The sequence below is a fragment of the Crotalus tigris genome, unplaced genomic scaffold (genome assembly GCF_016545835.1).
Source record: "Crotalus tigris isolate CLP2741 ecotype Arizona unplaced genomic scaffold, ASM1654583v1 scf7180000019364.2947544272:3078424, whole genome shotgun sequence".
Lineage (NCBI taxonomy): Eukaryota > Metazoa > Chordata > Lepidosauria > Squamata > Viperidae > Crotalus > Crotalus tigris.
In genome coordinates, this window is record NW_024097500.1 from 1,180,998 (window position 1) to 1,663,318 (window position 482,321).

General features: G+C 50.4%; 35 protein-coding genes, 4 long non-coding RNA genes and 1 other non-coding gene across 88 annotated transcripts; 20 read left to right on the top strand and 20 right to left on the bottom strand.

Annotated features, from left to right (window-relative positions):
• Window positions 1-1,430: 1,430 nt before the first annotated feature.
• RASGRF1 (Ras protein specific guanine nucleotide releasing factor 1) lies at window positions 1,431-31,582 on the bottom strand. Its single transcript, XM_039361988.1, has 27 exons — window positions 31,048-31,582; window positions 22,151-22,257; window positions 20,130-20,277; window positions 17,847-17,939; window positions 16,840-17,093; window positions 16,020-16,099; window positions 15,122-15,315; window positions 14,785-14,894; window positions 13,323-13,441; window positions 12,623-12,783; window positions 12,268-12,334; window positions 10,679-10,815; window positions 10,308-10,390; window positions 9,373-9,621; window positions 8,749-9,122; window positions 8,107-8,232; window positions 7,651-7,824; window positions 7,307-7,413; window positions 7,087-7,199; window positions 6,641-6,701; window positions 5,957-6,060; window positions 5,558-5,642; window positions 4,170-4,367; window positions 3,636-3,715; window positions 3,376-3,493; window positions 3,158-3,226; window positions 1,431-2,616 (listed from the first exon to the last, which is right to left on the bottom strand). Exons 1-27 carry the CDS (start codon window positions 31,309-31,311, stop codon window positions 2,524-2,526), a joined length of 3,768 nt encoding a protein of 1,255 aa, XP_039217922.1. The 5' UTR covers window positions 31,312-31,582; the 3' UTR covers window positions 1,431-2,523.
• Window positions 31,583-44,790: 13,208 nt separating this feature from the next.
• On the top strand, window positions 44,791-46,261 carry LOC120316459. The gene is made up of 2 exons (XR_005558966.1): window positions 44,791-44,947; window positions 45,476-46,261. It is a non-coding gene; the product is annotated as an uncharacterized LOC120316459 (long non-coding RNA).
• A 1,215-nt stretch (window positions 46,262-47,476) lies between these two features.
• On the bottom strand, window positions 47,477-49,937 carry LOC120316501 (gonadotropin-releasing hormone II receptor-like). The gene is made up of 3 exons (XM_039362191.1): window positions 48,841-49,937; window positions 47,910-48,385; window positions 47,477-47,542 (listed from the first exon to the last, which is right to left on the bottom strand). The coding sequence occupies exons 1-3, from the start codon at window positions 49,637-49,639 to the stop codon at window positions 47,477-47,479; spliced, it is 1,341 nt and encodes a 446-aa protein (XP_039218125.1). The 5' UTR covers window positions 49,640-49,937.
• Window positions 49,938-51,230: 1,293 nt separating this feature from the next.
• LOC120316502 (mesoderm posterior protein 1-like) lies at window positions 51,231-51,949 on the bottom strand. The gene is made up of 2 exons (XM_039362192.1): window positions 51,407-51,949; window positions 51,231-51,299 (listed from the first exon to the last, which is right to left on the bottom strand). Exons 1-2 carry the CDS (start codon window positions 51,947-51,949, stop codon window positions 51,231-51,233), a joined length of 612 nt encoding a protein of 203 aa, XP_039218126.1.
• A 5,130-nt stretch (window positions 51,950-57,079) lies between these two features.
• Window positions 57,080-80,395, bottom strand: LOC120316420 (alanyl aminopeptidase, membrane). Of its 2 annotated transcripts, none has more exons than XM_039362010.1 (21): window positions 80,255-80,395; window positions 69,085-69,954; window positions 68,477-68,619; window positions 67,419-67,558; window positions 67,185-67,311; window positions 66,647-66,801; window positions 66,364-66,477; window positions 65,755-65,898; window positions 64,770-64,835; window positions 63,960-64,025; window positions 62,871-63,040; window positions 62,567-62,643; window positions 62,076-62,215; window positions 61,265-61,320; window positions 60,130-60,277; window positions 59,927-60,018; window positions 59,694-59,804; window positions 58,638-58,805; window positions 58,093-58,233; window positions 57,924-58,005; window positions 57,080-57,449 (listed from the first exon to the last, which is right to left on the bottom strand). In XM_039362010.1, exons 2-21 carry the CDS (start codon window positions 69,735-69,737, stop codon window positions 57,300-57,302), a joined length of 2,943 nt encoding a protein of 980 aa, XP_039217944.1. In that variant the 5' UTR covers window positions 69,738-69,954; window positions 80,255-80,395; the 3' UTR covers window positions 57,080-57,299. The 2 variants fall into 2 exon arrangements, with proteins under 2 accessions (XP_039217944.1, XP_039217945.1); XM_039362011.1 differs by lacking the exon at window positions 80,255-80,395 and adding an exon at window positions 78,321-78,459.
• Window positions 80,396-88,491: 8,096 nt separating this feature from the next.
• Window positions 88,492-92,112, bottom strand: LOC120316456. The gene is made up of 2 exons (XR_005558963.1): window positions 91,907-92,112; window positions 88,492-91,434 (listed from the first exon to the last, which is right to left on the bottom strand). It is a non-coding gene; the product is annotated as an uncharacterized LOC120316456 (long non-coding RNA).
• ZNF710 (zinc finger protein 710) lies at window positions 91,431-105,654 on the top strand. Of its 4 annotated transcripts, none has more exons than XM_039362039.1 (5): window positions 91,431-91,605; window positions 102,689-104,134; window positions 104,272-104,463; window positions 104,631-104,805; window positions 104,902-105,654. In XM_039362039.1, exons 2-5 carry the CDS (start codon window positions 102,707-102,709, stop codon window positions 105,069-105,071), a joined length of 1,965 nt encoding a protein of 654 aa, XP_039217973.1. In that variant the 5' UTR covers window positions 91,431-91,605; window positions 102,689-102,706; the 3' UTR covers window positions 105,072-105,654. The 4 variants fall into 4 exon arrangements, with proteins under 4 accessions (XP_039217973.1, XP_039217971.1, XP_039217972.1 ...); XM_039362037.1 differs by lacking the exon at window positions 91,431-91,605 and adding an exon at window positions 100,979-101,440; XM_039362038.1 differs by lacking the exon at window positions 91,431-91,605 and adding an exon at window positions 100,979-101,328.
• Window positions 105,655-105,719: 65 nt separating this feature from the next.
• IDH2 (isocitrate dehydrogenase (NADP(+)) 2) lies at window positions 105,720-110,973 on the bottom strand. Its single transcript, XM_039362073.1, has 11 exons — window positions 110,816-110,973; window positions 109,636-109,727; window positions 109,053-109,218; window positions 108,773-108,933; window positions 107,797-107,940; window positions 107,474-107,610; window positions 107,156-107,307; window positions 106,597-106,709; window positions 106,395-106,492; window positions 106,154-106,246; window positions 105,720-106,070 (listed from the first exon to the last, which is right to left on the bottom strand). The coding sequence occupies exons 1-11, from the start codon at window positions 110,931-110,933 to the stop codon at window positions 105,983-105,985; spliced, it is 1,362 nt and encodes a 453-aa protein (XP_039218007.1). The 5' UTR covers window positions 110,934-110,973; the 3' UTR covers window positions 105,720-105,982.
• A 2,835-nt stretch (window positions 110,974-113,808) lies between these two features.
• On the bottom strand, window positions 113,809-117,024 carry LOC120316457. The gene is made up of 2 exons (XR_005558964.1): window positions 116,890-117,024; window positions 113,809-115,007 (listed from the first exon to the last, which is right to left on the bottom strand). It is a non-coding gene; the product is annotated as an uncharacterized LOC120316457 (long non-coding RNA).
• Window positions 117,025-117,493: 469 nt separating this feature from the next.
• SEMA4B (semaphorin 4B) lies at window positions 117,494-133,674 on the top strand. 5 transcript variants are annotated; one of them, XM_039362020.1, is made up of 14 exons: window positions 117,494-117,627; window positions 124,415-124,578; window positions 124,995-125,057; window positions 125,257-125,355; window positions 126,223-126,334; window positions 126,517-126,633; window positions 128,567-128,715; window positions 129,107-129,285; window positions 129,445-129,595; window positions 130,023-130,233; window positions 130,593-130,708; window positions 131,093-131,259; window positions 131,490-131,569; window positions 131,748-133,674. In XM_039362020.1, the coding sequence occupies exons 2-14, from the start codon at window positions 124,432-124,434 to the stop codon at window positions 132,515-132,517; spliced, it is 2,361 nt and encodes a 786-aa protein (XP_039217954.1). In that variant the 5' UTR covers window positions 117,494-117,627; window positions 124,415-124,431; the 3' UTR covers window positions 132,518-133,674. The 5 variants fall into 5 exon arrangements, with proteins under 5 accessions (XP_039217954.1, XP_039217952.1, XP_039217953.1 ...); XM_039362018.1 differs by lacking the exon at window positions 117,494-117,627 and adding an exon at window positions 117,798-118,005; XM_039362019.1 differs by lacking the exon at window positions 117,494-117,627 and adding an exon at window positions 117,890-118,005 and having other exon boundaries at window positions 124,297-124,578.
• A 1-nt stretch (window position 133,675) lies between these two features.
• Window positions 133,676-135,971, bottom strand: CIB1 (calcium and integrin binding 1). Its single transcript, XM_039362089.1, has 7 exons — window positions 135,817-135,971; window positions 135,668-135,702; window positions 135,409-135,511; window positions 135,129-135,282; window positions 134,477-134,595; window positions 134,303-134,391; window positions 133,676-134,197 (listed from the first exon to the last, which is right to left on the bottom strand). The coding sequence occupies exons 1-7, from the start codon at window positions 135,865-135,867 to the stop codon at window positions 134,176-134,178; spliced, it is 573 nt and encodes a 190-aa protein (XP_039218023.1). The 5' UTR covers window positions 135,868-135,971; the 3' UTR covers window positions 133,676-134,175.
• Window positions 135,972-136,006: 35 nt separating this feature from the next.
• On the top strand, window positions 136,007-137,281 carry GDPGP1 (GDP-D-glucose phosphorylase 1). The gene has a single exon (XM_039362084.1). It carries the CDS (start codon window positions 136,138-136,140, stop codon window positions 137,242-137,244), a length of 1,107 nt encoding a protein of 368 aa, XP_039218018.1. The 5' UTR covers window positions 136,007-136,137; the 3' UTR covers window positions 137,245-137,281.
• Window positions 137,282-138,790: 1,509 nt separating this feature from the next.
• On the top strand, window positions 138,791-147,076 carry LOC120316419 (tubulin polyglutamylase TTLL13-like). Of its 5 annotated transcripts, none has more exons than XM_039362005.1 (15): window positions 138,791-139,479; window positions 139,628-139,668; window positions 140,134-140,252; window positions 140,817-140,947; window positions 141,070-141,226; window positions 141,329-141,472; window positions 141,711-141,796; window positions 142,280-142,505; window positions 143,025-143,209; window positions 143,398-143,586; window positions 143,694-143,877; window positions 144,402-144,602; window positions 145,531-145,873; window positions 146,362-146,602; window positions 146,837-147,076. In XM_039362005.1, the coding sequence occupies exons 1-15, from the start codon at window positions 138,914-138,916 to the stop codon at window positions 147,006-147,008; spliced, it is 2,985 nt and encodes a 994-aa protein (XP_039217939.1). In that variant the 5' UTR covers window positions 138,791-138,913; the 3' UTR covers window positions 147,009-147,076. The 5 variants fall into 5 exon arrangements, with proteins under 5 accessions (XP_039217939.1, XP_039217941.1, XP_039217940.1 ...); XM_039362007.1 differs by having other exon boundaries at window positions 146,482-146,602; XM_039362006.1 differs by having other exon boundaries at window positions 141,401-141,472.
• Window positions 147,077-147,719: 643 nt separating this feature from the next.
• NGRN (neugrin, neurite outgrowth associated) lies at window positions 147,720-149,107 on the top strand. The gene is made up of 3 exons (XM_039362097.1): window positions 147,720-148,010; window positions 148,084-148,194; window positions 148,285-149,107. Exons 1-3 carry the CDS (start codon window positions 147,901-147,903, stop codon window positions 148,760-148,762), a joined length of 699 nt encoding a protein of 232 aa, XP_039218031.1. The 5' UTR covers window positions 147,720-147,900; the 3' UTR covers window positions 148,763-149,107.
• Window positions 149,108-150,745: 1,638 nt separating this feature from the next.
• On the bottom strand, window positions 150,746-168,631 carry KIF23 (kinesin family member 23). 3 transcript variants are annotated; one of them, XR_005558952.1, is made up of 24 exons: window positions 168,448-168,631; window positions 167,834-167,903; window positions 166,031-166,159; window positions 165,449-165,554; window positions 164,167-164,303; window positions 163,614-163,723; window positions 163,351-163,521; window positions 162,378-162,490; window positions 161,260-161,381; window positions 160,961-161,063; window positions 159,384-159,463; window positions 159,169-159,288; window positions 158,229-158,388; window positions 157,907-158,071; window positions 157,136-157,293; window positions 156,559-156,732; window positions 155,305-155,484; window positions 154,694-155,023; window positions 153,430-153,660; window positions 152,734-152,816; window positions 152,276-152,357; window positions 152,120-152,190; window positions 151,857-151,956; window positions 150,746-151,332 (listed from the first exon to the last, which is right to left on the bottom strand). XR_005558952.1 is itself a non-coding variant. In XM_039362012.1 (23 exons), the coding sequence occupies exons 1-23, from the start codon at window positions 168,459-168,461 to the stop codon at window positions 151,317-151,319; spliced, it is 2,925 nt and encodes a 974-aa protein (XP_039217946.1). In that variant the 5' UTR covers window positions 168,462-168,631; the 3' UTR covers window positions 150,746-151,316. The 3 variants fall into 3 exon arrangements, 2 of the variants coding, with proteins under 2 accessions (XP_039217946.1, XP_039217947.1); XM_039362012.1 differs by lacking the exon at window positions 151,857-151,956; XM_039362013.1 differs by lacking the exons at window positions 151,857-151,956; window positions 154,694-155,023.
• Window positions 168,632-174,266: 5,635 nt separating this feature from the next.
• On the bottom strand, window positions 174,267-192,330 carry LOC120316426 (transducin-like enhancer protein 3). Of its 9 annotated transcripts, none has more exons than XM_039362029.1 (20): window positions 192,193-192,330; window positions 191,581-191,681; window positions 191,361-191,424; window positions 190,014-190,058; window positions 188,435-188,497; window positions 187,411-187,485; window positions 184,166-184,367; window positions 183,736-183,752; window positions 182,601-182,723; window positions 182,268-182,318; window positions 181,850-181,996; window positions 180,953-181,085; window positions 180,366-180,541; window positions 179,841-179,917; window positions 179,262-179,511; window positions 178,209-178,456; window positions 177,027-177,174; window positions 176,339-176,489; window positions 175,907-175,983; window positions 174,267-175,642 (listed from the first exon to the last, which is right to left on the bottom strand). In XM_039362029.1, the coding sequence occupies exons 1-20, from the start codon at window positions 192,214-192,216 to the stop codon at window positions 175,535-175,537; spliced, it is 2,280 nt and encodes a 759-aa protein (XP_039217963.1). In that variant the 5' UTR covers window positions 192,217-192,330; the 3' UTR covers window positions 174,267-175,534. The 9 variants fall into 9 exon arrangements, with proteins under 9 accessions (XP_039217963.1, XP_039217961.1, XP_039217964.1 ...); XM_039362027.1 differs by having other exon boundaries at window positions 180,351-180,541; XM_039362030.1 differs by having other exon boundaries at window positions 180,351-180,541; window positions 180,953-181,055; window positions 184,166-184,370.
• Window positions 192,331-197,099: 4,769 nt separating this feature from the next.
• On the bottom strand, window positions 197,100-222,954 carry UACA (uveal autoantigen with coiled-coil domains and ankyrin repeats). 2 transcript variants are annotated; one of them, XM_039361983.1, is made up of 19 exons: window positions 222,796-222,954; window positions 213,870-214,003; window positions 213,434-213,522; window positions 212,865-212,929; window positions 212,206-212,263; window positions 211,807-211,877; window positions 211,022-211,128; window positions 210,422-210,603; window positions 210,041-210,081; window positions 209,656-209,745; window positions 208,526-208,633; window positions 207,537-207,569; window positions 207,119-207,217; window positions 206,913-206,949; window positions 203,754-203,803; window positions 200,724-203,444; window positions 199,490-199,636; window positions 199,234-199,299; window positions 197,100-199,023 (listed from the first exon to the last, which is right to left on the bottom strand). In XM_039361983.1, exons 1-19 carry the CDS (start codon window positions 222,859-222,861, stop codon window positions 198,943-198,945), a joined length of 4,245 nt encoding a protein of 1,414 aa, XP_039217917.1. In that variant the 5' UTR covers window positions 222,862-222,954; the 3' UTR covers window positions 197,100-198,942. The 2 variants fall into 2 exon arrangements, with proteins under 2 accessions (XP_039217917.1, XP_039217918.1); XM_039361984.1 differs by lacking the exon at window positions 222,796-222,954 and adding an exon at window positions 216,022-218,968.
• Window positions 222,955-228,623: 5,669 nt separating this feature from the next.
• MORF4L1 (mortality factor 4 like 1) lies at window positions 228,624-239,328 on the bottom strand. 3 transcript variants are annotated; one of them, XM_039362086.1, is made up of 13 exons: window positions 239,195-239,328; window positions 239,007-239,053; window positions 238,806-238,873; window positions 237,604-237,690; window positions 236,506-236,586; window positions 236,141-236,203; window positions 235,989-236,014; window positions 234,109-234,197; window positions 233,017-233,118; window positions 232,744-232,832; window positions 231,625-231,797; window positions 230,657-230,741; window positions 228,624-229,361 (listed from the first exon to the last, which is right to left on the bottom strand). In XM_039362086.1, exons 1-13 carry the CDS (start codon window positions 239,232-239,234, stop codon window positions 229,277-229,279), a joined length of 1,035 nt encoding a protein of 344 aa, XP_039218020.1. In that variant the 5' UTR covers window positions 239,235-239,328; the 3' UTR covers window positions 228,624-229,276. The 3 variants fall into 3 exon arrangements, with proteins under 3 accessions (XP_039218020.1, XP_039218019.1, XP_039218021.1); XM_039362085.1 differs by having other exon boundaries at window positions 231,625-231,809; XM_039362087.1 differs by lacking the exon at window positions 230,657-230,741 and having other exon boundaries at window positions 231,625-231,809.
• A 663-nt stretch (window positions 239,329-239,991) lies between these two features.
• On the bottom strand, window positions 239,992-275,948 carry IQGAP1 (IQ motif containing GTPase activating protein 1). The gene is made up of 39 exons (XM_039361978.1): window positions 275,900-275,948; window positions 273,365-273,541; window positions 272,672-272,771; window positions 266,723-266,879; window positions 266,299-266,376; window positions 265,740-265,816; window positions 265,310-265,377; window positions 264,949-265,062; window positions 264,512-264,690; window positions 264,255-264,345; window positions 262,752-262,915; window positions 262,290-262,374; window positions 261,606-261,769; window positions 261,276-261,436; window positions 260,481-260,605; window positions 259,773-259,936; window positions 259,522-259,612; window positions 258,247-258,414; window positions 256,998-257,140; window positions 255,864-256,034; window positions 254,728-254,811; window positions 253,973-254,044; window positions 253,811-253,880; window positions 252,931-253,139; window positions 252,441-252,596; window positions 252,192-252,355; window positions 250,733-250,957; window positions 250,162-250,302; window positions 249,984-250,068; window positions 247,934-248,166; window positions 246,554-246,686; window positions 246,282-246,384; window positions 244,328-244,460; window positions 243,452-243,539; window positions 243,092-243,304; window positions 242,698-242,864; window positions 242,324-242,446; window positions 241,161-241,269; window positions 239,992-240,305 (listed from the first exon to the last, which is right to left on the bottom strand). The coding sequence occupies exons 1-39, from the start codon at window positions 275,916-275,918 to the stop codon at window positions 240,192-240,194; spliced, it is 5,118 nt and encodes a 1,705-aa protein (XP_039217912.1). The 5' UTR covers window positions 275,919-275,948; the 3' UTR covers window positions 239,992-240,191.
• A 1,324-nt stretch (window positions 275,949-277,272) lies between these two features.
• On the top strand, window positions 277,273-286,094 carry TUBGCP4 (tubulin gamma complex associated protein 4). 2 transcript variants are annotated; one of them, XM_039362035.1, is made up of 18 exons: window positions 277,273-277,535; window positions 277,841-277,987; window positions 278,067-278,171; window positions 278,429-278,482; window positions 279,801-279,857; window positions 280,323-280,402; window positions 280,679-280,880; window positions 281,293-281,458; window positions 282,090-282,214; window positions 282,456-282,506; window positions 282,616-282,721; window positions 282,908-283,015; window positions 283,276-283,414; window positions 283,521-283,698; window positions 283,875-284,009; window positions 284,949-285,065; window positions 285,194-285,333; window positions 285,708-286,094. In XM_039362035.1, exons 1-18 carry the CDS (start codon window positions 277,461-277,463, stop codon window positions 285,721-285,723), a joined length of 2,001 nt encoding a protein of 666 aa, XP_039217969.1. In that variant the 5' UTR covers window positions 277,273-277,460; the 3' UTR covers window positions 285,724-286,094. The 2 variants fall into 2 exon arrangements, with proteins under 2 accessions (XP_039217969.1, XP_039217970.1); XM_039362036.1 differs by lacking the exon at window positions 277,273-277,535 and adding an exon at window positions 277,604-277,619.
• A 115-nt stretch (window positions 286,095-286,209) lies between these two features.
• TP53BP1 (tumor protein p53 binding protein 1) lies at window positions 286,210-303,683 on the bottom strand. Of its 4 annotated transcripts, XR_005558951.1 has the most exons (24): window positions 303,410-303,683; window positions 302,568-302,637; window positions 301,665-301,855; window positions 301,118-301,229; window positions 300,601-300,692; window positions 299,674-299,792; window positions 297,936-298,692; window positions 297,679-297,777; window positions 297,113-297,334; window positions 296,800-296,851; window positions 296,518-296,610; window positions 295,904-296,366; window positions 292,952-293,104; window positions 291,512-291,759; window positions 290,870-291,040; window positions 290,391-290,791; window positions 290,097-290,312; window positions 289,663-289,845; window positions 289,241-289,444; window positions 288,363-288,457; window positions 287,928-288,127; window positions 287,613-287,758; window positions 287,307-287,431; window positions 286,210-286,724 (listed from the first exon to the last, which is right to left on the bottom strand). XR_005558951.1 is itself a non-coding variant. In XM_039361979.1 (23 exons), the coding sequence occupies exons 1-23, from the start codon at window positions 303,573-303,575 to the stop codon at window positions 287,124-287,126; spliced, it is 4,638 nt and encodes a 1,545-aa protein (XP_039217913.1). In that variant the 5' UTR covers window positions 303,576-303,678; the 3' UTR covers window positions 286,985-287,123. The 4 variants fall into 4 exon arrangements, 3 of the variants coding, with proteins under 3 accessions (XP_039217913.1, XP_039217914.1, XP_039217916.1); XM_039361979.1 differs by lacking the exon at window positions 286,210-286,724 and having other exon boundaries at window positions 286,985-287,308; window positions 303,410-303,678; XM_039361980.1 differs by lacking the exon at window positions 286,210-286,724 and having other exon boundaries at window positions 286,985-287,308; window positions 290,097-290,288; window positions 303,410-303,676.
• Window positions 303,684-305,065: 1,382 nt separating this feature from the next.
• MAP1A (microtubule associated protein 1A) lies at window positions 305,066-324,597 on the top strand. 2 transcript variants are annotated; one of them, XM_039361970.1, is made up of 7 exons: window positions 305,066-305,272; window positions 307,667-307,768; window positions 312,114-312,196; window positions 312,551-312,691; window positions 313,252-321,076; window positions 321,852-322,081; window positions 322,568-324,597. In XM_039361970.1, the coding sequence occupies exons 1-7, from the start codon at window positions 305,158-305,160 to the stop codon at window positions 322,721-322,723; spliced, it is 8,652 nt and encodes a 2,883-aa protein (XP_039217904.1). In that variant the 5' UTR covers window positions 305,066-305,157; the 3' UTR covers window positions 322,724-324,597. The 2 variants fall into 2 exon arrangements, with proteins under 2 accessions (XP_039217904.1, XP_039217905.1); XM_039361971.1 differs by lacking the exons at window positions 305,066-305,272; window positions 307,667-307,768 and adding an exon at window positions 309,965-310,111.
• Window positions 324,598-328,458: 3,861 nt separating this feature from the next.
• Window positions 328,459-349,510, bottom strand: PPIP5K1 (diphosphoinositol pentakisphosphate kinase 1). 3 transcript variants are annotated; one of them, XM_039361991.1, is made up of 29 exons: window positions 349,307-349,510; window positions 348,144-348,324; window positions 347,619-347,814; window positions 347,444-347,534; window positions 347,031-347,116; window positions 346,026-346,180; window positions 344,886-344,987; window positions 344,593-344,754; window positions 344,178-344,299; window positions 343,942-344,043; window positions 343,272-343,358; window positions 343,045-343,120; window positions 342,746-342,855; window positions 342,411-342,496; window positions 341,506-341,631; window positions 340,873-340,994; window positions 340,517-340,699; window positions 340,047-340,188; window positions 339,271-339,494; window positions 339,063-339,190; window positions 338,766-338,880; window positions 338,282-338,389; window positions 338,091-338,207; window positions 337,628-337,792; window positions 337,407-337,491; window positions 336,134-336,256; window positions 334,711-334,773; window positions 332,695-332,832; window positions 328,459-329,226 (listed from the first exon to the last, which is right to left on the bottom strand). In XM_039361991.1, the coding sequence occupies exons 2-29, from the start codon at window positions 348,294-348,296 to the stop codon at window positions 328,910-328,912; spliced, it is 3,684 nt and encodes a 1,227-aa protein (XP_039217925.1). In that variant the 5' UTR covers window positions 348,297-348,324; window positions 349,307-349,510; the 3' UTR covers window positions 328,459-328,909. The 3 variants fall into 3 exon arrangements, with proteins under 3 accessions (XP_039217925.1, XP_039217924.1, XP_039217926.1); XM_039361990.1 differs by lacking the exon at window positions 349,307-349,510 and adding an exon at window positions 349,140-349,263; XM_039361992.1 differs by lacking the exons at window positions 334,711-334,773; window positions 349,307-349,510 and having other exon boundaries at window positions 348,144-348,688.
• Window positions 349,511-350,746: 1,236 nt separating this feature from the next.
• Window positions 350,747-358,060, top strand: CKMT1A (creatine kinase, mitochondrial 1A). Its single transcript, XM_039362080.1, has 9 exons — window positions 350,747-351,005; window positions 353,577-353,775; window positions 353,858-353,953; window positions 355,840-356,061; window positions 356,354-356,439; window positions 356,735-356,858; window positions 357,068-357,202; window positions 357,407-357,532; window positions 357,834-358,060. The coding sequence occupies exons 1-9, from the start codon at window positions 350,851-350,853 to the stop codon at window positions 357,948-357,950; spliced, it is 1,260 nt and encodes a 419-aa protein (XP_039218014.1). The 5' UTR covers window positions 350,747-350,850; the 3' UTR covers window positions 357,951-358,060.
• Window positions 358,061-360,924: 2,864 nt separating this feature from the next.
• Window positions 360,925-362,745, top strand: LOC120316448 (zinc transporter ZIP1-like). 2 transcript variants are annotated; one of them, XM_039362091.1, is made up of 3 exons: window positions 360,925-361,532; window positions 361,614-361,744; window positions 362,015-362,745. In XM_039362091.1, the coding sequence occupies exons 1-3, from the start codon at window positions 361,418-361,420 to the stop codon at window positions 362,627-362,629; spliced, it is 861 nt and encodes a 286-aa protein (XP_039218025.1). In that variant the 5' UTR covers window positions 360,925-361,417; the 3' UTR covers window positions 362,630-362,745. The 2 variants fall into 2 exon arrangements, with proteins under 2 accessions (XP_039218025.1, XP_039218024.1); XM_039362090.1 differs by having other exon boundaries at window positions 360,925-361,744.
• Window positions 362,746-364,822: 2,077 nt separating this feature from the next.
• PDIA3 (protein disulfide isomerase family A member 3) lies at window positions 364,823-372,015 on the top strand. Its single transcript, XM_039362064.1, has 13 exons — window positions 364,823-365,073; window positions 365,349-365,427; window positions 365,515-365,632; window positions 366,452-366,556; window positions 367,205-367,334; window positions 367,957-368,073; window positions 368,161-368,286; window positions 369,142-369,324; window positions 369,538-369,646; window positions 370,193-370,321; window positions 370,552-370,631; window positions 370,842-370,899; window positions 371,631-372,015. Exons 1-13 carry the CDS (start codon window positions 364,931-364,933, stop codon window positions 371,748-371,750), a joined length of 1,497 nt encoding a protein of 498 aa, XP_039217998.1. The 5' UTR covers window positions 364,823-364,930; the 3' UTR covers window positions 371,751-372,015.
• Window positions 372,016-373,225: 1,210 nt separating this feature from the next.
• On the top strand, window positions 373,226-375,554 carry HYPK (huntingtin interacting protein K). The gene is made up of 4 exons (XM_039362102.1): window positions 373,226-373,445; window positions 374,522-374,577; window positions 375,155-375,206; window positions 375,330-375,554. Exons 1-4 carry the CDS (start codon window positions 373,260-373,262, stop codon window positions 375,423-375,425), a joined length of 390 nt encoding a protein of 129 aa, XP_039218036.1. The 5' UTR covers window positions 373,226-373,259; the 3' UTR covers window positions 375,426-375,554.
• A 212-nt stretch (window positions 375,555-375,766) lies between these two features.
• Window positions 375,767-380,346, bottom strand: MFAP1 (microfibril associated protein 1). The gene is made up of 9 exons (XM_039362074.1): window positions 380,158-380,346; window positions 379,831-380,050; window positions 379,522-379,651; window positions 379,135-379,322; window positions 378,790-378,898; window positions 378,546-378,706; window positions 377,173-377,332; window positions 376,891-376,980; window positions 375,767-376,740 (listed from the first exon to the last, which is right to left on the bottom strand). The coding sequence occupies exons 1-9, from the start codon at window positions 380,237-380,239 to the stop codon at window positions 376,558-376,560; spliced, it is 1,323 nt and encodes a 440-aa protein (XP_039218008.1). The 5' UTR covers window positions 380,240-380,346; the 3' UTR covers window positions 375,767-376,557.
• A 2,835-nt stretch (window positions 380,347-383,181) lies between these two features.
• Window positions 383,182-397,045, top strand: FURIN (furin, paired basic amino acid cleaving enzyme). Of its 2 annotated transcripts, XM_039362024.1 has the most exons (16): window positions 383,182-383,338; window positions 387,968-388,270; window positions 389,659-389,757; window positions 390,579-390,674; window positions 391,172-391,300; window positions 391,529-391,605; window positions 391,837-391,925; window positions 392,011-392,183; window positions 392,269-392,481; window positions 393,403-393,503; window positions 393,589-393,692; window positions 393,774-393,891; window positions 394,237-394,416; window positions 394,502-394,626; window positions 394,993-395,109; window positions 395,666-397,045. In XM_039362024.1, exons 2-16 carry the CDS (start codon window positions 388,091-388,093, stop codon window positions 396,223-396,225), a joined length of 2,361 nt encoding a protein of 786 aa, XP_039217958.1. In that variant the 5' UTR covers window positions 383,182-383,338; window positions 387,968-388,090; the 3' UTR covers window positions 396,226-397,045. The 2 variants fall into 2 exon arrangements, with proteins under 2 accessions (XP_039217958.1, XP_039217959.1); XM_039362025.1 differs by lacking the exon at window positions 387,968-388,270 and having other exon boundaries at window positions 383,207-383,338.
• A 1,426-nt stretch (window positions 397,046-398,471) lies between these two features.
• On the top strand, window positions 398,472-410,457 carry FES (FES proto-oncogene, tyrosine kinase). 3 transcript variants are annotated; one of them, XM_039362023.1, is made up of 18 exons: window positions 398,472-399,435; window positions 400,031-400,204; window positions 400,326-400,422; window positions 400,795-400,978; window positions 401,260-401,397; window positions 401,515-401,640; window positions 401,875-401,997; window positions 402,668-402,854; window positions 403,143-403,235; window positions 404,723-404,845; window positions 405,875-405,997; window positions 406,074-406,127; window positions 406,919-407,037; window positions 407,881-407,975; window positions 408,314-408,437; window positions 409,252-409,409; window positions 409,606-409,728; window positions 410,021-410,457. In XM_039362023.1, exons 1-18 carry the CDS (start codon window positions 399,220-399,222, stop codon window positions 410,161-410,163), a joined length of 2,400 nt encoding a protein of 799 aa, XP_039217957.1. In that variant the 5' UTR covers window positions 398,472-399,219; the 3' UTR covers window positions 410,164-410,457. The 3 variants fall into 3 exon arrangements, with proteins under 3 accessions (XP_039217957.1, XP_039217956.1, XP_039217955.1); XM_039362022.1 differs by having other exon boundaries at window positions 398,473-399,435; window positions 403,149-403,235; window positions 404,723-404,932; XM_039362021.1 differs by having other exon boundaries at window positions 398,786-399,435; window positions 404,723-404,932.
• A 1,121-nt stretch (window positions 410,458-411,578) lies between these two features.
• Window positions 411,579-424,843, top strand: MAN2A2 (mannosidase alpha class 2A member 2). 4 transcript variants are annotated; one of them, XM_039361993.1, is made up of 23 exons: window positions 411,579-411,874; window positions 411,958-412,215; window positions 412,303-412,447; window positions 415,115-415,286; window positions 416,023-416,150; window positions 416,797-416,973; window positions 417,257-417,443; window positions 417,601-417,778; window positions 417,877-418,079; window positions 418,170-418,352; window positions 418,436-418,550; window positions 418,649-418,716; window positions 418,833-418,998; window positions 419,310-419,546; window positions 419,635-419,757; window positions 420,661-420,775; window positions 420,858-420,991; window positions 421,088-421,229; window positions 421,409-421,542; window positions 422,298-422,375; window positions 422,560-422,753; window positions 422,894-423,005; window positions 423,143-424,843. In XM_039361993.1, exons 1-23 carry the CDS (start codon window positions 411,743-411,745, stop codon window positions 423,296-423,298), a joined length of 3,537 nt encoding a protein of 1,178 aa, XP_039217927.1. In that variant the 5' UTR covers window positions 411,579-411,742; the 3' UTR covers window positions 423,299-424,843. The 4 variants fall into 4 exon arrangements, with proteins under 4 accessions (XP_039217927.1, XP_039217928.1, XP_039217929.1 ...); XM_039361994.1 differs by having other exon boundaries at window positions 411,580-411,874; window positions 416,800-416,973; XM_039361995.1 differs by lacking the exon at window positions 422,298-422,375 and having other exon boundaries at window positions 411,582-411,874.
• A 1,473-nt stretch (window positions 424,844-426,316) lies between these two features.
• Window positions 426,317-435,531, top strand: UNC45A (unc-45 myosin chaperone A). Its single transcript, XM_039362015.1, has 19 exons — window positions 426,317-426,506; window positions 426,592-426,628; window positions 426,718-426,893; window positions 427,003-427,095; window positions 427,731-427,898; window positions 428,521-428,689; window positions 429,096-429,266; window positions 429,344-429,515; window positions 429,779-430,079; window positions 430,247-430,341; window positions 430,708-430,849; window positions 432,182-432,322; window positions 432,476-432,603; window positions 433,438-433,504; window positions 433,591-433,704; window positions 433,813-433,928; window positions 434,009-434,126; window positions 434,209-434,364; window positions 434,967-435,531. Exons 1-19 carry the CDS (start codon window positions 426,327-426,329, stop codon window positions 435,228-435,230), a joined length of 2,808 nt encoding a protein of 935 aa, XP_039217949.1. The 5' UTR covers window positions 426,317-426,326; the 3' UTR covers window positions 435,231-435,531.
• A 134-nt stretch (window positions 435,532-435,665) lies between these two features.
• RCCD1 (RCC1 domain containing 1) lies at window positions 435,666-438,258 on the top strand. 2 transcript variants are annotated; one of them, XM_039362082.1, is made up of 6 exons: window positions 435,666-436,273; window positions 436,354-436,507; window positions 436,589-436,710; window positions 436,801-437,097; window positions 437,301-437,330; window positions 437,406-438,258. In XM_039362082.1, the coding sequence occupies exons 1-6, from the start codon at window positions 435,895-435,897 to the stop codon at window positions 437,558-437,560; spliced, it is 1,137 nt and encodes a 378-aa protein (XP_039218016.1). In that variant the 5' UTR covers window positions 435,666-435,894; the 3' UTR covers window positions 437,561-438,258. The 2 variants fall into 2 exon arrangements, with proteins under 2 accessions (XP_039218016.1, XP_039218015.1); XM_039362081.1 differs by having other exon boundaries at window positions 436,589-437,097.
• A 247-nt stretch (window positions 438,259-438,505) lies between these two features.
• PRC1 (protein regulator of cytokinesis 1) lies at window positions 438,506-444,074 on the bottom strand. Of its 2 annotated transcripts, none has more exons than XM_039362043.1 (14): window positions 443,973-444,074; window positions 443,727-443,859; window positions 443,522-443,644; window positions 443,202-443,441; window positions 442,950-443,120; window positions 442,709-442,858; window positions 442,376-442,523; window positions 442,155-442,291; window positions 441,977-442,072; window positions 441,755-441,901; window positions 441,344-441,445; window positions 440,122-440,223; window positions 439,284-439,386; window positions 438,506-438,737 (listed from the first exon to the last, which is right to left on the bottom strand). In XM_039362043.1, exons 1-14 carry the CDS (start codon window positions 444,068-444,070, stop codon window positions 438,709-438,711), a joined length of 1,779 nt encoding a protein of 592 aa, XP_039217977.1. In that variant the 5' UTR covers window positions 444,071-444,074; the 3' UTR covers window positions 438,506-438,708. The 2 variants fall into 2 exon arrangements, with proteins under 2 accessions (XP_039217977.1, XP_039217976.1); XM_039362042.1 differs by having other exon boundaries at window positions 439,207-439,386.
• A 1,148-nt stretch (window positions 444,075-445,222) lies between these two features.
• On the bottom strand, window positions 445,223-452,633 carry VPS33B (VPS33B late endosome and lysosome associated). Of its 5 annotated transcripts, none has more exons than XM_039362057.1 (24): window positions 452,498-452,633; window positions 452,340-452,420; window positions 452,195-452,256; window positions 452,053-452,102; window positions 451,910-451,977; window positions 451,140-451,185; window positions 450,696-450,790; window positions 450,137-450,241; window positions 449,691-449,787; window positions 449,165-449,242; window positions 448,913-448,986; window positions 448,703-448,789; window positions 448,528-448,618; window positions 448,176-448,250; window positions 447,660-447,724; window positions 447,503-447,557; window positions 447,371-447,417; window positions 447,080-447,212; window positions 446,875-446,948; window positions 446,704-446,805; window positions 446,528-446,600; window positions 446,306-446,416; window positions 445,734-445,835; window positions 445,223-445,529 (listed from the first exon to the last, which is right to left on the bottom strand). In XM_039362057.1, the coding sequence occupies exons 1-23, from the start codon at window positions 452,582-452,584 to the stop codon at window positions 445,756-445,758; spliced, it is 1,836 nt and encodes a 611-aa protein (XP_039217991.1). In that variant the 5' UTR covers window positions 452,585-452,633; the 3' UTR covers window positions 445,223-445,529; window positions 445,734-445,755. The 5 variants fall into 5 exon arrangements, 4 of the variants coding, with proteins under 4 accessions (XP_039217991.1, XP_039217990.1, XP_039217992.1 ...); XM_039362056.1 differs by having other exon boundaries at window positions 445,223-445,638; XM_039362058.1 differs by having other exon boundaries at window positions 445,223-445,835; window positions 452,195-452,253.
• On the bottom strand, window positions 452,618-453,899 carry HDDC3 (HD domain containing 3). The gene is made up of 3 exons (XM_039362098.1): window positions 453,227-453,899; window positions 453,100-453,155; window positions 452,618-453,023 (listed from the first exon to the last, which is right to left on the bottom strand). The coding sequence occupies exons 1-3, from the start codon at window positions 453,339-453,341 to the stop codon at window positions 452,652-452,654; spliced, it is 543 nt and encodes a 180-aa protein (XP_039218032.1). The 5' UTR covers window positions 453,342-453,899; the 3' UTR covers window positions 452,618-452,651.
• Window positions 453,900-454,093: 194 nt separating this feature from the next.
• On the top strand, window positions 454,094-463,001 carry TIPIN (TIMELESS interacting protein). Of its 2 annotated transcripts, none has more exons than XM_039362093.1 (9): window positions 454,094-454,194; window positions 454,443-454,584; window positions 455,338-455,431; window positions 456,594-456,669; window positions 457,410-457,532; window positions 457,628-457,691; window positions 458,939-459,142; window positions 459,826-459,925; window positions 462,830-463,001. In XM_039362093.1, exons 2-9 carry the CDS (start codon window positions 454,458-454,460, stop codon window positions 462,963-462,965), a joined length of 924 nt encoding a protein of 307 aa, XP_039218027.1. In that variant the 5' UTR covers window positions 454,094-454,194; window positions 454,443-454,457; the 3' UTR covers window positions 462,966-463,001. The 2 variants fall into 2 exon arrangements, with proteins under 2 accessions (XP_039218027.1, XP_039218028.1); XM_039362094.1 differs by lacking the exon at window positions 462,830-463,001 and adding an exon at window positions 461,056-461,184 and having other exon boundaries at window positions 454,096-454,194.
• Window positions 458,130-458,264, top strand: LOC120316504. Its single transcript, XR_005558976.1, has one exon.
• DIS3L (DIS3 like exosome 3'-5' exoribonuclease) lies at window positions 459,955-473,468 on the bottom strand. Of its 3 annotated transcripts, XM_039361998.1 has the most exons (17): window positions 473,311-473,466; window positions 472,275-472,428; window positions 470,821-470,949; window positions 470,137-470,272; window positions 469,761-469,937; window positions 468,733-468,811; window positions 467,886-468,065; window positions 467,296-467,465; window positions 467,034-467,195; window positions 466,490-466,737; window positions 465,870-465,962; window positions 464,355-464,888; window positions 463,858-464,012; window positions 463,589-463,767; window positions 462,928-463,073; window positions 461,851-462,025; window positions 459,955-461,170 (listed from the first exon to the last, which is right to left on the bottom strand). In XM_039361998.1, exons 1-17 carry the CDS (start codon window positions 473,438-473,440, stop codon window positions 460,859-460,861), a joined length of 3,159 nt encoding a protein of 1,052 aa, XP_039217932.1. In that variant the 5' UTR covers window positions 473,441-473,466; the 3' UTR covers window positions 459,955-460,858. The 3 variants fall into 3 exon arrangements, with proteins under 3 accessions (XP_039217932.1, XP_039217933.1, XP_039217931.1); XM_039361999.1 differs by lacking the exon at window positions 461,851-462,025 and having other exon boundaries at window positions 461,042-461,170; XM_039361997.1 differs by lacking the exon at window positions 459,955-461,170 and having other exon boundaries at window positions 461,253-462,025; window positions 473,311-473,468.
• Window positions 473,469-473,522: 54 nt separating this feature from the next.
• On the top strand, window positions 473,523-481,414 carry LOC120316458. The gene is made up of 3 exons (XR_005558965.1): window positions 473,523-473,989; window positions 477,505-477,606; window positions 479,254-481,414. It is a non-coding gene; the product is annotated as an uncharacterized LOC120316458 (long non-coding RNA).
• The last annotated feature ends 907 nt before the right edge of the window (window positions 481,415-482,321 follow it).

Sequence of the window (482,321 nt, forward strand, 5' to 3'; positions counted from 1 at the left end):
GATGCCAAGGAAGACCTGAGGATTTTTCAGGGTGCTAATGGTGTGTGCAACATGGCTCAATTAAAGTGTTCGGGGGGACTAGTTGCTGATGATGCCACACAAAAAAAGATCTGAAACTGCAAAGACAGAATTACAAGGGAACAAGAAACAGGAACACGGGGAAACTCAACCCTCAGAAAGATGAAATGAAACTACTGTAAATTGCCATATTAAGCACCAGGGAAGTGAGATGGGTGGTTGCTTTCTGTCACACTACTCAGAGTGGGGGGAAAACAAAGTGCTTGATTATTTGACAAATGTTTATTAAAAGGCTCTTGTGACTATAGAGCAGTAGTTCTCAACCTTTTTAATGCTGCGACCCCCAACTGGTCGTAAGTCGAGGACTACTCAACCGGTCGTAAGTCGAGGACTACTTAACTGGTGCAGCACCGTTTGCAGAATGGGACTTTTGGCGGGCTCAGCAGGGCAGAGACAGCCTGGACAATTCCTATTGGCTTTTGAAAGCCAATAATTAGACCAGCGGTTCTCAACCTATGGGTCGTGACCCCATTCGGGGTCGATCGACCATTTTTCAGGGGTCGCCAAAGGTGGCGATCCGCCATTTTTCGTGGCGCTGTGCACGCGCGCCGCACACGGGGGCGCCACCGCGCATGTGCGCCGTGCACGGGGCGCCACCGCGCATGCGTGTCGCGCATGGCGGCGCTGTGCACACACGTCGCGCATGGGGACCGTCGTGCATGCGCATTGTGCATGGGGGCCGTCGTGCATGCGCATTGCGCATGGGGGCCGTCGTGCATGCGCATTGCGCATGGGGGCCCCGCCCCCATGCGCGCGGCGGCGCGCATGCGCAGAACATTTGTGTGACGGTGGTCGCCGTCACACAAACGTTGAGAAGCACTGAATTAGACTCTATTCAAGAGAGTCTATTCTATTGGCTTTCAAAAGCCAATAGAATAAAAGGGAGTAGCACAGCTAAGGAAAAGGGGGAAAAAATAGCGGACTGCGTTGTTTGGCGATCCCCATGAAATGGTCGTTCGACCCCAAATGGGGTCCCGACCCACAGGTTGAGAACCACTGCTATAGAGGGAAGGGATCTTGGAGATCTAGTCCAACCCCCTGCTCACTCCAAATGGGGCTTCCACAAAGACGAGGTGGTCAATTTATTTTCCAAAGCACCAGAAGGCAAGACAAGAAACAGTGAATGGAAACTAATCAAGGAGAGAAGCAACCTGGAATTAAGGGCAACTTAATTCCAGCCACGCCTTTCTAGCCATTTCCACGCCACTGCCAAAGCCCTCGTTTTGTTCCCTCCGCTGGAAAGGTTTGTCCCCAGCCATGCCACACACCTCTCCCACCCTCTTTCCATTTCTCCTTTTCAAACTTGCCTTTCCAGCCCACTGGCTGGTCTGTAGACATGCTCAAAGCCATGGTTCACCCTGAGATAGAATAGATTTATTAGCAAGAGGTAATCAGGAAACATATATTTTTACAAAAAAATGGAAATTTTCTTTTCCAAATAAGCTGCAGGTTGAAATATTTCAGGTCTTGAAAGACAATTCTCATACCAGAGGGTATTGCTTACAGCAAATGGTTTCTGAATTTAGTTCCCATAGAGCATGCCTGCTACTCAAAAATTCACTTGGGTTTATACACTGTACACTGTAAAAAATACATGATAATATTCACAGAATAAGCACTACATTACTATATTCCTGCTAGCAAGTGGTTAGACAGGATTACAGTATATGTAATAAAAACACCTGGCCATTTCCCCCTCTAATTGTACACCATGTTACTAAGACATGTCACTATGTCTACAACGAAGCATACAGACAGAAGCGCCAAAGTGGGGGATGCAGCAGAAATGCTCAAAGGGACAGAGGGCCTTTCCCTCTCAGGGCCTAAGGCAGGAAATCCAAATGGCCTTCACGCCCCCCCTCCACCCCAGGGCTGCCATATGAGGCCCAGAACCCGAGCTTTTTTGCACAAGCCAACCGGCCCCAGGAACTTCGGAGAGGGCCCCCAAAGAGATGTATCCCCAATACGGACGGGAGGTGTGGACCAGCTTCAGGCTCCTTCCAAGCCAACCACGGGTGCCTCCTGCCTGTGTCTCCTGCCACCCTGCCTGCCTTGGGCAGTGAAGAGAACACAACGATCCTGGGAAAATGGATCCCATCAAAGCTGCTCTGGAAAAGCTGAAGAATGTCCAGAGTAGCTCAGGTGGCGGCTGAGTTTTCCACACTACAGGGGCATCAGGGCCAAAGTAAGTTGGGGCTCCAGGGCAAGTGAGGTGCCTGGCCCCCAGCACCCCGTCTTGAATCCCTCCAGTCCGGTTGCCCCCAAAGAGTCAACAGAGAAGAAAATTGGTTTGATCAAAATCAAGCCTGCTCGTTGACAGTGCAAAGAATGAGTAGTGGGGGGGAGAGAGGGGGGAGGAAAGGCGGTGGGAGGAAGTCAAGAAACAGAGAGGAGAGGCAAGACACATCTCTGGGTGCCGGGCTGGTGGCTGCAGCTGCTGTGTTCTTAGGTGGGGAGCTTTGGCTCTATCTTTAGAGACGCATCATAGAGACTCTCTTCATCCATCACAAACGACTGATCTAGGAGGTACTCAGTGACCTGGAAGAGAGAGAAGAGCAGGGGCAGAAGAGGCCAGGGAGCCCAGGGGGGCATCTGCCCCAGGGCCAGTCAGTGGGGAGAGGGAAGACTGGGCCAAGAGGGTTTCCCCCAGAGCATCCTCCCTGGGCGCCAGTTGCTGAGCAGCAGGAAATGGGGGCCTGAGACAGGGGTCTCTCGGGCATGTTGGGAGAGGAGAGGAGAGGAGCCACACTGGAGAGGCAACGTCCTTCACCCCACCCTTTTCAGGAAAGAAGCTGCAGGAGGAAAGCTGAGACTTTGCTGGCAGCCAGCTGGGCTGGAGGCTTGCCTGCTTGTGTGTCACTGAAGGACCCCCGTGTCTAAAGCAGGACTCTGCACCCCCCAGACAGCTTCTCTTCCAGGACAGGCCATCCCGAGAGTTCAGGGTCAGCCTGTGCCCCAGTAGCACAAAGCCCTGCCTCTTCCCTGGGGCCAAGAGGCTCCCCCCAGATGACGGTCTTGTCCCCCCACCCCACCCCGGCCCCCTCCTTGCGCAGGGAGCTGAGCAGCCGCAGGATCCTACCTTGGCCTGATGCTCGATCTTGTAAGCCGTCTGCTGAAACTGCCGGATCTCTCGGATGATGTGGGAGATCTGCAGGGAGAGAGGAAAGAGGCCCCTGTGCCCAACGGTTGCCAAACAGCAGGCGATGCTCCCAGGGAGAAGGGCTGGGCTGGGAAAGCATCGGCCCCGTGCTGGGGGTGTTCTGGCCGAGTCAGGCAGGCCCCTGCCAGGGAGCTCACCATCCTCATTTTGGAGAAGTTCACCAGGCCGTCCTCGGTGTAATTGGGAGTGCCCTCTTCAATGAACGCCAGGTCCGTGAGGTACATGCCCAGGTAAGGGACGCAAGGAGGGTCACAACTGAGAGGCAGAAAAGAGAAATTCAGCTGGCAGGATAAATGCAACAGGGCTGCCTGGTGGTTCTGCCAGGCACCGGCTGCCCGGGCTGGGCAAGGGCCTCCTGGCCTCCAACCCGCAGGCGGGAGCAGCAGAGGCAACTTACTTTTTCAGAGCTTCCCTCAAGTTTTTAAACCGTCCTTCTGAAGATACCAGCCGCTGCAGCTTGTCGATCACAGCTTTGGTCTGGGAAGAAGGGAAAGAATTAGAGGAGCCCAAGGGGGAAGGTAGCCTGGGCCGAAGCGGCCATTGGGCCCCCCGCCTGGCTCCCAGGTGGGCAGAGAAGCCCCGGGGGCCTCAGAGCCGGAACTGCCAGATGGAAATGGAGATGGGGGGCTAAGCCTTAGAGCCCCTGGTGGCCCTGCAGAGCCTGATGATCAAACATCATCCAATGCTACCTAGCATTGAAGTGCACTGATGAGGTTACCTATTCAGGTAATGAAACATCTGCAAGCAAGCAACCCAGCTTGGAGAGCGCCAAGGACCCACAATCAAAGAATCAGTCCAGGAAGCGGAAGAATTAAGGGAGAAAGTGCAATGGCTAACAGATTCATTCATTAGAGGTCAAAGAAACAGTCCCCTCCTTCTGGGTCTGAGTCCCGAGTGCGCAGCTTTGGCAGTGGGCTCCTTAAGCACTCACCGGCTTTGACACCTTCATCCATGTCTTCTTCAGGCGGAAGATGGCACTGCGGTTGAAGGCCGAGGTGATCTCCAGAACGGCATTGTAGTTGTGCAGACACCGGCAAATGTCAGCCACGGCCACCCACTTCTCGATTGTGCTCACCCGGGCAGCCATGTCCTCACTGCAGAGGATCTCAGAGGCGATCAGGTTGCTGATCTGCAGGGGTCATCAGGGAGGGGGGGTGGACATTACAGCCCCTGAAGTGTTTGTGTGCACCCCCAAATGATGAGAAAAGCCTCTTGCCTCCACGGAGAAGGGGGGGGAACCGAGGGAAGCTCAACCAGGTGCTGGTGGGCAAGGCTGCCCCACATCATCCTGCTCAGAGCAGAAGGGAGACCCCCAGTTCCAGGCAGTGTTCCAGCATCCATTAGGGCTCAATTACTCTCAGCAACTTTATCCTTCCAAAACTGAGTTTAACATCACCTTCCTGGCTTGGTTATGAAGTGCCCAAATACGTGCAATAAAATGACACTTGAAAATGATCTGTGAAAATCTGGGCACAACCATGCAACTGTCTGCCACCTGGCCGAGAACAACCTTGACTGTTATGCAAATTGCTGAATGGAGTGTGCAGGAAGTTCAAAGGTCAATCTAAGAAAATGGGGCTTCCCAATAGAAGACCCCGTGATTGAAGGCAGAGAAAGCGATTCCCCTCAGACGGGCTGCTGTGCCTGGGAGATCCTTCAGCGCAGGTGGAGGGAGACGTCATGCTGACGAGAGAAAATGCTGGGCCTGGTAGTAGGCGAAGGGCATTTAGATTTAATCTGATTTATTTATATACTAAACAGCAGTCTAAACTGTCACCCAGCATATTCACAGCCAGTTATTCAAAAGAGCTCCTGGACTGCAATGCTCTTAAATTTATCTGGGCCCTTTGGGGGATCATCCCGAAAGGAAAGATTGCTTTTTGTAGCACTGTCCTCTCCAAAGGAAGAAAGAATTCTCTGGCCAGGAAAGGACCAGCCTTTCCACGCATCTTTCACACCCTCAGAATAGAACATTGATAGTTGTCCAGAGGAGCTGCCCTCTAAGGAGTCCCCCCAACGCAGTGGTGGTGGTGGTGGAGGAGGAGGACTTTTGTAAACAATGCTGAACAAGAGGGACTTTTAAAAAACCTGGGCAGACAGGCAGTTGAACATGGGAAGCCCAGTGCCTTTCAACTCTCATTCCAGCAGGCTGGAATATTTTCCCCTGGAAAAGGAGCCCAGTTCTACCCATTAGGATGAGGTCAGTCTGGACAAGCAAGAGGAACAAGAGTCCCTGTTACTGCATGTTCTGCACAAGGGCAAAGTCTGTGTCCTGAATTCTGAGCTGCCCTTGCAGGGACCCACAGCCGTGGCACTCACATCATTGAAGTGCTTTGTGTTCATCAGGATATAGGGCGTTCGCTCGTTCTTTTCCACCTTCATCCATCCTTGTCCAAAGAATTCTCTGAAAACAAGAGGTCTCAGGGTGAGCTGGGCCCTCCAGAATTTCTCCCTGCCTAGCCCACCCTGTCCTGCACAGGAAGTACTTGAGGAAAGGCCCTCCTCTTAAGGTCTTTGCAAGTGGAGGGGGGGGAAGCAGACTTACTCCCACAAGCCCCGTGGATGTGATGGGGGTAACGGTTGTCTAGGAAAGGGTGTGTCTACGACACATTCATCTTCATCTTTGTTTAGACCTGTATTTGCAACATCAGCCACAGGAGCCCCCTGGCTGAATGCAATTCCACATTCTTCAGCTTGGCTGCACTTCCACATACTCACTCATAGGGTATTGTTTTGAAGACCAGGTGATCCAATAAGGTGAGCTGCTCAGCTATTTCTAAAGCCGAGTGATTTTCAAAGGGTTCAGCCTTGACCCCCATAGCCTGCAATGGGAAAAGAAGGGCTGCTTGGACAGGGGTCCCCAAATGAAGGCGAAGCAAAAGAATACGCTGGGCCAGAGGGAGGCGGATCCTGTCGGACGCAGCCTCTTCCTGTTCTTGGGGAGGGAAGGGGTTATGCCAGGCCAGGACTTCCTGGCAGGACACCCCAGTGCACAGGCAGCAGCTGCAACCACACGTCTTCACCTCCCAGAACACCCCAGACCATACATGAAGGAAGCAGCACCAGGTATTCACTGAGGGGTGTGGGGGGGGGGAGTGGATTAAGAGGTGAAATGCACGCTGTGTCCAGGAGAACTCTCCACCCCAAAAGCCCTTCCCCCCCAGCTGCCTTTATCCTGGCAGGCTAGCAGGGGCATATTGGGGCAGGAAGGAGGAGGAAGGGAGTGCCCATCTGACCTGCCCCCTTAACCACTCCCTGACGGCTGAGACCCCTGCCCAGTTAGCCTTGAGTAATTTGCAAAAATAATAAAGACAGGACATAACTAACTAACTAACTAACCAACCAACCAACCAACCAGCCCAGGCTTCTTTGTGACCCACTTGGGGACCCAGAAAACATTACCATTTGCAGGATCTCTTCCAGGGTGATCTGGTTGTCTCCGGGGTCATCCTGGGTCAGGGTCCTGGCAGACAAGTAGAAATGGAGAATTGCAGCAGTGAGTTTCCAGTGGCAACGGCTGGGAGTTAATGGCTTCAGCGTATTCTGGGGAGGGCCTGTGTGGAAGCCGAGGGTTTCTCTGGCTCTCAGCTTCTCCTTCCAGTGCCTCAGGGGACAGAGATCACGGGAGTCTGTTCCCTCAAAGCAAAGGAAGATGAAGCCGCCTCAAAAAACTTCTCCTTTGCATCAGAAAGTCAGGCCACGGGAGCAGCCGCTTGTCCTGAGCTAACGGCCCAAAGCACTCGCAGCCATCCGGGTCCCACCCAGTCCCGTCCCCGGCTTGGATTAGGACCCCCATCTCTGGCAAGAGTGAGATGACAACTCTGCGTTTTGTGACCCGCGTGACTTGCCTTATGATGTTGCCGGCGGCTTTTCTCTCTTGAGTCAGGAGTTCTGGGTCGTGTATCACTTCCTCCAGAAAGCTGATCACTTTATACTTGAGTTCCTCGTTGGTTTCAAAGTCCTATCAAAGAGATATTTTCCACAAGCCACAATGAGGCCAGCTGGCCAGGCAAGCACAGCCCCCTTCAGCCCAGGGCTCCGGAGCTTTCTTTGCCGGCCGGGCCGTACCTGGGCATGTTTGGAGACCCAGTGCCTCAGGACGTTCAACACCCGGTTGGTTGCCGCCCTCCTGATCACGAACTCTTTGTCACTGTTCCTTTGGTCAGAAGGGAAGCCTGCAGGGCGAGAGAGAGTCAGCCTGGAAACCCACCCAAGAGCCAGGCTCTATGGGACCCAGGCAGGATGAGCAAGGGGCCTGTAGTGGCCTGCCTGACCCTGCCCTGGAAGATGGCCCCAGCCGTTGCCTTGCCTCCTCCTGCAGGCAGCAGCTCTTCCAAGGCTCCCTGGAAGGTCTGCGGGGCCCGGGAAAGGGAGGAACCGCCCGGCCCAGAGGACCCTTCCTCTTCTCCCACCTGGGCTGGCCAACGACATTCTGCGGTACTTCTCCTTGGTCGGGGTACCCTCGTTGGCTCCGGCAGTGGCAATGGCGAACGCAGAAGCGGCCGAGAGAGCGCTGCTGCGGCTGTTCTCCAACTCTCGGCAAGAACTCATCACCATTCCATTGTTGTAGGAGAACAAAGGGAACTCTGCAAGGGGTGGGGTTGGGGGCAGGCAGTTCAGGAGGACTGATCCCGTCCAGCAAGTCCCTCCCCTGGGCTTCCCCCGAGAGGACCAGAAGGCCTGTCCGCTTGGGAAAACAGCAGCGCACAAGGGCTAATGCTGACCCTTTGCACCCCCACAGAGGCCAGGACCAGCATCACCCACAGATGCTCCCTGCTGTGGTGCACTAGAACACCCCAGAGTGGTCTCCTGCCAAGAGTGCAGATGGCTTCTCTTGGCCATCTCCCCCTTCCCCAGAGTGAGTTTACCTGAAGAGTTCTTGCCTCTGACCAGTTTTGGTGTGGTTGGAGACTTGGTGGGTGATGCCTCTGGGTCTGCCTCCTCACTCTGGGCTGCCTCAAAGGCAGAATCTTCTCGGGGAGACTCTTCGGAGCCTGGCAAAAGAAGCAGCTTTATGACCTTTCTCCGAAATGTTGTGGGAGAAGGGGAGGAGGAGGAGGAGGAGGCGGCGGCTTTGAAGGTGGCTGAAGGTTCCATACCTGTCAGCCCCTCTCTGCTTTTAACAGATTCACCCAAGTGTGGGGGATAGAAGCCACTCGCTTGGGTCTGTCAGATTTCTTCATCCAAAATTAATCCAATGCAGAAAACAGCGCCAAGAATCCAAAGCTGTGCGATGCCCAGGCCTGCACTGGAGAAGGTGGCCCCAAACCTCTTCCCAGGCTGGCCCGTCTCCTGAGATTTTGCGGGGGGGGGGGGCGTGAAGTCTCACTGCCACGTCTACCCGCCCACCTGGCACCTTTCCACTAACTCTGATGTGTGAGATAACTCCTCCCCCTGAGCTGCTCTGGAGCTCCCGGACGGTCAGAGCGCAGAAGCAGAAACCGTCCCTTGGGGCTTCCTCCACGTGGCTCCTGACCACCTTTTGCTCCTCCCTGCCAGAAGACACTCACCTGTCTTGCTCAGAAGTGCTTCCTCTGCCTTTTCTGTGCTCCCTTCTCCCTCATCGGATATTTTATTGGAGTAGCTGCTGGACACGTAAAGCTTGTTGATGTCCAGGGTGGTTTTGCTGAACGGCGACATGGTGGAGGAATACATGCTTGCATAACCGTTGGAAGAGCAGCTCAGGGCGGCCAGCTCCAGGGCCTTCCCTCCTGTGATAATGGGAATGTTCAAGGACAACTTTCTTCTCCGGCTTGGTGAGGATGACTTGGTGATGGACAGGGGGGGAGGGGAGGAAAACTTCCGGTTGGCACGTGGAGACTTGGGTGGTTCTCCGTAGAGGAGTTTCGTGTTCTGGCTGCTGGCAAACAAAAGTTCCAGGGACCTGGCAGAAGATATCCAGGGACAAAGCTATCACGGGAGCGTCTCCTTCCTCCTCTACATTGCAAAGCCTATAAAATGTCCCTTAGACCAGAATAAAGCTCATCTCTCCCTCCCTCTCCCCTCCATTTCTTTCTCTCTCATTGCTTTAGGATTTCTAGGCAAAGAGGCATTTCAGGTGCCCCCACCTGGGTTCTGCAGCCCACCTCATTTCCCTATTTTGAGCTTCACCTACGTGGCTGACAAAGGCTCACCTAGCAGGAATTGCACTGATTGGTTTCTTGTAGATGGTGATCAGCTTGTCCAACACAGTCATAGCTGTGGTGAAGACCCGGTAAGAGTGCAGGAAGGTGTTGAGAAAGTCAATGCTGAGGAATCTCAGGTCTGTCAGTCTTTCCAGGAGACGCCCCACGCTGGCATAGCGGATCTGGAGGACCTTGCAGGAGTTCATGGTCTTGCTGAACCGAATGTCAACGTCGTCACAGTACAGGCTGGTATCCGACCTGGAGAATTGAGAGGGACGGAGGGATGAAGCACAGAAAGTCAGGCTCATCTGTGGTAATTGTATCTTTTCAGGCAGCCAGGAGCTCGTCAGTATCTCTCTGGCCTGAACCTCCGAGGGCTGGAGAGGAAGCTGGCTGGGATGCTGTGGCTCAGCAACCTCAGCATTCAGAAGAGGTTGCCGCCATTTTGAAATGAGTCCATGCTATTTTCTATTACAGAAAATCCCAAAGTGATTTACAATATTATTAAATAATAGATAACAATCCAGATATAGTTAATTCATTTATTTCTTTTAAATTGCATTTACTTGCTAGTGGAATTGATATAATTTCAAGTGACCTCCAGCTCTGTTATTCTAAAAGACTTTTGGCTCCAGCCAAAACATCCCGTCTAGTTTTCAATTCTCAGAAGTTCAGGGCAGTGAGACACCAGCGACCATCTCCATTGCCTGAAAAGATATATGCACCACAGGTGAGCCCAATTGTGCAGTTTTTGCCCTGTCCTCGCACAGCTCTGGAGCACTGTCCACGCTGTGCTATTCAATACACAGCACTTGACCCAGAATAAATTGTGATACCAACTCCCCGTGTTATCGATGGCTTTGCTGGTAGGAAGCCTTTCTAAATTAGGGGTAGCACTAAAAATGCCCCCAGCAATTCTGGACAAACACAACTGCATTCCTTACTTGATCATCTGCGGAACAGAAACTTTTGAATTTTCCTCAAAGGCGTTCATCATGAGGCCGTTGCATCGGATGTTGTCTACACACTGAAACAGGGAAAAGAGGTTTCAGGAAGCAGGACTGATGGGAAAGGAAGCAGTTGTGCTCTGCTAGTTTTTCCAATGGATCTTTGGGAGACGTGTGTGTCTCTTGTAGATATTGGCTCGTTTGGCAACTCTTTCCTCTTCCAAATGTGATTATTCATCTTTGATTTAGTCCAGGGATGCCTTGCATGTTGAAAAACAGTGAAGGATTCTTCTACAGCCCCAGGTCCTAATATCCCCAATGCTGCCTGGCCAGAAAGTGTTGGTTCTTCATGGTGAAACTGTTCTTACCTGGCTGATATCGCTGGTCCATGCAGCCTTTTCTTGCCTGGATGATGCCACCAGGATAATGGTGTAGGGGGCACTGTCTTTAGGTTCCACCACGATCTTGAAGTCAAGGTGCTCCGTATCTTGCCCAGATCCTTTTTCTTTTATTTGAGGAAGGAGAGAAACAATTTAAGAAGATGACCATGGGAAGAGAGAGAATGGGGGTAAGTGAAAGGAAGGGAACAAGCTGGGCTGGGCCTTTAGCCTCCAGCTTGCGCAGCAGGATGTTCATTTTGGTGCAAAATCCTTTTCACCTGCTTAGGGGCTGGGAGGGCAGCTCTTTCAATGCGCAGCAGCCACCCTTTTACGGCTTCTGGTGCAAGAATGAAAGAGTGTGATAGCAGAAACTGCAGGAGTATCTTGGAGTCCTAGTGGACAATCACTTAAAATATGAGCCAACAGGGGGCAGCAGCCGCCCAAAAAAAACTATGCAATCTTTGGCTGCATTAACAGAGGGATCTAATTAAGATCATATGAAGTGTTAATACCACTTTATAAAACCTTGGCAAGACCACACTTGGAATATTGCATCCAGTTTTGATCACCGTGATTTAAAAAATTTTGAGACTCTGGAAAGAGGGCAGAGAAGAGCAACAAAGATAATCGGGACTGGAGGCTAAAACAGTTACAGGAATTGGGTATGGCTAGGTTTGTGAAAAGAAGGCGTGGGAATGACATGATAGCACTGTTTCAATATTTGGGGGGCTGCCACAAAGAAGAGGGGGTTGACCTATTTTCCAAAGCACCAGAAGGCAAGACAAGAAACAATGGATGGAAAATAATCAAGGAGCAAAGCAACCTGGAATTAAGGAGAAATTTCCTGACAGTGAGAACAATTAACTAGTGGAACAGCTTCGCTCCAGAAGTTGTTGGTGCTCCATCACTGGAGGCTTTTAAGACGAGATTGGACAGCCACTTGTCTGAAATGGTACAGTGTCTCCTGCTTGAGCAGGGGGTTGGACTAGAAGACTTCCAGGTCCCTTCCAACTCTGCTATTCTGAGAGGGATGGATGAGGCAGCTGGTGCTCGGCGGAAGGGAGCAGGGGAGAAATATTCCCCTCCTCTCCGCAGCAGCCCCAGGCTTGTGTTTTGCTTCTGAGATCAGCTCCCTGTGTCATGAACTGAGGCATTCTTTGAAGTGAGAAACCCCATTAAAAGCCTTCATTTAGCAATGGGAAACGCCAGTGAAGGCTGTCGATCTTCTCTTAGAGCTGCCTGCTGCGCTTTCCCTGGCTGCCTGCTCTATAGGTTTGGGGGCCTCTCGTGGCCTGGATCACACCTCTTCTGCTTGGACAGGGGAGTCTCTGAAGTCCCTACTCCCAGGTATGCTCATCCCAAGCGTCCATGGAGGAGAGAGTGTATAAGTGCCCTAAACAGACCTGGCTTATGGGGGGGACAGGGAATCCCAGGGCTACGAAGGACAGCAGGGAGCCAGGAAAGAGCAGCGGGGGGGGGGTGTGCTGCTTAAGGGTCAAATGCCAGCTGGGCTGGGTGGACAAGCTGTGCGCCAGGTGGGGCAGGTGGGAGAGTGGGGCTGCTCCAGGGATACATACGGTCCTCATCCGTGCTTTCCGTATCTTCCACCAGCGTGCAGTCAATAAGTGAAATCACCCCGCCATTCTGGAGAAAGCACAGGGGAGGCCTTTCGTGAGACCTCTCGTATCACCACTGTTCCCTGATCCTCCTGCGACTGTCTCCTCCACCCAACAGGAGAGAAGTGCTCATTCCCCCTCCACCAGGCGCACTCGGCATCCTGTTGCCATACATGTACCCTACAGTCAAGTCAGTGTGGGGGGGGTCCCCCTCACTGTGCAGTAGCTGCTGTAGAAATTGTGTGGCCTTCAGTATGTGAGGTTGCAGATCAATGCCCCCCCCCAGATACACTGCTTGATGCTCTGCCCCTCTCACCTTCGTCAAGTGCAGCTTCCCTCCGGAGCCGCGGGTGCAAATGATGAGGTGCTTGGAGAAGAGGAAGCACTGCCTCTCCCCCTCCTTCCTCAGGGACAGGGAGCCCAGCCGTCCACGCGTCACCTTCCCCTTCTCAGACATCGGCACTTGGATGAGGGACCCTGTGGGAGAAGAGGCACTGCCATCACAGCCCTTGGCCCCGGGGACACCGGCTCTTCTCCAGCAGCGCATAAAGACAGCAGACCAGGGTGGCAGCCTGGGGTGGGGACCCTCTGCAGCCCAAACCCCTGCTCAGGGGTTTCCAGAGGGGGTCTGCAGGGATGGAGCTGAGAAGAACGGGACTGAAAACCTCCCAGGTCTGCAGCAGCAGCAGCAGCAGCTTCCTATCAGAGGAAAGCTATAGTATCCCTAACATAGCCTTGGGGAGCCTATTCCCAGTGATTCATCCTTTCAGGGTCATCCATGGGCATGGTTACAGGCAGCCCATGAAAGGAACTGGGCCATTCCTCGATGGCCGAGGCAGCTTTTTCACTTTAATAACTCTTGTCCTGAATCTCCCAGCCTTGAACTTCTCTGGACAAGCCCCGGAGCTATCTGAGAAAGAGGAGCTGCTGAGCCCACTCAGGGCTCCCTCCGGGGCTGCCCTTTCCTGGAGGATCTCCAGCTCTTAGGTCTGGAGGCCAGAAGGCTCGTGGGCTACCTTGTCTCACGAAGGTCTGGCTGGTGTCCAGGAGGATTTCACAGCCTTCAGTGATCATCCGTTCGATTGCCAAGTTCTTCCGAATGTTCTCTGTTTCACTCACTTCATCGTGCATTATCCTACGCAGGAAGAGACCAGTCAGCCTGAAACCAGGACTTTTCTTGCTGGACGGTCAACTCGAAAAGGCCTCTGAAGGTGGTTTTTATACATGGCAGCTGCAGCGAGATTACTTTGTGCCAAAAACGGAAAGACTAAAATGCTCCCAAGGGAGGAAGGCTGGTGAAGTTGGCAGAATGGCAGAGATGGCAAAACTGACTTGTTTGATCAGGGAAAAGACAACAGTGACATTTGTCAAAGATTGGAAATATTTTATGGAATGCTTTTTGCTGAAAGCAGAAAGAATGAACCTGGGATTTGATTATTAGAAAGGGTAGAAAATGGAAAGAAGGGATAATTTTTAGAGTGAGAGGACAAAATATAAATGCTGGCTCAGGAATTCTGGGAGTTGAAGTCCACGAGTCATAAAAGAGCCAAGGTTGCCTAGCCCTGCCCTAGGGGAAAAGCTGGCAGCCCATCCGGGCACTCGCCTCAAAGAGAAACCTGGGGGGCCACGGGGGCCACTCTGGGAGGGCCCAGAGATGAAGGGCAAGCAGGAGCTATCAGCTGTTTGAGGGAGCTGAGCTTCAGCTTTGCCTGCTGATAATGGGGGCCTGATAAAAATAAGCGCCTCTGAAGTCCTCCAGAGAGCATTTTCTCTCCCTGACAGGCATTTGGGAAGAAGCGTCTCTGCAATTCTAAAATAACATATGTTGCCTTGTCATTATCTGCTTCACACATCCTGTACTCTGTGTTTCTGCTTAAGTGCAGATGGCTGCTTATTCTTCCCAAAGTGATAATTATACAAAAATGTGAGAAATTTGGCATTTTTTTTAAAGATGATGAAGATCTTCATATTGTGGGGAGACCATTTCTCGGATCAGCTTCACCAGCCTTGTGCCCCCCCCCCAGCTACAATGACTTTTTGTTCCTGGAAGACCAGTGCCTGCTAGTTATGGGCACTGTAGTCCAACCCATCTGGAGAGAATCAGTCAGGAGACGGCTCTTGAACGACTGCTATTGCATTGGTGTGCATAAAACTCCCTCAGAAAGATCAGCACCAAAACTCTGGGCCGTGTAAACGGTTTCAGAGTCGGAGGGCAGAGCACCAATCCTTCCCTGACTGGAGCTCAAATGGATCCTCGTGCCATAAAAGCCTCATTGAGAGGCTGCTTCACCAAGCAGAATCTCCCCCAGCTTTCCTTGTGCAGCTGAGGAAAGTGGGACCGAAGGGGACATGAATCAGGAGGGCTTTCTCTGAAAAAGGCCCCCAGTGATGGGTACCAAGGGGGCCCTGGGTGCAAGGGGGCCTGCTGCCCGCATTCTGCTGCCCCCTCCCCACGAGGCAGCCATCAGCCCCTCTGACCTGGAGAGTTCCTCCAACTTGGACTTGGCGTAGTCCAGGCTGTTCCTCTCGACGTGCTCGTGGGGCGTGTGGGCCAGCAGCTCATGCAGGGTCAGGATGTATCTGGGGATCTGGTGGAGACACAAGAGAGAAGAGAACCAGGGACTGAGTTGGTGCTTTGGCTTGCCCAGGCAAGGCCCCCCAAGCTTCAGAGGGTTGTGCCCCAGTTCGACCGAGGCATTTGTGTCCAGCCTTCAGTTTGGCATTTCCAGGACACCTTACAATGACCCAAAATGGGGCTTTCTCCAGGGGCGCATCATGTTAGTGCCTAAGCTGACCTGGTGCCCCACAGCTTCACCTGAAACATGGGGTAGGTCAGGAAAGTCTCCAGCGTCCGCTCCTCGCAGTCAGGCTTGGCCTCGTAGTGCTTCAAGAGCTTATCGAAATCCCGGTTCTGCTTGCAGTGGGCCAGGATCTGCAGGCTGTACTGGTGGTTCCGAACAAACTCCTGGTAGATGTTGAGCATTGGCAGGAGGATGTCGAAGAGATCCGCTGTGGGCAAAGGCAGGTGGGCAGTGAGCGGCTGAGGGGGGAGAGGCAGGTCCAGGCAGGCGGCAGAGTCCCACTGCTGGGGGAAACTCCATGGCAGGGCAGAGGGCTCGGCCATTGCATTCTGGGGGGGGAAGACCTGCAAAGGAGCCTTCAGGTGCTCCCCAATACTCCTGCTGAAATACTGTGATGGGTGGATGATAACCTGGGCACAAAATTGTGGGGAGGGGGCAGCCACATTGCTTATCACATGGGCATATTCAAAGTCTGGATTGACATTTGGCAGGGATCAGCTCAGGTGCAGCCCAGACAGGCACGAGGGAGCTCAGCCAGGAGAGTGGTGAACTTCATGTCGGCATCTGAGCCAAGGACGAATAGAAAGGGCTTGGACTCAGCAGTGGCAAACAGGTAGTTGCCTGTGTGTGTAGTTGCCCAAGTAGCTGAATAAAAGGTGCAGGTAGCCCCAGGTCTGGGGGCAAATCTAAGCTCTGAAAAGTACAACAGATCTTGGCTGCACCTCTGACTGGAGGCAGGAAGAATCTCCTTCCCAAACCAGGGGATACTCAGAATACTCAGTTTGCCTGGAATGGCAGCCTGGCACCCCCCCCCCCGGATGCCTAGAAAATAGACGCCTAGCACTTTGCTGAAGGTCCTACATGTTTGGTTTAATCTCGAACTGGGTAAACAGCAAATTTCTTTACACTCACCAAGCACCAAGGTTGGCCAGCTAGAGATGCGTGCTTTTAAGCCCTGGTAAAAGATCTGGTGTAAAAACATGATGGTTTCACTAAAAAAGAAAGAAATACGGACCAGGAAGTTAGGAACTGAAAACCTGGCACTGGAGGAGGGGGCAAGTGTGTTTGGCTTATCCCCTGTGAATACTCATTTTGCTGGGAAGAAAATGTTAGTTGCCCACAGGCTGTTCCACAGTGCACAGCAGAGGAGGAGAAGACGCACACTGAGTTTTTCCTCAACCAAATCTCTGCATTGGTCTTCCAAATCAAAGGAAAATTATCTCCAAATCTTAAAGTCTGAGAGAGCAGCCAATCATGGGGGAGCATCACCCGCTTATGAATTTGTCATCCCAAAGCTGCTTTTTCACGAGACTATGACCTGGATGACTGAGAATCTTCATAGACATTTGCTTGTTTGTTAAGGAAGCGCAACTGGAATCTGCCTTTCCTGAACCCAAATCCGTGGTTTCACAACCTGTCACCTTGGGAATGAGAGAGTAGAAGTCTAGACCTTCTTCAGAGAGAATGCCTTAGAGATCCTCTCAGCTATGGCCTCCAAAGAGACTTGGAAGATCCCAGTTGAATTCCACCCCTTTTCTGCTCAATCTCAATTCCCTGCTCCTAGATTCCTGAGAAAGAAACCCCTCCCGCCCCCCACCCCAGGTTCCCTGACCTGTTTTAAAAGGGCACGAGGCAGGGCACTGACCGGAGGGCAGGCGCCCAGCGGTCTGATGACATTTATGAGCAAGGGTGAAAGCAGTGGCTTTCCTTGGCCAGACTCCTTCCTACTCACCTGTTCAGGAAGATGCTGCTGACATCGTCATGCGTGATGGGGGGCTTTTTAGAACTGGCCGCCATCCTCAGTGGGCGCAGGAAATTGTTGACGAGGATGTGCAACTGCTGCACGTACTCGGCTTCGGCTTCCAACATGCTGAAGACCACCTGGTTCCTCTTCCGCATGCTGTCAGCGTGAGGGGAGCGGATGTAATCCTGGATGATGGTCTTCCATTTCCTTCTGCATAGCCACCCCCGGAGGAAACTCTGGACCTGTTTTCAGAGAGGAGATTCCAGATTATTGCCTGTCAAACGCAATCCCAGATCCTTCCCTGGATCTATTATCTGGCAGTCAGATCCTTCCATGGGAAATCTTGTGTTCAGTGTCTTGAAATTATTTTTGGCTTTTGAACATTGATTCTCCAAAGTCTTGCATTATTTTCATCAACCATTTTGGTGCAGTTTATGGTTCTGCGATGGTTAATGCTCCTTTATCTGAGCCATATTTAAGCTTATACAGGTAGTCTTCAACTTACAACAGTTCATTTAGCGCATTACAAAAATTCAGACACTTGGCAACTGGCTCGTGTTTATGACAGCCCAGTCTCCCTGAATCAAGAGTTGCAAGACCATGTCCAAAGGGCTGGGTGAAAGCGCTCCTCAAAGATGAGCTTCTAGTAGGGAAGATGGCCAGAAGTGGGCTGCCGCTGAATGGATGCAGAGCAAGGTGAAGCCCTGAACCCAGGGAATGCTCCTGAGGCTCACTTTGGGGGCCTGGTGGCTCAGTCCCCGGACTGAGGATGTGACTTGGAATAGTGACTGATCAGGAGGAGCTGGCGGGGGAGGGCTCACGTCTTAGGCAATGAACACTTGAGTCTTCCAGCAATATGCTGGGGGGGGGGTCCCTTCCGGCCCTGAGGAAAGGAAAGAGGCCTTCAGGAGTGGGCAAGGAGACTTATCACGGGTCTGAACGTGGGCTTTTCCTCCACCCCCGTGATGGAGCTGGGGGCAAAAGTGGCTCCTCACCTTCTTGATCTTCTTGATGTCGATGTCATCGTCGTTTGGCACGTTGGCCTGGTTGGCCTGGATGCGCTCGTGCTCCTTAAGTAAGGCGGCCATCTGCCGGGACGGAGAAAAGTAGAAACAGGCTCAGGCAGGGAGGGCAGCGAAGGCCAGACACCACCGGGCTGCCTTCCTCAGGCACAGCCCAGGCTTACTTTGGAGGTAGGCCTTATATTAAGAGCATGCTGAAAAATGAGGCTAAGGCTTATTTTCTGATCGGGTCTTGTTTATGGGGAAACACGGTAGCTATAATAACCAATAACTACTATAGCAATAAAGAGTCCTGCTTACAAGAGGCCAAAGGATCTATTTTCTGTGCACCAGACACCAAAGGTTTAGAATCCTTCAAGCAACGAGGGAGATTTATTTATTTATTTATGAGACTTATATACTGCTTTAAGTGCAAGCACTCTCTAAGCGGTGTACACCAGTAAGCAATGTATATATATATATTTACATTGCCCCCAACAATCTGGGTCCTCATTTTACCTACCCCGGAAGGATGGAAGGCGGAGTCAACCTTGAGCCGGTGAGATTTGAACCGCTGACCTGCTGAACACAGTCAGCTAAAGTGGCCTGCAGTACTGCACTCTAACTGTTGCGCCACCTCGGCTCTTTATTGAGATATTGGCTCAGGGCAGAATCAGAACTGGAGCAAACCAGAGGAACCTGCTAGTTCAGCTGCTGCCATTCGGATCATGAATTCTGAGAGAGGAAATATGGCTCATCAGGATGAGATGACCAATCCCGACCTTCACTGGGCAGTCGGTGGCCAGGCAGAAGAAGCAGACCGGGGAAGGTTGCAAGGAGCCGTGACTTCACCCAGGGTGACCGGACAGAGGTGCCCAGGTTGAGCCAAGGGACTTTCATGAATGGGAGGAGGCTCCTTCTCCCCCTTGTAGCCTGGACTGGGCAGGGCAAGGAAACAGGGGTCAGCGATGAATTTATTTCTCCTGGATGGGTCACCCGGAAAGGTAGAAAGCAAACCTAGACATAAAATCTGAAAGTGTGCAAGCAGCACAGCACTCAAATAAACCAGAATAAAACCAGTAGGAGGAAGTAATGGGGCAGCGAAGTTGCTATCTAGTGCTACCACTAAACCTCAGGAGCTGCTTGTGGCGCTGAGGCAATTCTGCGCTTTGACTTCCCTGCTTCTGAGTCCTTCTTCCCCCCAGCAGCAAATGCTCAGCGGCGAGCAAAGCAGATTTACTGTGGAAGAAGGAGAAACCAGGGTGCGTGGAACAGCTTCCATAAACCTCTCCACGGGCCTGGTGTTCCAGCTGAGATACACACACAGAGCTTAAACAGAGGCCTTCTCCATCTTGCTAAACAGGCAGAGGTCGCCTTGGGTGCCTCTGACAGCCCACAATGCCTCCATCCCAGAGATGAAACAAACTGCCCAGGCAAGCCTTGCCCAGAGCTCCGCCTCTGGAAGACTCACCTGGCCTTTTGGGGAGCACACAGGGCAGCCTATTTAGAGCTGTCTAAATAAATCATCTTGGGATCAAAACAGCCCAACTCCAACACAATCAATGCAATCTTTGGTATTTGCATATGCATATAAGGGGCCATTTGATCTGCACTTCAAAGAGCACAAATGGAAGCGCAACAAACATTTGAATGCAGAAGCTCCATAATCAATCAAAAAGGTTGAGATTACGCTTTGCTTGGCCTTTTTAAATAACTGTCACACTTTCCTAGAGTCTCCTACTGTGGACTTCCGGGCTTAAAGAGATTTACAGTCTAAGCTGTCAGAATACAGACAAAGGACATTTCCAGATATTATGGAGCCAGATTTTTCCAAAATCCCTTGATGTACAATTTTTGTCCTGCCAGAACTATACTCTATTCTCTTCCAGACAAATACTGCAATTTTTTGCTATCCACGGATACCGTGTCTGCCCTTAGGTCTCAGGAGCTCCACAGAGAGGGTTTTTCCAATCAAAACCAATTGGGTCACAATGGCTTTCAACACAGGAAGTTCCCTGTCCCAGGAACTCCAAGTCATGGAGTCTCGTGACCCACTGAGTGCCTCCCCAGATGCCTGTTCAGGATCTGCTCACCATTTGCCTCACCTGTGCATCAGGAACCCTCTTGCTGGCAGGAAGCCAGGCGCTTGGAGGCGTTTGGCCAGGGCCCCTGCACGCGAAGCAGGCGGCATGACGGAATGGCGCTCAAAATAGCCACATACCCAATTCCCTCGCACTTCGAGCTGCTGGCAGCACGTTTTGAGGCTGGGCTCCCTACCTCTGATTTCAGGCGCTCTGTCTCTATTTCTCCATCTTCAATTTGTTGCCTGAGTTGCTTGGCAACTGTTTTTTCGGTCTCCACAATCTGAAGTAAATGGAGGTACTTCTGCATTAAGGCTTCGTGCTCTGTGGCGAGAGTCCCGTAACTGTGAGAAGAGACGGCAGAGATAGAGGAACTGTTAAAAGTTGTCCTCCTTTCTGCCAGCTCCAAAAACCCCCCAGGCCTGACATTTGTGATGCCCCCAGCCTCGCTGCACAGCAACAGTGGGCTCCCGGGCCAGGCTTTTCCTGTGGAGCAAATTATTTTCAACCTGATAATTCACTTCCAGCATCTTTTCTGATCATCTGCTATTGCTAAGAAGTTTTACGGAATCATAGGATTTGGGGACAGTTGGATTGGAAGCAACCTTTGAGGCCCTCAGATGCAGCCCCCTATTTTGTGCAGGAATCCAAATGAAAGAACTCTGCCAAAAGGCTCTTTAGCCCTCCTTCGGCACAGCCTTCAATATGCAATTCTTAGAGGTAGCTATCAAGCAGGAACAGCTTTTATTTCTTTGTTTCTTTGCTTACTATGTATTTATATTAATTTATTACATTTGATTGCTGCCCATCTTATCACAAGGCTACTCTGGGCAGCTTACAAGGTTAAAAGCAGTGCAACTTTGTGGGATCCACTATTGTTCAGACCCCCACAGAGGAAATAGACTTTGAACTGCTAAGCAAGAGGGTGAAGAATGGATCCCTGAAGGACAGAAGAAAAGCAGCTATCCCTGGCCAGAAGACAAGAGGGCTGAGAGTTGCTGATCTATTGCTACAAGGAATAGAGACAAACAGATGCTGACCAAATCCATTAACATATGAGGACTTTCCATTTCCAGAAATTATACTTTCTGCTACTGCATGTGGAGACAAACAATTCTGTCAAGTGCAGCTACAATCTTTTCATCATAGACTTCAAATCTTAAAGACAGAAGGTTAAAGTTTTAGGGGATCATGTAATTTTCTTGATCATCCTTCCAGTAACTGGATGATACCTGATAAGAACAAATAAAACCTAGGGTGCCTCTACCCGTCACTTGTTCCCTTTTTTGTTTTATTACTTTAGCTAATTTATAGAGCCACCCATCTCACCAAAAGAGATTCTGAGCTGCATACAACAAAACTAAGAACAAAAGAAATATGTATTACCGCTTTATAAAACCCTAGTAAGACCACACCTGGAATACTGCAGCCAATTTTGGTCACCATATTACAAAAAAAATGTTGAGAATTTGGAAAAAAATTCAGAGAAGAGCAACTAAGATGATCAAAGGCCTGAGACTAAAACATACAAAGAATGGCTATAGGACTTGGGTTTGGCTAGTGTCTAAAGAAAAGAAGAAATAGAGGAGACATGAAAGCAGTGTTCCATTATCTGAGGGGCTGCCACAAGGCAGAGGGGGTCAAATTATTCTCCAAAGCACCAGAGGGAAGGACAAGAAACTATGGTTGGAAACTGATCAACGAGAGAAACAACCTGGAATTAAGGAGAAACTTCCTGACAGTAAGGGCAATCAACCAGTGGAACAGCTTGCTTCCAGAAATCTTGGGCGTGCCATCACTGGAGGTTTTTAAGAAGAGACTAGAGACAATCACCTGTCTGAGATGGTACAGGTTCTCCTGCTTGAGCAGGGGGCTGGACTAGAAGACCTCCAAGGTCCCTTCTATTCTATTCTATTCTATTCTATTCTATTCTATTCTATTCTATTCTATTCTATTCTATTCTATTCTATTTAAAACCACTATCATTATTGATTATAAAAGCCTTAAAACTATTAAAAAAAGCAAACCAAGAATTCTCAGAGTGGCTGCTTGTGGACAGCTCATGAAAGATGGAAGCCCCCTGCGTGCCCCCTCCCCCACCAGCCCCTCAGATAATGGGAAGCAGCAAGGCAGCCCTTCCCTCCAGCTTCTCTCCCTCCCTCAGGCTCAGCCTGTCAGGAGCTGTCCTGGGGAGGCATTGCTGCCAGAGGTCCTTACCTGGCATGACTGATAGCTGCTACCCACTCATCACAATCCTTGGCATCCTCGGTTCTCAGCTCCAGAGTTTTCTGGTTCTCATGATTGAAGTTAACCGTAAAATAATGCTATAAAAATAAAGAGAAATGGTCTTTCTGTTATTTATTATTACATTCATACCACCCCATCTTTTTCTTCGCAAAGATTCAATATGGCTTAAAATAATAAAATTTATAGAACATTAAAACCAACAAACTAAAAATCAGAATCACAATAAGTGTCAGGGCTGCCTCCAATCAATTCCTAGGAAAGAAAACCCTTGGCTCCATAGATTCAGAGAAAAGGTACTTTTACTAAGAAAGAACAGAATGCGGCAAAAGCCAGGCAAGGTCTGAAGCCAACACACACGAAAAAGACAAATTGAAAATAACCCACCACCCAATAGTCAGGCAGACGGAGTCCAATCATCGGCCAGGAAGAGGTTTTGGGAACGTCTCTGGTCCAGATGCTCCCCACCGCCCTCGTGCATGCCATTCCCAGGACGGCTGGCCTTGAAGATGTTGAACAACCCAGGCTGGCCTCTCTGAGTCCAAGCCTCACCTGCATGCTTCCCCTCCCAACAAGATGAAATTCAACAGAGATAAAGCAAATTTTTACTTCTGGTTAGGAAAAAATCAAGGGTCAGGATATAGGTTAGGTTAGGGAAAATCATAGCAGGCAACAATATATAGAGAAAGAATCTTGTGCCTTGCTGAATCCTAAGCTGAATATGAGCTAACAGTTTGATGTATTTGGGAAAACCACCCAGCCAACCGCCAGATGCAATCCTGGGCTACTTCAACAAAAACATCAAGACAATTCTTTTTTTTTTTTCTACAGGCTGTGTTGGTCATGAAGGATTTTCACTGAAAAATTGGCACAAGTCAGATGTGCAACCAAGACAACCAGGGACTTGGAAGGAGTCACTTATGAGGAACGACTGAAGGGCAGGGCTCAGCCTTGACTGCAGGATGGAGGACTTTGGGGAGAGACGTGTCACAAGATGGAGCACAAAGCTGTTCCCTGGGAGAGGATCAGAAAGTACAAGGAAAGAGATGTTGGTGGAACATGAGCAAGAACATCCTGAGGTTAAGAGCTGTTGCACCGTGGAAGAGGCTGCCCTGAGGGGTGTGGAGTCTCTGCAGTGCAGAGAGGAATCAGGACGGAAGGTCTGAAAGGAAACTTAGAGGCAACTGCTGTGGATCTCAGAAAGGCCTTTTAGCACGTCATCTTCGATGTCTTGGGTATTGCCCAGTGCCATTAAGATGCATTAACTGAAGAGCTATTGACCTATAAACTGCAGTTCCACCACCAAATACCAAACGATTACATGACTGCACTGTATGCTGTGAGCCTTTAATAGTTTTTAATAAATAGCTTTGATCGGATATTAATTATTGCTTTAATTCTAGACTTCATGGACGTGTCAGCCTGTTGAATAAGCCCTGGTGTTTGGTCTCAGCCAAACAGAGGGGGGAGGCCCCGGTTTGTTTCAGGCTGCCTTGTCGAGGAGCTGAGCAGACTTAGGACAGGCTATTTTTAGCTTCCTTTGGCATTTATTCTTGTTGTGTTAATTTTCATCAGGGAAGCTTCTAGCCCAGCAAAAGAGTTCTTGCAGTTCATTTGCTCTCCTTTCTACAGTCTCCTAGGAAACGGAATATTCTGGATAGCCACAGATTCAATCGATTAAGTGGGGAAACAAGCAAGGAAGCACTTAGCTGCCCCCTTCTGCTTCCACAGCTCTAATCAGTGGAGACTCCAAATGCAACCTGGGGGGAGATCCTGGCAGGCAGAGATCGACCCCCAGCTCCCACAGTGGTCGGGGCTGCCAGGTGGTGAGCACAGGGGCCTTCCTTGCCAGGTTGAGACTGCTCTGGGCAATTGCTCCACCTAGCACTGCTCACCGCATGTTCCTGAGCTTCTAAACAGGCGGAATAGGGGTGTCGGCATCTTTGCCAAAATAGGTCAAGAGGCTGCTTGGAAGGATAATGGCCACATTCTAACTGAGCGCAGCCACGGCTCTTGCCCTGCGGACGTCCCAGAGGAGTCCAGAGAGGGATTGCCACCCAATCAGCAAGTGCTCAGGTTACCTGGGCTTTGCTCTGCCTGATTAATGGCTTGGGACCAGTTTCCTTTTCCATAACACTTGGATCACTCCCGATACATCTCCGCCTTTTCCCTCCCGAGGCCTTTGGGTTCTGTGCTGAGAAAGAAAGTGCGACAGAAAAAGCAAAGAGCAGATCGTGGCTCCCTTTGCTGAGCCTAGAAATGTCACCTAGACCTACACAAGAGACGTCGGAGCTTTGCGTGGCCTTTTCTCACTGACCCCACCTGCTATGAGACAGAGCACTCAGCAGTTTGGGGGGAACTAAGGGGTAGAGCTATGCCAAAGGATGGCAGAGCTCCCTGGAAGTGTGCCAGGTCATGCCAATGGCTCTTGAGATGCTGATCAGCCAGGTTTTTGCACTGGGGAGCTTCCAATTATCTCTGTTCCCCCCCCCCACACACACACAATCTGGCTTGCCTGCTTCAAGGGCATCCTGCTGGATACAGTTTCAGCAGCACCCTGGAAACATTGCGGATGAGGCCAAGGAGATGAGGGTTTTCTCATCTAAATATAGCTCTTCTCACTGGCACATGCTGATTACGTGAAGGGCAGCAAATCATAGCACACGTCTATGCCAATGTGTGCAGGGCCTTATCCTGCAAAAGATATGCCGTTCTTTCTGATCTTAAATCAGAACTGATTTCTGAATTGATGAAAGGACAGAGGGCTGCATGTCTTCTGCTCACTTCCAAATGCCTCCATGCTTGCACAGGGACAGCTTCCCAAACCGAGGATCGACAGGACTAGCACCTTTAATCTACTTGGTAACGCTTCAGCCAGCAGTTGTGCCTGTACCAGAGGACACATAAGGGTATTTATAGATCTTGAGCTTTGGGGAAAAGGGAGGGCTGTGCGAAGCATGAACAAGAGCCAGGGGGAGGAAACAGTGTTCCTCTTGCATTCCTAGAGAAGGAATAGGCTATGCCTTGAGAAATCCATTTCCTCAGCCCAAGAGAAAATAGAGAAAGGACACTCTAAAAGGAGACTTGCAAGACTTATGGTGTGCATCTCCAACTTCTGAGCACAACTAAGGAGTCCTTTGCAGCAAACGCAGGCTCCGGTGCCTGAAGGAAAAAACAGCTAGGAACAGTGAGTGACTGTCTGTCAGGTCATAATAAAGAGCAAAGGCATGCTGGATGAAATAAAATATATATAACAAAAGGAACTGGTGTTCTCTGTGTGTGTGTGTGTGTATGCATGCGCACACGCGCGCGCACACACACACACACACACACGCAAGTGCCTATAAAAAAGAGACAAGAAGGACAGCCAGAAATGAGAAATGGAGAAAGTATTTTGTAACCCTGGAACTCAGAATCAAATTCAAACCCTAACCAAAAAAAAGAGGTGTTTAATCTTCAGTTGAGGAAAGAGATTCTGGAAAGGAAGTCAGGAGAGTGGATCCCTGAAGGGCAGAAGGAGTCACAATTCATCCTGCAAAATGGCATACCTGGAAGCTGCTGATTCCCTTCAATGTGGAATAAAAATGAAAGATGACAATAAGCCCAGTGTCTCATGAAACAAGTTTGTCTCTCAGGAGCACAGATTAGCAATGTGACAGAACAATTTCCAAGATTTATCAAGCTGACTGTCAATTTCCCCTTTCTGCTATTCTATATGGGGAAAGATGATTCTGCAGTAACAGCTAGAACTGCATCATTGTGGATTCTGGAAGGAAATCAATATTCTGGAGTTTCAGGTGGTTTCTCATTCAGGAAAAGGGAAATTGCCAGTTAAACTGAGCAGTTAGACAAAGGCCGTGGACAGTAGAGATTTGTTTTCAGGAGCCACTGTCTTGAACGATTGGCTGCGGGGCACAAGGAGTAGTTAAAAATGTGTGGTGAAGTGTGGTGACCCTAATCAGGAGAATTTTAGATTTAATCTTTTGAGGTACAACTCCAACTAAAAACCTTAGATAAATACTTATGGGCTATAGTAAGAGGAGGAAGAGGAGGTGGAAGGCCAGGGAGAAAGGATGAGCAGGGAGGGAAGGGACCATAGAAGCTTTTCCATGTTGATGAAGAAGCCTTTCTATTGAATCCTAGAACATATGATTGGGAGGAACCTTCTAGTCCAATCCGCTGCTCAAGCAGGAGACAGTAAACCATTCCGGACAAATGGCTGTCCAACCTCTCCTTGAAAACTTCCAGTGATAGAGTATCCACATCTTCCAAGGTTGTCTTATTAAGATTGGAGATAAAACTCCAGAAGAATTTGAAATAAGGATTTGTATCCTGCAGAAATAAAGGAGACAGCATAATTATAACTATCTCTTCCTATTACACAATGAACAATCAAGAATATTCCCAGCTCATGGCATTATCCATCACAATATGGGAAATATGATCAAATGAGATCATATTTGGAGAGTTGGTAGGATGGCTCTCATGACTGAGAAGGAAGAAATGAATCTTCTTGAAAAGAAGTTATAGAAGGAGAGGAGGAGGAAGAGCAGCAGCAGCTGAACTATAAAATCTACAGTTCAATTCAAGGAAAAGTACTTGTTGGTGCTGTTAAAAGTATATTGTTTAAAGCATTCAGAACAATGAATAAAAGCAATGCTTATAATTGCTATCTACTACTGACAATTCAACTACGGAAAAAATATGGAAATGATTACCAAAAGCAAAGATCTTTCCAGAGACATGAAATGGTAATAATGGGAGACTTTAACTGCCCTAACATGTGTTAGCAGGCAAACTCTGCCAAGCATGGCCCTTTGAGGAAATCCCCAACTTACTATTTTGCTGGCATTTTCTCTCTCAGAAGGTAGAAGAAAGTACATGAACTTTAGCTATCTTTGCTTTACCTGACTCAATCAGGAAATCTTACTAGGCCAAGTGGATGCCACAGTAATATTAGGATAGGGAACCATGTATGGAAGATTCTCCTAAGGAAATCAAACTCATGTTGAAAGTATGTCTACCAGAAAGTGGGTTTTAATCCATACAGAACAATTAGATGTAAATGAGAAGATGAGCACAAGGTGGACAGAAATTAATTAAAAAGGAGATGCTAAAAGCACAGACTATTCCAAATGAGTACCAAGGGAAGACAGCCAAAGAAGCAGAACAGAAGAGGGCACATTCTAGAGAAAGAATCACAAGTACAGCGGGAATGTCCAGAATTTTACAGAGGTTGTTAGAAAGTTCTGGTGCTCAGAATGAGTTGAAGGGAGCAGAGGATGCTCAAAAGAAGAAAAGGGTTTGCTGACAATGCAAGAAGAAGCAGAGTCAAAACCAATGGAGCCCAAGCAAGGCCAGCAGAGAGCAAAGAAAAGGCAGGACCCTTGGCCCCTTTAGTGGACCTGTTGTGTGAGAAGAGGCTGGCATTTCTAGGTTGAGGAAACAGGGTTGTAAATTCATCTTGACAGAAATCTAATCAGGAAATCTCTAAACCAGGGGTAATCAACCTTGGCTCTTTTATGACTCGTGGACTTCAATTCCACAAGTCATAAAAGAGCCAAGGTTGACTACCCCTGCTCTAAACACTTTAAAACTCCAGGGCCTGCTATGTTGCATCTTAGAGCACTGAAGGAAACACCTCATCATTGGGCTGGTAGTCGATCAAAATTCTGGCAAAGATGATGACAGGGACCCTAACCCTTACCCCAAACTTTCAAGAAGGGAGAAGGAGAATAAATCAATAGCTGATAAAGCAATTGATCTATTAAATATCTAAAACAATACATGGAATTATTGAATCTAGCTTGATTAACATTTAACTGTTAGATGTTAATTTAACAATTGTTATCTCATATTTATAAAAGTACAGAGCTAATATATCAAATACAGACTTAATACAGGTAGTCCTCGACTTATGATCACAGTTGACTCCAAAATTTATGTTACTAAGTGAACTGAATTTTGCCCCATTTTACGACCTTTCTTGCCACAGTTATTAAGTGAATCACTGCGATTCTTAAATTAGTAACACGGTTGTTAAGTGAATCTGGCTTCCCCATTGACTTTGCTTGTCAGAAGGTCGCAAAAGGTGATTATATGACCCCGGGACACAGCAATCGTCACAAATAGATGCCAGTTGTCAAGCATCCAAATTTTGATCACATGATCATGGGGATCCTGCAACAGTCAGCAGTTGGACTGAGCTCCCTTCCAGCCCCCTGCCCCTCCCTCTGGTGCTGTTGCCTAATAGATTGGCAGAGACATGCACACAAATGCATGCATGCATATATGCATATAGGGTGCCTATATCAGAAAGGCCAAAGTGAGGCGAGAGAGAGGCTGCTTAAAGAATAAGGGATAGGAAGAAACCAATGCATTTTCAGGGAATTACAGTAGAAGTCACTGGAGCGTTTCTCTCTGCATCCCGTTTGCCTCTGCAGCAAGAAGCAGAGAGCCAGGGGGTTGCTGAGTCCTTCCTGCCTATTCAGCTGGCAGCCGTTCTTTGGCTCTTAACAGAATAACCGAGCTGGAAGGGACCTCAGAGGTCTTCTGGTCCAACCCACCTCTTAAGCAGGAGACCCTATACCATTTCAGACAAATGGTTGTCCAATCTTTCCTTAAAAACCTCCAGTGTTGGAGCACCTACTCTGGCTTTGGAAACTGCTTAAAAGGTAGCCATGCTTTCTCCTACTCATGACTTACACTTAAGCAGAGCTGAGACGATGACCCATCACGAAGACTCAGAAATGGTCCCCAGAACATGTACATATACATGGAGCAGAAATAAGGCAGAGTGGAATAAGATTCTGCAATAATTAATTGCAGGGAGTCCTTTAATTGTAATTTAATGCAGTTGTTTTGGTGTTGATCTGAGACAGGAAAAATGCTTTGAATAACCAAGATGTGGAAGACTATTATGTCCACAGAAAACTTGAGAAACAGATAGTCCCTTGTGATCATCTGTAGCAAAAGATGATCTAGGACCCCACAGTTGAGGGGGGTTTCCCAAAGCGCCCCTGAGGAAGTAGGGGCCAAGAAAGCAGTAGCAGCCAATCCTCCAAATGAGCTTTCTTGAGAACCTCACTGGCCTGGCCTGAACTAGACGTCTCCTGCCATGTGGTCTGGCAGCTGGCCACTTGGGCCAGAATGAGCAGTTACTAGAAACCGGCCCAGGTCAGGTCCTTCTCCACCTGTTTTCTTCCTCTTGGTTCCTAAAATACCAGCAAGGAGGACATGCAACAGGGGAATGGATGCCCTGGCATTCCTATCAAGGGAAGCTGTGCAAGCAGCAGACCAAGTGACCCACCTTTCATCTGACTCCAGAAGACGCAATGTGGTTCTCTTCCTGAACATGTTAAGACTAGATTTCCTCCTTTAGGCAGTCTGGAATCTCAACAGTCTCACCCCTTTGGGATAATATGGGAATGGCCTGGGCTACCATTCCAAGAGTGTATTGAGGTAATGAAATGCTTTGAATATTTAAAAACACCAAATAAATATTGCTGCCGAGATTATATTGGAAATGAATGGTGAAAGCAGAAAAAGGTTTTGAAAACAGGCTTTCTATATAGGATACCAGAGAGAGAAAGAGAGAAACACCTCACCACAAGAGGGTGAAGTGGAAGAGGCAGGCAATCTGCCCATCTGCCCCTTGGCTATAAAATCATTCCCATTTGGGAAAGGAAGGTCTGCCTTTCTGGTGCCCCAATGTCAACACCTTACTGGAGGACAACGCTATCCGTGCGAGGCCCCCTTTGCTCTTGGCTCTGGCTGGACGATCCTTTCCTTCTTTAATCTACCAAATCTACAGAGTCATGTGAGGCTCCTCCTTGTCATGAGACACCCCCCCACCCCCCCACCCAGACTCTTGCTTCCCAATATCTGCACTTGCAAGCTAGCCTCCGATATGGTCTCCTGGGTTACTGAGTATGCTGGTTCCAAGTAGGATCAGTTCTTCAAGGAGCTTCACAAGCTCTTCCAATTTGCAGGGCTGGGGACAGAGTCTGGGGGTGCATTTCCAGCATGGAGCTGAGGTTTCTCTCGCTGTGCAGTGCAGCCCAGGGGGCAGTTTGGAACTCCTGAGCAACTGGGCTGAGACTGACTGGCTCTGGGCCCAGGAGATTAGGAAATCTGTCAAGGCTGGGCTGCTTGCCAGCTTTTTGCCACTTCAGGCCTGTGGGCTGGCCTGGGCTGGCTTGAGGGAGGGGTCGAGAGAGGGTGGTGGGGCTGGGGGAGGCAGATTTGAAAGAAGATGGGAGTGTGAATGGCTGCAGATGAGCACAGCCTCCTCCTTTCCTCCCCCAGAAAATCAGGAGGAGTCTGTTAGCACTTTTTAAAGTTAACCAATTTTATTAAAAGGCATTTTATTGACCCTTTTAATCTGAAAAGATGTTACTAGACTTTTTTTTTTTTTGCCACAAAGACTAACAGAGCTCTCCTCCTACAACATCCTCCACCTGGAGCATTGTATTTTAGTATGCTGACTAATTAATTTTATAAAGAAACAGGCAGCTTCATTTAACTTATTTTCTGGCTGGATGTCTCCAAGATGGGGAGGGGAAGCTCCTGCCATTTGAGCCTTGGGTGCTGAAGGGGGGAGGATCAGCTTCTGATGCAGCTCATTAGGCAGCAAAGGGGGGGGCAAGGAGGTTTGGAAAGGGGGAGGATGGTTATCACAAGCCCTTGGTGGTGAAGTCTGGGTTTGCCTGCAGCCAAATGCACCTGAGACATTCCCGAACATGATCTCTCCCTGCAGAGGGGCACCCCCAAAGAGGCTGGCCTGGCTCAGAGTCCACCAGCCCCTCTCCTCTTCTCCAGCAGTGTGCCCTCTCCCTCCCTCCCCCCTCCCCGACATACTCCCATCCCACCTGCTTCTCCAGCGGATCCTTGGGCTTGGGTGAAGGAGCTCTGTCGCACAGGCACCCTTCCAACAGGTAGAGGCCAGCCGGCCGGGAACTGGAGTCATTCTCGAAATAGAACAGCATGTTCTGAAGGAGGGCGAACCACTTGGGGTGCCATTTGGTGTTGTCGGAGCTCCTCTTGCTGAGGTAGCCCCGCGGGGCCCCGTCCTTCTTGGCCAGCAGCCCCAGGTAGACGGCGTGCCCGTCGTTCAGGCGCAGTGCCTTCTGCATAGTGCGGGCACAGGGAAGCTCACAGCCACAGCAACCGCAACGTCGTTCGGCTCAGCGAAGCCCCAGCAGGCCGGAGCCCCGCGCGCCGTCCGCCCGCCTGTCGCATGCCCGCCGCCGCCTGGCTCAGCGCGGTCCGGCCGCCTCCAGCTCCGCGATCACCTGAGCGGCAGGTTGGCCGGACAGCGCCGCCGCCGCCGCCGCCGCCAGCTCTCAGCACCGCGGACAGCGGAAAACTGCGGCAGCGCCGCGGCGCTGGGAGGCTGCGCGCGCCCCGCCGGCCCGCCCGCCCGAGGAGCACCGCTCCCCTCCTCCCTCCCTCCCTCCCTGGTGGCCGCGCGCGCCGCAGGAGGGGGGCGGGGCCGGGGCGGGGCGGGGCGGCGCAGGTGGCAGCGGCGCAGCCCGGGAAGCGGCTCCCTCCCGGCCGGGGCCCGTCCTGGCAACCGCGGCCGCCGCGCGGCTCGTTGCCCGAGGCTTATCTTGAGCTTCCCTCTGGCGCCTCCCAACGCCAAGGAGCCGCCCCTTCCCCACGCCTGCAGACCCGGCTTTTGGCGGGTCGGGTCGAAAGGGGCCTCGCCCGTGCGAGATGGGGACGCTGATGCCCCCCCCCCCCGCAGGGGAAGTTGGCACTCCTCGCCTGCGTTCCCTGAACCCCGGGGCCATCTGGCGGCCGGTGTGCCGCCTCAGCCCAGCTGGCGCCTCGTCCGCGGGTGGCTCTGCGCCTCAAGCCCCGGGGTAAAGGAAGGAGCAACGGGCGGTCCGCCTGCTGGGGGGGGGTGTCAGCGGGGGCGGCTAAGAGTTCCGGGCTGAGGCAAGAAGATGCCCAGGAACAGCCGCTGAGCTCAGTTTAGTCCAGTCTTCAGAGGCGGGAAAGACGCGGCCGCCTCCTTCCCGCCAGCCTCCAGGCCTCCTCTGAGGAGGCCATCCAGAAGGCCACCTTCCTAAATCCCCCCAAACTCAGCCAAAGCACCAGGCTCACACTAAAAGGCTGGGTATGTTTTCGCTAATTCCTAAAAAGTAATGCAGAGGGAGCTCCCATTGCAGTTTGTTTCTTAATGGGGGCTTTACTGTGGAAAAAACAGATTTAACTTGTTGAATGAAATGGCAACAGGATTCACAACAGATGCTTTCTGATCATACAAGTGTTGGGATTAGGTGATTTTTGAAAATAAAATCACAGAATGTAAGTGTTGGATGGGACCTTGGAGACCATCTTGTCCTACCTCTGCCCAGAGCAGAAATCCACCATATTGTTAACCCTGAGAAAGGCCATTGGATTCATTTGAAATACCTCCACAAAAGAGAGTCCCTCATCTCCTGAGGCACCTATCCTGGTAGGCGCCAAGGAAGAGGCGCATCAGCTCAGCAGGACTACATGAAAATTGGTCGGGATTGCGCAGAGACGCTGACATGAACTTGTAGCTTTATATAAATAAATACATTTAACATTTATATTTACAATAGACAAGATAGTCAGGCACACCACTACATCATGAGGTAAATCATCAGGAAAATCACAGAACAGCAAACAGAAGAAAAAAAGGCGGGAAAAAGGGAAACCTCCTTTACACCCAGCAACCAGTCATAACTTAGATTGCCTCACTGGGGAGCCTCCACTCTCCAACTGATCTACCACCACTGTGTGTTCTGGCCCATTATCCACTTTACTGTTCCAGCTATTAAATATCTTAACAAACTTGCCAGATCTGCTCATCTTTATGTACATTATTCTACACACAACACAATCCTTTATTTCTATTCTGCACAGAAAATAATGTCCAATGACTAGAAAGCTCCCATGCATCATTAAATATGCTATTCAGATTTCATGGAGGTAGCTGTATACCTTAACATGGCTTTAACAAGGCGACACAGAAAAATGTATCCCTATTTCAGGCATCTTGATACTGTGGAGCTGTGTAGATAGGAATTATCTCAAAAAAATCCCCAGAGGTAATGAGGGCATTCTTGGGGATGGTAAGGCAGCTAGATCAAGATTGGGCGGGGGGGGGGAGATCTGGGGCTCCACTTGATGTTATCCATATCTTGATAGTAAACTAGGTAAGCAAGATAAATGAAAATCATACTGAGTGTCAGAACCCATTCTTTCCTTTTATCACCTTCTCCTAATAAAAGTTCCTTTTGGAAAGAAACTGCTTCCACGAGTCCTGCTTTCTTGGGATGAGGCTTTGAAGTGGGCCCTGACACTGAGTTCTGACCTATTAGCCCTTGGTCTATTTGAAAAGAGTGTGTATGCAGGCTGATGGTAGTAAACACCTCCCATTTCTTACCGCTGACCCAGATTGAGACTTCTTTAAATAGGCTGGAAGAATATTGGAGAAAAGATGTGAATTTGTTGTTTTGATGGGAAAATGTGGGTACCACTCCAGTGACTTTAATTAGGTCATGAATCACCATGGTAACATCCAGGAATTGTCTAGAAACCAGGAAGGTTGCTGGGATTGGAAACCTGTTAGCGGGAGGATTGGAAAGACCATGGTCACAGAAATCCTGGAAAAGGAACCCAACAGATCTCTTGAACACCTCTGTGGGGAAGAGAGCCAAAACTGACCAGCTTCTTTCAGGTTTCCTCACTCTGCCACTCCAGGCTTACAGTATGAAATAACATTAAAAAACAACAACCAGTTTCTTTCCTCCTAATTCTTACATTTTAAACTCATGATAATCTTTCTAAAATTGAATATTTAGTAAACCATGATACAGAAAACAGTAAAAAAAAAACTCTGGAAAAATGCTATATAAATAAATAAATAAAATTCCTGAAAATACATAAACAAATATATAGTATGCAGCAATAAATACAAATGAACAATAGGATTAGTAAATGAATAAACAATATGATAAAAGTATCACCCAGTGATTACAGAACAAACCTTTAATATATCTGTCAGAGCAAGCCAATCACTTTTTTGGGCAAATGTTTTCCACTTCATTAAACAAAACTAAAGAATACTTAAAACGGAAAAAGATAATGGAAGGCTTGAAAATATGTGTCATGAACAAATCTGAAAACTTGACAAGGAGAGTCCAGAATCCACTCCCTTGTCCTTCTGTCCCAGAAATAACTATGTGAAACAGGCAGCCAGGAGAGCAAATTCGGGGCACCCCAGCCCACCAACCCCAAAGAATATTGCAGCGTTCAGGCAATGTCTGTGCATCAGAGGAGCTTCTTTTGCCTCTGCTGCCATGCGCCACTGCACTGGGCAAACATTGTTTTATGGTGCCAGTCCCAACAGGAGGATTCAGAGGGAAAGGGCGGCTTTGGGACGCGTGGAGACAGAAGCTGGCCCTTGCTGCAGGGAGAAATAGGAATGGCTTGCATTCAGAGGTTGTTGATGCTCCATCACTGGAGGTTTTTAAGAAGAGACGGACAGCCATTTGTCTGGAATGGTAAAGGGTCTCCTGCATGTGCAGGGGGTTGGACTAGAAGACCTCCAAGGCCCCTTCTACCTCTGTTAGGTGTTATTCTGATTTGTAATCATCTTCACTTCTACAGACTTGGAAACAAGGAGAATGCCCAGGAACACCATGAGCCAATCAATTCTCCCCTCTGGTTGACCAATAGGAGTAGTAGAAAATGTCATCCAATCAGTATCCACCCCCCCAGCTACTGCAGATCCAAGGCAAATTCCTCATTTCCAGTTTGTACAGAGGCAAAGTAAAACAAATTGCAGCACTCACAATCTTGTTTTCAGCACCTGGTACATTTGTTTCATCATGACCTTGAGGCCATTATTCCCAAGCCGGCATTGCCCCAATTTCAAACCATGGAACCAGAAGTAAGCTGACAGCTCCTGAATCTTGCCCATGTCATGAGCTCTGGGGTTGCTGCCAATCTCCTAAATGAGGTGCCTGAATATAGCATAGAAAGGATTTCCAGAAGCTGAACATTTTTCTTACTGAAAAATGTGGCTGTGCCAGAAGTTTATCCGTTGTGTGACTTTTGTCTTTGTGTTTTGTTAATTAATATTAACAAATTGGGCTTGACTCCTGGATGGTGATTATATGGACAAAAGCCATCTCAGTTGGCCAAGGACCATAATCCCTGATATGTCCATTCAGACACTTGGTGCCTTCTCTTTATACTCTCTTTGCTTTTGTCAAACCTCACTGTCCCTCTCTTCCATCACTCCCCAAAGCAGGTGATCTTCTGCTTGTTGAACGAGGAAGCACCGATCAACCTCAGTTTGATCCAAGACTGATTTACAGTATTGGGTTGTGCTTCAATCAGAATAACCTTCCCCAAAGCTCATAATTCTATCTTCTTTCTATCATTTTCCTTTCAGCCTCCACTTTTTAGAGCCATGGTTTTCACTGAACAGACCACGGTTTAATCACTGTTCTGGTTGAAATCTTTTTCGGAGCCTGTCATTGCCTTCCTCTTTTAAGACCAGTCTTATTACTTCTCCACCCACCTTCGTTCTTGAGTTTCCCCAGAGCCCCACCTTTTGCCATCAACTGTCAGTATGTTCACCCACCAGGCCAGCTAACATTATCTTTGTCTTCTTAGTATTTAATAGTCCACTCGCCATTTTCCAATGAATGATTCTAGATCTACTTTAATTTCTGCTAACAAAATGGGGTTGTCTCCATATGGCAAATTGTTAGCCTCCAATTTTGATTCCACCTGTCATTTCTTTCAGTCTAATTACCCTTTGAATGTGTTTGCTGCACACTTAGATGTAGGAAAGAGGGGAGCTTTCCTCTCTTCCCCTTTCCCTTTGTTATCCTTCCTTTCAAAAGTGCTGCATAGCAGGCTCTGGACTAAAGATGTTATATTTAAATGTACCAAGAGAATGTGATTTGGGGTGGAAAGCAGCTTGGCTTTCTCTCGCATAGGCAAAACGTCTCTAAATATTCTCTCAATATGATTTGCTGCTAATGCTAACTTCCAGTGTGTGTTTATGCAGCTCCCATATGCTCTGTAGCTTTTCTAGTTAAGGCAATTGATGGACCTGTTTTATATATTAAAAACATGAAGATTACTTCTATCCATAGAGGGAAACAGTATCTGTACATTCTTCATGACGATAGTTCAAAAGGGGCCTTGCTAGGGCCTGGAGACAAAAACATATGAAGAACAGTTGCAGGGTTTGGGGTGATATGATAGCAGTATTCCAGTATTTGAGAGGCTGCCACAAAGAGGAGGGGGTCAAACTATTCTTCAAAGCACCAGAGGGCAGGACAAGAAACAATGGATGGAAACTGATCAAGGAGAGAAGCAACTTCGAATTAAGGAGAAACTTCCTGACAGTGAGGACAATCAATCAGTGGAACAGCTTGCCTCCTAAAATCGTGGGCGCTCCATCACTGGAGGTTTTTAAGAAGAGACTGGACAGTCACTTGTCTGAAATGGTATAGGTTCTCCTGCTTGAGCAGGGGGCTGGACTAGAAGACCTCCAAAGTCCCTTCCAGCTCTATTCTGATTCTGAAATTGTGGTCATAAGTCGAGGACTACCTGTAATTCATTTGTTCACTTGGAACAGAGCATGCAGAAGGGTGATGTTGGCATAAATTATCACCTTGTCAGCCCAAGTGCTGACACTCCCCAAAAGTAGTTTAGCAGTTCAAAGGGCTGCTGGAATATTTTTGCACAGCTTCCTAGCAGGTCTTCTGTGATCTCTTTCAGGCTGCCAGGGATTGGCTGCTATTTCTGGCAACCTCCCCAGCAGCAGGAGCAGAAGCCGATCCTCCAGTGTGTGTGTGTGGGGGGGAGGCAGGGAAGTCCTTGATGAATGCCATACTCAGGCCACCCACAGGACTGGCTCACTCCCGGCATAACACACCAGCAGACTTCCAAAACTGGCAGCCAAGGATCCTGGGAGCTTCTAGCAATGAACAGAGTTAATAGAATCCTAGAATGGAAAGAGGCAGTTTAGGGCATCAAGTCCAGCTGCTTGCTCTGCATAAAAATCCAGATAAATAAAAATCATGTTTTATTCTATTTTATTTTAACTTAATTGATATTTAACATATCAGTGAAGAATCCCCATACCGAGGCTCATTAAGCTTAAGGCTGCCCAGATTGTCTTCCCCTCCCCCTTGCCAGACTGGGCCTCCTGTGGTCCAATTATGGCCCCTGAACAAAAGAGCAGAGTGGGAGTTGGAGGGTCTAGGTGGTCCCAATGGTATTTGGTCGAATGAAACGAGATCCGAGGACTTTCTCCCTTTCCTCCCAATCTCCTGAGAGAATCCGGCTCCTCTGCTCTGGGGTCAGGACGCCTGCACTTCCGGCCAAGGACAAGCAGCCAGCAAGCTGGAGCTGCAGGGCTTCTCCAGGAACTTGCAGCCTCTGAAGGGACGGGAGCCGCTTTTCCTCTGGGGAGCCTGCAAGCCCTGCCCGTCTCCTCTCTTCCAGGGCTGGAGAAAGCAACTCCGTGCCCCCCAACGATACGAAGACCTGCCCTTGGAGGAGCTGCTCCTCTTTTCCTGGGTCTGAAGCCACATCCTGATCTTTAAAACGTCTAGCCACACCAGTCACTTGTAGGACTTTTTTAAAAAACAAAACAAAGATTTTCAGCTCCATGAAGACGAGATGTGCTTCAGTCGAATGCTTGTGCATGATGGGGGAGAAGGCTGACACCTGCCACTCACTCTTTGGGGAGACCAGCGAGACTTGACCTCTCAAAAACCAAATGCACAGGTATAATATAGGTGGTACCTTGCTCAATAGTAGCAACTGTGAGAGGGATCTCTGGATTCTTGGGGTAATAAGTCAATCCCCACTTCTCTGTGACAAGCCCTCAAGTGCAGAAGACAGCTGTCATCTAAATCTAGGCTAGACATAGCCAGAGTCCTAACTATCGTACAATTTACCCTCCACTGTGGATACCCGCTGTGGGCCTTCTCCCATCATCTCTTCTCTGGGGGGGGACCCTTATCAGGCCCCCTTCACTGCCACCTGGCAGCAGAGCACAGCCAATGTGTTGAAACTGCAGGGAAGTGGAGTTCGAGAGATGGGAGGGACGGCTGTCTGGAGAGCGAAACAGGACTCCCTTGCCCTGGCCCTCTTTAGACCAAGGTTGGAGCCACACACACACCCCGCAGAGTGTTTTAAGGGACCTTGCACTGAATAGGAGGTTGGACTAGATGACTTCTAAGGTCCCCTCCGACATTATGCTAGGATGCAAAGACATACAGCCTTAGAGAGCAAAAATAAGTCATCCCAGAACTGTTCCAGAAGGAAGTGTTTCCTCCTTCCGCCACCAGGTGGCAGAAGCAAACCAAACAGATTCCTTCCTTCTGGCCAGGCTGGGAAAGCCCGCGGAGGCTTCGGGACCTGAAGTCTTGACCCAGGGACGAAAGTCTGAAACCCCAGGGAGAGACGCGTGTCTGGAAGCAAGAGCGGGACGGCAGAGACCTAGGAGGAAGCCGGTGTATCCGGTGATCTTTGGAGGATTAAGCTAATTGAGGATGGGCTGCACTGATTGCCGGTCAGGTGGAGGCACAGATGATCTGGGAGCAGCATCCTTGGAGAGAGTCCACCAATGACTCCTCATCAGATCTGGAGGAAATGAGCCGAGGCTCCGGCGGCCGGGCGAGCCGGAGGGAGCAGCCGGGGTCGGGGCAGCGGCGGCGCCTGCCTGGAGGGCCCGCTCTGCGGCCGGGCGGGGGCGGCGGGGCAAGCGCCGAGCCGCTCCGGGGCTTTTCTGCCTGTCTGACAGGATTAGCCGAGTGGCTGCCTCGGAGGGACAGCGCCGCTGATCGAGTTAGCCGCCCTGCGATTCCGGGCCGCTGATTCACTGTGGAAATGCCTCATTAGCACTCGGGCGCTCGCGGGAGGACTCGGCCGGGCGGGGGGCTGCGCCGCCGCCTCCTCCGCCTCCGCTCGCGCACCCGGAGCCCGGGAGAGGCCGGGACGGGCGGGCGGAAGAAACGGCGGGGCGCCCCAGTCAGGCCCGCTCCGTCGCCGCGGCTCCCGGGACCCCCGGGCCCACTCGCGACCCCCCCCACCTGCTCGGCTTTCCCTGAAGCCGGCTGAGCAGATGGGTGGAGAGCCCTTAGCAGTTGGAGGGTCCCTGGAAAGCAAAATTACTGCAATCATTTGTAGACCTCACCAAGCAAAGGAGGCTGAGTGCCCCGGACTTGTCAGATAACTAAATTAGTCCTGTTAAAAGAGCATCTTCGTGAGCTGCCCTTAAAATACGCTACCGAAGAAGGGATTATTATACAGAGCTTAGGAGAGCAGATGTACATAGCGGCAGCCCAGCAGAAGCTCCACCTGAGCTCAACATTTCTGAATTGGCTGCCCAATGTGACTAGTGCCCTGAAGATTTGTGATTCTCTGTGCCTCTTGATTTCAAAAATAAGCAATATGTGATCTTCTTGTCTGATATATGAAGGAGGAATTTTTGCACAAAAAAAAAAGTCTCTGCATCCTCTTCCATTGGAAGGATAGCCCAAGCAGCTCATTCGTCTCTGTAAACCATGATCTCTAACCTAAAGACTACATTGTAAGCCAGCATATTGTACCCATTTTTCATTATCTGACAGGTACAACTGACTCACACTGAAGATGCTTCTTAAATAAGTTCATTCTGAAGGTAGAATTATTTTCTGCATAATAGAAGGCTATTGAAGTCAGTGGTAATAAATAATATATAAGACATAAAGACCCTGACTTATTTGTTGTGTGGACCATGTTCTGGAGATTCTTTCTGGGAATTGGCAGATTTGGCCGTTTAAAAGCCAGAATGCTGGAGAGTTTTGCCTGGATACACCAGCTCAACCCCTTGTCCTAAAATCAGCTCTCTCTGCCCATGTTGGTGCCTTTTTTTTTGCCCTGGGATTCTAAGGGAGGCCAGCAGAACATCTGCCCGGATTCTCAGGCTGATCTCCTGGAGAAGGCTGGTCAGTGCCGCCCTCTAGAGGCCTCTGGTTTCTCCCCAGAGGAAAGCAAAGGAGGAATCTCCCAGATCCTGCTTATTTCTAGCTCTGCCTCCCCTTTTCCCCCCAGTAGTTGTCATAGAATAACTGCTTTGAAAGCAATGTTTCTAGGAAGGGAAACACCTTCCTGAATGTTCAGCCCATCTGGAAAGCAGCTTCCATGCTGCTCTGTGGGTGGAAGTGGTTATTTTGAGTACATCAACAGATAGAAAAGCTGGCATTTCCACCCAACCCAGGAGGGCTGCCTTACAGAGTTGATTCTTTGGTTTTGATGTCTGGTTCTTTGCCCCATGGCAGAAGAAAGGCAGGTTAGGGGGGGGGACATCAACCTTTCCAACAACCCATTCCACATCAGCCACTGCAGCCATCAGTGGGTTGTAGCTATTTGTGTTCTTCCAAAATGAGGCAGCCAGAGGAGGGAGTGCTTGTCCTACCTGGGCAGCAGACTCAGTGCATTCAAAATGGCTAGGCACAACATGATGCACTGCTGTCTCTCCAGCTAGCCAAATCTCACCTTCTAGTCCTTTTCCTTAGCCTTCCCAGAGCCTCAAGATTGGCTTTTGGTAGTGCCAGAATCTGAACAAAATACAGACCAGAAGTTGATTGGAATGAAGGAAGTGGGAGTCAACTTCGAGAAACCCCCAAGCACATAGGTAAGGGGGAGAGGATGACCCAAAAGGGAGAGGGGAGGGGAAAGGAGGAGAGGAGAAGAGAAGAGAAGAGAAGAGAAGAGAAGAGAAGAGAAGAGAAGAGAAGAGAAGAGAAGAGAAGAGTAGCCATGTCCAAATGGGTGGCTCTTGCAAACTGCCCTGGGGGGGAATCCATTGCTGGCCACTGAGTCATGCCGTGCCTCCCTAGGAGGGACTGAAAAGGGCTTAAACAAACATGAAGCAATGCAAAGAGAACATTCCTTAGCTCAGCAACTCAGGAAAACAATGGGGGCAGAGGGAGGGCAGTCCCACAGCCATGGCAGCCCCACTCGCATTCCTCAAAGGCACCGGCCAGGTGGGCACAGCTCTCTGGATGCACCTGGTTGCTGTCCCACCACATTATGTCAGCATCTGAATGCAGCTGCTCATCCCTGGCTGCAGGATGGGAGCCCAGAGGCCTGAGGAGAAAAGAAGCCAGCACCAGCCCCGAGAAAGGGCTTGCTGGACACAGGCGCCTGCCAGGGTTTTCTCCTGGGCACGGTGCATTACCAGATGATCTGAACTCATCTCCCTTAAAAAGGGACCCGATTCACTAGTGCTGGATCGCCCTGATCGCCCTTTGCCTGGGGGGAGAAGCGGTCAGAATATTGGCAGGATTTGAGCTGCTGGAAGCAGAGTTTGGTTTTTAAGGGCTCCTAAGGGCTAGGACTTGGTTGCAAGTGGAAAGTAGGCGGGATCTTGACCTTTTAGTAATCCTAATTATGGCAAAGCCGTGGCTCTGTATAGCCAATCAGATCAAGTTTTATAAAAAAACAAAAGACTTGGTGAAATGGATGGTCCAATCCCCAGAATGTGAGGAGGGAACCTGATGTTTATGAAATGTATGAATGGGCTGGGCTTTTCGGCTGAAGGCATTGGGATGGGCAGAGGCAGCCCTTTCCTGGTCTGTCCCCAGAGGAGGACAAGCTCTCTTCCCAGGAGGACCCACGCACACGCAGGAGACGGCCTCCTGGCACGGCAAGATCTCCTGATGCCTCCAGAGGTGATGGGTGATGTCAACCCCTTTTTCTCCATCTTCTTCTCTTTGCTCTATTTTGCAGGTTTTGTGGGAATTCCTGAAGTCCCCCACATCTCCTTATCACTCTTCCAGCCAGCTTTCTTCTCACAAGTGTTGGACGGAGAACTGATAAGGGAATGTGGGTGACCCACACGACCAGAACCCACTCCAGAGGCTGCCTGGAGGCTAGCACTAAAGGGCTGTTGTGGTCACATTCTGCCTTCTTTTGAGTAGCTCAGCAAACTGGATGCCTGGGCAGTCAGAGATATTTAAAGAAAACCTTTGAGAGCGTCTAGCCAAATGTCACTTTGAGCAAACTGATTAGCTTTTCCACTGAATTTGAATACAGACGGAAAGATGAGGCTACGCTCCTCGTTTTGGAGATTGTGGGAAAAGCCCTCTAACATCTGAGCAGCAACCATACTCTATCCTTTCTGCCAAGTACAATCTACATTTGCCGTTAGGAATTTTTAAAAAATCATTATATTTTAAACACTGCAATTTCCTGGTGCTATTTATTTTTCCAGGAGCTCAGGATATTCTGGAAACAGGATCCCATTCCAAATGAGCCATTTGAGTTGAAGGAAACATTTTAACATTGGCTAAAAGAAAAGAACGGTGAGATGCTGAGAAGTCTCCCAAATAGCAGAGGCAGAAAAGCAGCTCCAGAAATGAGGACCGTAGTAGCCCTTGCCTGCTGCAGACTGTTGGCCCACAAAGAAAGGTCTCTGGATGCAGGACAAAAGAACGTTGATTTCCATTCTTTTGAACTAATGCAGGAGTCCTCTGCAGGGCGGGACCATTGTCTCTGCAAAATAATGTTACCTGCAATAAATGCCCAGGGGAGTATAGAATTACTTCGTGCAGCGCTTTATCATCTTGTCTGTGCAGGGCTTAGCAGTTCATAAAACTTATTTCCATTTAATTGGATCCACCACAGCATCCACATCTGCTGTTTGGCCAGATGTTCTGAGCACCATGTCCCTTCCTCCAGTTAATCGCACAATGATTCTGTGATAGCCGCTGCCAGAAGGATGGAGGTTTTTATTCGTTGCAGGAGCACAAAGTTCCTGTAAGCCTTTTAGGGCAAATGCATTAGGCGATGAACCAGCTGCGGGCATGGAGAAAGCCTGCCGGGCACTAGAGATGGTTCCGAAGGACCCTTTTGGGGGTGAGGGTGGGCTGAGGATTCAAACTCCTACGCTACTCTGAAGTGTTATATACCTGCAAGCTCCCCGAGTTTCACACCCAAGTGCGTGTGCGCAGGGAACTCCTGTTCAAGGAGTGGCTGGAGAGAGGAAATATGCCGAAGAGCAGGAAGTTGAACATTTCTTCAAGGATTGGTGTGACATGTGCAGACCCACAACATGCAGTTAGTTTTAGCCCCAGGTGGGTTAATTGGGTAATCGAGTTAATAAAATCAGGCTTACTTGGCTCTTTATTTCAATACTTACATGCTGGCTTTTGACTGAAAAAGTATTCAGGACAAACGTGGCTAGAAAAAATTGTGCCGGTTAGTATTTGATCAAGATGGAAAGAGTTTGTGACAGACTGGTGAACATCAGGATTGAACAAATAAATATTCCCCAAATATTCACTTTCTGTCCAACAGGAAAATAGTAGAAAGGACATAGAAGATGGAAGGAGCAGTGTGCTGTGTGTGTGTGACAAAAATGTATAAGTAAATTGAAAGTGGTGCTTCAAGTCACAAAACATTCTCAGCACAAAATCGGGATTGGTCAATAACAAAGTTCCTGTCGTTCTGAGGCTGTCCCATCAGACCTCTTCTGTGTAGGATTCCAAATGAAAGCATCTCTTCTGTGAAGGCACCCTGGATGCTCTTGCTTGCTCTTAGGGACCTCAACATTCAGCTGCCTGGACATAACCCCTCATTCCTCCACCTTGAGAGGCCAGGGAAGGGGCTGGTTCCTGCTGGTCATCCCCGATTGCACACAGGCCCTCTCTGCATCTGTTCCAACTTCTCCGAATCCTTTGTAAAGTTTATCTGGAGGGTAGGAAATGAGCACTGGGAAAAGCAGCCACCTTATAAAGGAGACTTTACCTTTGAAGACCACTGCACTCAAGCAGGGCCAAGCGGAGTCTCCTGAGACTCACATCTTCCTTTTACATTCATCCCACCACCTGCAGAGGCAGGTAAAGAGCTTCTCAAGTCAAGTTTATTCCTGGCGGTCATTTCACAGCTGCAAATGTCTGCACAACTCTCTTTACAACAGTATGGAGGCCATTGCCTTCTTGCAGGATAATTCTTCACCTTTCCCCTCTAGTCCCTTTGCAACATTGGCCCAGGTTAGCCTAGGATACCGGTGGAGCTGGGGAGTAGTTGATACACTGCCTCCTAAAACCTTCACTCGAATTCTTCCTTTCTTATGCGCGCCCGGTGCAAAAGGCAGCAGGGAAAGGAAGGCTGGGTCAGGCACTCGGGTCAGCCTGGTCCTTCGGCACTTCCTGGCCAGACCTCTTGGGCCCAGAGCAGCTTTGCCAACTTTACCCCGCCGCTTCTCCTCTCCGGCGCGGAAGGCCTCGCCGGGCCTCCGGGCGAGCGGGCCTGACCGGAGCCGACCTTGGCCAAAGGGAGGGCCGGCAGCGGCCCTCGGGCAGCCGGGAAGCTCTCCGGCGAGGGCGCGGAGGAGAAGATGGAGGGGCGAGCCGGGAAGGGGGCCCTCCCCTCCCCTGCCCCGCGTCCCTCCGCCCGGCGCCGGCCTCTGCGTGCCGAGCGCTCCGTGCCCCGCGGCTGTTTTCTCAGCCTGCGAGGGCGGCTCAGTTCAAGCCGGAAAAGCGCTGAGTCGGCGAGGCGGCGGAGCCCCCAACCGCCCCCCCCCGCCCTCTCCCGCGCTGGGGAATAACGGCCCAGGCATCTCCCTCCCCCGCAGGAGCCGAGCTCCTTCGGGGGGGGGCGGAGACCAGGCGGCTGACCCCTTCCCGGCCCCGCTGCCCTGCCGGGGGAGGCGCTCCGAAGTGGGCGTGAGGGGGACCCGCCGCCGCCCCCGCTCCGGTGGGAGACGCGGTGAGTCCTCGGAGGGCAAAGGCCGGGGAGGAGTTGGCGGACGGCGCGGGTGGGGGGAAGGCCCTTGCCCAGAATCTTCGGGTCGGTGGGAAAGGGGCAGCGCCCGGCCAGGCCGCTTTCCCCTTGGAGGGAGAAGGGAGCCGGGACTCATCCAGAAAATGGGCTGAAACTATTGGGGCCCCGGGAGAGACGCTCCAAAAGCACCTCAGTTAGAAGCAGACAAGCCTTTGTGTCCTCCTGCCGTCCTCCTGCGTTGCTGCCTCTGAGGAGGCAGGGAGGGCGGAGGGGGCTCCTCCGGCTGCCTGAAATGAGAAGCAGCTCCCCCTGCTAGAAGGATGGAAAGTCTTCTCTGTGGACTGATGGCAGCACTGACAGGTTACTTTTATGTCAAATATTATAGTTATCATTTTTTGGCTATGTTAGCATATTTTATAATGTTGCTTTAATTGTGCACCACTGAGTTATTCAGTGATATGTAAATCTTAATCCTAAATAGATAAACCAATAAAGCTGATTTCCTCGGTGTAGGTCTGCTGGGCCTGGGCCTAAGGAGCGGGTTGACACTTTCTGGAATGGGAGACTGAGAACCGGAAGCAGCTGCAGAAGAGCTTTCAACTGCCCACTTGCTGGCAGACACAAGACTTTGAGTAGCTGGCCACATCTTGCTTCTATCTGTGGCACATGTTCTTATAGACACCACAGAAGGGCATTGTTTTCCACTGCCACTGAAAGTTGTGCACCACGACACCCTTGCCCCAGCTGAAGACATGCTTCGGTTGTTATACGTGGCTTCATCAGCCACCTCACATTCTCCAAATCGGGCAGGATCTGCCCTCCAAATGTGGATTGTGAGTTGCCAGGCACAAATACCTCAGCATCCGTGGCTTGGCATGAGGACAAATGTCAGAAGACAAAGCTTTTGCTACAACTGACTTCCACGGTAGCGAATCTGCCAAGATTATCCTCCATGCCCTGAAGGAGAACCAAGTAAGAACATCTTCTTTTTATTGGCCAGCCTTGCTGGCCAGGTGGGGCACAGATTGCTCTCGGACAACATCTACGATCCCAGCAGTGTGCAAAGCCCAGGACACCAAAGTTGTCTATGAAAAGAAGAAGGCCGTCTGCACAAGATCAGCTGCAGTAGCACATTCCGCTGTGCGTGTGAAAACCTTTTCATAAAGCGCATAGGAATACTTAGAATCTGCCCGGAGAAACGGATTCTCTGCCAACTCGCTTTCCAGAGCCTCTTTTATTTCCATCTTGCAATTAATATTCAGGGATCGCTTTACATTCATATGCTTTCCCCACTGTATTCCACAATGTGACATACGGAAGGGGTGTCAGCACATCTGATGCATATAAAAAAAACAGGTGGAGCTTCCATAATGCCATCTTGACTTTTTTTAACCCTATCTTGTGGCTCCCTCTCCCAGGGAGCTTGTTCTCAGACTGCATCAATAGCCTTCGGGAGAAACTCAGGTGATCTTGAGGGGGGGAGCAGGCTGGCATCGCGGCTGGCATAAATGCACATAAGAACAGAATTTGCCCCAATGCAGACACCTTGGCAGGGGAGGGAAGCTGTGTTGCCTCCCCCTCCCCCGTTCTGCTGCCTGGCTCCATTTCCACTAACTGGCATCTTTCCAGATGGAATTGATGGTGCAGAGCTACTGAGAACCCAAAGGAAGTGTTGGGAGTTTTGCCTTCCTTGAGGACCAGAAATGCAGTGTTTGTGTTTTGAAAGCAGCATATTTTAGAAAGCAAGAGAAAGCCACACTGTGTACCCTAAAAGCAGAAGTAGGCACCCCCAAATCCACCTCCTTTGCTTGGAGTCTTCCAGGAGAAGCCAGAAGTCTGCAAAATGCGGCTGACTTGCTGGAAAAACCTGTGCAGGATATTGCTGCTGGTTGGGGAATGTTTTCTCTTGCTGCTGTGCTGCTCCTCGCTCAGGACAGAAGACACCCCAGTTTTCTCCTCCTCAGAGGTTTGACTCTGTCCTAATACCCCAGCAACCCTTTGGGGCATGGCCCAGTTCCAGATGGGCCAGGAGTTGCTTCTTGTTCATGCTGCAACATTTGGCTGCAGCAGAAAGATAGAAAGTGCCGAAAGCTGCCCCTCCAGGAGACCCTGGCTGGGTGGGTTGAACCGCCAGGCTGCCCTCGTTCCCTCTCCTGCACTGCCCTCTGCTGCACAAGATGCTCTCAAGTTTCCTGGATCTACTCCCCCCCCCCCGCTTTAAAAAAAAAAAAGATTGAAACCACGTGGGCTCTTTTCCACTCCTCTGGCAGTTTCCAGGATCTTTGAAAGAATTGGTTCAATAGTTCCAAGAGCGTGTCTGGCAGCTCCTTCATGACCCTGGGATGGAACCTTTCCGATATGAGTCATTCTCCAATGGTTGAGCTTTGCCACGATGCCACCAGATATGGAAGAATAATCTAACCTGATTTCCAGTAATTGTTAAAAAATGAACTGGCAATTTTAATATTCAAGCCTGGGGTTTACACACCAAAGATAAAATATTTCATATAAGTATTATCCAAGTGTAATGGTCAGTATAAGTTTAATATGCCTTCGATTTAAATTCTCATTGTTGTATACCTGTGCAAGTATGCCTTTGAATGTTGACGTCTGGCAACTGCCTGGACCAGCCCCACAGTTTTCTTGGCAAAGTTTGTCAGAAGTGACTTGACTGAGAGTGACTGGCCCAGCGTCACCCAGCTGGCTCGCACTTGTGTTGGGATTAGAACTCAGGATTGCTTAAGCAATAGGTGGGAACGGCTGGATGCATTTTTTATGGAAGCCCCCCTCCCAGCTAGTTCAGAGGGAGCCTAACTCGGGGCCTTCCAGGCTCCTTCTCTCGTAAGGGGCCTCTGTGTGTGTGGGGGGTCCCTGCCAGAGCCCCTTCCTCCTCTGGCCCAGGAGAGAGAGCCGGAAGCTCCACGGCCGGAAGGAGACTCGGCCTTGCAGCCTTCCCACTGAACTGGCTGGAAGGGCTGTCAGTGGGGCACGGAGCTGCCCTCAGGGGAGGCCTTGAGCCCAGGGCCACCTCGGCCGTGTCAGAGAGGAGCGGCCGGCCCCCTCTTGTGGGGCGGACAGAGGACACTGAGCCCTGGAAGGAGCCGGTGACGGGGGAGGGCAGCTGCTTCCCTTGCCCGGCTGCCCGGCGGCACCCACCCTGCCAGCGCCCAGCAAAGAGGCTGTAGGTGATGGGGTCCAGGCAGCCGTTGAGCAAGCCAAAGAGGAAGAGGATGTGTGCCAGCGAGGGGCTCACTGTCCCCTCCATGCCTGCTGGCCAGAACCAGTACCACAGGCCCAGCAAGTAGTAAGGGGTCCAGCAGAGCACGAAGGAGCCGACGATGGCCAGGCTGAGATGCAGCAGGCGAAGACGCGCCCTCGGGATGGGGTTGCGCGAGCGGCGCAAGGGCATCTCTTGGGCAGACCCTGAAACAAAGAGGGCAACCTGGTCAGCCTGGGGGGCTCGGAGGCCCAAGGGCCAGCTTGTGCCAGTCCAGCTTCTCCTTTCGCCCACAGCTCACAGATCTTGTACTTTCGTTGCTTAATGCAGATTTTTGTGCAGTTTTTCCTAAAATGTTTCTCTTAGGTGTTTGTCCATAATGAACATATTGGGTAGACCTTTTTTTTTTTTTTTTTTGCAATTGATGCCTTTTCTGTTAATTTGTTTTGTTAAGAAAAAAAATCCAAAAGCATGAAGCTCCTTCGGGAAAGTTATGAAACTAGTTTGACACCGCTGGGGAATTCTTTCCTCTCCCTACTTGGCCTGTGGGTTCCCGTTCAGATTTAGGCTTTTCCAGACCCTCCCACAAAACTGTGGCTCAATGTAGAACAACTTACAGCCATCCCTCTTCCTCCCCCCCCCCCCAGCCAGCCACACTCACAGCTGTTGCAGGAGCTGACGTGTCTCGAAATCTCCAGCAGGACCCGGGTGTAGCAAGCGCTCATGACCAGCAGTGGGAGCAGAAAAAGGCCCAGGAAGCCAAACATGTTGTAAGCCACCTCATGCCAGTGCTGGGCAAAGGAGCCGTGGGTCGTGCACTGGGTGAAGTTCTGTGGGGAGCTGATGGTGACCGTGTGGAACAGGAACAGCTGCAGGGGCAATGGCAGGAACTGGGAGATTTTGGAGCAAGGGTCCACCCCCTCCCCCCAAGGCCACGGATCCCTAGCCTTGCCCCTGGGAGGTACCTGAGGAGCAGAGAGGCTGGCACTCATCAGCCAGGCCGCGTAGAGCAAGATCTGGTTCTTGCGCCAAGCTCGGGCAGTGGCCAGGGGCTGTAAGATGGCCGCTTGGCAGTCCAGGCTGATCAGAGTGGTGACGAAGGCCGAGGCATACATGGCCAGCAGCTTGAGGAACATGAGAAGCCGGCAGGCCACGTCTCCAGCCTGCCACTGCAGCGTGATGTTCCAGGCGGCGTCTATTGGCATCACCACCAGGGCCACCAGCAGATCTGCCACCGCCAGGTGCAGGAGCAGCAGGCGTGCGTGGGAGCCCTTGGCCGCAGGCCTGGTCCAGCCGCTCCACAGCACGGCCAGGTTGCAGGTGGCCGAGATCACACACAGTAGCAGGGTGAGTCCCACTCGGACCTGAGCAGCAGCTGAGAAGATGGGCAGCACCACAGACTCCTCCAGGCCTTTGAAAGAGGAGCCCCTTCCCCACAGCCCGCTCCCGTTGTGCTCCATGGGGCAGGGGAATGAATCACAGCCTGATCTGCCCACCGGGCCCCTAGGAGGGAGAAAAGGAAGGCGAGGCGGGCCATCAGAGCCAGTGCTCTCCCCAGCAGCCCCCTCCCCTCCCGCTGCTGTCCTCTGTAGGGTCTCAGCAACCTACCTCCAACGGCTGCCCGGGACCCGGAGCCTGGCTTGCTCTCTGCCTCGCCAGCCCTGGAAAGCAGGCGGAGGGGGCCTGCAGCAGTCAGGGCTGCTCACTGAGAGACGCCCCTGGACAGATGTCCCTCTAATTCTGCCCAGGGTCACATCTGCTCGGCCCCACCCCGGAATGCAGCCAGGTGGCTCTTGCGCAGCTGGGGGGGGGAGCTGGGGGGCGGGAGAAGGAGGTGATTCCGAATCTGGACTTTTACACATTGCCCCAAGCCACGTTAGCAGCATGTTGTGCAAGTAACGGCTTCTGTATGAAACAGGGCCGAATGGCTTGTCCTACGAGACAGAGTTAAAACAGAGGCAAATGTTTCTGAACCCAGCAGAGTCAGAATCCAAGTCATTTAAATAAACGAGCTATTCCTCCGTCTGCCCCAGAGAATGGCCGTGGGGCAGCGGGTTGGATGGCCAGGCAACAGCCTCTTCCTGGAGGGGCCTGAGGAAAGCGGCAGAGCCCCCACTCGGTTTGGGGTCCTCTCCTCCCTGGCCGGTTCCCCAGACCAAGCTGGGTCAGTTTATTGCCCTCCTTGGGAGCAGCTGCTGCTATGGGGAAGGTGCTCACAGCCCACCAGGGACCTCGACAGCCGCCGTTACCGGTCAGGAGGCCCAGCAACACCTAATCCGGCCTTTGCGTGGCTCTTTGTGGCAAAAGGCGGAGGACGGACTCTCTCCCCTCCTCAACACCCTTTATCTTTTCCCTGCGTTTGGGCTTTGCTTTCCAGGGTCCAAAGTTTTCTTTAAAAACATCATTATATTCAGCTCCAAATTTTTAAAAAACATTTATTTTACCTAATCGTTTCTACCCCAGTTTTCTTGAACAACCATAACAATAAATACCATCAGAATTGTCAAAACAATGTAAACGTTACAAAGAGTCCGGCAGTTTCAGGGAAAACAAATATCCTCGGAAAGTAACGCAAGGGGCCAAGCGGAGAAATCAGGGCAGACTCCGCCACCAGGGGGCGCCTGCTCCTCACAGCCCCCCGGAGCTCCGAAAAGTCCGAATCCGGCGCGCCGGCTGGGCGAGGAGCGCGGCTGCCCAGCGCCGGAGAGGCGTCCAGCGGCCCGGCCAGTCCAGGGGCCGTCCTCCGTCCTCCGTCCTCGCCCAGACGGGCCGGTCAGCGAAGCCGATGGGCCCGGAGGAGACGCTGCCTCCGAAGCCCGAGCGGGTCTCGAGCGCTCGCAGCCAGAGCGCCGCCGCTCCCCGTGATCCGCTCGGCGTCTGCTCGGAGGCCCCTTCGGGCGGGGTCCCTCGGCGCCGCTGCCAGGTCTGCCCGGAGAGCGCGGCGCTCCGTCCGGCGGGCGGGGGGCGCCCCTTCTGCTGGCGGTCGGGCCGGCCGGCCGGCTGCGCCGCTTGGTCCCCGAGGCGCGGCGGCGGCGGCGGCGGCGGGCGAGGTCAGTCCCTGCCGGGAGCCGCCAGCGGGAAGAAGTCCTCCAGGAAGGAGAGCAGCTCGTCGGGGAGGCTCTGCAGGGAGAGACGGGAGCGGTGAGGTTCCCGCCGCGCCACCAGCCCCTCTCCCGCAGGAGGGCGGGAGGCGGCGGCAGAAGCGGGCCGGGCGGCCAGAGACCTACCTGGCAGGCGGGCGACGGGGGCGCGGCCGGGAGCTCCGCCGGGAGCAGCGCGGCGCCGGCTCGGCCGCCGGGTCCGCAGCCCGGGGCGGGGGCGGCGCGCCACGGCTCCCTTTCCAGCCGGGCGGGGGCGGCGGGCGCGAGGCGCGGCTCGGGCAGGTGGGGCGGCGGGCGCGGCTCCGGGCCGAGGCCGAGCAGCGCGGAGAGGTGGCCGATGTAGCGGATGGCGAGGCGCAGCGTCTCGATCTTGGTCAGGCTCTGCCCGGCGGGCGCCACCGAGGCCGGCAGGTAGCGGCGCAGCGCGTGCAGGGCCTGGGCCAGGCGCCGCATGCGGAGCTTCTCGCGCTGGCTGGCGCTCTGCCGCTGACCACCGCCCAGCCGCGCCCGCCCGCCCGCCGCCCGCCAGCCCCGGTAGGCCGGCGAAGAGCCGCCGGAGTCCGGGGAGGAGGCCGGCGAGGCGCTGCTGGAGCCCGGGCACGGGCAGCAGGAGGGCCGCGGGAAAGCCGGCTCCGGAGAGGGGCAGCCGTCGCGGGTGCTGCGGGCCATGGTGGGCGCTTGTGTGGGACGGGCCGCGCGCGGAGCGCTTTATGCCGGCCGGGTGTGAAGTTGGCACCTCGGCCGGGCCTTCGCACTTCACGGCGGGGAGGGGGCGGCCGGGCGCTTCCAGCCGGCGATGGGAAGGCGCGGCCAGGCGGAGGGTCCTGCGGGGGGGCTTCGGCTTTGGGGGGCGGCGTAGGCAGCTGCCCCCGCTCGGCCTGGCCGGGGCACCCGAGGTTGGTCGCCCTGGGCAGCTCTGCGGGGGGCTTTGCCAGGCCGGGGCGCGTTGCCTGCAGGGCCCTGGCAGCCCCCTTGCTCTCCCGACCCCAACGGAGGGTCCGGCCTGGAATTCCCAGCACACCCGGAGCCTCTCCTGCCTTTGGCTCACCCCCACACACACGCGCGCACTTCGGGGACCGTCTGGAAAGGGTGTGGATAAAAACTGGATCGGGCTACGGAGGAATGCCTGGGATTGCGGGGAGTTCGGCCAGGGTCAGCCTGTCCCCCTCTGCCCGTGGCAGGCAGTGATTGTCCTGGGGGATCAGAGGCTCGGATCCCATTGTGGAGTGTGTGAGACGCCCCACTCTGAAAGGGCCTCACCCCATTGAAATCTCACCCCCCAGGCTCTGGTGATGAAGCGTTGGGGGAGCAGTTAGGCTTTTGGGGGGAGTTCTGGGACTTTGAAGGGGCTGCTGGCTCTGTGGTGCGATGGTGGTGAGATGAAGTCCAGCGAGGGCGGATGGTCTCAGCAGGAGATTCTCAGGAGGACTTGCCTGCCCATGGAAGCAGGAACACCCCACTGGCCTGCCCGAAGGCTGCTGCCCCCCCCCCAGCCCTCTCTTTACACCTGCCTGTCTCATTAACTGCAGACTTGAGATGAATCTTCACACGGGACGACCTCATTGTTTAGACAAGGGCAGGGCTTTTTTTACACCCGGCCCTGGGAAATCTGCCCCTCCACACGTTTTCCAGAAGAGCTCCCAGGGATTGGGGCCCCTGAGATGGGGGCAAAAGCGAAATGCAGCTTCTGTTCTCTTCCTCGCCAGCTTCTGAAATCGCCACTCAGGCCCCTATTTCACCAATCAAGCCCTTCGGGACTAATGAAGAGCTGGGCTGGGACAAGCGCTTGGCAACAGCCTTCCCTCCGGGTTGTGCGCCTGGAACTGCAGAGAGAAGAGCAAGGAGAGGGGTGCAAGGAGGCAAACTGTGCCAGATTCCTTTAGAGCAGAAGGATGCCTGGGCCTCCATGGGGGGCGGGCAAGACTGGAGGACATCATTCTGCCCCTTGGATTTTGGTGGGAGTGTGGAGACCGAGAGGCTACCCTTGCATTCCCAAGACCTGGAGTTTTATTCTGGGAGAGAAAGTGGGAGCTCATCTGTTCCCCGGACGGGGAAGCAAGTGGAGAAAAGCAATTGCCAGAGGGGTGGTGAGGGCAGGAGTCAGAGGGTGCCCTGGCTCTCTTTTTTCTTCTTGGGGGGCAGCTCACTCTCGGTGAATCTGGGAGGACACCAGAGAAAGGCAAGGCTCCCTCTCTGACCCCCGACCTTCTGGGGGGAAGACATTTGTGGTGCTTCCACTGAACACATTTTGGGAGCATTTCTCACAGGGGGACAGAGATGAAGGAGAAAATCTCTTGGTAAAAGAGAGGCCAAAGAAGGCACTATACAAGCGGAAAGGAGAAAGAATTAAGAAAGGAAAACACATTCAATCCACATGTTCTTGTCTCCCGTGGGCGTCTGGCTAACCGAAGACAACTCGTCCCCTGAGTTAATGAAAAAAGGCTTGAGGAGGAGGATGAATTGCTGGAGAATCCAACTATAAAGGCTTGGGAAGCCAGTGCCAAGAAGATGTGTGCCCTTGGCGAAAGGAGGGGCAAAGGTTTCTGGGGGTCGGCGTGCCAGGGGGGAGAGGCCCCCCCCCAGGGTCTCCACTGAGAAGGGCACATCGTGTTTTCGGCTGCTGGGTGAGAGAGAGGGAGAGGGAGGGGTGGCTGAATCCATCATAGTCCACCTGGCCTGGGGCTGGGGGGCAACTCGGGAGGGGCTGTCCCAGGGAAGCTGATCCCAGAAAGGCCAGCCAGAGCATTAGCAGCTCTCGGTTCTGTGTGAATTGCTGCCTGCACACTTCCCAAGGCTGGAGTGACGACCATTAAGGCGCTGAGTGGTGAAAGTCACACCTTTGCAAATGGGGCTCTCTTTCCCACTGCCCTCGGCTGGGGAGCCTTTGACCCCTTGCCCAGCCCTGCCTGGGGTTGCTTCCCATAGCCAGAGGCAACACCAGAAAACATTTGCTTTCCCCACCTCTGGCATTCAGCTCCTGCGTGCCTGGCCACTGGGCATGTGCGAAGAGGTGGCCCTTGTAGGAATCATAATAATTGGTATCAATGTCTATGGAGATTCTCGGTCATAGTTATCCCAAAGGTGCTTTTTTTCCAAAGGCAACTGGAGCCTTTTTTCTTCCGAGGAAAAAAGCACCTTTGGGATAAGAATTGTTAGGGATCTTGGAGATTGTCTGGTCCAGGGGTAGGCAACCTTGGCTCTTTGACAACTTGTGGACTTCAATACCCAGAATTCCTGAACCAGCTATGCTGACTCAGGAATCCTGGGAGTTGGAGCCCACAAATCAAAAAAGAGGCAAGGTTGCCTACCCCTGGCTCTGGTCCAGCCTCCTATCTACCATTCTGGACAAATGGCTACCCAGTCTTTCCTTAAAGACCTCCCTCAGCAGCAGGAGGCAGGCTGTCCATTACTTTCTAGCTCTGACAGGAAATTTCTCCACAGTTCAAGTTGGGCCCTCCCTCTATAACGCTTCCACCTCTTGGTTCTTGTCCCACCCCTATGGAGAACATACCCACACCTTCTTCTTGGGACATCCCTGGGAGACGGCTCACCTATCTCCTTTTCTTGAGCTAAACAAACCATGTTCTTGTAACTACTATTCATAGGAACTATCCTCCAGGCCCCTGACCACCTTTCCTGCTCTTCCTTGCACTCCTCCCAGTTCCCATAATCCTTTATGTACGGGGCAACTAGAACTGGGCAGAGGATTCCAGGTGTTCAGCCCCTCCTCCCCCCCTTTACATTTCTCTGACCGCTCCTAACAGGACTCACAACATGCGTTTGAAGCTTCTCAAGAGGTTCTCTTGACCTGGGCGGCCTTGAAAGATTCAAGGGATAAAGCCAATCCGGGGGTTGGCCTGCCTGCCACCTGCCAAGGCACCTGCCTTCCTGTTCCAGGCACATCCAGGCCCTCAGGTGGAAGGAAGGAGGTTTGCTTGCAAAACTCCCGTTGGGCTGTTTTTCTGGTGCCTCAGGAGCAAAGGCTGCTGCGTCTGTCATGGCTGCCCCAGAGGAGGCTTCTCCTTCCCACGTGGGGTGGCTGCTTCTCTTTCAGCCGTGCCTGCCAAGCACTGAAGAGGGAGCCCCCCCCCCCAAGCAAGCAGAGCCCTGCCCTGCCCTGCCCTAGCCGGACACAGGGAGGGAGCTTGCTCAATAAAGGGGCTGCCGAGTCTGCGGGTTTTTCTTACAGAGTTGTCCCCCCAAGAGCACAGACGTTTTAATGCCTGCACTTGTGAGACAGAGATGAAGAGAAATCCCAAAGAGGCTGTGCTTTTATTTATGGAAGAAAGATTCAAACAGTGTGATAAATATAATGGCAGATTCAGCTGTAGGAACATGTTGGCCTTGTGAGACCAAATTTTGCATCTACCATAAATTTAGACGAAGAGAATGCTGTATAAAAATAGGGTCTTTCTTGTGCATCAATTCTTTAGAGACTGTTGCTGGAGTCCAGTTTTCATCCTTTTATTCACAAAGATTACGGAAATGTGGGCCTTCTGCTCAGCCAGCTCTTCCCCAGAGGCTTCTGCAAGCTTGTATTCTTTTTGCAAGAACAGTGAAATGGTTGCAGTGTTGGCACTGTGTGTTCTGACTTGGGTGGTGCAACGTTGCGATGCAGGTAGAGAAAGCCAGCACAGCTGACTCTCCCGGGCTGCAACTGGAGCCTGGCCCAGTGGGGGGGGGCCTGGCAGATTAGGCACCATGAGGGACCAGATGGGCCCCCTCCCTTTTCGGGGGTTCAGGTGCTGCAATCATCTTGATATCCCACATGATTAAAGCAGTTCCCTGTTGCCCAGGTCCCCACTGTGGGGATTCCAGCACCTAGATGACCACCTGCCCCACCCCCTCCTCAAGCTTCAACCCAATCTAAATTATTCTTCCATTCTTTTTCTCCTAAGGAGGGACTGAATGTTCTTTGGAGCAAGTTGGAAACAATAAAACAGGAATTCACCAATAGAAGCTGTTCCATTGATTCACTGTTCTCCCGGCCAGGAAATTTCTCTTTACTTCTAGATGGGCTCTTTCTTTGTTTACACTTCCACCCATTATGTCTTGTCCTGCTTTCAGGTGCTTTAGAGAGTAAGTCAAGGCCTACTGGAAGACTGCTCTCATGTCCTGCCTAATCCTTCTCTTCGATAGACCAGTCCAGGGGCAGGCAACCTTGGTTCTTTATGACTCGTGGACTTCAATTCCCAGAATTCCTGAGCCAGCATGGCTCAGCTTGGAAACCTCTCCCTTTCCCCTCAGCATGGCTGGCTCAGGAATTCTGAGAGTTGAAGTCCACCAGTCATAAAAGGGCCAAGGTTGCCTACCCCTGGACTAGATGTATCTCGTTCCCTTAGCCATTCCTCATACGGCCGGTGGGAGTTTGCTCTGAGCTGCCTCCTCTGCCCATCTCCAAATCGAGAATAGAGGTTCCCTTGGCCTTCCTCAGCCCCTCCCTGCTGGATCAGCTCCTCTGAATTAGCCTCCTGGGCTTCAACTGGCTTCTTTGGGGGAGACAGCCCTCCCCTTCTTGCGCCTCCCCTCCTGAAGCTGCTCAAACCATGAACCTGGGGGTTAAAGCCTGCTGGTGAGGCAGGAGCTCCTTGCACAGCCTTGCCAAGGATGTGTTGCCCAAAGGGTACGGATGCAGGAGTCACGTGCCCAGCCCATTCTCCGCTGCTAACACCCACTGTAGACATGGGGGAGACCAGAGTGCTGTATCAAGATGGCTGGCATCACAAGATCTGCCAAGGGCTTGGCACCACACGGCCCTACCATTCCTTCCCTTTCCCCTCCTCCAGCAGTATCTGCACATACCATTCAAGGGACTCTTTAATTTACAGCATTGCGGTTACAAAATCATAGCGGGGCCTTACCACGGCCACCGGAGAGAGTCGCAGCCCGCCTGCTCCTCTGCCCTCGGGCACGGAGAGAGAGAGCCGTGGCTCAAGGGCAAAGTGTCACCGAGGCCACTGCAACATCCCAGATGTTGACCCTCTGGCCCTCACCCTGCAGCAGTACCGGCAGATTCCCCCTACGAGTTGTCCTGGAACCACTTCAGGACGAGCGCTTTGTTCTCTGCCACCCACTTGATGTTGGCCTTCGTTCTCTCCAGGGCCTGCTCAAGCGCCCGGGTGGCTGAGCCGAAGCCCACGTCTGCGTTGTCTTTCTTGAATTGCTCCAGCTGTCAGCCAGTCAGAAAGAGAAGGAAGAAGCGTTTTTCCCAAGCGCCCCTGCTTGCCGGCTCACAGTTTTCCTGGGGTTCGATCAGAGCTGCGCTCCCCCACCCCGAGGGTTCAAAGGGACTCCTACTGGCCCCCTTCCTTCACATCTCTCTCCCACCACATTCTCCCCTCTGCACTAGGATCAGCCAGGAAGAATCCCTTCTGGGAACAACAAAATAATAATTCACCCAGCAACCGTTTTGAAAAACCCGAGTAAGATAAGTATAGCTGATCCAATGCTCCCCGTCCAGTTGCTGGCCAGGAAGACAGCACCACCTTTCGGAGATGCTTTTGCCTGGTTCGCTGACCTCCAGTGCTTTTTCTCATCGGGCAGATACATAAATTGAGGACTTGGCTGCTCTTAAAAGGTGGCTGTCGCTCTCTGCAAAGCCAGGCTTCCCCATAACCCCCCCCCATACCCCAAACGGCCTCACCTGTTGAAGTTCAAATGGGGATGAAAACCTCTGGGTTACTGACTGGATGAGGCTGGAGAAAGAGAAGGAGCTTCTCCCAAACCTAGACCAGAAGACGGGGGGGGGGGATGAGTGGCTGGTCCCCATCACCCAGCCCTGGGTGGTTTGGGGGGAGGGGGGGCACACTCACTGCTGGAAGAGGGTCTTCCAGTTCATGCGCAGAAAATCCCAGGCCAGAGACTGCCCAACCACATTGCCGGCAATGCTGTTGATGGTGGATATGGCATCCTGACGGCGGATCTTGCTGGGGTCCAGGGTATACTTAAGGTACCTGCGAGGGATTAATGGGTAGCTCCAGAAATGTGTGCCCCCTCCCCAAATAGCTGTGGCCCAGGCTTCCTTTCTTTTCATGCAATCATACAATTGTAGGTTGGAAGGGGCCACAAGGGTCATCTGGCCCAACCCATGGCTCCGTGCAGGAAAAGCATCCCTGGGAGGCGCCTGTCCAGCCTCTTCCCAAAAACACCTAGTGATGGGCAGCTGTTCCAACCAGGAAGCTTTCCTTCCCTTTAAATGAACGTCAGGAGCTCCTCACCTGAGATTGCCCACCTGCCCTTGTTTGAGAGCCAGGGATTATCTGGGGATGCCCACCTTCCCCAGTGCTTTGAAAAAAAAAATTAAAATCCTGGTGATCTCCCCGCTCAACTCTGGCCCCCTGGGCACAGATGAGCTCACCTCTGAAGGATCCATGGAGTCTGGCTGCAGGTCAGGGCCGCGCGCAGCTTGTCGGCCTCCGAGATCACCGGGGCCCGGCGGAACATCTCCCAGGCAAAGTCCCAGTCCTCCAGGCTGCCTGTGCGGATGGCGCTGCAGTAGACGGCGGAGCGTAGATTGGGCGAGATCCTGAAAGCAAGACCTTTGCTGAGAGTCCCACGGGCAAAGCGGCGGGAGAGGGGAGACACCGGGGCAGGGGGAGGAGCAGGTTTAACTGGGAATGAGGATCTTCAGGTCCAGCACATTCCAAGTGCTGTACATGGGGGATACAGGGGCAGGTTTTGCACAATTGGCAGGATGTGCAGATCCCTGTCATTAACCGGCCTGAGGATGGCTGCACCGGCATGTGGCAGCCGAGGAGGATTCCTTTGGCCTAAAAGAACAGACGCTGCTGCCAGCCGCAGGGAGAGAAGGAGCTGTGCCAAACATGTGCTAAAAGTGCCCTACTCAGAAAAGCTGTCTGCACTGCAAGGAGCCCTTGGCTGGACTGGGGGGGGGGGTGTTCATTGTCCTCCCGACCAAGAAAACTAAGTGGGCGATGCCTTTCAAGATCAGAGGAGTGGGAGGAGAGGCCTTTCTGCCCTTCCCAAATCCACACCACCCTGGAAATAAAATAAAAAAACTCTGCCCAGGAGGTTGCTCCAGCCACAGCCCAGGAGAGATGCTTTCCTGGCATTGGCATTAAAGTGGCATTTTCTTCTATTCTTGAATAGAAGAAAATGCCCCTTTGGGAGAAGGGTGGCTATATACATTTAATGAATGAATAACCAAGATGAAAGACGTTGGGCTCTGTCCTCTCTTTGAGTGCAGGGCAGGGCCCTCCTCCAACTGCCCTCCCCAGGGGGATGAGAGCTGGGCAAGCCAGGAAGCTCAGAGGGGTTAAAAGCCACTTGCTCTCCAACACCGAGAGGGAGGGAGGGACCAGCCCCGCAGGGAAGAGGGTGGCCTGCCGAGAAAGCAGCTACTTTCTCCCAGTGGGCTCCCCTGCTCGAGGGGCCCCCAGGGCCAGGCACTCACCCGTTGATGTCGGAGTTGTTTTTCCAGGCCGCAAACCAGGAGGAGGCCAGTTCATTGCACCCAGGGACGCCATAGGAGCAGGCCGTGCGGATGGCCAGGATCTGGTTATACCTAAAGAGGGAGGGAGGGAGGGGTATTCATTCAAGGGGAGTGACCCCTCCCCCCTTCTCTCTAAATGCCTTGCCATGCACAGACAAGCCCTCCCCCATTCCTCCTCATCCCTGGAGACTCACTGGTTCATCAAGCCATCCGGGAGTTTGGTCCAGTTGTCAGTGAGGTTCCGAAAGTGCTCAAACAGGGGGGCGACCTGCTTCCGGATGTACTTCTGCAACAGGAAGAGTAAGGTCTGATTAGACTCTTGGAATGAAGCTGGAGACCAGCCCCCCTCCCCAGCATGTCCTCTGTGGGAAGCGCTGGGATTGGGTGGAGCTTGCACCTGCATCGGCCCGTAGACTTCGCTGCGGTCAAACATGAGGCGGAAGTAGTCCAGGTTGTCCAGGGCCGTGTCCCAAGGAAGATACTCCCTCTCCAGGCCCAGGTAGCGGGTGGTGTTCAGGGCCAGGTCGCTGCCCACATGCTTGGCTCTGAAAGAGCAGCAGAGGGGCTGGCTGTGGGGCTCGTTTCTTCACTGCCTCGATACTTAGCCCAAAGAGGGCCACATTGTGGAAGAGGCACCCTGGACCAACTCAGCAGACCCCCGCCGAGAGGGCCTTGTCACTGCTACCTTGGGAAAAGACCCCATCGGGCGGGAGTGGCTGGGGGGAGCATTTCAGCCCAGCCGGATCTGCACAGCATGCAGGGAAAGGCCCCCGACAGTCCCGGTCCCATTGCTGATGGCGACAAAAGCTGGAGAAAAAGCTGTGGGTGTGGAGCAAGAGCCTTTGTGGTGGGGGAGGGGCAGTGGCAGGCAACAGCGGGCACTCCACGGCTCCAAAGCCAACAAACAAGCCAGCTTCACATCTGAACAAGTAGCATTTGTGAATACAAGGAGTCCTCACTTAGCAACCGCTCATTGTGCGAAATCTGGACAGCACTGAACGAAGAGACTTGTGATTGTGCCCGAAGTTACAGCTGTTGTAACACCTGCACAATTCTTCGATTGCAATCTGGGTGCTTGGCAACCTGCTCAGGCTTAAGACCAGTTGCCAAGTGCCCCGCAATCATATGATCACCCCTGGCTACCTTCCCTGCCAGCTTCCCCAGAGAGTCAAGGGGGGAGTGGCAGAGAAGGTGGCAGACTCCCTCTGGAGTCTGGCCGGCCAAGGCCCGTGCGGCAAGCAGCCGGACCAAACCCCTGCTTGGATTTCACAGGGGTCTTTTTTCCAGTCTCTGCCTGGGAGATCATTTAACAACTGCAATTGGGAGTCCTAAGATTGTGGTCATTGGGCAAAGTAGTCACGTGGTAGCTTGCTTAATGACTGCTTCACTCAACAACCAAAGTTTCCAGTCCCGATTGTGGTCATAACTAGGGGCCTATCTGTAAGCCCTTAAGCAGGGTGAGGAAGAAAAACCCTCGGACCTGCAGCAATTCTCCTCCCCAGTACTGGGGGGGGGAATAAAGGGATTCTCACCTGGCCAAGTTGAAGGCATCATCGATGATCTGAGCACGATTTAGAACCGGGATCACCTGCAAAGGAACAGAACAGTCAGAGAAACTGAATTAAGAGTTAGCAAAATCAGGCAGAGGGCAAGAGGAGAATCCCAGAAGAGACCCTTTGGCTCACTAGCTCAACTCCTGCCTCAAGACCGTTGCCAGTCATGCTGGCAGAGCGCCAAGGGAGACTGTGGACCGAGAGGGCAACCTCCCATCCAAAAGGGGGCCTGGAGAATGAGATCCAAGGCTACCCCAAGCCTTCGGAGGAGTCTTCTGGAGGCCCACAGGAAGAGCAAACGGATGCTGGGGGACACGGGAGGAGGAATGGCTCAGGGTTTGGAAAAGGAAGCCTCTCCCTGCCTCCCCAGCTTTGTGTCTCTGGGAGGGCTTCCCTTACCTGGGGCCCGGAGGTAACAGAGGTTTCACCATAGCCCAGTGATGGCGAACCTTTTAGAGACCGAGTGCCCAAACTGCAACCCAAAACCCACTTATGCATCGTCGAGTGCCAGGTGGGTGTGGCCCATTGGGTGGGCATGGCTGCGGTGGTAACGGCAGACTGGGTGGGACTAAAAAGTGCAATCAATTCCAACTTTGTGAGATCTTTTTTTTCCCCGTGAGAAGTTGAAATTGATTGACTGAACTTTTTTTTTTTTTTTTTTGCACACGGCGGAGGCCTAAAGCGACGGTGACGTGCCCACAGAGAGGGCTCTGAGTGCCGCCACAGGTTCGCCACGACTGCCATAGCCGTTTCAGGGACAGAGAGGGTCGTTGGTATTTTGACAGCCTACCTGGAGGTCTTCGTTCAGCTGATTCATGAGCCTCTGCCAGTTTTCCAAATCGTAGTTTACCCGGAAGTAGCCTGTGACATTAACGTTGAGCAGCAGCCACTGGGTGGGGTCAGCAGAAGTTGAGAAGTTGGCATTTTTAGCTGCAAAAAAGGAAGAAAGGTGGTCCCTCTCTACTGCAAGAACTGCCACGCTCCTCTTCGGGGGCTACCGGTAAATTTTGCACAGTTTTAAACATACAACACTGATGCCTTCTCCCAAATTTCATTTTGAAGATCAGAAAAAGAGGAGGAGGCCACCAAGCTCCCCCCTTCTCTGGCAGTCTTGCCCCCAGCTGGCAGCAGATCAAGCCAGGGCACCCAGAGCCCCCTTGGGCCAGCTAGCCAAAGCCACCCGGACAGCCTTAAGCAAACTCCCATCAAATCTCCTAAAACTCTGAGCACAATCTTGTAACTTTATACTACAACAACAAAGGTGGTACAGACGAATTATACCATTAATGTCTGTGAGCCAGTACATCTCTGCCTCCTTTCCTTTGCTCAGCCAGGAAACTGGAACGATCCAGATGTAACTGCAAGAAACCGTCTGTCAGTTGAGCAGCTTCTGCCCTCCCTTGTTCCTTCCCTTGCCTCAACCCGGTCCTCTTCATTCTTGGACTGCATGAGCCTCGTCTCCCCAACAGCAGGATGTGACCCCATGGCCAAGAGCTGCACATAGCCAAGAGGATTCCCTCCTCTCCCAGTCTCTGGGCAAGGCTTTTTCTGCCCTCTCCGCAAAGGCTCAAAGCTGCCGACTTACTTGAACGGTGAGGGTCTCTCAACGGGGCTTTCTGGGTCCAGCAGAAAATGTTTTTGGGAAATGATGCCTGTGGAGGTATCAACCGTGAGAACCGGGAAGCCCATCTGCAAGGTCCAACGGTCCATGATGATCTTGACGGTGCTTGGAAGATTCACGTTCTTGTTTACTGCCTGTCCCAGAAGCATCAAAGAGACTCAGCTTGAGAAGGTGGCTCCTGGCTCTGGCATTCTGAAATGCCTAATCTCAAGATTTGGACTTTTTGGCAGGAAATGCATCCCAGGCAGCCTGAAGTTGATCGAGGCCAACTGCCAGACAGCCCCACCGGCCTTTGAAATGGAGCTCCTCTCTCTTGTGCCACAGAACTGTCTCTGCCTCAACTGGGCCGGTTGTTGGCAACACAGGCAGAGGCCCACAGAAGGAAAGAGGAGAAGGTTGCCACCGGAGTTAGGCAGACAGAACAGCCTAGACTAGAGCTTCAGAGAAACAATTTGAGTAAGATGGAGCACCAAAGGTCAAGAACCAAGGCCACTTGCAAGGCTATTGGACACCCTCTCATCACATGCTTGGGATCTAGTGCTTCTGTTACTCTTAATGTGAACTTTGCACTGTAACCTTCAAAAGAAATCAGTGCAGGGCAGTCGGACTGAGATGATGGGGAGAGACGAGAGCCAGATGCCCTCACAGCTGTGTTGGCTTCTGGGTGAGGTGGGATTTGTGGATGGGTTGCTAAAAGTGGGCATACAGGAGACCTGAAGGGTGGCTTCAGGTAGGGAAAGGTCAGATGGACTTCCAACCGGAGGATGTAGGATGGCATCCTCGAAGGGAGGAGGGCGGTTGGAGTTGACCTGTCACAAGTACAGAAAGGGTTAGGATTAGGGGAGGCAAGAGGCTACTCTGGATGTTGCTATTAGGCGTAGTTGTCTCCATCAGATCAGTAAATGCAGAGGGCAAGGGGTTGGCTGGCCTGGCCAGGCCCTTAGCCTGCTCGTAGCAGCACCGAGGAAGCAGCTCCTCGGGTAGAAAAGCATCCTCCCATCTCTGGAACTCAGAAATTCGATGGGAGCAGCCAGCATAGGCTTTCAAACATACCTTCTGCAGCTGTTCCCAGAGGTCATCACAAACAGTATTTCCATATTTGTAGGTCTCAAAGTAGGTCTGTGGAGAAAGGAGAGTCAGAGGAGTGGAATTCCCAAACCAGGAAAGCTCGGGGCTGCCTTGTGTGTGTGTGTGTGCTGCTGGCAATTCCCTCTGCAGCTGGTTGACTTCTCTGGCTGACAGAGACTCGCCCACATTCAGGGCAGGGAGGGGCCCCACCCAGCAGCCGCCACAGCCCCTCACACAGATGTTGGGCGAGCTGCCTGATAGACGGGAGGTCAGCAGCCCCAGACCCTGAGGGCAGCTGCCATGGAGGAAAATGCCAGGGCCAGAGGAGAGGGGCCTGCCCACACCAGCTTGAAGGGGCCCAGAGGTGCCGTATCCCTACACATCATCCCTCTTGCCCACAAGAAGTGGGGAAGGTTTTACACAGGTCAGGTTGGAATTGCTGCTGGCCCAGAGGGAGAAGGCCGCCTGCTTGCCTCCCTATGGCAGGGGGTGGGTGGGTGGGTGGGTGTCAGAGGGACCCAGGAAGGGCTCTTCGCTCATCCCACCAAAGCTGAGGGGGTCCAAAGGGCAGGGGGGGCTCTTGGTTTCTGCTGGTCGTTCACAGCTGCGACTGTTCTCAGCTCGGTTCTCTCCTGAAAGGGCTGCCTGGAGATCTGCGGGATCTCCCCTTTTACATCCCCCCCCCCACAGAAAAGGGCACGGCGATACATGGCACTATGGGGTGTATATGTGTGTGTCACAGTTTTCGCTTGTGCACCAGTCAGGGAGGGGAGGCGAAGGAAGGCAGCCCCTTACCCGCAGCCCTTCTCTGAACACGGCCTCGGTGAGGAATTCCGAGAGCATCCGGATCACAGAGGCCCCCTGCAGGGAGAAAAGAAGCTGCAATGAGGCAAGCCCCACCCCCACCCCACCTCCGACTCCCCCCTCTTTTTTTCCTCTGCAGGGGAAGGGGGCTTCCTAAAAATCTCCAGGGTTGGAGCACCCACAACTTCTGGAGGCAAGATTGTTCTCGCTGACAGGAAATGTCTCCTTAGTTCTAGGTTAGATCTTCTTTTGTAAGTTTCCATTCATTACTTCTTGTCCTGCCTTCAGATGCTTTGGAGAGTAGGCAACCCCCTCCTCTCTGTGACAGCCCCTCAAATATTGGAAGATTGCTATCAGTGGACTCCCTGGTCCTTCTCTTTGTTAGACTAGATATACCCAGTTTCTGCAACCATTCATCACACTTTTTAGCCTTCAGCCCTCTAATCGTCTTTGTCGGTCTTCTCTGCACTCTTTCTAGAATCTCAAGATCTTTTTTGAATTGTGGTGATCAAAACTGGATGCAGCATTCCAAGTGTGGCCTTACCAAGGCTTTATAAAGTGGTAGTAACCCTTCACGGGATCTTGATTCAATGCAGCCCAGGAATGTGTTGGCTTTTTTGGCAGCTGCAGCACACGGCTGGCTCATATTTAAGGATGATCAGGGTTTTTTGTTTTTTGTTTTAAATGCCATTTCCCCCTCCCAACTTGCTCATAACACACACACACACACACACACACACACACACACACACACACACAGAGACGTTGGCCCTGCATTTTAGCTTTTCTCCACCTGGTGGGATGCATCTTCAGGTTGATGGGCGTTCACTCTTCTTGCTGTGGGATGGATTTTCCTGCCCCTGGGTTCTGTGTGCATCTGCTCTAGAACCCCCTCTGGGGCGAAGGCAGCCCAGCAAAGCTGATGATACCCCTCCTGTCTCAAAGTCAGGCAGGGTTTACCCCGCCCCCTCCTCACCTTACTGTAGGAAATGGAGTCGAAGACTTCACTGATCTGAGCGGGAGTGTTGATTTCCTCTGCCGGGGTGGAAAGGGGGTGTGAGGAAGCCAGGGCATCGATGGCCATCACACGGTAGACATCATTTGGCACAATCAGATCTTTCTGAAAATGAACGCCTTAATCTCAGATCACAAAGCACCCTGACTGGCCCTGAGCCCTTCTTCCCACCAAAGACCACTGTGGGCAGCAACCTTACTGCCTCCAATGGGTCAATAGTTGGATCTACCACAGGGGCCTTGGATCCATCAGGAAGACCTGTGGAGACCTTCGTCCCAGGAGAAGTCCTTCCTCTCCAGAACCAGGAAGGGCACGTCTAGATGACTTTACACAGCCCTTCAGAGACTTGGCCTAGATGCTCACAACACTCTTAGCCAAGTCAGTTGAAGACCTAGTGCTGTCTTCAGACAACATGCTTATCCAAGGGAAAGTTAGCGGTTAGTGTGAGTTTGGAAAAAGCCCCTCTCCTATTGTACTGCACAGCCCCACCTTCGGCCAATCAGCTGCACTGGCTCAGTGGTGTCCCTGCTGCCTTCCCATCCCCATCCAGCACCCACACACGGGACTTACAATATTCCACGTGGACTCAGCTTCATGTGCACCCAGATATTCCACATAGGACGCAAAGCCCTCATTTAGCCACAGATCATTCCACCACTCCAGGGTAACCAGGTTTCCAAACCACTGTTGAGAGGAAGGAGATTTGTCCCATAAGTGTTCTTTCTAGGAGCCCCTGGGCACAAGAGGGGAGGGTGCCAGGGAGTTAGCCAGAGGAGGTTGCCCAGAAGCTCCCTTGCATGCCCTCTACGTGGGTGGGGATTCAGTTGCTCCAAAAGTACAATCTAGAAGGTACCTGGTGGGCAACTTCATGAGCAATGACTGTCACAATCCGTTCCTTGTTGCCGATGGAAGAGTATTGCTCGTCAAAGAGTAGGGCACTCTCACGGTATGTGATCAGCCCCCAGTTCTCCATTGCTCCAGCGCTGAAATCCGGAAGGGCAACTTGGTCTGGGAAGAGAAGTCCCTGCTCACTGAACCACAGCCATCACCCCCCACCCCTGGCGCTCCCCGTTGGACCTGGAGCCGCCCTCCCCGATCGAGGCATCTTTTCAGGAGAACAGCCGTGGAGGTGCAAGGGGAGCAGGGAGCTCTGAGGCAAGGGGGCTGCTCACTGACATCCCTCTGTCCGGTGCTAAGTTACCAAGAGTGCCCAAGACTCTCCGTGAATGCCGAGTGCAAGAATTGGGAAGAGGTGCTAGAATCAGTAAGATTTAACCCCATGGGGGCAGCTCACACCCACAGGACACCCATCGTGACTGAAGGGGACACCGTCTCCCGGCCCCCAGCCCAGCGCCAAGACTTCCACCTGTGTCTCAGCCCTCCTCACCTACCTAATCTCGTCAGAGGATAAGGTACTCTGTATTCCCGCTCAAAGAAGCTGAGAATGGGCCATGTGACGTTGAGTGCGTAGATCCCCTGGCCCTCCTTGATCGCGTTGGGGCGGCCCCAGATCTGGATCTGAAAGAGGACCCAAGAACACTCAGGGAAGGTCCCTGTTCCAGGGCAGAGCGACCCGAAGGATGCGCCCGTTGTGGGCAGCAGGTCCCCAGCTAGAGCAGGCCTACCAGGATGTTATTCTCGATAGCAGACACATTCTCAAACTCGCTGACAATAAAACCAAGCAAGTAGGTGGACATCTTGAGGGTGGGATGAAATTCAGTCTGCGTCCAGATTTCTCCGCCTGGCATTGTTACCTGCTTAGCGCCTGGAAGAAGAGGTGGAGATGGTGAGCGGTGAGCTTGGCAGAAAGGCCCCCTTGCCTGACCCTCCTCCCCAGGAGGAAAGGGTTCTGTCTCCCCAAGCACACATTCCCGAAGAAGGCCCCTTCTCTCTTCACCCCTTGGCCCAGTCGTCCTTCTGGGAGGAATGCCCCCGACCCCCTTTTCACGCACTTGTCCACTCACAGGCCTGGTCAGCCAGATGCTGCTCTGTAGCGCTCAGCGGATGGCATCTCCATGCCCTGTGTGAAAGCAGAGCAACCCTCCCCTTTGGAGGCGGGGGGGGGCCTTGCTGCCTTTGCCCCAGAGACTTTCCACAATGTGTCCCATTGGGGGGCAGCTTTGAGCCAAGGGAGCCTTGGAAGGTTGAGGGTGTGTTGTGGTCACTCTCACCCATGGCCATCCGGGGGCAACTTGCCTATTTAAAGTGATGGTCATCACGAATACGGGTGCCCCCTGCCCCCTCTCAGATCCCCCCCCTTTCCCCACTTGCTTTTGCCTTGAGGAGCACAAGCAGGTGGGCGCATCTCCAGCCAGATATCTCAGCCCTCGGAGGCCCCTGGCACCTTCCGTGGCGGCAGCAGATTTGCCGCCAACTAACCACTGCTAAAGCCTGGCCTTAAGAGTCTCTCTGCCCCTTTCTAGTGACCGAGGAATCTTCTTTTCACACCCTCAGACACACCCCAAAAGCACACTCGTCCTGCTGAGTCAATCATCCAGCACCTTCTCCCCACCCCGTTCCTGCCCCCCTCGGCTTGGCTTAGCCTCTGGTTTCCACCTAGACTAGAGGGAGGTTTTGCAGAGACGAGCCCCGGTGAGACCACCAATCGATCGAGAGCACCATACGTCCTCCCCACTGCCCAGGGGAAGCCCTTTCTTCTGCCCACCCCCAATTAGGCACTTACTCTTAATGGGCATGTTGGAGAGCGCCTTATAATGAGGCAAGTGAATCAGCGTGATGGAGAAGTTGGCCTTCATGGCTGGCTCATCAAAGCAAGGAAAAGCTTTGCGGGCATCGGCAGCCTGCATCTGGGTTGTAGCCAACAGCCTGGAGAAAGACAGACACCATCTCATCAGTCAAGATGCCCAGGAATCTTTCTATTCACCGGCTCTGCTCTTTCTGGACACTCTCAAGGGGCACATATACAACCACAGGAGAGGGTCCATTCAGGGGGCAAAGGCTTCCCAGCCCATGTGGGGGACAGGCAGAGGCACAGTGGCATTTAGGAGCTGCTTCACATGGAGCAGCCAAGAAGGCCTCTGCTCCACCAACAAGTTCTAAGTTCTCCTTACTCTTTCTCAGAAATAATATTTCCTGAGACACAACTAGGGGACCGACAGAGTTTGTGATGGATCTGCTCAAGGGGCATCAGCTTCCTAGGAAGATGCCGCTTGGCCTCCAGTCCCACTCCCGGCCTAAGCCCCGGAAACTGCAGCGGTTGGAACAGACCTCTGTGGTCCCTCTTTCTGTTCCCGTACACCCACCCCCCACAACTCTCTCCCTTCCACATACTTGGTTGCCGTTCCTTCTGTATATGCACTGCGGTAGAAGCCAGCCAGATCATCTGCCAGTTCCCCAGTGAAGACGGCATGCAGCTGATAGTTCTTATTCTGCTGGAGGTTCTCTTTGAGTTTCACCACCAAGTACTCTGTCTTCTCCTCTAGCCAAGTACTATGGATGGCAGGTGCGGTGACGTCAACTCCCGTCACGGACACAAGGAAAGCCCCCTGCAGAGTATAATTCAGCTTTTTGCTGTGTATGAGTATGAGGTCCGTAGGCTGCTTGCATTGAAAATCCACTGTGCTGTTCCCTTTGAAAATGTAGAAGTTTGGGTTGATCCCTGTCAGAAATGGCTGCAGAGAGATGGTGTAAAAGGTGGGCATCAAAGTTTTGGGCAACCGCATGTGGTCCCAAGGCTCCAAAGGCTTGGTTGTGGTAGCTTGGGCGGTGCCGTTGGCCGTGGTAGCTTGGGCGGTGCCGGCTATAGTAGTGCCGGGGGTGACAGCTGCGCTGGTGCTGCTTGGGACCTGGCTGGAGAGGTCGTCTGCCCGCTGCTTCTCCTGGGAGTAGACAACCGAGAGGGCGATGATGGTGGCCACAGCCCCCAGGCCAAGGACAAGGCCTACGACCCCCAAAGACTTGCTGATGAAGAATCCTTTGGCCATGGCTGAGGAGAGGCCGGAGTGGGGCTCGCACACGAAGGGATCGCTAAGACACCGCAGGTCCTTTATAGATGTGTCGCCTCTGGGGATTTCTTAGCGTGGTGAAACATGTCAATTATTAAGCCAGGAATGCTGGGCGAAGGTCACTTCTGCTCTGTGGCCATTTTCTCTTATCTTGTGAGGGAGTTAATGGAGAACTGGATGCACCTTGATGTGGTTCCTGTGGAGAAAATCAACCCCACTTTCAAAGGACTCTCAGGGCAAGAGAGCCAGCTGCCTCCCACCTTCCTCAGCCCCCGGCCCAGTCCCGCTGAGCAGGGCAGGCCTGGGATTCAGAGGAGCTGCTGGCCCGGCCAGCGCAGGACAGACTTGAGGTTGGAGGCCAGCCTGGGTTTGCCTGACCCTCGTCCTGGGTGTACGAGGCAGATCTGGATTTTCCCAGGCCAGCCTCTGCAGGTCCCCCCACGCTCCTTTCGCCACTTTCTCATTATTATTTCATTTGTTTAAAAACGATAGGACTTTTTCCTGAAAATATTGTATTTATGTTAATAGCTAAGAGGTTTAACACTGTTTACATCAGTGGTTCTCAAGCTTTTCCTCACCACCCTTTAAATACCCTTTGTGGCCAATTTAAATCATTACATTCCTTCAAGCCTTCGCAGACCTGCTGCGATGACATCACGGCCCCCCAGGAGTCTGCAGACCGCAGGTTGAGAACCACTGCTTTACATGATTCAATAAATAAATATTCTAAATTGCATCATTTTTTTTATATGGTAACTATCAATGAATATAATCCATACAAACAAAAGCTCTTTGGGGGTCTTCCATAATTTTAAGTGGGAAGGGTCTTGCGAGCGGAACATTTACGAAACATTGTCCTAGGCTAACATCTCAGTTGCAAACTCAGAAATGATTAGAGTTTTCTGCTCCACCCTTTAATCATAAGATTTCCCACCTGCTCATACACAGACATACACAAGGATACCAAATCCTGTGTGGGCTGGAGGCTGGAAAGCATGACTCGGTTCTGTCCAGGCCAGACAGTCCCTGGGTCTGGGTTTGAGGAAGGCAGTCTTCTGCAAGCCGGATTGTTCCATTGTTTACTATCAGCCAAATGGCCTCCGGCGGCTGCAGTCTCCTTCTCCGCGGGCCTTTCCCCCTGCCGAGTTGAGGTGCCCCCCGCCATGCTCCTTGCCAGCTGATTACTGCTGCCAAGATGGTCTCTGGCTGCAGCCACTGCCAAAGGATGCAGAGCGTGATAAGAAAACTGGGTTGAGCTGCTGGTCTTCAGCTGCAGGAAAAGACCAGCTCATTATAGCACAGCAGCAGAAACTGGTGGGCTTTGGCTGTGGGACTTTTTGTGCAGGAAACAAACCTAGAGCCACTCACAAAGGACGCAGATGCCTAAGTACTAACACTCGAAGTATGAGGAACAAACAGGGTGAACTTCAAGGCTTAGTAGGTGAGGGCAGGTACAATATTGTTGCTATTATCAAAACTTGGTGGGATGAAACCCATGACTGGAACGTACAGCTAGAGAGATTTAAAGTATTCAAAGCAAACAGACCTAAGAAAAGAGGAAGTGGAGTTGCATTATGTGTAAGAAATAACTACATCTCTACAGAAATGCAAAAAACAAAACAAAACAAAACCGAAGGATGAAAGCCTTCTTGAATGCATTTGGATTAAAATAAAAGGGGAAAAGTGACCTTGCCATAGGTGTGCACTACAAGCAACCCAACCAAGCAGAGAGGTGAACTTTGTGCTTATCATTTAGCTAAGGCGTGCAGGAAGCACACTACAATAGTAATGGGGGACTTTAACTACTCTGACATCAACTGAGAGAGAAACTCTGCAACAAGACCATAAAAAGTGACAATACTGTATCCAGATCTGGTCACTACGATGCAAAAAAAGATGTTGAGACCCTGGAAAGAGTGCAGCGAAGAGCCAAGAAGATAATAAAGGGTCTGGAGGCTAAAACAATAAACAGCGGGAGAACTAGGCTTGACTAGTCTAATGAAGAGAGGGATCAGAGGGTGATAGCGGTTTTCCAGTCCTTGAGGGGCTCTCACAGAGAAGAGGGGGTGACCTCTAAAGCACCTGAGGGCAGGGCAAAAAGCAACAGGTGGAAGATTATCGAAGGGAGAGATGAAAGCTGAGTCACGGCAGCTGGACTTTTCTTTCTTGGTTTGAAATATTTTGCTGCTTATCCAAGTTCAATCAAAGAAAGATCTAACCTAGAATTAAGGAGAAATTTCCTGTCAGTGAGAAAAATCCATCAGTGGAATGGCTTGATTTCAGAAATTGTGAGTGCTCCATCACAAGAGGTTTTCAAGAAGAGATTGGACAGCCATTTGTCCAGAATGGTATAAGGTCTCCTACTCAAGCAAAAGCTGGACTAGAAGGTCCTTTCCATCCTTGTTATTCCTTGTTCTATTTCCTCCTCCCCTTTTTGATAACTCAATTGTGGAAGCTACATCATCTTCTGAATAAATTCCCTAAAAAGAAGAAGCTGGAATCACGACAGTACTTTCCGAAATTGCTGGCATGACATGGAACCTTAACAAATCTGTTCTTTGTTCTAAACTTCCTGGTCCTCAGTTTGGCCCAGTTGTGACACGCCTCTAAGAAGACCAGGTCTGCATCCTGGTTTCCTCTTTGGTCAGGCAGAGGTGCAAAGAGCTGGTTTGGGTGGCAGGGGCAGTGATGTTATGCTTAGGAGCTCACCAAAGAAGCCATGTCAGAAGCATGAAAGCTTTGTTTTGCCTCAGTAGCATAACAAGCTGTTTGACCTATTTTCATTCAGCTAAGTTGATACAAGATGCTGAGCTAATCACAAACAATAGGTTGATTCAAGTTAACCACCACCAACATGTTTACACAGGCAGAGATTTGGAAAATGAGAGGTTATCCTTTACAACATCTACATGAGGTTGCTGGGTGAGGTATTCACTGGCATGGGATCAGGTATCATCAACATGCAGAGGCCGCCCAGTTGCAAATCTGCCATTGAACTTCTGTCTTGGGGCGTGGATGCTGTGACCTCTGGATGGGATAGCACAAGCGCAGGCTGAACAACACTTGAGGGGCTGTGGATTCTTTAGCCCTCCCTTGCTGGAGACCTTTCAGCTTCTCTTCCTTATGGGACTGTACTTCCCCAGATGGAACAGACAAGTAATTTGGGGCTCATCCCAAAGTCTTGACTGAAGAGCAGACGGCATCTGCGGCCAGATTGTGCACTAATGACCCACTTCCCCAGTTTGGGAGGTCCTACTCAGCTATTCATGGTTGCAATGCACCCTACAGGGACAAAGTTTGAAGACCATTCAGAAGTGACAGATGGCACCAGCAGTTCTGGGCAGTCCTCGGTTCACCTGGTAACATTACTGCTCTTAAGCTGCACTGGCTGCTAGTGAGCTTTTGGGTGCTAATTCCTTTGGGTGTGATTTCCTAGATGAAGAACCTTGCATCGTTTTGTTTAGCAAAAGCTTTTTTGCCATTTTCAGCTCTTTTCTCTAACTTCTGACTCCAGAACATGTAAACAGGTGGAGCAAATAGGAGCTGCCTGAGGAATTCCAAAGGAGGAAGAGTGTCCAGAAGTCTGAAGGTGAACGGAAGCGTATCTGTGAAAGGGGAAAGTTCACCTTCAAATAACCGCTGATGGCAAGGACCAGCATACCTGCTCCCGGCTGATCAAGCAGAGATCCCCCCAGGAGAATCAGGCAGGCGGGTTCTGGGGAGGGGGCAACCTCATGGAATGAAGAGACAGACGAGGAGACCAAGTAGTCCTTGGTCAAGAATCTCTGGTGGGGGAATTTAAAGGGCAATCTCTAGCCCAGGGGTAGGCAACCTTGGCTCTTTTATGATAGTGGACTTCAACTCCCAGAATTCCTGAGCCAAGGTTGCCTACCCCTGGGCTAGCCTGTTTCTTCTCAGCCAACAATAATATATCCTCACCCAGCCCAGGTGCTGAGAACCAGAAGTAATATTAGCCTTTTTAAGTGAGTGATTACTTAAAGAGTCTTGAATGATACATAGGGTCTTCTGCTTGAACAAGGGGTTGGATTAGAAGCCTCCAAGGTCCCTTCCAGCTCTACTCTATTGATTGGAAGGGTAGACGAACAGACCATGCAGTTGCACCGTGTGTGTATGTTTCTGCCTGAAAACAACCCGGCACACATTTGTCAGAATTGCAGACTTGTAGCTTTTCACATGTACCTATCAAAGGTCCAGCAGGGACTTCTCCATGAGCCGCCCACAGAGCATCAACACAATGTTGGCCTCCTCCAGAAGCCAACGGGATATGGGGAGGGAGGCAGGGGGCATTCCTGCACTAACTGCCTTGTGTGAGACTATGTAAGCCACACTGTGGTTTCTGGGAAACAGAGTCATGCAGAAGAACCCCGGGGACTTCTCCTAGGCTGGAATTCAGGGACACCCCCCTCTCGCTGGTTCACTGCAGGCACGGAGAAGCTCTGCCCTAAGGCGCCCTCCCTTCTTCCATGAAGAGGGGGAGGGTCAGCGCAGAGGCACAATAACTTGCTGATGCAGGAAGCTGGTCTCTACTAGATCAACTCAGACCCACCTTTGTTCTGTGGGTCTATGAAATCCTGAACTTTTGCTCATGCCAGTCAAGAACAGTAGATCCCAGAAAAACTGCCCAATTATTGGAATGCAATAAATAAATAAAAATAGACTTCATTCTTCCACAAACATCACATAACCCACCAGGCTTCCGTGGACATCTCAATCATTTTTCAGGTGCTTTGCTCCTCTTGCCACACTATGCCCCCCCCAGGAGAGTTTGCTCCCCGCTCCTGACAGCTGGCCTGTCTCTGCCAGGCATCAGCCCCCATTTAACTCAGCAATTTCAGCGCAGGAAGACCCAGAACTGGCCAGGAAGCCTTGAGCAGCCCAGATGGGAAACGGGGGGGGGGGGTGTCAAGCAGCAGCCCCCAAAGAGCCCTCCGCTGTGAGCATTTCTCAGCCCTGCAATTAAGAACTAATCTAACCAAACCGAAATATTTGAGGCAGCTGGGGTTCTATGCTGCGTGTTAACCTGCCCAGGTCTTCATTCTTATTCTCAGTAATAATAGTATTTTTTTATAGCCTGAACTGGAAGGCTCCACCTGGTCCCAAACCCACAGAACTGATTGCAACTCTTTCTAGATCGCACACACAAATGCACACCCTAGGGAGTTCTCAATGCGTATCCACAGGGTTGTTGAGGGGAAAAGGCAGAACTCTTGCCTGCCATAATCCAAGGGAGGTGAGATGTAATTAAAGGCAGATGAAATCTAAACAATAAAATAATCCACAGGCCTATTAATTAATTTCACCTGCTTATGAATCTATCTCATAAAGCGTGAGGAAGGAATAACTCAAGGAATAGCTGCTGCCGAGGTTCCTTTTGCTTAATCACGCTTCCATCAATCCACTCTGAATATGAAATCTTTTTCAAGCTCGAGACCGTCTTCTCTGGCCAAATTCCATTTTAGCCAAATGCTAACGGCCTTTCCTTGCGAGTAGCTCCTGCTGTCCCTCCAGGTCGCAGCCAGGCTCAGCCAGGCCATTCAGCAACACCCAGCTGGGGATCCTTGCCCTCCGCCACCTGCCAAGAACCCGCTTTCACAGCTGCCCCCCCAGCACCCCCTTGGCTGCTCTTCCCGGCGCACAGAACACATTGGGCAGGGCAAGCAAACACCCTGGCTATCTTTAGGCGAGTTTAATCCGCAAAGTGGCAGCTGAAACTATGAAATATGATCTCAGCCAGGGGGAAAGCCAACCTTTGTGTGGCAGGCGGAGAGTCAAATATGCCTTTCCTTGTCTTGCGGGAGCAAAACTATTTATAATACCACAGGACCCAGGAAGGAAAGAAGTAAAATTGGACGACGATTTGTCCGAGATGATAGGAGGGCTCCTTCTCGAGCAGGGGGTTGGACTAGAAGACCTCCGAGTTCCCTTCCAGCTCTCTTATTCCGTTATTCTAACAAGTAGCAGCACTGAAACAAATGTGCTATATTCGTTTTTCATGTTTTTATTCCTTCCCAGCATTAATGTTTCTCTAAGTTTGAAATGAGTTATCCATTCATGCAGCCAACAACCGGAAAAGCTTGCGCTGCTGGGAGGGCCGAACAGCTGTTCTGTTTGTTTTCCCCTGGCTGCCTCTTCCTTTGCCTCCCAGGGTGGGTTACTCAGAGGAAGGGGAACCATGTTGCTTCCTCTTCTGGTCCAGAGCTTCAGAGCGCTGCCCAGTTCCTCCTGGCAATTTCCCACCCAGCAGACACCTGCCCTCCAGAGGCAGCCTGTTCAGAGAAGCCCCGATGCAGCCCGCAGACCACTGGGGACCCTGTGCCTGTCTCCCCCTGGCTAGGAAAGGCTAATCCCAGCCAGGAGCTGGGTTAGAGCTTGCCAGGGAGGTGGGGGGCAGGTGGGGCAGAAATAGCAGAAGCAAAGCTTGAAACCAGAGAAGTGGATGCTTTTTCAGGCAGCAGCAGAGGCAGGTCCTCTATCCTAGAGAAGGAGTCCTGACCCTCAGTCTGGAAAGAGCTGCTTCCCTTGAGCCGGGCCCAAGTCAGGAAGCCAAAGATCAGGCTGGTGCCCTTGGCAGCCTCCTGGGCTGGGCCCTGGCATCGGTGAGAGCCACTTGCACAGATCTGGAGCTCCTGAGAAGACTTTTTGAGCCTCTCTGGGTGGTTCTTTTGTCTTCCTCCCTTCCTTTTGCCTGAGTGCCTTTGAGTCAGTGACCACCTGAACCAGTCCTTGCATTTTCTTGGCAGGTTTTTTGGCTTTCCACTGCTTGCTTCCCAGGGCTGGGAGATTGTGGCTGGTCCAGGTTCACCAGCTGGCTTTGTGCCTCGAGACCAGTGATGGGATTCAGCTGGTTCGCACCACTTCGGCAGAACCGGTAGCTAATTTTTTGTGGCCCAGGCCCAGAATGGACTTCCGGAAGCGGCATCCACACAGAGGACCGGTTGTTCACCTCTTTGAATCCCACCACTGCTTGAGACCAGAACTTAAGTCTCCCAGTTTCTAGCCTGTTGCCTAACCACAACGTCAAGCTAGCTTCTGAGTGCCTATTTTTTCTTCTTCTGCTCAATTAAGTCCAATTCTCAGAAACTGCCTGGTCTTCGCTGGAGAAGTTTTTCAGAAGTGATTTATCATTGATTGCTTCATAGGGCGGAGAGAGAGTGACTGGCCCAAGGTCACCAGCTTGGCTTTATGATTTACTGGGTCCCAGTTTCTAGCCTGGTGTCTTCATCACTACCCCCCCCCCCACGTTCTCCGCCCCCTTGCTGAGCCAATTTCCTTCAGAAAATCATTTATTTTTATGGCTTCTATTATGATGGCATTTTCATGGCTTCAGTGGGCTCCTGAGCAAAGTTATCTTTCCAAGTGGTGCTCCTATCTGTTTATGAAACGCTGTTGGCAGGAGCAGAGCAGAAATTAGCTCTGGCCGTTATCAGTTTGGTGAAACTGATTAGATGAGATTGTGAAAGGAACATATTGTGATGATAAGGAGGGGTTGGGAGGTTGGTTAAGGAAGGAACAAAGTGTAGAGGGGAACAAAGTGTAGAGGGGCCGAGGGAGGCACACGCTATCTCTGCTTCTCCCCCCACCCCACTTCTGTGGGGCAACGGGCAAAAAGAAACGCTGACTTCTCCTTTCCAAGAACTACCCTGTCCTCTTGCAGGCAGCAGCCACCTGGCCTGGGCAGGGCCTCCGCCTCCCCCTTCCTTGCACCAGGCCTTGCCCTGCGAGTCTGGGGGGCCGCTGCGTTGGCAACACCCCTGCCTGGCAATGCCTGGCCAGAGAGGCTCCAACCGGGCCACCGGGATCCACGCAGGATTTCAAAGCTTACCCGGAGGGCAAACCGTCTAGCTTCTTATTCATTCCTTTCCTGATCAGAGGGGAGGCCCAGCAGCCTCGGGGCCCGGCGTGGTCTGGGGGGGGGGGCACAGCGCCCAGCGCCCCCAAAGCCCCGAAGGCTCGGCAGAGAGAGGCAGAGAGACGTGGAGCGGGGAAGGAGGCTGCAAGTTGGCGCAGCGGCCCTTGAGAAAGAGTTGGGAGGCTCTGAACGAGGCAACACTATTTCCTGTAAGCCGCCTTGAGTCGCTCTGAGCGAGGCGGCGGCAATATACATTTTCCAAAGAAATGAAACAAACAAAGAAACGAACGAACGGAGCAGGCTGAGTCAGACGCCTCCTCGGCCTCCTAATCGGATCTGGGGCAGAGTCGCCTCCTTTTCCCCGCAGCAGCCGAGCCAGCCCCGCTCCCCGGGAGAAGCACCCCGGACGTCCATCGCGCGTCTCGCCCTCCTCCTCCTCAGCCCCGCTCGCCAGGTGGGGGAGGCAGCCCCGCCCGCCGCGGCCCGTGGGGAAGGGCAGCCCCCGGCCCTGGGCCGCGCCCACCGGAGGGGCGAAGCCGAGGCGGCGGCGGCGGCGGGTCATCGCGGCTGCTCGGGCCGTCCGCCGGGCCGGAATCCGGGAGGCGCCGCTCGCCCGACGGGGACGGGCGATCCCTGCCGCGCCCTCGCGGCCCCTCCGTCCCTGCCTCGGCCGGCCGCGCGCGCCGACTCACCTGCTTGCCCCATGGCCGGCCTGCGCGCCGACGCGGGCCCGGAGCCGCTCGCCCTCGGGACGGGGCCCGGGCGCCCCTCGGACTGCCGGCGGGGGGCTCGGAACGAGGAGCCGAGGCCCGAGCCGTGCCTGGCTGCTGCGTCACCTCGCGGGGCGGGCTGGCCTCTGGCGGGGACTTCGGCCCGGCCGGACGCCGCAGAGCCAGACTGGGCCCGCCTCCCCGTCAGCGGCCAGGCCGCCACATCTGGAAAGCATCTGCGGGCGCCCCGCCGCCCTGGGCAGGAAGACCGGCCGGCCGCTTGCCAGGGGCGTAGGAGAAAAGGGCCCCCGGGCTTCTCCCCCGACGGGCCGCGCGGAAAAGGCCTCCGTCTCGGCCTAGATAGTCGCAAAGAGCGACTCGGGCTGGATAGGATTGGAGCCGAGTTATTCTGCTCATCCGGCCCTTCATCCCTTGCTCGAGATCTCCACACCAGCCCCTTTAGCCGACGGATGGGTGGGCTCCGTCGCCATCAGCAGTTTGACACCTTCTCCGAGACACCTCAAATGGGGCTCAGGAGGAGCACCTGATCAAAGACAAGAAGACGGGGGAGCAGCCTCCCCCTGAAGTGCCAGCAAAGCTCACCAAGCAGGGCCTGAACCCGGATCCAAAGTGATCTAGAGAGCCTGGGAGTCTTGTGCAGAGGCAACCCTGCATCTGAACTGGACCCCGTGGCCCTCCATGTGGGAACGCAGCCCTTGGAAGCAGCAAGAGGCTGCCCTCACCCCCACCCCCGTGGGGTGGCAGAGCGGTGCCTGTTTTAAAAGCAGGCCAGGCTTCCTCTTCCCCCAGATGTTCACACTTCATCTATTGGCTTACAGAAATTTACGTTCTCCCTTTGGGTTGTTTCTTAAGCTTTGGCAGCTCCCACGGATCTTGCGGTTTTTCGTGCCAAAGGCAGAGGAGGTGCCGGTGATTTAGAGGTTCCCCACCTAGGCTGAGCAGAGCTTCTCAGCCACAGGTGAGGGGCCCGCCCAGGCCCGGCCTTCAGGGCACAAGGAGAGCAGCAGAAGTGGGACCTGGCCTCTGCCTGCCGAGAAAGAGATTCCTAGAGGCTCAAGGGCCCAAGCCTGAAAGATCCTCCCAGCCCAGATGACGTCTACATAACCCCCTCATCAAAGACCACTGGAGCGCAAGAAGCAAGAGCCTGGAATCCAAACACGCTGCCAGAGTTGCACCCAGAAGGCCGCCTCACACATACACACACATACACACACACACCAACAGGCTGTTCTGCTCATGGGAGTTCTGGGGACCTTGTCTTGAGAAGTGGCTGCACACATTGGAGAGAGGCTGCCCTGCCTCTAAGTGCGTTCAAGTGGAACAGGCGGCCAGCCGAGGCTGGCAAAGGCTATTAGTTGCCCGCTTCCTCCCCCTCTGAGTTGGCACTGCCATTTGCCTGCCTGGCACTGGCTGGCTCCTGGGAGCAGATGGGCAAAGGCCACCCTGCTGTGTCCTCAAGGTGAGGGGCTGATGGGAAGAGTCAGTTGCTCAGCAACGCGGATAATTGCTGTGCTGCCGGATTGTTTTATAGGCTCTCCAGAGGGGGCTCGGCAGTCTTCCCTCGGAGTAAACGGACCGCGAGCAGCTACTTCCTAATCCTCCTGGCAGAAGGTGGCACCTTCATTCTGCAAAACCGGCTGCTAGAGCCAGCTGTGCTCCTCTGCCTTTGCCCGTTAACAGTTGGCTCATTCAGAGGACACATCCTAAGCGCAGAGCAAGCATCCCCCCCCCTCCCGCCTTTGGTGACGTGTCAGGAGCTCAGCACTGCAGCAGTTTGCAAAGGTCTCACCCAACAGCTGCTAGGCTGACTGCACTTCCCTCTGGAGCCCCCCCTCCATCCTGCTCCCCCCAATAGTACATTTTCAGAACAGAAGGTCTGACAGCCACGTTCCCACCTGAGCCTTCAGGGTCACTGGAAAAGGCCTCCAGACCTCAGTCAGAGGGCCAAGCGGACTTGCCTGATGGAGGAGACTGCCCATCTGCCTTCCCTCCGTCCTTCAGTCCCAAATGCTCCTGGCGAGGAGTGCTTTGCAGGTGCAGCCCTAGGCTGGCTCAACTGGTTTGGGCACTGTGTTGTAGCTTTAGGAAAAGAATAAGGAAACATGAAGTGGCCTATTGCTAAATCTCCTCCCCACCCCTCCCTCCTTCCTTACTGTCACCCTCTGGAGATGCACCTCCTGGGATACTCCAGGATTCCCCCATCATGGGAATTGGCCTTCTCTGTCTTCTGGGTGGCAGTGATAGTGGCTGGGAGCCATTGGGTCTTCTGGAGCACTTCTCCTTCTGGGCTCCTTCTCCAGCATAAGGCCTTCCAGCCAGGCAAGGAGGGATCAAGTGGCCTGCTTGCGAATGTCCTCAGCAGAGGAACTGGGGATGACATTGAAGAAATATCTCCTAAAGAACCATGAGGCATCTGGACCATAATTTTATTTTATATCACTTCTTTCTTTTCCCACAACAGAGCAAAATTTCAGAACACAAGTTTATGACTTTCAAATCAGTTAAAATGCCACAGGATAAGGCAAACTACTATGCCTGTGTCCATGGGGTTCCCTCCCTGACTGTTCCTTGATTAGGCTCTCTCCTTATCTAGATGTTGAGTGCTGAAGAGGATATTGTCAACTCTACAACTAACCTGGCTTCAGCTATCTTTGTGTTCTAAGTTGCCAAAAGAAGGGGAGGGGGGGGAACGAGGTATTTCTGCTAGTCTAAACATGAATAGATCCTGTGGGAACCAAGGTCATTCCCACACCATAGTGGAGAAGCCTGCCAAGTGGTTCTATTGGAGAACGTGATTTATACCTAAATAGGAGGGTGGGGACTATTACACTAAATTACTCTAAATCTTTGGGGTGGATTTTAGATTTGGTTTCACCTTTGACTGTGCCGACATTATGTATCCAATAACCATGTTCTTTGAGGAAATCCCATGCCTCGGACTTCTGATTTATTCGGTTTCATTAGCTGGAACCTTGACAGACATATTCTGATCTTTTTTCTTCTTTCTGAGCTTTTTTACTGTCTCTTAAATGGTTTCTAAATATAGTTTATCTCTGTTTTATGCACATTTATGTACCATTTTACACACTATGTAAAATATGTGTGTAAAATATAAAACAGCATTTATAACTCTAAATGCACTCTATTTTACAGACTTTTATTATACACCATTCACAAGAGACAAAGAAGAGCTAAGAGTTAAGGAACTTGCTATAAATAATTCTGGAGAAACACATCTTTCCTTGGAATGCAGCCAATAGTCAATATGAAAATCGGGTTTTCAGAGGCTGCTATGCTGGGCCTCCTTTGGGAGTTGGCTTAAACATCTTGGTTTTTGCCTTTTTGGGAGGACCATATAGGGTACAAAAATGTGAAACCACAACCAAAGGAGGAGTCTTTAAGTTTCTATTATAGACCTAACTTCTTATTAGCCATGAGGAACACAAACTCCTAAATTTGCATTCCAAGCACACTAGCTCTAATTCTTTCTGTGAACATAATTAATTTGAAAAATAGAATGTATCTATTTTTTGTTTGATTTATCTAGAATATCCTGCAAGAAATTTCTTTTAAATTTTACTAACTCTTATTCTGTATTTCTGGACTCATGAGTAAGCCTGGAAATTGAAATTTACTTTGCAGTTCTCCATACCTTTCTGTCCCCATATTCCATCTTTCCCTCATGTCCACAGGCTGCTTTTTGTTCTTTGAACTTCCCACCTCTTTCATTCTGAGCATCTCCTCAGCTTGTTGAAAGCTATTTTGGAATATGGAACATAGAATAATGAGGTTGGAAAGGACCCTGGAGGTCTTTTAATCTACCCCTGACCATGGCAGGAGACCCATTTATTTCAGATAAATGGCTGTCCAATCTCTTCTTAAAAACTTTTGGGGATGGAGAACCCACAATTTCTGAAGGCAAACTGTTCCACTAGTTAATTGTTCTCACTGTCAGGAATGTTCTCCTTGGTTCTAGATTGGATCCCTTTTTAATTATTTTCCACCTGTTACTTCCTGTCCTGCCTTCAGGTGTTTGGAGAATAGGTTGACCCTCTCTTCTTTGTCACAGCCCCTCAAATACTGAAAGACTGCTATCGTACCAACACTAGTCCTTCTCTTCTTTAGACTAGTTATAAGAGCCGAGGTGGCGCAGCAGTTAGAGTGCAGTACTGCAGGCCACTTTAACTGACTGTGTTCAGCAGGTCAGCGGTTCAAATCTCACCGGCTCAAGGTTGACTCAGCCTTCCATCGTTCCGGGGTAGGTAAAATGAGGACCCAGATTGTTGGGGGCAATGTAAATATATATATACATTGCTTACTGGTGTACATCGCTTAGAGAGTGCTTGCACTTAAAGCGGTATATAAGTCTCATAAATAAATAAATAAAATAGTTTCCCTCAACCATTCATTATATGGTTTAACGTCCAGACCTTTTATCATCATTGTTACTCTTTTTGACACTCTTTCTAGGGTCTCAACATCTTTTTTTGTGTTGCGATGAAAAGAATTGGATGAATATTGCAAGTGTGGCCTCACCAGTGCAAAATAAAGCAGTGCTATCACTTCATGTAATGCAACTAGGACTGCATTAGTTTTATAGGCAATTGCTATACACTGCTGGCTCATATTTAAGTGATTGTCCACTAAGACACCTAGATCCCTCTAACAGTTGCTACTGTTGTGCATGGTACTACCTATTCTGTATCTGGGCATTTGGTTTTTCTTGCTTAATAGTGTAAAATCTTACATTTCTTACCATTGAATTGCATTCTGTTGGATAGGGCCTGTGATTCAAGTCTATCAAGATCCCTCTGGATCTTAAGTATATCTTCCAAAGTGTTGACTATTCCCCTCCCCATCCCTAGCTTGATGTTGTCTGCAGATTTGATATCTTTGTATCCCCTCATCTTGATCATTTGTGATGAGGGGATAGAAGAGGAACTCATTTCACTTGCAGACCACACAATGCTGGGGAGAATAGCTAACACTTTAGATCTTGATAACTTTAAAACTTGTGGACTTCAGTTCCTCTGCTGGCTGCAGAATTCTGGGAGCTGAAGTTCACAAGTCTTAAAGTTGTCAAGGTTGCAGACTCCTGCTTTAGATGATAGATTCGATTCAGAAGGATTTTTCTCTCAATAAAGATTCTATTTGCAAGAAACCAGCCATGATCTTTTCTATAGCTTTTTCATATTTTAAAATTTCTCCAGCCATTTTCCATTCTCTGACATTCTACCAAGCTACACGTATTAATTTATTGACACTAGGTTTTATTTCTGTTAAAAAGCTTTAAATGCATTTTGAAATCATTTACTCTTATTTTGCCTGTCAAACACAAGTACCTGGATCTTTGGGTTCATTATGGATGTTTTCACATTTATATTTCCCACTGAATCATGCTGAAGGATCCTTTTTTGGATAGGTTATTAAGGAAGATGAAAGAAGGGATGGGCCCACTGCAAAGAGAAGAGGGCAGAAAGGCAACAGTTGGTGAGAAGTTGCAATATCTCAGTTAATTGTGATGATACCAAAAAGGATGACTCACATGAGCAGGACATCTTATGCAAGTATGTGTATGTAAGTCATAGCATTTGCATGATTATGTCCTCACATATATGTTGATGTTTCCCCCTTTCCCCATTCTACAGATTCCCATGTAGAACCTTCCAAAAAGGAACTGCATTCAGGTGGACCTTGGCACTGAAGGAACTCTTTGTGCAACCATGCTGGTTTCTAGAGTCTTTTGTTTTTCTTGCTCTGTGACATTCTTATTTAGGACTTTAGTATTTCATTTATTAGGGTTTCCTAAAATCTTGAATTATTTTTCCTTCTGGATTTCCATCCTTGGGATCCTTCCTAATCTCTCTCTTAGTTTATTGAAGTCAGTTTGTGTTCTGTCCCTGTCCCAGCATTATGGGGAATTCTAGTATGATATAATTACTCTCTCCCAAAGTTCCTATCACTTCTACCCTCTCCATCATTTCATCCCTATTAGTAAAAATTAAGTCCAGTATTGTTGACCCTCTAGTTCCCTCCTCTACCTTTTGTCTAACAAAGTTGTCAGCTAGGCAAGTCAGGAACCTGTTCCATCTTCCACTCCCTGCAGAGTTTATTTACCAGTTGATGACAGGGTAGTTCAAATCTCCCATTACTACAGGGATGCGTTTCCTGCACAGTATAATCTTGACAATATCATTTGTTGATGCACCTAGAATTCCATGTCATTTTTTGTTTGCAGCTGCATCACACTCTTGGCTCATGTTCAGCTTGTGATATACCAAAAACATTGAGATTTTTTTCACATTATTCCCATGTGCTGTGGTCCTCCCATCCTATCTCTGTGCCTTTGATATTTTCCCCCAAATATGGATCTTTGCATTTGTTTTTGAAGGAACTCGGCAAGGTTCCTTTAAGGTTGTTCCAAACATTTTGGGGAACTAACCACAGATCTTCCGTGGATGTAGACTGCCTCAAATCCTTCTGTCTTCTCATAAACCCCAAACAGACTCAGTGATGTTGAGATCAGGGTTCTGTGCGGGCCAAACCATCACTTTCAGGAGTTCTTGTTCTTCTTTATGCTGAAGATGGTTCTTAATGACATTGACTGTATGTTTGAGGCCATTGTCCTACTGTAGAATGAATTTGGGGCCAATCATATGCCTCCCTGATGGTATAAGCCCTCAAAATGTCACTCATATTAAAGAAAGAAAGATTGATACAGAATGTAGAGTTTTAACAAGACATGGACTTCTAAGTATTTATTTACCAAAATAAAAGATAAAGCTGTGTGATTAATTTGTGGAGTATAGATTGCTGCCTTTAAGAATTACAATCTGAATCACCACTAGGTGACTAAAAATGCAGAGAAATACAAGAATTTGACTGATTCAAAGCTGGCATTGGCATCGGATGCTGTGCTAGCTAAGCTGCAAACCCAACAAGGACTTTTTATCAAACTTCACACATCCAGGGATGAAGCAGAGAAGACCAGTTATGTGATATCCCACAAAATTGCAAAAAACAGTAAGCCACTTTCTGATGGGAAGTGTAACAACATCCTTCTTCTCTCTTTCATTCACAAGCACACCGTTTGGCCAGCATAGCATAGAAACAACAAAAGCCCATCTTTATGCCAGCTTGGACTCTAGAGTCCCCTGCAGGTGAGAATTTCATCGTTGTTCTCTGGGCGCAGGACGGTAGTTCACCACTGCTGTCTTCGTGCACATTTCTTCAGCTTCCCAGTCTGGCTTCCAAGCTTCAGGGTTTATGGTGCTTTTCACCAGGTACTAACCAGGTTGCTGGGTTTTTGCAATCAGCCATGATTTCAAGGCAGGCAGATGCTGCCACCTGCTGGCAGCTAGTTTCTTGGCACACCAGCAATTCCAAAGAAGGCCCTGTGCAGGCCAGCGGTGTAGGCTGATCAGCAGAGGGAGGGGGATGACACAACTGCAGAGACCAACAAGCCAGCCCGTCGGGAAGGGCTGCTTGAAGGGAGCTTGCCTGACAGAAGAGAATATTTGTAGCTCAAGGTTAAACTGTCCTTGGTGCTCTCTGAGCTTGGTGGTTTCCTTGCAGACGTTCCACTACCCAACTAATGCATTGACGATGTTACCTAGTTGGGTCATGCAATATCTATAATAATCTGCAAGAAAACCACTAAGCTCAAAGAGCACCAAGGACCTCACAAGCTTGCTTGAACTCAAAACATACCCTAAAGTCTTGTTCCATCCAGCCTGGGATTGGTACTGCCTTCTAAAAGTGGCATCTCCCCTTCAGAGAGCTAAAAAGCACCCCAGCATCAAGGCAATATTAACACTGGCAGCTCCAAGCAAAGACCAAGTTTTATGCCACTTTTGTACCATTTTGTTTAACTAAGCCTATCTCCTGCACCACTTCCTGGACATACATGATTATTTTTTTCCGTTATTGTTATTCTTGCTACTGTTACTATTTTTCTCTGTTATTGTTCTCTACTTTTTAAAGTGTAAACTGCCCAGAGCCTTTTGGAGTTGGATGGCCTCTAAATTTAGAGCTAGAGAGGTATAGAGAGTTCTTCTCTGTCCATCTGGATAAGCACAAAGGAGTAACTGTTGGTGCACTGGATAAGCTGGGAAACTGCTCCCTCACATCCCTTATCTTACTCTCTGGAGAAAACCTCTTTTATGACCAGCAGCTGCAGTGCACACACTGATTCTGACCCTTATATGAGTTAGTCATGAAGCTTACAACTTTGCTTTTTGTCCTTTTGCAAGAAATCGTTGAATCTGTTCTGCTTCTGCTCTTTGGCCTCCCCTCCACAACTCCTATTCAGTGTCATCTTTGGCTCCTGCCCTGAATCATAAAGTCCTTGTTTCTTCGCCAGGCTCCCAGGAACGGTGTCCCAGTGCCTGGACGCTGTGCAGGTTTGGATGAGGAGGAATTTTCTCTAGACTGCCAGGTGTGGGGAGATTCCATCTTCAATCTTGGATGGGATGGCACTTCCCCATTGCCTGTAATCCCATTGCCCATTCTGGACATCTGCTTGATGAGTAGGTGGCAGCTGTGGCTAGGAAGGCCTTTGCCCAGCCTTATCTGAAGCGCCCGTTGCCCCCTTTCCTAGATCGGGGGTCCTCTTCACAGCTTGATACTGCCTCTCCTTGAAGCTGTTCTTGAAGACCACCCAGAAGCTGCTTTGTGAACTGCAGTGGTTGTCACTTTGCTTCCGGGTGCTGGTCACCGCCTATATAGCCTTACTCAGACACAGGGCCTGGTTATTCGAGGAACGACCGGTCTTCTGTAGGATCTGCCTGGCCAGTTCAATCTGGCAGGGTTGGTGCGCTCCGGGTTCCACTGATAAAATAGTGCCATCTATCTGAGCACACCTTCTCTGTAGTAGCACCTGGCCTCTGGATTGAAGCTGCCCCCCAAATTTGAGTGGGTTGCACCCTACTAGTGTTTTGAAGGACCCCAAAGACATGGATTTTTACTCAGACCTTTGAGTTGGGTGGGATATAAATTGAATAATTATGTACAGAACAATATGAAATCACAGCTGCTAGTTCTTCAGCTGCTGGCCTTCAAAAGCATCTCCGAGGAAGATGGTTTAAAAAGTGATAGATAAATAAATGTACTGTCCAAGATTTTTTTTAGCATAGCACCCATAAGTATGCTGATAACCACTGGGACCACCATAACTGGTTTATGCCATAATTTTTTAATTTTAGTTTTCGGATCTTGATACTTTGTGATCTTCTGGAATTCTTTGTCTTCTATTATCTATTGGTCTCACCACATAAATTATCCATACTTTCTTCTTTTCAAGCACAGTTAAATCTGGTGCATCATGAGCCAAAATTTTATCAGTTTGTATTTGGAAATCCTGCACTATTTTAACCTGCTCATTTTTGATTAGTTTTTCAACTGTATGTTGCAACTAATGTTTCATTATTGATATATAACAATTTTGACAGCTGTTCCAGTGAATCATTTTGGCAACTGAGTTATGTCATTGCTTATAATCAGTTTGTGCGATCTTCTTGCATGAGCTGAGTATATGACCTGCTATTTTTCCTGCTTATTTGCACAGTTTGCACTTTGAATCATTTGATTTTTCAATTCTGCTCTTGATTGCATTAATTCAAATAGCTTGTTTTTGAGCAACCAAAATCAAGCCTTTTTTAATGTTCCAGTTGCAAGTCATTGCCAGGTTTTACTTTTATGCACTTTCCCTGGGTCTTTTGTAGAAATTGATTATGTAATATTTTTCCTTTCCAGCATTCTGTTTGTGTCTTTATTACATCATTTCAATATTCAGGCCGGGCGGGAACAGACACCGGCTGGCAAGAGGCGGGGTGAGCCCCCTCCGCTGGGGGCCACCGCCCTTCCCCACTCCTCTTTGGCTGGCAGGGGGCTGCGGGGGAGGCGGGTTGTGTGTGCGTGAGGGAGTTGCCTCTTCAGGCCCAGGGGAGGGACAGTTCGCTCAGATCTTTAGCAGCCCCCTACTCCAATTGACTGTATGGGTTCCACTGTCATGGTTCTGCCTTAAATTACTTAAATTGTCCAAAATATGTCAGTGAGGGAATGACAGATGTGGAACATTTTTTTTTCTGACAAGACAAAGTACCAAAAATGGAAATACAAATAGAAGCCAAGATAATATTTTGGAAAAATGTTTATTGGCTATAGAAAAGACACTAGCTGAAGTGTTAAAAAAAAAGGTAAAATACAAATGGCAAACCAAAAGAAAGATCTGAATCTACAAAAGTCTTGTTAAACCCTTGAAGAAATAGTAGTTGGAAAAAGAATCTAAATCAAATTTTACATCAGTATTTGAATGAACTAAAGATTAAAACTGTTAGAAATGAAAGAGCACAAAGTTGGCTTATTAAATTATTTAATTAATCTTTTAAAGATTAAAACAAGAAATTTGCATAGTTCCTGCACCTCTTATGGACTTTTTACTGATACCAGGATTGAAAAGTGATGTTTTATGGATTTGCTTATTATTAAGGGATATGGGATGAGGGCTTATCTATTTGTAATCTTGGAGGGCATGCAGAGTTACTAAATTTGTCTATGCGTGTGATGAAGATTGGGAGTTATTTCTTTACATATTTTTCTCTTTCCTCACTATATTTCTAATTTTTTTTCTTGCACTTTCTTGTTTTTCTTTGTGTACAAAGAAAGTATTAACTTTTAATATTCTAATCAAAATCATATACAAATAAATAAATAAATAAAATTGCCCAAGATGGTCTGATAGCAGCTTGTCCTTAGCCACTCCAGTTCTGGCAGCCACACCAGGCTGGGCCCGCACAGGCCGTCAAGGTGCCCAGCTTGCCTCTGCCTCCAGAAGCCTGTCGGCTGAGCTACCAGCCAGCTCACATCCTGCTCCTGGCCAGGCACGACTGCAAGCAGGAAATGCCGGCAGGGGCTCCCTCCCTCCCTCCCTCCCTCGGAAGCAGCTCAGCGGAAGAGGACAGGCCTGTCAGGGAAGAGGCCATTAGCGAAGGAGGGGGGGTGATTTACGGGGCAACAGAAGGCTCTTCGGTCAGCATTTTGACAGCTCCTAAGATGTTTATGTCCTAGAAGGAAATAAGGAGAATTAAAGAGGATGTGATGCACTTAGGAAATACTTTAAAAAGGGCACTGAAAGAACGAAGCAAAGATTGTAGGAATTGGGGCTATTAGCTTGGACAGCAGCACCAGAGGCCTATTAAATTGCCAAGCCGCATCAAGTGGGCTTTTCTCCCACACCACCCAGGCACTGGCTGAAATTGAGCAAGGGACTGGAGATCAATCACAGGAAACGTTATTTTACAGAGTACCACAGTTCTGACAGCAGCAGTCAACGTGGGTGACTCTGAAAGGGAACATGCCGGTTTCACAGCGTATGGCCCATCTGTGGCCACAGAGCTGTTGCCCCTCCTGAAGCAGAAGCTGTGGGGTGAGAATGAGCAAGGTGGCTCCTGCCTGCCATCGGGAGCCTTCTGGTGCCCAGAGAAGGCTGGACTGGATGACCTCAGGGCTCTTGCACGCTTGAGTGCAAAGCGGAAGCCTTCTGAAAGGCAGGTGGTGGTGCTCCTGGACTCCTCTCAGGGGTTCCTAAGGGCATCTGCCTTGCTCTCAACTGCTGATGCACCCAGTGACAGCCTAAGATGGATGTGACCGTGACTGCTTGGCACTGGCTGAGCCAATATTCCGGAAACAAGGGAACACTCATCCGATAATGCTGGCTATTGGGGGCTCCGCATGCCTCATCGAAGTTGGGAGCCTGAAAATCTACAAAAGGTTCAGGGTGGCATCATGGGCTTGTGGGGCTGCAGCTGTGGCTTTTCTCTGTGCCACATTCATGACAGCTCATTTTTCTCCTGCAAAAGGGAGAAAATTTCTAGGCCCGCAGACCTTCTGGACTATGATTGCCAGTTTCACAAATCAGCCAGTAAACCCGGAAGGCTGATTTGGCAGAATGATGGGGTTCTGATTTTCCCAGAGTGGGCATTTTGAAACGTGGCTTGTGTGGAAAGAAGAGCTGCTCCTTCTGACTGTCGCAAGGGTGTGCTGGACAATGAGGCTCCTTGAGAAGACCTGACTAGCGGCAGTGCACGGGGTGCGGAGGGTGGCAGATTCCAGGCAGAGGATGGTGCGTCCTGGTGGGTGAGGAGGTCTCTGGGGGCTGTTAATGAGGAACCGGAGTCCCTTCCTGCTTTAAATCTTTGGGGCTACATTTTTGTGTTTCAGAATGGGGATGAATTGGAACTGACGTGGGGAAGAACTCTGAGAGATGAAAGCCATTTTTTGCAAGGGCAGAGGGTCTTCTTTGCTACGCACGTGGATTTAATGAACAAACCACAAGTGACGGGTCGGATTGTGCCATAAACCATGATGGCTGGGTGCATGTAGCATACCCGCACACAGGCCACAAAAAGCACTAAGCAGGCATAGCATGATGTGTCGACCCAAGGCCTGCAGGACAAGCAGGGACAGCCTGACGTCTTCCTCGTCGTCCCTGTCAAATCACAACACCCCACCCACTGGTACAAATGGGTCCACCCTGTGCCCAGAAGAAAAGGGGCTGCCTAGGGGCTGCCCACCTTTGGCCTTTTTAACCCCAGCCGCTTATTTCAGGGCTTCCATGTGCCCAGCCAGCGGCCTCGGAGGCTGCAGGAAAGAGGGCGGCGGGTCGGGCCCCTCCCGGGCGCCCGGCAGCAGCCTTGGCTCGTCCAAGTGGAGGCGGGCGGGCTGAGCCCGGGATAAGGAGTCTCCCGGGCCAGGCCAGCTCCGGGTCCCTCCTCACCTGCTTCACCGGGAGGCGGCCAGGCTTGGCTCCCTCGGAGCTCCATCTGGCCCGGGGAGAGCCAGGGGGCTCTCGGGTCCCCCGCGGGGGCGAAAGGGGCGAGAGAAGCCGGGCGGCAGGAGAAAGAAAACTTGGCGCGGCCGGAGCGAGAGGAAGTGCGACAACAAAAGCGAGATAAAAGGGCGGCGGCGGCTCTCCCTCCTCTCTGCGCCTTTCTCTTTCTCCCTCTCTCCGCGCCGGGTTAGGAGGGGCTGTTTTGCATCCCTTCACGTCAGCCCTGCCTCATTCCCTTCTTCCTTCCTGCGAGGGAGAGAGAGAGAAAAGGGAAAGGGAACTGAGAACGCGCCAGCAGCAGCAGCGCCGCCGCCCGAGCCCAGCGCTGCGGCAGCCGCCTCGGAGGCCAGGCGCCCGGGCCTCCCCGCGCCGAGTGGGCTGCGCGTCCCGCGGCCGAGCCTCTGCGGGATTCCCAGGGTGAGTTCGCCGGGGCCCCGGCTGGAGGAGGCGCCGGGCCCGGGCACAGAAGGCCGCGCCGCGCGTGACGACCGGCCAGGCCGCAGAGGCCGCCCTCGCCCTCTCGGCCCCGGCTGCGGCGAAGGAGCAAGGGCACCGCGGGAGGGAGGGGACGGGCGGGCGCGGGGCTCGGCTGGGCTCGGCCGCTGAGCACGTGGGGCGCCCGCCGGCCCGCCCGGCTCTCGGGGCCGCGTCCCTCCGCCGCGGGAAGTGGGCGCCCGGGCGCTCCCTCCCGGTGGGCACCCAGGCGGCGGCGGGTTACCTGTTGCGGCTCCGAGCCGCGGCCCTTCCTGCCCGCCTCCCTTCCGGCTCGGCGCGCTGAACCTCCCCTTGAACAGCTGATCGACCCGCCCGCGTCGTCGCTGCTCGCCGGCCGGGCCCGCCGCCCTCCCGCCCGGAGAGCCGCTCCGGAAGACCGGGTGGCGCCGCGCTCCCTCGCAGCTCCCGGGCGTGGCGGGCCGCCCTCTCGCGGGCTCTGCGAGCCGCCGCGCTGTAGCCGGGCGGAGGGAGGGAGGAGGGCCGCCCTCGCCAGGACCCTCCGCCCGGCCCTGGAAGAGGCAGCGCCGCCGAGGCTGCCCGGAAGACGAGAGGCCGCGCCGTGACCCCCCTCCGCCCGGCTCCCGACGAGCTGCGGCCGGGGATCCGCTTGTGGACGGGCGGCCTCGATTGTCCGCGCGCTGCCGAGACGGCGGCGGTGGCGGCCAGCTCTGCCCTCCGCTCAAGCGGCGCTGCTCCGTCGCCGCCTCCCCCCGGACGGAGCGGGCTGGGTGGGGTGGGGGCGAGGAGGGGCTCGCCGCCGCCTCCTCCCTGGCTGCCCTTGGCGGAGATCGGAGGCCGAAGCGGGCGTGGAAGGAGCGCCTGCTTCCCTGGGGCTTCCTCGCGGGCGGGAGAAGGGCGTGGGTGGCGCGGAGGGTCGAGCTTTTGGGAGTTCTGCGGGTCCTGGATTGAGGCGGGGGGGGGGAGGGTGGCCGCGGCCGGGTAGGAGTCAGGTGGGATGCGCCGGCGGAGGGGGGGCTTTGGGGAGGGCAAAGAGGGGGCCCATTGTGGGCGGCGGGGGAGAGCAGGCCCGTTGGTCAGTGCTTGGCGGAGAGGAGGAGGAGGAGGGCGATGGCGGCATCCCCCAAGCAGGGCCGGACCTCTGGTGGGGCTTCCCTGGTTAGAGATGGAAAACTTCCAGATGGCCTTAGGGTAAATAATGGTCATATAAGCTGCCCAGAAGTGCCTCAGGACGAGATGGACAGCAAACAAGTTTAATAAAATAATTGCCACAGGTTTAATAGTCCACTTGCTTCTCGGTATGAAACCCCTGGAAGACTTTTTATCTCTCCAAAGGTGGAATAATTGCTTAGAGCCTGCTTTTTGCCCTGGCCTCTGAGACCTTCAGTGGAGCTGTTGCACCCCTGGTAGGGATGCCGGGGAACAGATACCTGAGAGGACTTTGGGGGGAACTTTGGGCAGTTGCTGAGGAACTTGGGGTACATCAGCCTCCTTCAATGTTCTATTGAAAAGACACCTCTTAATCCACAGCTTTGGCTTCTGTTCGCATCCTTGAGCACCCACGTGCTTATAACCATTATCTCTTGAGAGGGCTGTATTTTAATGACTTGGCCAACTGCTCCGTATCCCCATTGTTATAAAAAGGTATATAAACTCGGCTTAAAACCTGAGAAGGAGCTGTTTGCTTGTGGTGGCCATTCCAGGCAAAATCAAGAAGGAAGAAATGGTGGGTGGATTCTGAAAAGGAAGAATGCCTCTGTTCACTTCCCATATTATTGTTCCTGTTTCAGTCTCCCTGGTGTTGCCTCTGAGTGTGTGTTTGTGTGTGTGAGAGAGAGAGAGGGAGGGAGGGAGAAGGAGAGCATAGGTGCTAACCTGAAGGTTATTTCTGCACCTTCAACAGATGGACTGTTTGTTTCTTTTGCTTTTCTTAACTCTGTCCCCATCTCCTTCACGCGGAGAAGTCAGAGGAGCCTTCCCACTCATGTCTCCATGGGGGATGATGGCCGGTGTTTCCCAGACTACTGGGAGCTTTTTTTTAAAGTTCTTAAATTTGTATTTAAAACTTCTTTTGCTAGGGACTGAAGGAAACTTACATGATGCTGTCAAACTTGTTGATTCAAAGGTTTCTAATGGCTGGAAATTATTTAACAAGCAATTTTTGAAAGTGATTACAAAAGGGAATATATGAACTTGGTGTCCTTTCTGAGCATCTACTGTAGTTTGAGCAAGACGGCTTACCTCCCGGAGCTCCAGACTCACCGGAAATTACAGCCTTGCAGCCTCCTCGTGAGAAGCAACTGTGGGGAGTGCTTTGGGTCGATCTCAAGTCCTCTCCTTGTTTAGAGAGGAATTATGCAGAATATGGGGGCATCCCATAATGAACATCAGTAGGAGGAGGAATTGCCTAGGTGTATGACCCAAGAATTCCAGGTCCCCATATATAGTGCAGAACTGGTCTTAATGCAGGAACGGGAATGCAATTTAGTGGGGAGACCTGGTGGGTAAACCTGTAACTGGGATGCAAGGACTGAAGGGGAGCATTTATTGAAAGGAATATCCCAAGCAAAGGGGAGGGGAGGGGGAGGAGGAGGAGGAGCATCCTGTGTGAAGGATGATGCAGAGCACTGAGATGCAGGATGAGCCTTGAACCTCCAGCTGGCAATGATTACCAACACAAGGAGATGGAAAGAACAAATCTATGATTTATATATACCATCAGGCCAGGCAGAAGATACCCTTCTGGGCCAGATTACTGAACGCTCAGGAGGAGAGTTAGGTCCTAACAAAAAACTTCAACTACTTAGACATAGGCCAGAAAAACTACTCAGGCAAAACTGAGAGATCTCCAAATTCCTCAGTGATCTTGCCGAGTGCTTCGTTTTCCAGAAAGTTGGAGGTGAGACGAGATTAGCTGGTGACTTCTGATCCTAACCAGTGGGAAAAAGTCAGATGAACTGAAAGCAGTGGGAACTTTGGGGAGGAAACAAATATGTCATCTGGGGTGTTTTTACCCATAGAGAAACTGGAGCACACAGACACGCTTTGACCAAGTTGAGAGAGCTGCCCCCACCAGCTGGGCTCCTTATGCCAGAGACGGTGTAGGTGGGCCGGAAATGCTTCAGAAACTTGGCACGGGAAGTAAATCAACTAACCTGAGAGAAAAATACACAGAGCTTAGGAAATGCTTGTAAATGCAGCTGTCAATGGAGCTAAGAGAGCTGGAAGGTGAATGTAATCATCACAGACGTAGACAGCAGTAACTGCAGAAAGAAAGCAACAATTAAATTGAGGCCGGCAAAGGAAACCACAGTATTGGTAGTAAAAGGGAAGGTAGGTCTGCTGGTGAGAGAAATACACTAATAGGATAATAACAGATGACAGGAAGGGAAGAGCTCCTTTTTTCTGTTTTTGCCTCCAAAGGGAAACTTGTTCAAATGGGCTGAAGGAGAACAAGGGACAAAAGAATAAAGAGATAGCTAGGATCATCTGGCTCCTGCCAGTGAGGTCAAGGCTCCAGGACCAGCCACTTCCACCTGAGGGCCCAGAAGGAGTCTGCAGACCCCTGCTGGGGCCTTTGGGGAATCATGGTGGGTGGGCACAGTGCCAGAGAATAGGAGAAAACGTTGATTCCATCCTCAACAGGAGTTTTATGAAAACTGAGAAACAAGCATGTCTGAAGGCTGCATCCAAGATGGATAAGGAGGCTGGAAAGAAGCCTTACCTGAGGCACTTGGAGATGCTGGGTATCTCAGGTAGCTGAAGGATCCTCTTGTGGAAGGGAGATAGACTTGTTCCTGAACATGGGTGAAGAGACAGTGTTGCTAACAGCATTACTGTCCCCTTTCAAAAGCAGAAAGGAGAAAGAAGATTCGAAGTGATCCGAGCAGAGGGGAGACCTGGCTTGGCGGCAGAACATGTCAGAAGAATCTGGCTGTCCTTGTCGACCGTGAGGAAAATATGAAAAACCTAAACTCCATATTCCCCCCAGTTATTGTCCCTGGTCAGACCCCTTTTGAAGTTCTCTGGAATTCTGGGCACTGCAGTTCAAAGGGGGAGGGGGAAACCGGGACAGGTTCAGAGGAGGCTTTCTGGGAGGGGAAAGGCCCGGGAGCCAAGCTCTGGGAGGAAGAGGAGAAGGATCTGGCTAGGAAAGATTTGGGCTTGTTGCACAGAAGGGAGGTGGCAAATATTCTGACTGAGCCCAGAGGTAGGGGCTCAATTGGGCCTTCCCAGTGTCCGATGTCCAGCTGCTGATGTAAGCTTCGGAGGGGTCCTTGGTGCTCTCTGAACTTGGTTGTTTCCTTGCAGACATTATCAAACTAACCAGCATCAGTGCTGATGTAAGCTTCCTTGGCAGGATTTATATGGTAAAGCATGAGTATAAGTAACAGTTCCGTTATTGTTGCTTATTTTGTTGTCGGAGATATAGAATTATCAACAAGGAATATCCAGACATTTTTGAATTGCCATTTTAGTTAGACCCACAGGAGAGTTGGGGGATTTTTTTTTTTAATTTGTTCCGTCGGGCTGGGAAGTCTAATATAAAACTACTTCACTTTTATTTCTAACTTCTGCTTTTCTACTGTGCAGCTGGAAACATTAGATTGTCTTCTGTTGGATGAGTCCTTCTGAACAAAGGCTGTCTTTCAACTTTGCCAGGTTTCACCATCCTGCATTTGCATTTATTTACATGGATTTTTATTTCTCAGACTAAAAACAGTAGAGGCCTTCAAAGCAACCGGGTGACCTCTCCCTCTTCTTCATCCCCCTGGCCACTGCCGCTGCCTGCCTCTCTCCTGGCTGTTTGTGTCCCTAACCCTCAGTGCACCCTCTCAGCCCTCCCCCCCTCCACAAAATCTGGGCTAAGAGACCTTTCCTCTGCTTGGCCCAGCTCTCCAAAAGAGGCTTTCTGAAGCGCCTCTTCCAGGATTTCAGCTGATGCCCTGAGGACATCAGGAAGGAGGAAGAAAGATGCTGCATTTGCCCCTCCCCCATGCCACCCCCCCCCCCAATTCCCTTCAGATTCAAATGAACCATTTTAACATTTTGTCTGGCAAGTACTGTAGAAGGGCAACAGCTGTTTAGGCTTTAGCCATTTGCTCAGGACCAAAATCCAAGTGGCCGTCCAAAGGCTGGCTGGACCCACCTGAACGCATCTAGGGAAGGAAGCCCCCCCCCCCCCAAAAAAAATCAGTTCTGCTGTTTAGGGGCTCTTCCTAGGTTAGTTAAAGTCCACAAGTCACTTCACATGAACTTGATTCTTTCCCTCTGTTAATGCAGCCTAGGATTGCCTTGGCTTTTTTGGAAGCTACAGCATACTACTTAAGTGGTGGTCCAGTAGGACTCCTAAATCCCTCTTACATTTATTGCTATTGAGCCAGATGCCACCTATTCTCTACCTGTGCATTTGAGTGTTCTTGCCTAAGTGTAAAACCTTGCTTTTCTCACCCCTGGATTGCCTTTTGTTGGAAGAACCCAGTGTTCAAGTCTTCTGTCATCCCTTAGTACAGGAGTCTTCAGACTTGGCCCTTTTATGATTTGTGGATGTCAACTCCCAGAATTCCTCAGCCAGGCACACTGGCTGAGGAATTCTGGGAGTTGAAGTCCACAAGTCATCAAAGGGCCAAGTTTGAAGACCCCTGCCTTAGTACCTCCCCATGTAACACATGTAGCCTTGGGGATTTAAACTCATTCAAAGGAAGCTGTTGTTGCCTGCCCAGATTTCCACCAGCTCAAGCTTTTTTCCTCTTCTTTGTCCTGTTGGGCTGCATACTTTCGTGTTGGCGTATACTGAAGCAAAGCAAGTGTTAAATCTCTCTCCCTTTGCATTTTATCTCTTTGCATTTTCTGTGGTCACTGAGGAGCTGGTGCACTGATTTCCCCTTATTGTGAGCCTATCAGAAAAGCTGCATCCATTGTTCCCTTCCTACAGGTAGCACTTCTGGTCATTCGGGCGATCCGGATGCATTCAGCCCAGTTTGCAGAGGGAGCCGACCTGCCATTAAGCGTTCAGGGGATTGTTCAGGGGGCTCTGGAGCTCCTCCTCTCCTCTCCTCAGGGGCGTCTGCTCTGCTCTGCTCTCTGCCTGGGCACCGCAGGATGGTCTTCCTGCAGGGCTTGGCAAGCAGAGGTACTGCCGGTCTCTGGAAACGAGGCAGATGACCCTCGGCAGAAGATGCCCAGAAGTAGTGATGAGGACCCCATTTCCCACCCAGCAACTGCCCTTCTGAGGACTACTGGACACAAAATTAAAATAAGATAGCTTATTACCCAGAGAGTTGAGAAAGGCACATCGTAGAACAACCAATTATTTCATTTTCAGTTAAGTTATATATATTGGTCTTATTTAGAATTTTGTTTGCTTTAATAGATAGCTCTTATGGGGGAATTCTGGAGCGACCCTGGGAGTGCTGATGGGATGGATCCCTCCAGCTGCCCACCCCAGCCCAACAGGACCACCTCTTTCTTGTCGGGTCACACACCGTGGGCTTCAGCCCACCTCCCCTCGGCTGCAGCCTGGCCCTGCTTCCCCCCCCCCAGACAATCCTTTGCAGTGAAGAAGAAATGGGAGAGCCCCAACTAGCCAGCTGGCAGATCTCCCTGCCATTAAGCGAAAACCAGATGGCAAGTGAGGACAGGAAGGGCCAGGAGCGTGTTGCCCTCCTGCCCAGGCCCAGGGGCAGCTCCTGAGGCCACGGAGGGGGATGTGGCAGGCCTCCAGTTGTTGGATGCCGCCCATCTGGGAGAGAAAGCCCTTCTCTCTGGCTGAGAGAGGCTTTGTTTGTTGGGGCAGATGTTCACACACACACACACACACACACACACACACAACAGACACACAATTTTGATTTTTAACTAAGTGTGTGAGCGAGTGAGATTTCTTAGGGATAGATTCTTCCTCTTTTCATTTGGCCACCTTCATTTTCTGTTCATTTTCTGTGAATTAACTTTCTTCTCCCCCTCACAAAGAGAGAGAATGTGAAAAGCCGAAAGGATTTTACATCTTTACACAAGGAGGGGGGGGGTTGGCACAGCCTGTGAATCCGGGGTCCTTTCTTTTCAAGCGCTCTCCTCTTTCCCCTTCCTGTAGCTCCATTCAGCCTTTCTTTTCAGAGCTCTCCATCCCCCCCTCCTTTTTCCATCCCTTTTCACTCTGTTTTTCTCCCCCACCCCCCACCCCTTTGAGGCTCCTTTCCCCCTTCATCCTTCCTCTATTCAGTTCCTCTAGTGTGTGTGTGTGTGTGAGAGAGAGAGAGAGCGTGTATGCGTGCACTGCTTCTTTTTAAATAGAGTTTCTATTTTCAGAGAGCACATGGAACATGTAGGAAGAGAAATAATTTCAGCAAAAAAGGAACGTGAAAGACTCTCTCTAGTTATTTTAGCAAAAGTTATTTTATACTGGGTCTTCATAAGACAGTAAAGCTCTTCTTCTCTTGGAACTGTGATTGTCTGTGCACAAACAGCACAAGTGTCCCCATATTAAAAAAAATAAAATCCAGCTGCCCGTCTGGTGCGTGTCCTGGTGCTGCAACCACCAGCCATCTCCCGCCAGCTTATCTGGAGCATGGTGTCCCTCAGCCTGCAAGTGGCCTTCCGCCTCTTTCTCTGGCTGGTCTCTGCTGCATCTGTGGCATGGGGGGGGAGGGGGCTCTGCTCTGGAAACCAACAGCAGTCTGCCAGTGCACCATTCATTCAGTGCCATCGTTTCCTGACTTCAGGTAGTCTTCAGAGTAGAGTTGCTGGGCCTGCGCAGTGTACTTGAAGCAAAAGATGGATTGTGCTCATGACCTACTGACCAGAATATGACCTGATGGCTAGCAGGGCAGGCTGCACAGGGCACTGATGTGAGTGAGGTTGTTTGACAAGTTCGCTAAACCTTCTCTAGTTTACTAAAAAGCACTATGGGAAAGTCAGGATGGGCACCGCAGGGAAGGAAAGTGGAATACCGCGGTTGGTGATAGAGGTCCATTTCTGGTGAATGGTATAATGGAACTACCAAGGAGAAAATAGTGCAGTGTCCTAGACTGGGGTAGGCAACCTTGGCTCTTTATGACTGGTGGACTTCAACTCCCAGAATTCCTGAGCCAGCCATGCTGAGAGGAAAGGGAGAAGTTTCCAAACTGAGCCATGCTGGCTCAGGAATTCTGGGAGTTGAAGTCCACGAGTCATAAAAGAGCCAAGGTTGCCTACCCGTCCTAGACAAATGCAGGGTCTCTGCTAGGGGGCACAAAGACCCAGGTGGGAACACGGGCTCTCCTGGAGTTGGCTTTAGGGTGACTCAATAAGGATAAGCTGAAGGAAGCGACACTGTGCAGAACATTCCGGATGTCCGGCAGATGATGTTGCTCTGATCTGTTGAGAGCTGGGCTCCAATTGAGTGGCTGAAGTGTGGACTTGTGGGGCTATTGGAGCAGGTTTTACTGGTTTCTGACACATAATGAAATGGACAAGGTCATTCAGCCTGTGAGCATGGCCGCCACCTTATTAGGTGCAGGTTGTTAAAGATGCCTGGGAGATATCTGGTGGTTGCATTCAGGAAATGTTGCCGGCTTCTTTGAGAGAGGGATAGCTCTTTGGTGGCAGCCATTGCTCCTTGCCCCTCAGCAGCTTTTAAGTCCATCAATCGTGTATCCTTCCATGCCAGCTGTGGAGATTGGGAGTGAAGGGCACCATATTCTCGTGGTTCACTTCTTTCTCTCCGGTTGATCCCAGGCTGTATTGATGGGGAGGGATTGGAATCCATTATCCTCAGTATGCTGAGGATACCTAATTGTACGTCTTGCCCAAATGAAGTTGTCAAAGGCCTGGAGGCTTTAGAGACCTGCTGGGGAAAAAGAAACTCAGGCTACATTCTGGTCATCCAAATGGCCATAGATATTGCCCTAAAAGAAGCTGCTGTCCGCAATATGTAAAAAGTAAAAAGTCAGTGTGGAAAATCATATGGGTGTAGTTTGCAAGCTAAGCTGGCTCAGGAATTCTGGGAGTTGAAGTCCACGAGTCATAAAAGAGCCAAGGTTGCCTACCCCGGTCTAGACTCTCCTGCTTGAGCAGGGGGCTGGACTAGAAGACCTCCAGGTCCCTTCCAGCTCTGTCTGATTTTGATTGAACGCTGGGCCGGGGGCTATTGGAAAAATCCTCCGGTCTTTTCCAGGCGAGCCGCTCGACTCTCCCCGGGGCAGGGGGAGAGCTGCGAGATGGGCGGGGGCGTTGCTTGGGAGACGGGGCAGGGCGGGGCCCGGGCGGGCGGGGGGGGCGGCAGGGCCCGGAGAGGTTTTCCGCTGCTGGCCGGGCGGGGGCGGGGCCGCCGCGGAGGGGCCGCCCTGTCTCCGCCCCCTCCTCAGGGGGCGGGGCTCCGCACCTGCGGCTAGCCCGGTCCGGGCAGTTGAGGCGGAAGCTCCGGCCTGGCTTCGCCGCGCGGCGGCGGCGTCTGCGGGGCGGTGGCGCCGGCCCGTTCGTCTGAGGGAGGCCGCGGGCCTTCGGCGCAGGGCGGCGGCTCCCGGAAGGCCTCTGCAGGCCCCTCGTCGGCCGGCCCTCCCGCCGGGCTGGCCCCGCGGCCGCGTCTCTTGCGCCGGGTACGGAGGCGGGGAGGCCGCGCGGAGCCGCCGAGCTTCCCTGCGCTCTCCGGTGCTGCTGCGCCCGGGTGTGGGTGGGGGTCCCTCGGCAGGTGGACCCCGGCATAGGCGGGTAGGTGGCTTCCTCCGGCCCGGCTGCGGCCCGGAGGGGAAGGCGCCGCGCTGGGCCCAGACGCAGAGCCGAGTCCCGGTTCTTGCTTTCGGAGAGCAGCCCTCTAACCAGGGTTAGTTGATTGTAGTTTGTGCTGCTCGCTCGTCTCCCAGCGTCATCTTCCCCTTAATTTATGCGGCTCTTCCTCCCTCGGCTCCCTCTTTCCTTTTCCTCCCACTCTTTCTTCTCTCTCTCCCTCCCTCCCTCCCTGCATCCGCCCTTCTTGCAAACTCGCACCTCGGCCCTGCCTGTGGTTTCTTTGCTGCGCTCTTTAAATTAGACCCCCCCGGGGGGGCGCAAGTGCCCAGGCGCCTCCCCGACCCCCTTGCAGGATGACAGTGAGCAGCACGGGGGAGGGGGGGAGAGAAACCCCTTCTTTCCTTCTTTCCTCCCCCATGAATGCAGGGCTCACAACCAGCCTGCCCCTGCGTCTCTGGGGAAGTGAGCCCCCCTCCAGTCACCCAGTCCCTGCAGTTGGCCCTGGCCCAGCCCCTCTTTCTGCCCAACCCCCCCCCCACCTCCCCAGTTCTCTCTCCTTGTGGCAGACAATAAAAGGAGACCTGGCTCCTTGCTAGCCCCTCCCTTGGGCCTGCTCTCCCAGGCCCTGCGTTGTGGGGTCCTCTGGGGGATTAGGCTCTGTAGGGTCAGCTGTTAAGCAGGAGGTGGCTTGGCTTGGGGTTATACCATTCATGCTGCAGATTTTGCTCCCAAGACGCACAGCTCTTAACATGGACCACATCTGTTTCCATGTTTTGAGTTTAATTCTCATAATGATCAGAACATGAACAAATGCTCCAGTGGGCCTGGAATTGATGCAAGTAGACTTATGATGCATGTCTCTTAATAGCCACAATTGGAACTGGCAACTCCATTGCTAAGCAGTGTGGTCGCTAACCAACACATCACTTGATCGCAACTTGCGATTTTTCCAATTCGATGTCTTTGCATGCCAGCAGCCTATTGCCAGATGTCAATCATGTGACCATGGGATGCTGTGTTGGTCGTAAGTGCAGGGACCAGCTGTAAAGTTACGTTTTCAGTGTTGTCGCAACTTCAGATGGTCACTTAAACAGTCAATGTAACAGTTAAGTGAGAACTGTACGTTATTTAGCAGTTGTGATTTCCTGAGTGAGAGAAGGATGACTGTAGCTGCCTTCTGTCTGGTATAGATGGCGATGTCTGGGCTTCTGGCTGGTCTTTGGACGTGCCCAGAGAAGCGGGGGCTCTCGGTGTTGAGCTTGGTGCTGTGTGGCTGGTGCGTCTCTGGGCAAAAGCCTGGATTAGAAGAAGCTAAGTTTCCCTTCCTCTCTCCTTCCTGCAGGTGTTGCAGCTCTGCTGGATGGTGCAAGGCATGGAACGGTTTGCCAGCTCCGGGACCCAGACGGAGGCAGTGGTGGTGCTGTCGCTGGCCCAAGCCGCTGTCTTGGGTCTGGTATCTGAGAATGAGTTCTTGGGAGGCACGGTCAATCCAGACAGCATTTTCTCCAGCTTGGCAGGAAAACTGGATGACGCAGCAGCAGCAGCAGCAGCAGCCGAACTGAAGCAGCCCGAAAGCAGCAGCCCAGCTGGCCCATCCCAGGGGGAGCCCCTTGAGGAAGAGGAGGGCCTGGAGGCAGAAGCCCCCTTTGGGAAACAGGCACGGAGGAGGAAGCGCCCCCCTATGCGCCTGGTGCCAAACGTGAAGCACGAGAGGGGCGAGATGGAGGAGGAGGAGGAGGAGGAGGGCAGTCCCGAAGCGCCTGCCGGAGGCCCCGAGGAGCAGGTGGAGAGCAGCAACCCAGAGGAGCCCTGTCCTGAGCCAACAAGGCAGAGTGGCACCGGCAGGATGGCAAGCCTCAGCCCCTTCAGCAGGCGGCCTCAGCCAGTGCAGCCTCCGCGAAGGCCCCTGCAGCAAGAGCATTCCTTGGGAGCCTACGAGGAAAGGTTCCCCGGCTCACCCCAAGCTGGCCTGAACAGGGCAGAAGCCTTTCCCAGCGGCTGCAGTTTCCCACCCGGCCTGCCGTCCCTGAGTGGCATGGAGAACCAGCTGCCAGCCTCTCCCCCAGAGCAAGGCAAGAGTGGAGCAGGCTTCGCCTGGCAGGAGCCCCTGGACTTTGAGGCGGAGGTCCCCGGTGAGCACAGCAAGAAGGTGCACATGGACCGCCTGGACATCAATGTCCAGATTGATGATTCCTACCTGGTGGAGAAGCGCTGGCAGTGCCGTCTGTGCGAGAAGTCCTATACCTCCAAGTACAACCTGGTGACCCACATCCTGGGGCACAACGGCATCAAGCCCCACTCCTGCCCACACTGCAGCAAGCTCTTCAAGCAGCCCAGCCACCTGCAGACCCACCTGCTCACCCACCAGGGCACCCGGCCCCACAAGTGCCAGGTGTGCCACAAGGCCTTCACCCAGACCAGCCACCTCAAGCGCCACATGCTGCTGCACTCAGACGTCAAGCCCTACAGCTGCCGCTTTTGCGGCCGTGGCTTTGCCTACCCCAGTGAGCTCAAGGCCCACGAGGGGAAGCACGAGAGCGGGCGCTGCCACGTCTGCGTGGAATGCGGCCTGGACTTCTCCACCCTCACCCAGCTCAAGCGCCACCTGGCCACGCACCAGGGGCCCACACTGTACTCGTGTCCCGAGTGCAACAAGTCCTTCCACTACCGCAGCCAGCTGCAGAACCACACCCTCAAGCACCAGAACGTGCGGCCCTTCGTCTGCACCGAGTGCGGCATGGAGTTCAGCCAGATCCACCATCTCAAGCAGCACTCGCTCACCCATAAGGTAGGCCGGGCCCACTGTGGTCATGCGGGGGTCCAGCAGCCTCCTCCTGCTCCGGTGTCCTGGCTGGAGCAGCTGAGGTCAGCCACAGAGCTTTCCAGGGCTAGCCAGGCCACTGTGGCCACTTCCATCTCTTTCAGGGCGTGAAGGAGTTCAAGTGCGAGGTGTGTGGGAGAGAGTTCACGCTGCAGGCCAACATGAAGCGGCATATGTTGATCCACACCAGCGTGCGCCCCTATCAGTGCCACATCTGCTTCAAGACCTTCGTGCAGAAGCAGACGCTCAAGACCCACATGATTGTGCATTCGCCCGTCAAGCCATTCAAGTGCAAGGTAGGGCTGGGACGGGAGGAGGCCAAAGCTCCATATTTCATGTGTCTTCCCCCCCCCCCGAGCTACGTTTGGGGCCCTGGGAGGAGCTCTGGACTTGGCCAGGCACACCTGAGCTGGCCAGCCTGCCACCCACACATTGAGCCCCGCCCCGTCTTCTCTGTCTGCAGGTGTGTGGGAAGTCCTTCAACCGCATGTACAACCTCCTGGGCCACATGCATCTGCACGCCGGCAGCAAGCCCTTCAAGTGTCCTTACTGCTCCAGCAAGTTCAACCTGAAGGGGAACCTCAGTCGACACATGAAAGTCAAGCACGGCGTGATGGATATCAACCTGGACAGCCAAGGTGGGCGGGGGGGGGAGCACCTGAGAGGGGAACCCCAGACGCTGTTTTCCCTGAGGTGCCCCCGAGGCAACCTGGCATGTTTGCATTTTTTCCCAGATCCCATGCTGGACCTGGCAGGCACCAATCCCTCAGAACTGGACGGGCAGCAGGAGATGGACGATTACGAGGAAAACGCCTACGACTATGGGGCAGTGGGGAACCCCAGCGGTGGGTCTGCTTTGGCAGAACAGACCATGAAGGAGATAGCCTACTACAACATGTTATAGTTGGAATGGGAAGGGCCTGGTTAAGGGGGGATGGAGGGGGTTACCACCCCCCTAAAGTGGGCTGCACAGGAGAGCCCTGGGAGGAGCCTGCTGGACCTGCGGCCCTTGCTCCGTTACAGCCTCTGCGGCCCTCCCAGCCGCCTCTTGACCAGGTGTGGCTCTAGCTGGGTTCCAGCCTTGTGGGACTCCACTTGCCTTACTCTACCTCCCACACTTGGCCAGGGCGACCTTTAAGACCCAGCCCAAGTCGTGGCCGAAGCGACTGGGGGGAGAGAGGCTAAGCAGATCTCCCTCGGTTTGCTACCAGACTGGACCACAAGCGCTTGCCTCCCACCCACGTTGCAATCTACCTCTGCCCTGCACTCTGAAAGAGCAGCCTGGGTCAGGAAGCCTCCCGATTCAGTGGACTACAAAGCGCCTCCCCTTACTTGGCAGAATGGTCACGGCGCGCCCTGCACAGTCTGTGGCCATGTTCTATTCCTGGGGCATTGCCACAAAGTGGATTGCCCCTTTTGTGCGTAGAGCTACTGTGTTTATTTTCCAGTTCTGAAGAAGTTCAGCAATAAATGAATATTGTTTGGCAGACGGACTGGGTGGTGCCGCCGGAGCAGTGTGGATGTGTTGTGCGGACTGACTGTCACACTAAGGGAGAAGCCATCATTTAATAGCTCTCTTTGGCACCCAAGGCCGTGCCCACGGCAGTTACAGCACTCAACCATTTTCTTCTCTGCTGGCAAGATCTGCAGTCACAGAATAGGGAGGGGAGCAAGGTGGTCTCCTTCCCAAGAGTGGCCCAATGGCCTCACAAGCTTTAGAAGCATGCCAAAAAGGACCCCTGTTGAACGGGAGCAGCCATCCGTGCGCGCTCAGTCCCTGTCAGCAGGGTCTCTGCTGCTGCAGCTCCTCCTCTCCTACTGCTTGCTCAGGGCTCTATCCAGATTGCTCTTGATGGCGTCCAGGAAGTCAGTGGTGTTCACAAAGTGCTCGTTTAACTTTACACTGCAGGGAGAGAAGAGGCACACGGTCATTCTGGGGAGTGCAGGGCTTCTGGCCAATGCGTCCCAATCCGAGCCAGGGCTCACTTGCTTAATCCATGGATGCAGCCAGCCAGATCTTTTGTCATTGTCCCGCTCTCCACCGTCTCCACGCAGACCCTCTCCAGAGTCTCGGCAAACCTGGTGAGGGAGGGGAAGGCTGAGGGATAGAGCGGAGCCCCCCTCGGTCTGGGGAGAGGCTTCCCACAGCTGGCAATGCCAGTGCACAAAGCCCCCTGGCTCCTCCCCCCAACTGCTGCTCCCCAAGAGGGCAGCGGGCTGCTCTTACTTGACCAGCTGTGGGTTGCTGTCCAGCTTGCCTCGATGCTGCAGGCCTCTGGTCCAGGCAAAGATGCTGGCAATGGGGTTGGTGCTAGTGGGACGGCCCTGAGGGAGAAGTGCAAGCAAAGAGCGTGGGCTCAGGGGACTTGGCGGCCTGGCCACTCACATCAGTGCCCCCCAGGACTTCCCCACCCTCCAGGCAAACACACCTTCTGGTGCTCCCGGAAGTGGCGAGTCACCGTGCCGTGAGCAGCCTCTGCTTCGATGGTTTTTCCATCCGGACAGACGAGAACCGAGGTCATAAGACCCAGGGAGCCAAACCCTTGGGGCAAACCCAAATGTTGGTCAGACAGGGTCCATCTGACCAGGAAGGAGGGAGGCACTGCTCCCTTTGCTCACCAACATCCAGAAACCTTGCGCAACTCCCTAGAGGCACCCAGGGCACAGCTGGTGCCGTGGTAAACGCAGCAAGGGCATGCTGTGTGAAGAGAAAAGCCCCCTCCCCCCAGGAAGCTGGGAGGTTCGTAGCTGGTCCCCCCTCCGCTTCTTTCCCCAGAAAAAAGCTTTGTGGTCCTTAGGAGAGGGGGCCCCTGAGCCCAAGCTGCTTCTCCTGGAAAGGGCCACCCTAGCCTAGCTGCACCAGCTGAAGGGGGGGACCACTCTTGCCACAGGCTAAGGGCTCAGGATGGGGTCCTCAGCACCTTGGTCCTGCTCTCTCGCCCCCAGTCCATCTGCTGGTTGTGTGCCCTGGGCAGGGCCAGTAAATACCTTGGGCCAGGATGTCCGATTGGACATCTCCGTCGTAGTTCTTGCAAGCCCAGACGAAGCCGCCCGCTGATTTCAGCACCTGGGCCACCATGTCATCGATGAGCCTGTGCTCGTACCAGATCTTGAGCTTGTCAAAGTCGGTCTTGTAGTGCCTGACAGGGAGGAGGACAGGAACCCTCCTCAGACAGGGCCGGCACGGCCGGCCCTGGATAACTTCCAGTGCAAAGGGGCACCAGGTAGGCAGGCTCTTGAGGCCCCTGTTGAAAGAGCCAAGGGAGCTGCTTCCACCCCACGGCCCCATTGGGCTAAATAGCTCACTTATCAAAGACTTCCTGGAAGATATCCTTGAACCGCCCATCGTAGGCCTTGAGGATGGTGTTCTTGGTACTCATGTAGAGCGGCCATTTCTTCTGGATGGCATACTGGAAGCAGCTGTGGGCAAAGCCCGAGATGGACTGCAAAAGGCAGGCCGAGTGCTCAGTGGGATGTGCCTGAGGCGGGGCTGCAGAGCTCCCCTCCCTCCCTCCAGGGAAGGTTCAGCAGGCCAGACCCCCCCCCGCCTGGGGGTTTCCCCAGGGAAAGCTGCGTCTAGGCCAGTCCTGCCCTGCCCCCTCTGCCAAGCCGCCCCTCTTCCTCCTCACCTCATCCGTGTTGTACATGCCCAGGCCGACACCCCCGCCTGGGAAGTTGAAGACTTCCCACTCCTTGGCTCCACTGCCATCTTTGGGCACGAAAACCATCTTGAAGGTCCCTGATTTATCCACCACGAAGTCTGTGGCTTTGTACTGAAAAGCAGAGCCCGAGAGATTATGACAGCCAGCCCCCCCTACAAGACGCAAAGGCCCTAAAGAAGCCAAGATCAAAACCCATCTGGGGTAAGCAGTTAAACCCAGTTAAAAAGAAGAAAGGTTTCAAAACTGCATGTTTAGGCCAGACAAATAAGGAATGCTTTGCAAAAGGAAAAATCCGGGCGGATCAAGCGCTGCTGAGGAGAGCCCGAGAATGGCCTGGCTAGAAAACTGGCCTTTTCCTCCCATGTTCAGGCTTCAGAGCAGCTGTGGAAATTCCTCAGCTTCGATTTTTCCCGTCTTTATAACCTTTGGTCTAATGCCCATCCCCCACCCTGCTAGGACGTGTCCTGTCTGTGGCTTCTCTCTCCTGTCTCTGTCCTTGTCCCAACTGTTTGCTGAGCTATAATTCAAGGTTATCGTCCCACAGAGGAGGTGGCCCCATTGGGAAGCTGTGACTGGGAGGATCATATACTGGAGCCTGGATTCAGGTATTCATTCCGGAAAATGTTTTTGGATCGGATCAGCAGATTATATCCCATTCACATTCACTTAATGACTTCCAGGTCCTGTAAATGTTCCAACTATTAAACCCCGAATAAAGTGCAGAAGTTTCATCTTTTTAAATCGTTAGCAACTTTGCTAATTCTCTTAACTTCCTTAGGTGGCTTTGCAAGTAGAAAAACTCCCAGAGCCCACAGACATCCCGACAGGCCTTTCCTCCCATGGTTCCAAATGGGTCCTGGGAGCTGCACCAGGACACCCAGCAGCAAGAGAACGGCTTTGGGTGGCCTGGCAGCAGGGCACCCCTCCCCCCTCGCAAGCCCACCTGGTCACCGTGAGCGTGTCTCCCAATGGTGATGGGCTTCGTCCAGCCTGGGACCAGGCGAGGGATGTTCTTGCAGACGATGGGCTCTCGGAAAACCGTCCCGCCCAGGATGTTCCGGATGGTACCGTTGGGGCTCTTCCACATCTTCTTCAGCTTGAATTCTGCAGGGGTCACAAGGGAGACGCATCTGGGATTAGGGCCAGGGTGACTTGCCCAACCCCTCCGACACCTCAGACAGATGCCCCTGGGTGGAGCTCCTGCCTCGCCTGGTCGCACATACCTTCCACACGGCCCTCATCGGGGGTGATGGTGGCACACTTTACAGCCACACTGTACTTCTGGGTGGCCAGGGCTGAGTCGATGGTGACTTGGTCCTCCGTCTGGTCCCGGTGGGGCAGTCCCAGGTCAAAGTACTTCAGCTGCACGTCCACGTTGGGCAAGATCAGCTGCAGGTGGCAGACAAGAAGCCGTCAGGACCAGACACGCGTTTGGCCGCCTCACCTGGGCAGTCGCTCACCTGGGCAGTTGCCAAGAGAGGCAGGGTGCGTGTGCTTCCTCCTCTGCACATTTTATGGGCAGAGATCACTTTCAAGCCCTCGGGGCACACTATTCTGCAGGGGAACGTAGGGGAACCTGACACTGCCCTCCTCTGTGAGCCTCTGCCTTGGATGCGAAAAAAGGGTTTGTGGCATCGCCTGGGCTGCCTAAGATGCATGCGGGAAGCAACAGGATGCCTCAGGATTCCCCATCTCAAAGCTTCAAATCCGGCTCTCCCTGCTTCTCCTTCGCTTTCTACTCTGTCCAAGCACTCCCACCGCTCACCCCGAGCTCACGGCCACCGTCACAGTCTCAGTGCCAGGTACCTTCTCCTTGATGAAGGCCCAGATGATCCGGGTCATCTCATCCCCGTCCATTTCCACCACAGGGTTGGCAACCTTGATTCTCTGGTCAGCATCTGCAGAGAAGAGGGGATCAGAGGTGGCAAGGCCCTGACCCTCCCTGCGCCCCAAGTATCCGCCCCAGACAACCCCAGGCCCCTTCAGGGGGGCAGCAATGCCCAAAAGGCCCATTTTGGAAGCGTCCCATTTGTTAAAAGTGACTAGAAGGGCAGGTTTACGCCCCCAAGAGGACCAGGCTCCTCTCTCGAACCAGCGGCTGCTTCTGACATACTGCCCCCTGCCCACCCCACCCGCGGAGGTGGACCAAACTTTCCGGTGGGGGCTTTTGACCGTCCGGGCGCATCTAGCGGCCCGCCCGGGAAGAGGATCTAGCGCTTTCCGGGTCCTGGGCCACCTCCCCGTCCTTTGCGGGGCCCACTTGCTCCCCGGAGGGTCTCCAGGGCTGCTGCCACCCTCCTGCCACATCGCGCTGCCGCTGAAGGGCCGCCCCGCCCCAAAGAGGGGCGGCCTCTGCCCGCCAAAGGGACAAGGTCACGCTCAAAGGACGCCGGGGGCGGGAGGCCCGGCCGCCCCTCTGCAGCCCGCCCAGCGCCAGCTGGCCCCGCGTCCTCCGACAGGTGCCGGGCCGGGCCGGCTGCCAGGGCCGTAGAAGGGGGGGGGGCGGCGGCACGGGCTCGGTCGCGGCGCCAGAGGCCTTCCCCAGCCCGACCGCTCCGGCCAGCGAAGAGGGCCGGGCCCGCAGCCCTTGCCGGCCGAGACCTCAGCGGAGCAACGCCGGTTTGCGGGCGGGCTACCGACAGGCACGTCGCATCCTCGATTTGGCCGAGCTCCAGGAGACGCGGAACCGGCGCGCTCAGCCGGTGCTCTCCCGGCCAGGCGGGCTGCCGATGCCCCCGCCGCCACCGTCCCTTCTGCCAGCGCTGCCCGGCGGCCCTGCGGCTGGACGAGGCCGCCCCGAGCAGGCTGGACGGTCGGCGGAGACAGGCCGGCGGTCGATGGTCGGGACCCCTAGGTCACCGGCGGAGGCAGGCGGTCCCCCCCCCGGGCGGGCGAGTCGGCGGGGGGGCGCACGGCGGGACTGCCTCTCCGGGGCCGGGAAGCGGAAGGCGCCGCGGCGCTCCGACCCGACCCGTGCCCCACTCACAGTGCCGGTGGGACGGGCGAGGCCAAGCGCTGAGCGCGGGAAGCGCCGCGGCCGGGCAGCGAGGCCAGACGGCGGCGGCGACGGCGGCGGCGGCCCCAGAGCGGAGGTAGCGTGCCATCGCGGCGGGCGGCGGCGGAGGAAAGGGAAGGCGAGCAGAGCGCCGCCGCGAGCGCAGCAACCCTGGAGCCGCCCCTGCCCCCCCCCCTGCGCCGGGCCCTCCCTGGGGCGGGGCGTCCCTGCTCGGCGGCCACGTGCGTCTTTGTTCCCCGCCCGCCCCGGGTCCCCTTTGCGCGGGCGCCCTTCACCCGGGGCCGTCGGTCTCGCCTCTTGCCTCCTCGCGGATGGATCTGGACTCAGCTGCACCAGGCCGGGTGGTTGCCGGGGTCTGTCCCAGGTGGGAGAAGCTCTGGGCTTCTGCCCCCCCCCCGCCCATGCCCAAAACCCGTGGCCCAGGAGAGGCAGGCCAGCAGCCCCCCCAGCCACGCCGGGTGGAGGTGTTTCCTTCTGCCAGCGGTTGACATGACCGGAAGTTTCCATCAGGACATCAAGCTGGTTGGGGACAGATGGACACTCAATGTTGACCCCACTTGTGGAAATACAGGCAGGGGAGTCGGCAACTGGGGCACACCATGGCATTGCCGCTTCTGAGGCACCAATCGCTGATCAGGACAGTGGTACTGGGGGGGGGGGGAGATTTTGCTTCTCCCCTGGAACAGAGAGAAACTCCCTCCAGCTATTTTTAGTCTTGCCACTAGGGAAAATTGGGAAGGCCCCAAGCCAGGGACCACTGTGCACAATGATGCTGAAACCCACCTGATCATCAGCTATTTGTGTTTTGGCCAATGCTGACTGGCTGAATGCCCTGCTTGCTCCTCTGCTGGGTGACACAGCTTGCCATTCTTATCCGGCCTGCCCCTTTCCCAGTCTGAGGGCTGCAAGTTCTGCCTAAGGAAGAATAGTGCAAAGGCCTTTATGATAAAGGCCGGAGAGGGGCAGCCAGTAAGTCTGGTTGCAGGTCAGCCAACTCTGACCCGCTCCTCGTGACCACAGCTGTAGAGTCCAGCACAGCACCGGTGGCCTTCCAGAGGGGCTTAAACGGGGCTCTTCAAGACCAGAACTCAAGGCAGGCAATTCCCACATGCTGCAGATATGGGTCGAATTATGGCTAGTATCTGCCAGAAGAAACATTTCTATGTTGGGGTGCATTAACAGAAAAAGTTCAGGGGGGGGGAGATAAAGGTCAGCCCTGTTTGAGTTTTTGTCCTGTTCCGGGCTCTGAAAGAAAGGGGAGCAAGTTTGCTGAGGGCAGGGAGGGAAGGGGCCAGGAGAAGGGATGGAATAAGGGAGGCTCTCTCTGGGCTTGTCAGCATAAATAGAGAGGGGATTTACTCTCTTGCTCCAGATGGGCAGGTCCAAGTTCCAGAGGTCAAAACTGTGAGGAAGGAGGAACTTCCTGACCTCACAAACCATCAGCAGTTGCAGAGGCTGCCCATGAAGACAGGTAATCAGACAGGCTGGAGGCTCATGCTCAGATGGATCTTGCACCAAGCAAGTCTAGATGGCCTCTAATATCCTTCTAACTCGATTCTATCTGTTTAAGAAAAGAGGGTAGTCATTCCAAGCCTGTATTATTAACTTCAAAAAAGTGGATCAGGGTGGCTTATAAAAGCAGTAAAGAATTAACTGTAAGGTATAGCTCAGTCCCTGCCCCATTAAGATAGCTCAACTATTCATTCAACAAGGTATCTAGAAACATGGTTTGCTAAGATTTTTGACCAAGACCCACAATGCATTGTTTCTTCCAAGGACTGAATGTGAAGTTTCCCCTGCCCTCTGCTGGTCATCCCTAGCTGAGGATGAAGCCAAGAAGGCAAGTGGAGCAGAGCCTTCATTGCCCTACAAGCTGCCAGCATGATGTGTAGCCTCATCTTCTACTCTGGGAACCTACAGACTTCCTGACAGCTTTGCACGATGGTGGGAATCAGTGATTTCATTCTTGTCTGCAATAAAGGTTCTGATCTAGCTGAGAGGAGTCTGGGAATCTCCTGTCAAACCAAGTGGAGGAGTCAAGTCTGGAGATCTGCAGTTTAATTCAAGCTCACCTGGGGAGCCTCAGAAATGCGAATTTGGCAACTGCTTGTCCAGCTCTTTGTATTCTTGAAATGTGGGAAGGATATCTGCCATCCCTTCTTTCACAAAAGGTAGACTTAACAGAGGCACTGATACTTATTAAAATCTTTGACCCAGCAGACTGGGAAAAGGATCAGCCAGTCTCAGATGTATCAGGGCTGTTCTTTTTTTGCTAAGTTGGCCAAGGCGGTTGCATTTCCAGAAAAGCTGGGTAGCTCTTGAATGGTTTTAGTCAAGCTTTCAGCGGAGAGGCATCTAAAGGGTAACCTTGACAAAGGAATGCAAGAGTCACTGGGAGAGCCAATCAGAGAAAGTAAACAAGAGCTCAGTCCTGGCCGAGAGAGAGAACAGGAGAAAGAGAGCCAGGACGGGATGGGTGCAATCTCTGGCAGCTTCAAGATTCTGCTGTTATATCTCTGCTAAGAAAGGGTCCTCCCGAGACCTTCTTAAGGTCTGTTTATCAGCTTGGCCTGCGCAAAGGGACCAGATGGCAGCTTTGGATGGCTTTGGTGGATGTTACAGCCTCACCAGAATCCTCAGAGTGAGACAAGGAGCCTGAGCAGAGGAGACCTCACGAGATCACGAGGGGCCAGATTCTGGCAGAGCCCTGACCCAAGAGCACATCAGCCACTCTGAAGATCCGGGCAAAAGGAATCAGCGGGTCTCTTGGAGGAACAGGTGGCAGGCCCCGAGTTGAGCCACGTCCACATCCAAACCAGCCCACAGTCCCATGCCTCTCCGTTGGGCCAACTCCAGATTTGGGTTCCTGGGGTTTGTTTCTGCTAATCTGCATGTCGATACTTAATTTAGAAGGTGCAGGATGCTCACCAAAGGAGGAGAATACCGAGAGACAAGACTTTCAATACATCTTTAAAAAGGTTTATTAAGAAACTGACCCTGAATACTTATGTGTCAGGAAGATACAACCCCAATCAGCCAGGTGAGCCCTAAGGGCAGAGAAGGTTCACATTCTGGAATTTGACTCACAAGAAAGCTTGGGGAAAGGGGTAAATCCTGCAGCCCTTTGTGGCTCTCATTGATGCTAGAATAGCAAGGTGAAATCAGTGTTTGTGTTTACAACCATTGGAGAGGAAGCGATTACCAGACGATTACCAGATGGCAAGCAAGCACACAACAGAGAGAATTGCCTTGGCGCCAGCTATTTGCTTATCTGCTCCCCTGGCTTAGAACACAAAAGGAAGCCTTTGGGGTAATCTTGGTCAGGATCATGCCAATTTCAGCTAGCAGGAGGAATCAACTAATCTGGCAAAGAAAAGCAGTTTAGGAAGGTATAGCTGGTCCAAGCAGCCTCTTCCTTCTACAAGGGGTGGGAAGTGGGGCACATGGCACGGGAATGACTCTTGCAGTCAGCCCTGCCTGGGGAGCCTCTGCTGGACAGGGGCAACCCTCGTGGCCCTGCTGACAACTCGCCCTGCACGCCTGAGCTTGGTAACAAAAGCTCTCTGGCTGCTGTGCGCCCAATTCCCAGCTATGCTCAGAAACTTTAATGCAGCAACAAAGCCTCTCAAGCCTTTATTTGACTGGCTTTGTTGGGATTTGCAGGAGAACAAAGGAGCTCCTCGCAAAGTGGAGGATGCCGCCGTCTTGGGCCTTTTGAGTCATGTCTTGGGTTTTATGCCAACCACGGTGTCTTTCTGGATCGTCTGGTCAGGTCACAGTCTGGTGATGGTGCTGTTGCATTTCTGTTGTTAAGTGAGACATTGAGTCTTGCCCGATTTTATGACCTTTCTTGCCACAGCTCTGAAGTGAATCGCTGCAGTTGATAAATTAGTAACCCAGTTGCTAAACAAATCTGGCTTCCCCATTGACTTTGCTTATCAGGTCACTGCGACCATCATAAATATGAGCCATCGCCAAGCGGCTGAATTTTGGAAGGGCAGAAGAGGACATTGATTCCAACTTCCATGTTGCTGGGTGTCGGGACAAACATCAAAAGGAACGTGAGTGGGTGGGTGGCAAAGCCAGGACTGAATTGCCAGGCCTTGAAATATCTAAGCCTTGAAGTGGTCTGGTCTTGGAGAGGAGATGAATTCAGATCCAGCTGCAAAGAAACATGCAAAGGAAGAAATGCAGTGGATGAGTATAAACAATGCTTGGTGGGGAAGGGATCTTAGAGCTCTCTTTCTTAGCCCAACCCTTCTCAGCACAGAAATTCTCAGACTGTCCTGGGCAAAGGGACATTCACAAGTTCATGGGGCAGGCAGTTCCACTGCCATTGCCAAAAGGTAACAGATGAAATGGCTTGCAGGGATAGACAAACAGGGAGAGGCATGATGGATAGGGATGGTATAAACAAGTTTTACATGTTTCCATTACCTGCTTTTCATTTCTTTTCCTTACTGTTTCCTGGGCGATGCACAGTACTGCCTACTTGACAGGAAATAGCATCCTGGGTGACTCTGTGCTTGAAATAGATGCAGGATAAGGAAGACAAGCCAAGATCCTCAACCAAGAAGCAGCAACCAGATGCTCCTGTAGCCAGAGGGATTCCTAAGCCTTGTCAGCCTCTGAATTTCAGATGCAGAGAAGCATCGCGGCCAGTGCAACATGGCAACTGTAATTGCTGCTATGTTCAGTTAAATCAAGAATTTTAATTTTTCCTTTGGGAAAAAGGATCAATCTTGATCTACACTGAAAGCTTTTTTTTTTTTTTAAAAAAAAAACAAGATTAGGTGGATTCAGAATAGAGGAAAGTAAATACAATGTTTTTGTTTATTTAATGTTTTTCTTTTGTGGATGGTAAATTGTTTGTTTTTATTTTGCATTATTTTACAATTGTTTATTTAAAAATTGATTAGTAAAACCAATCTGGTAAAAAAATGGAATTGCTTATTTTGGGGACTAGAATACCCCAGTTGTTCTACTTTGGCGTCAGCATTTGATAAACACCTGGTCAGTCTCTCCAGCGCTGATGGCTCCCATCTGGAGGGCTGAACTGGCCTTTCCCTGCAAAAAAGCCACACCTTCCCAAGAGGATTCTGGTTCTCCAGCCACCCTCCTCTGTGCCCACTTCCCAGGCAGTGCTTCTCACCCAGCACTTAGCTCTGAGCTGGAAAGAATCCAGGGGGCCTCCCTCAAGAGCCTGTAAGAAAGGGACAACCCCGTCCATGAGGCCTGGAGGCCTCTTGACCCCTTGAGGGCAGAGGAGGGTCCAGAACTGGGGTCAAGGGCTACCCAGGCAGGGGCAGACCCTGCTCTAAGTGGACATGTCAATCAAGTCTGCTCAACCAATGGACAGCCAGAGGTGCTGCCTGCCATCTGCACCCGAGGCAAGTGGGCTGGGAGGGCCGTTCTCAGGGTTGCCAAAGGAGGTTGCCAGCCTAGGGGGGAGCCTGCTGGCCAACTCCAGCAGCCTGGTCTCCTTCCTTCCTTCTGCAACAGGTAAGTAGAGGTAGAAAGAAAAAGCAGCTGACCCTCAAAGTTCGTGAGGCAGACGGAGAGGGTGGGGCGAGATTCTTTCCTTTTTTTGCCAAAGGCCAGGGTGACCCGCTGCCCAGCACCCCTTTGGCCCTTGCCCCCTCCCCCATTCCAAGTGCTGGTACCAGCTTGGCTTGCTGACCCCTCGGGTTCCAGGGCCATCTTCCCAGGCTCCAGTTGCCATGGCTATTGCTGGGAACGTGTTGCTATGGAAACAGTGGGAGTGTTGCCTGCAGGGCTCCATCTGCCTCTGGAGCACAGGGAAGGGGATGGACTAACGCCATCCTTCCAGCTGGCCATGGGGGGTCATAAGGAGGCCTGGGAAGATAACTGCAGACCCCTCACATCCTGGACATAAACTGTTTCCCCTCAGGATGCTGCTATAGAGCACTGCATACTAAAACAACCAGACAGGGAGTTTTTTTCCTTGTGCCATCACTCTGGCGAACACTTCTGTCTAATATCTATACTTACCCATGTAGTATGGCTGTAATGTTATTATTTACCTTTATTATCTTCTTTACTCCCCTCGTTTATTGGTGATTATCATTATTCTGTGCTGCACCCGGAGACAAATTCCTTGTGTATCTAATCACACTTGGTCAAATAAAATATTCAGTTCAATTTCTGGGTTGCAGCAGCTGGGCACCAGCAGGTGGAGAGGTTGGCTTCCCCTGCAGGGCCTGGCGTGTCCAGCAGCAGCTCAACCGCCCCTGCCTGGCTCATGCCAGGATTCCAACTCCCTTTTCAGCTGGAAGGAATCCGGAGAGCAGCTCCAGGTAGGGGGGCAGGTGCAGCAAAATTCCCAGGAGCCTGGACTCTGCCTGGGCAGCGGCAACTCTTGCTGACCCTTCCTGGTCTTTGCCTGGCACCAGAGAGCATTGGATCCTCCGGGGGGGGGGAAGGCTCCTCCCTGGCCAAGATGGGCCAGAAGTGGAAGTCGCCTCCCTTGCCTAGGCTAAGGGAAGGGGCTCGCAGCGATCGCCGCCCCGTCCCCTAGCGTGGTTGCCGACAGCGCCTCCAGTGGCGTGTTTAGGTAGCGTATCTGCCAAAGGACACAATCGGGCAAGGCTGAAAAGATACGAGGCCGCTCTGGGGGAAAAACGAAATCACGGCTGATCGGAAAAGGAACGCCGAAGCAATAAGGAAGGGCCAAACTCTGCCCGTCCCGAGGAAGCGGGCGCCACCAGGGCTCCGCAGCAGCCTCTCTTTCGCCTCCCGCGGGTTCTGCGCGCGGTTCACGGGTGAGCGACTAGTGGATCTCGAGGGGACGTCTCTGCCGGCCCGGACCGCGGCTGCCAGGGCTGAGCGCCCTCGGAGTCGGGCAGGTGCCGCCCGCCGCGGCCCGGCCCTCCCCGCAGGCCCGCCCGGGCGCGGCTCCTGCTCAGGTACGGGCCTGCCCGCCACGCCCCGAAGGCGGAGGCGCCGCCACGCCCGCCCAGGCCAGCTGGGACGGCGCGAGCTGGGTTGGGCGACGCCGCTGCCCCTCGCGCCCCGCACTCGCCGCTTGCCGGGCCCTCGCGCCATGGGGCCGCCGCCGCCGCTGCTGCTGTTGCTGCTGGGGCCGCTGCTGCCCTCGGCCGCCCCCGGGGAGGCGGTGCCGCGCCTGAGCTTCGGCCACGGTAGGCGAGCCGCGTCCGGGCGGGCGGGGCGGAGTCGCGGCCTCAACCGAGCCGGGGCGCAAAGGCAGGAGGGGCGGCTGTGGCGGGGGAGGGTCGTGCGGACTCGGCACCCCTTGCGCGTTTGCAAGCCGGGCGCCGGCAACGGCGGGTTGGGCCCACCGGAGGTGAGGCTCGCAGCGGCGGCCCGGTCTTTTCCGCTTCTCAGGGCCTTCGGACCCCCCCGGTTGGGCCCGGCCGTCTGCCCTTTGGGATGCGCAAGAGTAGCAATGGGGCAAAAGGCCCGAGTGGAACCTGCTGGCCCCAGTTTCCATTCGGTGCACCCACACACGTGTTAAGAAGCCTGAATTGGCCCAAGCCGCCCCCCCCAGTGTGGATTTCGACCCTCCTTCCGGTTCCCCGACCGAACCGTCCCCAGCGCCCTTTTCCGCGACGTTGGACACGCGTTCGCAGCCTGAGAAACCGCGATTCGGGGGCTTCGTGCGCGACACGCGACTCCCTCCTGAGCTGGAAGGGCCAAGCTGAAGAACTGCTTTGTCTCGCTTTCAAAGGAAGGGGGAGCAAGAATCCTAGGGGATGGGATATTTGAGCATGTGCAGAGTGTCTTTTTAAAAGGCAGCCTAAATTGAGTGGGTATGTAACTACAAGAACAAGGCAAAAGAGGGTGTGTGGGTTTGTTTGTTTTTTTGAGAAAAATAGCTAAAAATACAGTGCTGTAGACAACGTTTATCCCATGAAAAAAAGAGTGTATAAAGTTGCCAGGTTGTTTTTTTTTTCTCCATTGGCACGAAATACTTTTCAACAAATCAGTGGATGTTGTTTTTATTCCAGAGGAACTCCATCAGAGGAACTCCATATTTCAGGCAGTAAATGTGTTCCAGAAAGCCAAAAGTTAGAATAGGACTTAATTCCACAGAAGCTGGGGGGGGGGGGGCTGAACCCCGAAGGAGAAGTCTAATTTTTTTCAGTTTTCCCAGAATGCTCAGTGGCAAGGACAAGTCACATTTCACTACTCCGCAAAGAAAGAGCAGCTTATAGTTGCTTTTGTCTCGTCCAGATCCTCATTTCTTGTGCCCAGGACCAAGAAGAACAAGCTATGAAGTGTTTACTTTAATGCGCTCCCTGAGTCATCACGCACCAAAGTGCAACCCACAAAACCAGACTTGAAACAAAATGTTCTCCTGGGGGGGGGGTTTTCTGACCTGCCGGTGTTTGGGATGGGACACTCTTGGATCCTGGCCCCCCATGACTTGAGGTGTGGAGGGGCAGCTGCCTGTTTTCGAACTGAGGCTGGTGTTGAAGCTTGTTCCCCTCCAGGATGTGAGAGAGGGCAGAGCCAGTGGGAGTAAAAGTGGCTGGCTTGTGTTTTGGGGATTGCAGCTTCAAGTGAGTGCTTGCCTATGTCACACCGCAGACAATTTGCATGATCCAAGGAGAGTTCAAACACAATATTTATCAGGGAAAACCATTTGCTGCTTCTCTTCGAAAGAGTCACTTTATCAAAGAATGAAATAAGATTGGTTTGGCACAATCTGTTTTTAACAAACACGTGCTGGCTACTAGTTATAACTTTGCTTCTAGTTGTTCGCAGATGTATTTTTTGATTATCTTTTCTAAGATCTTCCCGGGTATTGATATTAGACTGATTGGTCTTTAGTTTTCTGAGTCCATTCCCCCTCCCCCTTTCTTGAAGATGAGAACCACATCAGCCCTTTTCCAATCCTCAGGTACTTCCCCTGGTGCTCGAGGATTTTTGAAAGATGTTGTGCAATAGTTCTGAGATAACATCTGCCAGCTCCTTCAGAACTCTGGGATGTAGCCTGTCGGGTCCCCGTGATTTATATTCGGCAAGGTCGGATAGGTGTTCTCTTACCATTTTCTTGCTTATTTTAATTTTTGTTTCTAGTTTGTCTTTTGCAGTACAGTAGGTTTTTTTTGGTATGTTGAGCTATACTTTCTTGTTGGGTGAAGACTGATGCAAATCATGAAGTAAGCAGCTCTGCTTTCTCCCCACTGTCTGCTATTTCCTTGCCATCTCCTCTCTTTAGTGGACGTACAGTTTCCTTGACTTTTATTAATATGTTGAAAGAAACTTTCCCAAGGGGGTGCCTGGCTGGCTTAACCCCTCCTCAAGGCTGCTGCTGATTGGCTCCCTCTCCTTGGCCAAGTTGCTCATGCTGTGTGTGCGGGAGGGCAAAATGTGTGGGTCAGAGGGAGACCTCTTTATTAATCCTATTCTTCCTTGTTTTCTAATGTTCTACTCTTGTCATTATTTGCCTATTTACATAGCTTTTATTTTCTGTCCTGTATTTATTTTTATTCTCTACTGGGGTCTTCCCTCCCTTCCTATTGGGACCTCAAACTGAATTGTTGCCTTCACTTCTGTTACACGCCTCTATTGTCTGGTCTCCTCCACTCAGCCAGCCGCTCAGCTTTGGAGATCAGAGCTCTCTAACTCGAAGTGCCTCTGCTGCTGCTGATGATGATTCTGCTGCTGCCTTTCTCTCCTCCACAGATTTTGCCACCCCCAATTTCTCACAACCACTGGTTTCCTTTGTTGTTGCTCCTGGCCCTTTGTCCTCGCCAGATGGGCTGCCAGGCTGGTAGGAGGTGGGGGGGTTGCTGATCTCTCTGGGGAGAAAGGCTGATCAAGTCCTCCACCTGAGGCATGTCTCCACTGGGGAGGGCTGTGGGGCTGGAAGGATGCAGGGAGAGGGCTGTGGTAGTCAACCTGCCTCTAGGTGCTGGGCCCTGGGTCGGGCTGCCTGGCTGCCCCCTCAAGCCAGGCTGCCTAGATTGGAGTATGGGTCTAGGCCAGGGGTAGGCAACCTTGGCTCTTTTATGATTCGTGGACTTGTTCCCTTTTATTAAATTGTAGCCCTCAATCATGGCACGGCATTTCGGGGGTGCTGAAATACAGCAGTTGCCCTTCTAGGTGTGGTCAGAGCAATTTAGACTAGAGAGGAACTTGATCTTGATCTTAATGTGTACTTCCATTGAAGCAGTTTGGGATTGTGTGGTTTGTAGACTGAATCACGTTGCGTCATATTGTTGACTCATCTCCAATTTGTGATCCATTGAGATACTTAGATGCTTTTTGTAGGTCCTGCTATCCATTGTGGTCCCTTCATGACTCTGGAGTCATGGAATCGTAGATTTCTCATAAAGTCCCCCATGTTGTATTTTTTTTCCAACTGAGCATCCCAGATTCCTTCAGTCTGTTCTCACAGGCCGTGTCCTCAAGATCCTGTCCCATCTCCATTGCCCTCTGCTGAAATCAAATACATCTATTACGGCCCATGGCCAGCCAGACTCTGCTGAAAGCAGGGCTGAGGATCCCTGTGGAACGAAGAACCAGCAAGTACAGGTAGCCCTCAACTTACAACCATTCGTTCAAGGACCGTTTGAGATTACAACAGCACTGGAAAAAGTGATTTGTGATCATTTTTCACACTTACGACCGTGGCACCATCTCCAGGGTCACCTGGTCAGAATTCGGATGCTTGGCAACTGGTTCATATTTGTGCAGAGCCCTGGGGTCATGTGGTCCCCTTTTGCGACTTTCTGACAAGCAAAGGCAATGGGGAGGCCAACTATGTTACTAACCTTAATAACAGATCACTTAGTAACTGTGGAAGATCAAACAATCGTTCAAGCGGCTCCCATAGGAAGCTGGGAAAGAGATCCATTTCTGTGCTGGGGGAATCTGGCTGGCAGCAGGGCATTCCTGGGATGGGGCTGTGCCACTTGCCTGGTTTTTGCCGCCCATGCTGGGAGAGCTTCCGGCCTTGGCGTGCCAGCCCTCCCTGAAGCAGAGCAAGTTGGAGCCCGTCCAAGCCTGTCACCAAGCACAGACTTGCTTCAGACAGTCCCAACTGGTTCCACCACTGAGCAGGATTGGCGCAGAGCAGGTCCGCCAAGGTCAGTGGGCAGGCTTCCCCTTCCAGGTGGGGCAGTGCCAAAGTCACGCTGGGTGGGGGCTTCAGCCAGGCTTCAGAGCCACCATGTTGCTGGAGGAGTCCACCCCTCCCCCCTGTTATTTGGAATGCCAGGGAGTGATACCCCACCACTCCTTGCCAGGTGGCCATGAGGCTCCACCTGGAGCAGAGGCACCATCCAGCTCTGAAGAGCATTAGAGTCCCAGCTGCCAGCCCAGCCCAGCCCCAAAGCTGCTGCTGCTCGGCTCTGCTTGGCAGCTGGGCTGGCACAGTTGCTCCGAGGCCAAGAGTGCCCGGGGCTTGAAGCGCTGGTCCAGGCATCCCTTTTGCTGAATTAAGTGATGAGGCAGGCCATCCCAGAGGAGGAGAGGGGCAGCAGGCCATGTAAGCCCTGCCCGAAGCCCACATATTCTGCCCCGCAGGGTCCTGCAATGGGGTGAGCAAGTGTTGGGGCAAGGGCTGCATTTGGCTCAGCATGAGGAAATGCAAATAATATCTCTTAAAGTAAAAACTGCAATTCTGGTCAGTTCATCTGAATCCTTTTTACATTAGTTCAACTGCTCACAGAATTTGAGGTCATCTGTCTAGACCAGGGGTAGGCAACCTTGGCTCTTTTATGACTCATGGACTTCAACTCCCAGAATTCCTGAGCTCAGGAATTCTGGAAGTCCACGAGTCATAAAAGAGCCAAGGTTGCCTACCCCTGGTCTAGACCCTTTCTTTTTGTCTAATAATTCCAAAATATCCCATTGTTTCCAGCTGGGGTAGTTTTCATTGGTAGCTGCTTGCTATAGAACTAAAGGTGCAGGACCCCAGGCTTGGGAGTCCAAAGGATGCTGGACTTTGCCTGGTGAGCCAGGACCGTCTTTTTCGCCTGTTGTTCCTGGGACACAAGTGCGGGGGTGGGGGGGGTGGGAAGAAAAGAGACCCTGTACTTGACCAAATGATTAGGAGCTGTACTAAGAAGCAGCTGTCCAAAAGCAGTGCAGTCCCTCTCCTGAGCAGTATTAGGACAGGAGAGGCTCCTGTAGCACTTCTGTGCACGTCCCTGAAAGCGGAGGACAGCAGCAGAGACGATATAGGACGAGGGTGGGCTCCGATATAGGACGAGGGTGGTCTGGAGGAGCCGGATGGAAGGGAGGAGGAGGGTTGTGTCCAGGGAGACAAGCAGAAGGGAAGAAGGTCAGGAGCCACCATCCGTGGTCACAGTAAAAAGCCCCAGAAATATTGGGTGCAGGTTGCAGCTGCCTGGATCTCATGTAACGGGAGGAAAAAGGCCCAAGGAGAGCCCTCCGTTGCAGGGAAGAGTTTATCTGCTGAAGTTGCAGGTTCTCCATCTGCAGAAGTCTAACCCTTTGCAGAGGGTTGGACTAGATGATCCTTGTGGTCCCTTCCAACATTATAATTTACAGAGGAAAATGGCTTCAGGAGGGAAGACAGAAAGCTCTGAGAGAGCTTTGGGTTTCTGACCAGCTTTTCTAATCCATCATTCAGGCAGATTTTTGGAAGGCGCTTTGCTTGATTTAAGCTATTGATTTTCTGTTTCACTGACAGAATAATCTCTCCCTGGATTACTGCCCGGATCGCCCCTGCATTGTAGTGCGTGCGAAGCGATTCCATAAGGCTACTGGTCCCTGGGAGATCAGTAGTCCTATCGCCAGAAACACACAATGAACAATAAAAATTAAATCTAAATAAATAGTAAAACTTGGATGGCCAAACCTGGGGCTGGTTTCTCCACCACATATCACGGCGGGAGGTAGGGGGGATGGGAGAAAGTCTGGCAGGAAATTAAAAATTACATTAATGCACACCCTTCACCGTGTAGCATCTGTGTTGCTAACGTTGCTCTCTTCTTGTACTGAAAGTGGTCTCTTTCCTGTGCTATGGCTGCCAACAGACCGGCTTGCGCTGCCTGCCTGGCTTGGGCCTAGCAAAGCTTTCCCAAAATGCTTTTGGGGAAGGCAGAGAAATCCTGGATCCATTGGCGGCCCCCTTGCAGGTGGGTCGTGGGCAGCAGCTTTGCCTGCTAACAGGGAGAGAGTCCGGGCTCAGTCAAGAGGCCACAGGCGTAGCCAGTTGTGCCCCAAGCGTGCTCGGAGGCAAGCCAGGATATCTGGTGCAGAGACCATGTGACCAGCCCACCCTTGTTGCTGCTAGCCCACCGGTCGGGCGGCATCAAGGGAAGATGTTTCTAATTGGGGGGTTGGACTTAGGAAATAATAAAAGGGAGCGATCCTGAGGTAGTTAGCTTGCTCACCTCTGAATGTGATGCTGGATTTGCGCAGCAGCTTCTTGAATGCCAAACGGGTAAATCAGAATGGAAACCCCTCTACCCGCTGTTTGTTGGAAACAGGCACGTGGGTCCTGCAGCCTCTGCCACTGTTGGAAGGCTAGATGCCCAAGAGGTTCCCTGGGGCACGACATCTATTCACGGTCATTTCTCCTCCTGCTTCCCATTTCTGCACCCCAAGATTCTCCCCAGAGGCGGATGTGGAGAGACTTTCAGATGCCTGGAATCGCCAACTATACCACAATGATGCTGAGCCCAGATGGCCGGGTCTTGTACGTTGGTGCCCGCGAGATGCTTCTTGCTCTGAACACCAGCTCCTTCTCTCCTGGGCCCCAGCACCAGCAGGTCAGTTCAGATGCCCTAGTCTCTTGGCTCTCCTTCCCTGCTTCAGAGGGGGGCGTTCCTAACTACCGTAGCAGTATCTAAGGCAGTCAGCCAGGCTTTGGTCCTCATGCTGGAAGGAGCAGCCGTGCCTCATTGGTCGAGGTGAGAACGCTCTTCCCTCCAGCCTCCAGCTGGGTGACTTCCCTTGTCTACCATCTCATCACACAGCCACCCTATTTGAAAAGCTGAGGGTGGCAGGGGGGATCTGATTGTGGTTTCACCTCCAGCAGTTGCCTGTATAAGTAAGAAAAGATGGGGTTTGTGGCTGGCCGCGGGGCTGCTTCCTTCTTAGTGTCTGGACCTGGAACGGAGCATGACAATTTGCCCATGACTGGCGTTGCCGGGTGAGTGACGGCAGCCTGCTTTCCTTCCTGTAGCTGACCTGGCACGCCGAGGAGGAAAAGAAACAGCAGTGCATCTTCAAGGGCAAGGACCCTCAGGTGGGTAATGCCAGTCTGGGGGGGGGGTAAACTCTGGCAAGAAGGGCAATGCTCAATTCTGCTGGGAGTCTGGGACCCATCGGGGCGTTGCCTCTTCCCCCCCTCCCGGGGCAGCCAGAGCAGCCCAAACTCAGTAGGAGCTTCCTGTGGCCAGCTGGTCCTGAGCGCCACCTTCTCCTCTTCCTCCCTCCCTGTGCAGAGAGACTGCCACAACTACATCAAGGTCCTGCTGCAGCTGAACGAGACCCACCTGTACACCTGTGGGACCAGTGCCTTCAGCCCCACCTGCACCTACATTGTGAGGACCATCCCAGACCCCCCTCTTCCCCCCCGCCGCCCACATTTTTCTCCTTTAGCTCAGCAAGGCATATCTTGAGGCCATCCCTGGTTGCAGATGGTTGAATGTTTTGTGGAGCAGAATAATAAGACTAACTTTATTTAAATCAGAGCCAGGTTCCTAGTTATTTTTGTCTTGCCTATCCTGCACTAACAAACTCCGAGTCCTGAAATGTTGCAGGCCTTTAATCTAGCTTAAAAATTAATGACCTTCCCAATAAGGCATGTTTTAGCCCCAGGCTAAAGTGAGTCGCTGGTGAGGGTTTTCACAGCTGCCTTGGACAGCTGTTGGGAACCACCCAGCCTGGCAGGGAGTGGGGATCAAGTACAGAGCTAGACTGGAGTCACTGCGCTCAACTGCGAAAGGACCCAAACTGGCCCTCCCTGAATTCCTTGGAGCCTTATCTAGTTGTTCCCTAGAGAAGGCTGCCAGACTGGGGAGATTCCTGCATTATAGGCAGAACATCTGTGGGTCTGGTTGTCTCTGCCTGACAGCAGCCTGGTGCAGGATCAAGCCCTCTTCCTCCCAACTGGTGGGAAGATCCAGCCTGAAGCCATATTCTGGACAGCCCCCTTTGCCCGCTATGGGGGTGGATGGGAACAACGTCTGGCTTTGCCTGGCTATGCAACCTCCTCGTGTGAGCTCCCTGTTAGAATTTGCATCCAGGCTCTTTCCCAGGAGAGAAACTGCATGGAAGATCATTCGCAGCACTGAGCCTTGCAGGAGAGGGGACAGATTGAAAGTGGGGCTGTGTAGAGTCGACCAGCTCAGATTGTGTGTCTGCCCTTTCTTGTTGGGGATCACCAATCATTGCCCTCCCCCTTGCAGAGCCTGCCAGCCTTCCAGCTGCAGCGAGACCCTTCCGGGCAGCTCTTGCTGGAGGACGGGAAGGGACGCTGCCCCTTTGACCCGGAGTACAGATCTACAGCCATCACAGTTGGTAAGGAGCTTTGGGAGTTTCAAAGAGACTACCCTGGGCGCCTTTGAGGGGGAGGGGCTGCTGCCTGCAAGGAAGGATGATCTTCCCTGGGCTCATTGGACAATATGGGGGTGGTCTTCTCTCTATTCTCTTGGTGAGGAGGTCCGGGTGGTCATGGCCCTATAACGGCTGCTTTCTCTCAGATGGTGAACTGTATACGGGCACCGTCAGCAAGTTTCAAGGCAACGAGCCCACCATCTTTCGTAGCCTTGGCAGCCGCCCGCCCATCAAGACAGAAAGCTCCCTCAACTGGATGCAAGGTGGGTGATGAATGGATAAAAGGAGGGGGAGGGCGATGATGGGGCCATGCAGGGGGGGGCGTCACAGTTGTACAGCACTTAGATAACAGCCCTGCCACTCACGTTCGGACAAGTTCAGAGCAGGGCAGAGAGCTCTTTTGATGGCCTCGGAGGTCCTTGCCTTTTGGTAACTTTCGCTGATTGTGTTTGCGCTCTGATGTTGGATGTTGACGTCTCTACTCGTTGGCTACTTGGATGAGTCACTACCAGGGCATCCTATGAAGGTGTACTAGGTGGAGTCCCAGAGCTCTCAACCCTTGCCATAAAACCAACATGGGCAGGACCATGAAGGCTCTAAGTGGAATTTTCCCCCAATGGGATTTTCCCATGTATTTTACCAAGAAACATAGATAGAGCAGGGTGCAAAAGTCAGTGCCCTCCTAACCATACCCAAGCACTCCAAGTTTGTTGGCAATGTCCATTTTGCTCTATGAGTTCATGGTGACGTAACCCTAACCCTAAGTGGAATTTTCCTCCAATGGGATTTTCCCATGTATTTTACCAGGAAACATACATAGGGCAGCCTAGAAGTGCCCTCCTAACTATACCCAAGCACTCCAAGTTTGTTGGCAATGTCCATTTTGCTCTAGGAGTTCATGTTGACCTAACCCTAACCCTAAGTGGAATTTTCCTCCTATGGGATTTTCCCATGTATTTTACCAGGAAACAGATAGGGCAGGCTAGAAAAGTCAGTGCCCTCCTAACCATACCCAAGCACTCCGAGTTTGTTGGTGATGTCCAATTTGCTCTATGAGTTCATGGTGACCTAACCCTAACCCTAAGTGTAATTTTCCTCCTATGGGATTTTCCCATGTATTTTACCAGGAAACATAGATAAGGCAGGGTGCAAAGGTCAGTGCCCTCCTAACCATACCCAAGCACTCCGAGTTTGTTGGCGATGTCCATTTTGCTCTATGAGTTCATGTTGACCTAACCCTAACCCTAAGTGGAATTTTCCTCCTATGGGATTTTCCCATGTATTTTACCAGGAAACATAGATAGGGCAGGCTAGAAAAGTCAGTGCCCTCCTAACCATACGCAAGCACTCCGAGTTTGTTGGTGACGTCCATTTTGCTCTAGGAGTTCATGGTGACGTAACCCTAGCCCTAAGTGGAATTTTCCTCCTATGGGATTTTCCCATGTATTTTACCAGGAAACATAGATAAGGCATCCTAGAAAGGTCAGTGCCCTCCTAACCATACCCAAGCACTCCGAGTTTGTTGGTGACGTCCATTTTGCTCTAGGAGTTCATGGTGACCCTAACCCTAACCCTAAGTGGAATTTTCCTCCTATGGGATTTTCCCATGTATTTTACCAGGAAACATAGATAGGGCAGGCTAGAAAAGTCAGTGCCTTCCTAACCATATAAAAGCACTCTTAATTTTCCCCTTGTGGCATCATTCTACTGAACACCTACTTCTGCCTAGTGTGTGTGTGTGTGTTTACCCATTTAGTATAGCTGTAATGTTATTATTTATCCATCTGATTATCTCTACTTCCCTCTCTTATTGGTATTATTATCATCATCATTCTGTTGTTTTGCATGTACACTAGAGACATTTCTGCACCAGAGACCAATTCCTTGTGCGTCTCATCCCACCTGGCCAAATAAATGCAGATGAGTTCTTTGTAGAGGGAAGTTCTTCCCCCTAATGAATGGGAGAGAGAAGTGGGGAAGGGGAAGGCGGAGGTTCTTCCTCTTTACCTTCTTCTGCCAAGGGTGGGTGGACCCAGAGACTGGCACCTGGGGCTGCTCTGAAGGACCCTCCCAGCAATGGCAACAGTCATAGCAGCTTTGTCTGTGTAGCTCCCCTCCCCCCTCCCTTTTTTTCTGGGGCCCTTAAAGGAAGTGGAGGAAAAGAAGGGCCCGGCCCGCTTTCTTTCTCTTGGGCAGAGCCGTTCTTTGTGGGCTCAGCCTTCCTGCGGGAGAGCAGCGCCCAGGAGGATGAAGATGGCAAGATCTACTTCTTCTTCAGTGAAACCGGCAAGGAATTTGACTTCTTTGAAGACACTGTTGTGTCCCGTGTTGCACGTGTGTGCAAGGTGAGGGGCATGTGAGGGAGGGGGGGACCTAAATCTGCTTATGCTGCTTTTTGCCCTCCGTCTCTGCAGTGGTGGGTCCTGGCAGCTGGCATTGCTTCCTCGTCCTCTCTGTCCTGCTCGTGGGTGCCAGAGCTTCCCATGGGCTCAACAGGCTCGGTTGAGGGAGAAAGATTTGCTGGGCTCACCTGGGCTGGGACCCGAGGCCGGAGGGGTAGAGGGCAGTGGCTGGGCACCAGTCAGAGGTGATCTCTGTGTCCAGGGAGGCACAGAAAGTGGCTCTGCTGCCACTCAGCCGGGGGAATGGCAAGCTTTAGCAAGCCTGCTTCCCTTCCTCCTGTTCCTGTTCTTCCTGGCTTCCTCTTCCTCCTCCTCCTCCCTCCTGCCCTCCCAGGGTGACCTGGGCGGAGAGCGTGTGCTCCAGCGACGATGGACAACCTTCCTGAAGGCTCAGCTGCTATGTTCCCACCCAGAGGACGGCTTCCCCTTCAACGTGCTTCAGGACATGTTTGTGTTGACGTCAGGCGATGGCTGGCCAGAGACGGTCTTCTATGGGGTCTTTACCTCTCAGTGGTGAGCCTTGGGGGGGCTGGCACCAAAGCACCCACAGAGGGTGGTGGTCTAGGAAAAGAGGCCCATCATGACTAAGGCCCAACGTGCAGGCGAATGGTGGAAGTGGTGTTCTCTGGGCACCTCAAGGCCCACGCTGCCTCTCCTGCCCCTCTCTGCCAGGGATAGGAAAGGCCCTGGGGCTGCAGCGGTGTGTGCCTTCCCCATCTCTGATGTGAAGGAAGCCTTTGATGGGCTCTACAAAGAGGTCAACCGGGAGACACAACAGTGGTACACAGACGTCCATCCTGTGCCAGAACCCCGCCCCGGAACAGTAAGTGGTGAATGCTAGTCTTCGCCTGCATGTATTGGCAGAATAATTCTCTGAGCATCTACACATCTTAACAGCATATTTTAAAAACAAGAGTTGAACTGCAAATTTTGTAAATTCCTGTGCTGCTCCTACCTTTTGTTTTGGGTTAAACCTCCAAACTTAACAGTCCCCAAATTCCAGTTTGTTTGTTTGTTGAGAAAAAGAAAGCAAGCTTCCTTTCCAAAAAAGTCCCTGTTGGGACACTTGGTTAAAACAGTTGAATGGTAGGAGCCCCGCAGAGCCTCAAGCCAAAGAAGAACGCCAAAGCCTTTTGGTTTTCTTCCCAGAGCAGTCCAGAGGGGGAGGGGGCCCCGGGGTGGGCAAGGGCTCTGCCCAAGACCCCCCAGGCCTCCACCAGGGCTCACTGGTAAACTCCTGCTCTTCCCAGTGCATCAACCACAAGACCCGGCAGATGAAAATCACCTCTTCACTCCAGATGCCGGACCGGGTCCTGAACTACCTCAAGGACCACTTCCTAATGAACAGGGCGGTGCGGAGCCAGGCCCTCCTCGTGCAGTCCCGGTCCCGCTACCAGCAGCTCAGTGTGCAGCGTGTGCAGAGTCTGTGGCAAACCTACGATGTCTTGTTTCTGGGCACAGGTGAGCAGGACTGGCAGATTCACTTATTCTGTTGCCGCGGCTGCCTTGGTGGCATTGCCACGACTTCAGACTGATCCACGTCAGTGTAGAAATGGCTTTGTGTGAGAATGTGTGAGTTGGCGGTTATGGAATTTGAAGAAACGGGGGGGTGGGGGGGTCAATGCCAAGCCAAGGAAAGAGGGCAGAGGAGGTGATGCTAGACCCAAACCTGAACCTGGGTCGTTCTCATCTTCTTGGAGCTCAGATGGTGGACTGGGCCTGCCAGAAATGAAAAAGACCTCCTCGCAGGGAGGGAGAGAGGAAAGGGGGGCCCGGGGACGCCCCATGGGCTGTCACTGGGCACCTCTTGTGTCTCGTAGATGATGGCCGCCTGCATAAGGCAGTGATCACGGGACGAGGAGTGAGGATCATTGAGGAAATCCAGCTCTTCCCTGCGAAGCAACCTGTCCTGGAGCTGCTGCTGGACTCTACCCAGGCAAGAGCAGAAGTCAAGGGGAGACCTGGGGGGGGGGACCCCCCCGGTCCCAGTTCTTTGCATGAGAGAAGCTGGCCCGGCATCCGGGCGAGGCGTTTGGTGGGCTTCTGAATCAGCGCCACCCAGACAGCTGCTGTCGCCGCCTCCTTGCTCTCTTCTGCTTGGGGAGGATGCATTTCCGGGTCCCTGCTTAGTTGGCAAGAGGCGGATGCCGCTGGGTACAGGACAGAAGGGGGAGGCTCTTCTAATCACAGTAGAGGTGTGTGTCCTGATGCCAAGGCAATGCCCCTGCCCTTGGGAGGTGGCAGAGGAACTGTGGCACAGCCTCTTGGTTAAAAATGCCCCCTGGTGCTCCTGCTGGAGCGTCTCCTGTTCTCCCCACAGGGCCTGGTTTATGCTGCCTCGTATGATGCTCTGGCACAGGTGCCCGTTGCCAACTGCAGCCTGTACCGGAGCTGTGGAGAGTGTGTCCTGGCCGGAGACCCTTACTGTGCCTGGAGTGGAGGGGCCTGTCAGCTGCTCATCCCAGGCCTTTGGCCGCTCCAGCCAGTGTGAGTGCTTCTCAGATCTGGCCACAGGGGGCTTCCAACCCCCAGTTCCCATTTGGTGTAACAGAACCACCCCCCCCCTTTCTCCCAGTCCCCTGCTGCTCTTCTTCATGGCAGTTCAGGCACACGTAGTGTACTTACAGGGGCACGTGGTCCTCAGGGTACCAGAAGAGTCCTCGGGGTGCCCCATCTGCTCCTTCCTTTTCCCAGGTCTCACCTATTTCTCCCTCCAGGACCTGGGTCCAGGACATTGAAGGGGCTGAGACAAGCCAGCTTTGCCAGAGCAGCAGCGTGGAACTCAGCCGTTCAGCAGGTAACGGGTCAGACCTGCCGGGGTTGGGCTTTGAAAGCTGGGGGAAGGAGGGGAGCAGAACGGGGCCTCCCCTCCTGGCTCCAAAGCCAAGGAGCATCTTGCAGGGATTGTTAGCTGTTGAGAAGGCTGGATCTGTGAAGGCCACAGCCAGATCTGATGGTCTCTCTCTCCCTCCCAGAAGAGCAACCCGAATGTCAGCAGGTGGTGCTCCAGCCCAACGCTGTGACGCTGTTGCCCTGCCCAGTGCTGTCCAACCTGGCTTCCCGGCGCTGGGTGCACAACGGGGCTGCCCTCGGCTCCCTGGAGCTGCCCAAGGGAGAGCTGCTGCTGGTGGGGAGCCCAGCCGAGGGGGGTCGCTACGAATGCTGGTCTCAGGAAGGTAGCTTCCAGCAGTTGATGGCCAGCTACTGTGTGAATGTGGAGCCAGGACTCTGGGCCAAGCGGGTGCCTCCCCAAGACCCCCTGAAGACCCTCAGCACCTCCAGGAGCATCTCAGGAGAGAACATCTCATTGCTGTTAGAGAGCAGGACCTACAGGACCGAGTTCCTTGTGATGTGTGTGCTCTTCAGCATTGCCGTGATGCTGCTGATCCTTTTCACGCTGCACAAGCATCAGGTCAGCCTGAAGGCCTGCCTCAAGCAGGGCCGATGCAGATGGTCCCATCCCAGGACCTCGCCGGACAGAGAGGCCCTGCCCACGGAGAATATGCCTCCACTCAGTGGCCTGAACGTGTCTGGTCCTCTGGCAGACCACAAGGGCTACCAGGCTCTGTGCGAGAGTCTCATGGTGAGCACACCTGGGCACGAGTCCTTAACCTGCCCACGCGTGGCTTTTCTGGAGTCTGATCAGCGGCCACTTAATATATCCAAGACTTTTGTGGAGGTGTTGGGTCCTGTCCAGCGTCCTCGGGTTCGCCTTGGCTCTGAGATCCAGGACTCAGTTGTATGACCTTCCCCAAGAGGCGCCGTTCTGTGGGCTTGAAAGGAGCAGGGCGCAGTCTTCCGGTGTCATCGTACTCTGGCAGAGGAACAGGCAGAAGGGCAGCCCCACTCGGTTGGGGACCAGGGCCAGGCCCTCGGGGTTCCTGCATGGCAGTTGGCAGTAATGTCACATAGCCTTGAGGGCCAGCCTCATGTTCTAGGCTGCGCTTCAGCTCAAGCGGCCCAGTCCTTACAAATACTGCCAGGATGGGACGGAATGGGACAACTCGCCCATGGGTTTCTTCAGTGTCTGCGGGCACCTGGCTCCCGTTTCTTTGGCCTGTGTGGGAGGGGCTGTTGCTGGGAAGGTAACTTGTGTATCAAAGTTCCTCCTGGAAATCACCTGTGAAAGGAGATGCTCTGGTTGAGCATCCTGTCTTCCTGAAGAAAGATATGTTGATCTGACTTCTAATGAACTGTGCAGTAGGTAGAAAAATGGTGGACCGTTTAGTGTCAGAAAAACTCCTGTGTGATTTGTGTGTAAAACAGAGACCTGGTCCAGAGGAAGGGAGTGGTTAATAGGCGATATCCACTGATGAGCAGAAAGTATCGGGGAGCACCCTTCAGGGCTGGCTGAAGGTCTCTGCTCAGGGCCATACATACAACAGAATAATTGCCCCATTACTAAATGTCTGGGCTGGCCTAAAGAGGGGGGAAGCCATTTTCTTGCAGCAGATCTCTTCGCTGGTAACAATCCCCTTTCGCCTGTACCACCAACTGGTGCAGCTGCTTTGGGAAGAGGCCAAGTCCTCACCCACCCCAGGTGTTAAACCCTGGAAGGCCCAAGTCCTGCCCAAGAGGACCGCCAGGATTCCTGCAGGGAAAGTTCCTTGCATCGTCGGAAGCAAAGATCTTCGTGGGATGCTTTGGGCTCCCAAAGGAAAGTGGGCTTGGCAGCTGCTACAGCTATTTAACGACGACTGGGTGGGGCTCCCACAGTCCTTCTCCTTCCCACCTACATGAGAGCGTTGGTTGGAGTGAAGTGTGTCAAAGACTGGGAAGACGGCAAAATTGTTTTTCTGTTCTTCACTCCTTCAGAGGCTTAATTGAGCACCCTCTGCTGTGCTGGGAGCAATACAGATGAGCTTGTTCTTTGGAAGGTGAAATAAAGATGGAGGAACATGAGTGGGTTCCATTTGTTGAGTTTTATTTAGCAAAAGTGTAGAAATCAGACAAAATCATGGCAAGAAAAAAATCAAAGAGGCTGGCTTATGGGTGGTGCTCTTCCCCACCATTCAGAAAGCAAGAAAAATGGTCTGGTGATTCAGACCTTCCCATATGCCCAGCAGGGTTTAATTGGAAAAGTCTCCGTTGTTCCGTGACAGAAAGCAGCAGGAGTGACTTTAAAGCCCTGCCACAATTCGCTCTTTTTTTGATCTGCTACAGCAGCAACCCCAAGCCATCGTCCAGAACCACCCGGTGAGGCGGGAGCAAAGAATACCAGCCGCAGCTGCCAATGTCCTTGCCCAGCCCCTCCCTACAGAAACACCGGCCAATGGATATGACTGCAAGGCCATGATTTAAGTGGCTCTAAGGATAGACGGAGTCAAGGTTTGGGTTCATGTGTCCTGTGAGAAAAATGAGCCATTTCCAAGATGTCAAATCTTCTAACAAGTTGGGGAAGAATCAGAGGACAATCTTGAAGGAGCTGGAAGAAAAAGATAGGAGGACTTTGTTACCAAAGGCTAACCAGGTTCCTCCCCAAACACCAATGATTTGGCCAAAGCTCAACCCAAGAAAAGCAGAGAGTTACCTGGTGAAGTCTGGAGAGCGGGAAATTATATGCTGGAACTCAGAAAGGTTGATGGTCCCATCTTTGTCAATATCGGATTCCTCCAAGATCTGCCCAAATGGAGGGAGCGTTGTGGGTCAGAGTTGGCTGGGCCCCTTCTGGCCGGCCCGCCTGAGATGTACCCCCAGCACTCACATTCTGAATGAGCTGCTCCATCTCCGACGGGCTCAGCCTGCTGTCTTCTCCTTCTCCTGTCAGGGAGTTCACCAGATTCTCCAAATCCTTCTTGTCTAGAGTGCCATCATCATCGGAATCTAGGGAGATGGGTTTAGCGTCCCCAAAGCTAGAAGCTTTCTCAGCTCCGACGGGGGTTTTTAGGAGGAAAGTCTGAGCTCCAAGGACATTCAGGCGTGAGAGAACAGCCCTCCCCCTTGGCAGGTGAAAGTGGTTCTCCTCTGTTAACAGGTGTATATTGAAGGATCCAGAGAGAAACAGCTACTCCTCCCAGGTAATCCAGCAAGTGAGGAGAGGATGATGTTGTTAAACCAGATTAACTCTGGGCAGTTTTAAGATTCCTCGCCTTGTTAGAACAGGCTCCAGGGCAAGGCAAATGGGGCCAGGAATATCTGACCCGGTTCAAAGTAAGAGGCCCAGGAGAGACCAGATCCCACAACACCACCTGGAGAACTCTTCCCTCTCTAGTACCACCAGAACCAAACCCCAAGTCAGCGTTCCCACAACAGGCGATCAAACGCATCTAACCACCCCAAACGGAAACCTTCCAACGGGCCCTGCTTGTGGGGCGGAGCGGTTGTTCCTCGACCCGGCCGCGAGCACCGAGCCCTACCGAAAAGGCGGAAGGCGTAATGCGACTTGATTTCGGGGGTGGCCGAGTCGCTGAAGACGCTCAGCAGGTCCAAGAAGTCCTCAAAGGACAGGGCATCCTCGCCGTTCTCCGCCGTGGAGAAGACGCGGCAGATCCTGTTCCGGAAGGGGTTCGCCTGCAAGAAGAGCCGGCGGAGACTTCAGTGCCAGCCGAGGGCCCCACCCCGCCGCCCAGCCTGGGGGAGGCGGCCGGGCAGGCGAGGCACCGGCGCCCGCCCGAGGGAGGCTCCGGGGCGGCTCACCCGCAGCTCGGGCAGCGTCAGGAGGCGGCTCTTGGGCACGCGCGTCTGCAGAGCCTGGCCGCGCGTCTCCCGAGGCAGCAACTGGCAGAAGCGCTTGTGGGCGCTGCAAAGCAAGGCAAGGCAAGGCAAGGCGGCGGTCAGCGCGCGCTCCCGGGCCCGACGCGGAAATGGCGCCGGCGGCTGGCTCGGCTCCTGCGGCGCGCTTCCGGGAGCAACCCAGACCCGGCCCGGCCCGTCCCCACGCGCGATGCGTACTCACAGCAGAATCTCTTGCTTGCTCAGGAAGGTCAGCTCCTGCGGGAGAGAGCCGGTCAGGGGCCGCGCAGGCAGGAAGGCAGGCAGGGCCCCTCGCCGCCCGACCCCCAGCGCGGCTCCATCCCTTCCTCCCTCCCTCCTCCCGGGACGCACCTGGTACTCGCCCAGCAGGTCGCGGGGCAGGCGGCTGCCCGAGCCCCCCATCCGAGCCTCTGGCAAGCGCGGCCCCGACTCTCCCTGTTCTCCTCCTCGGCCCGCCCCTGGGCGGATCGGCTGCCAGACCGCCCCGCGGCGCCGGGAAGGAGAGCGCGCCAGCCAGCCAGCCGGCTTGGGGAGGCGGAGCGCCTGCGTGGTCGGAGGGCGCCCGGGAGCCGGTTCCGCTGCCACGCCAGTTTCGACCCGGCGCGGCCAAGGCGGGCACCGGGGGCTTCTCCTGCGGAAGTCTCGCCACGGGATCCGCCGCTCGCTTTCAGCATGACCGCGGAGGGGGTCGGGGCGGCCGGCCGGGACGGCGGGAGCCCCGCGGAGCTCTTTTGCTACGACCCGGAGGAGCTGGTGCTGCGCGGGGTGGAGTGGCCGAGAAGCGGCGCGGGGGCGCCCAGGAGCCCCGCCTGGTCGCGCTTCGACAGGGCGCTGCGGGAAGGCTGGGACGACCGGCGGGGGCTGTTCCGCTACCGTCTGGGCGAGCTGCAGACGCGGGTCCTTCCGGGCAGGTTGGGCCTCGTGGCCCAGCTCAACGTCCAGCGGGCGACCGAGAGAAGGCGGCCCCAGGAGGCCCGCAGCGTCCGGCAGAGATTCGATCCCCGGCAATTCAACTTCGGCCAGATCCGCCGGGAGGAGGTCCTCTTCTGCCTGTGCCGGGGCTGCCCCACCCTGACCAGCTCGCCCCGGGCCCTGGTGGCGATCAACGTCAGCCCGCTGGAGCAAGGACACGTGCTTCTCATCCCGGACCCTGCGCTGGCCCTGCCGCAGATCCTCACCCCGGAGGCCCTGCTTGTAGGGCTGGACGCTGTGCTGCTCAGCACCCACCCCGGCTTCCGCCTGGGCTTCAACAGCCTGGGGGCTTTCGCCTCTGTCAACCACCTGCACCTGCACTGCTTTTACCTGGACTGGGAGCTCTCGGTGGAATCCGCCCCTTGCGAAGCCCTCCTGCCCGAAGCGGGCCTCTACCTGCTGCGGGAGGCCCCGGCACCCGCCTTCCTCTTCTACTGCGACCATGGGCGGCAGCTGGAGCCGCTGGCTCATCGGATCTGCCGGGTCACCTGCCATCTGTCCCAGCGGGAGATTGCCCACAACTTGTTTGCCACGCGGGGGGCTACCCCTGAGGGCCCCCTGGGCTCCAGAGCAAGACCTGGGGTCCGGGTCATTCTTTGGGTGCGGAAAGCCTGCTTTGGTACCAAAGAAGAATTCGCCTTCAATGTGGCAGTTTGTGAATTGGCAGGACATCTGCCCACTAAAACTGTCCAGGAATACGAAGGCCTCACTGAGGCCTCAGTGCTTCACAGAATTCAGCAATATCTCCTCCCAGACAGCCAGTTAGCCCAGCTTCAGGATGAGCTTGTGGACCTCGTCAGAGAGTAGCCTCCATGCCTCCCTGACATGAGGGCTGGGACCAGGCGCCAGGGTCCCACCCCTGCCAGGATGCCGAGCTTCTCGCTGCCACATGGAGCCCCCTCCCCCAGCTCTGGGGTGGGGCTGCTCCAGAAGAAGCCAGCCTGATGGAAGTTGGGGGGGAGCACCTGGGCTCAAGGTGCTTAGTATGATGCTGGTTTCTGCTTTGCAAGTCCTTCTGGGGCACATAACTCCTTTTCTCAAATTTGATTTTGTATATAAAGTTCGGACTGAATTTACGATTTTGAGATAAGCCTAGTTTAAACCAGATGAACCCAGCCACTTATGAGCCATGGACTCTTCTTTACAGACTAACAAGATGTACAAACTACAGAGTAAGAATGAGGAGACAGAATTGCTGGACAATAAAGCACAAAGTTTAATAACTTGTAAGGAAAATAAAATACCTCTGAGAAAGAAACTCGTTTGTTTGTGGGGGGGTGTTTAAAGGGGCCTGCAGGCATTTGTGAAGATCTTCACTGCTGCTAGGAAGAAAATCACAGGCTGAATTTTTGATTACAGTTAGCTCAGTTAATCCTGTGGTATCTTAGAAGATCCCTACTGGTGACAGGCATCGCCACCCTCTTCAAGGGATTCTATCTTATTTCCTATTTCAACCCTAAATCACACCAGTCACATGTAGATTTAGTTTACTGCCACCTGTAAGAATCAGTCAGCTGAACAGAGGGGTCCCCCTTTTCTAAAGCTCACCCCACCCTCTGCCTTCACCATATCCTGGTAGCTCCAAGAGATGCTATATTGCTGAGAGTTGTCCAACACAGTTAGCTGCGCATGGGCCTGGGTCCCTAGGTTCATTCCACTGTGTGTGTGGGGGGGGGAGCCTTTGCTTTCAATGTACCTGAACCAGACTTTTGCAGTCAGCCATAATCCGGTTTTATTTATAACAGGATAGCACGTTGTGCTCAAACACAATTGCCTATTGCTAAGTCTGGTATTCTGTGACAGGATATATCAAACAGAAGATTTTAGCCACAAAATCTTTAATGTAAATCTAGCATCTTGTAATTGGGCTAGGAAAAACAATCTAAAATAAGGGCTGAAGTTGAAGTCAGCAAAAGAATTCATGGCATGAAAAAGAAAGGTTATCAAATTTCATTTCCACAAAGATATTCATCACGTCTCTCCCTTCTTTTCTGTCTTTAGAAATCAACCTTGTTCACTGCGCCTTTGCCTATTATTCTCTCCGGCTCCTCACCGTTTCAACCCGGCCTTCTGTTCTCTCGCTCTCTCTGACCTCGGGGGCTCAGAATCCGCCTCTTCCTTACAGCGTAGAATCCGTCCAGCCTTTACCGCAAATCCCCTCGGCCTCGCCAGCGCCACACCGGCAAACCCCAGCGCGCGTTCCGCCCAATCCGACGCACCTTTCACCCGCGCTAGCCGGGCGTCCTCTCGCTCCCGCCGGAGGGCGCCTGAGGACAGGACCGGGACGGCTTCTTCTTCCGGGGCGGCCCGACGCTCGCCCGTGCTGGGGCGGAGCCTGGGCCCGCGGCGAAGGCGTCAAAGGAGCCGTCCCCCAGAGATGACGAAAGCACTCGGGGCCTCCCGCCGTCGCGTGCTTCCTTGCTATGGCGCCGCGCGCTTTCCGTAGGCAGCCTGAGGGGCGGGGCTCCTGGTCGGCATGGAGACGGCGTCGCGGCCCGAGGAAGCCTCAGGTGCCGCCGCCGCTGCTGCCCCGCGAGAGCCGCCGGGCTCGGTGAGCGGGGGCGGCGTGCCCGGGGGCGCGAGAGGGCGGGCAGGTAGGCCGCGAACGGGTCTTTCCCCGGCCCGTGCGCGGGGAGCCTGTCCCGGTTCGGCTCCCCGGGCGGCCGCTGACGAGGTGGTGGGCGGGCGGCTCACAGTAATAATCGTTGCGGTTGTCATAATGGCTGCCGCCGCCGCCGCGCCGGCGCCCCGGCCGGTGCTCTTGGCGGAAGGGGCCGAGAGGATGAGGGTCGGCCGCGAAGAGAGCAGCGACTCCGAGAACGAGAGCGGCGAGGAGGAGGACGAGGAGGGCGGCCTGTCGGACGAGTCTGCCAACGAATGCCTGAAGAGGCTGGAGGCCGAGCGGAAGGAGCCTCCGCGCGGCTCCTCTCCGGACAAAGGCCCGGAGCCCAGCCGGGAGCAGCCCGGGGCCGGCCCGGAGGAACGCGCGGTGGAGGAGGGCGAGCCGGAGGAGCCCCGGCCGAAAAGGAAGCGGAAGCACCGGTGCGCTCCCGGCGGGCGGGCGGGCGTCCCCCGGGCCTCCTCCTCCTCCTCCTCTTGGGCCAGCCGGGACCTCTCCTTGTGGGGGGCCCGCGGCGCCGGCGGCTCCCCCTCCCGCCCCAAGCGACGCCCTTCTCGGTTTCCCCCCCAGGCTGCTTTCCATCAACCTGGTGAACTGCAAATACGAAAGCGGTAAGTGAAGGCGGCGTCCCGGCGCTTTCCTCCTCCCGCCCGGGCACAGACGCGGGGTGTTCACGGGATGTGCCACGACGCAAATTGGCACAGAATCAAAACAGAAGTGAAATAACCGGAGGTAACGTGGTTTTCTCCCCGGTATAAAGAAGTAGCTCTCCGGGGGTTTTTTGGAGTCTGTGTGGAGGGGGAAGCATCCCAAAGGAGGATGTAATGATACTTCCTTTATTAGCTTTGCGCAGTAATGCGGGAATGATCCGGGGCGTCCAGTCTGGGCCAGGAGAGCCACTGGGTCCCTTGCTGGCAAACGGAGGATTCCAGGGACTCCCTTGGAGGGCTGAATAATCTGAATGATCGTTCCTGATGCTCAGCTGTGTGTAGCTTCTGGTCTCCCAAGCAAGGCCAGAAGATCACCTGGATGCCTCTTGGAAACAGCTTTGTCCATCTGTTTACTTTGCTCTGCAGTGAGGCGTGCTGCTAGGCGCTGCGGCCTGAAAGAAGTGGGGGAGGATGAGGAGTGGACTGTTTACTGGACGGACTGCTCGGTTTCACTGGAACGTGTCATGGAAATGAAGAGGTTTCAGGTACCCAGCACAGCCAGGGTGGAGGGAGCAGAGAAAATTAAGAGTTCTGATTTCAGTTCTTTTCTAGCTTGGGAAGGCTGGCAGACTGCCAAGCTCTTAAAGTGGGGAGCCTTCTCCTGGAGCTGAGGACTTGGGAGAGGGAGAGGCTGCGGCACTAGGATCTGGGTTATCCCAGGGCTGGGCTTATACTGCCCGTTCCTTGTAGCTCCCAATAGTGGGAAAAGATTAGAAGAACCTCAGAAGAATGCAGAATAGGGATTCACCAGAGAGGGGCCATAGCTGGGTTCCTATTTATAGTATTTTCCCCCCATATACTTTTATGCAGCAGCTCACTTTGTTTAGTTATTGGGTGAAATGAATAAAAAGTTACTAATGTGCCTTTATTTTTTGTGAAGGTTGGGGCTTTTTTTTACGTGTTCATAATTATTTTCTTAAATGTTGAAGCTGTTTGGGAAGTTGTATCCCGTGACTGAAAGGTGGGGCAAAGATCCTGCAGAGCAACAAAACGAAGAAAGCTAGGCAAAGGCACTTCCGTTTCCTTCTCCTGCTTTTGCTTCATTCCAGAAAATCAACCACTTTCCTGGCATGGCTGAGATCTGCCGCAAGGACCTGCTGGCCCGCAACCTCAACCGGATGCTGAGGCTGTTTCCCAAGGAGTACTGCATCTTCCCTCGCACTTGGTGCTTGCCAGCTGAGTGAGTGAACGAGAGGCGGCTGTGGTCGTACCAGCCACAGAAAACCCTCTCAGTTGACGTCAGGGGAAGCCGGAAGGACACGGCGTCTGTTACACGCCAGTCCCTGTGTTGTCCTTCTGCAGCTATGGGGACTTCCAAGCCTACGGACGAATGAGGAAAAACAGGACGTACATTTGCAAGCCAGATAGTGGCTGCCAGGGGCGGGGCATCTTCATTACCCGGAACCCCAAGGAAATAAAGCATGGCGAGCACATGATCTGCCAGCAGTACATTACTAAGGTAGGCCCAGGAGAGTTGTCCGGCCCTGTGACAGAGGGCAAGAGCCCCAGCTGAGAATGTGGTCTCGGGTGCAGGTCCTCAACTCCCATCCTCTCTTTGTAGCCCTTCCTCCTCGATGGCTTTAAGTTTGACATGCGTATTTATGTCTTGGTCACCTCCTGCGATCCCCTGAAGATCTTTATCTATGAGGAGGGGCTGGCGCGCTTTGCCACCATGAGGTACATCGAGCCCAACAGCAACAACCTGGTAAAGAAGCCCAGGAACTGGCATTCGCTTTGTAGGAAGATAAGCTCTTGGTGTCTGATGGGGCTTTGGGGACGTCTGTGGAGAACCTGACACGGTGAACGCCGTCCTTGGGCCTGCAGGGCTCCCCGGACTGGCAGACCTGGTCCCAAGGAGAAGGTGAAGCAGGTGGGCAAGGGGAGAATTGCAGGGGCTTCAGGAGTGGAGAATCAGGCTGCCCCTCCCAATGTCTCTCTCACAGGATGACATCTGTATGCACCTGACCAACTATGCCATCAACAAGCATAATGAGAATTTTGTGCGGGATGACAACACAGGCAGCAAGAGGTATTGCTTGTACCCATTCCCTTGCAGGAGAGCGGGCAGCACTTCTGCTAGTGTGTGTGTGGGGGGGGGGGTAATAGGACACCAGGTGCCTGAGAAGGAAACTTCACTTTTTTCAACTTCATGGCTTTGAAGAAAGTAGTTGACTTGCCCCATCTGTGGGGCTCCTGGGGGGGGCCACGAGGCATGCCTGCGTCCTGGTGGGAAAGCCTCTGCCAAGATCTCCATCTCAGAAGGAGCTGGGAGAACTCTCCCTGCCCTACACCAAGTGGCCCTACCCACTCAGGACAAGGCTGGCAACCGTGGGGCTCTCTTTCCCCCCTTGGTGGCTGGGAGGGAGGGGGCTGCACCCAAGGGAAAGCAAGACTCCCTGGAAGGGCCTAGCATTCACGGAGGGAGGGGGCTGTTGCTCAGGGAGTGGTCCTGGGGGAGGGCAGAAGTAGACTTGCTCCTGCAGTAGCTCTTCTCCCTCCCCTGACCTGACAGGAAGCTGTCCACCCTGAACGCTTGGCTGCGGGAACATGGCTGTGACACGGCTGAGCTGTGGCGGGACATCGAGGACATTGTAATCAAGACTCTCATTGCTGCCCATCCGGTTCTGAAGCACAACTATCGCACTTGCTTCCCCAACCACGTCTCTGGCTGTGCCTGCTTTGAGATCCTGGGCTTCGACATCCTCCTTGACCGGAAGCTCAAGCCGTGGCTTCTGGAGGTAGGTGGCCTTCACAGAGCTGTCTGGCCCCGAGACGGGTGAGAGGCAAAGCGAGTGAAGGAGCAGGAAGGGCGGCCCACCTTCGGCTCACCTGCTCCGGTGCCTGTTGAATTTTGAAGGGAACGGGAACAAGGTCCTCCTCAGAGATTCTGAAAGTTTGGAGGAAGTACGGCAATCTTTTCAAACATCCATCAAGCAGTAGAAACAGGTACCCGTTCCTGTTGCCAGCCCTGGCTGACTGCAGGTGTCAAGGCCTTCCCATCACCCCTTGGGCAGAGAACTTTCTGAGCGCTTCTCTTTGAGACCCAAAGGAACCATTTCCTCTGCCTGAAGGGATACTCATCTTTTATTCGTAGTGGTAGTCTCTCCTAACCTAGGTCCTACGTACAGCGTTACAAGCTGGGTTTTTTAGGAAATAAAAAAAGAATAGATATCAAAGAGATTTTGTGATTTCCAGGGTTCCTCAGATCAAAATGAACACGAGTGCTGTCTTGGGGGGGTCTTTGATCCCTCTTTCAGGTCAACCATTCCCCCAGCTTCACCACGGACTCCCGTCTGGACCGGGAAGTGAAGGATGCCTTACTCTGCGATGCAATCAATCTCATCAACCTGCGGGCCTGTGACAAGAAGAAGGTGCTGGAAGAAGACAAGAGGCGGGTGAAGGAGCGCCTCCTGCAGCCCCACCAGCAGCCCCGGGAGGCCAGGTAGCTCTGTGAGCCCCTCCCTCCCCAGAGAGCACTCGGCACCCCCTGTCCAGTAGAGAATCCGAACGATAGGCTGCTGCTGCTGTGTGTCTATGGGTGTGTCTGTGTGTGTGTGAGGCCCAGGGTAGGAAGGCTCCTTGGGGCACAGCGGATCTGTGGTTTAAGGCCAGCCCTTTGCTATTTCTCAGGCGTGAACAGATGGAGAGCAGCCAGGCCGCCTGGCTGGCCCAAGCAGAGAAGTACGAGAACAGCCACCTGGGCCACTACCGGCGCATCTTCCCCTCACGTGGCACTGAAAAGTACAGCCCCTTTTTCAAGCACAGTGGATCCCTCTTCCAAGAGACGGTGGCCTCCAAGGCCAGAGAAGAGTGTGCCAGGTACCCGGCTGGGAGGGGTAGAAATGGGGCTTTCGGGTCCTAAGGGACCCATGGAAGTGTGAGACCGGCCTGTGTGACTGTTGACTGGGTGGCCCTTTCTGCACCAGGCAGCAGCTGGAGGAGATCCGTCAGAAGCAGGAGCAGAGGGAGAACACAGCTGGGAGGAAGAAACGGGAAGTGAAGGAGAGCTTGCAGGGGGAGTCGGCTGGAGAGAAGTCTCAGGAGAAGAGCAAGGGCAAGGTGGCCCTCACCCGAATGGCGTACAGCCACAGCAAGACCTGGAACCCCAAGGTGCCCTGCAAGGATCTCTCTAGGTGGAGGAGGACCTCTAGCAGGGTGGGGGTGGGACGCCCCCTTAGCTTCTGCACAGCAAATACATTGATTTTTGCCCAAATGAAACCCAGACGGAGTTCCACACAGTGCTGCATGAACTTGGGAGAAATAGAAACTGATCTCAATTGTTTTTGCCTTCAAAAGAAGCCGCCGGGGGGCTGAGATCTGATTTTGAGGATAGTGTATTGCCCCTTCCCTCTCCTGGCTGGCTCACTGGCTGCCCTTGCGTGATGGGCAGCAGCCTCAGTGGGGCCTGATGTGCTCAGGAATCAGCAAGAACCCTTCAGGCTTGGAGCTGCAGAGCAGCTGGCTAAAGTGAGGCCCAGCACAAGGCAAGCAAACGGGGGCCGGAGCCCGCCAGCATCAGTTCTAATCTTAGCAAATCAAAGGCTCTGGTTTTGCTTTCTGGGGAGTGTTTGAAAGTTAGTGTATGTGGGCATATGTGAATTTTCAAATTAACAAGCTGCCGTTCTGCTTCCTAGATGGCCTCCTTGCAGTATGACAGCATGACTCCCCAAGCCATAGTGGAGGAGGAGGAAGTGGAGAGAGTCAAGGCCCTCCTGCGGCGAGAAAACCTCATCCGGGGGCTTGGCATTGTTGACCAGCTGACCCGCCTGCTGCACAGCACTGAGCCCAAGCCTGTGGAAGTCCAGAGGCCCCACATCAACGTCTCTGAATGCCAGGTGACCCTCTGCACAGGCCTGCCATCCCGGGGAAGGGCTGGGCACCAACGTGGTCCAGGGGGAAAACTCGAGGCAGCCGGTAGCTGGGCAGGATCATTAGGCATCTGCAACCCCAGCTCAGGGCAGAAATTCGGAATAAAGTCTTCCCATCCGATGAATGGGAACCGTCTGCTTCCACTTTCAGCCTGTTTTTATTGTCAGTAGTTTTTTCTAACTTTCAATCAGAGTCTGTCCCCATTAACCTGAATGGATTATTCCACGTTTAGTTTTTTAGAATAGTCTTCAGGGTGACAACCTGTGAGGTGTTTGATGGAGCTGTGGGTTGTCTCCCTCCCTCCCTCCATCGGCCTCTGTTTCTGGCCCCCGATTCTATTCCTTCTCTTCTCTACCAGGGTGTGTTTGCGACCATCTTAAAGCCTGGTGCCTGAAAGAGCTCAAAACACCAAAGCAGAATCCCGTGGAGGTTTTGCTTTGATTGATGTGATCTAATGACTGGCCTGGGACTTGTCTCTGCCACTCCAGAGAATATAACAATCTATTGCCTAATTTGGAAGGGCCCAAATATGTCGTTAATAATTTTCTGATTTGTTTGTGTGCCTTTGAGTCAGCGCTGGTCTCCTGGCAACTTCCTGGAGTAGTCCCTGCAATTTTCCTGGCAAGGCTTTTCAGAAGTGGTTTGTTATTGTCTCCTTCCTCAGGCTGAAAGAGAGGGACTGACCCGAGGTCACCCAGTTGACTCCTCACCTGGTGCCTTATGCACGACACCCAATTGGCTCTCATTTCCCAATCGGAGGCATTAAACAACCTTCCTCCTGCAGGGCAGGGCGAGACTTTGCGGAAAATCTGCACCTTTCAGAGTTTGGGTACCGGTGGATGGTGCAGGAAGGTAGTTTTCCCCAAACTTCAACCTGATCTTTTTGTCCTCCAGCCCCACTTTCTCCAAGACGTGTTCAACAATCACAACACCCAGGACCTGATGACCCTCGTCCCCCTATCCCTCCTAAGGGGCTCGGCCCAGGAGCTTGGCCGCCAGATCCTGCAGCAGCAACCCACGGCACGCGTCCAGCTGCTGGGAAACCAAGGCTTCATCCCAACTATCCTGGGGGCCCTCTCGGGCCTCGGCCCCCCTCGCGAGCCACAACTCCACTTCCAGCCACATAGGAACTTTGGCTGGCTGGGCACCACCATGGTGGGCGAACCAGGCACTCTGGCACGGATGCTGAAAGCAGGAGGGCGGCGCTTTGCCAGTGCCAAGAATAAAGCAGAAGGCAGTGAGTGTCTGGCTGGGATCTGGGGACCCCTGCAGGGGCTTTCCCTGTCTGGCAAGGTTCTAGGGCTCAGGAGAACACGAGGGCCCCAGAAAGTGGCAACGGGCCAGGCCAAGAGACTCATCTGGGCACCCTCCTAGCCTGGGCAGCTTCCTCGCCCCCGTCTGCCCTGTGAGGAGGAAACCGTGCTGCGTCTGGAGTTTAGATCTGGACTAGTCAATCCTAATGCAGCTAACGCAGTGGGGTGGGGTGGGGTGGGGGCTGGGAAAGAGGCTGTGCCCCTTCCTACAGTCAGTCCTGGCTACAAGGTCATTTTGCCCCGAGACCCACCCGGCAACCATTTTGGCCACAGAAAAGGGGCAAAAAGGAGGTTCTGGATTTGGAGTTGCTGTGGATCTCGGGGTGCAGCAGAGACTAGGGTCCATTTATGGAATTGCAGATTTCCTGCCTGCTTCTGCCCAAGACCTCCAGCTGCCCGTTTCCTTTTCCAGACAGATTTCCTTCCAGCAAGAGACCCCTGAACATGAGCCCCAGCTCCCTGAACTGCCTGTCCCACCATGGAAACGTCACAGGCACGATATACAGCAGCTTCCCCTTCCCATCTGTTGCAGCTCCGCTCAACCGTGCTGACCTGCATGGACTGGCCATCAATTCAGCTTCGGCCCCCCTCATACGGCGTGGGAGTCCCCATCGTTCCACCACGGTGGCCGCTCTGCATCCCAGCCAAGCCAGGTAGCAGCCCCCTCACCTCTTCCCTCACCCTGAGTTGGGGCCAAGCCTGCAACTCCTAGCCAGCTGGCTTCTTCTTCCTTCAAGAAGGGGACCTGACCCCAAAACTCAGCGGATCCTTGGAGCCCAGAGCTGGGACTGGGTGGGTGCCAATTATTGAGCCTTGAGCTGGGGGGGGGGCAGCAGCAGAGAACAGATCTCTGCCCTGGTACATCCAGAGACCTCCATCTCTTTCAGCCATTCTCCCCAAAACCTCCACCTCTGCAGAGCCGTGTTTCCCCTCCAGCTAACAGCAAGTTCTGAGAACGGTTCTGTGCATTTGGGCTGCACCCCTCCCCTGCTCTCTCTGCAAGCCAGGTTCCCGCTGCAGATGCCAGTTAGCCTGCCCAAGCCTTGGGACAATTCTTGAAAAGCCCTGTGGGCTGGGAAGAGGTTTCTTTTGTAGCCAACTTTATATTAAAGTTTTATACAGTTCTATCCACCAGGGTTTGTCTGTCCTTTCACTTACAAGCTGCATCCTGTCGTTTTTGTGGGGATCCTGAGGCTGGATCAAGCCTGTTTAGTCTTCCAGAGCTTGATAAGGGCAGCAGTTTTATTATTCTTTTTATTATATTTACACGTACCTTTGCACCCATACAGCCTCTTGTTTTTCGCACGTGTTGGCTTCATACTCCATGATTTAACTAGTCTTTCAAAGCTTTCCACGTTGGTAGCTTGTAGACATCTTGCAAAAAAAGAGAGCTCCCAGATCTTACGCGGTTCGTTAGGGGACTGTTGCCGCTCATTTGTGCCTTAGTGCTAATGTAGGATTTTCAGGACAGATACCAAAGGACTAGAACACCAAGGGCGTTGCCAGGACAGCAACAAGTTTGAAGAAATTTTATTAAAATATTGTCCTAGAATGTACAGGTAGCCCTCGACTTACAACAATTCATTTACTGACCGTTCAAAATTACAACACTGAAAAAAGTGACTTATGATCATTTTTCACACTTGCTTCTGTTGCAGCATCTCCGTGGTCACGTGATCAACATTCAGGCGCTTGGCAACTAGTATTTACATTTGAAGGGTGGGGTGTCATGTGATCACCCTTTGTGACCGTCACGTGACCACGGAGCCGAGCGTCGTAGCGGCAAGCGACGCGCGCTCTCCTGCCCTCTGACCCCGTCCGCGGAAGCTCCTTCCGGGAGGGGCGGCGGGAGCGAGCCAGGCGCAGGCGCGGCGGGACAGGAGCAGCGGGCCGGGGGCTCATCCGGAGGGGCGCAGGGAGGCCAAGCCGAGCTCGGGGCCGCCTTCCGGCCATGAAGCCCCCGCGGCTGCCGGACCCGCGGAAGCTGCTGGCCGGGCTGGCGGCCACGCGCGCCGACGGGGCAGTCCCGGCGCCGGACGAGCAGCTGCGGGAGCTGGAGAGGTAAGCGCGCGCCCCTCGCCCCCGCCGGCCGCCCCGGCCCGCCTGGCTGGCCTGACTCGCTCCTCGCCCGCAGGAGGCTGCAGTGTCGGGCCCGGCAGACCCGCGAGCGGCGGATGCGGAAGCTGATGGGGCCGCCGGAGCCGCCCGAGCGCACCTTGACCGTCCGGGCGATGGAGCAGATCCGGTAAGGAGAGCCGCGCGGGAGTCCCGCTCGCCCCGTCCAGGCCGCGCCTCCGCCTGGCCGCCCTCATCTCCCCTCCCCTCCCCTCCACAGGTACCTCCGGCGCGCCTTCCCCGAGGAGTGGCCGGCCGCCCGCCTGGCGCAAGGCTTCGGCGTCACGCCGGAGGAGATCCGCCGGGTGCTGAGGAGCCGCTTCCGCCCGTCCCCCGAGCGGGGCCTGGAGCAGGACGCCCGCGCCGCCGCCCGCCGGGAGCGCCCCGCGCCGGCGCCCGCCGGGAGCGCCCTGCCCGCCTGCAGACCCGGTCCGGCGCCGCCGAGCCCCGCGTCGCCCTCCGGGCTCGAGCCGGACCGGCGCGAGAGCTGCTCTCCTGGGACTCCCCGCCGAGGAGCCCTTAGTAGCGGCTTCCGGGTCCTTCCCACCGGCGAGGAGGCGGCCCGCGGGAGCCCGTGGCTGAGCAGGGAAGGCCGGGCAAAGGGCGCTGCGCAGCCCCCGGAAGGAGGCAACCGGGAAGGGCCGCGAAGGGAGGAGGGCAAGTCGCGCTGGTCTATTTTGCGGCCCCGGCCTGGCTGAGCTCTCCGGAGCAAGACCTGGCCCAGCAACCCCCCTCCCTCCTGGCCGGCTGAGGGCCCAAGAGCATGGGCCCTATGGGCATCTTCGAATTTGCCCTGAATTGGTTAACTGATTATTGGAGAGAAATAGAAGGGGATGTGATGTCTCCCTGATCTCTTTCTGTTCCTTGGACTTTTTAAACAGTGTAGATTGAAGCAATTGACAAACACTGTATATTTTTCTAGTTTGCTGGTTTTTCCCCAAATGAAGCAGTGCTGTCACTCGTCCCTTTAGCAGACAGAAGAGCCCATGGTTGGCCCTGCACTCTTGGAGGGAAAGGGCCCAAATAAACTCTGTCATCCCCAAGCCTCAAGTGTCTTATTTCCAACTCTCTTTAGCGAGAGCTTCAATAAAGACCAGTGGAGTCATGCAGTTCGTGTTTCCAGGCACGGGGCAAAGCCTTCCCCCAATGTGGAATGGATACACCTTGAGCAAGACCTGGCAGTCCTGGGAAGACAGCTCTTCAGGACTGTTCGGGTATGGTGGATCCTGAAAGTCCAGTTTAGAAAGGGATGATTTTTTAAAAAAAACTTTGTTGGGAGACTGTGGTTAATCACAAATACAGAAGTATACAGAATAACAAAGTTGGAAGGGATCTTGGGGGTTTTCTAGTCCAACCTCCTGCTTGAGCAGGAGACCCTACACCAGGGGTAGGTAACCTTGGCTCTTTTATGACTCGTGGACTTCAACTCCCATGGCTGGCTCAGGAATTCTGGGAGTTGAAGTCCACGAGTCATAAAAGTTGTCTAGTCTCCTTTTGAAAGCCTCCAGTGGTAGAGCCTTCAAACTTCTGGAGGCAAGCCATTCCACTGATTGATCTCATTGTTGGGAAATTTCTTCAACAATCAAGTGAACAGTACCCTACCCAAGGAACTGCCAAACAAGGCAATAGCAAATAGCTCAACTTAAGAACCTCCAAGACCACCCCCACCAATACTGATAGGGCCAGCCACTAGAACGGGTGTGAAACTCACGTGATGTGTTGTGACATATTGCGACCTTTTTTCCATTGCCAGCAATGGGGTGGATGCAGTTTCGGCATGACACTTCTGGCCCACGGGCCGGCAGGTTTGACACCCCTGCACTAGAACATCAACTGAGAGCAAACCCCCCTCTTTACTAACATTGATGATGTTACCCAGTTTGGGTAATGAATCATCTGCAAGAAAACAAGTCGTCAGAGAGCACCAAGGACCCCCCAATTGCCTTCTGCCACTTCATCTGGCCTGCTTCCTCCATGTTTCTTTATTGTAGCTTAAGAGAGTAACTTGCCCAAGAGCTCCATGGAGGCTGGGGAGAAGCCCCTGCCCCAATCTTTCCTTGAGAACGTACTAACAGAAGACAGGGCAGAACTCGGTTTTCAAAGAAGCCGTATTCAGATGCATACTAGGGGAGTGTAACACCATTTGATTTGATACGATCCCTCAACAGCAGTACGATTGAGGGCTGCCCTTCCCTCTTTCCATTTCATGGGAGATGAGTGAAAAGACTCCATGTTGTAGCTGAATGAATTGCATTTCCAAAATTTGGCCAATGAGAGAGAAGGGAAACATGCAGCTGTCCTACACTGTCAGTTTCTGATTGATGGTCTCACCTAGGAGAGGAGATGCCCGCGATTCCCCATCAAGCCCTGGGTGGCAGAGAGCCTGGGTATCTGTGTCAGGAACAAGAGGAGACTGCATACAAAGTGGAGATGGGTTCCAAAGGTCTCCTTCGTGGCAATGGCAACAGCAATGTTAACATTTCTTTCAGTGGTGTGGTTAGCGCATGCTACCTGAATTTAAAAAAAAAAATTATTGCATAACCTCGTGAATGTTTTGGCCTTCAAAATGTGTTTACACAGAATGTGATTAAGGGAACAGGAACCCTTCCGTTTTGCAACTCTCTGAATAAATGATCCTTCCTCTCAATATGGCCAGGGCAGATCAGAAAGGGCACTGAGTGTAGGAAGCTATGAATGATTTTTTTATTTGCAAATTCAATTGACGAAATCACAACAGCTGTGGGTCTGCCACTACAAAGTTGTCTAATCATCATGATACACTGAAATTCTGTATAGCAAAGAACCTTTCCTATTAATTCAATTATATGGCAGAAAACAAAACTGTCAATTGTGGAGCTGTCTCCTGTATACAACATTCCTGAGGAAAGCACCATAGTTTTAAAGGAAACCCAAAAGACAGCCGCTTCTAAAAGCAACTTTCAAAATGCTACCCAGAGATACTAAAGTGCATGATGACAAATAAATAGTAACAGTCTAATACATTGTCCCCTAAAGATAGACATGGAAACAAGTGTTGAAGCACGGGAAGAAAAATGAGGCAAAAACCTTACAAAGAGATAGAGAAATGCATAAAATAATAAAATGAGGTCATCTTCCTCAAAGTCATGATGTAGATGCAGGTCAAGAGAAGCACTTTTTTATTTATTTTCCCTTTTGTCACTTTCTAGCATAGCCAGCTATGTAGCCTGAAAATTTATTTGGAAAAGTAGCCCCAGCAGACATCTCAAAGCTTCATGGTTTCCTGCGTCTGCAAAGAAAGGACAAGACTGTTATCCCCAATCATGATCAAAAAGTCTACAGTTCAATACGAACAAACAGGCAGCTTAAAAGTGGATTGAAACATTTACTTAGAACCTTCCCAGCAAGGATCCTGAGACATTTTTCAATTCTCGGAGCGACCCCCTGGTGCATGTGACTCTCTTCCCCCAGAGGAGGCAAGCTCTTCCAACACTTCCCTCTACCACCACCCTAGGTTTTCTGAACGTTGTCCCAGGGCCATAGCTTGGCTGGGAGGGGGGGGGAAACAAATGGAATAATGGGCCAAGGGGAGTTGGCATCCCAGAATGACTTAAGAGCCTAAACAGCTGAATAATAAAGCTAAAGGAGTGGGAGCAGCAGAAACTCAGGAGCCACCGGGGAGATTGCATGGAGGACAAGCAGGTTGTGCAATCCAGCCCTCCTTGTAGCTAGAAAACCAGTAGGCTGTGCAGGTTTGCCTGGATGTTAATGGTTGCCTTTTATTTTAAAGAACTCGCATTGACCTCTTTTTACCTCGGATGCCCTGTTTCCTGCCTGTTAAAATGTCTCGCACAACTGTCAGTGTTCTTCCCTGAGCTGAACAGATCACTTCCACAGCAAAGCCAGCACTTATCTGCAAGAGGCCAAACCTCAATAGTGAAGTCTATTTTCAGTCCTAAACCCTAGCTCTTTACCCGGCTCTCCCCCCCCTCCCCCAAAGCTCGTACAGTCGCACCCAGTCTCTCTCGGGAGCATCGAAGAAAGTCTGCAGGATGGGAGGAACACGGAGAACTTACTTGGGCTGAGCGTGATGTTGATAGCCAGGTCCAAGGTGGGAACCTGCCTTCATCTCCACTGCGACTGAACACTGGCCAAAAAAAGGCAGGCAAAGCTGTCAAGAGGTGACTCGAGATCATCCAACCCATCCTCTGCCAAAGATACTCCTGACTTACCCGGGTTTCCACATCAGTCCATTCTGACTCGGAAGCCTCCTCGGGGAGGCGAGGGCTTGACGGAGAGGATCGCCGCTTGCGTCTGGAAGAATCAGAAAAGGAAAAAGTCATTAAGGTTTGAAACAGTTCAGAGGCAGGATTGAAAATTCTGAGGCCCGTCTCCTGCCTGAAAGTGCCCAGACACAGACTGGCATCAATCAAGTCTGCTCTTATTTTATATTAACCTGGGGATATTTCCAATTTGTAATTCCATTTGCTTACTCTGCATTTTTACAATTTTATCCAGGAGCAGAATATACCCACAGGACTTCTCTGCATGAACCTCGATTAATCAGTCATGCACAAAAAAATCACGGCCTGGTCACGATCTCCACTAACACCCAGGAATCACATCAGTTTCCATTCACACTGAAGTGAGACATGAAAAGGTAAAACCGTTTGGGTTGAATGTGACTCACCCTGTTGGTGATTCTTGTTTCAAGGTCTCTATTTCAGTGAACTGAACAGCCTGTCCACCTCCCCTTGTCTTGAAAACATCACCCTTTTGAAAACAAAATCTGTTTAAGAAAATCTCTGAACAGAGAATTTTTATTGGCACAATTGATAAAGTAACAAGCTATTTTTCGCTACATTCTTACACACACTTAAGTAAAGCTAGAAAGGTTTTATTTTTCTGATCTTCCAGAAGTACAAACCAACTAAATTACACCCATTTTACAGGAATAGAGCCCACAGCAGTCAAAAGCCCCACTGGGTTTCCACCACTATTTGCCTACAGCCCTGAGTAACAAATTATACAATCTGACAGTCTTGCTCCAGTTTAACACTTCCAACAGCCCCAGAAATTGTAGAAAAGCTTCCCTGGTTGCAGTGTGGAGAATTAGGTAGCAGAATAAAGAAACATCCCCTAGGTACAAATGTTTCCTTAGCAAATGCGTGAGCGAAAGTAGAGAGCGATGGTGTTCAAGATACGCCATTCACGCCTACGAATCCTCAAGTTACGAATGGAATGGGCAGGCTCCACTACGTTTGTAACTTGAGGACTCCCTGTACTCTGTGGCCAACAAGCTCATTTTCTTGGAGGATTTCTTTAGAAGCATGGTGCACCACACAGAACGCTCCCACCCAGGAGAGCCCTCTACACGAGAGTTTACCTTGATCAGCCTTGTCTCGATCTCCCCATCAGAGGCCAGCTCCTGGTGTGTCAGCATGTATTTGTCACACTTTGCCAGTGCTTTCTCGTTTGCAGAGGTTACCATGATGGCGTGGGGGACGTGTGGCTGCATGACTGTTTCAGTCTGGATATTGGAAGGAGGTTTGTGGTCCACCCACCTCTCCCCTGCTGAGCGAGACCGCCTGTGACGAAGGCGAACAGGAGGAGCATTCTGGGAGATCAGAAAAAGAATTTTATAAAAATTAGTAGGCAAGTTTCCTAAGCTTATCTCTGGGAAGTGCATCTTCCAGGGTTTAACCAATAGTTGAGCAGATATTTAATTTGCAGCATTTGCTGTTGAGATCCTATATACTCTTCCAATATAATTATTTGTAATATAAGAAGAGGAAAACCAAGCACACGCTGATACCTGCAGATTAACTGAAGCCCTCCACCAATAAATTTGGGTCAGAAGTTTAAGATCCTTCCAGGCTTCAGCATGCAAAATCAAAGATGTCAGAAGCACCAGCACAGAAAACAATGTCACGTTTTGAGGCCAGACCCAAAGGTTCTGCTTTTATGCCCTCTGCAACTCCCAGAAATGTAGAATAGCAGGGGGCAGCCTAGAAACCATTCAAAGATCAGCCTGCACACACACACAAAATGCAAAATAGTGCACTTTCTACATACGACTATTATGAACATAGAAAAAGGCAGGGAACAGCGAGCAGTTCCCAAGCTGCAGAGTAGTAAACTCTTTCAGGCCTAAACAGCTTTTACTATTTTTATAAAGACTTGCAGCATTTGTTATTAAGGGCATCACTGCAAGACATCAGAATTTCTTTGAAGTTCCAAAGTAAGCATTTTTTTGTAATTTGAGATTTATGTGAAAAGCTAATTTCTACTTAGTTTAATTCAAACTAGTTACCAAAAATTAAAGACTTGTCGTGTAAACAAATATGTAAACACAAACACATTATCAAATAATGTGAAAGCATTAATGGCAAGAACGGGACAGGACCTCACAGGACCACCGTTCAGGGTTGATGGAGAGCACAAAGCTGGCCTGGGCAGCAAGAGGCTAGTTCAGATTAACCCTTGTTTTTTAAAAGGAAGTGGGAATCTATAGCTCTACCAATGACAGCTGTTCTCTTGCTTTGCGTCTGCAGCTCCCATGATGGTGAGGTGTGTTTCTTAGCAATGGCAGTGCCCACAATCACCAGCCACTCACACAGGGGCAACCGCAGCGGAGACATAACACTAACCCTGCAGCACAAGTCCTCTTCTAGCTCTAGGGGCCCTCTAGTGCTGGAAGCTGTCAGGACTCCTGTCCAGCACATGCCTCGCCTTCTGTCTGACATAACCCAGGGCCTGGCTTGTTCTGGCTCCTGTAGTCTACTCCTGGCTCTAGGGAGGCCACTGTCCCCCTTGCCAGGAGGCTTGCTGTGCTGAGTAGGTGTTCTCTGCTCCCACTCCGAGATGCAGGAAGCCACGGAAATGCTGCTACAAGAATTTGAACGCCTATGCAGCTGTGGCTGGCTTCTGGCAGGTGGATCATGGTTGTTAGGCAGGTGAGTGATACAGTTACTAGAAAACTGAAGAAAGGTGCAGTTAGCGAATAAGGCAAAAAGAACACTACCAAAAACCTTCCTAGAATTCAGCCCCATGTCCTTTTGCTCTATACTAAGCAGAGTTAGAAAGAGAAAGCATGCACAAACAGAAAGAGTCGAAGCTAATTCAAGGAGATGGCTCACAGAGAATTCTCCTGGCTGAGCTATACACTCCCAGCCACAGTACTTTGACTTCTCAGAGTCACTTGCCACAGAGGCGAACGTATGCAGAGACAAGGGCACCTTCAATCCCAAAAGAAGCTTACAGGTACTGGAGGAGGTGACAAGGATCTTTGCAGAGCTTTCTCCCGATCCTTTTCCCGTGAAGGCCTTTCGGGTTTGTTACTCTTAGGTTCTGTGACGATGGCTTTTAGCTGCTTTAGCTTCTCATCTTTCACCCAAAGCTTGTTCTGCATCTCCAGTTGCTTGGCTGCCACACGCCGCTCCTGCATGGTAAAGAAAGGCTACAATTACACTCTGTATGCTAACTAACGCAAAATTAATTGGCTGATGAGTTTTGATTGCAAGGACATGTCTCTAAAGTGAAACAGATGCCTGCTGAAATATTACATTTTGAAAAATTATCAACTACGTTACTATAGCAAACTGCAGGAAAACACTTAGAATACTGCATTGAGTTTTCCTCACCATATTATAAAAAAGATGTAGAGGCTCTGGAAAGAGTGCAGAAAAGAGCAGCAAAGACGGTTAGGGACCTGGAGACTAAAAGACATGAAGAACGATTGCAGGAATTGGGTATGTCTAGTCTAGTGAAAAGAACGACGGGGTGACATGATAGCAGTGTTCCAATACTGCCACAAAGAAGAGGGGCCAACCTATTTTCCAAAGTACTAGAAGGCAAGACAAGAAATAATGGATGGAAACTTATCAAGGAGAGAAGCAACCTGGAATTAAGGAGAAACTTCCTAACAGTGAGAACAATTAACCAGTGGAACGGTTTGCGCCTTCAGAAGTTGTGGGTTCTCCATCACTGCAGTCTTTTAAGAAGAGATTTGACAGCCATGTCTGGAATGGTATAGAGTCTCCTGCTTGAGCAGGGGGTTGGACAAGAAGACCTCAAGATCCTTTCCAACTATGTTATTCTGAAGATTTACTGCAGTTACAACATTTATTGTATGTTTCTAGTAGTCTTTTTTAATTTTTAAAAATTATTGCTGCCAATTGTTTACTTAAATCTTGCATGAATAAATTATAGCAATAAAGTACTCTTCTGGTAGAGAAAAGTATCACCAAGAAAGAAATAGGAGATGCCCACACAAAGCCTCAGCCTTCTGTAATGGAGTCTGAAAGATCAACTTGCATCTTATGCAAGAATGAACATAGGATACAGTCCCAGAAACGCTTAACAAACAGCCCAAAGCAGCATTCCAGCAGTCAAGGAAAGTTAGCCAGACTTTCCAGAGATAGCATTAAACCCTTCCAGCTACGTCTCTTATTGTGAAAAGGAAACCGCTGAGCTTCTTCCCAGCCCCGTGGATCAGTAAACCAGTTATACTCACACATTCCTTTTCCCATTTCATTGTCGTCTCTGTCACCATGCCCTGCAAACGAGCTTCCAGTCTACGCTTGTCTGAAACTTGACGCTGAAGCTTTTGACTCTTGCTTTCTAGTTCCTGCTGCAGATTGCGCTTCTCTTCTTCATAAATTGCTGTTGTTTTCTCCAGGATATCAATCTGGTATGAGAGATTACAATGCAATTCCTATTCTGAAAACTCGCCTCCACAAAATTTAGCATGACTTTTCTGTTTTGGGGCAAAGCAAGATCCCGCGTTGCAAATGATACCCATAAAAGTGATAAGCAACCACCACAAGACAGAAGTAGTTTGCAAAAATTATGCTTTGAAATCTGTTGGGTAAATTGGGGTAGCCCTTTTAGTGTTCAAAATTTGAACTGCCTGATGTTGCCCACTATCTTAAAAGCTTGCTAACCCCTCAGGTCTGCCTCATGTCAAGAAGTTTGCTATCTTAAAATACATCAGCAAATGGAGAAGCACGTCAGAAATTCAAGATTTTCCTTTTGAGCAGAGATATTTACAAATGAGTGCTATACTTAATCATCAAACAGTAAACAGAAACCTTATATTCCAGAGTTTTTGCTTTCTTCTCTAGTCGCTCAATCTCCGTTTTCTGTCCTGTTATGATTTTGTCTCTTTCAGCTACTTTCACTTGTGCAAGGTTTTCTTTGGATACAATGCTGGCATCAAGTTCTTGCAACATGTTCTTTACACACAGGACTAGAACAGAAAAAGATGCTTGATTTCTATAGCTGTCTATCTAAACAAGTGATTCTGTTTATTCAGAGAAACATTAAAACAATATAAAATAAATATATATTGTCACTGAGTAAAACTATTGCCATGTTACTATAACCATGAAATGAGTCCTACAGCAGAGAAGGCACACATCCTAGTGCCTTGGTTGACGGAATACAGCTGCATTCTCCATTAGTTGAAGCATCCAAATGCTCTTCAAGGGCAGCCCCATGTAGAGTGCATTGCAGTAATCCAGATGAAAGGTCATGAGGGCATCAGTGACTGTAGAGCAAAGTGTCCAATCCAAGAATGGGCATAACGATGCACAACCTAAGGTGTGCAAAGGTCCCCAAATTTACAGCAATTACAACATGGAAATTCCCGGTACAGGATCTTGGACAAACACAAATTCTAAGAGCTTTTTATGGAAGTCTGTTTTATGGAAGACTTACCACCTCTTCTGATTATTTTTCAGACGTATACTGTGCATTTGCTGATTTCAGTAAGCAATCGCTCAGTTCTTTGCCTTCCATGAAGAACATCACAATTTATTCACTTATACCCAGGACAAGACAAGCCGGTGCCAAGCACTTACCATTTTTGGCAAACTCTTCTGAAAGCTTCTGCCGAATGTGGTGCCGCTTTTCAAGTACTTCAATCAGTCGAGGCAGGGTCTGGTCATCGTTGATGTCCAGAAGTTCACAAGAAGGCACTGGAGGGAAGCTCTGCAGGAGCAATTCCCTGACCCAGGGGCCTCTGTCTAGACAAACAAAACAGGCCACTTAGTTGAGTGGCAATCCACAAAGATCAGAGTCTGCATGGTGAGTAAAGGCAGAAGAACCGCATAAGGCAATTCCTGGGGGGAGGAATTTCATTTGTTATTAGTCTCAGGTGGGCTAACCAACCTAAAGATTTACCTCCATCAACTGGTCCACCTCGGATTTCTAGCTGTCGAGAGAGCTCCTCCGTGAAAGCCTGGTTCTTAAATCGCCGACCAGGAGTTAGTCCACATAGAGGTTTGTCAGCAGGTCGCGCAACCTCCACTTCTTGGGTGATTTCTGCAAATCTCATGACTTGCTATCAAGATTTTTTAAAAAAGCATATTAGAAGAATGAAAGAGTATATTTGTAGCTCAGACTTGAACAGTGGATTGCTTGGTCTTCTCTGAGCTTGTTTGTTTTCTTGTAAATGTTTCTCAAAGCCTGCAATTTCCACAAGCCTGGGGATCCCCTGCAGAGAGGGAGCATGTGCTGCCTATACAGTAGTACCTTGGGACTCAGCGTTATTTCGTTTGAGAGATACAACGGGTAGTAAAAAGGACGAATCCCGAAGCCTTTGTTTCAGCTGGAAACAACTGTCTGTCTGTCCCTTTTCCTATGTCAGCAACCTTCCTAGCATGGCTGACTTCCTGTCCATTCCTCACAGCTGTCCCCCTCTTCCTATAGCAGCATGTTGAGTACTAAACAAAGGTCAAGTACTAGGACATTTTCACATCAAAATACATAGAGAACCAAATTCAACAGGTTTTGAAGCAGCCAAGTACCAAGGTACCACTGTGTTATATATAATATCTCTCCTCACGATTTTGCTTTATTTTTTTATCCATGTTTAATGTTTAACTGATTTTAACTGAATGTTTTAATTTTTGATTTTATTGTCTGCCACCGAGAGTGAGACGACCAACCATATAAACTTGATAAACAGCACACCTATTCTGAAATGTGACTTGGAAGAATACTCCAGCATTTTAAAAAGTTTCTATAAAGGATGGCTAACTCAGTAGCAAGGTATATATAGAGCGTGCTACCAGTCTTTGTAAATTCAAGCAACGGACGTTAAACAACCAACTTAAATTACCAAACTCTCATCGTAGTCTTCTGCCTTTGGATTCACGCAGACAATCATACGTACTTTACCCTCACCATCAAAATAATTCTTAAAAAGATGAGTCAGTTTGGAGTCTCGGTAAGGGACCATCTGAAGAATCAAGCAGAACAAAACATTCTCAGAGTTGAGGAACTGAGAAAGTGAGGAAAGGAGGAAAAACTCTACAGAAATAGGTAACTACACACCTTATTGGTCCCATAGGTTTGGTTCTCTCGCAGAGCTTCTATACAGGTTCTTAATGTCATCAGTGATTGATTGATATTACCTGGAAGAGGGAATGGCACTAGTCTCACAACCATCTGATATGATGCCTAGTCATGGAACAATTTAACTTTGTAAGAATTTAATTCCCTGTTTTTGAAAGGACATGGGATTACCTCTCCTATGAAAAGGAAACAGCCACTTTGCACTTTCAATCTCCTTGGTTGGCAAAGGACAGGGAAAGAGAAACTTCCTGTTCCAATATAAGGACCATTTTAGCTAAACTTTGGACAGTGGTCAAAAGCCTTAGCTAAATTATGGAAAGTATAAGGGGAAGATTCACAACAGGTGCTACACCAGGCCAATCTTGGCAGATTTAGCATTGGGCTATGAGGAAATCCCAAGACTCTCGACTAAACTAGAAAGTATAAAAAAAACTAGAAGACTGTGCCAAACCACTTCCATACAATTGCCCAGAAAACTTATTATTTTCTAACTCAGAGGAAAATCCACAAGTTAAACATCACTAAAAAGGAATTATATTTCATAAGGAAAACTCCACCCAAATAACCCTAACAATCTTCCCAATGCATACCCATCTTTTTAAAAAGGTGGCTTGAAATGTAAATAGGTAAAGATGCTATCTTATTTCTGCCTAGTAACAGCCGGGACTGAGAATGTTTCAAATTCTTTGGGATTAAATTGAAAATAACATTCTCCATCTGGATAGTTTTTCAAAACTAAAGGAATTCCATATTAATTTTCCTCCAAACTTTAATCTATCATTTCCAATAAGTATAATATGGAAAAAACATACAGAGAACCAAGAGCCAGAAAAATCTTCTGGCTAGAGAAGAACATTAAAAAACTTCCATATTTCTCAGGGGCCCTTGGCCTCTGTGATCATTTTGTGGCTTCCCTCACATGTCAGTCAGCCCTGATTCTTTCTGCTGGGAAAGACAGTTTAAAAGAGTATATCGTGCTTACTTGAAAGGACTGTTCCATTTGAATCCATAATAATAATAGAATAGAATGGAATGGAATGGAATGGAATAGAACAGAATAGAATAACAGATTTGGGAAGGGACTTTGGAGGTCATCTGGTCCAATTCCCTGCTCAGGCAGGAAACCCTGTACCATTTCAGACAAATGGTTGTCCAATCTCTTCTTTAAAACTTCCAGTGTTGGAGCATTCTCAGCTTCTGGAGGCAGGTTCTTCCACTGGTTAATTGTTCTGTCAGGAAATTTCTCCTTAGTTCTAGGTTGTTTCTCTCCTTGATTAATTTCCATCCATTGCTTCTTGTCTTACCTTCAAGTGCTTTGGAGAATAGCTTGACTCCCTCTTCTTTGTGGAAACCCGAGATGTTGGAACACTGCTATCATATTCCCCCCCCCCCAGTCCTTCTCTTCATTAAACTAGACATAACCCAATTCAAGCAACCGTTCCTTGTTTTAGCTCCAGTCCCCTAATCATCTTTGTTGCTCTTCTCTGCACTCTTTCCAGAGTCTCCTTGACTGGAAGAAGACACACCCACCCATTCATTGGTATCAAAGCACCCACCAGCTTCACGGAGCCTGTTTCCTTCAGCTTTGGTTCTGTTTGTTCTCTCACTCCCTGCTAGATCAACCAGTGATAACTGGCTCAAGGATATTAACTCTCTCTCCTGCAAGAGAAGAAATATTATGGTTTTCAATCAGGAAGCAAAACTACATATACATATATAAAGCTGAGAATGGAGCCAGGAGTCTCAGCAACACTTTATCATGACTTGTGCTACTGGTCTAACAATTATCACTTTTTGAAAAGTTGTCCTCTTGACAAAAGAAAGAAATCCGTTTGCTAGCCAATCTTAATTTTACCTGCAGAACATTATCTCCATCTGCACTGAGAGGAGCCTGAGCCAGTTTAATTAGAAATACACTGTGCGAACGACTCGACTCCCGATTCAGTTGAGTGTGTGCAATGCGCCTCTTCTTTTGGCCTGTTGAAAGGAAAAAAATATTTAGATCAAGTAGAGTCCAAAATCATCATAACGCAGTCAGGGCAGAATTTTAGCTATCATCTCTCAAAGGATATTGTGGACCTGGAATGAATGAAGGGAAAAACAACCCAAACAACAGAAGATTGGAGCACCTTCCCTATCAGAAAAGGCAAAACCATGTAGGCTGTTTTCATGATCTTTGTAATATCTTCCCCTCCCCACAACTTAGGTTGCCCCCAACCTGCTAACCTTCGGGAAGGCCCTAGCAACATGGCTATACCACTGTGCTTGGCGGGTTGACAATGGTGGGGAGCTTTTACAATGGCTTTGATCAGCTTGATGCAAGGATGGACTTTGCTGATGACCATGGTTATTTTTGTTTTCAAGAGGTTATTGATTTTTATCCATGTATCTTTAACTTTTTTTATTGGATTGCTGTTTGTTGTGAGTGTAGGCGAGATAAGTGGCCATACAATGCAATCCATCCATCCATCCATTCATCCTTCCAGTATTAAAACTCATGCCTGTTGTAACCTTTAATTGGGCAAAACAGTGTGCAATATTATAATTATTAAACTAAGATACCTGAGATAGGCTAACTTATCAAATGCAACTGCTGTAATTTACCACTGACGCTCATCTGCAAATACGGACAGAAGAGAAATGCTGCACCTTATAGATGAGTCATTTTATCATTATAATCACTTGCACCATAAGGCTTAAAAAAAGAAAAAAGCAGATCAGTGGGACACGGTTCAGCATGATTTTTAGTTCATGGCTCTGAGGCAGGGGGGTTTCATACAGTGCCCAAGTCCTTTGGGGTTTTTTCAGGGGAAAGCTGATTGTCTGGCTGGCCAATAGAGGAACAACATAAACAAAAGATGTCTCCTTTCATCCCTCATGGCTCTTTTACTCAGTAATTCACTGTCTTCAAGCCAAATGATTTAACATGGAGTACTTAAAGTGACATTTTCAGGAAATAATTCCATTTCTTACCTCTCCAAAACACTTCAAAGGCTTCTTCTGTAGATTTAACTTCTACCTCAGTGCAACCTGCAACATACATGTTGTGATTTTGATCCTCACGGAGAATTTTGGATTGAGGAAACCTGCAACAGGGATGTTCAAATGATGTCAGTTATCAATATTTGACAGTTACTTAAAACAATGTTGAATTAGATAAATGCATTCTAGTTTCTGCTGAGACTAATTGACAGCTAATGTTAGCTTATCCACACAAGCAAAGCGGACAGAGGGAAACACAGATCATCCAGATTACACACGGGGCTGCAAGCATATTCTCTTGCCCATGCAAACTACTAGCAATAAAGAGCAACAGTCACATTAGTAGCTTCACCAGGTAGAAAGTAACCGTCAATTACTACAAAAGTATGGAGGGTAATGTCCACATATGTGAAGTCAGCTTTCCGCAAGGGAGGGCCACAGTTGTTCCACCAACCAAAGAAAATAATTCCCCCCATTACTAAATACTCTGCTGAAGAGCATTTCTCTAAGAATCACTCAATTGTGGCAGCTACTTGAAAAATATTCCTGTGCCCCTGTTAAAGAATTGTCCAAATTTTGGCAGCAATTAATAGTTATACCCAGGCTAAACCAAAGAGTATCAGCAGGAAAAACACCAGCCTTAAAAGCGAGTCATACTTAGCAATGTTTCGATAAAGAGGATTTCTAAAACATATTTTCAAAGGCTATGAACATGGGAAAGCTACGTCTCTCTGAATTTAGCACTCAAAACAGCATGATGCTGCTACTGTCTTGTTAGGCAGGCTTAGAACCAGACAGAACCTATTTTCCCCAAGCGGTTGGATGTAGATCAACCGCTGAATCTATAATCTGCTATTTATATATATTATCTTTCCTTGAATCTAAATCACTAGACTACAATTTTATTTGCATTTACTACAGCGGGATTGTTAGCATAGCTCCCAATTGAAGAAAAACTACTTACTTTGGTTTTGTGGGATCAAAAGGGGATTCATCCAAAAGATCATAAATGTAGTTATTATAGATTTCAATGTAAGACACAAACACGCTGTAGACACTGTCTTCATCAACATCCTCCAGTTTACAATTATCTTGCACATTAATCATGTCAGCAATTTCAGGGTCTATCTGCCGCCTGCCAAGGTGAGTGAGAGTCATCTGCAGTTACCCATTCCAGGAAACATCCACCACATTCCTGAATTATCCCAGTCAGCCAGAGCCACTTACTTGCCCACCGGTGTCTTGGGAACTGGAAGTGCTTCTCTTTTCTGGCGTTCAAGTAAAGCATCCACATCGCATTGTACCTCGACTCCATTCTTATCATCAAGTTTGAAAACCTGGGGATTAAGGGTCATGGGAAAAATAAGGGGTCCCTTACCAAGAGATACCCAGAAAGTGTTATTTAACTAGTTATGCAACAGTAATGAGAGCAGCTGAGCCTTTGATCCTGGCCAGGATTGCTTGAGTTCAGTTGAAAAAGGGGGATGATTTTACCTGAGACTGGCAGGCCTGCCTCCCTCCCTCCCATAATTTTAACGTTTAAAAAGCATTAAGTACAATCAGATATTTCCTTCAGAACAACCTATTTTCAGCAAACTGTGGAAACAGGAGGGTACTTCATCTCCACTTGCTTTCCCCCCTTCTCTTTCCCAATTTCCCTTCTTTTCAAAGGCTCCTCCTTCTTTTCATCCATCTCTTATGGCTGTCAACTTGGCTGATCTTTTAGGCCCTCCTATTTGTGTTAAGCTGCCAATTCCCAAGACTTGGAGACTGAACTCACGTAGCGCTTGGCCTGAAAGGGCCCTATGCTCTTGAAGATCATGTCCAAGCAACGAGGAAGCAGACCTCCCTCCCCAGGGGAGCCGGTCATGGTGTGCGTTTTTCCACTCCCCGTGACTCCATACGTAAAAAGGAGACCTAGAATTCGAAAGCACAGAGACACCATTAATTTTGTTATATACTGCATGAAAATACTTTGCCATATTTTTTTTTTTGCCATCTGATGAGAAACTTTTAAATATAACAAGTTACCAAGATGTCCAAATCATCAATTGTCAACGGACTTGGCAATGCAGTGGATCAGGTGTTTTTCCCCCGATGCCTTCTTCCAAGATTTTTTTCTAATTTCTCAGTCTTACCGATCTTTTACTATCATATTCAATCCTGTTTCCATATTATAAAACCTTTGACTCAAAACATTTCAAATTTGAAAAGGTAATTCTGAGCTCAAAACTATATAGGTGTTCTGAGAACTTTATTCATAGTTCTGAGCACTATGATTCAATTAATCCTTCTTTGACAATTTTCCATCATGTACTACCACTATACTAGTTAGTAGTATAGCAGGAAATAAGTTGTTCATATTGTTTTTTAATTAGTTATTGCATCTAAGCAAGGGAAAAGGTTACATACAAGAGCATTAACAATCTAACATAACTTAATTAATTAAATTAAAATTTAAAAGAAAAATGGCTTGGAATATTCAACATAACAGTTCTAAATGTTTGATAATTACCCAAGCCTTTTTCCTGACCCTTGAGGGAAAAAAATAATTTGCTAAATTAATTGTTGACCATCACAAAACAATCCACTGTTGCAAATCAGATTTTTCCTACCTTTATTGCACGAAATTGTTTTGAGTTGACTACATTGCTATAAAGCTTTCTGAAGTAAATCTAACTTCAAATCCAAAATTTTAAATTTTACTCCCCAAATAGTATCACTTTGGGATAGAGCTGAGGAAGCTTCTTGGATAAGAAGCAAAAAGTCTTCAAAGAAAAATAAGAAAGTCCAGTTGCCTCTTGAAAAAGCACCTTTGAAACCAGGAAGGTTTACCGAGTACTGGAGGAACCAAACTGGCTTACAAGAAAGATCAAATGAAGAACAGTAAGTAGACATGGTAAGACAAGTTATTACATGGCCTGTACATTAAAAAAAATGTTAATCAGTCTGCAAAAATGGTATTATTATATTAATACTATTAATACTGCAGTGGTTAGAAGGCAGATTCATACTGCTAGTCTAGAGAGAGATTCAGTCTTAATAACTTAATTACATCATACCATTTTTTCCATGGATAAGATCTTCCACTAGAGGTTTAGCAATCACATCAAATACATGTTTCTGAGAAATGCTTGTGCCAAATACTTCTTTAAATGAATACTGAACCTAGAAAAAAAGTTTAACAGTTAGGAAGCAATTAACCAGCAGTTTTACCCATTTGCTGTTTCACCTAGTCCTCTCATTGATTTTCATACTGCATCAAAGTTTTGAATGCACAACTGCCTAATAGTCAATTTATCTAATGCTCTAGCAATGATACTTTCTATTTTCTTGAAAAAGAGTAACTAGTACAAAAAAAATCTGAAAGTTTTTATCTCCCTGTAATAATGTTGAATGCCATTTGGTAGGTGAATCAGTATTGGCACAAGCAAGTTTTTCTTCATGCATTATGTATTTCCAGCAACAGAATCACTAAATAGAACCTCAGTATGACCACAAGCTTACTAACAAAAATTCAAACAGGAATTGCAATCCTATACATGCAGACTATGATAAACCCAAACGCCTTAAATGACGCAATCCCAATAAAAGTGTAGACTGAAGCCCACAGCTAACAATAGCACATTTTCAATGCGAACTACCTCTTTATATTCTCCATTACGGGCAATACGGTACCCATCAGGTGAGTGAACCTGGACCGTTGTGCTGCTGATCACTTCTATGCAACACTCTTGGTTTGGGACACCGACTGGGCGGATCCGGCAATATACCTGAACAGAGAAAAATTAAACTATTTGGAAATACCGGCTTAAGATTGTCCTTGTTTACAGAGCACATATCAGAATGGAAAGTGTTTACAAGTAGTCCTCAACTTATAATTGAACCCACAATTTCAGTCATAAGTTGGGCCACATGACCACCTGATTTTACAACTTTTTTTCCAATAGTCATTATGCAAATATAGCAGCCATTAAATCAGGGGTGTCAAACTGCCAGCCCGCGGCCCAGTTTCATCATACTGAAGCCGCGTCCACCCCATTGCCGGCAATGGCAAAACCGGCCCGATATATTGCGCAACGTCATGTGACGTCACGAGTTTGACACCCCTGCATTAAACAAACCTATTGTTTGTTATGGGGCAGTTTTTGCTGGAAACAGAAAGCAAATGGTGGTTTTCAATTAAAAGCTCATAAATTGTAGTCATGTGGCAGTAGGGTGCTGCAAACAGTTGTAAATGTGGGCCAGCTGCTAAGGTCTCAAAATGTGGTCATGTGATTTGAGGGGGGACCACCACCAAGTTTTGGAGTTCTAAAACCAGATATAAGTCTCATTTGGGGGGGATACATTGTAACATTAAACAGTCACTAAGCAACTGGTCCTAAGTTGAGGACCATCTGTACTAGCATCAGAAGATCAGTCTAATGGTTTGCAGCTCGTGCACGCTTTAGGTTGGCAAGCTTTGAAATTGCCTCGACAAAACATCTGCTGTTTCTGGGGTTTAAAACAAGCTGGGTGAAAAACCACTTGCCCAGAATCAAGGAAATGCTAAATTCTAACCTTTCAAAAAAAAAAAAAAAGTGTCAGTCTTTATTTTGCCTCTTCATATCAGAAAAACATAGTACTGTGTTTTCCCCAAAATAAGGCTGGGTCTTATATTTTTTGGACCAAAAGGCCCATTAGGTCTTATTTTGAGGGCATGTCTTATTTTCCCCATGTACAGCAGGTGGTGAGTGCACGGGGGTGGGACAACATTCGATACAAGCAGCAGCGCATGGCCTGCACATGGGGGGAGATGCAGAGCTTTGAAGCACAGCAGCGATTGGACCAACATCGGAGCACGGGGCAGACCAACTACCGGTATGAGAAAGTCCAGGCGGGGTGGTGCATGCCCTTCCCGTGCCAGGCTGGCCCCTGCAGCCCTGCGCTTGGACTTACCTGCGTTGTGTCAAGGGGCCGGTAGTCTGCGGCTGCCAATCTTGACCGGCTCAAGGTTGACTCAGCCTTCCAGCCTTCCGAGGTTGGCAAAATGAAGACCAATTGTTTGGGGGCAATAGACTGACTCTGTAAACTGCTTAGAGAGGGCTATAAAGCACTCTGAAGCGGTATATAAGTCTAAATGCTATTGCTACCGTAAATGCCGGCGTATAAGGCGACTTCCGCGAGCGCTGAAATCAGCGCCAAAGACGGGGGTCATCTTATACGCCGAGTCGTCTTATACGCTGGAAATACTGGAAGTTTCCGGCGTATAAGACGACATTCTAGGAATGCGGCCCGGCTATAAAGACGGGGTTGTCTTATACGCCGGGTCGCCTTGTACGCCGGCATTTACGGTAATTCATATACAAAGGAATTCATAAAATAAAGAAGTCCAGCTTTCATAGTCAAATCCTACAATATACGAGAACTGATTGAAGAGCTAATTCTGCTGTAAATTAGCCACTTACCCCAACGGGATCCTTCAAACTATTGTTAGACGCTTTTTTAAATGCATGTTTCCTCGGAGTTTTAGTTCTTCTGAAAGTTAATAAATGTCAGATAAGTTGCAAATAAAATCAAAGATGCACACTACACAATCAACTGAAATGATTTATGGAATGCTCTATTGCAGCAACGTAGAGCAAGATCAAAGCAGCCACAGAGGCTTTTAAAAGCAGCTAATTTAAGTAGTATTACATTATTAATACAAACAAACAAAGTGTGAAGAAGGGGTGGGCGTGCCACATCTAAAAGAAGAGGCATAACAACTGCATGCAAGATCCTCTTCTTGAAAGTGCTAACTGCCAGCCCTCCTGCTTCATCAGATTCTTCTTACAAGACACAAATATATGCTCAGGTCTTCCCTCGGCGTGGCTGGCTCAGGAATTCTGGGAGTTGAAGTCCACGAGTCACAAAAGGGCCGGCTGTTGCCCACCCTGGCCCAGCTCCTTCGCACCGCTACTCCCCCCGGGACCCAGGCCCAAGGCCGGAGCAGCTCGGCGCCCCCATCCGGGGGGCGAAGAAGCGAAGGGACGTCTCGGCTCTGCCGGCGCCGCCTCGGAAAGGAGCGGGGAAGACTTACCCCGCCGCCTTCATCGCGCTTTCCCGACCGAGAGGTTCAAACGCTCCCTCCACTTCCCGGCATCCGTTGCACCGCCCCGTTATTCAAATAGAGCCAATCAGGAGAGGGGGCGGGGCAGAAGGAGCCGCTCGCCCCGTTTCGGGCGTGTTTGGCTTGTGACGTCCACAGAACGGAAGAGGTTTCGTTTCTCTAACTCAGGGCTAGGCAACCTCGGCTCTTTATGACTGGTGGACTTCAACTCCCAGAATTCCTGAGCCAGCCATGTTGAGGGGAAAGGGAGGTTTCCAAGCGGAGCCATGCTGGTTCAGGAATTCTGGGAGTTGAAGTCCACAAGTCATAAAAGAGCCGAGGTTGCCTATCCCTGCTCTAACTAACCCATTCCAAAGTATCATCTCCCCGCCCCCCTTATTCTAATGATAAGATAAAAACAAAGAGGCATGTAGCTGCCAAATTTTCACTCTTGACATGTTTATAAACTGCCCAGAGTCATTTAGGTGAGATGGGCAGTGTAGAAATTTCAGCAAGAGAGAGGGAGACGGGGAGAGAGATGCAGTTAGGTTTCCTTTTGCTCTTGCAAGGTGTAGCTCAGGTGGCTGGTTTCCTTTTGGGGAAGAATGGCCACGATGATCCAGTTGCACACCTTTTTTATCATTCAGCATAAAATTGATCCTATCTTGTAACCTGGGCTTCTCCCGGGCAGGGTCTGAGGATGTGAGAGTATTGTGGTATGATGTCTTGGCTTTTACCTGGAATTCAGTTCCGCTTCTGGACTCCGGAGGGAGTGCACTGGGTGCTCTGCAGCATTTGCTCTGTTGTGTAGGCTGGGACTGTTAACTTTCTCAGGAATGACAGTTATAGGAAGGCACATTTCAAATTAATGTTGGGAGCTAATCTCCAAGCTTCCCTTCGTTGGATGCATTCAAGAAGATGCTGGATAGCCATCTAGCTTGATCTGGGTTGCTGATATGAGCCAGAAATTGGACTCAGTGACTTTGATCGTGCCTTCCAACTCTGGACTCTATGTTCTTACGAAGCAGCTTTTCTGGGTGCCTCTCAGGATTATAAACATATCTGAATTTCAAAGCTAAAGGAATGGGAAACAAGAAGTAAAAGTGTGAGATTGCACGACTCTGCTTCCAGGAGGGCCTTGACTTGACTTGAGCAGAGCAGCTTTCTTTACAGGAATACTAAGTGAAATGCACTTTTTCCTCTGTGTTAATGATGGCTACTATGGTTATTTCCCTTGCTTAGTAAATTGCTACTTTTATTATTTCAATGTGTATATGATTAGTCACTGTTTCTAGACTCATATTTAGCAACTCTCTGCTTTTCATAGCATTGATTTCCATTTAGTTACTGTTGGCCTGTTGATTTGATTCGGGGTACTTTTAAAACATATGCATCTTGTATCTCTCTCTCTCTCTCTCTCTCTCTCTACATACACACAGACAGACAAACACACACACAGTGTTTGTATAAAATTAAGGCAACAAGTAGCAATCAAAGCTTTTCTGCAACTCTTTGTCAAAATTAGGCTTCCGTCTGAACTACCCTTTTACTCATCCAGCATCTCAGAATGGCCTGCATCAAATGGAGCAAAACCTGAGCATATTTTTTTCCTACCATTCTAACTATGCTGCTCTAGACAGCGATTTCCCAAGTTTGGGTTGTTTTCTCTCTTTTAATTGCTCTAAGCCAGCTGTGTTAGTCACTGTGTAATGTACCCAGCAAATGAGGCATTTAATGAATCATACAAACGCTGCACTCCAAGGAATTAAGTAAATCTAGCTGTTTATTAGCGAGGCATAAAATACATTTAATCTCTCTTCTTAAAAAATCAATTATAATGCTGTAATATGTAATTCAGTTTGGTCGTGCTACATAAATTTTCTTATTTTAGTAGATTTTTAAACTGGTTATATTATTAGAGTCTGCCTTCTCTATTGTAGGAATGAATATTTATGTCATGGTTCCGATACATGAGACCAGTTAAAAGAACTTCAAGGGAAGGAATTCTTCCTCAAAGAACATTTTTATTTGGCTACAAAATAATGGCACGTACATAGGTGAACCCAAGACTAAATTCTGCTCCCCCTGCTTAGGTTGCAGAGTTGCAGTTCCCACCCCAATTAGGTGTCCTAAATAATATTCTCCAATTGTTACTAAAGGCGGGCACTCCTCCCAGATCTCTAGCCCAACAAAATGTAATCAGCAATGACCTTGGTTCCCATACCTAAGAATTGTTATGGCTAACAGCTCTGTTCTATTCTAAAACATCACAGAACTGGCCCTCCCTAGTTCTCTGGAACAGCAAAAGGACGGGGCACATTCAGACTTGCAGGACTGTTACTGAAACCTTATAATGAAAGTTGTGTTAGTGTTCGTGATTTTGATTTCATAATCTGAACTACCTTGAAGGGTTGGCAGATTTCTAGCCTAATGCTGGAATACTACATCAAACTGGGGGTCTATGGAACATTGTGCCAGTAGGTTAATCATCATCTAAAAATAGCTATCAGCCCACCTAACAACTAAATGCCTATAACTCCATCAGAATGTGACTCCCTCCATTGTTTTCTGTAAGCATTTTAGCACCCTTCCTGCTTCCCCTCTCAAATTAGGGTTGTAGTAGGATAGATAAGAGATAGCTGCCTGGCTTTGACTCTGCCATTGACATGAAAATAGGATTGGAATTACTCTGTTTGAAAGGTTAGTTGAAGGTTATTAAAGGAAAATTGTTATTCATACATTTCCTCCTTCCTCTGTGCTAGCCTGAAAGATTAAATTTGCAGAGAGCATAATGGCCCTTCAGGGCAGACAATAGAGGAGAAATCTCAGGGGACTCCAGATAACAGAGCAGAAAATGCCACTGAATAATTCATGGAGTGGCATGACAGCCATCCCTTTGCTAACAGATTACACGTGCATTTCCATTAGGAAGGAGACTATTTTTTTTTTAAAGGGTATTGTGAATGGAAGTGGCATGTAAGCATTCTGCACAAGTTTGTTTCTGCATTAATCAATTTGATTTTGTCAGGTCCCTGTTGAAATGCTGCCATTCCAAAGGAAGGGGCAGCACAAATTGTGAATTGAGGATGTTTCCAAATTGTTTCTGCTTTCGCTTTGATGTATCTGCATAGGAAATAGGAGGAGGGGGAGGAGCCCTCAGGGCCATCTGCTTTGACTCCTATGGGCTAGCAAGGACAAGGCACCAGAGAATGGCTGGTTATCACTTTTTCGGCTCAAAGTTCTCACAACATATTCATGCCAGCGGATTGGCTCCTGATGAACTGGGGGTGTTGGGGTGGGGCTCGTAAAAAGTGACTTTCAGCTTAATGCTTTGTGGGGGAACTTCAGATTCTGCCTTACTTCTCTTCAATCACTTTCGCTCAGTAAAAGATCCTTTGGGACCACTGCGTGCCTTTAGCTTGCCTACAGAGTGGGCAGGGGAAATGAAGAGAGAGTGGAATCCACAGGTGGCTTATCATGGTGAGAAAGCTAGAGAAGTGAAAGTTCTGTTTTGGCGAACAGAGAATGCTTCTCATAACTATTATTGGGAATTCTGTTGGACAATGTGACCGGTCAGAGGAGAGAGGAGGAGAGTTATTCTTTTAATTAATCGCTTCCCACCTTTCCGTTTCGCTTTCTAACTTGCCTCTATGATTCAGCCCATTAAAGATAACATTAGAGGACTTTTTAACTCTGATGTGTTTCTTGGTGGAGATCTCAGGCAGAGGTTGACACTGAGCTGGCTCTCTTAATCTAGCAATACCATTAAAGGGGTCCTGATAGGGTCCTCCCCTATCCGGTAGCCTCTGGGGAGGTGGCTACTCCTGCCAGTTTGGTGTTATCTGCAAATTTGATGAGTTCCCCTTCAATTCCCTCATCCTGAATTCCCTGTCCTGAAGAAAGCTGAAAGGGGTTTTTTTTTCTTTTAATCTCTTTTCCCTAATCCATGTTTTTGTTAGTGGTGGTTTTATATTTTATCTTTTGCTGAAGCCTAATAATATTTTTTTAAAGAATAAAAAAGGAAACCTTCCATTTACAAAAGATGCCTATTAGTCAGGGGGAAGCTTCTGCATTACCAGCGTTTGCTTGTGGCCTGCTGCATTGAGAAGCATTAGCCACCTCCAGCCAGGAGTACACTCGAGCGCACACTGGCAGCAAACAATTGTTCTTTATGACTCAATTACAGTAATTAAATCTGGTGGGATTCAGCAGTGGAAGAGATGATGGCGGGGGAGCCAGTGCTCCGTGTCATCAACTAGAGAGAGCAGCAGCTGATGGATCCTTCAAGCTGCCTCTCGCCATCTGTTCTGGGAGCAGGAGACAAGGGGACGGAGGCAAGGAAACGGGCGTGGAAAGGGCACTGAGCATGTCTCCCAATATCAGGGTTGAACAAAAGGTCTCCATTTCAGCCAAAGAGGACCCCCCCCCTTCTGGGTTATGGCCATACCTCCCAGATCTGGAGAGAGGAATTAACAAAGTTTGGGTGATGGGCTTGCTTAGGGTCACATGAATGCACAAGACACAAAACGCTGCTTAGCAATAACCACATCTGTGCTCCCTCTTGACAGTTTCCTTCACCTCGGCCTGATTTCCTACAGCCTCCTATACACCCAAGTGTAAATTGTAATGAAAGTGATCCTCAATTGTTTTCTTTTAATCCTGCCCTAGCTTCATGTGCCATGGAAGCCCAAGTGTTTTCTCCAGAGACCACTTATAGTGGGACACAAATGTCTTACCTGTCAGTATCTGTTGAAAAAGGCTGGTCTCTAAGTCAAGATAAAGTGTGTGAAATTCTTGGGGTTCATGAAAGAAAGGAAGATGGGATTCTAAAGGCTTGTCTCAGGTAGGACAATGACACAAGACTTACCAATTATCAGCAGCAGCTACAGCTGGAAAGACTGCAGACATCCGGCTACAGAAACAATATCTTCCAAACCTTTTCCCATTTACACAAACACATGGGACGCTGCACCAGCTCTCTCTGGAGTGGAGAACTGTGGCTCCAAGAGCAGGTGTTAACTATTCACCATTAAAAGCACATCTTTTCAAGTCTAAATCATGCCAGCAACATTTAGCCTTTTTTGCTCCCGAATTTAATGAGTTATTACACAGTCTACCAAATATCAATTCCTTTCTCTTGATGTGAGAACTATCCAACTTTGAAATCTGTAATAGTGCAGCTTATTTGGACAGTCTTGCAAACCCCCTTCCATGCTGCATGGCAAGCCAAACACTGACTGGGCAGAAGAACTTAAGTCTTCAGGACACCAAGGACTGCCGCACCAGAGATGCTCCATAGAATATGGGGCTTATGCATTTCACAAATGATTGGAACAGAGCAAGGTTAGAAAATGGCAGAATTAAACTCCAGTCCTATCCAAGCAATAGGTGTCAGCGACTCCGACACTGAAATTCTCTGTCTAGCTGAGAATAAATCTCAGTGAAATCAGAGGCACTTCAAAGATCAACAAACATCTCTGCTGTAGCAGCATCTCCAATAGCTTAAATAGTCAATCTCCCTGAAGGAGAACCCATTCATTTCCAAAGCCAAAGCTGACTTCTTATGCCATCGGAAAACCTCCTTCACTATTAGCCAGAAGTCTTTTTTTTTTTTTTTTTGCAATTTGGACCAAATGTTTATGTTCATCTTGGTTCACCTGCAGAAATGCACATGGCATCTCCATGACCCAACCGAATGCCACATACAAACTAGCTTAAGCGCCTTCAGCCTGCCAGTTCTTTTCAGTGGAAGGAAAAACACACTCAATCCGATTTGGCATCCCAGACAAAGAACCTTCCACTCCATCTTCCTTTGTGTACCAGCATGGCCTTTAATAGAAACAGGTAGGTTTTTTTCACCATTAAGCTATAGTTACCTTTTTAAAAACCAGATCAAAATCAACAATTAAAAAACAATCCATAAAATGTGGTATAAAAATTCTTTTTCATATGCTACATTACAAGGCAAGATCTTCTGCTACACAAATATGTAATTTCCCATGTTTAATTTTATTTACTCCTTTAGTACAAAAATGCCAGAAACGGGTCTCCCTCCCTGCCCCCTTCCCCACATACAACTGTTGCTCAAGCCAACAGGCTGAAACACTAATTGCCAAAAGCCACAGAAATCCCATTGTCCACCGTCCCCTACAGAAACCATGTTCGTTAGTAAACTTAAAAAACAACCTGCATTTAAACATTATCTATTACTTTACTTTCATTGGAGTAAAAAAAAAAAAACACCACAAATTGCTATTATCTTTTTCTTGGCTCCCTGAGCGTATTAGTTAACTGTTGTGTTCTTGAACACCCATCCTCTCAGTGTTTGGGTCTGAAGGCTGTGGTGGGCAAGAGCCCACTTGGGGGGCAAGGCATCCTCTTGCCCCAACTGATAAGTGCTTCGAAAACAGCAGCTTTTCCACTGCATCTGAATCAGGAGAGACGAATCCAACCGGAGGCTCAAACTGGGCCCAGAGAAGACTTAAGGCCAGAAGAGCTGGTTCACACATCCAACAGAGAAAACCATTTCACGGAGGACCCCTTTGCTCAGGCTGCTGACAAGGCTGGTAAGAGTATGTCCAAACATATTTTCAAGGGAAGGACAGGGTTGGGAGGAAAATGATGGTGGCTACCACCAAAATGGAAGCAAAATTGAAGCAGTACAGAGTGAGTGCAGACCAAGGAAGCAGCAGCAGCAGAAAACAAAGAGGACGACAACACGCTGCTGACTAGCAGACCAAGGAAGCCTCGGCATGAAACTCCTCTGTTGTCTACAGTTCCTAAAGGTCTGCTGGGGAAATAAGACCTACTGGCTCCTCCTGAATGCAAATCCAGGGGGTTAGCTGCCTTTGGATCACAGGTGTGAGGACCGAGAACCAAGAGAAAAACACAAACCAGCATGGACAATGCATTGCCACCGATCAGCTGGACTGAGCTTCCAAGTTCCTTCCAGAGTTTTTCCAAGGTCATCACAGAAGATCCACCCGGGTCCTAAAACCCTCCAGAGGACATCAAAGGAACCTTCAGCTGCTCTCCTTTTGTGTTCTTCTCCCAGAGTCATTAGTCAAGTCACAGCTACTCAGTAGATGACTTCGTAAACTGTGGCCTTCTTGTCACCGGAACCTGTGACAATGTATTTGTCATCTGCTGAAATATCACAGCTTAAAACGGAAGAAGATTCTTTTGACTTGATGGGGAAAATAAAAAGAAGAAACAATCCCTTTTAGTTTTCACAGGATCAGGTACCAATATCAGCAAGTGTCTTCCTTGTGCTTACATGCACATCCCTCTGCAACGACGTGCAGGCAGCAAGAAAATGGAGAACAAACATGCAGATGGGCTCTCTTTGCCAGGACACGGTGCAAGTTGCAGACTGCTCAAGACTCGGAGGAGCCACGCCTGCTCCCCCATCAGCCCTCCCCCTTTCCCCAAGGTAGGGAAAGGCTCTCACCTGGAAGATGCTGGCTCCATACGGAGTCCTCCAGGCATTGAGGAGGTTGTCTTTGCCAGTGCTCACAAACCACTTTCCTACAGACACAAACCAGGCATTAGCTTTCCCAACAAGAAAACAAGGCTGGAATGAGGATCGCACCAATAACCCAAAAGCCTTTCTTAACTCCCTGCCAAGAAGCCAGTGCTACAGATGACCCAGCCTCTTCCCTGCACTGGCTAGGGACCTTCCTACTCCTCACCTTTTCTCAAAATGGGCAGGACACCTACTGGCCACCTGCCTCCCCTGAATGCTGCAGGAGTAAAAAGCCGGCTGCAGAGGCTTAGTTGCAGCTTCAGGAAATGTCTGGTTCCTCCAGTCTCCTGCAGGAGGAGATTTCCCAGGTCTCCAGCAGCCTTTTCCTACCCCCTGGGAATTGCACCAGGCACTCACCACAACAGGCAAACTTCAGGGACAGGACACAGCTTTCGTGGAGGTGGAGCTGATATTTGTCAGGTTTGGTGTGATGCAGCACTTCCACGTTGCTGCTCTCCAAGCCCACCGCAAGCCACTCGCCTGCCGGGCAATAGCCGAGCGAGAAGATCTACAAAGAAGACAAGGAGCAGTGCTGGGAGGTGCCTCTCGGCTCAGTCCAACTCCCGCAGGGCCTAAGGCTGAACTGAACTGCTCCCAAAGCAAGGAGGAGAAAGGTCCTGCTGGCTCTACTTATGGTAGAGAAAACGTCCCTCTTTTTCAGCATCAGGTTATGTCTTATTTCAGATTGGCTTTGCCTTGGAAACAAAAGTCCCTTGTTGGGTTTCATGAATTTCAAATCCCATTAAGGAAGGCTGGGATTCCAGGAGCAGGTTTGGTAGCTGCAATGGGCCACAAATAAACCCCTGGGCTCCTTTTGGTCCTAGGATCCACCTCCACCAACATGGTGCTTTGGGGAAAGCTTTTCGAGAACCTTCTGCCACCGCTGGACTCCTGCACTGACACTTCAGAAGCCACAGAGAACTGTGAAGAGGGAGGGCACCCATTGCTCGTAATCTTCACTTCTTGGTTGGTCCTTTGAGTTCTTCCTCCCTGCACGGAATCAGCCCCAGAGAGGTTGGGCCTCTGGGGTCAAGGCAAAGCTCACCTGGGAGGTGAAGTCATGTTGCTGTAGCTGCCTGCCTTCCCGAAGGTCCCAGGAGCGCACAGTGTTGTCCAAGCCCCCCGTCCAGAGTTTGGTGCCATCGTGGGAGATGTCAATGCAGCTGGCGCCGTCCGTGTGACCCTGGAACTGCCTGCGAAGGGAACCAGGACAAGGAAAGAGAGTTTCACTGTCTCCTGTCTGAAGCTTCTCTTATTTATTGTTACTTATGAAATTTACAGAGCCGCTCAACTCAATTCATTCTGACCAGTTTACAATAAAAAGCCCAGTAACTACCCACACATAGGATGGTGGGCACTAAAACTAATAAAAGAAGTAACAAAGCCTGATCATACAAAGTGCCTACTGAAAGGGCGTCCCAACGCCTGGGGAAAGGACAGACTTTCACTTCAAGGACAACAAAGTCAGGCAACACAAACTCCTCCAGGGATATTGCTCCAGATGGGAAGCGACACCACTGTGACGGTACGCTCCCTAGGACTCATTATGGACCCTGCTTTAAGGATGGGTCCCTGGGCAGACACAAGGGGGGAAAGACAGTCCTTGGTTAAGCAGACCACCCCATGGCTGAATATATGTTTCAATCGTACCTGGATGCTCGCTGGTAACCAGCACAACTCTGATACCTTAACTGCTGGTAACCATCCCTATGGCTGCCTTTTGGGTCAGCTGCAGCCCCAGGAGGGCACAGGGCAACACTGCACACATGGGGGGCTATGAGAAAGGAACCCTGGCCCAGATGAGGGCACACCTGGCACACCAGATGAACCTGGGCAAAGGTTTTCTTGACCACTTTCTCCTCAAGCAGAAACTGGGGATTCATGAACCCAAATTTCTTCCCTTGCAAGGATGAGAAACATCTGGCTGACACCCTGAAGGAATTCTCAGGCATCTGGCAGGAAGACTGGGGAGCCAAGCAACGTAGCTAATGAGTTCCGGGGATGAGAGCTTGGTGCTCTCGGTCAGGATGAATGCTAGCAAGCAAGGAAGGGCTTGAAAAAGCAGCTCTTCCTGTTCCGCCCGTTTGGCTTCTCCTATTTTATTTCCCAACGGGCATAATTTTGTTTTGCCAGACAGCGAGAAGCCTTCCTTCTGCTAAACAAAAGCACACGGAAGCAACCTGCCAACCCCTCGTACCAACAACCACTCAGATTTGGGGAGGCTCACCTAACCAGTGTCTGGTTGTGGAGATCCCAGACGGCAATATTTCCATCGCTGCAGCACGAGAAGCACACTTTGGCATCTGGGCTGATGGCCAAGGCATAGCAGGCAGGGGCAGAGGAGGTCAGTTCTGCCTTGATTCTGGGGGTGGGGGAAGCCAGGTCCCAAATGGTGAGGGTGCTGGCCTCTCCCCCTACAATAAGTGTGCGCCCATCTGGGAGGAGTTTGCAGGAACGGATGTAGTTATCCCTGTTCTGGAGAGGGAAATATCTGCAGTGAACCATACAACAGTAAAAGTTATGGCAGGACCCCTTAAGAAAGGCCTGAAGATCCACCTGCTTCAATTATATTGGGATAACTCTTTGTGGAAAAAGGAAAATAAGTATTAAACATCTGCAAGGCTTAGGGTGCCAAATTTAGCTTGATTTAAAAAAAAAAAAAACCACCACAACTATCTCTTCCCCCTAAAAAAGCAATGACACTGGCTTGCCCTAAGTCATGATCTCATCTCCAGTTACATTTTTGCTGGCCCTCAGAATCTGATGCTCCCCCCGCCCTCCAAAGGCCACCTTGCCCATCCTGCTGCTATAGGCATAATTGATGAAGAACTTTTTTCCTTGTGACCGCCCAGCCACGCTCACCCTGGGCAGCCAACAACCACCACAATAAAAATGATAAGAAACCAATCAACACTGTGCGTGGTGGTCCCCAAAGCTTGGAATCATCACAGCAAGGTGGGCTCACCGCACAGCCTGGCCCAGGGCCCAAAGGAATTGCTGTGGGTCTACCTTCAGGAAGGCCAGCAAAGCCAGCCAAACCTTGTGAGGGGCGTCCATGCCACCCTTCCTTTCCCGTAAGATGTCACAGTCAAAAGAAGGGAGCAAAGTGTGTCTCCTCTGCTGGATCTCGCGGGACAAGCAGACGTAATTGGAGGTGGGCAGCACCACGAACAGCCTGGTGGACAGCTCAGTGGGCGATTATTTGCACCCTGAGTTCCCCCCACAGACCTTGGTGCGAGTTCTAATCCAGGTTCAGACAACTGCCAGCCCTGCCACTTACCAAGCAATCTAGCTGGGAGATGGGGCTCTTGGTGCCCGGCTGGCTGATATCCCAAATCTTCACGCAGCCCTTTCCCCCCGTGTAGACATGCCTGGTTGGGTTGCTGATAGTCACGGCACACACCACTTCGCCATGGCTCAGGGTATTGATCTGACGGGCATGGCGGGGGATGCCAGGGCCAGCCAGGGCATCGTGAGGAAATGGAACTGGCTGCATCTGCCCATCTGTGCTCACGTGAAATGAGTAAGCCCTAGGGAGAGGACAGGGTGGGGGGGAGAGAAGACAAGGGCCAAGGCAGCTCTTGTTACCAAGCCTTTTCAACGACCGGATTAACCTCAATTCCACAATCTCCCAACGCACAGAGGGCTGCCTTGTGCTCCATCCTCAGCCTCCCCTGGGTCTTGTTGGGAAAGACCTACAGAACGCTCTCACCTACAAGCTATCTTTGTGGCACCTGCCTCATTTTGGAAGCCAAATAACACCCCGCCCCCATCCTTAGTAAGGAGCTGTCTTTCTGCAGAACAGGATTCAAGATTTAAAAAGTTTGAACTGGGGGAACAAAGGCTTAAAGCAACTTACGGTTTGCCGCCAGGAATGGATGCCAGGCTGGAGGGCAGGACAGGAGTCCTCATTGGGGGATGGGGGTCAAATCCAACCTAGAAATGAGATTTTAAAAAGTTGTTCAACCCGTGGGCCACAGCCCACTACCAGACCATAACCTAATTGCCACCAGGCCGCGTGAGTGGCTGGTCAGTGTGCGCGCATCTGCCTGCACAATGCCCCATTTGCACAAGGGTCACATCTATAGTAGACAGATGTCAGGTCAAATGGGTTGGGTAAATGGAGCTGTAGAAGTTCATAAACTGTGTTTTTTTATGTACATTTATTTTTTTGTCCTGTCTAGTTTTGCTTTGGTTTTGTGTTTTCTTTTTTTCCTTTTTTGAAATTTGTATTTTAATGAATAAAAAAAAATTATTGAAAAGAAAAGAAAATGAGTGTGCTCTTTTCCTGCAGGGATGACCGCGAGGTTCTCCATCTCTGCCCTGACCCCCTCGCACCACACAGAAAGGAGCTTAAAGGTCTACGTACAGCTCCAAAGCTCACCATTGGTGACCGGCCATAGGCAACAGCAGCAGCAGCTGTCATTTGAGGAGGGATGTTGTGCAGCCCTGCATAGGCCCCAGGGCTGGCAAGGGAGCCGTTCATCTCATGATGCCCCATCATAGCAAAGGGGGCAGCATAAGAGCCGGTGAGGGAGATGGGAGTCCTTAAGGCAGATGCTAGAAAAAGTCAAAGAATAAGCAAACAATCAAACACAAAATGCAAGATTCTGCAATCAAACTGAGCAGAACAAACAAGGCTGCTACCGTGCCTGAAGAGAGGACAAGGAACTGCGGGTTGAAATCGCAGGGAAGCCAATTCTGGCTGGGGTGCAAGAAAAAATTCTGAGCAGCAAGAGCTGTTCAGCTGAAGACCGGGTACGACAGGAGATGACAGAGTACCGGAGGCTTTTAAAGAGAGACTGGGAGGGCTGTGATAGCTGATTCTCTTACCGGGCCTTCTAGCCGAGCCCAAGCTCCCCTCTCGTCTGCCATTGCGTGACTCTACGAACTGCCCTCAAAATCCAAACTTCTCCCTCAGCCTTTTGGGGCAAGCAGACCCCAAGTGGGTTAGGGCAAACCACAACCTACCCAGGGGGTCCATTCCAGGGATCTTGCCTGGCACTGGTCGGAGGCCTGGAGCGCTGCTTGTCCCAGGAGTCGGTGCGTCGCTCCTTGGCGTGGGAGTGCTGGACTTTAAACCAGGGGTAGAGGATTTATCATTCTGATCCAAAACAAGATTTGGGGGAAGGTCTGACTATCCCTGTTGTATTTAAACATTTTTTTCTTTTTAACTACGTACAGAATAAATGGTTGCCTTTCAATCTCAGAATCAATTCTAAAATGCAGTTTCTTTAAACAGGATGCAAAAATTGCAAAGAGATTCACCAGTGAGAAATTTCTCTGCATCCTCTGATCAAACTATAAATGAAGATTGGATATGCGATTAATTTTCCCAAAATTATTTCAAAGGACTTGGAGTTTCCCATTCTAGTGCCTAATGAACGTACTTTATAGCATGATCATTAGGCACTAGATACGGAGAAGGTGAGCTTCCTTTTAATAGTTGGTTCATTGCGGCTCTTTCACAGGCTTAGGTCACCTAATCAAGTTGGAGGGGAGATGGGCAGCATAAAATTTTAATAAATAAATAATCACCAAATTGAGCAGATCAGAGTTAGCCCAAAACAGAGTTAACCTTTCCCCTTGGAATTTCTGGGGCTGCCCACCTGTCTGCCCTTTCTTCTCCAATCCCTGGCGAAAAAATTGGAGTAGCAGGACACAACTGGCTTCGCATCAGGTAAGCTTCAGGGGGCCAAGGTTTGTTGGGCAAGAGCACCCCCCCCATCACTGGGCCCTGTAGGTCAAGCCTCAGGGACCACCTGCCATGCAGAGGAGCTGGCCAGTGTTCCAGGAGACAGAGACCACCACCACACTTGGAAGATGGAGTCCCCCGCGAAGGACATGGCTGTTTATGCGGTCACTTACATGGTCTTTAACCTTGGAAGAGGGGGTGCTGCTGGAGGAGGCGATGGAGGCAGGGCTGTTTGGGGCATCCTTCTTCAGTCCACGGGCTTTATCCAGCCCATTCTCCGGAGGTGAGTGGGCAGGGCTCACCCGGGGGGTTGCCAGATCCTGGCAACAGAAACAAGCAATCACCACAAGCAGCACTCCAGGGCCCTTCCCCTCACTGGAAGGGTTGCAAGTACAGATCCAGAACCAAGCTAAGCTGCCTAGTTCTGCACTGACAGGGCAAGAGAAATCGCCAAGGGAAGAAGCTAGATAAGCCTGCTTCTCCTCAGCAGTCTCCATATGGTGGACACCCTGCCCTAGCAATGCCCACCCTCTGCTCTTCTGGGGAATGGGATGCAGTGCCAAGGGAAGGGAGGGCCACAGCCAGGCCTACCTCATTGGAGACATCAACCACCAGGTCATCACTCTTGTCACCATCACTATCCTGAAACAGGAAAGCATTGGGGGCTGTAAAAGGAAGCGAAACTCCAGACCAGCCCAAGGGGCAACTCCTCCAGCTGCTCCGGCTGCACCTTCCACGCGCCCCTCAACCCGCCTGCCGTGGCCATTCCTCTTTAGCACCACCACTTCCAAACGGGAAACCGGGGAAGTTTCCTTCCTGCTGGGGCCTCAACTAAATTCTGAGCCCTCTTTGACAAGAGGGACTGGTGGCTGTCATCAACGGGCTGACAGTGACACAAAAAAGCAACTGGAGCCGAAAACTCACGTAGCGGCTCAAACTGTCTTTCTCCTCCGCCTTCCGCTTCTTGGGCTCAATGCCAGCGTAGTCTGAGGAGCTCCTGTGCTTCTCACTGGCTCGCAGGCTCTCTGACGGGGAGATGGAGGTGTTCTGAGCAAGCAGGAGAGAAGGGTATTCATGCAAATGCCAGTGATTAATTGGATCCCAGATCCAAACATGTTTTCCTACCAGGAGTACGGACATCAGTGCCAGGAGAGAGAGAGAGAGAGGGAGAGAGAGAGAGAGAGAGAGAGGGAGGGAGGGAGGGAGGGGGAGGGAGGGAGGGAGGAAGGGAGAGAGAGAGAGAGCGAGAGAGCACCAGGGTGCTGCCTCCCCTATCCAGGGCCCGTCTCTCCCCAGGAGGCTTTTAGAAAATGGCAGAAGGATCTCCGTCCTGTGAAATGCTTGGGGCACCGTGGATCTTACCAATGGTGCTTTTGTGAGCAAACTTTTTGAGCCAAATAATGGGACTAAAATGTACGTATGCACGCACACACACACATACACACATACAGAAATCAAACTTTCCTTTAAGGAGAACTAGAAAAGGCAGAACAGGCAAAAAAGACTCCGGGTGGCTTCAACTTCCATTCTGTGACAGAACAGAGGACCGGCACAGGGGAGACCTGGGTTCCACTCCACCCTCAGCCCTAGAAACTCGCTAGGGGATTGTGGGCAGGCCAGCCATTCCGTTTCAGTCCAAGCCACCTCACAAGATATAATGCTTTGCACACCGCCTCGAGCACTTGAATGAACGACAGTTGATCAATTTAACATAGAGACAACACAATGGCCCCAATGTGCTTCTCCTTGATCCAGACAAAATTGTAGGAAATGGAGAAAAAAGGACCCAAGGAAAAAAAGGAGACAATGGGGAACATTCTTAATTAGGGATCCTGCTGCTGCTTGTGCCCAAAACTTCAGCACCCGGGAAGAATCTCCTAATCAATCGAATGAACAGGGAGCAGAGAAGGGCGCACTCTCCCCAGGAATCAACACCAATAGCCAGAAATTTGGATTTTAGCTAGATGGGAGGGGCAGGCAGCCCGTTTCAGAAGACAGACAGCTAATAAAGCGATCAAAGGTCAAAAAATGGAGGTGGCAAAACAGAAGGGAGACTTACCACACTGGAGTCACGGTCTTTCCAGAATGCAGCCCAAGTCACAGCAATGGAAAGGAAACACAAGAAAGGGGGCAGGAGAGAAACAAGGATAAAAGAGAACATCAGTCTTCCAAAGTGGGCTTTTCTGGTTTGGCTTTTGTTCTGAAGAAGCAACCAGGGCCCAGACAAAATAATGGAGAGGAACACCAAGAGGAAGGCAGGCAGCAACACAACAGCTTTGCACACACCTGGGAGAAGTAGGAGAAGCCAGTGCAACGTTCACGCTACTGGTGGGTAGAATTCCACTAGTCTGGGAAGCACTCTGGGGAGGGGGGAACTGGCTGATACTTAGCCCTCCCCCTCCCTGAGTGCTCAAGAGCTTCCAGAGATACAAAAGCAAGAGGCCGGCAGGCCGAAGGGTCAAGGAAGAAGACGGCTTGCATGTCCTCACCTCGATGGTCCAGATCGTGCTGATGCTTCTCGTCTTTCACAGTCAAGTGTGCTTGGCTGCCAAGGGTCCCAAGGGCCAAGAGCCCCGAACTGCTCCCTGTGACAGGGGGGATCCCTGGGGGCGGCAGGCCTGACGGGTGAGGCGGCAGTTGTACCTGAGGCCCATGAGGGGCATGGGAGAGGTGCTGGGCCTGGAGCTGCTGCTGCTGCAAAAAAGCCCACAGTGAGAAACAGCAGGAAGTCCAAACACTGCGCAGACTCCCCTCCACTTGCCCAGAGGGAGGGGGGGGAAAGAAAAGGTTCACACCCCCTCCCAGAACACCCTTCTGTAAGACCACCGAAGAAAGAGCTACAGCGGAATTCAAATGAGCCAAGAGCACTTTAGGAGAGCGACCACTTTGAGTTCAGGATTAAGGCCACTTCCTGAAGCTTCTGCAAAAGGTCTTAGAAAACATGCAAATCATCAGATTTGAAGTTTCGGTGTGTTCACTCCATTTCAGTGTAGGAGTTCGTTTCAGCATTAGTAAAATATTCCTTACTTCAACAGAAAATATAGATTTCTACCTAAGACAGCATTGAAGAGGGTTTGGGGAAAAGACAGACCATTGAGAAGAGCCGGACATTAGAGCATGAGTAAAAGGTTGGAGAGAAACCTTCAGCCAGGTATGTCTGTTTGCCAAGCACCTGAAGGCCAAATGATATCCTATATCACAATACAGGAAGCATTTGTCAAATGCCTCACTGGAATCCAAGTATACTATGTCCGCAGCAGTTTTCTGATCCACTAATTTAGTCACTTAAAAAGTAACCAAGGTTTCTTTGGCATGATCCATTTATGACAAATCAATGCTGGCTTATAGTAATAGCCATGTTTGTTTCTAGGTGTTCACAAATCCACCACTTGATTATCTTTCCCAGCTATTGATGTCAAGATGATTGGCTTATAAGTTCCAGGATCCATTTTTCCCTTTTTGTAGACTGGAACCACATCACCTCTTTTCTAGTCCTCTGGTAGTTCTCCTGTGCTACAGGAGTTTTGAAAGATTACATTCAGTGGCTCTCGAATTACGTCTGCCAGCTCTTTCAAAACCCTGGAACATAAACCCACCTGGCCCAGAACTGGGAGTGGGGACATCAGAACTTATTTCTCACTATTCTTGTTTGTTCAGTTATCAGTAGCAAGACAGAACGACACGGACGATGGTGTCCATTCCCGCCTCCAAAACCTACCCAGGTAAGGTTGCTCCCAAAAGCAAAGCAGGAGGATTTGACCCTCCAGGTCATTCCTTCCCAGCTCCTCCAGTTCTCCCTGGCAGGACTCTGCACTCCTCTTGTTCATCAAACATCATGCCCAGCCCTGGCCAGCTGCCATCACGTTGCATTCCGTGTGTTATCCGTGCCAAAGGATTGCTCTGCACAGATGGACATCTGCTGAGTTCCAGCCCCCACAAAAAAATCTCTATCTGTACTTTAATCTTGGAGCCAGTTCCCACTGGAGGGAAAACTAGCAATCACACACACCTATTGTTCTCTCCAAAGACACACTGCATGCCGCAAAGAGGCAGCAGGAATGTGCAAGGAAGCCTGGCAGAGGAACGTATCTTGGGATGTTGAGCAGTTTTAATTGGATTATGCACATCCTGCTTCACGGCTTCGTTAGCTGATTTAATGGTTCATCACTTGCATTAAATTTACTCAAGCCTTCTAATCGTTTCCAGAGCTACAAAGTGAACCAGGGCTCACTTTCAAAGGCCTGAAGCAAAGTGGGCAGGAGAGGGAGGGAGGGAGGGAAGTCCTATCATGGGTCAGGAATAGAGGCTGGCCTGAAGCAGACCCTCCTCCCCTACCATTTTGTTCAGCTTCCTTCCGGCTTTGGGCTCCTTGCGTGCCAGGAGGTTAGTGCTAAGTAGGGGAGGCAGGTTCCACAGGATGCCCAGGCCAAGAGACCCCACTAACTGGGAAGGAAACGTTCTGGGAGGGGCTGTATCTCCATCTGCATTTCAAGCTCCCACAATAGGATTCCTACCTTATTTCTATTGGGAACATTTTCAAAGGAAGGGAAAATGTAAACCTCTTGTGGCATCTTAAAGACAAAGTACTGACTCAACGAGTATCTAATGTGCCAGAAGCCTTGGCATAATTCCAGAAAACATCTAGGGGGAAGCTTCTCGTGTTGGACAAAAACAGGAAAAGTATGCAGTCTGCATAATATAGTCCCAGGCTTTGGAGGAGTGACGGATTCAGTCCTGGGGAGGCAGAAAAATAAAATGGGTCTTTTGTCCTCTGTGAGGTGTGCTCCTAATATCTCAGGATAATTCAAAAACAAAACAGCCAAGTTGGTTTCTTCCCATCCAAACTGATGCAAATCCCAAGCACTCTGGGTCAAAACGAGGCCGCCAGACACATAAATCTGCTTTGGGAAAGCTCCCCTGTTGCATGACTGCCTGTATCGCCACACAAGGAGACAGATTTAAGAAATCGATAAATGAGTGGCAGGAAGGGCAGCACGACTCCTCCAGGAAGCGATTCCCCCCACTGTTTGCTTCACCCAAATATTATCGGGGAAAGAGCCTAAAAGCCTCAGACGGATTCCTCTGACTTTCAGGGGAGGCAGGTAGAGGGAGTCCCTTGCACTGGCCCCATAATGCCCGGCAGCCCCAGGCCAAGCCGTCCAGAGCAATCAAAGCAGAAGGGCTGATGGTTTCAAGACCATTTTTAATTAGAGAAAGAGGACAATCACCTCAGGGGGATGGATGGGAAATCTCAGGAACCTGACTGAGGCTTCCAAGCAAATCTTGTGAACTTAACGTTAGCTTGAATGTATGTACGAATGCAATGCTTGAACACGGCTCTGGGGGAATGTCCATTCACCCCATGACTGTCGGGATGTGCTATTGGACAGTCAGGGAACAAAGGCCACAAGCAGCATCTCCCTGGCCTGTGCAACAGCAGAGAACTGCTAACCCAAAGCTGATGCTTCCTGCTGTGGCACAATCCCCCATGCCCACATTTTGACTGGCACATCACCATCACTGTCCCAAGAAGCCTCCGTCCTCTTCTTTCCTTATGTGCCCTTTGTAGGAGTTCCATAAAGGTGGGCGACCCACAGTCCAGCCCTGTTAGCCCCAGAGGGAGGAGAGAAGCTGCCGGCCTCTCTCTGACAGGCTGCCCTTCTCCCCCGGTCCATGGTACGCCACAGAAGCAGAGCAAGTGCCTTCAGTGAGAGGCAATCACAATTCCACCTACCCCAATGATGGCATTCAGCTCCGTCATGGTCACCTGCTTGGCCCGCTCAACTGCCTGAGCCACTTGCTGCTGGTGCTGTGGAGAGACAGGCGGAAAGATGGAAGCCCTCCGAGGGCACACCTGCGATCCAGAAGTTGGCCAACTCAGAGGCGGAGGCACGGCCCCGGGAGAAGTCCAGGGCTCTTGCAACTTGGTGGGGACGCCTAAGAGAAGGCTCACCAGATTCTCAAGCCACACTTCCCGGCTGTCCTTGCTTGGTCATTAAGAAAATGGCATCGACAGGGAGGATCTGTGGCTGTCTAGATGGTTCTGTGCTGCACCCCTAGCAGACAGACTGGTGGTGAGGGACGAGGGGAACCAGTCACAGATTCCCTAATATTGCAGCTCAACTACTAGCTTAGAGAGTGGGAAAAATGAGCCAGACCTGGCAAGAGAAAAGGTAACTGGTGCATTATGGCCCATAATTGGCTCAAGCCAATCACGTCTGGTGGGCGAGTCTTTAAAAGAGCAAACTTTGGGAAATATCACCAGCCAACATGTCTAAGCAAAGAAGCAAAAAGGAAGGAGGTGGAGGGAGCAGGGAGGCAAGCGATGCCACACGAAAGGAAGTGGTCACCAGCAGATAAGAAGCTGGCAGATGGGCTCTCTGGATCTTTGCCCCACCCGCACTTTAGGCTATTAAGGGGCATATTGAAACCAGGCTGCCATCTGGCCTGCACAGGAAATAAACCACGAGGACTGTGACAGGCACAGGCAGTTTTGCAAGCAAGTGGCCTTAGAAGACGGGCAATTATTCCAAAGTACTCAGGTACGGAAGGGAGAGGAAAGGCGCTTGTCTCCAGGTGAAAACAAAACTGTGCCCCTGGCTTTCCTGCCCCAGGCCTGCTCCTGTCATGTTCCTCGGGGGTGCCCAGGTAAGATGCAGGAGGCAGACTTTTCCAGTGGGTGCTGTTAGGAGGCATCTCAAGCCTGGCTTAGACTTTCTGCCCTGCAAAGTCTCCCCGTGTTCCAAAGAGCGTCTTACCTCTTGCGATAGAAAAGGCATGATCTGGGCGAGAATCGTGTTCAGTCTCTTAGCAATCTCTGTCTAAAAGAGTGAGGAGAGAGGAAAGAGAGAATGAATTGATTTGATTGTCATTGGCGACTGTATTTTCAGAAGAAAAAAACTTTCAGAAGCAGCATTTACAGAGACTCTGCAAGTACTTGAAAAACAAGAATTTCTTTCATCACACAATGGGGTCAAATTTCAGGGAGCCAAACCTGGGACAGGACATCATTCTCACATCCAGCTGCAGACCCCAGAAACTAAAAATGTGCAAGCCTCTACACCTCTGCCCCCCACAGCTGGGCATAGCGAGACTCTCCACCAGCCCTCCTCTGAAAGGAACGAAGCGGAAAGGCCGTCATCCAAGGAGGTCTACATAAGCTGGAGAAAGTGGAGCTCTTGAGCTTGAAAAATCTGTTTGTGGAAGGCCTACAGCTCTGATGAAGCACTGTCCTCGGAGCCGTTTTGGAGGAGCAGAGCTTCACTGGAACAAACAACGCTATGTGTGAGTCCTGGGATTGCCTGCCGGGTTTCAAACTGCCCAGTTCTTACAAGGCCCAGCATCAGACAGCCATCTCCCGCTGCATACTGGGCCTTTGATTTTCCACTTCAAAGCAGCCAACAAATAAGAATAACATAATATACAATTTTAAAAAAATCAAGGTAGCCCTATTTTTATTAGGAAAAGTTTCTCTAATTAGAATAACCATAAAGGTAAGGTAAATAAAACCCTAGTAAGACCACACCTGGAATACTGCAACCAATTTTGAGTTCCTTTTGAGACAATGCCTGTTTCAAGAGTTCTGCTTTCTTGGGTGGTTAGCTGAGGTGGGTCCTTACAGGTGGCCCAGGTCAAACAGCTTGGTGCTAGGTGGCGCTTGCTCCCTTGGGAGATAAGTAGTTGGCCCCCTACTTTTGACTAGTTAAGAAAAATAAGTAAAATAATCAGAAACCCACTTTTCAAAGCACCTGCAAAAAGGGGCAGCCAGATGGCTTTGTGACCTTAATGAAGAATCTGATGGGGTGATACCAGTTCAAGCCATCAAGCAGATGAGAGCCATTCTGCTAGCTGCAAGGTGCCCAGCAGATGGGGGAGAGGTGGGACTGGAAAGGGGAATCTAGGTTAAACTGGGAGAGGCTCGCCAGGATGCCAAGCAGGTCACCTTCTGTTTGCCAACCAATCGGGCAGTTCTGTCGGACGGGGAATTGAGGGCAGCCTACCATCATCTGGCTTGAGCTTCTGAATGAACAGTGAGATATATTTTCCAATAAGGAAATAAATTTCGTAAAATGCACTCTTGCTTAAGGCAAGGCAAATTCCAATATATATTACTGTTGAAAAAATACTGCCAGAATTTGGCCACAACGGCTGAAATGAAGTTTACTTGCGGAGTCAAGGAAACACCACTGTTCTGCGGATCCTTTGGCCACCCTGAATTCAGGCCATGGGGAAAAAGCATTCTCGATCCACTCCCGCCCACAACTGCACCCCAAGTCTACGGGGCTCAATCTTAGAGTCCCTTGGGAAAGGCAGGGGCTTTCAAGGAAGGCAACTCACCTGTTTGTGCATTTCAATGTTCAACCCGTAAGACATTTCATAGTACTGAAAAACAAAAGCGGGACAAGCTTTTTACTAACTATGCAAGAAACGTTTGGAAGAAGCTAAGCATGCCCAACCATCAACATCAAAATGACAAAACCTGAATTTATTAGAATCTCAAAACACCTCGGTTTTGTACAGGTCACCCTAGCACAGGGGTAGGCAACCTCGGCTCTTTTATGACTCGTGGACTTCAACTCTCAGAATTCCTGAGTCAGACGAGGTTGCCTACCCCTGCGCCTAGCAAAACTAGAAAAAGACTGTCCTCAAACATCTCTTCCCTTGAGCAAATGGCCAAACTCTCAGCTTCCCAGGCACAAGCTGAGCCCTTGCTGCTTCCAAGATGTACACAGTCCAAGCAGTTCTTGGAAGCTTCCCTGGGGCTCCCTCCAACACTACAATGTAAGGCATAAGTGCTCAGAGTAGTGGAAGCCATCGGGATGGAAACCATCACCACCTATCAACTCAGCAACTTAATGATCCAGGACAGCAGGAGCTCTCTGCTGCAAGCTCCCAATTTACAAACAATGCCAACTAGGCCAGACTTTTCTACATAGAGGAACACTATACAATGTTTATACAATAGAATTATCCTAGAACACTCTGTACACAACCGAAGAGCTAAGCATGAACAGGAAATCAGTTAATGATCTGTCAAGGAATACATAACCAGCTTATATGCAAGAAAATGGCCACAGACATGCCAGTCTGCATATCTAGAGGCCTAGAAGGAGAAAGAGCCACTGCTTTGAAGCACGGCTGCCTCAGTTTCCCCAGCCAGATAAAGCCACTGTGGATAGAAGCTTCCCACTCAGAGCAAATCTTTAGGGTCCCATAGACAAATAGAGAATGTGGGGCAGCTAAATATTGTTGAGATTAAAAATCTCAACAAGCTTCGCATACCCAAATGTCATCAGACAGGCCTTGCCACCCAAGTTATTAACTTCTGCCTAGAATAATTATTGAACAGCCACAACTACAGGGAAGATTTGCAGCAGCAGAGGGGAAACGATGGGAGGAGCAAAAGCAGCTGACTACATACCACAGTGATCAAACATTTACCCACCACCGATCTCATATTCCTCCTGGGGACATGATGAGGCCACCTCCAGCCCAGTAATCTTTCTGGGTTAGGGTGAGTCCCCAAGAAGAGAAGCGACACTGAACACAATTTTGGCAGTTTAGTACAGCACCCCTTCCTGACGTATTGTTCAAGTAGAACTTTTGAGAGCCCCAATAAGCGGGACTCAAAAGTGATGAGCAAGCAGATCCCTCCCAGCTCTGTTCTGTGCAGGGGTCTCTTACCATGACATAATGGCGCTGCATTTCTGTCTTTTCATTTGCAAGCTTATCATACTCCACTTTCAGGCTACAAAATAGGAAATTTAAAGTGACACGACATACAAAACATCATTTGTTCAAATGCACTTCCTGCCCCCCTTATTGAAGTAAGGCCAAGGGTGCCCCTGAAGGGCCCGGCTGCAAGATGCGAGCTGAGCGGAGGATGGGCGCGCAGGAGGCTCACCTGTGGTACTGGGCCTGCAGAAACTGGAACTCGTCCTTAATCCTGTCACAGGATTCGGCCACTGTGAATTTAATGCCAGGCTGTCCCGGCTGGTGAGGTCCCTGAGGAAGAAACACGTTAACTGGGGGCCAGGAGGAGCACAACTACCCCTCCCCATGCCAGCACAACTGGGGTGGGGCTCCCAACACCAGGGGGAAAGGCTGCTGGGAGAACCATTTGGGCTCCCCCACCCCAAAGAGCAACGGGCTAGCTACAGAGTCTCGCTCAACAGAGCTGGGGGGGGGAGCAAAACTAAGAACTGAATATTGGGGTGAAGCCTTAGTGAGCAAATGACATAATGTTCCAGAGCCTCCCTGACCAGAGATGCGGTTATACACACATCCCATTCCTAAGTCCGATAAACCAACTTTGCCAGGGCCCGGGCGAGTTTCGACGAGGCGGGGTGGCGAATCTATTACTTCGCCTTTCCCCACCCGCAGTTTAACCGATTACACGGAGGAGGGACCGAGGGCAGAGAGCATCGCTAGCGGAGCGACGGGAGGAGGGGCTGCGCGGAGGCGGCCCTCTGCCCGAGCACGGAGGGCTCCCCGGGCGGGGCCCAGCGCCACTCACCGGGTGCCGCCCCTGCGGATACATGGCCCGCCCCGACAGGCGCGGCCGGCCCGCCGCGACGGGAACGAGGACTCTCCTGAAGCCGGGACAAAAGAGGCGAGCGCGGGCGGCTCAGCACCCGCCGCCCCCCTGGCCGCCGCCGCCGGGAGCCTGGCGCGCCTCCTCCTCGTCCTCCGGGCGGAGCGGCAGCGGCGGGGGCGGCCGGGCTTCTCCCGGGCGGGCGGCGGCGGCGGGCGAGATGGCAGCGCCGCGGCTCCCGGGCATCCTAGCCCTCCAGGCTCCCGAGGATACTCCCCGGCCCGATCCCGCCCCGGCGCCGCTCAGCCAAGCCGGAGAGCTGCGCGCAGCACCGGCACTCCGCCCACGCGCCTTCCCGGGATCCGGAGCGGAGCGAGGCCGGGCCGAGCGCTGCGCCACGATCCTTCCCGCGGGCAGCCGGAAAACGGCAGGCGAACAAAGCCCGGGCGGGCGGGCCAAGAGAGGCGTCTCCGCGGAAACCCAGCCAGGCCGCGGAAGCGCTCCCACCGCGGAGGATTCCCCGGCGAACTTCCCAAGGCGCCCGCTCCGGCCGGGATCGACTGGCCAAGCGGGAGCGCCGCGGCCCCGAGGGAAGGAGCGCCTGGCGTCCGCGGCGGTGTCCGGGGAGGGGCGCAAGCGCTGCCGGCTCCTTCCGCGGGTGCTCCGCACCGTCGGGCTCTGCTCCAGCAGCGCCGGGGGGGGGCAGCGGCGGAGGCGGCGGCCGCAGGAAGAAAGAGGGAAGCTGGGCGAGCGGAGGGGAGGGCGCGCGTCCCCGCCGCTCTGCGCCAATCACCGCGCGGGGATCCCACGTGGGGAGCTCCCGCTCTGATTGGGGCCCGGGAGGAGGGGGCGGGGAGCATCGCGCGGACGCCTGCGGGGACAGCCCGGCTAGCGAGCGGGCGGCGGCGGCGGCGCTTCCCGGGTCGATCCCGGCCTCCGCGCCCTTGGCTTCCGCGGCCGAGCCGGGCGGTGGGGTTCGCCTCCTGCCGTCCGATCTAGACCGGGCTTCCGCCGAGGCATTTCGGGGCCGACTAAGCCCCAGAACCGGGCGAGATGGCAGAGCGAGCCCTCCGTCGGGGAAGGAAAAGCCGGCCCGCCTCCTTAGCCGCGGCTGCTGCACCGCAACGAGGCCCCCGTTCCCAGTAGCCGCTCCACTAGGCGGGCGTCCCCGGTCAGCTGAGCGCCGGCGGGGCGGTACACGCGACCCAGTCCGGCTGACGGGGCGCGCCAAGCCAGGGACTCGCGGGCGGGCAGAAGGCCCGGGCCGCGGCGGCCTTTGTGGGCGGCCCCCAGGCAGGAGCGAAGGGCCGGCCTCGGAGGGCTGCTTGCCCTCGAACCGCTGACAGCGCCCTCAGCCGCGTCAACAGAAGCAGCCGCGCTTCGCCTGCGGGACATTTGCCCTGCGGGGCCGCCGTGGACCCTCCTCCCCGCAGCCGGGAAGCGCCGGTCGGAGAAGCGCCAAGGGCTTCCTCGCGGCCTCCCGGGCGAGGGCGGTAGCTGTGCCGAAGGGTCGCCCTTGCCTCGGCCGCCGGAGCCAATGGTGCTCCTGGGAGCGTGCAAAGCGCCGGGCCGCCCCCGGGGGAGTCGGGGCTTCCCTGGCGTGGGAGCCGCCGCGCCCGTGAGGCCCCAGCGGCCGTGACGTCACGAGAGAGGCTGGCGCCCGCCCCTCGACCACTCGACCCACGTGGAGCACGGCCGCGCAAGGGAAGGCCAGCCAATCGGCGTCCGGGTAAGCGCCTTCCCGGCCGCCCATTGGCCGTAGGCTGCTACTCCGCCGGCTCAGCTGTCCGTCAAACCCACGCGGGCCGTGGAACCGAGCGCTGCCGGTTGGGCGGCTTTCCTGCCCCGGGAGGGCCCTGCCTTAGCTCGGACGGGCTTCTCCTCCAGCTCTCCTCCCGCAATCGGTCGCTGCCCTGTGCCGGAAGACGGCCGGGCACCGGCCGCCGCCGCAGGAGGGCAGCCGCCGCCGTTCCGCAGCCAGCCGCGTGCCGGGCAGCCCCTCGCTGGCGGGGCAAGCCCGGCGTGGCTGAGGACTCCGGGCGCTAGAGCCTGCCGGGGCTGACGGCCCAAAAGACGCCGCCTGGCCTGTCCCGAAGCCGGGATCGGCGGCCCCGGTTGCGCTCGCGATCAGACGGCCGGGAGAGCCAGCCGGTGCCCGAGTGCGCGCAGCACGGAGAGAAGCTTTCCGGTCCTCGCCGGTTTGAACAAGGCCGGAATGAGCGATGGGAAGGAAGCGGGTTTGCACGGCTGCCGGCCGCCCTCGATGAACCCCGCCAAACGGGCCTGGGGGAACGCTTCGTTTTGTGGAAGATGGAGAGGGAGGGTCGTTATCCCCGCAATTCCATCACCCAGTTATAAGCAATGATCTTTTGAGGAAGCAACGTCGTAGGAAATCTGCCTTGCAACGTGGCACTGCTTGCACTGAAAAGGAACGATAGTCCTCAAAGAGTTCTAGATCGCTCATTGATTGTAACATTATAGCTGGCTGGAAGGAGAGCCGGTATGGAGTGGGAAAACGTACTTCCTAATGAAACTCTAGCTTTCAGAGAAGTACAAAAATTCCTGTATGAATTATCTCGTCATCAAGAATTACCCCGAAGGAAGATAAACCAGTGCAATGCAGCAAAGCAGCCTTTGTGGCAATCTCTGCCTACATCTAGAAGAGGAGTTCAGGAACAGGCAGCAGAGACCTGCGTCTCTCTTGAAAACACCATTTTTTAAACCCTGCAGTACAGTATACAAGAGAGTCGACAGAAACACACTCGCTCTGGGTTCTGCCACCTCCATGTCACTCCCTTCAGAAGAAAAAATATTACATTAATAATTTATTGGGCTGGGTTTGGCTGTCTTGGGAAGACTGTGTCTACCTGGAGTGCTCCATTAAATCACTTTGCAGGCTTCTGCAATAATTCCAGACACTTTTATAAGAAAGATTTCCTTGTGTCTCCTCCACCTTCCATTGTGCAAATTTCCTTCCGGGTTCAAAACAGTGGTGCACACAAGGCAGGGCACAGATTGCAGAGATAATTGGCTGCCTGCGAGTGTTCAGAGCAAAGCAAACAGTTCCCCAAGAGGAGCTTGGCTTGCGCACTCCCACAAAGTGGGTGGGGAGGCCTTCAGCCATCCCAGCAGAAACTCACCTGCCTTTGGACACACAGGAGTCTTTCCTTTTGCAAAAAGCGATGTGTAAACATACATGCACCTAGGGCTTGTTAAAATAGTTCAAGGGCACAATGTGTTTGCTTATGACTACAGCTACAGCAAAGAAGAAAGTCGGGTTGAGAAATGGCGTTGGAAGTGCAACTTTATTCCAGCTGGGGACTCTTAGGCACGGAGAGTGAGCAATTTATCTGCCACCTAGTAGGGAAGCCCTGGGATTGGTGGAACAGGTTATCAGCCCTGAAGTGATACTTTATATACTATTAGTAATCCAGTTGTCTTTCCAGTTTTATCCTTTTAGAAAAAATGACAAGGATGCTGAGAGCTATTTCTTACTTCCAGTATACTGAACTTAACAGGGTTAACCTTTTCAAGCCCTTTCTGTTATGTGAAGAAAAATCATTGGTTGAATCAATCCTCTTACGGTCATAAGAAACGTGCTTTGTTTTTAAAGACTTTATCTTAATGCAAGATATTCCAAGTCTTGGCAAATATCTAATATACACCTTAACAACATTCTTTAATTTGGTATGTATAAATAGGGTGGATTTGGACTCATCAGAAGTCGTGGTGAGGCAGATAATGGCTCTGAGTGTTCGGTGCTGCTAATGTAGCTGGATTGGATGAGAGATGCGAAGGGGCCATAAAGGCTGACTGCTCACATTAACAGTTGCAGAACTGGGAAGCCCCCTGGTTGTCTCCAAGAATGAGGTTTGGCTTCAAGAAACGGGAGGCAGAAATGTTGCAGTCATAAAGAAGCAACCCTATGCCTGGGCAATGCCCCCCCCCTCTTCACCTCATCTATATTTGGAACAGACCCAGATTTGTAGCAGCAGAGTCCTTAAGAAGAGCTATTTTGTGTGATATAATTCACTTTAATCTTTTAAGCTTGACAGTTTGAAAGAAGGAGCAACAAGCACATAATTATTGCACTAATTAAGCTGCCAAAACAGAATTCTGCTACATGGAGCACCTTTGAAACAGTGAGCCCTCAATTCATTAGCATCTGCTGTAAGCTTATTAAGCACCTAACAAGCAATTAGCAAGCTGTTACTGTTTGAAACTGGTATATAAATAAATTCCTGGGTTAATTTCTTCCTCTGATAATAAAGGAAACATTATGAAAATTAAGCGACAATGTAAAATGATCTTTTATTTGCTGAAGTCTACTTAGACTTCAGCAAGGCATTTGACAAAGTAGACCTTGGTAAACTAGAAAAATAGATACTATCACCACCAGATGGATTTGTAACTGGCTGACAAACAGTACTCAACGAGTAGTCCTTAATGGTATTATGTCTACATGAAGGGAAACAAGCAGTGGGGTACCCCAAGGTTCCATCTTAGGCCCAATACTCTTCAATATCTTCATTAATGACTTAGATGGAGGACTAGAAGGGGAACTCATCAAATCTGCAGATGACACTAAGCTGGCAGGAGTAGCCAACAGCCCAGAAGACGAGCTCAGGATCCAAAAGGATCTTGACAGACTTGAACAATGGGCCCTATCCAACAAAATGAAATTTAATGTAGAGAAAAGCAAGGTTTTTACACCTAGGCAGGACAAACAGATAATTAAAGTGCTTTTCTGCTTACTTTATATTCTGGTTACTGTGTTGTAGCGTTTGAAGTTATTATTTATAAGCCAGAAATATAAAACAGCCACCATTTCGCTGTATCCCCACCCACCCAAAACGGCAGCATGTCATTTCAATAAAATACAAGAGAAATGACACAGAAAATAATGGTTTATTGATATGTAGTGTAAAAGGGAGACTAGAAATACATAAATACCTCCCAGAGAAAAGAGAATGATAATACTTGTAAGTATTAGTATATCAAAACCAGACAATTATTGTTCAGTTATTCAAGTTGCTGAGAACAAGAGCACTTGGTGAATTGGTTAATCTATTCTAAGCCTTCCAGAAGAGCAACACAAGAGGCATCCTCTGAATTTCTCAGTTTTGAAGTCAACATTTTAAGCCCACCAAATCTACGCACAGATTAAGCTTCCCCACTTCCTCTCCTCTGTCGCCTCAGAGAAACGGCCGTGGAGCCTGTAGTCCATTGCAGTCCAACACATTCTAGTGCCCTGTGCTTGGAAGGTCCACTTTGCAAGTGGACAAAGGGCAGGAATTTTAAGCAATCTGCTTTTAACATTTCCATGTAAAAAGGTGGATTTTTTTTCCAGAACCCCAGAACTCCATATATCTGCTTTTGGAACTATTCCAAAGTTACTTAAAAAGCAACACCAAACTTTCCAGTCCTTTATATTTATTCCTAAAACAAATAACATCTATGCCAAATTAATTCTCTCACCAAAAGGTTTTCCCTGCATAAATAATATCCTTTATAGTGGATTATCATACATAATTTACAAAATACTGTATTTTAAGATGTTGCAATTAATCACCTTAGCGTGAAATCAAAGAATTTGAGCAATTGGGGCCCATCGTTTGGAATACAAGTGGCAGAAGCTAAGGCACAGCAGGAGCAATGCTTCCCCAGAGAAAGGGGTCTTTCCAGGTGCCCCTTTCTGCAGAGTTCCCCACTACAAGTTGAAAGGAGCCACGGCCGACAGCCACGGCCACCCGTTCACAGAATATACATAAAACACAATTCGATTCCCTGGGTAACTGAACAGACACTTCCCTTGCTGCTCTAGGAAGATGCTCCTTCCTCAACAAGCCACAGATCTGGAAAGGACGAGCTGGTCTTCTTCGGCCCTTGATCCACCTCCAACTCGTAGCTGTGAAGGGGAGGGGAGTCCAGCACTACAGCCAAGCCCACTACAAGAGGCACAGGTCTTCTTTTGCTTCTGCATTTTTTTTAAATTTATTTTTTAAAAAACTTTTCCCAACTATTTTAGTTGTTAATTAGCTTATCTGTAAACAGTTGAATTTTTTTTCTTTTTTAAAAAAGTAACAATCGAACACAAATTTTAAGCTGCTGCATTTTAAGGTTGCATAACAGCTTTTCATTTTTATCTATCCAGTCCTGCTGTCCTTAAAACTACAAATAAATCAGTAATAAACACTCTATGAAAAAGTATCTTGTAAAAAGCAAAGTATTATCTGATGTATTTTCCTCTCCTGAAAACAGCAATAAAAAGGCATTGCTACTTTTAGCTAGTCTTCAAAGAGGCAGCTTGGCCAGCCAAGCCGCCGTGGAGCACAGGGGGAGCCTTGAGGCCAAGATAAAAACCGTCAGCCTCGTCCAGCCCCCACTCCAAGAAGACGCAGGCCCCCTTCTCTGAGCTGCCTGGCTCAGGATCCGTCATCTGCAAGGGGGGGGGGGAAGATGCCTGGGTAAGGCAGGATTAGCATTCTTTTAGGGCTGTCAATCTGACATTCAGGAGAACTTCACTTTGGTCATCATTTTGACTACCTATAAATAAAAACTTCTATATTTCAAATCAGGGGTGATCTTTTCGTTTTGTTTAAAAACGGGTTTGCGTAAATATTTTTTCCATATTCCTGCTACAAGCAGCTGGGGGAGGGGGGGAATTACCAACTCCTAAGCACTAAGGGACGTTAAGAGGTCGGCAAAGTTGTCTGCAGCCTAAAAAGAGCCTCAATTCCCGTAGCAAATCAGTCCCTGCCGCATGCGGATGATCTGGAGCAGGGCTGCCTGCACGTCTTCATCCATGTGACCCTGAAAAATTAAAAGGAGGCCTTTGAAAAGGTAAACCACTACACATTTAAGACCGGCCCATTCTTGTTCTGAAGACGGATCGCTTGAATAAGTCTCGGGGCCTAAGCCTTAAAAGAGACAGCAGTCACACTCCAGCAGGAGAGCAACTGTCCTGGAAGAAGTCACCCAGGCCAAGCAAACCCTCCCCCAGGTCCCTGCAGGATCACACACCTGAACAGCACTAAGAAGGTGTGTCCGGTATATTGAGATGACTTCCTGGTGCTGCCTCTCAGCATCCTAAAACAAACGAATCTTCCATTAATTTTCTACAGGAAACGATCAAACGTGTTGCCTTCATCTTATACAAGGGATTGATGCTTCTGACACCTCTAGAAATTCCTTCAAGAGAGATTATTTTCCCACCATATCCAAGCCTGGCGCTCCTAACGTGCTGCAATGGGTCCTCATGTCCCAGATCCCTACTTACAGCCAGCTGCTGCTGTAGAGTCTCCACCTGGTTCTGGAGCACTTCCATCTGTGGATTTTGCTTCTTTGTAGGAATGTTGTGGGTAAGCTGTGAGAGGCCATTAAGGGCCTGTTTGAGCCGTTCCACATCATTGAGAAGTTCCGTTATCTTCAAGAGAGACATTGACAAAAGTCCAATGAAAAGAAGACGTGAGCCCTGCCCTCCCATCACCCCCAGCCCACAAAGAAGGAGAAAGAATACAAGCCAACTGCTTGGGCGCTTTCATCTAGAAGAGGACAGAAGTTCAGCTTTGCCCACAAAAGAGGGCTGACCCCATTTTTATATGGAATTCTTGCATAACATAAAAGGGCAGGAAGCAGGAAACAACTGCAGATACCTCCATGTGGAGCACTCTTGTCTATTTGTTTTAGCTACATTAACAGCTCTGGAATGACTGTCTGCTACACCCCCATTCCCAGCTGCAGAAGGAAGAAGGAAGGCCGGCCACTCAAATGCAGGGAGACTTCAGGTCAGAAAACCAAACTCCTGAGAGTTTTAAGATATGACTGACCAACGCTACTTGTCTTTTGAAATCTGGGCATTATTTTTTATTAAATGGCAATGCTGTGATAATGCAATGTCCCCCCCCCCCTCGAGCTTGCCAGCTACTATGCTACATGACATATAAGCTACCAGGAGTTTAAATGTAGATGGTGGACATGACTACTGTAATTAAAAAAATTGTGTAAAAACAATGGCAGGTTTAGACAACCCTTTTAACCTAGAGTAGAGTCCTATTCAGCCTTTCACAAGCTACATGTTTTCATAGCTGAAAAGCTCCAGGAAAGGCTTCCATAAATTTTAGCAGTTTTTGCAATTTCCCCACACTGCACCCAAACATCTGCAAATCTATGAAATGCTGGCATATCCAGTGGCTTCTATGTGAGCACAAAACCTGATGGTGCAGCTTTTGCTCACCTGGAAATCCCTGTAAAGGTCCCCAAGGCACAGGAGTTCAGAGTGGCTATGGGCATTTTAAAGTCCTTGGGGTTTTCCATGAAATACTTGTGCGGAGAGTTTATAAACGCAGCTTTGTGTAATCATGTACGCTAGATGCAACAAGCAATACCTCTCTAATGATTTCATACACGTGACTCCATTCCAAAGCTACTGAGAGGAAATCTAGGAGTGAGTCAGCCTGGCTCTCCTCTGTGCCTCCTCGGGCATCTCAGCTTCTCCATTTTAACCGGCTCACCTTGTTATCTTTGGCCTCCACCTGCTTGGCAGACTCCTGGATCCTTTTCTGCAACTCCACGATGGTGCTCAGAGACTTGTCACACCGCTCTTTCTGGTCTTTGATTTCCTGCTCAATGTTGACGTTTCTTGGCTGAAGCAGCTCCTTCTCATCCTTCAAGGATGGCTCCTCTGCATTTGTCTCCAGCGAATCGTCCTGCAGCTTCTCCATCTTTTTAGTCAGCTCAGCCAGTTTCTCAGCCAGGCTGCTCACCTGGCCTTCCAGCCTGCTTCTCATCCTCTTGTGCTCAGATGCCTCCACCACCTCTCTCTTCTCCAGCTTGCTTAGTGCTTGCTTTGTGCTCTGAAGTTCAGAGCGCAGCTGGGAGACCTCTTCTTTTCTGGTTTGGCTTTCTTCCTCCTTCTCTCTCCATCTGGACTGCAGGACCGCCAGTTCCTTCTCCAGCCTTTCTTTGATTTGGGAGTGTTCTGCCAGAGGCACTGAGGTGGCTTGCAGATGGGCCAGTTCCTGTTGCAGCTCTTGCGCTCTTTGCAGCTCTTGCTGGCTTCTGGCTGCCTGGCTGTCAAGCTCTGCTTTCAGGTCCTCAATGGTGCAGCTGAGCTTCCTCTCCTGGGCCTCCACCTGCTCCAGAGGAACATACTGGCTCAGCAAGCGGCTCTGCATGAGGAGCACCTCTGAGTGCTGTCTGGCACTCTCCTCTTGAAGCCTCTCCTTCTCTCCTGTGACCTCAGCAAACTTTTGCTGCAGCTCCTTTAACTCCTTGTTCAGGTCATCCACCTGGCTTGCCAACATTCCCTCCATTTCATGATACTTCTCTGCAAGGATATAGTTTTGCTGCAGATCATTTTGGACAGCCAGGATTCCAGCTGTTAACTTTCTGATTTCCTCCATATGTTTCTGGATTTCTTCCTCTTTTATTCTGAGTTGTTCCCCCTGTTCCAGGAGCTGGTTTTTCAGCTCCGTTATGGTTGCCTCAAAGTCCCGCTCTTTTTCATCCAAACTGGCAAGGGGAGCATATTTGGACTTGATGCATTCTTGAATCAAGTCAATCTCCTTCTTCTGGGCTTCAATCTCTGCATGCAATTGGGCAACTTCTTCTTGCTTTCCTTGGTACTTTGCCAGCATTTCAGAGTTGCTTCTCTGAAGGTCCTGAATATTTTTATTCAGAGCCGCGACTTTACTGTCGTGGTCTTTTGTATTGAGATATTCAGCCTGCATTTGACTTTGCAGCCCCCTCAACTTCTGCTTCAGTGCATCGTTCTCTTCATTCACTTTCATATATTCCTGCTTCACCTTTTCCATCTTCTCCTTCAGGTCTGACAGTTCTTCACCTGTTCTTTCCAGCATGATGTTCAAGGTAGTTTTTGCCTCTTCGTGAGTTTCTGAAGAGACATACTGCTCCTTCATGACGTCTTGGAGCGCTGCATTTTTAGTTACCAGCTCAGAAACTTTGGCCTGCTCTTTTTTGTATCTTTTGCTAAATTCATCAAGCTGCTTTTGCAAGTCTGCCAAGGTAGATTTTAAGACTCCTATTTCCTTCTCATGCTTTTCAGGAGGAACGTAAGCTGTCTGAAACTTACTGACCTTCTCCTGTAGGCACAGTTTCTCTGCTAGCAGTTTCTCTGTTTCTCCTTTATACCGGTGATATTTTTCAATGGTTTCCGTCAGCTTCTTGTTCAGCTCTCCTACCGTTTTCCTTGTGTCTTCATTGATCTTCAAAGGAACATACTGGGTCTTCACCTCATCCCTGAGGGTCTCCATCTGCTGCTTTAGGAGGCCCTGGTCCATCTGAGCTCTTTCTACTGCCTTCTGCAAGGCTTGGTTTTTCTGTTTCAGTTCCAAGTGTCCCTTCTCAAGTTCACGGGCCCTTTGCTCATATCTGCTTCTGACATGCTTATGTTCCTCTGGCTTCACATAGTGAGCAAACTGAGCTTTCTGCTTCTCAAGCTCCGTCCTCAGGTGCTGAACTTCTGTGCACAGCTTTTCACGCTCTTTCTCCAACTCCGCTATCTTCCAGCCCTTCTCGTCAATTTCATTGGACAGAGAACCCTTCATCTTTTCAAATTTGTTAGCCCATTTCACTGCCGTTTCCTTCAGCTGCTCTTCTGCCTCAGAAAAAGTCCTCTCCCTTGTCTCACGTTCCACCTTCAACATGCCAAGTCCTTTCTGCAACTTTTTATTCTCCTCCACCAGCCTTGCTTCATCTCGTCTGAATTCTTCCACTAACAGCTCGTTCTGCTTCAACTGATTCCTCAACTTGCCCACTTCAGCCGAAGCTCCCTCGTACTTAGCCTTCATGTCTTTCAGCTGCTCCTTTAGCTCCTCAGTCACCTTAGTGCTGCCTGCAGCAGCTTCATTGGTCAGGTGATCCTTCAAGGCAAGAAAGTGGGTCTGCATCTGCTTCACTTTCCCTTCTGAATCAAACATTCTCTTCTGCACATCTTTTAAAGCATCTTCCAGTTGTTTTATCTGCTGATCCGACTCTTGCTTAATTCTTTCACACTCAGATGCCAGGGCTTTGCATTCTGCAGACTTGTGGGACAGTTCTGCCTGGAGCCTGCTTAGGTCACTTCTTGCTGCCTCATAACAGCTCCTGATGTTGCTGAGCTCTCGCCTGAGGGCATCAGCCTCCGAGGGGCAACACTGTATTGGGCTTAACAGCTCTAAAGGCCTCACCATTGATCGGCTCTGGAGATTAGCAGGCGCCAAACCAAGCGTTTGCTTTAAACAAAAGAAAGGTGCTTGTTAAGTTTTGTACAATGGTTTCCATAAAACAGTAATTTTAACAGTTTTTAATGTAAAAAGAAAAGCCTCCATTAGTTCAACTGTGGGGTTTTGAATGCCACACCCTCAAGTTCATTCCATAATTTTTTAGATTAAAAGGCAGGCCAATGTTGGTTAGAAAGATGGAAAATATTGATGCCTTGTTGGACCACCAATTATAAATAAGATAAAAAGTAGGAAATAGGCGTTAAGGATCGCATTGGAAAGCAAACTGGAATTGCATTGGAGCCAAGAATATTCAGGTACCTGGGATGCTGCAGAATAGCCTGAGTCCATCATTAGTACATTTTCTTTCCCTTAAGAAAAACAAAACACATACATTCTTTAATTTGAAACAAATGTCCACATACTATCTTCTACATACTACATAAATTTCTGGTCAATAAGATACAAAAAAGATGTTGAGACCCTAGAAAGAGTACAAAGAGCAACAAAGATAATAAGGGGTCTGGAGGTTAAACTGAGTCCAATGAAGAGAAAGATTAGGGGGTGACATGATAGCAGTCTTCCAATATCTGAGGTGCTATCACAGAAAAGAGGGGGTCAACATATTCTCCAAAGCAGCTGAGAGCAGAACAAGAAATAACAGATGGAATATCATTAAAGAAAGATCCAACTAAAATTAAGGAGAAATTTCCTGACAGGGAGAGCAATTAAATCCAGTGGAACGACCTGCCTCCAGAAGCTGTGGATGCTTCATCACTGGAGGTTTTTAAAAAGAGACAGGACAGCCATTTGTCTGAAACGGTATAAGGTCTCCTGCTTGAGCAGGGGGTTGGACTAGAAGGCCTCCAAGGTCCCTTACAGCTCTGTTCTGAAATGAATTGAAGCCTTCCTTACCTCCACCCCCTACACACATACATAAATCTAAAAACAGATGTCACAAGACTCATGAACATCAACACGGAGACTGAAACGTTCCTCCACAAAAATCCCATTGGAGGAAAATTCCACTTAGGGTTAGGGTTACGTCACCATGAACTCCTAGAGCAAAATGGACATCGCCAACGAACTCAGAGTGCTTGGGTATGGTTAGGGGGGCACTGACTTTTCTAGGATGCCCTATCTATGTTTCCTGGTAAAATACATGGGAAAATCCCATTGGAGGAAAATTCCACTTAGGGTTAGGGTTACGTCACCACGAACTCCTAGAGCAAAATGGACATCGCCAACGAACTCAAAGTGCTTGGGTATGGTTAGGGGGGCACTGACATTTCTAGGCTGCCTTATCTATGTTTCTTGGTAAAATACATGGGAAAATCCCATTGGAGGAAAATTCCACTTAGGGTTAGGGTTAGGTCACCATGAACTCCTAGAGCAAAATGGACATCGCCAACAAACTCGGAGTGCTTGGGTATGGTTAGGAGAGCACTGACCTTTGTAGGCTACCCTATCTATGTTTCCTGGTAAAATACATGGGAAAATCCCATTGGAGGAAAATTCCACTTAGGGTTAGGGTTACGTCACCATGAACTCCTAGAGCAAAATGGACATCGCCAACGAACTCAGAGTGCTTGGGTATGGTTAGGAGAGCACTGACCTTTGTAGGCTGTCCTATCTATGTTTCCTGGTAAAATACATGGGAAAATCCCATTGGAGGAAAATTCCACTTAGGGTTAGGGTTACGTCACCATGAACTCCTAGAGCAAAATGGACATCGCCAACGAACTCAGAGTGCTTGGGTATGGTTAGGAGAGCACTGACTTTTCTAGGCTGCCCTATCTATGTTTCCTGGTAAAATACATGGGAAAATCCCATTGGAGGAAAATTCCACTTAGGGTTAGGGTTACGTCACCATGAACTCCTAGAGCAAAATGGACATCGCCAACGAACTCAGAGTGCTTGGGTATGGTTAGGGGGGCACTGACTTTTCTAGGCTGCCCTATCTATGTTTCCTGGTAAAATACATGGGAAAATCCCATTGGAGGAAAATTCCACTTAGGGTTAGGGTTACGTCACCATGAACTCCTAGAGCAAAATGGACATCGCCAACGAACTCAAGTGCTTGGGTATGGTTAGGAGGGGCACTGACATTTCTAGGCTGCCTATCTATGTTTCTTGGTAAAATACATGGGAAAATCCCATTGGAGGAAAATTCCACTTAGGGTTAGGGTTAGGTCACCATGAACTCCTAGAGCAAAATGGACATCGCCAACAAACTCGGAGTGCTTGGGTATGGTTAGGAGAGCACTGACCTTTGTAGGCTACCCTATCTATGTTTCCTGGTAAAATACATGGGAGGAGGAAAATTCCACTTAGGGTTAGGGTTACGTCACCATGAACTCCTAGAGCAAAATGGACATCGCCAACGAACTCAGAGTGCTTGGGTATGGTTAGGAGAGCACTGACCTTTGTAGGCTGTCCTATCTATGTTTCCTGGTAAAATACATGGGAAAATCCCATTGGAGGAAAATTCCACTTAGGGTTAGGGTTACGTCACCATGAACTCCTAGAGCAAAATGGACATCGCCAACGAACTCAGAGTGCTTTGGAATGGTTAGGAGAGCACTGACCTTTCTAGGCTGCCCTATCTATGTTTCCTGGTAAAATACATGGGAAAATCCCATTGGAGGAAAATTCCACTTAGGGTTAGGGTTACGTCACCATGAACTCCTAGAGCAAAATGGACATCGCCAACAAACTCGGAGTGCTTGGGTATGGTTAGGAGGCACTGACTTTTCTAGGCTGCCCTTTCTATGTTTCCTGGTAAAATACATGGGAAAATCCCATTGGAGGAAAATTCCACTTAGGGTTAGGGTTACGTCACCTTGAACTCCTAGAGCAAAATGGACATCGCCAACAAACTCGGAGTGCTTGGTATGGTTAGGAGGGCACTGACTTTTTAGGCTGCCCTATCTATGTTTCCTGGTAAAATACATGGGAAAATCCCATTGGAGGAAAATTCCACTTAGGGTTAGGGTTACGTCACCATGAACTCCTAGAGCAAAATGGACATCGCCAACGAACTCGGAGTGCTTCGCTATAGTTAGGAGGGCACTGACTTTTCTAGGATGCCCTATCTATGTTTCCTGGTAAAATACATGGGAAAATCCCATTGGAGGAAAATTCCACTAGGGTTAGGGTTACGTCACCTTGAACTCCTAGAGCAAAATGGACATCGCCAACAAACTCGGAGTGCTTGGATATGGTTAGGATGGCACTGACATTTCTAGGCTGCACATCCATATGCCTTCTGCACATGAACTCAATTCCATTGAGAAGCCTACCAAACCCACATCTCCTCAACTTCAGTGAGCACTGCCTGCTTACTGAAAAAAAACCACACCTTGTTTTGAAAGAAGACAAACACAAGGATGCACAACTATAAGCTGCAGAAATAAGCAACTGCAAAACTGTACAGAAAGACTGCCTGGCGTGCTGAAGAAGGTATCAAAAGCTACGTACTGTTATTCAGGTTGCTTCCGGATCCTGCATGGTCACCCTGAAATCACAAAAAACAGACCTGGTTTCACATAGATCAGGGGTCCCCAACCCCCGGTCCGTGGACCAGTACCGGGCTGCGGCATGACAGCAACCTCCAAGGTCCCTTCCAGCTTTATTCTATTCTAAGTTCACAACTGAAGACTGCCTTCCAAATGAAGGGACGTTACCTCATGGAACTTGAGTTTTGACTTCAGAGTTTCAAGCATTTGCAGGCTCTCTTCTTGTTGCTTTTCCTTTGTGGCCAGAAGCCTCCTAAGCTCATCTTTCTAGAAGAGAGCAACAGGTCATTGCTACAGGGAGCCAGAAATGTCTGTTTCTCTTTCTGAGATAATATACCTTTGATAAATACGCATAGCCCCCAGTGTATAGCACTCAAGCAGGCTAAAGTTACTTGAGACTTAATATATGCTGCCATTGCATAAATCCTGGTGCATTAGCACAATCAACCCCAAATGTTTTTAAACGGGGTCCATTCCCACTAATTTATGATTTTAGATCTATCAGGCAATTATCTATGGAGAGAGAAAAAACGTTTTTCTTTCAAGTTAATGAGAAAGAACAATAGAAAGAATCTCGTCTTTTTACCTCAGTTTCAAGATCATCAGCAACCATTTGCTCCTAAAAACAGAACATAACAGAACACATTCAGCAATATTTGAGACCTTTTCTTCCATCATTCATGAATGGCTAGTGCTATGACTCACCTGCCAAAGGATATTTTTCCTTTCCAGTTCATATACTGTCCCAGATTTGGCCACAGATTTCATACCCCCACAAAAATAACCACAAGGACTAGATTTGTTCACAAAGGACAAATCCTGTCCTTTCCCATTCCAACCCCTGGCCCATTTTCTGACAGTTCAAAGAAGCCGCAATGCTAAGACCAAAGTTGCAGAAGGGAAGAGGGAAAGCAGAGCCGCCCGTTGTGATATTACCTTCTTTCCTTCCACATGAGAAAGCTTAATCAAGCACGTCAGCTGAGCTGGAAGCCATGCCAGCAGAGCTTTTAAAAAATATTGTTCCGACACAAGAAGCAGAACAGTCAATCAAAACTAGAATGTTTGGTAACAACAATATGGCTTGATCCCTAAATGCAGATTAGCATTTAAACTTCTACGTCACTCTGTTTAAAATGGAAAACCAGAGAAAACGAACATGTCCTTCACTCTAATCATCACGAGAAGCCTGCTGCAGAGGGAAGCCAGGGTGACCACGGAAATATCTCCTGGTCCCAACGGCTAAATAATCATCCCTGGACTATACCCTCTCCAGAGGGCAAAGTTTCTCCTTGGGCACACTGGCCACTGCTACCACTTTATATTCACTGCTGCTGAAAGTGGTGCCAGATTCCAGCAATGGGGACCCTGCTTCAAAAGGCAGACTGGGGACTCTTCCGCCAGAGAACATGCCTCAGAATAGAAAAAAAAATGTCATTACCTTTATTCTAACATTGTTCAGAAAAGAATGGTGGGTAAAAAGAAAAAAAGAAAGGGAAATCTGGGGGTTGAACCTTGATAAAATACTAGCAATCTCAATTAAATGTTAAGCATGCAGCACAAACTGGGGTTTGTTACCTCGTTCAGCTGCAACTGCAGCCCATTTATTCTGTCTAGTAGGATTCGTTGTTCCTGCTGGATTTCCCTCATTCTTCCTTTTAAGTCTTCATTTTCTCTTTCTAATTCCTGGGAACAAAAAAACAACCTTATTCAAGCTGAGGATGCTCATCAGGCATTACAGCTAATCGTAGCTCCCACCCCAAGTGAGCCCTTCTCCTTTATAGGGATATCCAGATTTCTTTCCTGGGTTCCCATCGCCAACCGCAAAAGACCCAACTTCTCCCTGAAGCGACATCTGAGCCTCCTGCCCTCCCAACCACTCCTCACTAGCAGCCAGTGGCCTCTTTCTGTCTACTGACTTGTTCACACTCATCCCCCATCTCTGCCAAACACTGCTCAGCTGCAGCCAAGGAATGGCCCCAATGTAAGGACCTGCCCCAGCTGGTCCCTCAGGAGAGCAAAACTCTTGACTCCGTTGAGTTGAACCAAAAGAACTTTTACTGAGAGAAAGTAGTCGCAGAAAAGTCAGGTGGAATCTGAAAGTTCCACGCAAAGCACAAAGCAATTCTGACCAGTCCACTGGCAGCCAATGTGATGCCACAAGATTGTTTTGAGAACACTGAGGTGCTGGGCAGTTAATAGGTCACCCTCAAAGCCTGACAGCCTTGGAACCAGGCTGGAACCAGCTGGGAAGGAGTCTGCTCCTAAGACAATCCCCCTCCCTAATTCCCAAGCAATGATAAAACAACATATTTAAAACCAAAGATATTCCTATTGGGCACCATCACACCCATGTGGAAAAATGTCAGGATAGCTAATGAGTTCTTGCTTGCTTGTAACTGGCCTGCCATGGCCCAGAAGAGCACCAGGCCACTCCAGGATTTTAACCTGTCCTTTGATGTCCATCAATGAGGCATTTATGCAAGTCAGACATGTTGGCAAAGACCATTATCTTTTCTTTTGTTGGTTCATTTGTAGGTGTTCCCTTTTGCAGGACTGTCAAATATCCCCCCAAGGCTAGCAACTGTCTAACATTTGTACCAGGCATTGCAAGACTCTGAGAAGTGGTTTAGGAACAGATTGAGAGTTTTCAAGAGCTGACAGATGAAGTTTTTTATTCTTTTCAGAGTCAAAGGAACTTCCTTCACCTGTACGTTCTGGTGCTCCTTCAGAAATGGTTTATTGCTCACTTCGTCCAAGATATTAGGTTGAGTCCATTTGGGTAGCATGCTAGGCATCTAAAAAGTAAAAAAATGTTGAAGTTCATCTTCAGTAAGGAAATATTTCAGCAATACTAGTTACCTCAACTGCATAGGTCCCGCTTTCCTTACATTCACCTTAGGCAACTGCAAACTGGACAGAGATGGCAAGCTTAATCACAGATGCCGGTAAAGAGGGCTGATCACGTTGAGAAAGGCCACAATCACTGATAATGCCTACAATATGTCTTCCCCAGAGGGCAGACCTTCCTCCAAACCGCCTCCAAGGGGCAGAAATTAGAGGCTTACATTAGACATCTCCCAGAATCCTTACCTTCAATAGTTGCTGCCCTTTCTTCATTATTTCGTAACCTGCTAAAAAATAAAGCTTATGTTTAGGTATTCCATCCAAGCTCAGGCCAAATGTGAAAATAATTCTATCGATTAACCCCCCAAATTACAAGAGTTTTCATCACTAAGATTTCGGGGGGGGGGGAACAGTTTTGGAGGCTTTTGGGGATTTTAGGACAAAAGCACTTCCAAAGGAGGAGGGCAACAACTGAAAAAAAAACCTTGGAACTTCTGGCCATGAACAAAAGGACCGAAGGCAACCTCTCCCGCCGGATCTTATCTGAAGGGCAGAAACGATCAGGAGATGGCAGAGTCCTGGGTGAAGAAGACATTTCCCCTGAAAATATGAGGGAAGCTGATGTACCTTTGCTGGATTCTTCAAAGGCAGACTTTATCAGAGACAATATTTCAGCACTGTCCCCAATTCGTGCATAATAAAAGCAGTCGTGGCCCAGCGCGTCAACCAAAGTAACATCGGCTCCATTTTTGAGCAAAACCTCTACAGCATCCTTACAGCCGTACTCGCAGCCCAGCATCAGAGCGGTCCTGCAAGGGAATGAAGAAAGGGTGCAAGTACAGTAGGTCCCGGCTGCCCTGAATTTTGAATATGCGGCCATGAGGCTACTGTGATAGCCCTAAGAGTAAGGATCATTTGCAAGTCACTTTTTTCAGTGCCGTTGTAGCTTTGAGTGGGCATTCAACACACAGAACTATCTGTGTTCTGGTGCCAGCTGCTTGATTATTTCTGCTTGATCCCTCTTGCCAGTGCACACCAAATTCAAGGAAGGCAAGTCAAGATCTTTCTGAGTCAAGTGTGAAATGTTTCTATTTACAGAATCCGTGGAGCCCAAAATTCACAATTTCTTGGTCTCAGTAGGGTTTTACTACAGAGAAACTAACTCTAATGTGTTCCAGAAGCATAGAGATAGCTTATCTGCAGATGACTTGCAGGAAGATATCTTACCGATTCTGCTTATCTCTTGCATTGACTTCAGCACCTCTGTCTAACAGAAACTGGCATACAGCTGGACGGCACATCTGAGTGGCCAGCACCAAGGGTGTCCTTCCATCCTGGAAAAAGAACAAAAGACGTCTTCTGGGGAAGAAATGGCAGACGGCTCCTATAGCGGAATGAAGTGCTGGCAATCTTCGATAATTCCTCTTCAGAGTACCCACAAGTGTTCCAGAAAGCTCACAAAAAAGCCACCACAGCTCATAAATGAGGGTTTATGGATTTGTTTAAACAAAAGATGGAGTACAGGAAGAAAAGATCATTTCTTGTATTTTAAGTTACTACAATTATACTTGTGATAAGGCAGGAGTCTCTTTTTTATTCACTTCATTCATTTATTACATTCTTTTTTTCTTTTCTATTTTTCTTCTTACTTTTTCTTTTCCATACATTCTTTTTTTTTTTGGCTTGTATTTGTTTTTATTGATGTACAGTGGTACCTGCTTTGAAACTCATCAAATTTGACTCAATGCATGTTGATGTGAAAATTTTGTCCTGTTATTCAACACACAAGCTAGAATCTGTCATTGTCGGCTGCCTTGTGACTCACTACATTATTCCTTATAGGAAAAATTTGTTTGGTACTCATCATTTTTGGTACTCATCGCACCTCCCGGAACCAAATAACAATGAGTACCAAGATATCACTGTAATTGTACGTTTAATGAAATGTTATTAAAAAAGAAAAAGAACCAAGAACTTGACCGATCCTGAAAGAAGATTCTGAAAGAACTTACAGCATCTTTGGCATTCACCAAGGCTCCATGGTCACACAGCAACTGTATGCTGGATGTACAATCCGACATTGCTTTGGGAAGCAAAACAATAGGTGTTACTGGTGGAAAATTCAAGATTCAACTACTGCCAGGTTATTATGGGCTGTAGGACCCATGGAACATGTTTCTGGACTGTTTTAATAATACCTAGTAATATCTAATAGCCAATGTCTCAATCAGAATGCATCGGTTTCAAAGTAGTAAGGTAATAATAAAAAGTTCCTTAACAATTATCATTCATCTTTTGGAGAAACACAAACAGCATCTGCGCTATCATTGGCTTTTCCATGTTGTTAGTAACACTGCTAGTTTTCTCATTAGATTAGGAATTCTGGCTGTACACACAGCCTGTCCCTTTACCCGCATCATGAAGAGCAGTACGTCCTTGCAGATCCACATTTTCTGTTGAGCAGTTGTACTGTAGAAGAGCCAAGCATATCTTATTACCATTTTGTAGAGATTTAATACCTTCAATATTTAGCATTGTGTTTTAATAATAGCAGAATCTAAACCTGGCAACACTTCAAGCGGCACTTCAAATGCATTTTCATTCAAAAATGTTACGTGCATGGATCAGGAACACTCATTTAAGAACCAGACTTAATATGGAACATCCTACCTACTCCAATAATGTCTACAGGAACATTAGCAAATCAGCTTTCTCAAAATCAGTCCACAAGCTCCACATGGTCTCTTTATCTGCAGGGCTTCCTTTCTAAGCATTTTCCCTCCTACCCCACGGACAGATTTGCTGCACACAAAACCTGCAGTGAACTCTACTGACCTTTCTCATCTCACAGAAAGAGAATCTTGCCCATGCACAGAAAGCCCCTCTGTCATGCAAAGCTATTCAGCTTCCTGCTTAATGTTTTTACATGTATTTTGAAATCCACTGGACATTTGATAACTACCATATATAGCTAATCAAGGTCCAGAATTTTCCCCATGCAAAGAAACAAAATTCCCTATCATGCTTTCTTTTCTACATAACATTTAACAATTTGTCAACTATTTAATACCTGCAACAGTTTTTGCAGACAAAGCGCATGTCCATATTTTGCCGCTAAATGCAGAGCAGTCCTTCCTGAAGAGAAGAATTAACAAGGAAATTCTGAACATAGCCAGAATATATATATATATATCACACACACACACACACACACACACACATATAAAAGCAAAGAAATGCCTATTACCCCCCTCCCCAAACACCCAGAGATTTATACATATATAGATAACCCTGTGTAGCTCACAACTGCAGATTAAATTGATCACTATATTTGAACTGAATTATATACCTCAAGGAAAAGAAAGAAAATTGGGTTTTTAAACTAATTTAAATTGATTTGTAGTGCAGAATAAATAGTTCCTTTAAATAGCTCTCTCTCTTTTTTTTTTTTTTTTTTTTTGGCGGTTGGGGTGTTGGTGTTGGTCAATAAGATACTACAGTTCCAAAGTACAGGCAACAAAACAAGCAACATGGAACCAAACAGGCTTACGGGGCCAGACACACAATACATTAGTTGGCCTTTCAAAATTGTTTAAGTAACAACATGCAATTGTTCTATTTTAAACAAGGAAATCATACCTGCTACATCAGTGGCAACAATGTCAACTCCATGAACAAGAATAGCATTCAGACAATCAAGGTTACCCTTTGAGGCTACAACATGGAATCTGAGTGAAACAAAGGGTAAAAAAGTCATATCTTGCTCACCTGCACAGTTTCATTCTGTACAAGTAAATCCTACCAAGTCCAAAAGAATTTGCTCCTATTCTAGAGCTGAAATTATTCCAACATGTGAGTTGGAAGAGATAAATGTTTTAGAAGAAAAATATCCCAATAAATAATCTTGAACATGACCTTCCTGAGCTACAGCTAAAGCAGAACTACATCCTGAACTTTATATAATCCTCTAACAGGTGCAACAAATGAAGAGCTGCCCATACAGGTTTCCCCCCAAATTGCCAAGGGTTAGGAGGGAGGCCAAAATAGTTGCAATCAGGCTTCTCCTTCTACTTACGCAGATCTCCCTTCCAAATCTAATTTTGTGGGGTTCACTCCTTTTTTAGCAAGGACAGACAAGATCTTCTCCACATCAGCCCTTTCAGCTGCTTTCATCAAACGATCATCATATTTGTTCCAATCTGCAGTCAACTGTTTGAAAAATGCAATATATATATATATATATATAAATATAATAAATGTCAGTATTGGAAAATCTAGCAGGAATTCCAGAAAATATTTGTTTCACGCAAAGAGTGAGCATCTCCAATAAAAATGGATGAGCTCAAAGAATTGTTGTTCCTCTGGCACATTGCTAAAAGGAGAGAAACCACTTGAAAAGTCAGGCTGTAAGCACTTTTGCAGGCAAACTCCCCGAGGAGGTGTTACTCTGGTCTAAAAATACACGAAATAAATCTACTCAATTACATTTTTAACAGCCACTTTAAACTGAGGCATAGTATTGTTTCTTCTATAATATGAGCCTGACACAGAGCAGTATACTCCTGAATGCTCTTCAAGATACAAATGTCTTCAACAAAAATTGCAACCTTGGTTAAACTTCTGAAAGAAGTTTATGCAACCTCTGGAGGATGTCAGTCTTGAAAATGGGTCACTGGAAGTTGTACCCCAATAAATAAGGGAAACAAGAAAAACCAAGAATGTGACTGAACTTAAATTTAAATCCATTAAACATGCTACAATTTATCATAATACTTAAAATAATATTAAAAGTTAGAACTGGGTAACAATTGTAGATAAGGATGTGGGAGCCATATCATTTCAGTGGCCTAGTAGATTGTACAGTGAGGGAAAAAAGTATTTGACCCCCTGCTGATTTTGTACGATTTTGTACAATCAGTCTATACAGTAATTTTAACGGTAGTTTATCTGAACAGTGAGAGACAAAATAACAAAAAAAAAAAAAAAAATCCAGAAAAACGAGTGTTTAAAGGGAGAGCTCCTAATCTCAGCTTGTTACCTGTACAAAAGACACCTGTCCACAGAACCAATCAATAAATCAGATTCCAAACTCTCCACCATGGCCAAGACCAAAGAGCTGTCCAAGGATGTCAGGGACAAGATTGTAGACCTACACAAGGCTGGAATAGGCTACAAGACTATTGCCAAGCAGCTTGGTGAGATGACAACAGTTGCTGCAATTATTTGCAAATGAAAGAAACACAAAATAACTGTCAGTCCCCCTCAGTCTGGGGCTCCATGCAAGATCTCACCTCATGGAGTTTCAATGATCATGAGAACTGTGAGGAATCAGCCCAGAACTACATGGGAGGATCTTGTCAATGATCTTAAGGCAGCTGGGACCATAGTCACCAAGATAACAATTGGTAACACACTACGCCACGAAGAACTGAAATCCTGAAGCGCCTGCAAGATCCCCTTGCTCAAGAAAGCACATGTACAGGCCTTTCTGAAGTTTGCCAATGAATATCTGAATGATTCAGAGGAGAACTGGGTGAAAGTGTTGTGGTCAGACCAAAACCGAGCTCTTTGGCACCAATTCAACTCACTGTGTTTGGAGGAGGAGGAATTCTGCTAAGACCCCAAGAACACACTCCCCACCGTCAAACACGGAGATGGGAACATTATGCTTTGGGGGTATTTTTCTGCTAAGGAGACAGGACAACTTCACCGCATCAAAGGGACAATAGACGGGACCGTGTACCATCAAATCTAATGACTGAAACACATATATTGACCTCTTCCAAAGTTTCAATCTTAGGGCAATAAATGTTTCCTTTAGTTAACTTTGCAACAGTTCATAAGTGTCCCAATGATCCAACTTTTTTAAAAAAATTGAAGTTAGGCCAAAAGTAACATTAAAAAAAATATTCTGGAGGGTTTGTCACAGTAAAAGCATCTATTTATAGTTGGAATGCATTTAAAAATTACACATTCTACAAATACTTGGAAGCACGCGTGAATTAAGTCAAACTTTTTCTATACTAAATAGCTTATTATGTAAATTTATCCAGCCTCTTTGATGTAAAAATAGTTGTAAATTAACTAATAATTGAAGAATATTATAAACAAAAACTTTACAACTGTGGAAGTCAACCAAAATTAAGAAGGGATAATACGTATTGGAACAAATTTAAGATTGCACTGCCAAAAATTGCTTGGTTTCTTATCAAATACATGATACCTACTACGTTTTTAAGAGCACATGAAAACCAGCAACTCATCCTAGAATTCTAAGTCCTTGCTGCCAAGAACAAACAATACACCTGCTACAGAACCAAAACAGTCCGCTTGAATCCAAGGAGGCGACACAATGTTATCGGGGTTTTTGCTGTCCTGCTGCATGCATCTTGGCCATCCTTTTCTTAGCTTGGATCCTCAGCCAGGCTCTCTTCATCCCCGGGTTCTCCTTCAGACCTCATGGCTGAAAAGACTCGAGGACTCCGCCAAGCCCAACCGTCTTCCCAGCATGTCCTGACAATTGCTTGGGCTGGCACTGGGGAAGACAACCTACACGGAGAGTCTGGCTTTGTTTTGCAGCCTTTGGAAGTGGCACCAATTATTGCTGCAGCAATTCTGACACGATAAGTCTTACCCAAGTCCAAAATAACCTGTAAACAATATGCAGACAGTCTCACATTGGTCCAGAGCTATTTTCTGATTCTCCTGGTACTTGATAGCAGTGTGATAGAAAAAAATGGCTAATAATACATTCAGTGCATGCTCAACTAGTGAGTAATATGTCAACTAGTAAGACAAGAATGCGTATGATGCTACTGCCACAAACGGGCGATATTCTCCAAATGTGTCCTTCCTAATCAGCTTTGAACAGGAGCAGCCCCAAGGAAAGCCACAGGAAACAGGGGGCTTCCTAAATATCAGCCAGATGGCCAGACACAGCACGGCCTTCAGACACAGGTAGTCCTTGACTTACAACCATTCGTTTAGTGACCCATTCAAAGTTACAATAGCACTGAAATAAGGGACTTACGACTGTTTTTTACACTTCACGACTGTTGCAGAGTCCCCACGGTCAGGTGATCAAAATCCAGCTGCCTGGCAACTTGTGTGTATTTATGATGGTTGCAATGTCCCGGGGTCATGTGGATCCCCTTTTACGACCTTCTGACAAGCAAAGTCAATGGGGAAGCCAGAGGCACTTAACAGCCATGTTTATTAACTTAACTGGGATTCTCACTTAATCGTGGTAGCAAGAAAAGTCATAAAATGGGGCAAAACTCATTTAACAAGCATCTTGCTTAGCAATGCGAATTTTTCGGTTCAATTGTGATCGTAAGCCGAGGACTACCTATACAGTAACTTCCACGTTGTGATCAGAAGACTGTAGCAAGTGAAATTTCAACCAGCAGAAGGAACCTACAAATCTATTTTGGAAAAAAACTTCTCAGAACTTAACTTAGAAGGTGTACCATGTACCTTTGCCTTTTGAAAAATAAAAATAAATTTCCATAGAAGTTTCCGTTCAGAAAGAACGGTTCAGCTAAATTCTGTTGCCAGGCTGTTTTCTATAGGCCAGTGGAGAAGGCTTGTCAAAATACTCAATGATCAAGGTGATGAACCTCTGGTCCCCAACCTTTAGGGCACCAGGGACCGATTCTGTGGAGAAAGGTTTTTCCACGGACCGGAGAGTGTATGGTTTTGTGTGCTGCCTGCATCCCACGGATGGGGCTTTGCTTATTTGTGAGGACCGGTTGCTGGTATGCCGAGGACCGGGTCATGGACCGGAGGTTGGGGACCCCTGACCTAGGACACCATAGTTGATAGGAAAAGCAGTGAAGAGGTCCAGAACTAATAGGGCTGCACTGTGATGGACTGCAGTGAAGCAGCAATTTCCTAGGAAAGAAGGAGTACATATCTAAGCGGGGATGGGGGGGCAGGAGAAACAAGACACAACACAGCCTGGAGCTGGATAGGAGACAGAGGAAGAGTGTAAGGATAGCCACTCCCTAAGAATCTCAAAGCGCTCATCCAATGGGGTGAGAGTAGGAAAGATTTAGTCTTGTATTGGGTGTGAGCAAATAAAACCGAACCTGTTCTACGTCATTTTTGAGCTGGGCCTTGACATGCACTTCCCTCATCTACTTGATAGATCATCCAAGTGAACAAAATAGTCTCAAAATAATTTCCCAAATGAACCCGACTGAAATGGATCCAGACAATCATATTTAGAGATGTAATAATATCTCCAGAAAAAAATCAAAATTAAGTAGAAATGGTAGAGAATATTCTGGAAGGATGGAAGGGTGGCAAGGTTTGCGCCATTTCAGTGAGCAGTTTGACTTGTCCTGCATGGTGTCATTTTTTTCAGTGAACCTACTTTCCCATGCTGGAAAAGTTATAAAAGCATGCCTGACACGTAAATATCATTCCTTCTTATGTAAGGAAAAGAAGGGATCAAAAGCAACTAACACATGCTGGCCTGTTGATAGCTTTTTCCATTTATTATCTGACTCTCTAAGCATGTGCTTTGCCAATTTCATAACTCTGCCACTGAGAAAAACGTTTATGAACAAGGAAAGTATTGTTATTTTATAGAAAAAGTTTTGAAGCCAGTTAGAGATGGCCTGAGAGTGGAATGCATTCCCATGAGATTAAATAGCTTTACAGATTTCCACAGGAAAAGGGAGTTGAACGTTAGGCAATTCTGTATACCGGAAAAGTGATGATCTATATCCAAAAACAATGACACTCCCTCCAAACACGTACCAGATAACACACCCACTCATTCTGAGGAACAAGAAAAATTAAATCCAGTTGATAGTTATACTTCATCACGTGATTATGTGAAAACTTCTTTTTTGGTTATAAATCAACCTACAAATGGAGACACTCCTTTAAGAAGAGGATTACCGGCAAATGGACTTGGAAGTGTCTGTTCTGCCCAACTGAGAAAGTTTTCTGCTAGTCCAAGGCAACTACTCCTGCTTCCAGGTCTCGCTTCTATGCAAAGGATCAAAATGAAAATAGTTTCCTTGCATACCTAATTTTTCCCATATAACTTTCATTAGAAATGTAGGGGGTAAGGTTTATACCCTATTTTAATTATCCTGATTCCTGGTTATTCTCTACTGATTCTGAAGATTAGATGGGATTTTGGATATCAACTAGTCCAGGAGTAGGCAATCTTGGCTTTTTTATGACTTGTGGACTTTACTCCCAGAATTCCTGAGCCAGCCATGCTGAGGGGAAAGGGAGTTTCCAACCTGAGCCATGCTGGCTCAGGAATTCTGAGAGTTGAAGTCCACGAGTCATAAAAGAGCCGAGGCTGCCTACCCCTGATCTAGTCCAACCCATTGCCCAACCTAATGGGATAACTCACTGCGGCCAGCTCACCACCACCAAATTGCCACCAAGTCACTGCCACCAAGTTGCCACAGAACAACTCCACGTAGCCAACTCACTGCAGGGACAACTCAACATGGGCTCAGAACCGCTCCTGATGCCATGGCCACACCGGGCTCAGAGCTGCCGCTGCCGCTGCACCAGATGCTGTGCCAGGCTTGGAGCCACCACTGATGCTGCTACCGTGTGAGGAGACGGGCAAAAGAAAGCTCAGGACTGTATTGGTTGGAAACACGCAGAAGAGACCTTCATTCTGCAGTGGGTAGACAATGGCTAAAATGATGAATACCCCATGGTTTCTTTTCCTGCCTCTTGGAATCAAGAAAACAATTTCCCCTATTTCTTCCATTTTCCGTCACTGAAACTGTTGAGAGGTAGGCTTAAAGCCTTCCCCCCCCAAAATGGCTTCATTCACTTGCTAAACCAGTGTTTCTCAACCTTGACAATTTTAAGGCATGTGGACTTCAACTCCCAGAATTCCACAGCCAGCAATGCTGGCTGTGGAATTCTGGGAATTGAAGTCCACATGCCTTAAAATTGTCAAGGTTGAGAAACACTGTGCTAAACCCAACTGAAATAATTGGCCATCCTGATGCAGCCTTTTAAGGGTTAAGCTTAAAAGTCCTCATGCAAAAGGGCTCCTCTTGTGGTGTACAGCATCTGGGGAGGGACAAAATGTTGACATTCTTGAACAGAACTCTAGAACAGCAGGTTTTAGAATCAGCCTCCTTTATCCTGTAATTAATACAGACATGTCTTAACTCATTTATTCACTAATTAAGCAAGTCCATTTTAGAAAACTGAACACCTGCTATGCAGCGTTATTAGTGATAAATTAGTGGCTAAACATGTACTCTTTGTATTAAACAAAGTAAACCCAGTAAGACTGCCTCCCCAAAAGGAACTAATTATGCACAGAAGAGTCTTTGAAGCTGTTTCAAAGTCATAACACCTATAGCAAAAAACTTTGAAAAAATGAGCTTGTGATATTCAAATGCACTCGCCAACAAATAATCTCAACCAAGGTATTATTGTGCTAATTAAATGGACACACCTTTTGTTAATCCTACAAGCAAACTAAAATCTAATCTTTCTCATGCAATTGCTAAATTCATCCCCCCAAATATATCAGAATACTACAAAATTTGGAGTAACAGTCAGTTTGGCTACATTCAAAATCAGACTCATAAAGTAATTATGACATAACTGATCAAAAACAGACAACCACATACACAGAAGTACTGGTTCCCCAAACTGAACAGAAACATTTCAAAGGAAATTTAATGTAATCAGTAATCATAATTACATGTAATACTCACTCAGTGATGGCAATTGGGGCATTATGTGGTCACTATTTGCAACCTCCTGGTGGCTTCCCCATTGACTTTGTAGCAAATTGAGATCACAAATGAGGTAGGCTATTCCATAAGGATATAAGGACGAGTCACAATTACCATTTATTCAATTGCTGAACAAACTGTTGGTCATTAAACACGGGGCCACCTGTAGTTCACTTTTCCTATATTGTTTTTGTTTGCATTTTTTATTCAAGAAAATCTACACTAAATAGCATAGGCCATTCACTAGATTCCAGATAATACTTTAAAAGTATACAAGAAGCATGTTTTATGCACAAAAAGCAGCATAACTTAGAATATGACTTCATGCATCATATCAGACAATACAAGAGAATCTATTACACAATATGCACAGTAGGGACTAAAAGAGTAAATACCTGCACCTCACACCTGGGTGCAAATATTACTCTACAAGATAGTACAGAAACTCCTTGGAAGATTACATCTTTCAGATAGCTATGGCAATAAAATAAGCAATTTTATATCAATATCAGCAAGAAAAAATTCAATATCTTTGCTGGGATATTCTTTTTACAGAATTATAGAATGTATCAGTTGATACATTAGATCAACTGATACATTCTATAATTAGATCTTTCTCATATGCATCATCAAACCATTTTTCCCAGGTCTCTAGTATTTGTTTTTTCCTATCCGGATGCAAGACCTCACACTTGACACAGGCAAAAGTTACACAATTGGACTGGCCATAATGTTCAAACATTCATAGTCAATTTGAATTGTGATTCTGTCCTTTAAGGCATTAGCCTATTTCCCTACCTTAGTTTTATTAACAAATTTTACAAACCTCTCTTCCACTCTGCTAAATACCATGAAAAAAACGCACTATCAGTTGTGATAAAGATCACTGAGCATAGTAGTGGGATCTACTGCACATGAGCTAAAACTCCTCAACAAACACACTTCTGCAACTCCTAACTTCCAAGAATATTTAAATCACACACTCTGTGCAGCATAGCTAGCTGCTAACCAAATGTAGAGCACACAACAATACAGCATTAAAGTTGCAACACTCAGCCAAGGGTTCTGTAGGGCAGTTAGTCTCATCTTTGCTCTCTTACATCAGATTTTGAATAGGCATACAAGGTGTACCTGTCCTGTTCATTCAGTATGTCAACCCTCAGCGATATTCAGATATTCACCTGGTTACTGAACGCAAAACAAAAAGTACTATCTTTACTGTGCTGAGGACCTTGTGGCTTAATTGAACTTCATAGGCCAACTTCTACCCGGGAGAAACAGATGTGGTCAGCTTTCATATTCTGCTGTATCCCACGGGCAGCTTGCGTTGTTTTATTGCTTAGAGAGAACTGAATGTTCACATGCCACATCTGGATCTGTCTGACACGGTGGCATCCTGAGGTGTTCCCCTACTCTGGACGTAGAATGAAAAACAGACGGCATTCCAAGGAAGCCAGTTGTAAAAACTCCACGTTTTGATTTTGAATTTCCTTCAAATTAGCACGCATGATAATGGATAAGATTAAGGCAAAGGTGACACCCCGAGAGCTAGTTTGATGAAGGACAGTAGAAGACGCTCAGACCCCAAGAGGGACCCTCTCTAAGAAAAAAGACTGGTACAAAACCAGATTCAAACTCCATTTGTCACCAGGCGGAATTCGGAGCCGCCGCGCGTTCAGTCCAAAGGTCAGAAACGGCAGAAACGTTCGCCGGGCAGAAGAGGAGGCACCCGGCGAAGCAGAAGCCAGCCGGCGGCCTCTTCCTTCCCCGCTTCCAGCTGCATTTTCCCCTTCCGCGCACGGAGGAAGAGCGGCCGCCCGACCCTTTCGCCCGCATCGTTACTTCGCACGAACGGAGGCTGCTGCCCCAGCGCCCTCCCCGACCGCTTCCCCGCCCGCTTTTCCTCCAGCGGGCTGCAAGCAAAGCGCACCCCGGGCGGTGGGGACTCCCGAGAAAGCAACTCGCCTCCCCCGGCTCGGCCCCCGGGCGAGCCCCGCACGAGGCGGGCTGAGGAGCTTTCGCCGCTGCCAGGAGAGCCGGATTTTCCCCGCCGCGTTTCCCGGACCGAGCGGGCGTCCCGTCCCTTGGCCGCCACGGAGACTCTCCCCCCCCCGCCTGCCCGGGGAACCGAGGGCGAGAGGGCGGCCGCCGCAGCCTCGCGCCGAGTCCGGGGACGCCGCCGGGCCCGGGACGTGAGGCCAGGAGACCTCGGGCTGCCCGCCAGAGCAGGACGACCTCCGCCCGCGCTTCCCCGCTCACCCCGCCGTGGCCGCTCCCGGCGGGCGAGGCCTCCGGCTTCCTCAGACGCGACTTGAGGCTCTTCATGGTGCCGCCGCCGCCCGGCGGGACGGACCGCCACCGCTTCCCTCAGCCGCTCGGGACGAGCGCAGGCGCCCGTGTCGGGCAGCCGGCCACGCCTCGGCCAATCGGGCGGCGAGGGGGGCGGGACTTCCTTCGCTGGCCTCCGGGCGAGGCCGGCGCGCGCCAGGTCCTCCCGCAGTGGCTCTCCTTCCCCCTGGGGGTGGGCGGGGCTCGGGAGTGCCGCCTGGAGCGGGCTCTCATCGGCGTTGTGGGCGGGCGAGAGAGAGAGAGAGAGAGAGAGAGACCATCTTCAGATCTTTAAGAGAACTTGCCACAAAAACAGGATGCAATATTAACAGGAAGAGGAAATGAATTTAAGTAGAGAGGGACAATACACACTTGATAGAAAATTTCCTTGAGTGAATATTGGTTTTAGTCCGTTTATTTATTTAGAACATTTTTGTGACGTCTTAAGCAAATCGTTCTGGATGACCCAAACCAAAACCACACCTAGAGCATGCCAAACATGCACCCCATGAGTGGCGCCCCAGGATTGCGGAGCAGGTACATGGTGACCACGAACTCCCAATCTCCTCTGGGGCCAGAGGAGGCAGGTTGAAGTGTCCCAGAACCATAAGCCAGGGGAACTCCACGGTCAACAAGCTTCACGGTCAAGGAGCACAGACCGGTTTCACAAATGGCTTTTATCATCATCATTTTAGCCATTGTCTATGCACTGCAGAATGAAGGCATGCTTCCTTCAGGTTTCCAACCAATACAGTCCTGAGCTTTCTTTTGCCAATCGGGCCTGCAATACTTGCTGAGGTCCACGGTCCATCTTGTTTTAGGTCTCTTTCGTGGATGCTTTTTATCAAGTGGGATCCATTCTATGACTGCCTTGGTCCACCTGCCATTAGTTCTTCTTGCTATGTGACCACTCCATTTCCATTTCAATTCTTTTACTCTCTAGTTGATATGGTGTGCTTTCGTTTGTCCTCTAATCCATGGGGAGGTCTTTCTATCTTGACTTATGCTGCCGAGCGTGTCTTTTTCCATGGCTCTTTGTGCCACTCATAGCTACAAATGGCTTTACATCTAGCTATGTCTCCCAGCACCTTAAAGGCCACCAGAACTACCTGGAGGACAATTGCTTACCCCTCCTCCCTTGCGCTTGGGTCATGGCTGACATCATACTTGAAAACCAAGTGGGTACATTTCCAAGAGAGGAGCCTCCGTCCAGCTGTGCCCAACCAGGCTTCAGTAATGCAGAATATTCATGATTAGATCATAGAGGAGGTGGATCTATTACAGGCCAGACTCGCATTCAGTGGCAGTAGACAGAGAGTAAGACCACTGAAACTCTGAAGACCGAGGACAGGAATGCAGCGCTGCTGCTAAATGCTGCAGCCATTTCCCTGAGAGGAAACCACCCTCATCTCCCATCCTATCTTCCCCTGCCCACCATCATCATCACCACGCTTCTGCCTGCCCTGTCCCTGAGCCACAGTGCTCTTCCAGAACGAGCAACCGAGCAACCTCTTAAGGTCCTTCTAACTCTGTGATTTGCAGCGTTTGCTTGGGGGAAGAAGACTTTGGCCTAGAAGGCCCAGATTCCTATTCCCTTTCCTGCAGACCACTGTGTGTAAGTCTCTCTAAATCAGAAAATCTCTTGGTTACAAATAGATTCTAAAGAATTTTGCCACTTGAGTAGTAGCCATTAAAAGTAAGCCCCAAGAGAGTTGAAAAATAATGCCTCTAATTTTATACCTGCAGTGATGCTCAGGCGCGGCACTCCAGCTATGCTCCTGAATGACCTAAAATTATAGCAGGTTACAGACGTGATATTTATCATTTTAAAAGTAGCCTCCTGCTGGTAGCTGATATGCCTTGTGGGCTATTTGTAGTGGGGGAGCCGGAGGGGGGCATACCAGACAGCCTCCTCCAGTCTCTTGGGTTGTTTGTTTTTCCTCTCCCGATATGCTGATCCAGGATGGGGAGAATACAAATAAGGCAGTCTGTGAAATGCTGCAACCTAACCTGCCGGTGACACACAACCACAACCATCCCAGGCATGCTTCTTTCGGGTCAAAGCTTCTGCACTGCCTCAAGGGTCCCTTTCAACTGCAGGGCAACCCAGCTGGCCTTTGAGGGGAAAAGTAAGGGAGACTTGGAAGATGAGAACCTCCTCTTTCTCTGCTCCTACAGTTTGGGCCAGGAAAAGAGGCAGCTCCGTGCACTTGCCAGTCTCTTCCCATCTCCCAGAAAAATTAGGACAAACATTAGCCCCAGCAGCCTGGCAGCTGAGACTGGCTCTGTGCACCGGTGCTTTTGGTATGCCAACAGCCTCTGAGGGAAGCAGGACAAAAGGGCAGCCAGGCTTCCAGCAATGGATGGCAAGCAACCCCAAGAACAAGTAACAGCCGTTACTAGAAGAGTTCAGCTGTTACTAGCGGAAGGAGCCAGCATTGTGCAGAGATGCTTCCATGGTCATGTCCAGCACAATTATACGCCGAGATGCATGGAATGCTGTTACCTTCCCACCCAAGTTGTACCTATTTATCCCCCATCTGGGGATAGCACAGATGGGAGACATCAAGTGAGGAAATCACGTGAATGCCTTGCTTACCAACGGTCACAACTCATGGCAGTAATGAACAGGCTCTATTACAGTGGTCTATTTGTATATACTGCAAGGCAGACACAATGGCTACAGAAAACCAGGATGAAGAAATTTTCACAGAAGAAAATGGTGTCATCAGACCAGATGTCCCACATTATAACGCATCGGTTGCAATGAAATTGGCTTGGGATGCCTCATTATATAGCATTATTCATCAAATAAGGGAGGGAATGCCTGAGAGCTTTCACATCACACCCACAGCAATGGAGAAAGATCAAAGAAAGAACCGAGTCTCTTTTATTGCACTGTAGCGATCGCTCATAACAACACGAGGGAACGCATTAACAAGAAATCTAAAAAGAAGTGACTTGGTTGGAAACTGAGGTGTAATTTTTAAGTTACCACCAGTAGTACCTACCTCTTAAATAGGCAGACGTACAACCAGAGGTTACTCCTGTTTAGTTGCAAACCCCTGGTAACTGGATCCATTGCGCCCCTCACCAGAACCGTAGAACTGTTTAGCCCAGGGATGCTGGAAAAGATCTCCCAAGCCCAACCCTGGTAAGGAACTTAGGAATCCCAGTGAGGAGGCTGAGGGATTGATGCGGGTCCTTACAGAAACTATGGTAAGATGATTGGGGGCTGGAGGCTAAACTGTATGAAGAACCTTTGCGGGAATTGGGTATGAGTGGCGGCGATGGGAACACTGCTGATAAAGAGCCTGCAGAACTGAGTCTGAGTGTGGGCAGGGACTGCTTGGAAGACCCCGCCGTGCCACTCGCCGCTTCTTTGTGGGCTGCCTCTGGAAGGGCTCCCAGGGAACAGCAGGGGAGCAGAGACTGACGCAGGAGGCCCTTCCTGACCCCTCCAGATGGCAGAGAAATGGCAGCAGGTGGGGCGCTGCTCCTAGGCCCCTGGCAGAGGCTCCTGGGGTGGTGGTCCCTGAGGTCTCCTGCACGGGTGGGAGGGTTGGCTGGAGGCAGGCCGGGGGCTGCTCCGGAGGCGGTCTGCGTCGGTCGTTTCTTGCGCTCTGCCATTCAGAATCCCAGCTGGAGGCAACCCATCTGTGATGGTACTCTGGTGTTTTCCTGTCCATCCCTGCATAATGTTCATTCATCCTTAAGAAAGACACTCATAAAAGAGTTTAAAGCAGAAAAAACAACAGAGAGGATGATCAGAATGTTTTATGCTGCTACAACAGAGTATTTGCCTCGAGTAGCCTTCTCATGACTGAGACTTTCCGGTTCTCCAGCATCCCTCTGGTATTGCGGCAACCAAACTAGTCATATCTGGTGTTCCAGACGTGGTCTGACCAATGTAGAGATCACCTCCCATGATGCAACCCAAGACTATTGAGGCTGTTTTAGCAGCAGCAGTGTACTGCTGGCTCAGAATAACAGACTTGGAAGGGACCTTGTTGGTCTTCTAATAGTCCAACCCCCCATCACAGCAGGAGACCCTACATCATTCTGAACAAATGACTGTCCGGTCTCTTTTTAAAAACCTCCAGTGATGGGCTACACAGACATGCCCAGCTCGTATGCTCCTTTGCAGTCTTGCAGGTATCATCTGAAGATCTTCCTATTGCTTCATTCATCCTGAAACTATTTAATGTGTTATGGGCAATCTACTAATATTTGGCGTTAAACATTTCTTTTTCTGGCTTTTAGATTTTAATTATGGTTTATATTTTTTACTGCAGATTATCCAGAAAACCTTGTTACCAAGTGACGTGTACATCACTCAGCCTGGCCATTCAAGCATTCTGCAGCATGACTGGAACTCTAGACATTGCCCTGTAGAGCCTTCAAGAGACAGCAAGAATTATCCCCGGCCCCCTTCCAAATGAGCCGTGCCAGACTGTCAGAGCCTCTCGTAACCCTGAAGAGTTGGCACTCACCAGAGAGACGGCTCTGGACCACAAGCGGTGGCTATTTCAGGCACAACTCAATACATGCACAGGCAGTGTTATTTTTGTTTCAATTACATACAGTCGGGTAGTGCTGGCAAGAAAGATTTGGACCGGGAATAAAACGCTCCAGAATAAAAAGCTTTTTTGTATCCAACTTAGAACATTTGTCAGACCAGTGGAACACCTCATGTTCCTGACAATTACTCATCCAGAGAAAGTCAGGAGGACTGAAACCAAAGCCTGCTTTGAGCTTTCAGAGGCCCTTGGCTGTTCAGGCAGCAGCTGCCAGATCATTTCCCCAAATACTTCAGGGCAGAGGAAGCCTGGCTCCAGCTAATATAACCCAGGCCACAGACATCTGGGCTACGTTTCCACCCTGCTAGTCTTCCTCGAAGCAGAGAAGGGGACACTTAAAGCCCCAATCCTTCAACTTGTCCATCCTACCATCCTCAGACTTCTACCCTATTATGTCACGTGCGAGTTTCAAACCTGAAGCCTTCTAACCTCCAAACTGCTCCGTTGGCCAGAAGAAAACTTTGGATGTCCACCAGATTGAAGATACACACACACACACACACACACACACACACACACACACACACACACACCCCTTTAACTCAAGTAGGAGACAAACATTTAAAATAATATTTCCTACTCACTACAGAGCCAGAACGGAGCCCAGTGACCAACTGACTGCAGCCAGAGAGGCAACAGCAACCATAGTGCTTAGCAGGGCAGTGAAATTGGCCACTCTGGTCAAGGAGAGCTGGCAACTGTGATAGAGGAGAGCCGAGCTGAGTCTAGGAGAGCGGGCTTTTACTGTAAGCAATCTCCCCTTTGCTTGGCCCTTCCCCACTGCCGGCACAGTTGGGTTGCTCTTGAAGTATAGAAGAGCAAACTCTCTTGAAATCTCTTCCTCTCCAATCTCTCTGCTCTGTGCTGGGGGTGGGATAATAGAATAGGGGGTGCAGAACATAGCTGTGGAATCCCGTCATTTCAGGCTGATACAGTGGGAGTTGGTGAGAGGAACTGCAAGTTGGTGGCAACCACCTCTTCTGACTTGGTAGCCCCAGTGTGGACCTGGCCGTTGGATTATTGGAGCACTTGGCCTTAAAGCGCTGCTGTTGCTGAACACCAGCCACTTCTGCCCCACCACACTTCAGAATTTGCATTTGGCAACAGAAATTATCTAATTCTTTAGCATCAAACTATGGCAAGAATCAGTTACCCTTCAACATTTAAAAATAAAAGTGGTTTTGCAGAAAGATTTAAGCCTTTAACAGCTGAAGTAGAAAATTTTATTTGGAGACTTGTACCTCTCTCCTGCAGAGAATACCATTATCACCACACCAAGGAGAAGCATGGTAAATTCCTCCTATGCTAGAACCCCACCTACTAATCCCACAACTTTTCAGCTATTGAAAGAACAGACACGTTCACAACATTTTACCCTCCCAACACCAAGAAAGCACACAAGGACCCTTCCCATCCCCCATCTGTGCTTGATCCCCCCCCCAATACTGGCAGCCAGTTTGTTTATGGGAAAGGATGACAACACGGCACCAAACCATCAGCAGCAGGTCAGGCTTTGCTCCAAAGAAAACGGACCAAGAAGCATGCAGGAGTTCAGGCTATGAAACCACCGTGCATTTCCAGTGACGTTCCATAATCAAACCGCTGCACTGAAGCATCCCTGGAGCCGGTCTTCCTTCTGAACTGAAGAAACACCCTTGGGACTCAGATGGTGGCAGTTCCAACTGAAGACATAAACACTTTCGCCATTTGTGCAGAGATGCATGTGCAAGGAAGGGACTGTAGACAAATGTGGAACTGGGTGGGCAGCTGCAGAGACTCAAGGATCTCTTCTGATAATTCGCCATCTCCTGTGCGCTGTTACAGCAAGCAACTCACACGGCTTTCCGGTGATATTCTGGAGGGGCCACCTCATAGTCGCTTGCACTGAACAGTGCTGAGGAATTCTTTGCTAAATACCTGCGAAGGAAGGAAAAGCGCAGGTGTGAATCTAACCCTGACGTCAAAGAGGCCCGGCCTTGGGGACCTGGCCCCTCACATCACCTTCACAGCAACCCTACTCAGCGTTTCATCATCCACCCAGCTCGTACCTGCTGTCCCACATCACTGTCCCTCCTTCTGAGAGAATTGAGACCAAGGACCACCTTGGTGCAGAGAGGTGCAACAAAGATGATTAGGGGACTGGAGGCTAAAACGTATAAGGAACGGTTACAGGAATTGAGCATGGCTAGTCTAACGAAGAGAAGGACCAGGGCAGACATGATAGCAGTGTTCCAATATCTCAGGGGCTATCACGGAGAGGAGAGAGTCAACCTATTTTCCAAAGTACCCAAAGGCCAGAGGATGGAAACTAATCAAGGAGAGATTCAAGCTAGAAATAAGGAGGAATGTCCTGACAGTGAGAACGATCAACCAGTGGAACAGAAGTTGCCTTCAGATGTTGTGGGAGTTTCATCACCAGAGGCTTTCAAGAGACTGGACTGCCATCTGTCAGAAACGGTATAGGGTCTCCTGCTTGGCGGAGGGTTGGACTAGATAACTAAAAAGTCCTTTCCAACTCTGGTGTTCTAATTCTAAAATTTTGCACTAATCAGAGTGCAAAATGACACCACCCATCTTCTGTGACTGCCCTTTCAGCAATCCCAGGGGGGGTTCCATACCCATTTACATTCTGATTCAGATGATCCTGAGGGTACAGATAAACCCCCAAGTGGTCTCAACGACTTTCAGTGCTAACTGACAGATGACTGCACAGAATATAAATCCTCCTATTCCTCACCATTCAGTCAGAGCTGAAGAAGGTTCTTGGATGAGAAGTGAAACGTTTTCAAAGAAAAAACCAAGACAGGCCTGTTCCCTTTTGAAAAAGCACCTTTGGGAGATGCAGTAGGGTACCTCAATGATAAATGATCCAGATGAGGGAATAGAAGGGAAATTCATCAAATCTGCTGATGACATCAAGCGGGGGGGGGGGGGGACTGGCAACACTGTGGAAGGTGGACTCAAGATTCAGCAGGATCTTGACAGACTTGAACACCGGGCCCTCTCCAACAAGATGCAGTTCAAGGGTGAGAAAAGCAAGATCCTGCACTTAGGCAGGAAAACCTAAATGCACAGATGGTACCCAACTCAACAGGAGTGACTATGAGAGGGATCTTGGTGTCCTAGTGGAGAATCACTTAAATATGAGCCAGCAAACCATGATTACCAACATACATCGCTCTTGAGAGGTTAAAGGTAATCTTTATACGTACTTTAGGAAGTCGTGCAAATAGTTCAACAGCAAGGCCAAGCTCTTCTCATCAAGAGGTGTGTAAGCAAGCATTGCTCCAATCCTAACTGTTTCAAACACAAATGAAGAGACAAAAATGCATCAAGGAAAACAGCACAGAGTTCTTGGCAGAGGTTCAGCTGGGAAGGCCAAGGATGCTGTGCGAGAGAGCAGCCGTCTCCCAACCACTTCCTCCTTTCTCACGTCCCCAGCCTCCCAGTCACGCCCCTCTTACAAAACTGCCTCCAACTTTCTACAACTGCCAGCTGGATGGAAGCTGCCTGGAGATGAGATTAGGAGCTTTTCTTTCAAAAGTGCTTTGAGCGATAAAAAAAATAGTCCTTAGCATCTCAGTCGTGCAAAGTATCTGCACCCAGGCCCACAGCACTATCTATGCCAACTACCTACACTATCTACCTTCTACACTGAGGGTAAGAAAAAAATGGAAGAAATTAGGGGAAAGCAATGAGGAGTCATTAGCAGAAGTCAGAACTTCTTAGGCAATAGAAAAGGAGCCTTCTTCTTTCCATCTAGAGCAGGGGGGGTCAAACTGCTGGCTTGCGGACCTTGTGGGTAACGCGGAAGCTACGCCCACCCCAAATCTGGCAAGGGAAAAAAGTCACAATACGTCACACACGTCATGTGACGTGGCAAGTTTGACACCCCTGATCGAGAGGAATGAAGAAATCCTACAGTCACCTTGATCAGGAAATAGCCTTGATCAGGATTATTTGATAATCCCAATTTTGCTACCCCAGTCCTTCCACTTGCCTCACAGAGTGATCCTTTACGCACGGACAGCTTTAAAGGATGCCTAAAAGGAAAGCCAACAGGAAGAGGGAAGATCCTGACAGAGGCAGTGGCGCATGGGAAAACATGCACTGGCCAGAGCAGATTTCTCCATAAAGGTCTTTCGGTTGATGCACTTCGTGCACAAAGTATGATCCATACCGAACAGCCGGAGGAGGTGCGGTGCTCCGTAAACCTGGGACATGGGTGCATCCGGATGATCCGCTAAGATTTCTGCGTATTGTGGTCGCTCAAATTTATACAACAGTTGGGTCCCCAGCATAACATTGAAGTATTCTTTGATGCCTGCCACAACTTCATTCACAGCATATTCTCTGATGCACAGCCAGAACAACAACAACAAAGATGTGGTAAGAGACCGTGAAAAGGAGACAGCTTTCCTGAGCCCCAAAAGGTGTGCCCAAAGGACAGACTCAGTGGCTTGTGGGCAGGGGTGGCACTGCTGCAAGCCACACGAGGACAACGCCAAGACCAGCCTCCTTTTATAAGGATGATGGGAATAGGGCTGGGTAGGACAGCATTTGGATTTTTTGAGGCGTGGAGAGCTTCAGGCCCATGTAGGGAGAGGACACCTCTGGGCTTTTGTCAGGGGCGCTGGGGTGAAAAAGATGTGCCATTCAAGAGAAAGGAGGTCCGTTCCTCAGTGTCCTCAATCTCATTACAGTTAAGCATTACAGCTGACAAGCAGCAAAACTTCAAAAAGCATTTGCCTTGGAAGGAAGGGAATCCAAGGGAGGTTAAAGGGCTCTGGGCATACAGACAGCTGGCAAAACTGGGTCCAGGGAGATCTTCCATTCAGCAGCCTCCTGTGGATGGAAGCAGTCTGCCCTAGCCTAGCTTAATTCCCCATGAAGGAAGAGCCTTGGATCTGCCAGAAGTAAGCAGCTCTGTAACACTTTCCACTCTTACTATGAACAGATCCCAGAGAACAAGTTTGTCCTCAGAGTCAGCAGTTCACTAGACTGATGACCCGGGCTGCCACTGCTGCTCTGCATTTAGCAGGGAGGAGACTGAAATGGGTTGTACGGTGATCTGCAGGGTAGCAACGCATCCCATCCATATCTAATCTGGGCTAGTCCCAGGACTTTTGAGAGTGTGTGCCTTTAAACAGCCTCCCTTTGTTGCTTCCCCAAAGCAAGGAGAAAGCTTCTCCCCACCCTGCCTCCTTTCCAAGAACTGGGCCAGGACATGGGCTCCTGGTCAGCAGCTGGCTGCCCTGCCTTTCAGGACCAACTAACTGCTCAGTCTCTGTTTCCTCACTTGTTATCTGTGTTTCCTCGGGACTTCTTGTAGTTTGCATAGTCCTCTAAAATCGAGTCAACATTCTTTTTGGCTGGAAGGTAGAAGAGCTGAGAAAAAAAGCGAGAAACCATCAGAGGCTGACAAAAAATGCCCATCCATCAGCCCAGAAGGCTGGCCATCTTGTCTGCCTTTGCAATTGGGGATTGCAAGACATTTAAAACATTAATGCCGATCCCCAAGCTGAAACTCTTTGAAGGAGCCGGCTAATTAAAAGCATGATTTCAAATTCACCTGCTTTTGGCGTGTAATCAAATCCCAGTCATCTACAAGCCATGGTTTCAGCTCTTCTGGTATTTTTACCTTTACTTCAACTCTGTTCATAAACGTTTCTTCCTGAAGAAACAGAAATGCAAACTTTAAATGCTGGGATACTAAATCTGAGTTGGGTGCAACTCTGTGTACAAAACATCTGCGGAGGATCTCGTTCTCATCCAGGTCTCAAAGGTGCTTTTATTTTAAAAGCAACTGGATTTTCTTTTCTGACTTTTCTTTTAAGACATTTTACTTCTCATACAAGAAGCTGCTTCTTATTACTTAGAGCTGAAGAAGCTTCTTGCACGAGTAGTGAAATCTGTCGAAGAAAAATCAGAAAGTCCAGTTGCCTTTAAAATAAAAGCACCTTTGGGACTCAGTGTACAAACAAACCTTCCAAAATTAAGCACCCAAACAGGAAGGGCCATACGCTGCCTTGGACCCAGAAGGGCAGCCAAGGATCAATACACAAGGTTTCCAAATGAATGTCTTTTTCAGAAGTACAAGAATTGTCTGTGCTAATATGCAAACAATAACAGGGAACGAAACCCATCAAGAACCCACCAGCAAAAGTAACCAACAGAAGAAGGAATCAAGCTACACATTTCTTAGAGTTCCCCCAATAGGGGTAGGCAACCTCGGCTCTTTTATGACTCGTGGACTTCAACTCTCAGAATTCCTGAGCCAGCATGGGGGAACTATAACCCCTTCATGACTCGTGGACTTCAACTCCCAGAATTCCTGAGCCAGCACGGCTCAGCTTGGAAACCTCTTCCTTTCCCTTCAGCGTGGCTGGCTCAGGAATTCTGGGAGTTGAAGTCCACCAGTCATAAAAGAGCCAAGGTTGCCTACCCTGGTCCCAAGAGGTGATCTGAGGGCTCAACAATTTGCCATACGTCTTTTCTGGCACTTGGTTTGGAGCACCACAGCTGAAAGAACAAAATGGCAAAGCGCTCAATAAGGGGAGCCTGGATGACGCCCCTGAAACTTCCTCGGGGGCTCCCAAAGCAGAAGCAAAGACAGCTGGGCCTGGCTGCCTCCCGGGAAATCTGCCCAAGTGAAAATACGTACACTTTCCACTGTAGGGTCTACTCGAGCTCTTTTCTTCCTGGGAGGCTGAGGGTTTTCACTAGAGCTGCTTCCCTCACCAATTCCTGGAGCTAAGGAGAAAAGCAGAAGGATTAAGGTGGTTTTTAAAACTAAGCATTTTCAAAAACTGCATTTCTTCCATGCTGCTTTAGAGCAGAGACAAATGTCACTGAGATAAAAGGCTGTCTTTCCCATTATGCAACGCCTTTAAACAATTACCAACAAAACCTCCGTACCAAACAGGTTTTTTTGCTCCATTATTCAATATTGTTAAGAACAACTGCAAAAGTGTTTTTAAATGATGCAAGGTCTGGGTCAACTGAACCAGGAAATCTTTTCATCCGAACCATATCAGACAATTCTCTCAACTTTCTTTTATACAGTTGTGGCCAAAATGGTGGAAACCTTTTGGGAAAAGTGTACAGTAGAAATGCCACCTTTGGTTAAGTTTCCACCCATTTTTCTTCTAATTTCTTTGTAACTGTAGCCTTGTTCAATTAATAATTGTTTTACATCGCTTTCTGGGCGACCGGTCAACACTTTGCACCATTACTTTAATTTTATTACGTTTTACAAGCTCACTAAATGAAAGAACACAAAAAAACCCAACCAACTTGACAGCCATCACATAACACACTGACAAATGTCCTCCTCTCAACTTCAATACATGACATCAACAACTGAATCTTACTGTCATCTGATTGGCTCATTGCCAAAACAAGATGACCCCTGATTGGCTCTCTAAACACTCATGCTCATTGGCTACAATCAGATGAAGGAAAGCAACCTGATATCAACCTAAGCAAGTTGTGCTTCCCTTTTCTGGTTATTTGGCTATACCTTTTCATAGAATGCAGTACAGATAATTGAACAAACTTTGTTGTATTACATTCTTGATTAAATTATCTTTCCATTGATATATAAGTTTATGGTACTACTCCAAAAAAAGTGGTATTATTAGCCATCAAACCTCAAACGTACACTTTTCCCAAAAGGTTTCCACAATTTTGGCCACTACTGTATATAGGAAACAATACCTCTGCTATGTTACGATCAAATAGAATGCCTACAGGTTCAACCTTTTTGCCAAATTTTTTAACAGAAAAAGTAAATATATTTACTGCTGACCTGCCCAGCACTTCTCACACACTCCGTCCCCAACCCTTTCTTGCATCTCTGCATCGCATGACTCTTGCGCGCGTGCGCACGCACACACACACACACACACACACCACTCTGCTCCCCACTCACTTGCCTGTCTACAGGCCAATTTCCTGCCATCTTTCCCACTGACTTTGGTTGCAGGTAGCTAGCAGGAAGTTGTTGCACCTAACAACTGGGGGATTCAGTTAACAGCAGCAACCAGACTGCAGAGACTGCTGTTGCTGAACAATGCAGGCAGGCTTTGCAACATCACTTTGAGCCATGGTGTGGAACATCACTGGTTTCATCTAAGCTAAGGAGCACCTGCGTTGCTAGGAGGCCTAACACAGAAATGCAAAAAGTGCACCCTGGGAGCCCCTTCCCACTACTGTGTGACCTCAGAGGGCCCCTTCCATCAAGCGAGAATCCAAAATGATAATTATCTTGGCAGGAGGGTGGGGGGATGTCAAGGAGCTTCAAGAACAAATGGAGGAGATAATATTATATTTGGCACCATGAGCTCCTATAGGAAAGACAGGCTATTAATCTAACAAATTAATATTCTCTCTGTAACAAACATGCATGATGTCTTTGTACCGAGTTTAATCTGAGAATTATTTTAATAGGCAAGTTAAGTTACTTCCACATTTTTAAAATCTCTCCTCTGTGCCTTGGGATGTTGATTAAAATATTCAAGAGTGTCATAAAATAATTCTTACTTTTCTGTTTGTTCTTTTTGGTCTTCCTGCCAAAGAGAAAAAGAGAGAGAGAGAGAGAAAATTTTAATTAAACTGCAAAGAAAATCTAAAGAAGCAAGGAAATCTGGATTTCAGGCTGCAGATCTTTATGTGACAATCCATCCTTGACTCACCGTGTCGATATTGCAGGGGTTTCCAAACTGCAAACCGTATGCCCTCCATCTCGTCTGAAAAATCTAGGCACAACAGGGATTCAGAGTTATAATGTGGTAATGAAATTCTTCCACATAAAATCTACATGTTACTCTGAGTTCCATAGAGCTAAACGAAACTGTAACAGCAAAGAAGTTTGGTCATCTTTATGGTCATCTAACAACCTTTTAAAGAGCAATAGTTTCAGAACAGAGGGATAAGAGTTGTATTTTCTAATACAGTATTTCACATAATGGCGCCACTTTAAAATTTGAATATACGATTATGATCTCCTAGATGCAAGAGTTCAAAGAAAAAAAAACATTTTTAAAAAATGGTTTCTTACACTTCAACATTTTTCTGCTGGAGTCCAGACGTTTTCTTGCCTGGAGCAACCCCTCTCATCTTTCCTTCTGCATACTGTTCCCTTTCAAAGGAAGGAAGCAAAGACATTTTAATTAAACACACAGGTACGTTTCCTTAAACATGCAAATAGTGCACTGGGATAAGGATTGCAATTTGGCTGTCAGAGTGGTGCATCCTGGGCAGTTCACCTCCTTAAAAACATTTTGTTAGCATCTAACAAATCATCATAAACTCAAAAAGCTGAGAAACTATTGGCAGCAGTCAACAAAAATGTGAGGGAGTGTTTTTGCCAGGGGATTCCTTGGAAATTCACGGCTTCACGGCTAGATTTTGTAGAAAAAAGATTAAAAATAAGGTATATAAAGTACAGAACTGCTATAGCTTAAATGCTTTTATACATTAAAATATTTTAAAAACCTCAATCCATACACATAGAACACCATCAGAGTTAGAAGGGACCTTGGAGGTCTTCTAGTCCAACCCTCTGCTCAAGCCTCCAGCCCCCTAATCTTCTTTATTGCGCTTCTTTGCACTGTTTCCAGAGTCTCAATATATTTTTATATTGTGGTGACCAAAACTGGATACAGTATTCCAAGTGTGGTCTTACCAAATTCTTATAAAGTGGGCACTTCTGGTTTTGCATCGCAGCGAGATGGGACGCAGGAAGGCAGAGTTCTGCCTTTCGTGCTCAATTTCGCCCTGCTGTGGGTCCTGAAAAGGGCCTAAAGTCGCCCCAAAGAGGCGATGAAGGAGGAGGGGGTGCCTTGTGGATCACAGAGAGACAGCGGTCTCTCTCTGTTTGATCCAAGGAAAGCCCTCTAAACTGGCAGGGAAAAGACCGGCCACACCTCTGCAGCCGGCCATTAGCTGCTGACAACCGAAGAACAAAAGCTTTAATTAGCACACCATAAACAGCATGTTTGGATTGGGTGAGAATATTGATCCTTTCTTTACTATTTTCAACTGGGGGAACTGAACCTCCTGTTGTTGAGTGCCTCTTATTAAGCCTCAGACATGCCTATCACCTGTCAGCAAAATTGCTGGGTGCATGGAAATGGTTCTATTAGATAATACTTACTGATTGGCTTTTTGAAGTTCTTTCTGCTTCTGCAGATTGGTGTCGACGTATTTGAGGACTCTGCTTTCTGGAACCCATTCATCCCAGCTGAAAGAAAACGGGATAGCTTTTGGACCACCTAACAAGGAGGCTATAAGTTCATTAAAAGGGTAGGGGCTACTACCTTTATTTCTGGCAGCCCAAATGGGGCAATAGCTAAGGATACAGTGGCTAGAATAACCCTAATACCTAAATCAGAACCAAATTATAGATAATCCTTGACTTACCATAATTCGTTTAGTGACCGTTCAGTTACAATAGCACTGAAAAAAGTGACTTACAATCAGTCCTCACACATGACTATTGTAGCATCCCCACGGTCATGTGATCAAAATTCAGCCGCTTGGCAACTGGCATGTATTCACAACAGTTGCAACATCCCGTGGTTGTGTGATCACCTTTAGAGACCTTCCCAGCCAGCTTCTGACAAGCAAGGACAACGGAGGAAGCCAGATTTGCTTAATAACTGTGATTTAAACAGCGGCAATGATTTGCTTAGCAATTATGGCAAAAAAAGTTTGTAAAATCACGTGTGGCTTTTTTAACAAATACTTTTCTTAGCAATGGAAATTCTGATCCCCCTTGTGGATGTACGTTGAGGATCAGCTGTAACTCATTTGTACAGTCTGGTGTGTTCACATTCTATTTTTCAAGGGAAGTGAAGCTCTAGTACAATGTTTTGAATTGGACAAATCACTTCTAGAACAGTTCCAAGCCCCAAATTTCAGGAGTGGGAAATCTCAATCAAGTGAGCCTGCACAGAGGAGAGCAAGAAGGGCACAGAATGAAAGGCGGAAGGGCTGGAGATCTGGGAGGGGGGAGAGGGGCGAAGGGGGTGCAAGGAGCCGGACCTAAAGGGCTCCTGCACCTAAGGCGGGAGGGGGAAGGGGGCGAATTGTCCCCCTCCGGTCCAGGGGGGACAAGGGGGCGCCCTGCAGACGGTCACCCGGTGGGGGGGGCTTTCCTCGGCCTCCCAAGGGCTGCAGAGCCTCCTGAGCGAGTCCGACTCCGGAGGACCTCCCGGCTTCCTCCGTCCTACCTGCTCGGGGCGACATCGGAGATAAAGCGGAGCAGGCGGGCGGGGAGGCGCCCCGGAGCCCAAGGCGGGGGAGGGGGGGGAACCGCAGCCGAGGCCAGGCAGGCGCCGCGAGGGGGGGACTCACTTCTTGTTCCAGCCGCTGTAGTGGATGAAGTACTTCACCTGCTTGTCCTTGATGGCCACCTTCACGCACTGCGGGGAGGAGAGGTGTCAGGGGGGCGGCCGCCAGGCGGGCCCTCGGCCTCCTTCCGCGCCCGGGCCAGCCTGCAGCCCGGGGCCGCCTGGCGGTCCCCCATCGGGGTGAGCGCGAAGGGCCGCCACGTACCTTGGCTTCGTACAGGAGAGGCCCGTGGAAGCACAGCACCCGCTCACCTGCGCGGAAACGGGCGTTAGTGGCCGGGCCGGGCCGGCGCGGGAGCCGCGGAGGGAGGGAGGGAGGGGGGAGACCCGCCTGCCCGCCCCTCCCGCGGCCGAGGGGGCAGCCCACCCCCGCCGGGCCGCGCCGCCTCTCACCCTCTTGGAATTTAGGCTTCGGGTCTTGCTTGGGCGCCATTTAGGAGCGACTCGGCCTCCCCCTCCCTTCGCCGCCGCCGCCGCATTATGGCAAGAGGAGAAGCGGTGCGCATGCGCAAGGAGCCCCGCCCACGGCCCCGGGGCATGCCGGGAGCGGTAGTCCGCCGGAGCGGGAGGGCTGCTCCGACGTGAATGCGGAAACGCCCAGCTGGGATCTGGCTCGAAGCCGGACGGCTGCTTCCGGGAAGACTCGCCGAGATGCGGAGGCTTCCCGGAGTCACCCATCCCGCCTTTCGCCCCGCATGTCCGAGTCCCGCTCCGCGCCGGCCCCTGCCCGGCTTCAGCTCGGGCGCGCTTCGGGAGTCGCTGGGATGGACCCAGGGTACAAAACTGCCTCCCCGCAAAGAACCCCCCGCGCCCGTCCGAGTCTGGGCGTCTGAAGAGAGCCGCCCTCTTCGGCTCCTGGGCTTCGCCTGCCAACTGAGTCGGCCGCCGAGCCAAGCCATGCTGTCCTCGGGCGGGCTTTAACTCAGCTGAGATGGCGGTGTGGTTGAACATACAAAGACGGAAGCGCCCCCCCCCCCGTCCTCCTTATAGCTTGCTTTCATTCTTGGAGGGGAGTGGAAAATGTGAATATTTCTGAATATATATATAAGAATATATAATTCTTATATTGGTAATAAGTAATATTTCTGTTTGTTCTGCTTCAGTTGTTTGCTTAGCACACTAGGACTTTTTTTGGACCTCTAGTTTTTTGGTTTTTTTGTTTAACCTGGAACAAATATTCAGAGACGAGAAAAGGTGTTAACAATGGTTTAATTAATTGTGACCATTTAGCAAGTATTTAGGAAACAATATGCAAGAAATGTGTGTAGCAATGTCAGAATGAGATGCCAATAGCTGGATATTCCATACTGAGGACAGAGGTCCTATGCAGGATTTAACCATGCGCCCACAGGAAAGGAAGTTGCTTTCAGATATTTTCCAGGAATGGGACTTACTTCCCATAGAATTTCTTGTTCAAAAGGAAAATAAGCAGGTTAACATTCACTTTTGCTCGGTCAAATAACTTCATTACAGCTACACCTTCATACTGAAGCTGCAGCAGATCCTGAGAGAGAGGGAGGGAGAAAGAGAGAGAGAGCTATGTCAAGGCTCTGCCAAGAATTCAGGATAATAGGAACCCTAGTGCATCCAAACCTCAATCTGACAAAAATAATGACAAGTAGTTAGTAACAAGTATTTTCTGGATTTAAAGTTCTCAACCAAATTTTCTATATTTGTTTTATTTACCTGTTTTATTAGAACTTATTTAAAGGAATAGCTACCAACAGCGGACAAGCCTCCTGCATCCCCCCCAACTATATCACCCATCCTTATGGTCTGCCTTTTGTCTGCGGAAATATTAAAGACATGTACCCAAATGCAATTTCTTATAATCCTAGTACTTATCTATCTAAAGACCCAACACATTTCCCCTCTGGTATTAAATGTCTTTTCAAAATTACAAATGCATATTGAGAATATTTCACTGTAGCCAATGAAGAATAGGCCTGATCTTACAGTCTGAAAGAAGCATTTTCCAGCTGGGTTGGCAATTCAGCACATGATATCACTAGCAGAACAGGAGGGGAGCCCTCTTTCTTATAGAAACCCAAGATGCTGATAGATTGTTTGAGAGTTTTTGGTACCAGAATAAAATATAGGAATACTTAACATATACTACTTATTTAATTCACATCACGTAGAAGAGATCTATGATTTGTCAACAATACCTTTTAAATACAAGGCTTAGATGTTTTATCATTGTATTATATTTTTTCCACTTTTGCCTGACTACCTCAACCCAGTCATTCTCTTCTTCAGTCAGATTTTATCTTTTAAAAATCTCTGCCAGTAAACGTTTGCAAAGTTAACATCTTCCCTACAGGGTCACTTGAACAGCACTCATGGGTAAAGTTCATACCTGATAATGCAACATAAATGTCTCCATCTGAACTCCCATGAACTTGGCTTTTACTTCGAAGTCTCCGACTTCATCTGTTGGGCCAATTTCAAATATCACATTTTTAAACCTATTCAGTTGGATACACAAAAGAGACATCATGTGATTCATATTAACAGAAATATTATCATAGCTACAGATAAAAATAAAATACAATTTACAAGTTTCAACAGATAAAGACATAAGGGATGGATTGGCTTTCCACAGGTGTCAGCTAAAACACTTTTCAATCAAAACCATTTTCCCCATTTTCTTAGTTTGATAAACAAAAAATAGAAATTAAAAGTGGCCGCTGGTGATGGCATGGCAGGCCAAATAACCAGAAAAAGGAAGCACAACTTGCTTAGGTTGATATCAGGTAGCTTTCCTTCATCTGACTGTAGCCAATGAGGATGAGTGTTTAGAGAACTAATCGGGTGTCATCTTATTTTGGCAATGAGCCAATCAGATCACAGTAGGATTCAGTTATTGATGTCCTGTATTGAAGCTGAGAGGAGGACATTTGTTAGTGTGTTATGTGATGGCTATCAAGTTGGTTGGGTTTTTTTGTGTTCTTTCATTTAGTGAGCTTGTAAAACATAATAAAATTAAAGTAATGGTGCAAAGAGTTGACCGGTCGCCCAGAAAGCGATGTAAAACAGTATTATTAAGTGAAGAAGGCTACAGTTACAAAGAAATTAGAAGAAAAATGGGTGGAAACTTAACCAAAGGTGGCATTTCTACTGTACACTTTTCCCAAAAGGTTTCCACAATTTTGGCCACTACCATATTGGAAGCCAGATTTGAGATAACAACTGCTGCTGCTTAACAGGGACAATAGGAAGTATTTTTATGGATAACAAGCTCAATTTGGGTACGAAGTGCAAACCAGTGGCTAAAGGATACAGTGAGATTCTTTTCTATAAGCTCAAAAGTCCAACCTGGGAAATCAATATTTGCCTGTCCCAAATCTGCAACAAGGATGTGTATGTCTTTTCCACATAACAGAGTCCTCCTTGTGACGATGGAGAATGATAAGGGCAGAAACATTTGATAAACAACTCTACTTTCTCCTGTTGCAAACGCGATGCCATGTGCCAGATTTAATGATTCCCACATGGCTTTTTTGGTACAGAAATACTCACTGGCTGGCTTGCAGGTCTTCAATCTCTAGCAAAACTCCCTTTTCATGGAGTCGGGCTGCTGTGTATTTCAGAAAAATCTTCTTGCTCTTTTTCCCTTTCATCTCCCGTGGCTTTTTTGAGACCCTAAAGTAAGAAACATCAGAATCTGGTTGAGGAAAGTCCAGCAGTATCTGTGACACTTTAACTTACTTGCTCTGAGCTGAAACGGACCTGGCCCCAAAGTTATTGTCATTCCTGAAAAAAGCAGGATTCTATTTCTCCTCCCCAACATTTCTGTATTATGTAAATATTTTCTATCACAACTATTCTCGGTCCCTTTTCAATAATTTCTGTGACAAAAGTTAAATTGCAAAATCTTGGGAGATGGCACTCACTTGCCCTTGCTGGCCAAATTATCCAAGCACGTTTTGATGTAGCTCTTATAGTAATCCACTTGCTCTTCATAGAAAGTAGCCTTGGAATTAAGTGCACTATAGGTCTGCTGAAGCTTGACCAGCTCCGCTTTTCTCCTCTGGCGATAGCGACGTTGATTCCGGATATCCTAACCCAGGAGAGGAATATATGAAAACCAGGCTTTGAGATACCACTAAAAAACCTGGCCATCATCTGAACAGGGTGGACCAGAGATTCCTTTGGGATGAGTACACACAGCCCTTCTGTGCCACACAACAGACCGCTCCCCCTTTCCCCAAACATTATTTACTCAAACCATTCTCTGGCTAAGGTTGTTCCTCCTGGCACTTCTCCAGCTTCCCACAAAAAAACTACCTTTGCAATGTCATTGATCAAATCCTGGTATCTATTCTTTGGGTTCGCCATGCCCAGTTCAGTCAGCTTCTTCAGCCCTGATTTAATTTTGTCTTTCTTCTCTTGAAGACTCAAGTTATTATCCTCCTTGATTGACTTTGATTTCTTCATTTTGTCAGGGGTTTTAGCATCCCGAATAGCCCGTCTCTGCATGGCTCTTTGGTGCTCAACTTCCTGGAAAAGGGTCAACATGTCATTTGTAAATCACAATTTCTCATCGTGTCCTTGGCCCGCCATGAGCTACTACTTCAGAACTGGCACAACAATTTCTTACCATTACTTGTAGCTACAGAGCCGTGGAGAGTAAAGTATCTTTCATACCTGCTCAGCGGCAGCCGGAATTTCAAGGATCTCTGTTAACGTTTCTCCTGGCTGGAAACGGATTACATCCACAATTAAACGTTTGGTGCTAGGAAAGAAAAAGAATTGAAAGCATGATAAATTATTTATGTCTACGTCCATCCTGCCAGATAGATGTCAAGGGTGGACCCTGGCTACTCTGAACCTCTGCAACAGAAGCAGACACACATTTCGGCCTGCTCAGGCACCTAATGGATCAGGATCGTGTCCAGAGGTCGTTTGAGGTTGAAGGTTTCCTCAACCTTCTGGCAAAAATGGTGCCTGGCTGACCCATGGAACTGCTGTGGGGATACAAATGCCGCAGTTTGGCCTTTCTTTGATTGGTTATCCCAATTAATTGCTTGGTTTACTAAGGGGTGAAGAAAATAAAAAGACTGAAAAATAGCTGGAAGAACCCTGGCTTTAAACCCAACGTCTATATCTGTTCCATCTTTAGAAAGCAATGATTTCAAATGCCTGCAAAGCCCTAAAACAGGGTTCCTCTGTTCTGGTGTCTGCTTTTCAAGCTAGCCGTGCACAACCTGTACACAATCCATCATGGCTGTAACCCTTGTACAGGGTATAGCACAATTAGAGGAACATGCAAGGGCTCTGTGGCTCAGGGATCCAAAGGGATCGGTTCCAATACCACAAATCTTCTTCGTGGCATCGTATTTGCCCTCACCTTCCTCTACCCTCTTTTTTTAGACATGCCACGTTCACCAACAGCTGGGTCTCTCTGCCTCTCTGTGCAGGGAAGGCAGTGCCAACGCTGAAAGACAGCAGACCCTCACTGCAGATTTGGCAGGCCTGCTCCGGGCCGATTATAAGGAAATGACCTTCCTCGCCTTCACTTACTTCAGCAGGATCGTCTTGGCATCCATCTCAGCATTCTCATCGCCGGGAACGTCAAACTTGTTTGTCAAAGTGAGAGAAACCTCAGTTTTGGCAAGCATCTCTTTACTGGGATCATTCACATTACATCCTTCTCCTGCAAGAGAAAGAGCAGGTACCCTTCCTTTATAGTCCTCTAATGGCGAAACAGAAGAATATAAAAGACGTCTTTAAGATGCCTAAAATACAGTTATATTTAAAGCAATTCCCCATAGCAAAAGCCCTCCCATGCATGTTTAGGAAACATTCTAACAGCCCAATGAAGAAATGGATAGTGTTTAAAGTCCATTATAGTAAATTAGAAACATTATATCTATGCAGTTATAAGAACAAAAAAAAAAAGTCTTCAAAAGGGTCAAACTATCTATAAAAATATAAATAAAAATCTTCAGCAGTTTTCTAAAGGACAAGCTACAAGGGGCCTAACCTCCAGCTTGAGAGAGAGAAAGAGAACTCCATTGAGCCTTTTATTTTCATTCATTAGTGTCCAGAATTCATTCAATATCTGAAGTGGAAAAATGAAAGGATTATCTTCTCCTTTTCCTTGGCCAGGGGTCGGCCCCAGAAGCTCTGGCAGCTCCTCAGAAAGAAGCCACCCCTGTGGGCAGCCTGAGCATCATGGAAGAAAGCACCAGGCTCAGATATTCAGCCAATTTATCGGCATAGCACAGGATGGAGCCAAACAGGGACATTTTGCAATGGACAGATGGAAATGTTGCCAACCAATGTGCAGATTTTCAAAGTGCTGTCCAAGATTTTTTGGCATGGCACCCAGTGTACCCACAACCATTGGGACTATCATGGTCAATTTAGGTCCCAAACTTTCAACTTTGATTTTCAGAGCGTGATACTTTGTCATCCTTTCCAATTCTTTGTCTTCTGTTCTATTATCCTTTCATATTGCCACATCAATTATCCACACTTTCTTTTGTTCAATCACAGTTAAATCTGGTGCGTTATGAGCCAAGACTTTATCAAGGGGTATCTGGAAATCCCACAATAATTTAACCTGCTCGTTTTCAACTCTATGTTCCCACCAATTTTTCACTGCTGCCACACGGTAATTTCTACGGATGTTCCAGTGAGTCAGTTTTACGGGTTATTGGACAGTCAGCCAGATATTTAGACTGGATCTGGCATTTTTATCCACCTATTGGATCTGTCCCAAGGACCTGGCATAGACAGATGCTGTAGTTTGTTGGTGTTAAAGGTATTGTTTTAGGATGTAAGATGTTCCAAGCAAAGCTCTCTTTTGCAATTGACTGATTTGTGATTTTGTCAATGCCGATGGTGTTCAACTGGTGCTCCAGATGTTTTGAGATTGCATCTAAGGCTCCTATTGCTATTGATAGCATCTTTGCTTTCTTCTGCCACAGTCGCTCCACTTCTATTTGCAGGTCTTTATATTTTCTTATTTTCTCCAGCCCTTTCTCTTCTCTTGTCTCCAGGCACTGCCACACCCACTATCCAAACTTTTGTCTTTCTCACTGAAAACTGTTAAGTCTAGGGTGTTGTGTGACAGTTTATTATTTATTTAAATGTATTGCCTCCCCAATTCCAGTTGTCTCTGGACAGTGTACAAAAGTAGGGAGAACATAAAAGCAGCTAAAAACATTGAATCACATAGACAGTTAAGTTGAAAATAATTTAATGGGAAGAAAAAAACAAAAACATCAACCCAGGCCTGGGATCAAAGCCAGGTTTTCAAAGCTTTCCAGAACCCCAGGAAAGTGGGCTCTAGTCCCTTATTTGGGGGAGGGGGGCTGTTGTTCCAGAAAGTGGGGATGCAACAGAGATGTTTTTGAGATCCCACAAGATGACAGTGCTGCTGGCCTGTGTCAGGAGGGCAAAAACGGTGGGGGATAAGCAGATAAGCCACTCTCAGGCGCCCAGGCCCTAATAAATCGGAAAAGCTCACCAATCAGAGATTCAATGGTAGAAACTTCACCCAGGTCATCCAGAAGCTCGTGTATAGGATCATTGTGCTCTGGGGCAATTGCATCCTGATGATCCAGGAGCAGCTGATTTGGGTAGAAGAGAGAAAGCTTCTTTATATGATTTTCAAACCTTTTGGGAAGGGAAAAAGGGTTGCAAGGCTTTTGCACAGAGCATGCAATCTGGCCACTGTTAGAGCTTAAAGGCTTGAATGCTATCGGCACACAGCACCACAAATCAACATGCAAGACTTACTGTGTGTGTATTGATGATTTCTCCAATAGAAATATAAATCACTGGCTTTGTGAGTGTCACTAAGTCAGAATATTCATGAACATTAAACTTCTCTTGCAGTTCTGGGACCTCACAAGCAGCCTGGAAAAAGCGTCTTTAAAGAAAAACAAAGTCAGTTCAATCCCATCCTGCACTGCACTATTGACTAAGACTTATCTTGCAAGAACAAATCCCAAATACAGACTGTAGGATAACACATTTAGTCTTGACCAGAGGAGACCGGCTGTGCTGCACACTAAAAGGCATAAAGAATGTGAGGAGTGCGCATGTTTATTAGTTTGAGCGACTTACAGGGTATGAGAGCAAACTTATAAATCCGTGCAGCTAACAACAATCAGGCCATCATAAGTGGATCAACAACAACAAGCAGAACTTCACATGAGACTGAACTCCCATCAGGCTCTCTATTTCTACTCGCTTCCTTGGGTGAGTGCCGCGACTGATGTTGACAAAAGACTAGAGAGCTTCTAGATCAGTGGTTCTCAACCTGTGGGTCGGGACCCCATTTGGGGTCAAATGACCATTTCACGGGGGTCGCCAAACCACGCTGTCTGTCATTTTTTCCCCTTTTCCCTAGCTGTCCTACTCCCTCTTATTGGTGGCCACACCCACTTGGGGGTCACCACAACATGGGGAACTGTATTATGGGGTCACGGCATTAGAAAGGTTGAGAACCACTGTTCTAGATTCTAGAAGATTTCAGAGACAAAACCCGATATTGGGCCTCTTGTTTTTTCCCAACGGGATTGAGCTCATCCGTCTTTGACTAAAGGGCCGGGCACTCATCAATTGTAAAACAACAGACAGCTAGGCAGGCATCACAGGTTTCAAAATCTTATTGGAATCTTCTTCCTAGGCAATCGGTTAATATCGGTTTAATATTACTGCACTCCAGAGATTGACATTTTGTGCAACCAAGGAAATAAACTTAATAAAGGTGAAAGAAAAAGTTCTGTGTTCTGTCAAACTGAACATTCCCCAAATGTACAAAAATATCTACAAAACTCTGGGAAAGTGAAAAAATGGAGCAATGTTCACGTTGCACTCTTGTGCATTATTCTCTTTTAAACTAAACACTGTAAAATATTTTAATAAAATGCATCTCCTAAAGAACACAAAATTTTGTTTTGGTCCTGCAGATAATCAAAGCTGCATTCCGCACACCAAGAACAGCTTGGTGTGTTTGTGGTGTTTGAAGACAGGTGCTTTGAGGGGAGGGATAAAACATGGGGATTCTCCTGCTTTCTCTCCGTCATGAACTACGAGTCTTAGGGCATCCCTGAGCATAATCCGCTCTCCCGCCCTCCCCATACAACTCGCCCGCCGGTTAGAATTCCCTACCTGAATTTCTGATAGGACTGAGACAGGAACTCATTGATCAGGGCGAGATGTGCGTTGTCTCCCATGAACATCTTATTGGAGGCTGCGTGTTGCAACATTTTTGCAATGGAACCCAAGTTCCTCCGCTGGTCAGTGGTCAACTGTCCTCCAGCTGAGAGATCAATGATGTCAAAGGCATCCGGGGCCACGATGGCTGGGTTCATGTAGCGATAGTACAGAAGGTTGCCGACAATCTGGAAACAGAGAGGAGATGCCAGGTAGGTTCCCTGCGGCCCTCTGCTCTCCCCCCCAGAGCCTTTCCTACTTCTGTTCCCCATACTAAGTTGCACAGATAGGCAAGGGAGACTCCAGATCTTAGAAGAAAAAGAAAATTGCAAACACTTGTGGCAGAGAGTCAACACCGCGCCTTCTCTTAAACGTAACTAGATACAACTTGGGAAATCCTTTTTCAGCTGCAGAGAAAGCAAAAGCAGGATCATGATCACATTGCAACTGAAACTGAGCTCTACTCAGTCACAGGATAATCCAAATATTGTGGAGTCATTGGTGCTCTCTGAGCTGGCTTGTTTCCTTGCAGACCTTTCATTACCAAACTAGGTAGAACCATCTATGCTAGTAGGAGTGGGGTGTGCTCTCAATGTATATTTTGGTGGCTTGCCCTGTCAAGACCAACACTCAAGAAACAAACAATACTCCAATCAAGGAAATACCAACTCAAAGAAGCTAACAGTAAACAACAGCCCAAGGAACCACCAAGACCATTTCCAGCAATACTGATGGGGCAAGCCACTAGTATGCAATATGAGAGCAAACTCCACTCTCTGCTAGCCCTGATGACAGTACTTAGTTGGGTAAGGAAACATCTGCAGGAAAACAACCCAGCTTAGAAAGCACCAAGGACTACGCAGTTCAACCCTGAGCTATAACTACTCTTTAGCCTTCCTATCTTGGAGATTCAGTGACTAACACTGGGGAAAGCTGACAGATGTACCCACGTATTCTTCCTGATATATGTCCCTATTTTTCCTAGGGTTAGCTAGAAGTGAGGTAACTGTACAGAGAAAGGTGGTTTGAGAGGCACATAGACATTTTAATCCTTATTAAACCAATACATCCGAAAATGTGCCAGGATGCATTGAGGAACGCAGTGTCCTGTTTGTTGCGGCTTTTTCAGCTTTATTTTTCAAGACAGAGGCAGCCAGAACAAAAAGCCTACTTCCTCTGGGCAGTCTTCTCTTCTCGCCTTCAGGACTTTAGATAATGACGATCCCAGAAAGAACCGCTGAGCTAAAGGAAGGAAGCATTTTGCCCGCTTTCCAGAGGCCCCGACCCTTCTTCAGCAAGGGCAGCAACGAGGGCCGGCCGGCCGGCCTGCCTGCCTGCCGGGCGGGGAAGGGGAAAGGCCTCAGGGAAGCCCAGCCACTTCTGAATCAGAACTGGGAAGCTGCTTCCAAAGGGGGACCCGGCACTGTCTGCCACACTCTATCTCAGCTGCCGGGGGAATAGATCTGTCCCTAGCAAGCTACTCTGTGGGCAGATCTCCTTCTGACCTGCCTGTCAGAACTCTCAAAAAAAGTTAATTCACCTGCAGAGAAAGCCTAGATTCGATGCCTCAGTGTGGGAAAGCACAGAGCTAGAAAAGAGAAGAAAACAGCATTCAGTCTTTCATAGGAAGAGGTCTTCTATCCTTCAAGAGAAACTGCCAGGTATGATGTGTCACACAGTCCCACCGAGCCATGCTCCAATTCAGGGCCTGCAAGGCCCCCCCCCGCCAAGTGGGGCCCCTTTCCTGTAACGGAGAGCATTTGAGGAGGAAGAGGTCACCCGCTGGCGGTTTTAGCAGCTACCAAAGGCTGTTTCTGGAAACATTTCTTGCCTGACACTCTCTCTCTTTTAAGAAAAGAAGGAAGAGCTGGCGTAAGCTTTGGCTAACAGCCTATTCAGAGGAGAAGCCCAGCAGGAGGAGGCAGGCAGGCAGAAGCAGAAGCTGCAGAACGCCCCACCACCACCACCACCAGGGTCAGAACGACCCTGTAATCCGGCTCCTCACCTTCAGAAGCTCATCCTCGCTGGCATCCGGAAACTTCTCATGCAGCGAGTCCTTTAAGACTTTGGCAATGAAACGCATCCCGTAACTGCAGAAGAGATTGGGGAGGAGGCAGGGAGAGAGGAGGTTAAGGAGATGAAACCCAGAAAACTTTGCCCTAGGAGAAGCTTCTGGAACTCACGGGATTTTTTCCAAGGAGCTGATGATAGCCAGCAGGAATTTGTCTGTTACGGTTCGCATGTTCTTGATAGAGGTGTCCAGGCGGGTCTTCACTTCTTCATGGCTTAGCGCTTGCTCAGGAGTAACATCATATGGCAGTTTACTGTTAAAAAAGGAAAAAAAGGGCCATAAGACAACATTTTTGAAAAGCTGGTCCTGTTTTTTCTCTGGTGGGCGCTGCCCTTCCCTGCCTCCAGAAAGGGCAAAGGGCGGCAGAGGTTGGGGGTTCAGCTGATTTTTAAGCTTTTGAAATATAATAAATTCAGTTATGTGCAACCAACTGTTCATATACTAATTTCTACAATATTTGTAAACTTCTTGTTGATCCATTTGTATCCTACCCTTTTATCATAGAAAGGTTTCTATGCCTTTCCTGTTTTTCATATTTTTCTCTAAATCATCTAATAAAAATAAAGAGAAATGCATGCCTTTGTATTTTTCATCGTAATATATGCAACCAATAAATCTGCCCCCCCTTAACAAAGCTCCCCCCCAGGGAACACCAGCACCCGCCAACATGAGGAGTTCCACACCTGGCCTCTCCAGTCTGAGATTCCATCTGGTTGACCCATGACTTGTAGATGTCCACTGGATCCGTTTTGATATTGAGGGACTTGTCCTCCATGATCTCCTTGACCACTGGGGCCAGGATCTGTCTCAAGGCATTTTGCCCACGAGCACCACGGTTGAAGCTCACCACCATCTTGATTACTGTGGGGTTTCCAGTCACGATCTCGTGTAACTGATCCACCTTTGATCTGGAAAAGGGCAAGAGCATCTTCGTCAGACCTCAGAGGCCTTCTAAGGTCACACCAGAAGATGTGAACCTCCTGCCAGCTGCTTCCTTTATTGGTTCTCAGGACTGGCCTGAGGAACTTTGCAATAAGTATCAGCCTTCGACTCCAACTTGTCTTAATGTTGCCGTAAACTGATTACAGGGTTACATCCTCTCTGTATCATTTTCATACTGTTGCCATGAAAACAAAATGGAACTGTTGTCCGTGTAGCCTGACTCCATAGAAGTCTCTACCTTCTACACCAGAGAAGCCTCCTTAGAGAACAAGGCACTCTGCCCATGATGAATTTGGGGTCCTATAGGAATATAATTTTCTGGATGGGGTGACCCTTGCTCTTTTGAGGTAAAGTTCTGCTTCATACTAGATACAAGTCTATGCTCAGAGATATTTCTCATATCAATTTAAATTATTCAATTTAATTCCATAATCGCCTGCCACCTCATCCTTCAGCTGGAACTGTACAATTCTTAATGATCTAAAACCTACAACACCAGAGGTGCTTATGCTCTGCAGTTATACAAGAGCTTAATGCTTCTAGACTAGAGCAATGCTCTCTCTCACACTCACACATGAACACTGTTCTAGAAAAATGTTCTAAGAGGAGTACTTTAAGAAAAGTCACCCTCAAGAGATGTGGAGAAGCGAAGGCAATCTCCAAGAGTCAATAAAACTCTGACAGGGGCCAAGACAAGAAGCAGAGAAAAGTTAACCCTTATTAGCACAAGAGTTCTGCCTTCAGAATCAACAATTTAGCCTACAGGAATGACTGCCTCAAATTGAGTCAGCGGGCAGTTCTAGTTGCTCCAAAGGAGCTCTCTTGCTCTGAGTGCTGGAATATCAGCTAAAGCCTTTGTATTAAACTGTCTTTCTGAGCGTAATCCTGTTATGAAGACAATATCCATGCCACAGGACCTTTGATGAACTCTGCTCTGGATTGATGACTTGGATGGAGTTGAGAGCCTGGTTTGGCTTTTCTTGTGCCTTATAGATGAAATTCAGATTCTGTGCCTTCTAGGACTCTTGCACCACATTTTCTGTCCAGCCAGTGTAACTATACATGCTATAAAATACATCTGCCCCAACTCTGCTCAGGCCTAGACAGGGAAATACAGTAGCTCTTCCCACATCTGGCTATCACTGAGTACTTCGTGCCAGAGTAAAAACAGTGCTAAATTAAAATCTCAAGTCCACCTACTTGATCTCCTCTTGGAGTGCAGTCTTAAAGAGGCGCAGCAGTAGGTATTCTTCTCTTTGATTGGATGCATAGTTGTACAGTGTGAAAATCACAGAGTCCATGAACTTTGTAGATTTGTTCTGTGGCATTTGGAAAATCAATTTTGCCAGGTATGTTGGGTTTGTCTGCAGGAAAACAGAAAGAAGGTCTGGGGGAGAGTGTTGGGAAGGAAGCAGCTCAATGAATTTGGAGGGGGCGTCTTTGTCTTACCTGCAGCAAATAGAAGAGATGCTGATATGCTTCCAACTTTTCTCTCTTCTCCTTGCTTAGAGCCTTCAAGCCCCCCCTTTGCTTGTTCTGCATCATCATGTCAGATAACTGTTCTTTGTTCTTTTTAGTGAGCTTCTTACTGTGAGACACCACTTCCTGTAGAAGAGTCAGAGGGTGGAACAATTCAAGACCTGATCGCTCTTTGAGACTGCATATCGCTTAATTGTGGAAAGTTGGCTGGCAGAGAGTAACCTAACTTCCTACGGTTGTCGTGTTCACTATGCAAAATTCCTCCAAAGTTTAGGACACTCACACACTGGAAATACAGATCCGAGAAGGCAGGAGAGACAATTCTATCCTTAAGCATTTCAAGATGCTTTTTCTAAAATGTACTGTCAACAAATAAAAGTCCATCTTAATTATACTTGTGCAAACAAATTGGCAATATTACAGGTCCTTCAATCACTCTCTGACAGTGTGTGTAGAGTACCTGCAATGTGATTTTATTTTTCACCAGCAATCCAATTTTGATATCCATGAGGTTGAGGTCGTTCTCCAGCTGCTGATTGGAGCGAATTAATGTCACAACCTCCTCACGCAACTTCATCCAGTCTAGTTCCTCTTGAAAATCTTGATCACTTTGATCCAGCAGGTGAACAAACTTTCGGACCACAGACATGGGAGGTTCTTCAGCATTTACTGTAGAATAGAAAGAGTGGGAAACTCTCTGTCTGATATTTTGTTGGCAGAAAAGGCAAACCTTTTATTGAAAAGAGAATATATCTTGTTTTGATAGATCAAGAAGCACCACATATCAGGCCACGGATTGGTGACCACCCTCCAATCCAGAGCCCTGTTCCTTCCTCTTCCTCTTCCGGCTCACACTATTCACTTCCTGTCCATCTCCCTACACTGATAAAAACCACAGAAGGGAAGGCAGGCAGCGACATCTTTCTCAGCTTTGGAACAACCTTTGCATCCTGTAGTTCGGGGAGCGGATGGGCTGTGCTTGGCTTTAAGCAGAGAGCAGCACTCATCCGCAGGGAGCGTTTCTGCACGGCTCCACGGGCCCTCCCAACTCTAGGATTCTGAGACACCCAACTTTAACAACACACATCTTTCTGCCCACTTTGAGGGCCCCTTTGCTATATACCCCTGCATCCCTACCATACACATTTCTCTTCTATACTCATCCACCAGGGTTAATTTTGAGAAGCATCTCGATTCCTCTTTTCTGGTGATTTGGCTCCAGATCACCAGTACTAGCCTCAACGTACAACACCGGGGAACTTCACATCTCCAATTACAGAAACAATTTTAAGGTGGGGTCCAAGATATAATTCTAAGGGAACTCCTTCTGCAGTACTTACTCAGAGTTTTGTAGTCATCACGGGCTTTATTAGCACGAATAAAGGCCTGGATTTTCACAATGTCGTTGATCTAGGCAGAAAGCAGATGACAGAGAGTTTTCATCCCAGTTCACTAATATTTCTAATGCATCAATGCATTTGTGTAGGCAAAATGACTCTTACGTGGTCTCGGAAGAATTGCAATCGATCCCTGTACTGTTTTCGGGCCTGATACATCCTAGTCATTGCTTGAATCTATAAGAAATTAGAAAACAAAATCACTAGAATCAGGAAGAATACCAAAGCTCAGTAGCTGTGGAGGAGTTTGTCTCTTGGCAGAATACCAAAATTGCAAAGGACCATGGAATCCAACTTGGGGGACTTCTGCTACCAATGGACCTCTGGCAAAACAAGTGCGAGAACACTGTGCCTCAATCCTCACTTTATTAAATATCTGTCTCCCCCTGGAAATATCTGCCTGCTAACTAAAATGTTTTAAATTTATACTTAAATTAGCCATGCCCTCCGGGAGGACCTTAGAAAACCCAGTTAAATTGCAGTACATCTGCTCACTCTCCTTTTGCAAGTAATTATAAACATATTTATATTTCATATTTCTTAACTGCCCTTCTCCCTCGTTTAATAATAATCTTGAACATTTAATAATTATAAATACAGAAGATGCTAAACCTGTTTCGGCTGACCACAAACGTGTTTGTTTTCTATACCTAAACAAAAAACATGCAGTGGCTTGAGAGGTGCGCCTGATCTTCTCAAGACTAATTCATAGCTGTGGTGGGTAATAAGGCATGGAGAGGTCAGATCGGAATGAGGCTAAAGCCGCAAACATCGCGCCACAGAAGGTGCTCTGAAGTTTTAACTCTTGGGGTGATCTGAAGAGACCGGGACATTCTGTTCCACAACTTGACCCGAATTACCTTCACTGCTTCTCCTGTGTGAGTCTGCAGATACTTCAAACGATCTTGATATGCTTTGCGCTGCTTGTAGCCACGCCATTGAGACTAAAACAGAATAAACTGTTTTAGGGTTCCCAGGTGTCCTGGGTGATTGAACCCCTCCCACATCAGGGATCTGCTGGACTGATCCACAATTTCTGTTTTCAAACTGAACCAGCTGAGTGCTCGTCCTCTCATCCTCCCGCCTGCTGTCCTGCTTAACAGTCTGGCCAGCCCAAGACAACACTAATGAGCTACCCTGGCTCTGTCCAAGACAGAGATAAGAAACATTGTTTAAAAGAATAGAATTCAAGACTTCTGGGTGGGGAAAATGGTGATTTGATGTGCCTCTCGTGATCGGAAGCAACACTGAGGCGGAGGCTGGTGATAGGTCAGTGAAAATGCTGCTCCTTGTGAGGAAATCACAGGGGAGAACCGCTGTGCGAACCGCAGATGCAGAGCCCGAAGCCAAAGGAGAAATATCAAGCCCTCATTCTCAGGCAGAGCCTTTATGAAGGACACTTGGCTCAATTCAAGCTCCACTTTTTGAAGCCAGCAGTGTGGCCACTGGAACCATGTAATATTTATTTATTAAATTTATTCACCGCTTATCTTGCCAATGGGGTTACTCTAGGCCACATTAACAATAAAAAGGAAGAAATGAAAAGAAGTATAAACAGAATAGAAGTCAAATAACAAAAGGATGGAACAAGCAATAAAAGAAAGGAAGCAACAAGAAAACAATGTGAGAACCAAAAAGATGGACAGACGGGTGGGGAGCAGAGAGAGGACCGGTGTGTGTGTTGTGGGGGGGAGGAGTAGAATCTGCCATCAAGCCAGCATTCACCTCCAGTGTGGAATTCCCCTTTGAACTCCAGGCCAACTGGCAAAGCCAGGTCTTTAGGCTCCCATGGAAGGAGAGGAAGGGGGGCAGATCTTATCCTGGAGGGCAGGATGTTCCTAGGGCCACCAGCCGATGCTACTGATAACCAGTTTAAAAAAAAAAAGGGGGGGGATTGTGCACATCTGCAAAGCAGGACCGTATTCCAAATCTTGCCGTACATTTCATCCCCTTAATATTACCTTCTTTTCGGCTCATCTGATATGGATCTCCATACCTGGATGCAGGTGATGGCAGGGACTTGTTTCTTCAAAAAATGCATTCTGGACATGAACTCCTGGCGAACTAGGTAGCCTCGGCAGCGAGCCTGTAGCTTAGTGATCAGGTTCTCATTGGCCAGCCAGAGCTGCTCCCGGTTGTATGCTGCCGTAACTGCCGAGATGGCACTCTGGGGTTGGCGGGAAGAAAACACAAAGCAGGTGCTGCATAACAGACAGACCAGATGCCCCTTTCCCCACCAATAACATACAGAATAAGATTTGGGATTGGATAATTGGCTTGCTAATTACAAATTTATGGATTAGCATTCACTCAACCTTCATTCCCCAAAATAGCGAAAGACAGGCATTTGAAATTATCTATTTTGGCAATCGACACTACTGTGAAATGAAAAAAAAAATCATATAATAATTTCCTCAATAAATGAAATACTTAATGTCCCTTTGTTTTTCCCACTGCTTCATATCAATTATTCAGTTTAAATTATGCATCTATTTAACTATACAACAAGTTTCTTGTTCATATTTTAGAGTTTTTAGTAACATTTTAGTAATATCTTATGAGCCGTAGATATTCTGAATATTGTTTCATTAGCTTTCCAAATTCAATCAAATCTCTGTATGTTCCACTTAATTTCTGCAATTCATTTTGTATTATATTATGTGACATAAATAATTCAAAATGATTTACAAAAACAAGGTAGAGCAATTCAAATATTACTTCAAATATCGGAACGAATGATACATTTTGACAACTCCTATGAGAGGGTCAAAGACGAAATGTTTGTAAGGTGAATTCTTACACTCTGAAAGAAGTATCACTCCATTGACCTAATTGTTCACACGTTCATCTTTGTGAAGATAAATATTTAATATTGAAGCAAGATGCAGTAAGTTTGGACTTATTCTACCACATTTGTCCCATACTTTTAGAATGGTGCTTATAACCAAATGCTCTCTTATATGCTGGACACTTCTCTGTTTATGAGCAAATACATTTGTGCAAGCCGAGATGATTCTAACATCAGGATAGTTGTGCCAGGCCAGAAATAATTCCCAACCCACTCCCTTGTTCTTCGGTACACAAAAGACCTTGCCCCAGGAGGGCTTCTGAAAACCAGGGGGCACCATACCTGGATGTCCTCCCGGGAGAGCTGTACGCTGTTATGCACAAATCCCTGGGGCTCCTCCCAGACTCCGTCCTGGGTTCGGATGTTGTGGTAGTAATGGTACCCTCCTTTCACCCAGTGTTTCACCCAGTCACTGTTGTTGTTTCCTAGAAGGAACGGAAAACCTTACTGATGTGGAAGTCACTCTTACAACACTGCTCAAATGTGTTGCCAAATGAAAGAAAGCTCGACAGAATAAAATGTAGTCTTCCTATGCACAGGGTTACCACATTTGCAGAGTGGTAGGAGAGTAGTTAATACCTGGGAAGAGAGGGAAAACGTTCGGAAAGACTGAGGCTAAAACAGTTGGCAGAAACAGAGATTTAACAGCAAGAGTTGTGGTCTACTGTGTCAAATGCTTTACTGAAGTCCTAGATGCAAATGTATCATGGAATCAAAAAAGTTAAATAAAAGTTTCACACGGTGGGCAATTCTGAACAGAACTATTTAGAGCCACAGAGAGACACTGTACCTACAGATTATACCAAACCTTGGCACTGCTTCAATGAAATAAAAGGGGGCATTCCAAAAATTGAATCAGAAAGAAGAAAAGGTCACAGGCTCGCTGAGGAACTATACAATAAAAGTGACTTCTTACTTCAGAAAAATATAATGAAAAACACTGTACATTTGAGAACTAACTCAGAGGAAAAAACAAAAGGAAACAACAGCTGGCTTAGGACCAACTATTGGAAGAGCTACGTAGTTCTGGGAATAAAGAAGAAGAAAAAAATAGCAAAAATGAGAGAAGACCAGAAAGCCAACTGAAAGCTGTGCAGACCCCCCATGCAAGGTGGACCAGGCCTCTTAAGAAGACTCTCACAAAGCAATCCTTCTTTAGTGAAAAGGAGGAGACTGCCTTTGACCACCCACATCGGAAGGGGCAGCTTTGTTCTATTTCTCCTTGATTGGAAAGCAGTCGATTAAGATTGCTGAAATCCAGGTCCAAGCCCATCCCTGGCTTGGAAGCCCAATGGGACATTCAGGCTCAGCCAGTCTGCTCCACAGGGTGATTACTCCGTGGGGAGAAGGCTGAAGGAGAAAGTGCTTGTGTCCTGCCTTAAAACTCCTGGAGAAAAGCAGGAGAGCAATTTAACGAATGAAAAAAAAAGCCAGTCTAGAGTTAATTTGGTAGAACAGTCTGACCTGCAAACAACTCATCACTTGTGTAGCACCAGCCACATTCCCAGGTCACCAAATAGTGTCCTCTTACCAGAAGCCAGCTTTGCATTTTTTATTGTCATCAGTTCCTGATGATACGCCTCGGAACATTCGGGGGTCACCCCATACAGCCCAACATCAGCTGAACGTAAGAAGCTGAGAGTCCTTGCAACATCGCCCTGATCCACCGCTTCATTGATGGCCAAAATTCCTAAGGAAACTTGGATGAAGAAAAAAGGAAGAAAAAGAAACTTTTCTGTGAATATGTTTCACGGAATGTGTGACTTTCGACTTGAAATGCCTTCACGATTCCAAAAATGTCCTCCTTTCCACATCGTGGGACCTGTGCCCAGGTATTGCCAAGTGCCAGAGAAATCAGGAGATTCAGGCAGTTCAAATAAGTATAAATATTTATTGCAAGCTTAAGCTCTCTACAAGAATCTGAGCTACTAACGGTCAAGGGAAATGAGCGGGAGATAAGAGTAGGAGGAGTTCCAGGTGGGCTGGACTTAGCTCTCTTGTGGGAGCTTCGGGACTCATGACTGATGATGTGTTTGACCCCTCCCTTGGGCTCGGTCTGGTCATCTCCTACAGGTATGCCATTACTGGACTGCAGCCTTAGGCCCAAACCCAGGATCACTTGCTCTGCGGCTGGCTTGTAGTCAATCCCCACGAAGCCCTGCACTTCAGCAATATTTTCCCCTTGGAGACACCCCCCCCCCGAGGCCATTTTCCACCTCCAAGTCATGCTAAGCCTTTCAGGAGCAGTGGCACATAACCTCTTGCCCAATTACTTGCCCCTCTGCCCTCCTTTCCTACACAGGGACTTTCCTCCTCTCATTTTTATGCCACTTTTGCCAGGCGTTTGCCAGCTAAGGGCAGTCTTTCTGAGATGGCTCTTGAGGGAGGCCAAAGGGAGGCTATGGCCAAAACCAGCCCAAGCCATTGCTTAGCCAAAGAACCTGAAGGGGGGGGCTCTATGAGGCAGTCACGTGCTCCCCCTTCCCAGTTCCACGGGGCAGTGAGCAAAGAAACTGTATAGACCACCAGGACAAGGACACGCTGGGGAACGTGGTGGGCCAACATCCCTTTAAAGACCAAGCCACCTCCGGAGAGAACAATGATGATTCTGACTATGGCCATCAAAGTGAAAAGAAGCAGCGGTGGCAGCTCAGCAAGCGATACACATGAAGGCCACTGTTTTTCTGGAGTACAATAAGGATTGAAAGACTAAACCTTCCGGAAGCGATTTCTTTTTCCTAAAGCAGCCCACCTCAGCCAGTAGTGGAGGAGGGCAAAGCTGCTGAAAGGGGAAAGCCAGACTTACATCTTTGGGCTTCCTCCATGTCTTTGTTGGACTGATGAACCCCACCCTGAATTTCATCCAACCACAGAACGGCCGTTTCATCCTGGGTTTCCTGAAAGAAAAAAAAAAAGGTCAGTCCCTGCTGTCCTGTGAAGCCCAAGACGGGCGGAAACAAACGTTCTTCTTGTTTCTAGTAGACGCAGCCTCACAATCCGAGGTTTCATTTAAAACAACAAAAGCCACGCTTCGCTCTGCTGTGGTCATTCCCTCACCTGAGCTTTCTCCCTCTTTGCACGGAGCAGCACATCCTGATAATGCTGTGCTACTTTGGGGGTCACTCCTTCCAGTTTTGCTGCGGGGATCTGCAAGGCCTGCAAGGTCTTTCTGGCATCTCCTTCATCCAAAGCCTCATTTATGAGTCCAATGGCTAAAATCCCTGGAATAAACACAAGAGGCAGAATCCCAACGTGTTTATATAGGGGACAAAATGTGTTTAATCAATCAAATATTTAAAATGTTCGTGTCACATTCTCCTTCCTCTTCCAAGGAAAAGAAAGACTATTAACATAGGCTCACCCCAAGGTTACTGATATTTAAGGAGCTAAGGGGTTATGTATGGGCTCCAGATGGTGCAAGGCAGTTCCTGGTCCACCTAAAAGGCAAATGTTGCCTCTTCAAAAATATCTTCCAGAAATTTTCTGAAGATATTTTAGCTACAATTGTGCAAGAGAGGCCACAGGATGTGTGACTATTTCTACTCTGGATTGAGGCTAATTCAACTAAAGCCACGCAAGAAGGTCCCTGCTGGATTTTACAGGGGAACCAACCATCTTGGGAAGATGCATTCAAGGGTGACTCTCCAGCTGCTACAGCCGGTGTCTTTTTGACAAGGCTGCCATTCCTGCATGCTGCAAGCTCGGAAACTCAGCGGAAGTCCAACTCTCCCCACCTTTCCCCAGTTCCAGTGAACGGACACTTACTCTCATGTTCTTCATGTACCACAATGTTCACATGGTCAATACATGACTGGATGTCATTCCAGGTCAGGAACTCAGTTCCCTCACTCTGCATCTGAGCCTTAAGCTTGAACAACTCATCAATGTACCTGTGGAAGCCAAAATACAAGATAAGACTTCAAAAAGCACCATGGAAGATATGAATAGAAAATACAAACACGGGAGTGTGGATTACCCCAAATATCTGTGTTCTCAAAAACCCAGGGAAAGACCAAGGCATCGGAAGGGGGCAGGTCTGGAATTGACCATCCTCTGGCAAATGAACGTTTAGGATGTCTGAATGGACATGGAGAGTGAGAACGAGAAGGTTCTTAGGTGAAGGGCCTGGAGCCCTGAAGACTCCCAGGGGAAGAGAAAACAAGAGGGAGAAAAAGAGGGATTGGTGAACCAACTGACCTCAGAGGGAAGCCAGAGGCCATGGGGCAGATATAGCCAGGAGGGCCAGTTAGAAACCACAGCTTAGGCAGTCATAGTTGGAGGCGGAGGCACTGACTGGACAGAGGCATTAACAGAAGGCCGACCTTCGTGATTATTCCTCTCACATCAAAATCTGAAGAGAGTTGCCAACACAAAGGCTGAAACCTGGTGGGAAAAAGGTCTGGCAGGGCAAGCTGGGATGTTTGGCTGGGACCCTAAAGAGCAGTTGGGCTGTGCAGGGTTGGATTCCATCTTTTTGGAGGCTTCCGGATCAGCACTACTTCTGCAGTCTACAAGAGACCCTCTCTGGGGTGATGATATGGTCACGCAGCAGGAACTGACCTCTGGGAGTTTTCGTCCTCAACATTGGTTAGGCCTATCACAGGACTGCTCAGCTGCTTCCAAACCATGCTCTTGTCCCCGGAGTCCAGGGCTCGGTTGATCAGGGCCACTGAGGAGAGCATTTCCACAGCCACCAACAGCTCTGGGTGTGTGAGTTTACCCTGAAAACAGAGAGGATGCACGAGGCATCCTTGTTACAGTTCAGTAAACAAAATGATCTCTCACACTAGATGAAAACACGCATCTCCTCCATCCGCTAACATATGATGTTTATCTATGCATTTAAGGACAGTTGATAGTTGAACTTCAAAACATGAGCCATTTACTTACATCTGGACTCTGTTGCTGTAGGGTGGCCAGTTCTTTCTGGTACAACTCAGCAGCAAAAGGATAAACTGGAGGCAGCTGGGCCTCAGGATTCATCAACTCCACAACAGTTTTCTCAGAAAGGCCATTACGGATGGCCACATTGATCTGTTCCACCGCTGCCAGCTCTGGTGGGACAAAGCAGAGAAAGCTAGTGTCAGGTCCACCCTTGTACTCTGGTGTCCTTCCATCCTGCTAAGGGGGAGGGGTGGGAAATGGCATGCTTGGGATTTTTCGCTTTTGCTGTAGGCTTGGGAATTAGGGAGAGGGACTGTCTTCAGAGATGGGGGCAGACTCCCTCCCAGCCGGTTCCTGCCTGCTTCCAAGGCTGTCATGTCCTGAGAGTGACCTGTTATCCGCCCAGCACCTCAGCATTCTCAAAACATCTTCCGATAGACTGGTTGGGGGGTTGGGATTGGGGAAAAGGAAACTATTGCTTTATGCTTTGCCCCGGACACAGCAACTGTCATAAATATAAGTCAGTTGCCACACATCTGAATTTTGATCACATGACTATGGGAACGCTGCAATAATCTTCTGTGAAACACAGTCATAAGTCACTTTTTTCAGTGCTGTCTGGGCCCAAATGTATCTACGCTTGTCCTAGATGGGGCTCCTTTCATGCTGAGCTCAATCTAAAGGACTTACTCTGCTGGTACTGCTGCGCTGCAGCGTTGGCCTGATTGATCCCGGCCTGCAACTCCTCCTTCTGCAGAGGTCCATCTCTGCCATCCTGAAAATGAAAAAGAAGAGTTTTTTTTTTAACTGCCTCCCCTGCCTTTGCCAGGCCGAGGGTGCTCTGCCCTAAATTGCCTCTGAACTAGAACGTAACAAAAAGCTGCAAACAAAGAGTAAAACAGCAACTTCATTTTACAGCCCTTCAGTGTTTCATTGCTACTCCTGTCTCCAGAAACCTGCTTAAGAGGAAGCAGGGATTTTTTCTGGTGCTATCAATGCAAAGGCATCTCAGAAAAAAATAATTGGGGTGCCCTATTGTGGGTACCGCAGCCAGTACTGATCAGGCACACAGCCCAGTCTGCATTCCAATGCTGCAGACTTTCCCACAGCAACAGCCCGAGGAGAGCCCAGCCATGTACTTCTCTTTCCCACCTTTTGCTTCTCTTGCTTCTCGCGAAGAAGCTGCTTGAAGTACCAATCGCTGTTTTCGGGGTGCAGCACGCGGAGGCCCAGGGCAGCTGAGGACAAAGCTCCGTACAAGGCAGCTGCATCTCCCTGGTCCAGAGCCAGATCGATCTTAGCTAAGGCCGAACGTGCTAGAGAGAAAGAAAAGGAAATCTACATGGAGCCCCATCAGATTTCCCCCTTCATCCATAGCAATGAAGAAACAAACAGAAGCAAGTTTCCTTTCCACATCTGAGAGCTGGCACAAGCACATCCGCAGGTTCCCAGCAAGGCCTTCAGAATCAAGAATGCCTTGTACGGTTCCCAGCCGCCAGTCAGAAAGAAACCAGCTACGTGTCATAAGCTGCTCAGATTTTGCTGTATTTTGTCCCACTCAAAATTGCACTGATCAAGTGCTTTCACTAACAACCTACCAGGCAAAACAAAAATATTATCTGCCTTTATAGTTCTAAGTGCAGCACATAAATGACTTATGCGATAACTTAAAAGCGCCTGTGTCCTCTTTGCTGATGATGTAAAATTATTTGCTACTACTGAAAATTCACTTGTTTTGCAAAATGATATCCACCATGTTTTGAAATGGTCTTCAAACTGGCAACTTCAAATTTTGGTTAAGAAATGTTCAGTTTTACATACTGGAAAACAAAACCAGAATGTAAAGTGTAAGTTAGGTGCACTGACCTCATTTTGTTAAGGACCTGGGTGTACTCCTCCCTAACGATTTATTTTCTAAAATTCATTATAATAGCATTGCTAAAAAAGCAACTAAAACTTGTGAATTCAATTCTATGAAGTTTTTTTTCTGGAAATACTGTATTGCTCATGAGAGCTTACAAAACATACGTTAGGCTAATCTTAGAATATTGCTCAACTGTTTGGAATCCTTGGCAGATAACAGACGTTAATACAATTGAATGAATTCAGAAGAACTTTACAAGACAAGTCTTTGGGATTTCCCATCTCCCCAAGCTTGGAGAGATAAAACTGCTTTTCCATTTCCATCTTGTCTAAACAACAGAAGGCCTAAGCATCTCACTGCTATTTGTTTACTGCATAAATAAGACAGCTTAACTCTAAAAGGATCCTGAGTGGTTTATAGTACCTTAAAAAATACGAAACCTAAGTGCCTGGATGAAAGCACACCGATTCCAAAAACTAACAGCAGCTCCAGAGGGGCTCCAGAGATACCCCAGCCCCAGGAACCAAGCCGGACCTTAAAGGACTTCTGGGAAGCTTGAAGAGCAGGAGCTGCACATATCTCCCAGGGGAGTCTGGAAGCATTTTACTACCCGACAACTTTCAGCTGTGCTGCTTATTTCCAGTTAAATTTCTAATTTCTACTTTAGAAGAGGAAGGAAACTATGAGTAGAGCATTACAGTCAAGTAGGCCTGGGAATGTGGAAGAATTTGCTGCTCCCTGGAGGTGCTTTCACACAAGGCCACAAAAGGAATACTAGAATAAACACTTACTATTAACTTGGTTGACGTTGCCCTGAATCTCTGCTTGAGTCAGTAGCTCTTCATACACATCTCGCTCCCTTCCTGCATCCTCCGGGGCCACCTAGAGGCAAACCGGCACCGTTTAGGAACTCAGAGATGCTTAAAGCCTCCAGGCCCCCCAAAATGCAGTGTAGGGCCCCACTGCTATCCCTTGGGCTCTGGTGGGACAAACCCTCAAATATCAGCAGGCTTAATCCACAGCAATTCCACCCTTCAGAGAATTTTACCCTCTTCCGCGTGTTTTCTGCCTTCTCCTGCTTGGCTTGAAAGAGGGTGCCCTGATAGACCAGGGCCAGGGTCTCATCGAGGTTCACCAGCACGGCGTTGGGGTTCTGCATTGCCGAAAAGGTCTCAGTGGGAATCTGACGGTCGACGGCTTCATTGATGGCGATCACGGCTGCGTGCACTGCAGGGGAGAACAGGCGAGAAAGGCTCGGCTCAGCAGTCCAGCCTTCCTCCTGGGCCAGGGGAGCCTGGGAAGAGCCCCCCTCCCAAAGGCCGGACCCCGCCCTGCAGGGAGGCCTGGCCAGAAGCGCACGCCTGCGTTCCTCTGGGCCGAATATTCTGCAGTTCTGTTACTGAGGAACACACAGCCTGTCGGTAACTCAGTCTCAAATTTGGAAACCCCTCCCATAAGAAGAAAGGGGACCCGATTTCCTCTTACGTGCTGCTTCGTCCAGAGACAGCTCATTAGTCAGGATTCCGCCAATCTTGCCAAAGGCAGGCATCTGAATGCCGTACTTCTCCAGTTCACTCCTCATGTTACTGATTTCTTCCTCTGAAACAGAAGGGAAAGGTGACCTCTTGGGACGGGCGGCCCCAGGTGCAGGAAGGCAGAGGCTGGGAGCTTCTCCTGCAGGGCTGCTCCCCCCACTCTCGGGGCCTGGGCAATAGCCAGGGCATCCCCGTAGAGGGCAGGAAGCAAAGGCAGACAGAAGGTCCAGCAGCTGCCCTTTCTGAAGGTCTTGTACCCCGCCCCCGCCCCCTCAGTGGGCAGAGCAGCAGAAAGGAAATGCTTCTCTCACCTGTGAAGTCCACTTTGCCATACAGATCCTGAATCTGTGGAGCTAATCCCAGCTTGAACAGGTACAGGCTGAAAAAAGATGGAAAGTCAAGCATACCGGAAGTCCCGGCCCCATTCCATGATCTGATCCTGTTTATAATGCTAAATTCTGATTGATAGCCACTCCCCCAATGATCATGCTATTATTCTCCAGAGGGAATTTTCTTCAACACATTTATATATGCGCTTCTTTTATTATGCATTGCAAAAGGTCAATTTTGTCTCTAACCTTTGCACTCAAGATACAAAATCCCCCACATCAACTCCTATATGTGGATGCTATGCAATATTTAAATTATTATATATCATTTTTTCTTCTAATCATTTTCTCTAAAGCATCTACAAAGAATTATGTCAATATTTGGATGATTTAGCAGGTATCTTATCTTTACCTAAGTGCATGGATGCAATAGATGCAGCGTGGCATGTTCTTCCGATCATAGATATCTGTTGTCTCTGGGTAAAAAATCTGAAGAGAGGGCAAAAAGGGAAGAAAGAGAAAAAAATGACTGATACTGTTCAAATCTGCATTTAAAAAGAACCTTTTTTCACAACTGAGAAGGTCGTAAATGTGGGCATTGGTCACAAAGTAACTTTTTGTTTTCAAATAAAAGCAAATCCTGAGTAGCAATAAGACTATCACAGACAAAAAAGATAGCAGGAGGAGTACTGAATAGGTCTCAAAACCGTCTTCCCTTTAATCGTCCCACTCACCCAGTGCACCATATAACATCTGGTCCCTCCCCAGGCCTACATTTTTTCCATGGAACCGTTCATGCAGTTCCCAAAATATTCCCAACTCATTCCATTCATCTTGCTCATATGAAGTTAAATCTGAAATGTTTTTAGAATCAAAAACTGCACCAGGACCGGGGGGGGGGGGGAAGCGATGCTTTCAGCCTCTCCCCCATTCCAAGGGACCCCATCTGGCTTCTATTCCAGTGAAGTTACCTTAGGAAGGCCAATTTCAGCCATTGCATTCAGCCACTGAATTACATTGTCGGTATGACGGAAGTGGAGTCCTTTGGCCTGAAACACAGAAGAAAGTAAATGCAAAAAATCAAAGAGGCTCTGGAGCTCCAGGGCAGGCTAGCCAACTGCTTCACGGATCAAGAAATGAGGTGCGAATGAAAGCATTTCTATAGAGGAGAGGAGCACTTTTGCCCGTGGGGCCAGAACCTTCTTTCCCAAAAGGCTTTATGGGATCAGGCAGACTGCAACAGCTCCTTAACTGACTCCATTTGATGCACCATTTTAGTTAAAGCTTAATGATTGACAACATCCCTTATGTTGCAACAACAGCATTGTTTCCTGAATCCTTTTTTTTAAAAACTAAAACTTCCTTGTCCAGCAGAACAGGAAACGTTCACCTTACCTTGTATCTGGTTTGCTCACGATCATAAATTTTTTTGAGAGACACCACTTTGGGAGAGAAAAAGTTTCCAAGTTTGGCCAGGTGGACCCCATTCCTGAGCCCTTCTTCCAGCTCCGTCGTGGGGGCCAGCTCTTCACTCAGACAGGCTTCCATCCACCTGAGAAAAGAGGGCAGAAGCCAGTTAGGGAAGGATCTCCAGGAGAATCAAAATGAAAATTTGCTTCTGAGTCCTTTGGGGACCCATTTTGCCAGGGCAGCTGAAAATGGGAAATGTTACAACTGTGGAAATACATTTAATACTAAAGTGAATAACAAAATTAAAGGCATCAGTCAAGAAATTAAATATACATGATCCAGTCTGAGTCAGTCACTGGGACCAGAGGTTTTGTATCCACTGTCTCACACACAAAGAGTTGCATCAGAACACTGTATGGCAGGGTGAAAACCCACTGTGGCACCCAGCAAGCCAAACAGCTGGAGAACAGGTACCTACGTGAACAATTCAAGGAGAGTGGGTACCCACAATCATTTGTCACAGCTGAAGTTGGGGATTCTACACCCAAGACGCTCTATCACTCCACCCAAGCCCAGAATATCAGCCACACTGCATGAACCTCCACAGTTGGGCTGACTAAATCAACTACATGCTGGATAAATTCAGCGTTTGGCACAATGTGGACGTTCTGTTCTCAATCTGCGAGAGAAACAATGGCTGTCAAAATTCAGGGGCTGCCAGCTTGATTCCAAGAAAGCAGGAGCTTGTCTTTAGTTTTTTTTTTTTTTAAAAGTTAAAAACCCATTCTTTACTTAGCTTCAGTTGACAATCAGATGAATAGGGGAAAAATTTACTCTGCAGATTACTGAGCTATAACCTGTAGCAAGCAGCAGCTCAAAAGTGATTAATCCACAGTCTACTTTATCCACAGAATAGAAGTCACAAACCTGTAGAACCGTTCTCACTAAGAATCAACACTGACTTGATGACACAAAGCACACAATCAACTTAAACTCCTAAATCCAAGAAAACTGGCAAGAAAAAGAAGGAATGGAGATAAACAACATCAGCATGTAAGTGGGAATACAAAGAAACTCCTCTGAATGGCAAAAGAACCGGTCTGACCGGTCTGGCTTTTGCTCAAAGCATCAAAAAATCAAAAACTTTTTCACTTCAAAGTATCAGAAATGCTCTAGAAGCAAGAACAAGCATTTCAAGATACCAAAGGCTCCTGGTAATTTTAGAAAAAGACAGACAGGATTGCAGCGCAATCATGATCATCACAGTAGAGTTACTTCAGCTTTTCCCAAACTGGGTATTTTCCTGATGGCGTCCTCGAACACCCCAAATTACATCCCAGCAAGGGATGTATAAACCAAAACCAAAGACTTAGAGAATTGGAAAGATCCCTCACACAGCTGCTTTAGCCCTCATACAACAATTGAGACCAGGATTGCTGGTCTCTTAAGGTCATAAAGCTATCATCACTCCCAGTTGCTAACGCCAGGGATGTGTGGGTCATTAAGTCCAAGGCAAGAAATGTGGGATTGCCCTGGAGGGGAAGGCTTTGGGGGGTCATGAGGAGGTCATGTGCTGACAGGGGGATGCTATAGGCAAGAGGAAAAAGTGGAAAAAGGAAACTTCTGCAGCCACCAGCAACTTCCGCTGCTGGCTTCCCCGCTGACTTTGCTTATAGGAAGGTCACAAAGGGTGACCAAGGGCTGCAGCTTGCTGCAATATCATAATTGCAAGCTGGGCACCCAAGTGCTCAGATCCACGATCACATGATGATGAGGGTGCTGCGACAGCCAGAACTTTGAAAACTGGTCATAAATCTATTTTTTCAGCGCTGCTGTAACTTTGACGTTAAGTTGAGGACTACCTGAATTCCTCTGCCGAAGGAAAAACTGCCAACTCCAGTGTTATTCATTCCATTGTTGAATGGAAAAGATCAAAAATTTAAAAGACCCTCAAAGAGTAAAGAGCCAAGGAGCCAGAAAGTGCTAAGGGAGGCATCTCCAAGCCATAATGTAAGATATAGAGGGACAGAAAAGAACCTAAAAGGACCAGCAGAGAATCCTGGCAGGTTGGGGGCAGGGAACACATTATTCTTCCACTAGAGGAAGGGGCATGTCTGGACACATCTCAGATTCCTTAAGTTCTATACCTGGAAGAATCTTCACCAGGTGTGGAGGTGTGTCGGCTTCAGTGCTACTAGTTGCCAACTTCCAGATTTTTCCCAACCAACAAGCCCAGACACTGGCTGGACCACAGTTCTTTAGGAAGCACAGACCTTTATCAGCCCATAAAGTGCAACACCCAATATTGATTCTTTTTGAGGATTTCTATTCCAAAGATGCAGAGAATCCAGGGGGGGGGGGAAGGAAATATAAATTTAATAAATTATTGTTCATCACACAGTCAGTGAGATGTTTAAAGTGAGAGGTCTTTGATGCTCTCTGAGCCTTGTTGTTTTCTTGCAGATGTTTCATTACGCAAACTAGGTAACATCATCAGTGCTGTCAAATGTCTAGACTGATTTTGGCCTTTTGAATCCAATCTTGGAGCAGCTAACCAGGTATTTCTTCAGCTTCTTTGCAGTGGCAGCACTTGCTATCTGTTGTCTTTCTCAATTCTGGCTTTGTATGCATTTGTTCGTAAGGCTTCGTCCTGTGCAGCCAGAATTAACCCCTCTGTTTCTTTCTTCAACTTTCCTGCACTCAGCTATTGCCAGGTCTTTTTATTATCTATTTTCCCTACTGTCCGAAAGGTGCTTTTCTTTTAGACCAGGGGTAGTCAACCTTGGCTTTTTTATGACTCGTGGATTTCAATTCCCAGAATTCCTGAGCCAGCTTAGCTGGCTGAGGAATTCTGGGAGTTGAATTCCACGAGTCATAAAAGAGCCAAGGCTGAGTACCCGTTTTAGACAGTCATTGGTGCCTTTTGGAGGATTTACCTGTGTCCTCAAGGGTCTCCTGAACAGTGCAGATGTGTGTGGAGCCTTCTTGGCTGCAGGATGTTTTTCTGCCCTGTGTCCCTTCACTGTTGAAGACAGGCGCAGGCTGTTGGGGGTGCGTCTGTGTTGTTTGCATCGCAAACTGAAGCACAAACGGTTCCCGGAGTCTGCAATGTTTTCTGGAAATCCGTTCATACTGCCACATCATTTGAAGGGTGTTCATCCCAAAGTGCATGGCTAAATGTCTATGGAGGTTCTCGGGCATCCAGGTCCCAAAGGCGCTTTTTCAGGAGGCCATGGAGTAGTACCATTAACGACTACTCGTTGAGTATGGTTTGTCAGCCAGTTACAAATCCATCTGGTGGTGATGTCGTCTATCCCACATTTTTTTTAGCTTACCAAGAATTAGATTGTGGTCTACTTTGTCGAATGCCTTGCTGAAGTCTAAATATACTATGTCCACAGCATTTTGCTGGTCTATTAATTTAGTCACTTTGTCAAAAAATGAAAGAAGATTGGTTTGGCATAATCTGTTTTTTAACAAACCCAAGCTACCTACCTTCTTATATGGTTGGTTATCTAGTGGTTTTTGCTTGGAATCAGGTTCTAAAGGTCTTGAAGATTTGGCCCCCTCCTCCCTCAATTTTAGTTTAAAGCCCTTCTGGTAAGATTGGCCAGTTGTTTTCTGAATATATTCTTTCCAGTTCTTGTAAGGTTCACTTCATCCAGTAGCCCTTCATGTAGGTAATGCATACTATGGTCTGAAAGCCGAAGTTCTCTTGATGACACCAGTTTTTAAGCCAGTGGTTTGTTTCTAAAATCCTTTGCGCTTATTGAATGTTGGCCTTTGGCTGGAAGTATAGATGAAAACACCACTTGAGTTCCTAAGGTTCTCAGTTACATTATTGATTTTTGCAACATACCTTCCTAGATTGAGGGAGATTGTTCAGTCTACAGACTATAGTTTCTATTCCCCAAAGAATTGACTCTCCTATCACCAGTAGTTGCCTTTTTTTCCCTAGGGAAGTCTGGGATACTATTCCTCCTGCCACAGGAATACTGGGTTGCATCTCTTTTTTAGAAACTATTGGCCACTGGTCTTTTATAGGTGTCTGCATATTTTCTTCCAGGGGGAGGCTACGAAAGCAATTGTTCAGTTCCCGAGGGGCTTCACTGGAATGGGCTAGGTTAAATAGTAGGGGCTTTGCTCTTGGTTGCTGTTTTCTTCTAAAAAGTGACATGTTTCCATTGGTCTTCCTCTTTAGATTCGTATATAGGGTCATTCTTTTCGTAAACTGTTTGTTCCCTATAGTGTTCAATTTGGGTTATCGATTTTCTTCTTTTTGTTCATATATCAGGTCATTATTTTTAGAAGCTGTTCGCTCCCTATTGTGTTTAATTTTGGTGTAGTTCAGGTCGGGGATTCTTGCTTTGGTTGCTTCTTTTTCTCCTAGTAATTCATATAATTTACATTTGATACATATATAGTTTGGGTCTTCTGTGGGCATCAGCTCAAACATATGACATATTTTGCAAGTCGCTATAATGTTACATTATATAATAATGTCATCTTACATTATCACACAGTATCTCAATTAATGGAAAAAATCTACAGGTAGTCCTTGACTACAACTGGCACCTGAATCTGTCACTGATGAAGCAATCATTAAGCAGAGGCCCAGATAGGGAGTGTGGGGTGCCTCAGGGGCCTGGGGAAGACCTTGGGAGGCCCAGCACAGCTCACGCATGAGGGTCTCTCCACCCATCGTCCTGCCAAAATCCAAGCAGGATTTTCAGCTCCTGAGTGGGACACAGTCACCTGCTCCAGGCCTCTCAGGGTCTCCACCCACCCACCCCACTCCTTACCATACCACACTTCTTCTCCCTCGGGGGTTGTAAATCCTCCACGGCTGAGAATCCAACTTGGATTTTGGGACAGCCTGCCCCAGAGGAAGTCCTCTTGGCAGGTGCCATCTTTCCCACTGACTTTCTGGGGAAGCCGACGGGGAAGACTGCAAATGGCGACCAACAGATTGTGGGGCAACCAGTCAGTGTAAATGGATTGCCAAATGCCCAGATTGTAACTGTGTGACTCTGGGGATTTGCACCCACTTGGTCCCTTAAAAATCACAATATGGTTTATTTCAGCAGAACGTATTGCACAATTACAACAGTTTTGGTTTACTAACACAGCCTAAGATTTGTTCAATACTGTACAGAGTTTGTGAAAAGTTTGAATCCATATGTTTCTTCAAAGAATTTTGTTATCTGTAATCTGGGAAATCAGTTATTTACAGAGAACGTCTCCCATAAAAGTATGTACCAAAAGACAGAAAGAAATGGAAGGAAAGAATGACACACTTCCTCATCTCATTCTTGGGCAAGAGTTCCCGCTATACTGGGAGGTAAACAAAGAAAGCTTGAGATCATGCTACACATCATAAAAAGGGTACACAAAAATGAAAACACTTGACATCATACCTTGCCTGGAGAGTCACCCACTCCCTGGAAAAGATCATCAAGCAACATACTTTTCAATATTATTTCTCAGAAAACAGTTTTCCCTGATGGCCAACCACACACCCATGAGAGGTCACTAGAATTTGATCCTGGATCAGTGCAGGCCATTTGTGTTGAGCAGATCACAGGAGGTTTCTTCCTCTGGTGGGAGCTGGACACCCCCTCCCCACTCCAATGAAGGAATAATCTGGAAAACCCCCCAAGCGAACTGAGTCAACAGTAGCCTAAGGCTAAACCTCCCAACACCTCCTCCAAGGAAAAGCTATCCATGACGGCATTCCCGGAAAGCCTGAGGCTTGAATAAATGCATACAATTGATGGGCAGGGGCTCCATTTCAGGAGGAAGCAGGCAGAGGCCACGAAAACCATGCCGAGCACGGCCCAGGTCGGCAGGCAACCCAAACCACCAAGCCGGTCGCCTTCACCCACCCCCCACCCCGCCCGACCCTGCTTGGGGCCGCCGGCGCTCCCGGCTCACCTCTTGGCCTCCTCCAGGTGGCAGAGATACTCGTAGGCCACGTTCTGGCGCCGCCGCTCGTCCATCTCCTCCGCCGTCATCCTCTCGTTGTCCAGCACAGCTGCAAGGAGAGGCGCGGTCACTCCCGGCGGGGCGGCGGGGCGCTTCCGAGGGGACGGAGCGCCGCCGTTTCTTCGCCGCCGACTCGGCCGGGGCGGGCCTTTCCCGCCCTGGAGCCGCCTGCTGAGGCCCCCCGGCCGACAACGGGTTCCCTTCCGGCCTGGCCGTTCCTCTCCGCGGCGGCGGCGGCGGCTCACCCTCACCGCCTCGCGCCGGCCGAGAGGCTGCTGCGGGCCAGGAGGGAGCGATGCGGCCGGGAAGGGAAGGTCGCCAAGGCGCCAGGCCTGAGGAGCCAGATCCCCGGGAGGGTCTGCCCAAGGGCGGCCGCAGGGCCCGGTGCGCACCAAGCCGGGCTCTGCGCCCGATCCGCAGCTGCCGGGCAGGAGACGCGCAGGAGCAGGCCGCTCCTCGGCGGCGGCGGTGGGGCGGCGGCCTCTCCGGCCATCTTGGGCGCGGAAGGCCGGGTCGGGAGCGGCCGCGGCAACCCCTGCAGACCGCGCGCCGCCAAGCCGGTTGGGATCGGGCGCGCCGTCAAGGAAGCCGCCGCCCGGCCGCCCCGCGTCCCCCCCTCCCGCCTGCCACGCGCGGACTCACAGCCGTAGTGCGGCCGGGCCGAGCCCGTCCCGTCGCATTCCTCCGGAGCAGCCATAGGCGCGGGCGGCGATGGTTCTCTGGCGGGTGCGGAGCGGAGGGAGCGCAGCACAGCGCAACGCAACGCAGGCCGTCCGAGGGCGAAGGCAGGAAGACGAAGGGGAAGCGGCCAGGCGGCTCCTGGGCAAAAGGCTTCAACGTTAATGCTACGGGATGGAAACCTCTGCCCTCCTGTGGTCAAATACGGGTATTGCGGCCACCCAAAGAAATAAACCTTTTTAATGGCATTTTAAAATGACGGTATTCTCTATCTTTATTAACGGTATTAACACCTTATTAATAGGGCCAGGGGAGGCCCGTTTGCTGCAACGCAGGCGCGGAAGAAGCAATCTGCTTCAAAAGCCTTAAACCTAGTTAAGAAAGCCTAGGATGGCCTAATATTAATAAGGGAGTTGAAGTCCACGAGTCATACAAAGAACATATGGACTGCTATCAAATTTGGAATTTATTTTATTCTTGGTTAGAGCAAAGAATGAAGGATTAGGAATTGAACATGTATTACCTTAGCAAACTCCAGGCAACTTGTTGATTGGAAAAATTAACATATATTGATGGAAAAAATTAATAAAAAAGATTGATACAGGAAATCAAGGTTGCCTACCCCTGCCCTAACCGTAACCCTAAAACCCTAACTCTAACCCTAAAACCCTAACCCTTTGACCTGACCCCTTGATTTTTGACCTGACCCCTCAACCTTTGACCTTCTTGCCCCAAAAGAGGGAGAAAGACAAATGCAACACAGCTACTGAAGTTGCCCCTGTGCTCGGAAAAACAGTGCTGACTCGATAGGACCCAAAATGCTATTGGAACCACCCTGGGCTTCATCTGCCTCCCGCTTGCTGCAAAGCTACCCGCTTACCTGTCTCGTACCCTCCTTTCCGTTTTGGATTCTGTTGCTAAGATGGCCCTGCAAATCCTTTCTGACTAACACCACCACCACCCCGGCTACAAAGGAAAGCATTAGGCCCATAGGAAAGGGCCTTGTCTGCACTGGTAACCGGACTGTGCGACGGGACCCTGGAAGAACAGGGTAATCTTGCATCTCTTTGACTGAGCTTCGACCTGAAACTTATCCTGATGCTTAATTTGAACTGATTTCAATGGCATAAGGTTACTCCCGTTTCCCCTTGATGATTTAAAAAATAAAAGTACCGCTGTTGCAAGCAGGCGTTACAGTTACGCTTTTGTGTGTTTTATTTTAAAAGGGTGGATAGCAATTAACACTAACCATTTTCAAAATCTGGTTTACGGTTATGTTTATTCCTAGAGTTTAGTACGCTAAGGTTTAAGATGTAATCTATGTTTATAGTTATTTCTAACTTTACATTGGGTATGTTTGTTTCTAAGTTATTTTATATCTCGGCAGCTTTTGTTTCTTCTACCATTAAAGTGCTTCATAAAACGCTAACGCTATAATCTACAAACCACATTAATGCAATTGAAATCGCTCTTAAAATTACACAAGAGGATTGCTCAGAAATCAAAAGCTCGGCCAAAGAGATGCATTCTTACCTTGTCTCTGAATGTTCCAGCTAGAACTTAACAGAATCTCTCTCTGCAGCAGGAAAATGGATTAAATGGGGTGTGTGGGGACCAGCAAGGTATCTGAAAGACCTGAGTTTTCCTAAGAGTAGAATAGCATTTTTTAGAGCCAGACATTTTAATATCCTCTCCTTGGCACTCCTGCAGGGCAGGAATGATAAAACCCCAAGACTGAGTGAAGGTGTACTTGTGGCAGTGGGGAAGCTGAAGATCTCTCTCACATGTGTGTCCTGTTAGTCCAAAGCCAAACATTAAAATCAAAAGCCGTTCTTTGGATCTGAAAAATATTTCCTTTAATTGTGTGCATTGCACGGTGAGGAATTTGTGGGAATGAGGGGGGCGGGGGGGCGGGGCTTAGAGTCTTAATGTTTCTGCTCAGTTCTTGCCCTTTATGTCAAACGCCCAGAAATGTGAGAGGGGGCTCCAGAAAAGGCCGTCAGTCTGTGGGTTCTAGGACTGACTCGCTCAGAGCCTAGATCCCAATAAAGCTCAGTGCCGTGTTTCTTAAAATGCTCTCGTGCCATGTTTTCAGTAGCACACTGCTTGAACTTCACCTCGCCAAAGTTCTGCTCCTTTGCCGTGCCCTAGAAGGACACAGAGAGAGGCAGGAGAGATTCTGAGCCAGCCTATGTATCGAGGGTTGCATTGCATGGACTGGAAGCTCGCGTAATGCAGATAATTCCTCTTTCCTTGCCCGTGGCTTACTGGTGAAGCCCTGAGGGTTGAAGTAACCCTTTAGAGTGAGTCCTGACATCTCCCACTTTTTGAATTAAAGAGGAGGGGTGCTCTGAAGGGACAATTGTACAGAGCACCCACAGTTCAGTTCCTGAAGGTGTTTCTCTGTCCTGTCACTAAGGGGGCATAATAAAAACCAGGACTTTCTTAGTGACGCTGGGAATCACCAAATGCCTCAGTTAGACCATAAATACTACTCACCTCCCAAACCAGGGAACATTTGTTGGTTTTTTTTCACAGATTCCTCATCATCTGCAAGAAAAATAAACTGCTTAGGGTATAAGAATGGGGAAACAACTGAAGATGGATTTGTCTGTTCAAAAGTACACTCGAGATCAGTCAGATCGGAAACATCCTTTATTCATACAGAAGGTGAGAATTCTGACCTCCCTTTAGAAAAGGCAGGATATAGACCTCTGCAAGCTCAGTAGCTCATGAAAAGAAGCGAACCTTTGGCGATAGTAAAGGACCAGTTCACGAAGCCATCCACGTTCCCTTCAGTTGCCCCCAACTTCCTTTTAGTCTTTCAATTTCAGAACCAGCTCGCTGTAAAAGAGGGCTGGCCCCTTTCTAGGTCATTTGATTACTTTAAAACTTTCTTACCATCTCCTTTCTGCTCATCCCATTTTATTCGGTGTAACATGAGCCGCTTAAATTTCTCCTGTGCTTTGGGACCTTGGAAAGAAAGCAGAAAAGATACAACTGACAAACAGCATCGCAACAAGCGATGAAGCACAACTTCACAAACACAATAACTGGGAGGAGGTCCCAACCATAAACCCAGAGCGACTCTCAAAGGAAAAGCCAGAGAGACGAGTTCCTTGTGCTGCTTGTCAAAGTGCATGTTCCTGAAGACTTGGCCTACCCTGACATAATGGCCTGAAACCGGTTTTGTTTACTCCAGGTTGCGCCAAGTGATGCTATTTCTGCCACATCCCTTCTGCAAATGGGCAGATGTGTTCTGCATTCTCCCCCCAACCCTCCGCCCCACAAAAAGCAAGCTGGAAGAACCGTCGGTGCCTCGGGACAAGTGCAGCCTTCCTGAACCCCCAACCCTGCATTTCCCCCCCCCCCTCCTTCTGGAACGAGTCCGCACATTGCCTGAGCCTGCTGGAAGTTTCAGTCCCTTACAAAGGCAGAGTGTGATACAAGCCGGCCCGCTCGCCCATCTCCTTACCTCCTTCCACCACCACCACGATGGGAAAGGTCGTTTTTCAAGGCCCCGGTGGACGGCGAATTTGATCAGACGGAAAGTCCTCCATACAGAGAAGGTCTTCTGTGAAAGGAAATTGGGGGAACGATTAAGAAGGAAGGGCCGGAAGTCGGCCATGATGGAAAGGTCCTTTTCTCACAGGAACCGGGGAACGGCCGATATCGAGGGACAGGAAGTCCGTCAATGCCGAGAAGGCCTCTCGGAGATTACTGGGGAAGAACCAGCCGGCGGACATGCGCCGAAGGCCGAGGGAAGCGGCCCGTCCCTTTCGGAGGAGCACAGAGTGGCGACGCTCTGCGCTTTGGGCTCTGACGCGCCCGGGGGGCGGGGCCGGAGCTGCTAGACAGGCGGCCAAGCTAAGTGCCTGAAGGACCCCATCCCGTCTTCGCGAGTCCCGGCGCCTCATCCGGCGGCGATCGAGGCCTCGGCCGGGGCTTCGCGGGGGTGGTGGGGGCGACATAGCGCCCGGTGCCGGCTCTGCCCTGTTCCCGGAGGCGTTGTCGCGGCTCCTGCGAAGAGGCGGCTAAGGCCTGGCCCCTACGCGGCGCCATGATCCACGAATTGCTGCTGGCGCTGCGTGGCTACCCAGGCGGCCTCTTCGTGGGCGGCGGCGGCGGCCTGCAGGTGGGCGGGGGGCGCGCGGGCGGGGCGGCCTTCCCTCCCTCCGCGGGCCCGGCCAGCGCCCTAAATCGGATCTTCAAACTCTGGGCATGTTATGATTCGTGGACTTCAACTCCCAGAATTCCCTAGCCGGGCACGCTGGCTGAGGAATTCTGGGAGTTGAAGTCCACGAGTCATAAAAGGACCAAGATTCCCTACCCCTGCTTGTGGACTTCAACTCCCAGAATTCCCCAGCCGGGCATGCTGGGGAATTCTAAAAGGGCTGAGTTTGAAGACCTCCACCCTAAATCCTCCCCCTCCCCCCGCAGGTGTCCCCGGAGCCGCTGCCGTTCCTGCACCCGAGCGAGGCCGCCCTCCTGGCCCGCGTCTGCCGCCTGGGCTCCCTCTACATCCGCCTGCAAGAGTTCATCGAGCAGTTCGCCGAGCACGCCCAGCCGCCACTGCCGCCGCCGCAGGTGCGCCCTTCCCAGGGAGGGGTGGGGGCCTTCCCGGGGGCCCCGCGGGGAGTCACCGCCTGGCTTCGCCTCTTCGCAGGAGCTGCTGGCCTCCCCACCGGGGATCTACCTGCGCGCCTTCTGCACCGGGCTGGACGCCGTGCTGCAGCCCTACCGGCAGGCGCTGCTGGGCCTGGAGCAAGAGGTGAGGGCCAGGCACGCATGGAGGAAGCTGGGTGCTTCGGGGGGAGGGGGGGGAAGACCCCAACCCGAATGGCCACGATGCTGGTTTGTCTCATGCCAAGCTTGCATTTTCTGACAGAATAGAAGCTATCTGGAATAAGGTATTGCAGGGTATATAAAATTCAGGTTACATCCTGACAACCTGTCTTCTTTCTCCCCCCCCCCCCAAAAAAAGGCTCAGTTGTGAATGCTCACACTTTATCCCTTTGTTTTGGGCAGTTTCTGGCTGATCCACACCTTACCATCTCATACGTCAACTATTCTCTGGACCAGGTGAGTATTGCCAAAGAAGTCATTTCTCATCTGCACTTTGAGGATACTTTCCCAGATGCAACAATATATAAAAAAGAAACATGCAGGGAAAGAAAAGAAGTTCATGGGACTAAAAAAAGAAGGAAAAGTGCAATCAGATCTTCCAACTTCGCAAGATCTTTTTTTCACAAGAAGTTGGAAGTTCTGGTTTAGCTTTTTTTTTTTTTTGGTCCCATGAATTTCTTTTGTTTCCCTGCACGTTTCTTCTTTGAGGTCAGCCTCCCGCCCTCCCAGGCTGCCTAGATTCCAGGTTAGAGGCGGGGATTGTGAAAAAGATTCCAGACTGGCAGAGTCATGCTTGCAATGAGGGGTGAGCTGGTTCCGCCAACCTGCGCTATGCAAAGATGGGCAGTTAAATATGTATAAATAAAAAAAGATGAAGCCTTCCTGTGATTGCTGCAATATCTGGTCCATGTAGGGAGCCTTTCTGTTGATTAAAAAGTGAGATTTTTCATCGGTTGCCTCCCTGTGCTGAGAGCGGGCCGGCCCCCGTGGCCTAGGATGGTGATTTTTATTGAGTTTGGTATCTTGGATTCCCTCTGCAGAACTGAAGTTGCTAGTTAGATCTAGGTTTTATTTGATTTAAAATTATTTTATATGTATATATGTATGTATGTATATGTATTTCTTCCTCCCATATTTGGGCTGACAGGGTGCATCAAAAAACACTCAAGACATAAATATGTATGTTTGTGTATATATGTTTGTGTATATATGTATGTGTATATATCTATTTGAAGTAGCATTTTTGTATCATTTTGAATCACTTTATTGAAAAACCCTAGTACTGTTTAGGAGAATGCAATTAGCCCTGTGCTATTATTTTAAAATGAGAGCCAGTATGGTTTCAAGATTAAAGCCTGTGGCTAAAAATGGGTGATGGTGAGTTCTAGTCCTGTCTTAGACAGGAAGCCAACTGGGTGACCTTGGGCCAGTCACTTTTAATTAGCTCTAGAAGGAAGCTAATGGCAACCCACTTCTGAAAAACCTTGCTAATAAAACTGCAGGCTAATAAAACTGCAGGGACTTATTCAGACAGTCTCCAAGATTCAGACACGATTGAACAAAAGGAAAAAAATTGAAAATTACATTCATCTCTGTTATCTTAACATTTAAAAGATGTTTGGTATCTTTTTTGTAAAGGCTCTATAGATAGTAAGGACCAATCACAGCCCAAAGGAAATATGATACATATCTTGAAGGCAGCTCAGGAGAAGGGTTTTTCCATGGCCAAATATCAGATTGTCATATATTTTAAATACTAATTTTTGTTTTTCAGTTTCAGCTCTTGTTTCCCTCACTGATGATTGTAGTAGAGCAGATAAAGACCCAGAAGGTATGGTACTCCTGCCTGTTAATGGAAGCTTATTCATGGAGCAGTTTAATAAAAATATACATGTCTGGCCAACAGTTTAGTTGAGACTGGTTCTTTTGATCTTGATGGAAATGAGAAATGCAAAAGAGATGTTATATTGCTGTTATGGTGGTACAGAGGTTAGAATGCAGCATTGCAGGCTGACTCTGCTCACAGCCTGCCGTTCGATCCTGATGGGGCTTAAGGTTGGCTCAGCCTTCCATCCTTCGGAAGTCATTTAAAGGAGGACCCAGATTGTTGAGGGCAATATGCTCACATTGCAAAGCACTGTGGGGCAATATATAAGTCTGTGCTGTTATTTGCAAAAATGTAAAAATGCACTTCATTGTTGTTGTCTGCTGCAAACTTTCTGAAAGGCAGTTGGTGTTTGGGCACTTTTGGTTTTCTGTCCTGCAAGTGATTTATCTGAATTTGTTTCTTTGGCAGATTCATGGTTGTCAGATCCTGGAGACAGTCTACAAATACAGCCGTGGTGGCTTGCCACCGGTGTGCCATGCTCTGGAGAAGTAAGGAACTCCAATTCTTTGGTGGCCTTTAGGTGTACCCCAGGAATCCCCCCTGCCCCGGACACAAGCATAAAGCTGCTTTCAGTGGCATTTTTTCTTACCAGCTCTCCACAAGTGGCCAAAGGGAGCAATTCAGAGCATCTGGAATTCAGGGGCTTTAATTGGAATGTGCAGCTGCCTAAGGAGGAGATACTGCCTGGCTGCCAGTTCCATTTGCTGCCAGTCACGTGAAGCTGCGTGTCTCCTGAACCGTTTCTTCCGTTGGCACTTCTCCAGGGTCTTGGCCATGTGCCATGCCGTTTTATACAAGCAACTTTCCGCCTGGATGCTACACGGACTGCTCTTGGATCAGCACGAGGAGTTCTTCATCAGACAGGGCCCCTCTCTGGGGGTCATCGTGGCCCAGCCTGAAGAAGATGACGACGATCTGGGCATCGGAGGACTCACAGGAAAGCAACTGCGAGAGCTGCAAGATATGGTAAATCCTCATTCCCCCCGGCAACAACCATCAAATACGCTCCTGGATGGGCTCCGTATACCCCTGAGATCCCCAGGTCCATTGGCAAAGCAGGTCTTCAGGCCGTTTTGAAAGAGTATCAAATTGGGGCAAATGTACAGGGTGTTCTCACCTCCTTGTGTTTTTTAGAAGAGAATTAAGGGAAGAATAAACTTTGGGAACAAGGGCAAAATGGCAATATTTTCTCCCCAAGCTTGGCATTGTTTCTCCCGGTCCCTGAACTCTTAAATTAAGAGAGAGATTCCTCCTGTCTTGGGCATCTCTCCCAGACCTTCTAAAGGGGTTGATGTCCCCTGCATTGCTCTTGGGGTTCTTTGCATTAGACTCAGTCCCTTGTGCTTCTCCCCCTCCCCTCCAACCTTTGTTCCAACAGAGGCTGATTGAGGAAGAGAATATGTTGGCCCCTTCTCCAAAACAGTTCTCTCTCCGGATGGAGATGCTGCCTTCTTACATTCCAGCTCGTGTCGCCGAAAAAATCCTCTTTGTAGGGGAATCCGTGCAGATGTTTGAGAGTCAGAATGTGGCTCTTACCAAAAAAGGTACTGTGATTGGCTGTGATTTCTTCCAAGTGAGCTAAGAATTATTGTGGACTGGTTCAGCAGATAGATGGTTTGCATGCTGGTTGAAATCCAGCGGCAGGAATCCTTTCCTGCCAGCTACTCTGCACTTCTTCTCAAGGCTGGGTAAGCCTTCTCCACAAATAGGCCAGGTGTGCTCAAAGCTCCTGTTTTCCTGGTCCAGAGTCGGACCATCAGGGATGAGCAGAACCTGAAAGAGGTCCCTTGAGACCCGTCTGAATTGGGTCAGTGATCCAGGTTATGAGAGGCCTTTCTGACTAGAAGATCAAAGAAAGATCCTGGGCGACCCATTTCAGCCATTCAACTTTGTGAAGTTCTTCCTCTCTTTCTGTGGCTGTTGTACATAGACTCCCCTGAGGATAGGGCATTTTCTTTCTTTTAAATATTCGAAACTTCTCATTCTTCTGTAATGCAAGCTAAATCTTTATCGATTCCCTTGACAAACTCTGTCTGGTTCCCAAATGTTCGCCTGTGTCTTTGTTACTGTTCCTGGAGTCTTGTCTAGCTGATGTGTTTACGCAGCCTCCTTCAATTGCACATACAAGGCCTTGAAAAGATGGCAAAGCCTCCCTGGAAATCTCTTCTCTCACAGGCTCCATCCTGAAGAACCAAGAAGATACTTTTGCTGCTGAGCTGCATCGTCTCAAGCAGCAGCCCCTGTTCCATCTGATGGACTTTGAGTCTGTGGTTGACTGGATCCGGAGCACCGTGGCGGAGGTCAGGCAGAACGTCAGGCTTTGCACGTTTAGCATTGTGGCAAAGGACCGTTAGGAATCTTTTCATGACTGGGAGAAGTTCTAGAAGAAACCCAGCCCATGGAGGGATCCATCCTGCAAGGAGGGAGGCGGGGGGGGGGGACCTTGCACAAGGATTGAGCGGAGAGAGGAGCTTTGGATTGCACAGTTGCCGTTGGGTGCAGCTTCTAGATCTTGATGCTGGGGCTTTTCTCTTTCCTAAGCACTTATGGAAGCTGATGGTGGAAGAGTCCGACTTGATAGGCCAGCTGAAGGTAAATAAGCGTTCCTGCAATTCGTGAGGTCCCGTTTCCCAATGGAAGGAAGGAAGGGTGGTCGAGGCTGCTGAACAGGATGGCTTTCAGGACACTGTCTTCCTTCTAGGTCATTAAAGACTTTTATCTCCTGGGGAGAGGAGAATTGTTTCAGGCCTTTATAGATGCTGCACAGCACATGCTAAAGACACCACCATCCGCAATGACTGAGCACGGTGAGTCTGTCTCCAAGTCTCCAAAAAGGCTCAAAATGCTCCTTGTGTGCCGTTTCTGCCAAGGCAGAGGAGAGAGGCGTAGTTGTTTGGCCTCCAAGAGAGGTGTGTGAAAAGGGGGAGGCAGCAAAAGGCCTATTTTCCTTCCGCCCCCCCCCCTGAAAGGCACCCCCCTGCTCCTCCCCTCAGATGTGAATGTGGCATTCCAGCAATCAGCCCACAGAGTGCTCTTGGACGACGACAATCTCCTGCCTTTTCTTCACCTGATCATCCATTACCATGGAAAAGAACACCGAGGTGGGTGTTGGTGCAAGAGGCCAGACTCCGTGTTGGGGAGTTAAGAATGGGAGCCCCCCCCTCCCTCGAGCAGAAACCTGCATTAAGCCACAACTTCAGTTGTTCCTCAAAGACAGCAAGCCCCATTATGGCTGGCTGGCCAGAGGCTGCTGCCTTCTGCCTGGAGGCCTCAGAGCTCTTTGCAGAAGAGGCTACCAGAGCTGCGGCCTTCGCTTGTCCAGCTGCTTCAAATCCAGGTTGTTGGCTGGCTCCCTTTTCAGACCCTTTGCAGAACCGGGAAACCCCTTCTCGAGAACTGTCTCCCCATGAGTCCCCCACGTCCGGCTGGGCTGCCTTGGGGCTCTCCTATAAAGTTCAGTGGCCTTTGCACATCCTCTTCACTCCTGCCGTCCTGGAAAAGTGAGTGTTGCCTTCTCTGGGCCGGTGGGAAGTGGGAGGGGGTCTTCTGCTGGTATTCTGGGGGCTTTCTGCCCTGAAGCTCAGCCCAATCAACTCTTGGCTGCAGGTACAACGTGGTCTTCAAATACCTGCTGAGTGTGAGGCGAGTCCAAGCCGAGCTGCAGCACTGCTGGGCTCTGCAGATGCGGTGCAAGTGCCTGGAATCCAGGCGGACGGATGCCATCAAGTGGCAGCTGCGCCATCACATGACTTTCCTTGTGGACAATTTGCAATATTACCTGCAAGTAAGTGTTTGCCTGGGTGGCTGAAAAAGGCCCGAACGGCTCAAGTTGCTTTGTTCTCAGCTTTTTCTGCTGGCAGCTGCTGGCTGAAATTGCTCTCATAACTTCTTACAAGTATTTCTCTACTTTTCCTTGACCCTCAGTGTTAAAAGTAATGCTTCTGGTTTGCTTTCTTTCAGGTGGATGTCCTCGAGTCTCAGTTCTCACAGCTCCTTCAACAGATTAACTCTACCCGTGATTTTGAGAGTATCCGACTGGCCCACGATCACTTTTTGAGCAATCTCCTGGCCCAGTCCTTCATTCTCTTGAAACCAGTAAGTAGCTCCTATTTGTGTACATTGTCATCAACCGTTTCCCGTCTTGGATCCTTGGAATACGTCCTCCTGGTCTGTGCATGCAAAGCTTGAAGGAAATATGGGGGAGGGTGACATGCCCCCACCTTTGGCTCACTCATTCCCCCCCCCCAATAGATGGTTGATTTAGTTGAGTGATTGGGTAATTGGTTCCCCTGAAGAACTGCTCTTCCTGATAGCATTTTCTTTTCCTGAATATTCCACTGGAATCAGCCTTCCAGCAACTTCAGTCCGTTATCCCATCTTGTGCCCTCTCTTACGGTAGAAAATAGATCTAGGCCACTTTTTGTTACTGACCTCCTGTTAGGTACTTGAAGAGGGCCTTTCTGTCTCGCTTCAATTTTACTTGTTGCTCATCTTGAGGTCATCTGTTCTAGCAAGTTTGAATCCTTTACAGTTGCATGGACACTCCCTCAAACTAGGAGTTATCAATACAATGATTAAGCCCTGTAAGTTAGGAATTAGTTCTGCTGACATAAAGTTGCATTTGCCTTTTTGCAGTCTTACCAGGCTGCTAGTTCACAGTTTGCAATCAGCTAAGTCTTCTAGATCTTTAAGTCTTTAAGTATGATTGTCCAGCTGGATATTTTCCTTCAAAAACTGCATTTGATTTCTAGCATTCAATATTATTTTCAGTCCAATTCTATAATGTATCAAGATCATTTTGCTAGATTTCTTCTGTTCTTAGTGTCCAATTAGTTCTGCAATGTCTGCAGATTTGTTAAGCATTCTCTCCATACCTCATCCAAGTTGTTAAAAAAGTGTTGAGTTCACAAAACCCAGAGCTGAACTGATTAATATTTTCATTGGTAAAATTGGTTTAGAATAATAGTTACAACAACTGTGGGAAGATAAATGAGTACATAATAATATAACCCACTTCTGATCATTATTTTGTAGGCTTTTCACTGTCTGAATGAAATTTTAGATCTCTGCCATAATTTTTGTTCGTTGGTCAGCCAGAACCGAGGGCCCCTAGATGAACGGGGTACAGCCCAGCTCAGCATCCTGGCTAAGGTAGGTACACAGTCACATACACAGACACACACTGAAGAGCCAGCCATTCCCGTGGCCTGGGCCACGGATCACATGTTAGAGACCCCTGCTCTAGAAGGCTGCTCTGACGCGAGTCTTTCCCTTTGCAGGGCTTCAGCTGCCAGTCCTCCCTTCTGTTCAAGATTCTTTCCAGTGTTCACAACCACCAGATAAATTCTGACTTGGCTCAGCTGCTGTTACGCCTGGATTACAACAAGTACTACACTCATGCTGGAGGCACTTTGGGCAGGTAAGGCCAGCACCCCAAAGCAGAGCATGCTCCTCTAGTCACCTTCCAACAGAACCAGTGGGGAACACCTGGCCAAAGGCAGTGTTGAGCCCTGTGGCTTCCCCTCCGGTCTCTGTGCCTAGATGGCTCGGATGCCCTCCAGGATATGTGGCATGGGCAACAGGTGTGCTGTCCACTCCCTTTTCCCTTTCACTTGCTTCCCTATCACACACTGGGGTAACCGCAGAAGTAGCAGCTGCCCTCTGCATCCCAGGTGTTTTGTGATTAGTTAGATCACGCTTGTAATCTGTCCATGTATTACAATATATATCTTAATTTGTGTATAATTGGCTTCATCCCTGTCCTCCTTTTGAATTACTTTTCTTTCTCTACAGTGTGGGGCTGGAATGATTAGCCCACAGACAGAATCCGCGGCCACGCTTTTCAAGAAGTGTCCTGGTCTGCAATAGTAGCAGTTACATTCCAGCCACTGGTGAAGGATGATGGAGGCGTGAGATTTGCCCTCAGAGCAACTGGGCCTTGTTTCTTGCAGGGCAATCTCAGCACTTGCAAATGGAGCTTTTTATATTAAATAGCTTTTGGGGGGTGCTGTCCTTGGGCCTCTTGTGAAGCAGCCGCTTGCTTTAGGCTCCCAAATGCAGTCAGTCCTTTTTGCTGTGACTGCAGAGCCAGAAGTCCAGCCCTTCGACGCGGTCACCTTCACCATTGCTAAACCAAAATCAGTTGATAACTATAATGTTATTAAAATAATTTTTGTTCTATTTCTGAAGATGGAGTAGTATGTGAAAAGTAACCTGGCTTTGGAGATTTCAGCTGCTAAGGCTGTTTTTCTTTGCTTCTCTGGCTCAGAGGGGCTATTGTCTGGATACAGGGACTGTGCTGAAGACACACAGTTTGAACCAGGCCAAGAGGCTATCAACATTTGCTGCCTCTGGTGGGAAACAACTGCCAAAATATAAGACGAGCCATTTTATTTCCTAACAAAACTGCTGGAGCCCTTAATGAAAAAGAAAGTAACCGATATTGTCTTTTTTATGCAATCAATTTTTTTTCAAGGAGATGGCCTGGAAATAGGGGGCGTAAGAACAAAGGTGGAAGGGCTACAGTGCTTCATCTGATTTTGAGATAAATATGCCGATTCAGGCAAGTGTCCCAGAGATAGAAAATTAAACACTCTCAATTGCTGTTGCTTCACAAAGCCTAGAAAGAAAATCAAATTTTTGGCAGTTATCCCATCTTACCGTGCTCCCTTGCGTTTGCTGCTCTTCAAATCAGCTTTTCTAAGTATATTTATTTAGACTGGTCTGTACGGCTTTTAACTTAACTTCCTCTTCTTGCACACCTGGGATTCAGCAAGTTTGTCTGGAGGTTTTGCTGCAAGAAACCTGCTGCTGCAAAAAGGGAGGAGAGGAGCATACGTTTGTAATTTCCCAGCCCGTTGCGTACCAAGAGCACTCACACTAAATTTCCTTCCTGGTTCACATAGCACAGCTTCTTGCATTGTGATAACAAATTCTATATTCTATAGCAGAGGTCTCCAACTTTAAGACTTGTGGCCTTTAACTCCCAGAATTCCTCAACCAGTATGGTTGGCTGGATGGAAGTAATGGATGATAAATCCTTCCATCATACAAGTAATAGTATTATGATAGCCAAGATAAGAAATCACATTTATTTCATCATAAAAGTTCACATTAAAACTATATACAAGCACGCCATGCATAAGTCAAACAGCACAAAAAAATTTAAAATCTAGAGAATGATCACCACCACAAAACAAAAAGGGAGCTTTAACAGGGAACATAATCATGTTGATATTTAGGATATTTAAAACCAGCTCTCTCCCCAGCAATGAGGCTCTGGATCACCCACTCCTGGGTTACTACTGGCAGCTGTAATGCTTTTGCACAGGGCACCATGGCAGCTGGGTAGGAAGCATCTGTCACCACCACATCAAACACACCCAAACTCACATCTGTAAGAACAGAAAACAATGGCTGTCAGTTTCTAGCATTGCATATCCCACTCTTAACACTTTTCAATGAAAGGGTGATCTTGCAGGAGACTCCCGCAGTTTCTCAAAAGGATCCTAAGAATCCTGTAAGAATAGAAAAGGTGCCATTTAACTTTTTTTACGTCAAGCCCTTCTTTACGCAGAGGCAAAATACGCCTTCAACTGCAGCACACAATCAGGGGGGACGCTGTTCCAACCCGCTCTCAAAAATGCTTGAACAGTGATTTGCCCTGTCACCCCTTGCCAGAGAGCCGGGTGCCTATACCGTTCTTCCAGGTTGAGGATTCCTGCTGCTTAACCGAAGCAGCTCCTCCCATCATCAGAATCTCCGACCAGAGTTCCAGGAAGTTTTGGGACTCGTCGGACACCAGGAGTACCTTCAGCCTCTGGAAAGGATTTCTCCGTGGGTGCCTAAAAAGAAGAGCAGCGACGCATCCGTGGGCATCGCTGAACACCAGAGGTGCTCCTGTCGTGACAGCAGCGTCTCCCTTTTCCCACTTGGGCTGAAGTTGGTTGGCTCCCCCAAGGCCTAAGCACCACAAGGTCCAGGCCGCCTCCCTGCCTACCGCCAGGCACTCACCACTCCAGCAACCGCTCTTCCTCCAGGCTGTAGCCAGCCGGCAACAAGTAGTTCTTGTAGTTCTGAATCTGGTTGGCGAGGCAACTGTCATGGACCCACATGTGAGACACACACGGTATTCCCCGGGCAAGGCACAGGAAATACTTCCGGGTGCGGCAGTGCTGGTCTGCTATGAGGAGGCAGTCATAGGCTGCGCTGCACTGGATCAAGAAGGGGGTGGGAGGGGGTGTCACCTTGATGCCAGTCCTTCCAAGCAGCTACCGCCACAAATGGAGGTCCTCAAGAGATTGGCAGGCATTCCAGAATTCTTGGGGGGGCCCACTTTGTCTTGTTCAATACACTTGCATCTCGAATAAGAATGAATAAGAATCTACCCGAGTGGGTTTGGCTGCCCTAGAGGCATGTTGCCCACTCCCATACACCGCCGACTCTGACCTGGCTTTCGTTGAAGTCCTCAAGGATGAAACCGCCTCCTGCTTGGAGTTGTAGCTCAGTGTAGGGTTTGTCGTAAGGTACTCTCTCCACAAATTCTGGAACATGAAAATATATTGGACAATTCTTAACTTTTCCAGAACATACAAAGCTCGGCGGAGCAACCAGCATTGCACACTTCATCAAGGGCCTTCAATAACACCTCAGAGCAGATCATAAAGTTCAAGAGAACAATCTTCTTCCCTGGGGCACCTGCACCTGTGCACACCTGTGCACAAAAGTGTGGACTGCAGTGGTTGCTATAAGGAAATGCAGAAGCTCGGTTTTGGGAAAGCAGCAGAAAATGGATAATCAACGAGGGGGGGGGGTGTCTTTTAATACTGGTTGGACATCTGACTTGAGTGCCTCAAAAGTTTCCTTCTTGTACAGAAGGAGCTTCATCCTGCTATTCTTTTCTCAGCATGCTTTCCTTCAAAGGTCTCTGGTATTTTGAGCTTGCAGTGATGGAGAGCCCCAGTGATTTCAGTGTATTTCTGTCACTGTGAAGCCTCACTGACCGCCCTCACTCTTGCAGATTTAATCCAGAGATTCTGAAGCTCTCAAGTATTTTTTTTTGTTCCGACACACACACACACACCTCTCGTTTTGGGGGCCATCCCATGACAGGGATCTTCCCATCCTGCCTTTGAGAAGAGTGTGAGATGCCAATGAAGGAGAATATTACATATTAACAACACCCCCTTCCCTCGCGCAAGGTGAGTCTAACTTTAATGCAATAAGTCGTAACACCACAAAGACACCTCAATTATCTACAACTAGAGAATTTTGAGTGCTTCAAAAGGACCAACACACATGGATACCAGCAAGCCAGGTGGCCTCACCTTCTTCTTCTTCACTGCTCACTGTAGTCTTTTGATGACTAGAAAGCTTATCTGTTGCATTCGCCACGGAGAGAAGAAAGGCATAGCCCAAAAACAGAGTTTTGTTCTGGGGCAAAGGACCCCATCGGTGATCAAGTGCCAAGGGTTCGCCTGAGGACTTTCCACTTCCTGATGGGCTTGCCAACTCCCTGGCATTCGCAGTTCCTGCAGACCAAGAGAGAAAGGTCAACTCTTGCCCCTTGCCGGGTCTTCCCAAAAATAACCCCAGAGCGAAAGAAGAAAGAGCCTGAGGGACACCCGCAGGGACATCCCAAGATGCCTTCTCAGTGTGGGAAGAAGTAAACGGAGGAGCTCATCAGAATCGCAGCCACCCAGGTTCAGGAGAGGGCACCAAAGACCAGGATCACCTGAGCGAGCCTTACCTGCTTTGGACAGTACCAGTCGCCGCCCTCGCTTGGCTGGCGACTGCTCCTCCTCTGAGACAGCAGCCAGTTTCCTTTTACTGGAAAGAGGCTCCGGGCTCTTGCGGACGGGAGTTGTGCTACCACTGGCGGGGCCGGGTGAGCCAATGCTGCGTCTCTTCCGCTTTCCCTCCACCAGGTTATCTGGGTCCAACGGGTAAAGCAGAGTCAGCTTCCACCTCCTGGCACAGGGCAGCCACAGCCTTCCTGCAGCCCTCCCCTGGGTGCACCATCCCAGCTGACCAGCCCACATCTTTCTAGCCCTGCACAAAGGCCAAGCGCACAGAAGGCCAGGACTTCCTCTGTGTTGTGGTCTCCAACCCAGCCACTCCGCTCTGGCCACCTGGGAACGTGGAATGTGGTCCCCATCTGGGACGCCTGTGTCAGGGCCGCACCTAGGCTGATATCGGCCGCCCTGGGCAGAGGAGTGGCAGGCTGGCAGGGGCCAAGCCCAAACTGCTCCCGGAGTCTGTTCCCTTGCTCCAAAGACAGGATAACCGCCGTCCGCCGGTACCACTTCCGCTGTCCATCTTTCTCGATGCAATAGAACAGCTCTCCTGCCTCCTTCCGGTGGCCCTTGACCACACCTGCAGCAAAGGCAGAGCTACAGGCTGGGGACCCAATCTCGCTCCCTCCCCTCGTCCCACCACCCCGAGCGAAGGGCATCTCCCGAACCGGCAGACGGTTACCTGCACTGAAGTATTCATCCTCGGAGAGCGCTGTCACCTCCGTTTCCAGAGGGAGGGGGTCGCACAGAAGGACATCTCGGGCCAGAACGTCGCATTCATAGCCATCGTCAAAGAGCAACCTGTACTTGGCTCCGCCCACATCCTGCGTGATAGTCCCTGAGTAGAAGTAGCCATTGGAGGACCACTTGGCTACCACCCGGAGGCCCACGAGGCAGCTCCCAGGGGAAGGGAGCCTGGGATTATCAGAGACGCTCGGCTGCTCCTGCAAAGGGATTTCGGGGGAGCCACTGCGGCATGGAGGGGGGTCAGCTTGCTCCTGTCCCTCCAGATGTGGACCCAGGCTGGGCTGCCCGTCCAAAGAGGCAGTGGTTGAAAGATCTGCCTCAGCCTGCATGGAGCCCCTGCAGAAACACGGAGAGGGATTATAGGAGGCTCAAAGCCCTGCCAAGAAACCTTTGCTTCCATTGCCACGGCTCTACCTGGCTCCAGTTGATCGGGAAGTGGGGCGGCCCCTTCGCCCTCGCCCACGGGGAGTGAGAGGTGCACCTCCACACTGCTGGTTGCTGGGGCCTGGGTCTTCCACCTCATGGTCCGCTGCACCTTTGCCATGCTCACGATGGGCTGGGCAGAAGCTGGTCCCCCTCTTAGGGCTGGGGAGATAAGAGGCAGCTTAGCTTCCCCGCTCGGAAGCCTCTCAAGTTCACAACACATTAGTTATGGACATAAAAGCTCCTTTTCCTTTCGGAAAGCCCTGGAACTGGCTAAAAATTAAAAGATAAAAGTCTCTCCAGAAAAAAAAAAGGTGGTAAAATTTTTATAGTCCAAAGTCAGTGATTGAGATGGGTGGCCAAATATATTAAATAAATAAATGTAATATTCTTTTTCCGCATTACTGACTTCGGAGGGAACTTTCAATAAAATGTTGGCCTTCACAAAGTTTTGCCAAACATCTGGACTCTTCACATCTGTTTATCTACATCTGTCCTCAACACGTTAAACTACACTTGAAGTTTTAGAGCTCAGTTTCTGAACTCGTGACATTCTCTTCTTTCAAGAGGTCAGTTGACTTTCTCACACCAAGAATGGCAGAACCAACGTCCGTGCAAACTTCCCCCACCCACCTCGGCTTCTTGACCGTGGGCAAGGCCAAGTCTTGAGAGCCCCCTCTTCGGGCTGCAGAGTTTGCGCGGCTGCGAGTGGCAGACAGAGCACTGCTTCCTCCACTGGAAGTGTGTTGAGGTCCCGACGCCTTGGAGGAAAAGGAGCTGATGTCCCCAAGGTCTCCAGAGGTCAGAGAAAAGGACCCAGTGCGGGAAGGAGAGACGTCCACCTCACACTCATAGCAATCCACGTGGGGCTCCTCTCGCTCCTGAAATAGACCAGGTTCCAAATTGGGAGGGGGGGGGAAGCGCACTGCAATCCTCATCGCCCCCTCCACTTGGGCACCCAGGCATCCATCTTTATCAGAAGTCCTGTACTCAAGAACAGTATTTTTATGCCATTTTGAACGTGAAACTCTGCTCACGTTCTGCTGTCATTCCAGGACATCTCTGAAATAACAGAGTATAAGAGAGTTGGGGGTCTTGTAGTCTGACTCTCTGCTCAAGCAGGGGACCCCGTGCCATTCCAGACAAATGGCCGTTCAATCTCTTCTGAAATAATAGTGCCACCGTCCAGCAAAAGCAGCTTTCAATTTCATTCTCATCCCACAGATAAAAAGAAAAGAGCGCAAAACAGATTTTACTTCCTGGAGAAAGAAGACATTTCACACCCATCCCTATCTTAAATGGTAGATCTGGGCTGGAGTAGGAATGGCTCCCTCTTAGGTTCCTTTCCTCCCTCAGCCCCCCCCCTCCTCTTTCTGGCTCTGAACATCACTCCCTTTGATGGGTGAGGCCCTCAGGCCATGCAGCCTCAGCCTTTCCAACTGATGGGCTTAGGACCTTCCACGGAGCATACAGGCCTGGCTTATCATTGTAGCCTGGATCTGGGGTGCACCCTCAAAGACACAGGCTTGGCTGGGAGAACCTAAATATACCAGAGAATATTGTTGCTAAACATTTTTATGTGCTCTGGAGGAGTGGAATAACTCAGCCTGCCAGATTAATCGAGCACAGGCAGCAAAACTGCCTTCCACCAATAAAGTCCTTCACCCGGGAAGGAGCTTCGTCTTTGCCTTGGCTCTCAGGCAAATGGGGGGGGGGGAAATGCCCAGGCCTTCCAGCCTGACCTCCTCTAGCTCTGACCACTTTCCTTCACTTTCATTCCTGTCCCCCTTCAGAGGCGCCTAGAATCTGGATCTTTCTGGATCTGACTGAGGCGCCTGGTTCACTTTGCAAGCAAAGATGGCTATCCCTATTTTGAAGAGAGCAGAATAGGGAAGAGCCTTTGACAACTCCATGGCCTCGTTTAGTTCTCATTTAATTCTGGAAATGGCTGCCACGGCCTTTGTCTCAGGGATCCTCTAAAAGACTGACATCTGACAGCATCGCCCTTGAAGAGATCGTGCTGGAAGCTGTGGGGTCCACAGCGTTACTGCTGGCTAATTGGAAACATCCTACCTCAATCACCTGTCGGTCCACTTCGGTGCCATCTTTGTAGTAAACATCCGTGATGACGCGTGTTATGAGGGTCCGCACTTCCCGAATTGTTCTCACATGGCGCTGTAGGACTCTACCTGCTGGTGGGTGTGGCAGTTCGAATTCTTCCTCCTTCTGAAGACAAAAAGAAAATCCAAAATATTTCCAGACATCCTTTCATCAAAACCATGTAAGCTGGGTTTGGACTGAAAAGTTTACTAATTGACTGCTGCATGTAAACTAGTCCTTCTTGCTTCCAGTTCTAATCTACCCCTAAAAGCTCACTAGATTTAGCTAAACAGAGTCTCAACAACAGCAGTTATCAAGTCTGGCCAATTCTGAAAGAAAGCTAAGCAGGATCAGACCTGACTGGTATTTAGATGGGAGCCTACCAGGAAATTGAAAGGCTACAGACTAGCCTGACAAGTCAAGCACATGAAAGACCTTCAGAGGTTGGCAGTGGCAAACCACCTCCGGGCTGCTTTGTGAGAATTACATGGATATTTTAACTGGGATTCCCCTTTCTTTCCTCTGAAGAACTATTTTTAGACAATAGGGCATGGGATATTTCTCAACAGAACTGCCGCGAGGAATAGCTAAATCCATTGCACATTGAATACCTGGTTGATTCTCCTCCTAATAATTCAGAATCATAACCCCTATTTCACTCTATATCTATGGCACCAGCTTATTAGAAAGAAAAACAAAACAGATAGGAGGGTTCCTTGGTGTTCTCTGAGCGGGGTTGTTTTCTTGCAGCCGTTACATGACCCAACTAGGTAACATCATCCGTGCAGGGAGTGGGGTTTGCTCTCAGTTGATGTTCCAATGGCTTCTTGCTCTATCAGTGTTGGTGTTTTGGGTCTTAGAAGTTCTTGGTTGGGCTGTTTACTGTTGACTTGTCTGGCAATTCCTTGATTGCAGTATTGTTTATGTCTTGATTGCGGGTCTGATGTTAACCTTGATGTTAACCTTGGTGTTAATCTCTGCTCATCTGGGTGCTGATTGCTGGCAGGGAGTGGTCTTTTTGTTCCCTTTTTGCACAATATGTACCTGTTGTTTATGTGTCTATTGGTGCTGATTTGTAAGAGTATCAGGCTTCCAGAAAATCTCTAGTGTTTTTGAACCTGGCTTGGTCTAGGATGGTCATGGTTTCCCAGTTGAAGCTATGGTCAAGTCTATCCATGTGTTGTGAAATTAAAGATTTTTCATTATGTCTTCTAACTGCTAGTTGTGTTCCTGGATGCGTTCTGCCGGTCTTCTGCCTGTTTCTCCTGCATATTGGCTGTTGCAGTCTTCATTTATACTGTATGTTGTAGCCATTGGAACATCAACTGAAATCAAACCCCACTCCCTGCTAGCATGGATGATGTTACCTAGTTTGGGTCATGAAATGTCTGCAAGACAACAACCCAGCTCAGAGAGCACCAAGGACCCTTCATTTCAACCCTGAGCTACACATATTCTTTATTGGTAAAACAGACAGAATCTAAGCCTTTTACACATAAGAGATGTTAAAAAGCATTTACACCTAAAATTGAGAACATAAGATTATCTGTGCTATTGACAAGTTTATTTCTATAGGATTCCTGTTCAAATGCTCTATTTTTCTCCTTTTGCTTTTTGTAGCACAGACACTTGAACATTATCACTTTCATTCAAATACATTTAAACCACAACCTACCTCATTGCAGCCATAAGCAGAATACAAGCAACCCCAAAGGCAGAAAACACAACAATAAAAACCTGTTGAAAAAAATGTTATGTATTTACCATTGCCATAGCAACGTGTTAGCCAAAGGCCAGTCCAATGAAAAATCCTACTTGCCCACTGACGGTCACTAGAAAATGGCCACCACCGGCCTTCTTTGGAAACAGCCAAGATGACCCCAAGGAGCTTTGGATGCTGAAAGGACCAGGGAAGACCCTTCCCAAACCTGACACCACTTTCATTTCGGAGTGCGCTTATTTCCAGATAAAATGGCTGATGCTTTATAGAGGCCCTAAGAATAAGTAAGAATGCTGCTGCACACTTGTGTAGCTGACACCGACAATCATGTCATTCAGACACCAAACGCTCCTTCATCTGCCAACCAGCAACATCTCTACGGCATCCCTTATTTCTCACTGACCGGCTGAGCTGCACTGGCCTAAATACTCAGTTCTCACCCAGAATTCCTCCACAAGGCCCCCGGTAGATGGCGAGCGAGCAGCTGGTGTTGCTGTGGTGGGCAGGGGGAGAGAGCCACCCAACTGCCACTCCAGGATGCGCTGGCAAGAAGAGTCCCAGCTCTCCCTCATAACTTGCAGTCACCTAATGCCAGGCATTCTGCCCCCCAGGCTGGTACTTTGGCAGGCCTTTGCAGGCATGGCACATGGACCCGGGCCTTGACTGCCCCCTCCCTGACCTAGGACAGCCTCTGGAGGCCACCCAGAGCTGCTGCTGGTCCAGAAGGGGCTTGCAGGACTCCCATGGCAGGGTAAACCCCCTCCTAAACTTCTTATCCCCAGGAGGGGGCTTGGGAGAAGTGGCCCAAAGTAAGCCTTTTTCTGCTGTGCCCTCACATTCTGGAACTTTCTTTCTGCATGGCCCCCTCCCTTGTGGCTTTCCAAACACCACCTAAATGCCCAAAGCCTTTACCTGGCTGGTCAAGGGGAGGAGGGGCTGGGCACGCCTTCACTGTTTTACATCAGCTCCTAAAAACAGAAACGGGCTCAGGGTTTTCTAACTGAGGCGGTTCATAAAAACTGTAAACAAATAAACAAACTTGAATGGTAGTCTCCTGAAATATTCAACACTGGGATTACCTGAGGAGTCTGAATATGCAAAAAGAAATTATTTCTCCTTCGTAAATTTCCCTGCTGCTGTCAGGCAGCTGCATCAGAGCCACCTGGACGTGGCTTCTCCAAATGGCCCCGTCCCCCCCCCCTCACCTGACAGGGCGAGGTCTCTGGGGAGCTTCTAGGCCGCCACATAAAGTCCCGCTCTGTTTGCACACTGGCGCTGCGTTGCTGGAGCGCTGGGCAGGCCATGCTGGTGCCCACTTCCACCGTAGCGGCAGAGGCCGTCTGCGTGGCTGCTGACATGGGGCCCGCTGGGTCTGGGGCCTGGGTGCTTTTGCCATTGCTGGATCCAGACTCTGGAACGGTCTTTTCTCCTGGTGCCCCCACTGGGCCCGACTTCTTTATGGCTCTCTGATTCTCCCCAGGCTGAAGTGGGGCAACGTCAACCTCCATGGCCTCTCCCACCTCAGTGCAGCCTACCGCCTTCTCTTCGGCCATCGGCTCAGAAGGCGGGACTTGTCTGCCACCCAAGGGGACACATTTCTGCTGCTCCTGCCAAGTTTGTGACGGTTCTTCTTCTTCTTGGGAACTTGGGAACTTGAACAAGTCACCCCTAAAATCAAATAACAGAAAAGCAACTCTGTTGGATCAGGCACAATAGCAGACAGATGCTTCCCTGAGGGCTCTATCCCTGCACAAGGAAGCGGCCAGAGGCTCAGAAGGTCCAGGCAGGAGCCAGAGTCAGAGGCTTTGCCCAGCCTTGCCTGAATAGCGAAGACGGCTGTCCTGGGCCTGGAGCCTTTTCTTCGGGTTGAGGTCCACAGACTCGAGCAAAGACAGACAGCGTTTTCTGAGAACTGCAGACAGATGCGAGAGAGAGGGAGGGAGGGAAACTCATAAAGGACTGATCTTGCCACAGAAGCCAATACACGTTAAGCTTCCCTTCTTCTGCCATCCTGGACGGATTCCCCCCAAAATAAAGACGCTTGGGGGGTGCAAAACATGGCAGGGCCAAGGGACGAACTCTTTCCTGCCAGCGGTCTTACCTGGGGTCGCTCACTGTGGCCAGCCCATTCGTCCTTTCCCTCGCTTCAGGCTCTAAGGGGAGCAGGGAGAAAGAACAGAACACGCTGACCTTCAGACAGGAACCATCCTTTCTCCAAACAAAGCCCAGGCCAGGAGCCGCATCCCGCTCTCATCCAAGGCAGCCACCTCAATGTCCCCTTTTCGCAACTGGGTCTCCCAGGTGAGCGGGCAGGGGGCATCCCAATCACTGGGGGCAACTAGCAAAAAAAACAAAGCCAGAACCACCTGGGCCAGCCCCCCCCCACTCCCCATTCCTGGGGTGGCCTCTCTTACTCTCCAGGCTGAAAGGCAGAGGCTCGTCACTCTCTTCCATCACGGGGGTCACCAGGGTCCCACGCAGGCAGAGCCCCTCTTCCTCTTCCTCTTCGCAGGCCATCACAGCGCTGCCTTGGGAGCTCTCCTCAAGGGCTGCAGAGCCAGCTGATCCAGCCCCCGCCAAGACGCCATCTCTGCCCTCTGGCCCCACAGCAGGGTGCTCGGGGTCACTTCCCGCCCCTGAAACAAGCCAAGGAAAAGGGAAGCTTCAGAAGGGCTCCTGGGGCCTCTAAAGCAGAGCCAGCAGCAACCCACAGCCGGCTTCTTCTTATCTGCAAGATCCACGGAGATGGGTGCCCACCTGGGCTTCCTCTCCCAGCACCACAGCTGTCATTTAGGTAACATGCCAAGCAGCCCCAAAGCTCTGGCTGGGCAAAACCACCTCTGGAGGGGATTTCTTCATAGTTCAGGCAAAAATACCATGCAGAGCTTCAGCCCCCCTCCCCCGGCTTTTGGGTCCGTCACCCAGAAAGGCTCCCACGGAAACCCTCTTCCTGCCCCACGGGAATCCATGCTCCACTTACCAATGGGAGTGCTGTGCCTGAGGCCTTCCTTGTGCTGGCCCACCAGAGGCGGGGTGAGGGCCTCTCTCTCTTTCGCCAACGAGATACGAAAGGGCGGCTCTGAAATGACAAGCAAAACAGATCAATTCACCCTTCCGCCTTCTTGCTTCTCCTGTCTTCATACCAAGCAACGGATCAAAGCAGCCCTCCTTCAGATGGGATCCCCTGGTTGCTACCACCCTGGATCAGGGTCCTGCTTGGTGAACATAGGTTCCTACCTGGTGGGACACGGGCATGCAGAATCTCCCCAGGAAAACTACCAGTTCTTCTCTGGAGCTGGCTACTCCCCTCCTCCGGTGGGGGCTCAGAATCGGACTCTTTCAGCATCATTCCAGGATTAATCCTTCGACCCTTGCTCTGCACTTCCAGCACAGGCTCGTTGGGATTGTCCCGAGGACCTTGCTCTAGCTTGCCTGACCCCACGAGTGCCGGCTCGCCAGTTACATGTGGATCGTTTTGGGGAAAGGCTTCCCCAACAGCAGAACATTCCGCTTGTTCTACTGCCTGAGAAATTGTCAAACGAAGAGAAAGTCCTTCATCCAGCAAGGCGACTTCTTCTGCCTTTTCACAGGGAGTGTCCGGGACAGCGTCACACTCCAGGAACAAAGATTCCTTGGTTGGCACCCTGCCTTGATGGCCGAGGTCATCACAAGGTTTGTCCAGGGAAGTGCTTTCTGCCGACAGTACAAATGAGGGCCGACTCTCATCGGCCTCCTGTTCACTACAGCCATCAGGCAAGCAAAGCTTCTCCTCCAAAGCACAAGCAGCAGCAACGCCAGTGGTCTCCTTCTTCTCCACTGGGGTCACCTGGCTATCCTGACTAACAGAGAGGGCCAAAATACAGCTGTTCTCTTCGGGTTCTGCAAAAGAGGCTGATGTTGCAGCCTCCGGCACTTCAGAGTCATCAGAACATCCTCCTTTCTCTGCTCCCTTCTTACAGCCTTCCTCCAGGCTTGGAGTTGGGAGAAAGGTGTCCTGCAAAGGAAAAGAAAAGGGATGCCATCCCTCTTGCCACTCTGCAACCAGGAGCCAGGTGGAGGCTTAGTCTCACAAAGTGTCTCCCGCTACACACCAAGAAAGCTAATACTTGGGGTGCAGACCCATACGTGATCCAAGTTCATGCATGGATGACTGCTCTTCCCAATGCCCCATAGAGCAAGCCCCACTTATTTAAAAGAGCAAAGTACAATTTAAAAAAACACAGTTAGAGCAAGACCGTAAGCAGCATCTTGTGGCTTCCAGGTGAAATTCTATGGCAGACTAGCTATCCCTGACAGACCTCTGCAAAACCCAGTTGGCTCACTTATCATGGACTCTAGAACCAATTTATAACTTTTTTGAAATGCGTTTTTCTGGATTCTGTTGTTGTTATTCTGTCTCTCACTGTTCAAATAAACCTACCATTAAAATTACAGACTGATCATTTCTTTGTCAGTGGGCAAACGTACAAAATCAGCAGGGGATCAAATACTTTTTCCCCTCACTGTAACTGTCAGAAATTTCTCCTTAGTTCTAGGTTGCTTCTCTCTTTGACCAGTTTCCATTCATTGCTTCTTGTCCTGCCTTTAGGGGCTTTGGAGAATAGCTTGACTCCCTCTTCTTTGGGGCAGCCCCTGAGATACTGGAAAACTGTTGTCATGTCACCCCTTTTAGCCTCTTCTTTTTTCTTCCTCATTTTACATTCAGTTGTATTAGTTTTTATCTTCATTTTTAAAACCTTTAATAAAATTATTCTAAAAAGTCCATAAACGTAATACGGCTCTTCTCTGCCAGCAAGAAAGCCTTCTCTTTTTAGGGAAAGGGCTAAAACAATCTTCCCCCCAGGAGATCGTTTCTAGGCTGACAATTGTGCTTTTTCAGAATCCTTTTGCCACAGAAAAGGCCTGTAGAAAGGAGAGGCCCATTTGCCCGGCTGCTCCCTGCATTCCTCCCAGCAGCAGCCAGGCAGCCACTTACGTGAGAGAATTCGGGCTGGGATGGCAGAGGGATGGAGGGCAGCAGGACAGCCTCTTGAGGAGCTGGAACAGAACCCCGAAGGGTGCCTGCCGTCTCCAATGTTGGACTTTCCTGCTTTCCTGGTTAAAATTGCGGAAAAAAGTGGAGATTACAACCTCTAGAAAACTGAGTATGCTCTTGACTGCTGTGATGGCTGTCACAGTACATGGGATTTTCTCAAAAAATTCCCAGAAATCTCAATTAGTTCAGTTGGTTCAAATGTGGCAGCCCAAGTTTCGACTTGCACACAACTTCACCTCTCTTGCAGGAGCTGCACCGGCTCCCGATCTCCTCCTGGGTCCAATTCAACATGCTGGTTGACCCCTTCAAAGCCCTACATGGCTTGGGGCCAGGTTATCTGGAGGCCTGCCTTTTCCCAGTTACATCCATCTGACCCAGCAGAATGAAGGAGGCAGAGTATGTCACAGGTCCCCTTTCTTAGGTTTATCTAGTGGAACCAAGGAAGAGAGTCTTCTCCACGGTGGCTCCCTCCTTCATATTCTTTCAAAGGGCCCCTTTGAACACTGGTTTTGCCAGTGGGCCTGGGGACCCCAGGGTGATGCGGAGCCCACTAAATGGTTTGTTTGGTTGTTGTCACAGGGAGGCGAGAGCTGGGGTTTTATTTCTGAATGTCTCCTAAAGTCACCCTGAGCTGGGCAGCCATATAAATTTCCTAAACAAATAGGAAACAGGAAAGCCATATTCCTTCAGCCCCATGGTAAACAAAGGAAAGGAACATTGACTACTCCACTGCACTGCCACTCCTAAATGCAAGATGAAGTCAGACTCTCTTCCCCCAAGAACCAAGGGGGCAACCGGGACAGTCCCACGATGGAACAATCTTAACTAATCCTGGCCAAACTAATCAGGCAAAAAGGGATGGCATACCTTCTGCCTCCTGTTCAGTTGGGCTTCTTGGAAGAATAAAAGGCACTGGCTGTAAGACATCAGAAGTTGTTCTAGCAAGACCTGAAGCACAACTAAGGGGGAAAAGAACAGTCAAAAGGTGAAGGCCTCCATCTGCACACCCATTCCTCTACTTCTGCCAACGGAAGACAAGCAAAAGGCTGGATGAAGAGCAAAGTGGGTTCAGAGGCCTCAGGAGAGACAGCCAAGCCATCTCAAAGTATGAATGTTCTGACCTCGAAATCTGCCAGTCCAACTTCAAAACGGGCTGCAAGTAATCTCAAGTTTTAGAGCCAACCTTGAAATATTTTGCACGCCTCAAATTTTCAGAGAAGAGCAAAAACCCAAACAAAATCACCAAAAGGAGAAAGGAGGAGCAGCAAGCAAAGAAACTGGTTAAAAAAAAAAAAAGGAACCATCCCAAAAGGAAGTCACCCATAAAGGGATCTCAATGGGAGAGACATCAGTCAGAAAAGAAAGTGGCAAGCTTCCCACTTACTTGGAAAGAGGTCCTTGTCCAGAGAGCTGAAGGACGTGCAGAGGATCATTCGGAGAGGATGATGAGGAACTTGCCTCTTCTGGTCTAGACATGGTGCAACCACTGCCCGGAGCTATTCCAATTGCATTAAAACATACATAGGGTCACTTCAAACTCCGGGTCCCTGCTGCCAGTGCTGCTTTCCTGCACCTACCCCAAACTGCAAAAGACCCCTGACCCTTCACATGGCTGCCAGCTCTAGGGCTCTGAACAGCATGTGCAGATCGCTCCCCACAAAGTAGCACGTGGGACCGGACCAAGTGGTTTCTATTCCATTTAAGATTTAGCTCACAATAGCTGTATGTACTTTGTTTCTCACCATCCTACTTAAAATTACTATTCATTAAAAAGTCGGTTTACAAAAAGGAGTTACTTGTGGGCCCAGGTGGTTCTGGACCTCTCCTCTCTTGTTATCACCCGCTCCTCAAATACCAGGATAAGCAAAGCAGGCCAGCCTGACTTCAGGGTGGGAACAGTAGGCATGAAAGAGATCAGAGCCGGTCTTTACCTGTTGTGCTGTTCTGGCTAAACATGTCCTCCTGTGTAGAAGAGACAGGCTCAGCATCCTCCAATGGCCAAGGATGAGGGCTCTTCACTGGCGGTGTCCTCTCCAGGAGGAGGCAGGGAGAACCTGGGGTCTCAGGAGTTTCTTTGTGGGGCTGCATTATTCCAGGGACACGGCTGGACATAGAGCTGGAACTGGGGAATTCAAATGCAAATGTTTCTCCCGGCCTAGCATAGGTACCAACCAGTAACTTTTCAGGCAGTCAAAACAAGTGGGATGCACATCAGTTGTACAGGTAAGGCTCAGAGAATTTGGACTTTTCAATTGCAGATAATTTAAAAGCTGCAAACTTGATCCTCTGCGGAAGGATTGAGAGAAATCGCAAAGCCCTCAGAAGAGGGGAATTACAGTGGCATATATCAATTGCCTGAAGGGATACTACACAGGCCAAAGACATCCTTCATCCCAGAACACAGAATAACAATGTGAGTTACAGAAAGGCAACTCCAGGTGAACATTAGGAAAATCATCTTAATGCCAGGAGTAGCCAGACAAAAAACTCTCTGCCTAGGAAATCGCCTTAGGCTGTCCATCTGCACAATTCCTTCCATTGTTGGAATTCCACCATTTCTCTCTACAGGCGGAGTTTCTGTCTCCTGTACTGTCTGCTCAGCTGGCCAGATCTGCCTGGCTGTGTGCTCCGGGTTCCTTCAACAGCATCATCTACCAGGGCCCTGCAAGAGGGCCTTCCTGAAAGCAATGCCTGCCCTCCGGAATGAGATCCCCTCCCCCACATGAGAATTGGGAGGCTGTTCCTGCAGGCCTTTCACAAAAGAGAAGGACTGTCACTTGTGCTATCTTTGCATTTGTTTTAGTTGTGGTGAAAAACAAATAGGATATATTTACCCTTCAGAATAATCACTCCTGGATTTCCTTACTGTATGACAGCCTGCTTTATCTTGGTCTGCAGATGGAACTGAAAAAGAACCAGGAATTGATGTTTATAAACGATGCAATTGCCACAATGGCTTTAGCAGAACATGAGAAAACCTGACTTTAGACTTGAGCAAGTCAGCAACATCAGCCCAGATGAAGGAGGGCTGCTCCACCAAGGCCTTCCCTCCCTCCCCCTTCCAGGGACCCTGGTGCCCAGCAGACACCAAAGCATGGGGGGGGGCGCCTCAATGGACACAGGCATCCCCCGAGGGCGTTGTGCAGTCTCCTAATTCTTTTGTGATCAACCATGCTACTAACGCAAGTAGCTGTGTGAGCCTTAAAGCTGAAACTTTTGCCACAACTGAAATACCCAGAAGAGACTGTTGCCCTTATTTTAAACCAGCCCTTCGAGCGGCGCCTCTGCGCTTGCTAGAGAAACGGGGCTGGCAGCAGGGCCCGGCCCTCCGCGCAGCAACCGCCGATTTCTCGCCCGCCTTAGCCGCCTCCAGTTCAGCCCTCTGCCCGACTGGGCCGGCAGGAGGAGAGCAAGGCGGGGAGAGGAAGGTCCCGGCTTCGCGGCCTCCACCGACAGCGAGGCGGCTCCGGGGCGGGGGGAGGAGGAGGAGCGGCGGAGCCCCCGGGCGCCGCCCCCTCCCCCTCCGCCAAGGCTGCCGAGCCGCCTTGGAGAAGGGCCGCGCCTCCCCGGCCTCGTCCTGGCCTTCCCGCGCTCCCCACGCTGGCCGGAGGGCAGCTCTGCCAGGCGGGGAGCGGCCTGGAGAGGCGCCAGCGCCCCCCTCCCGCTCGCCCCTCACCTTCACCGGCCTCCGGAAAGGCCGGCAAGCGCGGCGGCGGCGGCGGCGGCTCCAGGACCGGGCTTAGCGCCCCTCCGGCCCGCTCCGGCTCCGGCTCCGGCTGCGAGTCCTCCACCAGCAGGCGCGGCGAGTCGGCCACGGAGCAGGCCGAGCCCAGCGGGTCCATGGCGACGCCCGCGGCGGCAAGGCGGTGGGCGGGGCGACGAGGCAGGTCTGCGCAGCCGCAGGCCGCCCGCGCGGCAAGCACCCCCCTTCCCAGACATGCATCGGCGCCTTCTCTCGGAGCACGTGCGCAGGCGCAGCACAGGCCCTGCTGGCGCCACCCCTCCGCGTCCCGGGCCCTTTAGCTACGGCGGGGCAGGGCGGGGCTTTGGGTGGGCGGGGCCTTTCGGTGTGGGAACGCCTCTTCTGGAGAGTCCCCGCGGCCCTCGAGGTTGCCAGTCCAGGCAGGAGAAGGAACCGCGGGCGGGCTTTCCCGCTCGCCTCCCGGGGCCGGAATTCCACCGGTGCGGATGCCGTTGAAGCCGCCTTCGGGCTTCACCACTGGCCCCGTCATCATTGGCGTTGTTTCTGAGGGTGGCTGTTTGATTTGCACATTTGTTCCAGGAACACTAGTCTAGTGGGCAGGATCCTCCCGTGAATGCAGCACAACCACGCATTAAGGACAATAGAATGGATTCTGGGACCGACTGCTGCACCTGTCTGCCCTTAAAGACCCTTTGGCAGCTGCCCTTTCAATCACACTGGCGCATCTGTCGTGGCTTCCCAGGGCTGACTTTGATCTGTCCAGTTCTTTTTGACTCAGCCACCTTTGGACAGAACTGACCTAGGTCGTACATTTCTTCTGAGGCGGGATGTAGAGAGATCACTCAAAGAAGGTGATGGTGCAAGACCCAGATCCATACGCCACTCTGTAGAACTCCCAGAAATCTGGAAACTGCCTTCTTGAGATCAAAAAACAGATCTGCGAACAACTAGCAGCAAACAGTTATAACTAGCAGCCAGTAGGGGTTTCTTGAAAACAGATTGTGCCAAACCAATCTTATTTCATTCTTCAATAAAGTCATTAAACTAGCAGACCAGTGAAATGCCGTGGATGTAGTATACTTAGACTTCAGGAAGGCATTTGATAAAGTAGACCACAACCTACTCCTTGGTAAGCTAGAAAAAGGTGGAATAGACAACATCACCAGCAGCTGGATCTGTAGCTGGCTGGCAAACCGTACTCAACGAGTAGTCTTCAATAGCTCCAGCGCCTAATATTTGGCAGCTTCCGGCCATCCCTTAGGGAGAAAGTCTAGTTTTAAACAACGCCAACTGATTTCACTCTCCGTTTTTAGCTTCTCAACCCGGCCACCTAAGGAGAGCGCCAGAAGACTCCGGGCACCTCCCCGCTAGACTGGGACGCCGACCACGCTCCCCATCGTCACGCACAGCGCCCCGTCTCCCCTCGGAAACGCAGCCGGGGCTTCCTCGGTTTCCCCGGTCCGTTGCAGACAGCCGTTCCCCGGCGTCTCCGGAGCGAGGGCGGCGCGGGCGGCTGGCGAGTGTCGCAGTTGCGGCGCGGACCAGCCTCTCGCCAACCTCGCACGGACACGCGCGCCGGCCCGGCCAGCCGCCTCTGGGAGCCTGGCGGGGCGCGGCCGAGGGCGTCCGCGTGCGCGGGGCAGGGCCAACCTGGGCGCGGCCGAGAGCTTTTAAGAGCCGGCGCCGGCGGCCTCTGCTCAGCGCGAGTCGTGGCTGCGGCTATGGAGGCGCCCGGCGGCGAGCGGCGGCGGCGGCAGCCGCACGCGCTGCTGGCCGTGATCGGAGAGATCGGGACGGAGCCGGAGCGGGAGGCGCTGCGTCAAAGCCTGGAGCGCGGTAAGCCGTCGAGAGGCCGGGAACCGGGCGCCTTCAGCACCTTGGACAGGGACCGCGCGGCCGCTGCGTCGGAGGGCCGGGGCGGTGGGGGGGGGGAGAGCCCGGGCTGCGGGGCGTCCCTGGCGGGCGGGCGGGCGGAGCGGCCCGTTGGGGCTCCCGGGACTCCGCGGACGGGGGGGGGCTCCCAATGGCCTCTCCCGCCCCAAGAACCGCGCGCCCCGGGCCTGGCCCGCGCTCGCCTCCCGAGGAGTTCGGTGGGGAAGCCCCGCGCCGCGCAGACGGAGGAGCGCCCGCCGGCCGCGGCCTAAGGGCCCGACTCCACGGGACAGCCGAGCTCCGAACAGAGCCTTGAACGCCCCGGCGTTTCTGGTGGCGGAGCTCGGCGCCTCGGAGCCAAAGGCGAGGGCACAGCGGGGGCGGGCAAGAGCCGGGCGCGGGGAAGGCAGGACGGCGAGCTAGCCGCCCGGGCAATCTCGGCTGAGCTAGCTTGAAAGTAGCCAAAGCCCCCCGGCCCCCGCCTCGGGGAAACCGCCTCGGGAAAAGGCCTTGCGGGGCGCTTCGGGACCCGCGAGGCGGCTCCCAGCCGGCAAGGAAAGTTTCCGCCCTGCGCAAGGAAGCCGCGGGAACCCGGAAAGGCGAGCTGGCTCCGGCTGGTGCAGCGGCGGCCTTTGGAGAAACTGCTGCAGTGGCGCTGCGCCTTTCCTCTTCCCGGAGTAGCGAGCGAGACGAAGAAAGGAGGCGGGAGAGGCGCCCGGTTTCTCACTGACCCCCTCCAGGAAATCACTTCGGAAGAGCCGTCAGGGCATTTTTTGCTTCCAGGGGCTGCCTAGAAACCGCTTTTGGTGTTCTGGACCAGGCAGTCCAGTCCAGCCTACTGCTCAGAGGAGCCGTCCGGCTGGAAGAACAGACGGAGGGCAATGCCACCCATCTTGCTGACATCCCGTCTCTCCTTCGGAGCTCAAGGTGGTTCTGTAGAGGTCGTCCTCCCCTCCCACTTTGCCCCCACCATAACAACCTTCTAAGTTGGTCTGAGAGACAATGACTCATCCACGGAAGCTTCCATGGCTGCGCTGAGCTGGACTGGGGTCTGCAGCTTCTTAATCTCTGGCCCTTCCCCCACCGCCCCCTCCCGTTTCCCCTTGAATCAGCAGAAAATTAAATCGGCTCTTCCCCTGCTGATCCTTAGGACTTCTTCTGTGTCATGGAGTCATAAATCATACCTTCCACTCAGTGGAGGAAGGCAAACCCCCAAAAGACACCACCCTCTGCTCAAGCACATCTAGTACAGGGGAGGCCACCAACTCTCTGGATGATTGTTTAAAGTGACTCTTAAGAATCAATCAAAATCCATCAGTAAAATCCATTATTCCACATCCTGCAATCTGGAGAATTTCTTTTCTTTGACTCCCCTTCAGATACTTGAAGTGTGTTGATATGTGTCCGCCTCAGTCTTCAAGTAGTTCTAATTCTTTTGATCATCTACATTGGTACTCAAGAGCAGATCAAAACATATTAAGTCCATAGTTTTCTTCACAATCTTATTAAGAAAGTTACTTAAGCAAAAAATGAGATAGTTAATCTGGTAAGATTTTTTTCTTTAAAAATCCATGCTTATTTTTGATAATTACTATAGTATTTCAAGATGCTTACAGACTGATGTTTTTACAATCTGATTTTTGTTAAAGTCAATGACCCATATTGAGTACAATTTATTAGGATATGGAAAATAAAGAATTAATTTACTAAATTGGCAATACTATGAACCAAAAGCTTAATAATTTTAGTAATTCAGTAAATTACTAAGTTTTGTAGTAATTTACTATTGAATTAAAATAAAAGTCTTAAGTCAATGGGGACTAATTTTTTTAGTATATTTAAGTGATAGCTCTAGGAAAATAGACATAACCAAATGAATATATCACTTATTGTTACTTACTTACTATCCTAAAATCATAACATGATATTTTTTAAAACAATTGCCTGTAAGAGTTATGGGTTTTCAGAATGGAAAAAAAATCAGTCTGGTGACAAATAGCAGAATAACAATCTTTGGTTTCGAGGCTTGTTCCAGGATTCCTCAGAGGCTGCTGAGATAGGAAAGCATATGCAAAATAACCTCAGGGAGGGGCTGGAGTAATCTGACTCTGTACATGACCAAGAGTCACATCTTGCTGAGGGAAGGTGGGTTGAGAATAATCCTGCAGGAAGAGGTGTATATTCTGGGCAACTCCTGACAGCATACAAAAGGGGGTGGTGGTGGTGCCAGTCTTTTTCTACATAAACACAATTATATTCCTTTAATTGTGAGCCACCCAGAGCTGTTTGCTCAAACCAACAAACCAGCAATTGCCATGGTTTAAAGTGACTTTGATTTTATTTCCTGTCTTTCAACAGGTCTTCGCTCATGGGACCTTGACCTTCAATTCTGTGACCTGAATAAGCAGCTCAGACTCTTTGTCACGGGTCATCTTGCACACTTTTCATCAGAGGTCAAAGGTCAGAATCCATTTCTTCAATTTTTGACATTCCAATAAGCATTGTGAATAAGCTACTGATGCCAGTCCAGGACCCACTTAAAGGGCAGAAGTCTCCATAAATTGGTAGGCTTGCATGGAGTCCCCATGAGCCCCTAGACTTCTGTAATGCATCCCACAGGGAGCTGCATTTGGAAGCTTTAAGTGTGAGAGTTTGTCTGCCAACCCTGGGGAGGCAGATCTAGCAGCTTTGGCTGCAGTCACTTCACCGCAGGTCACTGGCTTGTTTTCTCTGTCCTGGTTAAAAAGATGCTTGTCCACTTTCGCCCTGTGTAAGGCTCTTAAAAACTTTCACGTTCCCGCTGAGCAGTTGAATGCTGGTTGCCTTTGGTCTGCCCAAATCAGGTTAGACTGTGAATTGTTGTTTTAGTACTCATTTTCAAAATTGGCTTCCCCCTAGAGTTTTCTTTTTCAAGCATATGACCAGAATCATATATAATATTCGTAGGGTTGATGCACCATAATTTTGTGTAAAACACTTGCAAATCCTAAGTTTATGCCTGTTTGCTCAAGAGTAAATAAAGCAAATCGCTTGAAAATTTTATTGTATCCTTCATTAATAATAAGTAAGTGGTTGCATATTGATCCCAAATCACATGAGAAATTGACGTAGTTATATCTCAAATATCAAGAAATAGCAAGGAACATATTTTATAGCAATTGGGCTAAACAAAGGATTACTACTTTGAAACAGTGGGTTTTAATCGTTGTTTTAAAGATTTTAGGAGGTTGATTTTTGAGTTTGACATGTCATTAATATTTGCAATTGGCAACTAAGCATTATGTCCTGGATGCTTTGGCATTTTCACTTTTAATTTTTTTTTCCAAGGGAAACTGTGGTTGAATGGAAAATTACATTGTTTTGTTACATCAGTCAGCATGAAATAGATTTTTTTTCTTCTCTGCTAGGCAGATTCAGGGTTAACAAATGCATAAAAATCTAGCTTCCCGATATTGCTTGCAATGTAATAAGTAATAAACTAGCTCTTCCAACCGTGAACTATCCTGAATGCATAAACAGAGTGTGATTGGCCGTCCTTCATGCCTCCTTCCCAAAGAAGCCATTGGCATTGTGGAAGAGTGAAGTTCTGTGTATGCTTCTCTAGGGAAATGGGATAAAAGAAAGTAAAGAAAATGATGAGTCAGTCAACCCAGGAGACTGAGGCTGAGAAATGAAATTGGAATAAAATAAATCCAGTTTAGAGAGATATAGAGAATGAAAGAAATGACACTGTTGGCATTATTCAGGAGAACTCTGGGAATGGATACCGATGAGACATTGCCAGTGTTATGGAGCAAATAAGTGCAGGGCATTACTTGGATTCTGGCTTTATTTCATATATAAAACCTATAAAATGTTATAGAAGTATATACGAACATGGACATTTCTTTACTGTTCTTTACCACCGGGGGCATTTGCATTCAGTCCTGCAGCGTGGGGGCTTCTGGTGTTCCTTCAGTTCGATTCTTCCCGGTTGGGACCCCAGAAGCCCCCCTTCTCTGCAGCCACATTTGCCCCACCGCCGCAGCTGCGTGGATGAACTTTTCACCCAGGCCCTCGAAGAGATGCCTTTGTTTCTGGATTTTATTGCAATTTCCCTGAGCCGCCGAGAGCCACGCAGCGGGCAAGTGGAATCGAGGGCTGCTGTCGCGGAAAGCGAACCGGAGCCGGACCTCGGCTGAGGCGGGAATCCGAGCTCGGGCATCCCAAGCAAAGGGGCCTCGGGGGTCACCAAAGGACCCTCGGCCAGACCGACGGTTCAGGCGCCAAGCGGAGCCTCCGGCAGAATGGACCAGACTGCCAGGTCCTGAACTTTCTGTCGCCGGGAGGGGGCCGAAGCCGGGAGAAGGGCAGGCCCAGGCAGCCTAGCCGCGCCATTGGGGCCGGGGAGCGGGACCGCCGGGGCAGCCTAGCCGCGCTCGGCAGGCTTTTCCCGGGGAGGGGCCGGGCGCTGAGCTCCTTCGCGGGCGGGGGGACCCCCGAACCACCCAGCAGGAAGACCGTCCGCCTGCCCGCGGCGGAGGAAGGAGGGAGTCCGCCCCGATCTTCTCGCCGGCGGGCCTCGGCGCCCAGCGGGCCTGCGGGGGCAGCGGCGGCAGGCGCGGCCGCGGCTCACAAGGGGTTACGGCTGCTGGGGCGGGCGGGCGGCTCCTCCTCCGCGCGCTGACAGCAGCAGCAGCAGCAGCCGCCGCAGCTGTCTGGCGCTCCCGGGCCCGTGGCCGGCTAGTCATCGCGGGCAGCCGAAGCGGGGGGCGGTGCCGGCAAGGGACCCCGCCAGGAACGGCCGCCGCCGCCGCCGGGCAGGTGAGGCGGGTGCGCGCAGCGGCTGGCCAGCGGGGGAGCGGCCGGGCGTCCCCCCGGCGTTCTGCGCAGCCAGCCGGCCGAGGAGGCCCGCGGGGCGGCCGCGGTCCTCCGGCGCGAGGGGGCTCGGCCGCATTAGCCCCCCCCCGGATTCCTCTCGGCCCGCGCGAAGCCTCCCGAGCCTCGTCCGGGGAGAGGCGGCAGGTGCCCGCCGCCCTCCGGGGCCGCTCGCCCGAGCCGCTCTTGGGCCTGCGGGGGGGCTCCTCGGCCAACGCCCGCCCGTCTCCCGCGGGGAGGGAAGCTCGGGAACTTGATGCGCGCGTCCGCCCGCCCGCCCGCCCGGCGCGCCCACTGCGGCAAATTCCGCGGCTGGCGCCCTCTGCTCCGAACGCCCCGAGCCCCGCCCCTTCCCCGCTCCGAGCCGCCGGCCTCCAGCCGAGGGGTCCCCGCCGGCCTCGGGGACAGCTGGCGCGAGCGGCCGCGGCTGCCCAGGCGGCGGCGACAGTCTCCCGGCCGCGCGGCTGCTTCCCCCTGGAGCGGCCCGGGCGCCTCCGGGCCCCGCAGCCGTGCCGAGCCTTGGGCCCGTCCCTCGGGCGACGGGCGGAAGCGCGCGCCAGCGGTGTGGGGCGCGGGAAAGCGCCTCCCGTGGATCGGGCGAAAGGCAAGGCGGGATGGAGTCTGTGGGAAGGGCCCCGACCTGGAGAAGCCCCCCAGGCCTCGGAGGTCGGAAAGCAGCCGGAGGGCCGCCCTTCTCCCAGGCAGGCACAACGCAGCCACAGAGCTCAGCCGTCCGCCGCCACCGGGTCCTCAAGGGAAGGCTGACCAGGGGTGGCCGCTGTCTCCAGGGAGCAGAGCAGACTCCCTTCTGGGCTGCCTCCTGCAGGCAAAGGGGTCCTTCAGGGGTCACTTTCCCACCTCCCATCCCTCATCCATGCAGCCCAGTCCAGAGCAAATGGGAGAGTTTGGGGGAAAATATTCTCCCAAGATCTCAGGGCTGCTCACAGGAGAACCTTCTGCCCGCTAGATGACGGGGGTCCTCCTAAGGAGGGATCTGGGGCACCTTCCACTGGCAGAGAAAGGATTCTTGCCCTAATCTCCACAGCAGAGGCTTGGTTATAAAAGTGCTTCTAGTTTCAGTCCAGATCTCTTGGCTGCTGTTTCAGAGCTTCAGGGCAGAGCAAGGGGGGATCTCAACCAGCATCTTTGTAATCCAGAGCTTGGCCATTTGCTGAGCCTGCCAAGGGCTTAGAGATGCTTCTGAATCTATTATCTCTTGCCTGGATAGACCTTCCTCCCCATTCTTCCCACTCTAGGAAGGTTACTAGTGGGAGCAAAACTCACGTGGGTCAGGCAGGAACCTTCCCATTGTCCCGTTTCAGATTGCACATCAACCATTTGGAGATGAAGGTGAGGTCTAAAGCCACCTCTGGATTGGGTGTGAAATTTCCTGTGACAAACGCATAATTACCACGATACAGTGAATTTCCAATCGTTCCAGAAATTCCTATTCGGAGGTTGACATCCCACAGCACAAATAGTTTAAAGAACTCCAAGGGGCTGTCCTTCAGGAAGGATCCACTTGGAAGGACATGATTGGGATTCCTGTTTTCTCTAGGCTCAGCGTAGCAGGCCACCTTCACAACTCATCATCTCCACAAGAGGTCACTGTTACATTGTCTCAGGTGACCATTAGCACCTTGTCACTCCTGGAGCACCTGAGGCAGGATTCAAAAGCTGGCAAGCAGACCTAAGAGGGCAGTAGCCCCATCCCCGAGAACCTAGGTTTTGATGGCATACCAGGCATGACCAAGGTGTGTCTCTTTCTGCCTCTCTCTCTTTCTGTCCATCTATTTAATCTATCCCAAATTTGAAGTCACTCATCTCCCTCGCAGAGGGACTCCATTTGTCAATAGCACTCAATAGCCTTGAGTTTTGAAGCAAACAGGGGACCCGTGTGCACTTGGCAGATCTATTTGAAAAACAAAGCTTCTCTACTTCTCTCCAGGTCAGAGGACCCTTCACCACCAGAGTGAGGACCTGGACACAGTCATCTTAGTCAATCCTGATGAATGGAGCGCAGTGTCAGAGGTAAAAACACACAAGGCCAGCATGTCTGGTTTTGCCAGAGTTCCTGCAATGGAACTGTACAATGACCTATCAAATATGAGCTAAAATGGGTAAATGTCTTGAGCCATTCCTCAAAACGGTGTGCTTGGCTACAGCATCCAGGCCCTGCCTTCTAAAAAGTAAGGTGACCTCCTGCTCTTCCTCCATATTTAACTGCGGTGTATTGATTCTCCTGAGCGCTGTTGGGTGAACATGAGTCCAAAAGCACCACAGAGCTTGGCAGGAGGTGCGGGAGGTGGGGCACGTCTGTTATAACATTCTGAAAACCCAGAAGTCACGAATAGGAAGCTGAAATCCCATCTTTGATGTAAACAGGTCCGTTCTTTCATATGTGACTCTTCTGCCCACAAGCTGCTAGTCCTGTGTGGGCCGAGCTCTGACCAGGGAGGTGATTTGATTCTGCAGACTGGCACCTTCACCTACCAGAAACTCACCGGGATATTTGCAGATCCAGAGGTAAGTGGATAAACTTGGATTCCAATGAAATCAGGTGGCTTCGTTCTCTTGTCTCTAGCCCCCTCTTCCTTGAATTTAATTTTGGGAGTCTAGTAAATTATTTGGCACTAGCAATTTGAGTTGCTGAGCTAGAGACCATTTTACATGGAGACTCACCACATGACATTAATTCAGAGACATTCAGTATGTTTTCCATCATCTGAACTGCATAAATTAAATATTCCAGAGATCTTGGATACTGTCTTAGACTCTTTAGAAATTCCTTTCAGGTAGCTGCTCTTCTGGTCAATGGTCAGTGATTAAATAACATCTTTATGGGTATAGTTCATATAAATGTAATATAAATTTATGTCTATATTTCATATAAATTTAAAAACAAACAAACATGTTTCTAATAAAAATAGTTGTAGGTTATCCAGGAGTAACAGATGATTTATAGATTGTTGATTGATTGGGTAGTATTTTTTTAATTAAGCTGAATTTGCATAGCAATCACAAAAATAACTTTTGCACTTAATCAAGAAGATTTCATGATTACAGCCTGTTTTGAACTCTTGTAGGTTGCCCAGCTGCTCAGTAATACTGATCTGGCTTCTAAAACCTCCCTCACAATATCGTGCTTGGGAGAAGGAGATTGGAGAAATCTTGGCCACTCCAGTTTCGAAGACCTTTTTTGTCTGAGAGTTAATCCTGACCCAGTCCTGCCAGAGATGGATGGGATATCTGAATTTGCTGAATATGTCTCTGAGACGGTGGATGTCCCATCGCCCTTTGATCTGCTGGAACCCCCAACCTCTGGGGGGTTTCTAAAGCTGTCCAAGCCCTGTTGCTACATATTCCCAGGAGGAAGGGGGGACTCGGCTCTCTTCGCTGTCAACGGATTCAACATTCTGGTTGACGGTGGCTCAGACAGGAAGTCCTGTTTCTGGAAGCTGGTCAGACATCTGGATAGGATTGACTCAATTCTGCTGACCCACATCGGGGCTGACAATCTCCCAGGCATTAATGGACTCTTGCAGAGGAAGATCGCTGAGCAGGAAGAAGAGCAGTCACAGGGCTCCACTAACTACAGTGACTGGATAAAGAACCTTCTGTCTCCAGAGCTCGGGGTGGTTTTCTTCAATGTTCCTGAGAAGCTCAGAATGCCAGAGTCCTCCATGAAAGTCAAAAGAAGCATCGCAGAAGCCAGCCTGACCCTCCAGTACCTCAACAGGCTAAGCATCAAGCCAGAGCCTCTCTACAGAGTGGTCACCAATACTGTTGAGCCAATCACTCTGTTCCACAAAATGGGCGGTGGGAAATTGGACATGTACATCTTGAACCCCGTCAAAGAGAGCAAGGAGATGCAGTTTCTCATGCAAAAGTGGACTGGAAACAGTAAAGCCAAGACAGGCATTATCCTTAGTAATGGGAAAGAAGGGGAGATTTCGGTCCCCTATCTAACATCCATCACGGCCCTTGTAGTGTGGCTTCCCGCAGGACCAACAGAAAAAATTGTACGAGTTTTGTTCCCAGGAAATGCACCCCAAAATAAGATTTTGGAAGGTCTTGAGAAACTCAAGCATCTTGATTTTCTGAAGTATCCTGTAGCTACCCAGAAGGATGTGGCTTCTGGCACACCCTCCTCTGTGCTTAAACAATCCAAGATTAAACAACGGACAGACAGTAAAGAGAGCCTCAAGCTATCGCTTAAGCCTCCTACCACAACGGTAGTTGCTGAAGAGGGCTCTAAAGAGATGAAGATGGAGACAGTAAAAGAGTCTAAAACTGAGAAAAAAGGGAAAGAGCATTCTGAAATGCTTCAAGAGAAGCTGGTTAAAACAGAAAAAATAAAAATGGACTCCAGTGATGCCCTTAAAGCTGAGAAAAGAAAACTTGCCAAAGACAAAGTTGGCAAAAAACATCTCAAAGAGAAAGTTTCCAAACTGGAAGAAAAGAAAGACAAAGAAAAGAAAGATGTTAAAAAGGAGAAGAGGGAGATTAAAAAAGATGATGGAAAGAAAGAAGAAAGGAAAGATTCAAGGAAAGATGAAAAAAAGAAAGAAGCTAAACCAGAGTTGAAAAAATTCTCTAAGCCAGACTTGAAGGCCTTTACCCCTGAAGTAAGGAAAACTTTATACAAGGCAAAAGTTCCCAGTAGAATAAAAACTGACAAAGTTCGTACCAAAACTGAAAAGTGCACCACTGGAGAACAGAAGTCTCCAACTGTGCCAAAGAAGCACGACCGGCCTCAAGACCCACCAATTATGGCTGAGGAGAGACTTGTGATATCTTCACCAGAGGACCTGACCAAGGATTTTGAGGAGCTGAGCTCTGAAGAGCAAAACGAGTCTCATCCTGCATCCGCAGCTTTAGTAGCAGAGGCAGTCTCCACGTGTGCAGAAAGACAGGATCCCTGCGACCTGGCTGTTGAAAAGGGGATGCTGGTATCCAAAGAAACCGGTAGTTCAGGATTTCTTCCTCTGGCCATGCCAGAGGAGGAGATGGCTTCCCCCAAAGGTGAGGTGATGGAAGCAGGGAAGCCATCTGAAAAACCTGATGAGAAAGCAGCCTTCGCAGAGCCTCTTGGGCAAGAACTGGATGAGAACGTCAGAAGGAGCGTCAGAGAATTTCCAGGAAAAGGGAAAGATCGGATACCATCACCCAGGGAAGAAAGAAATGCTGCTTCGGGAAGGGATTGGGCGTCCCCGAGAGAAGACACAAGCGCGAAAGAGGAAGATTTGTTTAAAAAGGCAGAGCTGGGAGGGACATTAGAAGAAGATGTAAAGACAAAAGGCCAAGAGTTGGTAAAGAAGGAGCTCTGTCGAGTCCTGCCGCCGCAAGGCCCACCTTTGCTTTCTGATGGGAAAGGAAAAGAACACAAGGCAGAAAGAGTGAACACCAGCAAAGTACCTGGGAAGTTGCCAGGGATAAGAGAAGGGGAGGACTCTCCTCTGGGGAGCATCCCTTTCCCATCAGGAGAACACATCTCCTACATCCAAGATGAAACCATCCCTGGCTACTCAGAGACAGAGCAGACCATTTCGGATGAGGAAATCCATGATGAGCAAGAGGAGAAGATGGCACACTTCAAGCCAGACATTGGCAGCTATGACACTGCAGGACCAGATCAGACAGACACCTTTGAAACGGCTCATGGGATCCAGACTCTCACCGCGCCGGAAGTTGCCAAAGGGTACGCTGGACAGGAACCCGAAATCCTTGCCTACCCTACAAACCTGGTGGCAGCCCCTTTGGCCGAAGAGGAGCATGTCTCCTCAGCAACATCCATAACGGAATGTGACAAACTTTCCTCCTTTGCCACTTCTGTTGCTGAAGACCAGTCAGTCGCATCCATCACAGCCCCACAGACAGAGGAAACAGGCAGAAGTTCCTTCCTGTTGGATACAGTGAACAGCATACCTTCCTCTCGAACAGAGGTCACCCAAGGCCTAGATTACGTGCCTTCTGCTGGCACTATTTCTCCCACGTCTTCCCTAGAAGAAGACAAAGGCTTTAAGTCTCCTCCTCCAGAAGACTTCCATAGTCAAACGGAAAGCGAGAAGAAACTTGAGGCCTGCAAGAAAGTTTTACAGCAGCAGCAGCAGCAGCAGCAGCAAGAAATTCCACACTTTGAGAGGCCTTGGCAAGCAGAAGAACATTACAGTGCCCTAGTGTTTGCACAGCCAGGGCCCCTGGGAGATAGTTCAAGTGAAAGATCCATGGAAGGACCTCAGAAAACCACCCTGCTTTTGAGTGAAGCAAATGTACACTTGCTGCAGGTACAACAAGGCATAGGTGATGCTGAAGATCGCTGCATAAGCCCTGATGACAGCACAGTCAAGATGGCATCTCCCACCCAATCAGGCCCCACTAGTGCAGGGCACACACCTTTTCATCAATCCCCTATAGAGGAAAAATTGGACACTGCAGAGGCAGAGATGTTTGAAACGGCAGCAAAGTCTCCTGTAATGGGGATTGAAATAGAAGGACCCAACAGAGCGATGAATGTATCCAGAACATTTGAAGGTGAGGGGGAGCGTCATGAAATCAAAAAGACATGCCTTCATGACGTGCCTGGCCTGGAAGCCACAGCCATCCCGCATGCAGGATTTTTATCTGCACCGGATGAAGACAGGATCCAGCATTTGGAGAAAGAGGAGCTAGCAATAAGCTTCTACCACAAGCAAGAAACTATTGATATTTCTGACCTGGATCTTCCCGCTAAAGATAACCTTCTAGAGAACGTAAAAGATGCTTTATCTAAGAATGTCGACACTGCTGAGGAAGCATCCCATAAACATGTCGTTAGGTCTGGGGCTGAGGAGTTCTCTGCTTCAGAAATACCTCCGCCAAAAGGATGGGAAGCAATTTCAGACATATCTAGAGATGAAAAATCTTCACAAATCATTAATTTACCGGGAGAAGAAAAGGCATCTTCTTTTACTGATGAAATTCCTGGGAAGACATCGTGGTCTGATAATTTCATCACTGAAATATCTCAAGAGAGTTTGCATTTGACAGAAACTGGCTTAGAGCAAAAAGAGTCTGCTTCTCCAGAAGATAATAAGCTTGTTCTGAGTCTTCATGAAGAAACCTCTTCGTATATATTCAAAGAAGAACTTTCTCCAAGAGATACTATACTTCTGCTTACAAAAGAGAGCCCTGTTAAAGAGGCATCATTGGGCATGCTTGTGGAACAATTGTCTCCTAAAGCTAAGCACCAAGCTTCTCCAGAAGAGAGCCCAAGTACAGATGAAAGATCAGAAACTGATGTCAAAGAGGATCCATGCAATTCCTCTTTAAACTTTCAGCAACATCCATTTCTAGATGCCACAATAACAAAGGCTTCAGCAGACCCTTTTCTGGAAAATGAAAGATCAGCTTCCTTAGCAGAAAAACAAACTCACAAGGAATTACCTCCCAAACAAACATCTCCAGACCCAAAGTCTTCAGGCTTCACATCAGAGAGCCCAGTTTTAGATAACAACGTCTTGGAATTTTCATCTGAAGAGAAAGAACCTTGTCAATTTCTGGGAAAGAAAGAGAAAACAAATGAACTATCTCCAAAAATAGAAAATTCTTATCTGAGAGAAATAAATGATGAGAAAAAAGTGTGGTTTCCAGAGGGAATGAAGGAAGTACCATGCAAAGAACCGCAACTGAAATATGACAAAGAAAAGGGAGAGTCTACATTTTTGGATGATGAGGTAGACATACCTGCTAAGAAGGAAGAAAACATCCACTTCATGGAGATTAAAGATATTCCCAAACAGGGTGGTTTGGATTCTGAACATGGCTCCATTCAGGAAGCCGTTGCTGATGAGAAGGACGGCTTTTTATTTGTTGATGACAAGTCTGTGTTGAAAGAAAAGCCAGCTCCCCAAGCAGATCCTCATCAAAGTGTTTTGAATTCAGAGAAAGCTGAACTTTGTAGCTTTGAAAATAGTCACTCTTTTGAACTTGAAAGTGAGCCAAAATCAAGTCTGGAATGGGCTTTTGTGTCCTTTCCACCCCAGGCCACGAAGCCCACTTCAGTGGAAGGAAAGGAAGAACCTCTCCCTGAATCTAATCAAGTAATGGAGAAAGTGACCCCACAACCGTCTTTTGACCCCAGGAGTGAAGCTGTGGAGACCCAGGAGGGAAACCAAAATGCTGATGAGAAATCATCTGAGCATCTTTATGATCACCCAGATGGAAATGGAAAGCAGCCAAGAACTTCTGCAGCTCTTCTGAGCGCAGATGCGGAGTCACAGGAGAATAGACAGTTTTATCCTGACCAAGATGGCGGAGGAAGCAGGGACCTTGACATCCCTTCACAAGATGCACATTCTTTTGGCCAAAGCAAGTGCTCTGAGTGGCCAGGCACTCTGGACCCCTCCGGTCCTTTGGAGTCACACGATTCCAAAGCGAAGTTGGGTGAGAAAAGGCAAGACAATGAAGAGAGGGAACGAACTCCCTACCCTCATGAAAAAACTTTCCAGTATGCTGATGTTTATGGGAGTGTGGCGATGTCTGATGTTGGCCACCCTGGAAAGGATGCTGTGGCCAAGAGTACTCAAGCACTGAGACCTCAGGAGGAATTCCTCTACCCCATTTCCTCCAAAGAAGAAGATTCTTACCTCTCCACTCCTACTGAGAAAGAACTCTCATCCCCATGTTCGCCAAAGGTTACGATGGGGCATTCCTTTCAATATGCGGAGGTTATTGAGCAGTGTTTGCAGGATCCATGTTCCATGACATCCACAGACACACAATCTAAAGAAAGCCCACCAGAAAGCCCAATGAGCCTCCAGCCTGCCTCCTCTTTGGGAGATACGACCTTCAGGGACATGTTTAATCAGAAAGATCTCATCATTCCCTCTGAAACGATGAGCCCTTCAGATAGAAAACTCAGCCAGGACCAGGAGTCTCCTTCTTCAGCAGGTTTCCATCCCAAGGACATTTATTACGAGAAAGCTGAAAGAGAAGACAGTGCTAGTGACTCCGAGCTAGAGAAAGGTGCCAAGGAGAGGTCAGAAAAAGCACCAGAGTATTCAACAGTGAAGCGAAAGGAACTCTGTACTGTCTCAGAGAAGGAGAACATCTCTGTCCCAGGGCAAGAGGTCTATGATGGGTCATTGGGAGAGAAAACAGCCAGTGACAGCTTCGCAGATCCCAGCAGACAGGAAGGGGGCTCAAATGTGCCCCAGGTGGAAAAGCAAAAGGACCTCTCGGAAAAAGCCTGTGATGATGTTGACCCCAAAAGCTTTTTACCTGCAGCCTCTGCTAAAGACAAGGACTCCCCAAAGGGACCCGTCCTCCTGCCTAAAGGGCTTGATTGTTCTTCCTCCGGATTTGAACTTTCTTGCCTGGAAAAGCATGAGCCATCCATTTTGTTCAGACACGAAGCCCATTTCTCCTCACACTTGGAGCATAAATCTCTCACCTCAAGCACACCTGAACCTGCAAGAAAGGGTCAAGAAGATGAATACTTAGAGGTATCCAAAAAAGGGGATTCCCCCTTTGTAGAGCTATATGAAGAAGAAGAAGGAAAGCTCCCTTTGTGGACATCCCCAGATTATCTGATCCACAAGGGGTCATCCAGCCTCCCTGAGGAAACTTTCTCGGGGACCTCTCTCTCTGCGGGGCACCCAACAGGCAGCAGCCCCCTCCCTAGCCTCCAGTACATCTCAGGGGCCAGGGCTGCAGAGACGGGGGCTCAGAGCCCACACAGCCTCTCTCAGTTGCTTTCAGAAGAGGCCGCTTCGGATGCTGTAGAGGATGTAGCCTCTGCCGGCACAAAGGCCGTGCAGCCCTCGGAATCCACTTGCACAGTCGGCTGTTGGCCACAGCCAGCAAGCCCTCAAGAACGGCCAGCAGCAACCTCTCCCCTCCCTAATGTCCTGGCTGGTTCTCCTCGTGGTCAGCAAGAGGCAGGAGCCACAGCTAATGGCCCCACAGAAGTCAATCCACTCACTTTTTATGATTCATCATCCCCCACTTCAGAACAATCCAGGCGGGCGGGGGAGGAGCAGGAGGCGGTTTGTGAAAGGCAGAGCCGTCCCCTGTCCCTGGTGAGCCCTTCCCAAGAGGACTTCCCAAGTACACGGCTGAGCAGCCAAACGGAGGAGCACGGTGGCCCTTGCCAAGCAGTGGAGCCGTGCTTCACAGCCATATCTCACTGTGGGCAGAAATCGTACGAGCGTAAGCCAAGAAAGGGTGAATTATCTCCATCATTCATCAATCCAAGTCCTCACGATTCATCAGAAGACAGTGAATTTTCACAGGTCAAAGGCCCCGTTTCACTCAAAGGAAAGCCACATTCGGTTCCTGGTGGCCACAGAGCAGCTACTTCTGCTGTGGAGGAAACTCCTCCCACCTCTGCCAGTGATTCAGGGACTTCTCAGTCCGACTCAGATGTTCCTCCAGAAACGGAGGAATGTCCCTCAATTACAGCAGAGGCAGCCCTAGACTCGGATGAAGATACCGATTATCTCCCAGTCGACAAAGCTGCAGGCAGTTCCCAGCATGGCACAAAGTCTGGCCATGACCCCCAGCCTGCTTCCTCGGTAGACCCTCAGCCTCAGCCTCCTCACCCAGATGTCTGCATGATGGATCCTGAAATCCTGCTTATTGAGCAGAACGTGAACAGACTTGACAAGGTGCCCAAGAAGGGCCTGAAGGATAAAAACAAAGCATCAAAGAAGCTTCTGGGCAAGTCCAAGTCCTCTTCCTCCTCATACCAGAAAGCGGATAAGCACTTACTTAGTCCCATGAAACAACCATCGGACAGGTCTTCAAAGCCAGCAATGGCCAGGAAAGAGAAACTGCTCAAGCCCCCCACGGAAGACCGAGAGGACGGTTCTCGAAGCACCCACACCAGCCCTGGCAAGAACCTCCTCAATGTTGTCAAAACCGGCCCAGGTAAGAATGAACAGAGGTACGGCGGAGATTGGGAAGGTTCGGGTCCTCCAGAGGGATGACTGTCTGGGGGAGGTTAGCCTTTGTCAGGGGGCTTTGTGGGGTCACAAGAACTAATGAAATACACCGCAGAGAGTCTTGTCCATTCCTCCCCCCTTTATTAGTAATCTAGGGCGAGTTACTACTTTCATTTTTATCCATAAAAACTATTTAGACAGAATTAAATGAATTACAGGGGCTAAATAAGCTAGATGCCTCCTCCTCCTCCTCTCTCTATTGCTTTATCTGCCTTTCTGATTAGTAGTAGGTGAAGCAACAGTGAAACAATTAAAGGCTTTCTTTACATATCCAAGAGTTTAAGTTCACTCTCTCTCTCCCTACCGGATATGTATGCAGCTTGCAGCGTTGACAAAAACATGCACTGCAGTTTCTAGATTCCCACTTAGAGTTCAGTCAGGGAGATGCAGCCTCAGCCTGGCAGGATGAGATTCCCTCTCTTCGTTCTCCTCAGCTTCTCATGATAGCAATTTGTGGGAAAGGAGTGTCCCTCGGCCCCCTTTTCTCTGGGCCCTGCTCTGGAACGGACCGTTGTTCAGCCGTGTGATGTTATTTACTAGCAATCAGTTCTTCCGTTTTGTGAACTGCCCAGCAAATTTAGTAAAGTGTAAAAAAAAAAAAAAGATGTTTCTTAGACTATCTGTTTCTTCCAACCAAACAATAAGGAAAAGTTTCCAGTTGTTGCGTCCTTTATCAAAAACCTCCATTTTCTCTCCACAAGTCTCCAGCAGCCCCAAAAGCTCCTCCACCCCACCTGGAACGCCCGTCTACGTGGACTTGGCTTACGTCCCCAACCACTGCAGCGGGAAAAATACAGACCAGGAGTTCTTCAGGAGAGTCCGAGCTTCTTACTATGTTGTCAGTGGGAACGACCCCAGTAGTGGGGAGCCCAGCCGTGCCGTCCTGGATGCCTTGTTGGCGGGAAAAGCCCAGTGGGGGGAGAACCTGCAGGTAGGTGCCTGGCTGGCCGCCCTTTCTTCAGGAGTGGTGGCCTGTAAGACCCATTTCTGGAAATGAAGTATTGGGCCATGTCCGCTTGGCCCAAGGATCCTCTTCTGCAATAGAACCATCACTCTGAGAAGAAACGTCCACTCTGATCCACCAGCTGGGCTCCTGTCCTGGAACTGAGGGGGGCAGAGGCGTTTCCTCCTTGAGAAAGTTACTTTGCCTCCAAAAGGTCAGCCTTTTTTTCTGACAGCCCAGCTCAGGATGAAGGCAGGCTCACTCCAGTCTCCCCCTCCCCCCACCCCCATCAATCTGCTGGCCTGCAACTACTTTGCCATAACAACACCCAGACACCCACACAGCCCCGTCATGCCGAAAGTGGCTGTGGCTGGCAGCAGAATCTGCACCGCCTCTGGTTGTCAGAGACTGGCAAGAATTTCAGGGCAATCCACAGCCTTTTCACAGGTGGTCCATATCTCTTTGTTTCCCCAGGTAACCCTAATCCCAACACACGACACAGAGGTGACGCGAGAATGGTACCAGCAGACGCACGAGAAGCAGCAGGAGCTGAAGATCATGGTCTTGGCCAGCAGCAGCACCGTCGTGATGCAGGACGAGTCTTTCCCTGCCTGCAAGATCGAGTTCTGAGGTCTGAGCTTCTCCTCCTCTCCTTCACCGCCCACGCAGCACTCGGAAGACCCATCTGCTCCCCACCGCTTGATTTGTTTGCCTTTCCCGAGTGTCAGCTGAACTCACCAGGAGCAGTACTCCGTCTGTATGGTTCTTGCTTGCCGGAGCCCCCAAAACCTGTCCCACACGCCTCGACGTGTGCAGAGTGGCCCCACCACTTGCTTGCTCTCCCTGGAATCGCTACCAAGGAGTTTGGTTCTCTTGATTTGCTTTGTCTGCACTGTTTTTGCCCTGTTCCTTCTCATCCCGTGGCTGAGCTCCCTCCTGCTGGATTTCTGGATTCGGCTCTTGGGCAACCCTTGGAGATTACACTAGAAGAGGACGGGGACCTGATGGAGAAGAGGAGGCTCAACCTCTAGAACAAGCCAAGCAAGGAGGTGGCCACAAGGCTCTACTTTCTGGGGAAGCTGCACAGAAGAGAATGCCTCCAGAGAGCAGACATCAAGTGGCAAATGCTACTTCTTTGGCACCCTTCAGAGAGATGGCACAACCCACCTTCCCCTCGGTGGCACAATAATTTGACTGGGGGGAGATTCCTGTGGTGATCCTGTGACCAGGCTGCCCTTTTGCCCTTGTCCAAGGGTCGGAGGCTGGGATGGCTCTGCCACTCTGCCCACAGCTCTCATCTTCTCAAAGGCCCAGCTGAAAGCAAAACCTTTCACTTTCTGTGCTATGATCTGGATCAGCACATCCATGCAAAGCTGTCTGTGCCCGGGATGGGTTGGCGGTCGTGGCAGCAGGCATTGGGAGCTGCCTGGTGCAATTCTGGGCAGGTTGTAAGAAAGCATCTCTTTGTTCTCTGCAGGAATAGATCGGCTTGGAAGAACCAGATGTCCTGGCACCCTTCAAAGGAGAGAGCAGATCAGGAGAAATAGAGCAATGTTATTTTTTTCTGGTTATTGTTTAATTTATTGGGTTTTTTTAAATGCTGTATACTTTTTCCATGTACAGGTATAGTTGTTTTGCATTTGTGTTTTAAAACGTTTTGACTTTTATTGTAGGCTCAACTCCCAGGTCACAGGGTACTCAAGTTTCTACCGGTAAATGCTGCAAACTGACAGAGGATGAAGAATTGTCTCTTTCCCCATCACCTTGGTAACACACATTTGAATCCTTCACTCTGCAGGGACCCAGGTCAGCCTTGGGACACCTGGTCCTGGATGAGGGGAAATGCATGCCAACCTTTGTGGCTCTCGTGGCTTGAATTGCTGCTCTTCTGACTGGTGTTTAGCTGGCAGACCAAGTGTACGTCTGTAGTTAGACAAGTGAATGTACTGACCCACTTATGAACGTGTCTTAGAAGCTGAAGCTAATGGGGGGGGAGGAAGGGGGGAAGCAGGGAGACCAAGAACTTTTCCTTCCTCTTAGTGGTACAAGGACTCTGACCCATCTGTTGTTCCTCCTCTTCCTCCTCACACAGCCGTGCCTCAGAGCCACTCCAATATTTTGTAGTTTTGGAGCAAGCTTCAGCAGGCTCCCCTTTCCCATTTTATGGCAAAATGTATAAAAATCGTTGCTCATCTTTAGCCATGAGAACCAATTTGGCTTTTGGCAACCGATGGAGAAAAACACTGCTTCTGCTGTTCCTGCATGTGGCAGTTAGTAGTACCCGACTACTCCTGTTCCTACGACTTACTTGGCCTCCTGGCAAAGAAAGCGAAGGGCCCCTTTTGCTGAGTGGGGTGGAAGTCTCACCTGAACAGCACAGTTCTCCCTTCTGCTCCCCCTCCGACGTCTCGCCCGCCTTCATTTCTGTGTGCAATACACTGTAATGCTAATAACCGCAAAGGAATGGGTCTGCGCTGACCAATAAAGCAACATTAACCACATGACAACCTGTGTGAGGCTCTCCCTCCGGCACGCTGGTGATCACAAGGCCAAGAGAGCCATTTTGGCTCCCTTGTCTAGCTCTTTAACTGGGATGCTGCTCATCTGGCTTGAAGGCGCCTGGCCACAAGAGTGGGACCCCTGCCTCAATCCAGCTGCAGCTGGGCTTATCTAGTGTGCTGAGAGTTAGGACCATGAAAAGGCCGGGGTGGGTCTTGAGCAGGCTGTGCCCTACAAACCACAGCACAGTGGAGTATCTTGATTTTGTACATATGACGCTCTGAGGCAATGGCTGGGTTCCCTTAATGGGGATGCATGGAGATGCAGCTGATCAGGATCCGTGGGGAGAAAGCCGCACAGAAGGAATGACTGTGCTGTAGGTCTTTCTTTGGGGCTGCGAAAGGGGAAATAGGACTCACCAGCCCCCAGCTCTCCCTCTAGCCACCCAGATATCCCAAACAATTCAAATTGGGCTGAAGAAAGGAGCAAAGGCTAAGGAGAAATTGCCACTCTTTATGGGCAGAGATTCCCATAGCTTTGGGGTCAAGAAGCAGGAAAGCTCAGGGATCTGATTTGGGCGCAAGTTTGGGGGAAGTGAGAGAGACGTTAAATGGGAACTAAACCAACAGGCAGTGAGTAAAGGCTAGTCAGCCAGTGAGAACAAGGAGGGCACCTTGAGATAACAAGCACCTGTGCTTGATTCCTGGAAGGCTGAGCCTTGCCATGGGGATGAACATAAGCCCTTCCTTAGGCTTCGAATTCTCCTTTCTGGGTATGGTGAATGATTCTGTAAGGATCTGCCTCAACTAGATCTCCCAAGAAAGCAGAACTCTTGAAACAGGCATTGTTTCAAAAGGAACTTTTATTGAGAGTTAGTGATAGCATTAGAACAAATCAAGGTCTGAAGAATTCGTGCGCAAAAGGTTACAGCATAATGCCTAGGCAGAACTCCCCCCAGTGGCCAACCACCCGGTTGAAATCCAACCAGTACATAGGTGCTAAGTTGTTTTGAGAACCTGGTGATTTAGTGCCCATTTCAAGGTCTCTCTCGGTTTCGTTTTTCAACGGTCCCAGGATCGTTGTCTGGAGATAAGGCAGAGATCTTCAGGCTACATTCCTTTCTCATGGAGAGAGGCATTTTCACAGAGGACAGAGCAGAACAAGACAGACCAAGACAAATGCATTCCCCAGCCCCCTCTCACCAGAATGGCAGACCCCCCCAAAAGAGTACATAATAATAAAAGGCATGCAAGCAAAGTAGAGGGATCTGGCAGATCCCTCAAGCATTGCCACAGAATTTAGAGGTGCTGACCGCTGATGTGGAGAACTGAAACGAGCAGCAAAGAACACCCCCAGGTCAGAACAGGGATCTTTGGAGCAGCTGTGGTGTGCAAGAGCTCTGAGTCATCACCGTTTAGGAGGATTTCTTTCGCCATTATTGTGTTATCTGCCAACCCCACATTCCACTTCCAGTTGCACAAACTCAGTGGGAATGTCCCCAATGCAGCACTTTTTTATCCCAGCCAGCTGTTTCCACTCTTTCTGCAGCTTCATCGGAGATTTCAGCACACCATCTTTCCTAGCAAGCCCCCCCAACCTGCTTGTTTCTTTTCACTCTGGGGGTCTTGGTAGCGTAACTGTCATCTCAACACCCAGGAGTCTGCTTGAACACAGAGCCTCTCATGCCAACCAGAACTGCCTCCACTGGGTACAACAAGCGGGGTGCCTTCCACCCTTCATTCCTCCTCTTCTGCTGCCTTCATTCCTTCAGCAAGAAAAGGAAGGTTAGAAAGCTCCCCCACTGCCTGCCTGACCATGGGAAAGGGGGACCAATATCTGCCAGCGGGAAACCATCTTGCCTTGCAGCTATGGCATGAATGCCTCCAGAAGGCTCTCCAGCTGGAAATCTGGACACTCACAAGTGTCTCTCTGACCTGCGGTCCCTCCTGGTGTGCGAAGGCCCCTTGGCTCCCTCCAGAATGGTGCTACCGCACAGTTGTTGCAGCTTAAACATGGAATGTTCTAGCAGTTCACTTTTAATTTACTTTCTCTGCCTCCTTCTTAAAAGAAAATCGTCTACTGAAAAAGTATCACCAGAATTACCGCACCAGGCCTTGGGAGAAGCAACAGAACCATTTCAAGCCGTTGCCAAGAACCCAAGATGTGATCCTTGGGCTGTCCAGTCAGACAAAGCTGTTTTGCCTTTGGCGACTCCTTCCTCCAGGCTGGAGACCCTGGAATGAGTCAGACGGCTCCTCGGTGCCTATGTGCCTCCCTGCCATTTCCTTTCCCTGGAAGGACCAATTTGTTCTCCTCTGCAGAGCATCTTTGGAGAAGGTGAGAAAGCTGCTGGACAGCCAACGTCCATAGGTCACTGGACTCCTCCTTGCGAATATCTCAGAACAACCCCTAAACATCAGCCGGGACTTGCTCTCCTGTCATAGAGCAGGCAGATTTCTGGGGCACATCTGACGGATTCCGATGGCCCATCTCCTGGGCTTCTTATGAACAAATCCAGGAAACTATGATGTGGCATCAACTGTGCCTCCTTTGACTGGAGATTTGCAGAAACCAGGCAGCTTCTCGGCCAGTCCCAGGCCAAGCCTTGCTCCTTCACATCCCTGTCTCCCCTGGACAAACTGCTCCTGCTCAGGGAGGCTCTGCTCTTGGGCCCCTTTTCCACAGAAAGAGACCCCCATCTGATGAGGCTCTGCTTCTCAGTCCGGCAGGGAATAATGATGCAAACAGGGCAGAGAGTGTTTTACTTCAGATTGAATCTACATCACATGGACTTAGCGAGTGTGTCACGACTCAAAATGAGGAAAACACAGAAATCTTAACCACCGACATTTTGGACATGACATCTGGCCTCCCTCTCTCGTCCTCCTCCTCTCTCCGCCCTCTCCCTCCCCGTCTCCCCCACCTCCTCCCCCTCCCACTGCTACTCTCTCTCCTCCTCTGCTCCTCTCCCTCTCCCACCTTCCTCTCCCCCCTCTCCCTCTCCTCTGCCATCCCTTCCTCTCTCCCCTCCTCCCCCCTCCTCCGTCTCTTCTTTCTCCCCTCTCCTCCTTCATCTCTCTCCCTCCACCCTCCCTCCTCTGCCGTCTCTCTCCTCTCCTCTCGCCCTCTCTCCCCTTCTCTCTCCTCTCCCCTCCCACTACCCCCTCTCCCCGCGCTTCCCTACTCTTCCCACTCTCCCCCGCACCTCTCTCTCCCTCTCTCTTCCCCCCGCCTCCCCTCCCTCTCTCTCTCCTACCTCTTCTCGCCTCATCATCAGCCCTCCTCCCCCTCTCTCTTCTCTCCCCTCTCCCCCTCTCTCCTCTCTCCTCTCTCCTCTCTCCCCTCTCTCTTCTCTCCTCTCCCCCTCTCCCCTCTCCCCTCTCCTCTCTCCTTTCTTCTCTCTCCCCTCTCTCTTCTCTCTTCTCTCCTCTCCCCCCTCTCCCCTCTCCTCTCTCCTCTCTCATCTCTCCCCTCTCCCCTCTCTCCTCTCCCCTCTTCTCTCCTCATCCTCCCTCCTGTCTCTCCACCCCCCCCCCTCCTCTCCCTCCTTCCCACTCTCTCCCTCCCTCTCTCTCGCCTCTTCCTCTTCTCTCCTCACCCCCCTCTCCCCACACCCTCTCTCTCCTCTCTCCCTCTCCTGCTCTCCCGGGCTTCCACTCCGCTCTCTCTCCCTCCTCTCTTACCGCTCTCTCCCCTCCCTTCTCCCTCCCCCTCTCTCCTCCTCCCCGCTCCTCCACCTCGTCACTCTCCCCCCTCTCCCCTCTCTTCTCTCTCCTCCCCTCCACTCCTCTCCTCCTCCCCGTCTCTCCACCTCCCTCCCCCCTCTCTCTCACTCTCCCTCTACTCATCTCTCTTCTCTCCTTCCCCCCCCAACCACTGATGTAAAGAATATATTACTATTTACATTTGGTAACACACACGCACACGCACACGCCGGCAACTGACTTGTATACTTCTAAGAAAACCTGATTCTCCTGGTGGTTCCAGCAAGGCTGGGAAGGGGCTTCGGGGGGGGGGGGCATTCCTCTTCCTACACCATCCAAAGCCAGGCTGGTTGCTGCTTCAGCGGCTTCACCAGACCTCCATGGAAAGCCTGGAGTGCACGATCCACCTGGCTGGCCCTGAAGTTTCCTCAGCTCCAGTGAGGCAGCGTAGACCCATATGAGCTCCCTATTGGAGTCTTCACTGCTCTTAACTTTTGCTGGTGGAATGGCAGTCTCCCAGGTGCTGCCGAGGAGCAGAAGTTGCCTTGCCCTGTCTCCCCAGGCAAGGTCCCTAAGCCCCTCGCTCGCTCGGGGGCCCTGTGAGTAAGATCTCTCACACCTTTTTGCTGTTCAGCTCATCTGGGTCTGGCTCTGGGTCCCACGGCTGCCCCTCTCCCTCCTCTGGCTGCTCTTCCCGCTGGGCTGGGGCCTCCTCCAACCAGTTTTGCTCTGGCCCCGCCGCCTCCTCCTCGCTCACTGCCAGGAGCTCCCCCCCGGGGGAGAAGCCCTTGAGGCCCCCTTCTTCCATGCTGAGCAGTTCCTCACTGGGGAGCTGGTTGCCAGGCTGGTCCCCGTGGAAGCAGATGGCCAAAGAGGACAAGGATTCCACGAGGCCTGTACCGGAGGCCACATCCAACTGGCTGTTCCCCTCTGCAAGGCAAACAGAAGGGAGACCGTCACGGGCAGATCTCTGGCCAGGACCCCAGTACAGCAGGGTCTCTGCAGCACCTGCAGCCAGAGGGGATCAAACACCCTCGAAACCCCTCTGGCGTGAGCAGCCCCACTCCCTGCCGCTGCACTGGCTGCCCGAGTGCTCACAGCTGCAAAAGAACTGCTTGCCAGAATCTGGCACTGTTGCCACCCTTTCAGTTCCCTGAACCAGCCATCGCCCCCTGGCGAGACACTGGTGGGCTGCCCCATCCTCCAGCCCCCTCAAAGCCTTCCTTTCCCATCCTCCAGCATAGGGCAACAGCCACCTGTTCCCTCCTTTGCAGAAGTGGTGGGCAAGCAGGGCACCAACTGCAGTGGCCTCCCCTGGTTCCATTCTGCTCACCAGCTTTACACAGCTGCCCAACTCACAAACCCCAAAACTGCATGGCTCAAATCAGACGGACACCAGTACAGAAGAAACACAGAACACAGCCAAGGCTGGCCCACCATCCTCCCCCTCCCCCCAATCATTTCAGACGGATGCAGCCAGCACCCTGGCCCCACTTGCAGCTCAGAGGTCTGGGTGGGCAAAGAAGCCATTGCTCCTGGGGCCTCTGGAGGCCTTTAGCCCACCATGGCAGCAGCTCTTTTGTAAGGCTTTCTGCCCTTGTTGGAAATTCATGGCTGCTGGGGTGCCCACATTACGGCACGGGCTTCCTTCAGAGAAAAGCTTCGGCTCATCCAACAGCAATCTTGAGCTGCACTCGGAGCAAGGCCAGCAAATTTAGCCAAGGGGACTCTCACAAACTGTTTCTTGGTCTGTCAACCTTGGTGCCAACAGATGGGAAGGTGGGGAGGATATAGACGGAATCAGGACTGCTCCCTCAGGTGGTTTGTGAGCCCAGCATGGAGATCACACAGCGGGGTTCTTCTCAGATGTTGCTCCTTCCCTTGCCTACCTGCTGTCCGGTGTTGGTGCTGCAGTTTTAGCTGACTTCCAGCCGAAGTATTGCTCAAGCACGGAGACCAACAAGAGCTTTGTGGTTGGCTCATAAATGAGGTTACAGACCTCGGAGGGAGCTGACATTCCCAATTAAGACTGAAACAGAGGCTGCTGAGACAAGCCAGCTCTTCCAATTGACTCTTGTGATTTGTGAGATAAAAACTTTCAGCTCTTACTCCAATCCAGTGATGGCTAACCTTTTAGAGTCCAAGTGCCCAAACTGCAACCCAAAACCCACTTATTTATCGCAAAGTGCCAGGGCTGCATTGTGGTGCCCTCAGGGGGGACGTTAGGGCGTGGCCTCCTGGGTGGGCATGGCTGCAGTGGTCACAGCAGACTGGGTGAGCATGGCCAGGGCCAGTCCCTTGCCATCTCAAGGGCATTCTTGGGAGGCTGCTTGCTTGCTTACTTCCTGCCCTGTTGCTTCCAAACGCCATGTGCCCGCTACTCTGGTGAACTCTGCTGGGTCAACGGCACGCGTGCCCACAGAGAGGGCTCTGAGTGCCGCCTCTGGCACACGTGCCATAGGTTCGCCACCACTGCCCTAGCCCTAAGTGGAATTTTCCTCCTATGGGATTTTCCCATGTATTTTACCAGGAAACATAGATAGGGCAGGCTAGAAAAGTCAGTGCCCTCCTAACCATACCCAAGCATTCCGCGTTTGTTGGCGATGTCCATTTTTCTCTATGAGTTCATGTTGACCTAATCCTAACCCTAAGTGGAATTTTCCTCCTGTGGGATTTTCCCATGTATTTTATCAGGAAACATAGATAGGGCAGGATAGAAAAGTCAGTGCCCTCCTAACCATACCCAAGCATTCCGAGTTTGTTGGCGATGTCCATTTTTCTCTAGGAGTTCATGGTGACCTAACCCTACCCTAAGGGGAATTTCCTCCTATGGGATTTCCCACCATGTAATTTTAACCAGGAAACTAGATAGGGCAGCCTATAAAGTCAGTGGCCCTCCTAACCATACCCAGCAATCTGATTTGTTGGCGATGTCCCGTTTTCCTCTAGGACGTTCAGGGTTACCTAACCCTAACCCTAAGTGGAATTTTCCTCTTAATGGGATTTCTCATGTATTTTTACCAGTAAACTAGATAGGGCAGCTAGAAAAGTCAGTGCCCTCCTAACCCTAGCCAGCATTCCGATTTGTTGGTCATGTCCATTTTTTCTCTATGAGTTCATGTTGACCTAACCCTAACCCTAAGTGGAATTTTTTTTTCCTATTGGATTTTCCCATGTAATTTTAACTCATGGAACATAGTAGTGCAGGCTAGAAAAGTCATTGCCCTCCTAACCCTTAAATAAAAAACATAAGAACCGCAAGGCACTCCGAGTTTGTTGGCGATGTCCATTTTTCTCTATGAGTTCATGTTGACCTAACCCTAACCCTAAGTGGAATTTTCCTCCAAAGGGATTTTCCCATGTATTTTACTAGGAAACATAGATAGGGCAGGTTAGAAAAGTCAGTGCCCTCCTAACCATACCCAAGCACTCTGAATTTGTTGGCGATGTCCATTTTGCTCTAGGACTTCATGGTGACCTAATCCTAGCCCAGTGATGGCGAACCTTTTAGAGACCAAGTACCTAAACTGCAATCCAAAACCCACTTATTTATCGCAAAGTGCCAGGGCTGCATCAGCATTGTGGTGCCCTCAGGGGGGATGTGGGCGGCATAGCCCACTGGGTGGGCATGGCTGCAGTGATCACAGCAGACTGGTTGAGGATGGCCAGGGCCAGTCCCTTGCCATCTCAAGGGCATTCCTGGGAGGCCACCACTGCTTGCTTGCTCACTTCCTACTCTGTTGCTTCCAAACGCCATGTGCCCGCTACTCTGGTGAACTCCGCTGGGTCAATGGCACGCATGCCCACAGAGAGGGCTCTGAATGCCGCCTCTGGCATGCGTGCCATAGGTTCGCCACCACTGCCCCAATCGAATCATGATTCCCCCCTTGAGCTGTAGCAGCATCCAGGATTTGCCGGACACTTAATCGTCATTCACTGATATCTGACACTCCTTTGACCAACTCCAGAGGTGATGGGGAAGATTTTGGGACTCTAAAACTTGCCCAACAAAAGCAACCCCTCTGGGGAGTTGAATTCTGGAGACATTTTTGCCATTTGGGCTCCCCTGATAGATTAAGGAGGACCCCAGGGACTGTAAGTAACATATGGAGCCAATTAAATAACCACAATGCTGCTTGTTTTCTCTTAGCATCTCTAGCATCTCTTTGGATGTCCTCCTGCTTCGGTATCCATTAGCCACTAGTAATACAGGAATTTCAGAAAACTCACAGCTCCTATGTCTGCCTTTTTCACTTGCTCTGTTCAACCCTACAAGGAGCTGTCTCTCCTGTCTACCAATGGCACAGTGCAAAGAGGAACCAAGCTTTGGGTCCAGAGCTGTATCATCTGGGTTCAGACCCAGCCCAGGGCCCCCCTCCCCTCCCCCAAGGGGGTTACCTGTGCAGGGCCTCGACTGGGGGACGGGGCAGCTCCCAGACAGAGCAGTCAAGAAATCGCTGACCTGGCGAAGGGAGAGGCAGTTGTGCAGCGTCTCCAGTGGGTAGATACTGGGCACCATGGAGCAGCCTTCGAACCCTGCAGACCAAACAGAGCAACCTCAGTGCCGTGGAGTCTCACCCACCGGCCTGCTTCCACTCTAGTCACTCCAAATGTCAGCAGAAGCAGCAGCTCTGATTCTTTCTGAGCCTCTTGGGCAATAGACATGGAGCTCCAGTCCCCAAGGCAAAGGCCAAAGCAGCAGAGCTAACAGCTTTCCCTTCGCACTGGGGGCTGAGGGGGGGTGTGCATCTGCCTCCCAGACCCCGTCATTCGGGGAGGGCTGCTCCAGGATGGGGCAACTGGAGACCCAGCTGCAACCTTAGTGCTTCTGGTCCAGAAACTCTTGGGACAGTCCAGGAAATGTAAACGCAGCAGCAGCAGCAGCAGCAGCAGCAGCAGCAGCAGCAGCAGGGAACAGGGCCTGTCTGCAGATGTCCCCCCCTCTTATCCAGACGGGCTGTCCTGCGTAAAAGCCCAGGTCTCATTTGCTGCCTTTGTTTACATTCGTGGTGTTTCTATTGCTTTGTGCCATTTCTTCCTGTTTCATCCTAGAGAAAATCTGTTCAGGAGGTTAATGCTGGAAGGGCCGTACTATCTGGGGTGAATCCAGACGTGCAGAGCTAACCCTGGGAGCAGCTACTGGGGGAAGGCAGAGGCCATGACAGGCTGCCTCTCCTTTGCATCCTTTCATCAAAAGTGATCGGAGGCTTTTTGAAAGGCGGCTTTGTGCTCTAAGGGAAGAGCACTGAAATTGAGTTTGTAAACACAAGTCACAAGGGACCTCCCGGCCAACAGGAGAGCCCCCCCACCCATTGCAACGGGGGGGGGGGAAGCAATGTCATGGGAGGCTTCGCTGCCTTTCTTCTGATTTGGGTAGGAATTCCTGAAACAAGATGGCTGAGCAGGACGGCTGGGATGCTCCTCAGCTGGCACACAGCAGAACAAATAGACCCACAAAAAGCCGGATGGACACACTTGCTACTTATACAAATAGGGAAACAGATCACAACCATACACATTTTTTTAGGGGGGGAGGGGGACAAGAAATGGAATGAGAAATGCACATGGGGGAAATTATAGCTCAATGCCCGTTTCCTAAAAAAATGAAAACACTTTAAGGAAAGGAGATTTTTACCTGTGTTATATCTGGCAAAATAACAAAACCAGCCAAGGGTCATTGGTTGGTTTTTTTTTTTGTGGCTCCCTAGACCAAGGCTGCAACCTGGAACTACGGAGAAACCTCCTGAAAGTTAGAACAATTAACCAGTAGAACAACCTGCCTCCAGAAGCGGTGAATGCTCCAACAGTTGAAGTTTTTAAGAAGAGACTGGACGGCCATTTGTCCAAAATGGTATAGGGTTTCCTGCCTGAGTAGGGGGTTGGACTAGATGACCTCCAAGGTCCCTTCCAACGTTGTTGTTGTTGTTGTTATTATTATACTACCCCGTTTCAAAGGAGTTCTTGACCAAGTGAAGGCCCCATTCCTGTTCTGGAAACTGACCTCCTCCCACGTCCTTCCCCATCTGTGGTCCAGAAAAACGCTTCTGCGCTAAGGCAAAGGGGCTTCAAAATGAACTGGGGGTTTGTGTGCCTTCTGCCAGACCTCCGCAGGGCAGGAAATGCTTCCCCCTCCTCAAAGTCAAGTCTCCTTCCAACTGAGCTCAATCCCTAGTGACTTTGTCCGTGGGTCAGTGGACATAATTTCTTATGTCCCTTAAGTACGCCCTCATTGTGGCGCCCAAGTGACCCTTCTCCCCTCCTTCTGAGAAAAGCAGACAGTTATCACAGTTATTGTGAGGCAACGTAACATGACACAACACAACCAGTCACAAAAACGGAGCAAGAGGTGAGGACACAGCAAGTGCAAGGGAGGGATAGCTGAGAAGAAAGTCTCAAATTAAGAAGCAAACGTACCATTAGTTGGATGCTTTGCAAATGACACAGAAAATCTCTTTATGGCTGGCATAGACAAGAGCTCTGGGGAAACAAGAAAAAACATCCCTTGAATTTGGGGAGGAGGGGCGGTTGGCCTCTGCCAAAGCTGCAGCTGCTGCTGGTGGGGACGCATGAGGGAGGGGCAGGAAAGGGGGAGAGAAGCCGAGGAGAAGCCAGGCTAAGCTCACTGGATCCCCGAACTGCACTGAAAGGCCAGGGCTATAAAAGGCAGGACAGCGTCTTCAGAACTGGAGACCCAAGCCCAGCCTTGAAGGAAAGGAGACAGAGACTCCATTTGCCTCTCTTCCCAGGCCTCTTCACGGCTTCAGGCACTAAGAAATGTAGTTAACAGCCAGTCCCAGGAGATGCCAACCATGTCTGCATCCTTTCCCTTCCCTTCCCTGCCAGCCAAGCTCAACCGGGGTCTGCACTCCAAATGCTGGCCAAGCCAACAGCCCACGACAGGCAGAAGGTTAAGGTATATTTATAAGAGGCAGAGTTCGTTTGTAGTCTTATTCTGGTCAATTTATGATTTTGGCATGTTATATGAACCCAGAAAGTGGGTTAATTCAGTAGCCACCACACCAACTATGCCGGGATTGCCTCTGTGTCTAATTTCTCCCTTCGGTCCTGTCCAATTCCACAACAAAATCCAGAGGACTCTGACATCGCCCTTGGCAATGTAAGCGCCACTTTCGGCATCAGAGGTCTGAAATCTGAAGAGAACCAGGCACTCCCTCGATGGCCCTTCATGCCCTACTTCTCCAGGACCTTCAGAGCTCTTGAAGGATTTCCAAACTGAACTCTTTAGATTAACAACAGGCAACCCAAATTCAGACCAACTGATCCTTTGCTTGAAGAGGTTCAAGACAGAAAGAGGGTCTTCCTTATAGATCCTGAAAGGAGCTGCAGGATTAGGGGAGGGGAGGGGTACAACTCTTGCTTGCTCACTGCAGAAATTGACATGAAAACCTCCCCCTCCCCCCCGCAGATGTTGCCTCCGTTGGGACCCCTTGAGGGAAGGGGAAGCCACCTCTGTCCCCAAGTAGTTGGTTCCCTCTTGAATTCCTAACATTCAGAGTCAACTTTGCCTGTGAACTTTTGTCCATTATCATGTGCTGAGGAACATCTACAAAACAGCTGCTGGGTTCTTTTGGATGAATTGCCCAATTTTTCCTGGGTTTCTTTGGGCACGGGAGCCACATCTACTGTCCCCCAGTGACCTCCCCCATGCTTCTTTGAACAGCTGCCAGGCACAAGCAGTAGCCTCGGGGCAGAAGGGAGGAGCCAGTCCTTCCCCATATCTGCCTTTTGACTAGAAAGGGGCTGGCAGCAACCCTCCCCAGCCTCAACGCCCAGGAGGACCCTGGTTCCCTGGCCCAGAATCAGAAGGTGCACCTACCTTCTTTGTACAGAAAGCTGGAGACAAACTTTTTCCCATGGCTGCGCGCGTAGTCCTGAAGATTTGGGGCACTGGAGGAGCCCCCCAGGACTGTGGTGCTGAAGAGCCTTGAGCACGGTGACCCTGGAAAGGAGAGCAGGATCAGATTTCTTCACCTCTCATTCATAAGCAAGAAATCCATCTGCATGATGGGAAGCCCCCCCCCCCAATCTGCCAGAGGATAGCTCAAGACCCAGGAGGCCGTGGGGGAGGCCTCTTGCCAGCTGTAGGACAGGAGATGTCTCCAAGCTTTGGGCCAGCCAGAAACAAATGGATGGTGGCTGTCCTTGCCTTGTGCTCAAAGGGCATCGGCAAAAAAGAGTCATGGAGCACGACTGGTGCTGGGTGGGGAGCAATAATGGAAACGGAGGGGAATTTTTCCCTTTGGAACCCCTGGCCAGGAAAAAATAGAAGGACGCAGCTCTCATTGGTTCCGGTACTCAAGAAACTGCCCCTGCGCCTAGGAGGAGCTCACAGGAATCTTGGGCATTAATGCCTTTCAAAAGCAGCGTCTCGGAAAGAGGCCCTTCGTGCAGGAGGCCTCCTTCCTGGGCCAGACAACCAACTGGCAGCCTTGTTGAGCAGGCCGTTGGTCCCGGTTCTACCAGGCCTCACTGCTCCCCGAAAGAAGGCTGCTCCCCAGCAGGTGCTTGGGAGATTCCTGGCCACGGGCCAAGCCCCTGAACAGCCCAGCAGCACAAGCAGACCGGTGATGCCCAGCGGGGGCCAGGCACCCCAGCAGCCTTCCAAGGTAGTCCAGCCAACGTGGCTGCCTTCCCAGGCTATGTACAAATGGGAGAGACTGGGGTTGAGGGTCAATCCTCTCAAAGGAAGAGGAAGAGGCAGGAGAACAAAGGAAGGTCCTCCTCTTCAACTGAGAAGGGGCATCTTCCTGAGCTGGGATTATCACTAACTTCTCCTCACTCGGCCAGTCTAACTCCAACCTTCACAGAAGGAAAGGTTCCTTGGTTTGAGGGTGGACAAACCAGCAGACTTCCCCACAATTCTTCGTCTTCAGCAGGAGCCCCCCCCACCTTCTCAGCTGGACCAGAGCCACTTCAGGGGCTAACAGATGCTGCTCCTGCTTCCCGTGTCTCAGCTTCCCCAGCCTCCCTGTAAGGGCTGCTCCCCTCTCTGCTGGCTCCCTCAGCACTGGACTCAGGGCAAGGGTTCAGGGCTGCCACATGTCAGGCCAGCCTAAGAGGAAGCAAAAAGGGACTTTCATGCTTTCTACCTAAGCCGCTCTGTTTCCCCTCTGACGAATGCCTGGCGTAGGAAAAGAGCCGATACCCGCTGGATTTGGATGACTCGGACAGCACCTGCAGAAAGGAAATGTTTATAAAGCAAACGGAGCCCCAATTCTTCAAAGGAAGAGAGCGCTTCCCCAGGGCCGCCCCTGCCTGGGCTGCAGCTGAAATGCATTGCTCTCCCTCCTCTTCCTGCTCCCCCACTCACCTCCATGGAGCCCGTCTTGCGGTTCCGGATCAAGGGTGACCGGCGCTGGACGCAGACCGGCTCCAAAGGCTGCGGGGATTGTGTCTCGGCCCTGTCTGTCTCGTCGCTGACCTTGGCTTCGGCCAGGTCCTCCAGACTCCCCTGCTCCGGCTTTCTGGCCTCCTTCTGTAAGAGAGCTGAGGTTGTGATGCTCGAAGCAGTGGAAGCCTCTCTCTCTGGGCACGGAAGCTGCATTGCTAGCAATGGGGAAGGAGAAGCAAGCTGGCCAGCTTTGGGCTGCCGAGACAGAAGAGCTCTCCTTCCTTGCTTTTGCAGCTTGGTTGAGGAAAAGAGGGATAAAAATATTGTTGGAGTAACAAGAAAAGGCTGCAGCTGCTTCTCTGCCCTCTGTGTGACAGGAGGCCCCCTGCCTCGGCATCCAGCAGACCCCTGAAGAGGGGAGGTTCCCTGGGTACAAGTTCACCTCTGCAGAGGCTGGTCGAAAGCCGCATCCCGCTGGCGCACTGCCTTCCTCCTCGCAACCTTTCACTCCGGGACTGAAATGCAGCTCCACGTGGAACCTCTCCTCAGACGATGGGTCCTGCAGAGGCCACACCGTGGATGAGACGGGGCCAAGTGCTGGGCTGGCCCAGCTCTGGTCGGCCCCGCCCTCACCTTGTTGTTATCCTCGTACAGCATAATGACAATCTGAGTCATGTAGTTCAGCTCCGAAATGGCCCCCAGGTAGTCCATGGCCCTCTTCCACTGGGCATCTTTCGAGGCCTGGCACGGAAAGGAGCAGGTGAGGGAGGCCAGGTTGAAGCCCTGGCAAAGCTGGGCAGGGAGTCCTGAGCAAGGGGGCCTTGGGGAGTTGCTGCTGCCTTCCCACCTCTCCTGACTGGCCTCTGGCAAAGGCAGCTTCCCTTCCTTCCACAGCCCCACAGGACTCCAAAGCCCATCACGCTGTCAGCTGCCCCTCAGGAGACCAGGGGGCTGAACAGGGAGCCACCAAAGACTGGCCGTCTCCAGCACAAGTGCCCCAGTCCTTGAAACAGGAGGGCTCCAGGCTCAGAAGCCTTTGTCAGTGGGGCTCGTGCTGAGAAATGGAGCCAAAGCTCTGTGCACCCCCAAAGTGTACTGGTGGTTGCTCCCCACTTACATCCAGCAGGCCTCCATAGCGGAAGATGCTAAGCAGGGAATGGACATGGCTCTCGCTGGTGAAGTACAAACGTGTCCGGACATGGCGCCCTGGAGACAGGACTCCCCTGGAATACCTGCAAACAGACCAGCCGGGCAGCAAGAGTCGCCCTGCTGGGCTGGGTCACAAAGACACCCAAGGCCCACTGCAAGTGTGGGAGAAAGGAACACAAAGCAGCATCCGCTGGCTTCCCGTATTCAGACAACCCAGCCTAAGCCCACCCTGTCGCCCTGCCTGGGGCATCTGCCCACTTCTTACAAAGGGTGCAGCTTGTTGACAGACTCATCCTCGTGGGTTCGCTGCAGATCCAGCTGGATCTTCTTGATGAGGGGCAGGCAAAATCCCACTGCAATCTCCAGCTTCTCCTGCTGACTGATGCCGTACTCCTGCGAAAGGCCAGAGCGTTTGCAGGGCAGCCTCAGCACCGCCTGACGGTGGGGCTCTGCGGCCGAGGGGCGCCCCATACCTGGGGGATCACGATGTCTGCCAGCGCCTTAGAGCGCCTGAGCAGCTCAAGGGTGCCTTCCAGCTGCAGGGCAGCGTTGTGCTGGATGTCGTACTTGACACAGTCGTAGACGTCGGGGATCTTGCTGATATCGTAACGTCGGTTCTTCAGCTGGAAGTCCTGCTCCAGCTTCCTCCAGCGCTGCAGCATCAGCTCCAGGGTCTCGCTGTGGTAGAGCTGCAAGTCTGCCAAGCCAGAGCAACCCATCAGTGCCGGGTGAAGGGACAGATCAGCTGAACCCTGTATGGCCACTTGCAAGAGCAGTGGCAGACCGGCCGTTTCTTACAACCCCAGGATGTCCGTAAGCAGCGACCCCCAACTACTCCTGCCCAAGCACCACACTTGGCTTTGGGAGCAAAGAAAAGCTGGGAGAGCAGAGGAGCAACCCCCCCCCTTTGGAGAGAGGAGCCCAATTCAAGGCCTCCTGAGCCCGGTGCATTGTTCACACTCCTTGCTGCCCCCAGGACTTTGCCCCTTGACATGAGCTACTCTTAGGCCAGGGATAGGCAACTTGGCTCTTTTATGACTTGTGGACTTCAACTCCTAGAATTCCTGAACTAGCATGGCTGGTTCAGGAATTCTGGGTGTTGGAGTCCTGCCTACCCCTGTCTTAGACCTTCAAGAGTTTTATTAGAAAAACAATGAAGAGCCACCATCTCAGAAGCTGCCCACTGTGGCACGGGCCAGATGCACGCAGCTCCCGCTTTTCTCTGCTGCAAAGGAACTGACTCTCATACCGGCAGACTTGGGGTCTTCCAGACGCCTCTGGATCTGGGAAGTGAGGCTCTCAATCAGCTGAAAGACTTGTTCACAGGTCTCCACTGGATTCCCAATTATCCCCATGGACTTGATGAGCGAAGCACTGCCTGTGGGTGCCAGCTGGAAAGAAATCAAAGCAAAGGATCAACAGTGCCCTTGGCAGACCAGGCTGCTACCCAGATTCAGGCCAACTGGCTCCATCATGCTGAGAGAGAGAGAGAGAGAGAGAGAGAGAGAGAGAGAGAGAGAGAGAGAGAGAGAGAGAGAGAGAGAGAGAGAGAGCGCCTTCCTTCAGCCAGAGCAGCAGCAAAAGGCCACAAAAGCCCGATGGAACAACCTTTGGCTGCCTGTCTACCTGCTACTAAAGTTTAGCACCCCCAGCCTTTTCGCTGGAATAGGGGTGCCTACAAAAGCCTTTCTGAAGGCCGAAGAAGTGCTCCTCCATCACCTTCTCATAGTCCTCCGCGCAGAACGAGGCGTCTTTCTGCATGATCTCCCGCAGACGAGCCTTCACTCGGTGCTGGCAACTGCTGAGGGAGTCACTGTCACTATCCAGCAGGCCGTTCATGTTGGCGCTCTTCACCATTTGCACTAGGATGGGCGTCAGCTCCCCCTCCAGAGCAAGGAGGCCCTGTGGGAAGACACGGCTTCAGCCTCTCCTCCCCCCCACTCTGCAAAAGAAGCCCCTGCAGGGCCCCTGCTCTAGCCAGGCAGAGTGCTGGGGGCACACGGAGGATCAGGAAGGGACCTGAGCCCTCCTACGGCCCCTGCTGGCCAGACTGGAACCCCCCCCCCTCCAGGAACCTTTGCAAATGCTGCTGCCGTCATCTGGACTCTGCCCTCATCAGAGGCGTAGATCTTGAGATCGTGGCGGTAGGTGCTGTGCAACCGAAGGAGGCCACAGCCTGGAAAACCAGCATAGTCTCCTGGACAGGAAAGAGAAACCCTGTGGCCATTCCAGAAGTGCGGGCATTTCGTTTTCACAGTGCCCTCTCCAAAGGGCAGAAAATCCACTGGGCAGGCAGGGTTGCCGGGGCGTCTGGCGCCACTAAACAGTGCTGCAGGTCAGAGTGTTGGAAGAAACAGCATTTCCGGGCAGATGAAAAGGAGACGGGATGGACAGGAAGAGCCACAGACATCCAACTGGAGAAGCAACCCAAAACTTCACAGCACATGCCCCAAAATCTTCTTTGCAAGCACCAAAGAAGCTTGTGGCCCACCTGTCCAGTTTCCAATCACCATCATTCTTCTCTCTGCCTTCTGCTGTTTGCTGACTGGCCATCCCAGGCAGATTCGGGGGTTCTTTTCTGCTTTGAGACCAGCAGCTGGGCTGCAGGCATAGGACCAAAGGACCCCACCTAAGGTGGCTACCAAGATGCTGTCAGCTGCCGTCTCTGTCTTTCCCTCCAAGAACCAGCGTGCAAAGCCCAGACTCACCTTGGCCCCCTGGATACATGCAGCGGAAGGCTCGGCCCAGCTCCTCCGCTTGCACTCTGCCTGCAGGAGTCAGCTCACCCCCCCACTTCAGCACCAGGAGCAAGGACGGGGAGGCTTCCTTGAGATCTGCACACAGCAGAGAACTAGAGTCACCTCCTTCCACGGTTGGGGTGGAATAGCAATAGCAATAACACCTGGACCTACAGTATACACCGCTTCACAGTGCTTTACAACCCTCTCAAAGCGGTTTACAGAGTCAGCCTATTGTCCGCAACAATCTGGGTCCTCATTTTACTGACCTCGGAAGGACGGAAGGCTGAGTTAACCTTGAGCTGGTGAGGATCGAACTGCCAAACTGCTGGCAGTCGGCAGTCAGCAGAATTACCCTGCAATACTGCATTCTAACCACTGTGCCACCAGGGCTTTTGAATGAAGACTTACCGCCCACTCCTCAACCACCAGACCAGAGCAGAGGGGCAAGAACTGGTGAAACAGGATGGGGGGGGAGGACGAAGGAAAGTTGCCAAGTGCTTCTGAGGCCTGGAAGTTGCACAAAAGCAACCTCAGTTCTGCCCCCCCCAATCCTCTTCAGTTGGCACTTTCCCCCTAAGTGGGGATTATTTGGCAAGTGTGGTGGGGAGGGGGAAGCAGTGGCTCCCCTTCCCCACAAGGGTTGGCATTTCAACTGAAGCATTCTCAGTTTACATTCTCCATTTCTTCATTGCATGAATGAGTGAAACTGGCCTCCATCAGTCCACCACCCAGAATGCCCCTCCTTTGTCTATAGAAACGTGCGTGCAATTAGGATCTTCATCCTGCAAGGTTGGCAGGGCTCTTCCGCAACCCCCATTCTCACCCACCGCTGCCTTCATGCCCCTCCCCCACCGCAAGACCTCAATACCTGCCTTCCTCATCACTGGATGCCTTCAGGTGCCCACGAGGCAGGTAGGTCAGCTGCACTTTGCGGTTGATTCCAGAAAAGTGCCCATACCTGCCAGAATAACAAAGGACCACAATTCTGCGCTTGAAATGTCTGGCTTTACGCACCACGCCTGAAGTGGAGAAGCTGCCAGGCTGCCCACCTCCCTCCGCCCTGCCCAGGCCTCTGTTGTGGCGCAAGAGGAAATGCCCTCCACTCTGGGGACATGCGTGGAGGTGCAAGAATTGCTTGCAATGTTGATCTTACTCTCCCAGAGATTTGGGGGGGACAGAGGGGCCATGGAGACAAGTCCCTGCTCACATCTCCAACACGGTCTTCAGCTGCTCCAGTTTCGACTTTTGCTCCTCTGCCACGGCGTCTCCGAGGGTGCCCTGCTCCTGCACCAGCAGCCGAGCAATATCCAGCACCTCCTGTCGGGGCAAAGGCTTGCTCAGGTCTGTGGGCCCAAGGGCTCTAGGAATCAAAGGCACAGGCTCCTTAGCCGTGTCTCTCAGCCATCCGGCCACCCCCTCCAGGTAGGCAGGCACAAGATCGGCCAACAGAGGGGGAGAGTTTCACCTGCATGGCTCGTCTACGACCAGAGGGAGCCCCAAACTCACCTGAAGCTGCTCCGGCTTTTTCAGCTTCAGCTTCCCAGTCTTGTAGCCCTCGTATTTTTCAAACAGAACAAAGAACCTGGCGACAGCAGAAGCAAAGCGGGTGATTGACATTGTCGGTTGTTTGCCACATTTATGCATGCTCTTTCTCTGGAGCTCATTTTGTCCTGGAACTTTTTTATCCTTCTGAAGGGGCCCTGGCTCCAAGACACCCAGGGACTCCACCATACCTGGGATGTTTCACTTCCATCTTCATCTTCTGCTTGGGGGTCCGATCACCATGCCTTATAACTGCAATCACACACCGTAGCTCCATCCTGCAAGAGAGATGCTTCAGCTCATAGGATGCCCTTCCACCATTCCTTCCCTCCTACTATGACCAACACCTAGGAGATCCCAAGGTCTCAGAAAATGTTGCTCCATTTTTTTCACCATCCCCAACAAGCAGGGAAAGAGAACAGCTGGAACATCCTGCTCTGGGCTCTCCCGCCATGCTGGCTGGCCTGGCCTCCCCCTCCTTGTGCCTCCCACAGCTGAGCCTCAGGACTTGGGCCCTGGTTTCAATTTAACTGCAGGGCCTGCTGTGGGCCTTCAGCCTAGAAGGGATCCCTCCAGAATCTTAGGCCAAAGAAGAGGGAAGGCCGGAATTTCACCTGAACTGTTTTTGTCCTGAGCGCTTCAGGGAATGAAGCTGAGACGTTTTCTATAGCCAGAAGCTCCTGCGCATTAATACCAACTCCACGTTGTTATCATAAAATCCAACAACACTGCAAATAGGGCCCCAAACCTACGTGGTCTTTCTAAAAAAGAATGTGCCTCCTACTGACAGGCCAACCTCGGGAACCGTCACCACAAGCAGTGGCCAGAGAGGGAAGTATGGTCAGCACAGCCAACACTAACATTGTCCCTGAAGTGGTGGGCACAATGGGGATGTCCTCTGCTTCAGTGGGGATGGACCAGGGGATCTGGAACTGGGGGGCCATTTCACGCATGATGATGTTCCTGACAGAGAGAGGAGGGATTGGTTGGAAACCACCTTCCCCAGTTCTGCGGTAGGATCACCAGCCCGAGGCAGACTGGATTCAGACCAATCGTGCTCCTTCCAGGAGGAGACAATCAATCGAAGCACCACATACCCAAGGAGCTTGGCACAGTCGTCATAGTACTTCATAGAGTTCTTCACAAAACTGAAGCCGTTGACATCACAGACGAAGGACTGGCCGTTGGCCCGCAGTAAGTCAAAGCCGCACACGGTCTGCTGCAAAGGATAAGACAAGACTCAATGGAAGTGGCACACGGGCCTCTTTGTGGCATTCTACCAACAGTAGTAACCCCTCAGCCCCATTTCTCTGTCAGCTTTAGCAGGGAGATGCAGGGACTGGGCGAAGCAGCACCTAAAGCGTGACACTTCAGAGCCAGGGAAGCACATTCCTCTGTTTGGGGAGGGGAGGGTGGCTCCAAGCCCTGTCCAGGCATTCCAGGCCTCGGCAACAAGAGTTAACAACTTCAGGGAGGGCTCCAGGAGGCCACAGGTCAGAGGGAAAGACTAACCTTGAAGGCCACACAGACTTTTCGGGCCACCAGCTTTTCTATGGCTGTTAACATAACTGGGTAGCGGATCTCCTTTCCTTCGCTATCCCGTTCCACCTTCCCATCAAGAGCAGGGGACTTCCGTGCCTCGGCATGAGCATAGTCGGGACCCACCGTGTAGACCTGAATGAAAGAGCACCAGCAGTCAACAAACTCAGAGCTGCCAAGAGGACTCAAAGGAACCTGGGTAACCAGGCTGTCTGCCCAACTCAGAGGGCTCCTCTCAGCAGGTCCCCAGAAACACCCCCTTCTACCTTGACATCTGTGCCATCTGTAGGCATGAACTCCTCATAAATATATGATCCAGTCTTCCGTACGCTGCTCTCTGGAGAGTAGACGCTGCTGCGGCTCCCAATCTGAAACAGTTGAGGAACTCAGCTAGAGATGCATGCTCACCTCAGTAGAGACGGGCCACGAGTCCCAGAGCATCTGACTCCTCACACAGAGGAGCAAAAGACACCTACATCTGGACAGCAAGGGCTCAGGCCAGGCAACTGATTCAAACTGGACTGCACAAGCAATGGGCAAGTGCAGCATGCATGAACCTCCACTTGTATGAGTGGTGGACAAGCTCCACTCACAGAAGCAGAGGGCACTTGCGTGTGAAGCTCTATTCATGTGAATGGAGCTTCATGCACGAGCACTTTCTGCTCACGCAAGTGAAGCTTTTCCCACAAGCACAAGCACTCTCTGCTCAAGCGCCCTCCACTTAGGCAAGTGGACCTTCACACACAAGTATCCACTGCTTGTGCAAGTGGAGTTCGCGTGGGTCTGCCACTCACACCAATGGAGCTGGGCGCATGCTTGTGCACCTACCACTCACACACCCTCCCCCATGCCAAAGTGGAAAGCTTGGGGACTTCTGCCTTATGCCACTACTTATTTCCCACCAATGGTGTTTAAAATGGAAAAGATGAAGGCATTACTGTTGTTCAATAAAACTAAAGTACATTCCTATGTATATCACATCATTATCTTCATTTCAGCCGAGCCAAATCCAAATGGCTTTAATCAAAATCTTCCTGGAATTCAGATTTCCACTTTACTGAATATTCAAAGGAAGCAAAGGTGTCCTGGAAATGACTATTACCTTAACTTCTCAAATTTGGCACCTGAAAAGGGACCCAACCACAATGAATTGGAAGACTCTGGTGCCAATGAATCACCCCTTCAATATTTGACATTGATTGTACTGTTCTCACTCTTTGCCTTGGGATTACTGCTTTGGGCTTAACTGTAAAAAAGTATTATTCACACAATCTCCTGAAAAAAAGTCACCCAAGGCCTTATAGATCCCAGAGGCATCGGAATTCAGTAGAGATGATAGCCAGGTACTAGTTGCAAATGCCACTCATCAGACAAAGCTTCCCCAGCCAAAGCCACAGCCTTCTCACCTTGCGGAAAAGGCGCTGGCTGCCCCCACCAGCCGAAGAGGGATAGTAGATGTAGACGTTGTGGTCCTCAGCACTGACTGGCTTTTCCACAAAGGGCTTGGGGAAAATGGCCCCGTTGACCTCCACGTGGTCCTCTCCCTCCACCAGGCTGCACTCTGCCCAAAAATACAGGCCCTTCAGAGACAGGAAGCTGACCCCCCCAACTTCTCTTTCTTGGGGAGCCATGGAGCCTCCAGACTTTTCCAGACACCCAGCATCCTCCTTGGAGGAGGCTGGGACTGGCTGAGAGTGGCAGGGAGGGGGAAAGGATGGAAAGCCACTATGCAAAGCGGTTGCACTAAGAGGGGCAGGGGGCACGTCCTGCTGCATCGAGAGAGTTCAGAGGAATTGGGCACACCTGAAGATGAGGTTAGGGGGCTAACTGATGGTGAGTGGGTAAAGGTAAACACGTAGCCTAACAGAGGATCAAGAAAAACATCATCAGTGCTAGTCTAGTTTGATGATGTGACCTAAGTTGGGTAATGAAACATCTGCAAGAAAACAGCCAAGGTCAGAGAACACCAAAGACCCCCCATTTTAACCCCGAGTTACAAATATTCTCCTTCACTGATTAAGGAAAAGACCCTCTTTAGTAGCCATCACCCTGCAAATCTGAGTTCTGAGCTCTTCTGATGCTTCTTCACGCACAAGACGGAGGCCACTTCCTCTCCTGAGGGCATCGGCCACTGGCCCAGGGCGCCTGATGCCAAGGCTCTCCTGGCAAGGCCCTGGGCAACAAAGGAAACGGCCCTGCACAACATGGTACCAGAGTCATCCATTTTCTAGGTTTTCCCAATGCCTCTTAGCCCTCCCCAAGAAGGTTGCCCAAATACAGCCACGCGATGTGCGTTCTCAGTCCCTGGTCTACTTCCGGGTGTTTAAGAGCAGCAAAGGGCGCAACTTCCTGCTCATCTGGCAACTGACCCACTTGCCTTGCCTCCAAAGCACCCTGCCTGCCCCACTCACCCTCTGGGCGATCAGGGTCCCGGTTGAGCACCGCATAACGAGGCAGGTCGACCCCCTCTTCCTGCAGGATCCGGTAGACCTCCCGCCTACAGAGGACAGGAACACAGGCAGGATTCTCTGGGTGAGGGAGGTGGCCGATTCTGACCTTCCTGCTTCCTGGGTCCACCCGGATGGCCAGAGCACATTTGGATCACAGGATACGCTAAGGATTTGACTCCGCTCCAGTCTGCCTTGCTCTTCTCTGGTGATGGTGGTAGCCTAGTTAACTAAATTCTGGCTTTTAAGCTGCTTCCACCCAAAACAGCCCAAAGATCGGTGGAAGATCGTGGTGCAGATCCGGCCTGCTGTTGGAGGCATAACACGCCATGCAGCCCATAATAACCCAACAAGGTTGTCCACCTCCACCACCCTACCTGTCCTGGATGTAATATTGCATATCAAGGTCGTTAATCAGAAAAGGGTTGCGGAGTTTGGCGTAAGCAACGGCTTTGTCCAGAGGAAACCCTGGAAGATTTGGGAGGAAAAACGTGTTCACCACGAGCTGAGGACCCAGGCCAGGAAGAGGAGCCGGGACATCAACGGGCCAACCTTTGGAGTGGAAGGAGACCAGGCAGTCGCAGGCCGGCCACTTCTCCACTGGCTCGTTCAGGATGACGTCTTCCCCCATGATCACCACCGCGATGTATTCAAACTTGCACAGCCGCTCCAGGATTTGGGTCATGGGCTTCGATTTGGACTTTTTGGTCATGGCGCAAATGCCAACCACAATCTGCCGTTCTGGAGGCTGCGAGAGAGTCGTAGTAGCAGCAGCGTCATCTTGGGCAGTGGGTGGTCTGGCAGAACTGGCCTCCTCCATAAACCCAGGCACAAAAGCAAAACAAGGGGGGGGGACTATTCCCACGAAAACACATGCAGGCCGGAAGTAACAAGGACTTCCAGGAGGAGAAGAAGGGAACCCGCCAGGCAGAACCCCCCCTTCTAGATGCCCTCAGAAACACAAGAGGAGCATCCCCCCCACCCCCGGTGCCCCCTCAGGGGGACTTCCCACCGCCTCCAAGCCAGCAGGGCTCCTTCTAAGGCAGGCAGAGCAAGACTCTTCCTCCTCCTCCTCACCGACTCCTCCTCCTCCTCCTCCTCATCCTCAAAGAAGCGCAGCTCCTCCATCTTCAGGTCTGCTCCCAGGAAGTCCACCTCCTCATCTCGGGAGCCCACGAAGAACTTAGCCGCGGAAGCGCCCTCCTTCAGCTCGGCCCTCCCGGACGACATGCCAGAGCGCGCAGCCAACCATCCCGCTCTGCAACGAGCAGGCCGGCGTCACCAGCGGCCGCCCAAGCGGCCCCGGCCTCCCGCCGGCGCCTTACATTGCCGCATCCTTCGGGCTGCGGACGGACTCCGGAGGCGGAAGAGGGCCGAGCGGGGCCCGGCCTGCCCGGACGCAATTCGCAGCCCGCGCTGACGACGAGCCTTCGGCCAGCAGGGCCGCGGGAGCCACCCGGAAGCGCGCGCGCCCAGTCCGGCCCGGCCTGACCCAGCGGCCGCCGGGCGGGGAGGCGCTTGGCTAGCCCGAGGCGCCGCCCGGCACCGCCCACGAAGGGAAGGCCGCCGCCGCCCCCCGCCCTCCCCGGGCAGCCCAGAGCCGCGCCCGGCGGGAAGAAGCGGCTCCCGCGGAAATTCGCCCCGCGGTCCGCCCCGCCCCGAGAGGCGGCCCCAGCGCCCCCTCGCCTCCCCTCCGCTCCCCGTGCGCGCGCGCGCGTGTGCCTGCCCTGGCCCGGCCGCGCGCCACTGGCCGAGCTCTTGAGGCGGCGCCGGAGCAGCCGAGCAGAGCGAGCCTTCCCCCGCAGCTGCTCCGGACTCCGACGCGCACCGCGCTCCCGAGCAGGGCCGTCGCCCTCCCGCCCCGCCGAGGGCACGAGGGGCGGCGGGCGAGGCCCGGAGGCAGCAGGGAGAGGAGGCGGCGGCGTCTCCGGGCGAAATGCGGCGCGCCCGCTTCTCGCAGCCGTCGGAGAGCGGGCCGGCTCCACTCCGGGCAGAAGCGAGGCGAGGGCGGAGTAACCCTGAGCCAAGCTGTGCTGGCGAAGGGCTCCAAAGGTCGCTGAGCGTAGCGCTCACCTTGACACACCTGCCCGGGGGAAACAAAGTCTAGCCACACCTGGGAGCAGCGGAGTTGCCAGGAAATGCCTCCCAGGACTCCAGGTGGGAGGCCAGCCCCGCCCCTCCGGTTCCAAGGAGTTCGGAATTTCCCTGGCTCTCTTCTTAACTCTCAACACGTCTCTAACCTGGCCTGATTTATGGCCGCGGTTCACTGCTTCACCTGCCCTTCGTGGCATCGGTTTTGCGTTCTCTCCGTTCCTTCTGCCTCTTCGTCTTTAAGAAAAATGTTGAATGCTTTGAGGAAATTGGAAGGACGCCTTGTGCATCACAAGTTCCTCACCGCCAGCGTTGGTGAGGGAACAGGACGAACCGGAGGAGGGAGGGAGGGAACCAGTCAGCTGCAAATGTGTGTGTGTGTGTGGGGGAGGAAATGCAAGCTCAGGTGGGCGTTCTAAGATTTGGTGGTGGACAAGAATGAGGGGTCCTTGGGTCACCCTGAGCTTGCTTATTTTCTTACAGATGTTTCAAGACCCAGACTAGGCAGCACTACAAGAAAAAAAAAAACAAGCTCAGAGAGCCCCAAGGACCTCTTGCTAGCAAACTGGGGGAGAAATCTGACATGCCAAATATGTAGGAGGGGGTGGAGATGGGCTCTACACCACCCTGCTTGACCAGTCAGTCCTCTTTTCCCATGGGGAGGGGGGCAGTCAACCAGATGAGCCCAGAATCGGCTGCGTCCAGCCTGTGGGCATCTCTGCCCTTGGGATAAGGCTCCCCGTGCACTAGAAGAAAGAGGGAGCAGCCCGCAAAGGGGTCTGCAGGGAAAGGGCCGGGTGGGGCGCTGCGTCTGGCGGATCTGCTCAGCGTTTCTCAGCGCAGCCTCTGGCTTCTCCTTTTTCCTGGGAATGTCAGTTTTGGGTCGGGGGACGGGAGCTTGGATGAGAATCCCATTATACAAAGAAACTTCATTCATGGCTGTTCAATATCTTGGTGAACAAACCAGATCATCTCGGCGTCAAAGTAATTGCGGAAGTGCACAGGGGATCGTTGGGCTGCTTGTCCCTTCGGTTGCTTTATTCTCCTCCGCGTGGAGTCCCGGTGCTGGGGGTGCCCAGCCGGGAGCGGGGAGGAAGGCAGCAGGTACCAGCCAGCCTCGCCCAAGGGGAAATGCTCCAGAACAGCCAGATTCCGATACCGCCACCGCGCTCGCGAGCCGCGCTAGAAGAGGAGCACCGCTGGGCCCAGGACACAGCCGCGGGGCTGCGGGGCGGGCTGGCTTTGGGCTCCGGTCTTCACGTAGGTCCCACTAAGCCCTGGGGGGGGGAGTCCCGCCGCGGCAGCCTCTGGGCGGCCTGGCAAGAGCCGCGGCTGCGGCAACTCGGGGCCCGGCGGTAAGTAGCGGCAGTCGGAGGTCGCCTGCCGCCCCCGCTCGCCCGGAGCCCGTGGGGGCGGCCCGCCTGACTGCGGGTCCGCTGCCCTGCCCGGCGCTGTCCAGGCCGGGGTCGGTGCTGAAGCGCGCTCCGGTGCCGCAGCCGCGCGCGACGATTCGGGCGAGGCCCCCGGGCTGGGCTGGGCCGGCCGGGCCGGCGCTAGGGCGGCGTAATCTCCGCGCTCCCCTCCCCGCGAGGCTCGCAATAGGCGTCTTCCTCCTCCCGCCTGGCTGTGCGAAGTCTTCGCCCGCCCGCGGCTCGCCTTCCTGCTTCGCGCTCAGACTCCTCGCGGCCGCACCATGTCCAGCACCTTCGCCCGCGCCCTCTCCGCCCGACGATCCGCCGCCCTCCTGGCCGCGGTGGGCGCCGCTGGCTCGCTGGGCGCCGGGTTCCTCTTCTCCCGCGACTCCGCCTGCCACTCGGCGAGGACCAAGCGGCGCCTCTACCCTCCAAGGTAGGGCTCCCGGGGCGGCTGGGGATGCCCTTGAGGCGGCGACCCCCGGGAGGGCTTCCTCGGAGCTGGAGCGCAAGGCCCGGGGCGCCGTTGCGGAGGACAGCGGTCCTCTCTACCCTCGAAGGAACAAGGTCCCCCTCTCGGACCCCCTGTAACCCACCCGCCAATTTAGGAGCGCGCCGCTCCCTTTTCTCCGGCGCCGCAAAAATGAGGTAATTGGGTTTGGCCTTCAGCTTCCCTCCCCCCCAAAGGGACCCTGCTTTGCCTCTGAACGACCCCCAGAAAAGTGGGTCTGCTCAGCGCCCCCAACCGGGCTCCTGCCTTTCCAGACGCCCGGGGTTTGCTTCCTCTCCCCAGCGCAGCTTTAAGGCAAAGAGAAATGGAGCCCTCTCTGTTTCAGCTCCTTCTGGGCCGTTCTGGCTGCCTCCTCCGGGCTCCGGGCTCTAGGTCTCCCCCATTCCACAAAGCAGCATCAATCTAGGGGTGATTATCCTCCCAAGAAGGGCCCTGGAAGCATCCCCCAACCCTGAGCAAAGCCGGGCAGTAGAGGGGCAGAGAGGGGCCAAAACAGGGAGGGGCCAGGCTGCACTGGAGCCAAGCACAGGTCTCAGGTGCAACGCCAGCCGGCCGAGGCTTCTGGTGCAACTCCCTCTTCCTTATCTGCAAAGGAGGAATGGAGCCCAAGTCCCGCCCACCATTTGGGTTGCTGCTGGAAAGACCCACCAGCTGCAGGCTGTTCACGACTGAGAAAGAGCCTTGCAGGTCCTGGACTGGTGCCCATGGTGGTTTTGGTTGGAGGGAGGGCACAGAAGACCCCTCTCAGCACCTCCCCACCCCCCACCCCTTCCTCGAGACACCTTGGGGCCCTCCAAATCGTCAATGAGGTCAAGAGAAAGCAGCTTCCTAAGCAGATTAAGGAAGGGAACTTAATGCGAGCATTACTCAGCTGCTGGATTGTGAATTGGGGTCACCACTGTTGCTTAAGTACTCCATGTTGAAGTTAGATGTTCACCTCTCTAAGCCTCAGAGGAAAGGGCAAGTCAGCAGAGCACAGAGGATTCTCCAGCTTCTGAGCACCTTGCTTCAGGAAGCAGGAAGAGTGGAAAACAGGGCCACTCCTAAGTGGCCCTTCCCAGGACGGCGAACAAAGGCAGAGTCTTGGCGGAACTGGAATCTGTGTGACCTGAGATTGAACCACATTCAAGCACAGGCTGCTTAGCAAGCTAGCCCCTCCCATTTACCACTGTGCAGCACACCTGTGCAGCTTGCAGTACAAGCTGCTAAATAGCGAACTTCCCACTCTGACCCCAGTGAAGTAATTTAGTCAATTTGCTGTCTCTATTCCTTATTTTTTTTTTTGTTTCTGATGGTATCTTTTTAATGTTTTTACTTGTGAGTCATTGGAGTCAAACAGCATACAAAGATATTGTTAAACTTAACTAGGCGCCCTCTGCCTGCTAGTGGGCACCTCCCTTGCTAATGGCCTATACCAGTGGTTCTGAACCTGGGGTCCACGGACTGCTGGGGTCAACACAGCACAGAGGGTCCACAAAGGCTTGAAGAAATGTTGTGATTTAAATCTTGAACTAAGTACTACAAAAGGTATTTAAAGGAGGTCCATGGTGAAGAGAATCACTGGCCTAAACTAAGCAACTCCCAGGGGAGAGAGCGTGAAGGCTATAAAGCCTATCCAACAGAAGGAAGCTCTTTGCAAGCAGATGCCATGGCAGTCCTCCTCATTGCTACTTGGGCTGATGATCAGCTCCAGAGTGGGGGAAACTCTCTGATGCAGTAACTTTATTCATAAACTTCTATTAATTGTAATGCCCTGGTGTCTTCCCCTGTGGTATCCAACACTATAGCCAGCACTAAGAGGGCATGGGAGGCAGTTTGATGTAGTGGTTAAGGCATCAGGCTAGAAACTGGGAGACTGTGAGTTCTAGTCCTGCCTTAGACACGAAGCCAATTGAATGACTTTCTTGGCCCTAGGAAGAAAGAGGAGGCAATGGCATACCACTTCCTGCAAAGAAAATTGCAGGGACTTGACCAGGCAGTCATCAAGAGTCAACACTGACTGAAAGGCACCAAAAAAACCAGAAAGACTGGTGATAGAAGCAGAAATTCTAACTGTTCTCTACCCATCCTTGGATGGATGGCAACAGGATGGGCTACACATTAGCTGTTCCCATTCTGGTTGATCCCTCTCCTGCCTCTGCTGCTGGTGACCCCAATCCCTGCCACAAAGGTGGATATGCCTCAGTGTGGAATAAGGGAGGAAACACTAACTGAACACTGATAGGGCCAAAGAGGACCTAACTCTGGGGATGGGACGATGGCCATGGTGTGGGGCTTCCGTAGCAGAAATAGGAGGCTACCAGGGCTCATTTGTCAGGGATAACTCAGGGAAGAGTCAGTGCTGCTCCAAAGACATCAGAGAACCCTAGAAGCAGAGGAACAGAAACAGGGTCCAAATGCTCTTCCTGAAGGATAGAGAAAGAAAAGACGGGAGGGGTTCAGGCCAAAAGGCTCTTTTTATCATTTTCACCCTGCCTTTTCCACCATCTCCCACAGTGCTGAGTACCCTGATCTGCGCAAACATAACAATTGCATGGCCAGCAACCTGACACCTGCCATCTACGCTAGGCTCTGTGACAAAGCCACACCTGCCGGCTGGACCCTGGATCAGTGCATCCAGACTGGGGTGGACAATCCTGGGCACCCCTTCATCAAGACAGTGGGCATGGTGGCAGGAGATGAGGAATCCTATGAGGTGAGTGCTCAGAGTGCCCACCTTCCTTGCCCATCGAGCTTCTTGAGATAATGCCTAACCAATGGCTCTGTTCTGACTCCAGGTTTTCGCAGAGCTGTTTGACCCTGTAATTGAGGAGAGGCACAATGGCTACAACCCACGCACCATGAAGCATCCCACAGATCTTGAAGCTCGTAAGGTATGCTAACTAGGGGCCTGCCAGGACTGCAAGGAGCTTCAGTAGAGCTTTGTTGGCAAAACTGGTCTTAGAATTTATCACAAGCCACAAATGTCATAGCCTCGGCACACACTTGGTTCAGAACAACTCAAGAGTGAGTGCTAAAGGCAAGTCCTGCTCCTGGGGTGGGATGGAAAGGTCAAGGCCGGATGCCTGACCAAACTCTGCTTCTTCTTGTTTAAGCCTGCAGAAGCTCCAAGCCAGGAACCCCTTCTCAGAATCAGCCCTGACCTTATGACAAGTATTGTGAAAAATTGATAAATGTGTAAGACAGGGGTGTGCAACTACTATAAGCTCAAGGATCACACAATATTTGGTGACTTCCAGGCGTGGCTGGGCCTGTAGAGGGAGAGCGTCTAGAGATTTTAAGGGGTGAAATAGTTACCCCATGAGCATTGGCAAGTGTTTTTGCCTCTTCAAGCTCCCCTAACAGCCTCAAACGCAAAAGGAACTTGTTCTGGATTCCAGCCACTCTGCATTTGCCTGGTAATTTTTGTTTAATGTGTGCTCATATTTAGCCAGCTATGTAGAAAAGGGGGATGCTGGCAATCATTAGGTAGGAGAGGTTGTCCTGAAGGGTCGGGAAGTGTTAATGCTGGTGCAGCCCTCGATGGTCCCACTCTGAGTGGTGAATGCTCATCTCAAGACTCTAATAGACAAGCTGAACACATAAACCCAAAGTGATATGGACGACACAAAGGTTTTTCTAAAAAGACAAAAACTACCAATTGCTCTTCTGCACACAAGCAGCTCACCTGCCCAGCACAGCCTTTGTGGCTTCAGGGACTAACCTGTCAAATAATATTGATTAGATGGCTAGATTTATGCGCCCCTTCAGGAACACAAGGCAGTAGTGGCATTTCTAATGCCATCTCCTTCTATTCCCCCCAACAACAATCCAGTGAGGTAGGCTGGGCTAGGGGGCATGGCTGACCCAGTCACCCAAGGAGCTTCTGTGACTTGCCGTGTGTGTGTGTGTGTGTGTGTGTGTGCGCGCGCGCGTGCAGAACCTGCCTTTTCCTGCCTCCCTGTCTTCTCCCTGTCACAGGCTGGGACAAGGCAGCATTTCAAGCATGGGGAACCCCGGCCCCTTTGGGGGCTGCTGAGCCAAGGCTGACTGGGGAGGCTTCTCCAAGGCCAGGCCTCAGATGCCTCCCAGGGTTCGTCACACATTGCAAGGAGACACAGCTTGGTTAGCAGTTGCCTGGAATGGGCTCCTCTTTGCACGATGCATTTAAATAGATGGCTATTCAATTAAACTGAATGAAATTAAATCCATGGCCTTTTGCCAGGGACGATGCAGTCTCACAGATCCTGTGCTAGAGGGGAGGAGGAGGAGTGGGGGAGGAACGTCACAGATGCGTCCAAGCTCTGGAATGCTATGGCTCTTACACAGAGCAGCCTCAACCCCTTGTTGTCCCAGAGCGCAGCACTTGGGGAAACAGCTGCTTTAAAGAGCAAGAAAAAGCATAAATAAAGAATGATCAGGGGCCATTTGGGAGGAAGAAAACCAGAGAATGACATACCCGCCTGCTTCAGCATTCCCGGCTGCTTCCAAGCAAAAGAATCATGAGCAACAGGCGCGTGTTCTGGGCACAGGAAGTTTCACGGAAAATGCTTGTGCTCTGTGCAAAGTGCTCCCCCCCCCCATTTCCATGACTACAGTTCCTCCTTAAAAGCTCCTGTGCCAGCCAGGCCAGGGTGCACTCTTGGCAAACAGGCTTTCCTGTTACTTCCACTGCTAAAGGGCACGTCTCTAGCCGGCCAGCCCACAAAGGGCAACGTGACGGAGGGGGTCAAAGGGTGTGGGCAGAGAGCTGTCCCTTCATCTCCCTCTTCTTCCTCAGATCAAGGGGGGGAACTTTGATGAGCGCTACGTCCTTTCCTCGCGGGTCCGGACTGGCCGCAGCATCCGTGGCCTGGGCCTGCCTCCTGCCTGCACCCGGGCAGAACGGCGGGAGGTGGAGAGAGTCGCAGCAGAAGCCTTGAGTGGCCTGACCGGGGAGCTGGCGGGCAAGTACTACCGCCTCAGTGAGATGACGGACAAGGAGCAGGAGCAGCTTATTGAGGTGAGTGTGCCTGGGTGGGGCAGGGCCCTAGCAGACCCTGCTTGGTTGGGAGAAAAAGCCACGAGGAAGAAGAGCAGCGAAGATCAGATCCAACTGACGGTACCTGTAGGCCCAGGTCACCTGTTGTCTGGGACTGCAGGTAACTTCCCGCAAGGCCCATTGGCTGCCAGCCATCACCACCGCTTCCTCAGCCCATCTGGCTACAGGCAGCAGCTCTGTCCTGGGATGAAATTCCAGGAAAGCCTCAAGAGAACCTAGCAGGGATCTTGATCATCTTCTTCTTCTTCTTCAGGACCACTTCCTTTTTGACAAGCCGGTCTCCCCTCTATTGACAGCAGCAGGCATGGCTCGCGACTGGCCTGATGCCCGGGGAATCTGGTAGGCCTCCGTGGATGCTTCTGATGGGGACAGATTGGGCTGGCCAGATACTCCAGGCCCAGCCTCAGGAGAGGGGTCTTCCTGTGCAGAGGTCCTCTGGGCACGACTGTTCCTTCGGCAATGAAATACGTGGATTAGTGGGGGAATGGAGCTGGCTGGGCCTTTCCCACCGTAGAGTAAGAGCTGCTTAAAGCTCCACTAAGGCCTGCCCTGGGAGGCACATAAGGTCTCGCCACAGCCAGGTCAGTTGGTGGTAGCCTTCTCTCTCCTCATCGGCCTCTTAACTCCTGATCAGGCACAACCATGAGAAAACCTTCCTGGTCTGGATCAATGAGGAGGACCACACTCGTGTCATCTCCATGGAGAAAGGAGGCAACATGAAGAGAGTCTTTGAGAGGTTCTGTCAGGGCCTGAAGGAAGTGAGTCTCCCCATTTCATCAATGAGACCTTCTCAAGGGGGGCGATCATGGAAATGGGGTTGAATCAGAGGCTGCCAGAGAAGCTGAAGGGAAGGGGCTCCGCACCAAGGGAGCGGGGTTAGGCAGGTGGGCAAAACTGGGGAGAAGATGGTCGTGGAGCACTGGCTTCGATGGACCCACTTACACTTTGTCTTTGCTCCCACAATCAGGTAGAGCGACTGATCCAGGAGAGAGGCTGGGAGTTCATGTGGAACGAAAGACTGGGCTACATCTTGACGTGCCCGTCCAACCTTGGCACCGGCCTGCGTGCCGGAGTTCACATCAAGCTGCCACTGCTGAGCAAAGTAAGGTCCAAGTAAAAGAAATGTCCCAACTGCTCCGAGTCCTTTTTGTAAAGTGCAAAAAGCCACCTTTCCTTAGGGCAATATCAGTACTTTTTTCTCATCTCAAGAGCTACAAAACAGACCCAGCTTGCAGTTATCCCACCCCCACCCCCGAGCTTTCAACGGGGCATTGAGTTTTCCCTCCTCGTGCACATTCCCATGCAGGACCACCGCCTTTCTAAGATCCTGGAGAATCTGCGGCTGCAGAAGCGAGGAACTGGGGGAGTGGACACAGCTGCCACAGGGAGCGTCTTTGACATCTCCAATCTGGATCGCCTGGGCAAATCTGAGGTGACTCCCGGGTCTGGCTAGGTGCAAATGCCCTCGCTTTCTGTGATGCCCGTTTGAGCCACCTGCACAACTGCGGGCCCAGAGAAAGGGCCTTGGGAAAGGGTGCGTGGATGGCAAGTCGGGCAGGGACAGGGTGCTGCCTCCTTCAGAGTTGGTGAGGCCAGCATGACTTAGTACCACAAGGGTGAACAGGGGACATCTGGGGTGGGGGCCAGGAGACTAGAGCCAAGCTCTATTCTGAACTGCCCCAGCTCCGCCCTCTGTCTCTTACCGCCCTGGCTTGTATTCCCATCCTCGGCAGGTGGAGCTGGTGCAGCTGGTGATCGATGGTGTGAACTACCTGATTGATTGTGAGCGGCGCCTGGAACGAGGCCAGGATATCCGTATCCCAGCCCCTGTGAGCCAGTCCCGTGGCTGAGCCCGACCGGATCCCTCCAAGGCTTGAGAGATGCCTGCATGCGTAGTCTTGTGGCTCTAGCTGTGTACCCTGCAGTGATCCTCATAAAGTCCCAACTGCTTTGGCTTCCTTTGGATTGCAGCCATTTTTTCTGCCCATCCCTGCGGGGAGGAGGGAGGAGGCACCTTGTAGGGGCAGCTCAGGGGTCTCCCAGTCTAACGTGGTCCTTTCTGAGTAAAGTTTCATTGTGTCTGACCAAAACAGAAAAGAAAAAGGGGCTAGAAGCCATACTTGAGATTTCAGGGGGAATGGTGCTATCGGAGCAGGAAAACAGGGAACACAGGCCAATCAGCCGGGCACTGATGCTTGGTATACTAAAGTTGGAAAGGACTTTGGACGTCTTCTAGTCTAATCCCCTGCTCAAGGAGACCCTACACCATTTCAGACAAATGGCTCTTCAGTCTCTTCTTAAAAATATCCAGTGATGGAGCACCCACAACTTCTGGAGGCAAGCCGATCCATTGGTTAATTATTCTGTCAGGAGACTGAACAACTCCAGTCTGAAAACATCTGGGGTGCCTCATTTTGGATAGCTGCATTGAACACAGGTGGCTGGGCTGAAGCTTCATGTCTGTCTTTCAATTCTTTGACACAAATTCTTTGATGCACAAGGATTTTGGAGTTCTAGAGGACCATCTTGTGTGCGGCAGCAGCCCAAAAAGCTAATACAATCTTTGGTTATATAACAGAGGCAAAGAATCAAAATCATGTGAAGTGTTAGTACCACTTTATAAAGCTTTAGTAAGGCCACACCTGGAATACTGCATCCAGTTTTGGTTGCCACGTTATAGAAAAGATGTTGAGACTCTGGAAAGAGTACAGAGAAGAGCAACTAGGGTGATTAAAGGCCTTCAGACTAAAACATATGAAGAACAGTTGCAGGATTTGGGTATGGCTAGTTTAGAAAAGAACTGGGAGGACATGATAGCAGTTATTTCAGTATTTGAAGGGTTGCTACAAAGAAGGGGGGGGGTCAACGTATTGCCCAAAGCACCAGAAAACAAGACTAGGAACAATGGATGGAAACTAATCAAGGAGACAAGCAACCTGGAAATAAGGAGAAACTTCCTAAAAGAATAATTAACCAGTGGAACAGTTTGCCTGTAGAAGTTGGAGGCTTTTAAGAACAGATTGGACAACCACTTGTCTGAAGTGGTATAGGGTCTCCTGCTTAAGCAGGGGGCTGGACTAAAAGACCTCCAAGATCACTTCCAGCTCTATTCTATTCTAAATTCTAATTAATATTCCAGAAGAGTGAAACAAAGTTGAAAGCAATCTTGATCAGTTAGAAAAATGCCCTTCTAGTTTTATTGAGACAAATGCATGTTATTCACTAGGAAAAAGAAGTCAAATGCACAGTTTGTGTGTACGGTGAGTGTGTGTGTGTCTGAAAAGGTTCTTGGAACTGGTGGGGTTGATTACAAGCTGAATATGAGTCATAGTATCACATGGCTGCTAAAAGGATAAGTGCCATTTTGGGCTACACCAACAGAAGCACAATTTCCAAAGGATAGGAGGGAAGTGTTCCACTTTGTACTGAATTGAGCTGTATTCTGAGTATTATCCATTCTGGGCATCATAATTTGAGAAATATTCCTATGCCAAGAAGATGATCAGAGATGATCAAGGCGGGACAAAAAGTCACAGCTTGCCAGTTTCTAGCCTGATGCCTTTAACCACTATTCCAAACTGCCTTTCACTCCATATCACTCTGCGCTCAATGGGAAAAAGCCAGTGTCTTATCTACATGGCTCTCGGGAGGGGGGTGGTAAGAGCAATGATGCTATGTGGCTTCATGTTCTTATACTACAGCAAGCTTTTAACTGCCCTCCCAAGAGGAAGGAAGATTGTTAAAACAATCTTGAATCCAAAGGTTTCAAGTTGACTCAGTGCCAGCTAAGGGCAGATCATCATCCCAGGCAGAAAAAGACAGCCCCTTCTGCGGATTGTGTGAGTCAGCTGGAAAAGGAAAGGGACCCCCGTACAAACCTACTGGTAGGGTTACATACCCGGGTACAGATTCTGATAGCAAACCCAGACTCTGCGGGGTTTTCCTCAGGCACTTCATATAAATAGGAAATCAAACGGGAGGGAAAGGTTATTCTCTCTTGCTCCACTCTGGCTGGGACTACTACAAAATGATGCCTGTGGTTCCAGCCCTCATGGTCACCTTAAAACAGGGGTCTTCAAACGTGGCCCTTTTATGACTTGCGGACTTCAACTCCCAGAATTCCTCAGCCAGCATGCCTGTTGAAGTCCACAAGTCATAAAAGGGCCACGTTTGAAGACCCCTGCTTAAACACGCCACGGCTGAGGGTACTGAAAGCCCCCAAGTGAAGGAGGAGGGTAGATGTGCCTGTGTTCCTACCAGGGGGCACCAAGGAGGGCATCTGGTGTAGTTTTTGCCCTATGCCCAGGCCAAGTGCAGATTAGATTTCTTCTGGGGCTCCTGGCGACCGTTCCCTCATTATCGGCTAGATGGGTGCTGACTGGAGAGGCACCCCAGCCTCCTGGCACAAGGCAATGGGAACAACTAGACGGCTCCCCTTCTCAAACCTAGCTACACCTACCTCTCATCTCGCACCACAGATTTGTCCAGCTGGTGTCCAATGTCCAGCCAATACTAGTGTCCCTCTCTGCCAAATGCTCCAGGCTCCAACTCCAGGGATACTCTAGCCGCGGGGGAGGGGTGTCAGCGCACTAAGGGTTGTGCCACAGAGGGAGGGGGACTCCAAGGGCCACATTTACCTAAGGGCCCCCGGAGGAACTCGAAGGAGCGACCGGGCGCCTTAAGAACCCTCAAACCTCGCCAGTCTCCCACCGGGCTTGGGCAGCCCTCCGGCCACGGGAGGAGTCGGGCGCGGCCGAGCTGGGCGGGGCTGTGCCGGCGGGCGGGGGTGGCCGAGCAGGGCCCGTTTTCTCTACTCGACCAAAGCGGGCAGGCGGCCCCCTCATCAGGAGGCCTCAAGACGGGCTCTCCCCCTTCATCCCCAACCCGCGTATTCGCCCAGCGTCATTGCGAGAGAGAATCGACGCCGAATTCCCAACCCCCAGACCAGCTCTTCACGCACCGATTGCCGCTTCGGAGCTCGCTCACGGACCCCGGGAACCGCCCGCGGGAGAGGATCGAGGGAGGAAGGTTTCTCCCACCGGAGCCAAATCCGAGCCGTCCTCCCTTAGGCGGGCAAGCGGGCCCTGCTCCGCGGACGGGGCTGCAAAGGCGCTTACTCCAAGCAGGGCAACGTCTCCTCCACGGTCCAGAGTCCAGACCCTCCCCTCCTGGTCAAGGCCGTAGCCCCCCTCCAACAAGGCCGCGGGGCGGAGGCGGCCGGCTGGGCTGACCCCCCGGCCTGGCGTGGGCGGGCCGGCGTTGGGCTTGGGCTTAAAGGGCCGGCCGGCCAGGGCGGTGCCCGATCCGACGGGGCGCCATGTGGTCTCTGCAGGCGCTGAAGCTGGGCTGCCTGCTCGCCCTGGCCGCGCTGCCGCTGCTCTGCGGCCTTCTCCCGGCGCTGCTCTTCCGCCTGCGCGGGGCCGCGGCCAACGGTGCGTGGGGTCTCCTAGGGCCGGGCAGGTCGCGTGGGCCGGCGGGCCTGGCTCAGCGTCCTTCTCCCCGACTCTCCGCAGGCGCCTCTGGGAGCGGGCGAAGCATCCTGAGCTGCGCGGCGGGCGGAGTCTTTATGGCCGCCTGCTTGCTGGACGTGGTGCCCGATTCGCTGGCCGATCTTCGGGACGAGCTCCGTCTGCAGAGCCTCTCGGTACCGGAGGGGGGCGGCTCTCCCGGGGGAGGGCCAGCCAAGCTGCATCGCGGCGGCCCCGTGGCCGAGCGCAGGGGGCTCGGGGGCGACTCGCGTGGGGACCCCCTTGAGGGCCTGGAGGTGGCCGCTGACCCCGCGAAGACAGGCGGGGAACTACCTCGCCGCCTTTGACCGGGTCCCTGAGCCGCTCCTGTCGCCGAAAGTAACGCGCCCCGGATCCTTCGGCCCCGCGGGGCGGCCGCGGTGACGCTCCGCTTCTCTCCGTTGCAGCCGGCCTTCCCCGCGCCCGAACTGGTACTGGCGCTGGGCTTCCTGCTGGTGTTGGTCCTGGAGCACGTGATGCTGGACTGCAGCGAGCGGCCGGGCGCCGAGGCCACGTCGCCCCTCGTGCTCCGCGAAGAGGCCGCCGTCGGGGATCAGAGGGCCGAGGCCGCGCCGTCGCCCTTTCGCTCGCTGGTGCTGGTCGTCTCGCTGTCGCTGCACTCGGTCTTCGAGGGGCTGGCGCTGGGGCTGCAGGACACGCCGAGCCAGGTGCTCCGGCTGGCGGCGGCGATCGTCCTCCACAAGTGCATCATCGCGGCCAGCCTGGGCCTGCTGCTGCTCCAGAGCCGCCTGGCCCTGCCCTGGCTGGCGGCCGCCGTGGCCTGCTTCACACTCATGTCCCCCGTGGGCGTGGGTGTGGGCATGGCCGTGCCCCGCGGCGCCGGCCCCGGCGGCTCCCTGGCGCGGAGCGTGCTGGAGGGGGTGGCGGCCGGGACCTTCATGTACATCACCTTCCTGGAGATCCTGCCCCAGGAGCTGCATCGCCCCTCGGGCCGCTTGCCCAAAGTCCTTGCTCTGCTCCTGGGCTTCTCCGGGATGGCTGGGCTGCGTTTCCTGGGCTGAGCGTCCGCCTTCCTTGGACGGGGTCTCCGGCGGCGTCTGAGCGCGGGCAGTCTCGTTGCTAGGCCACCCGCCTCCGGAGCCTTCAATGGTTTTATTAAATAGGTTTTTAATTTGTCTTTCTGATGCCAGTTTGTGCTCTTCCTGCCTCATTTCATGATCTTAGCTGTGCGTGGGGGGGTGTCTTCTGTTGTAACTTCACAAGTTTATATAATTTGCTAGAAGCCCATTTGCCCACGGAAAGCCCCCCCCTTCTTCCCGGCCTGGTGACTTGGGATGTTCGGGTCAGAACCTGAGCAACCAGTAGGGCTGCAGTGCCCCCTCGTGGAAGAAACTTTCCGGGTCATTTTTTCATGGCAGCACAAATCACACAACTCTTTACATAACTTTCAATATCCTTTTTCATTCCTGACCACCAAAATTGCCGTCCACCCAATGTAGTCTTCAGAAATCCAAAGTGGCCAGCTTGCTTTGCATCATGGCTCTGCTGAAGGGCTTGAATTAGGGTCAATATTGGGATCTCTCTCCATCTTCATGTTGGATGTGTACCAATAGACGTACCAACCAGATGATACGCCAAAAGCTCCGGGGCCTCATATACATATTTACTTTACGTAATATAGGATCTTTCCCAATTCTGAACCGCAACGGATTCCATAGTTGCCATCTTGTCCCTGTGCTTGGTCTATTGCTTTACAAGTGTCAAAACAAACACATTTCTGGGCTTTGGTCAAGTATAGTATGGTTATAGGCCAGTTGTTTGGCATAATACTTATCCGCCACAAATGCATACACCCATCCTTTAGAGGTGTACCTCACCCTCTGTGGGGTGTGACACATTATTTGCTTATTACTGGAACAGGTGGCATATTGTATTTGGTTATGTATGCAGGTGGATTTTACTCCTTGGCAGGTATAATATGAATGTAAACATGAATGTTAGAGATTTTGGCTCCTGTATGGGTTTTTATATACCTTTGACAGGATGAGTTGTCATCTGAGCCCATGCTTCTCTGTACTCTGTGAGAAACGGGAAATTATAAAGCACATTTGCCTATCCGTCCCCCAGTCAGGTGGAGTGTGGATGTCGCTGTTTTTATACCTTCTGTTCCATAGTTGAGGGGAAAGGGGAGTTGCATTTTTAGGGAAGGACAAACCTCTGCCCTCAGAGTGCGAGCTGCCACCACACATAGGTATTGGGTCCAAGCCACTATTTGCCTATTACTTGTGCTTGCATAACGTTAAATTCCAATATTGTATGATCACTCCACCCCCCCCCCCAAGGTTCCTGTGGCTTCAACACCTTCTATCATTTCACCTCTGTTAGTGAGAATTAGGTCCAATATGGCTGATCCCCTAGTTCCTTTCTTTACTTTTTGAGAGACAAAGTTGTCTGCTGGGTTTGTCAGGAATCTGTTGGATCTTCCACTTGGTGCAGAGTTTGTCTCCCAGTTGATGTCAGGGAAATTAAAGTCCCCCATAACTATTGTGATGTGCTTCCTACATACCTTATTCAGGGGTAGGCAACCTAGGCTCGTGGACTTCAACTCCCAGAATTCCTGAGCCAGCTGAATTCTAGGAGTTGAAATCCAAGTCGTAAAAGAGCCAAGGTTGCTTACCCCTAGTTAGCTGAGTAGCAAAAAGTGCGGAGGCGGCTCCCCTCCTCCCCAGCTGGAGAGCGCCGGGCAGCAGAGCCACTTCCCTAGCCAAGCCTCCAATTTATAACGTTGCTTCTAGGACATGGCTTGGTCTCCCTCCATTACCCGCTTTCCCTTCGGAAGCGCGCTGCTCAGAGTCGCTGGCGGCTGCTCGGCCGGCCGGTCGGCGGTGCCCGTCCCCTCCCGCCTTGTGCTGGGGGGCGGCCGCCCTCCGCTCTCTCCCGGGTCCCCCCGGCCCCGCTGCGGCCAGGCGGCTGAGGGGGCGCGACGGGCTCCGCGACGGGACTCCATCTGCGGCCGAGGCGGCCCCACGCGCTCGTACCCCCCCGTCGGGGGGGTGTCTCTCCTTCTCGCCCCCTCCCCCGCCCGGGCCGAACGGGCGCTTCCCCTTTCGCGCCAGAGCGCCTGCGCGAACCAGAGGAGGCGGGCAGGGGCGCGCCGAGTCGTCGCCCGGCGACGAGAGAAGCCCCGCCCTGATCGAGACGCTCGGGCCAATGGGCGGCTGCCACACAGTAGATCCGGCCCGTCTGCGCAAGGGGTGGGTCTTCCGCTTCCTCTTTAGCCCCGCGCTGAGACGATCGCCGGGGAAAGCGAAAGCTGCCGCCGCCGCCGCCGCCGTTATCGTCAGTCATCTCAGCTGGGCCTCATGGCGACGCTGCTCCTCGCGCTGCTTCTCGCCGTGGCGGCCTGGCCCGCCCGCGCTTCCGACGTGCTAGAGCTGAGCGATGATGACTTCGACAGCGGTCTAGCCGACCGCAACGTCGCCCTGGTCGAGTTCTACGCGCCCTGGTGAGTCGGGACGGCCGCGCGGCATTCCCCGGGCGGGCCTCTCCGCTCTCCGGGACGCTCCGGCAGCGGGAAGCGAGGGGTGCCGCCAGGCGGGGTCTTCGCGGCGGGCTTGGCGCTGCGGCTGCTGCTCGGGCACCAGAGGGCGGGGCCTCGTTGCCGTGGCCTCTCCTGAGTGGTTGCCGCGACGCGCGGGAGGCCGTGGATTGGCTGCGGCCAGGGGCACGGACGGGCGGTGGGGGCACGGGCGCTGGCTGACCGGTGGCGTCGCCTTGCAGGTGCGGACATTGCAAGCGCCTCGCGCCCGAGTACGAGTCGGCGGCCACGCGGCTGAAGGGCATCGTCCCGCTGGCGAAGGTGTGTCTGGGGGGCGGGCTGGAGCGGGGGGCGGGCGGAGGCCTTGGCAGGGCGCCGAGACGGCAATGCGCTCCCCTCCCCCGCTAGGTCGACTGCACGGCCAATTCGGAGACCTGCAACAAGTACGGTGTGAGCGGCTACCCCACGCTGAAGATCTTCCGTAATGGAGAGGAGTCTGGGAGTTACGACGGGCCCAGGACAGCCGGTGAGCACCCCCGTCTCGTAGACATTGGGCACACTTGACGCTCCGGAGGGCGGCTGCAGATTTGAATTGCGCCTCCCAGTTATAGCTTTGGTATCTGGATTCTCACCTTGCAGCTAATAGATTATCACAACGGGCCAGTGTTGAAAACTGTCCTATCAGTACATATAATCCAGCGGTTCTCAACCTATGGGTCGCGACCCCATTTGGGGTCGAACGACCATTTTACAGGGGTCGCCAAACAACGCGATCCGCCATTTTTCCCCCCCAGGGGGCGGCGCCACGCATGCGCGCTGCGCATGGGGGCGGCGCCGCGCCATCACACAAACGTTGAGAACCGCTGATATAATCCTTGGTTTACCACCATAACTGAGCCCAAAATTTCTGTCAAGTGAGTTTGCCTCATTTTACAACCTTATCACAATTGTTAAGTGTAGTTTTTTAGTTAATAACTTAGTTAAGTGAAATTGGCTTCCCTTGTCCGAAAATTGCAAAAGGAGATCACGTGACCCTGGGACACTGCAACTGTCATAAATATTAGTAAGCTGCCAAGCTTCTGAAATTGGAGCACATGACAATGGGGATGCTGCAACTGTTGCAAGTGTCTAAACTGGTCATAAGTCAGTTTTTTTGGTGCTGTCATAACTTGTAAGTCAAGGACTACCTGTAGATGGGTAAGAGATTTGCCTATGTTAACATAATGTTGAATTGAAACAACGATTGATGCACAGATCCTGTAGCCTTTGGGGGCTTTTATACCATGTCAGTGAGTCTCTAAAGAAGATTGGCCTTTATTTGTACATTGTTGTTGTTTTTTCTAAGATGGAATTGTGAGCCATCTAAAGAAACAGGCTGGGCCTGCCTCAGTTCCTCTTTCTCCTGAGGCCTTTGAGAAATTCATCACTGAAAAGGATGCTGCTGTGGTGGGTAAGTAGTCTGGGGGCAGGAGACTACAGTACAGATTAGTGCTTATCTTGATTATTGATAGCTTTGATTCTTGTTTCTGTGTAGGATTTACTTCGTGGACCAATTTATTAGGTAATCCTAGGATGGGATGATTTGCTAACTGTTATGTTGCATTAAAAAAACCCAAATAACTTGATATCCAGTTGATTTGAAGTATTTCTTATCTTTTGCCTTCTCATTGATGGTGTTGTTTATATGACTTCATCCTCCATACAACAACTTGTTAAGAGTATTGGCAAGGCACACTCCCCAGTAAAAATACCAAAGCCATGGGTTGGTTGTGTTCCTTGGGTGGGATTTGAAGACTGGGACAATTTTTGCATGTGGCTTGTTGTTCAATAAAATGCTGACTTTTGGTTTTACCAAATATTTCTCATCTATAACACCAACAGCAAAGGTTTAACATTGACGGATGGTAAATCTTTGATAGACTTGAAGTTCTTGTTTTGTCATTTTAAAGAACAATTGTGCATTTTGTCTTCCCCCTCAAAAAACAAGGAAATGTTTGCTTTTCCTCCCATGTTATCAATTTAAAGTGTCTCAGTGGCATAACCAAATTATTTATCTTGGATCTCTTTTACACAGTTATTTATTTCTTATGAACTACAGGATTCTTCAGGGAGCTGTTTGGTGATCCACATTCAGAATACATGAAAGCAGCAAGCAATTTGCGGGATCATTACCGCTTTGGGCATGTCAGTGATGAGGCCCTCGTTAAAAAATATGAACCAGATGGCGAGTAAGTGTTCAGTGGTTGGTTCTGTGTTTTTCTCATTCAGCTTAAAAGTCCAGTTACAAAGGTTATGAAGTTTGTTCTTGTTTTTGTGTGACTTGCCAACCAAGCAACTTCAGAAGCTGTTCACATTTTCAAAATGTAAAGGGCAGAGCTTTACAGTGCTGAGTTAACTTATGTGAATGAGTTTTTACTATCGTCTTTGGTTCTTGAAGGGTCACATATATAACATAGTTCTTTAGAATGCTTAAGCTTTGTTCTGAGTAGCCTTCTGTGAATGGTGTCACGTCTATACAGCAGCACAAATTGCCAAGTCCCCTCGGGGTTGGTTCTTGTTTATCTACCTGCAGGAGCAGACAAGTCAGAACTTGATGTGCTTGCTGCCTGTGTGTTAGCTTCTCCTTGTGGAATCGGCTCAAGCAGCTGAGACTTGCTCAGCGACTGGAGCCCTGTCCTGGAGGAACCTTCAGTCATCTGTAGGAGATGGTTCAGTGAATCCTGCAATGTGAAAGGGATTTCACTTGATCTCTTAGGTCCCTTCCAACTCTTTTGTGAACCAAAGGGATAGATTGTGGGGTGCTGCCTGATAGGGTTTGACAGTCAAAATGCACCAGTCTCCTTTTCACAGGGGCATCGTCCTGTTCCGTCCCCAACACCTTGCAAACAAGTTTGAGGACAGTTCTGTGCGATATACAGAAGAAAAGATCACAACTGGCAAGATCAAGAAGTTTCTCCAAGAGAACATGTGAGCATAGTAGTTTCTCTCCTATCGCAAGTAATGTTTGTCTGAATGGGATTCACATACTAAAAAATGGGAGTTTCTGTATTTCAGCTTTGGTTTATGCCCACACATGACTGAAGACAACAAAGAATTGATCCAAGGGAAAGATCTTTTAGTGGCTTATTATGATGTAGATTATGAAAAGAATCCCAAAGGCTCTAATTATTGGCGCAACAGGTGAGTTTCCATTTCTTTGTCAAGGATTCTGTGGTAGATGAACTGTTTTTGTTACAAATGAAATCTGGTATTGGAGAAAACAGTAAACAAAATGAAAGCCATATCTGCACCAGTTGTTTCCACTGCAGCCAATTTGCCAAAGCCACTGGAAAAAATCTTGTTAAAACATGGGTCTTCCCAAATTAAACTTGTGGGGAATGAGGTAAAGCAGCAGCAATAGACGGGGGGGGGGAGGAAGGGAGGAGACAGGATGCAGAATGGCTAAAGAAGAGCTGGGCAGTTACCATTGAAGACCTGCCCATCAGCAACTGGTCCCAGGATTTTCTTACACTAAAGACAGGATGATGAATAGGTGAACATTCTTCCTCCCCTTGGTTGGCAATATAAAGTTGGTTTCTGAGCCCAGGAGTGACTAAGATGGCTCACAAGCAATGCTAGCAGCAACAGCTGAAGTATGTGCTTTGATAGACTTGTCCTCGTTGTGTCAGAAGAGTTCTTGCTTCAGGAACAAGTTCCCTTAGAAAATAACTCTGTAGTAGAGGTTGTTTCCTTGAAACAACCTTCACTTTTATAATCTTTTCTTGGCAGTGTTGCATTTTAACAATCTTAGCTGGAAAACCGATGTTCTAATTTTGTTTTCCACTTTGGTGAATTCATTAAGCATCCAGCAGATGTGATCTGGTATTGTAGAATTCATTCCTCAGTTAACAAACATTTACACTTTGGCAGGTGTGGAGTTGAAACTGCACTGGGTTCACTTGTGGAGTTGGTTGTATTTTTTTGCCCCCATAGCTTGGGGTGGCCATCTGGTTTCCTTGAGCTGTCAGTAACAAAAGAGTTGCCTTGTTTCTGCAGAGTGATGAAGGTCGCTCGGAGTTTCCTGGATGCTGGGCACAAGCTTAATTTTGCTGTTGCCAGTCGAAAGACTTTTGGCCATGAACTCACGGAGTTTGGGCTGGATGGTTCTACCAGTGATGTCCCTCTTGTTGCTATCAGAACAGCCAAAGGAGAGAAATTCGCCATGCAAGAGGAATTTTCGTAAGTTCACATTTCTGTCCCTTTGTTGGGAATAAACAGCTTCTACTTGGAAGCTCCCCTTTTGAAACAGGAATAGCTCCTGCAGGGCAAAGTTTCCATTGAATTGTTTTGGGAAAAGCTTTGAAGGAGAGGCCTGTGTTATTCCCTTAGTGGCTCTTCACAGTAGTACAAATGGGTCTATGCTGGCTGAAGCAATTCTTACTCCATTTGCAGCCGTGATGGTACAGCCTTGGAGAGATTCCTTCAGGATTATTTTGATGGAAAGCTGAAAAGATACCTGAAATCAGAGCCCATCCCAGACAACAATGATGGTCCAGTGAAGGTGAGAGCGGGGCTACAGTCTTCCATTAACCCCATGGTAACTGGGGAAGAGATTTTACATGGATGGTGTTGTAAATTACGTTTCTGAAATAATAGGAGAAGCAGAGCCATTTCTGTAGTGTCTTGATTCCCTTAGAAAAAAAGTGCACCATAACAAAAAATCAAATCAAATCAAATCAAAATTTTGCTCATCAGTGCTTAATTAGCACTTTAATGGCTCTCCTTTGGTTCCAAATGCTAAGCGGCTGTAAGAAAACAAATAGAAGTATTAGGGGAATGTGAAATTTTACAGTACTTACATGCTAGCATAAAAAGCTGTCTGAAACTGGGGAAGTTCACCTTGATAAGAGCAAACAGGTCACTGGAGCTGGTAATGTTATTACTCCGTTGTACAAATGTGAGCTTGGACAATACTTTCTGCATTGCAGGGAGAGGCAGGTATGCTTGCATCTGGAGAGAGCAGCTGTTCTGCTTTTACCCATGACGTATTTGGGCTCTTTCCATATGATTCTGGCATGTTTGTTTAAACCTTCTTGTTTCTCTCTAGGTAGTTGTGGCTGAAAATTTTGATGAAATCGTAAATGCGGAGAGTAAGGATGTGCTTATAGAATTCTACGCCCCGTGGTGTGGCCACTGCAAGAATCTTGAACCCAAATACAAGGAACTGGGGGAGAAGGTAGGGGCAAAGGAAGCAAAGGTTGCATCCACTTGAAGGTCTCTTGGAAGAAGTTACTTTATTTATCTGACTGGTGGGAGTTTCTTTCCGGGTTCAGCAGTCCCAAGAATGGGGAATATTGGTGGCCTGTTTGATTTTGACTTCACATAATTCTGATCTCAGTCACCATTTTCTCAGAGGGCTGAAGAGTTTTGTCCTTCCTAATTACTGGCTTGTTACCTTTTTTTCAGCTTAACAAAGACCCCCACATTGTTATAGCTAAGATGGATGCCACAGCCAATGATGTGCCTTCACCGTATGAAGTCAAAGGGTAAGGAAGCCCCAGGAATGGCTGTTTGCTTTTCCTGGTAAGCTGCACCTGCTATTAGCAGAAGAGCTTTCTTAGACATGCCTTTTGACCTGTTCGCCAGTTGTGCAGAATAATAGGTTGATTGAGGTTTGAGGACCGGTTAAATTTATGTTTGCTGTTGCTACAAAAAAAGATTGAATATGTCTAACTGGATCTTTCTTTGTGCTGCAGCTTTCCCACAATTTACTTTTCTCCTGCCAGCAGCAAGCAGAGTCCAAAGAAATACGAGGTGAGCAGATCTTTTGCTGGCTTCTTTCTACTAGAAGGACTTTTTAGGTAAAGAGATGGGATAACAATTATAGCAGCAGAAATAACACCAGTTTGGTCTGGTTGGAGGGGAAACCACCCTGAAATACCAGAGCAATAGACTGGATTACAATCTTTTAAAAGCACTCCAGAAAAAGTTGATGGCAACTCCGCCTTGGCACTGAGGAGGGGAGAGGAGCATGACTGAGGTGATGTGAAGTTGAGCTGTGCTCTGCTTCCTAGACCAGTGGTTCTCAACTTTTTTAATGCCGCAAACCCCCCCAACCGGTCGTAAGTCGAGGACTACTCAACCGGTCGTAAGTCGAGGACTACTCAACTGGTGCAGCACAGTTTGCAGAATGGGACTTTTGGTGGGCTCAGCAGGGCAGAGACAGCCTGGACAATTCCTATTGGCTTTTGAAAGCCAATAGAATCAGACTCTATTCAAGAGAGTCTATTCTATTGGCTTTCAAAAGCCAATAGAATAAAAGGGAGTAGCACAGCTAAGGAAAAGGGAAAAATGGCAGACTGTGTTGTTTGGCGACCCCCGTGAAATGGTCGTTCGACCCCAAATGGGGTCCCGACCCACAGGTTGAGAACCACTGTCCTAGACAGAGGGTAAAAGATGGGGATTGTTGTGAATTGTGGGTGGTACAAACAGTGGGCGTGGCCTGCATCTCACTAGTGTCTCTTGGCCTCACTTCTCCTTGCCAGGGGGGGCGTGAGGTGAGCGACTTTGTCAGCTATCTGAAGAGGGAGGCCACATATCCGCCAATTCTACAAGAAGACGAAAAGCCTAAGAAGAAGAAGAAGGTGCCGAAAGAGGATCTGTGAGAGCCTTGGCTGCCGCCTTGTTCAGAAGAGAGCCCGGCGGCTGCTCTGGGAAGGAGGCCAGGGCTCCATGGTGCAGCTTCGTAGCTGGAAAGCAAAACCCTTCAGGCAGAGGAGAGCCAGTGGTTGCTGTCCTACTTCTTTACCTGCCCCTTGTCTCTTAGCTGCATTTGCCATGGATACCCTGGACTGGAGAGGGAGGGGGGTGTTTTCTAATTTTTTTTGTACATCTGGAGGAATGAACGAATAAATGAACCCTTGCCCCCCATCCCTACTCCTAATTGCTGTGTAATGGTGGGACCGGGGAGCCTCACGCTGGTGAGGCAGTGTTGCTGGCTTGGTCTTTAAGAAGGGGGCTACTGAGAGCAGCCTCCGTCGGAGCCTTTTTTTGGAAATAAACAGTCCTGGGCTGAGTGAACTACGCCAGAGTAGCAGCGGTGGTTGCTTCTGCTTCCACTTTTTGCTGAGGAACGGGCAGGTAGTCTGTAACTACTGCATGAAGTCAAAAGAATGGATACCGTTGTGTGGAGTTCTGTCTGGAAACTTGAATCTTTCTCAAAGAAAGCAAAAGCACCACAATATTTTGCTCATTAGTGGCAGGGAAAGGAAGAAAACTGAACAAGCTCAGAGGGCACCGAAGACCCCCACATTTCAATCCTGAGCGACAAATATTTTCCTCCATTGGTAGCTTAGCCACTGTTCATTAGCCCCAGCTCCCTCCTGGATAGTTAAGTCAGCCAAGAAGGTGGTTTGTAGTTGGGTTGATGCTGCGATGATGGACTCTTGAGACGTCATCTGAGAAGGGGCCGCTTAGGTGCCTCCTGAGGGACGCCACAGCCTGACTTCCTTTCGCTTCCCCCGGGTGCTCAACACCTGCGATGACGTCACCTGCTGCTTTGAGGGTCTTCCCAAATGGCCGAGCTTTCAAATGGGGCTTCAAGGCCCTGTCGCGGCGCTTGGGGGTCCGGCCGACCGAAAAGCTCCTTCAGCACTGAGGGCTCCGCTCGGCCAGGATGGGCGGCAGGTTGCAGCCGCAGCCAGAAAGGCCTTGCCGCAGCTTCGTCTCCCGACCTCCGCCTCAACCGCGAAGGGGCTTCTCCCTCTGGCTCCTTCCAGGCACCCCGGACACACACACAGGCCGGGAAGGCCCGGCCCAAGACCTCCCGGGTTCCTCTCAGAAGCTCGCTGACTTTCCCAACCGCGGCCGCTCCTTCGGGCGCCCCTTCCCGCCTAGCTGCTCCTCCGGACTCCCGCCTCGCACCTTCCCCACCGGCCGCCCTCGGCTGCCCACCTGGCCGCGGCACACGCCTCCCTGCCACGGGACGGACCTCCGCCTCTCCCGCCGCGGGTCCTCAGCAGCCAAGCTGGGCTCTTCCCACTCCCCCTCACCCCGCGCCAACCGGAAGCGGCGGCTGCCTCCGCCGGAAGTACGTCCCTCCTTCCCTTCCCGAGTTCTGCGGTTGGCCCGCGCGCGCCGCCCCGGAAGTGCGTCATTGCGGGAGCGGCGAGGCGATGGCGGCCGAGGGAGACGTGGAGTTGGAGCTGGAGGCCGAGCCCAACGGCTCCGCGGTCGGCGGGGATGGCGCCGGCGGCCGCCCGGCCGAAAAGCCGCGGAAGCACGACAGCGGCGCGGCTGACCTGGAGCGCGTGACCGACTACGCTGAGGAGAAGGAGATCCAGAGCTCCAACCTGGAGACGGTGCGGCTGCCTCCCCTTCCCGGTCCCCCTTCGCTCCGCGGGCGGGCGGAGGCACTCCGGAAAGGGGAGGAAGGAGGAGGAAGGGGTCCCGGCCCCGTCGGCTTTCCCCGCGGCCGTCGAGGGCGGGAAGAGTCGGAGAGGGAAGCGCCCCGCCTGCCCAGCCATTGCTGCCTGCCGTCGCCCATGACCCATTCTGGTCTCTTTGACAACTCTTCGCACTAGTTGTTTTTCTTGGGTTGCGCCCCTGTGGAAGATTAGCTCCCCCCCAAATTAATTAGATTAGGCTAATTCGTACTTCTTGACACACAATCTATCCCCTAATTAAGCCCATGCTTAATTTTCTAAATCACCCCCACATTCAAATTTATTTAATTTCTATAGTGCCCAACTCTGGGTGGCTTACAATTCTAAAATTTTAAAACAATTTAAAAAACAAAACAATAAACATATTAACAAAATAAATAAGCACAAACATCCATGCCCCGTCTTTTTCTTTCATACATGAACTTTGTGATGTTCTTTTAAATTTATCATTGTTTAAAAACATATTATTTTAGACAAACCTAAGTAATTTTTTCTAAATACGTAACTTACAAGTCACAATATGCCACAGTTACTGTTTTAGCCAGCTGAAATCTTTAGAACGTATATTTTAGACTTCCTTATAAAATGTTAGTGTTATGTTGTTGCTCCAGAAATCTTTTTCAGGAGTTAGGGATTTTACTACCTTCATAAATCTGACCTTTCTAATTTATCTGAGAAATCAGATTTTCTGGGGTCTGTCCTGTAAAGCTTTGCCTAAGGATTGTACCTTTTACACAAGAATCCTAGAAAATAAAATTACTTTATTCCTTAACTCAGGTTTATTGGAACTCCTGCTATGCATGGATATTTCCACACTACCCTTCTGCAGTTTCAAGTGGTTTCACAATGAAGAACTATGAAAAGAAAGTTCAAAGCAGTTTTAAAACTTTTTGATGACTTTAAACTTTCTACAATGCCTGCTGTATAATCTGTTTTTATATATGCAAACTTTTAAGGTTTCTAAGCTTTCATTTTGATTTTGATTTTCCTAGGCCATGTCAGTGATAGGGGACCGAAGGTCTAGAGAGCAGAAAGCAAAGCAGGAACGGTGAGTGCTTAACAGTTGTTCCCAAAGAGCGGCCTGGGGCTTATAGGTATAAAAGTACAGAATTCAACTGATTTTTCTCGGTGGAAATTATGTAGTAAACGCATGATCAAAACAGAATGGAATATTATTTCCCAGGTAAGGCCAAAATGTACCATTCTACATCAATCTACCTGACTTGGCAATAGTTAGAAAACTCAGGAAGGTTGACACGCCCTGAAGTTCTTTGGGATGGGATATTTTCTATATTCTTTCTCTATTAAACTATAATACAATTTCCCTTTTAGAAAGGTTTGCTTGTTTAAAATTCATTTGAAATGAACTTGACATTAAATACTGATCTGCTCTTGTACTTTGATCTTACTTGCCATAGCCGAAATAAATTAAATCTGTTTTGATGTCTGATACCAGCTTACTGGTTTTTGCTACCAAGACCGATCTTGGGCTTTTTAGGGTTCTATTGTATAGGCAGTATTATTTCTGTTATGTTCCATCTGGCATACTTGTACCAGAAAGGGGACAGAAGGACTGTATTATTGTCTGGATGAATATAATCCCAAAACATTTCTCCTTGTTGTAGAGAAAAAGAGCTGGCAAAAGTCACCATCAAGAAAGAGGATCTGGAATTGATTGTAAGTCTAGCATAGAGCTAAGAAGTTGGCTTGACTTTAACAGAGAGGAATTTGACATCTCAGAAAGTTCTTTCCTGGATACCTGCAACTTGTACTGGCTAAAAATTACCCTTTTCTTTTTAGATGAATGAGATGGAAATATCTAGGGCAGCAGCAGAACGCAGCTTACGGGAACACATGGGCAATGTGGTGGATGCACTAATCACTCTTACCAATTGAGAACTCTGTGCTGGATGTACTTCTGTGGAGAAAAGGAAAAATATGCCTCTGGAGGGCCTTTTTTATGCAGATTATGCACTGTATGGCACATTTTGAAGTTATTAAATAAAGTTGTGATTTTCCAACTTACTGTGTCTATATTGCTCCAGATCAATCAGTTATATTCCCCCAATTAACTGAAAAGTGTTATGCTTTTAAATGGACCCTTCCTTTCGAATTTTACTGAAGTCCACATTTTCTATATATGAAATCTTTAATTAAAGAAATGCATTAAAGAAAATCAGAAAAAGGCTATCAGATCCTTGTGACTACTTTTTTCAAGGTAAAGAGGAACATCTGGAGATAGGAAAAATAAACTTTATTCCCAACTTCGATTATCATTACCTGTACCCTTTCTAGTGGTGATTTACAGAATTCAGTAGGGCCAGACCACCTTGAAGAGATGAGCTTTTCTGGTTCCCAAACTGCAGCTATAAAATCAACCCTGGTACTGTGAGATCCAACAGATTCCAAAATAAAAATGGAACAATCCAATATTATCTGGAAAATGAATTTTGTACAAATTACACTGTATTAGCTCTAATGCTATTTTACTTGCAAACAATCCTTTAATGCTGCCACTGTTCTATCAATAAGAGCAGTGGCTTCACACAAGTACTAAAACAATGCATGATGTTAGTATAGTTTGTTTAGTAAACTATAGAAATAAATAATGACTTAGCATCTTTCATAAAAGCTGCTTTCCAGCCTTTTTCTATGGCACACCTATCTTTTAACAGCTATGCAGCAATGCAGATTTTTAGTTGAAAGTGGTTTTGTATGACAGAATCAGATCAGCAAATAACCAAGATCAGGGTACTTTTCTCTCTCAAATTCAGATGAATGGGTCATTTAATAGTTTGTTTCCCCCCCCCCCACGCTATTTAAACAGTCTTCCTGTAAAGAGCAGTTGTCTTTATAGTCAGTCAAAATTAAATACAGGACTGCAAAAGATCTAAAGGAGAGTCTGTTAAACTGAATCAGCACCAGCTTAATCGATTCAGGCCAATGAAAATATTTTGTGGTCCCAAGTTAAAAAGTAGTTGTACAAAAAGCCAGAGCTAAAAGAGGGATCCAGACAATACTTCCCCACTCAAGTTACTTTCCGCTTCTTAGCAGAAGGTCTCTCAAAGACATCCCGCACGCCAGCTGCCTTCTGCTTGAAGAACTTTGTATTCTGGGCACTCTCCTGCCCCCAAGCAGAGTCGAAGGAAGTTGTATCCTGGTCCACTAGGTGGGTGTATTTAGTCCGTCCGGAACGCCCAAAGTTCTTCACCTAGATGGCAAAGAGAGAAGAAAGTGTGGGAAGGATTGAGTGAGGTCTCCGGAACTGCTCACGTGGCCCTGGTGCTGCCCAGAGAATGCTGGTGGGAGCCACAAAGCTCAACCTGCCTCCAATCCATAACCCGGCTCCTCTCCCATTTACCTGCATGACTTTAGGTAAGATTGTCTTGTTGAAGTGATCCTCTAGAGTTGGTGCGCTGAAGTCCCTCTTGTACACATCCTCGTCTTCATCCTAAAGAAACAAGAGCACAGCTGAGCACAGGGAAGTCTGAGAATTGTTGGGGATAGAGAAAAAGGCCGCAACACTCCAGTTTGCAGGGGAGATAAAATTGATGAGGACAAAGCTGTTATATAGAGGATAACAAAGGGCAGGTCTGGCTACTGAACAGATATTTGACCTTCAGTTTTGCGGCAAAATGCTTACCATGAAGAAAGCACCGCGGTGATAATATTTCTGCAAGAACTTGTATTTGCCCTTCATGGCCTTGTTGGTGATGACCTTGCCGTTGGCTCGGAGCTCAGCCCTGCGTTCTTCCTCAGTCAAATTCCGTACCCGTTCAATCTCTGCTTTCTCCTTTTCTATCCTATATAGAATAAAAAGGGAGTATGCTTCAGCTTGATAAATGACTTTTAGCAGCTTGCAGACTCCCATAGCCACAGAAGGTTGCCAAGCGGCCATGGGGCTTGTCCAGTATTACAACAGCCTAGCTTTGTGTTCCTGACAGCACAGAAAGGTTTTCTTGTGAAGATTTTTCTTTTAACACCTCAAGAGCCAGATCATATCATGATGGGATTTATAATACTCCCCTTGCTAGTTTCTGTAGATAGGGAGGGCTTTATTATTCAGCATCCTTGACCATAACCAAGAGAGAACTTGTACTCTTCTATTAAGGTGAAAATTGGGGTGATATGATGCTGCTGGAGACAGGAATGGTCCAAATTAACTTCTTGCTCTAACTGGACAAAACTGAAGAGAATTAGATGTGATAGTGTGCAAAACTGCCCCCAGTGTTCACTCTCTACTTCCTTAGAAGATCTGCATGAAGGAACACCAGAGACGAATGCCTACATAGCCAAATTGGATACCCAATTATGAGGCCACTGCTGTATCACTGTAGAGGTTTTGTATGTAATTATGTGGATTGGGTTTATTTCTCTCCTGTCATATTTTCATCATATGCTAAATCAGTGGTTCTCAACTTTTCTAATGCCGTGATCCCATAATACAGTTCCCCATGTTGTGGTGACCCCCAAGTGGGTTTGGCCACCAATAAAAGGGAGTAGCACAGCTAGGGAAAAGGGGAAAAAATGGCTGACAGCGTGGTTTGGCGACCCCCGTGAAATGGTCATTCGACCCCAAATGGGGTCCCGACCCACAGGTTGAGAACCACTGTGCTAAATAAATAAACATTAGGAACACACACAAAAAAAATCTGCCCTCAAATATCTAAAGGATTATAATGTGGAGGGGTTGATATGCCCAGTATTACTGTTCTAGTAAAATAATAAAGAATTGGTTTAATTACAAGGAATTGGTTAGAAAACTTCATACTGATCAAAATTGTCTGGCAACGGAACAAGCTACTTTGAGAGGTGCTAGAGCTGCTTACAAAGGCTGAATGGCCCTCCATCAGAAAGCTGTAGTTCTGGAATTCCACACTGGGAAGGAGGTTGGATAAAAAAAAATCAGGCGCAGTAAATAACCTGGCATCAACAATCATCCTCTTTTACCCCCTCTTGTGAGGATGGAAGGTTTTAACTGTTTACCCAATGAAAGCTCCATCTGTTTATACTTACGCCTCACGTTCCTCACGATCTCGCTTGATTCGTTTCAATTCTCGCACTTTCCAAGCTTCATACTCTTCCTCGTCATTCTCATCGTCTGTATCCAAAGCTTCAAGGGCTGCCAAAGAACGCCTGTTCTCCTCCAATTCCTTCTTGGCTTCTTCTTCTACAATCTGCAGTAATTTAGGGGAGAGTAAACCTGCTGAAGGACCACATTCCTTGTGTCTCAACCACCTGCTCCTTCCTTTCCCAATACCTTCAGGGTGTACTTGCGCCTCTCTTCAGCCATACGTTTGGCCTCTTGCTCCAGCTCCTTCTGTTTCAGGGCTTCTGCTTCTCGCTCCTGGACTGTGATTCGGTCCTTTCTGCAACAGGTATTTGTGCCAAATTGAATAATAACCAAATTAAATCTTTTCTAGAAGAAAATCTCATTAAAATTCACACCCATCGGTGCAAGAAAAACACCGTGGAAGCTACCAAAATGGAGTTGTAATTATATGCCACCAACATTTTAAAGGAAATGCTGTGGAATACCTCTCAGGCTCAAGAAATTAGTGCCCACTGCCACCTCCTCCCCCTTTTTTTAACTAATGGAACTTGCTTGCGAATGAAGACAGGTTTAAGACGTGGTTCAGTTTCATCTTCACTATCTGTATACTCCTCATATTCAGACTCAGTTTCAGACTCCTCCCCAGAACGGCCCTCATCTTCCAGTTCCATCACTTCCAACTCCTCATTCTTGCGTTCCTGAGCACGCTGGCGCATCATATTACGGCGACGTTCAATTTCCTGTTAAGAAGAGTTAAAGGAGAATGATTATCGTGTGTTCATGCACTCTACCCCATTCCAACCAGTCTGTCAGGTATCAATTTATGGCTAGGTTAAAATTCCTGCAGAAAGCAGAGCTTTCCCAAAGGACCTCCAAAATGTTGCTCAGAGATGCAGTCCAGCCCCAAACGCCACACCTGGCCCTTCCGTCTGCACATACCTCATCGTCTACTTCCTCCTCTTCCTCCTCACTGGTGTCCTCGCGCTCCACGTGCCAGGCTTCGCCCTCCACTTCAGAATCACTCTCCCCCACCACTTCTGGCTCCACAATCTTGCGGTGCCTCGCCAGCCTGGAAGACAAGAGGCCGTTTTCCTCCCTCTGCCTCTGCTGAGATGCAAAGAAGCCTCCATCCAGACTTGGCCCAGATCAAGGGTAGGTAACTTTGGCTCTTTTATGACTCGTGGACTTCAACTCCCAAAATTCCTGAGCCAGCCATGCCCGGGTGCAGGTAGCCTGGCTGCCACTCACCTCTCTTCTACATCCTCGCTGATGCGGTTCTGCAGGCGGCGCAGCCGGGGGTCGCTGGCCAGCTCCTCCTCCTGCTCCTCGGGCTCCAGCTCCTGTTCCTTGGCCTTCTTGATGAACTGAAACTCCTCGTCTTCCTCATCGGAGGACTCCATGGGCGCATAGTCGGGGCGCTTCCCCGACACGTATCGCTTCACCTTCACCTTTTCCATGGAAATCTCCCCTGGAAGAGGCGGGCGGGGTTCAGGCCTTGCAGCTGAGCCCGGCGCCCCCTCTTCTTTCCCCTCCGCTCCTCCCAGCCGAGGACCCCCCTTTCCGCCCCCTCCTTACCCTTCTCGTTGCGGACGGGCACGGCCCCCGCCGTGGACTGGATCGGGGGCTGCTTCATCAGGGCGTTGCTAGAGCCTGACATGGTGACGGCTGGGGCCGGGGAGCCGCTGCAGGAAGGACGGCCGCTCGCCTGTCCGCCGCGCGTAAACACTGGACTGACGGACGATGCGCTTCCGCTTCCGGCTGCTCTGGCTCGCTTCCGCTTCCGGCGAGCCAGGTCCCGTGGAGGCGGAGCCTAGGCCAGGAGAGGCAACCTCGGCTCTTTTATGACTCGTGGACTTCAATTCCCAGAATTCCTGAGCCAGCCGTGCGGAGTTCATATGTCTCCTTATTGAATGTTTATTGAATTGTTTCCTTATTGAATGTCTATTTTTCTGAAGAAGGGCCGAGGAATTTGCTCAGTGCGGACAGAATTCATTTAGATTACAATATTTTATTAATAGAGCAAAATTAAGATCCCTCCAGTCACATGATACACAATGCTATTCCAATCTTGTAAGGGGGCTGTGTGAACTGAAAGGAATGTTGAAAACTGTTAAATTATTCTATTTCTCCATTGAGTGATTCAAGATGTTTTTTTTTAAAGAACTTGAAAAGACTCCTGTCTGTTGTTTGGCTGCTTGTGGTGCCGAGACTGAGGGAGGGAACTTTCTACAATTTTATGCAACACCATTAGCCAAATTTTCCGCAATTGGGTAGTCTCTGTATTCACCATGGACTTTACCTATTCTTGTGGCCATGGAGAGAAATGGAAGAACATTCACCAGAAATGGTGAAACAGCATGAGGCTTCTTTGAGCTTGACAGATTTCACTTTTCCTTTATTTTACCAATGTGGCCAGATTAGCCTTCCTTGATATAGCCAGAATGCAAAAGTATTTCACCCCACAATAGGAGAGATTATGGCTCAGGATGTTGTGGGAACACAGCCATTATTTTAGTATGTGTGAAGCAAGCCATCACAAGAAGCCAGGCTGGGGGTCTTGGGCACAGCCTACCAGGTGCCAAACTCTGGCCTGCTGTAATACTAATCTGGTTGTGTAGGTAAGTCTCTCATCTGGTATTGGTAAGGGGAAGAGAATAACCACCAGACTCCTGGCTTAGGGCAGAGATCAGTGCTATCCTTTTAGCAACCAGCTTTGCTTTGTCATTGGGCGTTTCCAGTGCAGGGAACAGATGACGGTGCTTAGCAGGCAAGAGACAGGTCATTTCCTGTGTGGTAGAGCTCATTCACAGCAAGGTCTGGGACCCAGTGGGTTTAAAAACAATCTGTCTTTCCCATGTGAATGTGTGTTTGTGGTATGAAGCCTCCCAGGCGCTGTGATTTCCAATATCAAGTGACTCAGTTCTGCTTCTAGAAGGACAAGACAAAGGATGGCTTTCTGCTGGGCTGGGGGTTTGTTTAGAGACCATCTGGTTATTTGTGAACCATATCAAAAAGCTCACAGAGAAAGATTTTTTGAAGTTCCTTGTGTGGCGCCTGATTCCCAAACTCCAAATATGGTCCGGTTTATTTGGGCACTTTGTATGACAGAGGAATTCTGGCTTCCTAACATGAAAGTTGAAGATTAGTTTGTTGTGTAAACCTAACCTTTGCTTGACTGGCTTCAGAGTAACTCTAGTCCTGTTTTATTTGTATTCTTCTACAAAGGAAGAATTGCATTACTGGCAGAAAGGTTATTTTTTTTTAAAAAAAGAAGAATATGACTCTATCAAGAATATAAATTGTTAATGATGGTCCCTGATCCCGGAAAGTATATGAATAAGCTTTCTATCAGGACCTCCTAGCTATTAGATAAAAATGTACAATTTCTTTTCTAAGATTGTAGCCTGCTATATACATAATGCTATTCCTGAATTTAGTTTTTTTCATTATGGTTTGTATATCGGAATCTAAATTGTCAATCAGCCACATTCCTTATTTTTGGATGATGCAGGAATATTTTAAACATGGGTTGTCTTTCTGCTTGAACCTGAAGCTATTTTAGTGTGCGTGTATTTGTATGCTGCTTCAATCTCTGAATTAACCCTGCCCAGTTAAGATGTGGAGAATAAGAGCCACAGAAATGTGGCAGGTGCAGGGCCCTCAAATCTGCATCTTGTTCGGGTGCAAAGCAGAGGTGAAGGTCTGACCTGGAAATGCCAAAACACCCCACCTTCTCCCACAATGCCAGCAAAAGATCTGTTTAACCGCTGACACGGGAAAAAAAAACCCAATCCAGCAAGTCACATACCTGATATGGAATTCCCCACAAGTAAAAAATAATAATTGTAGCGTATGTGTTTCATGGGGGGGGGTGCTTCTTCGGCTTGATATTTGAGGGCTTATCAGGTGAATGACTTCCTGCATTGGGGCTTTTTCTGTCACTAGTTAAACAGGTATTTTGGTTGCACTGTGGGAGGAGGCGGGTGTTTTGGCATTTCCAGGTAAGCATTAAACAAATAAGTATATGGTATATACAAATGAACGATATAATAAACAATATGATAAAAGTATCACCCAATGATTACAGAACAAACTTTTAATATATCTGTCAGAGCGGCCAATCGCTTTTTTTCAGCTAATGTTTTCCAGTTCATTAAACAAAACTAAATAATACTTAAAAGGGAAAAAGATAATGGAAGGCTTGAAAATATGTGTCATGAATAAATCTGAAAACTTGACAAGGAGAGTCCAGGATCCACTCCCTTGTCCTTCCGTCCCAGAAATAACTGTGAAACAGGGATGTGTTACAATGAAGCATGTGGTTAACAAACACTGGCCAATTCCCATGGAGTTGTGCTGGGAAAAAGATGTCTGAGGGGAGACATGAAAGCAATCTTCAAACTACTTCTCCAAAAGAGGTCACTGGTGTCTGTGTGTGTGTATGTTGAAGAATCTGGAGTAAGGGACAAATTAACAGAAGACCAATTCTAGTTCAAAGTGAGAAAAATCTTCCTAACAGAACAATCTGATCCCGGGCGGCGCGCGAGGGGAGGTGCCGGGCTGGGGCCGCCCCGCCGCCCGCGCGTCAACAAGCGTCAGGCCGCTGCCAGCCTGCCAGCCTGCGGGGCGGGGGCAGCTCGGCTGGGCTTCCCGGTCCGCCTCCCGCCCGCCGCGATGACGACGCCGCTCCCGCTCGCCCAGGGGCCGAGCGGGCAGCCGCGGTGAGAAGAGCGGCGCGAGCCCCGAGGGCTGGAAGGTAAGGCCGACGGCTGAGCAGTGGGGGGACCCGCCGCGCTCGCTCCAAGGGCGCGGGCTGCCTCGGGAGGGTCGGGGAGGCTCGGCCGCCTTTCGGGCCCGGTTCTCGGCTTCGGCGGGGCCTCCGGGCGGCTGACGCCCGCTTGCCCTGCCCTCCGCCCCGGGTCCCGCATCCAGCCCGCGGCGGCGAGGAGGCACCGCTCCCGAGCCAGCCTGGCGGAGGGCGGGCGACCCTCGGTGGAGAACGCCGCGCTGGGGCCGAGACCGGTGATCCGCCGGCCGGCCGGCCGGTCCCGTTGGGATCCGGAGGAAAGGGCTCTCGGGCCAGCGGGGGCGCGTCGGACACCCTGGAACCCCCCGAGGCCTCCGGGACAGATCCGGGGGCCCAAGGCTTTGCTCCGTCTCGGGGGGGGGATTGTCTGTCTGGACCCGGCGCTTTCTCTCGGGCCTCCCCCGTCGCAGCGGCCGCTGGAGGAGGAAGTGCGTGGCCCAGACCGCCGCCTGGAGCTCTTGCAGCCCAAGCCGGGATGTCGGGCGAACCCGCGAGTGAGTCACAGGCCCTGCGGGGGCGGGGAGAGTTTCCGGGGGTAATTCTGAATGGCACGTCTCGCACCGTCTGGATAGAACTGCGAAAGCAGAACTTGTTTACCGAAATCTGAAACCACGGAGGGACCCTGAAGGGGCTGTAGGCTAGTTAAGGCAGCTTCTTCTCAAAAACTCTGGCCTGGACAGACAATGATTGTTTTTTCCTGAGCTGGAGGCACACTTAATCTGTGCTGGTCTCTAGCAAGCCAAGAACAAGAAGGTTCGGATCGGGGATTGGGTGTTTTGGCCCCAAGGAGCCATCCTGGTTTTGCTTGGTCAACTTCTCCCCAAACTAGCTGCCATTTCTGTCTGAAGCCCCCCCCCCTAAAAGAGCAGAGCTTAGAAGCAGCTCCTACTGCACCTGTGACCCTTCCCCAGGCATCGGGTGGTCTCAAGTGCTCAAACTAAGCTGTGGCAGGGCTTGGCCAACAGAAGTTGTGCTAGAGTAGAAAAAATCATGCATAGGAATTCCCACCTCCCTTGAGTGCCCATCCCCTGCGTTAGTGGGATTCTTATTTTTGTTTTTTTGCTCTTCCAAGAATACTCTAGGTGAGGGGAGAGAGTCAGTGGGGAGCAAAATAGGGGAATAGAAGGAAATAAATGAGAAATTTGGCTTAGCGGCTGGTGTGAGAGTTGTCTCCTGAAATTACACCTTTTCCTGTGTGCACCTTACAGTAGTCAAGTTCACCTGTAGCTCCATATCCAGAAAGGGCTCATAGCAGCCCCCTTCATCTTCCTGGTCCATGGAAAGTTCCTCAAAGTGGGTTGTTGAGAAACCTGGTGGGTTAGAGGGCTGAGCATCTAATGTCAGGCTTTCACCTGGTTTCTTTGGGCTTGAGCAAGCAGGGCTTGGGGATGTGAGCCTCTGAGCTGAAATAGGTTACATGGTTAGGAAGTGGCTGTCTGCTGAAGTTGCTCAAGGGCCTGAGTGAATTTGCACCTTCTCACCTTTAGAAAAAATACAATGGTTGGAAACAAAATCCCTTGGCAAATCTGTGCTAAAACATGTCTGTGTGTCCCCATGTCCTTCATTTGCTCAGTTCTGCTAACAAAGCCAAGGTTAATCATTGAGAAAGTGGCTACTTGTATCTGCCAAGAAGGTATAAATTGGTGCTAAGAGCATCTTGATCCACGTTGGGAATGCCCAACACTTTGAAAACAAGTCTTATGCTCAGTACTCTTCAACATCTTCATAAATGACCTAGACAAGGACACAGAAAAGGAACTCATGAAATTTGCAAATTGACATCAAGCTCCGGGGGGGGGGGGGATTGCTAACACTTTGGAAGATAGACTCAAGACTCAGAAAGATCTTGACAGGCTTGAAAACTGGACCCTCTCCAACTAGATCAGTGTTTCTCAACCTTGACAATTTTAAGGCATGTGGACTTCAACTCCCAGAATTCCACAGCCAGCAATGCTGGCTGTGGAATTCTGGGAGTTGAAGTCCACATGCCTTAAAATTGTCAAGGTTGAGAAACACTAAACAAGATGGAGTTCAGTGGTGGGAAAAGTCAGGTCCTGCACTTAGGCAGGAAAAAACAAATGCACAGGTGGGTGTCACCTGGCTCAACAGCAGTAACTGTGAGAGGGATCTAGTGGGTAATCATCTAAATATGAGCATCAGTGTGCTGCAGTTGCCAAAAAAGCCAGTGCATTCCCGGGCTGCATCAACAGAGGGATAGTATCAAGGTCATGTGAAGTGATAATACCTCTCTACACTGTACTAGTAAGACCACACTTGGAATATTGCATCCAGTTTTGGTCACCATGATACCAAAAAGATGCTCAGGTGTTAGAAAGTCTGCAGAAAAGAACAAGAAAGATGAACATCAAACATAGAATAATAGGGTTGGAATAAACCTTGGAGGTCTTCTAATCCAGGGGTAGGCAACCTTGGCTCTTTTATGACTCGTGGACTTTAGCTCCCAGAATTCCTGAGCCAGCATGGCTCAGCTTGGAAAGCTCTCCCTGTCCCCTCAGCATGGCTGGCTCAGGAATTCTGGGAGTTGAAGTCCATGAGTCATAAAAGAGCCAAGGTTGCCTACCCCTGTTCTAGTCCAACGCCCTACTCAGAGAAATGGCTGTTCAACCTCTTCTTCAAAATCTCCAATGATGGAACACCCACAAGCTGTTCCATTGGTTAATTGTTCTCACTGTCAAGATGTTTCTCCTTAGTTTTAGGTTACTTCTCTGTTCAGTTTCCATCCATTGCTTCTTGTCTTGCCTTCTGGTGCTTTGGAAAATACATTGACACCTCCCCTCTCCTTCTTTGTGGCAGCCCCTCAAAAGCCTGTTTTGTGACCTGCCTATCACACTCCTGGGCAAAGCATGTGAGCCCTTTCTCTTTCAGTGGTCCATGGAAGTACATCTCTAGTATGTCAATGGTATGCCCCCTGCCCCTCCCCTCCTCTTGGATTCTTCGTCATGAGACAGGTGGCTGGAGCCTCTCCCCTCCTGAAGATGCACTTGCTGTAGCTGTATCCGTTACTCTGCCAAACTGGCTGGAGAATGGAGAACTCCTGGTTGGCCTTTGCCACACATATCCGTCCATCATCCAGGGCAGAACCTGTTCCTCCAATCGGAGTGGCATTTCCTTGAATTACAGAAATGGCTCCCATCTGTTGCTGAACCACCCCCTCCAAAGAAGGGCTTTTGCTTGCTCGGTCAGTTAATAAGCTTGTTCTGCTGGAAGGCTAACATTTGGAGGCTGGAGATCACTTTTGGGCCAGACAGAAACAGCAAGTGTGGTGAAATAATGTGGCTGGGTAGAATTTCCCCTCTTCTCCGGCTCCCCTGACCTTCATCTGGCTGGGATGACCTTCTGCTTGGTCATCTTTCTGCTGACTCTTCAGCCTTGGGAACGGAGGACCTGCATTCAGCCCCGACCAGGACCTTCTGTGCTGGAGTGCTTGGGCAGACATAGCGAGCACACTCGCCAGGTTTTTGGATCAAGAGATGGAGAGGAGAGGTCAAGCACAAACAGTAGCTGCCCACAGAACAAGGGGGATCGATACTGCCCCTTGCACCGCTGAGTCAACAAAGGAGGGTTGGGGTCAGGGTGCACAGTAGCTCCACTGGAGGGCTTTCCAGACCACAGGCCTCTTGTTCTGCCAACAGGCTGCCTGTGTGTGGTTGTCCCCTTTTTCCATGGTCACTCCAGCCAGCACTCTCCTCGGCGGAGAGATCAGAGCACAGCTGATGCCTGTCTGGTTTAGAGCACAAGAGAAGGGCTTTGGCTGCAGGGGAGTTGCCCCCCCCCTTTTGCAAATACGTTGCCTTTTCTTGGCAAACTTGTTCATTTATGTATAGCATGTTTTCAGCTTTCATTTTTTTTCTGTAAGCTCCTTATGAGATTGTTTTGGTCGCAAGAAAAGCAACAACATAGTACATTCAATGCAAAGTGGTTTGAGGGTTAGGATTTTACTAAATAAGTAGTTGCATAACAGGATGCAAATTGGTTCCTCTACACAAATGCGGCTGTGTGGTGTGGCCAAGAATCCTTACTGTGAAGGAGCCTAATATCTGCCAGCCTTGTGTCCTCACTTGGGTTGTTTCTGGCCACATCTTTGCAAGAGGGCCAGGAGGGGCTTCGGAGAGCATCCCCCTGCCCTATGCAGGGAAGCAGGGGAGTGCAGCTCACCCTGGGCACCTGCCCCAATCTCCTCTCCTTTCCTGAGTGTTGGGCTCCTCCTCACCATGCTCCGGCTGGGCCTCTAGGAGCAGCTCCTTCCCTCTCCTTAGGGTCCTCCAGAAGGGGGACAAGCCCCCAAAGCTCCTCCCATCCCAAATGAGGGCAGCTGGCAGTCGGCCTTGCACAGGGGGCATTTGCGCCTCTTCCACACACGAGGAAGTTCATCTGGGCTCAGGAACTTGGGAAATAGTGCTTTATGGTGGCAACTTCCTGGTCCCCCCCCCCCACTGGCCACTTGGCTCTTATTGGCAGACGTTGGGCACAGCCTCTTGTTACCTACGTCCTGCTTTCCTCTTCTTGGCATTGGGGAGGAGGTCCACTCTGAGCCCTGTGCTTTCCTTTGCTCTCCAGGTGCTGTGCAGTTGATGTGTGGTCCAGAACCGGCCCCCATGCCTCCTCAGGCCGACTGAGCCCTTGCCGGGCAGTGCGAGGGCCTCTCCTGGCTGCCCAGCTCTGCTTTCCCTCCTGGCTTTCATGGCTCGGAGGCTGCCCTTGCTGCTTTTCTGGTGGGCGATGACGGTGCCCCTGGCCCTTCTAGTCAGCGAGGGACTCAGCCAGCACATCTACACCAACACCTGGGCTGTCCTGGTACCTGCTGGCCTGCAGGAAGCCGAACGGATGGCCAGGAAGCATGGCTTCCTCAACCTGGGACCAGTGAGTTACTTCCTAACGGTATTTGCTCATATTTAAGCCGTTTCGCGAGCAGAGGTTTGCACATTGCGCTGCGGGAGGCTTGCGCTACTTCTGAGAGAGGGGCTACTCTTTCTGCTGCGGGGCCTCATGTGGGTGAATTCCCTAGGATTTTTGGATACCAGAGGAGCAGCCAGGGTGGTTGCACGAGATCCTGACACTTGGAAGAATGGGAGAGTTTTCTCCCTGACACTCGTTGGTCCTGTTTTCCTTGGAGATCTTGGTGCTCTCTCAGCTTGGCTGTTTGCCTGTAGACATTTGGTTACCTGAACTGAGTGCACTGAAGTGAGCTGAAATGTGATCTAGCTGGGTAGCAAAACATCTGCGAGCAACAGCCGACCTCGGGGAGCACCAAGGACCCCCTTGAGCTACAGAGATTCCCTTGGATTTTAACTCTTCTCTTGGCCTGGCAGCGTTTGGAGCCATTTGCTTTCACGGCTGAATTCATGGCTACGCTGACCTCTCCCTTGGGAAGCAGCCCTCGGCTCATCTGGAGCTGGCCGATGGGCCTCCTGTCTGCCTTTGCCAGTCACAAGTGCCCCACTGGTGGGAAGCGGCAGTGCCGTTCTTTAGGCAGGACATTTGATGTCAGCTTTGGGAAATCGCTGTTTTGATGACTAGTCAGCTATCTCTGTTCCAGCAGGCTCTTATCTTTGCAGCAGTGATGTTGGCAGAGGGCCCAGCTGCCCAGGGTTGATGCGGGATCATGGCTGGTGATGTCAGTTCCCACCCATTCTTCTGGTCTTCAGGCCAGCAGTGGCTCAGACATCACTGTTTGTGTGGCTCAGAGCTTACCGGGGCCTTTTACAAAGGCCGTTTCATGCAACCTCACCAGCCTCTTTAGAGTCAGACATTTGTTGTGACATGTTTTTGAGGGTCACTGTGCCCCTTATTTGAAGTGTGGAGTGTCTTGGGAAAGGTGTGTTATATAAGGCATCAGGACTGTTCACCCACAGAGGGAGTCTCTGCTGCTGCTGTTCTCCAACTTTGTATTACAGGGGTTTCACAGGGGTAGGCAACCTTGGCTCTTTTATGACTCGTGGACTTCAACTCCCAGAATTCCTGAGCCAGCCATGCTGAGGGGAAAGGGAGAGGTTTCCAAGCTGAGCCATGCTGGCTCAGGAATTCTGGGAGTTGAAGTCCACGAGTCATAAAAGAGCCAAGGTTGCCTCCCCCTGGGTTAAGATTAGGCAGGAATGAAATACTGTTCATGAAAGTTACTTTTTCTTCACAGTCTGAGTCTTAGGGCTACTTTAGTTTTTCCCTTGCAGCCCCCCTCTGCTGTGGGCGCTGGACCCCCTCTCTGGGACCAGCTCTCGAATGAACCTGGTCTGCTTGGCTTCTCTTCTCAGATCATCGGGGACTATTACCACTTCTATCACCGGGCTGTGGCTAAGCGATCCCTCTCGCCACACTGGTCCTGGCACAGCTCCTTGTCCAGAGAGCCGCAGGTATGAATTCCGGTCCTGCAGAGTTGGCCCCAGAGGGAGGAGGCCGCCCTGGAGGGCTGCACCATGAATCTTGCCCTATCGAGCTCCAGGTCTCCTTCTGATCTCCCACAAGCCACTGGCACCTTTTCTTGCACGCCTGCCTGCTTGTCAAGAGTTGCCAGGAGGGGATGGAATGGCTGCTCTCCCTGTTTTTGCTCTGGGAGAAGAAGGAGACCGTGGGGCTGGCAGGAGGAGCTGGAGATACGTAGTTGAATCGTTTCCTCCAAAAAAGAGGGTGTGTAGCTCTGGCTTCTCGTCCAGCTCAACAGTGGAGGAAGTAGGTGAAGTTGAGAGACACGGAACCTGAGCGAGACTGCTCTGTGACTGCCCGAGCTGGGCTTCCTTTGCCTGGGGAGGGACCCAGGCAAGGCCCCCTCCCTACTTAGCAGGGTCCATAGGGCCCGCGTGCTGAGCAGGGTGGTCTTGTTTCCTGAGTGGAACAGGGCAGTGGGAGATGGTCACTCAGGCCTGGAACCCCATCAAAGGAAAACCTTTCATCGCACCACTTCGCAAAGGCTTGATCCGTGCAGCCTCCACTGGGTCTGCTTTGTCTTTTTAGAAAAGGGCCTCTGGCCATGAGCAGAGGGCCCCCCTTGCAGTTTGGCCATGGCAGGGCTGGGCATGTGGTCCTTGTGGGACTAGATGGCAAGGTTGCTCTGTGCTGGCAGAGCTCTAGAGTAGCATCTCTTGATACGAATGCTTGCCCAGCGGTTCTTCTTGGCCTTGCTGTTCTGGCACCTGCGGGAACCTGGCAGCGTACCCACATGCGCATCTCTCTCCAGGTGCTCTGGCTGGAGCAGCAGGTGGCCAAGCGCCGGATGAAGCGGGATGCCTTTCTAGAGCCGACAGATCCGAAGTTCCCCCAGCAGTGGTACCTGGTAGGTGAGGCGACTGCCTTGCGGAGATGGGACTTATCCTCTCTGAAGCCCAGGGGGGGCCGGCCAGGGGCAGAGGGGCAGGGTTTAGCCACTCCAGCCAGCGGGACGGAAGCTCTAAAACGTTGCCCAATGGCTGTGTCCCAAGAGTGACCCCCTCTGGTTCTCAGCAAGTTCCAAGGGGCAGTACCAGGGGCAGGGGCAAGGCGTGCCCTGCAGGAGAGCAGCACAGAGAGGGTGGGAGGGGGGGGGAGAAGAGACCAAGAGAGCTACCAGGGCATTCCCTATTTGGATGAATGTTTGAAAAGGGGGGGGGGAGCTGTGAGATTGAGCCTGGGTAGGGCGGGTTCTCCCCTCTTTGGCTTGAGATTCTCTTTTGAGACAGTTAGTTGGGGGAATTCCCCCTCAGGAAGGAAAATATGGGCTCTCGAAGCCCCTGTACTCCCGCTCCAGCACCCCAGCTCTTTGGGGTGAGGGTCTGCTGCTCCCCTTTCTTGCAGTCCAACGGCAACCAGAGAGACCTGAACGTGCAGGAGGCCTGGCAGCAGGGCTACACTGGCCGTGGGGTGGTGGTCTCCATCTTGGATGATGGCATTGAGAAGAACCACCCAGATCTGGAGGCCAATTATGTAAGTGGAGGAGGGGATGGGCATGCTGGCTCTCCTGGGAGGGGAGGGCAAAGGCCTGGGGCCCTGGCTGTCTCTCGCTGCAGGGCCCACACTTCCAAGTTTCCCCGAGCCCAGCCACGGCATCGGGGGACAGGCCCCCCAGTGGCCAACAGGCCCGTCTCCAGGGTGGCCGGTGTCCCCTGTGAAGGGGCAGAGCACTAAGGCCCCAGAGGCTTCTGTCTTTCCCAGGACCCCGCTGCCAGCTTTGACGTGAATGACCAGGATCCGGATCCTCAGCCTCGCTACACACAAACGAATGACAACAGGTGGGAGGGCACGTGGCCTGGGATGGGGCACTGGGGCACTGGGGCACTGGGATGAGAGGCTTCCACGGAAGACCCCCCCCGAGCCTTGCAAGAGTCACATTTTGGGGTTTTGTCCCGAATCTGCACTCTTGCAGGGTCAGGCCTCCAAGAAGAAGGGGTTTGTTTATTGCTTTTCTGAACTGTCCACCCTCCTTATGCAAGCATAGTCTCAGCCCTTTCTGTCCGTTGCAGGCACGGGACTCGGTGCGCAGGCGAAGTGGCTGCTGTGGCCAACAACGGCATCTGTGGTGTGGGCGTGGCTTTCAACGCCAAAATTGGAGGTGAGGCGTGCCCTTGGGCTCTGCCTGCTGTTGGGCTGGGCCAGCTGGCCAGAGGCAGTCAAAGCAGCGGCCATCTTTGTTCCAGGTGTCCGCATGCTGGATGGGGAGGTGACAGATGCTGTGGAAGCCCGCTCCCTGGGCCTGAACCCCGACCACATCCACATCTACAGTGCCAGCTGGGGCCCGGAGGACGACGGCAAAACCGTGGATGGACCTGCCCACATGGCCGAAGAGGCCTTCCGCCGGGGCGTGAGTCAGGTGAGGGGCGGGCCAGGTGGGCAGCTGGGGGCCAGTCAGGATATACCCTGAGGCCCCCAGCTGCTTCACCCAACCCTTCTCTTAGGGCCGCAACGGACTGGGCTCCATCTTCGTCTGGGCCTCGGGGAATGGTGGCCGCGATCGTGACAGTTGCAACTGCGATGGCTACACCAATAGCATCTACACCCTCTCCATCAGCAGCACCACCCAGTACGGCAACGTGCCCTGGTACAGCGAGGCCTGCTCCTCCACCCTGGCCACCACCTACAGCAGCGGCAGCCAGAACGAGAAACAGATTGTGAGTCCCACCTGGTCCCAGGGTGCGTCCTCCCCCCAAGTCCCAGGACAGAAACGTGCTCCAAAGATGCCCGGGTGGTTTGGAATCCAAACCCAGGATTGCTGGCTATGGGTGCCACGATTGCTGGATTGCAATTGCTGCCCATAGTGCCACGGTTGGGACAAGAGATCACAGATGATTAATGACATGAAGAGAGTGCAGAAGGAACCGGGAATCTGGTGGTGTAAATGGCTTGGAGGGACAGTGGGGGCAAGGGAGGAAGACAGGCCAGAGGGAGACCCCTTGTTGGGGGCCTGCATAGTGGTAGGAATTGGAGAGGAGAAACACTACAAATGGGAAACCTGTGCAAGCAGCAGGGACAGTCTGAGGCTTCAAGTTTGTTCTTTGCGCGTCCGGGGCAGAGCCAGAAGTTGTATCTGGCCACCTGCAGGCATCCATGGTGGAAGGGAGCCAACTGCGTCTCCCTGTGCCTCAGTTTACATTGGGAGTAATTAAACACCTGGTTATTCTTTCAGTTGATATTGAAACATTTTGGGCCAAAGTTTGGGGGGCTCAAGGCCCCTCCCTCCTTGTCTGTGGCTAGACAAAAATTCTCCATAGGGCATTTCCTGGGTTTTAGAAGAGTTCTCTCTGCTCAAAAGAGAGCGCAAAGTAACGGAGCTCTCGGGCACTAGAGATTCCAGTGGGGGCTCAGCCGATGTCGCTGTGTGTGTTTGCATGCACGTCTCCTGGGAGGCCAACTCAAAGAGGAGCTGGGGGGCTGGGAGCGCCAGCCCTGCAGGCGGTCCCCACGGCCACTGAATGGGGTCCATTCCCTTTCAGAGGAAACAGAGGTGCCGGGGGGGGGGGTTGCTGAGCTGATAGGCGAACGGCAGCCAGATAAGCTGTGATTGTGCTGGCCTTCCTCTCTCCGTCCTCCAGGTGACGACTGACCTGTGGCAGAAATGCACCGAGTCGCACACTGGCACGTCTGCCTCGGCACCCCTGGCCGCTGGGATCATTGCCCTTGCTCTGGAAGCCAAGTAAGGGGCGAGGGAGGTGGCGGAGCTGGTGCAAGCCAGGGCTGGTGGAGCCGCCATTGCCGACTCACCTGCCTCTTCTTTGCAGCAAGAACCTGACCTGGCGGGACATGCAGCATCTGGTTGTGCGGACTTCCAAACCTGCCCACCTCAACACCAACGACTGGACCACCAACGGGATGGGACGCAAAGGTAGCCCTGGGGATGGAGCAGATGGGCCACGGCGGATGCCATCCTGCCCTGCCCAGCCCTGACTCACCCCTCTTTCCGCAGTTAGCCATTCCTACGGCTACGGGTTGCTGGATGCAGGCGCCATGGTGGCCCTGGCCAAGAACTGGACCTCAGTGGGGTCTCAGCGGAAGTGCATCATCGACATCCTCCCCGAGCCAAAGTGGGTGTCTTCTCCCTCCTGGGGTGGTGGTGGGGGGCTCCGCTTCTTGGGTACAGAGATTCCTCAACTTACAAACATGTGTTGAGTGACTGGCTGTCCTGGAAGGATTGATGGATGGATGGATTTAGATTTTGGTGCGGCCAACTCCAGGGAGACGCTGGGTGGCTTGCAATATAAAAGTCAGAATTCCAGTGCAATGAATAAGTAAAAAGAGAAATAACCACAAGGCAGCTGGACAGCTAGTGCATGTATCCAGTGCCTCTAACGGGGGGGGGGGTCATTCACTCCACCCCATGGGGGAAGAGGCCATTGGCTGCCTTGCCCGAGTATCCTTGTGTCCTGCAGGGACATTGGCAAGCGTCTGGAGGTGCGGCAGAAGGTGGAGGCCTGCTGGGGAAAGGCTGACTACGTGGCCCGACTGGAGCACGTCCAAGCCAGGCTGACCCTTTCTTACAACCGCCGCGGAGACCTGGCCATTCACCTGGTCAGCCCAATGGGCACCCGCTCCACCCTCCTGGCTGCCAGGTAAGCTGACCCCTGCCGCCTCTGGTCCCAAAAGACCCCCGAGCCTCTGCCCACCCCTCCCTCTCACCTCTTTCTGCTTGGCCAGGCCTCGGGACTATTCGGCCGATGGCTTTAACGACTGGGCTTTCATGACGACGCATTCGTGGGACGAAGACCCGGCTGGCGAATGGGTGCTGGAAATTGAGAACACGAGCGAAGCAAACAATTACGGTAATGCGCTTTATTCCTCGGTGTTTCCTTTTGGTGCTGTCTGCCCAGATGCCAGGAAGACTCTCTGTAAACGTGAATGATCAGACAAAATGCATTTTAAAAAATTTACAGTATGATTCAAAAGCCTCAAAGAACAGCCCAATCATTGAACAAATTGTGGTGACCAAGGAAATAATAAAGAGGTCCTCTTGAAAAGCTTGCATAGCTTTAGTTCTGCACGGGGTAGGAACTCAGGAGCCCAATCCCTCTGGCAGGAGCTGGGTGGGAAGCAGGCCGGGAGGGCAGCGGGAAACACTCTCCCCTGGGATCCGGACTGGCAGGGAGGCTGCTCAAGGTGCTCACCCCTCTTTCCCTTCTGCTTTCCAGGCACCCTCACCAAGTTCGTCCTGGTTCTGTATGGGACGGGACCCGACCTGCCCGACCTGTCCAACCAGTTTGAGACCAGTGGCTGCAAAACCCTGGTCACCAACCAGGCCTGTGTGGGTAAGTGCCAAGGAAAAGCTGCCCATGGACTGCTTGGCACAGTGTTCCACTCTCGCGGTGGCCCCTGCCCTGGGCCGGGGCTTGTGTTCACCCCCAGCCGAAGGGGTGAAGGGTGGCTCCGGGCCTGCCCTGTCCCTGGACAGGTTGGACTTGATGGGTGCCTCTTTTGCCCCCTCCCCAACTCCAAGTGAAGGACCACCATGTGGCACTCAGTCCAGCATCTGCTTCTAGGTTTCCAATTGGCTCCATCCTCTTAGGGACACTTGTCACGTTCTCCCTTTGACTTTATTCAGGTGGCTTCCCTATCATCTTTCTGATCAATTTATTTTGAGATTAATCCATCTGCTAATTTTTTCATACAGGATTTTCGCTTTCACTTCCCATAGTCATCCTATATTTATTGCTTCTTTTACTTCTTTTCTTCCGTGAGTGTTTTGCTTTTGACACTACCAAATAACATCGCATCCCACATTTGAGATCTCCTTACCAGCCTTCCCACATTCCCGCTATACCCCAGCCTTCCACAGCATCCTCTCTCCTCTGGCTTCTCTTGCAGTGTGTGAAGAAGGCTTCTACCTCCACCAGAAGACCTGTCTCAAGACTTGTCCACCGGGCTTTGCTCCGGCCCTGGGGCCGCTCCCTCTGGAGAACAGCCTGGACGCCCACCTGCTGCAGTCCCGGCTCTGTGTGCCCTGCCATCCATCCTGTGCCACCTGCCTGGGCTCCTCAGCCTCCCAGTGCTTGTCCTGCCCGGCTCATGCCCACTTCAACAGTCAGGAGCACACCTGCTCCCATCAGACGCAGAGCAGCCGGGCCTCTCCTGCCGTGGGGGGGGAGGCTGCGGCTCCTGCCAGCCCCCCCTCCTACCTGCCACTCCTGCTGGCGGCCCTGAGCTGTGCCTTCATCGTCCTGGTGTTCGTCACCGTCTTCCTGGTGCTGCAGCTGCGGCTGGGGCCGTGCCTGCGCGGGTACAAGGTCTACGCATTGGAGAGCGGAAACCTCATAGCCTACAAAGGGCTGCCCTCCATTCTGTGGCAAGAGGGGCTGGAGGAGGAGGAGGAGGAGGAGGAAGCCGAGGGCGAGAGGACTGCCTTCATCAGAGACCAGAGGCTTTGATGAGTCTGCAGCCCCCGGTGAAGCAGGCCAGACTCACCCTCACCCCCCCCGGGGCTCCTGCTCTCTCCTGGGGCTGAGCCCCTGTGTCTTACGGGCCTGATGCTGCTGCTGGAGTCATTCTCTTCTGGTTTTAATTCACCAAAGTTTTTTTTAAAAAACTAAACCAGTCTGTCCTGTTAGGGTGGAAGGGAAGTGGGGCCTCGGGGCCACATCTCCCTAGATGGAGTGCTGAGGCACAAGGAGGGCTTCCAGCTCCCTCCTGCCTTGGCCCCCAGGCATCGCCTCCCCTCCTCACTTCCCTCATGGCCAGGAGGACCTGCCCGATCTGCTGCACCCCCTCCGCCCCTGACTGAGCAGGGCAGTCAGGAAGGGGGCCACGAGGACAAGACACCGCCTTGCTCAGTGCAGATGGACTGCCCGGCCCGCTCCCCCCCCCACACCGCGAGCAGGTTCTCTGGACCTTGGAGGGGCGGCCAGCCGGCTGGCTTGCTCACCAGCGCCCCCTGGCGGCTGCTCCCTGGATCTGCTGAGCTTTGCTGGAGCTTCCACCTTTCCTACGTGCCTTGTTGCCCCCCCCCCCTCGGATGACAATCTCTGGTCCTGGGCTGGCATCTGCCACTGGCCTCGGGAGCCGCCTGGTGGAGGTTGCTCAGTCGGGGCTGCCCAGGACACTTTTTCTATAACTTTTTTGGTGCACAAATGATTTCTTGTAATTTGAAGAAGGAGCCAATTCCTGGGGCCAGTTTTTTTTTTTTAATTTAATGGATGTGGATATAACTCTAGAGAGATTAAAGTTTATTAAATGTTGGAACTATGCAAACCTGGTTTCTCTTGCTGTATTCTCTCACCGGAAGCCTCAGTCAACCCCTAAAAGCCTTAGGAGAAGGGGGGGGGGAAGGAGGCAGAAATGGCCACACGGTGGAAGGCTGGGAGTGCCACCTGGAGCCAGTGGTGAAGGCAGGAGGCTAGAAACTCAGACACTCAGCCTTAGGCATAGAAGCTGGCTGGGTGACCCTGGGCCAGTGCCCCCTTCTCAGCCCACCCAAGGCTGGTGGTTGTGGGGAAAACAGGAGGAGGAGGAGGAGGAGGAGGAAGTACTGTGTGTGTTTGCTGCCTTGAGTCATTTTTGAAAATAGAAAAGGTGAGATAAAAATAAATAAAAACTACTTTTTCTGGAGGCCTCTGGATCTTTACAGCAGGCTCCTATCTCCTGTTTAAGGAGACTACCTGGGGGCACCTCACTTGGCACCCAGCCTAATGGCAGCTTAACACGTGCGTGTGTGAGACACACTGTACTGTCACTCGACTTGCCTTTCTGGTTAGATGAAATGGCAAAACAGCGGACTAGAGAGCACAGCCTTCTCAGAACCACCTGGGAGATGATCAAAATTTGTAGGAGAAAAGGTTTTTTAGCTTACAGAGGAAAAACATACAGCCCCACTTCTTGTTAAACTTTAATTCAAGTATTGAATCCAGGAGGAGGTAATTACAGGGCTGCCCAGAGCATGATAATCCAGGTAGCCTTCAACCTGCAACCTTTCATTAGTGACTTCCTGAAGCAAGTGATCCTTTGGCTCAGTTTCCCGGATTCTTTTTTTCTGGAGATTCAGTGTTAATCAGTGGCTGTGGAGACGCAGTGGAAGCCTCTGCCTTCCTCTCATTCACAGAGAAGCCTTATTTTTATTTTATTTTTTACTTCCAGGCTACATGACAGAGAGCCACTCTCCTGGGGATGTGGCGTGTGCGGCTCCATTCCCAATAAACTAATTGCTCAGAGAAATAGTGGACTCCCCCTGGCCCTGACGACACTCCATAATGGGTGTCTTCATTTGGACTTGGGTGCTTTCCACACAAGATTTTGTATTAGATCCAGAACTTAAGAGGCAGCTGGAATCCAGGCTCAGCCAGCAGATCCCATCCCTTCTGTGCATTTGGTTGTCTCTTCTGGCTGGGATGGAGGGGCTGTGAGGCTGGGCAGGAGGGGCCACTTCCCAGGAGAGGGGCTGCAAAAGGGCTGCCCTTTGCTTTGGAAAGGAGGGACGGAGGCTGGTGAAGAGAAAGCTCTGCCAGTGGGGAAGAGGAAGAATCCCAACCCAGATTGTCCTGGTCTTTATGGAGTTATTGTTTTAAGCAGTTGCCAACTTTGTGGCAGTTAAATCCATTGCTGTTCTTAGTTGTTTTTTAAATCGGAATCCCCAGTTCTGTTTTTGAGGGGGGAGAAAATAATTTGTAATGGCAACTGCTCTACAGTGCCGTGGCCTAGCAAACCCCTTCCCCCTTCTGAGCTGGCTGAGGGGGGGAGGAAGGGGCTGCTCCAGCCTAGAGCATTTTGGAAGGAGGCCTATTGCAAGGATTAGAGTATCCGGATCACTGTTTCATCTGCGGGGTCCAGAGAGAGTCCTGCTTCTGGATCCTCGGCTCACCTGCCAAACCCACAACTTCATTTCTGCACGTTTGGGGAAAGAGGCCACCTGTTGAATGACTGCCGACTGAACACCTGCACCAAAACAGATGCTTCCCACCCACCCTTGATGCAGAGCCCCATCCGCGCAGGCTTGCTGGGCTCTCCACCACCGGCCGTGCTCCCTCCAAGGTAGCAGCAATGGACAGCCAGGCACCCGGCGCCCGGCCTCCCGACCCTCCATCTGCTCGCCAGCCCTTGGGGCACCTATGGGCCGGAGACCCAAAGCGGCCTCGCCAGCCAATCAAGACCGAGGCTCCTTAAAGGACTCTAGTCGCCCGGCCCGCTCTTCTGCCCCTGGAGCCGGGAAGGAGAGACGGCGCAGGAAGAGGCATCTTGCAATGCCGGGCGGCTTCCTGTTCCTCTTTTCCCTCCGGACTGGCGAAGGGCGCCTTGGCGGCTTGGCGGGGCCGCGGGAGAGCGCGAGGTAGCCCGAGGAGGGGCGGGGGTCTCCCGGCCGCCAGCCAGGCGCGGTTCGGGGGCTTAGAGGCTGGACGGGGCGGGAGAGCCGCCCGTCTGCCTGCCGGGCGGCGATGGGCTTCGGGCTGGCGCTCGGCTGCCCCGAGGGCCACAGCGCCCTGCTGCAGCTGCAGGAGTCGGAGGTGCGCCTGCTGGAGGGGCTGCGCAAGTGGATGGGGCAGCGGGCCAAGAGCGACCGGGAGTACGCGGCGCTCCTGCACCAGATGCACAGCCTGGCCGGCAAGCGGGAGGGCGGCCGGCAACCCCGCCTCGCAGGCCAGATCGGCCAGGTAGGCAGCCCCCCCCCCGGGGGGGTGGAATCTCGGCTTGCCTCGGCCGGCGCCTCCCCGATCCGTCCGCTCCGGGCTCCTCGCGGGGAGAGCGGCCTTGGGCGCGTCCGAAATGCGCGCGGAAGTGCGCGGCTCTTGGGTGGCTCAAGAGAGCGGCAGACAAGTTACAAAGCGCAGCCGAGGCCTTTTGCGCTTCTCCCCTGGGGCCCTTACCTTTGCAGGGCCGTTTCAGAGAGACCGGGCAAGGTCGCCCCTTCTAAAAGAGCCGGTGGCTCCAGCTGGAGTCAGGTTGATTTGACGATCAAAATGCTTTTAAAAAACCCATAGTTGGGACTGACCAAACTGCCGCAGAAGAGAGAGAGAGCCCGCTGGTTTGGGGGGTCTTTCCCTCTGCCATCAGGGGGTCAGTTAAGGGGAGAGCCGGCAGGCCTTCCTTCAGCTGTCCTGCCTCCACTTGGTACAAACTGGTTGCAAAGCCTGAGGTGCCCTTCCTCAGAAAGATCTTTCCGCAACCAGCTTAAACTGGCACCCCCACAAGTCCCCTCATGGAATTAGGCCAGATTTTGCCGGCTTCTGGTCACCCTCTCTTTTGCAGTGCTGGTGGTCCCTGGTGACCCAGACTGAGGCGCTGAGCCAAGCTCTCGAACGCCACGCGGAAGCCCTGGTGGCTGGACCCCTGGACACGCTGGCTCTGCTCATCCAAGACAAGCAGCAGCTGCACCGGTGCTACAGCGAACAGTGGCAACAAATGAACCAGGATTTCATCCGGGTACAGCAATTTGGCTGAGCCCTCCTGGTACCAACAGGATCTTGGGGAAAGGGCCAGGAAAGGGGGGGGGGAATCCACTGGGGCTGACAGCCCTTCTCAGCTGCCTTCTTGGCTTTTCCAGACCACCCAGCAAGAGCCCGAGCGCCTGAGAGCCCAGTACCGCAGCCACATCCGAGAGTGTGCGCAGGCAAAGCGCAAATACCAGGAGGCCAGCAAAGGTGAGTCCTTCGCCAGGGGCAGAATGGGGGCAATCCTTTCTCATCCCACATCCTGCTCTCTGAACAGCCAAGCAGATGTCTCCAAAGAAATCCTAGCTGTGATGCTGCCTCTTGGGACAGACAGAGATCATGCCAGATGGTGGTAGTGTTTGTCAGTGATTGGTTAGGACAGGGGTAGGCAACCTTGGCTCCTTTATGACTCGTGGACTTCGACTCCCAGAATTCCTGAGCCTGCCACGCTGAGGGGAAAGGGAGAGGATTCCAAGCTGAGCCGTGCTGGCTCAGGAATTCTGGGAGTTGAAGTCCACGAGTCATAAAAGAGCCTACCGCTGGACTCTAATCCTACTTCCACTTCTGTGGCTCTGTCCTCAGACAAGGAACGTGAGAAGGCCAAGGACAGATATGTCCGCAGCCTCTGGAAGCTCTACTCCCTGCACAACCAGTATGTGCTGGCCCTGCGAGCTGCGGAAGTGCAGCACAGCCTTCACTACGAGCAGATCCTGCCCGGCCTTCTCCAGTCCCTGCACGGTCTTCTGCAGGAGATGACCCAGATCACGTAAGAGCAGCAGTTGACCCTGGATGGGCTTGTGCCGAGGGCGATTCAGACCGGATTGCCCGGTTCCCTTCAGGAGGGAAGATGAAACAAAACTAGGCAGCGGGGAGAGCAGGGAGAGTGGGCACTGTTGGGGTACAGTTAGCGAAGCCCTTTTTTCTTACCTCACGCCTTCATTCCTTTGGCTTAGTATTTCATTCTTGTTGTCTGTGCTCTGTACAATCCTGCTGGCTTCAGAGAGGGAAGCACAGGTACATGTGTGAATGCTGAGTTTGTACCAACAGGAAGGCAACCTTACAAGAATATGCCAGCATCACAAGCCTGGTACAGGAGGAGATGGTGGCTGTGCACCAGGCCATGGTCAGGGCCATTGACCGCATCCAGCCAGACACTGACTACGATGAGTTCCTCCCCCCTTGCAGGTATGGTCTGCTGAGGGTTTATCTCCTGGAGAGCAAGGGGCCGGTGGCTTTTCGTTCTCAGGCTGGCTGGGGTCTCTCTCTCTCTCTCTCTCTCTCTCTCTCTCTCTCTCTCTCCAGGTGTGAGCAGGAGATGCCAGGCCTGGTGACCTTTGATAGGAGTTTGCTAGAGGAGGCTGAGACGGAGGTCCTGCAAGAGGGGCAGCTCCAGCTGAATGAACTCACCCTGGAAAGCCTGCAACACACGTGTGTAGGGGAAGGCAGGGCCCTCCGGGAAGAAGGCTGCCCCTGGGTGAGGTGGTGATCCAGCCCACCTGCACGGGCACTGCTGAGGCCGGGGGTGGGGGGGGGGGAGGAATGGAAGAAGAGAGACCAGCCTGTACCAACTGGCCACCCTGGAAGCTGAGCCTGGGCTCACAGAACTCCGTATGGGGCTGTCCTCTGTGCGTAAGACAGGAAACCCCCTTCTCTGTTTTGCAGGCTGACCTCCCTGGAGGAGGAACTGATCGGCGCCACAGAGAGCGCTGACGGCCATCGCAAGCGTGTCCAGATGCTGGAAGCTGAAATCCAGAACGATGAGATGGCAGGAAGTCCAGGAAAAGGGTGAGCCTGTGCCACTGAAGCAGGAACTTCCAGAGGTTGCCCAATTGCCACTCTGGCTGCTTCACTGTTGTCCAGACGGAAGGTGGAGATCCTGAAGGGCCAGAAGATGAGGCCAAGGAAGAGCAACAAGCTCACTTCTGCATGCTTGCCATTAGAATAGCCCTTAGTTTCCGTTTCTCCCTTTGTGAGGTTGTGTGAAAGGCACCTTGCGGCTCTCCGTCCCAGAGGCCAGAAGATGGGGCAACAGCACAACTCCCTGCCACTCATTCTACAGCTCCAAAGCCTTTCCCCACCCTCTCTTTTCTCTGCCTGATGTCCCACAACATCACACCCCTGCCCCTATGAAGTAGGAGGCGTGGGGGCGGGTTCAGGGTGGTCCTGGAAGGCTACTCACTCATTCCCATATTCTCTTCATGCAGCGAGTAATCTAAGAGAAATGTTCCTCTTGCACAGAGAAGCTTTTATTTTTCTCTTCTTAATTGCCCACCCGGAGGAAGCCACGTGCTGGATGCGAATATGTCTTGTGCCAGAGATCTCCTACCTCTCTGGAGGGTTGAGCGCTCCCTTGATCTTCTGCCACAGATGTGCTGCCCTTGGCAAAGCATCCTTTTCCGTGCATGCTGACTTATCCTTGGGTGCTCCATCCAATGCACCTCTTTCTCTTCCGTAGCATCCTCCTCCTGGGAAAGCAGAAGTCCCTGCATGAAGCTTGCCACCTTTTCCATCTTGCTCTGGGCACTCAAGAAAAACTCAAGGCCCAAAGGGATTTGCTGCAACAGAAGCTGGATGAGTTGGGATCCCGGGACCCTCCACCTGTCCCTGATCTGCAGGGCGACAGGCAGTCCCTCTCTTCCGGGGTGGGTATAAGCAGTGCCCTGCCACGTCACAGCAAGGCAAGGTGGTAGCAAAGCATGCTTGAATGGCCCCAGGCTGCCTCAGGGCAACTTGACCATTGTGCTGATCGGGGAGACAGGAGGGGCACAAGCAACGGGCTTGGTCCAGTCACTCCTTTTTCTTCACCCTGCCTCTTGGATGGGCTGAACTCCAAGCCTTGGCAGGCTGCTCTGCGGTGGTCTCTGACATAGTGCGGAGCTTGGCTCTCTTGGCTCACACCAAGTTCACCCTCTGCCCTCCTTCTCTGGCAGGAGCAGGACTCTGAGCGAGATTGGAGCCGAACGCCGCCAGCTTTGGAGGCCCTGAAGAATCACATCTCAGGCATTTTTCGTCCACGTATCTCTGTGAGTGACCATCCTTGCTTGACGCTTCTCACTGCCTCCCTGCCCAGCTGGATTTCCTGACCAGTTAGGCAAAGCCCAAACATTTGCTCTTAAAATATGCTGGATGAGGAATGGGCAAAACTGGCATTTATTCAGAAGTAGCACATTTTTTTTCTAGCTTTGTTTTTGGGATAAAATAATTAAAAACGTCTTACTGCCACCATCCCAAAATTGAAGCTTAACATTCTTAAAATAATGTAACGTGTGAAAGTGCCTGGACAGGGTGCTTCACAAGCAGAGGTGGGGGGGGGGGGAGAGGCAGCTAAAAACGTGAGAGGAGGAGGAGGAGGAGGAAAGAAGGAACAAGAAGCAGGAGAGTCCTGAGTCGAGATCAACAGGTCCATAATTAAAAGAAAAGGATTTCGGTCTGAGCAAAGTACGAAGGTAGCTAGGCTGATTCTGGACCTGTTGGCTTTTCATAAGGAACGGAAAGTGGCGTAATTGCAGCAACGTCAGTTGGGCAGAGCTGAGGGATCTACAGGCATTTCTTATGGTCAGAAAAAAAGAGGAAATCAGAAGAAGAAATTCAGCAGAGAGGCAGTGAAGTTGAGCAATCTAAAGCCAAACCAGAGTTGGTTTCTCAGAGGAAATGGAGAGCAGCCATTTATCCATTAGAAAAATAGGCCCTTTGCCAGTCACCAGTCACTGACAGAAACACCACAAGGGAACATCTTCCTGTCTACAGTTTTGCACTTCGGGTTTTCTTCTGGCCTTCTGAAGGAAGAGTCGGGCCTTGAGTGCCCTTTGTTGTCACAATCAGAATGCACAATCTCTGCACACTTTTCCTCCAAGAGAGAGAGAGAGAGAGAGAGAGAGAGATACTAATCAGATAGTCCTCAGTTAACTGTAATTGAGACTGGCAACTCTATTGCTAAGTGAGGTGGTCATAAAATCATGTAGCTGCACTGACTTCCGGTGGTAGCTCTGGCAATGGTCGTTAAAGAAATTGTGCCTTAAGCATGATATGATGCGGCTGTGACTTGCAACCTCCTGCCAGCTTCCCCATCAACTTTGCTTGTCAGAAGCTGGCTGTGAAGGTTGCCATGGTGATCATGTGACTCCAGGATGCTACAACCATTATTATTGCATGTCGATTGCCAAATTGTGACTGCATGGCTGCAGGGTCACTGCAGTAGCACTGCAACTTTGAGGATTGGTGGTAAGTCTCCTTGCCCAGCACCGCTGCAATCGGTCACTCAACGAGTGGTCACTAAAGGAGAACTGCCTGTAGTGGATGATTGTTCAGCTTGTCCTGTTTCTCTTGCATTTCTTTCTCCTCCCCAAAGGCCAGCTGTACTGTCCTTTTCCCCTCCTGCCTTCTCCAAGTTCTCCTTGCTTTCTTATTTGCCCGGAAGGGATCTGCCCGTCCTCTCCTGGTGCCGGAAGTGGCTCTTCCCATGCAGGGAGACGAGCGAGGAAAGTGCCTTGAACTTCTGTCTCTTCCACAGCTGCCACCCTCTCTGCCACAGCTCCCAGAGGTGCAGAAGCCCCTTGGGCAGCAGGCCTGGTACCATGGTGCCATTCCCCGCGTGGAGGTGCAGAAGCTTCTGCAGACCAATGGTGACTTCTTGGTGCGTGAAAGCCAAGGCAAACAGGAGTATGTCCTCTCGGTGCTGTGGGATGGGCAACCACGCCACCTTATCTTGCAGGCTGCTGATGTGAGTGCTCGGGGGAACAGTGGGAGGCTACACCCTGTGCCAGGGCAGCAGTGGGAGGCTACACCCTGTGCCAGGGGCAGGCAACCTTGGCTCTTTTATGACTCGTGGACTTCAACTCTCAGAATTCCTGAGTCAGCCATGCTGGCTCAGGAATTCTGAGAGTTGAAGTCCACGAATCATAAAAGAGCCAAGGTTGCCTACCCCTGCCTGTGCAAACAAGTCAAGCATGTTGCATTCACCGTTGCTCATTGGGAACAAGCCTTTTACTCCAGTACTGGCTGTCGTTTCTGGCCTTTTGTAGGAAAGTCCTAGGGGCCTTGATTGAGCAGAACAGATCCCCAAGGAGTCCAGAATCTTGTGCATGAGATTGCCAGTGAACACACCAAAGCTGAGTTTCAGTGCTGCCCTTTGACATCAGAGTACCCATACAGAATTTGGCAGGTGGTGGGCCTGAAGACTGATGCAAGCGGAGTGGATGGCAAAGGAGTAGATAGCATGGAGTCATCTGCCTGGTAGTTCCCTGGGCTGGAGTTCTGCTCAAAGAAATTTGAGCCACAGGCTCCACCAGTTCAACTCTGGTGTATTCTAGAAGAAAGTTATCTCTGTGCGAAGGATGGCGTTCCCTGTTCTCTACATTGAGTTTCAGCTGATATGATCTTGGGCCAGCTATGTACTGTGACCTTGTATATAGTTTATGTATCGATAGAAGCCACAGTTCTTGGCCTTCTCCAAGAGTGAAGTTAGCAGGAGGGAAATTCTTTGTAAGAGATCTAGTGTGGAATACAGTTCTGCCACCAGCTGACTTGGGAGGCTGTAGGTTGGTACGAGAATCCTATTCTGTTTAGGAAAATGTAGAAGAGGACGTAATGGCGTAGAAGGGGAAGTGACTTCCCCCACAAAATGTAGCCTTCCAGAGTAATGGTGGGGTGCTCTTTCCCCCAGAATCTGTACCGCTTGGAGAGTGAGGCTTTCCCCACCATTCCGCTGCTGGTTGACCATTTCCTCAAATCCAGGCAGCCCATCACGAAGAAAAGTGGCATTGTGCTGGTCAAGCCCATCCCCAAGGTAGGAACCTGATGGTGGTGGTGGAGAGGGTGCTGGAGAGTGTCTGGGGGGAAATGACGGGCTGCTCTTCCCCCAGGACAAGTGGGTGTTGGACCATGAAGACGTTGTGCTGGGCCAGCGCATTGGGCAGGTGAGTGATGCCTCAGCCAAGCAACCCCTCTGAATAGAGGAAGCACCTGGCTGATCTGTTGTGCCCTCATCCATGCCCAGAACTTTCCTTTTAGAGCAATAGGTTATTTCACAAACTTGCGTTGCCCTCCCGCCTCATTGAAAAGGAAGCCATCCACTTCTGGATGTGCTCCTTGTCCAGTCTTTCACTGAAAGGGCAGATGGTCAGCAGGCCCTGCTCTGGATCCCCCGGGCTCTGTGTTCACTGCTGCACAAGTTCACCCTACAGTTTTGTTGGCCTTTGCATTATTTTCCTTTGAGTTCTTGGCTCCCAGCCTTTAGGGATGGACCTGACTCTGGAATCACACTGTTTCTCTAGAAGGTTTTTTTTTGGCCTTACAAAGGAGCTAAAAGACCTTTTTGTGGATTAGGGGAAGGGCTTATTTAGCTGATAGTTCTGCACGAAGACCTGTTTTAAATAATGAATATGATCTCAGTTCTGTTCCAGGGATTGATTAAAATGTATTGCTGTGTTGGTTTAATGTTGTTTACTGAGTCCTGAGTTCATTTCATTGAATTGATTTCCAATTACTGTTTTTTTATTCTGCTGCAATCTTGTGTTAGTGGCGGGTGTTTCTTTCTGAAAGGTGAGTTGTGAAAGGCACTTAACAATAGTTGTTCTTCAGAAGTTTAAGAACTTGCTTGTTCTGCCAGAATGCAGCAAATTTCAAGCTCCCTTTTCCAGCCTTTGGCTACTCCTTGCCATGCTGAAGGAGGGGCTGCTGCTACATGGTCTCGGCCCTTATTCCACAGGGCAATTTTGGAGAGGTCTTCAGTGGATTCTTGCGTGGCAGTAACACTCCAGTGGCCGTGAAATCCTGCCGTGAAACGCTTCCAAATGAGCTGAAGATCAGGTTTCTACAGGAGGCTGGGTACGTATGGCTCTTTGTTAGCTGAGGCCTTCAGCCAATCATCGCAGCACAGAAACCAAGACCACATTCAGGATCTCCTTTTCAATAGAAGGCGAGGGAATGCATAGCTCCTTCCCTGGCCGTCCAGTGACTGCTCTTTCCCAGCTTATAGGCAGATTCTTTGGGAGTTTCCCTGAGGGAGGCATTCGGAGCTTCTGCCTGCTCTGGCAGATCAGCAGAGAGCCTGGAGAGCCTGCCTTGGTGGCACAGTGCTTAGAACGCAGCACTGCAGGCTATGTCTGCTGACTGCTGGCTGCCAGCAGCTTGGCAGTTCGATCTTGACCGGCTCAAGGTTGACTCAGCCTTCCATCCTTCCGAGGTCGGTAAAATAAGGACGCAGATTGTTGGGGGCAATATACTGACTCTGTAAACTGCTTAGAGAGGGCTGTAAAGCACTAAGTGCAATAGTCTAAGTGCTATTGCTATTGCTTTGCCGTCTCATGGCATATCTGCGTTTGATACTGGGAGCTCCTCTTTTCTGAGCATTTGAGAGGAGGCAGCAGGCACAGCTCAAGTAAGCTGGCTATAAAGACTTCGGTGTTGTTTTTGCAAGTCTTTCTTAACCAGAGATATTGAAGAAGGGGATTAGATTACAGAAATCTTGGCAACATTTACTGTACCATCCAGTTTATCCCAATCCTCTTGCTAACCACCCACCGATACATGGAGGGGTGCTAGCAATTCTTCTGATGAAGCACATGCAGATCTTCTGCACTGTGTATTTTGCAACGGCCATCCACTTTCCCAGGCTCTGAGAAGCCCATTATGGCCTGCTCCTTCCAGCTGTGTCTATTCTCCCTATAGGATCCTGAAGCAGTATAGCCATCCTAATATTGTCCGGCTCATTGGAGTTTGTACTCAGAAGCAGCCAATCTACATTGTCATGGAGCTTGTAAAGGGTAAGTCTGGCCTTTTGCTCCACTTGCTTTCTTGAAACTTGGAGCCCGGATTCTACCCTCCACCAACATTTCCAGGAAGTAGTTGCGGAGGCCAGGGCTGGCCATTATGTTGGCTTAAGAATGTTCTCTCTACCTACCTTGATAGCGGCTACTTCATGAATGTCCAGGTGCCCCTCCTCTTTTCTCTGCTGCTCACCTGAAACCCCCTGGTCCCCAGGGAGGTCTGCTGAGGAACGGCTGAACTAGATTTCATGACTTGGGATGCTCCTGTCCCCAAGGAATACTGACCTAAGGTGGGGAGAGTAGCAGGCCTGAGCCTCTGCCTTCTCCCTCCCCAGGGGGTGACTTCCTAACCTTCTTGCGCAATGAGAGGGCTCGGCTCACAGTCAAGGAGCTCCTGAAGATGATGGAGAATGCTGCCGCAGGGATGGAATACCTGGCCAGCAAGCGCTGCATCCACCGGTAAGTCTACTCAGCCCAACCTGCAGCCAGGTCAGGAGGGCTTTGTGGTAGGTTTAGCTGAGTCCTTCTTAATGCTTCTGCCTGGGCATGTCAGCTGGCCCTTTCCAATCTCTCCCGTGTCCGAGGCTGCTGATTGCTGCGATCAGAGTGCAGGGTTATGCTGAGCGAGACTTGATCAAGTCAGCTGCCCTGTGCCCTGGTGAAAAAGCCAGGGGACCCTCTCTTTGAAGGGGCAGAGAAATAGCGAGATGGCCATTTGCAGAGGCTGCTGGAAAAGTACCTGACCACAACTAGACTTGAGCATGACCCAGGCGCTGATATGCAGGTTCTGAGGTTTGGCTTGATAAAAAATACAGGAAACCAGAAGTCGCCTTCAAGAGTTACGTGTTTATTCAGCTGAACAAAGACGGGATTCTCTAAAAAGAGAAAAGCCCCAAATATCGAAAAAGACATTTTTATATCTACTTTAATTACATAAGCAATTCACCCAGCAAAGCTGACACACATAAGATAAAGACGTCGCCCTGTAAGGCTGGCACACTGTAGATGAAAAAGGAAGAAAGCAGAAGTAGCGAACACGTTCCCTTTTGGGTGGTCTGGGTGTTTCCTAAGGCACTGTAGGTTACCGGGTGGGTTAGGATATTGGCTGTTTCCTTTGCTGTCCTTTCATGACCTTGCATTCATGGGTCTGCAAGTGGTCAGAGAGAGCGGGGCCATCTGCACGTATTCACCATTGCTACTGTCCCCTAAGTCTGGGTCAATGGCGCCTCCGAGCAAATGCCTGACTGGTATCTGTGATTCTGCTGCTTTCCAGAGATCTGGCAGCACGGAATTGTCTGGTGACGGAAAATAATACTCTGAAAATCAGTGATTTTGGGATGTCACGGGAACAAGTAGATGGCGTTTATTCCTCCTCGAGCGGAATGAAACAAATCCCTGTGAAGTGGACAGCTCCAGAGGCACTCCATTACGGTACATAGTTCCGAGGCTCTGGCCCTGCAAATGCCATAGTCCAGGCCTGCTGCAGAGCTTCGGCTGGGTTGTTTTAAGCCGCTACCGTGGATATTGAGCTTCTTGCAACTGCCTTGTCCAATCCCTGCCAGAAAGACTGAAGATTTTGGGCAGCCTCCATGCTTTCAGCTCATGCCTGCTACTCTCCCCACCTTAGGTCGGTATTCCTCAGAAAGTGATGTCTGGAGCTTTGGGGTCCTGCTGTGGGAAGCTTTCAGCCTGGGAGCCACACCATATGCCAATATGAACAACCAGCAGACCCGTGAAGCTGTGGAGAAGGGTGAGTCCCAAAAGGATTTTATGGGGCAGCAGGAGGCACAGAGTAGCAAAGTCCATGCAGTCATGTGGCAAATGATTCTGAAGAGGGTTGGGAACTGCTTGGCTGCTGTGTACCTGGGGACGAGACTTGAGACCTAAGTAGGAAGCTAGAGGGTCGGAAGTGACAGGGGTAAATGTCACGGCCAAGCCATGGGGGTTCAGCAATTAGTTCAGGAAGATATTAAGTGAGCTGTGAAAAGGTGGCTGTTTCTTGTTAGACGTCCCTTCCATAACCTGGTTGCCACTTTTTCCAGGTATTCGTCTGAGTGCTCCAGCCCAGTGTCCCGAAGATGTGTACCAGCTCATGTTAAAATGTTGGGAATACGAGCCACAGAAACGACCCAGCTTCAGTAGCATGCTCCAAGACCTGATTGTGATTCAGAAGAAGCAGTGGTGAGAACGCTAATCTCAGGTGGTCTGCATGGACACTTCTCAAATCCTATGCTGTGCTGACATCGCAGACCATGGCATTTTACTCCCAGCATATACAGACCGTCTCCAATCAGGTCACCTGCCTGCTTGTGGCCAGAAGAAACCTAAAGCTTCGGTCTTTGAAGTCATCTTTTCTCTAAAGTTGAAAATAATAATTATAATGTCCAGATTATATTCTCAAAAATGCATGCTTAATTGAAAGCAAGTTCCAATCTTCACCTCAAATAAAATAGACGATGCAAAGCTATAGAAAAAGGAATTTAAGGAGTAAGAGGCTTCGTATTTTATAAACCCTTCCCTGTGATGGGGTGGAGGTAGGTTTTAATGTTTCATTTGAAACTAAACCATGACACTTCATTATGGCTATAGAAGCACCACCTTATACCAGAAACAAAGCAAGGGATACTTATCCAAAACTTGCCACAATATTCACCATTTACAGCCCTGATATAGCAGCATCTGTTCAGATCCACATGATATGCACAATCCAGGATTTAAAGGAGGCCAGAGCATTCGCCCAATGAAACAGATCAACCAAACCATCAGAGTTTCTAGGAAAGCAGCAGCATGGCTTGTCTTTATAGCTACCAAACAAAGCCTCTGGAAGAATCCGGAATTAGCATCAGTAATTTATTGGCATGACCTTCCTTCCTTAAACTGCTATGGCCAGTAACAACAGGCCACCCCAAAGTGGTCCAGGCCCAGGGATCAATTCTTGCAGGAGAACCAGGTGCTGGTCCTGCTCTCCCTTCTACGAACATCACCACAGCCCTGGGGATGTGTATCTGCTGCTTCTCCATCGTGAATCATAAATCCATGCTTGCCTCTTTTTGTCTCTCCCATCTTTGAAGTTATTTAATGTGCCAGTTCAGATGGCCAATGTTTTGGTCATTAATAAGCCAATTTTAGGGCTTCAATAGTTTCAACAACTCATCCAGTTCGCCCCCGGCCGGCGCTTTGCGTTCAACTGAGAGCAGGGCGCCCGGAGCCTCCCTCAACAGCCCGCAGAGCCCCTCGGCAAGAAGAGGCTCTGGGAGGAGACTCACCGCGGCTGCTTCGGGCCTTTGACAGGAATGGCGAGGAGCGGAGCCCTTGTCTGGGCAGCTGGGCCCCCCACCCTCAGGCCACACCGGGGACGACCGAGCGGCCCTGGGTGCCAAGCCGGGGAGCCTGCCCGTGGGGACCCCCAGCGCCCCAGGCCCGTCTTGCGGCGGGCGTTGGAGGAATGAGGCGGCACCCCACCTGCCTCTGAGGCGTTTCGGGCCCGGGCCCGGCTCGGCCTCGCCGGAGGAGGAGGAGGAGGAGGCGCAGCGGGTGCGCGACGGCGGCGGGGCCGGGCTGGGAGGCGCCGCCTCGAGCCAGCCAGGGCGGGGGTCGAGGCTGGCGGCGCGGGACGGGGACCGGCGGGCCGGCAGGGGCCGCTGTGGCCGCGGCGGAGGCGCGAGTGCCGAGGCAGCGCGGGCAGGAGCGGCTACGGCTGCTGGAGCCGGGCGGCCCGCGGAGCAGCTGGCTCGGGGCTGCGAGAGCCCGCGGCAGCGCAGCCCATGAAGCTGAAGAAGCAGGTGACGGTGTGCGGAGCGGCGGCCTTCTGCGTGGCCGTCTTCTCGCTCTACCTGATGCTGGACCACGTGCAGCGCGACCCGGCCCGGCCCCTGCCCGGGGGGCACTTGCCGCGGGTGAGTCCGGGCGGGGGCGGGGGCGGGGGCGAGGGGAGGCGAGCGGGGTCCCCCAGGCTGACCAGCCTCCCCCCCCCGCGCAGAGTCAGATCTCGGCGCTGCAGAGCCGCATCGAGCAGCTGGAGCAGCTGCTGGAGGAGAACCACGAGATCATCGGCCGCATCAAGGACTCGGTGCTGGAGCTGACGGCCGGGCACGAGGGGCGGACCGCGCCGCTGCCCGTCCGGCTGCCCAACGGCTCCTGGGCGCTGCCCACGAACGGCCGGCCCGGCTTCTTCTCCGTGGCGCCCGGCGACTGCCGGCCAGGCCTGCGCGCCGCCCGCCCCGAGCCAGACCTGCAGGTGAGTATGTGTGTGTGTGTGGGGGGGGTAGCCGGGGAGGGGGAGCCGCCCGACGCACCTACCGCCTCCCACCTCCTCGGCCCGCAGATGCTGGCGGTGTCGGCGCTGTTGCCCTACGACAACCAGGACGGCGGGGCGTGGAAGCAGGGCTTCGAGATCACCTACGAGCCCCACGAGTGGGACGCGCAGCCGCTGCAGGTCTTCGTGGTGCCCCACTCCCACAACGACCCAGGTGAGACAGACGGCGGGGCGGAAGGCAGGCGCGGGCAGGCTGCCCTTCCCTGGGGGGGGGGACAGGACTCGGTGCTGCCTGCCTGGGGCTGTGGTAGGGAGGGAGATGCGGAGCTGGTGGGCGCTACAGATTCGGTCCTGGAAGGGAAGGATGCAGAATTGGGTGGAGAAGGAGAAAGGCCTGAGTATAATGTCCCACTGCTCAGAGGCTTATCCTCATTTTTTCCTATGTGATTAATCCCCACTTCAATTCTTACTTTTCGGAGTCAATGGTTACAGAGGCAGAAAAGAATTAAATGGTAAAACAAAGAAATTAAACTCATAAAAAGCAAATGTACCTCAGAAAAGACAATATAACAGAGAAGGAAATGAAAGTATATATATGTTGCTCAAGACTGACCTTGGAATCCTTGGTGTTCTCTGAGCTGAGTTGTTTTCTTGCAGACGTTTCATGACCCAACTAGGTAACATCATCCATGCAGGGAGTGGGGTTTGCTCTCAGTTGATGTTCCAATGGCTTCTTGCCCTGTCAGTGTTGGTGTTTTGGGTCTTAGAAGTTCTTGGTTGGGCTGTTTACTATTGACTTGTTTGGCAATTCCTTGATTGCAGTATTGTTTACATCTTTATTGTTGGTCTCATATTAACCTTGGTGTTAACCTCTGCTCATCTGGGTGCTGATTGTTGGGAGGGAGTGTTTTGGTCTTTTTGTTCCCTTTTTGCACAATATGTACCTGTTGTTTATGTGTCTATTGGTGGCTGATTTGTCAGAGTCAGGCTTCCAGGAAATCTGTAGTGTTTTTGGACTAGAGGTTCAGCTCGAGGTCAAGGTTTATAGCCAGACATTGTGCAGCTGATTAGGGACCCCCCTGTAAGTGCTGTGTTTTCTTTTGGTTCCTTTCACTTTTTTCTTTTTTCTTCAAGGATGTACATTATACTACATAGCCATCCATCCATTCTTTATGTTGGCTTGTAAGGCGGCCTCTAGATTGGATTTTCCAGTTGGGATAGAACAGGGGTAGGCAATCTTGGCTCTTTTATGACTCGTGGACTTCAACTCCCAGAATTCCTGAGCCAGCATACTCAGCATGGAAACCTCTCCCTTTCCCCTCAGCGTGGTTGGCTCAGGAATTCTGGGCATTGAAGTCCACAAGTCATAAAAGAGCCGAGGTTGCCTACCCCTGGGATAGAAGAACAGGAGCCTGCTTGGCTCACCTTACTTTGTGGCGTGGGCTTGATGACTTAAGTTGGCAATCTGGTTGTGTTTCCTGTCTGGCTTATCTGGGAATGCCAACAACTCCCCAAGGCTCAGGTGTCAGAGCAGACTTCTTCTGGGTGTGGGAGATAAACAGAGCCTCCTTGACACTGCAGACATCTAGGATTCCCAAAGGCCCCTGGAAGCTTCCCCTGAGGCCTACTGCCCCATTCTACATGTGCTGAAGGATTATTTTGAACAACATTTTTAAAAAGCACACACAGTACAAAGCAAAGCACTGGAACCAACTTTATTGCCAAGAATGCCTCTGGATTTCCAAGAGGTTCCTTAGGAAATGAAAAGGATGGTCAGGACCTTGTTCACAACCTAAAAAAGACCCCTTCACTTTGTAGTTGGTAGAGGGTGAATATCCTGGGGCTGGGGGGGGGGCTGGGAGAGAAATCCCTCAGAGGACTTGGTGCTGCTTCCCTGGCTGTTTTGATTGAGTCAGTCATTTTGTGAATCATCCAAGCTGTGTTCCCAAGAGGCCCAAACTACTTATGGCCACTGCTGGGCATGCTGAAGCCTGGGGCTTTCCTGAAGGAAGGGGGGTGTCATAGCACCTCATTTTGGTTTTCTCTGGGATGCCCAATACAGGAGGGCCTGCTACGTGTTAACAGAATAAGAGCCCAGGGTCCCTAGGCTTCCTGGTGGGGAACCTGGAAAGCTGGTCCGGTGAGCGATGGGATCTCCTTTGAAGAGGAAAGCGATGTGTTTGCTTGCTCCAAGGCTGGCTTGCAATTAATTATTCAAAACTTCAAAAAAGTCGGTTCTGACTGAAAAGCAAGAGAAGCAAAGAGTTTTTTTGATGAATGACCGGATCAGCTGAAGAAAGGCAATCTTTTATTTCCTAGCAACATCTAAGCAGTTTAACACATTTGCTAAGGAAAATATAATTTTGAAAGAATAGAAAAGATGCTAATGTGTTTTATCAACAGCCTTGTCGATATCCAATAAAATAATTATAGCAGATCCACTTTAGCATTATTTAAAATTAGACCATTTACTAATCTCATATAATCAGCTCTTCATCTAAAATGAAAAACACTTGATCAGTATGTGTCAGGGAGAAAGGGGTATTGATTCCTAGATATATGAAATATTTGCTTGCTTGCTTGTTTGAGTCATTAGGAACAAAGTTGTTGCTGCTTTTGTTCATACACCAAAGTTTTAATTGACTCTTCTCCAGATTCCTCAAACCTGAGCCATGGGCATGTTACTGCAAAGTCTACCTTCATAAAAACTATGTTATTTCAATCATTACAATGCCTTGAAGAGACGTGTAGCAAATTGAGGCCACAGTAGCATATTCTTGTTCAATTTCTCTTCCTGACATCTCCTCTTTTTGCCAAGACCTAATGTGTCAACTTATTTGTGATGGGTGTGTTATAATGCTCCCTTGTCTCTTACTCAAAGGCTGGATCAAGACATTTGACAAATACTACGTCGATCAGACTCAGCACATTCTGAACAATATGGTGCTGAAGCTGCAGGAAGACCCCCGGCGGCGCTTCATCTGGTCTGAAATCTCCTTCTTCTCCAAATGGTGGGACAACATCAGCAGCCAAAAACGGGCTGCAGTCCGCAGGTAACTGCAGGTGGGGTGTATGTGTGTGTGATTTATTTTCTGATTTCAGAATTTGGGAAACATAACTTTAGAAGGGTCATATCGTGGGTTGAGTGTGATGTAGCTTAGTTGGCCTCATCCACGCCAAGGACTTGGTGCAGAAATGTAAACACTTCAGCCACAGAGGTAATCCTGTATGCAGAAGTACTAGAGGAACTAGACTGCAGCAAAAGATGTACAATTTGTTTTGAGCAATAGAGGTCATGAGCAAGAATATCTCCCTAAGTAACTTGGACATCATACATTTTTTTGTGTTTCCCCACAAAAGCTGAAACATTGCTCCCAAATTTCATTGGGGAATTTGAGAATTGGTTTTCCACCCACCTTATAAAAATCAGTAGGATGTTAAGTGTTAAAAGTGTAACGCTGATGGAACAGAGAGTGTTAGCAGGAAACAATTATTTCTGATTTCAAAGATACATGAATATAGATGAAAAATATAAGAGAATGATATAAAAGCTTACATAGTATCCCAAGCCAAAAAATGCAAAGACAGTGTTCTTCATTGAAATATATACAGGCAAAGAAATAATATTACAGACGTCTTGAATTTGAATGAGTTCATAATGGGACTGTTCTGAATAAAACGCTTCAGAAATGGTTGGCCCAGCCCGGTTTAAATATTCAGACATTTTGGAATGATGTTTTGCACTTGCCTCCTTTGGAGATTCTTTTGACCTAGATCTCTTGTTTGCAGGCTCATAGGGAATGGGCAGCTTGAGATGGCCACCGGAGGCTGGGTGATGCCAGATGAAGCTAATTCCCACTATTTTGCCATGATTGACCAGCTCATTGAAGGGCACCAGTGGCTGGAGAAGAACATTGGTGAGTGCCGTGACTGAGGCCGGCGGTGTGCGAGGACCAGGCAGAAGCAGTGGTGACAGCATCGCTTGGAAGGGGTTTGGGGCGACTTGGGAGGAATCCCATCTTTGTAGCTAGGCACTCCAGGAGCTCTCAGGCTACTAACTGGAATTTTGGATGCTGTATCAGAAAGAAGCAAGCCGTCACCAGGAGGAAAGCCTTCCATGGGAAAGTCTGTCTTTCCTTGGTTAAAGAAGCTGGCTTGCGTCGGCCATGGGAGCAGACCACAGCCGTAAGCACGAGGAGAGGCAGGCTTTGCTTCCATTGGCACATCTCATCTTTGAGGCACATCCTATATGTTTAAAGGCTTGGTTTGAGAGGGGGAGGGAGAGTCTGGCTGTGCTGGGGCACCGAATGCGAGGTTGAAGCACCTCCAGCCAGGTTTATGGCTCTCTACTCCAGTTTGCTGGCAGGTGGAAGCTATGGATTTCTTTGCCTTGATGGAGGAGGAGGAGGAGAATCTGGAGGGGAAGCTGATAGCACCCCTTTGTACAAGTACTCACGTAGACCGAATGGCAGGACACCAGCAGGGTCGACGTTGCCTTAGCAGGGCAGAGGGGGCTGGGCAGGAGGGCTGCAGCCGGCTTGCGAGTGACTTCTCTCTCTTCAGCAGGGGTGACGCCACGCTCCGGCTGGGCAGTGGATCCCTTTGGTCACAGTGCCACGATGCCTTATCTCCTGCGTCGGGCTAACCTGACCAGCATGCTCATCCAGCGTGTCCACTATGCCATCAAGAAGCACTTTGCAGCTACTCAGAACCTGGAGTTCATCTGGAGGCAGAGTTGGGGTGAGGGGACCCTGCACTCACTCTTCTTCCCGAGCATTGGGCAGCCCTCTTGGAATTTTTATTCGTATCCCACCTTTATTAATTTTACAAATAACTCAAGGCAGCAAACGTATCCAGTACACTTTCCTCCTCTTCCTGTTGCCCCCCCCCCCAACAACCAGCAGCCAGGATGTGCTGCCCCCTCATGTCATTTGACTAGGCCAGCTTGGTCTAGGTGGGGTCTGCGGGGGCCATTTGGGTGGACAGGAGCGTGAATCTGCTCTGGTTTGTCCCCCTGCCCCAGATCCGGACTCCAGCACAGACCTCCTCTGCCACATGATGCCTTTCTACAGTTATGATGTGCCCCACACTTGTGGGCCTGACCCGAAGATCTGCTGCCAGTTTGACTTCAAGAGGCTGCCAGGTGGGCGCATCAACTGTCCCTGGAAAGTCCCTCCCAAGGCCATCACCAGCAGCAATGTGGCCGAGCGGTGAGTGACCGAGAGGGGTTCGGGACCGGTCCTGCCTCCGAAATGCCTTTGCAGGCCTTCCTGCTTTCTTTTCTCAGTCTTCGTGCCCTGCTGTCTCTCCCTGCCTCCCAAGCAGGCTCAGGGGCCTTGTCAGCCAGCCTGCTTCCTTCCTCCCCAGGGCACAGCTTCTGCTTGACCAGTACCGGAAGAAGTCCAAGCTGTTCCGAAGCAGCGTCCTGCTGGTGCCCCTGGGAGATGACTTCCGCTACGACAAGCCCCAGGAATGGGATGCCCAGTTCCTCAATTACCAGCGCCTCTTTGACTTCCTGAATGCCCGTCCAGAGCTGCACGTGCAGGTGTCCTGCCCGGTCTTGGCCAAGGAGGGTGAAGGCAGGAGGGGGTAGTGCCTCGCTGAGGTCCTGGTCTCTGACGTGATGCTTGCTCTCTCCTGCAGGCCCAGTTTGGGACACTCTCAGACTATTTTGATGCCCTGTACAAGCAGATGGGCATCATCCCAGGCATGAACCCGCCTGGCTTCCCAGTGCTCAGTGGGGACTTTTTTTCCTACGCAGACCGGGAAGACCACTACTGGACAGGCTACTACACTTCCCGGCCCTTCTATAAAAGCATGGGCCGAGTGCTTGAAGCCCATCTCCGGTGAGTGGCCCCCCCGGGGAGGAGGGGCTCTGCTGGGGAACCCTACTTCAGCCTTGCGCAGCTAATGGCCCCTTTGCCCTGTTGCCACAGGGCTGCTGAGACCTTATACAGCTTGGCCCTAAGTCACGCCCACCACGCTGGCATGGAGAGTAGGTACCCACTGTCCGATTATGCCATGCTCACAGACGCCCGGCGCAATCTGGGACTCTTCCAGCATCACGATGCCATTACTGGCACCGCCAAGGAAGCAGTAGTAGTGGACTATGGTGTCAGGTAAGAGCAAACCTGGGCTGTTAGACGGGCAGCGGAGCCCAGCTTCCTGCTTGGTTAATCTTCTCCTTCTCGTTCCACCACAGAATGCTCCACTCGCTGATGAATGCCAAGAGGGTCATCATCAATGCTGCCCATTACTTGGTCCTGGCAGACAAGGAGGCCTACCACTATGACATGGCAATGCCCTTCCTTGGCGCAGTGAGCTCTCATCTCCCTGTGCCTTTTATGCCTGGAGGAATGTTAGCGAAGGGGTAGGGGCCTCTTTGGGACACGCTCAGTCTCCTTCTCCCTTCCAGGATGAGACCCGTCTCAACCAGGACTCCCTGCCAGAGAAAATGGTGATCAAATTGGATGCCACACCCAGGTGGGAGAAGGGGTGCGGGAGTGCTGCCAGCCAGGGAAAGTGGGGTCTGGCAACAGTCCGGACCGAGTTCTGCTGCAAGCGGAACCAGGTACAGTGCTTGCTAACCCCTCTTGCAGGTTTGTGGTGGTATTCAATCCGCTGGAGCAAGAACGCCTGACTGTGGTATCCCTGCTGGTGAACACTCCTCGGATCTGCATCTTGAATGAGGAAGGGCAGCCCCTTGCTGTGCAGCTCAGTGCCCAGTGGCAGTCTGCCACAAACATGGTGCCCGATGTCTTCCAGGTAGTTTGGCAGAACTGGCAGAGAAAACAGGGATGACAGAGGCAGATCTTGTAAGATCTGCAGAGAGCCTTTTAAGTACATGCAGGTCCAGGGGGACCATAGATTGTGTGGACCTGAATTTCATATTCCAGCTTGTGTCTCAATTAATCGGGAAAGTTTCTGGGGGGGAGCATTGGGGTGTGTGGATGCCCGGCCTTCTCCCCAAGAGGCCCCACCACAGACTTTATGGAAGAACCTTGCCGTGGTCTTAGCCGCCATTGCATGGACAGATGGGCCTGAAGGACCAGACTTATTTTATTCTTCATTGACAGGTGTCTGTCATGATACGCCTGCCGGCACTGGGCCTCACCATCCTGCAATTGGTCAAGTCTTTTGACAGCCACAACATGCTGACATCTTCGGTGCGCCTCTTCCTGCACGGCCGTGAATTCGCTGGGCATAAGCACGAAGCTGTCCCCATACAGGTCCTGTCCACCACCGTGGACGATTTCTGCCTGGAGAACCAGCACCTGAGAGCTTGTTTCTCAGGGCCGAGTGGCTCGCTCAAGGTGACGCGCAGAGGGGACAAGGCTGGAGGGGAAAAGGGAGGACAGGGGGAGGAAATGTACTAACTGGTGCTCGGCTTGCGGACTGCAGAGTGTGCATCATGTTGGCGACAAATGGGAGCAGCAGCTGAGCAGCCAGTTCCTCGTCTACGGGACCCGGACAACCAAGGACAAGAGCGGTGCCTACCTTTTCCTGCCCGATGGTGAAGCCAAGGTCTGAGCGGGCTGCCTGGGCTGGGGTTGCTCACCTTTACCTGGGATGGGGTGTAGACGGAAGTGGTCCTCACTTGTACAGCCTGCTGAGCCTGCATCTTGTCTGTCTGTCTGCCATGAGACATGATGCTTGGCTGGTTTCCAAAAGGGTGGGACCAAGTCACGGAGGTCCTAGTCGTCTCCTGGGAGACTCGCAGGCTTCCTTGGGTACCTCGTTGGCCACTGGGAGAGCAGACCACTGGATGAGGTGGGCCAGGGAATCTGATGCAGCAGGGTTGCTTAGGATGGACGATGCCTCGTGGCTTTCCAAATGGGCATGAAAGACTGCCTTTCTTATCCCCAGGGATGGGAGGGCAGCCTTTGTGGGAGGTGGGAGAGCCTTTTCTGTCTGTTCCCAGCACAAGACAAGCAGCTGTTACACTCAGGCCACCCCATCCTCAGCCTGCAAGCAGCCTCTATGACTCCCGGTCTTTGCTGATGGGGAGGTGGGTGAGGGGCGCATCCCAGCCATGGATGCACTGGCAGAGTGGCTGCCTGCTGGGTTCTGCCACGGATGGCTTTGGGCTCCTGCTTTCACATCAGCAGTACTTGCTTGACTTTGATGGATGACTTACTCATCGCTTCCCTGGAGAAAATGCTCTGCCTAATATTTGATAAGTGCTACAAAGAGAGTTTAATGGTTTCAGAACAGCTGCTGCTGCTGCTTCTTTTTAGAATCTGGGATTTCTCCCAAAAAGCTTGTTAACTGTTAACATTTTCGAACACGCACCTTGGTGTAATTGTTTTTAAAATGCATTATGTAGTGCCATTAAAAACTAGTAAAAAGCAGGCCAGAAATAGATTTAAGCTGGATCAGAGCCACTTCCCTGCTTGCATTGGCTTCCCCCCATTTTCTTCTTTGTAGCCCTACACCCCCAAGGACCCTCCGGTGGTACGGGTGACCGAGGGGCCCTTTTTTTCAGAGGCAGCCATTTACTACCAGCACGTCCAAGAGGTGGTCCGGCTCTACAATGTGCCAGGTGAGAACTTTGGCCGTGCTGCAGGATGGGATGTGGTGGCGCAGAGTGGGCAAGTCACATCACGCTACGTCTCTGGCCACAGGGGTGGACGGCCTCTCTCTGGAGATCTCCTGCCTGGTCGACATTCGTGACCACGTCAACAGGGAGCTGGCTCTGCGCTTCAGCAGCAACATTGAGAGCAAGGGCAGGTTCTTCACTGACCTGAATGGCTTCCAGGTAAAGGGCTGGCAGAAGCTTGAACCACCCTTTACCCCCTCCCTGGTGCAGCTGGAGAAGCCACCCACATGTTTGCCAACTGTACCTGCCCCGCAGATCCAGCCCCGGCAGTACCTGGAGAAGCTGCCACTGCAGGCCAACTTCTATCCCATGCCAGTCATGGCCTACATCCAGGACAGCCAGCACCGCCTGACTCTGCATACAGCCCAGGCCTTGGGAGTGTCCAGCCTCGGCAGTGGTGAGTGTGATGGAATGGTCACAGAAGCACCCAGCGGTCAGTCTGGGGGAAAAGCCAGGAGGAGGAGGGCTTTGCTTGAGGCTCGGGAGAATCCTTCATTTGCTCAGACAGATCCTGGTGGGGGGACGGGGGCACCTCCTGACTGGGGCGGCTTCTCCTTTCTCTCCATGAATTGGCAGGCCAGCTGGAGGTGATTTTGGACCGGCGTCTCATGCAGGATGATAACCGTGGCCTAGGACAAGGTCTGAAGGACAACAAGCGGACCTGCCATCGCTTCCGCCTCCTGCTGGAGCGATTCAGCTCGGCAAACAAGGTAGGAAGCCCCAGAGCTGCCCGCGTTAGATCGGGCCTCCTTCCTTGCCTGGGACTTCTTGGATATTCAGAAGGACTTGGCAGAATGGATTTCTAAAACTCCCTTCTTGCCACTGGGGACCCAGCCAGTTTTCTCCTTTGACTTTGGAAGGCAGAGCAGTCCTGGCAACGATCCTTGCGTGGAAGGACTCCCGTCTAATCTGTTGCCCAAGAAAGGACTCTGAAGCAGCTCTTTGGCCTTTCCTCTTGCCCCCGTCCCCTCTGTGTTGCTGCCCTCCATCTCCTTTTCTGCCAGGAGAAATACAAAACGTTTCCTCTCTGTTTCAAAAGGGAAAGTGGAAGGCATTCCTCTCTCCCAGTCAATGGTCTTCGTGGCTGTGATTTTATGCCCGTGGTCTCCAGTTCAGAACAGGAGTGGCAGAGAAAAGAAGACCCATCAGTAGCCCAGGAGGAGGAGATTAAAAAGAGGGAAAGAGAACTTTCTATTGGGAATAAATATAAGTAGAGGTCCCTCTAAGAGATGTTAGACCTAATGGGCTGAGGGCAATAAAGGAAGCCCAAGAGAGATGATCCAAACAGACCCGGACGGGAAGAAGGCAGGAAGTGGATCAGCCCCAGGAAGCACACTATACAGAGCCGGCTCCTCTTCAGTCCTGCTGAGGGAATGACCAGCTTCCTGTCCACGAGGGGTGTAGATCTGAGGCACTGATATTCACTCTGGTAACCTACCTATTCTCATCGCCCCCCACCCCCCAGAGCTCCAGCTTCTTTTCCAAACTGGCCTCCATGCTGAGAGACTTGGTCTTCCCTAGCAGCAAGGCTGAAAGCCCAGAGGTAAAATCTGGTCTTGTGGAGTAGTCTGGCCTTTCTTTGCCCTGTTGGCGTGTGTGTGTGTAAACCCAGCGTAATGCTTAGTAGGCAATAGTTTAGCCACTGTAGAGGCTCCTGTGGGGCTCATCTGAGGGTGAGGCTCCATGACCTGTGCGGCTGCGTCCATCTTCTCTCCTTCTTGCTGCAGGCCCAGGAGGACCAGCCCACCAGCTTCCCGTCTCTGCTCAGCCACATCACCTCCATGCACCTAAATGCGGAGGTTCTCTCCATGCCACTTGTGCAGGAAAAACTGCCCCCTCCGGCACTGAAGTCTTTTGCACCACTTTCGGCTATGGTGCCCTGCGACTTCCACCTTCTCAACCTTCGAACGTTGCAAGGAGAGGTGAGCGCTGGGCTGCCAGAGCTGAGCAAAGAAGCCGAGCCCTCGGCCTACACAACCCTGGCCTGCTTCCCCGGCCTTCTCTGCCTGCTGAGCAGAAGCCCTTGGGCTTCCAGGTGGTACACAGGCTTTCTTCTCCCCCGGACGAGGCTTTGCCGTCTGCGGAGATAGCTCTGATTCTGCACCGGAAGGGCTTTGACTGCAGCCTGGAGGCCAGGAATCTGGGCTTCAATTGCACCACCACCCAGGGCGTGGTATGTCTGGAGGTTCTCACTTGCCCTGGAGGGAAAGGGACCAGGAATGGACATTCGGGGGGGGGGGCTTTAGGAAATGAAGGGGATCTTGGGTTGCTGGGTTTTTGTACCCTCAGCTTTTGTCTCTTGCTCTTCAGCTGTCCCTAGGTAGCCTATTTCAGGGCCTGAACCTGATCTCCCTGCAGCCCTCCTCCTTGACACTGATGTATCCGCTGGCCACGGCCTCCCCCAACAGCACCACCATCCACCTTGACCCCATGGAGATTGCCACCTTCCGTCTTCGCTTCGGATAGCCCGAACCCTTCATCAGGGATTTCTGCATATGGACCTTCTTCCTCCTCTGGCTCAGCTAGCTGCCCCAAAGGGAGCTGCTCCAAGCCGGGCAGAGACAGAGATGAGATCCTCGGCTAGCTGATGCTGCAGAAATTGCCCGGGGTGCTATCTGTGCCTGGAGAACTTGGGGCACTGCTTCCAGAAATTTGGTTCTAGTTTGACACGGAGGGCAGCGGACTATGCTGTGAGGAGAGATAGCTTACGCGGTTTGAGCAGTAGTGAAAACTTCATTGCTGCTCTTCCCTGGCTCCGGAAACCAACTCTGTAGTTGGTTTGACTGACCCCAGACATGCAGAACAGGTGCAGTGTGTAGCAAACACTGTGGAAGAGAGGATGGGCCAAGGGGAGCTCCTGCAGCTTGAAGCAAAGTCCTCGTCTCTGGGTGCCCACTTCCTCCAGAAAGCGGGGTGGGCGTGGGGGGTGGAAGGCCTGTAAGCAGTGGCAATTCACTCAGGGTTGGGAAGCAGCTCCCCATATTTTTTCATATAGGAGGGCGTGTTTCTCCAGTGTGAATTCTCTAGAGAAATGTTGACTACATTCGTACTGTGAGCTACAGAGGGAAGGAAAAAGTCTTTCCCCCCAAATCTCTGCTGCAGCTTGGTCCAAGACAACCTTTAGCTGAGTCCGCTGAAGGCCTGCCTTTTCATTATGGATGAAGACAGGAAACTCCCTGGACATTCCTGCTCCCTTTCCTGCCTTGAATCCAAGAGTGAGGCCTGCTGCTGTGTTGCGGTTCATAGAGCCAGCTGGCTCAAGACTCTCTTCCTTTCTGAAGGGTGAAGCCAGCAGTGCCATCCCGCTACAGAACATGTAGCTGAGGAGCAGCTCCTGCCCCAACTGCCCTTTCTCCCTGGCCAAAGGGCTCCCAGACAAACTTTGGGGATGTGCCACCTTTTGCATGGCACGTGTGCACAGCCCACATACTTCATTTATGGCTCAGTGTGTCATGCAAACCCAGAAAATGCATTGGGATAAACCATGATTCAACTAACTGGGCTAGCATCCTTTGTGAAGAAAGCCCTGAGATTCTGGAGGGCCTTTTGCAAATCTGATGGCATTGAGCCCTGCAGGACTGGTCGCACTGCCCAGAAGAGCAGTTTCGAGCTTAGGAAGGTGCTCCTCCATCAAGCCTAAAAGAGGTTTCCAATCGCCAGGAGGGCAACCTAGAAGTGGGCAAAGGCAGCAGAGTTGTTTCCTGCTTTGTCTGTTTCATTTCTACAGGGTTCTGTCTCTGCGACAGGCTCTTCTTGGATGTAGTATGTTTACAGATTGATGAGTGGGCTGTCACTCCTAGGCCATAAGATCTACCCACAGGCGCAGTTTTCAGCATGTGATGCAAGAGCTGTACGTAATGCATATGGTAAATGCTGAGAAACCTAAATTAGACTTTGGAATCTCTTCTGTTTTTCAGGGATGTTGATTAGGAGGAGGAGAAACAAAGCCACTGTTTTCTGTGTTGCTCAATTTGTGCTGCATTAACTGAATGAACAGGATGTGAAAGTGCACAGTTGTGTCTTTTTTCATATATATATTTTATTAGTTTTCTAATTTTACAAGTGCACATTTGTGTCTTGTCTTTACAATAACTGCTGTGGGTGGTGGGGAGGAACCAGGAATTCATCAAGTTGAGTCGGGCTGGCCTGCTCCTGCTGTCCCTCAACCTACAGAGCCAGTGAATGGGTAATTATATCATTTGCCCCCACATGAAGAAAAAGGGCTAATAATAGGTGGGCTTGAGCATTATAGCCAGCCTGTCACATTCTTAGTCTTTGCACCAGTAAGACAACTCACTTCCCTTAAGAAATTGTCTACAAATTGATGACTCTGTTCCTCTGAGTAGTGAATCACTAACCCATGCCTTTTCCCCCCCTCCGGGGATGTCTGAGCTACTTTATTTCTTATCACTGGAACATTGGACAAACTCTTTTCTTCGGGTGTCTGCGTGTTTCCTTCCTGGGGGGAAGGATACAAAAGTGGCCCCTTCCTGCTGTTTTGAAATCCCATCTCCCCTGGCAGCGTTAAACAGATGCTGAGGCAAGTAGGAGGCCGGCTTTGCCCAGCCCAGACTGGCTTCGGAAAAGGCCCAGAACGTGAGCCAGGACCTTCATCAAATGGCACCGCATTTGTCTTTCTCCAAACCTCTGGTGCAGCCAGGCCAGTTCAGGACCCTCATTAGCGGAATCCTTTCCCTAATGGATCCTCCCCACCGCCAGCCTGGCAGAGTCCCCACTTAGGCCGGGGCTAAAAGCAGCAGGGCCTAATGGCACGGGGAGGTGCCTGCTAATGGATGTGGGAGCAGGTCGGTGAGCGCGGTTTCGCTGCCTTCCCATCCAGTCCGGGCTGCCTCCGCCTGGGCGCCGCGGGGAAGATGCTGCTCTGGCTCCTGCTGCTGCTGCCGGCCTTCCTCCGGCCAGGTGCTGGCTCCTTGCAGGCGCGACCCGCAGCTTCTGGCCGGGGCTCGTCCGAGCCGAGCGACGCCGCCGCACGGGCTCTCCCGCTCGCGGCCCCCGACGGGCGTCTCTGCGAGGGCTACTCGGGTGCGGACGGGCGCCTCCACGCCGCCTTCTTCTGCCCGCGCCTGTCCGACGCGCCGGCCGACGCCTACTGCTGCCAGCCCGGCGGAAGCGGCGCTCTCAAGTCCTGCTGCCCGCGGCCCGACCCCGACCGTCCCCGGGGCGCCAACGCCTCGGCCGCCCTCCCGGCGGGGCTCCGGTGAGGCCGGGCAGGCGGGCCGGGGAGGGGGTCGGGAGGACCGCCCGCCGGGCTTGACGCCGCTCCGTCCCGCCGCAGGAGTCCGCTGCTGCCGCTGCTGGCCGTGGGGATCTACGGCGGCCTGGTCCTGGCGATGGCCGCCGCCGACCTCCTGCACTATTGCCGCCGCCGAGCCGCAGCCGCCGCCGGCGGAAGGAGCGCAGTCCCGCGCCCCGCTCAGGCCCCGCCCCCGGAAGTGCCGGCCGTCGCGTCCGCGTGACGTCCACTCGAAGCGCCATGGCGGCGTCGGCAATGGCGGAGATTCGCCGGGAGGGCAACGAGCATTTCCAGGCCGGGCGCTACGCGGAGGCGCTGGCCGCGTACACGCGCGCGCTGGGACTGGCCGCCCCCGAGGCCGAGGCCGACTCCCAGCGCGCCCTGCTCTTCCGCAACCGCGCCGCCTGCCAGCTGAAGCTGGTGAGTCGGGGCGCCGGGGGGCGCGGCGCGGCGGGGTGGGGGGAGCGTCTTCCAAGGTCTCCCGTCTCCCGCCTTCCCTTCGCAGGAGGACTACGCGCAAGCCGAAGCGGACGCCTCCCGAGGTGAGCGGCCCGCTACACCCCCGCGCGCGCCCGGTCGCTCTCCCCGCGGCCCCGCCACCGAAACGCCGCCTCCCTTTTGGTCTCTGCAGCTCTGGAGCTGGACGGGCACGACGTGAAGAGCCTCTTCCGCCGCAGCCAGGCCCTCCGGGGCCTGGGCCGCCTCGACCGGGCCGCCTCGGACCTGCAGCTCTGTGTGCGCTTGGAGCCCAAGAACAAGGCCTTCCAGGAGGCTCTGCGCGATCTTGGCAGCAGCGCCCAGGAGAAGGTAGGCCCCGGGTTCCCTCCGCCCCCGCTGTAGCGAGAGGCTGTGGGATGGGCCTGCGCTTCTTTAAGGTAAGGCTCTGAACTGGCCTGTCTCTTCCTCTCGGTCTCAGGTGAAAGTCATGAACTGTACTGACTCAAAAGTAGAAGCTATGTTTAAGCTGCTGCTGGACAATGAGGAAAAGGATCAGGACAAGAAGCAAAAGGTAGGGGCCGAGAAAGAGGAGGTTAGGATGCTCCTTGAGGATGGAGTGGGCAAAGTGATCTGCATCTCATGAAGCTTGATGAACTTGTTATTCTGAAAGCTCAGAGGAAGTTTTGCAATTTGAAGCGATAGGTGGACTGGGAAGAGTGTAGAAGCAGTGCAGAATTGTACAAGTGAGAACACGTAGCAAGTTCTTGCAGCTTAGCAGATATTCCATCCCTTTAGCTGGTCTTGCACTTGAATATTGTGAATGGAAATAATAATCTTGTGGGTTATAGAGGGGGTAGGGGCGGTCGGTAGGTAAATGAGCATGCAGTCTCGGGATAATGGGTCATAAGCTTTGAGGCTTGACCCCAAGCCCCATTTTCCTTCACTCCCTTCCCCAAAGGATCTATAGCAGCCTTTCCGGTTTGAAGTAGTACCAGACTTTAAATCTCGTTAGCTAATGGCTTCTCTGGCTTGGATTTATGGGGGGTGAAGCCCAGTATAGGCAGGAGGCTTTAGGCTGGTAGGTCTGCTCCTGTCAGTGTGTAACAAGAGGTGGGCATCTGATGGGTCAAGATTTCCCAATGCAGTATAAATCAGTATGAACAGGGAAAGTTTAGGTAGTTAAACACTTGTTCTTTTTCTGACCAGGCAGCTCAGAACCTGATAGTTCTGGCTCGAGAGGAGCCTGGTGCCGAGAAAATTTTCCAGAATGATGGAGTGTGCTTACTGCTGCAGCTGTTGGACACAGGTCATTTGGATATGATGATAGCAGCCTTGCGGACCTTCACTGGCCTCTGCCGTGGTCACTGTTCTCGAGTAAGGGCTGTTGCAAGATGACTTTTTTCAGAGCTGGGGACTCATGTGGTTTACTTCCTGACTGTTTCAAGGATGGTGCTTTGCTACTAAGAGCACTTAACCTTCTCTTGGAGTATCTAACCAAATATTTAGCATGTGGGGGGGGTGTCTTTCCTGAAACACCTACTGCACAGAGCTAGGAACTCGTTTAAGCATCTGTGCTGACCAGACTCCTTTTTGCTCTGGTTTTGTGACCTAGCAAAGGGGTTTGGTAAAGAGCAAGTGATCATGTCGTTCGGCAGCTCAGCTCTGGGAAATAGTTTTGGATTTGTGTTGCTCACAGAATCTTGGTGATTCCTTGCCATATTGGAATGGACACCAGTGTGGTTGAACTCTGATCTTTTTGTATGGTGCACTGGGGACTGTATTTCACTGTGCTGTTGAAAAATCAACCCACTTCCTTAGCCTGACTGGCTTCGATCCCAAGACTTTGCTTCTGTAGGACTTTGAGAAGCAGTGCCTGCCTCCTCAAGAGCAATTCTAGTTAGACTTGAATTTCAGAGGAGCAGCTGGTTTTACAACAAGAAGATAGGTAAAATGGGTTTATAGATCCCCCGTCTCAAAGCTGGGTACTTTCTTACAGACAGTGGTGATTCTGAGAGACCTGGGGCCTCAACGTCTCTTTGCTGTGCTAGAGCGGGAGGATGAACATCTTTCACTGGCTGCCTATAACCTGTTGCAGGCCATGTTTGAGACCCTCAGGCAGGGCCTGCAGAAAGAAGTGCTGCACAAAGACAATGTTTTGGCATCAGGTGAGTCTCCAACTGCCTTTCTTAAGTTGTAGGGATAGCATCACTGCCTGTACTGCTTAGGAGACGGATGGCCACATTTTCATGATGCTGTCTTAAGTCTGGATGGATTACAGGTAGTCCTCGAGTTATGAATGCAATGGAGCCTGCCCATCCCATTTCTATTGTTGCTGCATGTTGCTGTCTGTCTCTCTGTGTGTGTGTTTCTAATTATTGTACTTTTAGACATCTCATATTGATGTTTTTAGTGACATTCAGCTTGGATAAAGCATCCTAGACGTTTGCAGGAGAACAACTTGTTATGCTAAATCAAGTTATGCCTTTGCTCACTTGTGTGCTAAAAGTGACGATAGCTCACAAGTATGAGTGGAAATGTTGTTTACCTCTCTAACTGATGCTCTTGCTGTAGACTCAACCAGAGAGCTGAAGCTGCTCCTTAGATGGCTGTTAGAGGCGCTCACTCGAGCGGGCATCTCTTCCTATGGTCGCGACAGTATCCTCAATCTGCTGATCAGCGCAGTAGCCCCAAAGTCGCTGCAGGCCTCCAACAACGCTTTGACCCTTTGGGTCATTGATCACGGTGAGCACGACTCTCTGCACAGCAACTTTTCTATTCTTGGCTCCTTCTTTGTTTTAGTAAACCACGGTTCTTTGCAGGTCTCAAAGAGATCCTGGAGGTTGGGAGCACAGTGCCCCATAGTCCTGGAGGCCTGCATGTGACAGAGAACACCCCCATGACTGTGGCCGTGCTGCTTAGTAAGCTTTACGAGGACTTGAAGTGTGATAGCGAGAGAGAGAATTTCCATCGACTCTGTGAGGAATATGTCCGGTAGGTCTTCTGTCAATGCAGCCCTTTGGAGAGAACTGACAAAGGGAGCTGTCACTTCTTAGCAATGAATGTTGGGCTGGTTGCCATTCTTTTGGCTTTGCCAGCTTCTGTTGGTGAGTGTGTCATGGCAGAGGCCTCATGAATGAGAGAGGTATGAGCTACTTCAGTTGTTGGTTCCTTCCTATAATATACATTCAGTATTTACATAGTAGTTTCATGTTTAGTCTCTTTGCTGATACTGGTCGCTTGCTCTTCCTTTCCAGGGGTTGGTTCCAGGACCACGGCATGCCTGGGAAACTCAGGGCCATCCAGACAGTGAGCTGTCTCCTGCAAGGCCCTTCAGAGGCCGGGAACCAGGTGCTGGAACTGAATGGCATCATGGAGAGCATTCTGGCATTGTGTGCCTCATCCCAGGTGGCTCACCAACTTGTGGCTGTGGAGGCTCTGATCCACGCAGCTGACAAGGCCAAGCGAGCCTCCTTCATCACTGCAAATGGGGTGACGCTGCTTAAGGAGATTTACAAGCACAGTGAGCGTGACAGCATTCGCATCCGGGCTCTGGTGGTGAGTAGGAGGAGCTTGTTCTGGATTAGTCTGGGTGACCAGGGAGGGAGGGAGGGCGCTTGTTCAGATGCACCCCTTTCTCTCCCTTGCTTGCTTGGGACAAGGCCTTTGGTAAGGGACACCTGCTCAGTGCAGGTTGTGCGATGGATTGTTGTCTGTGTTTTCAGGGCCTTTGTAAATTGGGCTCGGCTGGGGGCACAGACTTCAGCATGAAACAGTTTGCCGAAGGCTCTACCTTGAAACTGGCCAAGCAGTGCTGCAAGTGAGTGTGGCCCTTCCTTGGCTGTGAGAGGTGCTCTACCCTAAAGACTCTGGCACCTTCAGTTCCACCTGGTCTGGCACCCTTTTGGGGAGAAGGTATCAAGCATTGCTTGCTGCTTTCACATTTGTAAATGTGCTAGATATCCAGGAGTGAGCGTGATTCAGGGGTGACATGTTTTATGCATGCTCTGAATAGTAGCTAACAGCCTGAGCAGATCTGATGTGGTTGCAGTATGGACTGGATCTGGTATTTCATGATTGCTGTCAACTTTGCATGTTTGAGCTCTTTTTCCTAATGGTTGGAGTGAAATTCTAATGCTCCCTGCTGAATGGCTGGGGCCTTGGTGTCCCCTCGTCCCACATCTAGATGGTTGTGCAATGAGACTCTTGATGCTGGCACCCGCCATTGGGCAGCAGAAGGCTTGGCCTTTCTCACCTTGGACGCAGATGTCAAGGAAGAACTTCTGGAGGACAACGCAGCTCTGCAGGCTCTGTTCCAGCTGGCACAGGTAGAGCCTCTTTGGGAGTTGAACAAGATGGAGAGGAAACTATCCCATCAGCCATATTCTAATCTGGGTGATCAGCAACTGGTCAAGTTTGCATTGGGTCTGAATGAAGGCTACTTACAAACGGTCCTTAGAGGTCCAGACATCCTAGCATCCTGTGGTCATATGGCCGCTATTTGTGACCTTTGCTGGCTTCTTACCAGCAAAGTCAGTGGGGTTCCCACCTCTTGGCATGGAGAGCCAAGTGGTTAGTCTACGATAGCAAAAACTCAGTGTGCATCTTTTCTGATTAGATTTAGAAAGATATAAGCTTTTATGAGTTACAGTTCACTTCATCAGATGCACAGAGTAGCTGCACTGGTGTAAGGTTCAGTTGGAGAGAAGTGAGGGAAAATGGTAGAAGAAAATGGTTGGTCTGACAGATGGAAATCACATATGGGACAGAGCACCTCATTAGTTGTTTAAAACCCATTGTATTGGTTGAAACCTCCTGAGATTGTCTGAAGCCTTTTAATGTCTGCGGGTGCAACTGTTCCTCACTTGGCGATCCTTTGAAAGTCCTGCTTTTCTAAAAGAGTTGCTTTGAAATCTGCTACGGAGGTTCTGGAAAGTTGAAATGTTCTGATGTTACTTAGTCCTGGTTTTGAGTTCTGATGTCAAACATGTCCATTAATACTTTTCTGCAAAGTTGTCCTCTGGGTTGTATGAAGAATCCAGAGGGGCGTTGCTAGCAGATGATGGCATATCTCACATTGGAGGAGCAACATGTGAATGTGCCTCTGATGTGTGTGTTCTTGTTGGGCCTGTGATGAAGCTCTTGGTATAGATGTAGGCATCTGGGTTTGTTGCAGCGTTTACTTCCCTCTTTATCCTGTTTTTTCTCGCTGCTTGTGAGAATGTGCTTCAGGATGGGTGGAGTCTGTGCTCAAATCTGGATCTGCCCCTGTGCTTGAAAAGTGCTATGTCATTATGCAGAATGGTTGTATTGCACATTTGTCTGCAATAAAAGAATAACATTTTGAAGAAAAGATTGTCGTGCAGCACATTGACTGGTGGTTCGGGGGAAGACAGTTTCTGCTTGAATGTTGGAAGATATGTCCTAACGATAAGACAAGTGTGACAATTGAACCAAGGGAGATGGGCTGTTTCTGTCCAGTGGAAGAAGACGGCTGTCTCCAGGGATGTCAGTTTTGATTCTTGGAATGCTCTGGCTTAAATGGATCATTTATCCAACTGCAGACTTCCAGGATATTTGCAAGTTACAAATGCTGACTGGTGATCTCAAAGGGCTGCCTAATAAACCTCCCCTTTCCCTGCTCCTTGCTTCCATCCTAGTCAGAGAATCGGAGCTGCTTATTTGCAGTGGCCTCTACACTGGTCAACTGTACCAGCAGTTATGACTTTGAGGAACCTGACCCGCAGATGGTGGAGCTTGCTAAGTACGCTAAGCAGCACATCCCCGAGAAGCACCCCAAGGTGAGAAGGACAAACGCCCAGGCAGATGAAGGGTGGAGGCCAAAGCCCCGTGGGAGAGAAGGGGCTGTGCATCTCAGAGGGGGGCAGAGGTGCAGTGGAGGTTCCTGTAAAGGGCTTCCCCTGCTGTGTGCCTTCACCCTTCTCGTCTTCTAGGATAAGCCAGAGTTCGTCCACAGACGTGTGCAGAAGCTCCTGGCCGCTGGTGTGGTTTCGGCTCTTGTCTGCATGGTCAAGAACGAGAGTCCTTCTTTAAGCCCTGCCTGCCGGGAGCTGATTTCCAGGTGAGGCTCTGCGGCTTGACCTGGAGTCCAGAGGCGAATAAACCTGGAACGGTCAGGTGGGGATGAGTTGCTCAGTGTATGGCCTGAGTCCCTGGGGGACAGCTGGGCACTGAGCTCTCCTGCCACAGGGCAAAGATGACTTACGGCTCGAGAGACCTTCAGACATCGGTTGATGCTCCATTGATTGAACATGCCTGTGAGATACAGCTTCCCATTTTGCTGCTGACCTTGCTAGGCAGCGGTTCCATACTTGGGCAAAGGAAGGGAGGGGAAAGCGCTGCAGAAGACTCTTGAAAATCAGCAGTCCATGGGCTCTACGCATCTCCATAGTCCTTCCAGAAAAAGGGGCTGAAGCATTTTTTTCTCCCTGCAGCTTATTGGAGCAAACTAACATGGTTCCTGAGACAGATAAACATTAGTTGAATGGTTTTGGGTTTTTTTTTGTGTGTGTGTGTCAGGCCCCAACAGAGGCTCTAGGGATGAAAAATACAACCCAGTCTCTCTTTCTGCAGTTGCTGTTTTTTGGCCCCTCCAGGCTCCTTAGTTAAAGTGAAAGTCCCAAATGTTGGAAAATGATATTTAAGCTTACAATCCACTCCCCTGCAGGAATCTAGCTGAGAGCATCCCAAAGGAGGCCATGTCACCTCCGACTGCAGTTGCTCTCCGATGCGGCAGGGTTTCTGGATCCTGGGTGCCCAATGATTTGGACTGGGACTTAACAGGGCAGGGTGGAGACAAGGGCTCCGATTTGTTTGCCACTCTATTGGTGGGAGGGGATGTGCTTGAACCTGGCTCTGACATACACACACCCTCGCATGTCTTGCTGTGCTACAGGGTTTTCCTGGCCGTAGTGGATAACCCGGAGAACCGTGGGGCTGTGGTAGCTGCTGGAGGAGGGAAGGTGAGTATCACCCCTTCCTCCTCTTGCTTTTCCCAACAAGGGTCTCGGCTGACCAGTCTCTTTCTCCCTTCCCTGTCACCCCACAGGCGCTCATCCCTCTGGCTCTTGAGGGGACTGATGTGGGGCAAAGCAAGGCCGCGCAGGCTCTGGCCAAGATCACCATCACAACGGCTCCGGAGATGGCCTTTCCTGGAGAGCGGGTCTGTGCCGGCCAGCACTGGTGGGAACGGGAGGCAGCTCTCCCTGAGTCCTCCTCTCCTGTGAGCAGGGCAGGACTCCTGGCTGAGCTGGGCACTTTTCTTCTGCAGGTCTATGAGGTGGTCCGTCCCCTGGTGAGCCTCCTGCACTTGACTCGTTCTGGCCTGCAGAATTTTGAGGGGCTGATGGCACTCACCAACCTGGCTGGGACCAGTGAGAGGCTCAGGTGAGGCCTGTTTGGGGAGGCGGGATCCTTTGGGGTCTGGGCATGGCTTTTGGGGCTACTTCTCCCCATGCCTCCTGCAGGCAGAAGATCCTGAAGGAAAAGGCCGTGCCCATGATTGAAGGCTACATGTTTGAGGAGCACGAGATGATTCGTCTGGCAGCCACCGAGTGCATGTGCAACCTGGCCTTGAGCCCGCAGGTGAGAAGCTAAAAGCGGGCCGGGGGGTGGGTGGGCAGCTGCCTCTCAGGCCAGGCTTGACAGCTGCTCATCTTTCCTACAGGTGGCAGAGCTGTTTCTGGCCGAAGGCAGCGATCGTCTGAAACTGCTGGTTTTGTACAGTGGGGAGGAAGATGAGAGGCTTCGTCGGGCAGCTTCTGGGACACTGGCAGTCTTGACCTCGCTGCTGCCACAGATCTGTATCCGGATTTCCCAAATGGTAAGTTTGCTTGAGACAGCCCCCCCCCCCACACACATGGACACTTTTTTTTGTAAAAAATTTTTTATTTTCAGTTTTACATTACATCATAAAAAATACTTCAGATAAAGAGTAAAGTAAATTTATACACATAACTTTCGGTATTGCTCACCCATTTCCCCCCAAACCGCATCCACCCTCTAACCTCTTCTCTCACTTCCCTCTTTCCCTCTTCTTCTTCACTCTCCCCCTCCCCTCAACCTTCCTGCTTACTTCTCCCCTTCCTCCTGTCTTCCCATTCCGGATGCAGTCCAGGAGAAACGCCCGAGCAATTCCTCTCTCCAAAATAAAACATAATATTATAAACAATGAAACTGTTTCTACTTATCTGAACTATTTAACTCACATGGACACTTACACACACACAGAGAGCTCCTGAGGGGTGCGCCTTGCTCTGTGAGCCTGGGTAGGCTAGAGGCAGGATCCCTCTGCCACAGGCCTGCTTTCCAAGGGGCACTGCCAGCTCTGGAAGCAGGGTTGCTGCCTGGTGGGTGGGGCATCCAGTGGGTCGCAGGGGCAGGGTCGGGCATGCCCGCCACATGCCTCTTGGTGCTTCTCCCCAGACAGCAGACTGGCTGGAAATCCTGCAGTCTCTGCTGCTCAGCCCCTGCACAGAGCTTCAGCACCGCGGGGTGGTCGTGGTGAGGAACATGATGGCAGCCGACCGGGAGGTGGCCACGAAGCTGATGGAGAGCGAGATGCTGGAGATCTTGTCCGTGGCGACCAGGGCGGAGGACAAGCCCCAGGTGGCTCAGGTGGCCCAGGAGTGCCTGGCTCAGGCTGTCTCTTACGGCTTGATCAAGCCCAATGCTGCAGTCAGGGAGTGAGCGCCCTTGTGCCGTGCGCCCCCCCCCTCCTCAGAAGCACCTCTGCTGTGCCTGGGCCTGGTGGGGCACTACTGACTGCTGGGAGCTGGCAAAGCAGGAGCTCTTGGAGGGCCTGGAGCAGCTCCCCCCCCCCAGGAAATCCTTTGTCAGAGCTGTTCCTTCAGCCTGCGCTCCCCCTGTGGAGCCTCAGCCTCCCCCTTTGCTGCTATACAACCGTTCTTCTCTTTTGCACTTTCCGCATTTTGTACATTCTGTAGGGAATAATGGGACACGTTGCATAAATAAAAACAAAAGAAACCTCTTCCTGCATCTGGTATATTCAATGTTTGAAAGGGCAGCACCTGTAAAGGAGCTCTATGTGGTCAGGGAGAGGCAAGGGGGAAAAAAGACGTTGCCTCTAAGGGGGAATCGCGCTTCCCATAGATCCATCCTGGCTGATGCCGGTGGGAAAGGCCGTGGCCGGAGCAGGGCCGGGGATGCGCCTTGGCAGCACTTCAAAGCCCGAGAAGTCGTCCGGCCGAGCGCGCAGGCCCCACCCCGCGGCTTCCGGGCTTGCCCGGCATTCGCAGCGGCGGCAGCGACCGTCACTTGCTTGCTGGGCTGCCGGGCTCTGCTCCGCCGGGGGGGGGGGGATTGATCCGGGCCGCCCGGCTCAGCCGAGCCAATGCCCGGCGGGGGAAGGGCGCCCGGTCCCGCAGCGGGCGGGGAGAGCGGCTGGTTCCGCTTCGGCTTCCGCTGGGGCGGCGGCGGCGCGCAGGGCGGCCCTGAGCCACTGTCCGCGGAGGGGCCGGTGCGCCGCGTGAGGCCCAGCTGGAGCTTCGCGGCGGTGGTGGCGGCCGGGGCGGGCCGGGTGCGGCTGCAGGGCGCGGTGGCGGCGGCGCTCCCGCAGGACTGCCTGGACGCGCTGCCCTCCGAGACGCACGTGCTGCTGCTGCGGGAGGAGGCGCTGGAAGCTTGGCCCGCCGCGACCGGGCCGGCCGAGCTCCTGGAGGGGCAGCCCGTTTGGCGGAGGGAGCTGCGGGCGGAGGAGGCGGCGGCGGCAGGTGAGCGGCGGCGGAGGGCGGGAGAGGGGCGGCCGCGCCCTCCCCCCCTCCGCACTGACCCGCCCCCTTGTCCCCGCTAGAGCTGCCGCTGGTGCCCGGCGGCTACGTGGCCCCCCGGCCGCCCTTCTTCACCGCGCTCCCCGCCACCCTCCCGGCGCGCCGGCTGCTGCTGGGCCTGGAGCACGCGCTGCTGCTGGCCGCCGGCGGGGCGCTCTTCTCGTGGGGCGGCGGCAGGTGAGCCCGGGCGGGCGGGCGGGCGGACGAGGCGGCGCGCCGCAGACGGAGCGGAACCGAGCGCCCTTTCCTCTCCGGCAGGCACGGGCAGCTGGGGCACGGCGACCTGGAGAGCCGGCGGGAGCCGCGCGCGGTGGAGGCGCTGCAGGGCTTGGCCGTGGCGGAGGCGGCGGCGGGCGGCTGGCACTCGGCGGCCGTCAGCGGTGAGCGAGGCGGGGCGGGCGCGGCCCCTCCCCGGGCGAGCGAGGGAAGAAGCCCTTCCCCGACGGCGACTCACACCTCCCCCCCCCCAGATGCGGGCGACCTGTATTTGTGGGGCTGGAACGAGGCCGGACAGCTCGGGCTGCCCTCCAAAATGTCCACCGAGAGTGGAGCAACAGCGGCAGCCAGCGGGGAGGCCGCTCAGGCCCCGCCGAATCGCCCCCTCAGCCAGCGTGGCGACGGGCTGGACGTGGGGGCTGCGGACGGGCCCGGACGCGACGAGGTGCCCTTCGTCTCGCTGCAGCCCTTCCCTGCCCTGCTGGACTTGCCCGAGGAGGCCGAGGTGCGGCGGGTCAGCTGCGGGTCCCGACACACGGCCGCCGTGACGGGTAAGGAGCCCTCCTGGAGCGGGTGGGTAGGCCGGCGAGGGCAAAGAGGTCATGGATTCTGGCCCCGCAAAGGCCCTCCTGGCAAACCAGGGAAGATGTTCAGGCAGCTCCCGCCTGGGGGGGGAGAGGACTCACAGCTGCAGGCTTCCTTCAACCTCCCCCTGCCCCCCATTACAGCCCTTCCCCCGTTGTTTCCTTTTCAGGCACCGGACATCTCTACACCTGGGGCTGGGGTAGGTAAGGTGCCGGTGGGGCTGGAGGTCTGTGGCCCGAGGCTTTGCTGGGCCAACAGTTGCTTTTGTTCCCAGGGAAATATGGCCAGCTGGGGCACCAGGATGCGGCCACCTCTGACCAGCCGAGGAGAGTTTGTTACTTTGTGGAGAGGAATCTGAGAGTGCAGGAGGTAGTCTGTGGTCCGTGGACCACATTTGTCCAAGCTGAGGCTGCCGAGAATGGGCCCTGAATGTGCCATATCCACCATACATATCTTTGGAGGCAGAGCTCCTTCACGGAGCTCAATCTTGGCTCAATTGTCCGGAGATGTCCTGTGAGTGAGAATTGGGGAGAGGGTTGTTGTCACTGGCCACCTCAGGCTTCCTCTGAGGTGAGCAGTGTAGATGTTTCTTAAGGGAGCCATGTTTACATATCAGAAGCACAACATTAAATGCAGAATAAAATGATCTTTTATGCAGAGCAAAGTCAGACATTTAAAGAAACCATGATTATTAAATGGGCAATCAAAGTGCCAGGAATGCCAGCCTCTTAGCCCAGCCATGAGAGGGCCAGTCAGTGAAGAGGGAGGTAGTGCATGTCAGGACTGGTTCGCCTGTTACCTGCATTTTCTCCCTCGCTCATAGCTTGGCAAAAGGCAGAGTAGAGATTGTGGAGTGGAACGTAATGGGAGGGATGCTATCTAGGCAACCGAGGCATCTTTTGAGAGCCTGCAGGAACACCAAGGTCACTAACGCAAGTGCTGGATGGAGAAATGGATCTTTCCCATAAGAAGAAGTATTACTATTGGACAATGTGAATATCCAGTGGGTGAGAGGAGAGGGAATCTATTGTTTAATTAAGTAAGCTTTCTTGTGGAAAAATCAGAGCTGGTTTCACTTCTTCTGGGCCAATGTAAATTTTCAGTAAAGTATTATATTCTTGGTAAAATCATGTCCCAGGAGTTTCTTTTTTTTGGAAATGCCAACTGGACAGTTGACAGTACATCCTAGAGGATTCCCTGTAGTTTCTCCCCTTCCTGTGGCTAAGGTGAGCAGAAGGCCACCTGCTGAAGAGCAGGACCTGGGTGGACCATCCACTTCGGTTGCCCAAGGAAAGGAGAGAAGCAAACCGCCACCTGCTGCCCCCTGCCTTCCCACCCCCATGAATAAGGCAGCAGGCCTGGGCCCAGAACAGCTGCTACAGCTAGACCTTTATTCCCTGTAACATAAAACTTGGAAATCAAGTCATTAAAAACAATTAAAAGTGGTAGCATAAACCAGGCCCCAGAAGGTCCAGTTCATGCCACATCCTATATGGTGAGAGGATCCAGGGTTGGCAACGCCCCCCCTTCAGCCATCAGGATTGGAAGCTGTGGAGTTGAGGACGTGGGACGGGTGCTCAGATCTGGAAGCCTCTGAAAGTGCGTGCTGGGGAGGGAGAAGAACAATTGGTGTGAAGGATGCAGAGTCAGATGGAGCTGTGGGGGGGGAAGGGCTTGAGGCAGTGGGGTGGGTATTTGGACAACATGCAAGGGTGTTATGTTCAGAGGGGCTTTTGGTAGAAGCAGTGGCAGGGAAGAAATGGGGGGGGGCATTTTCTTCAGGGATAGAGCGAGGCAGAAATGTGGACTGCCCTGCCCAAGCTTGCTTCCAGCCATGGAGTCCTGTCTTTCTGCATGTAGCGCCCCCCCCTTCAAAACTGCCATTTACAGGCAGGGCAAGTAGCAGCAAAAAGAGCCCCAGCAAGTGGGACCCCCCCAGCCCCTTGGCCTTCCTTTGGCAATGGCCGACTGGCCAGAGGCCCTGATGGGGAGTGCAGCCATCTAGCGACTCCTGCGGGCGGCTTCTAGCTCCAGAGCCAGCGGGGATAGGGAGAGAAGAGGGAGAAGGGAATTACCGCAAATGCTGAATAGGTGCTGGCAACAGAGTAAATACTGCCATTGTGCTGGGCAGGGGCTGTCAGGGTACACCCACCGCTCAGAACTGTTCTGTTGAGCTGAGAGATGTTCTCCTTGTTGCGTTCCGTCTGGCCTTTGGAATGGGTCTTGGCAATCAAAGGGGCGGGGGTCCGGACAGGCTGCGGACATAGAAAAAGGAATGGCACTTTAGGCAAGGAGTCAGAAGATTAAAGAAAGGGGCACCGGAAGGGCCATGTTTGACAAAGGTGTTAAACTTTGGTGGACCTCTTCTGGGAATTTGTGGCTGCCATTCTCCATTTTCCCCTCCTCCAACTATTGGTCTGAAGGCATTTCCAAGCCACCCAGCCCCTAGTGCAGGTGTGTGCCATGTGGGCTCTATGAGCTCTGGTGTCCCAACTGTCTTGTTGCTTTTGCCTTCTGAATAATTTTGTTTGTATTCTGAAAACTTGAGCTGCAGACGGCCTGCGCCACAGCTAAAGGGCTGGATTTGGGCAGTAGCCTTCCTAAGCAAACTAACCTACTCTGAATCCTGGGAGGTATTATTTTGGCCGGGACGCTTGCCAAGTACTAGGAGCACTGCAATTGTTTCAGGCCCGCTGACAACACACACAAAGCCAGGCTGCTGCTTAGCTGTGGTTGCAGGACCCTTGAGGCCCTTCAACTTCTCCAGGAAGCAATCTCTGCGTTCTCTCGTTTCTAAGCAGTTTATTCTGTTACAGTTCTCCCTTTATTCCGTAATTTTTCTACTCCTGGGTTACACTTTGCCACTTTTGCACTTGCCCAGTTCCCACTGCTTTGCTTCCTCTAGTTTTTCCTGCCTCTTGGCCTTCTGAAACAGCTGGGAATGGGACCGGAGGCCACCTCCCTCCAGACCAAAGAGGTCAGCTCTTTACCTTCCCTCCTGACAGGGGTGTGTGGCATCCAGGGGAATTTAACACTGAACCTTTCAGGGCTGAGCGGATGGTGCTGTTGGGAGTTGTAGTGGTAATGTTGAGCTGCAAGGAAAATCCAGGTGTTAGCAAAGAAAGCGGTCCCTGGTGCAAAGCAACAAAACCCGATGACCGTTTCCAGGGGAAAGTGCTGCTAATCAGTTTTCAGTTTCAGATCTACTGCATGTCTTTACATCACAATACCTTCAGCTGCACAGAAAACGATTAGAAACCTGATCAAGGACATAATTTTATTGTGCCTCATACTGGCAGACTCAGAATAACAGAACAACAGAATAAGCGAGTTGGAAAGGACTAGAAGGTCTTCTAGTCCCACCCCCCACCCCACCCCGCTTGAGCAGGAGACCTTATACCACTCCAGACAAATGGCTGTCCAATCTCTTCTTAAAAATCTTCAGTAATGGAGCCCCCACAACTTCTAGAGGCAAGCTGTTCCATAATTAATTGTTCTGTTGGGAAATTCCTCCTTGGTTCTAGGTTGGATGTCCTTCTGATGAACTTCCACTCAGTGCTTCTTGCCCTGCCCTCAGGTGCTGTTGACCCCTCTTATTTGTGGCAGCCCCTCAGATACTGGAACCCTGCTATCATGGCATCTCTAGGTCTTCTTTTCACTAAACTAGACCTACCCAATTCCTGCAACCGTTCTTCATATGTTTTAGTTTTACAGCCCTCTAATGATCTTCATTGCTCTCCTCAATTGTTCCTTGAAATGTGTCCCTGCACAGGGATGGATTGTGTGCTTCTGCCACCTGGTGCTGAGTTGCAGGAGGCTGGGGGCCTTTCCCAAGGAACTCGGAGGCAGATCAGCTCAGATCAACTGAGTCATCGGTGGGCAGAAAGGGGCCCAGCAGAGACCCTCCCTAAACATTTCCAGAATAGCAGTTACACAGTGTGCTTTACTCTGGCAAGAATTTCTCTCCTGGCGAACAGCAATAAAGAAACTAACCCGGGCAAAACTCTGAAGCTTAGAAAGCAACCGTGGGAACAAAAGGAAAAAGCTGCTGCTTGGATAAGCTTAGAAAGCTGGGAAGAGGGGGGGGGGGGAAGGCAGCACAAATAAGGAAGGAAAAGATGACACTAAAGGGAAAAGAAAGAAAAAAAGCTGTCCTGCATTTATATACATGAGGTAAAAATGCAAACCTGACTTCTCGGCGACCCTGCTTACCTTTCGTGCTTTGCCAGGTGTGGTGATACCCAAAGCCCGTCTCTTGGTGGGGGTGCTGCCATAGAGCATCTCCTCCTCTGTCTGTCGGGACTTTTTGAGTTGCTGAAAGACAGAAGGGAGTGGAATAGGCTAAGCAGGAACTGACAGTCACCTCAGAAACAACATCTGAAATTGATCTTAATTCATCAGAGAGATGGACCAACTGCTTGGGTACCACCCTTGGAATCAGAGGGCAAGTCAGAAATTGGAGGAGGAAGGCACTGCAGGAGGGGCTGCAAGGCCCTGGCTGCCCTCTGGCTGCAGGGACTAAGCACCCTCACTGGTCAACAGGCTTGCTACACTTGCTGGACAAGATAAACCGACAACCGTCCGACCAGGAAGATGGCTGGAATCCTGAGGCTGCCAACTCACCCGCTCCTGCCTTTCCTTCTCCTTCTCCAAATGATGGAGGCGCCACTGCTCGGCCACGTGCTCCATGAAGCGCTGCCCGCTCACCAGGAAGTCCTGAGCATGCTCTTGCTCCCACAGTTCAACGCGGACCCTCAGTTCCTCCTCCAGCTGCACCAGAAGAAGGCAGTTTAGGTAGGGCTGCCAGAGGCCCACGAGGCGGGGAGAGTGACTGGGACCACTTGCCTTGGGAAGGGTCTTCTGCAGCTTGGCGCGCAGCTTCTCTTCTTTCAGGAGGTTGCCTCCTCGGTTGGTGAAGCGACTTGGGTCGGTGGCCTTTTTCTACGGGGAGGAAAAGGTGAGGGTCTCCTGCAGCTCGAAGAGGCAGCTGAACCCAGCTCAGCCCAGCCCAGCCCAGCCCTACCTCAAGCTCCTGAAAGAGACACCAGCTCCTCTTCCACTTGTGGATTGCTTCAAAGAGCTCTTGATGCACCTCATAATAATGCTTCAGTCGCACAAACTCATTGTTGTGTTGCTGCAACAACTCTTCGGTGAAGGTGTCTGCGAAGGAGGAAAGCACGAGGGATGGCAGGAAGGGCTACTGAAGAGGGCCACACTCGCCCCCAACACTGGTCCCCAACCCACCTTCATAGAAGGGGCCAAAGGAGCGCCTCTGCTCTTCCCCGAAAAAGCACTTGTCCCAGTAGGTGGCCAGCTCAGCCCGAATGGCCTCCACCACCTTCTGCAGGTTCTGGCCCTTCAGTTCTTCCAAGCGGTCGACTTCCAGGCGCAGCTAAAAGAGGCAGTGCGGAGGAGAGTCGAGGCCATGAAACACAAGGAAGGGAGGCCTTATTTGATGCACACCATGCTTCCATGGCAAGGTGGCAACCTCTCAATGGGAACGTAGGGCAGAGTGCTGCTCCTGGACCCCCAGAAACCAACGGCCCTCGTGCCCAGGAAAGAAACCCAGCCTCTTACAGCGTTCATAATGCTGGCTCTGGAGCCCTCCATATACGGAGCGAAGGCGTCTCTCTCCTCGGGAGGCACCTGCAGCCAGTCCCAGAGCATCAGGATGCGGGAGCGCATCTCTTCACACACGGACTCTTTCTGAGTTCTCCTCTCTTCCAGCTGGGAGACAGTAAAGGAACAGCTTTAGGTCCAAGGAGGACTCAAGGAAGGTAGGTGGGTGCTTCCCCTGCCCCCAGCCCCTTTCCCCAACCTGCTGCAGCAGATCCTTCAAGGCAGCCAAGTTGTCCAGGGAGAGGCAGAAGACGTCTGTGTTCTGGCACATGACCTCTTGCTCAAAGGCAGTGCTGGGCTGCTGCTCCAGCTCCTCCATGCAGAGGACAACCTGCTGCTTCAAGCGGATGAACTCTGCCTGCCGGTTCTCCTACGGGGAAAGGAAAGGGTCAGTACCCAGCTGCCCCGCCCTACCGGCCCATCCGCCCGCCCCTTGGAGACTTGCCCAGACCTTCTCAGCTGCCAGCGATGCCAGGTGGCACCGGAAGCGGTCCAGCTCGGCCAGGGTGGGCACAGTCTCGCCACTGCCGATGCTGCTGTAGGGTGCCCGTCCGAGCAGCCCGGCCAGCTCCCGGTCGCGCTCCTGCAGGGCGCGCACCTCCTGCCGCCTCTCGCGCTTCTGCTTGAGCATCACCTCCACGCGGGTGCGTAGATCCTTCTCCAGCTGCAGGATAGTGACCTCATCTGCCTCCTGCAAGATAGGCAGATGACAGGCGGGCTCGGGCGGCGCCGGGGGAGGGGGCGCGCCGGGGGGGGGCACCGTGGACTCACCTGGAAGGGCGCCAGCTGCAGCTCTTGGCACAGCGCGGCCAGCTCCCTCCGGCACAGCGCGATGCTCTTCAGCAGCCGCTCCCGGAGGCTCTCCTCCTCCGCCACCATCCGGTCCAGCAGGTCCTGCGCGGCACCGGACAGAAGAGCGCGCTTCAGCCATCGGCCGCCCCGCGGGCCCGGCCCCAGCCCGCCCCGGCCTGCTCACCTGGACGTGCCTCTTGACCACCTCCGTGCGCTGCAGCCGCTGCTCCTCCGGGATGCCGATCTCCTCCCAGATGCCGCGCAGGTGTCTCAGAGCCTGGGTCAGGCAGGCCACCGACTCGCCGGCCAGGAGCTCGCTGCGCAGGGAGGGAAGCGGGACGGGGGCCGTCAGCTCGGATGCCCTCGGCCCGTCCCCCGCGCCCCCCGCCCGCCCGCCCGCCCGCCCGCGTTCCCCCGGCCCGCGCCACACCTGCGTCTCATCTCCGCCGGCCGGGCGCTTCCGCGGCCCGCTGCAGCTCGGTGCTGACCGTTTCTGCTCGGCGATTCAAACCCCCGCCACACTGCCATTGGTTCCGTCCGAGGCCCCGCCCACGGGTGTTCTGCTACGGCCAATCAGGGCGCGGCGGTCGCCGGGGGCGGGGCCACGTCGGCCAGCTTGCCAAGGATCTTCAAACTTGACTTGTGGACTTCAACTCCCAGAATTCTTGGCTCAGGATTTCTGAGAGTTGAAGTCCACAAGTCATGAAAGGGCTAAGTTTGAAGAGCCCTCAGCCACGCGAAGGGCGTCTTCCAAGGCCGAGCCCGGGTGACTGCAGGGAGGGGCGTTGCGGGCATCGCCCGGGGGCGGCACCGCTCTTCCCCCTCATGGAAGCCTCGCTCCCCCATCCTGCTGCAGCTCCTCAGGGCCGGGCCTGCTTGTGCGGGTTGGGCCAACGCTGCGCCTTAGTCGCCTCGCCGTCTGTGGGAGGCGTGAGAACCGTGCGGTGCGCAGCCTAAGGTGAGAAACCCGGGGAGCCCGACTTCTGTCCAGCCTTGAGCGACGCTGGGCCAGTCACCGCCAGGGTAAGGAGGCGGCGGCGGCTTCAGAAAAACGTCTTAAAACCTTGCCTAGAAAAATGCAGGGTCCGGTCCCGAATCCGACATGAACGAACAGACGGGGGGGGGGGGAGGAACGTTAGTGAAAGCGGTCAGAGCAGGGGGTGTTCAAACTTGGCCCTTTTATGACTTGCGGACTTCAACTCCCAGAATTCCTCACCCAGCATGCCTAACAGGAATTCTGGGAGTTGAAGTCCACAAAGCATAAAAGGGCTGAGGAATTCTGGGAGTTGAAGTCCACAAGTCATAAAATTGCCAAGGTTGAGGACTCCTGAGGTAGGGAACAAATAAGTTTGCCTGAAATCTGAGGCCATTTAAGGCATCCGAGTGAAGTGTTCTGTCCCTAAAGACGGGTGAACCCCACCTCGCCATTTCTCCCATGGCTGAAATTCCCTGAGGCTGTTGGACTCTTTGTAATATTTTCTGTCCTTCCCAGTTGCCGCCCCACAGTTGTGGTGGGTCCCCCACCCCCTATTCCCATCCAGTTTGGTTTGGTTCAGCTTCTGCTAGAAAGGAAACAATTGCTGGGATGTATTTCTGATTTGGGGAAGGGAGAGAATGAGGGTGAGGGGGTACAAAGAAACAGGAAGCCTTGCATGATGGGCAAAAATTGACCAGTAGCAATTACTTCAATTAATCTTTTATTTTGTTCTATTCCTGTGGTTTCTGGCAAGATGCTTATGCACGTTATACATGGACCCATTTGTTGCAGAAGAAAAAGATAGCTGAAGGCTGAAAATATGGGGGGACTGGGCCGTGTCGGGTTTTTTCAGTCTAAAAAGAGGTTTTCTTCATCCACTTTTCCTGGGTGAGGAGAAAACGGCTGTCTGAAATTCTGGGCTTTTTTCCTTTCACGAAAGACGTTCTAATTTCTTTTCACTGCTGCACACTTTGTTGGCTTGCTAGACACTTCCTCTCCCAAGGAAAGTTCCTGTTTCCAAAGAAGCACCTTCCAATTAATAAAAAACTCCAACAGAGGGATCATAGCAGCTCCCAGCAGAAGACCAGAAGGGGAAAGGTGCTCTGTACTTTCCTTGTCCCTGGTAGGGTAAATAACAGTGATTCTCCAACTGATGGGAACACGGCCTCTCCCTGGCTGGGCAGAACACCAAGGTATTTTAAAGCATCCCTTCACCTCTGGGTTGCCCTGGATGCAGTTACATTCTCATCTCCATGGTGGATTCCAGCAGGCGAGCACTGTTGGTGATGGCCGTCGTCAAGATGATGAACCGGAGCCCTGGTGGGGAGGCAAGCACCAAAGGTAACTCTGCAGAGAACAAACACCTTCCCTGACCTGGAGGGTGGGGTGGCAGTGATGCTGAGACCCTGGCTCAAGCCCCTTGTCAACCTAACCTATCTATCCCATGGGACTGTGAGAAGAACTGAAGGAGGGAGGGCTATCTACACTCGCTTGACCTCCTGAAGGAAGAGCAAGACAAAAATCCAAAAGACACTCAGTCCCAAAAGAAGCCTAGCAGGAACCTACTACCACCAACCGGCTTATCTGTGTAATTGGACGCTGAAGGGAAACTAGTTACAAAAAGCTTACTTTTTCCTCTCAATTTGCTCTCTTCCAAAATGGCTAGAAGCAGGGCCCTCACTTCAATCTAACTTGCACTACCACCACCCCCGGTTAGATGCAGGGGCTTGGAATTTTCCACCACGCAAGTCCACTAGCAATTGCCCCAGTTTGGGTGCATCTCATACCTCTTTCTTTGCCAAGGAAGCGGAGAGCAGCAACTTCAGACAAGGTGCAGCCTCCTAAGAAGACTGCCAGGACGACTTGCTGGGGGGCTGGAAGCCGAGGTTCTTCTACAACTGCAAGGAAAACATACCTAAATCCATGCCTCCAGATCAGCTGGAAGATGCATGCTCACCCCCGGAAGCAGAACGCTGAAAAAGGAGCAGCGGAGCCAGCAAGCCACTTGCCTGTGACAAACTCATGGCCCCCAACCAGCCTCGCCACCTCTTCCAGGCCCAGCCAGCTCCTGCGCTCCAGCACCTGAGATAGAGGATGGAGTCAAGCCAGAGCTGCCAAGGGGGGGGGAAGAGGAGCCCCCCCAAACTCCCCCATTGGTCCCAGCAGTTCAAAGGCTCTTAGGCACCTGCTCCATTATCTTGCAACTGAGGGGTACGTAGGCGCCACTGAACACGTAGGCCATGTCCCGGGGCACTTTCAGGTCGTATTCTCCATCCCCACATGGGATCTGCAAGGAAACAGGTGGTCACAACTGGAGGCCTCTTTCCTCCCTGCCTTAACTGAATCACAAACTCACCAGGCCCAGTTTCTTGCTTATAGCTCGGAAATTGTTCTTCCTGGCCAGGGAACTGAAGGCATCTGACAGCTTTTCTGGGGCGGGGGGAGGAGGAAGAGAAAGAGGGGGAGGAAGGCGAAAGGGGTCTTGAGGACTGAAGACACCCATCGTCTTTGTCCCTCCCCAGAAGGAACCGGGGTGCCACGAAATCCCAAAGGTCCCTCACCTGCCGCTTTATCTGTCACCAGCTTGCTGACTTTGTTCTCTACAGCCGTCAGAGTCTCACCAGAGACTTGCTCCGTCAAGAGCCCCAAGTGCTTCAGGTTGTGGAAGGTCAGCAGATGCTCTGGTCCGTAACTCTGCCAATGGGCAGGGGCAGGCACCGCAGCAGGACAAGGGACAGGCGGAGGAAATGGTGAAAGTAAGTGAAAGCTTTGGGGTGGGCAGAGCTGCACCTCCAGAAAACTGACTCGGGGCCTTTCTACCACCCAGGGAAGGGCCCCGTGTCTGGCCTCACCTGCAGGTACTGGGTTTTCAGGGAGCGGTAGTCCTTGGGAGAAAGTCCTGGGGAAGAGGAGAAGCTGGGAGGGTCAAGGTACACAACAGGGGCTGCCTGACCCAGGCTTCCCTGCCCTGAGCCAGAACTCACCATTCTCCGTGATCGACAGCAGGCACAACATCCTCAGACTCTCAATCGGGGTAACCTGTCCCAGGAAGAGGGCGGGAGAAGCTGGTCAATGGACAGCCTTCCCCAGGCCTTGGCCCGGGCCGCTTCCTCGCTCTCCTGTGATCCATCCTCCTCTCACCTGCCGGTCAATGTGCTCTTCGATGAAGCTGATGCTCTCCCGGACATCAAAGCCTTCCAGAAGGGCTGCCAAGCAAGCAGAGTGATGAGAGCAAAGCCAGGCCGAGGCCCAGCCTCTCTCTCACCTTCCTTGCTTGCAGAGAACCCACACACGGCCTCTGGCTCCCAGCACCTGCCATCCTCATGAGGCCCCTCCAGCTACCGGAAAGCAAGCAGCAAATCCCACAAGCCATCTGCCAGAAGCAGCCCAGCCCTCAAGCTGAGAGTCTTCAGGAATTAGGCCGATGCCCAAGGCTGGCAAAAGGGGGACCATATGGAGATTACTAAGATCAGCACTCAATGCACACCGATTCCAACCTTGCCTTTTGGAGTAGGGTAATGCGAAGCCCAGTGAGCCAAGGAAATTTAAAGGCATTTTAGAAAGTCTTAACTAAATCCTTGATGCCCTCCCACATTCAGTAACCAACTCCAACCCTATAATCGCATTCAGCCAGTTCGCCTGAACATCCCTTCTCACCATGTTCCGTCTTCAACAATTCCTGGAAATCTTGTCTCGTTTTCTTCTTCATGATGGACTCACAGGCCCCAATATCTGCACATAAAAGGGAGATGGTCAAACCAGGAGGGGAAAAGTATTTTCTGGAACACGCCTATCAGCGAATCGTCCATGAGTCTTAACAACTAAAAACAAGTAAAAACGTCTTGAAGCCCTCCTGCTGGGGCCAGTCCAGGGATGAGTTTTACAGAACGGTTGCAATGATTGCTCTGCTGCCTGCACCTGGCTGGGATGGGGCAGTGGGCCATGGTTGCAAAAAGGGTCCAGGGAGGTTTTGTTGCTAAGATTCCTCTGCCCGACTGGGAGGACTTACGGAGACTCAGCAAGCGATGCTCTTGTTTCAGGCCCTTCAGTTCTTGGGAGACAAAGTTCTTCATTTGCTTGATATCCATCCCCCGCCGTCGCTGGAAGAGAAACATTTCCTACAGGCTGGGCCAGCCACAACTCTACCCCTTGTGGCCGTGATTGCCCCATTCTAGCCTACGCACGTCATACTGGGCTTGCAGGTTCCGGGCTTTCTGACTGAGGAGACCAAACACGTTGGAGAAGTGCTCATTGCGGATTTCGTTGAACACCTGTAGAGAGAGGCAGGCCAGACCAGGGTCACCCAGAGAAGCCCCTCACCACTCTCCCAGCCATCAGGCTTCTGCTCTCAGAAACCCCTGAGCTGCTTTCATCCCAGAGCAGAGAAAGCTTACCTTGTCCTGGGAATTCAGCAGAACTTTAATGCTTTGGTCAGAGGAGGTAACATCTGGACCAAAATCCACACTTCCTGCAGAAAGCGGGTTGCTCAGGTCATTTGCCCCATGGCACCCAGCTTACCGGGGCCCTCTCATTAGTTTCCCAGTAATTATTCTGGATGATGGCAATCTCTGGACACCTCCAATCCAGCCCTCAGAAACTGGAAGGTCAGATGCCAATACCAGAGGCTCAAGGCTGGGGAGGCTCACCACATTTTATGCGGAAGGTATCATCCACCAGGCCTTCATAGACCACCTGAGAGCAAAGGGCTGTGACGTAATCCACATCTAAAAAGAGATAAACATGAGGTGCCTCTTGTAACAAAAGTCCCAGCTCAGAGGCCAAAGCAGCATCTACAGGCAGGGTAGAAGAATAGTCATCTGACGCGGGAGAACAGCTGCCGCTTGGTGCAGACACAGGGTGCTCCCAGGGCTGAGCAGATTATTTTGTCATTCTATCTACCAATTTCAAGCTCATCAATAAACTGTTTGCTCAAAATAAGGCACAACAGCTGCTTCTCTCTGAAGTTCCTGTGGCACCGGAGTCCTCTTCCTTTCCAGGACATATGAAGCCAAGAACCAAAGTCTGAGGGGAATCACTTTCTCTCTTACTCACTTCCAAAATATCCCCCCCCCCACCCCAAACTTGTGGAAAGCTGCTAAGCAAGAGCTCCCACTGGAATCAAGGAAGGTCTCCAGACAGGATATACCCCCCTTCCCTCTCCCCCAGGCACACCTCTGTCTATGAGGAAGATGTGGCCAATCTCTGGTTTCCGGCCCATGTTGTCAGCCTCGCTCTCTTCAGCTAGTTCACGCCAAAGCTCATGGACCATCTAGGAGAAATGAACCCCTTACCCACTGCCCTTTGCCGGACCCCTCAGGATACCACATCAAAGGCAGGACTCCTTGCCAGATCGTCTCCCAGTGACAGGCACCTGCTCTGTCACGTCAACAGAGAGCCAACTAAGAGCAAAGCTTTCAGGAAAGTTTTGGGTAGCTTGGAAGGAAAAGAATCTTTTGCATAAACAGGACTGCATTTAGTCAAAGTGTGTTCTGGGGCCACCCTTCCCTGCTTCCAGCCCAACCGTGGCTAAGCCAACAACAGGCTCCATAGAGCCATTTCTTTCTCTGGGGCACATGATCTCTAAACAGGTCCTCCCGCCTGGGCTGACCTGGCCGCACCTTGGCACACCGCCCAATTCCATAGGTCTTGGTGAATGGGCCAAAGAGAGAGTTCATCAGCTGCAAAGCCTGGGCCACTGTGCTGATCCACCGCTGGTCCGCTTCCTGCAAGAGTAAATGGAATATGACCATCTTGGAACCAGGAGGGAATGACTGACTCTTGGAAACCCAGAAATTTCTTGTATGCATTTGTGTTTATGTGTGCATACACAGGAGTGTACGTGCCTTTGAGTCAGTGCTAACTCTTGGCAATTGTTTGGATAAGTCTTTGTCATTTTCTTGCAGGGTTTGGGAAGTGATTTGCCCTTCCTTCCTTCTCCCTGGACTGAAAGAGCAACTAGCCCAGGGTCCCCCAGCTGGCTTTGCACTTAAGGTGGTACTAGAACTCACAGCTGCCGGTTTCTAGCTTGGTGCCTTAATCACTACACCAAACTGCCTCTCTCAAGGATTTACAAGGCTGGACCAAGATGCAGCCTCCAAGATACTGGTGAGGGAGCAGACATCTACCAAGACATGCATCAAAGCCAGCATAAATGGCCTTGCCGAATATGATACTAACCAGAAAATAATCCCGGAAGAACTCTGGCAGCTCCATGCTGATGATATCATTATCCAGAGGGAGGAGGGAGAAGGACCACTCATCCCAGGTCACATCTAGAGAGTCAGAAATAGTGTTTGAATGCCTGTTCCCTTATCTGCCTTTCACAACCTGAATGAACAGCCAGAGGTTTGAGTCTAGAGCAGTGTTTCTCAACCTTGACAATTTTAAGGCATGTGGACTTCAACTCCCAGAATTCCACAGCCAGCAATGCTGGCTGTGGAATTCTGGGAGTTGAAGTCCACATGCCTTAAAATTGTCAAGGTTGAGAAACACTGGGTCTAGAGGAAGGGAGACCAGCAGAACCATCCCCTCCTGTCTATTTACAAGCCCCCTCTCCCTGTACATTTGGACTGAACAGAGGCATCCAGCTGTGCTGCACTGGACCCAGATCTCAAGACTTACCACCATAGATCCCTTCCTCCTCCAACACCAGCTCACATGCGTAGAACTGCAGGAGAAGACAGACAACTTCAGGCAACCTTGAAAGTGCCATATGCCTCAAGGACCTCAAGGGCTTCTTAATCTTTGCTAGCCAAGGACCCTCTATGGCACAAACGCTCTTTACCAGTTGAGGCTCAATAATCCAGGCAAAGATAACTGCAACGATGCTGTTGGTGCCACCCTTTGAGGCAGGCAGGGCCTTTGTAGCCAGTACCACTCAAGGCCTTCTCCTGAAGATTGTTTCTGGAATCTCTTAGAGTGTTTTTCTACATTTTCTAATCGTGCAGCTTTTAAGGCAGAGGAAAGGGGGATTCTGCTAGGAGGCCGTGGGAGTCTGATGTACTTAAATGTGAGCTGAGAGGCTGACCACACGTCATCTTGGAAGATGGCTGAATTCAGCTGCTGGGTGTCCCAGGAGCAAGACAGGCAAGGCAAGATAACCACCCCAACCTCCTTCCAGGACTGAGCGGCTGCTTTATTATCACAAACGCTCAGCACCAGCCAGTTGCTCAGTTCCTGTGGCAGCTTCTCTCTTGCTCTCTTCCTCCTTCTCAACCTGCTTAGGGAAAAGCTTCATTCCAATGTTCACGAAATACCTCTACAAAGTTCAAGCCCATGGTCACACACACACACACACACACCCGTCAGGAAACCTTTCAGTGATGGGTGACCAGGCTTATCCAACATTCCTGGCCGCCTGTTCCCCCCTCCCCAACACTGGCGAGCCTCACCTTCTGGGGGCTGAAGATGATCTTGTATTTGCGCACACGACCAGCTGCTTTGTCTGCGTTGACCAGCTCTGCAAGGACCACCAAGTCAGCCGCGTCCTCATGGACCCCCGGCCCCCCAGGAGGCGCCTGCCCCTGTCACTCACCCGCCACCAGCCTGACGCTCGCGAGGCGCGGACGGAGCAGGAAGCACAACCTGGAGGGAAGGGCAGGCTGCGGTCAGGGGGCTCTGGGGGAGCGCCCCCGGGTCCTCCGTTCCGCCATCCCCCCCCCCCCCGGCCCACTCACTGGTCGCTGGAGCTGCGCGCCGGCTTCTTCTCCAGCTTGTAGAGCTTGTCCACATCGTGCTGCTGCGCGGAGAGACGGAGGCGGTCAGACGCGGCAGGGCGCGGAGGCGGCGGCTCCCCCCGCGCCCTCCCTCCCGCGCGCGCACCTTCAGGATGGAGACGTTGGCGATGCGGTCCAGCGGGCTCATCAGGTCGGCCTCCAGGAAGAGGTCCTTCTTGCCGGGCAGCTGCGGAACCAAGAGCCCAGTTAGCACCGGCCGCGCCGCCGCCCCCCCGCCCCTCCCCGCGCTGCCCTCGCGCCCACCTGCTCCAGCAGGTAGACCAGCTGATCCCGTGCCAGGCGCTTCAGCAGCCCGACGTCCGGCAGGTCGGGCGGGTCGCGGGAGGCCATGGTGCCGGCGCCCCTCCCGGAAGTGGGCGGTCCGCGGTCCCGGCACTTCCGCCGCGGCGCTTCCGGGTTAGCGCGCGACGCCCCTGTCGGCCAGGAGGCGCCACAGCGGCTCCTCCAGGGCGGGGCAGGTACCACGGAGTCCGTCTGCCACGCGCGCGGCCCACGCGAAGTACTCGCGCACGCGCTGCTCGGACCAACCCACGGGCGTGCGCCGTTGCAGGTCGCGCAGATTGTACAGCTTGTCGGCCAGCGCCACCAGCCGCGCGCCCGCGCTCAGCCCCGCCGCGCGCTCCACCTGCAGGCGCTTCCGCTCGGCCCGGGGCAGCGCCTTGTTGTCTGTCAGCTCCTCCACCAGGCGCCGCACCTCCGGCCCGAAGCGCTGCTCGATCTCCGCGAAGGTGGCGTCCGTGTCTTCCACCGTGTCGTGCAGCAGGGCGGCCTGCGGGGCCGAGGGAGGCTTAGCGCCCGCCGGGAGCCCTCCTGCCGCCGCCCGCCCGCCCAGTCGTCCGGCTCACCTGCAGCACCGCCACGTCGGTCACGCCGCCCTCCTGCGCCAGGATCTGCGCCACGCCTGGGGGGAGAGCGGAGGGGTTAGGGCCACCCCTGCCCGCCTGGCCCCCCGCGCCGCCCCCGCCGCCTCACCGATCGGGTGGTTGATGTAGGGCGTCCGCTCCGGGTCCTTGCGCCGCTGCGTCGAGTGCTTGCGGGCCGCGAAGTCGGCGGCGTCCAGCAGCCACGCCGTCTCGCTGCCGCTCATGATCGGGGTCGGTCCCGGCGGAAGGGAGCGGAAATCCGGCCAGGCCGGACGTCAACGCGGCCCCAACCGCCGCCCGCCACGGGGACATAACATTATGAAATAATAACTGGTTGACTTCATAAAAACTATTAAACCATTGCTTATTTATCACTATGACAGGCTTTACTATTACCATCCAACTGCGTTGAATTTATTGTCTTTTTCACTTAGCATGTAAGACGAAGTCTATACATCCGACTTCATACATGATTTTTTGAAAAAAAAACATAACTACTAAGAAGTCCAATAATAATTACAAGCCTATAACATACAAAGCCATTGCACAGGATTTATACAGGCAGAACTGCATGAATTATAGGAAAACGTAATTTATTCAATTAATATAACTGTCCATCTGATATATGTGACAGGCAATTCACAGAATAGAAAATAGGATGAACTGTGGGTTTACCGGCCATAACACCTGGGTTCAGCCCACACATTTAATTCCAACTGCAACAAGCCAAATAACGGTTTAGCATCGGGTAGGCAACCTTGGCTCTTTTATGACTCGTGGACTTCAACTCCCAGAATTCCTGGGCCATCATGGTTCAGCATGGAAACCTCTCCCTTTCCTCTCTAACATGGCTGGCTCAGGAATTCTGGGAGTTGAAGTCCACAGAGTCATAAAAGCCAAGGTTGGCTGCCCTTGGCTGTTAGCCGGGGGGCCGCGCGCCCGCCTTTTGCTTAGCGCCGGAAGCGGAAGCCCAGCTCGGAAGGCGGGCCCAACTGCGTCCGGTGCAGCCGGCGGCGGCGGCGACTCGCTTGGTAGGAAGAATGGAGTTATTTCATAATGTTATAAATTTATTAACCAGTAAGTTGGGTTAAATAAACTCCGCTTTAGTGCAATTTGCGAAGGCAGCCTCAGCTTCTTTTGTAACACTTCCAAATAAAAGTGTTATTAATCTGTGCAGAATTTGATTTGCAGGCAGGATTACTGTGTAATGGTCTATATATCGCTGAATATTGAGATGTCCTGTAGCTCTGCAAACGCTTCAGAATTTATTCTCTTTATCTTTGTATTTCCTCTTCCTCCTTTTGTTGATATCTTCCTGTTTTAAGCATCCTTGAGGCAACATGATAGATCCTGTTGAAAACAATTTCTTTGGTCTTCCTGAATATGAACACAGCCGGGACGAGACCTTTCAGCCTCTCCCACCTCCAGGCTCTCCAGGGTCAGCTGAAGATGCCTTACTCAGTGGAGGTAATTATTCTCTTGACAATTGAAATGTTATGCATTTATTTGTGAATAAGCCTTACAATATTCCTTGGGAGTGGATTGGCTACGCACAGACGGTGGGGAGGGCTCAGGGCAACCGGGGTTTTAGCTCTATTGGCGCGCAGGAATTTTAGCTTCTGCTTCAGCAATCAGCGTTTCTTAGTAAAATTGCCTTTTTGCTTAAAATGGAATCGAGGTTTACTTCTCTAAGGGGTCAGACTGGGACAGGTCTGACATAAACTGTGCCTTTATTTTGCTTTCATTTAGCAGTCTGATTGTTTTTGAGGGGTCCAAGGTCTTATGATTTTTTTCCACCATATTGCAAAGGCATTTTTCTTCATTTAACTTCTTTTAAGGTCCAGCTTTCACAGCCTTTTCTTATATGGACTTGATAGGACATATTCTTGTTGGCAAGAATGATCTCTCTTCTCTTTAATATTTACTCAGGCAGTAGATGCCTCTGTCTGTTGTGGCTATAGGAACCAACCTTGCCCGTTTTGAGCCGAGGGAGCTAAAGCCAAGCCGTAACTTCAACACCATCTCTGCCCACCTGCCCTAGGTTGACCCTGTTAACGCTGTCTCATTATTTTTAATATTGACTAGCGTGTTAGCTTTGGCCTTCTCTTCTTGCTTGCACATACGTTTTAGCTAGATGCATTTCCTAATATTCATGACAAAAATCCAGTAGGTACAATTTGTATTCCTAGTTTTAGAATTAAATTCTATTTTATTCACCAGATCCAGAGGGAGATCAATTGCCACAAAGCAAGAATTCTTCTGTGACTGCAAGAAGAGCTGTTAAAAGAACAATACCTAAATTAGATGCTCAAAGGTATGTAGTCATGTTTTACTCCCTGTATGTGTGCGTTCGAGCTGCTGGTGTGTCGCGTGGCCCAGTTTGCTATGCCGGTCTCCGCTTCGTTGTGCCGGGTTGGGTTGCTGGGTCACCATGCCTTTCAGGTAGGCCTCCTTTGGCCTAGAAGCCCTCCAGTGTCCACTTTATGATCCTGCATGGTCACTCTGTCAGATGGGGGGGCTCCGCTTCCCGTTCGCTGTCTTGGTTTCCTTTTTTGTGTTTTTTTTCCCAGCGTTGAGCTGCTTAGCTGTGCTCTTGAGCTGGCTCCCTTGTTCTCTGCTACCGGCTGCCTCTGACTCCACATGCAGCCGTTCGTTTGCTGCGTTCTTGTTTGCTGGCGTTTTCCTCCTTGCCCCAGTTTCTTCTTTTCCTTTATTGTTTCTGTCTTCTTTATCTAACTTTCTGTTTCAGTTTCCTCCCTTTTTTCCCCCTTTCCTAGTATCTTCCTACTTAGTTTGGTTACTTCTCTCCCTGTGATCCGATGCTGCTTCCTATTCTACCGCCATCAGCTGCAGTGATTCATTTAACAACTGTGGCAAGAAAGGTCATAAAATGGGGCAAAACTCACAAAAAATTATCTCACTTAGCAACAGAAACGTTGGGCTCCATTGTGGTCATAAGTAGAGGATTACCTTTAATTTGTAAAAAAAAAAAGTCAAGGCTGCTTTCCCTTCTTATATAAAATGAGTTGATTTGGGAATGCTGTGTTCCAAAATGGACGGTTTCTTTATGAACCCTGCTGGACCTCCAGAGTGGTCATGTGGGGAGATGGTTAAATGGCTGGAAAAGTAAACTCTCCAAAATGAAAACAGTTCAAAGCATTCCGGACAGAATTCCCCAGCTGAATTTACTCAAAATTCCTTCCGGCTGAGAGGATTTATTTTCAGATACCACTGACTAATCTATTTCTCAGAACAGCAAGGATTAGTAGTCTTTATAGATAAGTCCAAAGAGCTGTGACATTTGTCACTCTCATTCAGTTGTACCATGTCAATTGATCTAAGCAGAGCAACAAAGCCTGTCGGCTGGACAAGGACTCAGACTCATAAAGGGCTGGCTTTCTCTTTCAAGATCTTGGATGATGGAGTATCTATTTAAGATTTTTCCAAGTAACTGGAGACACTTCTAATGTTTGCAGATTAATTTCAGAGCGAGGACTTCCAGCTTTGTGCAATTTGTTCGACAACGTAAAATTCAAAGGTAAAGGTCACGAGGTAAGAAACGGCTGAGAATGGGATCAGAATCAAGAGCCTAAAGTCCCAGACTGTTTATATGTGAGGGCACGATGGAAAGTATTTATTTATTTTATATATTTATATATACAATTTAGAGACTGCCCGTCTTGCTCCCAGAATGACTGTGGGTGGCGAACAATTTTATGCTGCAATTATGCAGCTATGTTGGAATATAAACCCCAAAGACTGCTCATGAAGGGCTTCTATAACAGATGAAATTCTGAAGTGATCCATGGGAATGTGACTCTATGCCGGAGTTCCCCAAACTTTCTAGCTTTACGGACCGGTGGGGGTGGGAGGAGGGGGTGGTTCTATGTGAGCAGCTCGCACATTTGGGCATGCACACACATGCTTGCCTGCTGTTCATGCAAGTGGGGATGCGTGTGAGCTCCCCCCCTTTCCATGGCCCAGTAGAGGGCTGTTTAAATCCTTTGATTTAAACAACAAAATAAACCCTAATGATGGACAGGTCTCATTATTTATTTAAAGAACTTATATGAGTTTCATGTAGCTCATCTAATGATTTCAGGGCCCTCAAATAGCCAGTAAGCACAAGAATAAAAACCAATAATCCTTCCCACCAGATGCCAGATCAGCCTCCCGACCATCCGAGCTTGGGGGAAGAGGCTGGACTTCATGGCCTTTGGGGACATTAAAAGGGGAGGGGCCCCTCCAGTCTCCTCTGGCTGTGTTGGTCAAATGTATTGTCCTTTATTTAGGAAGCTGACCTGAAGACGCTGATGAGGCACATGGAACATTGGGCTCACCGTCTCTTCCCTCAACTTCAGTTTGAAAAGGTGGTGGACAAAATAGAGAGCTTAGGGAATAAAAAACCTGTTCAGGTGAGAGTGAACTGGATTAGTTTGGGGTGATCAAATTTAAGGGAAAGCTGACGCTTCTTCACCTGTGATAAACAGTTTTACCTTTGCATCTCTAGGTCTGCTTAAAGAAAATTCGACTGGATCTGCCTCTTTTGAATGAAGACTTCAGAAGTAATGAAGGCACGTGTGGCTTTAAAATATTTGCACTGGATTTCTTTTTGTTTTAATGGATCAAATGTAAACACAACTGAGAATAATATCCTAATGGTCTAGGATTTTTAGTTTTTAGTTATTAGAAGTTAATAGACCAGTTAAAATTAAGGTGAAGTTATACTGAGTAACTCATAACTGTTAAGCACTTAGCATAGGTACTCCTCGACGTATGATCACAGATTTCTGTTGCCAAGCAACTTCTTTGAAATTTGGTTAAGAAGCTCAGAACTATCTTCATCTTTGAGGCTGTGGAATTGGGAAGAAATTCGATTTCTAATTTCCAAACAATTGAATGCCCCGGAAAACTGTCTTTCAGACTTAAAAGGAGTTATTTTATTCTCCTCATTCAGTACCATTCAACTTGGGAAGTTGGCCTAAAAAGAGAATACATTTCAGACCAAACGTGTGGCTGCAATAAGTATTGGTTGTATTTGTAAGCAATGCAATACATCCTCCAGGTAGCCACCGACATGAATGAAATGGTTCCTGCCGACAGTGTCTGTCTAGTTGTCAGATTTCTGTGCGATGGCTCCACACATTCATTTTTGAAAGGACTGGATTGCAAGGAAAGAAGAACGATAGGTCGGTTGCTTCTGTATGAATTCCAAAAATTATATAAATATCACTGGCCACAAAAGTAGGTTTTACAACTAGGTTCCTTTATTGTGCAGCCATCCAAAGTTGCTTAGATGAGATGCAGCCATGAAGATCAAATAATAATAAAAATAAACATTTCCTGAAAAGAAGGCATATTGATTTGGGTATTTCTAGCGATAAGGTGTGACAAGAAGGGTGAAGTAATCCCTGGAGTGCTTTTTTTTTTTTGAAGCAATCCAGTTTAGAGACCGGACAATCACCTGAGATGGTATAGGTTCTCCTGCTTGAGCAGGGGGCTGGACTAGAAGACCTCCAAGGTCCCTTCCTATTCTATTCTATTCTATTCTATTCTATTCTATTCTATTCTATTCTATTCTATTCTATTCTATTCTATTCTATTCTATTCTACTCTACTCTACTCTACTCTACTCTACTCTACTCTACTCTACTCTACTCTATTCACTGTAGAGGTTGCCTACCTCAGTGATTCTCAACCTCAGCAGCTTTAAACTGTGTGGACTTCAACTCCCAGAATTCCACACAGCTTAACGCTGAGGTTGAGAAACACTGACCTTGCTGATAACTGATTAATAGTGATACTCTTCCATCTAAAACAGGTGAAGATGAGAACCACAGACTAAGCCCAGCCGCTGAGGAATCCGTTTTCCTTCCCGAAACGCAGAATACACAAAATAAGTCTGGTTCTCCATCTTTAAGTCCTGCCCTGACTGAGGAGCAACAGCAGAGAATCGAATGGAACAGACAAAGAGCCCTGGAAAGAAGACAAGCAAAAAACCAGCTCAGTCAATCTCAGAACGACGGTGAGGTCTATGTATAAATTGTGAAACACCAAGGCATTTGAGGATACTACAATTCTCAGATGCCTGCTCAAAGTCACAATTTTAAATCTTTTAAACCTAGAGAGGTTCCTCTTTCCATCCCTCAAAAGCTGCTTTTCCAAAGGCCGAAGAGTCTCGTTTTAAATAATGCTGGAAGTAGAACTTTGATGAAGCGATGGCTGGAGGGAATGTTCCTATTTGTGTTGCTAGAACTCACGATTCAAGCTGCGGTTGGAAGTTGATGCTTCTTGATTTGATTTTTGAAAAAGGGAACCTGATCTCTGTTTACATTTGAGAGCAACGACGGTAGTGAAAAATTACAGGCTGCTTAATCCACATTGTTGGCAGACTTAAGATTCATGTCACTATAGGTCATTATTGGACTTGGTTATAGTCTTCCACGGAAATCTGTAATAATCAGTATGTGCTTATCAGTATGTACATTTGGATTTTTTTTTTAAAAAAAAGTCAAGTATTTTCTGTAAGTATTTGATCCCTTAGTGATAATTATTTCCCATTTTCAACTAAAGAGATTTTTTCTCACTTCATAAAACTCATGAAGCAATTGACTAGCTGGAAAACTGTGCCATGGTAATTATGTTAGAGGAAAAGAGTTAATGCATAAATAGTGATTATTTTTAAAGCCAACTTTTTGTTTCCTTTAGAGTTGCCTACAAATGAAGAATATGGCACCATTACAGCTCAGGAAAAGGATGATATCTGCATAGACAAAGCTGGTGTCCCTTTTCAAGCCACCGAGAACATGCAAGTAGTATAGATCAATGCCTTTTTAGTTGTGTGGAATAGGTATGGCACAGTTTAGTTTTTATTGCAACTTTAGAAGTTGAGGCTGGTTAATTTGGCAGCTGTTACAATTTTCAGTGTGTTCTATTATGCCAATGTTTTAAAGAACTGTTTCTATTTCAGTGGAAGAACATTTTAAGCTTTAAAGCAACATTTCTACAGCAAATGTTAATGAAAATGACACATAAAAGTCAAATGATGCTATATTTCTACAATTTAAATCTTTTATAACTTTCCCATTGTGAAACATTTGTAATTGCCTCTATTTTATACCAGTAATGAAAATAATAAATCTTGGAAACTAGAACTAATATATAGGCTTCAACCTGGGAAAAAAAATCCACTAATGCTGCAGTTGCTGGTTAAATGCTATGATTGCCTTCTGCATGAAGAAAATGGCTATCCAGACCTCTGGATCTAAAGGCATGGAGTGAAAGGTATGCAGAAATAGTGAACTAAAATTTTTGTTTACTAAAAGAAGCAAGAGATGATTTGGAAAATCTCGAGATCCCATTTCATCAAGGTCACAACTAATACTTAGGCCTTTTCCCCCCCCTCCTCTTCAATCATGTCCAATTTTCAGCAGCTAACTTACTGTAATTTTTTACACAGTCAAAATTACCAAGCAGGACTATTTTAAAGAACTAAGCTGCCACATCATCATTTACTCCCTGAGATGCTTAAGAGCTATTTACACTTCTCTGTATTTAATTTATAAAAAACAAAAGTATATCTTCCATTACCAATAGTTGCTATACGTGGATTTAAGAATGCAATCTTAAAATAGAATTTCCATTTTTTAAAGACAAGCAACATTGTAATAATAAATTTACAACTTTTTAAAAAAGGAAGCTAACAAAAGAGGTTGGGATGGAAGCCGTGTGAAATGAGATCTCACGCTCCACGGTTCACAGATACATCCAAGAGAGACAAATCCTTGATTTCTTCTAGCAAATGATACAAGCTCCTACACTGGGTCTGCCGATACTCTTCATCAAATTCTTCTTTTGCCTGGTTTTCTTTGGCCAAATTCTGTGCAAGTTGAGTTTCCTCCGCAGTCTTTGTGACTTCCCTTATTAAATCTGTTTTAGACATCTGGGACCTCTGAGACAGTTCCATTTCTGAGATCTTGTATGGTTTGCAGCTTGTGATCTGAAGTTGGATCCTATCTGCATGGCAGCGAAATGTCTGTATGGAGATTTTCACCTGGGCAAAACCAACTTGGAATAAATCTCTTTGTTGGACCTGGCATAGCATAAACTCCTAAACAGAAAACATCCTTGGCCCATTTTGCTGAGAAAGGTATAGTTTATTGAGAAGTCAAGCATATTGCAATAATGCAAAGCCAGAACTGAGAATTGTGTGCCAAAATCTCTAAGTTCAACTCTCCCCCCCTTAGCTACCTCCCATCACCCACCCCTGGGCTACCAATGAGGTTCAGGCAAGATGTTTTCACAATGGACAGTCCAGGCACACTTTGGTATGCAGCTGGTATACCAGGTGACCTTGAAGCAGCATCTCAAGGAGATACAGAACTTACTTCCAATTTCCCCCAAGCTTTCCCCATTACATTTCCCTCCTCCCCAGAGTTCATGGCAGTCAGTTCCTGAATAGTAGCGAAGCACAAGCAGGCATAAGATGGCAGCTGATATTCTTGCTCCTCTAAATAAACTGACGGGGCATGTCGTAAAGCAGCGGCCCCAAACCTTTTGGGACCCCAGGGATCGGTTCTGTGGAGGGAGGTTTTTCCACAGACTGGCGAGGGGTGTGGTTTCACATGCTGCCTGGATCCCGTGTATGCGCGAATGGCGCTTTGGTTGCTTGTGTGGCATGGTTCCTGGTGGGCTGCAGACTGGGGACCCCCGTTGTAAAGGTTTATTACTTACAGTCACATGATCAAAGAGGTTCAGAGTCACAGGCTCTCCAGCTGTGGGACTGGCAATAATTTTGGTGGGGAAGCGCTGCAGAGAACCAGGTTGCCATTTACAATCCCCACCTGTTGGGTAGGAGATGACCAACCCTTCCTTGTTCCTCAGATAGGCAGCCCCTTTAATACCGTACCTGGAAGAGAAAGGGCCTGGTTGACACTTAAGCAAGATCCTTTATACCTTTATTTTTAATAGCTAGGATGCTGATGCATCATATAGAAGTCATGGGCCATAAGTTAAAGGAACAGAAGCCTAGATTGGCTGCTGAAGAAAAGAACACTCTGTATTGGCATCCTGAAGATCATATCCCAGATACCTTATTTGGGGGAGGAAAACACACCCCATATCAGAGACTCCTCAGAGCATGCACAAAGGAGCAGCTGTGGAGAACCTGTTCTAGAGATACATGTCAGCCCTTTGAGAAGGTCCAGACAAGAAGTATAAACCATGAGTATTAAAGGTGCTTTTTCCAAAAGGCAACTGGACTGGGTTTTTTCCTGGAAAACGTTTTGCTTCTCATCCAAGAAGCTTCTTCAGTTTTCAGTTCTTGGATTAGAAGTAAAACATTTTCAAGGAAAAAAACAAGGAAATCCAGTTGCACCTTCTCCCTTCCCCTGCTTTGACTTTCCATAGAACTGGAGGGTCCCTTCTAAGACCCTTCCCACACCTCTGTTCCTTCTGTGGGCCGAGATGCCTTTTGCTTGATACTGTCTAGGGCTGCAGTTCTTCCAAGATCATTCTCACATGCCGTTACATGGACTGAGGTCTAAACCACGGCATCTTTTGCTGTGTTTGGCACAGACACTGTTACCAGTCGCTGTGTGCAAAGATTTGCTAGCTAATCGTGGGATCTCCATGGAGCCTTTTCCCAAGTTTCTAAGTTTAGCTGCCTCATCTTTTGACATTCCCTTAACAAAACGTTTCTTTTTCACTGTAGTGAATTCAGGACAATTTCTTTCTTGAGATTTCTGCCCTTGCTTCCCAGGGCATTGTCACATCCACGGCCTTTCCTTACCCATCTTCAAGATGTCTCACCTTGGCACAAAGACGAGCACCCCGTTGGTTCGAATTGAATAGATCACTCCATCCGCTGAGCACTGCTCTTCCCTCGCGGGACTTTTGTCGCTGAAATACATGCACTGGAAGAGCCCCGTTGACTGCTTCTGAGCATGCTGGGCGGCCTTTTCAAAGAAAGCAACTGCAATTAGCCAGAGAGTTCCTTCTCCAAACATTTTAGAATCACACTCTCAGATATTGTCAAATCTAGGACCTCTAATGTTGCCTGACATTTCTTTGGATCTTGTTCCTTTGGCATCAGTATCTAACTGCTGGTCTGCTCCATTCCAACAAGCTAATCAGTAACTTTAAATAGAAAACACACCATGGCTATTAAAAAGAAAAAAAATAGAGCCAGTTTGGTGTAGTGGTTAAAGCAGCAGGCTAGAAATTGGAGACCATGAGTTCTAGTCCCGTCTTGGACACAAAGCCAGCTGGGTGACTTTAAGCAACTCCTTAAATACTTGCCAAGAAATCTGCTGCACTTGTCCAGGCAGGAGTCAACACTGACACATGCCCGTCTGCATGTTGGAACATTTCCAGAATTGCTATAGCGAAGAAGTTTTCAAACCTCAGATATGCTTCTCTCTGTTAAAGCATGGATAAATTACTACAAAAGGACACTGGTCTGCAGTCTTACCCGGTTCCTGTTGTTGATATGTCTGCACAGCTCTTCAAGTTCTTTATTGCCAAGCAAGCAGTCTTTTATACCGAGTTCTTCTTCCATTGAGGTGGCTGCTAACAGGAGTCTATGGACAATTATATCAGCGTATCTCCTAATGGGTGACGTGAAGTGGGTGTATTTATCTAGGGCAAGACCTAAGATGGAAAGAAACTAGTAAGCCCAAAGTCCACAAGACCATGTGCAGAAGTAAGAAACAGATACGTCACCCGTATTACAGCAAATACCGTAATGAAAGAAGTCTTCTTCAGGACATGATCCAGTTGAAAAATATACCGCGTTGGACATGGCTTGAGTGACCATAGACCTCAACAGTTGGTTTACCAGGGGGTCAGAAGGGTCAACTGCTCTGTCCAGAGAGTCAGCTAATGCCTTGTTAGACCTGTCAACGTGAAAAACTATAATTACATCTCTGAATTGCCCCATGCCATATAGCAGGGATGGGTAACTAGGGCCCCTTTATGACCTGTGGACTTCAACTCCCAGAATTCCTGAGCCAGCCAGGGAGGGGTTTCCAAGCTGAGCCATGCTGGTTCAGGAATTCTGGGGAGTTGAAGTCCACGAGTCATAAAAGAGCCAAGGTTGCCTACCCCTGGCCTAGACATTAATAACTGAACCTAGCTCTTTTTGACATATATATTGTATTAAGTTCTATTAATCTAGTTGAAATGTTAATGTGTATAATATGCCATTGGCTAAATAAATAAAAAATCAATCTACATACCACGTGTCAATCGAAAAGTCTTTTGCACTGGCACATTCTCGGACCTCGGAAAAAAATTCCTGCCGGGGTGGCGGATGCTGACGAAGAAGCGCCTGGTTGGGGAACACCTGCCAAATCTTCTTGGCCACCCAGTGGTTTGCCAGGATCATGCACTCGGCTATCGTCTCATGGACTTCCAGTGGCTGGCGGGGGATAAGGTCATTGATGTTCTTCTTGTCATCCAGCTGAACCCTGATTTCAATCCCTTCCAGCTCCAGGGCTCCATAGCTGCTGCGTTTGGCTCGGAGATGACGGGCAACGTCCGTTAACTTTCCGATGGCCCATATCAGTTCCTCTAACTTCTGTTTCCGTGCATTTTCCTCCATGCTTTTAAGCTCTGGGATTTCAGCAGCAGCAGTCAGGTCTCCCTCTAGCAAAGCCTGGGCAGCCTCGTAAAAGAGTTTGTAAGAAGAGCGAATGATGGTTCTCTTGTACCGGACTCTCTTTATTTCATAAGAAGTCTTGTCCAGCTCCCAGATAACGCTCACGGCATACCTGAAAACGAATATTCAAACCATTGCTGATGAATACGCTTACAAGCAATGTTTTGTACAATAATAATAATGCAGAAAAAAGTTTACAAGTAGCCTATGCCGTTTAAAGCAACCACTCCAAGCTTCCAAGTCCTAGTTTGGTGGAAGGATGGAATTTTGAACGGGGATGAGCACAAAAAGAAAAACGATCTGACAGCTAGATATCTCTTGGGAGGCACAGTGAAGATTCTTCTACTTAGTGAAGAATCTTTGCTTAGATTTAAGGACACTGTTTTTCTATGCTTGCTATTTCGTCTTATTTATAACAAATACTCTCTAAGCAGTTTATAGAGTCAGCCTATTGCCCCCCAACAATCTGGATCTTCATTTTACCGACCTCAGAAGAAAGGAAGGCTGGGTCAACCTTGAGCGGGTCAGGATCGAACTGCCGAACTGTTGGCAGTCAGGAGAAGTAGCCTGCAGTACTGCATTCTAACCTGCTGCGCCACCACAGCTCTTAACAGAATTGAATAACAGAGTTAAAAGGAACCTTAGAGGTTGTCTAGTCCAACCACCTGCTCAGGCAGGAGACCCTGGCCTATACCATTTCAGAGAAATGGTTGTGCAATCTCTTCCTAGGAAAAATACAGTGACTTTCAGTTTGCAAAGTTCTGCTACTGTAACCCTATAATGAAGACAGAGCTCGTATTCCTGGTAATGCTTTTTTCAGTACTAGCAAGGCTAACAGGCTTGGACCTAATAATATGAAATGTGAATCCAACCAAATCGTTTTTTCAAACAGTACTGGAAAACCAACTTTTACTGCACTGGGTGGACCCAGTCATTCACTCAGCAAGAAATACCTTGTATTTTCTTAGTTAAAAGACTGCAAGTTTTTATATTTGGAGTCATAGTTCCCACAGAGTTAGAGTAATGAAAAGGCTGGGGGGGGGGGCTGGCTTAACTTCTGCAATGCAAGGTGCTAATAAGGCTTAAAACTCACCTGTCCATATTCCCAAGAAGAGAGCATAAATTGGCACTCAGGATGGCAGGCAACATGTCATAACGACGATCGGCTAAGTAGTAAGTAGTAGCCCTTAAGAAATCGGGAGAAAAAGTACTCAGTAATTTTTCTCTTACTATATATTTTGAAGCTTAAAAAAGTTAGATACACCTTCTAGCATCATGATCTTTTTAAGCCTTCCAGTCAGTCTTGACTCCTGGCAATTGCCTGACCATCTCCAGGTAACACATTCAGAGGTATTCAGATTTTGTTGTTATTGAATATAAAATGATTTATATAGATTAACAGGTGTAGGTTTTATTTAATTAGCATTTGGATGAATGATAAAACGTTAATCTTTGTTGAGTCAGTTTACTGTTGTGGTTAAGCCAGGGGTAGGCAACCTCGGCTCTTTTATGACTCAGGAATTCTGGGAGTTGAAATCCACAAGTCCACGAGTCATAAAAGAGCCGAGGTTGCCTACCCCTGGGTTAAGCCCTCAGGTCCTCTTTGTCTTCCCCACGTTACAGTATCCAGGGCTTAAGCACGATATTCTCTGTATGAATTCTTCCAATTACTCTTGGCAGATTTTCCTTGCTGCTACACAGAAACAAGCCTACCTTGCTTTGGCCTCCATATCGGTGTAAGAATTGGCTGCCACAAAATGAGTTACATCGGCAATGTGGACACCCAGTTCCAGGTTGCCATTGGGGAGGAGCCGGATGGAGAGGGCATCATCCACATCTTCACAGTCTTTGGGGTCAATGCTGAAGACCAAATGGGTCTCTCTCAGATCAAGGCGCTTTTGCTGCTCTTCTGGAGTGACTTCCCACGGCTTTTCTGGAAGGAGAGTGGGCATCTCACACATCTAGAGAAATAAACAGTGAGACAATGAGCAACCACATTCTGAAAGTCAACCTTCGTTTAGGTTTTCTCTGACAGACGCCTAATTATACTAAGTAGTCTAATGGTGAATAGAATTCAACAACCGTCTCTTTTTTTTCAGTTCTGTTTTTAACTTTGAACAGTCATTAAATGAACGGCTGTAAATTGAAGACTACCTGTGCACAGCCCCTAGTATTTGTTAATTCAATGTTCAATTTAATAAATAAATTTAAATGTAATAAAGAATGCCAAAGCAAAACAAGAACAAGAAAATCTTACCTGTGCTTCGGAGAAAGGACTAACTGAAATGGTATTCTCCACCAGAATGGTTTGTATTTCTCCTTCGAGATCTCCTATGCGGCCGACAACCCGCACAAAATGTCCATTGGGGTATAGCGAGGATGATTCCCAAGAGTCGATACGTACGACAACCCGGAAATCCTGATGCGAAACCACATTGGATGGGTCAGAACAGCAGAAAATACATTTGCACAGACACACAGGATGCTGAGGGAACTTTGAATGCCAAATAACGGCTCACCTGCAAGGCCTCGGCTTGCTGAGTGCTTATGCGGATCTTTGGAATCCTGTAATCCCAAGGGGTCACCAGAACCTTCTGCGCGTTTTTGCCGTGCGAGTGATTTTCTTCCCTGGATGGGAAAGTGACCACGTACTCACGCCAGTTCTTCTGCAGGATGCCCACCACTTTGCCTAGAAGGAAAGCCGACGCCAATTGTACATGGCTGGCAGAAAGGAGCTGCAGAAGAGTATCATTTGAAGGAGGCATCATCTACTGAATGGGAAATCTTGTGTCGGGAAGTGTTGTGATTCCTCGCCAGCCAGTGGATCCGGCAGCTGAGTCTGAGGAATCGGAGGAGGAGGAGGGGCCTGGAGTGAAATCAGAGTCACAGGAAGACTCTGAGGAGCTCCAAGACTTACAGTCGGACGAGTTCAGAGTGCACACCTTACATAATTAAGCACCATACCGTAGCCAACCCCAGTCTTATACACCTCAATATCGTCTCTCTGAAGACCTGGGTTACATTTGACAGCACAACAGGAGTATAACTGAGGCTTGCAGCCAATCAAATGCAAATCCAGTCTAAACAGGTCTTGCTTCCTGCCTCCTACCTGTGGGCATGGGTTCACAGTAAACCTCCCCAGAAGCTTTCTCTTCGCTCTCGTTCTCTCCGAGGGCCGCTGTCCGTCCTTTCCATTCCCTTTGGGGTAACAGTTCCACTGCCACCACATCCCCGTGGATTGCCCTATTCCGGGCTTTTGTGCCGTAAATGAGAACATCCGTCTTGAGATCTGGGTATCAAGGAAGAAGAAAATGGATCAAGAGATCTAATATCTCTGGCATTGCAGAGGAGGAAAAAAAAAAACAGATTTTCAATCTGCTTCAGTTTGCTAATTCATGGATAAGAGATGATCCATTAAATAAGGAATAATTTATTAAAGCTGCACATTAATAATGAAAAAAGTTAAATATGCAAAAAAGATTTCATTTTAACATGGTAACTGTTAAGATACGATACACTTGGCTTGTGGTTTCTTTTTAAAAAAAGCTGCCCAACATTGCAGGATATTATTTATAATTTTTATCCCAATCCAATCCCTTCCTGTTCAAGTATCCTCAACAGATTGGGGAACCTATTCCCAAAATGATCCTGAGATTCAACTGATCCCACCATAACATCTGCTAGAAAACAGACTGACAAAGGTCAGAAAAATGTAGAAGGAGCATCGTCAGAATCAGATTCTACCCATGAAACCAGCCTTTCATTTCAGGCAGCCTAGTTAGGCCATTGACTGAGGAATTAAATAAAAAAATAATTAAAAATAATAAAATAAAATAATGAATATAAAATAAAATAATAAATAAAATAAAATAAAATAAATAAAATTAGCCTGCATAAGGAATGAAAAATAAGACTTGGCATAAGAGCCAAACTGAATATACTTAATTTGTCCTCACCTTTGTCTTTGTTGCTAGCGCCTTGAAATCTCATGAATGCCTCTACTTGGGCTCTGTGCTTATTCACATTCAAGATCCCCTACAAAAATGAATAAAGTAACGGAATAACAGAGTTAGAAGGGACCTTGGAGGTTTTCTAGTTGAACCTGTGCCTCTGATTTTCCCTGCAACTACAACCCTGTGTGTAGGCTGGACGACACAGACCGACACTGAAAGTCACTGAGTTTTCATAGCGAGAAAAGATCTGGACATGAACTTCTGCTGCTCTTAATTCAACCTTAAGCAGTGCACCACGCTGGCTCTTGCTGCTGATATCCGCGTTGTGGCTGAATAAATCTAATTGGTCTCCTTCCTACTAGCTTTTCCCCATTTTTGAAGACTCACTGGTGGCAAACAAATACTATCAGTTAATCCATAGATTATTCATTTTATCTGGCCAGCTGTGCTCCTTTTATTACAGTTGCTTCGCTGTGTCATTTTAAGAGTCATAAACGGTTATTTTTTATTACTAGTTGTCAGGCCACTTTCAAGTTATCTAAAATAAATCGCTGCTAAACACTCCAGATCTTTGTTTTGTGGATTTTGGTTTTTCGTCCAATTCTGTTATTCTATTAGACACAGCAGCAAGAATCTGGGCCTTTTTTGCCCACAATCACCATGTTATATTATCGAGAGAAAAGAGCAAGAGATTAAACATATATCAAGTGCTCCTGTTTTTAGGGCTTTCCCATACCCATTTTGACATCTTCAACCTTCTTCATTTCCACCATTATTTCCAGAAAAAAAAACAACCTGGATGGCTTATTATTCTGTATAGGTCTCTGGGTATTTGTAGCTGACTCTAGGAAAATCAACCTACCTGGCCAGATTGCCAGATCTGGTCTACAAATTTTAAAGAAAGATGCTGGGAAGTTTAAAGTAAGCTCCCGCTAAAAGGCTCTGTGTCAAGCCTCTTCTGGCCGTGAGTCAGAAATAGGTAATTTCCTCTCTGTTATTTCAGTTTTCTGTGCATGCATTGTAAATGTTACCTGGATGTAGAGTCCTGATTTGATTCCAGCTTCCAGGGCTTCTGTCGGGAGATGCTCGGGGTATTCCTTCCCACTGTTTTCGTGGCTTTCGTTCTCCCGTTCACGCCGTGACTGGAGTATGGAATCTAAAAGCTCGTGAGTGGCTTTTAAATCGGGCCAGAAGTTGTCCAAGTAATTCTGGGTGTACAGACAAAAAAAAAAAAAAAAAAAAGGTTGGTGCCAGGATGCTTTGAGCGGCATTGAATGTGTCTGTGATGCTGAGCACCTGAAGTTCAGTCGGGTTGGCGGGGGGCAGCCATCAGAACTTTGAATCCAGGTCCTAATTAGTCCCAAAGTAATTAAGTGAACTACTTAAAGAACAGCACAAAAGCATTACCTTGAATGAGATCACAAAGACGCCTTCCGTTTCACTGCCAAACAGTTGTATGGCTTCTTCGTCCTCGGTTACCATGACAATGGGCATCTGGCCCGAAAAGTGATTATAATACCACACAGCGGCGTTGTAAATACTCCTAGGAGAATCAGCGTTCACGTTTATCTATGGGTGTCATGTTACAACTTAGCATTTTGCTCTGATCCCACAATTTGTATGACTTAATGTCTGCCTTTTGAGAACGTGCCACAACCATCTAAGTCTATGCAGTCCTTGAAGGGTTCACTGAAAACTAAAGGGAGTTCCTTCCACAACACTTTACTGTAATACTTCATTGATTAGGCCTTATCAGAATCCAGAATATAAAATACTAAACAGTGGTAAGACCATATGTTAAAAATAGAATAAAACACATAAACGCGAGAAAATGCAGATCTTATTTCTGTGTCACCCCAATCAGAATCCACATAGGCAGTTCTCTGCTTTGTTCAAATGACATAAATTCCGGGCTCAATTGTGGTCGTAAGTCAAGGACTACAGGTATAAGACAATGATCTCTCTCTCACACACACACACACATACACACACACACACACAGGCCAGGTCTGGGCCAGGCTCATGACTATGAGCGTGCCATCGCTCAAGAAAAGTTGCACGGCTCAGGACTTTGTTATGTGGAGCACGTACCTCGTTTGCCATTTCTCCAGCAATTCTCCCCGCTCTCGTGGCAAATAAGAAAGCAGCTGGAATTCATTAAAAAATATAATGCAATCACGACGGGCATCCCTCACTAAATTCCGCAGTTTATTATACTGCCTGTAGAAGAAGTACAAGACAAGACACGGTTTGAGGAAGAACAACTTTATTATTTAAGACCCGAAACAGCCATTCCTCATATTTAGAACTTCCTGCTCAAATCATTTGCAGCCACCAACGGTTCTTCTGCTGCCAGGAGCTCTGGATATATACGGACCTTCAGATAATATGTTATGTTAAACTACGCTAAGAACAGCAGTGGCAAAGGTTTGTTTTTTTAGAAACAACGTAGTACCTTGGAATTATGGAACAGCTATATCAAAAGGAATTATGCAAGGTGACAATGTTGCTTGACTGTGCTTCTGTGCTCTGTTTTATATCTGCCTTTCATCTTGTGGCACTGATTTATCAGAGGGCATCAACCGCTTCAGTGAGGAACAGGTGGCTGGCCAGGTGCTGTCCTAGTGGCCATTTCACCAGCCACCCCTCCTGTCCTTGCCTGGGCATCCCTTCGCTGCCTCGCTTTGCCTGCCAATCGGAATGCCAGGGCCTTCGTCTGTCTGCCAGTCTGTGCGGTCAATGGAAGGGCTGCTCCTGCCAGCCGAGGCTGCAGCTGGGCACGTTTTAGAAGCGTTTGCTCAAGTCTGCTATTGAGCCACTCAGAGTCATGTACAGACAGTCCTCAACTTAAAACAGTTCATTCAGTGACCAATCGAAGTTATAATGGCCCTGAAAAAAGTCACTTACAACCATTTTTCACACTTATGGCCACTGCAGCATCCCTGTGGCCACGTGATCAAAATTCAGATACTTGGCAACTGGCTCATATTTATGATGGTTGCCGTGTCCCAGGGTTATGTGATCACCTTTGGTGACCTTCTGAAAGCAAAATCCACGGGGAAGCCAGATTCACTGAACAACTGTGTTACTAACTTAATTGCAGTGATTCACTTAACAATCGTGCCAAGAAAGCTTTAAATCGGGCCAAAACTCACTTCAGCCACAGAAATTTGGGGCTCAGTTATGGTTGTTAAGTCGAGGACTACCTGTAGTTGCAACGGGCAGTCATATAAATGAAATGAAATCAATTTAAATCCAAACCAAACGGTTTATGGTTTAGCCTCCAGACCCCTTGTTATCTTTGTTGGTCTTCTCTGCATCCTTTCTAGGGTCTCAACATCTTTTTTTGTATTACGGTGACCACCCTCACTGCTGTGCCAAACCTCTCCTTCGTAACGTAGATGGGCGGTTAAGAAGTTTGATAAATAAAATAAATAACATAAAGAGTGCTATCACTTCATGTGATCTTGAAGCTATGCCTCTGTTGGTGCAACCTAGGACTGCATTAGCTTGTGAACTAAACCCTCCCGGAGAAAACGGGATACCTGCGGCCTCTTTGCTGCTGCATCGCTTGACAGGCTGTCTGCATGAAAACCAGCCCCTTCAGCTCAGGGAATTCCAGAATCTCCAGGTAATCTTGAAGCACTTTCCAATCAGGCACGACATAGTGAGTGACATCATCGGAGAGCAATTTCCCATCTGAAGCAGAAAACAAAATTTAGGCAGGGAGTCCTGACAGCTTTATACGAGATAAGAGAAAACAGCCAAAGAAGGGAGAGAAGGTGAAGTAAAAGTGTACAATAGAGGGAAATTATGCAGTTTTTAACTTAAAAAAACTTGTAAACTCAGACTAGTTTGGGAACACAGCAGGAGACAGTATGACTAGCAATGACTTCTGGGTTTTTTAAAAATGACCAATGGAAGACCATAGTAGGGCAATGATTAGGGGTATTGAACACATGGAGTTACACCTAGAACACCGTAAGGCCTTTCATGCCCTCTAAATTGTGCAAAAAGCAAAGCTTTAAATCTGATCCTTCTTCCAGCTACATCTGCTTGGTATGGAGCTACTTCCTCTCGAAACTCGCAACAAAAACTTGGAATAACTTTTTCCTATTGCTTTCTTGGGCCGAATTTATTGCTTAGGAATGACCATCAGGAACCGAAGAAAAGGGCTGAAATGCAGCTCACTCTAGGAATGAAGGGGCATTAATAGCCTATTTTTTAATGCGTTTTGACTTTCCTCCCGAAGATCGCTTTCCCTTCAATGAGGAGTAATGAAACTGGGCATTAAGCGCCTTCCCTGGGTCTGAAATAAGGGCTCTCAGCACCAGCACGGATTTTCTTCCACCTTCCGCGCAAACAGCCGCGTTCACACAACTCGTTGTCCCCACGAAGCTAATATTCTGAGATCACACAGAAAACCCCATCGCTACAGCCCTCCCTGGCTCCTCCACCCCACCCTGGCGTTCAGAAGCCCCGCCCACTCCAGGGAAGGCCGCGAACGGCGTTCACACGACCACGCAGTCCCCGAGCCAAGGCCTCGCCCCCTCCCGAGGCTCCGCCCCCGCTCTCACGCACCGCGGGGGCAGCCCGCCCGGCAGAGGGCGCTGCCGCAGGGCACGTCGGGCCGCAGGTAGTGCTCGCGCACCACCCGCACGGAGCGGCCCTGCAGGCTCCGCAACAGCAGCACCTTCTCGGTCCGCAACATCTCCGCGAGAAGGCGGGGCTCCGCCCGTCCCGCCTTCCGTTGCCGGGCCGCGCTCCTTCCTGCCCCTCTGATTGGCCATCGCCGAGGAGGGGGCCGGGCTAACAGAAAGGGGGCGCGTAGAGGGGCGGGGCCACGCGAAAAGGGCGTCGCCACTTCCGGTGACGGTTTCCGCCAACTTCTGAGGGAAAAGTTGGGCGTTGTTATCACCCGCGGCTTTGAGGCTCCTTGTTATTCCCGGCCGCGAGGTGCTCCGTCGTATTGCTTCCGCCCACCATCACGACAGCCTTGTGAGGTAGGCCGGGCGGAGCTGGAAGCCGGATCTCTGATCGCTTCAGCTCCACAGGCTCGCCTCCTTTCTCCGCCCCGCCTTTCCTTCAAGAGCTCGATGGTGCTTCGTCTTCCTGTTATTTATTCCCCATAGCGACAATCCTGCGAGGTGGGCTGGGCGGACCTGAGGCCCCCGCTGCGAAGTCAGGACAGGAGCTTGTTTTTCCCCCTTCTCAGGCATCCCCTTCCTGCTGAGCCGCCCAAAGGTCACCTGGAATGCAGGTAGTCCTCGACTTACAAGGGTTTATTTAGTGACTGTTCAAGGTTACAGCTGCACTGAAAAAAGTGACTTGTGACTGTTTTTCACACTTACAACCTTTACAACATCCCCATGATCACGTGATCAAAACTCATGTTTGGCAGCTGGTTCCTATTTATTATGAGGGTTGCAGTGTCCTGGGGTCACGTGATCCCCTTAACAGACATAAACACTGGCTGTCCAACAAAATGCAATTCAGGGTTTATACTTAGGCAAGAAAAAAACAAACAAATGCAGACTGCATCAAGAGAGGGATAGTTTTAAGAACATGTGAAGTGAATACCACTTTATAGCGCAAGGTGAGACTGTGCTTTAAATACTGCATCCAACCTAGTGCAGCCCTTTCCCCACTATCCCATCTGTAGATGGACCTTGAAGAGCTCTTAGTCCGGCACAAAGAAGGGGGGACAATCTCTTCTCCAAAGCTCCTGAGGGCAAGACAAGAAGTAATGGATGGAAACTAATCAAAGAAAGACCCAACCTAACCTGGCCGGAGGTTTCCAAATAGGGGCTAGGTAGTCTTCTGTCAAGGAAACGTTAATGGATTCCCAAACTAAGCAGGGCCTGGTCCAGATCTGTAAGGTCCCCACCCACTCATACATTCTGTGATACTTTTCTGTTACAGGTAAACCTCAACTTTCAACAGTTCAGTTAGTGACCATTCAAAGTTATAACGGCACTGAAAAAAGTGGCTTGTGACCAGTTTTCACACTTACATCCATTGCAGCATCCCCAGGGTCACGTGATTAAAATTTGGATGCTTGGCAACTGGTTCATATTTATGATGGTTGCAGTATCCCGGGTCATGTAAATCATCTTTTATGAACCTCTCACAAGCAAAGCCAATGGGGGAGCAAGATTCACTTAATAACCGTATCTCTAATTTAACAATTGTAGTGATTCACTTAACAACTGGCAAGAAAGGTCATAAAATGAGGCAAAATTCACTTAAGTGTCTCACCTAGCAACAGAAATTTTGGGTTCAGTTGTGGTCGTAAGTTGAGGACCACTGGTATTTTTCCCAGAGACAATACTGTTTTATTTCAGCATAAAGGAGATTACTACTCAAGGAAACAGGACAGTTAAGGAACGAACATAATCACAATTTGCTAAAAACAGAAGAATAGACCAAAAGCTGTCATTTTGAATGGATTAGTGTCTTCATTTTTGGTGGCATTTCAGAGCAGTTATGATCAATTATTAAGTAAAGAAGAAAAATTTACTGTGATATACACAACTATGATTTTCCATATATACATGCAGTTGTAATATATCATTTTTTGACATTTTAATGACATTTTAATCTGGTAACTCCTTTCATTTTGAGGTTATGTTCATGTATACTGTAGAAGCTCCCATCCACTTCCCTTCCCATGTCAAGTCATGGAAGAAAAATGTCTTTCCTTCCATATGGTAAATTAAAAGATATACAGTAGCCCAACTCAAGAAATAAGCCACGAAAGACAAAAAGGTTTATTCTGTAGTTGAAACTCTTCTGTTTCCAAAATCATGATTCATAGCTGGTGTATTGTGATCCAATGAATCTTTGCATAGAGATAAATCCCTCCCAATTAGTTCACAGATTTGAAATGGTAATAGAGAGCCACAGATTATAAAGATTTGTTTTATTTGTTAGATCATTTAAGTGCATCTGCCAATAGTTTTCAGGGTGTAATTTTCATAATGGGCACTGAGAGTCACTCTTTCTCTAGATCAGCCTGGCTGGATGAAGCAAAGAGAGCTTCATTGCCCTTTTGTGATTGTTCTGGCACCCAGCTGCTTCCTTCAAAATATGCCTAGTAAACCTATAACTTTATCTTCAAAATAAAAAAAAATATTGCATAAAAATACTGCTCTAGTATACATTGTCACAAGCTATGACATAACCTATTACATACATAGAAAGAGATCGTCCTGATTCTACTTTTAGTTTTACTTAGATTTCACTGTTATATATTTGTTAAACAATTCCAACATTGAGATTAAATTGCTAAACTCTACTTTTATATATCGTGCAATCTGACACCTGTATAAAAGGAAAAGTTTGGTGACCATGCAAGTATTTGGCAATATCACATTTGTCATTCTGGTGAGTTTTACACAGCTATTTTTATAAACAATTGAACTATTAAGGATTCCTGACTGATAAAATCTGTAACCATAGTATCTATGTGGATTACATGTAAAAAGTGGCCGGAAGAATACAGCGTTGCTGTATTTTTATTTCAGTACCCTGGACAGTTTTTCTCTGTCCTGCAAACCGCCTTGTTGAGGGCTCATTATCCTAGAGATATCTGGCACACTGGATTTCAGATGAATAAAATAATATGCAAAATAGACATATGTTACAGTGCCTAATATTGCACGTGCAGAATTTAAATTTTCCTGGTGAATAATTTTTGACTTAGTGAATTGTGGGTTTTTGCATTGTAAACACCCCCTACATCTGTTGTTTGATTTTTCTTCCGAAAGGCAGAAAAATTCGGCTTGTGTTGACAAACTTCTAAGTAAGCAGGTAAAAATGAAGTGCTGCAAGGATGAGGAGGCATAATAGAGGCAGCTCGCAGATTCTTTGCTGAGCCGCGTCACTCGGCTTGCGTTCTCTAAGGCAAGGTTTTGCTGGTGCAAATGCAAAACAAGCCCCACCAAGATCGAGATTTTGGCAGCCAAAGATCAGGAAGGCCAAACGGCCTGCCAGAGTTCATCCACTGGGTGGAGGGTCTTTGACAGGACAGCAGCCAGATTTCCCACCGCCTCTCGTCCTGATCTGTTGCCCATTGGCTTTTCATGCAGGACTAGGTTCTCTTTTGAACTGTATTTCTTTCCTAAAGCAAACTGTTTTTATAGAGTTTTGCAGTAACTTAATATATCCTGCAATGAAAGTCAGAGGGAGATATTAATGGCCGCTTTAGCATATTTTGGTGCAACGCCAAGAACACTCCTGGGAGAAAGGCTGTTACTCTGCAATGGAGGGTTCCCACATTCTCAATTCTCTTGGAAAGGTTGTTCCTTATCATTACTATGCCGTTACTCGGCACCTTTCATCTTCTCAACCCGCAACAACACATGTTCAAAACAGAAGTGAAGGGCATCCATCTTTTACCACAATTTAACCACAGGGCTTGTTAACATGGCCTGCTTAAATAAAAGCATCCTACTTTATTTTTAGGACCTGATCTTTGTCAGTGACAAAAGCAACGCCAACAAGGAGCATTTATTCAGAATTAATGAATTCAAGTAAATCATCGGTCAACTTTATTAAGTAACAAGTTATTTAATTAAGAATGGAGATGGATGGAGAACTCTTACGATAGGCATGATTTTCCAGGCAGCCTTTTTATCTTCTCTTGCGCCAATCCTGTTGAAATAAATGATAAAGTAAATACAGGAGGCCTTGAACTATTTTGAATATTGTATGATTCTAATAATCTCAGTTTTATTTTTGTTGGAATTTAAGAACTTCTTTTTCTTTCTCCAGGTTCTTTTATTCCTTTTTGTTCATCCAACCTCCTTTTTTGCTGATTGTCTCCTACATACCTGACAACGGGGAAAAAAAAGAATATACTAAAAACAATAACAGGTATCTAAACTGGTCAACTTGAATGTTAAACTCCCTTTACTTTGAGCGCGTTGCTGATTTTGACCTCAATAAAATTATTTGTGCCTGCAAAAGTCCATAACAATATTAAGCCCCATTTACCTCCAGGTTTTTCTTGTTGTCTTTATTTTTGTGAATTTGCTTTTATTAGAGTTTGGCACTGAGGTCAAGTACTGCAAATGCAAAACAGAAAGTGTGCAGGAGAGATATTGCCCTTGTTTTGGAGCACAAAGTATCTATGGGCCAACATAGATTCCCCCCCCCTCCCAATAATACAAACTAGCTGTGATAGGATTTGTCTTCTGGAACTTGAATTGTTATTTCTTGCTGTCAAATCTGCTTACTTAACTAAATCCAGATTTGTTGGTAATATTCTATCAAATACCTAGGATGGCTTGTAATTACCTCTTTTTATCTTCACAGCAACTATGCAAGTGTTGAAAAGCAGCAGCTTGCATGTTGTTGGCTCAATCCACCTGATCTCCAAAAAGGGTTAGAACAGTGTTTTTCAACCTTGACAATTTTAAGGCATGTGGACTTCAACTCCCAGAATTCCACAGCCAGCAATGCTGGCTGTGGAATTCTGGGAGTTGAAGTCCACATGCCTTAAAATGGTCAAGGTTGAGAAACACTGGGTTAGAAGATTTCAGCTCCTAATTTCTGGTGGGTCCAATGAGTGATTTTGCATTCCTGGTGAGCATTTTATTCTTTGGATCCTTCGATCTGTTTTCAGAGTCTTCAAACAGCTGCTCCCAGTGCCATTTTCTCCCTCCAACTTACAGGTATTCCTCAACTTAACGATCACAATTGAGCCCAAAATTTATGTTGTTAAGTGAATTTTGCCCCATATTGCCGCAGTTCTTGCCGCAGTTCTTAAGTGAATCGCTGCAGTTGTTAAGTTAGTAACACAGTTGTTAAGTGAATCTGGCTTCCCCATTGACTTTGCTTTTCAGAAGGTCGCAAAAGGGGATCACATGACCCCCAGGACACTGCCACTGTCATAAATAGGAGTCAGTTGCCAAGCGTCTGAATTTTGATCATGTGACCATGGGGATGTTGCAGTGATCTTAAATGTGAAAAATGGTCATAAGTCACATTTTTCAGGGCCATTATAACTTTGATTGGTTACTAAATGAACTGTTGTAAGTTGAGTACTACCTGTATATACTGGTAGTTCTTGATTTACAGCCATTCATTTAGTGACCGTTCAAAGTTTCAATGGCACTGAAAAATGTGACTTACAACCAGTCCTCGCACTTACAACCCTCACAGCATTCTGCAGCCATGTGATCAAAATTTGGGCACTTTGCAACCGACAGATATTTAGGATGTTGTTGTGTCCCGGGGTCATGTGATCACCATTTATGATCTTCCCAGCTGGCTTTTGACAAGTCAAGTCAGGAAGGGGAGCTGGATTTATTTAATGACCACATGATTCACTTTACAACTGTAGTGACGTGCTTAACAATTCTGGCAGAAAAGGTCGTAAAATTGAGCATGAGTCACTTAACCACCAGTCTCATCAATGGAAATTCTGGACCCAACAGTGGCATTTGGGTCCAGAACGGCCTGTACTGAAGAATGGCCTCTACTGATCCTACTTAGGAGTAGTTATTTTCATTTATGCAGAAGCAGGAAGTCTGGAACTCTCGTCTAGAAGACAAAAGATGCTTGGACACCATTTCATCCTCCATCTCATTTTCTTTGGGTCCTGCGAGAGATTAAATCCCACGGGCGCAGATTCAGCAGCTGAAAGGAAAAACGACCGAGGAATCAAATATGCATCTTTGGGATATATATTATTTTTCCAAGAGACAGGTTTCGAAAAAGGGTGAAGGTGGTGAGACTTGGGAGATAGAAAATGTCCAGCGGAGGTTTACAGCTTCAGCCTGATTAAAAGCCTGCACTTACCTTGCTGCAAAATCCAGAGTCATGATGTCTTCAGATCAAAGTGGGTTCTCCCCCCCCCTCTCATATTCTTCCACTGGGGGGGAGGGGCAGGAAACCATCTTGGCATCTGTTCTAGGCCATAATGAAGACAGATGGTTTACCTGGCATTCTCTCCTTCCTGCCTTCTGTCTACGGACAAGCAGATCATGAGCAAGGAGGGGGCATGGAGGCAGGTCACTTACACACACCGAACACACAGAGACAGTTTGATCTCCCCTGGGAGGGTGCCCTGAAGGGGACAGAAATGGAGAAGAAAACAGGAGGCAGAAAAGCAGAAGCTTGTGCCAAAAAGAGACGTCATTATGAACGGTAGTGTAAGATGGAGACCGCTTCTTTTTAAGTCACCTGCCTGCTGTTTAGCCAGGAATCTGCTCTCTGTATTTAGGAGCACCAAGGAGCCACTTTCAAGAGTGTGTGCACCTTTTATTACATTAGAAAGGAAAATGTCCTTTCCCACTTAGGTTTTTCTCAGTGCAAGTCTAACAGCTTGAAAAGAAGGGGCCTCGTGAAGGTAAAAATACAGAAATAGCCATTAAAGCAGACCAAAGGATCTTTGGACATTCGACTGGCCCCAGAGAGCGTAAAAGTAGCTCTCTCACAACTGGCTTTGAGAGGATTATTGCCTTCAGAGCTGGAACATATTCCTCATCACTAGAAATCATTGGAGAAAATACCGTTTTTTGGGGGGAGGGAAATGAACCCTGGAGTGACCTTAAATTTCAAACGTAGGAAACTTTCTTCTTTTCTCCCCCTTTGTTCCCATTGTAAGTTATTTTGGTGAGTCAAGCCTTGCCTCATCATAATAACAGTATAATGGGTTGGAAGGGACCTTGAAAGTGTTCTCGTCCCACCCCCTGCTCAAGCAGGAGACCTTATCATTTCAGACAACAGGTTGTCCAATCTCTTCTTAAAAATCATCATTCACTTGATGGGTTTCAGATTTCCTGCCCACTGAATTTTTTTTTTCCTGCCTGGACCTTGAGAGAAACCCCCTGAGACAGGAACACACAATCCAGGGTTACTCCTTAAGTTTAGATCCGGTCCTTCATCTTCCCTGCCAGCCATTCTTTCTGTGAGCCAATGCAGAGGATGGTGGATATTATTTTGAAAAGCGTGATTCCATGCTCTGCGGGTTTGCTATCATTTTAAACTGGTGAAAATATTGGGAGTTTTGGCAGCGTGTTATGGACACTGGCACCAAATGGCTATCTTGAGCTTCATTTTTATCTTCTCAAAATTCTTTTGTGGATCCAAGCAATCTTAAAATGAAGGTAATGCTAGAGCAGTGGTTTTTTTTAATAAAAAAAACAAGTTTTAAATTTCTAATTAAAAAAGTAATAAGGGGAACGGAGGGTGTGGGGAGAGTCTGGTAGACACCAAGAAAGGATTAACAAACTAATTGATGCCACTGGGCCCTTCCTAAGAAAAAATCAGCTATAAACTAAAAAGTAAAATATTTCATTCCACAAAGAATGAAAATGGGTCTTAATAAAAAGTCTGCTGATTTGTTAAGGATTCTAGATTCTTTCTTTAATCTCTTCCCTGAATTTGGTCAGGTTTTTTTTTTAGTCTGGAGAATCCTGTCTCAAATTCAGCAATAATGATGGACAAAGCTGGGAATAATATAGCCATTGTACACCAGCTGATTAACCACAATACTGTGGGTTTCTGGTAGGTTCTTTCACCACTGCCCCAAATCTCAGATTTACTCCTTAACATCCCCAGAAAAACCGTGAAAGAGCTGCTTGTGAAACAATCCAGAATCACTGCAGCAAATTAACTCAACCTTCCTTATCCTGGTGTTGGATTTTAGCTGCCGGAGTCTTCAGACAGTTAATCCAACCTCTGTCAGGCTTATTGGCAGCTGCCTAAAAGGGAGTCCTTTCCATGCATGTTCACAGTTTTTTTAAAAGCAAGATTTATTGAAAGGAATGGCACGGGGTTACAAGAATTTGAAGAGCTGAACTATTTCTCATTAGAACTAGTCTGTCCCCATATATGTTATTGCAAGACTTTATGTTTCTCTTTCTGGATGGACTGGCAAGGACTTTTCACCAAACTGGCAGTGATTGTTTCTATAACTGTCTCCTGGATTTTTTATCAGTCTTACATCCCTGGTAATTCCAGGAAGGAGGCTGATCATCTTGATCAATTATTCCTTAAAGCTTTCCAATTTGATAAGTTTTCCTTTCCCCCCCTACTCAGGCAAAAACTGAGTGAAATCAGCTGCATAGAGAGCAGAGTACAATGAATGTTTTTGCATTAGGACTCGGCACCTAAATCTAATATAAGATATTTGATTTGAGTTCTTTGGATTAGTAAGGAGAGATTAGCTGTGAAGGAGACCAGATTGTTATTCAGCATTATTAATGATGTTGTATATTCTTAGATTTTCCCCAAACTAGAAAACTAATACATTTTGCTTATTGGAGGGAAGGTGGGGAGGGGGGAGAAGCACAGAGTAATCTAACAAATATATAAATTCTTTGAAGTATTTAATATGTGTTAAGAAGACAGCATGATAAATTCAATATTGAAAAGCAATATCAGGTTTACAATTATTTGCCATTTATCATCGTTGATTGCGCAGACAGTATCTTATTGAGAAGGATAAAGCGATTCATAAAGAGAGTTCTGGTTAGAGAAGAAAGAAAATAAAAACGGGGGAAGACAGATGCAATCTTTGCTGCCGTTTTCACCAACCATTTTTTGTCCTTCCAAGAAACAAACTGCGTCTGGATTTTGTG

Excerpts from the sequence above, each read along its gene's own strand:
- UNC45A (XM_039362015.1), top strand. The coding sequence starts at position 426,327 with ATGGCGGCGTCGGCAATGGCGGAGATTCGCCGGGAGGGCAACGAGCAT. Across the intron at positions 430,080-430,246 it reads TTCGCATCCGGGCTCTGGTG|GGCCTTTGTAAATTGGGCTC; the intron begins GTGAGTAGGAGG and ends CTGTGTTTTCAG. Across the intron at positions 432,604-433,437 it reads TGCCGGGAGCTGATTTCCAG|GGTTTTCCTGGCCGTAGTGG; the intron begins GTGAGGCTCTGC and ends GCTGTGCTACAG.
- NGRN (XM_039362097.1), top strand. The coding sequence starts at position 147,901 with ATGAAGCCCCCGCGGCTGCCGGACCCGCGGAAGCTGCTGGCCGGGCTG. Across the intron at positions 148,011-148,083 it reads CAGCTGCGGGAGCTGGAGAG|GAGGCTGCAGTGTCGGGCCC; the intron begins GTAAGCGCGCGC and ends CCTCGCCCGCAG. Across the intron at positions 148,195-148,284 it reads CGGGCGATGGAGCAGATCCG|GTACCTCCGGCGCGCCTTCC; the intron begins GTAAGGAGAGCC and ends TCCCCTCCACAG.
- PPIP5K1 (XM_039361991.1), bottom strand. The coding sequence starts at position 348,296 with ATGTCGTCCGGGAGGGCCGAGCTGAAGGAGGGCGCTTCCGCGGCTAAG. Across the intron at positions 347,535-347,618 it reads GGTCTCCTTCCACTCCAAAG|GGTTTCCTCTGGACAAAGCC; the intron begins GTTGGCCCGTTG and ends CAAATCTTCCAG. Across the intron at positions 344,044-344,177 it reads GACTGTGCCAAGCTCCTTGG|GAACATCATCATGCGTGAAA; the intron begins GTATGTGGTGCT and ends TCTCTCTGTCAG.
- HYPK (XM_039362102.1), top strand. The coding sequence starts at position 373,260 with ATGGCGGCCGAGGGAGACGTGGAGTTGGAGCTGGAGGCCGAGCCCAAC. Across the intron at positions 374,578-375,154 it reads CAGAAAGCAAAGCAGGAACG|AGAAAAAGAGCTGGCAAAAG; the intron begins GTGAGTGCTTAA and ends TCCTTGTTGTAG. Across the intron at positions 375,207-375,329 it reads AAGAGGATCTGGAATTGATT|ATGAATGAGATGGAAATATC; the intron begins GTAAGTCTAGCA and ends TTTTCTTTTTAG.
- IQGAP1 (XM_039361978.1), bottom strand. Across the intron at positions 259,613-259,772 it reads CAAAGAGGGAGAAAGCTCAG|GAAACCCAGGATGAAACGGC; the intron begins GTGAGGGAATGA and ends TTTTTCTTTCAG. Across the intron at positions 242,447-242,697 it reads AATTTGGCCAGCAAGGGCAA|GGTCTCAAAAAAGCCACGGG; the intron begins GTGAGTGCCATC and ends TTCTTACTTTAG.
- CKMT1A (XM_039362080.1), top strand. The coding sequence starts at position 350,851 with ATGTCCAGCACCTTCGCCCGCGCCCTCTCCGCCCGACGATCCGCCGCC. Across the intron at positions 351,006-353,576 it reads CGGCGCCTCTACCCTCCAAG|TGCTGAGTACCCTGATCTGC; the intron begins GTAGGGCTCCCG and ends CATCTCCCACAG. Across the intron at positions 356,859-357,067 it reads TCTGTCAGGGCCTGAAGGAA|GTAGAGCGACTGATCCAGGA; the intron begins GTGAGTCTCCCC and ends TCCCACAATCAG.
- SEMA4B (XM_039362016.1), top strand. The coding sequence starts at position 124,261 with ATGGAAACCCCTCTACCCGCTGTTTGTTGGAAACAGGCACGTGGGTCC. Across the intron at positions 125,356-126,222 it reads GCCCCACCTGCACCTACATT|AGCCTGCCAGCCTTCCAGCT; the intron begins GTGAGGACCATC and ends TCCCCCTTGCAG. Across the intron at positions 128,716-129,106 it reads GTGTTGCACGTGTGTGCAAG|GGTGACCTGGGCGGAGAGCG; the intron begins GTGAGGGGCATG and ends CTGCCCTCCCAG.
- MAN2A2 (XM_039361993.1), top strand. The coding sequence starts at position 411,743 with ATGAAGCTGAAGAAGCAGGTGACGGTGTGCGGAGCGGCGGCCTTCTGC. Across the intron at positions 411,875-411,957 it reads CCGGGGGGCACTTGCCGCGG|AGTCAGATCTCGGCGCTGCA; the intron begins GTGAGTCCGGGC and ends CCCCCCGCGCAG. Across the intron at positions 412,448-415,114 it reads CCACTCCCACAACGACCCAG|GCTGGATCAAGACATTTGAC; the intron begins GTGAGACAGACG and ends TCTTACTCAAAG.
- LOC120316502 (XM_039362192.1), bottom strand. The coding sequence starts at position 51,949 with ATGGCCCGCAGCACCCGCGACGGCTGCCCCTCTCCGGAGCCGGCTTTC. Across the intron at positions 51,300-51,406 it reads CCCCGTCGCCCGCCTGCCAG|AGCCTCCCCGACGAGCTGCT; the intron begins GTAGGTCTCTGG and ends CTCTCCCTGCAG.
- MORF4L1 (XM_039362085.1), bottom strand. The coding sequence starts at position 239,234 with ATGGCGCCCAAGCAAGACCCGAAGCCTAAATTCCAAGAGG. Across the intron at positions 236,015-236,140 it reads ACCCCTGCAATATCGACACG|GAAGACCAAAAAGAACAAAC; the intron begins GTGAGTCAAGGA and ends TCTCTTTGGCAG. Across the intron at positions 230,742-231,624 it reads GCACCTCCTCCGGCTGTTCG|TTAGGATTGGAGCAATGCTT; the intron begins GTATGGATCATA and ends TGTTTGAAACAG.
- FURIN (XM_039362024.1), top strand. The coding sequence starts at position 388,091 with ATGGCTCGGAGGCTGCCCTTGCTGCTTTTCTGGTGGGCGATGACGGTG. Across the intron at positions 392,482-393,402 it reads GCCAGAACGAGAAACAGATT|GTGACGACTGACCTGTGGCA; the intron begins GTGAGTCCCACC and ends TCCGTCCTCCAG. Across the intron at positions 394,627-394,992 it reads GAGCGAAGCAAACAATTACG|GCACCCTCACCAAGTTCGTC; the intron begins GTAATGCGCTTT and ends TCTGCTTTCCAG.
- LOC120316501 (XM_039362191.1), bottom strand. The coding sequence starts at position 49,639 with ATGGAGCACAACGGGAGCGGGCTGTGGGGAAGGGGCTCCTCTTTCAAA. Across the intron at positions 48,386-48,840 it reads CGTCAGCTCCTGCAACAGCT|GGTCTGCCCAAGAGATGCCC; the intron begins GTGAGTGTGGCT and ends TCTTTGTTTCAG. Across the intron at positions 47,543-47,909 it reads GCCAGTTCAGTGGGAAGGCT|GTATACAACAATGAGAATTT; the intron begins GCAAGGCCGAGT and ends ATACTTGCACAG.
- LOC120316448 (XM_039362090.1), top strand. The coding sequence starts at position 361,418 with ATGTGGTCTCTGCAGGCGCTGAAGCTGGGCTGCCTGCTCGCCCTGGCC. Across the intron at positions 361,745-362,014 it reads TCCGTCTGCAGAGCCTCTCG|CCGGCCTTCCCCGCGCCCGA; the intron begins GTACCGGAGGGG and ends TCTCCGTTGCAG.
- HDDC3 (XM_039362098.1), bottom strand. The coding sequence starts at position 453,341 with ATGAGCGGCAGCGAGACGGCGTGGCTGCTGGACGCCGCCGACTTCGCG. Across the intron at positions 453,156-453,226 it reads CTACATCAACCACCCGATCG|GCGTGGCGCAGATCCTGGCG; the intron begins GTGAGGCGGCGG and ends CTCTCCCCCCAG. Across the intron at positions 453,024-453,099 it reads CCGACGTGGCGGTGCTGCAG|GCCGCCCTGCTGCACGACAC; the intron begins GTGAGCCGGACG and ends TCGGCCCCGCAG.
- LOC120316426 (XM_039362026.1), bottom strand. The coding sequence starts at position 192,216 with ATGTATCCGCAGGGGCGGCACCCG. Across the intron at positions 188,498-190,013 it reads ACATTGAAATGCACAAACAG|ACAGAGATTGCTAAGAGACT; the intron begins GTGAGTTGCCTT and ends TCACTCTTTTAG. Across the intron at positions 178,457-179,261 it reads TCTCCCAGCTAGATTGCTTG|AACAGGGATAACTACATCCG; the intron begins GTAAGTGGCAGG and ends TTCCCTCTCCAG.
- GDPGP1 (XM_039362084.1), top strand. The coding sequence starts at position 136,138 with ATGACCGCGGAGGGGGTCGGGGCGGCCGGCCGGGACGGCGGGAGCCCC.
- DIS3L (XM_039361997.1), bottom strand. The coding sequence starts at position 473,440 with ATGTTGCGGACCGAGAAGGTGCTGCTGTTGCGGAGCCTGCAGGGCCGC. Across the intron at positions 464,889-465,869 it reads CTTCTTGGGAATATGGACAG|GTATGCCGTGAGCGTTATCT; the intron begins GTGAGTTTTAAG and ends ATTCGTTTTCAG. Across the intron at positions 463,074-463,588 it reads ATATCAACAACAGGAACCGG|GCCGCCCAGCATGCTCAGAA; the intron begins GTAAGACTGCAG and ends TTCTTTGAAAAG.
- MFAP1 (XM_039362074.1), bottom strand. The coding sequence starts at position 380,239 with ATGTCAGGCTCTAGCAACGCCCTGATGAAGCAGCCCCCGATCCAGTCC. Across the intron at positions 380,051-380,157 it reads GCCCGTCCGCAACGAGAAGG|GGGAGATTTCCATGGAAAAG; the intron begins GTAAGGAGGGGG and ends CGCCTCTTCCAG. Across the intron at positions 378,707-378,789 it reads GGCGCAAGTACACCCTGAAG|ATTGTAGAAGAAGAAGCCAA; the intron begins GTATTGGGAAAG and ends AAATTACTGCAG.
- MAP1A (XM_039361970.1), top strand. The coding sequence starts at position 305,158 with ATGGAGGCGCCCGGCGGCGAGCGGCGGCGGCGGCAGCCGCACGCGCTG. Across the intron at positions 305,273-307,666 it reads GCGTCAAAGCCTGGAGCGCG|GTCTTCGCTCATGGGACCTT; the intron begins GTAAGCCGTCGA and ends GTCTTTCAACAG. Across the intron at positions 307,769-312,113 it reads CTTTTCATCAGAGGTCAAAG|GTCAGAGGACCCTTCACCAC; the intron begins GTCAGAATCCAT and ends ACTTCTCTCCAG.
- TP53BP1 (XM_039361979.1), bottom strand. The coding sequence starts at position 303,575 with ATGGACCCGCTGGGCTCGGCCTGCTCCGTGGCCGACTCGCCGCGCCTG. Across the intron at positions 296,611-296,799 it reads GCCACAGTGAGCGACCCCAG|TTCTCAGAAAACGCTGTCTG; the intron begins GTAAGACCGCTG and ends ATCTGTCTGCAG. Across the intron at positions 291,041-291,511 it reads CCCACGGTCAAGAAGCCGAG|CCCTAAGAGGGGGACCAGCT; the intron begins GTGGGTGGGGGA and ends TTATCTCCCCAG.
- CIB1 (XM_039362089.1), bottom strand. The coding sequence starts at position 135,867 with ATGGGGGGCTCGGGCAGCCGCCTGCCCCGCGACCTGCTGGGCGAGTAC. Across the intron at positions 135,703-135,816 it reads ACCTGCTGGGCGAGTACCAG|GAGCTGACCTTCCTGAGCAA; the intron begins GTGCGTCCCGGG and ends TCTCTCCCGCAG. Across the intron at positions 134,198-134,302 it reads CGCTCTCCAGACTTCACCAG|CTCCTTCAAGATTGTCCTCT; the intron begins GTAACTCTCTGC and ends TTTTTCTTCCAG.
- IDH2 (XM_039362073.1), bottom strand. The coding sequence starts at position 110,933 with ATGGCACGCTACCTCCGCTCTGGGGCCGCCGCCGCCGTCGCCGCCGCC. Across the intron at positions 109,219-109,635 it reads GGGCCTTCATCAAGGAGAAG|CTGATCTTGCCCAACGTGGA; the intron begins GTACCTGGCACT and ends TGCCACCTGCAG. Across the intron at positions 106,493-106,596 it reads ACTTCCGGGAGCACCAGAAG|GGCCGTCCCACTAGCACCAA; the intron begins GTGTGTTTGCCT and ends CTTCTCCCTCAG.
- PRC1 (XM_039362042.1), bottom strand. The coding sequence starts at position 444,070 with ATGGCAGTGTGGCGGGGGTTTGAATCGCCGAGCAGAAACGGTCAGCAC. Across the intron at positions 443,121-443,201 it reads CATCGCTGGCAGCTGAGAAG|GAGAACCGGCAGGCAGAGTT; the intron begins GTCTGGGCAAGT and ends CTTTCCCCGTAG. Across the intron at positions 441,446-441,754 it reads AGAAGGAAAGGCAGGAGCGG|CAACTCAAAAAGTCCCGACA; the intron begins GTGAGTTGGCAG and ends TCTGTCTTTCAG.
- FES (XM_039362021.1), top strand. The coding sequence starts at position 399,220 with ATGGGCTTCGGGCTGGCGCTCGGCTGCCCCGAGGGCCACAGCGCCCTG. Across the intron at positions 400,979-401,259 it reads CAGGAGATGACCCAGATCAC|GAAGGCAACCTTACAAGAAT; the intron begins GTAAGAGCAGCA and ends TTGTACCAACAG. Across the intron at positions 406,128-406,918 it reads TGGGCCAGCGCATTGGGCAG|GGCAATTTTGGAGAGGTCTT; the intron begins GTGAGTGATGCC and ends CTTATTCCACAG.
- LOC120316419 (XM_039362005.1), top strand. The coding sequence starts at position 138,914 with ATGGAGACGGCGTCGCGGCCCGAGGAAGCCTCAGGTGCCGCCGCCGCT. Across the intron at positions 144,603-145,530 it reads TCAACGTCTCTGAATGCCAG|CCCCACTTTCTCCAAGACGT; the intron begins GTGACCCTCTGC and ends TTTGTCCTCCAG. Across the intron at positions 146,603-146,836 it reads CTGCATCCCAGCCAAGCCAG|CCATTCTCCCCAAAACCTCC; the intron begins GTAGCAGCCCCC and ends CATCTCTTTCAG.
- TIPIN (XM_039362093.1), top strand. The coding sequence starts at position 454,458 with ATGATAGATCCTGTTGAAAACAATTTCTTTGGTCTTCCTGAATATGAA. Across the intron at positions 455,432-456,593 it reads CCTAAATTAGATGCTCAAAG|ATTAATTTCAGAGCGAGGAC; the intron begins GTATGTAGTCAT and ends TAATGTTTGCAG. Across the intron at positions 459,926-462,829 it reads TTTCAAGCCACCGAGAACAT|TGAATTCAGGACAATTTCTT; the intron begins GCAAGTAGTATA and ends TTTTCACTGTAG.
- TUBGCP4 (XM_039362035.1), top strand. The coding sequence starts at position 277,461 with ATGATCCACGAATTGCTGCTGGCGCTGCGTGGCTACCCAGGCGGCCTC. Across the intron at positions 278,483-279,800 it reads TCAACTATTCTCTGGACCAG|TTTCAGCTCTTGTTTCCCTC; the intron begins GTGAGTATTGCC and ends TTTGTTTTTCAG. Across the intron at positions 285,066-285,193 it reads AGCTCAGCATCCTGGCTAAG|GGCTTCAGCTGCCAGTCCTC; the intron begins GTAGGTACACAG and ends TTCCCTTTGCAG.
- VPS33B (XM_039362057.1), bottom strand. The coding sequence starts at position 452,584 with ATGGCCTCCCGCGACCCGCCCGACCTGCCGGACGTCGGGCTGCTGAAG. Across the intron at positions 452,257-452,339 it reads CCAACGTCTCCATCCTGAAG|CAGCACGATGTGGACAAGCT; the intron begins GTGCGCGCGCGG and ends CTCTCCGCGCAG. Across the intron at positions 452,103-452,194 it reads GCGCGCAGCTCCAGCGACCA|GTTGTGCTTCCTGCTCCGTC; the intron begins GTGAGTGGGCCG and ends CCTTCCCTCCAG.
- UACA (XM_039361983.1), bottom strand. The coding sequence starts at position 222,861 with ATGAAGAGCCTCAAGTCGCGTCTGAGGAAGCCGGAGGCCTCGCCCGCC. Across the intron at positions 212,930-213,433 it reads TGTTGCCACTGATGTAGCAG|GAAGGACTGCTCTGCATTTA; the intron begins GTATGATTTCCT and ends TCTTCTCTTCAG. Across the intron at positions 210,082-210,421 it reads CTTTGAAGAATCCAGCAAAG|CAGGTTACGAAATAATGAAG; the intron begins GTACATCAGCTT and ends TTTATTTTTTAG.
- RCCD1 (XM_039362081.1), top strand. The coding sequence starts at position 435,895 with ATGCCCGGCGGGGGAAGGGCGCCCGGTCCCGCAGCGGGCGGGGAGAGC. Across the intron at positions 436,508-436,588 it reads TTCTCGTGGGGCGGCGGCAG|GCACGGGCAGCTGGGGCACG; the intron begins GTGAGCCCGGGC and ends CCTCTCCGGCAG. Across the intron at positions 437,331-437,405 it reads TCTCTACACCTGGGGCTGGG|GGAAATATGGCCAGCTGGGG; the intron begins GTAGGTAAGGTG and ends TTTTGTTCCCAG.
- RASGRF1 (XM_039361988.1), bottom strand. The coding sequence starts at position 31,311 with ATGCAGAAGGCACTGCGCCTGAACGACGGGCACGCCGTCTACCTGGGG. Across the intron at positions 15,316-16,019 it reads CTGGCCAACCTTGGTGCTTG|CGGATCTCTTCGACATCCTC; the intron begins GTGAGTGTAAAG and ends CTTTGCCCACAG. Across the intron at positions 3,227-3,375 it reads ACTTCTCCAAAATGAGGATG|ATCTCCCACATCATCCGAGA; the intron begins GTGAGCTCCCTG and ends CTCTCCCTGCAG.
- PDIA3 (XM_039362064.1), top strand. The coding sequence starts at position 364,931 with ATGGCGACGCTGCTCCTCGCGCTGCTTCTCGCCGTGGCGGCCTGGCCC. Across the intron at positions 366,557-367,204 it reads AAAGGATGCTGCTGTGGTGG|GATTCTTCAGGGAGCTGTTT; the intron begins GTAAGTAGTCTG and ends TATGAACTACAG. Across the intron at positions 367,335-367,956 it reads AAATATGAACCAGATGGCGA|GGGCATCGTCCTGTTCCGTC; the intron begins GTAAGTGTTCAG and ends TCCTTTTCACAG.
- LOC120316420 (XM_039362010.1), bottom strand. The coding sequence starts at position 69,737 with ATGGCCAAAGGATTCTTCATCAGCAAGTCTTTGGGGGTCGTAGGCCTT. Across the intron at positions 62,644-62,870 it reads GAGAGACCCTCACCGTTCAA|TTACATCTGGATCGTTCCAG; the intron begins GTAAGTCGGCAG and ends GGTTTCTTGCAG. Across the intron at positions 60,278-61,264 it reads GATGCCTTCAACTTGGCCAG|AGCCAAGCATGTGGGCAGCG; the intron begins GTGAGAATCCCT and ends CTGCTCTTTCAG.
- KIF23 (XM_039362012.1), bottom strand. Across the intron at positions 158,072-158,228 it reads AGGTGGACCAGTTGATGGAG|ACAGAGGCCCCTGGGTCAGG; the intron begins GTAAATCTTTAG and ends TTGTTTGTCTAG. Across the intron at positions 157,294-157,906 it reads AGAAGAGTTTGCCAAAAATG|TCCTGTGTGTAAAGAACATG; the intron begins GTAAGTGCTTGG and ends TTTCTGTTCTAG.
- ZNF710 (XM_039362039.1), top strand. The coding sequence starts at position 102,707 with ATGGTGCAAGGCATGGAACGGTTTGCCAGCTCCGGGACCCAGACGGAG. Across the intron at positions 104,135-104,271 it reads AGCACTCGCTCACCCATAAG|GGCGTGAAGGAGTTCAAGTG; the intron begins GTAGGCCGGGCC and ends CATCTCTTTCAG. Across the intron at positions 104,806-104,901 it reads TATCAACCTGGACAGCCAAG|ATCCCATGCTGGACCTGGCA; the intron begins GTGGGCGGGGGG and ends ATTTTTTCCCAG.